The sequence below is a fragment of the Acinonyx jubatus genome, chromosome A3, assembly GCF_027475565.1.
Source record: "Acinonyx jubatus isolate Ajub_Pintada_27869175 chromosome A3, VMU_Ajub_asm_v1.0, whole genome shotgun sequence".
In the NCBI taxonomy this organism is placed as follows: domain Eukaryota; kingdom Metazoa; phylum Chordata; class Mammalia; order Carnivora; family Felidae; genus Acinonyx; species Acinonyx jubatus.
In genome coordinates this window covers 104,117,441-104,694,156 of record NC_069388.1, presented here as the reverse complement: position 1 = coordinate 104,694,156, position 576,716 = coordinate 104,117,441, and the positions used below count along the sequence as shown (strand labels likewise).

The following is a 576,716-nucleotide window of genomic DNA, read 5'->3' as shown; positions in this document are numbered from 1 at the left end:
CCTCTTCACTCCTAAGACAGAGCCTATGGAAACGTGATACTCATTAAATATTTCCAACTGTATTAATATATATGAATTAATATGTATGCTAATGCTACAGAGAAAGATAGAACCTTCTGGTTATTTAATGAGTGCTATTTAAATGAGTGATTTATTCAATATGCAAAATTAGAAAAATAGTTACCCTTATGGCAGAATGATTAAAATTTGTCTTTTAACAGTGTCTTCTGGTAATGAGATAAACTAGTATCTTCCTATAAAAGTCTGAGAAAGGATACTTTGAGTAATAAATAGAAGAAGCATCAAAACCAGCTTGAGTTTTGAGAAAGATTTATATTTAAAGTAAGAAAAGCATTTAAGGAATAAGTAGCTGCCATGATGAACTGCAAGGTATAAATTCTAAAGTCCTGGTTTCATAACAAAGAAAGCCAATAAACATGTCATTCTCTTTTAAAGAGATCATATAGCACTTTTTCAGAATTTCACAGCAGCGTTGTGAAAGTGCTATTTAGAGTATTTCAGGGAATTTCTGGTCTTTCAGCCACTGACCTTACAAATTAATATTTTTATTTTTTAAATTTATTTATTTTGAGAGAGAAAGAGAGAGAGAGAGAGAGAGAGAGAGAGAGAGAACACCAGTGTGGGAGGGCCAGAGAGAAAGGGAGGGAGAGAGAATGCCAAGCAAGCTCCATGCTCTATGCTGAGCCCAACACGGGGCTCTATCTCGGGACCATGAGATCATGACCTGAGGTGAAATCAAGAGTTGGATGCGGAACCAACTGAGCCACCAGGGGCCCTTTTTTTTTTAAGTTTATAAATCAATATTTTTAAAGTAGTTCCAAGCTACACTTGAAAATTCTGTAATGTACTTTGAAGATAAAAAGCCACTCTGAAGAATTAAACTCTTTTGCATTAACTAGAACTATCAAGCTCTCATTAATTGTTTTTATATAAAATCTCTGAACAGTAATTTTCCTGCCAGGATGTTGGAGCCTCTCCTTGGAAACATTAGGTTCAATTGTTGTACTTTCTTCTTGTCAATATCACCACCGCTTGCCCTCTTCCAAAAATTGCTCTATACTCCAAAGGGATTTGGCACCTGGTTTAACCATATGTCCCTCATTCTCATTCACTCTCACCATCCCAGGTGAGTTCAAAGCCTCTTTGTCATTCCACATTCAATAAATATTTATTGCACTCTTGTTGTGGGCCTTAGTGCAGGATTAAGAACTAAGATCACATCACTGACGGGGCTTCTGATGTCATGGGAGAAACTGTGCTTCAACAAGTATTTTATTGCAACGCTCATAAGTACATATTACCGAGGAGAACAAGACTCTGTTGTGTATACATTCTTAAAGATGTACATATATATGAAGAACCTATTCAAAAATGCTGATTAAGATGTGATGTAACCATGGGCATAATAAAGATCTGCATGAAGAGGAAAGCTTTTTTTTTCAGGGAAAGTCTCTCTGAAAAAGTTACATTACACCCAGGTTTCCTGACCTCAGCACTAGTGGTATTTTGAAGTGCAATTCTTCTGTGGTTGTGGGGGGCTGTCTTGTGCACTGTGAAATGTTTAGCAGCATCCCTGGTCTCTACTCACGAGATAGCAATAGCATCGCTTCTCTCACCGTGATGACCCAAATTGCCGAATGTCCCCTGGTGTGGGACTGTTGGGTTTAGTAAATAAGCATACAGGAAACCCAGTTAAATTTGAATTTCAGATAAACAACAAATTTATTTTAGTATGAATATGTCACACCTATTTGGGACTTATGCTTTAGAAGTTATTTGTGGATTATCCGATACTCAGATTTAACTGGCTAGTCTGTATTTTATCGGTAACCCTACCTGGAGGGATGAAATCACTCCTAGTTGAGAACGACTGTATTGAGAGTATGTTGATAAGCCCTTAGGCCTTCAGTCTTTACAGACCACTGATCTCCTTAACATCTCTGAATTTCATATTTTCTCCACTTTATCAACTCAAATTGCTCTGAAGTACTCCAGCTCAAAACATAAAATCTCAAGTACTGTTCTCTGATTGCCACTTCCTGTGCTTCAAGTCCTCAAATTTCCTTAAATCTACTAATCCTGTCCTGAGGCTTTTCTGCGATTTCCAGTATTTTGAATTTTTTAGTTTCTCAGCCTACTAGATCCTATAGTCAACTACTTCAAGTAGTACCCTCAAAAAGAGAAACACACACTTACCTTCTCATCAAGTCCCTAACCTGGATTAACCCGGTTGAGCTTTGTCTCCTTTCTGATATAATGTTGAGTAATACAACCAAGCCAAACTGATTAGCTTCTCTCTGCCTTCCTGGTCCTCTGTCCTATCCTTTTTAGATGGGTCCCCACCTCAATTTCTAAATTTGCCATAACAACTATTGCAAACATTCCTTACATTCCTGACCCTCCCAATTTTCTTCTCTCAATCTTACCAGACATTCTTGCTTCATATGTCACAGGTAAAGTCTGTTATGGGCTATCTTATATTCACTAGACTTTACCTTGAAATGGTCATATTCTTTTGTCCATCTCTTATTTCCTTATTGTCTAAGAGTTTAATTCATCTCAAGTTTTTTTTTTTCTTGAAGCTAATTTTCTACATCAATGTCATTCTTTTGAATGTCTTCTAAGATTTTACTCAGTTCTGAGGATTTCAAAAGTTCTGTTCTCATTTTGAGCCATATAGACATGTTATTTTCAACTGATTATATCTTCCCTCAGATGTTTCATAAGTGCCTCAGAATTGCCCTAAAATTTGTTCATGTGCAAGAGTTGTCTATCCTGACCATTGCTATGAAGCTACAACCTGGGTTCATCCTAATAACATCTCATGCCCACATCTCTTCCATCCACACATTTGGTAGACTCAAATCTACTTCTATTTAACATGTTCAGCCCTACTTCCTCCCCTTACTGCTGCTTTTAGACCTTGTTCTGACCTCAGCAGTCTTTCATAACTCATTCCTAATGACACCTATTCTCTATATTCTCACCAAAGTATGTGTGCGTGTGTGTGTGTGTGTGCGCTTGAAACTCTCGCATAAATGTCCATTACCTTCAGGATAAAGTAAAAAATTCATGATTTAATCCTTTCCTGCATTTCTCATCTAATACCTTTCCCTTGCTCACAATGTTTAACCATAACAAATTAGTCAGAAGCACCACAGTTTCATATTTACCTGCTTGTGTAGGCATCAACTCTGTGCAGTAATATTCTCTCCATCTTGTTTTTTTCAAGCATCATTATCCCTCACTTTCTTTCGTTCCCTAAGTCAGCCTTGCATGCCCTTTATTCACACAGATCTTCATTATACTCATTTTTACATTATATTTTATATTCTATTTTCCCATTAGAATAGAAACTCTCCAAGAATGCAAGTAGATTCCAATCACTTCAACTAGTGCTGCTACACAAGAAGTATTTGATAAATATTTATCGATAAATAAATAAGTCAATGAATAATTTAGCTGTCATTACTCTCTTCCTCTTACTAATTTCTTTAGCCTCTTCTATTCCTTCTAATTCTGCCCTTCCGACCAAAGTACATACTCAAATACACTCTACCCTAAGCACATACATGCACATATATGCAACATTTCTTCCTGATGCATGACTATACTTCCCCATTTAAACTACCTTCTAAAGTTCTTCTTACATTAATAACAAACCTAGTTCCCACTTTTTACTTCTCAGAATAATAATTTACAAATTATTATTCTTTATAACCTAATATCCATTTTCACCATTCTGCTGAAAGTGATTTTAAGAATGCATGAATTATCTTCTAATTGCCAAATCCATGGACTTTCTTTGTCTTCATTTCACTTACCTTCTCTGCAATATTGGGTACCTCCCACCCATGAGTGTATTCACTCATTCATCCATCAGTATTTATTGAGTACTTACTCTGTGTTAAGCACACCGAGTACTAAAGATATAATAGTAAGCAAAATATCCTTCTATAAAGAAACTATAACTCTCTATTATCATCTTTCTTCTCTGTTACTTTTGACTTTTTCTCTTTCTTTACACTGGAAATAAAACAATTCTTCTAAATCCCAACCAATTTGAAATTCTCCTCACTAAATCATCTCTCTTAAGGTCAACTCAGTCACAAAAATTTTAAAACTTAAATGCTAATAATTCACAAATATCCATTACAGACCCCCTAAGCTCCAGAATGAGTTACAACTTACTGCTGAATATCTTATTTCACTGGAACCTCAAATTCAACGTGACCTAAATTAAGCTCAGTTCCTTGATCTCAATCAGCTTCAAATTCCATACTTACCAATTCAATTAAAAGGACCATTACCTTTCACGGAAGGCACAGCTTCTAAAAACTTTGAGGTTACTTTAAACTTTCTTTTTTCCTCCCTCTACTTCCTCAGGCTAGTGGCAGGTAGAATTCTAAGATGAAATCCAAGACTGCTGCACCTGGTATACACACATTCTCTCCGTTATTTAGTCAAACACCAATCTAGGTACTGCTCTGAAGGGAGTTTATAGTTTAATAAGGTAGCAAATCAGTTGATCTTAAAATAGGGAGATTATCCTAATCAGGTGATTCCATATGAGGAATTAATTTCTCCATGAAAGAAAGACTCAAAAAAGTAAAAAGAGATGTGACATGAGGGAGATTCTCCATTGCTAGGTTTGGAGATGGAAGGGGCCACGTGGCAAAGAAGACTGACAACTTCTAGGAGCTGAGAGCAACCTTTGACTAAATGGAACAAGAAATAGGAACCTCAGTCCTACAACCACAAGAAACTAAATTCTTCTATAAGCACTTGAATTTAAAAAAGGACCCTAAGATCCAGATGAAAAATGACCTTGACATGACCTTGATATTAGCCTTGTTGATTCCGAGTAGAGGAACCAGATAAACCCACCAGTACTTCTGACCTACAGAACTATGAGCTAATAAATGGGTCTTGTTTTAAGCTGCGAATTTTGTGGTAATTAATTTGTCACACAGCAATAGAAAACTATTATAGGCTCTTTTTGAGATGGGTGTTAATTCTGCTGTAACTGGCTCTACAACATGTTTCTGGAATGTGTGAATCTTCCCTTTTATCCCATTATCATTGCCACATATTATCATTCAAGAATTTATCATCTCTCATGTGATGACTAAAAGCCTAGAATGGCCCTTCCACTAAAATATCTTCTCATCTTACAATGCTCTCAGATAATTACAGGAAGTATAGCTCCTCCTTTTTGGTCTCAGAACTTTTTAATAGTTTTCATATCATATCACGGTAAGGTGTGGAACTTTTCCAGATGAGCTTGTAGTATATTGGACTGTATACTCCCACTCCTGTAATAATCTCTCAAGACCTTGAGGTTAGAGATAGTGCATTTGGAGGGATACCTCAATAATATGGATGAGTTAATATGATTAACTATATGATGTCCAGTGTCTCATATTCCACCCTATTTCCTTGTTCAATATGTCCATTTCAGTATGATTAAAGGAACACAGAAAGTGGAGTTTTGCCTTCTTAACTGGCTGACTCATCCACTTGCTGGTTTTGTGATCTAGGTCAGGTCACTTGGCCTTTCTGAGCTTTAGTTTCTTCACTTCTTGTTAAGAAAAAAAGAAAAACAAACAAGCAAACATGAGAGAACTTCTAGGAAATAACTTTGAAAAACTGAATCAGACTAGATAGTACTTATAATAAAATAAAAATAGCCTTTTGTTACTTGAAGCCTATAGTTTGATCTTCCAAGAAAACTAACAAAAGTTTCTGGTTCTCAGCAGAATGGGGATAAGGTGTAACTGAAAGAGGTTAGCAATTATATGGCAGAAATAATTCCATGATCTAGATGCATCGCTGTCTGGTGATGTCTCAGGTTAAAAAGTGATGTCTAACTCAAAAGTAAGGAATGCTTCCACAAACTACTGTTGTCAATGTCACGCAGGTAGCGTGCACTCAAAATATTCACTATTGAAAATCTGTATCTCGGTCATCGAGACATCAGCTAGCCCATCCTTTGGCCTAAAATAAAATGTGAATCTACCATATACAGTTGAAAGATAAAAATGTTCACACACTATCTGGTTACTAACAATTAAAAAAAAATCAAATGGGGGAACTTGGGTGGCTTGGTCAGTTAGGCATCTCAACTCTTGATTTCTGTTCAGGTCATGATCTCAGAGTCATGGAACGGAGTCTGCTTAAGATTCTCTCTCTCTCTCTCTCTCTCTCTCTGCTACTCTTTCCTGCTCCCTCTCTAAAATAAAAAATAATTTCAATAAAATATATGAAAGTCCAGTTAAAATAGTTTCTGGTTTTGGCATAATGCTGCTGTTGCGTTGATTCTAATATAAATACAAATGTTGAGTTTCTCTAAGCCACTCTTTACTCTAAACAACTTTCCACTTTGCTTATATGTATCATACTTATCAGTGAGTCATCAAACAGCATAGATAATTATCATGTATTTCTCAAACCTGAACCAATTGCAGTAACAATGAAGAATTACATTTACGTCATTTACTCTTGGGTAAAATTCTTGCAGGAAATTGCCTTTTGTTCCCCCTTTTTTTGAAAGCATTGAAATGTTTTTCCACTCATCTAAAAAGACTGACAACTTCAAAGTCCATTCCCAGTTTATCAACAGGGAGTCTGTCTCAAAGAAAGAAAGAAAGAAAGAAAGAAAGAAAGAAAGAAAGAAAGAAAGAAAGAAAGAAAGAAAGAAAGAAAGAAAGAAAATCTTGCTATTACCCAACTTTCCTCTATTCTTTGGAGAAAAAGCTCTACCTTTAAAAAAAAAACTGTATCAATTTATAGAAACATTAGGTGCTATCAACTGCACTGAAAATTAGAATCCTCTGAAAAACCTAAGTGAAATTGCCAGATATTAATAAGACCTTAGGCCCAGAGCTATACAAATGCCACATGTATTTTTTACCTAGGAACATTTTGAAATAAACTTATAAATGCAATCTTCAAAATAATCCTAGGAGGTAAAGTAACGAAATGGTTTTTGCCTAAATCTGTTTTTCTGGTTGAAATAATAATACTGACTAGCAAAGTGATCTGTATTATTTTTAACACTCTATAGAACAAAGCATAGGAGGCTTTCTATACCAATATGAAAAAAAGTCACATAAAATTTTGGTTAATTAGTAACTTACCCAAATATCCCTGATGCTATTCACAGTACCCAAATCTTCAGTGTTTCTATAACACTATACTTGTCCTATAAAAGCTATGACCCTTTAGAAAGTTCTGGGTTTGTCTCATCCCAATCCTTAACCCAGACCCTGAACATCATCATATACTGAGGAAAGAAAACTTGCTCTCCAAATATCTAGGAGCCATACTGACTTTACCAAATGTTTCACAGAACAAAAAGGCATGGTTATTTTGCACACAGATAGCAAATTATTTAATGGATAGGCATCAAATATTTCTCTTCTCTCTTTCCCATCTCCTTGACCCCATCCCAATTGTCCTCTGCTAGTCTCTCCCTTCTCTTTTTAACAGAGAAACTCCACCAGGTTCTCATAATCCAAAGTTTCAGCAGACTCCATGCTTCTTAGTCTCTTGGTAGAATTATCACAGCATTCACCAAACAAATTAGAACATCTGTCTAGGCAAGACTGGAATTCTTACAACAATTAGATTTTTAAAAATGACTTTCCATATTGATATGTACATTTGATTTCACAGATTCCATATGAAGATAAAATAGTGTTTTTTTAGTTTTATTATATAATCCAAATAACCATAAACAATCCAGGTAATCACATACCGTAAGTTCAAGTGAATTGTTTCATGGCACCGTATACAAATAAGCATGTGTCTTGTTTACCATTAATTTATACACATGGAAGCCTTAATGTTTTGAAGACACATAACCAACTAAAAGGTCCATCTAAATATTTATTTTGATGACTACTAACTTAACATTATTTCCTAGTAAAGATAAATATTTATCTATTCTGATTATGATTACAAAATTCAACTTGATTGCAGAATAAAATAATGACAAGGTGGGCAATTATCTTTTCAGATTCTCTTCTCAGCTCTACCCTTTATCTTCTATGCTAAACTCACTACTCATCAATTTCCTCATTAACTACATACTTTTTACTGGGGTGACAGATGAGGGAGGAGCCATAGTCCTAGTACTCAAAGTTTATTCACACTTGGGGAAAACACATACAAATCAGGTCATCCTGCAAGCAAATACATGTGAAATCATTTATAAAAACACATTAATTTAAATATCACATAGAAAGGAGTAAGTTCTAATTCATCTTTTCTTCTCTATCTTTACTTTTTAAATAGGCAATCTTACTCAATTCCCTAACTTTAATAAAAGCTATATGATAATAACTCAAAAAGATATTTCTGAAACTCCAGGTATTATCTCTCATTTATCATGAAAGTATCAACTGATAGAACAGAGGAAGCATAAAATGGCTGAATCAAAAGAGAGCTATTAGAATGGGGAAAATGGATAAAATAGAGATGATTAAAGAATATGCATGAAAGACAACCATTCCAGACAAGATGGAGAAATAGGGAACAGATTTACTTTCTGGCCTGAAGTTAACCAAAACTCGTGACAAAATATACATAATGAGACACACTCGACATTAGAAACTGAAATACAGTGTTTCCAAATAGATGGTGGGAAACAAACAAGGTAAGGCTTAGAAGAACACACACTTTCTGCTTTGAGAGATTTGCTGGGTTACAGTCCAAGGAAGAGGTACCTATCAGACATTATGAATTGAAAACACACGGCTGAGAGTAAAAGGAGACAAATGCAGCTAGAATTTGCAGGACACAAAATCAGAGAAGAGAGAGCTGCACAAAGACAGAATGTTGGAGATGTGCAGAAGCTCCCATCAACAATTCAGCACAGTTATGACCTGCCCACGGAAATGAAGAAACTACCCGAGGTCAAAAAAAGAGCCACTTGAAAAGATTAGGGGGAAGACTGACTGATACCCCATAAAGCGGAGAACAGTACCTGCTCCTGCCAGCCAGAAGAGGAACCTTGTAATCCATGGAGTTCAGGTAGAGTACTCAGAAAGGGATGAATAAGTTATGGGAATAAAAGGCACAGCATACAGAATACAGTAATGGCATTCTACTAGTGTCGTATGGTGACAGATGGCAGCTATGCTTGTGGTAAGCACACCGTAATGTATACGCCTGTCAAATCACTATGTTGTACGGGTGAAACTAAGGTAAACTGTGTGTCAACTGCATCCGAATCAAAATATTAAAGAGTCAGGTAACAACAGATGTTGGCGAGGATTTGGAGAAAGAGGATCTCTTTTGCACTGCTGGTGGGAATGCAAACTGGTTCAGCCATTCTGGAAAACGGTATGGAGGTTCCTCAAAAAACTAAAAATAGAACTACCCTATGACCTAGCAATTGCACTACTGGGTATTTATCCAAGGGATACAGGTGTGCTGTTTCGAAGGGGCACATGCACCCCAATGTTTATAGCAGCACTAACAACAATAGTCAAAGTATGGAATGAGCCCAAATGTCCATCGATGGATGAATGGATAAAGAAGAGGTAGTATATATATTCAATGGAGTATTACTCGGCAATCAAAAAGAATGAAATCTTGCCATTTGCAACTACATGGATGGAGTTAGAGGGTATTATGCTAAGTGAAATTAGTCAGAGAAAGACAAAAATCATATGACTTCACTCATATGAGGACTTGAAGTGACAAAACAGATGAACATAAGGGAAGGGAACCAAAAATAATATAAAAACAGGGAGGGGGACAAAACATAAGAGACTCTTAAATATGGAGAACAAACAGAGGGTTGCTAGAGGGGTTGTGGGAGGGGGGGATGGGCTAAATGGGTAAGGGGCAATAAGGAATCTACTCCTGAAATCATTGTTGCACTATATGCTAACTAACTTGTATGTAAATTTAAAAAAATAAAGAAAAATAAAAAATACTAAAGAGTAGATGAAGATTGTATTACAAAATAATTCTGAAGAGATGTATGCATGGAATGTGAGAAACTAAACACATTATTCAGAAAGAAAAAAGAAAGGAAGGGCTTGCTTCAGGAGTGTGCAGTAATTAGCTCTAGACCAGTGCTTCTCAAACAGACGGTTTTGATCCCCAGGGTACATTTGGAAATGTTCACAGAAATTTGGAGTTGTTGAACTGGAGGCACAAGTGCTGTAGCATTAGATGGGGAGAGTCCAGGGGTGCTACTAATCATCTTATACACACAGCAGCCACAGTGAACTTCCCAGCTCCAAAGATTAACAACGCCAAAATTGAATAGCTCTTTCCTAGCATAAGACAGTTCTGGTCTCACCTGACAAAATTTAAAAGCAAGATTCAAAAGGTTCCTCTCCTTTCCAAATCAATTAACTGAGTCCCAGGACAAATCTCAACATATTTACATGAATGCAAAAAATAGCCAGGACTCACAAGGTAATATTCACATTCTGTGGCATCAAATAAAAACTGCCAGATATGCAAAGACGAAGGAAACACTGACCAATCATGAAAAAAAAAATCAACACAGATCTAACAGAGATGTTAGAATTAAGGTTTTAAAATAGTTATTATAACTCTATCCCATTTGTTTAAAAAGTTAAGCAGAGAAATGGAATATTTTAAAAACACAAATCAAACATCTAGAGATGAAAACTATAATAGGTGACATAAAAAAATACTTGATGGGTTAATAAAAAATTTGATATCGCAGTAGCAAAATGGTGAAATTGAATGCATAGCAACAGAAATGAACTAAATGAAAGAAAAAAAGATTAAAGACAAGAAAAAGAACATAACATCAGTGAGCTGTGGACAGTTTCAAGTAGCTACACATGCATGTAATAGAAGTTGTATTCTTCTGATTCCACACAGAAAAGTTTTATAGAGATAAGAATTATTAAAACGTTAAAACAGAAACAACCCAATTCAGATGCACTTGGAGGCCCTGAAGGAGAAGAATGGGTGGGGTAGAGACTGAGAAATATTTAAAGATTCAGTAGCCAAAAATCCTTCAAAATGTAATGAAACTATAAGTCTATAGATCTAAGAAGGTCAAGGGCTACAAATGCAAGGAAAACTACATCAAGGCACATCCTAACCAAATTGCCTAAAATCAACGGTAAAGAGAAAACCTTAAAATCATCCAGAGGAGTGAGGCAGGAGACAGACTTTTAAGTGCTGACAGTACAAAATACTTGTGCACCTGGAATTCCATAATAAGCAGAAATACTATACCTTCTGAACTTGTATGAGGGAAACATTGAATTAGGGATAATATCAAAGGCATTATCCATAAAAAAAAAAAAACAAAATTATAGACTGGACTCCATCAAAATTTAGAACTTCTACTCTTTGAAATACAGTGTTAAGAGAATGAAAAGATAAGCCACGTACTGGGAGAAAATATTTGCAAGCCATATGTCTGATAATGCACTCATACCCAAAATATTCTTGTAAATACTCAAAACTCAATAATAAAATAATAATAAAATAGGGCCAAAATATCTGAAGTGATACTTCTTCAGGAGCATGTGTGAATAACAAATGAGCACACAGAAAGATGTTCTACGTCACAGTCACTAGGGCAATGCAAATTAAACATAGGATGACACAGTGCCACCCACTAACAGAATGGCTAAAATTTTAAAGGACTGACACCACCAAGTGTTGTTGAGGATTTAGAGCAACTGGAACTTTGATATACTCCTAGTAGGAATGAAGACGGACAATCACTTTGGAAAACAATCTAGCAGTTCTTAAAATAATAAACATATACCTGCCAATAAACTCCGCCCTTTCATTCTGAGGTATTTCACCAAGACGAATGAAAGTATCTGTTCATACAAAGACTTGAACACAAATGTTCACAGCAGGTTTATTTGTAACAACCAGTAACTGGAAACAACCCAAATAAATATCCATCAATAGGTAAGTGATAAATGAATTATGGTATATCCATGCAATGAAGTACTCCTCAGCAAGAAAAGTGAATGAATTTTGGGGGCACCTGGGTGGCTCAGTCAGTTAAGTGTCTGACTTCAGCTCAGGTCACGATCTTGCAGCTCATGAGTTCGAGCCCCGCATCAGGCTCTGTGCTGACAGTTCAGAGCCCGGAGCCTGCTTCAGATTCTGTGTCTCCCTCCCCCTCTGCCCCTCCCTGCTCACACTCTGTGTGTGTGTCTCAAAAAATAAAAAAAGCATTAAAAATTTTTTTAAAAAGAAAAGTGAATAAATTTTTGGAACGTGCTTCAACATGAATGAACCTTAAAATAATTGCATGTTAATATTATATATAATAACTATTATATTATAGCTAGACCAAAAAATAGTACATTCTATTTGATTCCTTCCGCTTATGCAGAATTCTAGAAAACAAAAATGAATTTATAGCAAGAGAAAACAGATCAGTGTGGCTGCCAGAGGTTCAGACAGTGAGAGGGTGAGAGTGACCTGAAGGAGACAGTAATGAGTAGCACACAGGCACTGTGGGGAGTTATGGACATGTTCGTTATCTTCATTCTGTTGATAATTTCACAGGTATATACATCTGTCAAAATACTTTAAATATGTGCATTTATTATAAATCAATTATACCTCAGTAAAGTCATTTTTTATATGAAATTTATTGTCAAATTGGTTTCCATACAACACCCAGTGCTCCTCCCAACAGGTGCCCTCCTCAATGCCCATCACCCACCCCCCATCAACCCTCAGTTTATTCTCAGTTTTTAAGAGTCTCTTATTCCCTCTCTAACTTTTTTTTCCCTTCCCCTCCCCCATGGTCTTCTGTTCAGTTTCTCAGGATCCACATAAGAGTGAAAACATATGGTATCTGTCTTTCTCTGTATGATTTATTTCATTTAGCATAACACTCTCCAGTTCCATCCACGCTGCTACAAAAGGCCATATTTCATCTTAAAACAAAATAAAGATGTGTACGTGGAGCTGGGTGGGGGATTAATAGAACTGGTCTGTGTGGTGGTCTTGGTGATTTCCCAATTTTAAGCCTGTGTTTAGAAAGTGATCTACTGCAGGACTGTCAGTTAGAGAGGGATGATGAAGACTTTTGTTAATAGTCTCCTAAAAGACATTACTGGGGGCGCCTGGGTGGCTCAGTCGGTTAAGCATCCAACTTTGGCTCAGGTCATGATCTCGCGGCCCGTGAGTTCGAGTCCCGCGTCGGGCTCTGTGCTGATGGCTCAGAGCCTGGAGCCTGTTTCGGATTCTGTGTCTCCCTCTCTCTGACCCTCCCCCGTTCATGCTCTGTCTCTCTCTGTCTCAAAAATAAATACACGTTAAAAAAAAAATTAAAAAAAGACATTACTGGAGCTTTTTTATGTTTTTAACTTTCTTAATTTTAAAAATTTCTATTTTGTTCCATTTCTTTATTCTTCCCAGTGTTCTCTTTGCCTCTTCTTCATCAAAACCAACTCGGACTCATTAGGGAGTAAGAAGAATCTATTTTGGAAAAAATATTTCCCTGTTTTGAAACACAAACATATGGAATTAATGCAAAGGGTCATTTTACTTGTTTCTAAGAAGAGAAAAAAGTCTCTGACCTTCCTCCTAGCAATTGATTCTCATTATAATGCACAATCTTCCAAAGCATCCTAAACTACCTGAAATCAATTTAGTGTTTCCGTGACAAGGAGTTATTTAAGTCAATATGTTCCTTGTATTATTTCAGGAAGGTGCTAATTCATAGAAAAATGAACATTTTCTGGTCATTTTCTTCTGGAATACTTTGGTTTTATTATGTTATTGTGTCATCACTTTTTTTACATGATTTTCACGCAGAAAGTACTAAATTATCTGAAATAGGAAGACTAATAAACCCAAAAGAGATGAAAGCAGCTGCTTGTGCTGGGGTTTTGAGATGGTAGGCCAATCTGACCTGCTGGGGACCTTCCTCCTGGCAACAAATTCTGGCACTCTTGAGTTGAAATCTGAAACCCTATACTTTTAAACCTGATTCTGACATAGCTGACAAATTCAATATCTCAATTTCACGAATTTACCCACTCCCATTTAGTTGTTCTTTTAATCGGGGTCAGTGGAGAACCCATTATGCTCAAAATATTCTAACAGAATCCATATGTAGTTAAAAGGTGAAAGTTCCAGTGCTTGCCTGCAGGGAGCTTATGTCTGGTTTCTCTATATAAGACAAATGGTAAAGAAGAAAGCAAGTATGTGAAGTTACCACCCAAATGATTATACACTTTTGTAAAAAAACAAGAACAAAAACAAAACCAAAAATCTAGAAATGGGGGCTCCTGGGTGGTTCAGTTGGTTGAGTGTCCCACTCTTGATTTCAGCTCAGATCATGATACCAGCCCCTATGTTGGGCTCCATGCTGAATGTGAAGTCTACTTAAGATTCATTCTCTCTCTCTCTCTCTCTCTCTCTCTCTCTCTCTCTCTCTCTCTCCCCCCTCCCCTGCTCCTACTCTCTTTCTCTCTGTCTAAAATATATATATTTTTTAAATTCTAGAAATGGAAGTAAAAAAGGATAGTAATGAATCACAAAGTAAACTTATGGTATAGTTACTTTTGTTAGCCAGCCTTCAAGATGGCTTCCAATAATCCCTTCCCACCCCCTACATTAGATAAGACTGATCTATGTAATGAAAAGGATATTGCAAAAAATGTTGGGGGATGACTTCAGAGGCTAAGTAGAAAAAGCACATGGCTTCTGTCTTGGAGCACCTGTCTGCAAGAAGCTAGCTGCCAGGTTGTGAACACCCTTAAGTAGCCATAATGTAGTGGTCCACATGATGAGTAACTGAGGCCTCCTACCAAAAGCCAGCTCCAACATGAGAGTCACATGGATGAGCCACCTTGGAAATAGATTCTCCAGCACTAGGTAAGCCTTCAGATGAATGCAGTTACGACCAGTATCCAAACTGCAAACTGACAGAAGACCCTGAACCAGGACCACCCAGCTAAGCCACTCTCAAATTCCTAACCCACAGAAACTGGTAAACACAGTAAATGTTCAGTGCTATTTTAAGCCGCTTGAGGATAATTAGTTATACAGCAAAGATGCTTAATGAAGTTAGACATAGCTTGGAATCAAGAGTTGGCTCTATTGTCTATGAGCATGGTCAAGTAACTCTTGTTTAAGCCTTATTTTATTCAAATGTGAAATAGATGTGTTATCCAACTGTAAATATCTTATTATCACTCTGATAAATAACATAAATAAAAGTATTTTGAAAATAAGAATTTTTTAAAACTTAGGATATCATGATTTCCTTTCTTTATATAGGAATTCCACATTTTCTGACTGTTAACTCTTCTATTTCTTGATTTGATAGAGGAAACGTGGTTAGCAGAGTAAATCTTGGGTAAGGCAGCCTCACACGTGAGTCAGGCATAATGTTAAGGGGTTGATGGCAACCACACAACAAACAATAAGAACAAAGAACAAATAACAAATAAAGAAAACACCCTGTTACTAGCAGAGATTGAGTGTGAAAGATTGTGAGAGAATAAACATGGGGAAAGAATATATTTTCCTCTAAAGATACAAAGTCTTCCTTTGAAGATTTTGGGAGCTATAAAATTGTCTTCTTATTGGTTCTGTTGCCACATTTCCATTTATCCAGGTTCTTATTTCCTGTTTTATGCTACTTATTTCCTCTTTCTTCTTCTGTGGGAATCTTACATTTCACAGGGATTCCTTTATAGTTAAACGTTTCTGCATTTATCTTGATATAAAACCTTACAATTATCTCACCTGTAAAACTGTGAGTTTTGTTGTTTCAAAGTGAAGAATCATTTTGTGATTCCTCTTACTCACAAAAGTATTTGAGTACTTAGTATGTTTTTCTTTCTTTCTTTAAACCATGCCTAGAGGTTTTACAATATGTATGAATTTATTCTCTTTGTTTCTATAGGCTTTCCCCCTTTAACCTTTGTCAGTATCTTCCAGGCCTAAAACTCTAAACATTTGCATCTAAAAATCATAGTACTAAAAATGTTGTTCAGCTATGCTCTAACTGCTATTGTCCTCTTGATTAAATATAGTGTTAGATGACAGAATTGGAGAAACTCAATTTTTATGTATTATGCGTGGTATAAATCATCTCTGCACATATACTTGTTACTTAAATGTGAGACTACTACTTGGAAAAACAGTACTTGTGTTAGTTTGTGTAAAAAATAAAAAATATTGTGCTCATTAACACTGTGCTTTTCAGTTTCTGGACATCCATCAACTTTCTATCTCCTTTGGACTCTGTGAAGAGAAATTAACTCATAAATATATGTCATCACTCTGTATTTAATGGTCTATAATTTTCTGACTTTAATTTTTCATGCTTTCTTCTTGTTGACCTGGAGACTATGAATTGACAAAATAGTCACAATTAATTTGGCATACAAACTGGCATAAAAATTTCTTCTTTTTTTCATCTTGCAGAAGTTGTACAATCTCTACATCACACAAAGAGGATTTGTAGAAGGAGACACAGAAGGAAAAACAGGAGGTAAAAGCGTTTTGTATTCAGGTCCCCCCACCCCTTTCTTTAATGCATAAAAGGCCTTGCTATGTCTGGGAGTATATGAGGATGTTAAATGTGCAGTCTCATTGACTGCAGAAGAATCAGGAAGGAGGGGTTTATTTTTGCTTTGCTTTGCCCTGTGTTCATCTTTCCTGTTGCATAAGCTTTTTATCTACATTAATTTTAGCCTCCAAAGATGTTTTGCATAACACAGAATTATAATGTAGTGTCTAAAATAGTGCTGCAAACCATAGTTTCAAATACATTAGGAAGATGAATCATTTCCTTAACATGGGCCAGTGTGTTATTTGAAACGATTACTTATGAGACAGAAGCAATACATAATTAAGCAGCATGTGATGAGCAAAAAAAAAAAAAAAAAAAAAAATCAAGGAAATTCAAACAATAAATGCTTCTTCAGTTCTTCATAGAGGATAGGAGAAAACTGCTGCTCCTTCACATTCCCATTTTGAAATAAAGGGGTGTTGAGTACCATAACTATGTATTCCAGTAATGAGTAGAAAGATCTGGGCCACAGAAATGAAGAAATGGGCTGAGGCTGCATTACATCATTTTGGATTATAAATCTTCTACAAATTTGTTACTGGGTATACATTATTGTGTTGAATCTATTTCTCTATTGGAGTTTTACTTCGTGTGTGTGTGTGTGTGTGTGTGTGTGTGTGTGTGCGCGCGCGCGCGTGTGTGTGTGTGCACTTACGTTTTTTTTTTACCCCTCTTGAAACAGCTTTAAAATCAAAGTCTGCTCCAATTCTGAACAGCAAGAGGAAAGGGAAAGGGGGTTAGCTATCTGTAATGGATTCAAGTTTGTAAGAGTCTTGGATATTTTCTCCAGACTTTCTGTCTTAACGGCTATACCAGTACCACCGTGAATACTAATGACATATAATAGAGGGCATCAATCATGGTCCATCCAGGCGAGGGACGTAAGTATGTACAAAGTAATAGTCCCTCTGGCTTAATGAAACCTTCTCAAAGAAAAACTATTTGTATTCAAATTCAGGTAAACTATCAGAGAGCTTGTAAAGGAGAAAGATAACAGTTCTTATCTGACTCTCAAAAACTAGTCTGTATAATTTTTTAAGGGCAGACACTGGTGCAGGGAACCTCTATCATCTTACTTCTTTTCCTTCTCCTATTTATTGGGCCTCATTAAAGTCCTGGGCACACAATGTTTACTGAACAAAGGTTGGAAGAAACATCATAGGAGATGAGGCTTTAAACCTCAGAAACAGAAAGTAAAAGGGTATAAGCAGCTGGACTTAATAAGATTTAGATTAGCAAATAGTTCTGCAATTTTCAAAGTTTGCTGGCAGCCTATGGAGTTCAAATCAATCTCTATCTCAGACTTAAGTCTCATCTTTCTGCCATCTTCTTAGACTATGTGTCTCATTTCTACATATTCCTCTTTGCTAATGGTAAGTAAGTCTCAGGAGTGGTTTTGAAACTCATTAACTTTGGGACCCAACTAATATAGGGTGGCATTATTGTAAAGTGAAGGTATAGCTCAAATATCAGAGACACTATCACAGCAGCTACATCCTTGGAATGAGTGCATCAGCTTACAAACCTCATTTTTGCAAGAAGCTCTTGATGAACCTTGAAAAACATGTCAACAGAGACTTCAACTAACTGCAAATTGCAATGTGTTATAACAGTAAAAGAGAATGTCTAATTTATTCGAGCATATAGTATTTCCCATAACCTGCTCAGTCCTCTGCTATCATTCAAGACCTTTCTGAAACCCCACTCCTACCATTAACTTTTCCAAACTCACGCAACTAAAAGTGATTATCAGAGCACAGACATATCCACACTTTATATAGTAATGTATTTGATTATGAGTGCAAAGATTACTTGGGCCAGGGACCGGCAAATTTAGTTACTAAATTTGCCCCACATACAGGTGAGTCTTTGTCTATTTCTTCTTTTGTTATTCTCACCATATACAATTTATAGTATGAGCTTCTAAAGGACACATAATTTTAGCTGAATTCCTAGATCTATCTGAGGGAGAAAGTATAGAGAAATATGTCTTAAGAGTCCAATATTGCTGCAATAGTGCTTTCTGACAAATAACCACAAAATCTCAGTGGTACCCAACCAGAAGCATGTTTTCTCCACTCTGTCTACATATCAGGTTAAGCATGGCACAACTTCAGTCTGTGTATCTACAGAGCTTCTGGACTTTGTTTCTCTTGATTCATGCTGCAGTCAAGGCTGAAAGGGAAGTAGGTAGCTAGCTGAGTCCCATTCTTTTCATGGCAGAGATCTGAAGCTCCTAGAGAGGGCAAGCCAAACCTTATGTGATGTTTCTTAAGGCCTAGACTCGGTACTTGAACACTGTCCTTGCTACCCATGGCCCATTGCATAAAACATGTCTTTGGTCTAAGACAATATCAATAGGTTAGGAAAAAACAATCTTGTCATGGAAAGGAGAGGCATAAAGTCAAAAGTACACTGAAAAATATTCTAAATCTACCATAGTCTCCTGTCTTACTCAAAAATGTTTACATCTATCACGTACATTTACATTTGCAGAAAGAAAAAGCTCTCATTCCAAAAATCTCCACTCTCTTTCCCAAGGTCTTCTCCAAGTCTTGAAGGCCAGATGTGGTTCCTCATGACCCAGAGACTTATCAACTAAATAGAAACTAAATAGAAAGATTACCTGTTCCCTATACATGCAACATTAAGCAGTGCAAAAGGGACAGAATAACTCCAGGAAACACTTCCATAGATAAAGGGAAATCCCAGTGGGAAAATGTCACTAGGACCCCCTATCCTGTAAAAACAGACTGTTCCTTGAATAAGCCCTAGTTCTGCTCTCCCTGGGAATAGTGCCTTAATACATTCTTTTCTGTAGTTCTCAGTTTCACGTTCTGGAAGATATTTCATGTTTCATTCTCCTCCTGGGCCACTTCAAAAGAGCAAATACTATTTTCACTTATGTACTTCTGTGTAACAAAGTACCTCAAAATCCAGTTGCTTGGAAGAACAATGATTTCTTATTTTTCATGATTCTGTGTACTACCTGACTTTAACTGACAGTTCTTGTACTCCATGTGGTGTTTTCTAGGGTCACTCATGTAGCTCCATTCAGTTGGGAATCTAGCTGGGGCTGGAAAGTCCAAGATAGTCTCACTCACAGCCCAGCTGTTGGTGCTGGCTGTTGGTTAGGACAATGAGAGTCACCTCTACAGAATCTGTTCATGAGGCTCTCACCATTCAGTAGGACTTTAGATCCAAAGTCATCTCTGGCCTACAGCTCCGTTAACCCCACTAGTGAGGTAATATCCTACTCAAGACTCTACCAAGGCTCATGTATTACAAGTTCTCTCTGTTCATGCTGGTGGAAATGCATGGAACAGAGCATGTCCCAGAACAACATGAGTTCTTGGAGTTGTTGAGAACAGTGCTTTCTTGTTCCTTCCCCTACCTCATGGCCTTTGATGATCATGAGGATTAGAACTCAGTCAAAATATGAGGGCTCCTCCCCACCTCACCTATCTTTGAAGCTTGTTCTGTGCACCTCCCTGTGCACAGGGGGCAATTAATCCTCCATGGCTGGAGCAGACTCTTAAGTAGTTTTTAGTACTCTATTTTATCTACACTCTTGACTAATTACCTATACTTTGTTTTATTTTGTAGTTGCCACTTTACAGTTTTAAGATATGTAACTTTGACTTATAAAAGACTGACTTCACTTGATATTCCATTTCATGTATAGTGTAAGAACTGATGACGACATAATTTAATACTCCCTTTCTAGGCTCTCTGCTATTGTTTTCATTCATATTTTCCTTGATGTATTATAAACTCTTAAAAAAATATTATTTTTGCTTAAAGAGTAGATTGTCTTTTAAAGAAATTGAAGATTTAGAGGAGAAAATAAGTCTTTTGTATTCATATGTATAGTAACCAAGAGTTCTTCATTCCCTTGTATAGATCCAAGCTTCTTTCTCGTATTATTTTTCATCCTCCTATTGAACTTCTTTTTATATTTCTTGTAGTATAGGTCTACTACGGGCCACAAATTCTTTCAGCTTCTGTTTAGCTAATAAAGTTTTTTCTCACTTTGTTGATGGATAGAATTCTAGATTGACCATTTTGTTTTGTTTTTGTCTTTCAACACTTGAAAACAGCCACTCCAATGTTTCAGGCTTAGTGTTTTCATTATAGATCTTTCCCCATCCTTTTAATATTACACAGGGTCTGATGAGAATATTGTAGGCATTCTTCCCTTTGTTACATTGTGCATAATGTGTCTTTTTTTTCTTTGCCTGCTTTTATTGTATTTCTCTTAATAGCACATGAAAATTTTCATTCTAGCTTTTTTATGCTTATACTTTGCATGGTAATTTTTTTCTCTGTCTGTACTTTGAACATCCTAGCTGTGTATGTATATGTACACACACAAACACACACACAATCTCTTGAAGTAGCATATAGTTGGATTTTGCTTTTTTTTCAAGCTGAAAGTCTTTCCCTTTTAATTGGTGTGCTTCCATTAAATTAATTTGGCTGGATTTACCACTTTTTGCCCTCTCTGTATTTGTTTCTCCTGCTGCTCTTTCCTTCCTGTTTTAAATTAATTGAATATTTTTATAAGTCAATTTTAGTTATCTATTGGCTTTTTAGCTATACTTGATTGCATTCTTTTTATAGGTTACTCTAGCAATTAGAATATATATTCTTAACAGATCAAAATATGTCCTTAACTTTTCAGTCTAGTTAGTATTAATAGTTTATTATTCACATAAAATATAGAAAGGATACAACCATATATTTCCATTTACCCTTCTAGACTTCTACACTATGGTTGTTATATGCTATACCTACACACACCGAAACCTTATAATACAATATGATAGGGGCGCCTGGGTGGTTCAGTCGGTTAAGTGTCCGACTTCGGCTCAGGTCATGATCTCACGGTTCATGAGTTCAAGCCCCGCATCGGGCTCTGTGCTGACAGCTCAGAGCCTGGAGCCTGCTTCGGATTCTGTGTCTCCCTCTCTCTCTGACCCTCCCCTGCTCATGCTTTGTCTCTCTCTGTCTCAAAAATAAATAAAACATTAAAAAAATACAATATTATAATGTTTGCATGAAATAATGTGTATTTAAAAAATAATTTAAAAATTATCCTTTACTTTCAATAAAAGACATCTTCTAATTATATCTTTGTTTCCACTGCTACATATTTCTTCCTGAAATTTGTTTTCCACCCGGTATAATTTCCCTTCAGTCACATTACTACTTCATTAGTTTTTATCTAAAAGCGTCTATTATTTTTTAAAATATTTTTTAACGTTTATTTATTATTGAGAAACAGAGACAGAGCACGAGCACGGGAGAGGCAGAGAGAAGGGAGACACAGAATCCGAAGCAGGCTCCAGGCTCTGAGCTGTCAGCACAGAGCCCGATGCAGGGCTTGAACTCAGAAACCGCGAGATCATGACCTGAGCCAAAGTTGGAAGCTTAACCAACTGAGCCACCCAGGCACCCCAATCTAAAAATGTCTGTATACAGCCAATATTATTGAACGATATTTTTCCGAATTTCAGGAATTAACACTTCAGCTTTCATTTTGTTTTGTCTGAATAACTTGTGATGGGGAAGAACTTCAGGCACAGTAGTTTTAAGGGAGTACATCAGGAAATTGGTGTCAGGCTTATTGATTTTGAGATAAATTCTAAATAGATATATAAGCCCAGTGGTTAAGAATTGGATAAAATAAATTAGAAGTTGTCAGCCTATACAGCTAGAGCGACGACACTAGGAAAAAACCAACAAGGGAGTGAAGGCAGATAAAGGAGTGATGGGAGCTATGACCTGTGTCTTAGGGCATTCCAACATGAAGATGTTAGGAAGAAGAAGAGGAACTAGCAAAAGAAAGCAGCAATTCATGAATTAGGAGGAAAATTAGTAGTTTGTTTATCCTGTAAATCAAATAAGGAAAGAATTAAGGGAAAGAATTACAATCAACTGTGTCAAGTGCCACTGATATGTAAGAAAGGGAAAAAACTGGCCATCAGAGGTAAGAGACTGGACATTAGCAACCTTTAAGTTTTGGTGAAATGATGGGGTTAAAAGTCTGACTGGAGCGGGGAGTTAATTTCTGATGATGACACACGTGAATAGCTAAGCACCTTAACTAGAACATAATAATGATATACAAGTAATGTTGTATTTTATTTATGGTATTATTAGTTTATGCTTTTCTACTATTTTGTTGGATTTATACCCAACCAGAAACTACCTCTTCTTGAGAACGACCCTCCACCGCAGCCCCTGAAAGTATGCCAGTTCTGGTGACAAAATTAGAACATCTTCATATATTTGGTTTTGACCTGAAAATGCCCTGACCCATTATGAAATCTTCAGATATCGTCTCCCAATATCATCTCCCTTGCTGAAGGACCTCTTCAATCAACCAAAGGGAAATTTCCCGTTGCCAACATATTTTACAATCACCTAAGTATGCAGGTGCTACATCTGTGGGGTGACTCTGAGGAATTGTAGACACATTATTCATAGCTTCATCTTGTCATCCGTGATAGAAAAATGTAATGGGATCTGCTTAACTTTGGAAGTTCTCATTTGAAGTATAGATTCTCTGATTATACAATAAAGGAATGCACAAATTAACAGAATGCTTAAAATTGTCCTTGACTGAATTAATGATTAACATACGTCAGGCATGTTTGTACATTAAAATAATTATAACAAAAAGTTTGCCTATGAATTGGAGGCTATTATCATTTCTGCAGGGGTAGGTATGACTCTTTTCTGTGTCAACAAACTTTCAAAACATACAAGGCTATAATTATAGTAATTTGCATTGATATCAGAGACTCACACACTTTTGGAAGCTTAGGCTACACAGACAATTGATTTGCTTGTTGGACTAAATTTATTCTTAAATTTAGCTGAACTATATGCCCATTCATATTTTAAATGCTATTTACTATCTATTTAGCTGACATGTTTTGGTCATTTAAATTAGCAAAACGGGAGACTGTTAAATACTTTTAAAAATATCATATTCTCCACAAACTGCACCACGTATTACAAATGAATAAAATGAGCCTGTGAAATGAAATGCTCAAGGTCACATATCTAGCAAGTACTCTTTCTCCGCCCCGCCCCCCGCCCGGACTTGGAGGTTCATGAAATTCAAGAGGAGTGCATGAGAGGAACTTACTGGTGTATGATTCCCCTAACGCTGTTTTTACAAACATTTGTTTTTAACTGATATGTTCACTTCCATCATGGACTGTCTAGAGTTTTCGTCAGATTTTTAAAGGGTCTGTGATTCAAAAGATTACCTGGAATTCCAACCTATGTTTCCGGCTTCTCAGAATAATACACTGACAAAGTTAATCTGTTATTCACACAAAACCACATGAGATCCTTTAGAAAGGGAATATTTGTCTACACATCTTGGGAGACTACTATTCACAACTCTCCCATGCTTGGCCATGAATCACCTTTAAAATAAATTGCACTTAGGCAAGGCCATCACCAATCAAAATGCAAGCAAAAGACAGGGTAAAAAAAAAATGTGACTCTCAGGCAATTTCAATCAACTTGAGGGTCACCAAGTACACAAAATATAAACTTCTTTCTCTGGCACAGAATATTTAATCAACTGTTTGAGTAAGATATGCTCTTGTTCCTGCTGGTTCTGTGAATAAAGAACATCAGCTCATACCTGTGTGCACACTTGTTCTTTTCTAAAGCATTTGTGTGCTGTTGTGTGGGCAATATTCTTACTGTATTTCTTTGGGTGTCATGACTCCCAATTTGATGTGGAACTAAGAACAGAAAGCGCCCTAGATAATTATTAAATGAAAAATAATTGCCTTTAACTTAAACATCATTCTCTGTTGTATTTTCTGAGTTCTAGGTATGACTTCTCAGATGAAATAAAACTAAAGGCAAATATAAAATATTTACAGGTATTTTCATTACAATCCATTATACAAGAACCTGCCCATGAACAAGATTCAATTTCCATGTACTTATACCCCAAAAGTAAATTACTCTCCTCTCATTTGTAGTTTTAAAGTATTAATGGGAATTCTATTCACATAGTTCTATCAAACTGGCAGAATTGCTGCTGGCTACTAGATTTTTGGAGTATACACTTTTGACTGCACAGGGAAATTTGGAATTTCCTAACATTGTGAAAAAGAGAAAGAAAGAAAATACAGGTTACTATCAAAGCGACAGTATACAGCTCTAGCAATTATCAGAGTGTTTACCTACAACAGGAATAAAAAGGAGTTTGGACCATGGAGCCAGAACAACTAGTTTCCAGCAGCCTGAAAAATTAGACTCATCCTTTTTACCAAGAGTATCATGGATCAGGAGTATGAAAAATGATACAAGAAAACAGAGTCTACAAGCAAGAGAATGGTGAATGAATGTCTTAGACTTAGCTATGATCACATAAAATGAAAAAAATTAAAAGTGGCTTAAACAATACAGACCTTCATTTCATTCTTACGTAAAGTGAGTCTAATTGTATGCAGTCCGGGACTGTTACAGGGTTCTAGTGTTATTAGTATAAAGAATTCGGGGCAATCTAGATCCCGTTACTAAGGAAATAGTTAAGTCAAATGTGATGGACACACACTAAAGAACACAGTCCAGAAGTCAGAAAGAATGAACTGGATGTGTCAACACAATAGAAGTAAATCACGGGGCAAAAAAATTGTGGTGGATGAAAATGCAATAGACAGAACAAAACCTCTAGTAGGTAAAAATAAATATACAAATGTTAACACTACATATTTTCAAGGTTACCAATGTATTCAAAGGTTTATTAAAATGGCAATCTATGAAGAAAAAAAATGGTGAGGAGTTAAAAAAAAGAAAAAGATTACAGATAGATGATTGATTGATTGATTGATAAATAGACAAAGAGACACTTTCTAAGGAACCACATCTGTAGTGTCTCATGACACAGAAATATATGAGTAACATTATACCGGAGTTCCATGAAAATCAATAACAATAACATTCTAACAGAAAAGGAATGAGTCTTCGGAGGAAGAAAATAGCTCTTTTTTTGTCTCTAACATTCAACCACATCCACAGAGACTATATACTAGGAACCTTCAATAGAGGTAGAATGACATATTCAGCAGCTGTGAAGTAAAGAGATTGTTTTTAATGAATGATCTGTTGTGAGAATTGACACATTACATGAGATTATGACGGATATTCTTTAATATTTTGTATGCACTAAATAAGGAGGGAGTGTATAAAATAAAGGAAATAGTGCTTCAGTTATGAAATACATTTAGATGAATTTAAAGACATTCAAATTTTTATAAATGAATCTAAAAGAGGAGGACTTAAAAACCTCATCAGAACTAAGATTTCTTTTTTTTAAATTCAGTTTTTATTTTAATTCCAGTTAGTTAACATACAGTGTTATATTAGTATCAAGTGCACAATATAGTGATTCAACAATTCCATACATCACCCAGTGCTCATCACAGCCAATGCACGCCTTAATTCCCATCACCTATTCCACCCAACACTCCCCCAACTCCCCTCTAGTAACCATCTTCTTTCCTCTATAGTTAAGAGTCTTTTTCTTAGTCTGTCTCTTTTTTTCCCTTTTGCTTGTTTTGTTTCTTAAATTCCACATATGAGTGAAATCATATTATATTTGTCTTTCTCTGACTGACTTATTTCATTTACTATTATACTCTCTAGATCCACCTATACTGTAGCAAATGGCAAGATTTCATTCTTTTAATGGCCGAATAATATTCCATTGTGTATATATACCATATCTTCTTTATCCATTTATCTATCGATGGACACTTCGGCTGCTTCCATAACTTGGCTATTGTAAAATAATGCTGCTATATACATAGGGGTGCGTATATCCCTTTGAATTAGCATTTTTGTGTTTTGAGGTAGATACCCAGCAGTGCAATTATTGGATATAGGGTAGTTTCATTTTTAACTTTCTGAAAAATCTCCATACTGTTTTCAACAGTGGCTGCACCAGTTTGCATTTCCACCAACAGTGCAAGAGGGTTCTTCTTTTGCACATCCTTACCAACAAGTGTGGTGTCTTGTGTTTTCTGATTTTAGCCATTCTGACAGGTGTGAAATGATACCTCACTGTAGTTTTGATCTGCATTTCCCTGATCATGAGTGATGGTGAACAATTTTTTTTCATATATCTGTTGGCCATGTGGATGTCTTCTTTAGGGAAATGTCTGTTCATGTCTTCTGTCCATTTTTGGTTGGATTATTTGAGGTTTTTTGGTGTTGAGTTGTATCAGTTTTTTATATATTTTGGATACCAACCTTTTATCAGATATGTCATTTGCAAATCTGTTTTCCCATTCAGTTGGTTGCCTTTAGTAGAACTAAGATTTAAATTCATGCTCTTCAGGAATTAAAAATAGATACAGAAAATAGCATACCCTAGTTCAAACAAAGAATACTTTAGACCGTCTTGAGGACAGTGATTAACTTGGATAAAATTTAACCTAGAAAATATAAATTTAAAATGTAATTCTGCTATTGGGAAAAGGTAATTAACAATTTTCTAGAACTATTTTAATGGGGCAGAGAATATTTATAACTATTTTAGGGGAATGGTCAACTCCCCTGCCTAGATACAACTGTTCTTTAGTGTACCATATTATCAGGAAGCATTTCAGGAGTAGAAGATAAGTCCCTAGCAGTGTCTGCTGCAAAATGGAAGGCATTCCAAACTAATTAGAGGAGAACAAGATCTATGGAAATTTCTCAATGATAAACCATAAGAACAGGAACACACACACACACACACACACACACACACACACAAACACACACACATGCACAGCCTGTTAATACTTCAGAGTCAGGTGATAATGGAGGCATTCACATATGCCCAAATAAAACACACAAAAAAAAAATGACCTAAAATTTTAAAAAGATGGTAAGAAAGAAAAAAAGAAAGTGAAGAGGAAAGTATGGGTTCTGATGATAGAGTGGAAAAGAAAGTTAATTCTGTGACAGAATTCTAAAAATGAATCCCCAAGATTTCTTTCCTTAATCTCCAGAACTCTGAATATATTGAGATACTATACCAAGTATACTTACTTTATACAGCCAAAGAAACTCTTGAGATGCAAATAAGGTTACTCATCAGTTGTCCTTAAAATAGAGAGATTTCCTAGATTATCTGGGTGGACCTAATCTAATCACACAAGCCCTTTACATTCAAAGACTTCTTTCCGGCTGGTGAAAAGAAAACCAGAGAAATTCAAAGTACAAGAATGATTTAACATGCCACTTCTGGTTAGAAGATGGAGAAGACCACACAAGGAGGAATAGACAGCCTCCAGCAACTGAGAGCACCCTCTATGTCAGCCAACAAGAAAATGGGAACCTCAGTCCTACAACCCCAAAGAAATTAATTTTGCCAACAAGAAGAATGAATTTTGAAGGGGATTCTTTACCAGAGCTTCCAGAAAAGCATTCAGGCTGGTCTGTACCTTTCTTTCCATCTTGTGATTCCCTGAGCACATGGCACAGGAGTCAAGCTCATCTGTGCTTCTGAAGTAAAGACTAATAAATGGGTGTTATTTTAGGTCACAAAGTTTGTGGTGCTTCGTTATGCAGCAGCAGCAGTAGAGAACTAACAAACCATAATTATATCAGCGCAGTTCTACTGTGGATTTTTTTCAGGGAATGGAACAAGATGCATCTGTACCCCATGAGTAAAAAAGAATTATATATCAAAGTAACCATTTTGACTATTATTTTGAGTATAAAGGACATGGCAGACCAAGCTTTTTCAATGAAGGAGGAACTAACTAATGTCGTAACATAGCATTCTTAATGAAAAATAACGAACAATGACGAGCTAGTTATTATGAATGTAAAAGTTCCCCAAATGGCCTAAAACAAGTATTTATTCCATTTGATTTTAATAAAGGTCATTATTTTGAATGATAGCCGATTTTTAAAAATTAATTTGAAAGTAATTCAGAAATTATTTATTAAATATAAGTATAAATTATTAAAAATTCAACAAAAGCAGCACCGTGTGAAGAAAGCACATTCAAATACAACAAGTTATCAGTTCCAGTGCTGACCGTACAAGTATACTTACATGATTTTGGAGAAGGCCTCTAACATTTTGGCCTCTGTCTTCTGATCTCTATAAGTTTAGACTAAATCAGCCCTAAGGTGAACTAAATTTTGATATTTACATTAGAGAATAACTGGCTAAAAGGTAAAGTATATTGTTGAAAACAAATATATATATGTATATATTTTTAAATATGCTACATTATAATATTTACTATTTTTCTTTATTTGTATAAATGTATATATATATATATATACAAATAAAGAAAAATAGTAAATATTACAATGTGGGATATTTAAAATGTGTATTTGAGCAACTTTTCCAAAGAAAACACTATATAATAATAACAAACGAGCAAATGAGATCGTTATACATAAGAGCTTTGTGGAAAAAACTAATACTGTATAGATGTCTATATACATCTATACAGACATATATTATTTCAAGGGAGTATTGAAGTCACTTGCACATTTTTAATATCAGGTAAAAACTTTTGGAGACACAATATAGGATGTAGGGACAAGAGGTAGGGGGAAAGAAGGTAAAGAATCAAAGGAGAAAAATATGGCCCTGCCCTGAGAACATCTAAAATCTCAAATCTGAGAAAGCCAATTCAGCCAAGTAAATGAGGAGAAAAACTCGAGAGAGTAATAAGAAAGAAATTAGGATGAAACACTCAATGAAAAGAAGGAAAGATGTGGATATTTTTCAAGAAAGAGAATGAGACATCTGGGAAATAGGAAAGGCTTGTTGGAATATAAATAATGGTCTAGATGATCATCCTCAGGAAAGGATTTGCCAGGCTTCAATGGCAAGGGAACCTTACATATGATAACTCTATCTCTCTTAGGCCAACTTTCTGGAAAATTTTGACATCGACAGATTTCCTTGAGCAAATAATAACTACCATGTATCTTTCAACTTGGTGAAAGCATCCAGTCAAAAATAGTCAATATAAAAATGAAATGCTTCTAGGTGAGCTGCTTGGAAAGAGTGAATTTTGCAGAAGCATAAACCTGAATTACCAGTCATTGGCAGGCTCTGACTGTGCCAATTTTGAGGCACACTCAAGTATCTGTCAAGAATTATGACATTAACCACTACTTTTCCAATAGAAGAAAAACATACCTGTCACCCTGCCATTCCTGAAAGTCCTGCCTCAATGACAGGAATTCTGAGATGGGGGCTGCCCCTTCTTAGAAATATCATTTACCATCTAGACCCCAAAGAGGGAAATGGTTGACAGAAATCAGCCCCTGAACCTGTCTGATGCTTCATAGGAGAAGAGCAGAACAAAACCTTTCTAATGGATAGAATTTGCTAATTTCCACTTGTCCCACAACCTGCCAAGCATTACTCGTTTAACATGATAGAAGTAATAGCCTCCTGAAGTGTGACACACTCTGTATACAGTTATTACACGGATCAGTCAACACAGCAATTTATAGAAAAAAGGCAATGAAGAAATGTACATTGTTATCATTTCTACACTGCAAAAAAAAAAAAAAATGGCGTGAGTCTAGAACTTCCCAGTCACATTTTTCTGAACCATGTACTGCTAAGGTGCTCCACTCAGCATTTTCATCTTTCTGTCCAGAATTCTTCCCTGGGGTAGTGTGGAGTGGAGAGGGCTATCTGGTGAAAAGTGTAACTCTAAAGAAAACTTGCACTGTTATTTAATAATTTAACTCTTTAATAAAATTCTCATCCTTTGTCACTGTAAATGACTTTCAATATAAAAGTAACAGTAGTTAAAACTAGAAAGGAAACACACACACACACACACACACGCGCGCGCGTGCAAAGAAAAGACATATAAGGACGCAGAGTGAAAAGCTTGCCATTTGAGCCTCTTCAATTCGTCATTTCCTTCTCTAGACCCAAGTGGGATATTTCCAGATTTTTGCAAACATACCATATGCTCCCAATTCCTTAATATTAAAAGCTGTCTCATCTTGCTTTATTTAAATGATATTTATAGTTCCCTCTGCTCTATATGTAAGTTGTGGAGCATTTATCCATGATCATTAACATTTATTAAAATATTTCTACCAGGTTTCACATAGCAAATTCTATTTGTGAATTCCAAACTACTACATGTTAAAGCTGGGAATCAGAGGGAAGGGGGAAGGCATAGGGGGACTCTTCAGTAATATTTGTTTTTTCCTGTTTTATGTGGTTCTTAATTAGATAATAATGACACTATTTAGATTTCTAGAATGTGACCATGAACATAAAAGGAAGAAAGGGTACACCTTAGGACTAGCTTACCGGGAGACATGGGACAGTGGAACAAGATACTTGAGAGTTACCAACTTAAGGGAGGAAGACGTGGAAATTACAAAAGGTGAACACTCCCATGCTTTTTTTTTTTTTTTGAAAAAAAAAATACATGTTTCATCTTATAATCTTTTTCTTCTCCAAGTTAATATTAAAATAAAGGTAGGGGCACATGGATGGCTCAGTCAGTTAAGCATCTGACTTCAGCTTAGGTCATGATCTCATGGTTTGTGGGTTCAAGCCTCACGTCAGGCTCTCTGCCATCAGTACAGAGCCTGCTTCAGATCCTCTGTTCCCCTCTCTCTCTGCCTCTCCCCACCACTCTCTCTCTCAAAAATAAATAAACATTTAAAAAAAAATTTAAATATATTAAAATAAAAATATATTTCCTGAGTAGACTGATAATTCTTAGTTGGAAAATGTCAACCTAGCAGAATTTCGAGGTGTCAGGCTCTTAAGAGTTGCTAAAAGTATTCCATGAAGTGAATATCCCTTCTATGAATAACTGAAGATTTGAGTGCAATTCATTAGGCACTTAACATATTAACTGATCTCTAGTTATCCACTCAGACCCCACAAAAGGTAAAAACTTTATTTTTAAATTATCAAAAGTCAAAAAAAAGTAACTTTTTTTGCTGCACATGTAGACCAAAATCCTGTTAAGACTCTGGGTCTACACCCTGCTTTCCTGGCAAGCTTCATCTCTCAGCATTTGTCTTTCAACCTCTGCAGCACAGACATTCTGCTCTTTTGGTTCTTCATGGATATGCTACACTCCCTCCCACCATAAGCCTCTGCACATGCTTTCCCTTTGTCAAAATGCTTCTCCAACACCACCAGCCTTCTACTTGCTAATCCCTTAGCTCTCAGCTAAGTCACTTTTCCTCAGGGAAGTCCTCCTTTAATCATTTCAAGTTTATTTATGAGTTATTTTTCATATACCTATATTCTTTTTTGGTTTGCAATTATACATAACTAAGGTGGCAATTTGGTTGATATCTAGGAAGATAATGCAAGCTTAATGAGAATCCACACATCTGTCTTTGGTCACCAATTTATCCAGAGCATCAAGCAGAAAGTCTAACATCGAGTAGGTACTCAGCAATCATTTGATAAATGAGAGGGTGTTTTATACTCAATTTACATACAATGCTGAGTAGCTACAAGGTAGAATGTTCTAGTGTTAATCTGGTCAATCTAGTGTTAATCTAGATTCTCAAACTCACATCCACTCTTCTACAGTCAGCATTGTGTTGTTGCTGGGATTAGATTCTGCTAACTGCGGCTTTCCCTTATAAACTGGTTTCCTGCCAATAGCAAGAACAAAGGAAAATTAGGAGCCAGGAGGATAGAAGAAAGGACTTTCCATTCATGTTGGCTTTCTGTTCACTGGGCGAATGGAGTAGCCATGCGTTTCTGAGAAGGATTTGCTTTCCCTGCCAACATTACCATGTGTGAACTTATGGGATGCCTTATTCTATGCATACTCAATATAACACTTCTCATTACTGGGTAACTTATTTTACTGCAAAAGAGATGTAATAATTGTTATGCATAGAATCACTGGTCTTACCCTATAACCCATCATCCTGAAGGAGCTAGCCTGAGAGAACAGTAAAAAGTAGCCTATTAAGAGACTCAGCTACAGTACTGTTGTGAAATAAATGCCAAGAAATGTGGGAGTGCTATTATACAGAATATAGGTTATGTAATCAGCAACCTAAACATAGTGCTATTTCTTCCATATTATAATATACAGGTACAGGAATCAAAAAGAAGTAAAAGTGACTCTCCTTGCTATTAGACCTAAGAATTCATTCAGAATATTTTTTTCCTGACAGAGAAATCTTGGGTGCTATTAGATTGGGGTCTTAATAATCAGGCAGGAAAGGCTTTTATTGGTAGATGTAATAATGGTTCCATTGATTTCAAAGTTGAGACTGTGTCCTGGCCATTTTGGGCTCTTTATGTCACTGGACCAATAAGTGAACAATGAAATAATGAGAGTGATTATTAAAGGTAAAATGGATTTTTGCTATGCAGTAACTTTGAAACATTAGGAATTCTTTGAGATGCTAATTATGTCATATCAACTAATAAAAGTTAATGGAAAATCAATGAGAGAAAAAGGTCACCTAAGATTCCAAATCTTCAGTTAATCACCACGTAAAAAAATCACAATAATGGAAGGTGCACTGAGGGAAAATGGAATGGCTGGTGGAATAAGAAAGGTAAAGGGGCACTTGGGTGGCTCAGTCAACTAAGCCTCTGACTCTTGATTTCCAGCTCTGGGCTCAGGTCATGATCTCATGCATGGATTCAAGCCCCATGTGGGTGGCTTGGGTTTCTCTCTCTCTCCCTCCCTCCCTTGTTACTCCCCTGTTTGTGCTCTCTCTCAAAAAAAAAAAACTTTTTTAAAAAAGGTAAAAGGTAAAAATATCAGCTACAACTTCATAGCCATTTACAGAAAAAAATAGTGTAACAGTTCTATATATCACCTTCTTTGTTTTGTTCCATACATTTACATTTGTATATATTTAATTCCCTTTTTACTCCCTCTTTTCTCTTATTCTTGCATATAAGGATTGTTGGGAGTTATTAATGTTACAATTTATTCTTTAGCTTCTCATATATCCAAGTACAACAGTTACTGACTAAGAAGAGTATTATCATTGCCCAGAGATGGAGACAGAGACTACTGGAATTTTGTGTATGCTTTTTTAGTGAGAGCATCTTTCTTCGTACAAAGGATAAGTAATTCTTGTTAGATATAGCATAAAGTGGTTCAACTGAGTAACTGAGCTGAAGAAGTGAAAAGGTGAGCTGCATCTGTTTTTAAGCTATTGTCTCTGGTCCAAATATAATCTTCTGTCCTCTGCTTTGTGATGCTGGGCTGGGACCAGTGGTGTGCTGGAACCAACAAACACACACCGGCACACAAGAGCCAAATGATAAATATTCATGAGTTTTGAAAGCCAGTTGTTAAATAGTCATTATTTATAATTAAAGTATGCAAATTTTATATGACATAAAGTATACTAAATAGGACATCTTCAAAACATGTCACCTGACTACCTTTTACTACTTTGAGATCATTTACATCAACTATATCTGTATTATATCTGAATAATATCATCATACTGTCATATCATGTTAATATCTCAAAATTAACTATGATGTAAGTATTTACACCATCAATATGAGCAAGCTCTGGGGCACTTGAGTGCTTCAGTTGATCAAGCATCTGACTCTTGGTTTCAGCTCAGGTCATGATCTCACGGTTTCATGGGTTCAAGCCCCCCGTCAGGCTGTGCATGGCAGCACTGAGCCTGCTTGGGATTCTCTCTCTCCTCTCTTTCTCTGTCCATCCCTCACTCACACTGTCTCTGTCTTTCTCAAACTAAACTAAACTAAACTAAACTAAAAGTAAGATAAGATAAGATAAGATAAGATAAGATAAGATAAGATAAAAATATAAGCAAGCTCTACAAATATGGGCTTTCTCTTTTCTCCCAGAATCTAGTTGTTAAATATATCAACATACCACTGGTTGGGACTCTGTTAATTACATTTTCATTTGTCAATCAACTACCTTGTAGATTGTGCTAAGAGCACCAGCAGAGGGATATTGAAAGGCAGGAGGAGCAAAGAATTCCTTCCTTCCTGTTTGATCACTGTTACTATCAGCATAGTGCCAATAAAAGCACTTTACCTGGTGACAGTGGCTGGCTTCAATCTTCAGCTTCTTTCAACATCCCTAGTACCAGACTGAATTCCAAAGAGTAACAGTTTGAACTCTTAGATGTGGGATGAGAAGATATGCCCAACTCCCATTCAATTTTTCACCTTTGGGCCAACCATTCAAGAAGAGATCCAGCCTACTTCTTACATTTCTTATCTAAACTAGATTATTTTTAATCATAAAATCTGTATTTATTACTCATTGTAATACGATATTTGATATGTGATATCGATGGAAGTTACAGGCTAAATATACTCAAGTCATAACTTTTCCAATGCTTCTTGGTCTTCACATGTTCTTCTCCCCTCTCTTCCTGAGGCTACTTAAAATACACAGAATTATCCTATCTACAGTTAATCACAAATAATAATCACCTTTTGACTTGTTCATTAATGTCCTCATGTTTCAAACAGAGCCCATGGACACCTCTCCTTCCTTTACTTGAATCAATATTTTTAAAGTAATTACAGCAGTTTATCAACACTAAGGGACTTATGTAAATATTTAATAACCATTTTTCCATTAGTGAATATTTTAAATTACTGATAATTGGATCATACCCCCAACACAGTGACATAATGACATCATTCTTATTATGAAGTATAATACTAAAAGTCGGGCCCAATGGTTTTGTTTTCTTTTTTTTTTCAGGCTAAGTTTCATACTTAGAAAGACATTTATGCACTTCTGCATGACCTCATTTATTTGTTAGACAACAACAGAAAGTTAACAATGAACCTTTCTTTTTGTCACATGTAATGCCTTGCTCATATAATACTGATCTAGAATTTATCAATATATTGTCTTTCAGTAACAGTGTGTTCGTATGTATAAAGCCAATGAATATAAGTAGAATTTTCTTGTTTTTTTAATATTGCTAAGATTTATTACATTTATTGATAGTGAGAAGTATGAGTAATAGTTGCTAAATTGTTAAATTACACGTTAAATATAATACAAATAAAGCTTCATGTTTTTAAAAGGACTACTGTTAAACATAATATAAATATATTCTTTACAAACATAAAAACAATTCCAGCTTTCAGCTCTGTGTTGGACTTGTAAACACACAATGGAATTCATTCTTGTTTTCCTCCTACCCAATTTTACAGTATTTTTTCCAGCTTCTCAAATGTACAGCTTTATTAACATGATAGAAGATTCACTGATATTAGAATAATTCAGGCTCCATGACTTTGCTTACAAAAGGTTTTGAAACAAAACCACACTGTATACACAAACACTAATGTAGCAAGGCAATGAGATTTTAACACTTGAAGAAAAAAAACCGCTTGTTACCTTCAGTTCATGTAGATCAGGACTGGGTTGGTTAAGTGCCTGTAACTGATTTAAGAGGGAAATCTAAAATCAAGAAGTTTTAATAATGTCTTCTCATGTATTATTGAAGAATCATGAGTAGCTGGGACATAGAATTAAATTACACTAATTACATAATCTAATGACCTGATCTATTTGTATTTAGCCAAGATATCCAGAGATTCCCCAGGTATATCAAGTTAACTTGGTCATACTTAACATTCATCAGTAAAATGATTTATTCGTAGAAGGTTTTTTCTTAAAGATGTTAGAAAAAATTAGAATATTGTGAAGTTGTAGGCCTTTGTGGTTTTTTCCTTGATGTTTTTAACATGAAAAACTATCCTAGAGTTTATAAAGTAGCTTGATTTATTATTACTGATGTTCTAATCACTGGCACTTTTTTTGCCTATTGCAAGAATTTTTAAAAGAAAGTTGTATTTTTAAGGTAGATATATATTCTATACTATGCGTATTACCATTCACTATAATTCACCCCTTTTGGTGTAGAGTTCTACAAGTTTCAACAAATATGTGGTTGGGCAACACCACATTCAAGATGTTATGTTTCATCAACCTCTAAAAATCCCCTGTTTCTAGGCAGAGAATCTTCTCCTACTTCAGACTTCAGGTAATGTTTAATCAGTAATCTGTCCTCATAATTTTTCTTCTTTCAGAATGTCACATCAATGGAATAATACATCATGTAAGTATCCAAGACTAGCTTCTTTTACTTAAAATTTTTTAAGACTGATCCATGTTTGTTGCACATATCAATAGTTCATTTCCTTAACTGATAAATAACAGTGTACTGATAAATACAGTTTAAAGTTTGTTTATTCATTTACCCGTTGGAAGAAATCTGTATTCTTTGCAGTTTGGGCTAAGTATGCATAATATATATCTAAACACCTGTGTATAGAACTTTTTGTGTGTACTTAAGTATTCATTTCAATTGGGATAATACTTAAGAGTAGAATTGTTTATTGAGTGGCAATTATAACGTTAACTTCATAAGAAATTGCCAAACTGATTTTCAAGTAGCTGTGAAATATTATGCTGTCATTGAAATACTGACCTATAATTACTGGCATGAAGAGATAATCCCAGAATTTTTTTCAATGAAACTTTTTTTTTAAGTAATTGTAGATCTGCACGCAGTTACAGTCAATATTATAGAGAGATCTCACATATCCTTTAATGTCTACCAGTGGTAACATCCTGCAAAACTGTAGTCCTATATATTATCCAGAATACTGACATTGATATAGTCAAGATAAAGGTCAGTTTCATCACCACATGGATTCCTGCTGTTGCCCTTTTAAAGCCATTCCTAATTCCTCCTTCCACTTCCAAACTCTGGCAACCACCAATCCAGTCTCCATTTCTATAATTTTGTTATTTCAAAATAAAGTAATATATAAATGAAATCATACAATATGTAACCTTTGGAATTTTTTACTCAGCATAATTATTTCAGGATTAATCCAACCTGATGTGTGTATTAACAATATTTTTGTATAAAATATCAAGTTATAAAATGCTACTCATAAATGAATCCCATTTTTTATAAACTATAGGTTACCTAAAAATACGTATTCTAGAGCAGAATGATAAAAATGCATAGGAGTAATGACAGCAAATAGGAGTGTTTGTATTCTTTTTATTATACTTCTCATGTTTATGATTATGTGCATGACCTACACAATGCAAAAAACATACATATAAAATGAAGAGGGCAAAGTTTCAAAGTTTTGAAAAGGGGAGTTTCAAGAGAGATGTTTAGCTCCATGTGGTTACTTAATGGTTAACACAGAAGGCTTTATGGTTTTCATTTTCACATAAAAACAAAATAGATTAGTTTTTTTGAAGTGGAACACCTTTATGTCCCTAAATTCTCAAAGGAATATGTCATATAAATCCTGATACAGGGGAAACTAAACTATCAATGCACAACGTGTTTAACAGAGATTTAGCAAAGGATGCAAAATGTTCCTGACACATCTTTTTTTCAATTCTCTAGGAAATCCAAGGGACTAACATTAAATTATAAATTGGCGCAGTCTTAGCTAGATTCTTAGACTTATCTTCTCCCAACTATTACTTGTTTTTTGGATGTTTTCCTAAACTGACCCTTTATTTATAGGAAAGGATGAGAGAAACTGAGTAGTTTAGTCTGTGTTTGAAAAATAGGCCAACCGATCTGATCACAAGGTTTCTGTAAAGCAAATCGATTGGCAGCATCCAATTTAAATGCTATCCTTGCCTTGCTATCCTCCTAATTTAATTTGATAATTGAAATTAAAATTGGTGTAGCTCTATTTTTTTATTTCTTAGATACAATATCAGAAAATATTATTGTGATTACACTCTATTCACAAACGTTTTTAAGAAAGAAAATACTGGAATTTCTTGCTGATGGTGATCACATGATTTTTCTGGAAAATTAGAAAAATCATTTCATTTTCTGGCCAGATATTCTTTTTTTCCTGTAATAATTCACTACTGAAACCTAAGAGTGGACATCATAACTATGCTAGCTGCATTTTCAACAGCAAGAAAGCTACGAGATGCCCTTCATAACATCTGAGTGTTGAGGTCCCACTTTTAGTCACTGTCTAAAGAATGAAGCAGTGTTAGGGATGGATTTAAATTGTCCAAACATCTAGAGTAGCTACCCTTATAATAATAGAAGGCTACCTAATTATTACATTCTGAGCTAAGCATTCCTAATAAAGGATTATGAAGCCATGTTAGAAAAAATAAGTTATATTTGAAAATGTCACCAAAAATAATTAAAAATATTTTCAGTGAATAATTGCTATGTAGATTTTAGCTATGCAGGCTTAGTAGTACTGTGTAATTAGCTAACTTTATTAGCCACCAAACATCTAAATGCAAAAGAACATGTTAGCTACCAAAACAAAAGAGTGGAAAGTTGGTGAACACATCACATGAACAATCATAAAAGTGGTTTTTACAAATGCCACACACAGATAAATGTAAAGTCATTGTTACCCAATATGTGTTTACGCTAGATTATACAGTCTGCCGCATTCCTAACTCTGTTTAGGACACTGTTGCTAGGCAGAAATCAAGAACTAGAAACTATACTCAATATAGAAAAATATTTTCCCAGATTTAAAACCATGTCTCTCCCAGATGCAACATAAACTGTCACTCACCAAAAATCATAAAGCAAATCTTGTGTCCTAAAGGAGAAAATCTAGTAACAATAACTTTTGTGCCCAATATAAACAGACATTTCAACCATAACTCTTACAAATGTAAATTTGTACCCAACCCTCCACAGCATGACATTTCCATAAGCCTCCTATAATTTGTTGAGAAAGCTGGACCTGCCTTATTCCTGTTCCAGTTTCTGCAGGGAGCAACCTGGAGTTGCTCACTGAAGATGGTTCAAGCTTCATCTCAAATCCCTCTCTCCATTCCAAGTGGAGCAAAATAAAAAGGAAAAGAAAGGAAGAGGATGTCAAGGGTTGAACAGTGTCTCCCCCACGACCCCCACAAAATTCATGTCCATTTGGTACTCAGAATATGATTTTACTTGGAAATAGAGTTTTTGCAGATGTAATTAGCTAAATAAAGATGAGATCATACCAAGTTAGGGTAGGTCCTAAATCCAGTGACTAGTGTCCTTCTAAGAAGAGGAAAGGACACAGAAAGACACAGGGGAAAGAAAGCCACGTGATGATGGAAGTAGAGATTGGAGTAACACACAGCTGTAAGATAAGAACTCCAAGGGTTGCTGGAAACCATCAGAAGCTGGGAGACAGGCATGGAACAGTTTCTCCTTCATGCCTCCAGAAGGAACGGACCTTGCTCATACCTTGATTTTGGACTTTAGGATTCCTATTCTGAACTATGACAGAGTTAGTGTCTGTTGTTTTAAGCTAGCCAGTCTGGGATAATTTGTTATACTAGCCCTAGGAACCGACACAGAAGATAAAATAATCAATCTGAGAGCAAAAGTGAGTTCATTGGTCAGATGAGTCAAAATTTTCTTTGTTCGCCCGATTCCCATATCTTGACACCACCTACCTTCTACTTCTTAAAAACCTTACCCTGTTATTCTGTCTTTTAGCTGACCGAAGTCTCCTTCTGTGTATCAACAGTGGGTATGTAAAGCTCCTAAATTCCTAAATTAATTCTCTCCTTCCCTCACTGCATCAGAACTATTCCTTCAGTGCAACATATGTGTCTTCTCTTTAAATTATATTTATATTTTATCTATGATCAAAGGGAGGAAAACTCAGAACTTCCAGGGAGACATGAACCCCTCTCTCTCTCTCTCTCTCTCTCTCTCTCTCTCTCTCTATATATATATATATATATATATATATATGTATACACACACACACACACACACATAGAGAGAGAGAGAGAGGGAGAATATATTTATATATGTATATATATATAGAGAGAGAGAACTGGTTAATGACAGTAATATAAAACATAATGACAATAATATAAACTGTGTTCTTAGAATATCAAATTATGTAAGTATGGCTGGTGAATAAGGCCACTAATCACATATTAAATGGCAGAGAGACTGGATTGGAAGTGATTACAGCCCATTTACCAATTGATGACATACCTGAACAAAAAAGATCACCTGTGTTAATTTTACAACTTCTATCCTATCTGGTAAAAAGTATTAATAAATATCTCTCTACCAGGGGATTCTGGTTAGGTGAATATGTCTGAAGCCACCAAGAAAAACTCTAAGTATAAATTTTTTGCACCATACAGGTGCTGTTGCCGCAGAAAATTTAAGGGAATAGTTCTGTTCTATTTCCCCCCCAAAATTCTTCTCATAGGGAATACACTTTGTTCTTAATTTCCAATTCATTTCTCCTAATGGCCCTCAAGGGAAATTAATGTCACTATTTTATTTTTTATAGATGGTGGGAAAAAGAATTGGCCAGATTAACTGATTCTTAAGGGTCCAGCAATAGATCCAGTGGGAATGGCCGAATGGGAGAAAAAAGGAGCAGTCATCCAGGATGCCCGCCTTTGAAAAGTGCTGAATGAGGCACAAGGCAGGGGCAGAGCAAGAACCATGCACAGATTTTTAGTTCAATCTCGGCATGAATTCATTTGCTTCATTCCCTTCTATGCCTACAGTCTCTACCTTAACTTTGTTTAGTTCTTCCCAAAGTCCATTTGGGAAGTCAAAGAAGACAGAAAAAAAAAAATCTAGCAAGGTGACTCAATGTATGAATCGTACTTTGCCAACAGCATGTCTTCATGTAGGAGAGAAAGAAAAAATAAGGTAATAAGAGAGCCACTGAACCTTAAGATCAGCTACTCTCCCTGCAGCTCGAATCTTAGTTCTTCTATTTACAGGCAGGTACTAGAAGCAGTATTTCATCCTTATCTCTAAAATAATACCTACTTCAAAGGTATACAGAAACTTAATAATAATTTAAGTATATCTTATCCCACAGTTCATGGAACAGAATACATATCAATAGTCACCTCTACTATTTTGACTTTTAAGGCTGCTAGTCATCTGTACATACATGTAGAATGCCTCTTATCCAAAACACTTGCCTCCAGCTCTCACTGTCAGTTTATGAAACAGGGGGAAAAGCATGCTTTTGCATATCACTCCATTTCTCAATGCTGCTCTTTGTCAGGCCCCAAGACTTCAGCGACAACAAGAATCTGGACTGTCTGGACTGTCAGTCTGGACTGTCCCACACCACCACTAACTGACCTGACCTGAGCCTGGTTGTGTGCTCTGGCTCACCTGTGACTTATAGGAAAGAGTAACCACTATGTAGGACTACCATTTTGTACAGGGTAATTCTGATAATTCGCTCATCTAGGTGATGTCACGTGTGTTCATTGCATTTCTGTGGCTGTTGTATCCAAAGTGCACAGTGTTTCTAGTTTGTGGGGAATGGCAGCTCTAACTTTGTTATATTTACCTTCAAATGTATAGGACAGATTCAGTTTGTAATTATGTTCTCAAAAATACATATAATCTCCATAGCACAATGCTAGGATTTTCTGGTTTGGGGAACACTGATGACAGCTCCAGCTTCTGACTCTTTCACACGTGTTCCCTCATTTCAACATGAACATTTGAGATGAATGATAAAAATTTAAAAATGCACATTTAATGTCCTCATAAACGTCCTCATATGCAGAACTGCATCATGAAACAGTAAATAATATCCTTTGATATACAGATGTCTATTTTCATTCCACACACAGAATGAGAAACATAATGATATAAAACTAAAAGAACAACCCCAAAGACTGAGACATGGGAGCAGATGTTACCAAATGGCCTCCAATCCTAAATCAATTCATTCAAATTTTACCTTCTTTATAGACTTCACCATCCAGGAAAATGACCTGCAAATGCCCAAGTCAGCAGATTTCTCTCTAGAGAATCTCATTTACATCCTTTTTGTTGGCTCTTGGGTACATTTTGATACTTGTGACAGTTTATTTTCTTGTTTTAATTATTTTTTATTAGAGCATTGTGATGTAATGTGCTTTGGGCTGTTTGTATGTTGCAAGATGTTCATTTGCAACATAATTGAACTCATTATTTGCCTCCATCCCCTGAGCAAAGGTTAGACTTTGAAATTTTGCATATTATAGCACTTCTCCTGATTGCCTCACAAATTGAATATATACAATTATGTGTATTTCAAAATATGGCAATAAAAATTATATAAATATTTCATGGGATACATTGTGAAGTAAAATTTGTAATTTCCTCCGAAACACACGTATTCGATGTATACTATGGTGAATCTCTCCCATTCCTGATGGAAGAGAAAACAGGAAAAAAAAAAAAAAAACATAAAAAAAAATTAATTGGAAATGGGCCCTGGAAAGCTGAGAATAAGTTCTGACTCTACAATTTACTAGCTTGTGGTTTAGGGCAAGTTCTTATTCTCACCAAAGCCTAAAGTACCTCATATGTGTAATAGGAATAATACAACATCATTCTGAGAAATAAAAAAAAAAGTCATGCGTGTAAAATTCTTCTATATTTTAAAGTATCATTCATGTATGTGTGATTGCTTGTTGGACATCTTCAAAGGTTGTACCCAAATGTGGGTGGTCAAAACAGAAGATTCAAAAATTTTCTTATTACTTTAGTCTGACACTCATGTAAAAGTGCACTTGAAAATGTCCTCCAAACCTGTAGTTTTCAAAATGTCATTCACATGCACAATATCTTCCGGTTCTGGTTCAGTAGGTCTGGGATGGGTTCATGATTCAGGACTACTCAGCATATGAGCCAGGAGCTATGCCTGACCTTGAACCACTGTCCCCAGTCCATGGCAGAGAGATAAGGAGTTTGTACCCGAGTGTGAATCAACACAATGATTCTTTCATAAAGAAAGCCTAGTTGTGAGAAAATGTCAGCTGTACAAAACAGAGTATTTGGTGATGCAGTTAATTTCCATTTGGCTGAAACTCCTTATCCCGGTGTGAAATGGGAAACAATCCGTTCCGTCAGGCACTTTGACTAGCAGTGTTTTCGATTGATAGAGGAGAAAAACACTTAAAATGTCATTTTATTTTTCATTTGTTGTAAAATTGTTGTCAATCTGAAGTCTCTAAAGCAATGGTGCTATGGGAAAGAATGCTATTATCTTAATGGTTAATCAGCAAAATGTTGGACTCCAATAGATGTGAGTCAAAACTCCTATTCTGCCATTTATTACCAGTATGATTTTTAGGCAAATTATTTAACTTCTCTAAACCTCAGTTTTCTCCACTACAAAGTGGGGATAATGACACCTATGTCAGAGATATCTTCTCATTAATTTACCCCTTCAACAAATCTGAGGAATTCTAGACAATAGAGTAGTGAAAGTAAGACAAAATTCCTATTTATACCTGATGCCATGGTCAAATGAGACAATAAATATATATTTAAAAAAAAACTTGGCAATAATTTTTCCTATCTTATCTTCATTTTCCCCTTTCCCAAATCGTACAGCCAAATTCCCAATTAATTATGACATGGTGAATTATGCTTGATTTTTAATACTATTATGAAAACAAAATTTAAGATAATAAAACAACAATCTGATAGTCCGTATTACATTAACTCACATTTCTTGAAGTCAAGCTGACCAGAATCTAAAACCCAGTTTTCACAGCCTCTAAACTATGCAATGTCAGGCAAGTTACTTAACCTCCTTCAACTTCAATTTTTGCCTCTAAACACAATGATGGTAAGTTCTATTTCACAGTACTGCTGAGGAAATTCACCAAAATGGAAAGACCTTGGTGTATGGGAAGTACTAAAAAAATTGCAGCTCTTTTATTACTAAGGGTCAGCTCTGGATTTGATTGACCATTTAAAGATGATTGGCAAGGAATTGAGCTCATGCTCAAACGAACTCATGCCGAGATTGAACTAAAAACCTGTGCATGGTTCTTATTCTGCTCCTCCCTTGTGCCTCAATTTGATTGACCATTTAAAGATGATTGGCAAGGACTGTTGCAACCCTGATATTTTGCTCTCCAAAGAATAGAACTATAGATGATTTCCAATATATATCTAATGCATACTTCAGACCATGACATTAATAGCTACTAAATATTTGTCAAAGGAAAAGAAGGAAGGAAAACAGAAAAAGATGGAAGGAAGGGACAGGAAGAAAACACAAGATGACAGAGGCCTCAATTCATGGATGTCATCACAAGATACCACAGATGTGATCAGGCTGACATCTGCTCATTGTATGGAAATTAATTTGGTCATACAATACGTACCTCCTTTTCTACTAGCCTATCTTAACATGGGGAATAAGTGATGGACCAGTAAGTAGTACTTGTGTGCCTAGGAACATGGGTTGCTCTATCATTAGCATCATTTTTCTCTGTCATTTATCCTATGGGCAAAGGAGGATTAAAGTTAAGATTAGGGGCGCCTGGGTAGCTCAGTCGGTTGAGTGTCCGACTTCGGCTCAGGTCATAGTCTCACAGTCTGTGAGTTCAAGCCCCGCATCGGGCTCTGTGCTGACAGCTCAGAGCCTGGGGCCTGCTTCGGATTCTGTGTCTCCCTCTCTCTCTGCCCCTCCCCCGCTCATGCTCTGTCTCTCTCTCTGTCAAAAATGAATAAACATTAAAAAAATTTTTTTAAAAAGATAAAGTTAAGATCACTTTAAGTCTGTGACCTACCACATAGTGCCTAAATGATTACCGTTAGCTCTGGGCAGTGACTTCCTAAAAGCATAGCCTTCATACACACACACACACACACACACACACACACACACACACTCCCATGCACGCGCACACACACACACACACACACAAACACACATACATGCACACACACACACACAAATACAAAGTGAAAGGAAAAGAAATCCTTCATCCTAAGGTTATGACTTTGTTCTTCCTTGTAAAATCAGACAACCAGTAGTATTCTCTATTAAGGAATTTTAAAGACAGTAAATAATCCAGAGAATAGTTCATGATTTCTTTCTTAAAAGCATTTGAGTTTAAAATATCAAAACTTCTCCTAATATTTTGATGTGTACTCACACAGAGAAGAGTTTTTCTTATGACCAACCAACATATCTATGCTTTAAAGTAAGATAAGCCTGTTTTATTATCTGGTCTGGTCTTCTGCAAGCACAAAACACAGGTAAGCCTCCTGGTCATTAGGGCCACTCAGAGCTGAGCTGTAAGGTCAGATTAGAATGATTAGAATGTCCTCCATATCACTTTGTTTCCCCACTTCTTGTCTCCATTTAGGAGCCAACTGCTCTCAAGACCTCTAGGAAAGTCCTTGGTAGTCATGGTGTTCTCCTACCCGACACCTGTATCCACACCTTCTGTCACCTGCTCCCTCCCATGAAAAAGTACCATACACTCTGGGAAAACTTCTCCTTTAAACCCATCCCATTCTCTCTGATTTTGCCACTCAAAATAACAAAAAATAAATCTGGAAATGCCAAAGCTATATGAAATAAGATATTTGTACTGGAACCAAATTATTTTTGAAATCTTCCAAAATCTTTTTTTTAATTATTATTTATCCATTTATTTAAGTAGGCTCCATGCATAGGGCTTGAACTCATGACCCTGAGATCAAGCCCCTGAGACTGAGATCCTGAGATCAAGACCTGAGCTGAGATCAAGAGTTGGATGCTTAACAGACTGAGCAATCTAAGTGCCCCCAAATCTTCTAAAATCTTAAGAGGCATGAGCTGCTTTACTATGATGACCATTATTGCCAAATACACAACCAATACTAACTTCTGGTTTGTTTCAAAATCATACCAAAAGACAGAATGTGGTAAATTCCATAAGATAAATCTAAACGTAATACTATGGAAGCTGAACAGAGAAAGAGGTTATTCCTGGCTAGAAAAATCAGGGAAGAATTTTTACAAGAGTTAATATATGCACAGGACATTAAAGAGTGAGTAGGACTCCTATGAACTGAGACATAATCAAGAGGTCATTGCTACACTGCTTTTACCAACATATAATGAAAGCAGTGTTGTGTTTAAAGTTTATGAGATTGGATTTGTGATGAACGAGAACCTGTATAAATATATTTGCCATTGTCCTGTCCCTCAAAGTAAAAATGCAATACTTGAATGAAAAAGATTTAAATGAAATATAGACCTTTTAAGGAACTCAGGTTATTGTACCTATAGGCTCAGATAAGGGGAAAGGAAAAAAAAAAGTGGTAGGGAGAAAGATTTAAAATTACTCTAACTAAACCCTAATGCAAAATTTGAGAAAGTGTAGTTTAGCACAACATTTCTTATTTATAAAATTAGATATATTTAGAAGAGGACAGGGAAAACACAGTGGATGCTATTGCTGGGAGCATTGATTGTATCTGTCTTCTAACACTGCAGGCAAATTACAGCTCTTGGAAACCGGATTGTCCTCTGTTAAACACTATAATTTCTAATATAATTGGCCAATAAATAACAACATAAATTAATTGCTGTATTTAAATACTAATGAGATTCATTTCTATTGAGCTTTAGCATATTTCACACATGCATTAATGTGCCTTAAATCAAGGGAATAAACCAAACTACAGCAACCTTGTGGACATTTTTAGCTTGTAAAGAGCACATCTTTGTGGTGATATTTAAATAAGCCTACTTTATATGGAAATTTGGGTGTGTTCAAGCTACTGAGTATATTTTTACTCAGTGAGGTTTTTTTTTTTTTTATAGTTGGGTTACTCATTAGGCTGTGATTAATGTCATGCTTATTTTTATATGCAGTTAGAAAACTAACATTTACATGGAATAAGAAAAAAGAAGAGCAGCAAGAAAGGAGAAAGAAAAAGCGGCCGACACCAAGCTAACAACCAAATCATCCATACACATTGCTTTAAGCACCTCGGTCAGGAAGGGGGACAGAAAATTATTCAACAATCATATTGGTGACTGAGAAGATAAACAGTCCTGCTAATCCTAAACACTGTGATTCTGGTAAATCTTGGGAGTCTGCATATAGAATGTAAGTATGAATATAGTTATTTTATGCTGTTATTTCTATTATAATTTTTTGAAGGCTCTTTCCTTTAAAAAATCAGAAAATAGAAAGTCATCACCACATGTAACTTGATTTATCGCTCCATTAAATAAGAGCTGTCAAAAGACCACAGCCTACAAAATTTTAAGCCTTCTTTCCCAAAAGAAAGCCAGGGAGAATACATTAAAATGGATTCAGTTATAGTATGAGAAAAACTTTGGTCCAAGTAATGGATTTCCATGCCTTCCATTTCACATTCAACTATATTCCCAATTTGTTGGTATTACAATGTTAAGTATTTGCACACATAGTTTGTTTACAAAATACTTACTGGCAGTATACCATAAGTGTAACCAGAGGCCAAAAATGTATCTTCTCAAAGTCAAACCCTAAGTTAGGAGCTACTGAGGCAAGACAAAATTTCTTTTTACCTAAGTCATCTACTGGAATTTATCCATTGAGTTGTTAGAAATATATTTACAGCAACCATTTAACACTCAGATCTGATATTTGTAGGGAGGGAATGTTGGTGTTCACTAGTCGTTCAAACTCTTCCTTTCTTTTGAATAGAAAGTTTTACTTATTTTATTCCTTTAATTTTATTCCTTGACTGTATTTCTTTGTTTATTTGCTTATTTATTTGTAGTCTTTTAATAGAAATGATTACTTCTTTGGAATAATTGATAAATTATGACTTATTCAAGACTTGGCTTGAACACTCCCAATGAAAGGAAACTAGAGAGAACTCATAAACCACCAAAGAGCAAATTTCTACCCATTAATCCTAATTTTCATTTTGGGTGGAAAAGGAAGCAAGCATACAAAAAGGAAAAGTTTATTACTTCTAAATAATAAATCTTCAACTATGTAAAGACTCTTGATAAGATCTTAGAGACTAATACAGATTCAACAGAACACTTGTTGAGATTATATATTCAGGTCCTACTGAAGTGTTTATTAAGGTTGGCAATGAAAAGGCATGTAGTCAGTGTGGCTGATTCCAGGCCTTCACACAATCAATCTATTCAGTAAGTGCTAGCCATATACCAGGTATTGCTTAAGACATGAGCACCCAGAATAAATGAAATGTGCCCTTTGTTCTTATGGAGCTTTTGGCAGGAGAGGGAGATATTTAACAAATAATTACACTTGGGATAGGTACAATCAAGAAATATTATTGCCACTAGCTTTCTCAATGACTCAATAAGATCCAAATGCCTTCCCATGACCGGCCTTGTCTTGTATCACGCTCCACACTTCAGCAGCAGTAACCTCTTTTTATTGCTTGAGTATGCAAAAGCACTTTCCCACTTGAGGAATTTTGTACAAGTCACCTCACCCTCTTAGAATGCTCTGTCTCATGACATTCATATGAAAGGCTGGGTCCTTTTCATGGTTCAAGTCTCAGCTTAAAAGAGGTTCTCTCCAACCACCGTCTAAAAGTAAATCACTCCTTGGAACATCTGGGTGGTTCAGTCGGTTGAGCATCTGACATCAGCTCAGGTCATAATCTCGCAGTCCATGGGTCCAAGCCCCGTGTGGGGCTCTGTGCTGATAGCTCAGAGCCTGGAGCCTGCTTTGGATTCTGTGTCTCCCTCTCTCTCTGCCCCTCCCCTGCTTGCCTTCTGGACTCTCTTTCTCTCTCAAAAACAAATAAACAAAAAAAAAATTTTTAAGTAAGTCACTGCTTAAAGTACTTTTTTCTGGGGCATTCTGCTATTTCCTACATAATACTTACCTAAAATTTATAACTGTTTTTAAAATTTTGATTCTTGTTTATTTTTCCCAAACTAGGATTTATTTTTTCATTCAAAAATATTTATAAAGTATAGCAGGCATTGTTTTGGCTTTGGGATATAACAATGAACAAAACAGACTTAAGTTTCTTGCATTCTTGGTATCTTTATTTTAGACGGGGAAAACCATAAACAAATGGAAAAATTCAATGTGTAATATGTCAAGAAAGTAGAGAAAGAAAAGTACACAGAAGTAGAGTACCATTCTAGATAGGGTGGCCAGGGAAGAGCTCTTTGGTGAGATGACATTTGCATCCATGAAGTCAATGAGGGCAGAAACCCTGTCCGTATACTCCAACACCCATGCCTGGCACAGTGGCTGCTCCATACAAGTACTCAACAAATATTTGAAAATTGAGTGAGCGAATTAATTTTTAAAACTATGTTCCCAAGCACATATTGGACCATATCCTTATATGAATCTCCCATCAGAGACAACTGGAGGAGACAAGCCTACAGAAAGGAAAACGTGATAAACAGCTGTTGCAGCAATGCAGGCAAAGATGATTATGACATACATTGTGGAATGGCAGTAGGGATGGGAAGTAACAATGGTGGAACACAACGACAGAGCAAATGACAAGAGAAAGGGTGAGAGGAAGGAGAAAGCAATGACACCAGCCTTCTTGCTTAAAAACTTACATGGATGATAGTACTGTTCACTTATTTGGGGAACATAGAAAAAGTGCATGAAGGGGAAAGCTGGTGAGTTTGTTTTTAGACATATTAATTTTGAAATAATTTAGAATATCTCAGTAAATATATTCATCTTATCATAGGATCAAAACTACAGATAATGAAATTTACACCTCAAAAATCATCAGCATATAAATGATAATAAAGTAATCACCAATCCAGTGATAGAAGAGGATCATAAAAAGAATTGTAGGAAACTCCAACATTTAAGAGTTGACTAGAAAAATAATTGGCTTTTAAGGCCTTAAAAAAGAACTGTCAGAGAAGTAATAGGGATTTGGAAGTTTATCATGCCAAGAAATGCAAAAGAAAAATTAATTTCAGGGAGGGAGTAAATAGCATTGTTAAATGTTGCTGGGAGGTCAATTAAAATAAAGATTGAAAGATTGACAGTAGTGACGTGCCAATGTTTGGGGATCTGGTCAACAGAAGTTTCACTGTAGTGCTGAGGTCGGATATTAGATTGGCATAGAAAGAAGTTAGAGTCAGAGGTGAATAAGTGGAGGCAACCACTACAGACAGTTATACATCTCTAGAATTTTCACTGTGATGGAGAGGGAAAAAGAGGAGGGTATCTTTGAAGCCACGGAGGGAGGGAGTAGGAGGAGGGAGAGTAGAAGGAGAGAGTGGAACATTTACATTTGAGATATCAAAAAAGTTGGTAAATGGGACTTCTTTTTTTAACGTTTATTTATTTATTTTTGAGAGAGAGAGAGAGAGAGCACAGTGCACATGGACAAGTGGGGGAGGGACAGAGAGAGAGAGGGAGAGAAAGAATCCCAAGCAGACTCCATGCTGTCAGCACAGAGCCTGATGCAGGGCTCGATCTCACAAACCTGTGAGATCATGATCTGAGCTGAATCCAAGAGTCAGATGCTTAACTGACTGAGCCATCCAGGCACCCAGTAAATGTGACTTCTATGATGTTGTCTAAACTATCATTAATGTATAAAATCAGTAGAGACTATATCATCTCTTTAGGGATTTCCTTCCTTCCAATCACACAGTAATAATAAAAATACCTCTCTAGACTTTCAGCTTCAACTCTAGGTTATAGTGAGCTAAAAGGAAAGTCCCTACTTCTTTTACAAGGAAAAAGAGCTAATTCATGAATTTTTTGTCTCAATTAACCATTTTATTTTGAGGTCATTGTAGAGTCACGTGTAATTGTAAGACATAAGACTGAGTTCCCACATATCATGTACCTAGTTTTGCCAAATTATCACATCTTCCAAATACTGCCCACTATGTGTTTCCTTGCTTCCTCATTTGCCAAAGTTTCTTTCTTTCATTTTTTTTTAATTGTCTCCCTTCTGTTTAGGAAACTTCCTTTAGTCATTTTTTTAGGCTATCTCTGCTGGCACTAAGTTCTCTTAATTTTCCTCTACCTGATAATGTGTTGATTTCTCCTCTATTCCTGAGGATATTTTTGCTGGACAGAGGATTCTTGGTTGCCATTGCTTCATTTCAGTACTTGCAAACATTTTATCAGTTCCTTCTGACTTCCATGGTTTCTCATAAGAAATCCTCTGTCCCTTTGATCGTTTTTCCCATGTAAGTAAGATATCTTTTTTTTCTGTGGCTGCTTTCAAGATGTTTTTAGTCTGTTTTAATCAAAAGTTTAATTATGTTATATTTGCATATGGATCTCTTTGGGTTTATCCTATTTGAGGCTCACTCAATTTCTTGAATATATAGACATATCTCTTGCCAAATTTGGAGGATTTTCAGCCATTATTCCTTCCAGTAGTTTTAAACCCTACCCTCTTTCTCTTCTCTTTCAAGCCTGTGATGACACAATGTTAGATCTTTTGTAAGAGTCTCATAGGACCCTGAAGGTCTACTTACTTGTTTCAATCTATTTTCAAAAGTTGTTCAGATCAGGTTAAAAAAAAAAAGGACAATACAAAAGTAAATAGAAAAGGATAAATATGAATCGTGAAAATGATCAAATAACCCCAAACTAAGCAGAGAAAAAAGTAAACAAAGAACAAGGAACAAATGGAAACTTCCAACAAAATGGCAGATCTGATTCAACCATATAAATATTTACATTAAATCTGAATCTACTAAACAGACCAATTAAAAGAGATCATCAGATTGCAAATAAAAGCAAGATCCAACTATATGCTGCTTACAAGAAACCAGCTTTATGTATAAAAAACAGGTAAGTATAAAGTAAAACAATAGATAATAATTTACCAGGTGATTATTAGTGGAGAGAAAGTGGGAACCACTATATTAATAACAGAAAAAATAGAACTAAGATTAAGAAATGCTGTTAAGGATAAGAGGAATGTTACATAAGGAAAAAAGATCAATTCTCCAAAAATACATGATTCTAAAATGTATACAGCTAATAACAGAGTTTCAAATACATGCTGCAAAATCTGATAACACTGAAATGACAAACAAATTCAAAATTATAGTTAGAATCTGCAACCTATTAATTACTAGAACAAGTAGAAAATAAATAAGAATGTAGAAGACCTGAACAACACTACCAACCAATTAGACCTAATTGATATTTACAGAGCATTTCACCCAATAATAGAACATACCCCTATAGACACCAAAGCCATGAAAGAAATAATGAGGAAATACTACAGTTTTATGCCCAAATACTCCACAACTCAGAACAAACAGAACAATTTCTTGACAGACACAAATTACAAAAACTACCAATGACTCAGAATAGATTGAATGATCCTATGTCTATCAAAGTAATTAAATGCAAAATTTTAAATCTTCCAAATACACACACACACGCACACACGCACACGCACACACACATGCATGCATGCGCGCTGCCACACTCACACGAAACTCCAACGTGATTTTACTGATAACTTCCATCAAACATTTAAGGAAGAAATATCATTTCTACATAATCCATTCCATAAAATACAAAGGTAGAGAGTATTTTCCAACTCAGTGTATGAGGACATTTTTTTCTTAAAATTAAAATCAGAAAAACGTAAGAGAAGAGAATTATAAACTAATATGTTTCACGAATATAGACACAAAAACATCCTCAAAAACATATTGATAAACTGGATCCAGCAATATATAGAAAGGGAACGCATCACAATCAAGTGGGATTTATTCCAGGCAGGCAAAATTGGTTCAACATTTAAAATCAATCAATGTAACTCATTACATTGACAGAATAAAGGAGAAAATACACATGATGATCTCAAAAGAAAGAAACCAAAATAAACACCTGACAAAATGCAACATCCATCCACAAAAAAGCAGTCTGAAAACTAGGAACAGAAAAAGACGTTCCTTGACCTGATAAAGGGCAACTGCAAAAAAAGCCCAGAGCTAGCATCATTCATAATGCCAAAAGACTGAACGCTTTCCTATTGACTGTGAAAACAAAGCAAAGATGCCTCTGTCATCATTTCTAGTCAAGATCATACTTAGCTATGGGGCGCCTGGGTGGCGCAGTCGGTTAAGCGTCCGACTTCAGCCAGGTCACGATCTCGCGGTCCGCGGTCCGTGAGTTCGAGCCCCGCGTCGGGCTCTGGGCTGATGGCTCGGAGCCTGGAGCCTGTTTCCGATTCTGTGTCTCCCTCTCTCTCTGCCCCTCCCCCGTTCATGCTCTCTCTCTCTCTGTCCCAAAAATAAATAAATGTTGAAAAAAAAAATTAACAAAAAAAAAATAAAAAAAAAGATCATACTTAGCTAGCATAACAAAGCAAGAAAAAGTAATACAAAGAATATTTCTTTCTTCAAAATACCATATATTTCTTCAAAATGAAATAAGGCTGCCTCTATTTGCAGATATCATGGTTGCCAAGCATGTAGATAATTTTAAATAATATAGCTCTAAGCACTGATAAATGAGTTCATTAACAAGCATAAGTAACACTCTAATTCTGTGTTTTGAAAGTATGATTCCCAAATGACCGGGACGAAGAGGGAAGATAGGGTCATGGACAGTGTTAGCATGAAGTAATTTCCAGTGGCCAAAGTTAGAAAAATTTAAGCAATACAATAATGAATAACAGTGTCAAATTGTAATTCAAAGACTAAAATAAATACCTATAATCAGTTCAACTGATATGAATATATAACCGAATAAGTTAATGTGGAAGTATGAATAATTCTTCCTTACAGAAAACAAGACTAAATCAATAAATACCTCCATAAAATTAAGCTTTTCTCCCTCTCCAGTAAAAAGTAGCTGAACTAGTATCTCCTCTTCAATCCCTATACTTAAAGAATTTTTTAGAGTTTATTTATTTTGAGAGAGAGAAAGCACAAGCAGTGAAGGGGCAGAGAAAGAAACGGAGAGAGACAGAATCCCAAGCAGGCTCTGTGCTGTCAGCAGAAAGCCTGACGTGGGGCTCGAACTCAGGAGCCCCGAGATCATGACCCGAGTCAAAATCAAGAGTCGGACATTTAACCGACTGAACCACCCAGGTGCCCCTATATTTTCATAATCTTATGAACTAAAGCTTCAAGATGCATTCCAAATTTCTTTTGTTTTTTTTTTTTTTTGAGATAGAGAGAGACAGAGTGTGAGTGGGGGAGGGGCAGAGAGAGAGGGAGACACAGAATCTGAAACAGGCTCCAGGCTCTGAGCTGTCTGCACAGGGCCCGATGCAGGGCTCAAACCCACGAACTGTGAGATCATGACCTGAGCCGAGTCGGATGCTTAACCGACTGAGCCACGCAGGTGCCCCTCAAGATGCATTCTAAATATTTTCAGAAGGAAACTTAAAATTGCCTTTCTTCCTTATAACATTTTTATTTCTAAAGTTTGTTCACATACTTACTCCTTCACAAAATCTCTTGAGAAAAATTATTCTTCATTTTGACTGTTGAAATGTGACAATGGAGCATATCAATTTCTCAAATCTTAATTTCTATTTGTTTTTCTACTCTTGTTCCCCTCACTACAATTGCAGCATCTACCCTGGAGTAGAATGATGTGAGAATATTTCAGCAGGTATCATCTAAGTATAGTTGCTCTCTTGAAGCACTTGAGTTTGTATACTTCAACTGGTTTCTGGAAACACCCGACCTTCTCTGGAAGGGACTATTTCTTGTACTCCTGCTTCTCAATACTACTATCGGCAAAGTATTAACCTTTTCTTTGGTTCTAGCAGACTTTTAACTTGTGGTGGTATTTATACATCTGATATAAACACATGACAAACTGGTTCCAAAACCTTTAATACATCATATGGTTTGTCCTTAGTTGAAGAAGAATGATCAAAGGGTTCCACACTCTTTCTGTTTGCAGTGTGTAAGTCCATTCCATTACATGGTGCTATCATTATTTTCTGAACACACAACTCTAGGATAGAAATAAAATATCATATGCTTGCAATGCATAAATCATTCAAAATCTCCATTTGTCCAATTGTCATGAAATCTCATGACAACTTTCTTAGTCTTCTATAAATATTTCTTCAGTTAAATTCACTATGTTGCTAGCTTTTTGAGACCAAGAAATCTCTTAGCAAGCTAGTCAAAGCAAGATTCAATTCACTGTTACCCACTGAGCTGTCAGATTTAAAGATGAATTCTTATTTTTTTGACATGACCAAATGTGCAACGTACAAGAAACAGAAATAATTAAATTACTAATATCACTAATCTTCAGGTATACAGCAGAATATAATTCAGGAAGAAGTTTTTCAATAAGTTTGCAGATGTAACATTGTACCAAAAATTCATACTGTAAACAGATCTCAAAAATCCTTCATGTTTATTAAAAAAGTTAGTAGCTATAGCAATTATTTCAACATGTTTCATTTAAATTTTAGTCACTGTATATGTAAAACCACAGGTATAGTCCTCTTAAAGCATTCTTATCAAATCTATTATCTTGAAGGATGGTTGATGAGAACAAAATTGTTTTGAATACTTCATTTTTCTTCAATAACTATTTTTCTTCATTCTTTAAATCCTTTATTACTCTTGGATATTTTAATATTTAAAAATATTTTAAAATGTGTATTTTCTATACAACTGACCTCTGAGTATTTCTTATTGTTATTTTCAATTTTGTTTAATTTCAATTTCCAATTGTTTGATGCAAATATATAGAATTACAATTGATTTTTGTATATTGAACTAGTATTGTAACACATTGAAAAAATCATTTATTAGTTCTACTAGCTTTTTTGTATTTAAGGTAATTTTCTACCAAGACAACCATTTTGTCCTTGAATAATAACAATTTCCCTTTGCCCCAGACATCAGACCTTAGGAAACCATATCAAGAAAGGAAGTAAAAAGTAAGAAGGAAAAAAAAAATTCCCCAATGACTCAGAAATAGGGAACAATACCTCACTTCTCCAACTTCCCTTTATTTCAACTGGCCAGCCCTATTCCTCTGAGAATATGACCTCACTTAGCTCAATGGTATGTTGTAAATTAAGGTCTGCTGAAAGGATGAACTGAGATCAATTGATATAACACATGTGAAAGCATTTTTAATGCATAACAAAAGTTACCTACTAATATTATTTAGGATTGAGATTCCTTAGGATTATTGTTTACTTACTGCTTTCATATTTTCATATTTTTCTTAAGTTACAAATTTGGTATATTTTATCTAGAATCTTTACTGATGTTTTACACTATGACCTTCAAAAGGTTACTTATGAAAAGGTGCCACACTAGTTTATTATTTTCATTTCCTTAAAAGAGAGAAAGAGAAATAGAGGAAGATTTTAAGTGAGTTAAAAGTTTAAAGTCATCTTCAATTTCCTTAAGATGGACAGATTTTCAAAAACAAAAATGGGGTTGTGAATGGAAAGAGCCATTCTTGAGAGGTTTTAGTTCTTAAGAATGCCTCACCTGAACCAATGATCTCCAATGCTGACAACCAAAGGAAACTCTCAAGAGAGCAGACCACGTGAGTCCTTTCTCTTGCTCGGACAAGTTTCTCATGACAGGCTTCTGGTAAACAAGGTACAATGTCTCTCACCAAACACAGTTGCATCTTTAATTTAATTTGGCCAGTTCCCAAAGACAGAGTCAAAATTTCTTTAAAGAAATAAAGACAATGGATGGAAGGAGAAGAGGATAGAAAGAGAGACGAGAGAAGCTGAGTTTTATACTGACTTTTGGATGTAGTTGTATCTCTCCCTCCACTAGTTTTGCCTCCTTTAGAATTTCATTTTTATAAAGACAGGAAGTATCTATGACTATAATAAGCATGGCGTTGTCAGTCTTTGCAAAATAATGATCAGTGAAAGACAGGAAGATTTATTACGACTTTTCAGCAAAATACATTCTTCTAAAAATAACATGGATTTCAGTGTGATAGTATAATACATACAAGTTGCCTTTAGGGAAGTTCATTTTATATAGTGATTAAAGATATACAAAGCTCCCTCTTCCCCCTGGCTTTAATAATGTATACCAACGTTTGGTAACTAACATGGATGTTTTGGTTTTTAGCTGTGCTGAAGCAGTTATGTTTCATAGTTAATGAATGAATGGGCAATCCCTACAGAGTTGATGGGCCGGGTGCCTCTCCCTTTGCTGATTGAATTAATTTACTGTTCCAGGCCTCCGATGCCCACTCACTACCACCCCCAAGCACTTTCTAAAGCAATTATGCTTCCATTTAAAGCCTCTATTGAAATAAACTTTGATGATAAAAATAATAATTTCCTTCAGTTCACTATCCTGAATTGTTTTAATGTTTAGCAAACAACTCTCCAGAGCCACTTTCGCTCTCTAATTTGTTCTGTTTCATTCTTATTGGAAAGCACAGGACAGAGGCATTTTGAGAGTTTGTTCTGAAGCTTCTAAGTAAGATCTTCTTTTGATGGGATTGATTTGGAAACCACTCCAACTCACTAGGGAGGCCTTTATTGCATTCACTTGGAACTGTTTCTAAAATGACCTTAAAAATAATTCTTTAAATTTTCCACAGGAGGAAAACAAATATAAATTCTCCAAATATCATTTTTTCCATTTTGGGTAGAGAAAAACTGGCTCTCTATTCAACTCTTCCTCCTTGTTAGAGTTTTTTATATTGTCAACAAAACCATAATTGTGATATAAGTCTATAATTTTAAAAGAAAATTTAAAAATCCACTTTGTATGGAAAGCTTCCAAAAGAAAAAAAAGTCCCAAGTTTGGAAAATAGCCAGCAGAGTGTAGTTGAACTCCGAGAAAACACTTTAAGAAGATTTATTTTTTTCAGAAAGTGTTATATTTGAAAATTGGAATACATGGCCTAATTAATGTTTAATGCTGGCGCAAAATGCAAGAGGAAAGCAGCCAAGTTTCAATGGCCACTTCTCTAAAGAGAAATAGAAATTTCACAATCAATCAACATGAAGCATTGATTGTGCAATCAATTATATGTCTATCACTAGTCTATGTGTTGTAGAGAGTACAAAAGAATGAGAAACCAGAGGCTTTGCCTCATTGTAAGACAACATCCAATGATTCAGATAGCTAGCTTATTTTTACCCTAACACTTCCTGACCTCAACTTGCTCTGAACCTAAGATTTTATTAAGAGGTACTTCCATGAAAAGATAGAATTTAAACTGACCTTTGAAGGATGTCTAGGGTCTGAATAGATGGGGGGCAGGGCAACCTTACGAGAAGATTCAAGGAGGAGGAAACAACAGGCTTACTTTTAGGGCCATTATCTCACCCTGATTACAATGGTGCATGCTTGTCATGAAAGAATGGGAAGTTAGCTTGCGTCTGCTATGATGAATCCGGAAGACATGTAGAGAGATGTGCTACAATTCAAAGGGTTACTGAATGTTTTGAGCAGGGAAATGGGTCAAAAAAATTGACATTTAAGGATAATTGCAAGAAAGAATTACTGTAAACAAAGAAAAATAGAACTTCATAGAAGTCCAGGCGTGAAGAAATATAAGCATAACTAGGGTTCTGGCTTAAAGAACAAAAAACCAAAAAAGATAGAAATGAATGACATTTTGATGAGGGAGATATGGGGAATTAGATAAAAGAATTACATCAAGATGATTTTATAGAATTCAGGCTAGGCAACAGAAGCAAAGGTAGTTCTTGGTAGAATCAGGAGAGTTTGGGCAAAGAGTTGTTTTAACAAGGAGGTGTGGAAGAAGGGGGGTGGAGGTGGAGAGTGAAAGAGATGGAATGAAAGTGGTAGAAGAAAGACAATACAATGGTTTTCACCCTGAACCCTGATTTTCTGGTGATGGCCAGACATTCAAACGATGACTTCTAAGTGGCAGTTGTAAAAGATCCAAGATAAGAGCAAGAAACAATGGAACATTCTGGGAAGCCTGAAGCCAAGAAGCTGTCATTCAATGGATTTTCCTGAAAGGAATAACATATATATCCTTGATGCTTTACAAATCATTCTCACCTCTATGATTTCATCCATGCCTACTGTGTAGGACTGATGACCAAGTCACATATAACTAAAGTCACTGTGTTAATCGTCAAGGGTAATATAAATCTATATGCCATCATTACATCCCATGTTACCTTTACATTATTTTTTAAAAAGACACTACATCTTTACTACTTAAGTGTGAGCTACACAAAGTGATTTCCTTATAAAGAATTTGGTATGAAAAAGAAAAGGGGAGTAACTTTATAGTAGAGAAAGACGACTAAAACTACTGGAGTCAGGAGATCAAGGCTAACATCAACAGTGATAAGTCATGCTGATAGTATGTACCCTTGATCTGATGTAATGAAAATGACACTTTACCTCTGATGTCTTCCTCCAAAAAATTCAAAATCTTAAGGAAACACACACACACACACACACACACACACACACACACACAATTCCCAATTGAGGGGCAATCCACTAAATATTTACCCAGTACTCCTCAATAGTGTCAAGATGAGCAAAATGAAAAAGGTGTAAGAAATTCTCACAGTAAAAAAAGAGCCTAAGAAGCCATGAATACTGAATGCAATGTGGCATCTTGTATAGGATCCAGGAACACAAAAAAGGGACATTCAGTAAAAGCTAATACAGATTTTAGTTAAAAACAATGTTTCAGGGCACCTGGGTGGCTCAGTTGGTTACGCATCCGACTTTGGCTCAGGACGTGATCTCACAGATCATGTGTTTGAGCCCTGCGTCAGGCTCTGTGCTGACAGCACATTAAGCTCATTAAGCTCAGAGCCTAGAGCCTACTTCAGATTCTGTGTGTGTGTGTGTGTGTGTGTGTGTGTGTGTGTGTGTGTGTGTGTGTGTGTGTCTGCCCCTCCCGCACTCTCTCTCTCTCTCAAAAATAAACATTAAAAATTTTTTTAACAAAAAAAATGTTTCACTATCAGTTCATTAATTGTGACAAATGTATTAACGTCAGTTCATTAATTATGACAAATGTATTAACGTGAGATGCTAATAATAGGGTAAAAGTGAGGGTGGGATACATGGAAACTCTCTACACTATTTTTCCTAAAAGCTATAGGTATTCTAAACTAAAAAGGCTAGCCAGCAAATTGTTTGAACATAAAGAAACCACATAAGGCAGGCCAAAGAACTTTCACTTAGTCATGAAATTTAAGATTTTTAAAAACTTCAAAATAAATTTCCTATCTAAAAAATTCTATTCACACATAGAACTCTTCAGGCAGAACATAAATGTTGGAAATTAAAGCCAAACAGGATAAATATTTTAGAAATGTGCTCTGAAAAAATGAGTTTCTTTAGGTAAATGTTCTAAAGTAGTTGTTTTAAAATGACAGATTCTAGAATTTGGTTTTATGACTCACTAGATATTTATTAAAATATTATTTACATTTGAAATGCCATTAAAATTATTCTACAATGTTTATAAAATGAGATAGAAAGGCATTTTCAAATCTAACATTTGAATACAGAATTAAAGTTATACCACTTTCTCCCTTCCTGGGGTCAAAAGAATCCATTTGTGCTTTCTCGATTATTCAGAATATTTTTAGTTACTAAAATGATTTACCCAAGACCAACTTCTAGGAGTTAATCCAAATGGTTAGAAATTACTCTAAAAATTACGATTCCTCTTCCAATGACTGTTTTATTCCTTTGTTTCAACTTAGAATACATAAGACCCATCCATCTATGATAACTTAATCTTTCATTTCAAATTTCAAGTCTGAATTTTAGATATGAAGTCTCAAGGTCTGGCTAAGAAAATGGAAATAACTGCAAATCTTGGATGGGTATGTTTTAGCCTGTTCAAGTTTGCAACGAGGCCTGGGTGTCTGCAAATTAGGTGTCTATGGCTCCATCCCCAAACCACTATTAGTGGGAGGTTTCATTGAGCTTGAAATGAAAATTAAGCCATATGCAAAGTTTTCATTACAAACAGAACAGAGCTATGACTGTTTGTTGAGTAAGAAGGCTGAGGAGCCGTGGCAAATGAGACATTATTACACTAAAGCCCTATACCCCAGCTCATCAGCAGCACATTGTTCCCAAATCCCTTTGGGAAGCTTCTTAAACTCCTCACATCTTTGATTAATCAAACCGTAAGAGATTTTAGTGATTATTTATTCTGTTTTCTTAACTTCACAGATGTTAAAATTGAAAGGTCAGATGTTCTGCACAAAGGGCACACCGAGCTGGGATGAGGACTACAGTCTCCCAACTCCTAGCTGAGGGTATTCTCTCTCAATATATCTTTTACAACTGGATTTAGAAGATGATCTCCATGACAGATGAACTAGAGATTTAGAAAACATGTTAGCATAGAAAGACTGGGATACGTCTTTTTTGGTTTTTTTTTAAAGCAACTTTGTTTAAAATTGAATTTTCTAAGGTAACTGATATCATGGGACTTTTTTTTTTTGAAGTGTTTACCACTTTGTAGAACACCATTGGGGAAAAATCTGTCCCACATCATTCAAAATCACAAAAAGGATCCAACTAATGAAAATTGTTGCCAAAAAGACAGAAGTACCTAATCGTGCCCTCTTTCAAAACATCTCCCATTCCTTTGACTTTCAGTGGCTACTGCATTTCAAACTGGCTAACTGGGAGTTCAAATATTTTAACATCAATGAATACTTGAAAAGGGTTGAGTATTATTCTCAATGAGACCGGCAGGGACATTAAACACCAAGTCAGTGGGAGAATTAAAAAAAAAAAACCACCTATGATATACAATATATTTTCCACACTCAATTTTTTTTTTAAACTTCCCTAAGTGAAGAACACTGTGACTGAAAGTTAATAAGCCAGCTACTGCTCCTGAAAGAAATTTGAGGAATGCCACATTTTTAGGCAGTCCAAGAACCTAACATATTTAATAAGGCATTTAAACCATTAGTGGAGGCAACAAGCATTATTTAAAAATCAGTAGAATGAGATAAAATAGAACAGACTGGAAAATATTAGAGTATATCACTGCATAGTAATGGTAAGTATATATGCATATAGTGTCTTAGTGTTGAATTTCTTATTGTACGTTAAGATTTTTAAAAATGGTTGTAAAACACTGATCTAGAACATGACCAGATATGAAACGTAAGTATTTAAAAATCTTTGTGAAGCTGAAGTTACTATCAAAAAGGGTAAGCACTGAACTCTTTCTGTGAAAAATACTATACCATGGACTGAGAAAAAGAATTTGGAGGCTAATGTATATTTTGCAATATTATATCTAGCCAGCTTGTCCACTTGTTATATCACGTGCTATAAAACACAAAACAAAAACAAAAGAAACAACATAGGGATAGTAAGCCGAGCATGTTCAAGAGTGTGCAAGAGAAACCAATAGACCAGGGGCACCAGCAATAGACCTGGCTCAGTCAGGTGAGCATCTGACTTGATCTCAGGGTTGTGAGTTCAAGTCCCATGTTGGGCTCCTCCCTGGGCATGGAACCTAAGAAAGAAAGAAAAAGAAAGAAAAGAGAGAAAAGAAAGAAAAAAGAAAAGAAAAGAAAAGAAAAGAAGAGAAAAGAGAAAGAAAGGAAGGAAGGAAGGAAGGAAGGAAGGAAGGAAGGAAGGAAGGAAGGAAGGAAGGAAGGAAGGAAGAAAACAGTAGACCAAAGACCAGGGCCAGCAGTAGGGAATATCTTGAACAACAAATTCTGTAGCTGGAACTAGGCTGGCTGGAAGGAATGTGTTCATTATGACAGAAGCTGGACTGAAGCAGGGAATTCAGAAAGTGTCAGGAGAGGATCTACTTTTCATTGTTTGGACAAGCTCGAGCACAGAATTCAGGTCTATGACTGAAATCTGAATTTAAAGAGAGATATGACAGGGACAAGGCACTGAAATAATAATAATAATAATAACAATAATAATAGAAAAAACAGAAGGAACTATGCACTATGTCAATGTGATTCCAAATGCAAAGAGATGTTACAGAAGCTGAAATTGCAAGGACAGTATGTGGAGCTAAAGAGAACTCAAGCCAAAAGATGAAAACTGGGTAAATTAAACAAAGTAGAAGCTTGGTGCCATTAAGTAACTAGAAAGAATGGGACCAGAGGAAGTTAGGAGAGAAGTTGTTTCTGAAAGCAAATAGGGGCAGCTGTAAGAATTTAGTTATTCTTAATACTGTTCATATGTCCATGCATTCATTTTTAATATGCTGATTAACTCACAAATTAAAGAAAATACTTCTTATATCACTGGTGTGTGCTAGGCATAACTTAAAGGCCAGGATTCTTAACCAAAACCTCCATTCCTTAGACTAGGTTGTAGGGCCAACCTAGCATGATAGCCTATAGGATTAAAAGCAAAAAAAGAATGAGAGGCTCCTTGACATAGGCATCAAAGAAAGGATATAACCAATACCTTAAAGTGAGGTAGAGAACAAAAGACGTAAGGAACAGATAAATAACTAAGGTCAGAATAATATTTGGGGCTCTTTACGGTAGAGCCAAATAGTCCTGTACACTTCAAAATGGCTCAGTTCAAAAAAGGATATTGGTAGGAGCACCTGGATGCCTCAGTCGGCTGAATGTCCGACTCTACATTTCAGTTGGGGTCATGATCTCGCAGTATTTCAGATGGAGCCCCACATTAGGCTCTGCACTGACAGCACAGAGCCTGCTTGGAATTCTCTTTCCCTCTCTCTCTGCCCCCCCATTCTCTCTCTCTCACTCTCTCCCTCAAAATAAATAAATAAACTTTAAAAAAAAGGATACTGGTAAAGATAGCTGACATTAAAAAATATGACATTATAGGAAGAACTAGCATTTCTTAACTATGTGTCATGCACATTATACAGAGTATCTCGTTGAGTTCTTACTATAAAATTCCTATTCCAAATTTACACTTGTATTATCTTATTTAAAAATAAAATTAAACAAACTGATGTTTAGAGAAGTTAAGTAACTTACCTATGACAACTTTATTATTAAATAGGGGACTTGATATTTGAACTTAAGTTTATTTGACCGAAGTGTGGTTACTTAACTGTTTATCTAATTTTAACATAACCAAATTTTAAGGGAGAAAAAGTTATATACTTTAGAAATATTATAGATGGTACTTACCCCCAAAAGGCTTATAGACCTTCTGGGCTAAAGAGGTTTGTATATATAAAACAGAAAGTAATTTTAGAGAATATTTAAAATGCAAAATTAATAGTGCCATGGGCACTGGAAGGGAGTAATCACTCTATGTTTCAGTAACTAAAAGAAAAATGTGGAAAATTTGGGACTTGACTCAGGTTTTGAGGACCTGTTTTAATGAATGGAGAGGAAAAAGAAGTATACTTAGAGTAGAGCATACTTAGATTAAGAGAAATGTGGAGGTGATGTGGAAGTCAAGAAGCAAGAGCGAAGGCTCGCAACGGAAGATAAGCTTCCTGTGCAATATATTTCCTCAAACCTGATCCAGCGCTCTGACACAATTAACTTGTTCTACTTTAATAGCTACCTGTTTTATGTAAATGTTCTTGATACCTCAGATATCTGAAGTAATCCATTAGCATCTGAGGTCAATAATTATTACCTAAAAAGATGTCATTTGTGCTAAAAATGACACCTAATAGATGTCATTTGTGCTAAAAATTAAAGTTGGTTCTCTGAAAAGAGAAGGAATTTGATAAATTCTAGGCTAAATATTAAACAAGAAAAAAGAGACGAAACATAAATTTCCACCACCAAGAATAAAAGACATTAAAATTTTATATGGAAGGGCACCTGGGCAGCTCAGCTGGTTCAGCATCTAGCTCTTGGTCTAGGCTCAGGTCTTGATCTCAGGGTCATGAGTTCAGGCCCTGTGTTGGGCTCCATATGGAAACACAATGATTAATTTTATGCTAGTATACTCAATTTAGATTAAATGGGCAAATTCTTTAAAAGTATAACCTACCAAGCTACCACACAATGAAATACAAAATACAGATAATCATATATCCATTAAAGAAATTGTATTTGTTGAGAATGTGTCCCAGAAATAACATTCTAGTCCCACATGATTTTCTTGGTGAATTCTTTAAGGAAGAAACTGACCGAAATCTTTCAGAAAACAGAGAGAAGGACCTTTTTGCAACTTGTTTTATTGAGATCAGTAGGACCTTGATATCAAAAGTAACAAAATAATTACAAAAAAAAAAGATTATAGACTAATGTATATTGTAAACACAGACACAAAAATCATTAATAAAATGTTATGAACTTGACTCCAGCAGTTTATAAAAAGGATAATATATCATAAACAAGTGGCATTTGTGCTAGAAATTCAAGGTTTGTTTAATATTCAAAAATTGTTGTAATTTATCATATTAACAGATTAAAGAAGAAAACCATGTGATCATCTCAGTAGATGCAGAAAAAGCACTTGACAAAATGTAACACTTATTCATGATTAATGCTCTATGTAAATTGGGAAAATCAATTTCATAAAAAATATCTATAAAAAACTACAGTTAACATTGAATGGAAATATCAAAACACCTCTTATAGTAGGAACAAGAAAAGGAGGCTTACTCTTACTCTATTCATAATTGTGCTGGAGGTCCTAGTCATTGCAATAAAATAAGAAAAAGAAATAAAATACAGAAAGATTTTTTTAAAGTAAAATTATCTCTACTTGCAAATAATGTGAATATTTATCTAGACAATGCTAAGGAATCTACAGAAATACTACTAGAACTGTGGTAAACTGTGTTTCCAAAAATAGTCACTACACAATTTCTGGTGCTATATATTCTTATAGGATCTTGTCACTCCCCCATCAGAGTCTTCCCCTTTTTCCTTGAAATTGTGCAATTTAGCAACTAATTAAAAAAATACAATGAGGTGGGGCACCTGGGTGGTTCAATCAGTTAAGCATCCAACTCTTGATTTCAGCTCAGATCATGATCCCACAGTTCATGAGTTTAAGCCCCATAGAGCCTGCTTGGGATTGTCTCTCTCTCCCTCTCTCTCTACCCCTCCACCCCCCTCAAAATAAACGTTATTTAAAAATACAATGGGGTTTCAACATATAAATTGGGGGGGGCATAAACATTTAGTTAACAGCACACCAAAAACTACAAAAGATTGAAGAGAAAATTAAAGATTTATATGCTGTTCAGAGATTAAAAGGCTACTTTAAGATTTTATCAATTCTCCCCAAATTTATCAAGGTATTTAATGCAATCTAAATCAAAATATCACCAGCACTTTTTGTCGGAATTGACAATTGGATCCTAAAATTTGAATGAAATTCAAATGACACAGAATAGCAAAATCTATCTTGAAAAAAATAACCAAGTTGGAGGACTTAAAACTAACTGGTAATAAGACTTACCAGTATAGTAATCAAAACCATAGTCTAAAGATAGACAAAAAGAACAACAAATGGAATAAAATTAGAGCCCAGAAATAGACCCATGGGATCACTTAATTTCTGACAAATGTGCTAAAGCAATCCAATGTGGAAAACTGAATATCCATATGAAAAACAAAAACAAAAACAAATTAGCCTCAACCTCTGCCTCACAACATGCACAAAAAATAAATTTGAAGTGATACACAGGCCTAAACTTAAAAACTACAACTAAACAATTTTTGGAAGAATACATGAAAGAGTATATTCACTAATTAGAGGTAGGCTAATGTTTCTTAAGCAGATCACAGAAAGCAATTTGAACCAAAAAAGAAAAATGTGATTAATTAGACTTCATCAAAATTAAAACTTTCCCCAGAAGCCACCATTAAGAAAATGAATCACCAATGCCATAAAGGCCAAAAATACTCACAAAACACTTATCTGACAAAGAATTCTAATTCAGAATGCATGAAGAACTTCTATAATTCAGTAATTAAAAAACAACAAAATTTTAAAAAATAGTTGAAAGATTTAGACACCTCACAAGTGAAGACATATAAATGATTAATAGTATATGACAAAGTGCTCAACATCATTAATCATTAGGGAAATGCAAGTCAAAATCATAATGAGATACTGTTACACCCCCCAAGAATGGCTAAAATCAAAGACTGACAAGCCCTAAACTGGCTAGGATGTGGAGTAACTAGAACTCTCATATGTTGCTCATGAGAACATGAAGTATAACCACTTAAAAAAATAATTTAAGTTTATTATAACTTGTACTTATTTCAAAATGCTGACACCATTCTTTTTTTTTATATGAAATTTATTGTCAAATTGGTTTCCATACAACACCCAGTGCTCATCCCAACAAGTGCCCTCCCCAGTGCCCATCATCCGCCCTCCCTCCCCCATCAACCCTCAGTTTATTCTGTTTTTAAGAGTCTCTTATGGTTTGGCTCTCTCCCTCTCTAACTTTTTTTTTCCTTCCCCTCCCCCATGGTCTTCATTCTTATGTGGATCCTGAGATACCATTCTTAAAAATACACCTAACTCTATGACCTGGCAATTCCACTTCTAGGAATTTATGCATGAGAGATTAAAGCATATGTCCACAAAAACACTGTATAAGAATATTCATAGATCCTTTTGTTCACAAAATTCCCAAATTGGGAAAAGCCTGAGTCTGTCATCAGAAAATGATTAGAGACTGCTATCTATTCATATAACGATCATTACTTGACAAATGAAAGGAACAAACAAGTAATACACATAAATAAATCTCAAAATCAATTTACTAAATGAAAAAATAAAAGCCTAGGAAGGGGTATGGGAGTATTTTTTGAGGTGATGATGACGTTCTATGTCATACAGGAGTGTGTGCATTTTTCAAGACTTATTGAATAATATAACTGTGTTTCATCCATTTCATCATGTGTATAGTATACTTAAAATACACAAATATGGGGCACCTGGGTGGCTCAGTCTGTTAAGCAGCTGACTCTTGATTTCTGCTCATATCATGTCATGGTTGTGAGATCGAGCCATGCATCAGGCTCTGTACCAGGCATGGAGCCTGCGTGAGAGTCTGTCTCTCTGCTTCTCTGTCTGTCTCTCTGTCTCTCTCCCTCTCCCCCTTCCCCATCTGTTAGTGCATGCAAACCTGTGTGTGCACACGCTCTCTCTCTCTCAATAAACAAATAAATAAAATACACAAATATATACTTGTTTTTATACACACATATACATACACATTCAGACACATGCAAATATTGAACTCTAGTTAATGATGTGCATGCTGAAATTATTTAGGGGTTGAATGTACTGATGTCTGCAACTAATCTTGAATTGCATTAAAAAAACAAACTGATGAATAGAGGGATGGATAGATGGACTGACATGTGAAAAAGCAAATGGAGTCAAATGTTAATTGCAGAATCCTGGTTCTGAACATGTGCGCACACACTGTAAAATCGTTTCAACTTTTATGTATGTTTAAAATTTTTCATAAAATTTTGGGAAACATTATAATTATGTAAGGACTTTAAAAGAAGATATAATGTGTTATGAAAGCATATAATTACGAGATTTGATGGAGTCAGGAGGAATTATTTTAAAAGTAGTAAGTTTTCCATTTTTCTTGAGTAATCTGCTGAGGGCTACAAAATGAATAGCTTCTAGAAGTGGTTCTCCTCTAACTTCATTCAAAGATATCTACATCCTAACATCCTTCCACTGTTTGTGAAATAGTACCTCTGTGAACTTCCAATCAGTTCTACCCACTTCCCAGGCATCGGTCTGAATGCTGTGCTCTCAGGGTAGCCCTCTATACAAGATTAGGAATCTCTGGTGTCCTGTTCCACTCTCAGCACTCACCATTATTTGCTCTGTTGCCTTGTTTGATGTTTGCCTTCCTCAACAGCCTAGAAGAGGCATAAAGGCAGTGATCATGTATGTCTTGTTCATCATTATATTCCCGGTTTCTACAACAGTGCTTAGCACATACCAGGCATTAAACCAAGGTATATTGAGTGAATCAATTCTGTTGTGTTAAATATTAAAAGAAAACAGTGGATTACGTGAATTACATAGAAAAGTGCACACTATTCACAGCAAAGTTTTAATTTTAATTTCAATACATTAAGTTCCTGGACTGTTTAAGATAAGATTATCCAAACCAATTGGTATCCTGGTTTTATTAAATTATTGAAAGACTTCTCCCAGAAGAGCTTTTTCCAAATGAAGAAAAGTTAGGTGCTCAAACTGGATAATACCCAACTTAAAAAAACAACAAAACACAAGACTGGTCAATGTTTTCAACTCACTTCCTACTCTTTTCCCAGTTTCTTTTCTGACTTCTCCCTATTACATCAAGGCACATTCCAAACTTTGGACATGAAGTTCAACATGATGCTAATATAATTGTTTCCGAGGCCAGGGGCAGGGGCGAGGGAAGGCCCAGAGGGAGTAAACAAATAAAGCCAACAATCACTAAGTAGTTAGTAGCTTTTAATATCAGTGAACTAAAAAAAAAAAAATCAGCCCATGGGATAGAATTATCAGTACCTGGGATATGTATTACTTTGAACATACTCACAGCATGGGGTTGAAAAAGACAACTACAGGATGTCTACTTTGGGAAACTTAAGACCAGAGATGCCTTGCAAGGAGGTGAGACAGTTGTTACAAAACCAAAAAAATTCCTTGCTGCAATAATCACATAGAAAGATTGATGCTGGAAGCAGACATATGGCTCACAGGGGAGAAGTAATGAGATAAAGGCACATGCTGCTGGAGCAGGTGATCTACTAATTAGATTTCAGTGATGTGGTTCATATGATGTTTAGCTGGAAATTATCTTAAAATATACAAAAGAAATAAAACAGAGTAGCAGGGGAAATGACTCAGAACCATGATCATAATGAAATCAGGATGATGGAGCGGACATAAGGTTTTTACAAGACTTTTGTAGACAAATAAGAACAAGTTGTCATGTAATATCAAAATCTTAATAGGATTAAGATTTGAATAGAGCAATTCAAGAACTAGAACTATAAACTCTACAATTATCACTTCATCATATGTTATCTTCATAGATTTTCATAAAGGTAGATGAAACTATTGAGACCCTACCATAATAAATATCCATATGTCTAATCTATTTTGTTCTTCCTCACAATTATCTAAGATAATTGTATCCTAAAAAATAGGGCTCAGATAGGCTAAATGATTTGCCCAAGGACATACACCTGTAAGCAGCAGAACCAAGATCCAAACTTAGGTATCTAATTACAAAGATCCCATCCCTAACCCTATGCAACATGTTTCATCTTATTCCATAGCACCAAAAAGTCATATACAACTCTGAACATGCTCTGTAAGGAAATAAAAATCAATGCATGTATGTGTTTCATAATACATGCTTACTTCTCCACATTACACTATCTGTGACACTATTTGGTGATGGTCTTGACTGTCAAGAAAAGCACTTATTAAGGGCTAGTTACTTAGGATGAGACAATATATCGTACTTTGAAATTAAAACTATTACAATCAAGGAGACTTTTGATATTCCTTTGATATCAATTTTTTTATGTCCCCATAACTAAATGCTACACACCCACCATAGTTGTTATCATTTTAAACTGAACCATTGATATTGGCTCTTACAACAATGAGATACAATGAGAATATTTGAGGCTTGGGGGGGGGGGGGAGGTGGCAAAACTATCAAATTATTCTTGTATAGCCCTTTGATTTTTAAATGTCAAGGCATTTAGAAAGCATATGAACAGGGTTGCCTGGGTGGCTCAGTTGGTTGAGAATCTGACTCTTGATTTCGGCTCAGGTCATGATCCTAGGGTCATGCATCAAGCTTTGAGCCTTGCATCAAGCCCCTCGTCAGGCACTGCACTGAGCATGGGGCCTGCTTGAGATTCTCTCTCTCTCTCTCTGCCCTTCTCCCTCCCTCCCTCCCTCTCTCTCTCTCTCTCTCAATCTCTCTCTATAACAAATAAAATAAAAGGTAAATTTAAAAAAATAAAAAGAAAGAAAGCATATGAACAAGTATTATTTCTAGAGGATTGCTTGAGAATAATTTGGGTGGCTGAAATACATTTATACCTGACTCATTTATTCATAGTTTCTGTCTATTGTAATATTAATAAAACACTCCAATCAAGTGCTCTGAATTATACTTACTATTTCATGTGTTCTGGCAAGTCAATGGATTTGAAATTTTACTTCTAGCTGAGTAAGCATGTATTATGCAAAGTAATATTAATGAATTTATTGAGCAATAAATAAAATTTTTAAAATTACTCCGTTAGTTGAATTAATTGATATGTTACCAAGGATTAGTAAAAGAAACTCAGTTCACTGGCAGTCTGCTTACATGGGAACTTTGACAAGTCTTTTGATAGAAATTATTAATTATAAGTGTGGTAGCAGCATGCCTAAATCAGAAGCATGTGGCAAAGTGAGGATCAGCTCTATGTGCTAGTCTACTAACTCCTAGCAGGGACAAATATTGGTAATAATATTAGTTATCAGTGTCAACAACCAAGAGCTTTCTCACTTTTAATGTGATATTTCATTAAAAAAAAAAAAAAGACTTTACAAAGAATAGTTGGATCCAGGATGAGTTAAATGGGAAAAGGTCTCTAAAGGCAGAAGAATGCATAAAGAGAGTTCAATCTTTAAGCCATCTGTCTAATGAGTGAGAGGAAGCCTGCGGGTAGAGAAAATGGGAAGAGAACTCCTTGAGAATGGTCTCAAGTACAGCTGTGGGGAAGATCTCTGGTTCCTGCTGGGAGGGAAATCATAAAGTCAAGTACTTCTTGTTACAAGGTGAACTTGAGATCCAGAGAGTAATGAACACAATAAAAAATCAGGTTGCCTAGAAATAACAGGTACTCTCGGATTGATACTAAGAATAATTTGTTGGTTAACTTGAAAGATGCATTGTAAACAAACTTGAATTTTGTAAGAATTGATGAACTGACCCCACACTGAAGTGGAGCTACAGCTAATGGATGGAAACAACCCAGAAAGTAACATATACTTTAAATGTGTGATTGGGTCAAACTCTCTTCTCCTAGGGATGAGGAAAGTTATTCCTACTCTTATTCTAATTCAAACGGAAGTTACCATCTCCACAGTTCCTGTGCTCCCAACACTTGAAAATCACTTTCCTTTTTGATTGAATTAAACTAGACACCTCCTGCCCCTGAGGTGCTGAGTCTTTCTCCTTCTTTGTACCTCATACATGTGTGATGCTTACCTGATTTACCATATTCATCCAGTAAGAATTTCTTAAAGACCTACAACGCACCAAGCACTGTACTACATGGTGGAAAAAAAACAAGTTTACTTGGCAAATCCCCTTCCAAGTAAGGTTCTACCAGCTCTTTCCCTATTTTCTGAGACTTCAGATACTGGTCCATACCACTAAGAGCTATCTGAAATGGAAAAGATAAATAGAACGGACCTGTGGCAGTAAATCCTTTTAAAAAACCCCAACCATGCAGGGATTTAGTAAGCTAAAAGCCTGTTTGTGAGACTGCTTCAAATCAAGGTCAAGCCAGTTGTCCTTGAGCTAAGGAAAGAAAGTGCCCAAACTAACTGACTTTGACTTTGAGGAAATGTATGTTTCCATTCATGTGGTTATTTCTTGGCAACCATTTACAGAGAACCTACTATGTTCAAGGTACCAATAAAAGTGCTGAGATTAGAGGTGAAAATATAGATAGGCTATGGATCCCTCCCAAGAGGATACAGTGTGTGCCTGCAAATGATTGTGACACAAAGTAGAAAGTGGCAAGTGTCTTAGAGACGAAAATATATAGGATTAACCCGAGTGCATAGACACAAAATTTCAACAGGTATATTTCCATGTGGGTATTCTCCCTCTTTTGTTTGTAATTATGCTAAGTCAGCGTTTCTCTGTAAGTTATTGTTCTCATTTCAGTAATGGGTTGTAATTTAACCTGACACCTAGAAGTTGATGTAGAGAAGGTAGAGTGTAAATGTAGATGCTGGGTAGGCACAGGTGGAACATAATGAGGAGCTCTGGCATGGTCTGAAATGCAAGCAGCATGGGGGACAGGGAAGGAGACAGTTCGGTGCAGTGAAGAGAGCATCTCTTAGAACTGAGAGTCTACCTCACTATAGGAGCATCAGCTATTCGAAACCTCTGAGTTGTAAGAGTCATCTGTTAATCAGGGCAGGATGGTTTCGACTACAACACATTTAGGTTCCTATTCAGTTTTGGCCTTTCAAACTCCACTAGACAAGTGGGTTCTATAAACTCTATGCACCAGGACGCTTAGTTAGCACTGTATGCCCTGAGCTCAGCACATGTTTGGGCTCACAGCAGATGCTCAGAAAGCACTGACTCAGTGAGTGACTAAAAGAATTGCATGTGGGTGGCACAACAATGTCCACTACTTTCTCTCCTTTCTTCTCACTTCTCATCTATGGTGATGAACCATTCTGTTTTGCTGAAGACTTTCCTACTTTTAGCCGTCAAGCTCCACTTCCTGGGAAAACCTTCAGTCCCAGGCAACCAAGGTTGATTGGTCACTTCCTTCTCCCTACATTCCCTGTGCTTCAGGCATGTCCATCATACCTGTGGACCTTACTTAAACCCACTGGGAATATTTAAGACTAAAGATGATATTCTAAAGAGCACTGAAAAGTTTAGGGATTTGTTTCTTTGGTTTATTTCCCACTGGAACAAGTCAGACATTAAAATAGACATAGATTTTCAATGTCTTTCCCTAGTCATATGGCAAGTGAATGGATGATCTGCAAATAGAAAAGTCCTCCTATTTGCCAAAAGCCATCATCTGCCTGAGTACATTATGATATGATAAAAATGCAGAGCATAAGGCTTCAAGTAATACTTGGAACGTCTCTCTTGGATACCAAGCCAAACAGGTGTGATACACAAAACCCAAACTGACAATGAACTCGGATGATCTGGTCACTGCCAGGGCAAATATACCAGGACAGCTGGGGGGAAAAAAATCAACCTGGCAGTGGGAGACCAAAGCCACACAAGAAATTCAAGAATGCATAGAAATCCAAAGGACGAACCTTTTTTTTTCTTTTTTTCTTTTTTTTTTTAATTCCCACATGTATCCTGACTTTTAGCTGAACTGGAAGCACTCAGGGCAGTACTATTCCCCAGTGACTGCAAAATAAAAGTCATGCCAGTGTCACCCTCCCAGCTCTGAAAAATGCAAAATGGCACTGCCAGCAACTCTCAGACCTCACTCAGAGCTGCAGGCATTCCAGCGGAACATTAAACAATACTGTAGACCGAAAGCTAGATTTTTTAACTAGCCCAGATTTCATGCCTAGCCAGCAAGGATCTTCACTCTACTTCAGTCTGCTGGAGGCAAAGGAATTTTACCATCTGGTATTGATGTCTGGCTGGATTAGGAAAGGGCATCTCTCTTGATGATACTAGTGGGGCATTTATTTCATTTATCTGTGTTCCACTACAGAAATCCTGTGATTACTGTGACTTCAGTCATTAAAGATAAGCATTTTCAATATAATATGGTAACTAAACTTTTAGCAAGGCAAGTCCAATTAAAGAAACATACATCGCTTTCAGTGCCGGGGGGACAACTACCTGTTGGATTTAGTAGGGTACAACAGGTCTCTCTGTATATGTACTGTACTTTAAAGGGGTTTTCTACCCTAATTTCCCATGAGATGCAACTCCACCATATTTTACCTTTGTGTCCTATTGAGGGATTCATTCCTTTATTCATTCAAAAATATACACTGGGTACCAGGCACTAAAACACTGGAGATAGTGCAAGGAACCAGATAAACCCCTATTCCCATGGAATTTACATACTGGAATCAGGAGAAAGACAATAAGAAAATAAGTAAAATACGTGGTCAGTCAGAAAGTGGTAACCACTTTGGATAAAAATAAAACAGAGAAGTGGGTAGGGCAGCAGTTGTGAATCTCCTAGGGCTGGTTTTGAGCCACACTTGAGCAAAAGCCTTTCATCTTTCAGAAGCCCCATGCTATTTCTACTCCCTTATGTTATACAAGTGTTGGAGGAGTTTAAGCAATTAGGTTTGGGTTTTATTTAGATATTGCACAGAGCAAAAGGTATTATCAGAAGGATTTTAATCAAAGAGAAGCAAGGTTAATTATCAAAGCGGTAGATATTTTTTCTAAATCCCAGACAGGTAGTTCACTGCCCAGCCACAATACAGCAGAAAGAGCATGGAATTTGTGGTCAAACAAAACTGGTCTCGAAATTTGATTCAGCCACACCTGCTAGGTGTGACCTTAGGAGCATTATTTTAATTACCATTACTTTTTCTTTACTTTGTACTACCGGTATAATAATTTATTCCATGCTTCTTGGGGTCAATTGTGAAGATTAAATATGCTAATTAATGGAAAGCTTCCAGCACTCAATGATGCTTCTTATGCCACAGTCATTGTGATGCATCACACCCTCCCTTTCATCTTCTGCAATAGACTGACCAAGATTAAGGTAAGAGAAGTGATTACAAAGGGTAAGAATTGACTCGATTAACTGCAACAGTCCTGAAGGTCTCAGAAAAACGGGATGTCTCCACGTATTTCTCTGGACGTAGGACAAATCAGAGGTGACAGTCTAGAATTGTGTCCTTTCTGCATTCTTGCAGAGCAAAGGAAAACACAAGTGAGTTACAGTGCCATTGGGGCTAAGCCTTTCCTAACGTATTTCAGACTTTGTGTGGTGCTGAGACCCTGAACTGAGAAGTGAATGTGTATTCATAACCTAAACTGCTGTGGGTGCTGACAGGATCTGTGTCAACCTAAAATATGTAATGAGACATTTCCATTAAGTCTTTATTTCTAAAGCAGAAACGTATTTAATGAACAAGAAAACTGAGTTTCAATGGCTATAAAAAGAATTTTGATTATTTTCTTTTAAGGAAAAACTAATGTTTCGCATTTCTTTTTTTTTTTTTATTGAAGTGTAGTTGACATGTTTCTCATTTCTTATCTTTTTAGGATTTTTTAAAATTAGTTAAATGCACTCAAGTATCCTAATGCTGAAGTGAGTCCAGGCCAAAGCTCTGATGTAAAGAATCACAGCTTCAGCTAAACTACTGAACTAAGGAGCACAAGGCCAGGTGCTCACAAAGGTCCTGCCTGCTCCTTGCAAGGGGAAGGAGGGCAAGGCACAGTATATGGACAATAGAGAAAATGGAAATGTTTTGGGGAATATAAAAAACACACAGGCCATAGTCAGAAAGGGACTGCCTGTTGACAAATATGATGACCAAGCATCCAGGTTTGCCCGGGACTCAGAGATTTCCTAGGACACAGGATTATCTGTACTAAAATTGGACTAAATAAATAAATAAATAAATAATAAAATTGGACAGTGTCAGGAAAACAGAGATGACTGGTCACACTATGGCAGGTCTCAGTGATCGTATTTGGAGGGTGAGGATGTAACAGGGTGGTAGGGGCAGAACAAGCAGATGCTGAGAGAAGGAGACAGGCCTTAATTTGAGTTTTATTGGGTGGGAATTTTATTTTCACATAGTTTTCTTGATGATGGTGTTTGGGGGGTTTTATTGAGATATAATTGACATATCATAACATCCGCCATTTAAAGCACAGAGTTGAATGGTTTTTAGTAACAGATTATGCAACCATCACTATCTAATTCCAGAACTTTCTCACCAACCCAAAAAGAAACCTGTATCCATTACAAATCACCGCCAATTTCCCCTCTGACTCATCCCCTAGCATCTTAAAAGAAGGTGATTTGAATTTTCTGCATTTAAAAGGATAAGTAATAAGGCACGCACAGAACCCAGAGTATGTTAGGGCTTAAGTAGCTGGTGTGTCTGACATAGCCACATTATGAAAGGTTAAAATCAATCTGAATCCTTTAATGAACAATCTCTTTACTTTATTTCCCCAAATCTACTGTTGGTTAGGAAGTAACCTGGTGGGAACTGGTAACTGATGTAATGAAAAGCTTGAGAAAATTACAGTCATGGTTATGTAATCAGCTTTTCTTAGCTCTTCTTTAGATCTTAATATTTTCCAGGATTATATCGTTGCTCTCTATCTCATTTCATTTCCTTGAAATTAGAAATTGGAATTATTAGGTTGATTCGTAACCTTATATTATGTGGCCTCTTTTAAAATTAATTAAGGAGTATGCAATTTATTCACCTTTTCATTAGAAATGATTGCTCATCATTTAAAAAAAAATAAATGTAAATATTTTACTCTAAACAAAAGCTATTAGAAAACTGTTTGATCAGCTGTGTTTCCCTCCACATCAATGTCTGGTGTCTATTTGTTCTTGGCTTGAAAGAGCAGTAATTTAAATTTGAATCTGCCTTAACCGAATTTTGCTATTACCAAACTCTTGCCATTCACCATGTTTGCTTGCTGTTCCACAGTGATGGAAGGAAATTTTCTGGATTTCTGGACTCTGGAAGTCACACAGAAACATAAACAGGAGAGGGGTGCCTGGGTGGCTCAGTCGGTTAAGCGGCCAACTTCGGCTCAGGTCATGATCTCACGGTCCATGAGTTCGAGCCCCACGTCAGGCTCTGTGCTGACAGCTCAGAGCCAGGAACCTGTTTCAGATTCTGTCTCCCTCTCTCTGACCCTCCCCCGTTCATGCTCTGTCTCTCTCTGTCTCAAAAATAAACGTTAAAAAAAATTTTTTTTAAATAAATAATAAAAAAAAAGAAACATAAACAGGAGAACATTATCAAAGAACACGGGACCGCTTAACTGCTTATCATCAACTCTTGGCTTCAAAAGCAAGACACTATTGTTCAGACCATAATTTAAAGTTTGTTACCTGGAGTATGAAATAGTACCATCAAACACCCATTGGCAGGAATTTCAATGGTTCATTACGGCTAGCAGGAATAAATTTTCATTTATTTATGTGAAATAAATGTTCACATCCTACGTTCTCACTAGATCCTGCTTGTGACGCATAGCACACACGTGAAAAACATCTGACCTGGGTTGGTTAGAAGTGCTAAGGCATCTGGACTATATGTGGGTTGAATATGTGATCTCCTCCATTTTATTTTATTCTTTTTTAGTATCTATTTATTTTTGAGAAAGAAAGAGAGAGAAGAGTGCAAGTGGGGGAGGGGCAGAGAGAGAGGGGGACAGAGCATCCAAAGCGGGCTCCATGCTGACAGCAGAGAGGCCGATGATGAGCTCAAACTCATGAACCATAAGACCATGACCTGAGCCAAAGTTGGATGCTTAACTGAGTCCCCCAGGCAACCCTGATCTCATCCATTTTAGAACCACATTCTAAAGAAATGAGCTAACCAGGCACAAACGAAGTTGGCAAGAAACACAATGTGTGCCTTGGTGTAGGATAATAGGTTTTACCCTGGTATTCATAATCCCACAGTGATTTAGGCATCTATTGACCAGTTTTAGGAGATCTGTGAACATACTAAACTAGTACACAAAACATTGTACCTTTTTGTTTTTAAAAAGAAAGAAGTCACCACTTCTCAACAGATTCCCAAAGTGGTCAATTATCCCAGATAGGTTAAAAAATGATTGCTCTTACATGGGCAGAAGAGATGAACAGACATTATTTCAAAGAAGACATAGAGATGGCCAAAAGACACACAAAAAGATGTTCAACATCACTCATCATCACTGAAATGCAAATCAAAACCACAATGAGATATCATCTCACACCTGTCAGAGTAGCTACAATAAAAAACGTAAGAAACAAGTGTTGGCAAGGATATGGAGAAAAAGGAACCTTCGTGCACAGTTGGTGGAAATGCAAAGTGGTGCAGCCACTGTGGAAAACAGTATGGAGGTTCCTCTAAAAATTAAAAATAGAATTACCATATGATCCAGTAATTACCCTATTGGATATTTACCCTAAGAATACAAAAACACTAATTCAAAAATATTTATGTACCTCTATGTTTATTGCAGCATCATTTACAATAGCCAAGACATGGAAGCAGCCCAAGTGTCCACCCATAGAGGAACGGATAAAGAAGAGGTGGTATATATGTGCAATGAAATAGTACTCAGCTGTAAAAAAGATTAGATCTTGCCATTTGCAACAACACGGATGGATCTAGAGAGTACAATGCTAAGTGAAATAAGTCAGAGAAAGACAAACACCATACGATTTTACTCTGATGTGGAATGTAAGACATAAAACAAAGAAAGAAAAAAAGAAACAAATCCAAAAATAGACCCTTAACCATTGAGAACAAACCTATGGTTACCAGAGGGGAGGTGGGTACGGGGATGGGTGAACTAGGTGAAGGGGATTAATAGTTCTCTTATTGTGATGAGCACCGAATAAGCGTATAAATTTGTTAACTCACTATATCGTACACCTGAAACTAATATAATACTGTATGTTAACTCTACCAGAATTGAAATTGAAAAAAAAAGGATTGCCCCTGAAGAGTTTAATTAACATAGTTGATTCTATTTTCTACCAAACTATCTGCCTTCATAAATAAAGCATGTATTTTGCCTGTTCAAAATTATGTGCCAAGTCTGATTCAGTGATAAGTAAATTTCTTTGTTCATAAATTTACATAAAAGTGTATATTTCCATCCTTATTGTACATACATTGTACTAAAATTTGGCCAGAGTAGCAAAAAAAAAAAACAAAACAAAAAAACTGTAAGTAATTTGGAATAAGGGACTTATTACGGGGATTAGACTTTTATGTAATTATGGCAACTGGGGGAGAAGTCTATATAAATCTACTGCTTCTGTGTCTGGTATTGAATCTGAAGTTTCTTGGCTGGCAGATGTGAAGAAAATCTAAATGTGAAAGTGTAAAAGAGTTTTAAGCAACTGGAATCCACATCTGTCTCAAGTTCCCTTCACCCTTGATAATGCAGGTGACCACAGGTGAAGCTGGCATCCTGTACCACAGCCCGATACACAAATCGCATAGAAGTTGAGGAAGGAAATTCATCAGGAGATCCAGCGCTTTGGAGAAGCTCTGAAGAAGACACCATAGAGCCAGAAGGCTTGAAGGCACATATGTTCCTCTAAAGCAACAAAGGGAGCCAGCAAATCAGTAACAATCCTACAACGTGTGGCAGTTCCTGGAACTGTTCCAGGAACACTGACCTTTAGAATGCAGAAATGACTGCTGTTTTACATCTACCCTCCAAACCTCATAAAATTTCTTCTTTGGACAACCCTAACCCAAAGAGAAGAGAATTCTGGGAAACACAGTTCCAGCTAGGTTTAGTTGACACAGTCCAAAGCTATCACAACACACAGTACTTGACTGAATACAGGCATGGGGGGAGAAATGCTTTTACTCCTCAAAGCCATAAAACGAGGGCAATCGTTTATTCATAATCTATTCCCTTGAGTTACTGTAAACTATGAGATGCTTATATTGGCAGATTTATTTATTTGAACTTTTTAAAACTGTAACCAATGTCTTACTAAGCGAAGGCCACTGTAGAACTCCCAAGTACAGCGTATAAATCTGGAAGAATGAGACAGAGCTTGCATCCAAGATTCATAAGTGATTAGTATCTATGATAAAACTATCTAAGAAATCAACAAAAGAGAACAATAAACATAACAGACAAATGGGGAGCGGATGTTAAATGGCAATCCACAGAAGGAAAATGCAAAATGGTTAATACTCAAGTATGAGGAACGCTCAAATACACTGGTAATCAGAGGAATACAGATTAAAACAGTAAGATACTGCTTTCACCTTACAGATTAGCAAATATTAGAATGCCATATGTCGGTAAGGACGTGACGCATAAACACTCACACACTGCTGGGGGGTGGGGGGGAGGGTAGACAATTACAGACAGACTGAAAAGTTCCCTGGAAGTAGTTACTTGAGTCAAGATTGCTGACCCAGTAAATGATACTACAGGGTTCATATCAAAAAAGAAATCCTCACAAAAATCTAGAATCACCAGATTATCAAGGATATTCATTGTTGTGTTTACTCAAATTATATAGCTGAAGGCAATATATAAACCTCTATATAGGTAAATAAATACAAAACACATAGTGGGCATATACTGTAGAATGCTATCTAGCAGTTAGAAGCAAATAATTACATGTATCCTCTATAACATGGATAGCTATCAAAAAGCCAGTGTTTGATGAGAAAGGTAAAAATACTGCATGTTACATAAATTATAATGTGTATAGGCCAAACTGTACAGGCAAAACTGTAATAATGATTTTAAAAGGACACATAAAAACTCAAAAGCACAAATCAAGCACAGTCACAGGCTATAAAGGGAGGAAAATGGGAGTGAGGAATGAAAATAAAAGTGAATCAATTGATCAATAAGGCATGGGCTCTGCCAGAAAGGTGACAACAGTGTGCCAGGGAATGATTTAACCCTCTGTCTTTATGGGTTGTGAAATAAATAAATAAATAACATTTGTAAATAAATAAATAAAAGGAGGCCTAAGTGATTTTTAGAGAATATAAGCATAGAGAGAATTTTATCTGCTGCAACTATTCTGCCAGCTCCGGTAGTCCTTTAGCAAACCACAGAACTCAGGAGGTTTTTTTTTTGGTTTTGTGGTTACTCAGACTCAAAGACCAACTGAGTTTCCAGGTTAGAGAGAGATACTGGTTAGATTCCAAAACAGGCAGTTTGGAAAATGAAGTATATAAGTTCAATTTTAAAAAGAAAAGTTAGATAAAGTACCATTGATACAGGAAACCTTAATGCTTTATAATCATAATTTTTATTTTAATATTTTATGCTCTATAATTTTAAAAGTCATGGTAAGAAACTATAGGTAAGAAACCCCTAGGAAAGAGAAACTAAGGCAGACAGTAAAGGTGAGAAGAATGGAAACAGCCCCCGGCATCATTCCTCTTAAAACAAAGCTCTTCTGCTGAGTGGGCTAAATATGATGTCATTTCCTGTTTCATTTCCTACAGAACAAATCCACTGTGAGGTATGTGAGCTGCTTCACAGAGTGGAGTCACCACAGGGTTTTGTAACCTCTGACACTGGTGGCCCTCTACAGATCTTTACTGTATTAAAAATACTGTAATCAGAAAGGTGGATAATTGGGTGAAATTTCAGATCACAGTTTTATGACATTTATCATTTGAAGGACATTGTGTTAGACTTCATATACTGACTTATCAAATGTTAATTGAACATCTACAGTATGTCACATATTCAACTAGACCTTAGATTTTATTTTAAAAGAAATTGATGTGGTACTCGTAGCAGTTAGAATAATGGCCTCCTCTTCCAATCCCCATTCCTACCCCCCACTGCCCCTTCCCCTGACAAAAATGTCTACATCTGCTATTTATTTCTGTTAAAAGACTTCTTAATATGTCTTCCCGGAGCACCTTGTCTTGTTCACTGGTGTAATTTCAGCAGCACCCAGTATATCCTCTCAGTGGGACAATAATGGCCATTGGGGTTTTATTGCTACTCTGGTCATTAATTATTGTCCCATTAAAGGTTTTTTTATTCACCTAGTATTAAGCGATAAGATGGCTTCGATAGCAGTTCAGAGGACCAGGAGTTTTGTTTTTTGTTTTGTTTTGTTTTGTTTTGTTTTGTCTTGTCTTGTTTTGTTTTGTTTTAAGGAGTTTCTCATTAGTTAGAAATAGTTGCATTAGTCAGAACTTCCAATCTTTATGCAGAGGAATATCTTTATGCTGCTGTACCTGGATTTGGCTTTAATTTTTAAAGTCAACAGATAAAGAGTTTCTCTCTCTCATGTCTGAACAATCAGTACCATTAACATCAAACAGAGGTGTCCTTTTGTAGAGCTAGCTGGTATCATTAAGAAGAAAAACCATAATATACTATAGATGAGTCTAGGTAGAGGTATTTTACTTTACACGTTAACCCAGTCATATAAAATGAGAAAAAATGTAAGGAGAAATATTTTATACAAATACTATAAAATATTTTAGAACAAGTAAACCGCTCAGTCTTACCCTCTGCTGCACAATGATGACTCTCAAAGGCATCTGATGCTTTATAAATAATAAACATTGCAATTCTCAAATAACATCCAGGAGTTGCTGAAATTGAATAACTTTCCTACTTGTCATACCCAATCAGAGAATCCATCTGATACAAAAATCTATGTATTTTGAACAACTAGAGCCACTCTCAGCCTGGCAAGATGTTCACACTTAGGCAGAATGGAGACCAAGGGAAGGAAAGCTGGATTCCCCACCCTATAGTCATTCCCAGGGTACACAGATTAAGTAGGCTTGCTTAATATACTGTATATAATTATACTTACATAATTTAACTTATTATTCCCTCTGTGTGTTTTTTGCCCCTTAAGTTAATTTCACTTAAACACCCTGTGATGCAATTGCATTTCTGATTGTCAATATAAATCACTTTATGCACCTTATTCAAGACATAAGAGGCAACTCCCTCTTACACAGGCACCAGGATCTCCTTTGGAAAAAAAAAATATATGTATAAGGCATTTGCCTGAAAATTGAGGGTATTCTGCAAGATTCTACTAGACCTTCAGAAGGTGAACATTGTCAAGGCAAATCAGTGTAGACACCCTGAACTAGAGGGGGATCATGTACTCCCCTACTAATGGTAAGTCCTTTTATGTCACTGGTGGTGGGGTAAATTCAATCTGTATTACAAATAACGTATTTCACCTCTCATTGCAAAAAGTAGTTTTTGGGAAATCACAAAATTATGTCTTTATCTCCAACTCTGTCATTTCTATCTCTAACTCTAATTACCCCTGAGTTAGAAAAGAAAGGAAAGTATATAATCAGGCTTAGAAGGCATTTCCCTGATAAAGCCGGCACAGAATTATATTAGAGCAACTTTGCAATATTTGTAATACTGGTTGTTCAGTGTTTCAACGAACTTCTTTCTCCTATCTTATTTTTTAACCTTTTTACTTTATAAAGTTCTCAAAGCCAAGGCCATTAGCCTTGCCTCTGTATTATAATGTAAAAGCACTATCCATTGCCTTTGCCAATCAAGGGGGTACCTTATCGCCAAAGAACACCCAGCATTTGAGTTTTTATATTTATTTCTAAGGATAAAGACTATTCTCTAAAATAGAGGTCTATAATGGTTAAAAAGTTAAATGAAGAATGAATGATTTTTTTTTCCTTATGAGATATATAGTGAGAGCATCAGCAAGAATGAAGAACGTATATGCCCAGCAGCCCGAAAGACATTGTGGAAGAAGGAATAGATATTCAGAGCATAAGACTCAAATTATGGTAGAAATAATATACCCAACTAACTTCTTTTATAAAGTGAAATGATAAACTGTGCATGGAAATACTTTAGTTGTTGCTGTTGTTGTTGTTCCCTGAGCACTGCATTCCTGGAATGTTTTATTTAGAAGTTGTTTTACTGGGGCCCCAGGGTGGCTTAGTCAGTTAGGCACCCAACTTTGGCTCAGGTCATGATCTCACAGTTTGTGAGTTCCAGCCCTCCACAGGGCTTTGTGCTGACAACTCAGAGCCTGGAGCCTGCTTCGGATTCTGTGTCTCCCACTCCCTCTGCCTCTCGGTCTCTGTCTCTCAAATTTAAATAATGTTAAAAAACGTTTCTGTCTCTCAAATTTGAATGTTAAAAAATTTTTTCTTTGAAACATATAAGCTGAAACTGTAAATTGATGAGTAATTAAGGGCAAAAAGCAAATAAATGCAATCAAAGCCTATTTAGGACTTTTTCAATAAGTTAGAATAATTTTCAGAGAAAAAATATTGTGACTTTCAAATATTGTGACTTATCCTCATAAGTCATGTCATGATAAAAGAGGATTGACTCAGAATTGCAGTAAGGTTATAGCCACATAGATTCAATTCTGTCCTTTACAAACTTTAGTCCTGATTTTAATGTCCTCCGTATTAATCTCACCATATAACAAAGACATTTACGTGTTAGTAATATCTGAGAAAGACAAATGCTGCTCTTAAGTTTGTGAAATCGGTGCTATACTTGCTTTTGTTTGGAAATATTAAAATGTAAACCTCTATTTATAGTGTTATAAAAACTATAAATCACATTACTGCAGATTAAAATCACAAGCCTATTTCTCTTCAAAGTACTTACATACTTCAAAAGACTTCCATGGAGTTCAAATTTTTGTCCCTGTCTAGTCTCCAGACTTGAAATCACGGGAGTTAGGGAAACATATTTCTGAATCAGTCCACCAAGCACCATTTCTTTATAGTCATGCTGCAAACAGATAAAATGCTGACAGAGAGAATTCTAAGAAAACCTCCAAGTCAGATTAAATTGAGATGTGCTATTGACAAAGGGCAAACAATTCGTAAACCCTAAAATAGGGAAATTTTTTCTTTACAGATCTCATAATCTAGCAACAGTTCAATCTAGAGTTTTGTAGACCAGGCAGTTGTTTCCTACTTGGTCCTTTTTTAAAAGTTTTTGTTCAAAAGATTCTTGACTTTCAGTGTCCTTTCTGAGAACATATAAACTTATAATTGTTTTTTTGGTTTGTTTGTGGGGTTTTTTCCTACGACAGGTTTCCAAATCTTTAGACCCTGGAGTACTGCCACATATTTCTTTACAACAGAAGAGGCAAGAAGGCTCAATATCACAGTTTCTAAAATCTTTGTTTTATAATTGACATAAGGGATATCTCAATTATATACTGTTTATGGACATTGTGTCCATCTGTTAGCTAGTGCAGCAAACTCTGAGAGCCTGCCTCCAGACAATGGACTCCTTAGTAAACTTGACAATGTCAAGACCCTTACAAGTCATTATTCTAAAATATGTCTTAGATATAGAGTCACAGATACTGACAAGGCTGTAAGCGCTGTATTGGAATTATTTTATTATGTGCTATTAGTACACAAGATTCAAATCATTTGAGCACACTGATTTGAGTCTTTCATATTCAACTCTTGACTTTACAGGTCAACTCCTATTTCCCTTTTCAGGAAAGTTGTTTTTTAATTTTCCCATCTCTGATCAAGGATTTTCGATCAATATTAAGTTTAAGGTAGCCATGTCTCAATCCTCATCACATTGACAGTCTTTAGGCAAACCTTTATTCCCTTTCTTTGTGCCTGTTCCTCTGAACAAAAAATTAGAATGCTGATGGTAAACAAAAATCTCCTTAAGGTTTGGTAATCCATACCACAAAAATATTAACAGAATAAACAGAATTGTGCGTGCTTTAAGAATTATTCATGTTACGTTCTCTAATGTTTGCCTCTCTTATTCCACAATTACAAGAACAATATTCTGAATGGGTTCACTTTTATTGGTAATAATTTTTAAATAATTTATTGGTATTTGGAGAAAAGAGCAGTTTCTGGTATATTATAAAAACGAAAGCCTCAAGATCAGCAGCCTAAGTACTATCATTGCAATACTTCAGAAGGAAAAGAAATGCCTACGACCTACCTGCTTGAAATATGCTTTTAATGTGAAGGTGCATAATTAGTGCAAATGATAAGGCATGCCACTTTCCTTAGGAAAATGACACCTTTCTTTCAATGAGTGAGGTATTTCTTTTATTCTGTTTATATTCAAACACTAAATAAGGACAACATTTTTACCACAGGTGTGTGCGAATTTGCATAAACTACGGGATGAAATACCAAAATCATTTTAATAAAATGAAAAGTAGGACATACTAGAATTAAGGTTGAGTATATAATTATCATGTTTACCATATTTTTGATGACATGAAGTCAACAACTATGTTTAGATATACATCTGTTTCAAATAACACAAGATAGTGCTATTGCTAAAAATATTCTCTAAGAGTATACCCAACTCTGAAGAAATAAATGTTTCTTAGATTTCTCCACACAGCCATCTATCTCAGGTGTTTTTGATCTACCATTCCGACTTAAACAACAACTCTTAAATCTAATATATCTTTGTTTTTCTTAAAATTAACTTACTCCCACTGGAAAAAAACAAACACTCTTTTTGTCTTCAGACTTTCCCAAGCATGATGATTAATGAGTTTTTGTTATATTATTATTATTATTATTACTTCATCTACCAAAAAAAGGAAAAATTCATTACATTTCCAATTGCTTTATTTCCATCTTAAAGATAGTTCCTATTATGACTCTCTGCTTTAAATGTCCATCAGAAACTTCCCTATGGTTCCTATGCAGAAAAGTAAGTATTGCAGAAAAGTAAGATTAGTCCAAATTCTAAGTTACCACATGTGGGATCAGAGCCATTTTGGAGTCAGTCACCATCCTCATTGACCTGGCAAAGTTTTTACTAATTATTCATATGTAAACTTTGCCCTCTTTTCATTCTCAAAGGTCTGCTCCGGGCATGTATCTTTGCTGTTTTCTATATTTCTCAACATAATTTGGACCTTGTGTCATATTTATTCAAGAGAATACATGAAAGTTCATAGAATTCTCACCTTTGTTTACAAATGAAATTAACCTACCACTATCACAAAGAAACTTATTTTGAAACTAGTTTTTGAAAGTTCCCAAAAATTCTTTTTAAGATACCAAGCTTTCCTAATATATTTTTAGGAGCCAGAGAAGCAATAAACCAACCTGTAGATGAAAAGTTCATCCTTAGATAAAAGTAAAGATGGTTAAGCCATTCTTCCATTCATTGGGTGACTTTTCGTATTTGCCATATTCTCTTTTCAAATAGCATTCTTCCTAATTTTCTAAGCATTTTCATGAATGCAACTCTTTTTTTTTCATTTGTTTATTTTTGAGAGAGACACAGACGGCGTGAGTGGAGAAGGGGCAGAGAGAGAGAGAGAGAGAGAGAGAGAGAGAGAGAGAATCCCAAGCAGGCTCTGTGTCATCAGCACAGAGCCTGATGCAGGATGGAACTCACAAAACCATGAGATCATGACCTGAGCCGAAACCAAGAGTTGTACGCTTAATTGACTGAGCCACCCAGGCGCCCCAAATTGCAACTCTTTAAGGTAAGGAAAGCATCTACGTATCTATTAAGTCATACCATCTACTATATCTGTGGCATAGAGAAGATCAAGGGTTCAGAACAAAAGCCCTCCTTGTATCTGCTTTTCTAAAAATATTAATCAACCTTCTGTAAACTTGATGTAACTATATAAAGGACAGACAAAACAAGAGCTATGTTGTTACAATTAATTGTTTCATACAATGGACAGCTCTGTACCCACAACACTTATTTAAATAAAGGGTGTTGCCTTCATTTGAAGAACTCTACATACCCCTCCCCATCATCCATCTCCCCCCTTGCTCAGATGTCCCCACTATCTTAAATTAACTTTACAACTCATTTGCTTTTAAAGAGTTTTGCCACAGTTTTTGAAACTCTAAACCAGATACTATTAATTTTTTTAATGTTTCTGTGTATGATTTAATCTTTTATTACATTTTCTGCAACTATATCCTTCAGCATTTTATTTCTAAGAGCTACCCATATGGTTAAAAAATGAAACCCTACCTCACAATTTTCACTACAATATCGTATGCTATTGTACAAATAAACAATTTTTTTATCCATTTCACAACTGATAAATTTTTGAGTTGTCCCCAGCTCTTGCAATCATAAACAGTGCTAGTACAAATTCCTGGTACACGTTTGCCATGACTCTTAAACTATTTCATGTTATGAAGCCCTTTGGTAGTTCATAGAAGCCTCTCTTGCCCTTTCCACAACAATGTTATGAAGAATTAAACAGTTTACACATTTTAAATAAGTAAAATAAAATATGTAGAGTTAAAGCCAATTGTTTGAAAATACAATTAATGGGGTGCCCGGGTGGCTCAGTCGGTTAAGCGTCCGACTTCAGCTCAGGTCATGATCTCACGGTTTGTGAGTTTGAGCCTCATGTTGGGCTCTGGGCTGACAGCTCGGAGCCTGGAGCCTGCTTCGAGTTCTGTGTCTCCCTCTCTTTCTCCCCCTCCCCCCACTTGTGTGCTGTCTCCCTCTGTCTCTCAAAAATAAATAAATGTTAAAAAAAATACAATTAAGATGGTTTTTTAATAAGTGTTAGAGTAATATATGTTCTTTAGCCTCATTTAAAAAAATCTAACATTTGTGTAATGACTGCTAAAATTTCAAAGAAACGATTAGCATAAATCATATTTGGGAATACTGCAATGACCGTAAAGTGACATGATTATATCTATAATTTCCGTGGTGACAAAACCTAGGTATTGTTAATACTATTGGTAGGTCATTTCTTTCATTCATAATTGAAGGAAATGCTAACTTTCTGTTAAAAGTTAATGAAAATAAAGATGAAATGTTTTTCCCATCTAAGACCATAGACTCTCTGAAATCTATTCACATACCTTTTGAGAGTCCACGGATATCTGTCAAAAATCTCTGACCTGAAAAAAACTTAACGAAATGATTTCAAATTATTTCCCAAAATATTTTCTCAGTTTATGCTCACAATTACTATATAAGAGTTTTCATTGTTTCACATCTTTTTAAGACAATATTGTCAGACTTAAAATTTTTGTCATTGTTGAAGTAAAATAGTGCCTGTGATGGCTTTAATCTTCATTTCTGTGATTTTTATGACATTGGAAATCTTATATGGTCATTAACCACTTGTATTTCTACTTCTGTGAAATAGCTGTTCATGTTTTTGTTCATATGTCTTGTTGAGTTTTGAGAATTCTTTATATTCTCTTGGGAAAAAAAATCTGTTAACATCTCTTGAAAAAAGTTCGTCTTCATTTTTGTGGTGCCTTTGATAACTAAAAGTTGCTCTTTTAACATAATCAGAATTATTAATCTTATATCATTTCTATTTTTAGTCTTAAGCTATCCCAATTTTAAAGACATTAGGTTTTGCGTTGGCTTCTATAAGTCTTTTCCTTCAAATTTAAGCCTTTAATAATCAATGGTATTCTTGAGACAGCTTTACTGGCGTGCAAGAGCCAATTATTACATTTTTAGAAATTTGGGGTGCTCATTGACACCACATTGAGAGCATGAAATTGACCACAATGATAATACTTACAAAACAGAAACTTGCAAACACTAAAAATAGGAGATTCTTTATTGGTTTTTTTGGTGTTATTTTTGTTTGTTTTTTTTTCTCAGAGAGGACATCTAGTTTTTAAACATTTATCACCACACATTTGTCTTTATTCCACCTAGAATCTATTTTTTAAATATATAATCATCATTGGTTGAAGAATTCACCCTTTCTCTATTCATCTAGAATGCCCACTCTGTCATAAATCATTATTTCAAGCATACATGGTTCTGTTAGTGAACTAACACACTGATATATTTATATATTGATATAGATTTATAGATAAAGATACCAATAACATGCTGACTTAGTTACTATTACCATACAATAATTTCAGATATCTGAGAAGGCAAGTAATCCCAAATTATTTCCTAGGAGCGTTTAGTCTATTTTTATATTTCATCTTCCACATAAAATTGAAAATCAAGTTTCTGAGTTGTAACTTTTGTGTTAGAACTTCTAACTGTGTCAGAACCTCTCTTAGAATTATATTAATTCTATAGACCAACTTGGGAATAATTGAACAGTACCATATTACGTTTTTCTGCCATTAGCATAATGCCATTGATAATAGATTTTTAAAGAAAGCTTAAAGTTAAGTTTTATCATTTTCTCATAAAGAACTTGTACATATTATATTTATTAGTGGCATTTTATTTGTAATGTTATTGGTATGGTTGGTAAATTTCACTTACTGATCATTTTTCCTAGAATATATAAATGCGGTTAATTTTTACGCTTTGATTTTGTATTCAAACTTGCCATACCCTCATATTAAATCTAATGCATTTTCTGAGTGCACTTTGATGTTTTCTATTTAATAATCATTATCTGAAATAATGAAGTTAGAAATCTTTTCCAATTCTTAATTCTTTTTTTCCTTTTCTTATTATTTAGGAAAAGATTGCGTTGAAAAAAAAGTGGGAATAGCAGGCACTCTACTTCTTATAAAAACACTGGGGAGTATGATGTTTTCTGTAGGTTTAGAGTAAATATCTTTTTTTAAATTAATTTATTTATTTTTGAGAGAGCAAGGAAGACAGAGAGTCCTGAGCAGGCTCCACACTGTCAGCACAGAGCCTGACGCAAAGCTCAAACCTGCAAGCCGTGAGATCATAATCTGAGCTGAAATCAGGAGTCGGATACTCAACCATCTGAGCCACCCAGGTGCCCCTATAGTAAATATCTTGTAACAGATTAAGAAAGGTACCTTTTCTTATTAATCGGTTAAGAAATACATACTCTATTTTATCATATTGAATATATTGAAATTATTGCATGATTTACTCTCCTTTAATTTTTCAAAATTTGGTAAATGGTAATAGATGGTTTTCTGTCAAGCAAATCTTTCATTGCTGAAGATAAATTGATCTTAGTAGTGATATATTAACTTTCCTACATGTGGCTGGGTTTAATTTGCCAATATTTTAATCCAAATTTTTCTCATCTATATATTCAATATGTGTGATTCATAATTTTCTTTCTTCTTCAGTCCTTGGTACATTTTTGTGTCTAAGTTTTGGAAGCATTACAAAACATGTTGGTTAGCGTGATTTTTTTTTCTATTGTTTGGAACACTCTGAACAACTCAAGTTATTTGCTACTTAAATGACTGAAGAACTGGATATAAAACCATTTGTATATAAAATTAACTTTGTAGGATAGTTTTTAACTACTGATCTAATTCTACCTTTGATTTGGGTATTGTTTGGATTTTTTCTTTTACCTTAACTCGGTTTTGATGGGCTACATTTTTCTAGGGATTTGCCATTTCATCTAAGTTTTTCAAACATGCTGGCATAAAGTCCTTAATACTATTCATATCCTTTTTCTAATTTTTACATGCTCTCCAGTTATGTCTACTTTTTTACTTCTATTTTTGGGGACTTCTGTCTTTTTTTGTAACCAATGTTGCTGAGACAGACAGTTTGATTGATAGATAAAGGTATCTATCCTGGGTCAGGTCTAATCACGTGAGCTCCTAAAAGTGAAAGACAGGAATGGGCAGGAGGGCAGAGGTGAGGGGTTGGGGGGAGGGGGAGCATGGTCAGAAAGATGCAACATGAGAAAACTCACTGACATCTTAATTTTAGCTCAGTGAGTCCACAGCACACTTCTGACCTACAGAACTGTAAGATAATCAATTTGCGTTGGTTGAAGTCACTAACTTTGCAGCAATTTGTAATGGCCACAATACAAAACTAATACAGCCTCTAATTTGTTCCTAAGTATCACTTTAGCTGCATCACACATATAATTTTAAAGTATTTGGTCTTTTTGTTACTGTTTAGTTACCAAATTTTAATTACAAATTTTAATTTTAGTTACTGTATTTTTAGATTCTTGTCCATGTATATATTATTTAGAAATGTCTCCTAATTTCCAAACATATCAGTTTTATTCTAGTCATCTTCTTGACTGAGTTCTTACACTGTGATCAGAGATTTTTATTGTGAATAACATAATTTTTCATGGCTTAATACATGGCCGTTTTTTAAATATCCTTTGTGTGTTTGAAAATAAACTGTATTCTTAACTTGCTGAGTACAGTATTTTATAGCCCTCGCATTAGATGAAGTTTATTAACTGGGCTTTAAATGTTCTATATCCTATTTTGGGGGGCAGCTTTATCTATAAATTAATAAAGGTGTTTTTAAGAACCCACGATATGGTAGATATGTTTCTCTCTGAACTGTACTAGCATGTTAAAATTTATATATTTTCAGGTTATCATATTTCTTGGATTCAAATTTAAGTAGCTATTTTTCTTGGTCAATTGAAATTGAGTAGTAACAGATTATCTCCAGAATGACTTTTGATTTACAGTCTATCTTACTTAAAATTAAACATCTACAAAACTTTTTTTGTATATGTTTCACCTGGCATACATTTTCTATGTTTTTATCCAAACTTTCTTTATTCTATGCATACCTAATATCCTAAGGTATTTTGAACATGAAAATGAATTCATATGAATTCTTATGAAAATGAATATCTGAAATGAGTATTTTCATCCAGTTTGTCTTTGCTACAATTAGTCTGTTTACATTTATTTTACTTTCTGATACATTTTCCCTTTTCTACTATTTTATTTTGTTTTCTCAAGGTTCTCCCCAGCTTTGTGAAACAGGATTTCCTATTAGACTCACCACTCCTATCTCCTACATACCTTCGTGCACACAAACTGCATCATAACTTTACTTAATTTCACAAATGTTCCTCATAGGAAAGTAGGGCTTTAGTGCTCAGATCACCTCTCTTTGTTCCCCCTTCATTCATTTATTCAGCCGCTGATTATTTGCACATGCCTGACTGCTCTTGATTCATTTAAAAATGTATTCACCCAACATATTGCTTAATCTTTTATTGGAACGATTAGTCTAGGTATCTATCCTGCCTTACTACCAAGCAAAAAATACCATCCTGATTGTTTGTCTGTTTGTTTTTTAGCACATAAACTTACAGATTGTCAAAGTAAAAAATAAAATCCTGTCATTATATCCAAGTAATCTTTATACCTATCTTTAAAAAAAAAAAATGGTCATGACACTCCCAACAAGTCCACTATTATTAATATCACTACTCTGGTGTAAATGAACCTATGTTTGGTGTCTCTTAGAAAGAATTTCTTCCAAGAACCATAAAAGGCCAAAATCTGTGAACTCTCAAAACGGCAAACTTTCTCACTCAACACTGAAAACATTTCCTGTAATAATGCATGACATGTTGTAAAGAGTTTAACAAATATTTATTGAATAAATTAATGAATGAATGAATAACTACATTATACCTCTACTGATATAAGATGACTACTTTCTGTCCAGCCATTTTCCTATAAATCTCTTGAATTCCTTTTTACATCTAGCCAGTTAGAAACTGTTTTGCTTTCTAAAGGTTACTTTTGCCTAAAAATTTAAGGTACTCCTATATGTTAGTGAGACTTCATTAAATAAGCAATACAAAATTAGTTTAAGGTCAATGGTCTCAGAGTGTGCTATTTTTAAAGTGATAGGTAAGCATGCTACATGGTACAGGTTATTAGTTATGTAGTATCTAGAATAAAAAATTTCACTGAGCAAGAGCTTACTTCTCAAATATCAACATTTTCCAGTACTGTAACGGCATTTGTTTGTTTTATCCCTGAGAGTTCTTTTTGTCAAATCATTTTCACATTTGTCACTCATCATTACCCCCAAATGTAAAGCATTTTTCCTCCATAGCGATTAATATGGTAATTTATAAGACTACAGAAAAAAATAGGGTGACCTTAATTACTGCAAATAGTATTGTCACAGACGAAGTCTTGTGATGTCACCACCATATGCTGTACTATTTTACAAGTTCTAAAATGAGCTATTTAGGTTAATGTTGACAGTATTATTCTATACTTAGTATAATCTGCCCTCAAACATTCTCCAGCTATGAAATTTCTGGAGCAATATATTCTTGCTAAAAAAAGCAATGTCCTTGTATAAGGTTAGTAAAGACATTCTGACAGTCTGTATCAGGCAGGATTCTTTTCTTGAACACTATTCCCAGTAGTCTCATTTTGCTTTCTGCAAAATGTAGTAAGAAAAGATATCCTTTAAGCAGAACACTTGGGTGGTATCTGAGATGTTTAAAAATTACCTTCAGTACTTGAATTGCATAAAACCTAAGACTTATGAGTTGCTGTATCTGTTCATCACTGTATTTCTTGTTATGTGTTATATTGATTTTCCTCCCCTAAAATAAAAATAAGAAAGTCTTAAGAACACTTCATTTTTCAAAGACAATTGTTGACATGACGTACACTATCAAATGTAGAATTGCCCTCATTTAAGCCTTTATTTGTGTGCAAGCCTTTGACTGTGCCCATTGGGTCATTTACCTTTGTCAACACCCCTTCATCTTCATGTTTATTAGTAGGAACATGGTGAAATGTGTAGGTTCATTGAGTTCTTGCTTTCCAGGAGTTATCTCATGGAGTACTTGTAAGAGTACTATGAGATAGGCACTATCATTATCTCTCTCTCTCTCTTTTTTTTTCACAGCTAAATAAAAGAACAATGGTTCAAAACCAGTTTTCTTAGAGTCAGAACACCTAACTACAATCCAACCACTTACTGTGTATATTGCATTAATTTAGAATTTTTATTAGGGGTTTACACAAATGATAAATTTCATCAATCGTACCTACTACTTAAACGCTTTAGCAAACCTAAAAAAAGAAACAATTGTTATCCGGACCTCACAAATTAAAATATTAACGATAAAAGGAGGTCAGAAATCACACAGGGGAGGAGTCGGAACATAACCCTGTTCTGTCCAGAACTTGTGCTTTCAGTCACTATCCTCCCTGTGCTGTCGGGCTTTCTCAGGATCAATCCTGTTTAACAGATGGTGGCATAATGGGAATGGACCTGAGGGGACAGCACCTAGTCTTCCTAGATGTCAGTTCCCTGTCTGTGAACTAAGAGTGAACTAGAATTCTCTAAGCACCATTCTCTGCTTCCAGATTTAGATCACGGCAGTAAAAAGTTAAAACATGCCACTAGAGTCTGTTTGTTTTCAGTTGCCATTGTTTTGTAGGAGTTTGTTTCACTTTCCTTTCTTTTGTTCCAGTTATAATGATATTTTTATTTTTCTTAAAAAAATTTTTTTGGGGTGCCTGGGTGGCGCAGTCGGTTAAGCGTCCGACTTCAGCCAGGTCACGATCTCGCGGTCCGTGAGTTCGAGCCCCGCATCGGGCTCTGGGCTGATGGCTCGGAGCCTAGAGCCTGTTTCTGATTCTGTGGCTCCCTCTCTCTCTGCCCCTCCCCCGTTCATGCTCTGTCTCTCTCTGTCCCAAAAATAAATAAAAAACGTTGAAAAAAAAAATTTAAAAAAAAAATTTTTTTTTGAGAGAAAGAGAGAGGATGGGGGAGGGGCAGAGAGCAAGAGAGAGAGAAAAGAGAGAATCTCAAGCAGGCTCTGTGCTGATAGCAGGGCTCAAACCTACGAACCGTGAGATCATGACCTGAGCTGAAACCCAGAGTCAGACTTTTAATGGACTGAGCCAGCCAGGCACCCCCATCAGCTACAATGGTGTTTTTAGAGCACATCGCTAAATTGGAAGTATTTGACTATATTAAAATATTCAGAATTAATCATATCTGGATTATAAAAGGCTAGACAGAAAGTGTAGCAACAGAAGTTATTTCACTATTACAAGCATTACATAGGCCCTTTAAAATGGATACAACTATTCATTTCTCCTTCAGTTTCAGTTTCCAGTTTGAATTTATGTCTCAAAAATATTATTCATATTGTTTAATTATTTAAAACATGAACTGAGGCTTTAGTGCCTTTCTGAGAGAAAGGGAATTTTGGATTAACACCTGTAAGACCCAATGCCATACTTCCTACTCCTATGTTAGGAATAACCAGATAAAAATTTCTCTTGTCTTAAGCCATTACGTTTGTGGCAATTTGTTACACAGCCACCCAACTGAAACTGAAATAGCTTAATAAGGCATATTTCCTGTTCTCCATATTTGAAGTTGTATGTATTTCCCCCAAAATACAAATAAGAAGTAAAAGGAAAACAAAAACAAACAAACAAACAAACCTCTGCCCTAAACGCAACATAGCATATCACATCGGATCCTGGAACAAAAAGGGCATTACTAGAAAAACTGAAAAATTTCCAAAAAAAATCTGTAGTTTAGTAAACAGTAGCATATCACTCTTAATTTTTAGTTTTGACAAATCCAGCATCATTATGTAAGATGCTTAACATTAGGGGGAGCTGAGTGAATAACATATAGGAAATCTCTCTATAATTCTGCAGCTTCTGTATAAATCTAAAATTATACTAAATTAGAAAAAAATTAAACAACTTTGCCACGCTTAGAACAAAGTTGGAACCTTATCTACTTCAATGTCCACTAGACAAAAAATATCTTTATTTTTCCTATGAACCAATCATTCTAAGTTTGAAAAAAAAATCTTAAAGTGGTGTGAGATTTAGAAAACACAAGTATATCCAAAAAATACAATTATCAACCACAAAACAACATGCCAACAGTTTAGAAATATCACAAAGCTTCTCCACAGTGGCCCCCAAAATGGCATCAGATATGAACTCCACTCCCAAATAGACAATTTTCATTAGGGAACCAGTTGACTTAGTTTTGATATAGCAACGAATTTATTTTTTTTTTAAACCTCAAGATTGAAGTTAGGAAAATCATGGCATTATTGGTAGTCTTACATCTTTAATAATATCTAACATTTATTGAGAATTTCTTATAAACCTTAATATGTATGGATACAGTGCTACATTTGATCCTCCTAATACCCCTTGTCACCATTTTACCCTTAGAAATTACAGTTATAAGAAGTTTAGTAAGTGTCCAAGATGATATACTTAGTAAGTGACAAGGCCAGGACATGAACTCAAAACTTCTAATTCACCAAAACCTATTGACTTTGCTTCACAGAACAAAAGTGGAGCAGAGATGATCCAGTTATTGTGTTATAGCCAAGGCAGAATTTTTTCCGTCAGTGGTTTGTGTGGCCCCTTCACCCTTTATACTTTGGCCGTGGTAACTTTAACTTTGCTAACATGCAAACATTGGGTAGCTGCAATATGAAAAAGTTCAATGCACATCCATCTTAGCAAAAGAAAGTGACCCAAGTGTACCAATGCCCTTTTGCCCCTCTAGTCCACTGTCTGCCCTTCTCCACCCATGTGTCTCAGGAGGTGCCCTCAGTGGACTGCATCCCCCAGCTTCTGATTGGTTTCAGCCGATGGAAGGCAAAAGCAGAAGACAGAGATGAGATTATAGTTTTCCGTCTCCTCCCTCTCTGTCAGGCCACTGTTTTGGTCTGACCAGGCTGCACAGTATCTTTGGTCACTGCTCCTACAAGAATAGCCCCTCTCCTACAATCAGCTTTTACCAAGTTTTAGTAACAGCTTCCTCCTCTGCAAATAGTTACTTCATTACATTATTTTCAGTGCTCTTTGTTTATTGTACTATCTGCTTCATAAAAAGATATATCCAACATCAGGTTAATGGATAATCACCCTTTATGTTTTCCCCCAGCGTTAAGCTCTCTGCATTTTAAAACTATACTCTTCTTTAATAAGATGACTCTATATTGCCTTTGCAGTTAAGCCCCAAATTAAGTTCCTTTTCTTTCAATTTATGATTTTTTTTTCTCATAGTTAGATATAATTTCACCTAAATTTAATTTCATTCATTTGGGATAAGAAGGCATAAATAACATTTACCTTCAATATCTTCATTTAACACTGCAAAAAATTGTAATTATATTTGACAACTGATGTGTACTTTGCCTTGACACTGATTATTGCCATTTTTGATCTCAGCAAAAAGCATCCTTAAAAATGGATTGAATGCAATTATTTTCAATATTCTAGGTCCCCCAAAAGGCCTAATTACATCAAAAAATGCATAATTCAAGACATTTGGAAAAACATGTTGCCAAATCAGATAAACACCTCTCTTCCAGATAGTTCCAACAGAGTACTAAATTGGAAATGTTATATCTAGGCAATAATGTAGATTTCTCTTACCTTTTAGAAGATTATAACAGGCCTAAGGATTCTTCCACTGAAGTATATTTTATTGCTTTTTCACAATAAAGAAAAAAATTGTATAGAACCTGAATCAAATTAGGAAATGAAGAAACCTATTGACCCTGAGGATCTGTTATTTTTGAACCAGATGAGGAGGCTCATTTAACAACTGACTATTACTTTTTAGATGTATCTTATTTCCAAATAAGATGGTTAATAAGAGCATTGTCATGGTCATCAAGTAAAGTTCATATTTTGCTGAGAATTATAGTGTAACTACTCTGCTCTAATTAATGATAACATGAAGCCGTTATGATTATCAGTATATTTTAAACGTAGGCATCTAGGCTATAAAGAAAAATCATCATTTTTCCCATCTGTGTTTAAAATAATGTGATGGTTCAGAAATTTATTAAATTTTATATTTCTTCTGAAATTTCTTATTAAAACAAAAGTCACATATCACTGAGAAAACACCTGTTCTTGATGCTACATTAAAATTGGGTGAAATCATAAAGTGGGAAAAATCAGCATCTGAATACCTTCTCTTTTGGGAAATATTCATAGAAGACTCAAATAAATATTGATTAAGAAGAAAAAAGTACTTGGAAAAAAGTTACGCTATTTGGGAGTTTTGTTCTATAGTTACATGAAGGTACCGATATTGTTAACTGGCTTGGTTTATGATGTTTGCTAGATTCTATTTCAATACCAAAATATAGAAAGTATTTTGTTTTGTAAAGTACTGAATAACATATTCATTAGCATTGTGAAAAATCTATTGTTCATTATATATAACTTATTTAATGAGAACAGTATTTTACTGGGAGAAACAAAAACATGGAAAAACATGAAAGAGAAGTTGTTTACCTAGGACTTAAGAGAATCTAAAATAGGGTTATAGATATAGCATTCAGTGTAAAATTCATTCACTTATCATTCATAGCCAAGTATTACAGCAAGTTGTCTGAAGCCAGGAATACGTAAAACACTAAAGTGTATCACTGATGTGGGTAACATTATAAAAAATAAGATCCTTCAAATAAAGTAGAATATATTGCTGTGTAATATTATGAGAAAAGATTATGAAAAATGTTCGTATCAGACAGATGCACATTATTTATATTATGGCAGAGTACTAAAAGGTCTTGTTAAACTTGAAGAGATATCTGACATTTGATTTTTATGAAAGAGAAAGAATTAGAAATCAGCTCATTTTTCTGTGATTTCAAGGGGCTATGTTATGTTATCCAGAAGGTAAATTAGATATAATAAATAAACTTCATCTGTTCCTTCACCATAACAGAAACATTTTAATCATTACTTCTAAAAAAAAAAAAAAACCCAATGAAACAAATAAACAAAACAGAACTATTGATCTCACTTCTGGTAAAAATGGAGTAAAATCCTACCAGAATAATTCCCCCTCACAAAATGACTTTAAAATGTGGATATATAATAAAAAAATCAGCAACCTGAAGAAACTGTGTTGGAAAGGAGCATTATATAAGTGAATTCCCATGTTCATGGCTTTTAACCTGAGGTCAATCGCAGCAGGTAAAGCAGGCAAGTGTGCAAATGAAACAGCTGCAGCTGGAGAAATCATGGTCACGGAGGATAGAGGAATCAAACTGAAGACAGGAACGGAGAAGGGATCCCCAGGTTCTGCATACCCACATCTTTTACTGATCCCAGAACCACTCATGTAAGAAACAAATTCAAAGCAGTTCAGCTAAAGACCAAAACAGTCAGACTTAGACTTAGAGCTCCTGCCCAAAACACAGTTTGCAGTTCACGTCCACACATGATAACTGCCTGGTAAAACAAAAGAAATAATACTCATTTGAGGTAAATAACAGAATTTGTTTTCTCCACAACTTAATTTTCTCAGTGTTCAGGCTATGATACAAAATTACCCAACATACCAATAACCAGGAAAATGAAACACATTCTAGAGAGGAGAATTACCTGAAAAAATTATCTGACTAACCTCAAGGCGAATCAGATGCAACTAGGAGACAAAGATTTTAAACTGGCTTGCATAACTCTCCTCAATCAAAAACAAAAAAAAAAAAACAAAAAAAAAACAAAAAAAAAACCAACAAAAAAACCAGTAAATGTATATTTGCAAAGAATAAAAAAATAAGAAACCTTGGCAGAGAAAAATAATGATTAAAAATTCAATGAAATTCTAGAATGAAAAACATAGTATCTGAAATTTCAAATTTCCCCTACATGGACTCAACTTTTTAATGTCAATGGTAGATGAAAAAGTAAGTTAGCTTGAATACAGCTCAATAGAAATAATTCAACATAAAAAACAAAGAAGGGGGCACCTGGGTGGCTCAGTCAGTTAAGCGTCTGACTCTTGATTTTGGCTCAGGTCATGACACTCAGTTTGTGAGTTCAAGCCCTGCATCGGGCACTGTGCTGACAGTGCAGAGCCTGCTTGGGATTCTCTCCCTCTCTCTCTGCCCCTCCCCTGCTCTGTCTCTCTCTCTGTCAAAAATAAATAAACAAAAAATATATGAATAAAAATAAAAATAAATAACAATAATAAAAACAAAGAGAGAAAGATAGAAAAATGTAAACAGAACCTCAGGGCCTATTTGATAATACCAAACAGTTCAACATATGTATAACCAAAGCCTTAAAAGGTAAAGAGAGAATGGAACAAAGATATATATATTTCAGAAAATAATATCAAAAATTTGCTAAATTTGAGAAAAGACACAATTTTAGACATCAACTCTCAATAACCATCAAGAAAATAACTAAATAAACCATACTGAGTCACATCATGGTCATACTGTTGAAAATGACAGATAAAGAACAAAGTTTAAACGTGGCAAGAAACACATGGCCACACACATACACACACACATTACATACAGGCAAAAATAGGTTTGATTAAAGGTCAAATTCTCATATGAAACTTAGAGGAAAAATGAGAGTGGAACATCTTTAAATTTCTGAGAGAATTCAGGGCTGGATGTTGCTTGTTTGGCTTCATAACATATTTAAAGTCCTAAAAAACTATGAAAACATCAGTGCTGGATGTTGCTGTTTGACTTCTGAAATAGAAACACACTGCCTGCCTTTCAATTCTAAGTCTATGTATAAAAAAGCATGTATACAATACACCGGGCCATTTTAGTAAAAAACTGAATTACTAATGCATTGAGAAATTTAGTTAATATTCTTCATGCATACATTGCTAGTGACAGAAGTATAACAGTTGTAGGCAACACTGCACAATCTTAGAATTTTTCCATTATTCTCCACTCATTCTTTCTTTCTCCCAGCCTCGGGAAAGCCCAAAAGACAGATATTTACATGTTGGACTGAATAAATGTGAGAAATTACATAGGCATCCCCAGAGCTACATCTTGAAAACCTGTATTTCTGTGTCTGGAATATCTTATTTTATCTTCTGGGATAGAAATTTCAGTCATCAGCGCCAGACGGAAGAAGTTTGAGAGTAGAAAATGGTCTTTTCTTCAGTCAGTGAAATTAATGCATGCAATCCATTGCATTTTCCACAAATCTAAGAAACTATTATGTTCATAAACATCAAAAGAATGATGTAATACTGAAATACTAGAGTGTGTTTTAACAAGCACTTTAATTACTAACATTGTCTATCATTAACTAACCCAGAGCATTAATAGTTTAGTGCCTTACACACAGCCTTACATATACATATTTGTCCTGGAAACGGCAGCAGCTGAAAATCATGCTGATCAAACAAATACATACCCAGGATGAAAAATACACAGGTGAGTGCTGCCAGTATTTACAAAGTAGTTGCATAACAGCCTTTAACTTGTAGCAGTTATAACACTAAATACCCATTTCAGTGCTTAAGCTCTTTTTGATTTATCTATTTCCAAATACCCACATGGCCAGAACTATGGGAAAAACCAAGGAGAGCAGAATACCTGTGTCAAAAGGAGACAGAGTATTTTTCATGGATATAAATTTGGAGACTGAATAGATCAGTATAGAACAATCCCTTCTGATTGTCCTTTTTATTTTCTTTCTGCTAATTTGCAAAGGCTCTGTGCTTTATGGTTAAAATGATTTCTAAGATGTCCTCAGCTGCTATGAAATATAAAACAACAACAACAACAACAACAAGGGATTCTGCGCATTGTTCCTCAAACATGTTTTCTTGTTAAACACAATGCGGCCTACACATAACCATCAGTTTCCAGATCTTCTTCAGAAATTCTTGGATTGTTGGAGGTATCACAATTCCAGACTTCAAGTTACATTACAAAGCTGTAGTAATCAAAACAGTATGGTACTGGCACAAAAATAGACATAGATCAATTGAACATAATAGAAAGCCCAGAAATAAACCCACAATTATATGGCCAATTAATCTTTGACAAAGGAAGCAAGAAGATGCAGTGGGAAAAAGACAGTCTCTTCAACAAATGGTGCTGGGAAAATGGGATAGCTATATACAAAAGAATGAAACTGAACCACCTACTTATACCATACATAAAAATAAACCCAAATGGATTAAGGACCTAAATGTGAGACTAAAACCATAAAAATCCTAGAAGAGAGCACAGGCAGTAATTTACCTGATATCAGCCATAACAACATCTTTCTAGATGTGTCTCCTGAGGCAAGGGAAACAAGCCAAATTAAACTTTTGGGACAACATCAAAATAAAAAGCTTCTGCTCAGCAAAGGAAACAACCAACAAAACTAAAAGACTGAATGGGAGAAGATATTTTCAAATGACATATCTAATAAAGGGTTAAGATCCAAAATATATAAAGAATTTATATAACTCAACACCAAAAAAAAAAAAAAATCCAATTAGAACATGGGCAGAAGACAGAAACAGACATTTCTCTGAAGAAGACATACAGATGGCCAAAAGACATACGAAAAGATGTTCAACAACCTCATCATCAGGAAAATGCAAATCAAAACAACCTCACACCTGTCTAAATGGCTCAAATCAAAAATTCAAAAAAACAGTAAGTGTTGGTGAGGATACGGAGAAAAAAGAACCCTCATGCACTGTTGTTTGGAATGCAAACTGGTATAGCTAATGTGGAAAACAGTATGGAGGTTTTCCTCAAAAATTAAAAATAGAACTACCATATGATCTAATAATTCCATTACAGGTATTTACCCTAAAAATATGAAAACACTAATTCAAAGGGATATATGCACCCCTATGTTTAATGCAGCATTATTTACAATAGCTAAACTATGGAACCAGCCCAAATGTCCATCAAGAGATGAATAAAGAAGAAGTAGTATATATACAAAATGGAATATTATTGAGCCATAAAAAATGAGATCTTGCCATTTGCAACAACATGGATGGGGCAGTAAAATGCTATGTGAAACAAACCAGAGAAAGACAAATACCATAGGATTCCCTCATACGTTGAATTTAAGAAACAAACAAAGAAAAAAATACAGAGAGACAAACCAAAACACAGACTCTTAACTACAGAGAACAAACTGATGGCTACCAGCGGGAAGGAGGTGGGGGATGGGTGAAATATATACAGAGGATTAGGAGTACACTTATCATGATGAGCACTAAGTAATATGTGAAATTGCTGAATCAGTACATCATTCACCTGAAACTAATATAACACTGTTTGTTAAGTACACTAGAATTAAAAATTTTTTTAAAGAAATCTTTGGGTTGTGATTAGATTTTCTCATTTTTTGAGCTGCAGATATATATTCTGATGTCATTTAGAATGGCTAAGGAACATCTTCCTGTGATGAGAGGATTCTAAAAAGTTGCTTCCTAAAAAAACCAATTACACTAAATATTGATATTAAGAACTAAAGAGAGGGAGGGAAATTGGAGGAACGTTGTCAAAAGACACGCACTTCCCATTTTAAGATGAACAGCATAATGACTACAGCTAACACCGCTGTATGATAGACAGCAAAGTTGCTAAGAGAGTAAACCTTATGAGTTCTCATCACAAGGAGACTTTTTTTTCCCTTTTTTTTGTCTTTTTCTTTTTCTTTTACCTATATGAGAAGATGGATGTCAGCTGAACCAATTGTGGTAATCATTTTACAATATATGTAAATCAAACCAACATGCTGTATGCCTTTAACTTATATAATGATGCATATCAATTATTTCTTTTTTTAAATATAATCTATGGTCAAATTGGCTAACATACAATAAGTACAGTGTGCTCTTGGTTTTGGGGGTAGATTCCCATGGTTCATCGCTTACCTACAACACCCTGTGCTCATCCCAACAAGTGCCCTCCTCAATGCCCATCACCCATTTTCCCCTCTCCCCACCCCTACCCCCAGTCTACCCTCAGTTTGTCCTCTGTATTTAAAAGCCTCTTATGGGTTGCCTCCTTTCATCTCTGTTTGTAACTATTTTTCCCTCTTCCTTTCCCCCATGGTCTTTACATTTCTCAAGTTCCACATTTCATATGAGTGAAAATATATATCTTTCTCTGACTGACTTATTTCACTTAGCATAATACCTTCTAGTTCCAGCTACATTGCTGCAAATGGCAGGATTTCATTCTTTCTCATAGCCAAGTAGTATTCCATTGTACATATAAACCACATCTTCTTTATCCATGCATGTTAATTATTTGTCACTAAAACTGAAAATTATTTAAAAAAAAAAAAAGAACTAAAGAGAAGTATACATTTTATGTAGGCCAAAGACTCAAGCAAACATTTTCAGGTCTTGACATTACTGTTTGACTTTTGGGACAGAGCCACACTGCTTCCATTTCAAGCTCTACCTCAAACTCATCCTTGGATGTGGCTAACCATAATTCATGTCAGTCCTCACCTAACAATAAATAGCACATAAAGCAGCCTGAAAATTTCCATAAGAGTACAATATTCAGAAATACCGGGTTGGGAGGTAGGACCTGGAAAATTAGTAATCACATTTCAGATTACCAACATCTAAAAATCAATTCTGGAAAGAAACTTTTCTTCTTACAGTTAATTGCCTGCATACAACATAACTCATTTATATCACTTGTTGTGCTGTGTCCTTGGAACTCTGAAAATACCAGAAGTAGAGTTTTAGAAAAAAATGTCAATTATTATATTTTTGTATATTATTTATGATGACAACATATGTTGGTACACTTCAAGAATTATTCACAAAAGGGCTTTATACTTAAAGAATAAAAGTTTTCACATCTTCTGTCCATTCAGTCTTTATAAAAGTCCTATGATATAAACAAGACAGATACTATTATCTCCATTTCACTGATGAGAAAGCCAACTTGAATACGGGTTCATGGACTAAAGTTCTCTAACCCAATAGGAAGTGGGAAAAGAACTAAAACTCATCTCGTTCATTTTGATTCAAATTCCAGGGAATATTAGGAAAACTGGACTGTAAAGTTAGATCTTGTTGGAAACCTAAATCTACTATCTGCTGTTTAAGAATAAATGTACTATTTACCATTTGAAAGAAAGTTACATAATTTCTCTCTGAAATGCAGATTTATCATCTAAAAAAGGAGGATTAAAGGGGCACCTGGGTGGCTCAGTTGGTTAAGCCTCAGGTCATGATCTCACAGCTTATGAGTTCAAGCCCCGCATAGGGCTCTATGCTGACAGCTCAAAGCCTGGAGCCTACTTCGGATTCTGTGTCCCTCTCGGTTCCTCCCTCTCCCTCTCCCCCTCTCTCTCTCTGTCTCTCCAAAATAAATAAACATTAAAAAATTTTTTAAAAAATAAAAAAGGAGGATTAAAAAAGATTTTCCTTGCAGAATTAAGACGAGCCAATGAGGATTCAATATGCAAATCACCTGAAACAAAATGTTTACTCAACAAGCACAGCTATCATTATTGTCCCCACAGTTGTCATCATGTCACCATCACTGTCACCGTCATCATCAAGATACACTGACCTAACAAATAACCATACCTTTCATTCTTTCTGGCTAGAACTATTCTCTCCCATTAAGCCATGAACCCCAAGATAAAAAGTCTTCTAGCCTTTTCTGAACTCTCTAGCATTTAGCATAACATATAGCAATATTTAATATTATATAAAGGAAGAATAAATCTGAAATATATGATTTGATCAAGCAGTGAGTTTATTATCTATGCTTTTCTCTAACATATTTAATGTTACACCATGATTAAACTTTTAAAGTTGTTAAAGGAACTTTAATTTATCTTATTCACCTTTCTTGGAGTTTTAAATTGACAGTCTTAGGAATAAATATTCTTGAAGTTCAAATGGCCTAATGTCATAACTTACCTCTGTGAAGTCAATATTTAAAGAAAAATCTCTAGACATTTTTCATTACACTTATGACAATGAAGATTTGTCATCTTAATTAGAATTTTTCCTTTAGTATTTCATCAGAAATACAAGTACTCAAATGCAAAGTTATTCAAATGTAAACAGTCACTCTTATGGTAAATCCTCTACTCAAGTCCTTCATATTGGCCTCTTCTGTCCCTTTTCAATAAATGCTATGCAATTCAATCATGGCAAGTTTTTAAACACTTCAAACCATCTATGCTATCGCTCCCAAATGCGGTATGTTCTTTTTAAAATAAACTTTTCTCTTCAAAATTCAACATGCTTCAAAATCATCTTTTATCACCTATAATGTTCTAAAATATGCTAGATGCTGAGAATAAATAAATAAATAAAACCTCAGCCTTCCCATCAAGAAGCTGGTTGTAATGAGAAGTAAGGAAGTTAATATACCAAATCAAAGCTGTCAAGGTTAAAGGAGAAAGTACAGTTTATCCACAGTCTTGGGGGCAAGAAGGGAGTGTAGCCCAGGAGGAGAGAAAAACAAGAGGTCTCTCCAGAAGCAATGTCCTGACTTAGTAAGCCTTAGAACAAATGAGTACACCATACAGAAAAAGAAGAAAAAGACTTCACAAAGGGATTCCAAGTACATAGACCCAAAAGCAAGGGAGGGCCTCATGCCATCAAGTAGTACTTCAAAGAAACAGGAAAAACTTCAAGGAGAGGAAGGAATCTGAAAGGACCTGACACTATTTATCCTGAACATGATGTGAAGATGTCACCAGCTAAAACCCAAGACCTGACCTTTACTGCCAACCTGCTTGTACTCACAGACGTTTGTCCCACATTTTTCCTTAAGCTCTTCTCTTAATTCAGGCAAATGGAAAGCCCAACCACCCTTTAAGCAATAGCAACTGCCCTAACAAGACCGCCAGCCAGCCCAGACGACCCAGACCAGTTTGAATGTAACTCTCCAACTGGTGCCTGTGCAGATAGACCATGGAGTGACCTCTAGAATGACAGACAAGAGGCATCTGGGTGACTGAGTTAGTTAAGCATCTCTTGATTTCAGCTTAGCTCCTGATCTCACAGTTGTGAGTTTGAGCCCTGCGTGAGGCTCTGGGCTGACAACAGGGAGCCTGTTTGGGATTCTCTGTCTCCCTCTCTGTCTCCCCCTCCCCCTGCTCTGAAAAATAAACAAACACTTAAAAAAAAAAACAGAATGACCAACAATTACCTTTACCTCACTATAACACTAAAATCTCAACCCAAGGAGGAGCACAAGCCTCATTTATATAACATAGAATGTATGTACAGGCATGTTTCCTTAAGGTGCATAAGTGAAGGATCCCCTTTTTCAATATTCATCCTAATCCTAAATAAAAGGAACCTACCCATCCTTCCTCAGAGAGTCACAGCTTTGGAAGTTATTCTCCATGATCTCATTCGCTGCAAATAAAGTTTACTTTGTGTGACAACCACCTGGTGTATCTGTGACTCACCAAGGAGCAGATTCACATTGGTTCCATTACAAAGATATTGATGGATTTTTAAACAAATGTCACAATCACATCCATGTTGGGAAAAAATGATTCTGAAAACAGCGCTGAGAATGGATTGGAGGAGAGCATCACTACAAAAAGAGAGAACAGGAAGAAAGCCAGTCAGAGCATGCAATGAGACAAGTTATAGAATATAGAATAGAATATAGAATATATATATATATCCATAAAGTCCTTGGGTGATGTAGTAAATGTTTAGCAACTGCATCTCCAGAAAGGAAAAAAAACAGCCCTGATTTGTAACATTTGTTTGAGTTTCATTCTATAAATATTCCCACCATGACCAATTTCAAGCTACCAACACATATTTGAATACAGAGTTGGGGGGCTCCTGGGGGGCGCAGTCGGTTGGGCGTCCGACTTCAGCCGGGTCACGATCTCGCGGTCCGTGAGTTCGAGCCCCGCGTCAGGCTCTGGGCTGATGGCTCAGAGCCTGGAGCCTGTTTCCGATTCTGTGTCTCCCTCTCTCTCTGCCCCTCCCCCGTTCATGCTCTGTCTCTCTCTGTCCCAAAAATAAATAAACGTTGAATACAGAGTTGGGAAAATATGGGCAGAAATATGCACGCACACACATAATTTTCACCTTAATGGTGTCATTTGTAGAACAAATGTCTTCAATGTAGATAAAGCCCAATTAATGTGTTCCTTCTTTTGTTGCCTGTGCTTCTGGTATCATATATCAGAAATCATTGCCTAATTGATGTCATTAAGATTTATATGTATGTTTTCTTCTAAGAGTTTAATCATTTTAGGTCTTACGTTCCATCCAGTCTTTGGTCCATTTTAACATTTTTAAATGGTGGGAGGTAAGGGTTCAAATTCATTCCTTTGAATATGGAACGAACTGGATATCCAATTTTCCTACCAGTTTCAAAAGAGGGTTTTGGCTTATTTTATAACTATAAGAGAGATCTGCATCATATTTTTATGCTGAGGAAAAATACGCCATGGAGAGTAAGAGGTTAAGAATGCATCCTGATTAATGAAAAGTTATAGAACTGAGCATACAAGTGATGGAATGAGCCACAAAAACACCTCCTCCACAAAAACAGAAGAAAGATGGGCTGAGAGGAAGCAAGAAGCGGGGAGGGTACAATTAATTTTTTAGTAGGTGACCATCTTAAATTTAAGCAAATTCCTACTTGATGGCCTTCTATTTATTCTAGGAGTCTCATCATCTCATCGTAAGCCAGGGTTTTAAACAGTAAAGTTTTGGAATGGCCACTGAGAAGATCATTTGGGAATTCATAGAATTTATGAAATTCTCAGAATTCACAGAAATTATGAGGTAGATCTCAGGACACAAGAAGTTGTAAACTAGATATGTATGTGTATATACGTATGTATGTGTGTATATAGATATATACATGTATTATATATATGTATGTGTATATATATGTATGTGTCCTAGTGTCCTTTCACTTTTCCAGCTTAATAAGATATAACTGACACATAATATTTAAGTTTAAAGCATACAATGCTTAGATTTGATACTCTTATATATATTGCAAAGTGATTACTACCATAGCTTTAGTTAATACCTTCATCATGTCACATAATTACCATTTCTTTTTTGTGGTGAGAATATTTAAGATCTACTCTCTTAGCAACTTTAAAGTATACAATATGGTACTATTAACTATAAGCATCATGCTACACACTAGATCCCAAGAACTTATTCATCTTGTAACTGGAAGTTTGTACCCTCTGGCCAACATTGCCCCAATTCCTCTACATCCCAGCCCCTGGCAACCACCATTCAACTATCTCTTTTTTTTTTTTTAAGTTTTTTAATTTATTTTTGACAAAGACAGAGTGGAGCATGACCTGGGGAGGGGCAGAGAGAGAGGGACACACAGAATCCGAAGCAGGCTCTAGCTCCAAGCTGTTAGCACAGAGCCTGATGCGGGGCTTGAACTCATGAACTGTGAGATCATGACCTGGGCTGAAGCCAGACACTTAACCAACTGAGACACCCAGGCGCCCCCCCCCCCCATAAGTTATAGGCTGTTTTTTTCTTGCTTTTAAGATGCTTTGCATCTGAGTTTTGACAATTTCATTATAATGTGTCATGGAGTGAATCTCTTTAAGTTGACTTTGTTTAGTGACCTAAGCTTCATGATTTTGAATATCCAAATCTCTTCCCAGACTGGAGTTCTCAATCATTTCTTTACACATGCTTTCTCTTTTCTCCCTGTTCCCCTTCTGGAAATTAGATGATTCACAAATTGATCCTCTTGATGGCATCCCATAAACCACAGGGGCTTTTTCACTCTTTTTCATTGTTTTTTCTTTGTTCTCCTCTAACTGGATAATTGCAAAGTTCCTGTTCAGAAATTCTCTTCTGCTTGATCCAGTCTGCTGTTAATGCTATCTATTGCATTTTTTTTATTTTATTCACTGCATTCTTTAGCTTTAGAATTTGATTCTTTCATATTATTGCTCTGTTAAAATCTCATTTTTGTTGTGTATTATTTTCTTAATTTAATTTAATTTTCTTTGTTTTCTTGTGGCTCATTGCATTTCCTTAAAACAGTTCTTTTGAATTCTTTATCTGGTAAATCAGACATAGCCATACATTTGGGTTTGGTCACTAGAAGATAACTGTGATCCTTTGGTGTCATCTTGTGTCCTTGATTTTTCATGTTTCTTAAAATTTTGTGTTGCTATCTTCACATTGGAAATCGTTGTCCCCTCCTTCAGTCTCTAATAATTAACCATTCCAAAGTATCCAAATTCACATGTTTTGTTCCTACAGAGTGGACCTTCTCCTCTGGAAATGTGAACTACCACAAACGCTCTCTCATCTGTGAGTGATTTTCTAAGTCATTGTTTTCCAGGGCCAAGAGGGACCTTGGTCAAGAGGGGCTGAAGCCAGTTCATGGGCCACTGTGAGGTCCACAGCCAGGACTGAGGTTTATCTGCCTGTTACCCAATGCACCAAAGAGACTCTTCCTGTGTCCCCTGGAGTATGGTGCTGGATCCCACAGCCACTTCAAAGACATTCTTAACCATGGATGGATGCCAAATTTTTGTTGTTGAGGATGGGGACCAAAACTAGGGATGTCTTATGCCACTATGATGCTGATGTCACTCCACCAGTGGTCTTGATTAACTAAAAGAGTTATAATGGCCTCCTAAGAATACACAGAATAACTCAGGATATGTATTATAGAATGGCTCTCAAAGCATGGTCCCTGGAGTAGCATCAACAAGCAATGGAACTTGACAGAAATGGAAAATTTCAGGTCCCAAAGCAGACCAACTCTATTGGGATCTCTGGGAGTACATCCCAGCACTATATTTCACAAGCCTTCCATGTGACTCCAGAATATGGATAGTTGGATTGAAACAAAGTTTGGTTCTCGATGCACCAATATTAAAAGGGCACAAGAAGGTTGGGGGAACAGGCTATTAGACAACCAAGATGGTAAATCTCAACTGTCTTCGCTGGAAAGTGAAGAACAAAAGGATTATAATAATTGGAGAAACTATAGGAGACCAGGAGTCAACATGAGATAGAAACACAGGTCTACTGGAAGTAAAGTAGTGAGATATCACTCACCATTCTCCATTTTTAAGAGTCCAAGCCTACCTTTCTCCTGGTGTCTTACTGAGTCTCAGCATCCACGCTTTAGTTAGAAAGAATTGTTGAGGTTATTTTATAAACAATATCAAAATTCTATAAATAGGAGTAACAGCAAAACTGTCACCCACGATTGCATTCTGTCCATCCTTCACAAGATATACAGTAAGATGAACACAGCATTTCAGAGACAGTAGATTTACTAGGAGTATCTATAAGGGTATCTATAATTTCGTTTTTATCTAAATGCTGACCTCTGGTTACAATTAACCAACAGCTGTTTGGAAAGTAAATATTTAATAAGAATATTTACAATAGTCATAATGATGAACTGGGCTTTCCCATGGTGTTAAATCACATGAGGCACTGGTCCACATCATATGATGATTAAACAGTAGATCAAAAGGGACCACATTATTATTCTGTTTTCTTCAGTTCTACTAAAAAACACATGAATTTCAATGTTTTCATTTCATATAATTTGTTTTATCAGAAGATTTTCACATGTGGGACTAAGGAGTCATTTGATTTCTAACCAATTTAAAGTGGAAATCATTGATCCAGTGACCCTAACCAGTCTGTTCTTAAGCTGAAGGATAAAGTAAACAATTTCACCTGAGAGAAAATAATTTAAAATAAATTTGTAACAGTGTTGACAACTTACATGGAAGAACACAAGAATTATATCCTGTCATTGCTTAATTTATTTTTAACTTATTTTCCATAATCATTAGAGATGCTAGACAGATTTTAGTGGCAGAAAATTTAATTTTTGTCTTATTTAAATGTTCTAACATCACATTTCACAGGCCACAGTAATGTGAACCCTATATTAGAAATTATGCCATCTAGCGATTCTGAAAAGATCTAGTCAAACTGAAAGATGTGTTATTTGGAATCCAGTAAGGAAAAATAAACCACTCATCTAAACTATGCCTTGTTGGTAAAAACGGAATTCAAAATATCAAAAAGATACCCACAAGACATTTAAGTGAGCTAATGGCTGAAAACTGAGGGTTTTGCACTTCTTTATGTAAGCTACTCCTAGAAGGGAATAGATCTCATCAGGAAATAAGTAGTAATGATGATAGACGATTTCATCATTACTTGACTTGACTCTGTCTGATACAACCTGGCACAAAACCACTCTTGGGAGTCAGCAATACACAAACACTATCCCATATTTTACAGAAAAACACATTTGTCACATTTCAGGAAATGCAGCCTTAAACTACATTTTGTCATCACTTCATAATCTTAAATTTGTGCTGTATTTTGCTAGTCACACTTGAACTCGGTGAGGTAAAAACTAATTCTTCCCCCTCTCATTGCTTTCACACAAAATCTGACTCTTCCTTTCCCATTCTTAAAAATATTGCTAGTGGGATGCCTGGGTGGCTCAGTCGATTAAGCATCTGACTTCGGCTCAGGTCATGATCTTGCACTTCATGAGTTTCAGCCCCATGTCAGACTCTGTGCTGACAGCTCAGAGCCTGGATCCGGCTTCAGATTCTGTGTCTCCCTCTCTTTCTCTCTTCTCCTCCCCCACTCACACTCTAAAACTTGAAAATAAGGCACCAAAAGGTATACAGTACATTCCTTCAATGTTGTACAGAGACAGAAGTCACTCGGGTACTATCTAAGAGTATGATCTTTGTTCATTTCACTGTTTATGCCTAATTGAAGTTCCAAGAAATAGTAAAGTTACTTGTAAACTTGTAGTTTTTTGTACATGAGCAATATAATTCCTAATGAAACATATAACCTTAAAGATATATGGCCCTGTTAGACATTTATCAGTTTTGTATATAACCCAGCAATCTTATCCTCCTATAAATACACTAGCTTCTAAAATGTTCTTTGAATCAGTTACATTTTACTGGTTCCTTCATTAATCTAGCTATAAAAACAAAAGCTTTGTTTGTAGGCTTATAGGCTTCTGTAACAGTGAAAAGTGAGGTGAAGACACGTATTCCTCTGTGACAGGGTTTATCAAGTTTTTGAGTGTTGGAAGGTATAAAACATTTGCTTTAAGCTTTCATCCCTAGAGATAATTGATTAGATAAGTTTGGAATAAGATTCATTAATCATTATTTTAAACAAATACCCAAGATAAGCCTGTGACACTTAGCCACAGGTTTTCAGACCAAATTCCTCTCTCTCCCATATTTAGTCTAGCTTGATAGATCCTTTCCTATCATCTTAAACTTGCAGTTAAATTCCCAAAGCTGAAACAGTGGGTGCCACATTCCAAAGAGAGACTAGGGAGCCTGACACACCTCTTTCACACTTTCTAGGGGTTAGGGAATCTTACACCCAGCAGTTCCCCCTCTCTCCCACTACCTATGTAAGCGGAAGACTAGGATTTTGAGAATCTTTGGATACCAGACTGTGAGGATAGGAAGGGAAAAGGAATAGTGGGCTCTTCAAGCCTGTTTAAGCTGTAACTGCCATAACAATTTATCACAAACTTACTGGCTTAAAACAACACGTATTTATTATGTTATAGTTCTTTAGTTGGGAAGTCCAAAATGGGCCTCACTGGCTAAGATTAAGATGTCAGTAGGATGGCATTCCTTTCTGGAGGCTTTACAAGAGAATCCATTTCCTTGCCTTTTCCAGCTGCTACAGGCCATCCACATTCCATGTTTCATGGTCTCTTTCCTCATCTTCAAAGCCAATAACATGAGTTGAGACTGTCTCACATCATTATACTCTGACTCTTCCCTCTTCTATTTTCATAGACCCTTATGACTGCAGATAATCCAGGATGATCTCCCAGTTGTAGGGTCAGCTGATTAGTAACCTCAATTGCATCTTCAGCCTTAATTCCTCTTTGCCGTGTAACGTAACATAGTCACAGGTTCTTGGGATTGGGTTGTGGGACATCTTTGGAGGAGGCATGATACTACCTACCACATAAACCGAAGGAAGAAGGTTCTAAAAGAATCAGTTTTCAAGATTGGAGAGTCTGTGGAAGGAGAGACTAGCACCTACATCCTGGTTATAGATGTACTTAACCAGTCATGTCTGCCCTGCACCTATCTGGACGATGGAAAGTAGGTTAAGTGGGGTGACCTAGATGCATGAGCTTCGCATGGTTCAAGGGGCGTGAGCCATAATTTTGGTACTCTGCTCAGGGGTACTTTGCATAAGGATAAAGCAGGATATGAATCTGAAGCGTAATGTTCAGGAATGGGATGGGAAGATATCGAGCCAGAGTTTATCTCCCACATGAGGGGCCTGAACCACCAGAGGCCCTACCCGTGACACTTCTCATTGAACTCAAACATGATCCCATTGGGAGGACTAGTATTTGTGTGCTTGCCACATAGCATGCTACCCCTAAGACGATGGTAGAGACCGTTAAGTAGAGGCAAGAGGCCAGCATTTTCCATTCTTTCCTCTGAATTTCTAATATTATTAAGTACAAAACAATATGTTCAGGGAAAAGCAGGAATACTAAAATGCAGACCAACCCCTCTTCCCCCTTTAAGTCTTACACTGTGGCCTGAGTAGTGATGAAGGAGATGAGGGGATTTAAATTAGATGAGAGACTGGAGCACCTGGGTGGCTTAGTCGGTTGAGCATCTGACTTTGGCTCAGGTCATGATCTCACGGTTTGTGAGTTTGAGCCCCGCATCAAGCCCTGGAGCTTGCTTCTGATTCTGGGTCTCCCTCTCTCTCTGCCTCTCCCCCACCTCCGTTCACACGTTGCTTTTCTCTCTCTTTCTTTCTTTCTTTCTTTCTTTCTTTCTTTCTTTCTTTCTTTCTTTCTTTCTTTCTTTCTTTCTTTTCTTTCCTTCCTTCCTTCCTTCCTTCCTTCCTTCTTTCTTTCTCTCTCTCTCTCCCTCTCTCTCTCTCTCTCTCTCTCAAAAATAAAGATTAAAAATATTAAAAAAATAAATTAGATGAGAGATTATAGTTTTCATCTAGACTAGATTGAAAATGTTCTGAGAGTGACCAGAGAGCTATGAATTCAGCCAAGATGCTGTTAAAGTATAATTTTCAAAAAGGTAAAATCACAGCTCTATGCAAATTTAGAATGTGAAAGTTTTTATCTAACTTATTGATTTGAAAAATCAAGGACCTGAGACGCAGCCAGGATAAGTGATTTGACTAAAACCACAACACTGGACTAACAAAGTAGGGGCTAGACAACAGATCATTTGACTTCTGCCCCCACACCCTCTACTCTCATTTGATGTCACCTCTCTTGAAATCAAAAGGGAATAGTGCCTTTTAGAAGCAAATGCATTTCCTGTAGGCTTGTTTCATTTCCACAGTAGTTTCTTTTTAATTATTGGTGTTTCAGTGAATGTGCCATTATAGTCCCATACCAACTGTGTGATTTGTAAGTGCTTATTCCTCAACATTTCCTAGCCAAACAATTATATGGGCTCTCTTCCCTCTTTGGCTCTGTTTTATTGTTGGGTTAGTGGGGAGCATACTGAGCTGTCCTCCGCATAGGATACATGGTAATATTCAACTAATCTCAGATTTCTGTTTCTGCCATGGAGAATGTTTTACATGTCAATAGTCACCACTGAATTTACTGTTAAAAGAAGTTAAAAGGTTTGCTTTGATCCTGGAAGCCTGTCATTAAAACTCCTGCCAATTGGCAAAAACTTGAAAGGTTTGCTTCTCAGCACTGAGCACTAGGAAAGTTTAGTCAATTAGACTTGGCTTGATTTTTTTTTTTTCCTCAGGATGAGTTTTCCTCTTTGAAAGACTCCCCAGAAGAATGAATTAATAAGATGTCAAGGAAAGGAAAATTCAGATCTAAAGTGAAAATGGACAAAAGTATTATTATACACTAAAGGAGCAGAAGGCCTGCCTTAGCTTTGCAGCTCAGCACTCCAGACATCAAGCCTGACTTTTCCAAGAAGAGCGATGTCTTTAGCACTTAAAAACAGACCTAACAGCTAAAACCATCTCAACCCACTTCCTTCCTCTTTGCCCTTTCTTCTCACGTGTGGTGTGCAAACCAAGTAAGAGCCATATTTCCACTAACTCTAATATTCATTGAGAAGTACACCATCCCATTATGCCTCCCTGTGGTACTGCCCTCAGAAATCAAACACCCATCCCAGTTGCCAGTAGCTCTTATGACTCTGTGTTAACCCCAAGCAAGACTGAGATTTGCAGGAAACATCCAGCCTTGGTTTACGGATCATTATGTTTTCACAGTCCCTCTTCCCTGTTAGTCTGGATAAATCATTTTTAAGATTTTCTGTTGTAGAAACTGGAAACCTTTCTCAGCTGTACTATAGAAAGTAAACAGAATCACTGAACAGGAAAATGGAATTAATTGCATATATCACAATGTATTTTATATACGTTTATATATAATACAATCATAAGTTGCATATGTTACAATATGATGATTGGGTCTGAACACGGTTCCATTTTCTTCCAGTTTACTCTAACATGGCTATTTTGGTGAACTCTACAAATAAAGCTAAAGAGGCATTTTCAAAATACAATGCCTTCTCCCCAACATGCTTTATGTGCATATTAGTTCACTTTTCTTCTACCATTACATCTAACTGGTCACCACATCCTCTTGTTTCAACCTTTGAAGACATCCCCAAAATACTTTCTTCCTCTTAGGTTTTGTTCCACAACTGCATACGAACAAGTATGCCTGGATTGCAGCAGACATTTAAATTGTCTCCGTTAGACTATAGATGCTGGAGAGGATGTGGAGAAATAGGAACCCTCTTGCACTGTTGGTGGGAATGCAAACTGGTGCAGCCACTCTGGAAAACAGTGTGGAGGTTCCTCAAAAAATTAAAAATAGACCTACCCTATGACCCAGGAATAGCACTGCTAGGAATTTACCCAAGGGATACAGGAGTGCTGATGCATAGGGGCACTTGTACCCCAATGTTTATAGCAGCACTCTCAACAATAGCCAAATTATGGAAAGAGCCTAAATGTCCATCAACTGATGAATGGATAAAGAAACTGTGGTTTATATACACAATGGAGTATTACGTGGCAATGAGAAAGAATGAAATATGGCCTTTTGTAGCAACGTGGATGGAACTGGAGAGTGTGATGCTAAGTGAAATAAGCCATACACAGAAAGACAGATACCATATGGTTTCACTCTTATGTGGATCCTGAGAAACTTAACAGAAACCCATGGGGGAGGGGAAGGGAAAAAAAAAAAAAGAGGTTAGAGTGGGAGAGAGCCAAAGCATAAGAGACTCTTAACAACTGAGAACAAACTGAGGGTTGATGGGGGGTGGGAGGGAGAGGAGGGTGGGTGATGGGTATTGAGGAGGGCACCTTTTGGGATGAGCACTGGGTGTTGTATGGAAACCAATTTGACAATAAATTTCATATATTGAAAAATAAAATAAAATGTCTCCTTTATTTTGAATCTTTATCTTCATTGCCACACCACAGCCAGATGAATAGTTAAGATAACAGATAAAAACAAAAGTCCTTTCTCTGTCAACGTCACAACACAGTGCACCAAGATTTGATATTATCTGGCCCACTGCAGCTAAATATTTCTTCTGTCTCCTTCTACTGGTGCACAGATCATTCATTCATGCTTCCCCTTGTGCCTCGGTTCAAGCTCTTTCCTGCAAACTTTAAATGTTCTTGTCTACTACACAAGTCATCATTAGCCTTAAAGTTTAAGAGATTCTATGAAACTTTCCCACTTCCCATTTCCCATCTATATCTCTCTTTTTTGAAATCCAATTTAAGTTGCTATAAATAAGTTCCATTCACACTGTATTTTCTTATACTTGTCTTATTTATATTTGTTTGGCCCTAATTTCTAAGATTTTTGAGATTCTAAGGATAAGAACTTTGCTTGGGAACTTCACATTTTATTAGATGTATCCTTCCATCTTAAACAACTAAAAACACTGGGGAAACTACTGGCAACAACAACTCTCAGGCACTGGACAATAAACAGCACAGGACTGTGAGTCCTGAAAAAAGGAAAACAGGGGCGCCTGGGTGGCTCAGTTGGTTAAGCGTTCGACTTCAGCTCAGGTCATGATCTCACAGTTCGTGGGTTCAAGCCCCACGTCGGGCTCTGTGCTGACAGCTCAGAGCCTGGAGCCTTCTTTGGATTCTGTGTCTCCCTCTCTCTCTCTCTCTCTCTCTCTCTCTCTCTCTCTCTGCCCCTCCCCTGCTCATACTCTGCCTCTTTCTCCCTTTCTCTCAAAAGTAAATAAAACATTAAAAAAAAAACATTTTAAAAAGGAAAACAATTGAGCTGTGCCCTAAGATTGCCCCAACGTATTGCCTAGAAGAGGTCCCCAGGCTGCAGCATAGGGAGGGGGAAGCCAAACAGAACTTGTCAGTTTCCGAGTTGAGGGAAAGACTAGAGAATTTGTGGAGGCCAAGGTAGCTAGATCAATAGGATAATGTAGCAGACAGAAATTCTGTAGCTAAACAGAAAAGCTCTGGAGTTCTTCAGAGTTCTTTTCGAGCCCTCAGCTGAGTACTGATGAGAGCTCATGTTGTGAAAACACTACTTAAAGCCAGAGAAAGGACCACCACATAAGTGGTGTTCAAGGCAGAACATTACCCGGAAAAGTAATTAAAATGCATCAGACCTAACTGTGAGAACTCAAACTGTGAAAGTTCTAGAAAAAAAACTTTAGTAGAAGGCCTAATGTGAGCATAGGAAAGGCAAAGATTGTTTAAATAAAACACAGAAACTACAAACTATATGGGGAAAAGATCAACAAATTACATTTCATCAAATTTATAGACCTTTACACTTTAAAAAACACTACTACAAAACAAAACGGAGAGCCACGTGCAGAGAGAATATGGTTGGAAAACGTATTTTATGAAGGGTTTGTATTCAAAATAGAGAATTATCACAAATTCCTAAATATTTACAGCAGCTAGATATATAAATAATAAAATCATGAAATAGCCCAAATGTTCATCAACTGGTGATTGGTTAAACAAGTATGATACATCTTTCAATGGAATAGTCTTAAGAAGTAAAAAAGAAAGAACAACTAACTGACAGGTGCAACAACATGCCAAGTTGACTCCAAAGGCCACCTACCCCTTTCTGGTTTTCCTCTCTTCACATGTTTCCTCCTCCTCACGGATGTTGGCATGTTTGATGTTGTTTCATTGGTCTCTGGGGTTCTTTCATTTTTCTTCAATCTGTTCTCCCTCTTCTTCACAGTGTATAAATTTTTTTTAATTTTTTTTTTCAACGTTTATTTATTTTGGGGACAGAGAGAGACAGAGCATGAACGGGGGAGGGGCAGAGAGAGAGGGAGACACAGAATCGGAAACAGGCTCCAGGCTCTGAGCCATCAGCCCAGAGCCCGATGCGGGGCTCGAACTCACGGACCGCGAGATCATGACCTGGCTGAAGTCGGACGCTTAACCGACTGCGCCACCCAGGCGCCCCCACAGTGTATAATTTCTATTGACAAATCCTCAAGTTTACTGAGTCACCATTTCATATCTGCTATTGAGCCCATATAATGATCTTTTTTATTTGGTGACTGTACTTTAATTTTTTTAAGTTTTTATTCATTTATTTTAAAAGATCAGGACAGAGCACATGAGCAGGGGAGGGGCAGAGAAAGAAGGGAGCTGTCAGCACAGAGCCCGATGTGGGGCTCAAACTCACAAACCATGAGACCACGACCTGAACCAAAATTCAATCAGATGCTTAACCAACTGGGCCACCCAGATAACCTGCTGATTATATTTTAAAACTCTAGAATCCTCCTCCCTGTTTTTAATTTCTATTCCTTTACGGAGATTCATTTTTTGTTGAATAATTCTCTTTAAGTTTATTTGAGAGAGAGAGAGCAGGGGATGGGCAGAGAGGGAGAGAGAAAGACACACACACACACACACACACACACACACACGGAGGGAGGGAGGGAGGGAGGGAGGGAGGGAGGGAGGGAGGGAGAGGGAGGGGGAGAGAGAGAGAGAGAGAGAGAGAGAGAGAGAGAGAGAGAGAGAGAGAGAGAGATCCCAAGCAGGCTCCATGCTGCCAGTGTGGAGCCTGACACAGGGCTCGAACCCACAAACCCTGAGATCATGACCTGAGCTGAAATCAAGGGTGGAACACTTATCTGACTGAGCCACCCAGGCACCCACTTTGGGAGTAATTCTTAATTATGTTCCCTTTACATTCCATAAACAAGGTTTTTTTCTAATTCTTTGAACACATTTAAAATAGCTACTTGAAAATGTTTCTATAAGAAATCCAACACCTTAGTGGACTCAAAGTCAGTTTCTATTGTCTGGTTATTTTCCTGATTATGTCACACTTCTCTGTTTCTTTACATGTTTTATGTTTTGTTTTTGTTCTTGCTATTGTTAAAACTGAACATTTAGACAATATATTGCAGCTGCTCTAGATTTTTATTTTTCCCCCAAGAGTTTTTATTGCTGTTTTTTTTTTTTAATTTATTTAACATGCCTGGACATAATCTACAGAAGCTGTCACCCTCTTGGCATGTGTTTTCTGATGATTCTCATCATTTTTTTAAAAATTCTTGTTTTTATTTTTTAGCCTTACTTCCTAATGGTCATCTTAACTTAGTGGTCAGTTAATAATTGCTATGAGGTTGTACTCAGAAACTTTGATCTGGTATAAGGCTTCAATGGTTGGCTGGTTAAATTATGTGTGGGGTGGGAAATATACTCAAAGTTCAGGCAGTTTTCAAGTTTGATCCAGCTTTTACTTTCTGCTGGTTTACTCAGATCTCCCCTACGTGTGTTCATAGGCTTCTAGTCACCCAGGGAAGTGCGGAGAAAATTTATGCTGTGTGTGCAGAATACAAAGCAGGGAGGGATATGTGAAAAACCTGGGTGGTCCCTCTCAGTTCTCCCACTTTGAGGATTTCTTCTGTTGATTTCTGGCTAGTTTGCCATACTTAGGGTTAGCTTACCACTAAGGCTGGTAAAGTGGCAGTCTTCTCTTACCCATTTACTCCAAAGTTTGCTACTTTGCTGACATTGTCACTACATATGTGGTTTTTGCACTCAATTCCAAATCAAGTCAGCCCCTTCCAAGCAGCAAAGTTTCGGTTTTCATGTCCAGCCCTACCTGGCAGAAATACTATGTCGTCCAGGTAGACAGGGGAATGGAAGAGGGAAGCATTTATCCGTTAGCCCTTGCTTTTCACTGATCCAGGTGACTCCACCAATGTTACTTAATCTGTATTTTCCCATACTTCCTGGGTGCACATGTAGGCATGCTAGTGTGTTCAATGGGCAAGAAGTGAGAAGCACGTGTTACAAATCCAAGAAAAGTATGGATGCGCCTATGTCAAACCTGTGCAAACTGGTCACCAAGCAACAGCTGGAATAACAGGCAGAACTTGAAAGATTTGAAATGTTAAACAAGAGGCTTCTGATACAAAGACATCATGAAAACTTAGAGTGATATGGAATACTCAATATCATAAAGATGTTAGTTTTTCCAAATGCATCAATAAATTCAAATAAAATTCCACACTTTATGGAACATAAAACTCACAACATACATTGACAGCTGAGTTTTTAAACTTTTACAAGAAAAAAATCACCACAGAATTCTGATTCTGAATTCTCTGAAGAATTTTGAAATCTCCTGAAGAAAAATAATAAATTGGAGATACTATTCTATAGATACAAAAAAAAGCCATAGGGAAACTGACAGAAGGAAAGATAAGCTAAATAACAACAAAATTAAGAGCCCCAAAGCAGACCCATCCATATAGAAATTACAATATAATTTATTTACAACATAGTTAATATTGCAGACCATTGGGAAAACCTTGTGTTCTCAAAAAATGGTGCTGAGACAGTAAATTTTCCATATGGAAGTAATGTGATGAGATTTTATATTACACCATAAACAAATTCCAACTGAATGAGGACTCAAATATTAAAGTAAAATTAAAACTCAGCGATAAGTCATTAAAGAAGATATATGGTTGGTAATGACATAAGGATTGATTAAACTGGATCAAAAAATAACATTAATAACATATACCATGAAAAGATCTATACATTCATTACATGAAAATTAAGGAGTTCTGCTCATTAAAATACTCTATAATGAAAGTGAAAATCCAAGCAACAAACTGGAGGAAACTTAAAAAAACAAAACAAAACATACAAATTGCCAAAAGACTAGTATGCTGAATTCTTTATAATGTTCATTTATTTTTGAGAGAGAGAGAGACAGAGAGAGAGAGAGATTGCGAGTGGGGGAGGAAATTGGGGAAGGGGGCAGAGGATCCCAAGCTGACTCCATGCTGACATCAAACAGGACAGCTTAAATTCAGAAACTATGAAGCACGAGATCATGACCTAAGCTGAAGTCTGACGCTCAACTGGCTGAGCCATCCAGGCGCCCCCTAGTATGCTGGATTCTTAAGGAAGTCCACAGATCAGTAAGAAAAGGACAAACAACCCAACAGAAAAATTGTCAAAAGAGATGAAGGAAGCAGAAGTGATCCATTATGTTGATTTAATCCACTAATAGATTTGGATTCAGAATTTGGAAAACACTACTCTAGACTACATGACTCAGGGATTTGAAGAATTAGCATCAACTGAAATATACTGGCTCCACTCTGTGTATTGTTTACTTGTAGTGCCAGAATATATACAGTGTTCCCCAAATAATCATTTTTTTTAAGTTTCAAGTCACAAAATTGATAAACTGGCATTTAAAAAAATCAAACCAAGTATGTAATAAAATATTCAACCCTTGCTTCATTCTTCCCTGCCTTTACCACCTCCCCAGAAGTAGTTTTGTATATATCTTAGAGTGTGTCTTTGTGTGTTTCTTAAATCTTTTTCTACTCATTTACGAACACTTATGTGTATATTATAAAAATACTGTATCATAATTATCTGTCACCTTTTTTTCACATAATTAAATATTATAAATATTTCAACATTAGCATATCTACTGATTTCATCAAATCTAAGGTGCCTTAGAGTCTTGGTTTTATACCTTATGTGAAAGTGTCAGCACAAGATTTATCCAATCCATCACTTTTTAAAGAAAGTGATTCTTTATTATATTGTAGTTACATTTCAAAGCTCTAGGCACATCTGTCTAATATCTTTCTCAGGAATGATTTGATGTACACATTCCATTCAATTCTACAATAGCCCAGAAAGCAGGTTTTCCAAAGCTGGGAAATTTTCAAATGGTACTTTCAGACGAAGAGGGAATTTTCTAGATGAACTTAATTTTATTTTTTAATAGCTATTCAAATGAAATTCAGATACATAACTCCTCAGAGAGCTGCTAAAAAATATATTGCCTAGAGTTAAGCTATGTGAATCAGGAGCTAAGCTATGTGTGAAAACACATTACAGAGGCAACTTGACAAATATCTGAATTACTGACAACTATGCTGAACTATCAGCTTCATATATATATTCACTTAGCCAATTTTGCCTTCAGATGAATAAAAAGCCATCTTTTTATGCATGCATGTGAAAACAAACTGAAGCAAACTGGGCCATTCCCATAACTCACTTTCTCTTCAGAAGAAACAAAAGGAGAATCCCACTCCTTCTTTCACCATCATCCGGTAAGAGCACAGCAGTTGAGGTCGGGCTTCTCAGAGTAAACGTCTGTCCTACCTTTTCTATTAGATGTGGGTATTTCACGTCTTGCAACTTTCTGAAAAACAGCATTCCAACTAATCTATCTACGCTGACTTTAACACTGCCTATTGACACTTCTTGCAGGGTCCAATTCAGTTGATACATAATGAAAGGAATTTAGACCTGGATGAGGTAAAGGATTATAAATGCCTGGCAGGAGAGGGTCAGCTGTCCCTTCCCTTCCTTTCTCTTGACAGATGTGGATTATGGCAGCTGAGTACAGATGCGGCTTCAAATCCTTCCCAACACAGCATTTCAGGAGGCCCCGACGGAGCCATCAGAGTTGACACAGAAGATAAATTCTACTGGCCATCCCGGAAGATCTGCTATCAAGTGACATTGTGACTTTAGGCAAGCATCTCTTCTGTGTCTCATTTTTTTTTTAAGAGAATGATGTAACTAATTATTTCTATCTCCCCAGGATTGTTGTGAAGGTCACATAAAATAAATGCCAAGGAATAGCCCAATTTGTTAGACAACACTTGATCAACATTTGTTGAGTGGATCCATAGAAACAGAGATAAGTGGTACTTGCGTTAAAAAAAAATTTTAATTTTAACTTAAAACTTTAGGATATGTAGTTTTAGGATCGCTCCCTCAATTTTTAAACTTTTGATTATGGTAAAATACATATAACATAGAATTTACCACCTTTACTATTTAAAAAAAATTTTTTTTAATGTTTTACTTATTTTTGAGAGAAAGAGAGACGGATGCACAAAATCTGAAGCAGGCTCCAGGCTCTGAGCTGTCGGCACAGAGTCCGACACAGGGCTTGAACCCACAAACCATGAGCTCATGACCTGAGCCCAAGTCAAATAAATGCCCCACTGATTGGGCTGCTCAGGCGCCAACCACCTTTATGATTTTCAAGCACACAGCTCAGTAGAGTTAAGTATTTTCACAATGTCGTGCGACTCAATCGCTGGGACTTTTTCACCTTGCAAAACTGAAACTCTATACTCTTTAAACAATAAAACACCATGAGCCCATCTTCCCAGCTCCTGACAACCGCCATTCTACTTTCTGTTTTTATGAATTCAACTACTCTTCGGGCTTCATTTAATTGAACTCATACAGCTTTCGTTTTTTTGTACCTGGCTTATTTTACTTACTATAATCTCCTCAGTTCATTCATGTTGTAGCATGTGGCACAATTTCCTTCGTTTTTAAGGCTGAATAATATTTTATTGTATGTATACAGAATATTTTGTTTATTCATTCATCAGTTGATAAACACTTGGGTTGCTTACACCTCCTGGCTATTGTGAATAATGCTACTATGAACATGCATGTATAAATATCTCTTTGAGATTCCGTTTTCAATTCTTTCGGATATATACCTGAAAGTGGAATTACCGAATCATATGTTAACCCTATTTTTAACTTTTGAGGAACTGCCGTGCTGTTTTCTAGAGTGGCTGCAGTATTATAGGTTTCCAGCATCAGTGCACAAGGGTTCAATATTTCCATATCTTTGCCAACATTTATTACTTTCTGTTGTTATTGTTGTTTTATAGTAGCCATACTAATCCTAATGTGTATGAGATGCGATATTGCATTACAGTCTTGATTTGTGTTTCCCGAAGGATTAGGGATGTTAATCATCTTTTTATATACTTGCAGGCAACTCATACCTCCTTTTTGGAGAAATGTCTATTCATGTCCTTTGCCCATTTAAAAGAATATTTCAACTCTTGCAAATGTTAAATTTCTTTAACGTTTTTTTTTTTTTTATATTAAGGACTGAATTTTTAGAGCAGTTTTAGGTTCACAAAGAATTAAGATATTTCCCATATACCCTCTGCTCCCACACATGCACAGCTTCCCCAATCATCAGTATTCCCCAGAAGAGTGGTAAGCTTGTTACAACTGATGAACCTACACTGATATATCATTATCACCCAAAGTCCACAGTTCACCTTAGGTTTCACTCTGAGTGTTGTACATTCTATGAGTTTGGAAAAATGTATAATGACATATATCCACCACTACAGGATACAGAGTATTTTTCACTGCCCTAAAAATCCTCTGTACTCTGCGTATTCATCCCTTCACTTGTTCTCAATCCTCGGCAACCAATGATTTTTTGCTGTCTCCATAGGTTTGCCTTTCCTAACAATGTCACATAGCTGGAATCATATAGTATACAGCCTTTTTAGATTGGCTTCTTTCACCTAGTAACATGTATTTAAGGGTCTTCTATGTCTTTTTAAGCCATGATAGCTCAGCTTGATACTGAATAATACCCCATTGTCTAGAGGTGCCACGGTTTGTTTATCCATTCATCTACCACAGAACCTCTTGAGTGCCTTCAAGTTTTGGCAATTATGAATAAAGATACTATGAACATCCATGTGCAGGTTTATGTGTAGACATAGTTTTCAACTCCTTTAGGTAAATACCAAGGAGCATGATTGCTGGATCATATGGTAAAGTATGTTCAATTTTGTAGGAAACTGCTGAAGTGTCTTCCAAAGTGGCTGTACCCTTTTGCATTGCCACCAGCAGTGAATAAGACTTCCCACTGCTCTACATCCTTTGCCAACATTTGGTGTTGACTGTGTTCTGGACTGGACCATCCTAAGAGATGTGTAGTGATATCTCATTGTTTTAACTTGTACTTCCCAGAGGACACAGGACATAGAGCATTTGTTCACGTGCTTATTCGCTATCTGTGAATCTTCCCTGGTGAAAAGTCCAACTTTCTTTGGTGAAAGTTTTTGGCCTATTTTTTATTCAGGTTGTTTCTTTAATGTTGAGTTTAAGAGTTCTTTGTACATTTTAGATAACAATCCTTTATCAGATGTGTTGTTTTTTGGGTTTTTTTTACAAATTTTTTCTCCCAGTCTGGGATTTGTCTTCACATTCTTTTGACGTTGTCTTTTGTAAAGCAAAATTTTTTAATTTGAATAAAGTCCAGGTTATCCATTATTTCTTTCATGGGTCCAACCTTTGGTGTTGAATCTAAAAAGCCATTCCCATACCCAAGTTCATCTAGGTTTTCTCCGATGTCATCTTCTAGAAGTTTTATAGCTTTGCATTTTATATTTAGGTCTGTGATTTAGGATTTCACTTTGTATCGTAAATTTCAAAAGCAAAATCAAAACAAAAGCAAAGAACATGTGTTCCTTACCTTGGATAAGAAATTAGCTGAGTTTTTCTGAAATTCTAAGGGTAAAAAAATATACACTTGAATTTTTATAATGTCCTTTTTCAAAAAATCAAATATTATATAAAGTTCAGCTATTGGAAAGATTTGTCCTCTTTCCTCAGGTCTCTGACATTTTTCTTATTCCTGTATCTCAGAGCTCTATAATATGACACATTTATATAACTAAAAGCTAGCCACAGCTTTTCATAAAAAGGAGAGGAAGGAAATGTAGATGTTCTAGAGGTGTTGTCAACTCAGAGAAATCATTTGCCTTGGAAGAAAAATGATATGACAGTATTATATCCTAAAATAGAAGAAATAAGAAAAACAAGGAAACCTCTTTAATAATAAAAATCTAAAAGCCTAACTTCCTCAATGAGGGACACAGTTAAAGTAAAACATTTATGTGTGTTACTATGATGAATTCTGATTTGTTACTAAATGTTGGATTTGATTTTCTTTTGTGCTTTGCCATTGTATATCAGCATTGTTTTCTATGCATTATTTATGGCCAAGACCCAGCTTTGTATCACCTGTGTGATTAAAGTATTAAAAAAGAAGGACATGATAGATCATGGCAATTTAACATTATGCGTAAGTATCAGATTACCAGGGCTGAAAAAATCATACCAAGATTAATTTCCCCAGAACTGTTCTTATCTAATTTGTAAAATAAGTTTTTCAGTCACAAGGAAGTTGGGGAGAGGCAAAGAAAAGGCCAATACTTAGCTCTGGCTCTTTCACCTGCCAGCCAAATCTGATGATTTTATTCTAACACAAAAACATTAATGAAGAGCCTCTCTTTAGAGCTACCACTGCCGACTGTGTCTGCTCCTTTATAGATAACAATGGCAAGAACTACAAGAAGAACCAAGTTTTGGCACTAGAACTAGAAAGAGGCAAAATAGAGCCTTGGAAAGATAAGGGTCTTCACAATTTGAAATCATACATATGGTATCAAGCCCTCATACCTAACTTCATCCAAGGAATAAGAAGGAATGCATGATGAAACAAGTGAAGTTTCCTCTCAGCCTAGAAACTTTCGGAATCGGAATAAAGTACAGATAAATGCTAAGATTTTTGACACTTTGCTGAAAATTATATTTCCCGGAGCTCCCAACTCTTGTGGTGTGCGTGACCATAACACATTAGCACAAGCAGACACGGCACATTCTAACAGAGGAAGAGGACAAAATAACCTCCTCAGAAAAATGCTCTGGTTGATATCGGAAGGGCAAAAAGCCAACAGAATCAGTGAAGATCCCGGGAGTCCCAAATGAGTCATCTCATGGATAGGAGTAGGGGCAACTATAACACTGCCACTTTTTTAAATGACCTGAGTGAATTACGTTAACCTCTTCTGGTGGACTCTCAAGGTAAAGGCTTGTCTTATCTGATTCCTCCTCTTCAATCCAACCCCATACCAAGGATGGGTGAAGACTGCTCTTCCTTGGCCACGCATCAGCTTTAGTAGAATGTGAGGGCTGGGGAAGAAGTTGGAGACTCTGTATACGCATGGGGGTTGGGGGAGAATAAGAGAAAGACTGGGAAGGCTTAGGGAATTGGAAATACCATTACAATCCTGTTTTCAAAAAGTCTTCTACCCCTAGTTGATCCCTAACTGGATAAAAGGAAAGATAATAAGTTTCCTTTTTTCTTTCATATTTTGTTTACTGTTTTGTAGTTTTGTAAACACTTCAATGAATGGGTTGGGCTTAGCCCCCTTCAGCTAGAATGATGCAATTTTAGCCCTACCTGAATTTGTTTTTCCCTTTAAGTGGATATATCAGAACCAGTCACCATTTTTTTTTAACTGCAGTAGTAATAATTCATCAGCCCACACATGACTCAGGCTACCTAGAACCTCCGTCAATGGCACTTCTTAAGCAGATGTTTGGCTGAATATTGAAACTGAATAGCCAGGAGAAGTCACTTGCCTGTCCTTGCAGATCAAATGTGAAAATGTATCCTTTCTCTTCTCTTACCTATAGAGGAAATGCTTTCCAACTCAAGCATGAATGTCCACCATACTGTGGCTGGTACCTGGTACCTCTTTTCTATTTCTCGCATCTTGCCACATTCAGAATAGTGCTCAAACATCTCCTGCCCCTTCTCTGACACAGAGTTCTAGAGCTCCAAGGAGGTCATTCCTGGGAATGTTGCTCTCTCCTGGAGACATGTTTCTTTTCCACTCTTTCAGTGTTCTCTAAATACCACTAACAAACTCAACTTCATTTCTTCAATGCAATAAACCAATGTTGCTATTATTGTTTGAGGTTAGGGTCATCCTTTTGGTAGGTCCACAGTAATTTGATCTTCTTAAGAAGTTTGTAGAGTAACTGGGCTGCTAATATTAACATCTTTTATAGATTTGAAAACTGAAGCATCAGAAGACCAAGTGACCTAGGCAAAGCATATTACATGGTTTACAAAATGAGACAGCAAATGAATGGATGACTAAATGAGTGAATGAATGACTTGCCCAAAGGGGCAGAGACCACTAGAGCTCAGATTCCCTAGCACTTAGCCCATTCACCTCCCTTTAATACACAGAATTAAAATCTCTTGACCAAATGTAAGTTGCATATGCATCTCAAGTTGCATATGATTGTGCAAGTAAAAAAATAAAGAAAAAAAGAATTTGTACAGCGCTATTAAGTCAATAAAATGTTTTATCATTATATCCCCTATACCCTTTAATTATTTTTTAGCACCAACCGGAAAGGTGTTAGCTGCATTTTAGGACAAGAAGCTAAGGCCCAGAGAAGGTAGCCTAAGTGAACATAGCTAATGAGTGGTAGAGCCAAAATTTGAACACAGATCTAATTCTAGATCCTGGGTTTTTTTAGTACGTGAAATCAAAGCTCAGGCCTTCTCAACTTGCTCACCTCCAAAACAGAACACTTGTTTTGTGGCTAATAGAGTCTTGAGATGCTCCAAATGAGTTTGAATCCTTTGGAAAATTAGGCATATATACTTTACCACAATAGTATTATTGATCCCACCATGGTCTTCTGTGCTCCCACCCTACAAGCATGGTTGCTGGATAAGGCAGTTCAGAGAAGTTATCGTTAAAATGTAAAATCTAATTGCTAGCAAGACGCCAAATCTCCCCGGGATATAGATTCAGTAGCATTACTGAAGCCTACTGGAAACGTGATACTAATGACAAGAAGGAACTTTATAGCTCCCGTTTTCCTTTGCTGACATTACAAATGTAAAACCTCTCATTTCCCCAAAAGTTCATCCACTTGACCTATGCTACTGAGTCTACATATTTAGTATCTTTCTGGCAGCAGGAAAGATTCTGGCAGAGACCAGTGGGCCTGTTACTGGTACACTGGGAGAACTCATTCCAGGGCACAGAAATCACTCCTGATCTCCCCACCCCTATTCCATCCCACACCTAGTCCAGCATCTATGTACTCACCAGCAAAGACCAAGGACACTGTTAGGCTGTAGATGGATCACTAATCACACCATAAAGAATTAGTCTCCAATGAAACAAAGGGAAATTGGACTGGAACATGGTTATTACGTATGCTAAAACTGAGAAAAACCCAAGGCACTGGAAATAAGTGAAACCATGAAAAGAAATGACTGCAACTCACTAAGACGTAGCTAACATATACAGAGCATGCTCTCCTTTGTTCCTTTCTTCCTGCTCCATGCTAGCCCAGTGAGATAGTATTTGAACTTGAAGACCTAGTTCAACTCTTATCTCCTGCATGAGGGCTTGTCATCCCTCGAGGAAGAACGATTTGTTTGCTATCATTTTCCCTGGTAGGATTGAGACTGTATATATCTTCTTTGCTTCTTTATCCTCTACTTAGTAAAGTGGTGGGCACACAGTAGGAGCTGAATAATTATAACTGAATTAATTAAATCATCAGCCCCCGCTCTGTGTTCCCATAACATTTAACATTTAATTCATACCAGAGCAGCCCTTTTCTCATATTTTTGTTCTGGATTTTATTCTTTCTCCCTTACTGGATTACCAGCTTTTTGAATGGTAAGAGGAACTGGGATCTCCTTATTTTGGTAGCCCAATATTTACCAGAACACTTTTATGGAAAACCAATTCTACAGACATTTCTTGGATAAAACGGAAATAAATGACCTTTAGAGTAACTTATTTCTAATATTCTATTATATTAAGAAAACAAGTTCTTACAAAACCTGGTGCTTGAGAAGCTCCATTTGAGAAGCAAGAGGAACACTGATTAAATAATTAGAGATGTTTTGCAATGCAAGCCACTGAATTGTAATTAGGCACTTGTTATTTTGTTCCTTGCCAGATTTAAACAAGTCAGTGAAAAACAAGATTCATTCAGGTAACTATTTTAAATAAATTGGACACAGTATGTGTCCCACCAAGGGGATTTTTTGATATGGAGTCCGTTTCTTTATGTTCCATTCACCACACTCCCCAGTCTCTGGGTCTGATTAAAAGCCCAAGTACATTTTTACTTTAATTTAGCTGTGAAGTCAACAGAAATTTTTTTACTACTACAGAGGTCACCTGGCAAGCAGCCATCCAAATTAAGACGTGAGAGCTGTAACTCACAGCTAATAGCAGCTAGTTGCATTGCCTCTGAAAAGGGAACTCAATGATCAGCAAAATTTAAGGGAGTGGAAGGTTTCAAGCCATCAGCAATTCATATGCTTCTCTATATCCAACTTGCTGGGTTGGTGTATCCCTACCTGTCATGAGAATACACTAAGAAGCCAGGCCACAGAGTGATAAACCTTCCCAAATAACTTGGGGTGTCACAACACTGGAAGAGAAGCAGGATGCTTAATTAAAAAGAGGTTCACTGTGGACAACAGTCGATGTAATATCTGTTCTCAGAAGGTAGCTCCCAGAGGGTACTGATGTCACGCAAACCCAAATTCACAGGTGGCCTTGCACTCAGAACCCAGCATTTCTTAATGTACAACCAAGCCACACATGACATCTGCAGAATGTGTAATTTATCAGGACAGGGCTAGGGATAGCTGCATGAGCAGTTGCACAGGGTCCCACAGTTGGTTAAGGTTCTACTGTTGCCATTTTGAAGACCTTAATGCATTTTCCACAAGAGTCCCCACGTTTTTGTTTTGCACTGGGCCCCACAAATTATGTTGCTGATCCTAAGCAGGGGAAAAGACAACCATCACTGACTTTTTTTGAAGACTATGCAAGTCCCTTACTCTCTGGTCAGAGAGTTAAAGTTCTTGGTAGCAAATAATGCAGACATCAAAACACTATGCTGGATTTAGAATGAAAATTAGTCACAGTTAAGATCTGGACCAACTGCAGGGGACTTTTATACCCTTTCATCCTGCACTCTGCTCCTAGAAAAACTGTCTTATCAGGATGGCCACTGCTGTAACCTTGCAATGGTTGCTTTCGGTCACCAAGGTTGGTTAGTTCATTATTTCTCTCAAAACAGTTCAAGCAAAATTGTGAAACTGACAGTATATATTTGGATCCCCACTCCTCTTCCTGTGCCCGGCTATACCACTACTGCTACCAAGTCCCTCTTGTCTCTCTAGCCACCTACTCTAGGTGTCACTGTCCTTGTCTTCTTTAACCATCCATGTCAAAATGTGCTTTCAGTGAAGGGTCTGCTGAATTATTTCACACAGAATTGATAAATAAATAAGCTTATCCATCTAAAGAAAGAACATAGAACAGTGTCTGACATAGAGTCAGCATTTAATAAGTATTGGCTGTCATTTTTATTGTCATTAGTATTTTTCTGGTTACTAAAATGTTAATCCTCTGCTAGACACACATATTTCTTTTTAAAAAATTTTTTAATGTTTATTTATTTTTGAGACAGAGAGAGAGCATGAGCAGGGGAGGGGCAGAGAGAGAGGGAGACACAGAATCTGAAGCAGGCTTCAGGCTCTGAGCTGTCAGCATAGAGCTTGACATGGGGCTCAAACTCATCAACTGTGAGATCATGACCTGAGCTGAAGTCAGACACTCAACCAACTGCGCCACCCAGGTGCCCCAGAGATACACATATTTCTTAAGGTGAAATGAGTATGGGGTAGTTGAAAGATGTCAGAAGTGAAGCAGGCCTTGGTTTACATCACGTATCAGTTAATTCATATCTAAGCCTCAGTTTCTTCAACTGTACAGAAGAGGATACCCACCTTGTGAAATTTTCATAAAGTTTAAATGGAGGATATAAAGCAGGCAGCACAGTGTCTGGCTCATGAGACATGCTCAACTAAGGTGAGTTTCCATGCAGAATTGCTCCTGTCTACATAAGCATTAGCATTTCGACAAGGGTCAGAACTATACAATCTGGGAAGACCAGGGTGGAAAGATATCCTGATGGCAGAGAAGGAATTAAAACATTTTTCCCTCATCATTCAAACCTAAGCTTTTGACTTGTACTCATCTTTTAGATCTCAGCTTAGCTGTCACTTCCTCCAAGAAGTCTTCAGTACTAAGGTTCTATGGAGCTGCATCCTCCTCCTGTCATACAAAAATACAGTATCATGGGTGATCATTCACTTGTCTAAAATCCCTGCTTGATAGTAAGCTCCTCGAGGCCAGGAAATGGGTCCGCCTTTGTAGTCTATGTGGCCACAGCGATGCTTCCTATCCCAAATGCTCTTTGTCACTCCCTCATCAAAAAGTGGAGTCTCTGTCCACTCCTCCGCTTAAACTTCAGTGAGCTTTGTGACCACCTCAACCCAAGACGTAAAGTAGAAAATAAATCCATATGCCTTCTGAGGTTAGGTCATAAGAGGTAGTATAGCTTCCACCTGACTTTCTCTTAAAATAATCCACCCTGAAATTCACCCATTAGGGTGAAAGACCAAGTCACATGGAGAGGCACAGAAGGAGGGAAATTGAGGTCCCAGTCATTCAAGAGCCAGCATCAACTTTTCAGTCATGTGGGCGACCCATCTTAGAATCAAAGATGCCAGCCCTAAAGTCAATCATCTCAGCTAAGGCCATACAAACCAGATGTGCCTTTTCCATCGATTCCAATCTAAATTGCAGATTCATTAACAATGTGAAGCAAGAGGATGGACAGAAGAAAAGGAAGGAAGGAAAGAAGGAAGGAAGGATTTTTCTATTATATTTTTCATTTAATAGATTAAGTTATTAAGTTATAATATTTCTGTGTCAAGAACAATAGACAGAGATTTTTTATCTAATAGCTAAGAGATCAGCATGTAACATGGTCTGTTATAGAGGAAGAAAAGTAACCCTGGAAGCCAGCACTCTAGAGGCAGCTGACTCCCAAGTCAAAGACACAATGGAAGGAGAAACTCTGAGTTAACATGTCAGTAGCTGATGGAACACTTCCTATCTGGAGATCGCCTTTCCACTGTATCGGTCTCTAACTGGGTGTGCCTTTGGTTTTATATTGGCCTACACATCATGAGTGTTCAAAATACCACCTCAGTAGCATGAGTGAGGATCTAGGGCAAAAGTAGCAGAGAGTTTGGGGAAAGAGCAAAGGCAGTATTAGAATACTTTGGTGTTCCTTGTAGATGGCTTCTCAATACCAGCTTCCAGACAACTCAGAAATGTTAAAAATCAAGTGGAAGCAAATAATGGTCCCCAAATACTTTGCATTCCTGCTCCCCACACTCCCACCTTTCTGATGATATCAGAGACATCAAGCCTTATAAGGAAGTGTTAATTGTCAAGCAACCACGAACTTCTCTGAAGGGTATGATATATTTGATAATGGGATCCTTTCTCTAAGCATATATTTGAAATTCTTGACGGCTCCCATTAAACCCTTTATATGCTGTACTATTTAAAGGCAAAGATAAAGGACCCACCATACTTTTTATTGTTGTTTTTGTTTTTCTCAAAGTTCTGGTATTTTTTAGATGATGTGTGGGGGTATTCAGTACTCATGCACCTAAACTCCTTAGGTAGAGCTGAGAAATTTAATTAGAAAATGAGTGGATTGAAAAAAGAAGAAGAAAAGAAAATGAGTAGATTAAATAACCTGTCTCCTAAACAGTGAGCTCTGGATGTTCCTGCAAGGCCCGGAACATTCTTATCCAGCTTTTTATCTCTGCAGGCCTGTACTTTGTAGATACGTTATAAATGTTTAATTATTTTAAAAGGAGACATCCAAAATGATAGCATCAGCTATTGTCACAGGCAAAAAGCATTAATTAAAAAAAATATATATGGAAAGTTTGTCCATGTGGAATGAGGTGTTATCTCTTTCTCTAAAATTTTACAATTTAATGAAAGGCCATGTTTTCTAGAGAGAACTCAGCTTTCTAGACTGTCAGAGCTATTGTGGCATAGGTGGTCATAGGGGTATTGGAGGGTCTAGCACAAATTTAAGGATAGAAATCCATCCTCTTTTCTGCCCATCTAAACCTTATCATTGTAGTACTAGAAGCATCAGACTGAAGCTCAATGATTACTGTAATTTTCAGTGCTTTAGTCAGCTTTTAAAATATCTAAGGATCTTAGTTTGCATTTTCACACTAAAAATTAAAATATGAGAAAAATACCCTGCAGATAGTTTTACTTGCTTTTTTGAATTTTAAGAAAATATATATGCAATATAGATACAAATATAGGCGTTAAATATAAATGCATATGTTTTACATATATATTATAAACATATATGCCCTTATATACGTATATAATAAATACATGTGGTCACTGGGTGACACAGAATAGAAAATATAATTTCTCATGTGAAATGCAAACCTGTGTTTCCGGACCTGTCAGTTCCAGAATATGCTGCTACTTCTTGGAACTATTCCAGCTTCTTGGCTAGATATATATTTTTCGAGGTATTTTAAGACTCACCCTTGTTTCAAAAGGAAGCATAATTTCCGACTGACTTTCAGGGTAAACATACTGAATATCAAAACATGCCATTCTGCTTAACGACCAAATAAGTGAAAATTTTGTCTCTCCATATTGAAACCCATCTCCATAATCTGTCTAGCATGGTTAGTTGTAAAAAACTTTGGTGACTTTTTTTTTTCTTAATAAGAAGCTCATTTCATAGGGGGTCTAATACAGCATATTTAGAAATTTTGGAATTAGCAATTACTAAAACACTATGTACCCACAGACTGGGAAGCCAGAACATAGGCTGTTAAGCCAGAGAAAGTCAGTTTGCCAGAGATCAAATACAAGGGAATTTAAACAATTCTGTGGGGTTTTTTGTTTGTTTTTGATTTGGGGAAAGAATATCAAGAATCAACTGTGAAAAGACTATTTGAAGACTTCAAGAGAAATGTTCCTCAAGTACTCTTTGAAGAATACAAATTGGTATAACCACTTTTGAAAACAGTTTGAGATTATTTCTTAAAAAGGTAAACATAGCTAGTATATGACCCAACCATTCTACCCCTGGGTATTTATCCAAGATAAATTAAAGCACATGTTCATACAAATACTTATATACTAATATCCACACAAGCTAGATTTTTCCCCAGGCAAATGTGGAAATAACCAATACACTGCACATAATACGAATAATATTTTATTTAAAGGAAGATAATCAAAACTTTAAAGACATCTTGGTAGCTAAAACAATGGGGAAAAGTCAACCAAAGCATCCATATATGGGGACAATTTAAAACTCTAGAAAGCAAAATAAACAAAGATATAGACAATAGAAGAAAAGAAGACATAAGAATATTAGAACATTTCAAAGAGTCACAAACAATAAAAAAAAAACTGCACATGAAATAATGAAAATACGGAGAATCCAAGTGAAGAACTGGAAGAATTTACCTTTAAAGGTATAAAGACTATTTACCTTTAAAGGTATAAAGACTTCTCAAGAGCGAACCTAAATGCTCAAAAGTCTGTGGAAATGCCTTCAAATCGAAATAAAACATTCTTTGTTCAATTTGGAATTAATTTTTTTAACATTTATTCATTTTTGAGAGACAGAGATAAAGCATGACGGGGGGAGGGGCACAGAGAGAGAGGGAGACACAGAATCTGAAGTAGGCTCCAGGCTCCCGAGCTGTCAGCACAGAGCCTGACGGGGGGCTTGGACCCATGAGCTGCAAGATCATGACCTGAGCTGAAGTCAGATGCTTAACCAAATGAGCCACCCAGGTGCCACTGTTCAATTTGGCATAAAATCCAGATAACCATTAAATGGTATAAGATTGGGACAAAGATATTTTCAGACCAGCAATATTCCCTGTGCCCTTTCTCAGTAAGCTACTGAAGATATGTTTCACCAAAGCAAGGGAGAAAGAATGTGTAGGGTCCACATGCAGAGGCTAGCAGGCAGCTAGTCCAGAGTGAGATAGGAATATGGGGTGCTCCAGAAGGGATGTCCCCAGGAAAGAAATTTGAACTAATTGATTACTTACATGACTATACAGAAAATAATACTCTGTTCCAGACACTGGGAAGAATTAGTGATAAGGAAACCAAATAAGAAGGAATCAATTATACAAAACAATTATTATTTCCAGGGAAACCAGAAAATTGTTCAAGAAATAAATATTGTCTTGGTACTTTGTTTGGCTGAAGCCTGAATAAAACTATTATTATCCTTTATATCATTAATTGGATTACTGAAAATTAATATTAAATAGTTTGATGAAAAACTATTGGGAAAAAAATTGAATAAGTAGTTTGGCTGGACAGAAAAATTGCATCAAATCTTTCATATTAGGAACTAAATGATGTCTGCATTTGATAAGACAAAATAAACATTATCTAGAAATGATTAATAGATTTAGAAATATATTTAATTATCTATTAACTGATTTAGATGTGATTCTTCTGCAATCAATACTGGCTTAACAAATGGGGTGTGGTTTTTGCTCACAAAACAAGAAATACAGAAGCAGTCAGTCCAGGCATGGACAGTGGCTCAATAATAAGGGGCCAAGATTTCTGTGACCCTGTAAGCCTTTCTTTCAGGTCAGTCACAAAGTAACAACAAGCTATAGCCATAGCTTCTGTATGGCAGGCTGGAGGAAGGAGGAAGGACAGAAAGCAAAAGACAGCATTTGAAACAAATTTTAAACCTAATCTGACAATGTGGTGACCATCCATTTTTGCAAGAGAAACTGGGAAATGTAGTTTTTTTTTAGCTGGACATGATGTCAACTTCAAAACTGAGACTTCATTAGTTAATAAAATAGAGAGAAAATGGATGTTACAGGGGCAGCTTGCAGGCTCTACTGCAGGGCTAAGTATCAAGATAAGAACAGCTAAAATATAGTTGAAAGTGATTTGGAACTGGGTCTCAGGAGGTAAGAGGATAATAGAAGCTGCATTTTTGTTGTAATCCTTATAATCCATCTGAACTTTAACACCATAAACATGTATTATTGTGGAAAAAAATAAAGACTAGAATTGTACTTAATATATAAAATAACACAATGATAAAGAGAAGGAAAAATAACATAATGTACAAAATAAAAGTGTCACAAATGTCAAACAGAACAAAAGAATGACAGAATTGAGCCAATAAAAAACATGTAGGTACTGTGAACAGAAAAGAACATGGGCCTTAGCTGTTGATATCATATTCTTATTGCAATAGCAACTTGATTTCCACAAAATATAATCGAACACATTATATAGTGCTTCTTAATTGGGTGTTATTGGTTTTTAATATTGTTAGTACTTAATTTATACATTTGGTTTGGTTTTAAGTGGAATGAGAACCATAAACATAAGGAATTTATACATAGCTTCATCTTTGGGCATTTGTAACATTATCAAAACAGTCTGAGTCAACACTGGAGTTCCAAAAGTAAAATTTTCCTTAAAAAGAAATCTGTATGTAAGTTTGCCTTGATATCCTAGGATTACTGCCTTCATGGGAGGCAGTTTCTTTTCTCATTTAACTTATCATATTATTTCTACTCATGTTGCTTTATATCCATAATCTCTATTTCTTAACATTTAAAGATGGATAGGGTAAGAGAAGCAGGACCAAAGACAGATTTGGGTATGTAAACTTTGTAGTTATTTCACCTTTCACAAAGTACTAACCTGCATTTATATGTCCTCATTTAGAAATTGGACATAACTATGTCTAGCCCAAATCTGAGTGGAGACTAAAACACCAACCTCGGTACTTTGCACAAAGCAGGGGCTTGATAAACAAATTTTTGCTCACAAAAGATAGAATTATTAACCTTATATATAGTGATACATTGAAAAGTCTAGTATGAAATCCATTTATGAGGATGAAAAGCTTATAACCCTTTGGTCAACATGAAAATGGGGTGTTCTCAAATACATTTACATCTCTTCTTTTCATCTCAGTGGGAATTAATGTCAGTTTGAACTAGTTACTTGTAGTTTTCCTCTTCTAATAGTTCTTGGATCTATTAAATTCTAATTCTTCCTATTTTGCTCTGTCTTCTAAAAATCAATATAAACTTATTTCACTCTGTCTTATTAAATTGGAAACTTGCTAGATACGAGATATCAAAATTGACCCAGAAACCAGCTGTCCTAAAATTGTATTATCTCCTGCCTTACACTGGTCCCATGAAGAACACATGGATGACACAGCACAAACCAAAAAAAAAAAAAAAAAAAAAAAAAAGCGGGGGGGGGGGGGAGCAGCAGGACAGAAGAGCTAAAAGAAAGTCTGAACTGTTCTTGCCAGGAAGCAGACAGCAAAAGTTTCATGTGGAATTTCTCTAGAAAATTTGTTCACTGTATCTATAAATATCCTGGCCCTCAAAATCATCGCTATCATCCTCAATATTATGATCCAGTATCCCTGTACTTCATTTTTATAATTTAATTTTTACAGTCTGTGCAAATAACTTTTACATACATGAATTGCCCCTCGGTTTACAGAAAATAGCACAATTAATATGTGGCAGGCCCAGGATTCAAATCCATTATTCTGCTTCACAGCAACCTAGTGTAGCCTCCACAGTGAAAGAGAGAGGGTGAGAGGTCATTGACCTACCAGACTGATGAAATCAAATTGTGTGCAGGAGGTGACTCTCAGCTATGGACAAAAAGGGACAGGAAAAGGAGTCCACCGAAGAATAAAAAGGTACAGATATCTCCCACCGGATGGATTCCTAGACTGTTAGCATTTCTTACACCTTTAACAGGAAGAGAAGCCTCAAACTCAATCTTTACAGAGTTGGGCTTGGCATATTTTAATGAGCAGTGGATATGTTCAAATCTGTAAGACACCTTGCTCACAGCAACAGAGGAAAATAAGAGTCAAGCTAAGAAGAAAGACCATATGATCTCTCCAAAGCACAGAAATAAGACCATGTGCTTAAAAGGAATAGAAATTCAGGGTCATGGCTAACTGTTAAAGTGCTGCAGCCTGCTGGGGGGAGCATGTCTGCTTACTGCCAAGGGAGGAATAGCAGAATTTATTAGTAGAGATCAATAGTGAGACAAAGAAGCCACAAATGACAGTTAAAAAAAAATACACAAAACTACAGACCCACTGAAAGACCATCTGGATAATGCAAATGTATTCTTAGTGTTCAAACCTTGCAGAGTGTCATTTCTTTCTTCTTTAGAATAGACCAACACACAGAATGGTGTTTAAAATTCCATAAATAGGGGCACCTGGGTGGCTCAGTCGGTTAAGCGCCCAACTTCAGCTCAGGTCATGATCTCGCGGTCTGCGGGTTCGAGCCCCGCGTCGGGCTCTGTGCTGACAGCTCAGAGCCTGGAGCCTACTTCAGATTCTGCCTCCCTCTCTCTCTGCCCCTTCCCTGCTCATGCTTTGTCTCTCTCTCTCTCTCTGTCAAAAATAAATAAACATTTAAAAAATTTGAAACATAAAATAAAAAATAAAATTCCGTAAATAAAACTTGGATTCGTATTCAAATACTTACTCAGCTATTACAAAGTAAAGCTGTATTCCTGGTTAATCATTTGAAAATATCACTCCCAATAAGGAAAACCTGTCATTTCTTCAGATAAAATATATGGGGAAAAATTACATCTTCATAAGACAGAGTTAATTGGTTTTATGGTATACCTGATGGGCCAGTTATCGATTTTTATTGTTTCTCATCTTCAAGTGGACCCTTCACTGTACGCTCTGCGATAAACAAGGGAAGTCCTGCAAAACTGTTCCTTTAAAGTGAGCATAATGAAGAACTTTCTCAGCAGGGGGCACCAGAGAGACATCACAAGAGGAAGAAGCTTTCCAAATTTTCCTGTATAGGCCAGGGGGTCAGCCTTGTGAGTATGAAAACATTCTGCTGAGCCTGTCCCAGCCACTGGCTGAGAGCACAGTCCCCTCTACAACCTAGCATCCTACAGCTAGCAATAACCTTTCCCCGGTCCTACAGACATAGAAACCAGACCTCTCCCCCCCACACACACCCCCACACAACTTTTACTCTGAAGGCCTCTGCCCTCCTAGCTCTGGGACCGTGCTGTGGTCTGCAGGGTCACGCGCCAAGCAGTCCTTCGAGCCCCACCCCCATGGAAGCCTGCATGTCCTAAAGGCCATCTACTTTGGCCGGCACCAGACTCCCTGCACACCCACATCACCAGCCTCTGACCACCTGCTTGCTGGCCTGCCTGCCCAGGAACTGCGGACAGGTGTAGGCCGGGCCAAACCAGTAAACATTTCTGCTGCCCGGTGGGCCGAACGACTTCTCCAACAAGGTCCAAACCTCTTCCAAGTGCGTCCTTCCTTGGTTACTCTCCCTCAACCCTAGGGTAACATATGAAGTTGCTTTATATCCCACAGTGTCTCTTTCATCATAGCTAATAATTCTTTATATTAACTTCACTTGTTTAACTTGTGGCATAGTTTCTGTCTCCCGATCAAATGCAAACTACTGCAGTGTGAAAAATAGGAAAGAAGAAAGTGAAACCTAAAATCAAGAAATATGCTGGGGCACCTGGGTGGCTCAATCGGTTAAGCATCCAACTTCGGTTCAGGTCACGGTCTCACCGCGCATGAGTTTGAGCCCTACGTCGGGCTCTGTGCTGACAGCTCAGAGCTTGAAGCCTGCTTCCAATTCTGTGTGTGTGTCTCACTCTCTGCCCCCCCCACCACTTGCGCTCTGCCTCTCTCTCTCTCTCTCTCTCACTCAAAACTAAATAAAACATTAAAAAAAGAAATATGCATTAATTTATTAGATACTATATGCCAGAAAATGCCAGACAATTTAAATATATCATTTAATCCTCAGAATTCAGCAGAGTTAAGTATCTGAAGTTCAAGGAGATTAAATAACTTGCTAAGGTTTTTATAGCTTAATAAGAGATAAAACAAAAACAAAAACAAAAAAGAACAAAAGAAAAAGGCCTCTAACTCTTGTCCATCTGAATACAAATAATTTTAACTTATGAACTTAAATGTTTATGAATTAAAAGTATTTGTGAATTTATATGTTTATATTTGTAAAGTATATTTGTATCTCTTTCTATATACCTATTTATCTAAATAACTCTGCATTTCTGCTCTGTAGAGAATGAACTATGTTAGAGAAGAGAAAGTTTGGGAGTAAAATTAGCCAGTCTGGATGGTTGATTAGGTAAGATACTGGTAAGTATGGAAAGTGGAACTTATTATAAACACTCCTTAAAAAGTGACTGACTTTGGGACACCTGGGTGGCTCAGTTGGTTGAGCATCTGACTCTTGACCTTCAGCTCAGGTCATGATCCCAGGGTTGTGGGACCAAGCCCCACATCAGACTCCACACTGAGCATGGAGCCTGCTTGAGGTTCTCTCTTTCTCCTTCTCTCCCCTGCTTGCACTCTCTCTCTCAAGAAAAAAAAAAATTGGATCACTTTGGAATCTCATTGGAATCACTGCAGGATTTCTCAGCAAAAACATGACAGAAAAAAAGCAGTATTTACAGCAAATTAGTCATGAAATAATGGGTGCAGAGCATGGATTTGCAATGGAAAAGACAGAATTAGAAAATATTTTTGGATTTTTGTTGCATAAATTGAGGTAGGATGCTGAGGGTCCAGCATAGAACAGCTGCAATGGGTATCTAGGGAATCCACAGGATAGATTTATCACAAAAGGGTCAACACTAGGATTGGGCATCAGACTAAGAAAGAAGGATGAACCAATATCTGACTACTGGGAACATACTATAGAAGAATCTCTGGGAAATGCTTCACAAAGAACATGAGACCCTTGGAAACATCAATATAAAAGTCATCTCCTTGTCTTGGGAAGCATAAATGGTTAACAATATGATAAAGCCTTATCAACTGTTTATAAACCAGGTATACCAAAGCAAGAGAAGATTATTATTTGCTTGTCCCATGCATCCAATGTTTTTTTCTATGAATAAAACAGTAAAACAGTAAAAGGGCCAGAAACGTTTTCTTCTCCAGAGCACAGCTTTCTACAAAGACCTGTCTGCAAGGCTCCAGCAACAGTTTTGTTATACACCCCCACTGACTGGACACAAATGTCAGTTCTAGAACCTAGAGCTATTCAGACAACTGAAAAACTCCACTTGTTACTTGGCTTTGTACTTTATAGAGAACTGAGAGACTAAAACCCTTTGACCTGCCTCTTCTCTTAGTATTCTTGAGTGTTTGTTTGATTGCCATCATAAATGACCAAAGTACTATGTTGCCCAGAAAGAAGAGATAACCCAAATTTTGTTCATTCCTACAATAAGAACATGGCACCATAGAAAATAACAGAAGAGACGATTTTCCTGATAGACATGTTCAATTTGGGATATGCTAAGCGTACTGTAATTTTAGGGAAAATAACCAGCAAGCAGAGAGAAAAATACAACTTGAGCTCAAGTGACAGACTTGAAGGACCATCTGTAGAGAAATTACTGTACTATATGTATGTCCAGAACCACAAGGGAACATGTAGCTGTTATTTTAAGTCTCTCACCATATAGAGAAAACTGAACCACTGAGGCAGTTGTTATTTCTGTTACTTTGGTACTTTTCCTAAGTGTATTAGGGTGCTCCAGGAAGAAAAGAACCAAAAGGAACATAAATATTATACATACATACACACTTAAGATCCCCTTTGGATTATATAGTATTTTATATATTAGAAAGAGATTTATAAGGGATTGGCCCATGGGTTATCGAAGCTCAAAAGTGTCAAGCTACAGTCAGCAAACTGAAAATCCAGGAGACTTGATGGTGTGGTTCCAGTCCTAAGGCTGGCAAGTTCAAGACCCAGGAAGAGCCTATTTTTCAGTTAAACTGAAAAAAAAAAAAAAAAACTGATATCCCAGTTCAAGGCTAAAAGGTAAGAGGAGTTCCCTTTTACTCTCAGAAGAGTCAGTCTTTTTGACCTATTCAGGCCTTTAGCTGATTATACAGGGCCCAGCTACGTTAGCTAGGAGGGCAATCTGCTTTACTCAATTTACTAATTCAAAAGTGAGTCTCATCCAGAAATACCTTCACAGACATACCCAGAATGATGTTTGATCACATATCTGGGTGCCCTGTGGCCCAGTCAAGTTAACACAAACTTAGCCATCACAACAATAACAGAGATCGTTAGTGGCAGATCCGAGAACAGAATTCAAGCCTTGGGGTTCAGTTCCAAAGCATACATTTGTTCTTCTCTTCAAGATAAGAGGTGGTAGATGTTGTCTGATAAAAACGTTCATTGTGTTTTTTTAGTAGGTCATACATATATGTACAAAATTCAAAAGGCACAAAATGGTACACAGTGAAAAATAAGACTCCATTCACCTCTGATGTTACCCATCCAAATCCCTTTTGGAGATAGAACCACTGTTATTAGTTTCATATATATCTTATATGTCATTCTGCCCCATGTTTTTGTTTTTGGCTTTTTTAACTTAAAATGTCATGGAGATTTTATTAGTACACATAAAATTCTTAGCTGTTCACTGTATGCTGATGAAGCAATTTATTTAACTAATCTCCTCCTACAAAAATATTATTACATAAAAATCATTTTATGCTCATGCCAGCATATCTATATTATATAAATGTGATACATACTAAAGATATAACATCGAAGTGGAATTACCAAGTCAAAAACATTTTATTTCTTTTTGTGAAACATAACGTCTAATTGCTCTCAATACAAATTGAACCAATGTACTTTACCATAAAAAATAGGAAGTGTCTGTTTCCCCAAACACTTGCCAACACAGCTTAAAATCAAGCATTCTGGTCTTTCCTACCCAAATAATTTTTACATGTTATCACTGTAATTTTAATTTACATATATCTTACTGATACCTTGAGCACCATTTCAAATGTTTAAAAGATATTTATATTTCCCTTGCTATCAATTATCTGATATTGCAATCTGATATTGCAATTACCTGAAATGGGCAATATCACTTGCCCTTTTTTTGGTTAAACATTTATAGTAGTTCTCTATAAGTTAAGGAAACTAACTTTTTGGTGTGCAAAAGAATGTAATCAAATTCTGGTATCTCTTTTAACTGAGTATTGCTAGACTTCCATGTTAGAAGCAGATTTTCTTAATTTTTGTTTCAGAGAATGAACCAAAGTGCAGTTCTGGGCACAGGAGGAATCTGGTAAGACTGAGGAATGAGTCCCGTGACCGTATTTCTGGGAAAGCAATGCTGCACAGGGTATCCATCCATTCCGCTCCTGTCACCAGAACTCTCATGTCTGGGAAATTCTGTCAAGAAAATTCTGCTTGCTCAGTTCCTACCAACCAACTGATTAAAGAACACCTCTTCCCAAGGTAAGGACTTAAGGATCCGTATTACAGAGAAATCACTAAGAGCACAGGCTCTGTAACCAGGCTCTTTGAGAAACCCAGGGAGACACCACCTTAAACCCAGAAATCATGGTTTTGATCTCTATTGATAAGTCAGCGCTCTACCATATACTTCCTGAAGATGAAATAGAATAGCACGTAACCTCTGTACATTCTTCCCCAAAACTCAAAATCCCAATCTAATGAAAAGTACATCAGACAAATCGGAGTTGCCAGACATTCTACGAAACACCTGGCCACCACCCTTCAAAAGTGTCAAGGTCATGAGAAATTGGAAAGACTGAGAAAGTGTCACAGATTAGAGGAGCCTAAGCAGACATGATAACTAAATGTAATGTGGTATCCTGTCTATTTTCTGGAAAATAAAAAAGGACAGTACCAGAATATCTGGTGAAATCACAATAAAATCCATAGCTTATTTTAAAAAAACAAAATAAAACCATTTGTATATCCTTCCAGACATTTTTATTAACTCAGACTACTTTTTAACATGCTTTTTCATTAGTCTATGTCAATAAATAACCACGTCTGTGATTTTAATATTTAAGTAGAATTTAATCTTGTGCATTGTATGTATATCAGAATTTGTGTAGTCAATCTCTACTACAGGATAGGCAGGTTATTTATATTTGTCAATAATATAAAGAAACTATAGTGAAAAACTTCACACATCTGTATTTCTTTAAGAAAAGTCCTAAAATCCTCTAAGAAGCCTTGCTGAGTCCAAAATGAGGCACATTTCTAAAGCTTTTTCTAGGTACTGCGAACTTGCCTTTAAAATGTTTTGAGAGTGCCCATTTCCCTCAACAATGGTGGGTAGCAGTTTTGTTTTTGCTTTTATCAAAATAGGAGGCCCCCAAAAAATGCTGTCTATTTTTACTTATGTGATTACTAATGAGATCATTGTTTTTGATGATGACAGTGACTCTCCCGAAACTTTTTTTTTTTTATTCAGCTACTGTTTTCTTTTCTGAAAATTTCCCATTTCTGGCTTTCAAAGTTATTACAACTTCAGTGTCAGGGTCTTGCAAAGAAATCCTTGCTACAGCTCTAAAAATAACAGGAGGCACATTCCTAAGTTTCCTTAAATAGGGATGTCAGATATTCTATAGAAAACTCTGACAAGACACTTCTACTTTAACAAAGAATACACATCTGCAATCTAACCTCATTCATCATTGAGTACTTGGAAGCACAGGGCACTTATTTTTAAAGATAAATCAAGAATGAAAAAATGAGGAAAAATTATTTTACAGCTCACATTGTAAATGTTGGGGAGAAAAGATGTATTTAGGCTGAGAGGTCACCTGTGGTGGGTATATTTGCCCTCTCAAATAGTTCCTCATGGCAAGGTAGGTGTGAGTTGCCCGTTAACTGAATATAACAATACTTAAAGACATGAATTTTAGCTAAAATCCCTTTTTTTATTTTCAAAGCCCAGGAGACTGGCTCTGAGCCCCATACCAGATACTTTGCCAGACCCAAGAACGCTGTAAAACAAACCAAGCTCTCCTCAGCCTCTAACTTGGGATCACTTCCATTCCCATCACCTCTAAAAAGTTTGGTGTTAGGTGGTTAGGCATATAGATGACCTGACCTAAATAATGTTCAAACACTTTATTTGAGGCTTTTATCCAGTACTTTTTAAAATGTTAACCAACTGTATATCACATTTCCCTTTTCTTATTGCTCTAATAAAACTTCCTGTTAGAAGCAATTTTTATCCCCACCTATCCTGCAAAAAGCAACCTTATAGCAATGGAATGCCGTTCAGAAACTTCCCTTCTCATTTCTCTGGATTCAAATGAGAGTGAAACACTTGCTAAATAACACAATTAAAACAAAGTATGTAATGCATACAGTAATAAAAGGAGATTTGATCATGGTTTACATTTATTTTGTGAAGAAGTGTGGTCATATTGTGTGCAAAAAAAAAATAAAATTAATAAACTTAATTCCCAAAGAAAGTAGCTGCTGTTGCTTAGACTTAGAATCTAGGAGGTCCCCTGGGTTCAATATCCAGTAAGACTTAGACTGAAGCCAATGGTATTTATTGCAGCAGAACCAGTAGGAACTGGTGGCTGCAGGGGTGGAGGATTAACCGACCCCTCCCCCCCCCCCCCCCCCCCGCAGTAATCTTCATCACCTTTTCTAATGTCAAGCCATCTCAAATCAGCATAAATTCTAACTTAACAATATTGCTTAAGGGGATGTTCCCTAAATACCCTCAACCAGATTGTTACCCTGAAGCTCCTCCTATCTAGAAGTGTAGAGCTTCCTTTGATCATAGCCAGGCAATCCAGTGGGCATCACTAGGGACTCTCCAAGAAGCCAGGGAACATCTTGACAACTGTTATTTATTCAACATGTTTAAGCAACATAGGGAATTTGCATGTTCCCCATCACTCACCATACGAGGACTCAACTACCAGGATCATGGTTCTTCAGGAAGTCTCTAAAATTAAAGGAGATTTAGTGTTAACAAACTCCGAGGAATCAAATTTAGTTACAATTAGAATGATTAAAGTACATAACCTGATGCATATACCCCTAATTCAACTAGAGAATTCTCAGAACATTTCCAGAATTTTCTAGGGTTCCTTAGCACAAGAGGCAAGGTCAGAAGACTTTATTTGGTGTCATGGGCCCAACACTAGCTAAGTGATCTGGAGACAATCACCACCTTTTATATACCTCAATTTCTCATCCCCCCCAACCAAAAAATTAAAATTAAAAAAACAAAAGCTGAGGTTGATCATTTCTAAGTTCATAGTTCATTTCTGCTCAACATTTCTATGAATATACAAATCCAGAAATCACTTAATTTTCATGTCAACTTTTCCTTCTTAAAAAGACAACAACACCACTTGCTAAATTTCAGTGGTTTGAATTATTATTAATTTAGAATGTAGTCATCCTCAGGGTGCCTGGGTGGCTCAGTCAGTTGAGCATCCAACTTCAGCTCAGGTCATGATCTCATGGCTCGTGGGTTCAAGCCCCACATCGGGCTCTGTGCTGACAGCTCAGAGCCTGGAGCCTGCTTTGGAGTCTGTGTCTCTGCTCTCTGCCCCTCCCCTGCTCATTCTGTCTCTCTGTCTCTCTCTCTCAAAAATCAATAAACATTAAAAAAAAATTAGAATGTAGTCATCCTCTACTAGGACAATTGCAAAGTGTGAACACCGATTCCTTCATTGAAGAAAACAGACTTTACACAACCCCAGCACTTTCTTGTATAAGTTAACTTTCATCAAAGAATGAGGAAGTGTGTTCCAAAGGTCCCTCATTTCCAATGGGCCTGTGAATTAAAATACCATGTTTTGTTGCTTTATGTGGCATGTCAGGGTGACCACAGTATAGAATGCTCATCATGTGATCAAACAGGAAGTCTACCCCAACATTGCAGGCTATTGTGGGTCAAGATACTGAGACCATAGTGGATTGAAATAATCCAATGGATAGCTTCTTCTGTTATCTCAAATAAATATTAATAAGAGGACTTTTTTGGTAAAGAAAGACACCATGTAAAGTTATTTATTTTATCACTAATATTTTACGACTGAATCTCCAAAGATTCACATCTTCACAGTCTCTTTTCTTCTTCCAAATCTCAAAGTTTCTTTTTAATTGAAGTGACTCTATCAAATTAAAAAAAAAAATGTACAGGGGCGCCTGTGGCTCAGTCGGTTAAGCGTCCGACTTCGGCTCAGGTCATGATCTCGCGGTCCGTGGGTTCGAGCCCCGCGTCGGGCTCTGTGCTAACAGCTCAGAGCCTGGAGCCTATTTCAGATTCTGTGTCTCCCTCTTTCTCTGACCCTCCCCTGTTCATGCTCTCTGTCTCAAAAATAAATAAATGTTAAAAAAAATTTTTTTTTAAATGTACATAACTTGGAAACATGATTGTTTGCTGGAAGTGTTCAGTCCTGAGAAAAATGACAACTATTAAGCCCGCTTTGTAAGCCCTTCAATCACTTAGTTGAACATAGAAAATGTCTGTGGTTGTTTCAAGCTTGCATATGGTTATAGCTCTTCTTGCAGTATTAGGTTAAGTCAAATGAAACTGTCAATATTCACCTGTCTTTGAAATATAAACTTTTGTCTGTTATCTGATCCTTTTATTGTCCATGAAGAAAAATACGAAAGTCACCTGTGAAACTTCTGAACAGCCAATGCACACAGCTAAGCTAGCATATAAATGAGTAGAAAAACTTGCAGAATCATTATATATTTTGTTATAAATTTATTTTTAAAAAACAAACAGAAAAACAAAAATCACCTTTATAACACCATCAGCTCCGAAATGAGGAGCACAAATGGCAAACAGTTTAAGAAAAGAAGGTCTCACAGAATTGTGTAGTAGCTGATGATGTGTTCAGGGTGAACAATAGCCTTTATCAGTTTTTATTCCTATAGTTTTTTTTTTTAATTTTTTAATGTTTATTCATTTTTGAGAGTGAGACAGAGACAGAGCATGAATGGGGTAAGTGCGGAAAGAGAGGGCAACACAGAATCCAAAGCAGGCTCCAAGCTATCAGCAAAGAGCCCGACATGGGGCTCAAACCCACAAACCATGAGATCATGACCTGAGCCGAAGTCGGACACTTAACCGACTGAGCCACCCACGTGCCCCTATTCCTGTAGTTTTAAACATAGGAGGTATGGCTGAAACTGTGTTAATCCCCAAATATCTTTTTTCTTAATCAATAACATTTGTGCTGAAAATTCTTGTATCTTATTGGATAATTCTTTGCAAATTATTTGTATCATCACCAAGGAGGTTGTAAACAAATATGCTTTGCTTTGCATGTATAAGTAAAATACCAACAAAACAATAATATGACCAGTAGGACAAAAAGCTTTAAGACTGTTTAAACCAAATCTCTCACCCAGTTAAGATATTCAAGTATGAATTTTTCAATATTTTATAATGCAGCAATTAATGGTTTCATAATCAATATATCAGCGATATATGGTTTCCTGTAACTATTAGCTGCCTATTTTCTAATAAAACTGACCTTCCTATACATATAATTCCCAGATATACTTTACTAAATTATCTTCTTTTACAAGAGATTTACTTTCTGAGTTAGTTCTAATAATGACCTTAAAAGGACCACAAACATTTTCTACTTGCTTTTTTTGGTTTCATTGTCTTATTTTTCCTAACGTTTTCTTTTATTGCAATTTCTGTTGAATTTACTTCAAAGTGCACATGCTTGAGATTTAAATGTCACTGAGAGAATTATAATACTACCTAGCAGTTATGAATAATTTTCTATACACCAGAACTGTGTTAATGACAAAAATACATTATTGCATTTAAACAAATGTTGAATTCATGCTTAGTATTTTCTCATACCAATAATAGAACAGTTTAATTTAAACTCATTTGACTGCAGAATCAAATAAAATTCACATTATAATAAAATTCTAAGCACAAGTATACCCCACACATCTTAGAGTCATTTAAGTTTTTTATTAGAATTGTACTGAATCCATATATTGCTTTAAAAGTAACAAACTTTCGTAATATGAACTCTCTCCACGCATGCCCATTGAATTTATTTATTTAATCATATTAAGTTTTGTAACTTCCTTCTTACACATTTCTTATAAAATTTATCTGGATATCTTATATATATTGCTTATTGGTAAATGCAATGTTTGCTATCAGATTTTCTAATTTATTATTATTAATAAAACCCTACAGTTTTTTTAAGCTCACATACTGTACTAAGGGCCTTGGAATAACCATCTTCTTTTACCTTACAAAAACCAAATGTGGTATGTATTACTATGAGCCTCTCTTTACAGGAAAGAAAACTGAGACTCAGAAAATTCAAATAGCTGTAGGTCATAAAACTAAGACTAGCAGATTCAGTCTCTAGTCCCTCTTAATTTTAGCTTAAATTTTCTGAAATTTAGCTTAGCAATTGCACAAAAGATAATAATCTGAGAAGTTCACAAAAGCCAATAATTTGAGAAGCCTAATACCTATGTCAGAATTTTAGGTATACTCTATCTTTAAGGAAGCAGAGATTGCTTTTGCATTGGTCAGTTTACTTCGGCTACATGGACAAGACAAATACCTGATAATACATACATATCATAAAGCTTATGGTCCAAAGAAGCTGAAATACATCTTAAAGTATTATTTATATCATTAAATACTAGAATTTTCTGGGGCTCCTGGGTAGCTCAGTTGGTTGAGTGTCCAAATCTTGATTTCGACTCAGGTGATGATCCCAGGGTCATGGGATCAAGCCCCGTGTCTGGCTCCACACTGAGTGTAGAACCTGCTTAAGATTCTCTCTCTCCTTCTGTTCCTTGCCCCTGCTTGCACTCTCTCTCTCCCTCAAAAAAAAAAAAAAAAAAAAGGCAAAAAACAAACTAGAATTTTCTTCTGAAACTGTGGCTTGCTTGCTTATTTATTTATTTTTACCTTATCTGTAAGATTTGTTAGAAGAAAGCCATGACACCACTCACAGTGGCAAACAATGTATGCTCAATGAATATATGTAGACCATGTCTCCATATTTAACAATTTAATTTAAAAAAATACAAATGACCCCAGATATATTTTTATGATTTTTAGTTAAGTTTGAAGTAGAGAGGAATATGCTTTCCTAAAATGTATTTTAGCTTCCTTTGGTTATGAGAAAGAGGAATATGAAATAAAAGGGTGGTAAGAAAGGATGTTAATATACCAGGATAAGAGGTCAAGGGAGGAACACGTATGTTTAAATATAATGAGAGGATTCCAGGACAGCATCATGGGGTCAGAAAGTAAAGGTGGATGAAGAGAAGAAGCAGTAGGTTCCTAAAAGTTAGGCAAAGAATACAATAAATTAAAATAAGCTGGGAAGGGAAAATAGGATGGTTTTCCCATTTATATCTCTCTTACTGCTATAACAAAGAAAAATATTCAATTTTGTATATTTTATCTTCTACCCAGCCATCTCAGTAAATCTCGTATTAATTTTTTTAAACAGACTTTTTTTAGGAGCACTTTTAGGTTCACAGCAAAATTGAGATGATACAGAGGTTTCCCATATACCCCTTCCTCCCACATACACACAGCCTCCCCAACTATCAAAATTTGTCACCAGAGTGATACATGTGTTACAACTGATGAACTTTCACTGACACACCGTTATCACCCACATTCCATAGTTTCTCTTAGGTTTCACTCTTGGTGCTGTGCATTCTATGCATTTGGACAAACGTACCCACCATGATAGAATCAGAGAGTTTTTCATTGCCCTAAAGATCCTCCACGCACTGCCTATTCATCACTCCCTACCCTCAACCCCTGGCAACCACTGGACACTTTTACTGTCTCCATTTTTTTTTGCCTTTCCACAATGTCATAGAGTTAGAATCCTACAGTACTTAGCTTTCTCAGATTGGCTTCTTTCACTTAGTAACATGCATTTGAGGTTCCTCTGTATCTTCTCTTAACTTGAAAGCTCATTTCTTTTAGCGCTAAATAAAATTCTATTGTCTGGATGAGCCACAGTTTATTTATCTATTCACCTACTTAAGGACATCTTGGTTGTTTCCAAGTTTGGGCAATTATGAATAAAGCTGCTATAAACATCCATGTGCAGGTTTTTGTATTAACATATAAGTTTTCAACTCATTTGGGTAAATGCCAAGGAGTACAATTGCTAGAACATATAGTAAGAGTGTGATTAGTTTTGTTTTAAAAATGGTTAATTTGCTTTCCCCCCAGCAATAAATAAGGGTTCCTGCTGCTCTACATCCTTGCCAGCATTTGGTGCTGTTAGTGTTCCAGATTTTGGCAATTCCAACAGGTATGTAGTACTATCTCCTTATTGTCTTAATTTTCAATTCCCTAATGACACATAATGTTAACCATATTATCATATGCCATCTGCATATCATCTTTGATAAAGAATCTCTGCAGGCCCTTGGTGTGACTTCATTTTCAAAGAAAAACTCCAGTTCTTCAAACTCCGCGACTCCAATGAACCTAGAACATTTGACTATAAGGAAAACAGTCTTCATTGTCATTGGCTCAATTCCTGTCTGTTTGTCCTCTGAACTTCTAAACATTCTGGCATTCAATAGTGTTCTAGATTTTTGTTGTGATCATCAGTTTAGTAAAGAAAATATGCCTTGTCAGAGTAGTATGAAAGCACCATCTTCGAAACCACAAGAGATCTAATGATTTCAGTTCCCAGAGCCTTATCACTCCAAGACCTTGAATTAAAGAAAGGAGCTCAGCAAATCATCACTCTTCCTATATGGATTACTTTTCATTAAAATAATCTCCACACTTTGGTTAAAATTTTTCAAATAACCCTAAACCGACCCTAGCTGAAAAACATAGATAGATAGATCAGATGATGATAGATAGACAGACAGACAGACAGACAGAATAAAGGAAGGAATGAAGGAAGGAACAAAGAAACGAAGGAAAAAAGGGAGGGAGGGAAATTCATATCTGTGATCACTGTTTTATTACATTTTACAAAAAGCCTGATTGCACATTTCATAAGACTTTTTCAGATGAATAATGCAGCAGACACAGAGCTGCACCAGCTTTTCTTTCTAGCTTGAATAAACTCTTGAAGTACTTTTATCCTTCTGTATTTGTTGGTTTGTTTTGTATTGCTACCATATTATACATTATAGTTAAACAATACATTTTTATTAAGTACCAAGAATGTCCTATATATAATTGTCCATGATTACCACATTTGGTCCATATAATTCCCATTTCTGCCTTGTTGATATCGTTGAGTAATACATCACACACATAAACTGCGGTGTGGCACAATCATGAGGTATAGAATAACCCTACGCATTGCTGGGCTGCCCATCCCTTAGCAGCAACATATACATTCTGCAGACCTGAAACCTACATGCCTTTCCTCTCCTCCATTATATATAATACCAAGGAGCTCATTTTCATCATTCAGAAGAATAATGTTCTTCTCACTTGGAAACTTTTTTCTGATTTATAGCATCTAGCCTTTTTCAGAATAAAAATGACTGCTTTAAATGGCACTTTTTAATAGTTCTTCCTCAGCAGGTCACTGAAGGTGGGAAAATATCACTTTGTTCATATCAGGCTTTGACAAAAACAGAGCTCTCTGGGATACAGTTTCTCCTAAACCCCTTTTTCATCCTCAAAATCCATAAGGAGAATAGCACTTCATACAGCTCCTATTGTTTATATAGTTAATAACCCATGGATTTGTGTTACTTAAGGACCAGAATATAAGAAATGCCAACAATCATAATAATGGGATAATGAAGGGTTAAAATTGAAATAGAACAAGAAACTACTCAGTACTGGTAGCTATAGAAAAGAAGAGGAAATATTTGGAGTAAAATGAGTGAAAGGATGATAAGGATTGTGCTACCTCACATCTATAGTAAGTTTGGGAAAAAATTTTCAAGTATTACACTATATTATCACAAAGAAATGAAAAGCAAACCATTATTTTTTCTAGTTAAAGCTTCTACAGTATTAAAATCTTAATTTCCTGCTCTTACCAAAAGGAATCTTTAGTTAAATCCTATGAATGCAAGCTATATGTGCAACACTGACAATCAAAGAAAGAAATAAAACTTACAAAGAATATACTGTAATAAACACTGTGTGGTGACAGATGGTAACTACACCTATCATGGTGAGCAGTGAGTAATGTTTAGAACTGTTGAATCATTATGGTGTACACTTGAAACTAATAGTATGTTAATTATACTTCAATTAAAAACAATTTTAGCCTAAGGGTTAATATTTTTTAAACAAAAAGAATGCCATGATGTTCTCTTTAAACTTTCTGATTAGCCACAAGAAATAAAGAAAAAGAATTAAGAACAGGAAATGCTGAAAAGCAAACAGAAACCCTTTCCTGATTATTTGTAAGCTGGCTATTGACCTGTGTATTCATAGAACTTTAAAGAGCTCATGATAGCAATGTGCCCTTAAACTCTCAAAAATAAGAACCAGAATCTCACAGTCTACAGAAAAGCTTTTGGCTGATTTATGATAGATTTCTTCTGCTCAAGACTAGGAGGAAACTAGGTTAGTTTAAGCATCAAGGTGCTTAACTATGTCATAGATTTATTTCATTATACCCTTGCTCTAAAATGTGTGACTCATTTAAATAGAATGATATTTAATATTTTATTTCCACCTCGGTGCTTTAATAAAGACCTATGCTTAGATTGAAAAGAATTTAATTGGGGAGAGATATAGGGATAGCATGAATAAAGGGATAAGCAATAAAAGAGGCAAAAACTTCAGACTTAATTAGCATATAAACAAAATGTAAGCAGGTATAACATCTACAGGGAGTTAAGTCAGATCAGTAATTTGAATCAACCAATGGAAACTAACCTGCAATCTACAGCAAAAGAGACATGAAATTAAAATGACTAACATCAGATTTAGGTTAGAGGTACGGACACAAGATCCAAGTCAGAGATACAGATTTTGGAAAAAAGAAAAATCATACAGTTGGAAAAGAAAAAAGTAAAAACACTTTGAAAAATGCATGAATACATTAATTGCAAAGGAAATTCTTAAAAACAAGACGGAGTTGGAATTTTGGTGTCCAACAAACCAGGATTCAATTCTTGGCCTAATTTCCTGATGAATCAAATGGCTTCTCTGTTCCTCAGAATATGTATCAGGAGATATAAAAGCAGAAACCTAACAGAGCTGTGATGATTAACAAATTACCGCTAGTACCTGGTACAGCATCTAGGTCGGAGCAGTGCTCAGGTTATATTATTATTATTATTATTATTATTATTATTATTATAAGTTCTAGCTCTTTCTCTAAATTCAGAAACACTTGATGCATAGTCTTGCTAAAGAATATTTCTAAAGATGTTATATAGATAAGTATGGTGCTGAAAATCTTACTAGCTTAAATAAATAAATAAATAAATAAATAAATAAATAACTAGCTAGCTAGCTAGCTAGCTAGCTAGCTATTGGCAGGCTAGTTAGGTATTCAATTCACCTTCAAGGCTGCACTACAAGATTGGCAAATAGGGTCTGTTGTCTACTGAGATTTTAGATCATAATCACAAAGAAAGCTGTTCATCAACTCATTAAATCAGGCTGAAACTTAAATGTTCTACCTTTCAGATTCACATTGATAACATTCATATAATTTCTGTACTACTTTCAGTAGTTTACTAATGCAGTTCATCACACTTATATATTCTGTATAGCCTAGAGGGATTCCTTTTCCCTATTTCTTCCGAGCATTCTTAAAGGAAACTGGAGACGCAAGAAAAGAGCAGAGCAATTTATCAATCACTGTTAAAAGTGCTTTTCTCTGTCCCTGTTTTTGATAATGGGCAGTTATTAACAAAGTCTAGAATTTCTCTGAGATGCATTTAGTAATCCATCTGGTATTATTTAACACTCATTATGTCTAAAAACTATGCTGTCTACTATGGGTTTATAAACATAAAACAGCAAAGAACTTTGTCCTCAAGGAGCTTATAATTCACCCACAGAAAATATATAATCAACATAAATAAATGTGGTGCTGAACATATGGCCACAATAAGAGGAAGAAAATACACTACTCAGATTTTATAGCAGCATTATTTACAATAGTCAAAAGGTGAGAACAACTCAAATGTCCGTCAACAGATAAATGGATAAGTAAAATGTAGTATACACATACAATGGAATATTATTCAGCCACAAAAAGGAATGAAATTCTGACACATGGATAAAACTTGAAGACGTTATGTTAAGTGAAATATGTCAGTTGCAAAAAGAAAAACATGGTATAATTCCACTTATATGAGGCACCTACAGTAGTCAAATTCATAGAGACAAAAAGTAAGATTGTGGTTGCCACGGACTGTGGTGAGGGGACAATGAGGAGTGTTTGTTCAATGGATGCAGAATTCAATATGAGATGATGAAAAGTTTTAGAGATGGATAGTGACAGTTGTACAACACTGTAAATGTATTTGATGCTTCTTAACTATGAACTTCAGAATGGTTAAAATATTGAATTTTATACAATCTCTATTTTACCCTAATATAAAAAAGGAAAAAAGAACAGAAACAACAGGTAGTTTGGTATAAATTTAAATTTTGAGATATCCAAGATCTTTCCTTTAGAAACAGGGATAATCCTGCCCTTAACCCAGGTGTTTTGCATACAGAGATATTCAGACAATGCACAGAAAAAGAATAATTGCATCTGTGTGCTTCAGGCCAAAAGCTCTATTAATGTTAAAAGGATGAAAGTGGTATGAAAATAAAACTATATTCAGTCTTTGCATATGCATAAAGGTGATCATGGAAAGACAATTGCTTACTGAAACAAAAAAATATTCAGATTTTCTTACATGATACAAGTTATGTTCCAGGGAGACAATTCTGTCCTGGCTCCACCATGTACATTAATTTTGTTTGCTTATGACATGTCCTAATGGCAGGAGGCCTTTACCATAATTCTTTTTAACAAGCTTTTACATTCGAAAGCTATGTTCTTTATGACAAATGATACAATGCACTAGTCACTTCCTTCCACTATACATGTAAACTTCATCATTGGTGCCTTTCAAACATAGCTTAAATAGAACATTGACTCTCCATTTGACTTGCTCATGGAACTGAGATTCCAGAAGGGAGCACTGTCTTTTATTAAGTTAGTCACAGGGTATTTTTAGCAGTTTGAAAGCTGGTACTGTTTCCAGCAAAATGAATGAAGTTTGGTAAATGGCGGACAGTTGGTTTCTCACTTTGTATGCCCTTGCTATTTGTACATGAGGCAGTGAATCACATTGCTTAAAAAAGCTAACAGTGTATTTATGTATAGGAATAGCATCTAAGATTCTGCTTATATACTGACAGTCTTGTGTTGATGGTAATAAAGCCTACTATTATCCTGCCAGCATATCTGATGCTGAAAAGTCCTTTTGGTGGAGAAAGAGCTTTTTAAAAAATACTAACTGCTCTCAGTAGCATTTAGTACAACCTGCAAGAGGCTGTCAGTTTTTCTGATCCATTTTTTAAAAAAACTTTTAAACGTTTATTTTTATTCATTTTGAGAGACAGAGGGTGTACAAGGTAGTGGGGGGAGAAACAGACAGAGGGAGAGAGAATCCCACGCAGATCATAACCTAAGCCCGAATCAAGAGTAGGGCATTCAATTGAATGAGCCACCCATACGCCCCTTTCTGATCCATTTTTAACTGCTGGGAAATATAATGGTGTCCACTGAAATTGAAACAGAATAGTTAACATACTGGTGAAATTTCTCAACACAACAATTAATAAGACTTTTATGATGTTGCATGGAGCTCTGACAATATGTTCTTAGAGACGGGTGCAAAAGCAGAAATCTGTTTCTTCTTTTAGAAGCCCACAAAACCTTATGTTTAATGGAATTATTAAATAACCATCAGACATACGCATTTTCCGTTCTTTCCCTTTCCCACTATTTCCCTTGGATTGTGCAAATTGAATTTGTTTCTATAATACAGTTACTACCCAAAAATGCATATTGTATATTGTAAGTCTTTCCACCTAAAAAGATTAAGAACCAGCCCTGAGGAAACTTAAATAATGTTAGTAGTCATCAACACTTCTTTGAATTTGTCTCTGAATTTATTAAACACCCTTCCTGATTTATGATCATGGGCAATGAGTAAGGTTAACGTATTTAGCTATCCAGAGATGTCTTCCCATGCATCTCTGATACCTAAACCCAATTACCAAGTATGCCTAAAAAGAGGGATCCAAGTAAGATTTTCTATGAAATGAGATGACCTATTAATCTATACATACTGTGTGTTTATGATTAAAAGAAACACCTTAATATACTGAGGATGGAAAAAGTTATTCGGACATTTTATATCTTTTTTTAATGTGTCCAAAACCAGTCCTAGAAATAGTCCTAAATAGCATTCACCAGCAGAACAAAAATTCACAGTTCAAGAGGACAATTTTATGCAATCTATTAGCAGTTTCTGCACATAACATTCACATAATGCCTTAGTGACATATTCCACTGTATTCCCATGAGTGATATGAAGAGCCTATCATACCCAAAGAGCTATCCCTGCTGTGTTCATTTATTCAATTATCCATATTTTGTTGCCATTTTTACATTTACCCTTAAAAACTCCTTGAGATCTGCCCTACTCTTATTCTGTCATTTAATGACTTCAGATATTATTTCAGAAAAGCAGCCATTAAAGATGATATTACAGATTATAGATCCACATAAAAGGTATCCCAATTGTGTGAATAAAATTTCATCACTTTCTCTTTTTTCTGCAGAAAATTCTCCCCTTGACTGCAGAATATCTGGACATCTTACGAACTTAAGCTGGCCTGGCAGTGACAGACAATGCAGGTAGATTTGATTTATCTCGGGAAGTTAGAAAACCTCTCTTCGAGGAAGGAGGTTAAAGCTAAATGATTCTTCAAATTAACCCTGATAATGAGGAGCGATCAATGAGCCACTTCTTATGCCAGTTAATGATTTGGGAAGAAATGAAAAAGGCTGCATTGGTCACTTGCTCCTGTGACTCAAACAGATAAACACAACACGCTAAAGAAGCACCTTGTGTCCCTGAATTTCAGAGGAAACGGTGACAATGTTTTTCCAAGGAAAAAAGTTAATCACTGTTCCAAACCCAGTAACTAGTCCTATCCTTTTGTTTTTGTTCCCTGTTTGCCTCCCTTATTTAGAAGCTATATAGCTCAAATTGTTGGTGGGTTTTCCCCCCATATTCAGTATATTTTCTGCAGTATTCCTACAGTATCTGCACAAAAGAGTTTGAACCGATATTCATAAATGGAAAACTAAGGGACTCTGTGAACCTGGATATTGACACCCTCACCCGCTGTCCTCAATCCTCACCTGCTGTCCTGCAATTATTGTCCTCTCAATAATAAGCAGTATTATTAAGAATACTGCTTAATAAATGTTATTATATTTGTGCAATACATGTAAATTGATCATGACCAAAAATGAAAGGTCCCCCGTAGGGTGTCGTTATTTGTAATTGTCTATAACAACAGTTACAACAAACTTTAGTACTCATAGTGCAGATAACACTTGGAAATTTACTATTGTTTTTAATGACTAATAAAGAGAGTCTTCTGTGAAGATGACAAACTAGTAAATACATCCTCCTCCTTCTAAATTGTCTCCTTAGGAAGTACAGGTCTAATGAAACCACATATATCTTCATTTTTTGAAAATAGGAATGTGAGGGGCACCTGGGTGGCTCGGTTGGTTAAGCGTCCGACTTCGGCTCAGGTCATGATCTCACGGTCCATGAGTTCGAGCCCCGCGTCGGGCTCTGTGCTGACAGCTCTGAGTCTGGAGCCTGTTTCAGATTCTGTGTCTCCCTCTCTCTCTGCCCCTCCCCTGTTCATGCTCTGTCTCTCTCTGTCTCAAAAATAAATAAATGTTAAAAAAAAAATTAAAAAAAAAAGAAAACAGGAATGTGAACTCTGATAGACAAAAACAATGAGACATCAGGAATATACCTAATGGAATAAACGAATACAACAGAAACCCATACCAACAGATTTATATAATTATTCCTTTATCTGAAATTTAAGGGTTTTTTTAAAGGGAAGATACGGGACAGTTTTTCACATAGAAAAAAAATTAATGTATAATTGCCCACCATCTCACAGGATTCTGCGAATTTCCACACTGAAAATCATCATTTAATAAAGATGATGATAGAGTCCAACTAAATTTCTGAATATTCTCTCAGTTTCTGAGATTACACGAGTCAAAACCTTTTATGCACCACTGCTTCATTTATTCTTAACAGGGCACTCAAGAAAGGTAAAGAGCCATAGGGGAACCTGGGTGGCTCAGTCCACTGAGTGTCAGACTCTTGAATTCAACTCAGGTCATTATCCCAGGGTCATGAATTCAAGCCCCACGGCGGGTTCTGTGCTGAGCTGAGCATGGAGCCTGCTTAAGATTCAATCTCTCTCTCCCTCTGCCCCTCCCTGCCACTTGTATGCTCCCTCTAAAATAAATAAATAAATAATAAAATATAAAGAGCTATACATTGTATAAACTATACATGATCTCACGGTTCATGAGTTCAAGCCCTGTGTCAGGCTCTGTGCTGACACCTCAGAGCCTAGGAGCCTACTTCAGATTCTGCGTCTCCCACTCTCTCTGCTCCTCCTGTGATCATGCTCTCTGTCTCTCTCAAATATAAATAAAAACATCTTAAAAATTAATTTTTAATCAATTTATTAACAATTTCACATTTTGCTTTATTCCTTACTCTCATTTTTCCTTCTTAAACAAGAGAAGATATTTCAATTCTCTCCCAATATTTAACAGCCACCTAGTGGAAATTACCTTTTTTTTTCCTTTAAAAATACACAAAAGCAGACTCTTGAAAATCCTTAATTTAAATGGGTGATTTATCTTACCTGATACTTGGATTTTACTGACACTGTTTCCTTATAATACGGAAAGCCTCTAGCCATTCTAAACATAAGGCTCATGAATCTTTTCAACGCATGTGGCAAAGATTTTCTAGGAGGCACTGACTGAACACACTCAGAAAGCTCACCAATGGCCAATACTTCATTCACCCCTGTTACTATGGCAAGAGGGTTTTAACAAGCATAAGTATATCTAACATATTGAGTATCACTTATATTTCAAGTCAAATAATGCTATCAACAGAACTCCATTTGTGGGTGAAATATTTAATTTAGCCTTATTCATCCAGCAATATAATGAATTAAAAAGTATATATGAATGAAAACAGGTCACCAGGAATAAGAGTCAAAAATAACTACCAACAAGAGGCAGAGTGGGCAGAGTTGAAAAGGAAGGAAATGGCATAGCTGGGTTGCACTAGGCTGGATTTTACAGGAAATACAGAGATAGAGGAACAGATCAATTGATTCTGAGAGAAGAATCAACTCCAGAATGTGGAACATTCTATAAGAAAACACCTCAATTTTTCAAAAGGCAGAGGAAATTAGAATAAGTTAACTTGACAGTAAATAAATGTACAAAACTATTGTAACTGAGACAAGAAAGGGAATATAATTTATAGATACATGTGGCCATTCGTTTTGTGGTGTATGAAGAGAAAAGGAATGAACGTGGAGCCCATGTTCATTTACTCTCTTTTGCTATGACTTGTAAATTATCCTGGGTTAAGTCACTTTACTTTTTTTCTGTCCCAACTGGAAAAAAAAAATGAGGATAACATATCTCCCTGTATTCTCATAAGACAAACAAGTTGATGTGAATATAATAGGTGCCTGTAACAGTTTGTGAGCCCAGATCAAATGGTCTTGGGCCTCTTTTGATTGTTAAAAATAAATAAATAATTAATTACCAACAAGAGGTTTAGATCTTCAAAGATCTAAGATGTTTGAGCTATCAAATATAAAATAAAATAGATAAAAACATTTAAAGAAAAAATGGAATAATAAATTAATTGGCAATATAAAACATTAATGTCAGGAATATATGAAAATGCAAATTTAGAACTGGAAAATGTGATTTTGAAATTCAAAGTAACCTGAATGGACACGTTATATAACAGATAAAGCAAAAAAGATAAAGATATAATAGATACAGCTAAATAGTGATTTAGTGAACATTGTGCTAAAGCCAAATAATTATGTACAACACAGCACAGAGAGGAAACAAAATGAAAGATGTGAAAGAGAAAGTAAGAGACATAGAGGATGAAACAAGAATATATAACATATGCCTAATCCTCGCCTCATCAGGAAAAAATAGAACAAAGAGAAGATATTCAAACATTTAATACTTGAGAATTGTCTAGAACATTGTCTGGATTCACAAATAAAAAGAAGTACAATGTATATAAGCGGGCATACAAAAAGCAAAAATAAAAGCATTACCCATTAAAAAGTTGTGGTAAAATTACAAATCACCAAAGAAAATGACAAAAATTTTAAAAGAAAACAGAGTAAAAACAAATCTACAAAATAGTAAAAAGTAATGAGACTAACAAAAAGCTTTTCAAAAAAAATAATTAGAATAACAGAAGGCTTTTCAAAAGAAACAGCGAAGAAGGAAATCTTCAATGGGCTGATGTTATTTATATAATAAATGCACAAGTTAAAGACACAAAAAGGTTAAAAGGAAAAGATGGAAGAATACATTGATAAATTCTAACTATGACAAAGCTAAGACAGTTATATTAATATACAATTAGAACCTAAGACCATTACATTAATAAGAATGAAGAAAGCCATTATATGTTGAAAATTTTTAATTGATAAGAGAAAAATAATAATAAACTTATATGTAAATAATATAAATATGCAAAGAAAAAACCTGATAAAATTCAGAAATATACTGCACATAAATTTGTTATTATATGTAAAGAAAAATTGATAGAATTCAGGAATATATTATAAGTAAATTTGCTAGTATAGCAGGAGATTTTATGCTTATGATAAGTGAACACAAAATTGTTAAAGGTTAAGATATTTTGATGACCTAATTTAAAATTTTTATTTAGTTGTGGTTCAAGATGGCTAGTAGGAAGACTCTGAACTCACCTCCATGAACACACTAAACTATACTGTTAACAGAAAAATTCCTCCTGAAGAACTGAGGGCTGACATTGCTACTGAAAAACCAAAGATAGAACAGCAAGAGAACAGCAAGAGAGATGAACACGCAGCAGCAAAAAGCACCCCCACAGCCAATGCTGCAAATGGAAGTGGGGAAGGATAGTATTGAGGGACTGGAAACATATCCTTCTGTCCTGGAGAACAGGAGGAAAAAACCTATGGTTTAGCATATAAAACAGACAACACTAGAACTCTTCCAAGTGGCAGAGGAGCAGCAGGAAAGCTCTCCAGGTCAGAGGGACTAGAGAAAAACACATGGTGTTTATGTTCAGACAACTTAATAGGCAGGTTGGTCATCTTGGTGAGCTCATGGCTTCAGCCAGCCCAAGGATCCACAAGCCCACACCAGCCCTAGTTGTGCTGGGGCACAGAAAAAGAAGCAGTTTAAATGGCCCCAGGAGCTATGGTGCCTCCACGTTAAAAGCTTGAACCTGAGCAGGACCTGGATGCCAAAAAAGGCATTCAGATGCCATAAGTGACGGGTCCCATGGCATGACAGGTTTAGGGCCATAACTGGTAGATTCAGTGCTCACAGGGAGCTTCTAACCTCAGCAAGCCCAGGGCCCTCTAGACACACCAGCCTTAGATGCTCAGGAGCACAGGAAAAAAGCCATGGTGTAAAAGGGCCTGGGAACTAAGAATATTCTTTCCCCCTCCAGTTGGACTGGAGCAGAGTCCAACACACAGTGAGCTTGTGGCCTCAGTAAGCCCAGGGTCCACAAGCCCATACAAGCCACCCTGTGGTGCTGGGGCACAGAAAACATGCCACGGTTTTGTGTTTTCCTTTTTTCTTTTTATCTGTTTGGTTTTGTTCGTTTTGTTATTGTTCCTTTTTTCTTTTTTAAAAATAACTCCATTTAAAAAAAAATCTGTTTTTTCTTTCTCTCTTTTTTTGTTTTTTTTCCCTGTCTCTTTTTACTATTTTCCTTTTTTGTTTTTTATTATTATTATTATTATTATTATTATTATTATTATTATTTTCTTTATTCTTTCTGTAAAAAATCTTGGTTTAAAAGAGTAACTAGCATATACAGTCACAGCTCCAGCCAGTCAGCAAAAGTCACCAAGCACACACAGTCTGCATTGAGGACACGATACACAAGACCACTCCTTCAACTTTAGGAGAAGTAGCCATTTCACCTAATCCAGAAACAAACACAGAAAGTCAAGCAAAATGGGGAGATGGAGAAATACGCTCCAAAATAAAGAACAAGAAAAAGCCTCAGAAAAAGAACTAAATAAAACAGAGACAAGCAATATACCTAATAAAGAAATTAAATGTTTATATATTTAATGACTATAAAGTATTCACTGGGTTGAAGAAAGGAATGGAAAAATGCAGTAAGATTTACCAAAAGGAGGTAGAAAATATTGAATACAACCAACCAGAGTTGAAGAAAAAAAATATACTACAGGGAATCAACAGTAGACTAGAGGATGCAGAAGAAAGTGTCAGCAATCTGGAAGACAGGGTAATGGAAAACACACAAGCTGAACAGAAAATAGAGAAAAAATTTTTGAAAATGAGGATAGGTTAAGAGATCTCTTAGACAACATCAAGCAAAAAAAAAAAAATTGCATTATAGGTTCCAGAAGAAAGAGACAAAGGTGTAGAATATTTATTTGACAAAATGATAACTAAAAACTTTCTCGGGGAGCCTGGGTGACTCAGTCGGTTGAGCATCCAACTTCGGCTCAGGTCATGATCTCGCATTGTGTGAATTCAAGCTCCGCGTTGGGATCTGTGCTGACAGCTCAGAGCCTGGAGCCTGCTTGAGATTCTGTGTCTCCCTCTCTCTTTGCCCCTCCCCCATTCATGCTCTCTCTTTCTGTCAAAAATAAATAAACATTAAAAAAATTAAAAAAAAAAAACCTGGGGAGAGAAACCAAGTCTAAGAAGCACAGAGTTCTAAACAAAATGAGCCCAAAAAGGTCCACATCATGACACAGTAATTAAAATGCCAAAGATAAAGATAAAATCTTAAAAGTTGCGAGAGAAGAAAAAAAGTTACCAATAAGGAAAAATCTGTAAGGCTAGCAGCTGAGTTTTCAGCAGAAACTTTGCAAGCCAGAGGGAGGGGCATGATATATTCAGAGTGCTGAAAGGAAAACACCTATAACCAAGAATACTCAACCCAGCAAGGTTATCATTCAGGTTTGAAGGAGAGATAAAAAGTTTCCCAGAAAAACAAAAGATAAAGGAATTTATCACCACTAAACCAGCTTCACAAGAAATGTTAAAGGTAGTTTTTTACATAGAAAAGAAATGACCACAATTACACATAAGAAAAATATGAATAAGAAGATGTAAAATATGACACCATATAAAGTGTGGAGAAGAGAGAAAAAATGGAGAAAGGGAAAAAGAAAAAGAATGAAGTTTTTTTTTCTTTTTCTTTTTTTTAAGTGTGTTTGAGCTTAAAAGACCATCAAATTAATATAGACTGCTATTTACTTCCTATGTTATATATGAACGTCATGGTAACCACAAACCCAAAACCTATGATAGATACACAAAACATGAAGAGGAAGAAAGCAAACAAAACACTATAGATACTCATTGATCATGAATAAAAAAGGCAAGAGAGGAAGAAAGGAGCAAGGAAGAACTATAAAAACAAACAGAAAGCAAATTTTTAAAATGGCAATAAGTATATACCTGTCAATAATTACTTTAAATGTAAATAGCTTAAATGCTCCAATCAGAAGACACAGAGTGGTGAAATGGATAAAAAAAAAAACAAGACTTATCAATATGCTACCTACAAGAGACTTATCTCAGACCTAAAGATGCATACAGACTGAAAGTGAAAGAACAGATAATATTCACCATGCAAATGAAAAAAAAAAAAAAGCTGGGATAGCAATACTTATATTAGACAAAATTAAAATAAAGACTGCAATAAGAGAGAAAGAAAGGCATTACATAATGATAAAGGGATCAATCCAACAAGAAGATATAACAATTGTAAATATCTACACACCCAAAACTGGAGCACCTAAATACATAAAACAAACATGAGTGGATATAAAGAAAAAAATTGGTGGTAATACAATAAAATGGGGAATTTAACGGTCTACTCACATTGGTAGATGGATCATCCAGACGAAAATCAATAAGGAAACAATGTGTTTGAATGAGACACTGGTCCAGATGGACATAATAGATATATACAGAACATTCCATCCAAAAACAACAGCATACGGGGCTCAGCTCAGGTCATGATCTCGCGGTCCGTGAGTTCGAGCCCCGCATCAGGCTCTGGGCTGATGGCTCAGAGCCTGGAGCCTGCTTCCGATTCTGTGTCTCCCTCTCTCTCTGCCCCTCCCCCATTCATGCTCTGTCTCTCTCTGTCTCAAAAATAAATTAAAAAAAAAAAACAGCATACACATTCTTTTCAAGTGCACATGGAACATTCTCCAGTATAGAACACATATTAGGACATAAAACAAGCCTCAACAAATTTAATAAGACTGAAAACATTCCATGAATCATTTCTAACTACACAGTATGAAACTAGAAATAAATCACAAGAAAAAAACTGGAAGAAACACAAAAACATGAAGACTAAACAACATGATATTAAACAACCAATGGGTCAATGAAGCAATCAAAGGAAAAATAAAAAAATACATGGAGATAAATGAAAATGAAAACACAATGGTTCCAAATCTCTTGGGACACAGCACAAGCAGTTCTAAAAGGAAAGTACATAGAGATACAGGCCTGCCTGCCTCAAGAAACAAGAAAAAAATCCAACAATCTACCATTATTACCTAAAGGAACTAGAATAAGAAAAACAAAATCCAAGGTGAGTAGAAAAAAAGGAAATAATAAAGATCAGAGCAGAAATAAATGACATAGAAACTAAAAAGATAATTTTAAAAATCTATGAAACAAAAGCTAGTTCTTTGAAAAACTAAACAAAAATGGCAAACCCTTAGCCAGACTAATTAGGAAAAAAGAGAAAGGACTTAAATAAATAAAATCAGAAAGGAGGAAGGAGAAGTAAGAACTGATAACACAGAAATACAAAAGAGTTTAAGAGAAGACTATAAAAATTATATGCTGACAAACTAGAAGAAATAGATGAATTCCTAGAAACATGCACTCTTCCAAAATTGAACCAGGAAGAAGTAAAAAATCTGAACAGACCAATTACAGATAACAACACTGAACTAATAAAAATTAAAACAAACAAACAAACAAACAAAAACATAGAGGTCCAGGACCAGATGCATTCACAAGTGAATTCTACCAGACATTTAAAAAAGAGTTAATACCTATTCTCCTCAAACTATTCTAAGAAATAGAAGAGGAAGGAAAACTTCCAAAAACATTAGAGAAGGGCCAGCATTACCCTGATACCAAAACCAAACAGCAACACCACACACACACACACACACACACACACACACACACACACACACAAACCACAAGCCAAAATTTTTGATGAAAGGGATACAAAATCCTCAATGAAATATTAGCAAACCACATACAACAATACGTTAAAAAGATCATTCACCATGATTGGGTAGAATTTATTCCCAGGATGCAAGAATGGTTCAATATTCACTGTGGGCGCCAGGGAGTGTTATGCCCAGAATTCGTGATCCCCAAAGACCACTAGGGAGCCGAGTCCGATGCAAAAGCAAAGAGCCTTTATTCGAGCTAGCTCGAGCTCAATCCCCCACCTGCACCGACGCAGCGGTGAGATACCAGGGAAAGAGAGCGAGTTTCAAAAGGACAAAGGTTTTATTGGGGCCTGGGGGCAGTTGGTGAGGTAATGGCTATGGCCTCAGCCGATTGGCTGGGGAAGGGTCCTGGGGAAGGGTCGAGTCCTGTTTAGGCAGGTGAGGGGGGGTTACTCAGGGGGAGGAGGTGTGGTCAAGGTGGAGGACACAGAACAAGATGGAGTCGGCTGGCGTAGGCCCGCCCTTTCAGGAGAACTGCTAGTGCATAACACGGTCATGGTCTCACCTGCTGAGTAGGTTCTACCCCTGAGACAGGGCTGAAAAAGCTAACCCCAAATCCCATTAGGATCCAAAGCTTCTAGTAACTACTCAGAGGTTAGAACGAAGCCAAAACAGGGAATGTTGTGACAAGAAGGATAATGGCAGCTCTGTGGTTGTAAATGTGTATCAGGGTTTTCCAAGAAACAGAACCAATAGGAGATATATAGATATACATTCATTTATATACCTCAGGAGATTTATAAAGGAGATATTACAAAAATTGGCTCATGCAGGGGAACCTAGGTGGCTCAGTCAGTTAAGTGTCTGACTTTGGCTCAGGTCATGATCTCACGGTTTGTGACTTTGAACCCCACATCAGTTCTCTGCTGCCAATAGCAGAGCCCGCTTTGGATCCTCTGTCTCCCTCTCTCTCTACCCTTCACCCCCACACAAAATCAATGAACATTCTCAAAAAATTGGCTCCTGCAATTATGAAGGCCAAAAAGTCCCACAATCTGCCATCTGCAAACAAGAGAACCAGGAAAGTCAGTGGTGTAATTTAGTCCATGTCCAAAGTTCCAAGAGCTGGCCAATGGTATAGGTCGTGGCTGAGTTTGAATGCCCCAGAATCAGGAGTCTCGATGTCTTTTAAACAGAGGGTAAATTCACTCCTCCTCCATCTTTTTGTTCTATTCAGGCCTCAATAAATGGGATAATGCCCACTTGCGTTGGTGAAAGTGATCTTCACTCCGTCTGCCACTTCAATGCTCTCTTCTGGAAACATCTTCAGAGACACACTCAGAAAACACACTCAGAAATGTTTGACCAGCTGTGTTGGCATCCCTTAGTCCAGTCACATTGACACATACACTAACCATTACAAAGTGGACGCCTGTTGTGGCAAGACAAGATGCTAGAGCAAGCCTGAATGGGAGCTGGTTATCCATCTCCTGTGTAGGGCTAGTACTGCTGGAAACTTGAGTTGAGCCTATAGAGAGCAGTCAGCCTTTAATGTGGGGCAAGGAGACAGAAGAATGTCAGGATTCAGGCTGGGCTCATCAGTGTTCTCAACACTGCCTTAAGGACAACACTGAATGGCCCAGCATAACTGGTTCCCTTCCCAGTCCCAAAGTTTACTTTCAAAAATAATTCTAAACCTAAGTTTATTAATTATTTCTATCTCATTATCCAGATGAACCGGTAGGTTAATTTAACTGCTACGGGAAGTTTTTGCTTATCTTTAAAGGTAATTACTGAAAGGAAAGTCTTCAAGACAAGTGGCTAAAGGCATTAGTTAAGCATAAAAGTGATTCTTCTTGGAGTGCCTGGGTGGCTCAGTCAGTGAAGCATCTGACTTCTGCTCAGGTCACAATCTTGCGGTTCATGGGTTTGAGCCCCGCATCGGGCTCTGTGCTGACAGCTCAGAGCCTAGAGCCTGCTTCAGATTCTGTGTGTGTCTCTCTCTCTGCCCCTCCCCCACTCGTCCTGTCTCTCTCTCTCTCTCTCTCTCCCTCAAAAATAAAATAAACATTAAAAAAAAAAAACAGTGATTCTTTTCTTCATTGATTGGATTTTCAAATCAAACATGTTTCTCCTAACAAATGAGGGATATTTTCTCACTTAGGATCTCTAGCCAACATTCATCAATTCACGTTGACTGACAAATGATTTAAGCTCCTGGGAGGAGAATAAAGATATAATCAGTCACTTTTACACTTGTGGGTGTATGGCTTTTAAAAAACAGCCCCCACATACAACATGAAATCTATCTTCTTAACAAAATGTTACTGTATGGTGCAGTAGTTACCTCTACGGACACTTTTCATAGAAGACCACTAACACATTTTCATCTGACATGACTGAAACTCTGTACCTATTGAACAACTACTGTCCATTTCAGCTTCCTCTCCCTCTCCCTGAGCTCCTGGCAGCCACCATTCTCCTTTCTGCTTCTGTTTCATCAAGTTTGCTGATGAACTCCTCCAAAGAATATTTCAGCTTATTTACTGTACTCTTTGGCTCCAAAAACTGTTTGGTTCTATTTATATTTTCTATCTTTTTGTTGAAATTCTCATTTCGTCCATGCAGCATTTTTTTCTGAGTTTACTGATCATCTTTAGGATGAGTGAATTATTTGTCAACTAATTCACATAATTCCTTCTTTAAGGATCAGTATCTGGAGACTTCTTTGGTTCCTTTGATTGGACCATGTTTCCCTGTTTCTTTGTACCCTTGCAACTTTTTGTTGGGATCTCTGCATTTGAAAAAAGCAGACACCTCTCCTAATCTTTAAAGACTGGTTTCATACAGGAAAATCTTTACCCATTAGCCCAGCTAGAGATCGTGGGGACCTTCCAAATCTTTTCTGGAGCTGTATCTTCACTGGACTTGTGCTTATAAATTCCAAACTAGAGGGATTTCCCATTTGGGGGGCTTCGGGGGGGGGGGGGGGTCGGTGCAGTAACTCATAATCTCTTGCTCTCTCTGGTGTCAGTCTGCAGTATTGCAAGTTTCTGGAATTGCCTCAGTACACCCAGCTCTCTTTTGTTTTCAGCAGCAGACTTCTAGTGTATGCCAGGTATCAGCACTCTTGAGTCAGGAGAAACAGAAACCAGTCCCTTGAACATATCTCTGAAAAGTCAGTGGACAAATGCTCCTCCCCAAGGAGAAACCACTAGTTGGGGGTTTTCTCCTACTTATTCTCAGGTTACCCGGGGCGGGGGGGGGGGGGGGGGGGGGTGGTTAGCAAGTGAATGCTCCAAGCCATCACCTTTGTTTTCAGTGGTCCCCAACTTGACACCCTTTCCTGGTAGCATTTAGATTCAAGCAAGACTGAAACCCATCCCCTTAGCCCCCCAGAAAAGTCTGAATGTCAAAAATTTAATCCAAGCTTCTCTTTCCCTCCCCACTGAGAACCAAGGGGCTGGAAGTTTCCTCCTGATAGAGCTACACTGAGCTAGTAGGAAGGACTACAGTGTCATATAGCTGGTTTGCACTTGCCTAGGGCGCAAGAGCCTCTTACCTGTTTTCTGGATTTCTCACAAAGGAAACTGGTCTGTGTATCATTTTGAGTCAATCTCTCCGTTAGGAGAAGAAGGATCTGGAGCTTCCTATTCTACCATCTTGCTGAAGTCACTCCCTGGGATCATTTTTTAATTAAAAAAAAAATCTAAGGATCCCAATCTCCCCTACAAGCCTATAAACAGTTTTAGAGCAACCCCCATCACCCGGCTCAGAGCCCAGCACATAGTGTGTGCCTGTTAAATATTTATTTAACCTACCTAAAGGGTCATACAAGACAATGGTAGAAGTAGGATTTGAACTTACAGGCTTTGACATGGTCACCTTTCATAAATGGCTTTCTTATGGCTCTCTACTCAAACTTACAAGAATGCCTAGGAATTTACCTAGTAACCATCACATAGAGAATTCAGGCTCAGGGAAGTGGCGGGGTATATAAGAAAAAGTAGAGAAGACTTGGTATCAAAGACCTGAGTTTGAATCAAATTCTTTCAAATCCTCCTAGTTATTTCCTAGATATTCTTCAAATTTACCTGCGGAACATTGGAAACATAGATTCTCAGGACTCACCCCATTGAATCAAAGCTTAGAAGAGGGGAGCCTAAACAGATACCATTTAAACAGACTGACAAGGTTGAAAAATGCTGTTCAAACTATTTCATAAAAGGCATGCCCCAATTTTTCAGAAGCTTAGCTAAACTCGACTGTCTGTAAACTGGGTTATTACTTCTTCCATCATTGACCCCATGGGGATATTGTGAAGATCTAAGTCACTGTGGGAACACATGTGAAAGCAATGTAAACTGTAAACCGTGATAATATTGTAAGATGACTGCATACTATCAGGTAATTTGAATGTCAAATAAGGGTTTAATGGACACAACATCACAACTATCTCCCCTGGACATGGTCTATCTAAAGAATCATATTCTTCTCTTTTTCAAGTGAAAATCACGCTTCCCTCATTGTAGTTGTGCTTCTGTGAAGTTGTTTATAAATCAAATTCTATTTTAAGCACATGAAGAGAACTATCTAAAGTAACTCCCTATTAAACTTCTTATGAAATAAAGAATGCTTCTAAAATGCAAACAGACAATCCCTAAGTAATCAGTTTTTAAACCTTGGGCTTTATATATGATGTTGTCTGGAAGTGGGACACAGCTGCACTGCTGTCAGCAACATCTGGCAGTTGACAGATGACAGTTGAAGGGCTCAGGCCCTTCTTGGGTCACACTCACAACCACAATACCACTGTCCCCATAGGGAAGGAGAAGATGCTCAGGGCCTTCCAGGTACCCACCAAATGCTAAGAAACAAACACAGATGCTACCTCTTAGTCACAGCTGGGCTCCCCCCATTTCCCATAATAAAGCCTTAAATCAAACAGAGGACTCCCCATACCAAGTACTCTCAATGAAATATACCTCATAACCCAATGCGCAGGCCTGATTTATTAAACACCTAGGGACTGAACTTCCTCTTGGATAGTCCAAAAATGTCACCTGAGAATTTTCTGTAGAAATTCTATTTCTTGGTTCAGGTATTAGGTTGATAATATCTCAAGTGTTCAAGATAAAAGGCTTTCATACAACCTGGCTTTTCAGAAACTCAGGGGAAAAAAATAAGTTTTTCCATAATGAGTTTCCTTTCAAAAGAAGAAAGTTATGGTAGTTGAAGATCAAGGTTCAAGTCCCTTCTCATCTGAATCAAATCTGTTTCAGAATTCAGTTTTGCTAAGGCCTGATCTCCAATTATGGTGACTGACTGCCAGTGTTCATGGTAGCCATTGAGGGATTAGAAGGGTAAAGGAGAGCTGACTGGAGTGATTCAACCACACATAACTTCTCATGTACTAGATTAGAACTGCCCAAAGACAATCTTCTCAAAGGTGTTGAATATTGTTGACTGGGAACTTACAAGGCTAACCAAGGGACTCAGTGAGCTCTTTCATTATTAATCCAGACGTGTTTCATGATAAATATAGTAGAACAAATCTCAAAGCATTGGTAAGTAAAGAAAGACCTCTCAAACCACAAATTAAGAAACTTAGAGCTATAAGGACTGAAGCAAGGCAATGTCATAACGAAGAATACAGTGGGCAAGAGGACGGATTCTGGAGCCAGACTGGGTCAGATGGCAACACTGACACTTAGTAGCTGTGGGATTTTAAGCAAGTTAATTAGCCTTTGTAAAGCTTAGTTTCCTTATCCATAAACAGAGAGATGATAGTATTTACCTATAATAGAAGTTATTATAAAAGGTAAATAAGTTGGTATGTGTAAAGTTCTTAGGACAGTGCCTAGAACATAATAAATACTATAAGGTTTTTAAAGATTAAAAATAATGTGGAACAGAGTTTAAAAATCTGGTACTGTAGGGGCGCCTGAGTGGCTCAGGAGGTTAAGCATCCGACTTTGGCTCAGGTCATAATCTCACGGTCTGTGAGTTTGAGCCCCATGTCGGGCTCTGTGCTGACAGCTCAGAGCCTGGACCCTACTTCAGATTCTGTGTCTCCCCATCTCTGATCCTCCCCCATTCACGCTCTGTCTCTCTCTGTCTCAAAAGTAAATAAACATTTTAAAAAATCTGGTACTGTAAGGAATCCTAAAGATGAGAAAGCAAAATTCAGAGAGGTTGCAAGGACCAGACTAAGTGGTCCATCAATAATACACACCTAACAGCTCTGACAACCTGTCTCCATTTCATTACTAGCTTATTGGATGACACTCGGATGGGCACTGAAATAGCTGCTGGCAAACTGGAATGATAATAATACTGAGCTTCTTTGTATTAGAAGTATGAGGGAAAAAGAGGAACAGTAAAAAGCACTTTTAACTGTTTTGCAAGTGGAAAAGCGCCAAACATAGAGTTTCAGAGAATATTCTCATTTCCCAGAAGTACATTTCAGTTTTTAATCACACTTTCTGGGGCTAGGGTCTACAAGGAAAATGTAGACTGTAGCCAGAGGGCTTGTTGAAATGGAGGTTTTTATTACCATTTTTTTATTTACCATATTTTATTACCTAAAATCACATTTGGCTTTAGAAATGTATGTAGACTGGTTTATTAAATAGTGCTCTAAACAGAGAGTAAAAACTCAAGCACCTTTGTGCTACTCATGCCCTATGCTACCTTGAGAAATTTATAGAATCTTTCTGAACATCACATTCCTCACAGATGAGAGAGAGAGACAGAGACAGAGACAGAGACAGAGACAGAGAGAGGAGAGAGGAGAGAGGAGAGAGAGAGATATCTTGTTGCATCCCTAATGATGATTAGGTTGATGATGACTGATCTATGGGCAAAGCCCTTCCTGATTTTTCAAAAATGTTTAGGAAGTGCAGGCCACTAAAAATAGAACACTTTACAACTGATAATATTATATTTATCTCCTTTAGCACATGAATTGCACCACACGAATATAAATCAGAATGGAAATATCAGCTCTAGAACTTACTCTTAATAGAAATCAGATTTAGAAATCTGCTGAGCCCCATTTAGCAAAGGACTAGAATGAAGGTTTATCTGCTCTTCTGTGGCACCACATTAAAAATAGTCTCAAATCCCCTTGTGAAATTCTATGAGATTTTTAGAGCCTGGGAGAGTTTATCTGTCTTAATAAGGAAACCATGGCTTTGAAAGATTACAGAATAGGTCGACATCTCATACTTTTTTTGGTTCATTATAGACTGACATAGTTTTTTTGTGCTTTCAACAGATCCCACCACCCACCTCATCCCAGGGGGAAAAAAAACGATTGCTGTAACAGATACCCATCAACTCCAAGTGTAGAATAACATATGCCTTGTTAATTAAAGAAATATTCTTTTCTTGCCATAGATTTAAACAGTATTTTTTAATTAAATGTATTCTGTGTTATAGGCTTTCCAATAGGTCAATTCATTCAAGAGCTTTCAAGCCCACAGCTCCCATTGGTGGAATATCTAAGAGCAAAGTCAGGTTGGAGGGTTTATGAAACCAGAAAATGGAAAGAATTGCTGTCACCCAGGCAAAGTCCATGCCACCCCTCAAGCCCTTAGGACATTATAAGGGACAGAAAAAGGACAAGGGTGCAGGGAGTGAGGTCTGCTTTTGTTTAGGATAAGAGATGTCACAGGGAATCCCGGAAAACACAGATGCAAAATTCAGATCAAGAGATCAAGGTTAACCCTGGAAAGATCCACTCTCCTTGTGAAGGTACAATCATTAAACACCTTTCTACAGCTATTCAAAACAATTTTTCAACTTAGCTAGAACTTTAACCTTTCTCCTCTCTGTTTTCATTCCTTTCTGAAAGTACCCTAACTCTTCAGTGAAGATCCTTCAACAGTTTTACATACTAATTTAGAGGAAACTGAAGGTACAACATGGCAAAGAAGAAAGAGAATAACGTGCTACCTCATATTTTCTTAAATTCAGTGGAAACACTCTCTGCCTTTTTTGAATGAACTTAGACTCATGCTTCTAAATGACTGTCAGCAGACCTAAGAGGCATGGTCTCATAGTGACACAGGGATTCTCAAAACCAGAATGTTCTAAAGAATATAACTGCTATTGAGCTTGAATTATCTTCATAGGTTAGAGGAGGTGACATCCCGCAGGAAGAAAGAGACTGGAGAACTTCTGGTTTGCAGTAAAAATCTGCTTGGCTGACTTGGAGAAGGTCACCTCTTGGGGTCCACAAATGGTTTGGAACTTTTTATTGAGAAAGTGCTCATGATAACCTAAATAAAAGTATGTAGTAACTTTGGTGAAAGGTATAAAAAAAAAGAGGAGGGAGGAACCTGGAACTCAGCAGAAAGAAGTCTGAAGAAGGAGAACTCTGTGTACAAAGCCTTGCTACTCAAAATGTGGTCCTGGACCAGTAGCATCAGCAGAAATCACAGGCCCCACTCTAAACCTACTGATCAGAATCTGCATTGTAACAAGATCTCCATATGTGCCATGTGCATATTTAGAAGGTTTGAGAAGCATCAGTTTAGAAGGTAGTCCCAGAAGAGCAAGGAAGATGCAGATGGGGATCAGAATCACTGGTCATATTCTGGAGAGGGTTGAGAAATAACCCAGAGGGTGAGATACCACAATGGACAGTTAAGATCAGATCTGACTGGCAATGACATCATGACCACAAGAAGTGACAGCAGAGATAGAAAATGGGGGAAATATCCCTCCTCAGGGTCAAGCCCTCTACCCTAGTTGGCCAAAGCTATTAAGATTATCAGAATACCAGGCATAGAGAGTGGGCCCCAGTTCCTTCAAGGAACAGAAGTGCTCAAAAGCAGAAGCCTGGCTCTAGAGTTTCAGTCAACATGTAGAGGTAAGGGAGTAGCATGACTTGGCGATTACATGGAAAACCAGAGTTCATTGCTAGTGCATCAGTATCTCAACCTCCTAGTGGCAGAATTACTGCCACTCCCACCAGCCACAGACTGAGGTTTGTGTCAGTATGGAGGGGCATTTAGGTAGTAAAATCTGAGTTTTCACACTAATGTGTTTTTATTTCCCTCCATAGTCTGGTGGGGCTTTGGGATATTTTGGTGACACAAATTCCAAAGTTTGTTGAAGGCAAACTGCTTTTGTCTGTAACCCAATTCTAAGAGGAGTGCTTTTAACAAGGTTTATAAAGATCAGGAATATAAACACTTTAATTAAATCTGTAAATTCAAACCCACACTACTTTCATAAAATGCATTTGATGTACCAAAATATTTCTCTCTCAAATTACTCAGATAAACTGGTTTGCACCAAAATTGCAAAAGGCATGTCAGCTCCCTACACTCCTCAGTCCCAAATAACTAAATCCACTGCTCAGTTTAGTTCATGAGGCAACCCAAACAGGGCAGTGATACATTACCCTGTTTGTGTGGCTCTAAGAGGCCATATTCTAGAGAACATTCCTACATATTCCTGCAAGGGCCTGGGAGAAGTCTCACATAGCACTCACATATTCATAGTCTGTGCTCACCAGGCTCTGCCACTTGCCCACCAGGCCTCAGCATGGCACCCAAGGTATACGGTGAGAATCTTCTACACCCACCAGGTATCAAGCTCTCCTCTATGTTCTTCACTGTTCATCAGGGGATTATCACTTTGTCCAGGATACGGACTCCTGAGCTGCATGAATTAAAAAACCCACAGGATACCCAAGACAGGATGATGATCTTTCTGTTTTAACTGTGCTGAAACTAGGATGTATTTGAAGCAGGATTAGAAAGGGTAGGGTGCAGACTTAGCCCAATGCAACTTCCGTGGGAGTAGGGGATGCTCTATTTTTCTCTCTTGCCCTAGATACCCAATGTCTATCCTCATATACTCTTTTTCCCAATCAAATCATTTATGCAAATATATATTGGCAGATGTGGGCATGTACACAGACGAGGCTCATGTGGTCCTTTGGCTCTAAAAGTAAATTTTCATTTAGACCCAGCAAGGACCAGTCTGTTATTTTTGTTGGCATTTACCATATAAAAACAAAATATTTCTCTCCCAGAATATCTACTGGCTATCTGACTGCAGAGGAGATCAAATGTGTTAGATAATTGGATCCTAACACAGGTCTCTACTTTTAGTTTGCACACAGGTGAAAAGAAGAATTTTTAAAGGCATTTGAATGCAATTAGTCTTTCAAGAAGACTCACCAACTACTCTCATCAACGAACAGGAGCTTTCTTTTTAAAATTTCATTTGTGCTGGCACCTAAAATGGTATTTAACTTATTACATGTGATTGTCAGTCAAAGTGCCCAAGGGAAATACAGCAGTGTTCTCCACGCGGAGCTCACTGCTATGTTGTCAGCCAAACAAGGAAAGAATTCTCTTACCGCCTGATTTAAGTGACAACACAGAGCAGCAGCCTTCTGTGGCATATGTATGTTAAAGCTATCTTTAGTCTTTTTTAGTCTAAGATCTATGTTCTTAATGACAGGAAGTAATATGTATCTGCAGGTAAAAAAATAATAATGATAAATTAATCATGTGGTTTGGGAATCCAACAGCAAAAACTCAGGACCTCCTTCAATGAAGAAGTCAGTGTTTTCTGGCAAGGATGAATTAGAAGCATCATTTACTGAGAGTTAGATTTTGGAGAGTTTTTTTTGTTTTTTGGTTTTGTTTGTTTGTTTGTTTGTTTGTTTTTAACATCAGGTGAGCTTCAGGCTAAGAAATAATTACCTGATTTTAGGATTAAGAGTTGTTTCTTTTCTTCAGTGAACATTCTGGTACTTCCCTTGATTTTAAAAAAAAAGTCCCAAATTCTGCAGCAGAGAATGATTCCCTTTGCAGAGCAAACAAATTTGATATGTATGTCACACATATTACAGAATACTCAGAGGTGTTCAAAGGTTTAAGGGGAGTGGAAGAGGTGGGAAAGGGAAGGGGCAGTTGACTCCTAGAGGAAAAGATTGAAAATAAATTCTCCAAGCATTTGAAAGAAAAGCAGCCAATCCTAAATACGTAAAAGATATATGGATTTAAATTTTAAGACTGGATGCTATAAAGTGCTGATATTACATGTCTTCAGAAGTCTCACAGAGACTTGAGAATCATGGGAATGCTGGCTTGGCACACAGTGGGTACCAAATTATAATTGCCAAAAAAATGAATGAAGATGAATATTCACCAAATCAGTACATCCTTTGAGCTCCAAGAATCACAAGATACAGTTCTTGCAAGGCCAACTTAATAACTGCTCTCTTTCCTTTTTGATAATTTGATGTTGAATAAAAATGATGATTTTGAGTTTCAAGTTCAGACTGTATTAAACCAATTGAATTTCTGTGATTGTTTACATTACACAAATAATTATGGGGGTCTTAATGACAAAGTGCACTGCCCTCTCCTTTTTTCCAGACATCTCTCTTAGATTCAGAATCACATTCTTAAATCAGCCACATAAAAATTAGCACGATTACCACTTACAAAAAAGTCAAGGAATGGGTAAAAACATGTGAAATATACCTGAAAAAATAAGTGTCATGAGCCATATTCTCTGCCTATGCAGCTTGGTTTTATTTCTTTATGAGACTCTCAGCTAAAAGGGACACTAAGTGTTTTTCAGTAGCCAGACAGTTTTGTTGTTGTTTTGTTTTTTACCTCATTGAGACAAGCTATCTGACCTGGGGAAGACATCCATTTGAAACCCTACTTCACTCAGCTATGTAATGCCTGGGCTTCTCAAGAATCCAGGTATTTAAAACACTAGAAAGTTGATTTAAGCGTTTTAGAGAGAAAATATTCATTCTTCCTCTTTCTTCCTCATCAGAAACCCAGGAAAAGAAATTCTACAACCACCATTGTGAATCCATTACCATAAATAATAGAGTTATCACCAGTCTGTTCCTAGATTCAGCAAATAAAACTTTGCAAGCTTGCTGTTTACCCTTGTCACAAATATGTTTCTCTAAATAAAGCAGAACATTTAATAATCAAGTATGTCTTTCACTTCCAGTGCAGTACCAAATTTTGTTGATACAGATGATAGCTCATCCAGAAAACCTTTGATTCTTATAGAGCTTCTCAATTACAGAAACAAAGACTCCCCTAGGCTACTTGGCCTAAGCCGGTAAAATTAGTGTGCAATGTGATTTACCAGGTGGTACATTACACCACAGGGGGTTAGATTAAATATGAGACAATGGCCTTCAAACCCTCCACAGTAGTCCTATTCCACTGACCTTCTTGCTACCAATGAAGTTCTACTCTATTCTGTCTGATAAATGGAGTCTGCATCCTTCCCTTAACTCCCTTCAGTAGTGATCTATTCCCATCCTCCCACAGATTTTCTCCCTAGGACTGAGATTTCCCATTGTTTTCTGTTGTGTGGGCCTCTCCTCTATGCTATATTTGGCTGTCCTCCATAAAACTCTACTCAGGCATTCTAAACATCATAACTATTTTTATAGCTGTAAATGAAAACATGTTTTTACTTTTTACCTCTTGCTTGTCTAACTGTCTATCTATTTACCTATCTTTATATGTTTAAAGCTCCTTCTAATATTCTTTACAGCTCTGAATACAACATTCTACATACAGTTCCTACTCAACAAATGATGTATGCCATGTTCAAAGAACGGAACTCCATAGAGGGGAAGCAGAAAACAATGTCACTGCTTCCCCCTGCTTCCCAGATATGTCGGGCTAATTTTCCATACTAAGAGAGGGCAGATCTCATGACTTTTCTGGACAGTTCTCAAAAAATGAAAATTCCTTAGAACCTTTTCATTAAGACAGCATCTAATATGAGTAAAATGGCCTTATAGTAACAAAACTCCAAATTTCACTTAAAGCTAAGACATATTCTTTCTACAGCTTGTTTCTGCTTTATAGTGTAAACTACAATGGGAAAACAGGTCTGTTTCTCCACATCTCCACCTATACTTTGACTCCTCTCCCGCTCCACCCCTACCTACACTGACTCCTCTGGGCTAAAGTGGGGAGGAAAGGTAGGTAAGGAACAGGCAAGAAATGGCTTATTCTACTGTTATGACTTATAAGTGGTGGCTACAAACTAGCTACATGAATTGGGCAATTTAGTTAACTTCTCTGAGCTTTCCTTTCCCCATGCAGTGAGAACTTGAGTTAACACATACAAGGCATTCGTAATTTCTGAGACAGATAGATGCTCGTTATGTGTCAGGCATTATTTCTATACAAACCAAGTCTCTCTCATGAGGTACCTTTGTGTCATTTTGGAAAACCAACCATCTTTAGAAATACTAGAGAAACTTCTTTGATGTAGATAATACCTCTCTACATGTAGGACCCCACTGAGAGTTTTTTTTTTAATTTTTTTTTTAAATTTATTTTTTAACGTTTTATTTATTTTTGAGACAGGGAGAGACAGAGCATGAACAGGGGAGGGTCAGAGAGAGGGAGACACAGAATCTGAAACAGGCTCCAGGCTCCGAGCTGTCAGCACAGAGCCCGACGCGGGGCTCAAACTCACGGACCGCGAGATCATGACCTCAGCCGAAGTCGGCCGCTCAACCGACTGAGCCACCCAGGCGCCCCTACACTGAGAGTTTTTGTATCTAATAATTCACTTCCAAACTCTACCTGAAGTTCTCTTACATAATGCCCCCTTTTAGGGTCGCCTGGGTGGCTCAGTCTGGCAAGCCTCAGACTTCAGCTTAGGTCATGATCCCACAATTCACGAGTGCAAGTTTGAAGCTCTCATTGGGCTCCGTGCTAACAGCTCAGAGCCTGGGGCCTGCTTAGGATTCTGTGTCTCCCACTCTCCCTGCCCCTCCCCCACTCACACTCTGTCTCTGTCTCTCTCAAAAATAAATAAACATTCAAACACTGAGGCTGCCTCTTTGTCCAGTGCAGTCTTCATTTGGCCCTCCTGAGCCATACGCTTCTTCCGCCAACATCTACCATCTATTTTTGTCCCTAGTACCACTAGGCAGCTAACCTAACACAGCTTCACACTAAAGTTACAGTCCCTTATGTTCTGCCAAACTTCAGGGGACACTGTCAAGGCCTTTGCATATGTTCTCTTTTTGCTGAGCTTTAGGTGAGGAGAAGCAACTTCCTCATGTCATAACACTCCAACAACGTTTTCCAAAGACTTCTTTTACTTCATCTTCGTATGCCCAACCTGAGGGTGGGTGTTGAGCTAAGGATTTCAGGAGCTATTTACGGCCTTGTTATTTGCAAGATCCTAAAACGGTCCGACTACTCATCCCGGAGTACAGAATGCTCACTTCCTGTTGTTCTGTCTCGGCCTTTTAGAACTCTCACGCCTTTGCTGCAAGCAGCAAGTTTTGAGACTTCACCTTTCTACGGTCATGGTCATTTCCTCCTTATTTCAGATTCACATCTTCTGAACCTTATCAAATCATTAAAACATATCTAGGTAATAGGGAAATTTCAGATGCTGAGAATGGATACACAGTTCAGCCTTGCTGGGGATTTTTCGGTCTGTCTCATGCCTAAATCCATTCTATTCTCAAACACTCTTTACCACTCTCTCTCTGAGCTATTAAATGCCTGTATTCTCTGATTCCACTCAATTTTGTTTTTTGACCTGATTAATTTTTTTTGCAAAAAAAAAAAAAAAAAAACCTTTTTATTTAAATCCAAGTTAGGTAACATACAGTGTAATAATGATGTCAGGAGTGGAATTTCGTGATCCATCACTTACATATGACACCCAACAAGTGCCCTCCCTAATGCCCATCACCCATTTAGCCCATCCCCCCACCCAACATCCCTCCAGCAACCCTGAGTTTGTTTTCTGTATTTAAGAGTCTCCAATGGATTGCCTTAGGAGGAAGATGGCGGCGTATGAGGACGCTGGGCTCACCGCGTCCTGCTGATCACTTAGATTCCACCCACACCTGCCTAAATAACCCAGAAAACTGCCAGAAGACTAGCAGAACGGACTCTTCAGAGCCAAGCGTAGACAAGAGTCCCACGGAAGAGGGTCTGACTCCCTCCCGGTGCCGCAAGGCCCCTCCCGAAGGGGATCACCCAAGGAAAAGCGGGCTGAGCCTGGCCCTCCCGCCCCTGTGCACCTTGCCAATCCACCCCAGCTAATAGGCCAGATCCCCAGCACCACAAGCCTGGCAGTGTGCAAGTAGCCCAGATGGGCCACGCCACCCCACAGTGAATCTTGCCCCAGGAGAGGGGAAGAGAAGGTACGCACCAGTCTAACTGTGGCCCCAGTGGTGAGCTGGGGGCAGACATCAGGTCTGACTGCGGCCCCGCCCACCAACGCAAGTTATTCAAGACAGCACAGGGGAAGTGCCTTGCAGTTCCGTACCACTCCAGGGACTATCCAAAATGACGAAAGGGAAGAATTCCCCTCAGAAGAATCTCCAGGAAATAACAACAGCTAATGAACTGATCAAAAAGGATTTAAACGATAAAACAGAAAGTGAATTTAGGATAATAGTCATAAAATTAATCGCTGGGCTTGAAAACAGTATAAAGGACAGCAGAGAATCTATTGCTACAGAGATCAAAGGACTAAGGAACAGCCTGGAGGAGCTAAAAAAATGCTATAAATGAGCTGCAAAATAAAATGGAGATGACCACAGCTTGGATTGAAGAGGCAGAGGAGAGAATAGGTGAACTAGAAGATAAAATTATGGAAAAAGAGGAAGCTGAGAAAAAGAGAGATAAAAAAAATCCAGGAGTATGAGGGGAAAATTAGAGAACTAAGTGATGCACTAAAGAGAAATAATCTACACATAATTGGTATTCCAGAGGAGGAAGAGAGAGGGAAAGGTGCTGAAGGTGTACTTGAAGAAATAATAGCTGAGAACTTCCCTGATCTGGGGAAGGAAAAAGGCATTGAAATCCAAGAGGCACAGAGAACTCCCTTCAGACATAACTTGAATCGATCTTCTGCACGACATATCATAGTGAAACTGGCAAAATACAAGGATAAAGAGAAAATTCTGAAAGCAGCTAGGGATAAACGTGCTCTAACATATAAAGGGAGACCAATAAGACTCATGACGGATCTCTCTACTGAAACTTGGCAGGCCAGAAAAGCATGGCAGGAAATCTTCAATGTGATGAACAGAAAAAATATGCAGCCGAGAATCCTTCATCCAGCAAATCTGTCATTTAGAATAGAAGGAGAGATAAAGGTCTTCCCAAACAAACAAAAACTGAAGGAATTCATCACCACTAAACCAGCCCTACAAGAGATCCTAAGGGGGAATCCTGTGAGACAAACTACCAGAAACATTGCTACAAGCATGAAACCTACAGACATCACAATGACTCTAAAGTCATATCTTTCTATAATAACACTGAATGTAAATGGACTAAATGCGCCAACCAAAAGACATAGGGTATCAGAATGGATAAAAAAACAAGACCCATCTATTTGCTGTCTACAAGAGACTCATTTTAGACCTGAGGACACCTTCAGATTGAAAGTGAGGGAATGGAGATTATGTAACATGCTACTTCAAGTCAAAAGAGAGCTGGAGTAGCCATACTTATATCAGACAAACTAGACTTTAAATTAAAGGCTGTAACAAGAGATGAAGAAGGGCATTATATAATAATTACAGGGTCTATCCATCAGGAAGAGCTAACAATTATAAATGTCTATGCACCGAATACGGGAGCCCCCAAATATATAAAACAATTACTCACAAACTTAAGCAACCTTATTGATAAGAATGTGGTAATTGCAGGGGACTTTAACACTCCACTTACAGAAATGGATAGATCATCTAGACACACGGTCAATAAAGAAACAAGGGCCCTGAATGATACATTGGATCAGATGGACTTGACAGATATATTTAGAACTCTGCATCCCAAAGCAACAGAATATACCTTCTTCTCGAGTGTACATAGAACATTCTCCAAGATAGATCACCTACTGGGTCACAAAACAGCCCTTCATAAGTATACAAGAATTGAGATCATACCATGCATACTTTCAGACCACGATGCTATGAAGCTTGAAATCAACCACAGGAAAAAGTCTGGAAAACCTCCAAAAGCATGGAGGTTAAAGAACATCCTACTAAAGAATGAGTGGGTCAACCAGGCAATTAGAGAAGAAATTAAAAAACATATGGAAACAAACGAAAATGAAAATACAACAATCCAAACACTTGGGGATGCAGCGAAGGCAGTCCTGAGAGGAAAATGCATTGCAACCCAGGCCTATCTCAAGAAACAAGAAAAATCCCCAATACAAAATCTAACAGCACACCTAAAGGAAATAGAAGCAGAACAGCAAAGGCAGCCTAAACCCAGCAGAAGAAGAGAAATAATAAAGATCAGACCAGAAATAAACAATATAGAATCTAAAAAAAACTATAGAGCAGATCAATGAAACCAAGAGTTGGTTCTTTGAAAAAATTAACAAAATTGACAAACCTCTAGCCAGGCTTCTCAAAAAGAAAAGGGAGATGACCCAAATAGATAAAATCATGAATGAAAATGGAATTATTACAACCAATCCCTCAGAGATACAAACAATTATCAGGGAATACTATGAAAAACTATATGCCAACAAACTGGGCAACCTGGAAGAAATGGACAAATTCCTAAACACCCACACACTTCCAAAACTCAATCAGGAGGAAACACAAAGCTTGAACAGACCCACAACCAGCGAAGAAATTGAATCAGTTATCAAAAATCTCCCAACAAATAAGAGTCCAGGACCAGATGGCTTCCCAGGGGAGTTCTACCAGACGTTTAAAGCAGAGATAATACCTATCCTTCTCAAGCTATTCCAAAAAATAGAAAGGGAAGGAAAACTTCCAGACTCATTCTATGAAGCCAGTATTACTTTGATTCCTAAACCAGACAGAGACCCAGTAAAAAAAGAGAACTACAGGCCAATATCCCTGATGAATATGGATGCAAAAATTCTCAATAAGATACTAGCAAATCGAATTCAACTGCATATAAAAAGAATTATTCACCATGACCAAGTGGGATTCATTCCTGGGATGCAGGGCTGGTTCAACATTTGCAAATCAATCAACGTGATACATCACATTAATAAAAGAAAAGAACCATAGGATCCTGTCAATCGATGCAGAAAAGGCATTTGACAAAATTCAGCAACTTTTCTTAATAAAAACCCTCGAGAAAGTGGGGATAGAAGGAACATACTTAAAGATCATAAAAGCCATTTATGAAAAGCCCACAGCTAACATCATCCTCAATGAGGAAAAACTGAGAGCTTTTTCCCTGAGATCAGGAACACGACAGGGATGTCCACTCTCACCGCTGTTGTTTAACATAGTGTTGGAAGTTCTAGCATCAGCAATCAGACAACAAAAGGAAATCAAAGGCATCAAAATTGGCAAAGATGAAGTTAAGCTTTCACTTTTTGCAGGTGACATGATATTATACATGGAAAATCTGACAGACTCCACCAAAAGTCTGCTAGAACTGATACACGGATTCAGCAAAGTTGCAGGATACAAAATCAATGTACAGAAATCAGTTGCATTCTTATACACTAATAATGAAGCAATAGAAAGACAAAGAAACTAATCCCATTCACAATTGCACCAAGAAGCATAAAATACCTAGGAAAAAATCTAACCAAAGATGTAAAAGATCTGTATGCTGAAAACTATAGAAAGCTTATGAAGGAAATTGAAAAAGATATAAAGAAATGGAAAAACATTCCGTGCTCATGGGTTGGAAGAATAAATATTGTCAAAATGTCAATACTACCCAAAACTATCTACACATTCAATGCAATCCCAATCAAAATTGCACCAGCATTCTTCTTGAAGCTAGAACAAGCAATCCTAAAATTCATATGGTACCACAAAAGGCCCCGAATAGCCAAAGTAATTTTGAAGAAGACCAAAGCAGGAGGCATCACAATCCCAGACTTTAGCCTCTACTATAAAGCTGTAATCATCAAGACAGCATGGTATTGGCACAAAAACAGACACACAGACCAATGGAATAGAATAGAAACCCCAGAACTAGACCCACAAAAGTATGGCCAACTCATCTTTGACAAAGCAGGAAAGAATATCCAATGGAAAAAAGACAGTGTTTTTAACAAATGGTGCTGGGAGAACCGGACAGCAACATGCAGAAGGTTGAAACTAGACCACTTTCTCACACCATTCACAAAAATAAACTCAAAATGGATAAAGGACCTGAATGTGAGACAGGAAACCATCAAAACCCTAGAGGAGAAAACAGGAAGAGACCTCTCTGACCTCAGCAATAGCAATTTCTTACTTGACACATCCCCAAAGGCAAGGGAATTAAAAGCAAAAATGAACTATTGGGACCTCATGAAGATAAAAAGCTTCTGCCCAACAAAGGAAACAATCAACAAAACTAAAAGGCAACCAACGGAATGGGAAAAGATATTTGCAAATGACATATCGCACAAAGGGCTAGTATCCAAAATCTATAAAGAGCTCACCAAACTCGACACCCGAAAAACAAATAACCCAGTGAAGAAATGGGCAGAAAACATGAATAGACACTTCTCTGAAGAAGACATCCAGATGACCAACAGGCACATGAAAAGATGCTCAACGTCGCTCCTCATCAGGGAAATACAAATCAAAACCACACTCAGATATCACCTCATGCCAGTCAGAGCGGCCAAAATGAACAAATCAGGAGACTATAGATGCTGGAGAGGATGTGGAGAAAAGGGAACCCTTTTGCACTGTTGGTGGGAATGCAAAGTGGTGCAGCCACTCTGGAAAACAGTGTGGAGGTTCCTCAAAAAAATTAAAAATAGACCTACCCTATGACCCAGCAGTAGCACTGCTAGGAATTTACCCAAGGGATACAGGAGTGCTGATGCATAGGGGCACTTGTACCCCAATGTTTATAGCAGCACTCTCAACAATAGCCAAATTATGGAAAGAGCCGAAATGTCCATCAACTGATGAATGGATAAAGAAATTGTGGTTTATATATACAATGGAGTACTACGTGGCAATGAGAAAGAATGAAATATGGCCCTTTGTAGCAACATGGATGGAACTGGAGAGTGTGATGCTAAGTGAAATAAGCCATACAGAGAAAGACAGATACTGTATGTTTTCACTCTTATGTGGATCCTGAGAAACTTAACAGAAACCCATGGGGGAGGGGAAGGAAAAAAAAAAAGAGGTTAGAGTGGGAGAGAGCCAAAGCATAAGAGACTCTTAAAAACTGAGAACAAACTGAGGGTTGATGGGGATGGGAGGGAGGGGTGGGTGGGTGATGGGTATTGAGGAGGGCACCTTTTGGGATGAGCACTGGGTGTTGTATGGAAACCAATTTGACAATAAATTTCATATATTGAAAAAAAAAAGAAACCCCAAGTTAGGCTTAAAGGGACTATATTTCCTTTCAAACATTCCAAAAGGCTCAATATAAATATTCCTGAAATGTCTGTCTTTATCAGTCTGTTAGTTCACTGCAATTTTGATCTTGGAAGAATAGCCATGTAAACAAAAGAAAAATGATAAGCTAATCCAGTATTAAATTATCATGCAAAATGGAATCTTAATTCTCTCTGAGGCCCACAAATCTTAGCAAGGCAGATTGTTGAGTGATTATTGAATAGTTAAGTTAATCTTTCTATTTTGAGTTTAACTATCTACATGTATGAATAAACTATTAAGCTCAAATGTCCCATATGTTATACTAGGGACTATGGGGTACACGTTCCTTGCGTGGAGATGATATTCACCTTGTCTCTGAAAATGTACAGTGAGTAAGGGAGAGAAAACTGCTTTTGTTTTTTTTTTTTCCAATCTTGATACCCACGATGCCATGATGGCGACTGACTCATACTAATCCCTCAACAAATGCTGATTAAACAAATGAATTCATCAATTGCAAGTTCTCTCCCACATTTTCCCCCATTCACTGAGAAAATCTTTATTAGCACCTTTATTTCATCACCTACAAATGGACCATACCTTTAGTTTGAAAATTTATTTGTATATATGTATGGGGGGAATTAATAATTTAATCCATCTTAAAAAAAATAGTGTTGGGAAGACAGTAACCTAAGGTTCTGTGAGAGACAAAGACAGCAGGGGATCATTTCTTACATATGATTATCATCAAGGACCTCTGAGGAGGAAACGAAGACCTGAATACTAGCATTTATGTGGTGTATGTGACACACCGTTCTGATTGCTTTACATCTAACTACCCCAGTATACCTTATGACAACCTTACAAGAGAAGTGCTGTTATTATCCCCATTTATAGTTGTGGAAACTGACACAGTGAAGTTATGAATCTTGTGCCCTAGGTCACAGATACGTTGATGGGTAAAACTGGGATTTGGAGATATTGTGCCAATGTCTCCAGAGAGCTCATGTTCTTAATTATTATCCAATATCACCTCTAACAGTAGAAATATCAGCTGCATGAAGCTATTGGGAAGAATTTTCTTTGCAGTTAAGCACTTGAGACAAAAATCAACAAGCCCTTACTATGCCGATAGACGTGGCTCCTTTTAAAGATTTTTACCTTTCCACTCCTAAATAACCTTCCAGTTGGTCTCACTGTGACAAGCAGGTGACAGGCAACCCATCACTTTCTCTACCGTTACCCTATTATTTCCTTTGCGTTGGAACCAACCTAAATTATCCTTTCATTTTCCAGATTTGGCCTAGGCAAAGTTTTTCTGTAATCAAACTCCAGGTCTCTGTTGGGTCTTAGCCTAGATAAACTGTTGACTCTTGTAATGGAATACAATTCTCTTCTTCTGGAAGGCCATTCTAAGAACTCACCTTCCCCAGGAAACAGTAAACAGCAGCAAGGAGCTAGGAATGATATCCATTTAAAAGAAAAGCTTTTAGCTCCTAGGCCAGACTCCAAAGCCCCATGACAAAGAACCTTCTTATGTGTAGAGATGGCCCTATTTGTCTTTAACCCAAGCCATATATGCCAAGATGTTTGAGTGGCTAACATTCCCTAAAAGAGCCTAAATCATCTCTTTGTAATGCATGTTATAGAATCAATAGAGGTGGCTTGCTTTGACTGATAGGCAGTAGTTGCTGCACTCATTAAAAAGCAGTGAACAAAAGATAAGAGGTTAAGAGCAAGATAGGAAGGAAATGATGGATTTGGGATTGTTTCTTTAATGACTATGCCAAAGGGAAATGGAGGAGAATAGCCAGGTAACTCAGCACAAGGAAGGCTGCTAGCTGGTGGTGAGTTTAATAGTTCAGGGTGTTCTACGCGTTGGGAACTTCAAAAGAATATACATCATATTTTTAAGGTAGTTTCCCTAGAATATTTTATCATTTAAAATTCAGTATCAGGAAAAAAGGAAATATCTAAGAATAAAGTGATTTTATAAAGCATTAAGTGATCTTATGCTCCAAGGTTGACTCCCAGAAAACCCCAGAATTGGCCCAAAAGGGAAAAAGCGATCTCTGCTATTGCCAGGATGCAGCAGAGTTTTGAAGTAATTGTGCCAACTGCTGGTTCCAGCATCACACAACCTCAGTCACAATCTTGATGTCCAGAAGCTAGTGACAAAACCGCTGACTCTGATGCCATGCTACTCACGTTGGAGCCTATCAGCAAAGGATCCTGCACACCACTGCTTCTCTCCAGTTAATTCAGTTCCAAATTCACAATTCCGTGTGTGCATCTGCCTAGTAGAACCTAAATCATACACAGAATCTGAGCCACAATGACATCTGAGAAATGATGTTTTTAGCTCAACAACACATGTACTACAGAAAAGAATACTAGAAAGAATTGGAATAGAGATTGAATAATGCAGCCTATTGTATCTGCCACAGATGTGTTCATCTGCTATTCAAGAAGGAAAGCATTTTTTATTCACTTTTTTTTTTTTTTTAAAGTAGGTTCCATGCCCAATGTGGGACTTGAATCCATGACTCTGGGATCAAGAGCTGCACACTCTACCAACTGAGCCATTCACACACCCCAAAGAATGACAGTGTTGTTTTGTTTTTAATATTTGTTTTGAGAGACAGAGAGAGAATGGGTGAGCAGGTGCATAGGGAGGGGAAGGGCAAAGAGAAAGGGAGAGAGGGAATCTGAAGCAGGCTCCACTCTGTCAGCACAAGAGTCCAACACGGGGGTCGATCCCATGAATCACGAGATCATGAGCTGAGTCCAAATCAAGCGTTTGACACTTAACCGACTGAGCCCCCTAGATGTCCCAAAGAAGGACAGTGTTTTTTTAAAAAAAAGGCTTGACCAGTAGATGTAATAACCCTTTGCTTATTAACAAATTTACCTAAGAAACAATGTCTACCCAAGTCAGATACAGGTATCTCCCATGTAGTGCACGTGTTCTTCAAAACAGCTGTGTCTAAGTACGTTTTTGTAGATTGAATACTACATTCTCATTAATTTATAGCCTTTTTAAAGATGACATTTTTAATTGATATTCAAGTTTCAGTGCCCTTAAATATTTACATTTAAATTTCTCTGGTCATCATCTTTAAGCAATTAGTGATTCATTAGTAAACAATTTAATGGACTAATTTGGGGGTGAGAGGAAAATACCCGAAAATTATAAAGTAGCGTATCATACACACTCTTAAATGTTTGCACTTTTTTTTTTAACTTAAGTTACCCTGGAATTCACTCCAGATCAATGCACAGGAATTTCCCACACTATTCTTAAAGCTGCCCAATATTTCATGCTGTAGACAGCATATCTGTCATGTACAAATTTAGATATTCTTTCTGAACTAATATAAAAATCCCTTCCTTTTAACTCCTTTTAATTGAATTTAGCCCAGTTATTTAATGATGTAAGTGAAATGTTTAGTCTCTACATCATAATGTGTTTTATATTATATTTTTTATTTTTATATTATATTTAATGTTGTCTTATGCATTTCCCGTGCCCTCTTATGCATTTATTTTTGCATTTAGAAAATGTTATAATTCTAATGGTGACCTTTATGCCTAGATCTTTTATCATGTTCCTAGGCCTCCTTTCCCTTACTTAACATTCTACTATAGCTTTAATTCCTCTTTTACTTACGTGGTGATTAGTGAGCTTATTCTATTTTCCTCTTTCTCACTTATACTTCTTTTTGTTTGAGTTGTATTATTTCAATTTTCTGAGAACATGTAACCTTCACGCAGTGCCTCCCAACCCCCCACCATCTTTGTTTTGGTCTTAGATCTACAAGTAAGTATATTAAATACTCAACCTCATTCCTTTTACTGGGTTATTCCCCAGTCATCTCTTGGTTTAATGAAGCATATCTTCAGTAGGTTCCACAGAAAGGTTTTTAAGTTCCATGCTTAGAATTATTTTTCTATAGCATTAATTGTTGAAGAACTTCAATAAATATCAAATCCTTAGATTATATTTCCTTTCCTTGAGTTTTGTGACAATGCTGTTCCACTGTTGCTTTCTACTGTATAGCTATCAAAAATTCTAAGGCCAGCCTGATTTTCTCTATTTTGTGAATGACTTGATCTTTTGGCCTATTTTTCAAGAACTTTCCTTAAGTCTAATAGTTTTACTAGGATAAGTCTCAGAGGTGACAATGTATGGTCAATTTTCCAGGTACCCAGTAGTCCCTTCCAATATGTACATGTAAGTATATTTTTAAATTTCCATTATTTTTTATTGATTTATAGTTTCAAATATTAGTTTTCTTCTATTATTTTCCTTTTATTCCCTTAGAGACTACAATCACAAGTATTGGATTCTCTTTGCCTTCTACATCTAATCCTTTCCCATCCATTTACCATTTTTATTTGGTCTTCCTGCTCTTGCCTATTTCCATGTCTTTCCTCCATATTTCCAGTCCATCCATATATTCTCTCTTGAGTAAGTTGTAATTTTATCTTCATCTTCACTTCTGAAATAATTTTTCAATTTTTTTCTTTCTTCCCCAAGTTTATTTGATTAACATTTGTCTCACGTGTTCCTCTTTTTTCTTTTCTGTTTTTGTTGCTGTTCATTTCCATTCTAAGTTTGTTTTGAATTTCTGATTCAAAGTTCTCTTTCATGTGTGAAAATACTTGTTTAGTGATATTTAATGAATCCGAAGACACATTACAGTTGTCCTCTGCTGCATAGTTTTTTTCCTCATAGTGAGGGAGGTAACAAATGCTTTTACCATGTGAAAAACTTTGCTTTTCACTTCTAATTTCCCTCTTAAAGTAGCTTTGTGTGGATGTTACCTGACACTTGCTGTTCAATTTTAAATGTTTTGGGTTTTTCTGAACCATAAATAACAAATGTTTCTCCATGGGAAGAGTTTGAGGTTAAGGTGTTGGGTAGATCAATGGTGTCTTAGTTCAAGGTCATGCTCTCCTATTGGTATAGAAAAGTTGAGTTTCTTCAATAGATGTACCTTCTGGGGATGGTTGATATTTCTTGTGACTCATTAATACTCTTTTATTTAATGCACTTAAATTTTAGATCTTCTTGCTCCTTTATTTCCCTTCACCAATCAGCCTTCAAAGAAAACTTCCCTCCTTTCTAAATTGCTTCCTGGTCCCCCAGAATTGGTGCCTTCTCAAGTTGGTGGGCTCTGGTTGTATAAATTTTCAAGCCTCTTTCTTTTGATTCCTCAGTAGTCAATACTCCCCTACATCTCAGTTCCCACGGATTCTAAGTACTTCCATTCTCAGCGTGGAAATCTTTGTTTAGGGGGGTGATGTAGTCTGTGTTTCACTCCTGCTAGTACCTGTTTCCCTCTCCTATTTCTGTAGAGTCTCTACCTGACTCTCACCTGGAATGGGGTCCAGAGATGACTCTAATGATTTTAGATATCTGTTTTCCCACTTACAAGTTCAAGTAAGTTTGAAGTACTCTCTATCTCCTAGTTAGGAGATCCGTAGGTGTGAATTATAGATACATTTTTTCTCTCGTTATTAATCTTAATATTTTTAGAGGATACATGGAGAAATTCAGATTTAGGTAGTCACCATAATTCTATAAGAGTCTAGAATTCTTATCTGATACTTTTAACCATTTAAATGGTATCATTCTCTAATTTTATACTCCTAATATATACAAAGTGAGTCCATTTTTTAACATTAATTGGTATTCAGGAAACTTGCTAATCTCTTACTGTAGCAATTTATGTATCGATGGGGGGGATTGTCATCTGCGAATACTGACAATTTTATATCTTCCTTTTCAATACTTGTATCTTTTGTATCTTTTCTTCTTGCTGCCTAATGCCTTCAATAAACTGCTTGAAAAGAAGTTTTGATTAGCGACATCTTTTCTTATTCCTAGTAACAAAGAGAAAACTCAATGTGTCACTGTTAAGTAGAATGTTTGTCCTTCGTGGTTTTATCTAGTGTATTCTTAGTGTAACAGGATGGTGTGGATGGTGTGTAATTCTTAGTGAAATATATCCTATTTTCCCAGAGTTCATCATTAAAGCTCATAGTTAAGGATGAAAGATTCCAAGTATCACCAGCTGTTGGGGCTATCCACCTCCTGCAGGGCTCACTGAGCAGAAGTGTAATTCTTGAAACTGAGCAATATCGAGTCATGAGGTATAAATATAAAAATTTTATTTTCATCAATAACTGTAACCAACATGCCATATTAAGTTCCCATTTCTTCTGGACAGTGAATTGCATTAGTACATATTACTCTCTTTTTTTTAAGAATTTTAGCATGTACTAAAGCAGTCCCATTTTCATTTTTAAGACTCTTCTGCTCATTTATAATATTTAACCTCACAATTAGAGAAAGTTCTTTAAATATATAACAGGTAAGAACATTCTTATACCAGCACTATCTCTAGTCTCTGGTCTGTGACACTTTCATTTGGGTTATCTTTGATACTATTGGAGGAAGAAGGTTGTGTTGCCTGTGGCAAACTTGGCCCTCTTTTCTTCTTTTAAGCACCCCCAAGTACTTGCATCAAGTAGCATTATTCTGCACATAAGCATTTGCTCCATGCTATAGCAATCCCCAGCAAACTTGCAATCCAATCTCACACATCCACCATAGCACTCAACTCTGAAGCCTAGTGGCACAGATTAAGTACATTCCCCCTAACTCCAAGGACTTGGAACTTAAGGAGCTGTACCACCATGCCAACTCTCCTCAGAGCTCTTTGCCTGATTCAGCATCATCAGAGCAGATCAGCAAGCTTAATTGCTTGGCAGAGATCTCACAGGATACTAGATGTCACTTCTGCTCTAGCAGATGTGCCCAAACTCTGTGATTCTCTTAGCCCTTTCCCTTGCCATAGGAGAAATCAACCAGTTGAGTAGCCCTCTCATCTCCCACAAGACAGAGAAGAAAGGGGTAGCTTCCCTTCAGGAAGAACACACTCCCCGCAGAGGGCATAAGCAGCTCACTTCCAGTCTTTCTCCTACATGAACTGAGTTGGGGGGAGCCAGGTGGAGACAACCCACCTCTGATGAAAAGGCACCTCTTAGCCATCCCTGTAGGGCCATGGTCAGCCCAATGGATGTTGGGTCCTCTACACTAAAACGTAGAGTAGTCTTTTGTTCTCAGTTGTGGGTTTTAATTATCAATTTCTGAAAAACAGAGATGCTCCTACTTGGCATCGCATAACTTCACTATCATCAAGCAATCTTTTTTATCTTTAACTATGGGCTTTGTCTCTGTCCCAGGCTTACCTCAAATCATGAACACATGAAAATGATAGATGCCACTGAATTGTTTTTTTTCATATCCACTTGACCATCTGACCAAAATTTGTAGTACAGAGAAACTATGCATCAGATGCCTGATAATGTTGAAAAAAATAAACACTAGAGCTGTCACCATGAGGGCCATTTATAAATAATGGTATCATGCCTGGTTCTTTACACAAAAGATGAAGAAGCTAGCTGAAGCAATCACTCAGCTATTTCAGGGCCAGCATACACAATTTGGAAAAAAAAGTGAGACCTTCTGGACCGTCCAGTTAGAACAATCAATAATATTCACTTGTATTGTGACTTCATTCTATCTTATGAACACTTTATTAATACAGTTCAAGATAGTAACAACAAATTTCATGAGAGACTATATCCCCCGAGGACAGGAACTACTCTCTTTCTCTCTTCCTCCTTCTTTCTATCTTACCTCTCTTCCTTCCTTGGTCTCTCACTGTTTATTTCTTTATATTATCATTTTCAAAAGAACAGCTTTAAATCCAAATGACAGCCCTGCCTTAGTTTAAAGCTAAAGTTCTCTTTTCTGCTTATTATGGATCTTTGATAAGAAATACAATTGCTGAGAAGTCTGTTTTGCTTGCTGTTTGCTACGAGCGTTGTGAAACCTTTCCTGAATGTAACCCGCTATATAATAGAGTAAGTTGTAAAACTTCTTAAATGTAGTCTGGTATGTAATAGAATAAGTGATTGTACATGAACTAACCGGCATTTCTCACTTCTGTAAACCTGCTTGCTCAACACATTCCTCCCCTTCCCCCTTCCCCCTTCCCCCTTTTTCTCCCGCCACAAGTAACAAACAAAGCCTTCCCGCCAAAGGACAGACAAAGGACGCCCAATCAGAGAACAACAAATGTCCTTACTTTAAAATCAACTAATCAGGCCTCTCATAATTTGAAACCTCCCCTGTGCTATTTGTCTCTGTCTATAAAAACGCTGTACCAACCCTGATCGAGGCCTCTGCTCCTCACTGGCGACGAGTGCGCAGAGGTCCAGGTTCGAACCTGCAATAAAGGACCCTTGCCGCTTGGCTTTGACTTACAACTCTGGTGGACTTTTGTGGGAGGTTTCGGAACTTCAGGCATTACAATTTCTCCCTTTCTTCCTTTCTCTCACTACACTATCCTCAGCATATGACACAGGTCTAGCCCATTCTAAGTGCTCAGTAAATGTGAAATTAAACAAAAAGAGAATATACCGTTTTATTTATTAGAAATGAATATGATGCAACTGATCCCCTGGACATTGAACTGTCCTCAACCTCTTAATAACTGCCTGGGCAGTTGCACCGAAACTTACGGCAGCCACTTTCTAAAGCTATGCTGTCTTTGTGCACTGTTAATCAGGCTTGCTGATTGATTGATTGATCGATCGACTGCTTGATTCTGTTACCATAATCTCTTATCAGATCTACAGGCAAACTAGAGAGGAAATCAATCCACCCCTCAATGTCATTAACCCCCCTCCCTCCTTCATTTTAATCTTCCCTCTCTCACAGCCAGAGAATTAGGCATCTAAAGTCCTTTCACCCCTTCAGTCCTCCACCCTTGCCACGTTCCCAGATACAATTCCACTTTATACTCATGTAACCCACATTACATCTCTCTCCAGGGCTTATTGTAAGCCCCTCTCCGCTCTCTACACACACAGCAGGAAGTACTTACTAATGCTACTGCCGAACCTACAGCACTCAGTCTACTGAGTTACTTTGTGGTTTCAGGGCACTTTGGATTTTGAAGGAAGTAGTGTCAAAGGTACAATTCGGTCAAAAAGTAGAAAACCCTTTGTAAAAATAAGATGAATCGTATTTTTAAATTTCTATAGTGACTCTCAGGGCCCTTAAGAAATGACAAGAAAATGAGATCCAGTTCTGTAGGAATTAGGGAAGAAAGTGACAACTATACCGCAAATATATTTAATAACCTGGGCAAAGCTAAAGCCGAGAAGGGACTAGCTGGGATTGAAACTCAGAGACAAAAGGGAATTTTGAAAAGAAGAAGTGATTAAAAATAGAAAATTCTTGGCCAACTGGGGTGTGGAATAAGACTGAATGAGAACATGATGGAGAGAAACTGTAGGGGAATGAGGCTTGGGGATCCAGGCACAATATCTCAGTATTCCTGGTGAGTCATAATACAGTCACTTCTGCCTGCTGCTGACAAGCTCTGCCATCACAGGCTCTGACATTCCACGACCCCAGAATCAATTCCTCTCTTCCACCTGGAGACCTTCAGCTGCCATCTGTCCTTCTGACACTTCTTGCAGCCCTGGTCTGACATCTCTGTGAGGGCAGGTTGGGATAATAGTTGCATTCTGTGGTCATGGAACTGATTGATCCCACCAGTAATTATCAAATATGTGTATTTTACTAATTGCACCCTGAACCATCCATAGGATCTTATTAAGAAAATCAAAACAAAAAATAAAAGTAAAAATCAAGTTGTATACACACTAAAGCACAAATTTAAAAAAAAAATGAAACCGGGTGCCTAGAAAAGCTGAAAAGAATCTGTACTTTGCTGTTGACGTTTTGTGTGCCACGCCTTATTATTTTCTTCATGGCAACCATGACATGTCATTATAACAAACAGCTTCTTCCACTGATGGTTAGTTGCCATTGTTTCCTCAGTCCTAACATTTCGAAAACAGAAAAGAGAAGGAAAAAAAGGAAATGGCTAAAACTCCATGAAAGTAATACTTGGTTTTAAAGCTATAAAATCATTGGGTCAAGTTATTTTTAGTAAAATTAGTTCCATCACACCAAAGGTGCAAACCCAAATTCTGGCACATAAGCAGATGTGTGTGGCTATGTTCCAAATAACAGAGGAAAAAATTATTTCCATACCTAAACGGCCAAGCTCCTCCTAATTCTCTCTACTCTCTATTTCATCATCCTGACTGAAATTGAAGTTTGCATTTCATCTCTGGTTTATCCTCCCTTTTTTCTTATGGACTCCAAATAAGGAATGACTTATTGCAAAAATATCTAATTCTGAAACTTTATGAAATTGACTTGGGATGTTTGTTTCTTAATAATAGGTTCTTGTACTTATTTTTAAGATGTCATAAAAAATAGAAATCATTTACTGAACACCTGTTCACAAATTAGAAGCAGTGTGTACAATTCTTATCTTCAGAGAAATTTCATCTAGTTGGAAATATCAGACAGGTACCTGCAATAAACCAGTTACATTGCTAAACAATGAATTGCATGGTAGGGACTATGTGCATTTTATATGTTCACAAAGAAGGTAGTTAAGGATTGCAGTAATGTTGAAAACATTCACGTACATATGAAACTTAAATTGGATCTCAAAAGTTGGACAGAATTTGTTTCGTGTACATGTGGCTAGGTAGATCTGGTTACAACATGTTTTTTTACAAAGGAGAAAAGAAAAATTTAGGTTCCCTTGATGAGAGAAAAAAGTAATATAAAGACGATTTGTGTCATTACTGAACAAATCTAGGAGCCAGGGCAAACAGGATATGTTAAGATACTACTTTTTCTTCCCACAATTTAATCTCAGTGACTTTATCTCTAAGGCTCTGTGAAACCACATGCACAACCTACTCTCCACTAGTCAAGAGAGAACCGATCAGAAAGTAAGATTATCTACAAAGCCCTTAAAGAAGAGATTACAATGCCAAGATGGTCCAATGCAGAACTACTATGCGGATCAAAAAATTTTCAGAAATCTCAATGCTTATAGAGCTCCAATTCCCAAGGAGTTACCTTCATTTCCTCTGCAAATTTGTCCTTTAATTTTCTGTACACCATATAGTACAGTCATTGAAAGAAAGCCTAATTCGGACCAGTCCTGAAAGATAAAGCCCCTATAACTTCAGCTAAATGGAAAACTGAAGCAATTTTGAGGATAAGTCAGTTGAGACCGTGAGGTGGAAACTCATTCCAGGCAAGTCTGGGCAGTGATGGGAATGAAGTAGGCAGGAATGCTCACTCTCTCCAAAGGAGATAATCAAGTTGTTAGAACATAATAAATTGCTTTTAGTATGCATTAGGGCCTTATTATCTTTTAATTCCATGCAGAGGATATTTTTATTCTGTACTTAATTCTATTGTAAGTGTCTATAGCAGAGGTCCCAATCAAATCTTTATTCTCACATGCACAGAGAAAAAAGAAAAAACATAATCTGTCTTAGTTACTAATCAACATAAGAGTAGCCTAACCAAGAAGAAAACCTTAAGGAGACATTTTCAAAATGTTTATTTTTGAGAGAGACAGAGTGCCAGCAGGGGAGGGGCAGAGACAGAAAGAGACAGACACAGAACCTGAAGCAGCTCCAGGCTCTGAGCTGTCTGTACAGAGCCCAATGTGGGGCTCAAACCCACGAGCTGTGAGATCATGACCTGAGCTGAAGTTAGACACTTAACCAACTGAGCCACCCGGGCGCCCCAAGAAGACCCTTTCAAAACCAGCCTCAACACTTCTAAGAATTCCAAATCAAGGCAATTTTTTGCAATCCTCACACAAATTTGAACTACCCAAAATGGTGGGGGAGGGGTGGAGAGACATAAATAAGGAAAGTTTAGGATTTTAAAGACTTTAAGAAAAGGAGAGACTTTCCTTCCTGATTGAAAACATCCTCCAGCCTTTTGTAAAAATGCGTATCACCTTCCCTTCCATCCTTGGGGAGGTAGGTTGTCCTTCTCACCTGTTCCCTGACCTCTTCCCACTCACTTCTTCAGGGCAGCATCCCATCAAACTCCTCCTCTTTTTCCCTTCTACCACCCCTTTCCACTCAATATACAAATGGGGGCAAACAACTCAAAAGTTTTCATTTGTTTAATAAACTTATTTAGGGCAGCACCTGGGTGGCTCAGTCAGTTAAGCATCTGCCTCTTGATTTCAGCTCAGGTCATGATCTCATTCATGAGATCAAGCCCTGTGTCAGGCTCCACACTGGGCTTGGAGCCTGTTTAGGATTCTCTCTCCCTCTCCTTCTGTCCCTCCCCCATTCATGCTCACAGTCTCTCTATGAAAAAAAAAAAAAGAAAAGAAAAATGTTTAGTTAAAGAAGATATACATAGAGAAAAGTGCACAAATCATAAGAGAGAAGTTTTCCTGGGTAAATGCCATCTAAATCAACAAGTAGGATGTTACCTGCACCCTAGAAGTCTCCATAGTCCCCCCGCCAGGCATTCCCTCCGCCAAAGGTAACCACTATTCTGACTTCTAAAACCACTGGTTAATTTTTTCTGTTTGAAAATTTTCTCTAAATATAATTTTCCACATATTCTTTCTTATATCTGGCTTCTTGGATCAGTACTGTTTGTAAAATATACCCATGTTGTTGCATGCATGTGGTTTTGTCCATTCATTCTCATTACCATAGAGTATCCTATTGTATGAATAAACTACAATTTATTCCATGGTTGATAGAGATTTGATTTGTTTCCAATGTACATCTGTTACTAAATATGGATTGTAAAATAGGACTACCATGAACATTCTTAGATGAAAATATATATACATTTCTGTTGGGTATATATACCCAACAAAGTATGGCATTTCCATATCACAGAATATATTCAGCATTATCAGATACTTTCAAACAGTTCTCTAAAGTAGATGGATCTATTTACTCTCCCAGCAGCAATATATGAGAGTTTCAGGTGTTCTACATCCTATCCAAAACTTGGTATTTTCAATTTTGTGGGGGTGGTGATAATCATTCTGGCATAGGTGAAGAGATATCTAATGTGGTTTTAATTTACATTTATCTGAAGAGTAATGATCCTAACCACCTTTTCCCATGTTTATTGACCATTTATATGTGAGGGATCTGTTCAAGTGTTTTGCCCATGTTTCTATATGGGGTGTTTCCAGTTTCTCTTTATAATGCTATGGATATGTTATTCTCCCCCTCCCATCTCTACCTCCTGCTCTCTCCCTCTCTCTCTCCATCTCTTATAAATGTAATATACAATATATATAATATGTACATATAATATCTATAAATATAACATACAATTATACTTTACATATAAATTCTCATATGTTTATATAATTTATGATAAAATATGTAAATATATACATATATAGCTAATATACTATATTATACATATATAGAATATCTTCCACCTTGTGGCTTGCCTTTAACTACTTTAAATAGTGTCCTATTTAACAGAAGTGCTTCGTTTTAACGGAGTCCAATTTCTCGTATTTTTCCTTCATGATTAGTGGGGTTTTTTTTGTGTGTGTTCTACTCAAGACATTTTTGTATACTGCAATGTCAAGAAGGTACTGTCTTCTGTTTTATTCTAGAAACTTTGTTTTAATATAAGTAACCTCCTATTATCCCCTCTAGCTATAACTCCCGCTCCCTCCTATAATAGTTGTCCACATTCCCCACCTTTTCCTCAAAAGTAATCTAATTTCTGACCGCTCCTACCTACTACTCACCACCCCCAACTGCTAACCCCCTCTACTCTGATGCAGCCATTCTCTCCAAGCCAATCCATATCTCTTCAGTTGCCAAATGGGAATCTTTCCATTCTTGTTCAGTTGACTAGCATTTGGTGCTGTTAACTAAACACTCCTTCTCTAAACTTTCTCTTTAAAAATGTCAGGATTCCATTTCATCCTTATGTTACAACTACTTCTCAGTTCATTTGTTCTCAATCTTCTTTATGGGCTCCTTCTCTATTTATGTTGTAAACATATAACTACAACATTCATAAAACTCTGCTGTGTACCAGACACTATGCTAGACACTGGAAATATGGTGATGAGCAAAAACACATGGTCCTGATGTCACGGAGCTGAGTATCTGGTGGTAGACACAAACATTAATCAAATAATTACCATGAATATACGATTACAAACTCAGATTAGAGCTCTGAAGGAAATAAAGGTCTATAAAAGGACTCCAGCAACTATTGCCTGTGAGCTAAATATGGCCCACTGACTGTATGTGTAAGTGAAGTTTTATTGAAACACAGCCATTATCTCTTCATTTAGATATTGTCTATGGCTGCTTTCACAGCAACAGAGTTGAGCAGTTATGATAGAGACCACATGGCATGTAGAGCCTAAAATACTTACCATCTGGCCTTTTACAGAAAAACGTTTACCAACTCCTGATCTATAACAAAGCAACATAACCTCAACTGGGCATGTGGTGACCAGGAAAGGCTTTCTTTCCTAAGGCAGTGGTTCTCAGTTCCCAGAAATAGTCAATATTTACTAGACAATGAGCAAAAGGTAAACCTCTAAAGATAGAAACAGCATACACAAAGGTCCTATATGGAAAAGAACATGGTACATTCCGAGGGAATGAGGGAAAGATGAGGCTGAAGAGACAGCCAGGGGAAGCTCATGCACCATCTTGCAACTCACATTAACAATGCTGCAGTTTTTTTGTTTTTTTGTTTTTTTGTTGTTGTTGCTTTTGTTGTTTTTCTAATGGAGCAGTATTAAATACTTTTTAAGCAGAGCTAGATGGGAAGATTTTTATCATGACTATTTCTCTCCATCTCTTGGCTCTGGCTTCTTTGGTGTTTGTTGGTTTTACGCTCAGGCTATTCAGGTGGCCTCCAATAGTTCCTAGCTAACATCCTCCAAATTCAAGTCCAGAAGAAAAGAGAGATTTCCTCCCTACAATAGTTCCAACATAAGTCCTGTTTCTGGCTGCTAATAGCCTATTTCAGTCACATTCCCACTAGTGAACCAAACACTGAGGCCAAAAGAATGGATTAAGCCAGATGACTTATTCCTAGTTACATAGCTACCCCTAGAGCTGGACACGGGATCAGCCCCAACCACTTGCAGTAAAAGTTAGACAGAAGTAACAACCCAAAGGAAACATGGAGTACTCTTTAAGGAGTAAGATGAATGAACGCTAAACCAAAATATTTACAACACAAGATAATTTCTCTTCTCCCTGTGTATGCTTTCTAAGAACATCTCATCCACACCTGTTTGCAACTACCACCTATATAATAATCTACATGTAAATATCTGTCTGTTTGTTGCCCCAAATACTCTTCTGGTATCCAAATCCTTTAATCCAACTACTTATTTCACAATGCCACTTGAATATGCTACAGATTTAATTTAATGAGAAAAGCCAACTAATTAGCTACCTGTCAGACTCACTTCTTCTGTATTCTCTATCTGGCCCAAATCAGAATCGAAAGAATTATTCTATATTCCTTCCTGAATCTTATCAAACTACCTAATCAGTCATGAAGTGTTACGACAGATCTTTCCTCCACCCTCTCCTTAAAATTCCTAAAAGGATTCTCACCACCTCCAGAATGAAATTCAACCACCCTACCAAGATATTCAGGATGCTTTGTAAGGTCCCTGCTACCTCTAAAATGACATTTCTGCACTCCCCTCCACAAACGTGGATAAATCTTTCATTCTTCTGTCCCTTTGCCTATACTTTCCCTCTTTCTAAACTGGTCCTTCTGATATCCTTCTTCTTCATGTGGTAACTTCCTGCTGTTTATTCAAGAATAAACTTCCTTCAGGAAGTTCCTTCAGGATAAACTTCCTTCAGGAAGCCTAACTAGAATCACTGTGGGCCCAGGCCTCTTATCTGTGCCCTAATAATATCCACACACACCCACGTCTCAAACACTATGACACAGCCGTGGTGCATTCTTCTGTCTCTTGTAGTCTGTAAGATCCCTGAAGGCAAGGGATGTGTCTTTTATCTGCCTATCACCATGACCTACTACAGTGCCTGGCACAGAATAAAACACACAATAAACACTTGTTGAAAAATTCCACTCAGGTCAACTGGGAAATGAAATTAAATTTCTTGAAGAGAACTGCACTGATAGAAATCAAACATTAAACACAGAAACTACATAGTAGCGGTAAATATAGTTCATCAACACTTTTTAAAAATCCATTCTTGACCCTCTCTGCTCCCCTCTTTTCTAGCAGATGGTGTCCACTCCCAGAGAAGCAGATGTTTAATAAAATATTTCAACCATAAAATACAGTCACAGAGAGCAACTTAATGATAAGTACAGTGTCTTCTCTAGTTTCCATAAAATGCCTCATTTAGTGCCCTGCAGCCCAGAGACACCCATTAATTTAGCAATTAGTGATCACAATCCTTAGGCAAGTACACAATCATAGAACTTATGATAAGCATACTCTAACATCTATTGTTATTGAGTAATATAAGTAAATAATAGAAAACAGTTTTTAGAACCACCTCTAGGTTTAAAAAATTTTGGTTTATGAAATTCCTCTTTAGTCTCAGGACTTCTAGGAGCTAATTCCACCCATAACAAATACTCTTTGTGTTTTTCACTTCTTTATTTTTATTTTTTTCTCTTCTACAATTTAAATACAATTTCCTTTAGTACATCCCCTTACTTTATTCAATTATCATATTCCTTTAGGAATTTAATATATTTTATTACATACCAATCATCCTTTCCCCTGCAGATACAGTGATAAACAAAATTAACTCAAGCCCTGCCCTTATACTGCTCAGAGGAGAGTTGGGGGGTGGGGGTGGGGGTGGGGGTGGGGGGGAAACAAAGTCATTAAGCAAATAATCACATACACAGCCTAAAAGAAAAAGAGAACACTGGGACATGTTTTGAAAAAAAAATACATATATATATAGCAACTGAATTAATACAGAATGTAAGTGAAGCCTTCCCTGAAGAAAAGATGCTGCAATTGGGATCTGAGAATGAAGGCAGTCAATTAGCTAAAGGAAAATGAGGTTGGGAGAAAACAAAACATTCCAAACATGAAAATGTCACATGCTTTGAGATATGAAGGAGCAAGGTACATTCAAAGAACTAATTTTTTTAATTAATCCTAAATTCCTACTAATTACAATTTTTCAAAGACAGGAAACAATAGGATTTAGTAAAAGAAATACTGAATTAGAAATCTATAAAAATGAACTGAATCCCAGTTCTTCCTCTCAATGCATTATATGAATTTAGTAAAGCACAGTCTTTACAGATCTGCTTTTCCAAATCTGTAAAGTGGATTAAACTAATTTTTTCTCCATAATTCTCAGAGTGTATTGTACTTCAAAAATTAATGAGAAACTATCCTGGATCAATGTCAAGTATTATTATTGCATGTTTTGTCATCATTGATTTTCAATTGAAAATAGCTTCACAGAATTTTAACTTTCATATAACCTTCCTCATATCAGCAAATAAAGATTCATAGACCAATCATGAAGATTCAAGGGATCTCTTTACTGATAATCAATGTTTTCCTAGTTTTACTTTATTTAAAAAAATTTTTAATGTTTAGTTTTCAGAGAGACAAAGCACGAGTGGGGGAGGGGCAGAGACAGAGGGAGACAGAATCTGAAGCAGACTCCAGGCTCTGAGCTGTCAGCAGAGACTGACACGGGGCTCAAACCCACAAACCGTGAGATCACGACCTGAGCCAAAGGTGGACATTTAAATGACTGAGCCAACCAGGCACCCTTTCCTAATTTTATTTTAAATGCCAAATTGTTAACCATGCAACATGAGTAATCAACAATAGAATATAAGCATGAGTTATGAAAAAATTAATCTATTTAAATTAATGACCAAAATTGTAATTTGCTGAGAAACAAGATTGAATAGTGGGCAAATACTGAATTATGATTTGGGGCTTTTTCATTGAAAGAAGCTAGGAAAATAAATTTGCTTAGGTGAAAAATAAATGCAGAAAATCAGGTTTGGGAGAGGAGAAAACAGCGAGTTTACTTTAAAGCAAATGTAGCCGGAGTCCAATGGAGACCCAAACCGAGTTTTCCAGTAATAAGTTAGAGATGTAGAATCAGAGCTGCTGGAGAGGTTGGGCTGGATTTATGAAGTGGGAGACATCAACGCACAGGCCGAAGCTCTAACTTTGGGAGTAAAAATATTGTCCATTCAACTCATTTTAGGTAAAGTATCTTCAAGTAAGTTCTAACTGTTCCTAGTTTACTTTGAATCACAATTTATGCAAGTGGAAAAATAAAATTAGTTAAACACACTTCAGAAGTAAAGACATAAATAAATGTTTTGAAGAGTCAAAGGAATACATTTTAAAATGCATAAAATACCCTTGAAGAAACTGGAGAATTTCTAGTTTGAGTGAGACTTCGTTTTGGCGGCAGTCATCACTCTATGTACACAGGATGGGGAGTGTTATGGCAAAGGTAGTATAAGCCATGCAGTTCACTGTCATTGCGCTAATGTCTATGGCCTATAACCCATACAACATTTCTGGGTTAAGAAAGCAAGAGAAGGTGGTCTCAACAGCAATATGGCCCACATGCACTTAAATTGGGGGCTCGGAAAAGTCACTATTCTAGACTTGCTTATTTGTAGACTCTTTAATGCTACTTCTTATTCGAAGTAGCCTCTTCTGAATGAATGTTTCACTTGCCTAAACACAGGCCCATTTATCGGAGAGCCCACAGTCCAGGAAAACTGGTCTGTGTGTCTGGATTTCACTAGTATTTCCTGAATGTTGTACAATGGATTCTTCCAGGTGTTGGGTCCAGAGCTAATTTCATGGCAGCCCAGGTCCCTGTCTCCATGCAGCATATATTCTACTGAATTAGCTTCGTTTGTGAGTTAATTGAGTTTTAATATTCTGTATCTGAGTAGCATTTCTCTCAGACTTCACAGGGGTTGTTTAAAAGCACAATTTAAAAAAATTTTAAAGTACATACTGATATGGTTAAGTAGAACAATTTTAAAATACTTTGCTTTTTAAGAGCTCTGGGGGTTTAAAAAAATCCATTAATTTTATTTGGGGAAGGAGGAGAAATCTGTAATACTCTGAAGATGAATAAGATTTAATCAAATAACTTTTTCAGTCTTGACTATTCCTATTCCAAGAAATGGTGTTGTAACACATTTTCTCTCCATTATATCTCTTTAACAGAACCTTGAAAAGTTGTCTAACATTTTCTTCTCCTTAGATATCTACTCAAGCTGACCCAAAGAACCTTGGGAAAATTTACACTTGAAAATAAGTTTTAGGGGCGCCTGGGTGGCTCAGTCGGTTAAGCATCCAACTTCGGCTCAGGTCATGATCTCGCGCTCTGTGAGTTCCAGCCCCGCTTCGGGCTCTGTGCTGACAGCTCAGAGCCTGGAGCCTACTTGGGATTCTGTGTCTCCCTCTCTCTCTGGCCCTCCCCCGTGCATGCTCTGTCTCCCTCTGTCTCAAAAATAAATAAACGTTAAAAAAAATTTTTTTTAAAAGAAAAAATAAGTTTTATCACTCAATGTCTAAAAAATCTTACTATGATTCTTTTTTCTTTTTGCATCTTTGTTCTACATTTTTCTCCCTAAAAAAGACACTAAATGAAAATTCATATACTATCAACAGTATCTTATTTGGCTCCAAAATCAAAGCATTAACTTCTAGGACTCCTTAGTAATTCAAGTCATTTAACATATCCCAGTTGCACAATGTATCACAAAATGAAGAGACACTGTCCTAAATGAAGATTTCTCAGTTACGGTCCTGTTGACCCTTTGGACTGAATAATCTTTGTTGGGGGTGAGGATGGATGGTGCATCTGAAGGTTGTTTAGCAGGTGTCCCTGGCCTCTAGTCACTAGGTACTGATAGCATCACTAAGTTATGACAACCAAAAATGTCTCTAGAATTGTCACATATACTCTGGGAAAAGGGGTCAAAATTGCCTCTGAGAACTGTCCTTCTAGACTAAACGAGTCTAATTTGTTGATAACGGTATTGTTTACAAAGCCCTCCAGTGACTGAAGACCTAAGATTTTAGGGACATACAGAAAGTTTTGCCCCAATTTTAAACTAGTTTGGGTATTAAAACTTATTTACTATCCTACTCATCCAAAGTTATGCTGCATATTAATTATAGACGATAACACTGCAGAGGCAGCTTGAAAACTATTTAATTATAATTTACGGGAACTAATGTTCCATAAGGTATTAGGCTGTGAAAATGGCACGCCAACACAATGTTGAACACAGGCTTTTTTTTTTTTTTCACATCTCCAAGCAAAGAAAGAAACATTGGAGCGGAGAACCCAATATGAACAATATGATTGGAGAATTAACATCAGGTGCCTTCATTTGCTAACTAGTTGATTGCATTTTAATGTGTTTTATTGTGAGTGGGAAGTAATATTATATGAATAGTAATAAAAACCATTTATATTCCTTCCTGCTTAAGAGCTCTCCTTTTGTTAAACGTAGAAAACATAATGTGTAACTATAGAAACCTGCCATTTCATTACCGGAATTTCTCTCCATTCATTGGACAAAACTGATTAAACTTTTATTCTCTGTAAAGTTTCTCAAAGCCTAGCAAAGCAACCAAATCTTGCTCTCATAAGATTTGTTTTGCCAGCAGAGGACAGATTTACATTTGTGGGAAACTGGGAAAAGAGGATGAGGTAGGCACATCAGGTCAGAAATCTGAAATGTTTGTGCAAATGTTTATAAATTTGCTGATCTCAGGAGTCTCAGCACGTTGCCCCAGCGCTGAGATAACCAGCTCACACTATTGCTAATGATGGGCTAAAATCCAACGTTAGGGACTATAGCAGAGCTGTCACCAAGAAAAGTAGGCAAAACCTAGGGTCAGAATCTAAACACAAGCTTAACAAGGCTCAGACGTTTGTTTTCATTAGGAACACAATCCAAACCAATCCAAACTGGAACTGGAAAATGGGATCCATTCTCTACAGGGTGTCTGTCTGCAACATCCTCATTTACACCCTAAAGCTCCCTATATAATTCTAAATTCATTGTTAATACTTAATTTATTTATACATTTATCTACCACAATGTTTAGTCCATAACAATAATGACATAGTGTCCAGAAGTAGAAAGAATTCACGTACTAAATTACACACATACACACACATTGCTTTTAATCCATCGGAATAAAAAGGACACCCCAAACCAACTGCAAAACTGTTTCAAACTGGTTAAACTCGCTCATGCTCAAATGGAGCAAGTAAACATTTTGATAATGTAAACCCCAGGCCTGGAGGCTGTGTGTGAGCTCTCTATGGAAAAATCATTTAATAACCGCCCCCCACAAGTCAACTGAGACTGCATTTATTTGACACCAAGATTGTGAGACATTTGAGGAGACTTATAGTAGGACGTGAGAGAGGGACAGAAATTAAAAACTCAGTTTGCTTGTAAATTTTCTGATACACTGTACAAACATAGACAGCATGACCCCTTGCCCCACAATATTATTGACATGACCCTTTCCTAAGGCCATTTCCCTCTCTTACTGCATTGCATTAAGTGTTTTGCCAAGTAATTAATTCTTCCATTATTTAGTTCCCCACATACATTAAACAATGTGGCATTTGTTTTAGAATTATTGAGTGATCCATGCTTCTTGTTCTCAAAAATGACAATATTTGGCTATTTTCCCTCTTGTCTACAAGAATATGAAAACCCTAAAGCACTTTTTAACTAATAAAAGGATATGATTAGCACATTTTTATCATTGAAATGCCAAAATGTTTTCATTAAAGCAGGCACACTGTTTGGGGAGTTTTCCCCCTTGGACTATTTTATTACTTTGCTAAAACTTGTTTAAGGAGTTGATTAGCTTAAAAGTTTTGGTGATAAGACAAGAGATCTGGAGCAAATTCAAAAAGGAAGCACTGTATGAAGGACACTGAAAGTGCCCTGTTGCACTATATACTTAGGTAGAAAAAAGTAAAATAACTTCCCCAGAGCATCAAGCTTCCCCTTGCCCAGGTTAGTGTGTTCTCCCAACTTCACACTGCAAATCAAAGCCCCTCAAAGATGTTGCAATATCCCCCCAAATTTTCTTTTTGCTGCCATTTAAAAGGGAATGAGAGAGGGTTTGTCCTAAATCGTTGCATCAGTAGCTCCCGTAATACAAAGTTCAATCTATATTTACTCTCTTCAGAGAAAGATCTCAAATTACTGAATTCTCTGCTTCTTAGTTCTGTTGCAAACTCTGTCAAGGTAGCAAAGTGAAGTGAATGGTTATCTGTAGAAACCAACACTCTGTACTCTTTCTCTCACTAATATCTCAGGTGGAAGGATTATGTGTAAGTCCTCTGTCAGTTAAAGGAACACCAAAGAATATTCTTATTACTATTCCAGTTAGGTGTTCTGCAATGTTTGCAGAATGACATTTTCTAAATCTACTCCAACAGAAATAGTGTTTAAAAGAAGGCATTTTATGCAAATTGGTGCAGCCACTCTGGAAAACAATGTGGAGGTTCCTCAAAAAATTAAAAATAGACCTACCCTATGACCCAGCAGTAGCACTGCTAGGAATTTACCCAAGGGACACAGGAGTACTGATGCATAGGGACACTTGTACCCCAATGTTTCTAGCAGCACTCTCAACAATAGCCAAATTATGGAAAGAGCCGAAATGTCCATCAACTGATGAATGGATAAAGAAACTGTGGTTTATATACACAATGGAGTACTACGTGGCAATGAGAAAGAATGAAATATGGCCCTTTGTAGCAACATGGATGGAACTGGAGAGTGTGATGCTAAGTGAAATAAGACATACAGAGAAAGACAGATACCATATGTTTTCACTCTTATGTGGATCCTGAGAAACTTAACAGAAACCCATGGGGGAGGGGAAGGAAAACAAAAAACAGAGGGTAGAGTGGGAGAGAGCCAAAGCATAAGAGACTCTTAACAACTGAGAACAAACTGAGGGTTGATGGGGGGCAGGTGATGGGTATTGAGGAGGGCACCTTTTGGGATGAGCACTGGGTGTTGTATGGAAACCAATTTGACAATAAATTTCATATATTGGGAAAAAAAACAATTAAAAGGTCATATGGCTAAAAAAAATAAATAAATAAAAGAAGGCATTTTGTATTTTTCAATATAATCTGGAAATACTTTTCTCCAATGTTCAGATCATGAGAAGTCTTTGGGGGGAGGGGTGCAAAATGGTCAATAATAACTTACATAGTCTGTGTAACACAGACTCTCAGATAAAACTGATTTGACCCCAGAACAAGAGATCCCAGCACAAATGTGAAATGGAAAGAGAACATTTTTTAAATGTTTTCTTTTTAATGTTTATTTATTATTGACAGACAGAGAAAGACAGAGCATGAGCATGGGAGGGGTAGAGAGAGGGGGAGATACAGAATCCAAAGCAGGATCCAGGCTCTGAGCTGTCAGCACAGTGCCTGATGTGGGGCTCAAACCCATGAACCGTGAGATCATGACCTGAGCCGAAGTCGGACGATCAACTGACTGAGCCACCCAGGCACCCCGAGAACATTTTTTAAAGATCATATTTAGAGTATGGCTTCAGGTAAAGAGATCTCCACCTCTTTTCCCTGACCCCCCATTTCCCCCAGGCATGCCATGTAGTCTGCACACAGGGTCAGTAATGTGACAGGTGAGCCTGTGTAATTGCCCTTCAGTATTGTTCAGAGGGATGGTTATTAAAGAAAGATTAGTTTACATTTCTAAAGCAATCCTAGTGAGGGGAATTTTCAAACCCTGGAAATACATACTTAAATATTCTGAATTTAATCATACTGGGGTTAATGTTGGCAGCAAATAAAATCAGTCCACACCACTTTCCTTGGAAGGAATTAAAACACTGGCATTGCTAGTCAAACTAATATATCTTTGGTCCTGAGTCACTGATTTGCTTGAAGTCTGGAATATTTACATTGGGTGTATGAACAACATAAGTGAAAAAGCAGCTGCACGTATGGGCCAACAAACATCAATAATTTAATTATTTTCCTCCACAGCAGATAGAGAGAAATAACTTATGGGGCCAGTGGGAACATTAAAATAAGCTTTTCTCTCTTGGCTAATAAATCTGATGAAAATACCTCACCTCTGCCAGGGCAATATTCCTAGAAAAGCTTTCCTAAACCCAAGTAAGTTTAACACTCCTTCAAATTTCATGGTCTAATCATGTGCAAAGACTCCTCTATAATTCCGTAATTTTCCAGTGAAGGACAGGGAAAAGTACTTTTCTTTGGTCTGTAAATGAAGGGAGGTTTAACCCAACTTAAAGGTTGGTCATAGAGGATAATCTCCCAGTTCTTCCACTTAGCTATTTGTATATCACTATACAAAGTTTGTAATACTATCTCTGTCCTTGGGAACAGCTAAATGACTTTCCAAAGACCATAAATACCAGTTGGAGAAAGCTGTATTCAGAGGAGTTAAAAAAAAATGGAAATGGATTTGAGAGGCATAATAACATCTGCTAGGTTTGGAAAATATGATTTTCCTCAAGTCATTTTGTGTAATACACATCCAAGCTTAAATAATGTTCCAATTTATTAGTCTATGTTGTGGTTCCAGTTATATTTTATTTTTAAACTATAACCAGTTTTACATATAATTTTACTAATCTATGCAAAATTTTCTATCTATTTTAATAAAAGTTAAATAATTTTACTTTGACACTTCCTTATGGAAAAATTCTTTATGGAAAATTTCTAATCGTAAAGGAACAAATAGCTATGAACTAGCACATATTTACAGTATGACCGAGGATCTCACGTGACTTTAGAGCTGAGCACTAGAGGTCAAGCCTTGACTTTCCCACCAAAAAATACCCAAGAATCTTACACCATCACCAAAAATATATACCATATACATGCTCTTGGTGTAAGTGGGTAATGAATGGTCTGCTCACAAGGTTTCTGCTCTCCCAAACTGTGACCTGATGGATTACATTTGGATCATGGAATAAATTTCATTTTCAAGCTGTTCCAGGACCATGACAAAAGGACAGGGAATGGGGACCATATTGCTGGTTTCCAGTTCTAGCTCATCTACCTAAGGGACCCTGAACAAGTCCCGGTTTCTCTGAGCCCTTAAGTTTCCTCATGTGTGACATGTGAGTGATAGTACCTGACTGAATTGGTGTGAGAATCAAGTATACAAGCTGAAGTCTATTGAAACCAGTAAGTCAGATCAATTATTCACTATTCAAGCGGATTTTCAGAGATAAGAAATAAGCATTATGCCTTAATCCAAAACATTAACAGATATACAGAGAACATTTCAAAGTTTAAGAAGACATGTATAGTAGATAATCAATTACTGCTCCCTCCCTTTTTTGCCTCATCTATTGTCTACATTAACACCACTGTCAGGCCATTCAAAAATACAAAGAATTTGCAAAACTCAACAGAAAGAAAATAATCAAACCAATTTAAAATGAGTAAAAAAAAAAACCCATGAACATACACTTCAACAAAAAAAAAATACAGATATACAAATATACAAATAATAAAAGACTATTCAACATTATTAGCCATTACTGAAATGCAAATTGAACATACACCTACAAGCACTGCTATATTTGTTGAAAAATTGAGATACCTTTGTAATACAGCTTGAAGTCTGGAATTGTCATGCCTCTAGCTTTGGTTTTCTTTTTCAACATTACTTTGGCCATTTGGGGTCTTCTCTGGTTCAAAGCTGTAATCATCAAGATAGTATGGTACTGGCACAAAAACAGACACATATATGTGGAACAGAAGAAAGAACTCAGAAATGGACCCACAAATGCATGGCCAACTAATCTTCGACAAAGCAGGAAAGAATATCCAATGGAAAAAAAGACAAGTCTCTTCAGCAAATGGTGCTGGGAAAATTGGACAGCGACATGCAAAAGGATGAACCTGGACCACTTTCTTACACGATACACAAAAATAAACTCAAAATGGATGAAAAACTTAAATGTGAGACAGGAAACCATCAAAATCCTAGAGGAGAAAACAGGCAGCAACCTCTTTGACCACGGCCTCAGCAACTTCTTACTAGACATGCCTCCAGAGGCAAGGGAAATGAAAACAAATGTGAACTATTGGGACTTCAAGATAAAAGGCTTCTGCACAGCAAAGGAAACAATCAACAAAACTAAAGGCAAAATGGGAGAAGATATGGATTAGTATCAAAATCTATAAAGAACTTGTCAAACTCAATACCCAAAACACAAACAATCCAGTGAAGATATGGGCAGAAGACATGAATAGACACGTCTCCAAAGAAGACATCCAGATGGGTAACAGATACATAAAAAGATGCTCAACATCACTCATCATCAGAGAAATACAAATCAAAACCACAGTGAGATACTATCTCACACCTGTCAGAATAGCTAAAATTAACAACTCAGGAAACAACAGATGTTGGCGAGGATGCGGAAAAAGAGGATCTCTTTTGCACTGCTGGTGGGAATGCAAACTGGTGCAGCCACTCTGGAAAACAGTATGGAGGTTCCTCAAAAAATTAAAAATAGAACTACCCTATGACCCAACAATTGCTCTACTAGGTATTTTACGAAAGGATAAATAAATGCTGATTTGAAGGGGCACATGATGTTTATAGCAGTGCTATCAATAGTAGCCAAATTATGCAAAGAGCCTAAATGTCCATCAACTGGTGAATGCATAAAGATGTGGTATATATATATACAATGGAATATTGGTTATCAAAAAGAATGAAATCTTGCCATTTGCAACAATGTGGATGGAACTAGAGGGTATTATGCTAAGCGAAATAAGTCATTCAGAGAAAGACGAATATCACATGATTTCATTCATATGTGGAGTTTAAGAACCAAAATTGATGAACATAGGGGAATGGAAGGAAAAATGAGATAAAATCAGAAAGGGAGGCAAACCATAAGAGACTCTTAAATACAGAGGACAAACTGAGGGTGGATGGAGGGGAGGTAGTAGGCTAAACGGATGATGGGAATTAAGACGGGCACTTGTTGGCATAAGCACTGGGTGTTATATGCAAGTTATGAATCACTGGGTTCAACTCTTGAAACCAATACTACACTATATATAAACTACACTGAATTTAAATTAATTAATTAAATTAATTAATTTAAACATGATGAGATACAACTCACATCTTTCAGAATGGCTAAAATTAACAACACAAGAAACAAAAGATGTTGGCAAGGATGCAGAGAAAGGGGAACCCTCTTACACTGTTAGTGGGAATGCAAACTGGTGCAGCCACTCTGGAAAAACGTATGGAGGTTCCTCAAAAAATTAAAAATAGAATTACACCACCATCTGTCAATTGCACTACTAGGCATTTATCCAAAGGATACAAAAATACAGATTTGAAGGGATACATGCACCCCAATGTTTATACCAGCATTATCAACAATAGACAAACTATGGAGGGAGCCCAAATGTCCATCAACTGGTGAATTTGGTGAATGGATAAACATCTCTCTCTCTCTCTCTCTCTCTCTCTCTCTCTCACGCACACACACACACACACACACACACACACGCACACATACATATGCACAATGGAATATTACTCGGCCATCAAAAAGAAGGAAATCTTGCCATTTGCAACAACATGGGTGCAACCAGAGCGTATTATGCTAAGCAAAATAAATCAGTCAGAGAAAGACAAATACCATATAATTTCACTCATATGTAGAATTTAAGAAACAAAACAGATGAATATATGGGAGGTGGAGAAAGAGAGAGGGGGAAACAAACCCTAAGAGACTCTTAAAGGTAGAGAACAAACAGGGTTGATGGAAGGAGGTGGGTGGGCTAAATGGTTGATGGGCATTATGATGAGCATAGGGTGTTGTATGTGAGTGATGAATCACTGAATCCTACTCCTGAAACCAGTACTATACTGTGTGTTAACTAACTAGAGTTTAAATAAAATTTTGAAAAAAAAAAAAAAGTTGGGATACCAAATTTTGGGAGAATGCAGAGCAACTGGAACTCACACCTTGCTGGTGAGAATGGAAAATTGGAAAGCTACTCTGGAAAACAGTTGGCCAGGTTCTTATAATTTTTTTAACTGATATATATCTATATAGAGATATATAGAGATATATATCTATATGTATATATCTCAGGATGTATATATCTATATCTATCTATATCTATCTATCTATATATATATATATATATGTATATATACATACACACATATATAGACACACTTACCAATAATCCCACTCCTGGATTTTCCCTAAAGAAATGAAAACTTACGTTCACACAAAAATCTGTACACAAATGTTTATATTAGCTTTATTCATAGTCACCCAAACTGAAAATAACCAAATGTACTTCAGTAGGTAATGAACAATGGCACATCCATACACTGGAACAGTACTCAACAATAATAAGAAACACACTACTGATGCACACAACAAAGGTATTATGCTGAGTTAAAGAAACTTGTCCATAAAGGTTACATGCTGCATGATTCCATTAAGATGACACTTGCAAAAAGAAAAAACTGAGGCGACTAGGTGGCTCAGTCGGTTGAGCGTCTGACTTCAGCTCAGGTTATGATCTTGTGGTTCATGAGTTTGAGCCCTGCGTCAGGCTCTGTGCTGACACCTCGGAGCCTGGAGCCTGCTTCGGATTCTGTGTCTCCTCTCTCTGCCCCTCCCCTGCTCACGCGTGCTCTCTCCTCTCAAAAATGAATAAACGTTTTAAAAAAATTTTTTAAATAAAAGGAAAAAACCTATTGCGAATACATTAGTGGTTGCCAAGAGTTAGGTGTGGGTAACATGAGTATAAGGGGGTAGCACAAGGGAGTTTTTGGAGTGATGAAACTGCTCCATAGCCTGACTGTGGTGATAGTTAATTAATCTACACAGGTATTAAGATTAGCAGAATTGTACAAAAGAAAAATCCAATTATACTGTAGGAAATCTTTAAAAATAAGATTTTAAAAGAATACTGGATGGTACTGTACTATTCAAGAAATTTTAAGATTCTTTATTTTATACAAAATTCAAGCTTCAAGGCAACCTTTTCTTCTTCATCTTCTATCACTTCTCTTATCTTCCATAAGCACATAATCATCAGCAGGCAGTTAGTAATTATTCGTGTGACTTAAATGTCAGATTTTACATTTGCATAATAATGAACATATTGAACATGAAAATTCAAACAGATGTCCATACAATTCTAAATATTCAAATATTTGCAAACATCTGGGTGGACAATTATTTTCACTTCCCTGAAATAACTGGCACTTTACCAACACCAAAGTCTTTGTATTTTTCCAATTCCTAAAGGAAAACAGTTCTCGTGTCAAATAAATTACTGCATTTATGCCTCTTAGTGTTGACAAAGCTGGTCAATATTTTCAGTTCAATTTTCATGAATCGTTTACCATTACATTTGAATGTTCAGCTCCAGGAAAGTCACACATTACTAACTTAAATTGAAGGATGACCTCTAACAATTTTCCTCTCTCTTTTTCCTTCCTTCTTTCTCTCCCTTCTCTAACCCCACTTTTCGTCTTTCTCTTACACACCCTAAACTTGAACTACTGAAATCTGTTTTAACATTTGACGGGATACCTAGCCTGTGTCTCCTCTTCTGTGTAAACTGTCAAACTCACCCATAGGTTTAAGTTTTAGCAGATGGTCATTTTTATATCCTGTGAATGATTTTTTAAGGTTCTGTTGAAGAGATATAACTAAGATGTAATACGGCGATTGGACCCATGAGAAATTACCAACGAACCTGGACTAGAAAAACTGACAACTGAACAGAAATTGAGCCCTCTGTAAATTGAATATAACATATTTATAATAATCTTGCTAAGTGGAGAAGTATATTTTAAAATAATATGACTGGTTCAGGAATCAATTAAGAGTTAAGGGAAAATCTTTAAGCATAATAGCAAAATCCAGCAGGGACTTATGGGGTATGAGCAAGAAGGGAGTTTGCCCTACTGAAATCACACTCACCTGCACCTAACTTTGTTCTGGAGGAATTCTTCAAGAGAACTGGGCAGATAGCCTGAGTCAAAAATATCTATCCCATCAACTTTCCAAGGACTAAAATACCACCTCTAATTACTTGCCACTTTCAGTCTAGAGTCAAGTTTTGTAGTTACTTAACTAGGTAACAAAAAGCAGGGCCTTGACTGCAATGCATAAATTAGGAAACGAAAACTTGTATATTCGAAACAATTCACGAACAAATAAATACAAGAGTCTACGGGGGAAACAAAATCCATAAGCAGTAGGAAATCAGAGAGATGAGTGGAAGAGCATTCAAGCACTTTCTTGAGGAGCTGAGGCTTAGCTTGAGGCCTGATAACTAACACACAGAAAAGACGGACAGATTAGAAAGACAGATTGAACAAAGGATGCTGGCAGGCCTGATATTAGGGCTGTCGAATTAAGCACATAACCCCGAAGTGCCAGAACAGTGCTACAAACAAACAGCTAAATTATCTGTGTCCTTTGGGGCGCCTGGGTGGCTCAGTCGGGTAAGCGTCTGACTTCATCTCAGGTCATGATCTCACAGTCCGTGAGTTCGAGCCCCACATCGGGCTCTGTGCTGTCAGTTCAGAGGCTGGAGCCTGCTTCGGATTCTGTCTCCCCCTCTCTCTACCCCTCCCCCACTCATGCTCTCTCAAAATATGAATAAACGTTAAAAAAAATTTTTTTTAAATTATCTGTGTCCTTGATCTGAAGTACTGGAATATGATGTTAAATACAAAAATGTAATGAAGGTTGAACAGGCGTCTCACATAAGTTTTAAAAGACTAGAGGACATAGTTTCTCCTCAAGTCTTAGGATGCTGGAAGGATTGCTGTACTATCTAATGTACATATTCTTGTACACACACACATATGCCTGGACCATATGCCTGGAACCCTTATTAAAAAAAAGAAAAGAAAAATGTGTTGCCTGCCTGCTCTGAGCAATAGTAATTTAAAAAAAAAAATATATATATATATATATACACACACACACACACACACATATATATATATATATATATTCATGATATTTGGAGCAAAGGAAATATTTATAGCAGAATTAAAACTGGGAAAATTCCCAGGAGACTCAATCTGGTACTTTTTTTCCCCCAAAAGGACAGTATATTTTAGAACTTTCAAACAGAAAGGTCAAATAAGTATATTAGATTAGGGAAATGGAAAATCTGCTTTCCCTTCACATCTTGTCCCTTTCTTGAATGGTATCAGAGAAAAGGGACTCATAATATTTCTTAAAAATTTTTTAACTAAAACTGCATATTCTAATGATGGGCTATATCCAAAGCATATTTGGGGTTAAAACATGGTAACCCTAATGAAGTTACTGACCTTTAAGGAAAAACAGAATTTCTACTAGTCTAACTTTTGTCATCTAAGAACCTACTAAAATTGCCATCAAACACTTCAAGCAAAGTCATATGCCATCTTGCCTGGCCAAAGGTATTAATTAACATATCTGCTAGATAAGGAAACAGAAGAATAAACTTAAAGTTTCTGAAAGAAATTCGAGAATCCTTAAGAAATAAGCCTTATTAAGCTATTATGTTATTGAATAATTGACTATTACATGAGTACATGAAGCACTTAAATTTGTACCCCCTAATATAATATTGATATAGGTACTAACAGAGAGATGATTCATCTTACCAACACGTGACATAAATTTACAGAATTAATCAATACAGTACAATACTATAAATGTATTTTCTCTTATGGTTTTCTAACTAACCTTTTCTCTAGCTTACTTTATTGTAAGAATCCAGTATATAATACACATAACATGAAAAATAGGCATTAATTGACTGTTTATGTGATTGGCAAGGCTTCTGGTTAACAATAGGCTATTAGTTAAGTTTTCGGGAAACATAAGTTATAGGAGGATTTTCACCTGAACAGAGGGTTGCCACCCCTAACCCCCACATTATTCAAGGATCACCTTTATACAGAATTTGAGATGGCATATCCCAGTTCTTAGAGACACATGGATGCCCTAGATCACCATGTATCTGCCTATGAAGTACAAATTGCAAATGAAAATTAACATATATTATTCTTTTCATAACTAATGCTTTTGTTTTGGGCATCATTAATTTTTAATATAAATCACAGGAAATGACAAATGGAATTCACCTCAGCAACCTAAACCTAACTTGTTTAAATAATGTTTCTTTGTTTGAAATGTTGTTTTGTCTCAAACTGAAACTGTCAGTTCTTTAAAATGTTGCAAATTATTAGATCAATATTAACTTTTTAAAATAAAAAATGAAACTTACGTGCTTCATAATTATTTAAAAAATCATTTTTATCTTTCTTTAGATTATATGTTTTGTTCACAGTCCTTTGTTACCTCCTCACCTTTGCCATGCCTCAATGTGGGTGGAGTATTCTTCCCAACTCCACTGACTTTGGAAGTGTCATTGTTTCACCAATGAAATGACAGCATGCCAGCTCTAAGCACAAGCTTTAAGAGGCAGTTCGTGATTCTGGGGCACCTGGGTGGCTCAGTGGGTTGAATGTCTGGCTTCGGCTCAGGTCATGATCTCAAGGTTTGTGAGTTCCAGCCCCGCATAGGGTTCTGTGCTGACAGCTCAGAGCCTGGAGCCTGCTTCTCATTCTGTGTCTCCCTTTCTCTTTGCCCCTCCCCCATTCATGCGCACGAGCGCTCTCTCTCTCTCTGTATCTCTCTCTCTCTCTCTCTGCCTCTCAAATAAATCTTAAAAAATTTTTCAAAACAAAAAAAGAGGAAGTTCATGTTTCTGCTTACCTTTGAGTGTCTGCCCTCCACCCTAAAAGCAACATGTTCCATGCTCCTTCAGACTGGGTCACAGAATGAGAACAAATTTGAAGTAGACTAGAAACTGCCTGATGCCTGGAATTAAACCCAGTGGAGGCCAGATAAACACAACCACAAGCAACACTTAGACCAATATGCAGGAAATAAATATTTCTTTCTCTCTCTCTCTCTCTCTATCAATTTAGACATTTTTCAAAAGAAGATATACAGATGGCCAAGAGACACATGAGAAGATGCTCAATATCACTAATTATCAGGGAAATGCATAACAAAACCAAAATGAGAAGGGGATTAAGGAGTGTATTTGTTATGACGAGCACCAGGTGTTGTATGGAAATGCTGAATCACTGTATTGTACACTGAAACTAATATCATAGTGCATGTTAACTAACTGTAATTTAAATAAACACTTAAAAAATGTACAATGAGATACCACCTTACACCTGTCAGAATGACTAGAATCAAAAAGGCAAGAAACAAGTGTTGGAAAGGATGTAGAGAAAGAGGGACCTTTGTGCACGTTGATAGGAATGTAAATTGGTGTAGCCACTGTGGAAAACAGTATGGAGGTTCCTCAAAAAATTTAAATATCATATGATTCAATAATCCCACTATTAGGTATTTACCCAAAGAAAATGAAGTGAATAATTTGAAAAGATATATGTACCATGATGTTTGTGAAGTATTATTTACAATAACCAAGATATGAAAGGAGCCCAAGCGTCCATCAATAAATGAATGGATTCCATATAATAGAATATTACTCAGCCATACAAAAGGAGAGATCCTGCCAACTGAAAAAACATGGATGGATGGGACCTAAAGGGTATGATGCTAAGTGAAATAAGTCATATAGAGAAAAATAAATACCATATAATTTCACTTACATGTAGAATCTAAAACAAACAAAGCACACAAACAAAGCAGAAAAAGACCTATAAATCCAGAGAACAAACTGGTGGTTGCCAGTGGCGAGGTCAAGGGCAGATGGGCAAAGTGGGTGATGGGGAGCAGGAGGCACAGGCTTCCACTTATGAGATGAATAAATCATGGGATGGAAGGTACAGCACAGGGAATAGAGCCAATCATACAGTAATAGTGTTGTATGGAGACAGATGGTAGCTATACTTGTAGTGAGCATAAGTTATAGAGTTGTTGAATCACTATGTTGTACACTTCAAACTAATATAATACTCTATGGCAACTATACTTCAATAAAAAAATAAATAGGGGCACCTGGGTGGCTTAGTTGGTTAAGCATCCAACTCTTGATTTCAGCTCAGGTCATGATTTCATGGTTTCTGGGATGGAGCCCCACATCAGGCTCCACACTCCACATAGCCTGCTTGGGATTCTCTCTCTCCCTCTCTTTCTGCCCTTCCCTCCCCCCCCCCACCACTTGCATTCTCTCTCTCTCTCAAAAGAAATAAACTTAATTTAAAAAATAAATTAAATAAAATAAATAAATTTTATAAACTTACAATTAAAATACACTAAAAGTGGGGCGTCTGGGTGGCTCAGTCGGTTGAGCGTCCGACTTTGGCTCAGATCATGATCTCACAGCTCGTGAGTTCGAGCCCCACACTGGGTTCTGTGCTGAAAGAACCCTGAGCCTGGAGCCTGCTTGGGATTCTGTGTCTCCCTCTCTCTCTGCCCCTAACCCACTCACATTCTGTCTCTGTCTCTCTCAAAAATAAATAAACATTAAAAAAAATTTTTTTAATACACTAAAAGTAAAGGTAACAAATTCTCAAAACTCATCACCTCCTAATTATTTTATTATAAACTTACATTTTAAGATTTCACTATAATCTGTACTCCTTAGATTACTGCATCTACTGTAGCTATATATGAAAATACTATTATGAAAATTTTATATACAATATATAATTTATTCTATAGTATTAATAATATAGTATTATGAAAATACATATAATTATGTATTATTGCACATCTCTTTCCAATCCCATGTACAACATCACATTGGTAGTTTAAAACTGACCACAGAAATCAGCAAATACTACAAATTGGGCTCAACCTACTGTCTTTTTTTTTTTAACATTATTTATTTTTGAGACAGAGACAGAGCATGAGCAGGGGAGGGTCAGAGAGAGAGGGAAACACAGAATCCGAAACAGGCTCCAGGCTCTGAGCTGTCAGCCCAGAGCCCGATGCGGGGCTCAAACTCACAGACTGCGAGATCATGACCTGAGCCGAAGTCAGACACCCAACTGACTGAGCCACCCAGGCGCCCCAACCTACTGTCTTATTGATTGTCAAGACCTAAAAAAGTAATGGAGAATATGCTAACAACTTTAACACCAATAATGCTAATAACACTTTAACTTAAATGTATGTCAGGTAAGTAGCTATCACATTGTGAGTAGGCAAAAAAAAAAAAAAAAATGAGGAAATATCCTTTCAGCATTCAAAAACTATCACCCAATTTAACAAAGTTGCCCATGTCACTGACAAATGAGTAAAGTTCCAACACACATCTGTTTCACTTTACCTTAGTCACTAACATAAATGAAAGTATTAACCAACATTTATCTTGGAACTATGCCCATTTCTGAAAACTGGCAGCCATTTTTTTTGCTGAATCAGATATGAAGCAATTATTCATAGTCTGATTTTGTCAAATCATGGATTTAACCTTAGGGTGGCTATGGATTCAAGTTGGGCAAAAATTAATGAAAGCATTTTGTGAAAATCAATAGGCTGTCAGTAAAATTTATCATAAACTTACTTTTTTTTTCTTCAGAGAGCTGGTCATTACACATTTACCAACTTACCACTGAAAAGGAATACAAAAACTCATCAGGGAAAAATGAGGGTTTTTTTTTTTCAGTGCCATATCTGCTGTCCTTGGTTTGCTGGATGCATAACTAGACAACTCTCCAGAAAACTTGTGAGCACTTGAGACCCTTCCCTCTCTTAGCCAAGAATTCTATTCTGTTAGGTCAAACCTAGCAAGCAAAAGGATTTTATGGGAAGTCTGAAGCAGCAGACAGAAATAGAGGCAAGAGAGCCTAATGAGACACCTCTTTGCCCCCCAAATCAGTGGTTTCACTCTTTCTCCCTAAAGAAGATTAGAGAGAGTGTATTGTGTCAGCTGTCACTTATTTTTCTCTCTCATTCTGCTTCCATGCTTTAATTCTCTCATGCTCTTGTATACATACTATGTTCCCATTAGAGTTTTCTACAGCAAACTATCCCCATTTGTGTAAGTATTTTTTCATATTTTCATATAACTTTTTTTACAATCTTTCTATCTTAGTCACTCATATCACATTATAATGTAAAAGCATTTTACTAGATAAACTCTCAATATAGGCTGACCATCAGAAAACTGGCTTTCTGGCTTTGGAAGCTACATTTCTATAAAAACAGACTAAGACTTTGTCAACTGTGTTAGCAGTCACCCACACTGTAAGCTAATTGCTAACTTAACGTTAACTGAACTATTCCACATGACCTATTCAGAAGTTGGCGCTTCTCTATCTTGTACTTTGAGAGCCTAAGATAAAAATGGCAAAGTTGAAATGTGGAAGTAAACTAAGAACATTAGGGACAAACAGCAAACATGAACACCAGATGACAAGACTCAAGAAATATAATGAAAAACAAAGATCTTTTCACACCTAAATAAGATTGAAAAATTATGGCATTACATCTCAGCATATAAACAATGATCATAGTAAAGACCCTGTATAGTCAGTATCTCAAAAGGCAAGAAAATGTGCCATACTTTTTAGAGATCTGTCTAGTAAGGTTATTTTAAAAATTATTTGTGCTAAGCTGATTATTCTTACGAAAGCATTAAATTCCTTTAAAAGTTTTTAGAAGCCACCAGAACCTTCAACCTAATAAATTCTTTTCAAATGTTTGTTAAACAAATTAAAGGAGTGTGCATGTAAAATTTGGAAAACTCTGACACAGACAAAAAACATCAAAATTAGTTATAACCCTCCCTGCATTAGAACTTTTAATATGAACAATCACTTAACTCTTTCTACAAGGTAGTAAGTTTGCATATGTCATTTCTAATCAATAACAACACTGAAAAAATTAATACTGTTATGCCTATTTTACAAATGAAGAAACTGAGACGTTGCAAATTTATGGAAATTGCCCAAGTTTGCACAACACGTAATTGGCAAAGCCAGGATTCTAACCTAGAGTTGTTTGATCACAAAACTTGGGCATATTCTCGCATTCTATATTCTTCAATTATGAGTGTGCATATCAATAACTCTGCATTAATTTCAGAATCAGTTTTATCTGATTTTATTTCAATTATAAACATTCATATATTCTTAATCTTTGCAGCATGGCCTAATATTCATATCTTTATAAAAAAGAAACAAAATATGTCTTAAATTCCATTTCATAGAAGATTACCAATAACTAGAATGGTTTTTATCAGTCAAGCATAAAGAGTAATAAAGCCTGGCATAACACGAGTAATGTTTATAAATTCCACGGAGAAAACTTGTACACATGCATGTACTGAACAGGTTCCTTTGTAGGGTACTGATTCCCCTAACTATCCATTTAGTATCATTGCTGATCTGGGTGCCCAATATCCAAGCATGCAAAAGTGGGATGGGAGAGAAGGATGGCTTTAGCAGGCCCCTACTCTCTTTGAGTGCCTTTTCCTATTTCTAGGATTCTCGGTTTTCCACTCACCTCAGGCTCTGGAGGCCTACTATGCTTTCAAGAAACTGTCTCTTTTCCAATGAATGATGAAAGTTTGAGGAGTTAATCCTGCCTCCAAGAGTATTTGCATGCTATGCAGTATCCAGACATTAATTGGTGGTCTTAGTTTCTTTCCTTTTTAATTCAAGGCATCAATGCTATAATGTTCCACCAAGTTATTAATGATCCAATCCAAAAAAATGATTCCACATATCATCCCAGTACAAGTTGTCCCCAAGGTATCATAAATGTAGAATGTTTTGGTAACTATAATAAGAGCAGACCAGGAAAGCACTGAGAAAAATTCTAATTAAATTTAATTCAATCTTCTTGAGGTAACTTATATTAATAATTAATTTAAGAACAAAGTATAATTGGGGCACCTGGGTGGCTCAGTTGATTAAGCTTCCAGCTCTTAATTTTCGCTCAGGTCATAATCTCCTCGTTCAGTTCATGAGTACAAATCCCACATTGGGCTCTGCACTGAGTGCACGGATCCTGCTTCAGATTTGGGATTCTCTGTCTCCCTCTTTCCCTGTCCCTCCCCCCATCTCAAAAATAAATAAAATGAAATGAAATGAATGAAATGAAATAAAGTAAAATAAAACATAAAATGTAGCTCTTTAAAAAAAGAACGAAGTATAATTATTCATGTAGACTTTACGTTACAAAAATACATGTGTATGTGTGTGAAAGACAGTTTAAGAGCAAATAAACTCATATAAACTGGCTCAGTTTTAATCCAATATCAAATGAGGTTTTTCCCTAAAGTCCTGAAATTGGCAAATAGGGCCAAAACCTGAGGACTAGGAGGCATTAAATGAAGAGCCCACATACAAAAAAGAATCACCAAAGGTTGGAGTCAAACAGCTTCCCGAGGGATTACAAGGAGACCAAGGAAATGGTTTTACTACCATAAGCATCGGAGAAGCTAAGGGGGGATGGGAACAGGAGGAAAAAGCTACTCTCCCAACTGCTATTCCCATCCCAAACAATTCCCTAGCCAAGTAAGAGGGAAGACTCCAAGTGAATCACTGTAGAGATTGGGAATGCCTGCATGAAAGGGTGAACACCATTCCATTCAGTAGTGGGACTGTGACTAAGGAGAGGGAACTACTGATCTACCCCCCTGCACCTATAGAAAAGAAGAGGGAGCTGGAGAGAAATGGCAGGCAGAGGGTAATGAATGACCAGCAGGTTAGCAATCTTCACTTCTACTATTTGGGGTGCTCAAGATGGGTCAGTTTCCCATAGATCAAATGGACATCATGGAACGTAGCTGGGCTATAGACAATTTGCTAGTACCCTCCTAAAAAATGCTAACACTGGGGGAAATACACACACACACACACACACACATACATACTCGTGAGTGCATACATATATATATGCAGGCTCAAGAAGCTGTGAGGTGAATGTCAGTGGCAACCATTTAAATCCAAAGATTGAGGGGCGCCTGGGTGGCGCAGTCGGTTAAGCGTCCGACTTCAGCCAGGTCACGATCTCGCGGTCCGTGAGTTCGAGCCCCGCATCAGGCTCTGGGCTGATGGCTCGGAGCCTGGAGCCTGTTTCCGATTCTGTGTCTCCCTCTCTCTCTGCCCCTCCCCCGTTCATGCTCTGTCTCTCTCTGTCCCAAAAATAAAATAAAAAACGGAGAAAAAAAAATTTTTTAAAAAAATAATAAATAAATAAATAAATAAATCCAAAGATTGAGTAGAAGTGATAGAGCTGGAGTCATAGCTGCCAAGGGAGTAATCTATGCAGTGAGAAAGCCTCACAGCTCCTCCAAGCCCTGGACCCACCTAAGAACTCACACATGTGCACACAGAGGACAAATATTTGGACATCTGCAGTGCAGGGGGAGTAGATAACTAGTCCTTGTTAACAAACAAAAAAAGCAGTAGTAACTCAAAGAAAGGAGTCTACCATAGGGGTCTCTTGTATAAAGAAGCTTTCTCCTTCCTTGCCATTCTAACACTCTGGGGTCTGGCATGGGGAGAAGGGGAGAAGTAGAACTTTGAATGAGATTTAAAGTAGATAAGACCTTTAAAAACTGAACATGACAGGAAGTTACACAATCTGCCCAAGTTCTATTGAGGAACAGAAAAGGGACAGTTGGAGGGTCCTCACAAAGGCCATGACACGAACAAAAAGTAGTAATAAGAGTAAGAATGGTTTCATGTTTGTATTGGCAAATAGTTGACAGTACTTATTAACAAATCATTTATTCTAGTTTTTCAGTTGAACATTTTTCACCACAAATGATAATCAAGAGCATAATAATTACAATACAGTACAAAAAAAGCCCTCTTCTTTTTTTTTTCTTGATGCCTATTATTTTAAGTTTTCAGGATTACTCTACAATTTTTCCCTTAGTGCCTAACCAACTGGATTTATGAATCAGGTGGAGGGAACAGTCAATTCACTTTTAACCATATCCTTTGTGTTTCCTATTTACATAATACTGTGCCTAAGACAAATCCATTTTATTTCAAACATATTTAAAACCATGCAAAATACAATTATTCATCAACATCTATGTTACTAGTGCTGTGCTAAGCACCATGGGCATACATAAATAAATACACAAATGCAAACATACATTAATTAATTAAACCAAACACACAAAATAGAGAACAAACCACAACAAAAAAACAATGTAACTCAATGCTAGGAATGAAAGAAGAGAATTTACTGGGGGGTAATGAATTCGGGCATGCTTCAAAGAAAACATCAAGACTTGCTAAGATAGTTAATACTCTCTTTATTAACTACATATACCTTGATCAATTATTTTAAGAACTAACCTTGGTATATTATACATTTCCATTTTTCTATTTCTGCTAGCCTCAACGTTCCTATAAATCATTTAAAATGTAACAGAATGGAGACTTAGCGTACACAACCAGGTGAGAACTTTATGAGGTCATTTCTACTGAAGTAAATCAGCTGGGACTCTAAGCCGTGGCATTTAATTACTTTATTTACTAGCTAAGTCTAACCAAGGAAAGCATTTTATTATGCAGCATATTTCACATCGATAAGGCCCTAAGTTTATATAGCGAAGGAGATATGTAACCAACAAAACAGGGGAGTTGTTTACAGCTCTAGTACTAAAGGTATTCTTATTACTTAAATATATCAAGACAGATTACTATTGACTAATAATTTAGAATATTAAGATGTCCTTGAGGGGATATGTCAGATTTCAGTATATCCTGACTTTTGTTGCAAGTTGTTCATTTTTGCAAGCTGTTTGTGATATAGTAAATCCTCATGAGCAGGTTACTTCTTTTTTGTTTATTATAGAGAAAGGTCTTAAATGTCTTTAATCAAAGAATGCACAATGTTGCTTTATGTGTTTTTAAAATTTACACAGATGTTAATGAACTATAAGTATCCTTTTACAACTTTCTTTTGCACTCCATATCATGTTTCTGAGACACATGCCAACTTCTGGGGAAGGAGAAAGAGAAAGAAGGCACAGGGGTGGATGTAGTTGCATTTGTAATTTGTATTTCTTTGAGATGGGAAGTAGGGAGAGAGAAAGCAGGAGGATAGGAGGAGGAGGGGAATGGAGAAGACAGAGGAAGAAAGAAAGAGATTTGAAGCAAATATGGCCAAATAATATTTCTTCAAATTGAGAGATGGATATGTAGACGTCAATGATATATTTTAAACTGTTCTGTATGTTTGAAATATTATCAACTTTTAAAATAACATCCTTTAAATGAAGCAATGTCACATGTCCCAGAAAAACGTTTTAAGCATGTTATCAGTTCCCAAATCCGTATTAACAAGTTTTAATTAATTTTAATTAATTTTAATTAATTTTCTAATTAAAAGCTCTAGGCTACTGGTTAAATAGGTCTCCTAAAGCTCTGTAGTAGTCAATCTTTACTTATCTAAGACTCATCAAGATATATAAATTTAAAGACAGTAAAACTCTACCCTTTAAAACTTAAGTGCTTCTGGAGATTGCTCATTGACAGACTTAGCTGGAGCACAGTGAATTAGAATGCTCCAATCTTTTCACATTTAACTTGATGGTCCCTATAGAACTAATATCTATGAAACAGCATACTAAGCCAAAAGCCAGGCTTTTCTAGTGAAATACGCCCCGTGCTGAAGCTTTGAGATGTCTGCCAAGACTTTTTACAAGGACAACCACCAATAATCATGAATAATCTTAATGAACTGAAAGGCAAGAACTGGATCATTGCCTTGGGGACCAAGGGAATGGTAGCTACCCATAGCTCCAATCATTGAGAATAGTAACATAAAAGGGCAGTGCTCACTCTTCCTTCAGACTATGACTTAAGAACTGCCAGAGCTTCTAAAGTCCACAAACCAACACCACTAGAAACCATGGCTACTCAACAGCCTTACTTTAGATGCCATATATTGCATTCTTTGTTCTTAGATATTAAAAACCTGTAAACTTCCAATTTGTTGACAGACTCTTGTTTTGAGTTCATTGTTGTTCTACAAATATCACCTCTTTGTCTGTGGAAACTATGGGCTCCTCTGAATATCTTATGCCAATTTCCAGTCTGACCTCAAGGTAGTAGTCATTGGAAACATTTATAGTATTTTGTCATCTGTAAAATGTAGTATTACACAGGCAGCAGAAGAAAGTGTTAAGTGGAGGCTGATTCTACCTTCCTAACTTTCTTCTCTCTATATTATCTTCACCACCATCACATACAGGTGTATCAGAATTCCTACAGAGTATGGAATAGTTCAAGAGAATAACCTAAGACCTAAGGTTATATATTAAACATGACTTTATTCAGTTTGTCATGTGTGGGAGGTGAAGGAAGGATCCAAGGAGTTAAAACCTTCTCATGAAGGAGCGCCTGGGTGGCTCAGTCAGTTAAGCATCTGACTCTTGATTTTGGCCCAGGTCATGATCTCACAGTTTGTGGGATCAAACCCCACATCGGTCTCTGTGCTGACAGTGCAGAGCCTCCTTGGGATTCTCTCTCTCCCTCTCTCTCTCTCTGCCCCTCCCCTGCTCACTCTCTCTCTCTTTCTCGCTCTCTCCCTCAAAATACATAAATAAACTTTAAAAAAAAAAACCTATCAGGGAATCCCTGTATGAAAGGCACCACTTGTTTTTAGGTGAGCTCCTTTCTTCCAATCTTTTCCTTACAGTTCCTCAATCTTTCAACTTTCCCCAGGAGAATTTCCTAATCTCACTTCAAGATCCATCCCTCCTTCTCCAGCGGTACATTTCCACAGTGGAATGGGATCTTTCAGTTCAGCGATTTCTTTCAGGTATCACCGGTCATCAGTGATATCTACTAATAAACCCCCAGTACCTGAGGATAGTACACATTTAAAATTATACATGCACACACACACAAAGTTGACAAGCATTAATTCTGAAAGTCAATACTGTCTAAACTCATAAAGAGGATGAAAGATATTTCTATAACTATCTCAAGACTTGTGATATTCCTCTCAATCAAAATAGCCAATATTCAGTTTCTTCTTCCTCATTCAAATTGTGCCTATGTAGAAAGGCACTCTTACCGAGCCATGTACCTACTAACAACTGCTCCCTTAACTACACAAAGAGAAATCTGAGAAGTTTTTAGAACTGCTTAGTGAAGTGTACTATTACTAATAAGTTGTACTAATATGCTTTTGTCATTATGTATGCACAGCCAGGACAGTACAGGCCTAGATACAGGGTGACTTCTATACAGAGTTGAGGTTGAAGAAATCACTACTTATTTCCTGGATTGTCATTCTCCTGCCGACCACCCTCCACATCCAGATACATACATACATGTACCTAAGGCTCTTTTACTCTTCAGATATGTATACCCTCCATGCACTAGATTCCAACCGCTCCCCCCATCTCCATTCCAGGCCTTCTCCTCTACCAATTTCTATAACTTACCTCTAGGGAACTGCTCTCAACTTACCACTTCCTGGAAAAGACATAATAAACTCATTTTCATGTAAAAATTAATAATTAATTGAAGTTTAATTTTGTTATCCTCCCCCGTATCACTAGCTCAAAGCCATGCAACATTAATGGCAGAATGTCATGTATCAGTGATATGCTGATAGGAAAGAAATGTTAATACCCTGAAATCTCACTCAATAGAGGATTCCTGCTCATTCCCAACAGAGAAACAACCCTGTCTGGCTCTCTGGGTTGGCAAATCATTTTCATTAGACATGGCTTAATAGCTTGACTAAAGATTAACATCTAAAAATTTATAAAACTAGTCTTGGAAGATTTATGTGCATTCACTGTCTACACATTCTCAACTATCATTTACTTTTCAATCCAGTACAGTGTGGGGCTTTTACATCGCTACTCTACTGAAACTATTCTCACCAAAGTTATCAACTTCTTTATTGCTAAATCACTGGAGAATTTTCTGACTTCAAATTAATGAGCTACAGAGGTAGCTCTTGACACTTTTGATCATTTCTTCCTTCTTAAAACTCCTTCTTTGATTTCTTCGGCTGTCTTCATGTTCCTCCTATTTCTCTGTTCTACATCATACATCATACAACATCTTCATAATGTTAAAAAGTATGAATCCTGAAGCCAGACTGACTGGACAAATCCCATCTCTGTTTCATTCTTTTTTATGGCTGAGTAATATTGTTCATATGCATGTATGTATACATACACTGTATCTTCCTTATCTATTCATGTATGGATAGGTCTTGGATTGCTTCCATATCTTGCCTATTGAAAATAATTCTGCAATAAATACAGGGGTGAATATACCTTTTCAAATTAGTGTTTTTGTTTTCTTTGGGTAAATAACTAGTACTAGCATTACTGACTCAGATGGTAATTCCATTTTAAATTTTTTGAGGAAACTCCATACCATTTTTCACAGTGGCTGATAAATTTGCAGTCCCACCAGTAGAGCATAAGGGTTCCTTTTTCTCCACATCCTCATCAACATTTGTTATTTGTGGTTTTTTTTTCTTCTAGCCATTCTGACAGGTGTAAAGTGATAACTCATTGTGGTTTTGATTTGCATTTCCCTGATGATAAGTGATGTTGAGTATCTTTTCATGTGTCTGTTGTGATATCTCATTGCAGTTTTGATTTGCATTTCCCTGATGATGGGTGATATTGAACATCTTTTCATGTTTCTGTTGGCCACCTATATGTCTTCTTTAAAAAATGTCTATTCAGGTCTTCTGCCATTTTTATTTGAATTGTTTTTTTGTTGTTGTTTTTTGTTTTCTGGTTTTTTTTTTTTTTGGTGTTGAGTTGTATAAATTCTTTATGTATTTTGGATATTAACCGCTTGTCAGATGTATCATTTGCAAATATCTTCTCCCATTCAGGAGGTTGCCTTGATGACATTTTGCTGATGGTGCAGAAGCTATGCAGAAGATTTTTATTTTGGTGCAGTCCCAATAGCTTAATTTTACTTCTGTTTCCCTTGTCTCAGGAAATCTACATAGAAAAATGTTTCTACAGCCAATGTCAAAGAAATTTATGCCTTATTTTCTTCTAGGAATTTCATGGTTTCAGGTATCACATTTAGGTCCTTAATCCATTTTAAGTTTACTTTTGTGTATGGTGTAAGAAAGTGGTCCAATTTCATTCTTTTGCATGTAGCTGCCCAGTTTTCCCAGTGTCATTTGTTGAACAGACTGTCTTTTCCCCAATGTATATTCTTTTCTCCTTTTTCAAAGATTAGTTGACCATAAAAACATGTGTTTATTTGTGTTCTCTCTATTCTGTTCCATTGACATGTGTCTATTTTGTGCCAGTACCACACTGGTACTGGCTTTGTAGTATATTTTGAAATCTAGGATTGTGATACTTCCAACTCTGTTTTTCTTTTTCAAGATAGCTTTAGCTACTCTTTTGTGGTTTCATACACATTTTAGGATTGTTTCTTCTAGTTCTGTGAAAAAATGTTGTTGGTATTCTGATAGGGATTGCATTAAATCTGTAGATTGCTTCAAGTGCTATGGATATTTTAGCAATCTTGGTTATTCCAATCCATGAGCATGGAATATCTTTCCATTTGTTTATGTCACCTTCAATTTCCTTCATCAATGTTTAATAGTCTTCAGAGTACAAGTTTTACACCTCCTTGGTTAAGTTTATTCCCAGATATTTTATTATTTTTGGTACAATACAATTGTAAATGAGGATTGTTTTCTTGATTTCTCTTTCTGCTGCTTCATGATTAGTGTATAGAAATGCAACAGATTTCTGCACACTGATTTCGTATCCTCAGACTTTACTGAATTCACTTATCAGTTTTAGCATTTTTTGGTCTTTCAGTTTTTCTGTATACACTATCATGTCAACTGCAAATAGTGAAAGTTTTATTTCTCTCTTACCAACCTGAACATCTTTTATTTCTTTTTTTTGTAGGACTGCTGGGGCTAAAATTTCCAGTACTGTGTTGGCTAAAAGTGGTAAGAGTGGATATCATTGTCCTGTTCCTGTTCTTAAAGGAAAAGCTCTCAGTTTTCCACCATTGAGGATAATGTTAGCTGTGGGTTTTCATACATGGTCTTTATTATTTTGAGGTGTCTTCCCTCTAAACTTTGTTAAGGGTTTGTATCATGAATGAATGTTGTGTTCTGTCCAATGCTTTTTCTGCATCTATTGAAAGATCATATGGTTTTTGTCCTTTCTCTTATTAATGGGATGTATATCACATGAATTGATTTGTGAATACTGAACCACTCTTGCATCCCAGGAATAAATCCCACTTGATCACAGTGAATGATTTTCTTAATGTATTGTTGGATTCTGTTTGCTAGTATATTGTTGAGGATTTGTGTATCTATGTTCATCAGAGATACTAGCTAATAGTTCTTTTTTGTAAGTGTCTATCTGGTTTTCATTTCAGAGTAATGCTGTTCTCATAGAATGAATTAGGAAGCTTTCCTGCCTCTTCTAATATTGAGAATAATTTGAGAAGAATAGGTATTAACTCTTCGTTAAATGTTCGGTAAAATTCATCTGTGAAGCCATCTGATCCTGGACTTTCGTTTGTTGGGAGTTATTTGATAACAGATTAAATTTCACTGCTGGTAATCAGTTTCTTCAAATCTTCTATTTCTTCCTGATTCAGTTTTGGGAGGTCATGAGTTTCTAGGAATGTAACCATTTCTTCTAGGTTGTCCAATTTGTTGGCATATAATTTTTCATAACATCCTCTTCTAATCCTTTATATTTCTGTGGTGTCAGTTTTTGTTTCTCTTTCATTCCTGGCTTTATTTATTTGAGTCCTCTCTCTCATTTCCTCTCTCTCTCTCTCCCTCTCTCTCTCTCGTACTGATAAGTCTGGCTAATAGTTTTCAATTTTGTTGAGCTTTTCAAAGAACCAGTTCCTGGTTTTATTTATCTGTCTTTTTTTTTTCAGTATCTATTCATTTATTTCTGCTCTAATCTTTATTATTTCCTTTCTTCTACAGACTTTGGGCTTTGTTTGTTCTTCTTCCTAGCTTCTTTAGTTGTAAGGTTAGGTTGTTTATTTGAGATTTTTCTTGCTTCTTGAGGTAGGCTTATGCCATTATAATCTTCCCTATTAGAACATCTTTGGCTGAATACCAAAGATTTTGGATGTGTTTTCATTTTCACTCATCTAAAGAGGGAGAAATCTTGACACAGACTTGGAGTTTAACTATCTCTTCATTTCCCCTGAACAAAAAAAATACCCAAATAGGTGAAGAAAAGAATATGACTTACAAAAACCATGTCATTCCCTCTCTAAATTTCTACATAGAAAATGTATCCCCCCCCCCTCAGGCAGCCCAAATTATTTTGAACTGAGAGTATGTACGATTTTAACTTTCTAGACAAATTAATCAAATTTAAGGTAAAAGATACAAAAATTGACTCCACAATAAATCATCCAAAAGCACTGTCCTAACACTGGCATATCCACTCATTCAATCCTAACAACTCATGAGATAGGTTTATAGCCACTACCCCAGTAGAGATGGAGAACTCAACATAATTACCCAGTTTGTAAAGTGGCTGAGCTGACATTTGAACTCAAGATCTCTGTGTATAACACCATGCTATAGAGTGGCAGGCTCTCACTAAGCAATTTTAAGTCTCTTGACTAACATTCTTTTTCAACAAACTGCACTGATCTATTACATGGAGACACAGCAATGAACAGGATAATGGAGGTGCCATCACGGGGAAGGTGACATAATAAGTAACAATAAGAAAGTGTCAAGAGTGTTTTGACAAGGAAGGTTCAGGGACCTGCGGGGGCAAAGCAGAACCCCTCATCTTTCCAGTAATAAGGAAAGACTTCTCACAAATATGAAGATGAAGGTGAACCCAGAAAGAGGAGTAGGAATCTGCCTGATAAAGAAGGAGAAGGTGGATTCACCCACGTCAAGAAACTAGTAGAAATCTTATAAAACTAGATCACAGAAAGCTACGTAAAATAACAGTCCTAACAGGACTTAGGCTGGAGACAAGGTCAGCCACATTGCAGAGTTTGGACATTATGGAAAAGGCAATGAAAAGCCACTGGAGAGCTTTCCGTAAAGGAAACCTTCTAGAGCTATACTGTAGACACAGATTAGAGACAAACAGGACCAGAAGCACAAGATGCAAATGGAAGGAAACTATTTCAGTACTCCAAATATGATGTGCTAGGATGGAGATAACAGGGACAGAGAGAAGTGGGTATATCTGGGAGACATTTATGAGACAGGATCTACAGGACTTAGTGATGTATAGGATGCGGTGGGCGAGAGAAAGGGAGAAGTCAAGCGTGACATTCAGGAGGCAGCATGAAGAAAGCAATGAAGGGCCCAAGACACTGAACCTTTGTCATAACCATGTGATGAAAAATATAAAATGTGTTAAGGTATACCCACCACTACCGCCAATCAACAGAATGTAGAAGAGAACAGACTAATACGCATATCGGGAAAAGATTAACATTTGAGATGCAGAATATTAAAAGACAGTAACAGAGGAAAAACGGCTCAAATTATAAGTATATGCATACAGGAAGTATTTCAATATGCAAAGAAAGCGGCACAGAAAACTAAAGCAGAGATCCAGAAATGTAAATGCAGAATGGGAATAAAAGCCAGTAATAATGAGTCTTACAGAAGTATCTCTCTTAGCTTAACAGTGTTTTTAAACTCTAAGAGATGTAGGTGTTAGAATAAATGGGCAAGAAACAGCAACTAACCAGAAGAGAATCAAGGATCCCATCGCTTAAAATTCTATAAACAAAGATTCAGATCTACTAGTATTGGCATCATCAAAATGAGTATGCTAAAGAAGCCACTTTTTAAAGAAAACAAATCTAGGATAGAAGGGATTTTTGTTCCTGCGATCAGCTGTTACCCTTAAGAATATGATTTTCTGGGATTTGAAACAGAGGCTATAAATGCCTTCCTGTAACTTTTACTTACTACAACATCGATTACTTGAAATCATTTCAAATATACTATAAATACAACAGTAAATATTAAGAGTATATTCACCTTCAATATAAAAATAATGTAAAGATTCTCTAGAGGTAAGATACAAGTATGAAGGCAGAGATGTATTATTTTGTGTATGAGATAAAATATAATTTTATCTATCTTATTAATAGACAAAGTTATGATTCCCATGATTCTCATCTACAATATCTTTATTACCTACATTTTGGAGATCACTGTCTAGTAAAAATACTGTATTCATTGAAAATGTATTTATTCTTTTTCCTAGCTTTATTCATCAAAAGCATCTGTCACTGCCAATCAGAACTTCTCATGAGCACAAATAACCACAAGGAATTAATGTGACTCCATACAAAAGCTAAAAACCGACTTGGCATTTAAATCAGCTTGTACAAGGTTACAGATGCTGAATTTCCATTAGGCTTTCTAAAATACTGAAAGTACCTTACAAATCCTTACTACAGTAGTTTCCTCCTTATCCATAGAGGATACGTTCCAAGACACCCAGTGGATGCCTGAAATTACAGTTAGTACCAAACCCTGTATATACCAGGTTTTTTTCCATACATACATAAATATGATAAAGTCCAATTTATAAATTAGGCACAGTAAGAGATTAACAATATTAAAAATAATAAAATAGAACAATTATATATTGTAACAAAGTTATGTGAATGTAGTTTCCCTCTCTCTCTCTCTCTCTCTCGATACATTACTGTACTGTAGTCATCCTTCTTCTTGTGATGATATGATGTGCCTACATGATAAGATGAAGTGAGGTGAATGATGTAGGCATCATGATGTTGCATCAGATTACTACTGACCTTCTGATAATATATCAGAAAGAGGATCATCAGTGTCCACACCACAGTTGACCAAGGGTAACTGAAACTGTGGAAAGGGAAACCATGAATAAGAGGGGATCACTGCACTAACTTTAGGGACCCCAACTGGAACATACTGCCATAAGGTTGGTACAGACATTAACTGAGTGTGTAATCGTGCAGTGATTGCAAGTGGTGATGAACTTCCCTAGGGACAATGGGGAAGAGTTTTTCTGTAGTTTCCCAAAATGATAATGACATTCTGCAAGAACTAGAGAGAAAATCTGCATCACAATGCACCCAAATGTCACCAGGTAACATGTGAGTTAATATTTTTAATCAGTAATGTCTGAATAATCACCGGGCAGAAGAAAGGCGCATTTTCATGAGTAATGAATGCTATATTGCCACTGTTCCACTGTTTCAGCAATCTAAAAGAAGAAAGACTGGCATTTAAAAAGGCTACCACATTCATTTGTAAATTATTATTTCCTACAATGTCTACATTGCAGAGTGGTAGGATTGAAAATCTTGTTTGAAATTTGTCTGATACTTCAAAGCAACAGAAATCAATTTACCTGAAATATTCTGAAGATTGCATGGATTTGCCATTACAACAGCTTCATTTTTCTCATTCTCTCTGTAATTAAGTGGTTCTTCCCCCAGGATAACTGTATGGCACCATGATAAGGAAGAAGGACCCAGCACACTTGTTTCAAATCCAAGTTCTACTGTCAAACAGTTGTGTCACCTTAAACAAGGCACTTAAAGCCCTGTTGTCTTCATTTTCCTCATCCATTAAATGTAACATTAACTGATCTCTGAATTCCTTTTAGTTCTGAAGTACTATCTATGCTTATTCTAATAGCAAAAAAAAGTATTCAGTGTTTAACAATCAAGCATATTTAAAAGCAAATCACATCCTGAATGTCAACTGAGGGACTGAGGTATTATGTTTTCCTGTCATTCACTGCTTTCTGATCCAGCCCATATTTTGAATACAAGAATTACATTCCATGAAGACAGGCTCATTAGGTGTTTCTGTTGATAAAAATATTAATAACAAGTTAGGTCTGAAATTCAGTTAAATAATTGCCTTGCCACTTCGAATACACATACTTCACAGTTTCAGAACCCGTTATATCTTGTACCTAATGTATCTTTACTCTGTCAATTACGACCTTTTGGAAATTTAAAATTTTACTGTTGATGAAACTATAATTGAACTTAGATAATGAAACATTAAAGAAAATGTCTTGAAGAAAGGTCTTGATAGCCTGAAAGAAAGATGACAGTAGTTGTAAAGCCACTGTCCTCTCCAGGCCTGCTCATATTATAATCATAGTCTTTCTTGGTCTCTCTGAGTCTGTCTCTATTTCTCTCTCACACTCTCTAAACTGATGTAGAGCAATTACCTCAGGTACCAAAGGACACTGGGCATTGCCTCTTATTCTGATGTCCTAAGGTTAACTCTCTGTTCTAATCTTCTCCAGAAGACTCCAATATCATTTAGATAGCCAAGCTGGAAGATCCGCAGCTGCCTTCACAGGAATCAGTTCCTGAGATGAGAAGAAGTTTGGATCCTACTTTCTGGATGCTACATCTTGGTAAAGTCCTTATCTTTTATTTAGAATTTTCCTTCATTCTGATCCCAGGTACTTAGACTTTGCCTGAGTTGTAACTGCCTGGATCCAAGACCTATGTTTACACACTCCTACTTTCCAAGTGAGTATAGTAACCACTCCTAGGGTATAAAGGTTAAACTAACAAAAAATTATGTGTAACTGTAGGATAAATATGATGCAAGTTCTTAGAGAATGAATCTGTGTCTTGATAACAACATAACACTATTTTATTTAAACAAATGTGGACATATTATGAAGTATAGTACACTGCAAAATATAAGTGAATTTTAAAAATTAACTTTGAGGCTTAATGGTATTTCACTCTTGTATCAGGCAAATTTCTCTGGTTGTATTTATTGATCTACCTCTCTGTACTTTAGTGGAAATTTTTTGAGGGGTGGGGAGAAGATGACTGACTATTAGCAATTCTTTCTCCTCTGTTTCCACAATTCTTTGGGGACATTACTTACATTGCACTCTAATTATCTAATTGGATGCTGAGCCCCTTCACTTTGCTGGCTGAACAAAGATAAAGTCAAAGTCCCTGACAGAAAATCCCCCTAGTGACAAAATGAATTGCTGAGATTCACAAAATGAGATTCAATCTATGCTAATATAAGTGTCATTTTGACTAAATCAGCTCACATTGACATGATGAAGGATTATGCAGTATAATTTACCTTTCAAAAGACTGTAGTGTCATCTTTTTCATGATCTGGTCCTATCAAAAATATATTAAAATATTTCTAAATACTGTGATCTTAAACAGTGTTGACATTATGAAAATTAAAGATTTTTAAAAGTAGAAAATTATTTCAGAAAAACGACCATAAATGTAAAAGCAAAATTTTTTAGTCAAGTACAAGCAGATAACAATGATCAAGTTCACAAAAATCTCTGACATGTTTTCTAGTTCAACTAACCACTCTGGGAAGAAATCTTGAAATTCCTTAGTGAGAGTCGATAAAAAATAAAATATTGATTTGCATTGTACCACTAGGAAGAAGAAATTTCCATTTTCAAAGTGAAACTTCTTAAAAGAGTGTGCATCACAGTATACAAATCAGAGCTGAGCTCTTCTCTTGATAGTAGAAAAGGAGTAGAAAGCAGGTATTTTACCTTTTCAATTGACTCATTCTTTGCAGATAGACTTAACCAATCCCTCAATTAGAGGAAGGTTTGTTCCATTAGATGTTCTGACCTGCTGCTACTTCTTTCTTAGCACAACTCTACGAAATGGAAGATAGGTATCAGAAAAAAAACATCTTGAAAATAGCCACTGTTGAGGACTAAAACATATAACTAGGTGGCCTCTCCAAACCATGGGGTTTCAAGTATGACCTGAATACATAGGGGTGGGCTGGACTATGTGGGGTCTCAAGTCCAACCAGGAGCTAGGATTTAGTCATGTTTCACTTTTCCTTATTAGAATTTTCTTAAACTTACATATATTCTCAGCCCATAGAGTGGGTAGGTAGTAGCTGTTTCCATAATATCTCTCTTATAACAATGACACTTTGGCAATAGGGACCAATGAGTATTTATTGTCCAAATACTATGGGTCACGTTCCTGATTACTATTGAACTTTTTTAGTTTCCTGCATTCTGAATTTTTCAAGGCCCAAACTATATTTAGTTCATGGTGAGAGAATTAATACATATTTACTTTCATGGCTACTTCTGGGAATTCAGAAAACCCATCTGGTAATTGTTATTTCAAAAGTGACCTTTAACGACGCTGAATTTATTCCATGCATGTGTCAAGGTAAAAGCTAACAATTAAATAACCCAGGTCATTCTTACTTGCAAAGCTGCAACAGGTATAATACCAACTCTAAATATCACATTCAACAGAAAGGAATTCAGGTTATCCAAACTCAGGATTCCCCAAAGGTGAAACTTTACGTCAAAAGAAATTCTTTCCACACCTATACTGAAAAGGTACAACTGGTGTATCAAGTTCATCAATTTGTCATTACACATCAGGAATATTCTAGAAAGAACACAGTGATAACATTATCCACTTGTTCACCAGCCTAACTGGGAAACAAGGAGGTGAAAGTGAAGTGAGAAGGACAAGGTAATAACATTCTTATGGAATAAAACTACTAGACAGAGAGCATGTAATTCTTTTCACATGGAAGTTCCCAACAGCTAAAACTTCCAGTTCCTTTGTTCTAGTTGGACTTATTTAAAACAGAAACCCAGTGTTATTAAAGCAGGAAAATGGAAGTCTTAAAAGTAAAATACCAGAAGGCAGTTTTAAAAAAATGGAAACATAAAATGCCAATAGCATTCAGCATAAAGTATACCATGATGGGAATACCTTTGTATAAAGTTTAAACTAAAAATATACTCTTTATAAGTACACACACACACACACACACACACACACACACACACACCACACACTGGGTCACTCAATAAGTAGTTTATCAATCTATAGGAATATTAACAATCTATAAGGAATATTCCATAAATAAAAAAGAGCATGGATTTATCTCTTTTTTCAAGTGCCTTCAGTATTGAAAGTAAATTTATAATGTTAGAAGTATCCCATCATATCTCTTCAGAAAACAGTGATGCTGGGAACAGTTTATGTCACTAATGCTATAAAATGGAGGACAAGCAAGCTACTTCAAATTCACAATGTATGTTGTGAGAAAAATCATACCAGTTAAGGCAAAGTTAACGAGAATAATTATCAGGATTCCCACAACCTACAAACTTGGCCATTTTGAATAATCATGTTGTCTAATCCAGATAGTTTATTATTTTTTATTTTTATATTTTTTTAATGTTTATTTATTTTTGAGAGACAGAAAGAGAGAGAGACACAGAGTGTGAATGGGGGAGGGGCAGAGAGAGGGAGACATGGAATCTAAAGCAGGTTCGAGGCTCTGAGCTGTCAGCACAGAGCCTGATGTGGGGCTCAAACTCACGAACCGAACTGTGAGATCATGACCTGAGCCGAAGTTGGACTGTTAATCGACTGAGCCATCCAGGCTTCCCCAATTAATTCATTTTTTAATGAATTTTCCCCCTTACTAGGTCTTTCATATTTTGGCAAGTGTCAGTTTTTTCTTCTCATTATGTAGGTGGTGGTCACAGTTTTATAAGCAGTATGTAGCTGTCTCATTTTTCTGTTCACTAATATAAAAAGATCTGTTGACCAGATGTCTCTGCCTGGGTGACAAAGGTGTATGCTGGTCATCAGGATGAGCCTAGTAAAATTAAGTTTAAGCAACCAAATCCTCCAACAAGACACTCCCCAAGTTATGGTGGCAGAACCCAGTGTAAAATACATTAAACGTTTCACTGTGTTTATAGCAGGGTGGACAAAGGGTGATAGATTAGGGTAGGAAAGAAAAACAATAGTTATAAATAAAAAAGGTAAATAAATATATAGGGGCACCTGGGTGGCTCAGTTGCTTAAGTATCCAACTTCAGCTCAGGCCATGATCTCACAGTTCTTGAGATCAAGCCCTGCATCAGGATCTCTGCTGTCAGCACAGACCCTGCTTCAGACCCTCTGTCCTCTTCTCTCTGCCCCTCCCCCACTGGTGTGTGTGTTCTCTGTCTCTCAAAAATAAACATTTAAAAAATAAAATAAAATAAAGGTAAATATATGTACGTGTGTGGATCTCAAAATGATAAATTATAGAAATGTGTGCAGACATAGGAAACACATAATATTATCTTTGTTCTAAACATAGAGTTTCTGCCTGTGAATAAAGTGATACATTGATCCATTCTATATGGTCAGTCTTTGCACCTTAGCAAGACCCCTGCTGCCCTTGAGTATGTGTTCAGGTTTTGAGAGGTACCTGAGCTCACAAGGATGATCTCTTAAAACGAAAGTCAAAACAGAAATTTGCCTCATAAACAAGTGGACTTCATTGCCTTTGGATGTTTACCAACCGAGGTCATTAGAATTAAAATGAATATGATTTCCATGGGACAGCTGCAACTCTATCAACCGCAGCAGGAACAAAGAATGGAGGAGTGGTAAAAAGAGAAGGAGGCAATCAAGTATGATTTTTAATTTTGAAAAACCATCACCTGATCAGAGAAGGCAGCTACTACATATATGGAATCCAGTACAAAATAAAAATGCAGAACTCCTTATTCAAAAGTTAAGAACTCAGGACAGCAGAGCAAAGAACTAAAGCAAGTGTGGGACCCTTCTAAGTGCAAGACCCAGTGCAACCATACATGCATGAAGCCTTAGCAGAAAGCATCCTAGGTGAAGAGGAACGGTGTTTGTAAAGGCTCAGAATCCTAAAGGAGTAAATGCCAAAAAAGAAGAAACCCAGTATTGGGGGAGAACCCCAACCTCATAGAGAATGGTAAAACAACAACAGATTCCAAAGAAGATGACTAAGCACAAAAGCAGGTTGGCTTGCCATAACTCTGTAGTTGCCAAAAGTACACAATGAAACAGTGGATCAGAGCAAGACAGTTTATAACTCACAGCACAGCAGACAAGCAGGAGCATCAGGATGTTAGCACTATGCCCTTGCCCCCATGTCCCACAGAATGATATGAAGTCCTATACTGCAATTACACTTGCATTGGGCTAATTCAGGACTAAAGGCTCTGCAACTTTTATAGCAAGTAGTAAACAAGCCAGTCCCCATTCACCAAGGAGAGAGTTGTCATATTATAGCCATGGCATTGAGGATGCCTTAAATGTCTACCCGACTAGCTACAAAATGGCTCAAGATTAGAGCACATTAGGCCTTAGGTATTTTAACATAACACTCTAGCTCCCATCAACATCATTACAAATGGCGAGATTTCATTCTTTTTTATCGACAAGTACTATTCCACTATATATGCGCCACATCTTCTTTATCCATTTGCCAGTCAATGGACATTTGGGCTCTTTCCATAATTTAACTATTGTTGATAATGCTGCTATAAACATCAGGGTACATGTGCCCTTTTGAACTTACATTTTTCTATCCTTTGGGCAAATACCTACTAGTGCAATTGCTGGATCATGTAGTAGTCATATTTTTAACTTTTTGAGGAACCTCCAGACCATTTACCACAGTGGCTGCACCAGTTTGCATTCCCACAGTGTAAAAGGATTCCCCCTTCTCCACATCCTCACCAACATCTATTGTTTCCTGTGTTGTTAATTTTAGCCATTCTGACCAGTGTGAGGTGGTATCTCATCATGGTTTTGATTTGTATTTCCCTGATGATGAGTGATGTTGAGCATCTTTTCGTATGTCTGTTGGCCATCTGTATATCTTCTTTGGGAAAATGTCTATTTTATGTCTTTTGCCTACTTCTTCACTGAATTATTTGTTTTTGGAGTGTCGAGTCTGATAAGTTCTTTATAGATTTTGGACACTAACCCTTCATCTGATATGTCAGTTGCAAGTATCTTCTCCCATTCCATAGGCTGCCTTTTAGTTTTGTTGATTATTTCCTTCACTGTGCAGAAGCTTTTTATCCTGATGAAGCCCCAATAGTTCATGTTTGCTTTTGTTTCCCTTACCTCCAGAGATGTGTCCAGTAAGAAGTTGCTCAAGCCAAGATCAGAGAAGTTGATGCCAGTTTTCTCCTCTCAGACTTTCATAGTTTCCTAACATTTAGGCATTTCATACATTTTGAATTTATTTTTGTGTCTCGTGTAAGAAAGTGGTCCAGGTTCATTCTTCTGCACGATGCTGTCCAGTTTTACTAGCACCATTTGCTGAAGAGACTATCTTTTTTTTCCACTGGATATCCTTTAATATTCTGTTGAAGATTAGTTGACCATATAGTTGTGGGTCCACTTCTGGGTCCTCTATTCTGTTCCATTGATCTATGTGTCTGTTCTTGTGCCAGTACCATACTGTCTTGACCACTACATCTTTGTAATATAGCTTGAAGTCTAGAATTATGATGCCTCCAGCTTTGTTTTTCTTTTTCAATACTGCTTTGGCTATTCAGGGTCTTTTATGGTTCCATACAAGTTTTAGGATTGTTTGTTCTAGCTCTGTGAAAAATGCAGATAGGGATTGCGTTAAATGTATAGATTGCTTTGGGTAGTGTAGACATTTTAACAATATTTGTACTTCCAATTCATGAGCATGGAATGTTTTTCCATTTCTTTGTGTCATCCTCAAGTTCTTTCATAAGTGTTCTACAGTTTTCAGAATCCAGATCTTTTATCTCTGGTTAGGTTTATTCCTAGGTATCTTATGGTTTTTGGTGCAGTTGTAAATAGGATCGATTCCTTGATTTCTCTTTCTGCTGCTTCATTATTGGTGTATGGAAATGCAACAGATTTCTGTACATTGATTTTATATCCTGCAACTTTGCTGAATTTGTGTATCGGTTCGGCAATTTTCTGGTGGAGTCTTTCAGGTTTTCTACATAGAGTATCATGTTGTTGTAAATAGTGAAAGTTTTACTTCTTTCTTGCTGATCTGGATGCCTTTTATTTTGTTTTATTGTCTAGTTGCTGACTCTAGGACTTCCAGTGCTATGTTCAATAACAATAGTGAGAGTGGACATCCCTGTCTTATTCCTGATCATAGAGGAAAAGCTCTCAGTTTCTCCCCATGGAGGATGATATTAGCTATGGGTCTTTTGCTATGGCCTTTATGATACTGAGGAATGTTCCCTCTATTCCTACTCTGTTGAGGATTTTTATCAAGAATGGATGCTGTATATTGTCAAATGCTTTTTCTGCATCTATTGAGAGGATCATGTGGTTCTTATCCTTTCTTTTATTAATCTGTTGTATCATACTGATTGACTTGCAAATATTAAACCACTTTTGCAGCCCAGGAATAAATCCCACTTGATTGTGGTGAATAATTCTTTTAATGTACCATCTGATTTGCTTTTCTAGTATCTTGTTGAGAATTTTTACATCCATTTTCATCAGGAATACTGGCCTGTAATTCTCCTTTTTAGTGGGGTCTTTGTCTGGTTTTGGAATTAAGGTAACGCTGGCCTCAGAATGAGTTTGGAAGTTTCCCTTCCATTTCTATTGTTTGGAACAGTTTGAGAAGAATAGGTATTAATTCTTTAAATGTTTGGTATAACTCCCCTGGGAAGCCATATGGCCCTGGACTTTTGTTTTTTGGGAGATTTTTGATTACTGATTCAATTTCTTTGCCGGTTATAGGTCTATTCAAATTTTCTATTTCTTTCTGTTTCAATTTTGGTAGTTTACATGTTTCTAAGAATTTATCCATTTCTTCCAGATCACCCAATTTGTTGGCATATAATTTTTCATAATATTCTAATTGGGTTTTTTTTTTCCCTGTGGTGTTGGTTGTAATTTCTCCTCTCTCATTCACCATTTTTTTTTTGAGTCATTTCTCTTTTCTTTTTTGATAAGTTTGGCTGGGGTGGAGTAGAACTTGTAAATGATGGTTCAGAAGATAAGATTTGGGACTTTTTTAAGTTGATTATATCTGAATGAGATTTTGGAGCTAGAGTTAATAATGGAATGAGTTAAGACTTTGGGGATATAGGAATGAGATGAATATATTTTGCATGTTAGAAGAACATAAATTTGGGGGTGGGGGGTGCCAGAGGATGGACTGTTGTGGGTTGAATGTGTCTCCCCAAAACTTATGTTCAGTATGAATGTGACCTTATTTGGAAATAAAGTCTTTGCAGATGTAATCAAGTTAAGATGATGTCATACTCATTAGTATCCCTATAAGAGAGATATTCAGACACAGACATAAAGAGAATGCTATGTGGTGGCAGCGGACAACACTGGTGTGGTGAATCTACAAGCCAAGGAACACCAAGGGTCGCTCACAACTGCCAAAGCTGGGAGAACGGCATGGAACAGGTTCTCCCTCAGTGCCTCCAGAGGGAACCAATCCTACTGACACTTTTATTTCAGACTTCTAACCTTAAGAACAGATACAATAAATTTCTATTGTATTAAGCCACGCTGTATGTATCACTTTGTTACTGTAGCCGTAGGAAATACCATTTCCTTTGGTTTAATGAGAAAAGACAGTAACAATGCCTCTACTATATTGAGATAGAGAATCTGAAATCAAGCTTCCTAGTTGTGAAATTCTTACAGACCGAACCTGGGTGTTCATTACAATTCAGTTTGCATATTTACTTTGGGATACCCTGGCCTTAATTGGAAGTATCTTTACACCCTATTACTTGAATGTCTGAAGAGAAATTTGAAGCTGTTGCCAACATCACTTCACAGCAAAATGACAGGAGGGTGAAAACAACTGAGCATCCTTGACTTGTTAGGCATACTCTCTAAAGCAAAGGAAACTCAACAGATTAGTGACCTTCTCTGAAATAAATAAGTTAAAATGCACCAAGAATCAGAACACTAAATTGTATTTAAAGTACACACTTCAAGCAGCAAGCCTGTTTATCCTACATTTTCTTTTCAGTAAACCACTACTGACAGCCTCAGATAATAGGGTTGCACCCTGATGCCATGTTGCTATCATATTTTGCCAACCCTGACGACACTGGATGAAGCTAAGGTTCAGACCTCTGGCCTATGGGCTGAGACATATTCTCTCTTTCTCAGGATTTTAAACTAAGACATAAACTGGGAAACAGTTAGAAATGGCCTCTAGATCCAGATGTTCTCGTAAACACAGAAGCTGGGGCAACCATTCTCAAACAATGTATACTGATGACCAACAAGGCTGCATCTGTAGCAAAGGGCAGAGACAAGAGATGTATCAAAGTAGAGGGTTAATGGAAGGGAAGTTTCTTGGGTTTTGCTGAAACTTCTGCTCTCAGGTCTGATTTTTCTTGATGCTCAGTTGTACATCCTTTGTTTCTGTTACACTATTTTGAATGGAATTTCTATTTCTTCTAATCAGATATCTAATCTCCTTGACATGCTCCCTTAATACAACTCAAAAGTGTTAGGAATGATTTTGTTTTTAAGGAATGATTCCTCAAAAGGAGTGCCATCACAAATAACCTTGTAGTGAGTGGAGAGAACCACTCAGAGCTGGCCAAGAGTAAAGAGACTACAGTACCAGTTAGGAGGCTACCAGGAGACCTACTGCTAAAGGAAAAAGGCTCCATTTAGCTGCTAAGCCCTATGAGAACTACAGTCAACGAGAGATGCCATGAACAACACTGATTCCTTACAGCCTAGAGCTTATCATTAGGTACATCACAGTATTTGTAACTTTTCCACCTCAGGGTAAGGAAGTCTAGAGGGAGAGTGGGGACATACCATTATCAATTTCTCCAAATCAAAGCCATCATCCAAATAACCATCCAAGTAATGGACTAACCAGTCCATTTTAAGAATAAAAAGAGGCTTTAGGAGTAACTTACAAACTTCATATTAAGTATTCAATTTATAAAATTAAAGATAAAAATAAAATTACCTACCAAAAATACTTTGATTCTTTTAGGATAAAAAAGATGAATTACAGGTAGTAAAGATAAAATATCTGGTCTTTTACATTTTTTTCCTAATGCATCAAATTAATGCATCTTTCAAATTAAGTCTGTGAGTTCCATTCTTTAACTCTTGTTCTGAAAACATAAATCCTGCTGAAATGGAATAAAAGTAGGTTAGAAAATCTCTGTTGTTCACTGATGAAAAAAAATAGCAAGGGGATACAAATGAAACTCAACAATCCATTATTCTTAATGCCGTATAACATTTAAAGTTTAATCCCCAAATAGCTTTGAGAGTCACCAGACCTAATTATATTGGAATGATCGCACCTGATCTTAAGTTAAAATGCATTACTAAAACCCTGATAGTTCAAGAAGAAGAAAAAAAAAAGAAGAAAAATTGATGTTTACCCCTTACAGTGCAGACAAAACTCATAATAATCACGTAGGTATGTGAAATTAAAACATCCCTGAAGAATTGTCTTTAGTAGTTTAGTTTGGATTTCAGTGATCTTGATATGCATATATATCAGCCACAAGCAAATGTTATGTTCCATCAAATGCTCATTCCAGATTCTTAATCTATTTTAAGAAGTCAATTTTTAAAAATGCAGTCTCATTTTTGTTAAATTAAACCTTCTAAATGGGAATGGCAACTCTCTATACATATGTCATCTTCTTTATTCTCTGTGAAATCTACAGAATAAAGTTAATTCCATTTCCACAGTGGGTAAACATCAAATGAGACTTTCTGTTGTTCTCTTTTAATAAAGAATTTTAATCTTTCCTGTAGGCCTTTATCATGAAAGAATAGGCCTCTGTTAGGTCTTTTCTGCAGTCAGAAGTAAAGAGACAAGCTAGGAAGACTGAGAACTCAGGAAGTCTATTGCAATGGTATTTCCATTAGGGATACAGCAGCCATCTGCCTACTTCTTTCATTGCTACCCCTGAAGGCTTAGTGACAGCAATCTTGGGAACGAGTTCTTACTTCCCCTCACCCATTTGCAGAATAAATCATGCCAGCAACTTATGCCCAGGATAGTTACTTTTTAAAATTTTTTAAAAATATTTATTTATTTTTTGAAGAGAGAGAGACAGAGTGTGAGCAGGGGAGGGGCAGAGAGAGAGGGAGACACAGAAGCTGAGGCAGGCTCCAGGCTCTGAGCTGTCCACACAGAGCCCGACGCGGGGCTCAAACCCATGAACCATGAGATCATGGCATGAGCTGAAGTCAGCTGCTTAACTGACTGAGCCACCCAGGCGCCCCAGGATAGCTACTTTCACTGAAGAAGCCTATGCCTTACTGAAGGCATACTTAATGTTTAAAATTAGACAACTCCAATTCATACAACAGACTTAAAGCTCACCTTCAAAAAGAGTTCTTACTGACATAACCTAAAGATTTAGAAAATTACTATTGCCATCAGGTCCCGAATACCTTAACAAAGAACTGTGAGTCTTAACAGTATTAAGATCTTTATTTGGGGTCCCTAATTCAAGTTCACTTGCCTGGGATTTTCTGGGAGCAAGTCTAGACCAACATGATATGGATACCAAAAGTGGGATCTAAACCACTCAGAAACTGGGTGTATAAATGTACAATCTTACTTTGCGGGAACACTGACCAGTGTTCCTACTCAGGGAGAGGGAAAACAAACTTGAAATCTTCTATTTACATAATCTGTAGGTTGCTCCCATTCACAAATCGTTAATAACCAAGGAAAGAATATGAATTGCTTATCTATGAATACAATGTTAGTTCAAACCTCACTTCTGACTGTTTTCCATTTCTGTGTTTTTATATCCACAACTCATTTATTTAAATATGTATTAAGCACCTCACTATGGGCCAGGCAGCATTATAAGCAGTAGTGATGCAGCAGCAAACAACACAAGACAAGTCCCATACTATCATGGAGCTTACTTTCTGCAAAAGGGACATTTATAATAAACACGTTAAAACATAGGTAATATCATTTCAGAAAGTAGTCAGTGCTGTGAAGTAAATAAAACACAGGGATGTGCTGGAGAGTAGATTAGCCTGGAGTCAGAAACAGCTCTGAAAGGAAATGACATTGAACTAAGATTGAACAACAGGAAGTAGGAGCTCATGGATTCAATATTGTAGGCAGAGAAAACAGGAAGTATCATCCTAGGGTGGAATGAATCTGATACATTCATGGAACAGAAAGACGCTCTGAGTGAGTTGATTTAGTGAGTGAGGAGGAGAATGGTTAGGGATGACAACAGAAAAATAAGCAGGAACAGACTAGGTAGGGTCATGTAAGCCATCATAAGGAGTTGGATTTTACTCTCCTTGTAAGGAGTCAGGAATACAATGAAAAGCCACTGAAAGAATTTAACCAAGGGAATCACATGACCTGATTTACATTTAAAATTTCCTTCCAGCATCTGAGACCAGACTGCTGGTTCACACCAGGCTATCTGTTCCAGTGGACTGAAAGCTCAGGGGAACTGGAACTTTTCTGGACTGCAGTGACCTAAGACTTCCTGATTCCGAATGGACCAGACGAGGATACTTTATTCAGTACCTATACACTAGCTACAGCTTGCTCTGCAGACATGAGGAGAGGCCTCAGGTCACTCTTCCTGCCACTTAAAGCCATTTTATTTCATGAAATGAAGTACCAACAATACAAGAAAATCCACCACCTGGACAGGCTGTAGCTGGACTACAATTGAAGTTAGACTGCAACAGTCATCTATAAAATGCTAAAGAAACCCAGTGTGCAGAGAGCAGGAAGATAATAAATCCTGGTTTGTAGCATTCAGCGATTGCACTAAGAAGTAGCAAGTCTATTTGTACTGCATGTAAATGTAAAACATAACGGATTGTTGCCTAGCAAAGGGGAAAAATGCTTTGTCACATACAATATTTCTGATGGTTGTTTGGTTAGAACATGAAGTGATTGATATTTCCTAATGCATATTGTTTAAAAGGCACATTTTATGGGCTGTGGTCCTGTAAATGATCTTTTTTAATGGTCATGAATTCTCAACAAGCTGAAGCAGTAAAGGAAAAACAAATCTCCAGGGTGAAATAAGCTTACAGAGGCCAACCTCAGAAGGGGAAAAGGAAAACAGTAATCATTACGTGTAAGGCACTTCTGATATATTATTTCACTCATACAAAACCCTACCAGTGAAGGGTACTATCCCATTACTAGATATGGGAAAACTGAAGCTCACATATGTTACAGAGCTTGCCCATCATCATAAAATGAGTAAGCATCAGAGCTGTCTCTGTAGTCACATCTATACCTGAGTACAGAAGCCGAGTTTCTTCCAAGAAACCAAGAAGGTCAAAGCCAACAATAAAGAAATTAGATGTTACATTCCAAAGGAGTGAAGCAGATGAATCTCTGGAGAACCTATATACAAAATGAGCCCATGTGCCCTTCCAATCAACCTTCCATTTCCACCACTGTTGACCTTTCCTGCTACCAACGTCTCAGGACAGGACTACAATGTAAAGAGGCAATTTATGCATGATCCCTCGCCCTCTTTTTTGGATCCTTTTCCTACCCAGCAATGACTTCATGTTTTCTTCGCTTTCATGTTTCCTTGGCCCATACAATTACCAGCCTCTGCTCTCATATTCTTCATTCATGTTACAATTGAAACAACTTACACCAAGAAGACAAATCTAAAAGACATTCATTTTATGATAATGAGATTTAAACTATTAAAATTAATCTCCACATTTTTCAGAAATCAGTCCACAGACAGGGGTAACTTCTAGAGAACCAGGACATGTCTCAGGTCTTGAAATTAATCTGCACAGATGGTACCTATGGCATGAATTAAAGTAGACTCTGGTGCAGTAATTGCCCCATCAAAGCTTAGCTGCCATGTCTCCCACTTCTCTCCCCTCTGGCCACCCCTTCCGAACATACATTGTCCTTTTCCATTTCTGTATTTTGTCTACTACCATGCATCCCACCCGAAATTCTCTCCTTTCTCTTCTTTACCCAAATCCTATTCATCTTCACAGCTCTTGTTCAGGACCAATATTTTTTTTAAATAATAAATTTTATTAGCATTAAATACATGTTCAGTATTAAAACTTTTAGGGATGCCTGGGTGGCTTAGGCAGTTGAGCATCTGACTTTGGCTCAGGTCATGATCTCACAGTCTGTGAGTTCAAGCCCTGCGTCGGGCTCTGTGCTGACAGCTCAGAGCCTGGAGCCTGCTTCAGATTCTGTGTCTCCCTCCCTCTCTCTCTCCCTCTCTCTCTCTCTCTCTCTCTCTCTGTCCCTACCTCACTCATGCTCTCTCTCTCAAATATAAATAAACATTAAAAAATTATTTAAAAAACTTTTAAAATACAAACATATATAAAGAAGGAAATTTTTAAATCAATGTTATTCTATTGCCAAAGTAACCATTTTTAATAAGCTTTACCTGTCCTTAAGCCTTTTCTGATCATTCCACTGCTCTCTCAACCTCAATCTCTTTCTCAGCCTCTCTCTCTCTTCTTTGAACTCTTTCAGTTTATTGATACAGTTGCTTATACATTTATTCAATTACTTCTTTAAAAACTGTTACGAGGTCCACCTATTCTGTATCAGACATTATTTAGATTCAGGGTGGTAAACAGGACAGATACGGTTTCTGCCTGGATGAAATTTACAATCTAGTGCCTATAATTATGACTTATCACTTAACATATCCAACTTACTAATTTAACAATCTGCATTTTATAAGTGAATATTACCTCCTAAGTCAACTGAAACTCCTTGGGGTCAGAAAGTACATAATGTCATTATGTTCCATGCTTTTTATTATAATGCTCACACAATACAAAAAGGCAGAAAGCTGGCCTTTTCTTCGTATCAAAATCAGCGTCAATTACATGTGACAAAAGCCCTAACAACGAACACGCTGTTGATTTATAAACATTGTTATATTCTATTCCATCCCACACTAGATCATATTAATTAAAAATATTTAACAGTACAATCTTAATTGAGGATGACAGTTTATAGCCTGCCCAGGCAGAAATGAAGTCTGCTCTATATTGACATGGTTTCTGAGCAGGATAAATTAAACAACTATTATCTGATCAGACACAATAAAAATATGGGAAATTACAGTGAAACAGGTAACATGTGTTTATTGTGCATGACATAATAACTGTCACTTGGACGGTATCTGGCACAGAATGGATGCTCCAAACTATTTGCTAGATGAAATGGTGTTGAGAGTCTTTGGGTAAGAACAGCAGGGGCATGATATAAGGAGAATTAGACTCTGGGTTAGGTGACCTGGGTTCTAATCCTGATCTTGCCTCTTCCTGATCTTGCCTCCTTTACCTTCATGGGCCTTAATTTCACATACAAAGAGGGGTCAGGTTACCCACGCTCAGTTCTTTTTTTTTCCATATTCTTTCTTTTCTATTCATTGCCTTATTGCCTAAAACATAAAGAGCAGTAGGAAAAGAAAGGCTATACAGTAGACATTATTTTCTTGCAGTCAGTAGCATTTATTTACTTACTTATTTCTTTTAATTGGAGTATAGTTGACACACAATGTTACATTAGTTTCAGGTGTACATTAGTGACATGACAGCTCTATACATTATGCTATGTTCACAAGTATAGCTACCATCTGTCACGATACAAAGCTATTACAATACTACTGACTATTGATGTATTCATTCCATAACTAGAAGACTTTTCACCTACTTTGCCCTCACTCCTCTTCGCCCATTTTGCCCAGCCCCCCACCCTCCCCTCCTCTGGCAACCATTAGTTTGTTGTCTGTATATATGGGGCTGCTCCTGCTGTTTTTGTTTGTTCATTTGTTTTGGTTGTTAGATTCCACATATAAATGAATCTACACTCAGTTCTTGAATAGTAAATGCAAAGCAAGTACCACAAGTAATATATTTGGTGTGACATATTTTGCTAAACTTCTAACAACTCAACACAGATGAATTCTTTATGTGCCTTTCAAATACAACTCTTAATTGCAATAGTATACATGAATCAACTCATGTTGTATAGAATACACCACATTCTACAGCACTATTATGCACAAAGTAGAGCAACTTCTGGGGAAATGTTTTATTATATTACAATCTTCTTTGTTAATCTAAAGTTATCAACTTATTTCATAGACTAAAAAATAAATTCTATGCTTCTATCATAGAGAATATTCCTTCCTTATGGTTTTCAGGAGGACCTCCTTTTTCCTTTGATGATCCTTTAGTTTTTATTTTCTCTTTATTTCATCTCCCCCATGATCATCCACTCCCAACCTCTTACAACTCTTTATTACAGACTACCAGGGAGATAGAAATTAAAACTAGGCATACCCTTGCCATTTGGCTTGTCTACATGTACTAGTGAACAAATATTAAGGAGACTTGCCTACAGAAAAGCAGATATCAGGCCACAGAAGAAATCATTCACCTTTTATTCTTTTGTTTTAAAAAAAAAATCAATTCCTCTCAATTAGCAGGCTTACTCCCATCCCAGAGCACACCCAGTCTTGTCTTTTACCACCTCATGTACAGTAAGCTCAAGCCATACTGAACTGCAGCTCTCTGCACTGCCCATGCACATTCTTGTTTCAGTCCCTAGCCCCATGCATAGTAACCCTTCTATAAAAATTCCCTCTCAGGCTGGCCCCTCACATTTATGGCCCCTCCTGCTCATTCTTCAAACTCAACTGAAGCATCATGTCCTCTGAGGAATAGTTCTTAACACCGTCTCTCCTCCCACTCCACCTGCCCAAACAGACATTAAGATCTCCTTCTCCTCCCACGGCCCAGATAACAAACTTCTGTTACCTCCTGTCTTCCTTCATACTTTTCACATTAAACTATTAGCTCTTGGGAGAAAGAATCACCTCTTATTCAACTCCCTTATCCCAACAAAAAGGCACACTATAGGTGCACAAGAAATGCTCACTGCTGAGTGAATAATGAGTAAAAAAAAAAAAAAAAAGTATGTATCAGATATATGAAAAAGGAACTCAAATGAATAAACCAAACACCGGGTTTTAGGACTTTTCTTTCCTCAGAGCATGGTCTCCAAAGAGTCGTGGATTTTCTTCAGCACGTCCATTACACCACATGCTTCCTGAGATCAGAAAACAAATCTTTTGCTTTATAATTTCTTCTGATGGCACACACAGAAGAAAGAGCTTTAAAAATGGTTTTTTTTTTTATGAAAATTATATGTTCCTTTCTATCTATGGATATTTAAAATTCCTCACAGTTTGAACCAAGAACATAAAGCTACCTAAATGTTAACTTGCCTTAGAGTCCAAGATACTAATTTACCAAATACTTCACGCATTTTTGATGCAAGTGATCCTAGACCACACTTGTAAAAATGCAAACATAGATCTTTAGAATGGATGGACTCTCAAAGAGCTCTGAGTCCAACCTCTTCATTTCACTAACAAGGCCAGTGAGCTATAGGGTTTGAATGTGTTGTTTGAAGCTATGTAGCTAATTACTCGAGGGCTCAAGTGATGGTAGCCCTACAGGATTAGAAGCTTTCTCCACTTTACTTACGAACAGGCCCTTCAAGATATCTCAAGTTAAGAACCTTGATTACCTCTAATTCCCCTATTTGGTATTTATTCAATGATTTCTTAACAAATGCTTGTTTTCCTCCCAATATTTTTCAAGTTAAACATTCAGGAAGGAAGAGGAATTAATAATGATAATTTAGATGAAGATTGGGTCTTAAGTATCAAGACCTTTAGATGGTACTCGAATTGATGAGTTGTTTGGCAATATTACGTGGTATATATGAGAAGTGTTTGCAGAGAGTCTCTAGGAGTACTTGAGGAGGTTTAATAGCACCTGCCATTCTTAGAATGACCACAGAAAACAAAACAAGAGTCAAATGCCTGAAGCTTCTTTAATATGAGAATTAAAGTGATACCAAGGTACTACTGTATTAGTTACTCCTTCAATAATGCTAATTAACAACCCACCCCCAAACTCAGCAGAATATAACAATAAGCATTTGTTCTCATGCTCAGGAGTCTTCAGGTTGGCCACCAATGGACTGATCTTGGCTAGGCACAATTGAGAGGATGCAGTTCGGCTTGAATCTCTAGTGCAGATTGGGTTCAGATCTATAATTAATGTATATACACATTCTAGGATGTTCACACACACACACACACACACACACACACACACACACACACACACGCACACACATTCTGGGACCTAAGTTGAAAAGGAAGCAGTTACCTGGAGAAAGCTCTTCTCATGACAATGGCAAAAGAACAAGCTCCACCACTAAGCCTTTCTTTTATGTCTACTTTATGTCTACTAACACTGCACTGACCAAAGCTAGTCACATGGCTGAGCCCAAAATCAAAAAAAGGAGTATACTCTACCACAGAAAGATGTGGAGGGAAGTGAATATTTGCTGAAAAGAAAAGAAGCTATACCATCACAACTACAAAGCTGGCTTAAAATTTGAATCCTTCTGACCAAAATTGGGAAAGAAGTGTATTGTTTAACATAAGCCCCATGTGAACATATTTAAATATCACTTGCCTTCTCATTCTGTTCAAAGCTATAAGGGGAGAAAGGAAGGTGACAGCAAAAAGAGCTCATTAGGTACACAAATGATCCATTCAATTAATAATGATAAGACGCCTATTGACACAGAAGGACAGGACTTAGCCCAATTCACTCCATACAGGTCATCCTAAAATTTAATCTGGGTAGAGCTTTGGAAGAAATGCTATTTATTACATGTAACAAGGGGATTTGGAGATAGAGATAAGTTTCATCCTAATATGTTCTGGTTCTAGCAAGCCACTAGTAGAAAAGTCTTTCCCTCTTCCTATTTTAGTCCAATCTTATCTCAACCTACCTCTCAGCACTCCACCAGGTCTCCTGCTTCTCACTTTAGACAATGCATATCTCTGACTATGGGAATATATATAGGACTATTGTATGCTATAGACAATGTATATCTCTGACTATGGGAATATATATAGGACTATTGTATGCTATAGACAATGCATATCTCTGACTATGGGAATATATATAGGACTATTGTATGCTATCATTAAAACTGATTCTTCACAAATAAATTTAATACTGAACTATCAACAGTATCACTGATTTTCAGTTGTAATATTTAAGTTATATAATCAAATTAAATGTTTGGGGCAATCCCAATGTATACTTGATGTCCCAACATTAAGTGTTAATAGTGCCACCTTCCATGCTCAAAATTATCCTGATTTGTTTAAAACACTATATGTAAACCCTAATTATAAAAAACCACATGATGATCTATAGACCATCACATTGGCCAATTACCCCCATCTAAGCTTTGGTGAAAATAAACTACCAGTTGATTTCAGAACTACTTGGTAATGTCACCAAAATTTCATTTTGGTAATCATGCTAATTACCATTAATATCTTTCCAATTCTAGTAACTTCTTTCCCAGTATCCTATATACATATTTAATGCTCTTTTGACAGAAGCTTCTATAATATACCATGTTTACTGCAATTGGTTTCTTGGGCAATTGCAAGTTTGTTGAGCTTGTTGAAATGCAGAGTAGGTTAAAATGAAAAACAATAATTTCTCAAGTGGTTTAGACTTCTAATTGGCAAATTAGAGGATAAAATCTTGAAATCAGGATTATTTCTCAAGAGACAGTGCCTTTCTTTGTTAACCATCCTAGTCTTAGAATTTTTTAATGCATAGATTTACTGGTCAGGAATACTTTGACATTGTTTCCTATACTGCAAATTCTATATGCAAAATCTTCTTCAATGTTTCTGGACAAATATAGTGACAGATATTCAGGTCAATTCTATATAAAATTCTCCACCCATCCCCACCACCCAAAGCTGATCTGGTTACTTTGGATAACATGGTCAGTTCATGAGCAATCAATTAATACATCTGGGCTATCAATCAGATCCAATCAATAATCAGGCAAATCATCTAAACATAATAGATTATATGACAAAGCGTAGACTCAACACAGATACTATAGAAACAAGTCAAACTATCTAAGATAAATATTATTTTTAAAATACCTTCTTTTGAAAAATATAACTGTTCAATGAAAACAGTTTTCATCTCTCTGTTGGCCTTTCAACAATAAAGATTGCTTCTATCCATTCTCTGTTGGAATTTCCAGATTTTCTCTTTCATTTCCAAACCATTTTTTATCAGAGGCCACACTTTAGCTTTAAATTTGACCACAGCAAATTGTATTTGGTACTCTTTTTTTTTTTTTTTTTTTAAAGAGAGACAGAGCATGAGCAGGGGAAGAGCAGAGAGAGAGGGAGACACAGAATCCAAAGCAGGCTCCAGGCTCTGAGCTGTCAACACAGAGCCTGATGCGGACTCAAACGCATGAACTGTGAGATCATGACCTGCGCCAAAGTTGGATGCTCAACCGGCTGAGCCACCTAGGCACCCTGCATCTCTTAAACCATGTTTTGTCTGGTCACTTGAATTGCTTACGGAACACCAGTTCAACCACTGAAAAAGCAGCTGCTATGGTATCACAGGGGAAACCATGCTAAGTTGTTAATGGCTAAATGACAAAAGATAGCTAAATGGCAAAACAAATTATCTTGTCACTGAATACGTAAACAATCTACCTGTTTGACCAAAGGAAACATCAGTCATACCAATTTGTGGTTGCATGACAGAAAAAAATTAATTTAACCTTGTCCTTTGCAGCTGGTTCTGATGATTAGGAAACTGCTGTAAAAAAAACTCAATTAGACTCCAGGAGAACTCATTTTCAAATACCGCCTGTAAGGTTAGAAGCTGATGCTTACAATTAACAGACTAGCCCTCCTAATTTTCAGTTAAATTCTCAGGTTGCCATAGCACACATGACAGGGTCATGCATATAGTCAATGCTCAACTGGGTATTAATTGAGGACCAAAATTAGGCTACATAGAAACTAGTAGTGCTTACAATGGCCATTTTCCTCCATTCCACAAAATAGTAAGTACCCAGTGTGCTTTGCAGAAGTTTACTAGATTACTCCTTTTCTGAGCAATCATGGTCATAATAAAATATCCCAGAAAAAAAATTCTTTTGTAGCTGTTAAGCTTTTTTATAATATCACATTTAAACAAGACTGTTAGGTCCTACACACTTGTTTGAGTCACAAAGTACTGTAGAGTCCCAGATTGCAGCAGAAAAGGACAAAAACAGTATTCTGTGATGTCATAAAATGAGGAACTTTACATAACCAGCTATTCTGATTAATCAAATGTCATTTATGTATACATACACAAATGTATATGCATATGTATGTATTTTATACTTGAATGTAACACTAAACATATATTGAACATGGTCAATTTTTCTTCCACTATAAAACACATCAAAATCTTCTAAACTCTTAGGATTATCATTGTGAAGACAACCTTTCTTGTTTTAATTGTGGAAGATTAACAGATTCACAGAAATGCTAGGTAACGTACAATGGGAGAGCTAGATATGACAGCTTTTACCGTAAGTGGTGCTAAGCGACCTTTGTTTTTATCCTAGCAGTTATCCTCTTACGTGAAAAACTCTCTGCTACTTCTTGGATTAAGTGAAATTTTAGACGGGAAAGAGTCTAAGGGGTACAGGGTTTCTTGTGAAGGGGATGAAAATGTTCCAGAATTAGATCACGGTGACACTTGCACAATCTTGTGGACATACTAAAAACCACTAATTGTATACTTCAAAAGGATGAATTTTATGATATGTGACTTACAGCTCAATAAATTAAAAAACTAGACATTCTTATCCCTTAAGAAACAATCTGACTTCTTTAATATATTAAATAAACGCAACACAACTAATACAATGCTTACAACTTATATATAATTTTATATTATATAATCATATATAATTTTTAATTATATAATCATACATATAATCACATATAATTTTAAAATCTTACTTCACGGTTAACAGCAAGGAAGCCAGGAATAGGGCAAGGGTTGGGCAAAGGAAATAGGGTTCCCACCAAGTTTAGGGACTAATTTCTTGGAAGTGGGTACATGTAGGATTCCTCAACTGAAGAATATATCTAAATCATCGTCACTCTAAATATACTAAGAAATCAGGAAAAAAAAATTCACCATGAAACTTCAGCAAAAGTACACTGAGACTACAGGAAATTACTCAAAAGCAGGCTTCAGGAACAGAAAGCAGATAAAATCACATTTTTGTGATGGAAGCTGCAAAACCAATTCAATACTTTCCATTTTAATTTTAAAACCCTGACAGTCTCTGTAAGGGAAACCATTCGGAATGGTAGCTGCACTGGACTTCCTTGAAGATGGTTGACCCCACATCATGTAAAATAAATATTTCAGGAATAGAGAAATAATAAGCAAATGCTACCAATCACTTTATGTCTATTTATCTGCCAATATAACTGAATATCGTCTCCTCTTCCTCATAACAGTAGGACCTGGACAAACCTCACTGATGTTGTCTGGAGCTTATTCATTTAGTTCATTTATGATTCATTTAATTTTGCCTTGATTTACTTAGAGTGGAGATGTCATTTAAAAATTACAGGATATCTATGTTCTCTAAAATAAAAAGCATTTCAACGTTCTACATAGCTTTCCATTTACTCTGTTTGTCAGCATAATACGATCCTCCCTATGGACATTTGAATGGCACATATAACAATAACCGTGATGATTCAGAATGCCCTAGGAAAATGGTTTCTTTATTAATTATGTTTTCCTGGTCAATTTAGAATATTTTAATTCCCAAGCCTTATAGTAAAAATCTTTCTCAAAATGTATGTGTGTACTTACCAGCCTTATCAGATAGAGTCACCATAACTGAATAGTTCTCTCATAATCAGAAGTAATAATAAGCATATACTACATTAGAAATTAAGGTAGAGGCGCCTGGGTGGCTCAGTCGGTTGAGCGTCCGACTTCAGCTCTGGTCATGATCTCACAGTCTGTGAGTTCAAGCCCCATGTCAGGCTCTGTGCTGACAGCTCAGAGCCTGGGAGCCTGCTTTGGATTCTATGTCTCCCTCTCTCTCTGCCTCTCTCCCGTTCATGCTCTGTCTCTCTCTCTGTCAAAAATAAATAAACGTTAAAAAAAGAAAGAAAGAAATTAAGGTAAATTATAATAAATTCAGAATAATTTTTGAAGTTTTTTTTTTAATTTTTATTCTTTCTTTATTTTTTTTGGAGAAGATTTTTTTTAAACAAATGAAACCCAATGGCTTTCTTGATTTCTTGTTATTTTAATCTATTTTCAATGTTATATGCAAAAAAAAAAAAGAAAAATGAAAAGAACTCAATTATAAGGAGTTAAAAGTCATAGAATAAGAAATCAGTTATAAAAAATAAGTATTTTATTTCACTTGTGTTCTAGTTAATAAAAATAAAATAAAACGACTGGAAACTCCCATCTTTCCTATAATTTAATTCAGTGGTGTTCAACCTTAAATACACAAGAAGATCACCTGAGGAACTTTTTAAAACTTTCTGGAACCCCTCCCGTAGATTGTGTTTTAGGTGGTCTAAAGACAAACCTAGTCATTGATAATTTTTTTAAAGTCCCCCAGATGATTCTGTTGATGAGAAATGAGAACCACCATTCCTAAATCTTACTCCTCACACGGCTCAAACTTTACCCTCTCTTTTAAGCTTCTCTGTATAGTTCTGCTTAAAGTAAGGTTTTTCTCCCCCAAACTATCTATATGGAACCTGTGTCTATAACCACCTGGATCTTACCTGTTACAGCTTCTTGATCTACCTGGTACTTATTCCACTTCCATGGATATATCTTTTACTCAACTACATCTGTGACCCTGGAGCTGACATTTGTTTGCACATATTAAGTCCTCAATACCTATTTACTATAAGAATGAATGAATGAATGAATGAACGAACAAAAATAAGTGCAACTGCTTTGCCATATTCCTAACACTTGGTCTCATGCCCCATTCTACTCCCTTACTAATCTGCCACCTTGTTTCCCCTTTGCCACAAACCAATAGTCAGTTTAGGGCCCCAATCTTTTTATGCAGCTGTTCAACTTAAAATACACAAAGAGGACCAGACTTTGGGGAAATATAGAGGGCTATATTCCTAACATACTCAGCAAAATTAGAAACACAAAAAACTAACTTACCTTCAGGTGACTAAGACTGCCACTTCCTGGAGTTTACTCCAAACCTATATGTTGTCTTTTAATAAATAGGGAGCCACTCGTCACTGGATTGTCTTCCACTTTGCACAGTGTGCATTATTCTGATCCAAGATTTATTTAATGTCTATGTCTTATTTTATACAATGCTGTGACACCACACGGAAGCTAAATTCTAAGTGTCATGTTTCAGTTTTGAAAACGCCACTTTCAATCTAGACAAGTTAATGTTTCAAACTGTAACTATTTAGAATAATGGTAAGCTTCCTTTCATGACAGGTCATTTCTTACTTGTCCAAATTCAGATATTCTTGATTTGTCATTGGATGAAATCAATGCATAACTTTGGTCTCTCTAATGGATAATTAAGTTGGGTGACGTCTTTAAAATCCTGTAGGAGAATAAACTAAGTTTCAAACTGTAACTATTTAGAATAATGGTAAGCTTCCTTTCATGACAGGTCATTTCTTACTTGTCCAAATTCAGATATTCTTGATTTGTCATTGGATGAAATCAATGCATAACTTTGGTCTCTCTAATGGATAATTAAGTTGGGTGACGTCTTTAAAATCCTGTAGGAGAATAAACTAAGGGTTGATGGGGGTGGGAAGGAGGGGAGGATGGGTGATGGGCACTGAGGAGGGCACCTGTTGGGATGAGCACTGGGTGTTGTATGGAAACCAATTTGACAATCAATTTCACATTAAAAATAATAATAAAAGAAAATCCTGCAGGAATACAGAGAGCCATTTCTTGAAGGATGCAAATGAATCAGTTTAAAGAAAGAGCCATCCAATTATTAAGAGCCTTGTAGGATGAGGAGACAGTCAGTCATTGGTGATCTTGTACCTCCATAAGGACCCTTTGTCAATCACCTTCCTCTTTTCACCCTCAATGTCTATTCCCCAAAACTTCTAGTCCCACTGTTCATCTCTTCCCCTTCTACAGACTCTCCCCCAAAGAGATCGACTCTTTTTTTTCCCACTGACAAACATTCCAAAATATGAATCTAATCATTCTTGATGCTGAGCGTCTGATATGTAATCCAACCAGACGTCAAACATGACATGACCAGATAAACTTGTTATCTCATTCCTAATCAAAATCCTTTCCCTCCATCCCCTCTCTCAGTGAACAGCAAGCTGTCTGCCCACACATAGCTCCAGAGAGGAATTTGGGGGAATCTTCAAACGTCTCCACCTCTTCACTCACCGCCTTCCATCAGGCAATATATGCAGGCAATAAATTCTCTCCTTAGTGTCCCTACAACCTGACTGATTCTTCCTCCATCCTTCTTACTGCTACTCTCATCACTTTTCCCCTAGTCACTACTGAATTGTCTATTGAAAAAAAGATCTAATCACATCATTCCCTGCTTAAAATCCCTCCCAGGCCAACTATTTTTTTTTTATGACAAGTAAACATAATACAGCATACAAATATCTCTGCCTCCTTGTCACAATCATCTCAAGCATTAACTACCTTCTCAGGAAGTTTCCCCTGACTCATCAATCTGGATTAAGAACCCTGCCTGGGATCCTAAAAAATGCTGTGCTTTGGGGATCAGACCATGTATTGCCATGTATTATGTAATTAATGGTTTACTTGACTATCCTGCTGTCTAAAGAGTGAACTCCTTAAGGGCAGGGACTATATCCTCATTAAATTTTAAATTCCCAGCACTTAGTAAAATAACTGGTGGAGAGTAAGCAACTAAGAAATGTTTGGTGAACAGAGGAAGTGAAGAAATGAAAATGACATGGCATTTTTCTTACGTAAAGCAAACAAGTATTGGGGATGTGGGTACAAGGAAAATATAATAGGAAAAGCAAAAGAGAGACTTCTAAAATGAAGAGGACTAAAGGACTGGAAGAAGACCAACTTTCTCTTCCAGTCTACAGATGGCTTCCATTGCCACAGTGGTTAGTAGGAAACCTTTACGTTCATAATCCCTTTTGTCCTTTCTCCTGAATCTAAGATGGTTGAGCACAGCATAGCATTCTCTTTAAATCCTGAGCCTGGTAGCAGAATGAATTAGAAGTATGAAATCTTTTTTCTCTCCTTCAACACTGAGAATTGTTTGCATTATGCTGAAAAAGAGCTATCTTGCAGCTCTATTCTTCATCAATATGTTCCTTACAGACTTGCTGAACACAGCAAAATTAAAACATCTCTTTTTCACTGGATTTCTCCAAAGAAGAAAGAAAGCAAAATTTAAAAAGCATTTTTAATAATCACAGAAATCCTTGGCATGAAAAAAAAAAGCCATGTATCAGAAAGTATGCATGAAACTAAATTCAGTCCAAGGCCTGAGATTAAAAAGTTGTCAGGGCTACCCTTCTCATAGGCATGTAAGTGATAAATTAGGACATCTTATGAACTTTGAGCCAAGAGATCTTGATTTCAAGTCTTTGTTTTGGATAAGTCAAATTCGCTTGGCTCCAGATCCACATTGTAAAACAGGACTACCTCTCCAGCCTGCCTTATAAGATTATTTTAAGAATCAAATTCATGCATTCTAAAATGTATTTTAACAAACACTTTTTGAATGTCAGTGTTCTAGACATCATTTGTACAGCCCTCCTAGAACTCACATTCTAGTAAGAAAGACAGATAGGGGCACCTGGGTGGCTCAGTCAGTTGAGCATCTAACGGTTGATTTCGGTTCATGTCATGATCTCAAGGTTCATGAGATCGAGCCCCAAACAGGCTCCATGTGCTAACAGTGCAGAGCCTGCCTGGGATTCTCCCTCTCCCTCTCTCTCTCTCTCTGCTCCTCCCCTACTCACTCATCCTCTCTCTCAAAACAAATAAACAAACATTTAAAAAAGAAAGAGCGAAAGACAGAAATCAAATAACTAGATGGATGTATACCTTCCAGGAATAACGAGTGCTCTATAAGGAAAGTATACCAGAGTAAGGGGACAGAGAATGACAGGGCAGAGACACATTGGTTGGGGGAAGGGAGGCTAGTTCTCTCTGAGGAACTGGTTTCTGAGAGGAGATCTGAGTGAAGTGAGAGAGTAAACTGTGTTAACATCTATAAGAAGAACATTCCAGGCAGAGGTGTTGCAAGAGAAAGGCCTTGAGGTAGGCACATGCCTAGGATTCACCCCAAATGGCATAAAAGGCTGGCATCATTCTTCATAAATTTTAAATGGTTTGTATTTATCACTTTGGACCTTGAAAGAGCGTCACTCTTTGATGGATTACTTTATCAACTGAGCTAACTTTGCCACACACGTGCACACATGCACAGTGCACAGCTTGTCTCCACCCTCTATGTCCTGTGATTGAACAGTCCGGGATTTCTCATTTTCCTTAGACATTAACAGTGAAGCGGTAAGAGCAAACAGTACCACAGAGACCTCCAAAGTCATGACTTTTGTTGATTTTAAAGCACTAGCCAGGCCCTTGTTAAAACTGTAGCCTAACCTTGGTTCTACCATTAGAAAAGAAGACAGAAAACTTAGAGATGAGTAAACACAAAAATGACAAACGTCAATCAAAGGATTTATACAGGAAAACTAAAGAAACAAATAAATGAGTTAGGACACACATGGAGATTATAAAGACAAACCATAAAGAGAAAGAGGACAGACCAAGTTTTATTTGTTAAATGACAGCTGAGGTTGGACCACTAGAGTAGACAATGATATAACCAGATCCCTAGAGAACATTTGGTTCTATAGGGATCTCAAAAATATTCAGCCCACAGAGAGCTTAAAAATAACAGGAACTTCAACATAGTGAAATCCGCAGCTACAGTTTTAGAATTCCTTTTCCCTGACCCTCTCCTTTGCTACCTACATCTGCCCCTCAAGCAGACTCATCTGCCACCTCAAACCCGGTCCTTCCATAGTCTGCTTCTTATCTCTCAAACATTGCTCCCAATGCTTGCTCTCTCCTATGTTTAATGCCCACCTGTTTTTTTGTTAGACATCTCTCGTGGTATGTCTTTCCGTGCTAGTTTCTCAATGTATCCGTGAACAAACTAATCTTCCCTCTCCCCCGAATTAGTTTTCCTTCATGACTCCACAATTTCAGTTCTGCGCACCAAAATTCTTGGTAACTCAGGCTCGAATCCTCAGAGACATCTTTGAGGCCTCTCCTCTCACCTCCTCCAAAGTTCAATCAATTATTAAGCTCCAATAATTCCCCCCTGAATGTCACTTGTCCCCTTCCCTCTGTTGGCCCTACCCCTCTCTTGTCTACAGAATATTGAGTGTCTCTGCAGCATACCTCTTCCTCTGGCATCTCTCCTTTTAACATATTTAATACAATGCCACCAGGGGATCTTCCAAAGTATACCCCCAATCAGGCCACTGCCCTCCTCAAAAAATCTTTGAAGGTTCTCCATAACTCAGAAACTAAAACACATGCCCCTATGCCTCGAGTTCAAGGTTCTCCATAGTGAAATCTAAGCCCATCTTTCCAGCCCTTTTTATCGTCCCCTTCTTACCCTCTCCCACCTACTCACTCCAGCCTGTGAAGTGGCCCACTGTCCTCTAAACAGCTCCCAGTATTTTTCCTACTACTCTTGATTTGCACAATATTCTAACCCAGACTTCCTTCCCTATCCGCCTTCTCTTATCCTATTTCTATTTTCAAAGCTGACCCAAAACACCACCCCAAGAATTGGTTCCCCAAAATAGATGTGATCTCTCTGGCTTCTGATTCCTGGTGGTACACCAATCATGCATGCATCAGTTCACTCCTCCAGCAAGTAGTTGGTAAGTACCTACTATGCATTTTACCTCACATTATGGTTAATTATGTCTCTTTCTGTTCCTTCACTTCCCACTTTCCTCTCACCCTACTAAACTGAAAGCTCACAATCATAAGCGCACACAGTTGGAAGCTCACCAAAGATACCTGAATACAAGTATCTTTCAGTTTTATATCCCCTTTAGAACCTACCACAATGGCAGACATCTAGGAAACTACATGCATTTGATCTGAATGGAGAAGTGTTGGACTGTTGTGCCCTAAAGGGGAGGCAGTATCTCAGCTCTCGTGAAAAAGAGAGAAATGGAGTGCACTCATCCCACACCTCACCCCCATCTTAGAATTCTCTTCCCTTGAAATCCCATAGCCTATAGAAAGTTTGCGGGCTCCATCACATTGGTTCTTGCTCCCTTCCACTGGGGTCTATTACAGTGTGGTTAGACAAGAACATGGGCCTATAATGCTCTTATATCCAGTCTGCAGGTCTTGTCTTAGAACGAAGCCAAGCTAAGGGGACACAGAACACATTCCAGGCACCTAGTAGACTTAGACGTCACAAGGCAAGCTGAATGAAAATCTCTGGCTTTGAGCTCATCAGCAGTAGAGGCTCATCCACTTTAAGGTCAATGAGGTCCTGGGGAAGCCATGCCTGAAAACCCAAGTCCTGGCTCTATTTGACTTCGGACTCCTGACAAGATATATGAGATCTGTCAGAACAAAAGAAAACACACTGAGAGAGAGAGAGACAATATAAAAATAAAATAAGGAGATGTTAAACAAAACAAAACAAAGTTCACCTGGGCGTTGAAGAAGTTATATGACCATTTTGAGAAAATGTCAATTTGTTCTATCAGTGCCTCTAAAACTACCCCAATCACATATGCAAGGGGATTAGTTATAAAAATACCAAAAGATAAGTCTGTAAAGGAATGTGGACAAAATTAGAAATCAGTACCTATATAAGTTTACAGAGTAGATCATACATCACTCTAATACTCTACCACCTAAATTCTATGAAAAACCCAAATTTGAATAATTCTTGGTCTCCAGATTTAGGAAAATTTGATCTTGAAGAACACACAAATATTTTCCTTCTACAATTCAACATGTTCCAAATACTCTGCATTAACAGTTCCTGCTACAACAGAAGGTTATTTCTGTTTTTGTTGATGTTCTCTGACTTTAGGTAAGAAGTATAATGGCATTTCATTTAGAATTTCATGTGCATTCCCCTGATGTCAGTAGACTGGCATTAATTATCCTGGAAAGGAATATTTGATGTATCTAAAAAAAAATCAGTCATGTGGAACAGTACACAGCCTCAGGTTTTAGGTATGAATTCTGAATCTTAATTCAGAAAGCCTGATACTCACATAACCCCCACTGTGTAAACTCTCTGACCTTCAGATAAAGCCTCGGTAATGTTTTACATTTATTCCATAAAGCACTAGAATGAGAGACAGTGTATGCTTTCTTCCCTGAAGCTTTCATCACTCTCCAGTGTTTTATGGCAAAATTTGTTTCAATTTCTGAGCTGCAGAGTCACAATGCTATGACCAAAATCTATGGGTCATATTTTCTTTATATTACAGAAGATCTGGATTGATCATCTTTTTGTGTGCAGCATATATCCGAGTAGCAAGGCATGTTTCTCCATTGTATAAAACTTCTCTCAACAAACACCCCCAGCAATATATTTTTTAACACCTAACCCAAATGCAACTCCCACAGATAATTTCTTTCAGCGTCTAACAATCCATAAAGCTCAAAGTGTTCTAGAACTTTTCAGAACTATAGTCTGATACTATAATTCATGCTGCATGCCTACACATGCATGCAGGCACACACACATTTTAAGCAGTCTTTCAGCCACTTCACCAAGGTATCTCACGGGTACATTCTAAGAACCAAGATGGACAAGTGGAGGCAGGATAAATTTGTGGTTGTGAAATGAGGAGCAAAGGAGACCCACAGAGACCATTCTAGAATAGCAGTAATCTGTGAACCAAAGAAGCTATTCAAAGAAACATCCAAGACAAGGGAGACCAGGTAAAAAACCATGTCCCCAGAAAAGACCTTCAAGTCTGGGAGGGTGAACAGAAGGCTCAGGCTTGAATTCCCTGAAGCACCAATACGTAAAGCAGGACCACACTGCACAGAAGATTGGGCTTTGCTTGTAGGTAAAGAGGGTGGTACTCTTATAGCCAGGATGGCTATTCACATACAAGGTGGTTTTTTTTTCAGGCTAAATGTCCACTCTGAAAAATATGGTTATGAAATTGTCATATACTCAAAAGACTGGTATGCAATTATTAAACATGATGTTAGTAAAAAGGTTCTGATTACATGGGGGAAAGCATATATTTTAATAATAAATAAAAAGAAGATAGTAAACTAAGTAGATGCAATAGAACTGCTAAAAACCAAATTATGTATAAAAAAGAAGGCTGATAGAACTGGTGCAGCCACTCTGGAGAACAGTATGGAGAGTCCTCAAGAAGCTAAAAGTAGAACTACCCTACCAACCAGCAAATGCACTACTAGGTACTTACCCAAAGGATACAAAAATATAGGTTTGAAGGGGTACATGCACCACAATGTTTATAGCAGCTTTATCAACAACAGCCAAACCACAGAGAGAACCCAAATGTCCATTGACTGATGAATGAAGATGTAATGTGTGTGTATGCATGTATGTGTGTGCGTGTGTGTGTGTGTATATACACATACACATATGTACATATATATGTATACATATGTATATATGTACATATATATCATGGAATATTACTCAGCCATCAAAAAGAATGAATTCTTGCCATTTGCAATGATGTGGGTGGAGCTAGAATGTATTATGCTAAGCTAAATAAGTCAATCAGAGAAAGACAAATACCATATGATTTCACTCGTGGAATTTAAGAAACAAAACAGATGAACATAGGGGATGGGAGTGGAGAGAAGAGAGGGAAACAAACCACAAGAGACCCTTAATGATAGAGAACAAACTGTGGGTTGACAAGGGGAAGTGGGTGAGAGATGGGCTAGATGGGTGATGGGTATTAGGGAGGGTATTTTTGATGAGCACTGGATGTTGTATGTAAGTGACGAATTCCTGAACTCTACTCCTGAAGCAAATATCTCACTGTATGTTAACTAAAATTTAAATTTAAAAAAAACAGAAAAAAAAGAGGGCTGACAGATTGCACCAAAATGTTAATTAAGATGTTATAAATGATTGTAATGTTTTTCTTTTTCATCATTATTTTGTTTTATTGTTGCTCCATTTTCTGTATCTGTGCATTTTTTTAATTTTTTTTTTTTTACTGCACATGAATTATTTTAGTAATAAGAAAAGCACTAATAAGTCTTGTTTATTTTTTAGGTCAAAACACCCAGAATTGTGCTGTCACAAAAAGAGCTCAGAAGTGGGAATCAGAGGTCCTGAGTTTGAGAACAAACCTGATGCTGTCTGATGGTGTGGATTTAAACAAGCCACCTAATCTCTGTAATAATAACCATCATCTTCTGACCTAGTGAACATGTACTCTTTGCCCATAGCATCTCATGAAATTTTCACATCAGTGAAGTAGAGAGGTCTTGTTCCACCATCACATACATGATGAAACTGAGACATGGAGGATTCAAATAACTGCCCAAGATCAAAGACCTAGCAAATGGCAGAACTAGGAACAGAACTCAGAACTGCCTGTCTCTTGACCTTTTCAACTGTAAAATAAGGATATGCTGTGAGTCTCGAACTTGTCTACTTCTGCGTTCCCATGAAGGCAGGACTCCCTTAGTTTTGCTGATATATCTCAAGCACTTAGACCACTGTTTAGCACATAGTAGGTACTCAGTAAACATTTGTTAAAATATCTGCAAAGGATATTGAAAGCATGGTTTTAAGAGCTCTGGAACAGCTCTCAAAAGTCACCTTCTACAAGCTAAAACTCCTTCCAAGTTTCATAGTTTAACTTAAAACTTTATGTGGACTTTGTGTTCTACTTCATAATATTGCATACGTGGTTTAATAACAACATCACAGTATGTAGTTTAACCTAAATATCATTTTTTCAAACTATTCAACTCATAAGTAACTTTAACCCCTTTCCCTCACCAAATAAGTAATCCTGGTACTCCTGGAAGATTCAATATATTTATCATACGGTTTCTAGTATGCCTGGCACAACTCACATACCACCATAGTTGGGCTAAGGGGCTTGGACCTAAGTGGCCTCAAATGTTCTCACCAGCTCAAAAATGCTATGCCTTTGGAACAGAGTACAATCCACCAGAGAAAAGTGACCTGGTGACACATACAGCGGAACATTGTTCTGGACATAAAGATGTTATGTATCCCATCTAAGACAACATTAGGTTTTCTTGGAGAGCTGAAATTAAAATTAATGCATGTTAAGCTTATAATGAACCAAACCCCTAGATCTTTCTTATAGGGACTGTTGGAAGTCAGCTACTCCTCTTATACTGGCACATTTTTATTTTTGGGGCATGTGTGCAAGATTGTACATTTTCTCCCTAATGAGATTAGTCATTAGGTTCAGGTCATCATTCCAGTTGTGAGCTTTATTGAACCCAGTGGTGTCATCTATGACAGTATTCACCGGACAGAAAATTGTCAGATATGCCTTTCACATCTTCATCCAAAGCATTCACAAAATAAATACATAAATAAAAATTAGGGCTTGCCACTAGACACCTTCACCTAGGTCAAAGATAAGTCATGACCAAGAGGAAACACACGCCTTACAAGGACATATAAAAATCCTAGTGTGGGCATGAGATATTTTTATATTTTTCAAAAGAACAAGAATTTGCTTTAAAGGAGTAGGCAAACTGAACTAGGATGACAAAGAATAATTCATCAATGTTCTAGGTACTGTTGATCAATTACCTGTGAATCTGCCCATCTGCACTTTCATCTGTTTATGTCTACAGGATATAAAAAAAAAAAAAAAAAAAGTTGACCGCATGTGTTTCCAAATCAGGATCTCTGATGATCCATTCTAGTAGTATGTTTTTTAATGAGGCTAATTTGGCATTATTTAGTTTCATTGCTTTTTCTCTGAGAGTTCAAAAACAGTAGGCATTTTCTTCTGGAAGTTAAGATACATTTTGCTGGTATAAAGATTCTGGAATTTTCCTTTTATCCATCACTTTTAACATCACTTTTATCTATCCGGAGCAGATGTTTACAGAGCGCCACTTACACCCCCTCAGTCTTCCCTGAAGGTCACTGCGCACTTTCTTCCTCCATTCTCTGCCAATGGAGCCTGCTGAATCCATGAGCAGGGCGGCTGTGTCCCCCTGGGAGAGACAGTTCTGAGGCATGTCTCACAGTCAGTCTCTCAGAAGGACCTAAGACAGCACAAGTGAAATTCCCAACCGGAATAATTCGCTACAATGTACCTCTGCTTGCTTTCCTCCCTTCCTCTCACTTTCCCAATCCCATTCTGTTTCCTGGGATCACTTCCCAAAAACCTACTTGTACCCAAATCCTTATCTCTGAGTATGCTCTGGGGAAAATCAAAACTAAGGCACAATCTCCAACCTCACACTGTTCCATCCGTGTGATTTTTCTAAAATTACTGAAAGTGTTTTCCCAATCACATCAAATGTTGTTTCACTACCCACAGCTACAGTGTGCATTTGTGCATACAGACTAGAAATCACTGAAAACCTATGTATTGGTGCTTTCCTTCCACTGTTCCATCCTTTTGTGCCTCAGTGGCCCTTAGTCATGTTTATTTTACATTTTACAACATAAAAGTCATTCTTTTTGCTAGAGAAGAGGAAAACAAAATAGCAGTTAAGCAGTATTGTCTCTCTCTCGCGCGCGCGCGCACACGCAAGACACCTCAAGGTCACATTGAAAGTCTTCAAAAAAAAGAACCCAAGGTTAAATATATAAATATATTTCTAAAACTAAGCAATACCCAAATATTCATTTCAAAAGTTAAACTAACCATTTATAAAATAGTTAGCACCTATCTGTAAGTTACTACGAGACTAAGCAGTTTGGCAAGTGGGAATATTGTTTTTGTTATCTAAGGGTCTAAATCCCAAACTAGGGTTCTATTATTCTTTGAACAAACACTTCTTTAGTTCCCAAGATGTCAGGCACTGTGCTAGAAAATGGGGAGCTACATCTAGGAACAAGATATGCCCCCTGACAATAAGGACTTTACACTTTAGTGGACAGTGTTGACGGTGGGTATGGAGAGAAGCAATTCATTTGACCATTTCACATCAATTCCTACAGCCATTCAAGTAGAACCCTGAATTTCTATGCTAAATTGATACTTAATTCATACCCTAAAGCTTCTGAGTCCTTTTAAAAAAACTGGCATATTCTTCCTCCTTCACCTTTTTACCCAGATGATAACACAGAATATTCCTCACAGCTCCCAAAATTCTTTGTGATGTTCTATTCCCTCTTAATTCTCTTCCACTGGGACGTTTCATTCGGCTGAAAGTAAACGGCACCTTATTAAAGGTCCGAGAAGATGATGCCATAGGCAGAGGCACTGAGGGGAATATGCTGAGTCTATGTAAGATGATTGGCATGGGAAGCCTGCCAAATTAGCACATGATGTCCAAAATGACCACCTTGTGGTCAAGAACATCAGCCTTAAAAAACAGAACACCAAGGGTGCCTTCTCTGAAACTGCCACAAAGCAGATCTATTCCAAAAGTGCCTTGCACTGAACTGCATTAAATCCTGGTAAGAAACTGAGGTCCCACAACACTGGTTTCATGCAGTAACTCAGCAGATTTAGGAATATGTCACTTCAGATACTGCCTGTCTTTGCAAGAAGCCTTTTCAGGCTGAACACAAAAAGTTCACTACAGACATACTGCATGTGATTTTCTACACCGTTTATAATGACCTTTTTCAGAAAATGCACTGTTGACATGATTCATTCTTTTTTTAGACTAGCATAGCAGTCGCTTTTAGAAAACTCAGCTATTGAAATACCTGAGTTTAAAAGAAGAAAATCCGCTTCCTATTATGTTTCTTTCATTAAAGTGAGTCAGATGTATCATTGCTATTTAAGTAGAATTATTCAACAGATTTGTTCTGGAAGAAAAACACTTCAGGAAACACAGTAAGAGGTTTTCAAGCCCTTGCTATGGAAAAAGTATCTTAACTAATGTCCTATTTCCCTTCCTCCAACTGAATAAGCCTGATATCCACTGGCTAATGAGATGACACATTACAGAGACAGAGACATTTTGGTTTTCTGCTCCTTTAACTAGTTTTGTGGCCTTAAGAGAGTCACTTAATCTTCCTGAAACTCAGTTTCCTCTTTTTCAAAATAGACTCCTTAAGGATTAAAAGAGATGATATACTTACAATACCTGGCATAGAACTGGTACTCAGTAGACTGACTGATGGCAATGGAGTTAATAATTGCAGTAGAAGCAGCTATTCCCTAAGACAACTTGCAACTCAGGCCACTGCTCTGGTGCTCGTACAAGCTGCATGCTCCCTGGTTCTGGGAGTCCACAGCTTTGGGAGATTTCCTATTAATTTTCACTCCTAGTATCTTAGACAACTGAAGTTTTCATGCACACCCAGTGAATCAGGATCAAGGACAATACCAACTTAATCCAGTTCATGAGGCTGTCATCCCAATGACTCCAGCATGCCTACATGCAATTTATTATTCATAGAGATTTTTCTCTCCTTATGATAGAGGGTAAGGAGAAGTCCTCATCCATCCCAGAATGGTCTCTTTTAGGAGATGCACCTGTCCAGCAAATACTGTTTACATAAATCAACTCTTACTTATTAAATCTTACTATTTAATCATATTCTTATTTAAATGTGAGTTACTCTGAATGTTAACTCATCTGATACGGGTATTTTCTAACAACATTAAATGCTAAAGAATAAAAAACTATCCTGTCCAACAGACAAAATGTTTGATATACATACAGGTCAATGCCAAGACATGTGACACTTCTAGACTAAACACTCAGTGTTTGTCAGATTGTTTTACTCGTCAGCCATATTACTGTATAGTAAAATATAGTGTCAAAAAGCGTTTATTTGAAAGGGCATTTCTTTTGTTGGTTTGCCTGCCTCTGCTGTAAGACTAATTAGCCATGACAATTAGCATAGTTGCAGATCTGAAAAGAAATACGATTAGCTGAAACGAAACCATGCTACAGGCAAGTCATTGTAAGAAAAATGAAGCATGAGACCTAACGCAGGCAAAAATGCTGTACTTCCTCAGGCTCACAGGCACCAAATACATCCTTTTTGACACTTGGTGGAATGATAAACATTTTACAGTCTGGTAGGTACTTTTTAAATTTTTTTTTTCAACGTTTATTTATTTTTGGGACAGAGAGAGACAGAGCATGAACGGGGGAGGGGCCGAGAGAGAGGGAGACACAGAATCGGAAACAGGCTCCAGGCTCTGAGCCATCAGCCCAGAGCCTGACGCGGGGCTCGAACTCACGGACTGCGAGATCGTGACCTGGCTGAAGTCGGACGCTTAACCGACTGCGCCACCCAGGCGCCCCTGGTAGGTACTTTTTAAAGAGAGCTTGCACAAATGGCATTTTAATACCGAAGATAATCCAAATGTATAAATGTTATACATTTCAAGGAAAACATTCAGACAATATGAAAGAATTCAGAGACAAAAAAAAAACTCTACGTAAAATTCAAAATTTACAAGAAAATCAATATGAAACCTTATTTTTGGACATGTGGGTATTGCTGTCCCACATTTAAAACAGGTCAGAATTCTTCATTGATAGTTCCAAAATATGAACTCTAAACAGAGTTTGGAAGCAGAAGCTTTTTTGTAGCAGAAGTATTTCCACACACCGGTTTCTAGGGTTTATTCTATGCATAGGTATTCCAATAGACGAGTAAAGCACATGAAATAAGTTAACAATTTGTCATCTGGTGGCACCTTGGACCTCTGCAATTCTTTAAAGGGCTTTCATTGTTTCGTTTTGGGGGCTCATTGGGACCTCTAGTTTCCTCAGATTATGGATTTCTTTTCAGAACAGTAAATAAGCACACTGTATTTTTTAAAGGGAATAAACAGCAAAGATGAAATTTCACTTGCTGTGAAGGTCATGACCACCACCATGAGAATAAGTTTCTTCTTTTTAGGTGAGAATTGGAATGAGTTTATGATGACCTCAGTGTAGAATGTCATATCTCACAGATGAGGTTAAGCCAGAGAAAGATATTAATGCTCAAGGTAGGGCCATTTTACCAATTCTCCATAACCCACCTTGGTATTTTATACTCAGGTAAATTATTTTCCTCTTGGTTAAAAAAAAAAATCTATTGCTCTGTGCTCTATGGGTTTTTTTAAAGCTACATAAAAATAAGAAATTTAGTCTTGCTGTTTGCCTCTGAAGCAGGACAGATGTTTAAAAAATTACACTTAGCTTCAATATATGCAAATCTTATTTTTCCTAAAGGGAAAAAATTGCTAATGATGTTCTTGCAACTACAAAGTTCTCTTCACCTGAGGAGGTCATTTTAAGAGTTATTTGTTATGCAAAGTGAATACAGAATTAATGCAGAACCGTCTAAATTGTTTCTTGGGCATGTTATTCTAATGATGGCTAAATCTGAGGAAAATTATCTAGAAATGTTCATTCCAGGGATTCCAATCATCAGTTTTACTGAGTCATCAATTCCTTAATTACTCAATAATATACTTGCTACTTTACCCCATTTCTATTGGGAATAATCTCTGTCACCAACTGGGTGAGTGCTTTCATCATTTTTAAACAGCGAAAAATAGGAACATTTATAGAAACTATTACAGTTCAGAGAGACTTATATCAGTTTCAAAGAGAGAAGACACAGTTTAGGGAGAAAAAAAAACAATCTACGGAATAGGCATAAATTTAAGACCACCAGTTCATTCCTTTCATTGTCTGTATGTTTGAAAAATTTGAATGATACTTGAAAGACTTGAAGAGTGCTTTGTTTTTTGATTCAATAGTCAGTTGAGAAAAACCTTGTCCATTAAGTGAAGAAAATCTCTTCACTTCAATCTCTCTCTCCCTAGGCCCCAAAGGAGCCTAGATGAGACGGAGACCTCATCTTACTCTTTATTTCCTCCCAAATTCTTTTTTTTTTAAATATATGAAATTTATTGTCAAATTGGTTTCCATACAACACCCAGTGCTCATCCCAAAAGGTGCCCTCCTCAATACCCATCACCCACCCTCCCCTCCCTCCCACCCCCCATCAACCCTCAGTTTGTTCTCAGTTTTTAAGGGTCTCTTATGCTTTGGCTCTCTCCCACTCTAACCTCTTCCTCCCAAATTCTTAGCACAATGCCTGGCATTGGGGAGTGACTCTGTGTATTTTATCCCTGGAACACACCATGATGAAATCTGACACCTGACAAACTCGAGATTTTTTTTTTTATGCCATTGAAAATATAAGGAGAAAGAAAAAGTAAAATCCTACTGCATACTATAAACGTAAGCACCTTATGGAAAGTAACAATTTGGGCTAATGACAGTGGAAGTATGTTAACAAATAAGGAGCTAGTTCTTTAGGGCTGGTTTGCCTGGGCTTCCCAGATAGACTCGGATTCATTGACAATCATCTAAAGGTGCTCTATCATCTAAATTTTTAAAGAGAATTTTCTAATCTAAAATTCTGCAGTAACGGGAATTAAACTTAAGGAAAAATGGTGAAGTGTTGGGCTGGGTGAAAATACTATGAATCAGAATTGTGAACTGTGTCTCTCTGTACATGACTGCCAAGGTTAGCATCAACAAGCAGGCCACTTCTGAGACCCAAGAGTGAATCAAAGAGGCAGCTGATTTGTCACTTTAGTTATCTAAGCTTAATTTCCTTATTTATAAAATAACATATCACATGCCTGACTATAGGATTACTGAAAAGATTAAATGCCCTAGTGTGTATAAAACCAATGCATAAGCTATTTATTGTATATGGCTATGGAATACAATTGTTCGTTATAGGGATTGCTTCAATAATTCTTCTAATCTGGCCTCCATGGTTTGGGTGGAAGTTCATGGTGGAGTGGGAATATACCAACGCATGGAAACCAGACGCCTTCTAGCAGTCCTTGTTCCTACCCTTTCTAACTGGGTAGCTTCAGTCAGTATCTTAACCTCCCTGCTTTGGTTTCCCACTGGGGAAGAAAAAAAAAAGAACTATACTATGTTTACATAGCTGAGGCATTTAAAATAATCAAATGGAAAAATGGTTGTGAAATGCTATGCAAAACCAAGAGCTTTCAGCTAAGAGGAGCACATTTGTGTCTTGAAAAGTGAGTGACAGAAAGGTAAAATGACTCATGCCAGGATGTTCAGCTGACTGTTGTATATGGGAAGAAACTAGGCTAGAGACTAGTTTCAAGCTCCTTCTACTCTACTACTTATTTGAATCAGTAATCAGGTACATAAAATACTGGTCAAGAAATATATAACACTATATGAATTTTCTAATATAAAAGAAGAAAGCAAAAACTATATGCATAAATAGGTTAAAGTAATATTCAGACACCGAGGCATTACTGTTCAGTTACATTTTTTATAAAGCAAAACACATTTACTGTATATATTTGACCATGACTTCACAGACTAGTTCTCTAGTTACTACTGGCTTCCAGCCTCTCATCTACTTTCCATCAAAATTAAAAGCTCTTTATTTCCAAGTCTGTTTGGGTATAGCTGCTGTTTGTCCTGCTTGTACAACAAAGGATTGATTTAAAAATTGATCTCAGTCTTGCCCAAAATGTTCTTGAGCATTAACTAACTGGAAAAACAACCTGACTTTCTTGCAATCAAAGTTTCTAATGAACTTGATCTATTAAGGAATAATGAGTTGCAATTGCTTGTTTATTTTTTGTTTTGATGTGTTTTATTTTTTAAATTATACCAACTTACTACATACAGAACACCTTTCCTGGCGTTGTTGCAAGTTTCTACCGAGTTCAGGTTAAAAAAAGAAAGATTTTTTAAAATTCTGTTAATACTTTGAGAGAACAATGCGAAAATGCCTTTTTCACATGCTGGTTAACTGCAAAATGTTATATTCTGCCTCTTTTGTATTCACTTCTCTCACAAGGGATAATCTTTATGCCTTATTCAAATTTACTATTACAACACCAAAAAATGGCTCCAAACAAAATTGCTGATGCTTGTTTGCACACACAAAGGGATTTGAAATATATGAATCTTCACATTAGCATAGTTTGCGAAATGTCATTCCATTATGTGATACCTTCCTGTTCCATAACTTGGGTCAACATCTGAAAGAAATCACTCTATTATTATAAAATACTACAAAAGTACCCTCTTTCCAACAAAAATTTACCTTTTACCAGATTTGAGACAAAAATCTCAGAAACTCTGCCTTGCTCCTTCCTTTAAAGCTCTTAACTACTGCCCTACTAAGCTGTAGCTATTTGTTCACAGTTTCCTCCGACACTGGGTCATAAACTCCTTTGGCAGGGCCCGTGCATAAACCATCTTTATAATCCAAAGAGCTTAGCACCCAGGAGGTGTACCAAAAGTGTTTGCAGAGTTGAGTTTACATAACAAGTGATGTAAGCTACACTTTTATAACTTCATCCTCTGTTTTTTAACCTCCTGTGGAGACAGAGAAGATAGCCCAAAGAGCATGCCCTTCACCAGCCATAAACACCTGCTTAGCCTGACTCCTTCTGGAGACCAGGATATATCTGCTATTCCTTTTCCTCACACCAGCACAACTATCTAAAGACACGGCAGAAAGAACCAACACATTCAAGGGATCAGTAGCTACCATGACCATATATCCCAATTTTCCAGGGATAGGCCCTCTTAACGTGCATTGTCCTGGCATCCAGTTTGGCCTAGTGAATCCCTTTTGCCCTCAAAAACGTTGTCTTTGGGCTGATTACTTATATGGTCCTCTTATTAACAGCCATGCTTCAACTGTGCCCTTTTTTTCTCTACTTGTACACCTTGAAGGGAGGTTCTGGAAACACCAGTGATAGGCTAAATTGTGCAGGGATCAAAGGGTAACTGGAGGTTGAGTGGAACATTTTCTGTTGCCCCTTAATTACCTAACACCCAAAACTGATAGTAAACAGACATAGAGGAAGTCGCGTTTGAAACAGAGTGGCCATTATCAAGAGTTAGAAGCCTATGTCAAAGCTCATTAGGAAGAGACAAACCTGCCCCAATATTGTCAAATCATCAATCCAGCCCCATCCAAATCCCTGGCCCTAGCACTCCGTTTAGCATATAAACTGAAGTGGACAGAAGAAAGAAACACGGGAGTCCTGAGTTACTGGCCTAGAGGGGGGACCAGAAACCTAAGTGGAATTTAAACACATCCCCAGTGATGCGGGAGGCTCCCAGGGGATCATTCAGAGAGAAGAGGGCAATCTGAGAAGAGACCATGATCTCATTTCCTGAAGGATGTCTGCTTATTCAGAAAACTTTGAGATCCTCCCCACTGCACCTTCAGAACCAGGAGAAGAAAAGTGGCAAGAGAAAGAAGGACAGAGAGAAGAGGAAACTGTGGAGGGCCTAAACATGCTCTACTTGGAATGGCAAAAAGTGTGTCTTCCTCCAGGGTCATATGGACACAATAGAGAGAAGCTAGGCTTAAGCTGTCTTGCCAGTACAAGACCCAGAGAGGCTGGCTGCCAGGAAAGGTGCATTCAAAGCTAAGTCTAAACCAGAGCCAGATTTTCTCCAACTGTGTGGTAAGGAGATACCATGCCCTTCACACACACTCTCCAGAAAGGATCATCCCAAATACACATGAACTTCCAGAGAGTCAGCCTTTGGACATCTGTCACACAGAGGCCATCAGTAGCTATTCAATGTTGTCCAGACTGGCAGTAACAATGAAGAAGCCACGCGGGGCAAGTTAAGGAAAAGACACTAGTACCTTTCTCCTCCCCACTTACCAGTATTAGTATGTAAGAGGAACTAGAAAAAGGAGAAAGACGCTGATGACGAACCTCAGGGACAACACAACCCTTCTCACTCCAGGTCATCTAGAGCTATAAGATGTAAGTTAGGCAGGAGTGGAATTCTAAACAGGATGGATTTTTGTTTGTTTGTTAACCTAGAAGTGACTGGGAGACTTCACATGTTTCCCAATAAGTCACTTAGGAAGCCATTCAGAGATAAAAGTTGCAATCAAGAGTTGAAGGAAATAATGAGAGTGAAGTAAAATTTCAAATTTGTACTTTACCAAGATGAGGCTAGCTACAAGAACTCAAAATCAAGATTTTTTTTTTTTTTTTTTTTTTTTTTTACGTTTGAGCTCTGCAAATTAATCAAGTGCTCAGAGACAAGTGTTCAGGGTTTTTATGAGCCTGGAAAGGTACCCTGGCTTAGCGTCCAAGCAAGGACTGACTTCTAGTCTGCAGCCTATGTTTATGTCCTTGCATTAAATGGCTGCTCAGCTTTTCACAAATTCATATCAATGATTTAATTTAACAGCATCTGACCCATCGATCAGAACCTGGCTGTGGCCTCAAAGCCTTCCCTGTTTGTTTTCCCAACCACTTTCCAAGGTCATGTTTTTTCTGCTCCAAACCCCTGCCTAAGGCTTCAGAGGATTCCCAGCAAGGACACAGTAGAGGGTGTCTTCTGCCTGGTAGTCTGACTCCCAGGTAGCAATGCTTTCTGTCTTGATCTTCTGCATCTGTTCCCCCTATACTTCGGTGACTCAAGATTTGAGAAAAGGAGAACCTTCCTCAGAAAAATGCTGAGAACTCCTCGGGAAAGGTAGTCTAAGGGCCATATTTGCTGCACTTTCAAAGGGTATTCTTTCGAAAACACTCTGAAATACTGTATTAGGTCTACAGGTTTCAGAAACTGCTCTGATAAAAATGGTTTAATCTTAGCATGAGTTATTTCAGTTAACAGTTTAATCTTAGCATTAATAAGTCTCCAACCCAGGCTCACTCAGGATCAGCTCCCACTAAGCCAGAGGAGTATAAAGACAGCTGAGCTCAGTCAAAAACTGGTTAAGTATTAACACTGTACCTATCTTACATGTGAGTGTCATGAACCTTTTTTTTTTTTCCCTGTCTTCCCCGTAGCCTTGTCGCTGGTGAGTTTCGTAGGAAGGTCTTCATATGATGGAAGTCAAATTAACGGTTGGCTAGGGTCACAGATCTCTTGGCTCCTGACTTTAAAAGGAACTTGGAACTAACCCCAATGTTTCCATGCCTTTCTTGGCTTTTGACTCAGCAACATTCAATTTAATGTACATCACTGTGCCAATCTTTTTGGTCCATGGCTACCCACAACTCCCATTCTGGGAGAAAGATTAACAATAACAAATCCCCACAAGTACTATAGTCTAAGTTTCAAGGAACACAAATTCTCTTCCCTACACTTTCAATACCTCTCAAATTACACGGGTGGCCCTAAACTCTACTTAGATGTACTGCCAACCCTTTAAGTTTCAGAAGATATGCTGTAACCTCAACCAGGTGTGTGCATGCACGCCCACCCCCCGCCGACACACACACACACATTTCACCATCACTATGACCACCACTACCACTGAGCCAAGTGTAAAATTTGGAAAACAAAGTACCAAACTCTGTTACTCACCAGACAGCTGAGAAATAGACTGGAAAGAAACTCATTGAGCAGAATAAACCACAATGAGCAAAACACATCCTAAAATATTTGAATAGGGCTTTAACGATACAATCTGAACTAATACACTTAATTTTGGTTTTTGCAGTTGTATTTGTTCTATCTAAAACTCTGTGTTTTCTCATGCGTTGTTGGTGAGAAGGCAAACTGGCACAGCCACTGTGGAAAACAGTACGGACGTTGCTCAAAAAATTAAAAATAGAATTGCCATAAGATCCACTAATTCTACTACTAAAATACTAACTCACAGTACTCTGGTTTCTCTTCAAATCGTATAAATCTTTCGCCTTTTAAAATACTAATTCACAGGGATTCATGCACCCCTATGTTTCCTGCAACATTATTTACAACAGCCAAACTATGGAAGCAGACCAAGTGTCCATCCATAGATGAACGGATAAAGAGGGTGGTGGGTATACACTGGAATACTACTGGGCCATAAAAAAAAGAATGAAACCTAGCCATTTGCAACAACACAGATGGACCTAGAGGGTATAATGCTATGTGAGATCAGTCAGAGACAGACAAATATCATACGATTTCACTCATATGTGGAATTTAAGAAACAAAACAAAGAACAAAAGAAACAACCCAAGAAACAGACTCTGAACCATAGAGAACAAACTAATGGCTACCAGAGGGAGGTGGGTGGGGAGATGGGGGAAATAGGTGACGGGGATTAAGAGTGCACTTATCATGATGAGCACTGAATAATGTACAGAATTGCTGAATCACTATATTGTCCACCTAAAACTAATATAACACTATATGCTAACTATACTAGAATTGAAATTAAAAAAAGAAAACTGAAAAAAATCTATGGTGTTTTACGAGGCAGGAAAGAAAGCTACAAGTATTAGGCTGCCCCACACGTACCCCCAATCTGGAATATTTAGAACAGAACCAACCTTCTTGCTAGCCCTCTTCCCCCTGTCTTTAGCATGGTTTCACCACCCCACAGTCATATTCTCAAGAGGTTTTTCAGGAAGCTTCTAATATTCTTAGAAAAATCACAGCATCCATCTGATGTGAAGGGAAACATGCTTACTGAAAGACAGGTTGCTTCATGTCCTGAAAAGAGCATGAGCTTTGCAGTAAAGGCAGACATGGGGTTAGCTCCTGCCCTGAGCTATGACCATTTGGTCCTATTACTTCCCTAAGCCTCAGTTACTTTATCTGTAAGATACGGTAATGTGATCCCACCTCGGAGTGTTATACTGACTCTAAGTAATATATGTGAAAGAGCTAGCACACAACACTTTTTTGATAAATGCTTTGCATATGAATTTGTAGCTCTTAAACTGAAACTGAGAAGCAGTTTCTGGACATTTTAATTATATAATACTCAATATCATTCAAATCTGCTATAAAAGTGCTTTGGTTCAGGAGATCTCATAAAATAGCTCCGTGAAACATCATCAGCTTTCTTTCAATTCACAGATTGTTATCTGCCCTCTAAAATCACCTGAGGAAGCCACAAGAAGATTTGTTTGTACACAGTTCAAAACATAATCAAGAATCTGATAATCTGCTGTGCTGCAACCCAAAGAGAACATAGGGGGGAAAGATGACGAATAAGGCATCGCTTCTTTGATCACATTTTCAACAAAAGAGCAAAATTCAGTACTGTTTAGCAGCTTACAATGTTTAACATCTATACTCGTAATAGAAACAGAAAACTATTTCCAAGACCTCTTTTTTACTTCGTTTATACAAATTCTGCATTTCTAACCCCACCTCCATGGAAACAACATTTAGGCAAGGAGCAGTCAAAAAGGTTTAAAATCCCAGTGGCTGCGATCACTGTGGCAGGGAGGAGGGCAGGAGAAAAATCTTTTTCAATTCCCCTCCTTGCATTCCTGCCCCCATTCTAGAGACAAACCTCTTACAGGCCAATTATAAATATAGACAGATACAAGCCTGGTTAAGACAAAGGCCCGTAAAGGAATGGATGAGCGCTATCTGCGTTTCACCACCCAAATCACGACCGCAAAGATCTGCTGACTTAGAAACTGAACTCTGATGACCCTCTAGTCTAGCCTCTCACACCATGCAGAAATTTCTACTGTAACATACCTAAACCCTCCCAGTGAGAGAACTGCATCAACTTCCTGCCAGGAAACCCATCCTATCCTGCTACAGCTTTGAAACTCAGGTCAAGCTCGGGAAAACTAGGAACTACAGACCCGCTTCACTTCATAGACAGGGTCTTGAGACGAGCTGCCAGAGCACAAACAAGGAGGAAGCCAACTTCTGGAGCTCCACTGATTCCCAATTAGGTGTCTATTTGACAGGCCTAACATTGCAGCAATTGTAACATAAGCAAAAAGTGGTTCTCCAAAGATGATGTTCTCAGCAGACAAGCATGCCAAGGGTGAAGAAAAGTAAAGACTTCCATCAGCTCCAAGGGCTCTAAAGGGTGACTCAGCCTGGTGTTTGAGCCTGAACTTCAATGGAAAAGAAAGATCCCGACCCCCTTTGTTTTATCTTCCTTGGCCTAGTCAATACCCAATTACCAGATTGGCACCTAAAGTGTGTGGAGCCCAATCCTAGACCAACAGGGTGTGATCCCCCTCGATTACCCCTCTTTCCTCTGTCGAAGGAAGACCTACTCAGGTGACTTCTTCCTCTCTGACAGAGGACTAATTGGGGAAGCCTGTAGAGTGAAACTGGCTTTATTGCCTGCTGGCTTGGTAATTAAGATGACTGGATGTTAAACAGAATTACTGGGATCACTTTGCAAAATATACAAATATAAAATGATTACACTGTCCACCTGCAACTAACATAATGTTATATATGTCAATTATATATCAATAAAAAGAAAATGGCCTTACATTTTGACTTCTCACGTGAATTCATGAATTTTCTAATGCAAAATTTACCTCCAACATCCAAAACACCAAGAAAACTGGGCTTTACCAACAAGTTACAGTGCCCGGGTCTAATTTATCTTTGTACCCACAATGTCCAGAGCAGTGCCAAGCACACAGCATGCGCTTGGCAAACATTAGCTGCCCTAAGCAAAGGACTGAAATGTGTTCAAATACTAACCTTCAAAAGCATTTCTTCTTGCTGGAGATGATTAGAATCATAGGGTTCTCCGTGCAGTTTCTCCATATCCGCAAATAAGGTTTTCGTACTCAACAATTTGCAGAAGGAAAACCTGAAGAGAGTCCTGACCTAAGAAATTCAAAAATAGGGGTGCCTTGGTCAGTTCTACTTCAGCTCAGGTCATGATCTCACGGTTCCTGGGTTCGAGCCCTGCATCAGGCTCTGTGCTGACAGCTCAGAGCCTGAAGCCTGCTTCTGATTCTGTGTCTCCCTCTCCTTCTCTCTCTCTCTCTCTCTCTCTCTCTCTCTCTGCCCCCCCCCACTCGTGCTCTCTGTCTCTCAAAAATAAATAAATGTTAAAAACAAAACAAAAAATTCTTTGGCATTTGTTCACTTGATCTATGTGCAATAGAACTTTTTCTTATTTATATATTCAGGACATTGCTCAAATAGGATCTTACTAAAGCTCCACGTGGACAGTTGTTGAAGTTGGCTAAAACTTACCTCTCATTTTGGACTTTTCTTAAGCCAAGTTGCAACAGCATGGCTTAAAAAAATGAGGGAGCTCTTTATGCAGGTGACTCTGACAGTAAGATGTAGAAAGCAGAATCACAGCTTCTTAGAGATCATTCTGCCACCCGCCAAAGGGGGTATATCAGAAATATCTCAAAAGCATGTGAGAGAGAGACAGAGACAGAGAAAGAAATAGCCCTCGGGGATTCTTTTAAAATAAAACATAAAACTCTATGCCTATAGGTGGTGTTAGACCACATCTCCAAGGCCTTCCTCATGCTAACAACTGAAGAGATTTGGCACCTGTAATAACGATGACATCTATTTTAATGTGATCTTTCTAAACTTAGATATGAGGTCACTCCCCTGCTCAGGGAGAGGGATGTGAAAGATTCAACCCTTCAGGACGGTGAGCTGAGATGCCCTGTTGGCTGAATTGCCTGCTGTACACACTCTGTCAGACGGCACAAATGTCAGCAACTTCCCCCAGTTTACAGGGAAGGCCCCCATCCTAAGCCCACCCTGGGACGTGTGGCCTGTCATCGACACAGAGGAGCAGGTGGCCTTCGGGGACTTCGACGTTGGCAGGGGGAACTGCTAGCCCTCTCCCCCACCCCTGCCCTGACTGTTTCGTGGGTTTTTAAAAGGCCTTTAGGGTTTGCCCCATCCAGGAAAAAATAAATGAATAAAATTTTGTAGGGTTTCTCACCAGCATGAGCTCAGCAGGTGGCTCCTAAGGGACGTAGGATTACTAAACACTTTCCCACATGCTTTACATTCATTGCGTTTCTCTCTTGTGGAATTTCTCTTGGGCATAATATGGTTAGATTTGCTTCAGATGGCTTGTCCACATCGGTAACATGCATAGGGTTTCTCTCCAGGTTGAGTAGATGCCTGCCGATTAAGGGATACGTGGTAATTGAAGGCTACGTGGTAATTGAAGGCTTTCTCGCTTTCATTGCGCTCAAAGGGATTCTCCCCCATAGAAAACCTGCGCCTTTTCCTGCCAGTAGATGGTTTTTCCCAAATTTCATTCTGCTTTGCGGTGGTCTCTGGGGTTCTTGGTTGAGCCTTCTGGTCTGCACACGTGTCCTTGAGAAGTTTCTCCCGGGTCCGCAGCTCTTCCTGCTCCTCCAGCGCCAGCAGGCTTGGGCTTTCCGAGATGAGACCGCACTGAAGCCAGCCGGGTTCCTAAAGTTCTATGGTGTCGTGTCTCTGTACAGGATTTTCCGAGCAGACTCCAGCAATGCCCGCTCTTCCTGGGATAAGTGCACCGCCACTTCCTCGAGGGTCCCCGCGTCCTGTGACCAGGCGGTCGTCAACCTTGGAGCCATGGCTTCCCGCTCCACGTTCCCCTCCTGCAAGCAGGCGGGGTCTTGAACAGACACCGTGACAAAAAAGCGGGCAGTCTCTCCTTTTTAAAAGACAAGGACAGCAGCTATCACACCTCAAGTGGCGGTGGCGCTGGAGGTCCCCACCAGGCCAGGAAAGCCAGACTTGCTCGCGGTCACGCGTGGGTGGGGGTGGCCCTGGCGCGGCGGTGCTTCCACTCCCTTCCGGTCTGGGGGCGGGGAGCTGAGGAAGGCCCTGTGGGCGGGCCCAGAAGCGCCTGAGGCGGTGGAGGGTGGAGGATGGAGGCTGGAGACTGGAGGTTGGAGGCTGGAGGGTGGCGGGAGGCGGGCGGGAGGGGAGGGGGGTCCCATCGCTTAAACGATAAACCGGTCATTCCCGTACCAGAGCCTAAAGTCCTTCTGCCTAGCCACTGCTTTCCCTTCTGGCCCTCGTTCCATTTACCCACCACCACCCTGCGCTCAGCATGCCATTCGCCAGCTTCACCCAGGCCACACTGAGCCTCAGTTTCCACAATTTTGCAGTACTGAGCCTCTCACGTACAGGCGAACTGACAGCACATTCCTCTGGAGGACCACCTCCAACAAGGGATAACGATGCATTAAGTTTGTCAACCAGCTCACTTCTAAAACAATCAAAAGGCATTACTCTTCACATCTCTTGAGGACAGATGGATAGAGCATGTTTCAAAATAGGAGACCAGAATAGGTGAACCTAGATCTCATTTTTTCCTTCCATGTGCAAATAGAGGTTCATTATTAAGGGGCTATATAACACAAGGACCTATCCAGTAAGTATCGGTGACAATGACCTCTTTGAGGAGACAGAGGAAATATAACCCTGTTATATTTATGAGATTTATTATATATATGGTCACTGTCTTTTAAAATTCTAATTTACTCATAATCCATTTCAGCATCCAGTTAAACTAAATTAACGTGAGTCCTGGATAAGCCTCATGTATTTTGCCATTACACAGCAGTTTCAAAATTTGGTGTGCTTGTTTGTTGTGTTATTGTTTGCTTGCTTGCTTGCTTGCTTGCTTGCTTGCTTATATGGGGCTTCATTAAGGAAAATGTGCATATTAAACAATTTTTAAAGTTCTCTAGAGGTCAAACTTTATCATAATCAATGTTTACATCTTTTGAGAGCTAACCGAGCGTCCAGGAACTCTTCCAACGGGAGCTGACTCCTGATATTGACAAGTGTGCAAATTGCCATAAAGATGAGGATCTTGTGATGGGTGGTTTTCCATTTTCTTACTGTAAGACGCTTTTCTGCATTTTTGTGCATAGTACTCAATGTCTCCCAATGTAAGATCTGGGCAAGAAGAGTTGTGGGACAAAGAGGAAGTGATAGATTCTCCCCTATAGCATTTTTAGACAGCAGCAATTAATTTCCTTCATAGTTTTCATGCCATACTCTGATTCAGTCACAATATTGCTATTGGACTTATTGATCCAAGGGGCATTCAATTTTAGCTGTGGAATGAAGAAAACAGCTGTAACATATTTTTTTTGTTAACCTAAATGATACTTAGTGATTGTCTGAATGAGACACTTATTTTTAAGAGTCTTTAAACTCTGTGATGTTAATCATTTGAGCAAAGTTCTTAGGCACTAACTAGCAGGTAATCTCTGACTTTTTTTGCAAAGAAAAGAATGTGGCCAAAGTAGTTCTCCACATCTCTGAGTTGTGCAGGTATGCATAGTCTATTTTATGTACTCATTTTAAATGGTGACCTGTTTTTTAATCCTTTTCTTGACTTGAGAGCTGGAAATCGATAAGTGTGTAATTAGAAAACATTAAAGATACAGGTACTAGAGCCGAAATGGCTGCTATCAGGAAATCCAAAAATAATCAAACTAGTGTCTTGGTTCTTTAATTCATACGCAACCTTTACTCACTGCTCTTTGATTAAAATGCTCCTTTGAAACTTAATTTATTTTTGCCCTCTTTGCAAGATGATTGATGATTAGGATTTTTCTGCAGTCTGCCAAAATTATCCATTTACATACCACTGACCACCCTCTGCGACAGTGACACTTTTATTGATGAAGTTCAATTTTCTATTAAGAACTAAGAGTGAAATATTATGTGTATGTAAGTCCGTAAATAAAAGAAATAAGTGACTTTGATGGAATATTCTAAAGCAAAAACAATACTTTAAAAGATGAAGCAGGAAGATAGAGCATCCGCTTCTCAGTCCTGTATGATGAAGCCAGCTCCCAGCCACCAAACAGGACAAGGAGTTCATAAAAACCTATCACATTTGCCTTTTGTTCCCCAAATTTATGCAAGTTAGTTGCCACTTCCCTGTGTAACTACCTCTTACTCTGAGCTTTTCTAGCACCTCAGTTCCCCCAAGGTCTCCCATCCCTACACACACTCTTATATATCTCCCACTTTTTTGACTCCACACCTCGGGCTTAATTTCCCACCCAAACCTTTTCAGCAACTATCCAGTTGAGGCTCATTGCTTGGACTCTTAGAGGATACAACTTTCATCTCTTCTGGGGCCTGGAGTCTTGCCACAAGTAAAAGAGTGTTTGTTTCCCTGGCCCCAGAAAATGCACAGGCTGCATCATCCCACCCTACTCACTCAAGTTAGTGAGGAGTTGAGTTAGGGGGAGTTGAGTTAGGAGAAGTTGAGTTAGGGGAGTTGATAGTTGCCTATTTACACATTTAAGGGGCCAAAATCACAAAAACCAGGATGACCCAAGAAAGAAGAAATATGAGCTTAGGAAAAGGAAAAATAATTTATCAACACGTACTATTTGGTACTGATAAACCCATAATGATAGGTCTAATTTTTACTACAAACAAAAAAGACATTAAGAACTTAGAGAAGATGCAAAGCCCCAGATGTTTAAAATTTTTTAACACTTTGATTATTATATTTGGAAAAAGAGACATTATCTGATTAATATATCTGATTTTTTTATTCCATAACTTCCCAGACCCTCTCCAGGCAAAATCATATAAGGATTCTGAAAGTGCTATTTCTCTTTGTTCAATCTTATTTATATCATTTTATGTCATATTATATGGTTTATAGTGATTATTGAATAAGTACAAAAGAATACTTCCATGCAGAATTTATAATGAATACTCATGCTGCCAGCTGACCTAGCTTAAAAGATAAAACACTTTTATCTTTTATCATCAAAAATGATCTTGATGTTCCTATGTGCTCCCACATGATGTCCCCCTCTGCTGTGGTCTACGCAACCTTGCTCCCAATAATTCTGTGTGTGTTAATCCCATACTTCTCTTTGTGGTTTTATCACCTATGGTTGTATCTCAACAATGCAGTATGTAGTTTTGCATTATTTGAACTTTATACAAATGGCATAATTCTTCTGAAAATTATCTACTTGTTTCAAACCTGGTTCATGCAGGTTGATTCATAGAGCTGAAATTCATTAATTCTCAGTCTTGCATTTTGTTCTACTGTATGAATATACCCACTTTCAGTTCAGTTGGACTTTTTGGTTGCTTAAAATTTTTGCAACTACAATCATTGCAGATACAAACATTCTTGGCTCATATATACAAGTTTTCTCCTAAACATGTGCCTAGGAGAGGAAGTTCTGGGGTATACGATTAGCACAAATATTTAAATTTACAAAATAATGTTAAATAGTTTTCCAAAGTGATTTTATCAACATATTCTATCTCTGAATTACTGTGACAGGTATCTGTTAAAATATTCTGCTATGTTGGTAAATTTGATAAATTCTACTTATAGTTTTGGGGGGGTGTTTATGGCCTTGTGATTAAGTTCATAGAAGTTCTAAACTATTACAACTTTCTAGTGGATTGAAACTCATTGCTAAGTAGTAATTTTTTATGTCTCTAGCAGTGCATTATTTGAATTTTATGTCTGAAAGTTGATTTGGTGTGATATTAATATAGCTTCTTTATCATTCTTGTAGTATTAGCCTCCTCTATCATTTTTTTCAAACTTTTACTTCTAACGTTTCATGCCCTTATGTTTCAGGTGTGTATCTTGTAAACATCCTGCATCTATATGCTTTTGTATAATCTGAAATATTTTCTTTTCAACTTTAGTCAATGTATAATTACCATTATTTCCTCCTTTCCAATCTTTATTCCTTTATTTTATTTTTTTTTTAATTTTTTTTTCAACGTTTATTTATTTTTGGGACAGAGAGAGACAGAGCATGAACGGGCGAGGGGCAGAGAGAGAGGGAGACACAGAATCGGAAACAGGCTCCAGGCTCTGAGCCATCAGCCCAGAGCCCGACGCGGGGCTCGAACTCACGGACCGGGAGATCGTGACCTGGCTGAAGTCGGACGCTTAACCGACTGCGCCACCCAGGCGCCCCTCCTTTAGTTTATTTTAAAAATATTTTCGTATGCTATTTATTTGTGCCTTCCCTTTTTTTTTACCTCCCTCAATTTTGCCAAATGTTTTTCTTATTTTCAATTTTATTTCTTGATTATTTCTATTGTGTCTTTGTTTTCTGTTCCATCAATTTTTTTGCTTTTATGTTATTTCCTTCCTCCTATTTTCTTTAGGTTAATATTGTTATCCTTTTGTTAATATCTTGTTGTATACTTAGCTCATTAATTTTCAACTTTTATTTTTCTCTAATGTAAGAATTTAAGGTTAAAAATATTTCTCAAACATTACTTTTATTGCCTCCTACAAGTTTTGTCTGAACTATTTTCTTTCAGTTCTTAGCACTTTTTAATATTCATTGTGAATTTTTCCATGAGTTTTCAGTAATTTAGAAAATTATTTTAATTTCCAAATATTAAGAAAATTATTTCTCTTTGCTCTTAAGCTCTGATTTAATTGCATTGTGGTTAGGGGTTTTCCCAGAGCAGTAACTTCGAAATTTAATGGAAACTTGCTTCATTGCCCAATACATAATCAACTTCATAAATACCCCATTTATAAAAGCTTGACAAGAATGTATATTGTCTAATGTTGAACGCAAAATTCCATATATGTCCATTAAATCAAGTTTGCATCTATATGTTCTAATTCTGTAAAAAATTGGCTTAATTTTTTTTGCAGTTTTTCCTACCAATAATAGGGAGAAGTACAGAATCTCTCATTATGATGGTGGTGGGTTTGTCAGTTCACATATATTTTGAGGTTATTTTAATTAGTTGCACACATTTTTAGATTTGTTATATTTTCCTCAGGGAACCAATTTTTTCTCATTGCGTTACAACTTTCTGCATGCATTAGACTTTTGCCTTACAATCTTTTTTGTGTGTGATATTAATATAGTACACCAGGTTTCCTTCATTAGGAATTTTCCGACAAACCTTTCTCTACCCTTTCACTTTCAACTGTTATGTGTCCTTACACTTCAGATGCATCTTTTGTAAATGACATTTATCTGAGCTATTTATCAATTTGCAATCTCTGTCATTCAACTGGTGAGTTAAGTTTATTTACATTTATTATAATTATCAACATGTGAAATTATTTCTACTATATATTTCTTTTGTTTCTCTCACTTCTTTCCTGTTTTCTTGCTTTTTCTTATTGAGTTTTTGTTTCTTTTCTTCATAAACACACTGTTTTTCCCATATACTGACTTGGAATTTATACTCTTTCTATTTATATAATGATTACCTGTAACATTTTACCATGCTTGTTTAACAAAGTCTAACATTAACCCATCCCTGAACTTTAAAACAGAGTAGCATTGATCATCTCCTCCTTTCCCAATTTACATACTATTTGACACTAGCATCATTATTTTATTCAGACAATGCTTATCTGGATTGTTCAACAGGTTTTTTTCTTTTGTTTTGTGATTGTTTCGGCTTTGTCTTTAAAAATAGTCTTGGGGCGCCTGGGTGGCTCAGTTGGTTAAGCGGCCGACTTCAGCTCAGGTCATGATCTCACGGTCCGTGAGTTCGAGCCCTGCATCGGGCTCTGTGCTGACAGCTCAGAGCCTGGAGCCTGTTTCAGATTCTGTGTCTCCCTCTCTCTGACCCTCCCCCATTCATGCTGTGTCTCTCTCTGTCTCAAAAATAAATAAACATTAAAAAAAAAATAGTCTTTAGATTTTGGAGGTTTCATGAGAATAGATTTCTTGGTAGTAGGCTCCTGTTTCTTGTTTGTTTGTTTTTTAACCTTTAAATGTCTTTTTAGAATATATTTTACATCATTTGCATCATTTTTAACTATAAAACCATTTACATCATTTTTCATTGCTTTCAGCAGAAGTATTATTTAGGGAAACTAGTCTTTAATTTCTGCAGATAGAAGAGCAACTCACAAAAATCTTTAAATATTTATAAAATAGGACCTAAAGAAGTAAATTGGGGGAAAATGACTTTTTTATAGTAAGAATTGCCATCTTTCATGTAAAGAGATAATCCACCATTAGTGGAGCTTGTGTTTTGAATTAGAATGATCTGCACAGCTCTAGCCTTATTGCATGCTCTGTTTCCCAGGTGGCCACTGGCACACATTCCTAAGTTGGCAGAGGAAAATTCTACCCTGGCCTTGAAACAGAGCCTGGATAATTGGTCCATATGAACACTGTAGCCATGGCCTTGGCTCCTTAGCAGCATGTGCTGACCAACTAAGCCATCCCACTAAACTGACCACCCTCTTTGATTACTCCCAACAAAGGAAAAGCACTCATTTTTATCCTTAACTTCAACTATAATAATGATGCATACACAGAAATATACCTGATAAATGTAGATAAAAGGACTAAACCAGAAAAACATCATTTCCATCACCAATGGAATAGCTGACCCAGACAAGGATCGATCATTACTGGGTGCCAAAGCCACCAAAATTCACAGTCTCTCAATCATCCTACAGATTACATATCAAATGCAAAGAGGAAACTACATTTTACAGTGGGGAGATCTCACATTCAAAAACCCACTGCTGTGGGACAACCGGATGTCAGGTGATACAATAAGAAATACCAACATTATCTGTGTGGTATCTTGCCCCAAACATTTAGCCTGATTCTAATCATGAGGAAAAAAAGTTTTAAGTTCAGAATATAGGCCAATCTACAAAACAATAAGTCAATGCTCTTCAAGAAAAAGTCAATGTCATTAAAAATAAACAAGTAAAAGGCAAGCAGAATGCTCTGGATTAAGAGACTAAAGTCACATAACAACCAAATGTAATGCAAGAACTTTGACTGGATCTTGGATTCTTAAAAGACATTTCCTCAGTTGAATATGGACAGCACATTAGGCAATGTTACTGAATTAACATTTTAGGTGGGAGACTGGCATTGTAGTTATGCAAGAGAATGTCCTTGTTCTTAGGTTTTACAAGCCGAAGTGGTTAAGTGTGAAGTGTCATGATGATTGAAACTTAGAAGAAGATAAAGAGGGAGAGGGGTGCCTGGATGGCTCAGTCAGTTGCGTCTCTGACTCTTGCTTTCAGCTCAGGTCATGATCTCACAGGTGAGACGGCACCCTGTGTGGAGCCCCCGCATCAGGCTCTGTGCTGATAGTGTGGAGCCTGCTTAGGATTCTTTCTCTCCCTCTCTCTCTGCCCCTCCCTCATGCTGGTGCTCTCTCTCTCTTTCTCTCACTCTCTCTCTCCAAATAAATATTTTTTTTTTAGAAAAGATAGAGAGAGAGATAGATTAGGGGAGTCAGAGAGAAAGAAAGAAAAAGGGGCAAATGTTTACAATTGAATGAGGGATATATAAGTGCCCATTTTCTTAAGTAGACCGATATCTTAAGAAGATAGATATCTTCTTCAAGTTCTTCAAAATAAAAAGTTGGGGAAATAATGTGTAATGACCCATTCGCTTCCCTTACCTCACTAAACAAGAAATCTAATCCTGAAATGGAGCCTAAGAGATTCAGGTAGATAGAATACATTTCAGAGTGAAGGTTGATAAACGGGGAAACAAATGTCCAAACAAGTTATGGCACCTCCTTATGGATCTTAAGACGTTGGGTGCATGATTGTGGGTGACTTGATATTACAATCACTCAAGCTAAATGTCTGGTTGAAAGCTGATACCTCAATGTTCCCTCCTGCTTAGGAATTTCTGATTAATTCCTAATTAATTTACATTAAAGACATTATCTTATAATTAGTTAAGAATTCAAAAGAACAATACAACAGAATAATGCATTATGGAGGTCTTTGAAACTATATTGAGGCTTCAAAATGTGGGTCAGCACACTGATGCAATAGACTCCCAGTAGTTAACTTGTGTTAATATTCAGTATCTCCCAGCATAGTTTAAAATAGAATCCAATTCTAACACCAATGGATTAGGGAAATAAAATTTTCCCCTCAAGCCTAAATTCTGGCCAGTCTGCATTGTTGAACCATTTTATCCTAAAGCCATTATTAACTAAGAATGTGTATTTTAGGGGCACCTAGCTGGCTCCTTTGGTAGAGTATGCATGCTACTCTTGATGGCAGGGTCACGAGTTTGAGTCCCACTTTGGGAATAGAGATTATTACTTACAAGAAAAGAAAAAATAAATAAAAAATACAAAGAATGGGTGTTTTAGTTTGTACATTGTGCCCTCTTGGAAGAACTTGAGAATGTTAAGATTGATGTTGGCAATATGTTAGGGACAATAAAAGCCACTGGAGCAAATATATATTTTACAAGAATACCATACTGTGAAAAAGTAAAGCAATTACAAGGTAAATTATGAAACATAATGCAAATTTAAATAAATGTCAATTTCTAATTCTATAAATTCTTTCTTATTTGCATTAAATACCAATGTTAATAAATCATTCCTATAACTACCAAAAATGGCTGTACTGGTTAAAACAGTTAAAGCTTCGGGCACCTGGCTGGCTCAGTCGGTTAAGCGGCTGACTTCAGCTCAGGTCAAGATCTCATGGTTTGTGAGCCCTAGCCCCGCGTCAGGCTCTGTGTTGACAGCTCAGAGCCTGGAGCCTGCTTCGGATTCTTTTTCTCCCTCTCTCTCTGCCCCTCCCCTGATTGTGTTCTGTTTCTCTCTTGAAAAAATAAGTAAACATTAGAAAAAAATTTTTAAACAGTTAATTCTTTAAACAAAATATCTACAAAAAGCATACCACTAGGGTATACAGCTTGAAAATATGAAATCTTAAACATCTTGCCTAGATATTGAATCATTTACATGATAAAGAAAATAATTATTTTACCAAGTGACAATTTATCTGTGACACTTCTTAAATAGTCTACGGAGACTCAAGACTCAAAAAGAGCTTTGTATCCAGAAAATGCCTAAATCACCTAAGGAACTTCTGATTTTGTTCTTAGAGATTTCCAGGGTTGAAGATTTGTCTTGTTCATGAACATTTTCATCATCAAGAGCTTCTTCCTTCTCTTACCACAAGTTATCCCTTGTAATGTTTGTTTAAGCTAAGCTGGTCAAAGTTATGTGCTGATATGGTATAGTCATAGCAATCAACTGAAAGTTATTTCAACTTGCTCTAAAAGGACTCCTCTTGGATTCTGTTTTCCTGCTTCTCTGTATCTCTCTTGCAATGGAATGACTGACTGGTAGAGCTGAAAGGAACTTTTAGACTATATTGTTCAGTGGTTTTCAATATGGGCGCTGAGAAGTCTTCATGGTTTTCACAGATAGATCTTCTCTGTCTCCCAACCAGCAACCAGAGTTTCCCAGAAAGCTGACATTTATAGTGAAAACTTGAGGTCTCCATTTGAGACTCCTGTTCTTGGTTATTCACTTTTACTTAGTTCTTAATCTTTTCAATTTTTTTTTCTTCTGTGGACCATGCCAAATTTCTGAAAAACCCATCAATTTTAAAGACTGTAAAATTGGACATACGGAGAGTCCAAAAAAAACTTATAGTTTTCAAGTGAAGTGCTGACCAAAAAGAAATTACAGTAAAATTTATTTGTAATTTACATCCCAGATGTTATACTTTGGTCATTTACAATGCCTTGAGTAAAAAGAACAAGAATAAAGAGAAAGAGTATTAAAAACAAGAAAATTACAGCTATATTGCTTATGAAAAAGATTTCACAAGAGTAATAATTCATTTTTAAATATAAAAAAAGTCTAATTGTCTTTATTTTTTAATTAGTTTTGAATAAATAACATAGTCACAAATTTCAAAAATTAAAAAAAAAAATTCTGAACATGTCCACAGTGACAGCATCCTTCCTAGCCTGGTCCTCTGTCCATCAAGTCCTCCTCCCCTTCCTCAACTTCAAACAGGGTAACTGTCATTATTGTGTCTGTGTATTCTTCCAAAAAAATGTATACACAAAAATATCAAATACAATATGTATTTTTCTACCCCCCTCAATTTTGCATGAATGTAAATATTCTATACATGCTACTCAGAAACTTTCTTTTTTCAATTAATATGCCTTGAAATATTTATTGAACCTGGCATCTGTTATGTGCCTGGCACCCTTACAGGAAGCTATAAGAGAATTACACAAATATGCTACTTCTAATTCTCATCACAGTATTCTAGAAGTCGTCATAAACTAAGTTGTCATTAATTGTACCATATTTCTTCATGTGAACATTATAATTGGGGGATTGCATCCATAACCCAACAACCAAATCAAATAAATTATAGTTAGGACCCAAAATATATTAAATCAAAAATAGAAAAGAAATCTTTAAATTATTGTTAGACAGTTAATATAATTATTTCTCAAATACCACAATTATATACATATAAATACAAATTTCCAAATGATTATATATCAATGCCCCAATGCCTGCAAACAAACTTCTAACATAAATTTTACCTATCTAAAAATATATTCACCACACACACATTTGATGATATTTTTCTTGACTTCTTAGAATTTTTAAGGTTTTGTTTTTTGGTTTTGGGTTTTTTTTTTTTTTTGCATGATTCTAAGGCCTCAAATCTCCTTTTTTGCAGTCACATGCTTTCTTCTCTTGGTAAATAAATGTTTTATGCAGAATATTGAAAATCATTTCACTGATACCATTCTTTTGAAACAATCATTTTGAACATATACATATTTGAAGTCTTTTCAATGAGGGCTTGTTTTAAGAGTTTATTTTAAAACTCTCTTAAGTTGATCCTTTTGTTATTTTCCTTTGTCTTAACCTTATAAATAATATCATTGAGAGCTTTAAAGGGAAAACAGAATTACATGAGAGTCTTTTGGGCAGAGGATGTGAAAGCTGTAGGGCGAGGCTCATGATCACTCACTTTGGCCAAGAGTAGAGACAGGGGAGCAAGTGGAAGGGGAGCTTTGATCTCCATGGTGGAAGATGGTGTTCAACTTTTTTTTAACTGCCTAAATCACTGTGTAGCATTATTGACCTAGGAGGAAACCCTCAAATAAATGGACAAATATGGATGAGCGATAAAGAAAAGTCTGACGGCAAAATGGAATCAGTGAGTTGTAATCAGCAGGAATTGCCTGTTTTAAATCTGATTCTCAGCAACAAACTACTTATGGTTCTTAATTTTTTATGTCATTTCTGCTTTTAAAAACCTAAAATACAATCTATAACCTAAAGACATGGCAACATGAATTTTCACTCAAGGATAACTATTTTGATTTAATGATTTTAAATGTGCCATGAGGTGACTGTTAGTGCGGTGTAGATGTTCATCACAACAGGTGTCTTAAGAAAATGTTTTCTTTTGATGTTCTCCTATCTCCCTTTCTGCTCCTCTTACTCATCAGCCCTCAGACTCTGTTCCCCAAAAGGCTGAGTATCTTCACACTGCTTCGGGCCCTCTCTAGATCTTTACTCAGGACCACTCTCTTCCTGAAAGTTAAGAGCCTCCAAAATGGCCAACCCATTCCCCAATATCCAATCATATACCCCCTTCTCCTGGGAAAGCTCATGATTTGGGAGCAATGAGTATTGATTGGAGAACTCAGAGCTGTTGGAAATGCAGAACATGAAGAACAAGTGGATGAGCCAAAAGAAAGAATACCAATAGGATTACATCTGTATTATTTCTACAATTATATGCTACCACTGATTGTAAAACATACCGGTGAACTTGGTGGTAAGGTTGAGTTCCTGACACAGAAGTTGAATGAGTGTCGATGGCCACAATCATGGCAGTAAACTTGAGTTCCTGGCACTTCATATTTATTGGGACAGAACAAAAGCATTCTCTTCAATATGAAGGTTCTACAGGTAAATGTTGAATATTGTTTCTAGATGCATAGCCTTGAATGTGATCCTCAGCCCCCTCAAAGATTTGAATACCTTTTTATATGTCTGTGGTTTTAGTCAACTATCCAAGGTGAATTCTGTTGTTTGCAGCTAAAAGCTCTAATAAACTCTACTTCACAGAGTTGTGAGGCTCCAATGAGATACTGTAAATTAATTAATGTAGGTTGGTAGTATGATAAGTTTTTAAATTTGTGTTCAAAAGAAAGGATAACATTCAGTTGTGCTAAACACAGTTGACTCTGTAGTTTATTTTCCTTGTATTGTATGTCCTTTCTCAACAGCCCCTTATATAATTTGGACCATTGGGGAATAGTGAACAGCAGTTAAATATATATTAACCATATTGGTTTTACTATAATGATCCTTACTTAAAATTTATTTAAAACTCTTCACTAAAGTAATTTTTTAATGTTTATTTATTTTGAGAGAGAGGGAGAGAGAGAGAGAGAGACAGAGAGATAGCAAGTGAAGGAGGGGCACAGAGAGAGGGAGAGAGAGAGAATCCCAAGCAGACTCTATGCTGTCAGCACAGAGCTTGATGCAAGGCTTGGTCCTATGAACCGTGAGATCCTGACCTGAACCAATATTAAGAGTCGGACACTTAACCCACTGAGCCACCCAGGCACCTCACTAAAGCAAATTTTTAATCAAAGTAATTTTCATTATAGATTTATTTGTACTCAGCAATTCTTGCATTGTTACCCATCTGAGTCTCTGAGACACAAGACTATGAGGACTTTATGGGCAAGCACAATGCATCATTCATGATTATACCAGCACTGGGCCTGACATATAATAGATATTCAATAAATGTTCATTCAAATAAACTAAATTATAACCAGAAGGGCAATAACCTGAACACTCTATCAATTTCATTTGTTTTTAGTAGAGGCATTCCATGCATGTGTGGAAAAGTTTGCACTAGTCAGTTGGTGCTTCACTCTACTTCATTGTAGATATTTTTATTAAAAAATTTTTAAATATTTATTTATTTTTAAGAGAGAGACAGAATGCAAGTGGGGGAGGGGCAGAGAGAGGGAGACACAGAACTGAAGTAGGCTCCAGGCTCAGAGCTGTCAGCACAGAGCCCGACACAAGGCTCGGACTCACAAACCGCAAGATTATAACCTGAGCCAAAGTCGGACGCTTAACAGACTGAGCCACCCAGGCGCCCCTATTGTAGACATTTTTTAAGTTCCAAATTGATGAGTAACCTCTTGAATTTCTATATAAGTGATAGATAAAATAGCTGTATTATTTTACTGAAAAACAATTATTTTAAGCCAAACAAAGCCTAAACTCTCATCTCTCTCCCTTTGGGCTAATTAAGAGGTAATTATACACATGTAAAATGTGCAGCAACTAAAAAACAAGGTCTTCATGTGTGGACCTTATTGTTTGCATCTACCTGGACAGACCAACAAGAAGCAGAAATGCCCTTGAGATCGTTGCTGAGAAATCAAGTTTATTTCTCCTGGGTTATTTCATGGTGAATCAAGGGACAAATCTGACAAAGGAGGAGGAGAGAGAGGAATGCTGATTCATCTGTGAAATGACCGTCCCTTACATAATCATTCTTGTTCCAAGGGCCCTTCTGTACAAATTTTACAGAAGTGCATTTGGATGAAATTCTAACGAGATGTTCCCTGATGATCTCAACCATGAAACCACCAAGTCATTCCATTGGAATGTATTATGATTCTCTCTTCCTTGATGCTCTCATTTCATTATAGAAACTGATGCAAAAGTAATGAGCCATCCTACATAGATTTTGGTTAAATGCCTTACTTTAAAGATTATTTGGTCTGATCATAAAAAAAAGGAAGCTTAACTTTATTCCAAACTATTACCTTTGCAATTTTTTTCCAAGCAGAATTATAGTTACTAGCTTGCATCTAGTACTGTGTACGTAAACACTCAACTATCTTTAACATCTCAAATAACAGGAGACTTCTGGTGTTTACTTCCATAAGGTAGCCATCAGGATGCAGAATACTTCTGACTAAACTCATTAAAGAATGGAATACTTTATACAGAGTACAGATTAAAGATTAGGAACTTTCCCTTTGAAAAGATAAAGGCTAAAAGGAGGCTTGTTTGAAATTAATAAAATCATGTATGTGAACATAGATCAGGTTTCCAAACAATACTAACTGCTGTAAATTCAGTGTGTCCCCCCTAAAGTTCACTTGTTGAAACTTAGCCCCCACTGTAATAGTATCTGGAGGTGGGGCCTCTGGGAGGTCAGTAGATAACGAAGACAGAGCTATCAAGAATGACCCCAGAGAGCTCCTTGTTCCTTCCTGTAGCCATGCGAGGAAACGGGAAAGAAGGTCATCTGTGAAGCAGGAAACAGGCCCTTATCAGACACAGAGTCTGCCAGCACCTTGATCTTGGACTTCCCAGCCTCCAGAACTTCTATCTTGATAAATCACCCAATCTATGGTATTTTGTTATAGCAGCCCCAAATGACTAATTCAAATTTGGGGGGACAAATAGAGGGATACATAACTTTAACATAGTTAAGAGATGAACAAAATCTCTGGTGAGAATTATTCTCTGGTGATAATTATCCTTAATTATCACTCCTTTACCTATTCTATTAAAAACTGATTGGAGTTGGCAGGCTTCTTTTTAAAACCAGAGCCAGTCCCAGGAAAGGATCAAAACCACTAAACATTCACACTATAGTGCAAGCTACCATATTTTCTTTATCCTAAACATTTATAACTTATACATTCTTTTAGCAAGTAGTATCTCCTCCAATAACCAGATGCTTCAACTGCCAGCCCCACCAGCTAAATAAAATCAAGCACCAAACTCTTCCTTACCATTGCTCATAACTAAAATATAGGCTCCCATGATACCTTTGACTTGTGAAGCCCAGGTATATCCTAGGTGCAAGGGAGGTTGGTAGGAATTTCAGTTCTGACTTCTATAACAATAAAACTATCCTCATAAGTTGGTGATTTCCTTCAATATAGAAAGACTTAAAAAATATGATGGGTAAGCACAAATATAAGTGTCCAATAAAAGGCAATAAGATAGGACCCACTGTCCTCATTGTTCAGAGAGACTATGCATAGTAACTAAAATCACAACCCGGATATGGCAGACTTCCACTGATATTCCTTTCCTGACTGAATGTCAAAGTATCCCAAATCAATACTTCTGTTAGCAACAAATGCACCTCGGATAAACCTCATCAGCTATGATACTGCCCTTGTGCAAAGCTCCAAATTAATACTTATAAAAAAAAATAACCACACACTAGATTACCAATGGACAGATTTTAACACCTATAGGCAAATTGTTTTCAGATCCAGTAACTATGCGTTAACCCAAAGACAGAAAAATATGTCTGAAGATGCTGTCACAATTACATGTCGACATCAATCGAATCGACATCTGCCTCTATTGAAACCTCCAAAACAGGGAGTCTAAGGAGTTGGATAAAGAAGTTGAACTGCAGTCCTTCGGATGTTTCAGAAAGCTTGCAGCATAATTGTAGACAACCAGAACCTTGTTATTCATGTGTGTGGGAATTTTATGTGCTGTATTTAAGACATGAGTTGCAAATGAAGAGAAATCCCATGTTCACACCACTCCAGTGGGTGCTGGCTACAATTTTGCCTTGGCAGAGAAGAAAAAAGAAAGCCTCGCTCAGCTGCCATTGATTCTACTCTCTGTCCTTTTTTCTCTATGTCCCAGTTTGCAGGTGTGTTTTTGCAAAAATATTTTTAAAACTGACAACAACAACAAAGCATGCCAATGACTGATATGCCGAAACAGGATTTCCATACGGCTGGAGGCTTTGTTTATGCCCTGACACATGCAGGACAGACACCTTTTGTGTATAAGCGCTGAATCATAGGATCTCAGAGGTAAAACAGCCCTCAAAGCAATGGAAATCAGTTATATTCGGTCATGAGTAAGGCTGAGAAAATATTAAAGTAGATTTTGAGTCTCTACTTTTCATTAAATGTGGCTACCATTATTTTCTAAATGACTTGAATAGCAAATGCATCTTTTATCCACACCAGGGACCTAGAATACAAAATACAAATTAAATCTTTAAAATTTATGTCCAATAAATATTGGTAAAACTAGGAGAGCGTACTTTGGCTCAGTCGGTTAAGCATTCGACTTTGGCTCAGGTCATGATTGCACCGTTCGTGAGTTCGAGCCCAGCGTCAGGCTCTGTGCTGACAGCTCAGAGCCTGGAGTCTGTCTTGGATTCTGTGTCTCCCTCTCTCTCTGCCCCTCCCCTGCTCATGTTCCGTCTGTCTCTGTCTCTCAAAAATAAATGAACATTAAAAATAATTGTAAAAAAATAATTGTAAAAAATAATTGTAAAAAATTGTAAAAATAATTGTAAAAAAATTGTAAAAATATATACTTTGGGGCATATATTAGGGGGCACAGTGACTTTAAAGGACTTTAACACTGTAGTTCTAAATACAAATATGGATATCTAAGTCAAAATCCTTCTTCATACTATAATGGAGAGAATGGTCCATATTATGTGGAATAGCTGTTTTGTTCTATATGTGCTATGCCTTATTGCAGTACAATTATAAAGAAACTAAACTGGGGTCTAAGAAACAATCATTCAGATAACTATGTGTGACTATCAATGTCAAATCCCCTGCAAAAGTTACTCCTCTTTGTATTAGCAGGTGCATCTAAAAGTATAAAACTTGTGGAGTGAGCAAACACTAAAAATCCTAAGAAAGAAAAGCATCCAATTATCTGTGATTTAAGTGACTAGTAGTTACCTTAACCACTATTAGTTTTTTTTAAATCTAACAGACTTTTTTTAAAAAAACACAAAACTAATAGAATTCAAAATGTTTCGTATCAATTTAAAAACTAAATTGAATTTGCATCAAGGCAAATTAAATTTGACCTCTTTATTCTGACTCCATGAAAAACAGTTCTGGGTTAAACTAGAATATTAAATTTGCCACTAAGAAGTTAGCGTTCTTAGACATCACTCTGTATCTTGAAAAGCCTGTTTCCTTTTTGCCCTCCAATTCTGTCATTTTTTACTCTACCTTAGATTTCTGTTTCATTATAGGCACCCTACCCAGAAGTGGCAAGGATTTACTGAAAATTATATGAAGTTCCAACTTGAAGTAAAAAAGTAGATGAGAAGGGAAAGTGTTACCCTTCTACCAATTGGTAATTTAACTTCTGTTTTATTTTTCTGTTTATTCGTTTGTTTGTTTGTTTTCCAACAGAAAGGGTGCTAGATGCCTGGGCAAAGTCCATAAAATGTCTTTAAAATCTGTGAGTGGAATTCACCAGTAATCCATTGCAGCCTTTCCATGACTCCTAAAATCTGAGGTGGCACAAACTGATCTTTTGCTATGACTGCCTTTAAATTCACTGGCAAATGAGTGAATTGTAAATGCCTTGAGGTTAAGGAACCCTTTTTATTATCATTTTTTTCTTCTGGTTAAAAAAAATAATCCCACACAAAGAATTCAAGGATAGGGACTTGGGCGGAGAAAGAGCATAGATTATGTCCATTATTACCGACTTATTAAAGTGGAATAACATTGAGGGCAAAACCAACAATGCAAAGAATTCCCAACCACCCCTGATTTTTCTTTTTCCAAGAGAGTTGCTAATATTCTTACTTTTCATTTTTGTGTCCTTATTTTACTTTTTGGTCATTAAAAATATTGGGCTAAACCCCACTGGTAGACCACAGTCTAGGCTTTGTGCCACTTAATGATTAAATGGAAAGAAAATGTCTTGGGGCGCCTGGTTGGCTCAGTCAGCTAAGTGTCTGACTCTTGATATCGGCTCAGGTCCTAATCTTGCAATCCTGAGACCCAACCCCAAGTCGGGCTCTATGCTCAGCCAGTCTCTCTCTCCCTCTCTCTCTGCCTCTCCCCCACTCATGCACACACTCACACTCTCTCTCAAAATAAATAAATAAACTTTTTTTAAAAGGAAAAAAAAGAAAATACCTTACTCATTGTAGAAAAGAAAACCCTTATTTATTTATTTCTATGGAAATATTGCAATGAGTTGTAAACATTTTATAACCAAAGAAAAACAAATAATTGCACTAGATGGAATTGAGAACACAAATAGCAGAAGAACATACAACCAAAGAGTTAAATGTGATTATCTCTGGATGGAAAGAATATGTAATTTTACTCCTTTTTTTTTAGTAGTAATTTCTAATATTTCAACAAAAGGCATATATTGCTTTTGTAAAAAGAATAAACGATAAAAGTCATGTTTGATTTTAAAAATACACAGCCAGAACTTAGTCCACAACACAATTGCAGAGGCCTCTATTCTATTCAATCCTATGGCCTTGCAGGATGATAAGGATGAAGGAGAGATTCTTCACAAATCTGGAAGCAAATACAGCGCAGTGGTTAAAGGCACGGGTTTTGAAGTCAGACAGACTTATTTTGGAACTGTAGCCCTTCCTCTTGCTCTGTGTGTTTAGCCAAGCTTGCTAAGCTCTCTCAACCTTGGTCTCCGCCATTGTAAAACGGGACTAAGGATACCCAAGTACAAAGTTCAAACTCACTGTGAGGATTAAGAAAGGATTAAGTCTTTTAAGTCTGCCATTTTTGCTAGTAGCCTTTTGTTAGTAGAATGATAATAATTTGTTTTACTGATGTGTTCATAAGAATTATTTTGGATAACATGTATAGTATTTTAGAAACTCAGAAGGTTAGAAATCTTCTGGCTCTAAATTTTATGTTAATTGAAACATACTTCAAAGGCTATCAATGAGGGGTAATAAAAGGGAAGTTAATTGAAAAGCCTGAAGCTGTGATTGATCCCCTAGAGCGTTTGTTGTTTCGAAAGCATTCGGGACTGGGGTTTGTCCTAATTAAGGAAACGAGCATTCTAGGAGCTATTCCGTGGCCCCTCCATATGGCATGGTGGGAGACCAGCATTATTTTAGCCTTGGTCCCCTAAACAATGTTTTCTTCTGTCTGGAGTCCCAGAATGCTTCGACAGCCTTCATGGTGGTTCCTCTTATAAGAGACATAACAAACAAGATGGATAACAAGCCCTCCAGAAAAATCTGTTTTTCTTGAGGATAAATGACAATGTTCTACTGTCCTTAGAATTTTCACTTTCCCTTTTCTAAGAACAAATAACCGTAAGTGTAATATTCTAAATCACCGTCACTCAAATTCTTGTGAAACATTAAGGAAAACTATCCTATCACATTAAGAAAAACCTAAGTGAAGGGCGCCTGGTTGGCTCTGTCAGTAAGCGTCTGACTTCAGCTCAGGTCATGGTCTCGTGGTTTGTGGGTTCGAGCCCCACGCTGGGCTCTGTGCTGACAGCTTAAAGACTGGAGCCTGCTTCAGATTCTGTGTCTCCCTCTCTCTCTCTCCCCTTCCCTCGCTCATGCTCTCTCTCTCTCTCAAAAATGAATAAACATTAAAAAAAGTGTTTAAGTAAAAATTAAAAAAAAGAAAAACCTAAGTGAGATACTTTATACTTTGATACAGAAAGTTGGCTTATTTTCCTTGTTCCATAAGGACAATAGTCATCCTTTGTATCAAGTGGGTGCATTTATCTACTACTGCTTCTCCCTATAACACAGAGCCTAATTTCAAGTTTTCTGGGAGTATATATAATTTATTTACAAGAGCCTCAAGACTGCTTGTATCCACATCAGAGAACAGCATAATGATGATAACCACTTATGGCGAGAGGTTCTTTTTTAAATTGCAAAACATTAATGATTTAATTTACTCTCTCAGAATCTAGATGGGGACTGAAACCATAAGCTTATTCTATCCTCTGGGTAAACTTCATGCTGATTTATAAGGTGTGGAACTTTTCGTCAGTTCTGTTCTTTAGGATGTTATTAATCAAACTCTAGAAGGAGATGGCTTTTAGACTGAGGCCAGAATGCCTGGATTCTAGCTGTAAGCCTGCCACTTCCAAGGTCATTAGCCTTGGATAAGTTTACATTTCTGAGCCTCAGTCTTCTCAACTGCAAAATAAAAAGTTGAAACAGATGATTTTCCATGGGCCATTTCCAGTTCTAAAATTCTAGGGTTTCTAAGAGATGCTTAGTTTTATGTACTGTAGTTCATAAAGTGAGAACATTGGAAAGACACCCTGACTCATCAAAGGCATGTAAACTTTAAATTTTAACTGTTTAAAACACATTATCGCACATTATCGGTAATGATTATTTATTTTCTTCGTGCCTATTTCCCGATGAACATTGCCTAAAAAATATTTCCTGTACATTTAAAAAGTATTATTCAGATGGACACACATCAAAACTTGTAGTTACGGTGTATGAGTTGTAAAAGGAGACCATTCTTAGCCTCTGCTTTCACCAATCTTTCCTTTTTAATTAATCAGGTACTCGTTCATTCAATAAACATCCAATAAGCATGTTTGGAGCATGTATGTATCAAGTGATATAAACAGACATTCCACTGTTTACATCATTCATTTAGTTTTTCCAGAAATCCTGAGGGTTAGAGAACAGGGTATTAGAGAAGTTACATACGACAAAGAATTGATAAGTAATGGGGCAAGAATTTGACCCCGGATTTGTTGGATCTGTCCCAAATATTTTTGTTGGCTTTTCAGACCCATTCATCCTCCATTCATTTCCACTCTGCCTCCAACCAGGATGGCTGACCTGGATGATTACATCAGTGTGCCAATAGGGACACCCAGAAAGAGGTACTAGGGAAAATAGGGAGTGAGGACAGATGGGAAGCTTATGTCCTTGCCTCCTTCCCTGCTGGCTGAGTCCCTTCACTAGAGCTCAGGGTTCCACTGAAGTTGGCCTGCGCTACAACAGTTCTCTCTTCCAAGTTATGCTCACATTTTTTAGGCTAGCGGGTCTAGTCATGGTAACAGGTCTGCAGTACTGCACTGGACATGATTTCCTAAATTCTGCCCTTGCCTTGAGAAATAGTCCCTTTTGAAGCCCTTCTCAGATTATCTTAATTAGAATATACTTCTCTTTCTTGTAGGGATCCTGACTAACATAGTCACCAAATTTCTTTCTACCATGCCATGCCATTTCACAAGGTAGCGAATATATATATTCACTATATATATATATATATATATATATATATATATATATATATATATATATAGCAACCTTATATAATATAGTGACCAACTGATTTGATCAAGTATTTGAGAACAGATATCTTCCAATAGTGACAACAAATGCTAATAGTTGAAAGACATTATCATTGTTCTGCTCCTATATTTCTCTCAATTAAAACCAAATTTCTCCCAATTAAATCAGCAAAGTATAGGATTGAAGCATGATCAAAATCCTGTTATCGCCTCAGTATGTTTTATATCAGAACAATTCAAACAAATCTAACCCACAGTGGTACTGAGTAAATGACCTATTATCAGCTCCTTCCATTATAGGGAAACACCCATGACATGCTATCCCTTCAACTACCCATACTTCAAGACAGGGCCTAGGGTTAAGTTTGAAAGAGATTTCCAATATAGGGAGGTTTATGGGACATCAAAAAAGAAGTACACCAACTCTTCATGTTGTTATTTCTACTGCCTGGAGTCTGACATAAACTCTAATTTTTTTGTCTCCTCTATTTGAACAAAAAGTAGTGGTAGGAATTTCTGCTGATTCTACCAAATGGGCAGAATTCTAGGACTACTGGTGTTCTTATATCCTAGCTGAGGAAGATATCTAAACACCAACCTCTTTGTTTGCGTCAATTAGATAATGAGGCATGAAGGACGAGAATTTCTTGGCCTAAAGCAAGCAAGGACTGATTAATCTAAATGTTGTTGCAGCAATGGAAAAGACATGTTTGCTTGTTTGTTTGTTTGTTTGTTTGTTTTTGAGAGACAGTGAGTGAGAGTAGGTGAGGGGCAGTAAGAAAGGGAGAGAGAATCTTAAGCAGGCTCCATACCAGTGGGAAGCCCATGCAGGGCTTAATCTAACAACCATGAGATCATGACCTGAGCCCAAATCAAGAGTTGGATGCTTAATGGACTGTGCCACCCAGGCACCCCAGGAGAAAACATGTTTTAAGCATTGAAAAAGAAGTCTCTAAACCGTGCATCCTTAGCCTGGGGACTTTTAACCTGGGATTTTAAGTCTTGGGTTTGGGGGAGTCTTTGAAACTACTGAAATATATGAGGGGCACCTGGGTGGCTCAGTCAGTTAAGCGTCCGACTTTGGCTCAGGTCATGATCTTGTGGTTCGTGAGTTCAAGCCCCACATCGGGCTCTGTGCTGACAGTTCAGAGCCTGGAGCCTGCTTCCGATTCTGTGACTCCCTCTCTCTGCCCCTCCCATGCTCGCATTCTGTCTCTCTCTCTCTCTCTCTCTCAAAAATAAAATAAAATAAACATTAAAAAAAATTTTTTTAAAGAAATATATGAAAAGGCTTGTGTGCATGTGCTTTTGACTGGTAAGAGATTCCATAGCATTAATTAGACTCTCAAAGAGGCCTAAAAACCAAAGTTAATAGGGGGAAATGGGCAATATGTCTCTTTATTGGCAAGACCAGAGAACACAGATTAGTAGAAAAGATTACTTAGATATTATTCTGATTCCATATACTCATCAGGCAACCTTTTTGTTTTATGTCCCATGTAGAGTTAAGATATATATCTTAACTTCAATTATTGCTTTAGCTAAAAATCAGTTTCATGAATTTGAAATAGGCCCTTTTTGTCCTTTTTCTCAGGGCTTGAATTTCTCTGAATAAGTTAATTGCTGAATTTCCAGACATATTGAACTGGAGAACTGGACCCAGGAACAACAACCAAATAAGTCCCTGATGTCTTTGAGATCTTTTCTGACAACCAGCCATAAGCCCAAACCACACGGCTCCTCACTACCACAGGTTTAACCTGGAGTTTTAATATGCCAATATTGAATATCAAAAAAGCTCACATGTTCTAGTACTTTCCTTCCCTTATACGTTTATTACTTTTTTCTCACCAGGGAACCAGCAGTGAGCAATTTAGTGACTGAAAATAATTTTTTTTCATTTGAAAAATAGACATCCTGAGGATATAATAAAGAATAACATTTGTTTAGAGGGAACAAGGTAATAATTGTTCCTTTCTATCCAGATCAGTAGACTTCACTTTTTGTGCTATGTGGTAAGAGGTAATAATGTGTTTGGTCAGCTTTGTCCTCAAAGAGTTATTGACGTGATTTTTAAGAAGTTACATTTTTCTGTCATTATGTTCACATAAAGGAGTGCTCTCTTCAAAGGAAATATGCTAGAAAGAAATCCATTATGAGGCTGTAATGAGTGTCCTTCACCAAATTCAGGATAGAGAGTTAAAGCCATAACTTCCATGTTCTTATTCATGCTGGAAAAGATTTTGAATCTCCAGTTCAGATCACAGAATGCTCAGAAGAACTATCTTTTAGCACCATTATATCCAAAAGAGGCACTGCTTCTGTAATTCCCTCTGTAGCCCCCAAAGTTTCTTTCAAACTCTCTCAAAATCATCACCCATGTCTCCCAAGGCATTGATCATTTATCTCTATCATGCTCAACTCAATGCCTTCTTGAGGCTATTCAGGAATGAACATCCTTTACCATTTGACACTAATCACTCCCTTCTTCAAAAACTCTATCTCCTTAGTCACTGTGTTTAACTGTTTGAGAATAGTTTTTCTTGGTCTCCTCATAGGTCTCCACTCATTCTCCCTCATCTCCATTACTGACCATTCAGTGCCTCAGCCCTCCTCTTAAATGCTGTGTTCTCCAGGATTCCACCCTTGATAATTTTCTCATTGAGAAATCTTATCCACCATTTCTATGTGGCAACACCTACATATGTATCTTCATGCCAGGTCACTCTGCTGAATATCTAGATCCGTTGCATCTAAATACCAACCAGGCATCCCTATCCAGGTACTTCAGACTTGCCTGCCCCAAATGGAATCCATTATCTTCCCCAGCCACTCCCTAGGCAAACTAGTTCTCCCTTCTATAATCCTTTTTTAGCTTAATTTTGTCCCTTTTCACCCAGGCATTCAAGTCAGAGGTTATTAATACTCTGACACCTTCATACAAGTGATAACATCTGAGCTTCGTCCTCATAAATAAATAGAAATGTGCCAGTTTGGCAAGAACACAGAAGAGCATTCCAAGAATGAAACAAGAATTTCAAGAAGGCATTGAGTTGAGCATTTTTCCTTATGTGTTCTTTCAAGCTCATAATAAAAGGAAAGGACAAAGATGGGGGGAAAGTTTGAGTCATAAACAGCATGATGTATTTAGAGGATGATAAGAAACTATATTGGGCTGGATTATAGAGGGTTCAGTAGAAATTGGCAGGAGATGAAATAGAAGTAGATTGGGGTCAGATTGTAAAAGATCTTACGCCTCAAGCTAAGGCTCTGTACTTTATTCTATCAGCAATAGGAGGTCTCCTACAATCCTTTTTTAGCAACACTTTGTGCCCTTCACACTGACTCTAGTCTCTTCCAAATTCTCATCAGATCTGTCCTGAGTCATTTTGGGGAAACGTATAACTCTCAGAGAGGCATTCGCGATTTGTTGCTCAAGGCTCATGGGGACTACAATAGCATAGTCTTCTTAATAAAGACATTGTAGTGAACATTTATTATGTTAGATAACCATCATCCACTTCCCCATCTTTTGGAAACAGAAACTCAGTTTTCTCTTCCACTTAAGTTTGTGTGCTTCAAGTGGAGGTGACTCTTTGTCTCGCTCCTGCACCCTTTCCTCCACCAACTGGACCATTTCATCACTCTGACCACAGAAACTAATTGAGAATACCCAAGACTCCATTAAAGCAAATGATAGTCGGGTACAGATATTTAGTTTGGACTGTTTAGGGAGACGCTTTCTGGAACATGAATGTGGGGAGATGTTAAGAGTGCAGCAACTAGAAACCAGCTTATCCCCACCAAGAGTCTGAGGATAAAGACAGCATGGAATAAAATATAGGCAAGAGATATCCATAGCTGTGTTTTGAGTGCCCTGGGGGATACAGTGTAGTAATTGCAAAGCCTCCACCTTCAAAGCTTAAAACATATCTGCGAAAACATAATAACTATAAGAGTAATACTTAAGAAAAAGAAGGAATTGGGAAACAACCCTCTTCTAGTTATACCACAAGGAGTCAAGAAAATAAAACAAGAGTGTTCATCTCTTCTCTACTGAGATACACCGGAGAGTCTGCCAATCCACACAAACTTGAGAAAAGCGAATTTGAAGGAGTATTAAATTAGGCATGTAGGTTTTCATTTGTCTCTCAATCTTTTCTTCATTTCTTTCTCCCCGTCAGCTCACATTCTTAAACATTAATGGGTAAAAATATTCTTACCCCTTACCCTGTGCTGGCTTTATTGTGAACCGTCTTATAACCATGTTTTTCTGTAGAAAAGGAGGGGTGTTGGCATACTAATTTTAAACCAGATTGACAGGCAACAGAAAGTTAGACTGAGAAATGCTCACATGATTCGAGTGCAATCTAGGGATGGTGATGGAAGAAAGATGCTTCAGAAAACTGCAAAATCAGGAGACAGGATGACTGAGTGAGACTGAAGAATGGAGAAAGAACCTATGGGAATTTGGGCAGATCAGAGCAAAAAACACCAGTACGTAAAACTATCCAGGCATAAAGAAAGCTCCTAGAGGAGAGATTTATTAATATATTTTTTATCATGCTGAGCAGAATCTAAATGAGGGAAAGAAATATAAAATGGAAAAGTTCCAAAGAGAGTTGTTTTGAACTGAAACTAAGGAGTAGACCTGACAGCAAAGTACAGAGCTTAAGATCGGAGGACCATAACCACCTCATCCTGTAAAAGCCCAGCGCTGTTTCTATCTGGCTCATGCTGGATCTAGTAATGAGGCCATCTGCTTGTAATGTTTGCTCTGTGTGTGGCTTATGCCCAGAAATCTCCACGCCTTCCAGCAAAGTCATTTTTACACTGTACTTGACAGACAGAGCATGTGTTTGTGCTAAAAACACTGCAGGAAAGGGGTACTGGGAGGAATCAGAAAAGCCTTGACCTTGGAAGAAGACAGTCATGAGTTCCAAGGAGGTAGTACCAAAAAGCTAGGCGCAGGGGAATGCTGAAGAACCTACCAGAAGTAATTCCTGAGACTCGTATCACACCATGGTAGGCAAGAACATCTGTTTGCAGTTGCTTTGGGGGAAGACAAAGCATTCTTTGATTTTAAATAACTTTACTTTCTTCAGTTTTTAGCTAAAAGAAGTAAAGCCAAAAATGACTTTGAAAATCTTAGTGGAGACCCCACTGCCAACTGGAAAAAGCCCAAATTACTTATCATGATCTTTTACAACCTGACCCCAACTTACTTTGCCACCAACCCCATCTCATGCATTTACTACCAAACCCACTCAAAAGTTTGACAATCCACAAATGTGGCAAACCCTTTAATGCCTCCATACCATTGAAAGTGTCATCTGCACTGCCTGAAATATAATTTTCACCCTTTTCCAAACAGATTATAATCCTGATGAGAAAGCATATTTCTCTCTAGCATGCTTCTTCCAAATAATAGGCACTGTGATTAAACGACATTTTTTATATGCCTCTTCTATTCAGCATCTTTCAGCAACTATTTTCTATCACACCAAACCAGATGTCTTTTCTTGTCCATCTCAGACCTAACTATTCTCCCACTTTTACCTCACAACCCTGGTTGATTTTAGTAATGCTTTCTTAATTAAGCAAATTGCTTTTGGTTACACACACACACACACACACACACACACACACACCACATTTGCCCCCTGGTTGTCGTGCGTGGAGGGTACTGGGCAGTGAGCATGGGAAGGGATCTGGCAAGTCTGAGGTGTGTATGAGGTCTAAGAAGCAACAACCCCAATGTAGCTGACAGAAACGAGAACCAGACCCCTGAGCAGTAGCCATCAACAGAGACTAGGAAGACTGGAATGAGTATGCTTGGAAGGGATAAAACCTTCTAAGGTGTCTACTTATGTAAGAGAGGATGCCATGGAGTCTACCCTGTTTTCAAATAGGGAATACTGCCTCTGCATCCCTCTAGACTCCTAGTTCTTTTTTTTTAATTCCAGTGTACTTAACATACAGTGTTATATTTGTTTCAGGTGTGCAAGACAGTGATTCGACAATTCTATACACTACACAGTACTCATCACGATAAGTGTACCTTTTATTTTTAATGTTTGTTTATTTTTGAGAAAGAGGGAGAGAGAGTGTGACAGAGCGAGAGAGCAGGGGAGCAGCAGAGAGAGAGGGAGACACAGAATCTGAAGCAGGCTCCGAGCCGTCAGCACACAGCCTGGCGTGGGGCTCGAACTCACAAACCATGAGATCATGACCTGAACTGAAGTCAGCTGCTTAACTGACTGAGCCACCCAGCCGCCCCACGATAAGTGTACCTTAATCCTCTTTACCTATTTTCCCCATTCCCCACCCATCTCCCCTCTGATAACTGTCAGTTTGTTCTCTGTAGTTGAGTGGTTTTTTGGGGGGTTTGTCTTTTATTTTTTTCTTTGTTCGTTTGTTTTGTTTCTTAAATTCCACATGTGAGTGAAATCATATGGTATTTGTCTTTCTCTGGCTTATTTCACTTAGCATAATACCCTCGACATCCATACATGTTGTTGCAAACGGCAAGATTTAATTCTTTTTTACGGTTGAATAATATTCCATTATATATATATATATATAGATAGATATAGATATAGATATAGATATAGATATAGATATAGATATAGATATAGATATAGATATAGATATATCTATATATATATCTCCCACCTCTTCTTTATCCATTCATCTATTGATGGACACTTGGGCTGCTTCCATAATTTGGCTATTATAAATAATGCTGCTATAAACATAGGGGTGCATGTATCTTTCTGAGTTAGTGTCTTTGTTTTCCTTGGGTAAATACCCAGGACTGCGATCATTGGATCATATGTAATTCTGTTTTTAACTTTTTGGCGAACATCCATACTGTTTTTCACAGTGGCTTCACCAGTTTGCATTCCCACCAACCGTGCAAAAGTGTTCCTTTTTCTAGATTCCTTGTTCTCATTCTCCCTGTCATTCCATGTGATGCCCAGAACTCACCTCCAGGATACCCCAACTCCACTCTGATATTCTGCTATGTCCCTGGCACCTATATCTTTGTCAGCTACTTTGAAGATGTACATGTCTGTCTCCACAATGAGACTGTAGGCAACCAGAGAGCAATGGCATTGTCCTACATAAGTTTTTGACATGTACTCCAACATATAGGACAGTTTGTGCTGAAACAGTGCCTTTTTGAATGTATGAATTAGAGGCATTTTAGCCCTACCACCCATGTCATAATTGTTCTGTATATGAATTGAATAGATAACACTTTCTTTACCTCTTTTGCTGTTGAGATATGTGATTTTTTTTTACATCCTAACATCATTCGTGTTCTGTAAAGTTGAATGAAGTTCGCCTTTGTTCACTAGCACCTTGATGTATTTCACGTGAAGAACATTAGCCATGGATTAAACAACTTCTATTTTGTGAGTAGCTGCTTCTTGGCTATTTGTCCAGTTTCATCACGGTGATGACATGAGGAACATGTCATCACTTGGAAAGAGAAAAACTGTTCCTGACTGTACATATTTCACACGTTCTGATTTTATATGCTTTGTAATACAGTAATCGCATACTCAATTATAGCTTTCAAGGAACTTTTTCTTAATGAAATTTGCATTTTATTAATTCCAAATCCATAATAAGTGGGACAAAGAGAGGGTTGAATTGTGACTTTATTCGGGAATATCATTCTTCATGGTCAGATTATGTGTTCAGAGCTCCTCAAATCATCTACTCTACAAATGGATATGTAAAATGCTGTACAGACACTCTCTGTCATTGCCAAAGACAGTCACCGCTCTGCCCTCCAAGAGAAAATATTGCGTTAACTTAGGTTAAGATACTTTATGCCAGGAATGTTCATTTCAAAATACCTTACAATGCAGATTTTTTATTAGAGCAGGTTCGTATTTTTAACCTGTAAATCTTCCTAAAGTGAACAGCTTTTACTGCACAGTTAGATGTCATTTTGGTTGAAGATTTTTAGGGGTTTTTTTTGTTTTTTTTTTTTTTTTTTTACTTTAAGAGGTGCATTATTTTTAGTGGCTTTTTCAAAATCTAATTTTTTTGAAACCAGAGTTGGAGTCTCTAATTCCGTTAGACATCTCATAATTGTGTGCTCTTCAATGCATTACGTAGAAACAGTCAGACTTTAGTTTTGCTCCCATCTGCACCTCATGTAACTAGAATCTTATTCTATAAAAGAAAATATATTAAGTAATTATGATGATGACCATTTTGTTTTTGTTTTCTTCTTTTTCCCATTTGAAATCCCACAATGAATGTGTTTTAATTTTATGTTTTTTCCTAATCTGAACAAGTTAAAAAAAAAAAAGAAAAAACTATCATTTTTCTTTTTGTTGATTTTATTATATGGTACTGCCATCTATGGGTCCTACTCAAAGAGTAATTTTGGTGTGGGGGAAGGAAATTTATAATTTGGAACCTAAAAAACCATTGAGTCCTTACCTCTTACTTACAAATAAGAAATTCAAAACTCTAAGAGGCTAAATAACTTCAATATAGGCACATGACTAGTCAATACTAGAGGCTGAATTATCACGTATACTTAACGTTTTATACCTGTACAAGTGATTTTTAATTTATATTTATTTGCCTCTTTTATAACTGAAACAAGCAGAAGTATCTGGTTCCTAACATTTGAAGATGTATTGCTTTTTAAAGTGAGGTAAAGATGAGCTATATTAAATATATAACCATCTACCATCTAAGGATCCCTATGTTAAGTAATTAACTTGCATATTTGTTTTGACGAATCTTTAAAGAATAAGGCAAGATCTCTGTGTTTAAGGAAGTTTTAAATCGCATCATATTAAGAATATATTTGCTTAAAAAGAAAGAAGAGGGGCGCCTGGGTGGCTCAGTGGGTTAAGCATCCGACTTCAGCTCAGGTCACGATTTCACGGTCTGTGAGTTCGAGCCCCGCGTCGGGCTCTGGGCTGATGGCTCAGAGCCTGGAGCCTGCTTCCGATTCTGTGTCTCCCTCTCTCTCTGCCCCTGCCCCATTCATGCTCTGTCTCTCTCTGTCTCAAAAATAAATAAACGTTAAAAAAAAATTAAAAAAAAAAAAAAGAAAGAAAGAAGATACTTGCATACAAATCTTAGGTAAGTTATTTAAAGGTAGGAGGAAGAAGAATTCAATGTAATTTTTAATTCTTTGAAATAATCTCCAGACACCAGGGTGTCAAAGGAAGAAAACGAAAGTGTGATTATTACCTCTGAGAGTAACCACAAAAATATTTTGAAAGCTTAATGGCAAGAAATTCCAATGAGAAATTCACACATTTTATATTTCTTTCTCCAAAAGTTCAAATTTAATTTTAAAAAACACATTGGACATAATACTTTTCAATCTTCTTTTTTTGGTGTATTCAATTTAATACTGCCAACATCTTAATAATTTTTGCAACAATCATACGAATGAAATTGATCTTTGATTTCCTTTTTATTCAGCCTTGGAAGGTTCTGGAGTTAAGTTATACTGGTTTCTTAAAATGAATTGGGAAGCTTATCTACTTTTATGCTGCACAACAGGTATTATGGTATTGGAAGTACACTTAATGTTATTCCAAAACCTACCCTCATTTTAGGTTATCATGGTCCTTTTCCTTCATCAGCTTCTCGGGGACTTCTGGAAACTGTTACTATACCCTGAATATGTGTTGGGTTCTATGCAAAATATTTTTGTTTTGTTTTGTTTTACAGCAAGGTAAACTTGAGGTATAACTGATATACAGAAAGCTGAGCATATTTATGTATCCAGTTTGATGATTATGGGACATATGCATACACCTATGACAGCATTTCCACTATCAAGGTAATAAATACATTCATCACCTCCATAAGTTTGTGTCCTTTTGGAGTTATTTATTTTTGTTTGTTTTCATTTTTTGCTTCTTTCTGTGGGTAAGTAAGCATGCTTTGCATGAGATCTACTCTCTTAAATGTTTAAGTGAACATTCACTTCTTTCTTGACCTCAGTACTATTTTGCTATTTCCCAGTTGTGTTAACTTAGTGTGAGGACTCTGAGATATTAGCATTTCCTAAAACCATGTCATATAATTGTTAGGATGTCCTTGGAACCACAGTAGAGGGGACGGCCATCTTGCCAGCGCAACCCAATGAAAAGCCCCTAGCGGTGCACCAGAACACTTGAAGGTCAACCAATCACCAAGCGCCAGCGCAACCCAACGGAAAGCCCCAAGTAGCGTGCCAGAACGAGTTGGAGGTCAACCAATCACCCAGCGACAGCACGACCTGCAGCTTACCCCATCCCACCACACCCGGGCGCGACTCCTCTCTCTCTCTCTCTCTCTCTCTCCCTCTCTCTCTCTCTCTCTCTCTCTCTCAGTCACGGAACCTCGCCCGAGACCTTAGTTCCCAATAAAGCCTTTGACTGCTAAAATTTTTTAGCTTCTGACTGTTATCTTTACCCTGCCTTACGCCTGACCCTAACAATAATCACTACAGAGTAACAAACAAGAGACACTCATTAAAGTCTATCTGCTAAAAACTGAAGTTGTTAGTGGATCAGCCCACACTCTCCCACCCATGTACTGATTCTCCCTGGCCTATTCTTGAATAACACCCGAAGTTCACGGTGAAACAAGGCAATTATGTGGAAGGTAACTATTTATTCAGGGAGAATAATAACAGTCACAGTAAAAAGTACATGATTTCTTTTTGTATTTATTTTCTAAGGAACTTCACAGTTATTTTAATGATCTTTTGCAGGATGCAGAGAGAATTTATTTCAAGAAATTTCTTTGCTGTATAGGTTAGCCTAACCACCTAAATTAACTTCGTGCAAAGAACAGGCCTTACTAACTTCCCAAAAAAGGCTTATAATGAATGTCCATTGTAAACAGGAAAATAAATGATTTCTCAATTCTCCCTGCGTAGACCATGCTTGTTTCCTCATTTACTAATCACTTCATAAAAATTTTTTTTAACGTTTATTTACTTTTGAGACAGAGAGAGACAGAGCATGAACGAGGGAGGGTCAGAGAGAGAGGGAGACACAGAATCGGAAACAGGCTCCAGGCTCTGAGCAGTCAGCACAGAGCCCGACACGGGGCTCGAACTCACGACCACGAGATCATGACCTGAGCCGAAGTCGGACGCCCAACCGACTGAGCCACCCAGTCACCCCTCTCATTTACTAATCACTTTATAAACAAGGTAGGAAATAATGTGAAAACTGTTTTGAATAAATGTAACCACATTCTGCCAGCGCTTACTGAAGATTTAATAACAAAAATAATTATAATCAACATTTAGAATGTGCTTACTATGTGCCAGAGAGTTTAATTCCTGAGTTCATGCTCTCAAAACAATATTATAAATTTACTGTATAGAGAGTTCTGGGTTAGATGCTATGGGAATTATAAGTATGAGCAATATCCAGTCATGGTTCCCCCAAATATTGTAGTCTCATGAAGAAATAATTTTACAAATCACTGGAACACACACACACACACAAATCTATGTATAAGAAAGGTGCAAATCAAGTGCTATTTGACAAAATTCTTGGAAGAGATATCCTTTGAGACTAAACTTGAAAAGCACAGGTAGAATTTGAACAAAAGTTGAGGCCAAAGTATACCCCAGAAAGAAAAAAAATAGCAGATAAAAGACAAGTGGGAAATCTTAGATGTGTTCAAGTAATATCAAGTTACCTACTTTGGCAGGAGCTTCAGTTAATATTAACTTTTAGGGGTGCCTGGGTGGCTCAGCCATCAAGCATCCAACTCTTGACTTCACCTCAGGTCATGATGTCACAGTTCATGAGTTCAAGCGCCACATCGGGCTCCATGCTGTCAGTGCAGAGCCTGCTTGGGATTCTCTCTCTCTCCCCCTGTCTCTCTGTCCTTCTGAGTGAGTCCTACTCACGCACTCTCTGTCTCTCTAATTACATACATACATACATACACACATAAAATAGTAAAGTAAAAAAATCAACTTTTAGAAATGATCGCAAAAACTTGAATCAGAAATAGACTGTGGAAAGTCTTCTCAACCACAGTAAGTATGTGATGGATTTAGGCACAGAAGGTAACTAGAAAGTACTACGAGCTCTGATCCATTCCACTCATTGGAATGGTGACAAACAAGAAGCTAGAGGATGTAGAACAATGAAGAAAACTATTTACAACTTTAAAAGTGGTTGGGATGGAATGAGGATATAAACCAGAAGGGTGGTGGTAGGAAAAACATAAGGGGACAGTTATGAGAAACATGATAATGGAACGTATCCTGTGGCTTAGCATTCACTAACTAGATGAGAGGATGACAGAGGAGTCTAAGACACCTTACAGGTCTGAGTCAAAATGATTTGGAAAGTGACGCTGCTATCAGGCATAGGGGAATCAGAAGGGATACCTCTAGATGGGGGAAATGACAAGTTTCTGGTGACAGTATGAAATTCAAATTGCCAGAAAGCATTCAAACAGAATTCCCAGGAGGGCAGGTGGAAGTGCAAGTCTGGAAATCGGTGCTGGGGTGGGTCATCTGAATTCTTTCCACATTGAAGAGATCATTGAATTCATAGGAGTAGTTGAAATGTGAATTGCTTAGCAATAAGAGGGCCAATGAAAGCCATCAGGAAATCCTTATTCCCAGTATGACAGGAGATCGATAACTAAAGAAGGACATACAGAGGACTTCAGATAGGTAAGAAGAGAACCAGGAAAAAATGCTACAGAACCCAAAAGAGGAACTAGTTTCTTTTTTTTTTTTTTAATTTTTTTTCAACGTTTTTTATTTATTTTTGGGACAGAGAGAGACAGAGCATGAACGGGGGAGGGGCAGAGAGAGAGGGAGACACAGAATCGGAAACAGGCTCCAGGCTCCGAGCCATCAGCCCAGAGCCCGACGCGGGGCTCGAACTCACGGACCGCGAGATCGTGACCTGGCTGAAGTCGGACGCTTAACCGACTGCGCCACCCAGGCGCCCTTAGAGGAACCAGTTTCAAGGAGGAAACTGTCAAATGTTTCAGGCCAGGGGAAGATGATAAGGACTTAGAATACATTTCAGATTATACTAGGGGAGACTATCAGTGATCTTTGACATAAGATTTTTATTAATGACCTTCCCCAAAATATTAATTACCACCAACAGTGCCTTTTACCAACAGTGTCAGCCTGCATTATTTGCTCTCAGTAACTGATTTACTCCCCCTTTTCACTGTTCTTTTCAGTAAGAGGGATACACTTCCAACCCCATGATTTTGGGCTTGGCCTTGTGACTTGTTTTAGCCGAAAGAATGTGAGCAAACTTATGCCGTCTTCCCACGGAGGCAGAGACTGTGCTCGTGCGGTTAAGTTCTGCCCGTCTTGGGTTCTGCCTTCTGCCACGAAGAACAGCACGAGGGTCGGGGCTGCTCCTTCAGCCTGGGTCCTGGAATGGGAAGATCGATGGAGCAAATCCCAGCTGAGCCCAGCCAAGACGGCTCAGCCAACTTTCAGCCCTCTTGCAGTATAGGTTAAAAGTAAATGCTTGTGCTCGTAAGCCATCGAGTTATCACAGTCTTTTGTTACCACGGCAAAAGCTAATACGCCACGGTTAGAAAGCAGATAGGACTGTTTACAACATTAGAAGCTTTGGAAATGTTGCTGTTTGAAGTTGCCTGAGGCATACAAATTAAAAATAATTTACATTAATCATTGTCATAAACCTGAATCAATGTCTGAAAAACATTGCCTATTAGCCCTTGGCCATTCACTTAAGTAATTTGTAGACACATGCGAGCCTTTGTAAAGCCCCTCTAATAATGTGATATACAAGATATAAAGCATGTTTTCTTTTCATTTGTCTCCATGGGCTCTTTAATAGCCCTACAGCCACACTCTCCCAGTACTTGGATTTACCAGGGAAAGTCCTTTTCTTCCCTGTTATTGTTGGCAAAAGCTGCATCATTCTGGTCTGTTCAGAACTCAACAATCTGTATTGCCAATTGTGCTATTACAGTGTCTCTTTAGAGTTCTACCACTGTTCCTTTATTCTTGGTACTTCTTTGTGATTTATGAGTTGTTTTACGGCAGTGTAATGTGGCTCTTGACATATAGTTGCAACACACTAAATTGCCCTGATTTAAATAAACAGCTTAACATGTGAATGTATTCAAGCATTTTTAAATGTGGGATTTTTCCCCTTGATTTGGCCTGAGAAACCAATGGCATAAAAATTAAAACACAGTGCCTCAGCTTATCACGTGTACAATGTTTCCTTTGCTGCTTCTATTTGTGATGTTGCTGGCAACTAAAACTGTGTGTCTTTGAAGAAAGATAGTATATTGCCTTACAACATGAAGATTTCTTTCATTTATCATCACGATATTTCCAAAATCACATGGATAGTTACTTGCATAAAAACAGAGATAGGTCTCTTTTTAATTATGTTTCGTATCAAATCAGGAAGATGCAAATGTGTGCAAATAATGAATAACTATACACTATTTTCCTTGTAAACATTACCAGCACCACCCTGTGTGGTCAGAAGCATGTTGCTGATACTAACCTGTTACACCTGGGAAAAAATGAGGTTGAAGACATGCCCCCAAATGTGCAACTATCCTGAATGCAAAAGCTGCATCTGTAACCACTGCTGACTCGAGGAGGAGGCAGCAAATGGCACAATGGGGGCAGATGTAAAGTCCAGGAAGGTACAAAGAGGCTGGTATGGAACCATTAGTGAAAAGATGAAAGGGATTTTTTTAAAAGTGAAAACCCAACAGCTTTCAAGAGAAGGCAAACTGGGGAGCGAAAGTTCTCAGTGGGAAATACATCAGCATTGCTTCAAGAAATATTTTTAAATTAAAGGAAATCTGGATTCTTAGAAAACGGTACCTGTCCAAATGTTCTTTTCCCTGCTTTTATTACTTTAAGTGTTTAGTTCTCATTCCTCATTAAATAATAGTACTCCCTACCTAATTATGTTCTCAAGAGTATATTTAATTACAGTTCCTACGTTCTGTGATTTGGTCGTTAAATCAATACACTATGACATCATGTTTCTCCTGGAGCGCACTCAAAAAGCATAACCTACTCAGCCCTTGGATTTCCCTTTTTTTCTCCTGAGAATTTTCCCTTTCTTTCTTTTTTGTTATTTTTATTTTTTGAAGAGAGAGAATGTGTGCATGCACATAAGCAGGGGAGGGGCAGGGGAGAGGGAGAGAGAGAATCTTAAGTGGGCTCCATGCCGTCAGCTCAGAGCCTGATGCCTGGCTCATCTCACGAACCCCGAGAGCATGGCCTGACTGAAATCAAGAGTCAGACACTCAACCGACCAAGCCACCCAGGTACCCCAAGAGTATTGCCTTTCTATACATATGGGAAAATATGGCATTTCAGTTCCACTGTAATTTCTTCCTCCAGCAACGAAGCATTTGTAAGATTGCCTTGAACTATGAGCCTACTCACTCTTTGAGCCTTCCTGGAGAGTTAGCCCTGAGCTCTGCATCCCATATGATTGAGTGGGAGCCATACCTGAACATCTGTCTCAATTCAACCTCCAAATTCAATTCTTAGTTCCACTATGGAAGCTGAGGAAAATAAAAAATTTTGACCTTAGAAGTTCATTTTCTCAAATATCTCCACACATCAGTAAAGCTAATGATTTATTTCTCCCTAGTTCTTGCTTTTTTCTTTTTCCCTTCAGGAAGCCGTATAGTGCAGAAATCATAAGAGACCAAAAATTAAATTTCTTAATAGGAACTATCAAATGTTACAATGCAATTTATCTTCTCGCATAGTTCTTCAACAAAATTTTGGAAACCACTAACAATAACAACACTACAGTATTTATCTTGTAAGATTCTTTAAAGGACCTACTTCAGGAATTAGTGAGGTAAAGAGAACAGGTTAAAGATGCCAACCCATATCCCGAGGTTAGGTAACATTGTATTCATTAATTTCAGCACACCATCCTTAGTGATAATGTGTACTAATAGACAAAATGTACATTTTCCCCTCTCCTTAAAGAGTTTGGATGTTTAAGCTCTGTATTAAGTTTAGTCAGATTTAAATAATCAAATTATCAGCACATAAAAATCAAATTGAAAAGATTTTATTTCTTTAACTGTCAGAATTAGAGCAGCTTACATGACAGCTTACATTCTCATTTTTTTTTAACTTTTTTTTTTTTTTTGAGAAAGAGAGAGAGAGAGAACAGGCAGGGCAAGGGCAGAGAGAGAGAGGGAGAAAGAGAATCCCAAGCAGGCTCTGTGCTGTCGGCATGGAGCCCGACGCGGGGCTCAATCTCACAAACCATGAGATCAGACCTTAGCTGAAATCAAGCGTCAGAGACTTAACCGACAGAGACACCCAGGCACCCCTACATTCTCATATTTTGCTTCTATTTCTTCTGCTTTCTATTATTTCCTAAGATCCACAATTTTCTTTCTTGCAGCCATAGCTTCAGTATTTATAAGATTTTATATAAAGTAAAATATTGCTTCTGAATAAAGACTTAGATTTTCAAATTCCTAAAGATACGGGTAGGTTCTGGATTTATTTAACATCAATATTTAATAAGTGTACAAGCAAAGGACATACTTCAGCTTAATTAAAAGTCAACAAGGTAGCTTGTGTGTTAGGTGCTGTCATTGCCATGTGACAGATGAGAAGCTGTGATTCAGCAAATTTTTTTTTAAATCTTGCTTTAGGTTAGAATTTGTAGGTGAAAACACCCAGGTTTGGCTCTTTTTGCCACCTCAACCTTCCTTCCAGATCTGTTGTGTCTAAAGATGCAGTGCCATCCCCTGATGCTCCCTCTCACTGCCTACCTCACCCCTACCTTCCAGACACATGATGCTCCCTCTCACTGCCTACCTCACCCCTACCCTCCAGACGCACGACTATTAGGCCATATTAAACTGCTTTGCGCCTCTGAGCCTTTTCTCTCACTCTTCTGGAATGTCTTACTCTGCTTATGCCTGCCTGAAAACTAAATAATTTGGGGGGGAGGGGGGGAATGACAGCTCAGAAGTCACCATCTCTTAGGAGAGCTTCGTGAATTCCTTCTTACAGTTTGCACCCACCACACCACTTTGTAGCCTTCCTCCCCTATCTCTTTATCCCTGGTCCTCCTTGCCCTGAATCTCCTCCCAGATTGTGAGCAATTTGAGAACAGGGACTAAGCTCATCCATCTCTGAATCCAAATCCACAATACTTAACTGCTGAACAACACGTCACTGGCCCCAGTTAAAATTTGTCAAATTAGGCCCTCAACTTTGAACAACAATCATTATATAAACAGCAGGTGGATATGACAGAAGATGATATTTCCAGAAGTAAAAGGGCCTTGCATGTTGTATCCTGGTGATTTGATAACATTTTTGAATGAGCTGTTCTCCATTCATAAAGAAGAGAAAAACTTCCATCCCCTTAAACGTTTCTAGTCTCACAAGATAGAAATGGTATGAACAGATGGGTGGTCAGACTATGTAAGGACTGTCAGAAAGCATTACAGATCGCTTATTCCAAACAAAGATCATTTTAGTCAGTTCACAGCAGATACTTTCATATGGCAAGGAATCTCATCTGTTTATCTATGTATTCATATTTGTATTAATTCTCTATTGTTGCATAACAAATTACCCAAACTCTAGCGGCTTAAAACAAAGTTTCTGAGGGTCAAGAATCTAGGAACAGCCGACTTGGGTTGACGTGGTCTCTCCTTAGGTAGTAGTCAAGCCATTGACTGGGTTTGTAGTCATCTCAAGTCTCAACTGGCACTGGAGGATTAATTTCCAAACTCATTTACAGGGTTGTTGGCAAGCCTCAGTTCCTCACTGGCAGCTGGCTGGGGGCTCCAGTTCCTTGCCATGTGCACCTCTCCATAGGGCTCAGGACAGCTTCTTCCCCCTCAGAACAAGAAAAATGAGAAGGACAGAGGGAGAAAGGGAGAGAAGGAAAGGGAGAAGGAGAGGAAGAGAGAGAAAAAAAGAGAGAAAAGAGCATACTCAAGCTGGAAGCCACAGTCTTGTTTACAACCTAATCTTGAAAGTGACATCGATAATTTCCACCACTTCCAGTGTGTTAGAACTGAGTTAGTAACTCCAGTACATACCCAGCAGGGAGGAAGTAAACAAAGATATGAATACATGCAGACAGGGGATCTCTGGGAGCCATCCTAGAGGTTAAAATGTTACAAGTTTATCCTAGAGTATATTCACTTGGAGGATACATTGCTTAAAGCCAGTTGTATTTTGGAGGTATACAAGATTTCTATGGCCAAGCTGGACTTCCAGTTATACCTATTTTAATTTTGTTTAACCTAACATTATTGCAGTCATGCTTTATATTATTGAAAATTGAGTTCTAAATTATTAGTTGTTGCATGTTTTAGACCAAGTCCTAAATTAGTTTGTTTAAAAAGACTCTTAGTACTGACTCTCAGGGCTTTGATTTAAATACAATTTTGGTTCATATTGTCTTCCAAATATTAAAGAACTTCTTTTACCGCCAGCTTGGCTAGATTATTAACTATATGACTCCATAATTAATTAGCAATATAGACCAGCTAGTCATACTCCAAGTATTGGCCAGAAAATACCATCTCAAATTATCTGCACACCATATTTAACTCAGCTGAGAGAAACCAAATTTTTGGATGACTGATTGAAGTATATGGAGTCCACTATTTCCTCTAAAGACTCTAAAAAAGTATTTCTCAAGTGTGGTTCATAGACCTCTTGTACCATCAAAGACTCCCAAGGTGATTACCCAAACTCAGACTCTAGCAATCCACTTCCAAATTACTGAGTCAGAATCTCTTAGGGGCAATAAGGATGGGAGAGATTCATGAATCTACACTTAAATGAATTACCCACAACCTTTGCTACATTAAGCCAGATCATTAAAGAACGATCATATTGGTCCCCTAGAAAACAGATTCTACTGAATTATATTCTAGTATCAGTGCTTTTTCCCAACATTGATGAACCTTATGAGAAATTATGAGACTCAATATTGTGTATATTTAAGAATCCATAGGAAAATTTTCTCACTGGTCTTAGTAGACTTAATTCCCGAATGAATGATTTAATTCTGTTATGCTCATTATGAATCTTATCACCAATCCATTTTCTCTCTCTGACTGATCACTAGAAAGGTCAAAGTCAATCTGTAGCCCACATTTGGCCTGCACATAAAACTTCATAGCTTGAACCTGAGGTACCATTTTCATTCCTGCCTTCATTTTACTTAGCTGGCTTTATTTCCCTTCACCTTGTTTTTTGTTCTAAACTAATTTTAATTTAGTTAAACTTTCTATATTTTATGTTTCATTGTAAGTTTATTTATAGACTCACTGGAACAAGGAAGATGAAATGATTTAAAGGTATGACTATTTTGAATTAATGAATGAGAAAAGCATACATATTTTTTTTAATTTACCTTTCTAAACTCATTGTTCTATTTGTTTGTTTGTTTGCTTGCTTGCTTTTTACCAAGTCCCTGAGCCAAAGTCTAAGTTACTTATTTATCCTGAGCCTTTCCTGAGAAATGTTAGCTTGGAAGTACACTTACCATATGGTTTCCCATCTGTATTAGTTCCCTTTAAATTTTACTGCTTTTCCTTATAATAACTTTACCAAATTACAGGAGACACAGGAATTATTTATGTTTTAACCTTAAAGATCTAATTGGCTTTATTAAACGATTCATGAATCAGGCAGCATCCCATCTAGCAAACAGGGGAGCTACCAAGGAATTGTTTTTAAGTCACCCAAGACCCTATCATCTGAACACATCTGTTGTCTTTGTTTTGGTGCATTTCCTTCTAGTCACATTTTGTTAACCTACAGCACTTTTCAATTTTACTCAGCAAACATTTTCTGAGTGCTGACGGTGTGCCAGTCAGTGTGTTACATACTGGGTTGCAAAGATAAAGACACAGACAGCTCTGTCTAGCAAATTATGTCAACATGTAAATAAGTAATGCAATACAATGTGACAAGTGTGTGGAGATCTCTAGCCCTTCACAAGCCGAAAACCCTTCAGTCAGGACCTCAAAGATGAAGAAGAGGTCTGTTCGTAACCATTGGAAAGAAGGCATTCCGCACTGCCACACAGCGATGGCTTGAGAATGAGGCCCGAAAGGTAGGCAGTCAGGGACCGGGATTGTGAAAGGTATTACATGCCGGGAAAGGGAACTGTGATATTCTAGAGACCTATTACAAAACCAGAAAGAGTTTTAAGTGGAAGAGTAACATGAACAGATTTGCATTTCAGAAATCATTTTGGTAGCATTAGGAAGGACTATTTGGAAGAAGGGCTGCCATTAAGACACATAAGCCATCTGAGAAACCATGGCAATGGTGGTAAGACACAGTCTTAACTGGACCATAATAGTAAAAATTAAGAGTCAAGGGACAAACCAGAATGTTTAAAGAGAATCAACATGACTCCGTGACTACACAGTAGTGAGCATACCATAGGGGCCAGGTGGGAGCGGAGGGGGTGGGGGTAGAAAAAAAATCTTGAGTGACTTCAAAGTTTCCGGTTTAGGCTGCTGGAATGACAATGTTGCCATTAACAAAGAAAGGAAACAGTTCCTAAAAAAAAAAAAAAAAAAAAAAAAAAAAAAAAAAAAAGGTTGCAAACGGGATTGTGGGGGAAGGTTGGAGACTAGTGAAGAGATGAGAGTCAGCTGAGAGGTCATCCTGTTTAAAATGCTGGTGGGGCTCGGAGAGACTCCCTTTGTGGCTCTTGCATATATACAGTCAGAAGAGATTTGGGAGCATTCCCTAACTGGCTGGTAGTTAAAACTCGCTAAACCTTTGTTAGGACTGATTTAACGTGTGCTGAGGGAGGAGGGATGGAGGCAGTAAAAAAACTGATGGAAATGAGTGTAGCAATTAATGAGGGACAAGGAAACAGAGAATCAGCACAGATCAGAGCCAAGATTTGGTTGTAATGGCACAGACACAGAGCCATGCGAGAGACTTCTTTAGTTCAAGATGAGAGAAGCCTGGAGGAGACTTCACTTCTATGTGGAAAAAAAATGCCTTAGTAGTAGCAAGGGAGCATTAAGAGAAGGCATTCATTGCCTCCCTTCCCTGTTATCGCTGGACCGAAAAGAATCAGCAACTTTCATTCAGGGCCTTCAAATGTGAAAGCTCCACTCTTCCATACTGCCTTCCTAAACCGTCCAGAATAAAAACAGAATGATGTTGAAGTGGTAAAGGACCATGGACATCTTTCCAAGTCATGTTCCTATACAGACACCAAGTTATACTCCTATATAGTGCATCCTCTCTAAAGAAGTCTCTGAGAAGAAGCCAGAGAAGACCTCCAACACAGACACCTGTTTAATTTGCATTAACCACAAGTTTCCTAATGATGTGATTGAAGAGTTACCCAAGGTTATTAGTGAGCTAGGAATAAAACCCAGGTCCTTGCAAGCATCTAGCAGTGTTTTACATATATTCCTTGGGGTCAGGTGCTGATAAGATACCTCAGAAGCCACCAGATAAGATTAAGAGGAGACTGGGTAGGTGGGCCTCCAGGTATACCCCACCATTTCAATCAAAACAGTTTTGCTTTTATCTGTTTTATATATCAGTGTTCCATTTAAGGTTTGGAATTTTTTAGTGTTTTAAACTAGTCTACTAGACACATGCAAGTTTAAAATAGAAAATGGTGGGGTGCCTGGGTGGCTCAATCGGTTAAGCACCCAACTCTTAATTTCAGCTAAGGTCATGATCTCTCAGCTCACGGGATCAAGCCCCGCGTCAGGCTCCACACTGATAGCACAGAGCCTGCTGAGGATTCTCTCTCTCCCTCTCTGTCTGTCCCTTCCTGCTTGCACGCACACCCACTGTCACAAAGTAAACATTTTTAAAAAGCAGAAAACAGTATTTTGATATAGCTAGTTGGGTGATTTTGTTTGGACCAAAAGCTCTAACCACTCAAATAAATTACAGGCTCCTTGAAGGTCAGAATTTTGTCTTAAACTTCTTTGAATCTCCTGCTTCCTACCAATGGGCCTTACACAAAATAGATGAACAAAAAAATATATATTTATGGAAGACAGATTTGACCCCAGGACACTTTATTACTTAGTGGCCTTTCCCTAAATATCTCTATTAATAGGCAGAAGACATAGGGAAAAGTCTTGTACTAACAAAGAATCTTCATTTCCTCTAAAGCTGGGACCCTTGAGAACAAACCAAGTCTTGTTAATTGGTCAATGTGTTCCAACACCTGAGTAAGACAGGAAGTGTGAGATGGGAACTCTGGTTGGAAAGTCAGAGCTCAGCCCCTTCAGTGGCCCAGGAACTAGACCCTCTGAATGTAAACAGAGAAAAACTAGTTCAGAGTGGCGAAGAATTTCTCATTTATTTTTATAAGAATCAATATCACATGTTAGAAGGGAATGAGGCAGACATTGATATAAACCCTGTTCCATGATTTTTTTTTTAATTTTTTTTTCAACGTTTATTTATTTTTGGGACAGAGAGAGACAGAGCATGAACGGGGGAGGGGCAGAGAGAGAGGGAGACACAGAAACGGAAACAGGCTCCAGGCTCTGAGCCATCAGCCCAGAGCCCGACATGGGGCTCGAACTCATGGACCGCGAGATCGTGACCTGGCTGAAGTCGGACGCTTAACCGACTGCGCCACCCAGTCCATGATTTAATAGCTGTTCCATGATTTAATAGCTATGTGACTTGGTTTTAAGTTCCATGATTTAATAGCTATGTGACTTGGTTTTAAGTTCCTTGTTCCATGATTTAATAGCTATGTGACTACCCTCTTCCATGATTTAATAGTTATGTGACTTGGTTTTAAGTTTCTTAAACTATCATATCCTCAGTTTACTCATCTGTAAAATGGGGTGAACATTACATGCCTCACAAAGATTAAATAAGATAATGTGTTTAACATGCATTTCACTGTGCCTGGCATGTAGTAATCTCTCAATAAGTCGTAACCATTATTACGTAGGAAACAGCACAGGTTTAGTAGAAAAGGTTGGGCTTTGATGCCAGGGGTGGGTGGGGACACCGAATTTAATCTCCGTCCTTGGCTCTACAACCTTGATGAGTCACTTAACATCTCTGGGTCCCATATTCTTTATATGTACAATAAGTTAATGACACCTAATTCCTTCATCAAGTGATAGCTCCCCGAGAAGGAGTAGAGATCTGGGATCTTTTCTTTCATTTCTTTTTCAGCTTCCCACAACAATGTGATGGTCATAAATCCATAACCCATGTGGTCTAGGGTTGTAAATCATGCATCACTCAACAAAGCAATCCCCAAAGTTAATTTCAAGCTTTATTTTCTTCTTTCCAAATTATCCATTTTTTTCATATTTTCTGGCTGCCCATCATCCCTGAGAGCCTCCTATTCTTCCCTGTGAACATATTCTGTCTCATATATACTTTCAGGACCCTGCCATCTTGCCTCCTCCATCACATCTCCCCTGTCCTCTCACCCTCTACTGCACACCGTCCCCAAAGTGGACAATTGTGCCCTTCGAATTTCCTCAAAGCTGGAAAGGAAGAAGCCAAGTGGTACTGCTTAAGGTTTTTCTGTTCTTGTCACATGGGGTATGGGAAAGGCTGTTTTACCCCCACATGGTAATGATTTTGTACTATCACCTTGACATGATATTATCTTGTCTTCTCTACCCTGTGACTATGAATTAGGTAATTTTGTGACTGTGTGAACTCAAAGCATAACAACGCTTGGCTTAAGCCCTTAAGAGCTTAAGGGCTCACACGCTGCTCCCTAAAACTATGCCATTGCATGGGCTGAGAAACAGATGTGTTTTTACTAATTCTTCTGCTTATTGGGTATTTTTTTTTTAATTCTCAGAGACACAGCTTGTGTTAGGAACAGCTCTGGCATTGCTGAAGAGTTCATTTAAGGGCAGTGGTTCTCAAACTTTAATTCACTTTAAAATCACCCAGTGAACCTTTAAAAACTTGGAATACCTAGACTGAACCACATGCCAATCAAATCAGAATCTCTAGAGGTAAGACTCAGGCATCAGCATTTAAAAAGCGAAACTAGAAAAACTCCCAGGTGATTACACTGCACGCCCAAGTTTTCATCTCACCACAGTGCATCTCACAGTGGAACTACATAAGAATCCCCTAAAGAGGTTTCTTAAAAATTCCAAGTCCCAGTGTCTATGATAATTATATCATAATCAGTGGGCCCAAGCACTGAGTATCTTTTAAGATATTCTGGGTGATTCTATGTGGCCCATTTAAGAAGTACCATTGTGTCAAGAGAATAACAAGACAAGCACAGACTGAGAAAATACTTGTAAAGCATATATCTAATAAAGGACAACTACCCCAAATATACAAAGAACTCATAAATCAACAACCAATTAGAAAATGAACAACCCAATTAAAAATTGGACAAAAATCTAAACAGACACCCCAACAAAGAAGATATACAGATGGAAAATAAGCATAGGAAAAGATGTTCGACATCACATGTCAAAACATCTCAGTTCTTTTTAAGTTTCTTTATGTTGAGAGAGAGAGAGAGAGTGTGTGGGCAAACACAGGGAGAGAGAGAGAATCCCAAGTAGGCTCCATGCCATCAGGGCAGAGCCCGATATGGGGCTCAAACTAACTAACTGTGAGGTCATGACCTGAGCTGAAATCAAGAGTTGGATGTTTAACCAACTGAGCCACCCAGGCACCCCAATACATCACAGTTCTAGCCAGACATAATTCTCTATCCAGCTCTGAAACCAGCAATTATTTATACTGTATAGAACTGTAGAAAGAGAAGGAGGAAGCTGAAAAGGCAGAAAACAAAGAGGAAAAACATCCTATAAAGACTTTGCTTGAAGTATAGATGTACTACCCTTAAAGGATCAATTGGCCAGTACCCCTTCCAGGAAAAGATGATTCCAGCATTTCTCAACATACATCTCCTCACACCTACATCAGATGCAGATTCCTGGGCCCTACCTAGACTTGCTGAATCCAAATCAATAAACATAAGGTAGAAAACTGTGAATTACTAACAAGCATCCCAGAAGATTCACATGCCTAAAATACGTTTGTGAAATACTGATTTAGAGGAAAGCTGAGTTCTAGTAAGTCTCATGATTGCAAGTCACATAGCTCTCTTTTCAACTACTTTTCAACTCTTTTAAGTCTCTGATGGCTGAATGGAACTCAACATACCATTATCCTTCCCAGGACTGAAGGATAAGGATTCACATCATTCAGACCTCTTACTAAATTGCATCAAGGTGAGACCCAATCAGCTTGCAGTGAGATATGCCATGAGAAACAGGAATTTGTTGTTCTGTCTCCTGCAATGAAGGCTTTGAAGATGTTGCTGATTTAGAAAATGTGTTCTCTTCACAAGATGCTCAGGAGACATTTCTTTCTTGTGTTGTAAATAGCAGTGCACCTTCTGAACAATTAGATGGTGGGTTTTTTTTCATCTTTGGAGGAACTAAATGGCTTAACTAATCAGATTTCTTTCTATACATTGACCAGTCTAATCTGAGGCTTATGTCTATCAAATACCTAGGATTTAAAAATGTGCATCACTGAGGTGCCTGGGCTCAGGTCATGATCTCGCGGTTCATGGGTTTGAGCCCCCACATCGGGTTCTGTGCTGACAGCTCAGAGCCTGGAACCTGCTTCGGATTCTGTGTCTCCCTCTCTCTCTCTGCCCCTCCCCTGCTCGTGCTCTGTCTCTCTCACTCTCTCTCTCTCTCTCTCTCTCTCTCTCTCTCTCTCTGTCTCTCTCTCTGTCTCTCTCAAAATTGAATAAACATTTAAAAAAAATTTTTAATGTGCATTTCTGAGTTAATTTCAGTCCTAACTCTTCTTATGGTCTTCCTCTTTATTTCCCCTTGCCTTTTTCACCTTCAATTTGTTATCTTTTTATCTTTTACATATCCTTACAAACCACTTTAAAGTACTTTCTGGAACAAAGCATGTTCTAGACAGATAGATGGGTAGACAGAAAGATAAATCCTTCTGGGCCTCATTTTCCTCAGTTATAAAATGAGGGATTCAGACTAGGTGATCACTGAGGTATTTTCCAGGTCCAAAGCCCAGAATTCTCACATAAATTTTGGTACAACAATGAAATCTTGTTTTAAATATACCATATTTTTAATGTGTTATTGCAACATTTTGCTAACTAAGAGCTTAGACAGAAAAGTGAAGAAATACCAATTTCAGAAAGGATTTTATATCTACAGAATGCAATTGTCTTTCACTCTATCTGATTTTACGATAGTGCTTTATGACTTTATGAAACCAATAGAAAAAAGAAAAACACCACTGTCAGTCAAAAAAAATTCATTTGGGGCGCCTGGGTGGCTCAGTCGGTTAGGCGTCCGACTTCAGCTCAGGTCATGATCTTGCCGTTGGTGGCTTCGAGTCCCGCATTGGGCTCTGTGCTGACAGTTCAGAGCCTGGAACCTGCTTAGTGTTCTGTGTCTCCCTCTCTCTCTGTTCCTCCCCAGCTCGCACTCTGTCTCTCTCTCTCTCTCAAAAATAAAGATTAAATTTTTTTTAAATTTCATTTTAGTCGACTTTGCTTATTCCTCCATCTTCCACACATTTTTTTAATCTTGTCTTTCCATTTTTCTTTAGACCAGTAGATAGACACATGATATTTTGATATGGAGACAACAAAATTTGATTTTCAAAATGTAACATCAAACATTGTGAATATATTCACACTGAATTACATACGTACAAATGGTTAAAGAGATACACATTATGTATATTTCGCCACAATTTTTTAAAAACAAAACAATATTGGGGCGCTTGGGTGGCTCAGTCGGTTGAGCGTCTGACTTTGGCTCAGATCATGATCTCGCGGTCTATGAGTTTGAGCCCCGGGTCAGGCTCTGTGCTAACTGCTCAGAGCCTGCAGCCTCCTTCAGATTTTGTGTCTCCTCTTCTCTCTGCCCCTCCCATGCTCATTCTCTGTCTCTCTCTGTCTCTCAATAACAAGCGTTACAAATTTTTTTTAAAAACAAAACAATATTTATCACAAGAAGTTGTTACCTTTAAACCTTATCTTTAAACTATTACCCTTACAAAATAGTTTTTGCACTATTCGTTTCTAATTTAGATGTTTGAATATTGCATATATTCAGAAAACTATAAAATGGCAGAATTAATTTGTAAATTACAATCTCCTTTAAAAAATATTCCTATTTAAAGATACATGAACAGCAGTTCACAGAATGCAGTTGCCACAGAATTACCAGGGAGATACTGTTTTCTCCTAAATAATTTATACACTTTTTACATTTATTATCATTGACTGATTTGGATAATGCTCTAGAATGTTTCCTAGGATACACGTTCACCCCAAAATACATTTGTGATACTTCCATAAATCATCATCCATGCCTAACTAACATACTAGGTCTATTTTCAGCCCTTCTGTCCAAACATTCCCTAAACAAAAGTCTCCTCTGTTTTACTTCAAAAACCAAAAAGGGTTAAGGTCATATATGTAGAGATATAAATGCGGCTACAGATATAGACATAGAGGTAACTTACTGCCACGTGCACAGGAAACACGGAAAAGAAGACAGTAGGAGAGAGACAGTAGGAGAAGAGAGTAGGAGAGAATTTCACCTGGTCTTTATCAAGACCTTTTGTGTTTTACAAGGTGTTTTAAACAGAAGGTCTCCTTGAATTTTTGTCTTTCAGCCTCAAAACAACAACAACAACTACTACTACTGGTACTTGAGACACTTTCACATCTTCTACCCCCCTCCTACCTACTTTAATATTGTTGTCCTAGTTCTAAACTCTTGGTTCTGTGGCATTGCTTCAGGCCCCACACTTGACCTCTCCAGATATGGTGTTTGGGCCTTCCCTGTAACACAGAGAGAAACCAGCACAGTGCAGCCTCATTGGCTGCTTCCTGCTGACTCTAAAAAGGCTGAATGTACTTCCAGGTCCACCACTATGCCTGCCTCTGAGGCAGGCTTATGTTTTCACGTGTGTATGCCGATAGAAAGTACCACCCTGCCAAAACAATAATGTATCCTAGAGGCAAAAGGAGAACCAGCCCTTTTCTGTACTTGCAACAAACCCTAGCCTGATGGGATATGCTGGAAACCCATAGAACTAGAAATAGAAGACCAGCCACTGGTTTCCCAACTCACATCACAGTCAATTCAAGAATATTGTGGAGTTTTATGGACTTGACTTTTACGGACTTTTTGGTGCAGCCCAAAATGGTCCTGTGTAAGTGCACAAAGTGCAAAGGAGCAAAGAACCTCCTTCTTAGGGGTCAGCCACACAGGAAGCCCTTTACACACGTTACCAAACTCTTCCCTTGGCCTTCTGCCTCTCATGGTTAGACCCCCATGCACTACTATTGATCAAACAGTCTTGCCCTTTATTTTATACTTAAGTTCTCTCACTAGCCCAGATCTGAGCTGTGAAGAATGTGGACCTGTTTAGTACTCCCAATCTATAGTTTGAATAAATTTAACTGGCTGTCAAACCTTACTTTATCAAGTTATCACTGTTAGAGCCTTAATTTCATATAACTCATGGTTATTTGTAAGACTTTCTATTAAAGCAAACACCCAAAACAGGAAAAAGAAAGAGCAGTAAACAGATTTTAAATATATAAAGTCTGTAAGAATAGCCTGTTTTAAAATCCTTTTGAAGTCTTAGATTGAAACAATCATCAATCAATACAATTTAATTCACTAGCAAAATGACAATTAAAAGTTGTTACAAATAAGAAAAATGAGCAAGGCACACTGTTACAAATATTGTTGCTACCCTTTTACAGATTTGTGAAATACAAGGTTGAACACAGTAATTTAATGCCTTTTAAACTGTCACCTAAATATCATGTTCCTTTTAAAATTACAACCTCTCTTAGTCTTAATGAGTCATAAATCCATTACTGTTAAACTCATGACTGATTCTCGGCTAAAGAGCACCCCATAGTTGGCTTATATGTTATTATACCCCATTAAATTGCTTTTGCTACGTTCTTTTAGGTTCTTCAAAGTGTGTCTTTCATTTAATAAGCAGTGATTTCATATAGTTGGAAAACGGAGGCAATTTTTTAAACAAAACCCTTAAGTTTTACTTCGGAATGTGCAGGCTTCATATTAATCATCTTGTAAGACTGGTGCTTCATATAGAGCCTGGCATATTACTGGCATCTAATAAATGCTAACTGATATAAGAAAACAAAAATGTCTTTTATGCAATTTTGTACACAATCAATTCCTGCTATATCTAAGCTAGAGTAGTCCTCTGACACTATTCTCTTAAGCCTGCCCATGCAAGACTCGAAACTTCTAAGAGGACTGTTTTGCTCTTTTGCTTTTTTCTGGCCTGGTTGCCTCTTAGTGTGTTTAAGATGACATATTTCTTTAATTCCAAGGTGATACGGATTAGAAAGGAAACATCAATTTAATAATAGCTTTTCAGATGAAAAAAGAAAAAAACGAACTACCCAAGTGAACGTACACATCGATTTTATGATGTATCCCAATCTTACAAATGTGAAAACGTAAAAAACGTAATGTCTTGGAACCAAGTAGACGGAGTATAATGGCAGTGACTTGTCATGTTATTATGACCTGTCCTTGTTCTAGTTTCCAGCCCGTCAAATGAACTTACGATGGCATGTGTACCCATGCTGCTGTTCAGGGGAAGTCTATGGGCAGTGTTAGATCAAGAGCTATATCTTCTTATGTAGCCTTTGTTCAGTGTCCTAACGAATATGAAATAGCAAGCATCTCATGTAACATGGGAAATGGTAATACTTTTCAACCAGCATAGGCACCAAGAGTACCTTGAAAGAGAACTTTGAAATTGTAAATGGAAATACGTAAAGGAGATGTTTGCACCTAAGTAATTAGGAAAGGAATTAAAGTTTAAGTTGTTCAGATTTCTCCTTTCTAGTCTAAATTATTCTATTTTGAAAACTTGAAGTTCAAACAATTACCAGGTTTGCAGAGGCAGGTAATAAATAACCTGCAGAAGCAGTAAAAATAACCTGGGAGAATAATTAAGAAGGAATGGAGACAAGAAGAAAAGAAGAGAGAATCAAAGGTAAAATATAGATTTAAAATTTTCTTAGGAGGGTGCCTGGGTGGCTCAGTCAGTTAAGCATCCTCCTCGTGATTTCGGCTCCAGTCATGATCTCACGGTGTGAGATGAGCCCTGTGTCATATTGGGCTCTGTGCTGGGCACCAGACCTGTTTAAGATTCTCTCTCCCTCCGCCGCAACTCCTGCTCATGTGCACTCTCTCTCACAAAAAGTAAAAATTAAATTTAAAATATTTAAAAAATAAAGGCAAACTTAAAAAAAAAAATTCTTGGGAGCTCTAGGACATTCTAATCCAAATTACTGATCGTTACTTGTCCAACACAAAATGCCCGTCCTGCATTTATTTCTGGAATTGTAAATGGCCTGAAATTAACATCCTAACAAGGCACATGAAATAAAACATTAAAATCCTGTCACTGAGTCTCTGAAACAAGATGCTTAATTATGCCCAGATGATTTTTAATTCAACTTTTAATTATTCCCTGACTTTGAGCATGCTTCTGAGTTGTTTCTCCCTAATAAGAGTTTTCGTATATCCTGTAGATGCAAACTAATTTTAATTCTCATTTAAGCAAATCAAAGAGGAAGATAAGCATGATCCTGCAAAAAAAAAATAATTTAATGTTCCCAAATTCTCATCTAAATGATAGAAGGCTGTCACTATTCATATTTGTGAATGTGAATAAGTAAAAGTTGATTATACAACAGTTGGAAAGAGTAGATTTTTTTAATTCATCTATTTAATACCATTCTTTATATTACACAGTAAACAATTAGATGATTTTGCTTGTATAAATTGTAACAAAAATAATTCTCAAATGCTTACCTTCTCTAACTGGAGAGCAACTATGTTTGAATAATGATCATAGTCCCATTGGGACAATTTCTAATTTTTTACTCCAATTAATGATTATTGGAATACAAAGGTGATGGGTTTTTTTTTTTATAAGCAGAGCTCTCTGCTTTAGTTAATGAAAATAAACACTCAGCCTATCAATGTAGAAATTACATATTCATGTCAGTATAAACCATCTGAAGATCATTTAATTCATTACCCAGGTTTCTATGTAAACAATGAAAAATAAATTATAGTTGATTCTGTTCTTAAACATATGTAGTGAAGATTCTACCTTTTTGAACAATCATTCTGACAATTTCTGAGAACTCTTAAAGGAACCTACCACTGGTTAATCTAAATCCCTTCTGAAACGTTAATCCTGTTGTTTCTCTAGTGTCAAGAACAACCCAACCGGTAAAACTCTTTAAAAATGCATTTATCTTCTTCAACATGCACCGAACAAGATTGTGATACGAGTTAGGAAAGTACTTTTGGTTTGGTTTGGTTTTTTGTTTTTGGTTTTGGATGTAATTACATCTTTCCCATATTTCTAGGTGAACCTATGGGTATATAGGCGTGCATATTTATATACAACACCTACAGGATTGATTGTTTCTTTCATGGATTCTTCACTTGAAAAATCCTTTTCTGAGTGGCTGGAGGGTAGTTGCTGGGTAAACAGGAAAAGAGCTACAAAACACTACTCTCAGTTATTGTCCCTCAAATAAGTCAAACATTGGAGGGTTTAAAGTGTATCACTCTCGGGCACCTGGGTGACTGGCAGCGTAGAGCCTGCTTGGGATTCTCTCTCCCTGTCTCTCTCTGTCTCTCTGTCTCTCTCTGCCCCTCCTGCTTACACTGTCTCTGTCTCTCTCAAATAATAAAGTGTATCACTCCCAGAGTTCCTGCTCCGCCTCAATTATTCTCAGAGCTTAAAAAAATTACATCTATAACTGGAAAGAGTTTGACCATGAGGGTTTTTTTTTTTATCTCCAGGAATTGAATATATTATAACTTCTTTGAAATCAGTAAGGCAGATTATTACCTAAAGTTAAGCAAACAAATATCCAGAACTGAGCACTGAAGGAATAGCTACCTGGGATTTGAGGCCAATTTAGGATTAGAAGAGAATAGAGGAGAAAATAAATCTTTTAATATGTAGAGTAAAAAGAAAGGAGGAGAGAAAGAATGTTAAATGTTACATGAGGAAGAACACACACACACACACACACACACACACACGTATATATCAGAAATTTTGTTCTGACTCAACAGATTCCTCCACAATACTTTAAAGTTCTGGAATGTATTTAATACTTAAGTTTTAACAATCTTAAGAAAGTTGATATATTTTTTTCAGTAATCTCTACACCCAATATGGGGCTCAAACCCATGACTCAGAGATCAAGAGTCACATTCTCTACTGACTGAGCCAGCCAGGGATCCATGTAGACTTTTATTATTTTTTTAATATGAAATTTATTGTCAAATTTGTTTCCATACAACACCCAGTGCTCATCCCAACAGGTGCCCTCCTCAATGCCCATCACCCACTTTCCCCTCCCTCCCACCCCCATCAACCCTCAGTCTATTCTCAGTTTTTAAGAGTCTCTTATGGTTTGGCTCTCTCCTCTAACTTTTTTTTTTCCTTCCCCTCCCCCATGGTCTTCTGTTAAGTTTCTCAGGATCCACATAAGAGTGAAAACATATGGTACCTGTCTTTCTCTGACTGACTTATTTCACTTAGCATAACATGTATATTTTTAATTGTAAGTAGTTTGTGGCTAATTTTTCTTCACATTTTCTCCAGTAAGAATGAGCAATTAAACTACCCTGTCACCATCATCACAACTGATGATGTACTACGATAACAGCTCTAGTGAAGAGAAACTTCACCGCTAAAATATAGAAACTGCAAAAACTGAGAAAAGCACTTCAGAATTGGAATAAACTTCAGGATTTGTTTTCTATGTCTGTAAAAAATGTCATTGGGATTTTGATATGAATTGCATTGAATCTGTAGATTGTGTTTGAATCCATGAAAACAACATGTCTTCGCATTTCTTTGTGTCTTTTTAGATTTCTTTAATCTATGTTTTATAAGTTTCAGTATACAAGTCTTTCATCTTCTTTGGTAAGTTTATTCCCAAGTACTTTATTCTTTTTGGTACTGTTATACATGGGATTGTCTCTCAATTTCCTTTTCAAATGGTTCATTGTCAGTGTATAGAAACACAACTGATTTTTGCGTTGGTTTTGTATCCTGCAACTTCAATGAATTCACTTATTAGTTCTAATAAATAAGTTCTAAATTTTTTGTGCAGTTTTAGGGTTTTCAACATATATAATCTAAAATCCATATGGGAACCATAAAGAACCCCAAAGAGCCAAAATAACCTTGAGAAATAAAACTGAAGCTGGAAGTATTATACTTCCTGATTTTAAAATATATTGAAAAGCTATAGTAATTAGAGCAGTATAGTGCTACCATAAAGATAGACACATAGACCATTTGCACAGAACAGAGAAGTAATCAAACATACTCTGTCAACTGATCTTCAACAGCGTGCCACAAATACATAATAAGGAAAGGATAGTCTCTCAAACAAATGATGTGCGAAAAACTGTATATCCACATGCAAAAGAATGAAATTGGACCCCTATCTTATACCTGAAGGGGAGGAAAACTTTCTCCTTCTTCCCTTCTAGGTTTTTTGGCTGGCCTGATAATTAAATTGATATAAGACAGAGAAACAGTAAAAAACAAATTTAATTTTGTATGTTTTGGAGCTCATAAAAAAATGTCACTCAAAGAAGTGACTAAAGCAGACAGCTTTCATACCTTTTAGACAAGGAAACAATGAATTTGTGAAACATTGACAAAACAAAGAATTTGGGGGTTGGGGTAGTAAATTAGCAAAGAAATAACAAGGTTCGGTTATACAGCCTCTCAGTCCTAAATTCCCTATCTTTGGTAATGAAAATACCTTTCTTTCCCCTGGTACAAGGAGGGTACCTACCAGAGAGGAAATTTATTTTCCACTTTTAGGAGGACAAAGAAGGGTCAGTATGTCCTTCTTGCACCAGCTGTTTCTTAAGTAACTTTAACTTAAAATAATCAATATGCCAAAGTGCTATATTTTGGAGTAGCTCGCCCTGAACCACATAGCACCATATGCAAAAATCAACCCAAAAATGAGTTAAACGCTTAAACGTAAGACCTGAAACTGTGAAATTCCCAGAATAAAACATAGGGGAAAAGATTCAGGACATTGGTCTTGACAATGACTTCTTAAATATGACACTAAAATCATAGGCAATGAAAACAAAAAAAGGCAAGTGGGGTTGTATCAAACTACAGAGTTTCTGTACAGCAAATGAAACAATCAACAGAGTAAAAAAGGCAACCTACCAAATAGAAGAAAATATTTACAAACCATATATCTGATAAGGGGTGATTATCCACAAATGTAAGGAACTCATATAACTCAATAGCAAACAAAAACCAAATAACTAGATGGGGAAAAAAATGGGCAAAGGACTTGAATGGACATTTCTCCAAAGAAGACATACATATGACTAACAGTTATATAAAAAATGTTCAATATCACTAATTATCACAGAAATACAAATCAAAACCATAAGCAGATATCACCTCACACCTGTTAGAATGGCTATTATTAAAAAAATTTTTTAAAAGATAGCAAGTGTTGGCAAGAATGTGAAGAAACTGGGACCCTTGTACACTATTGGTGGAAATGTAAAAAGGTTTAGCTACTATGGAAGTCCCTCAAGGGTTTTTAAATGCCATACAATGTAGCAATAATACCTTAAAAGAATTGCAATCAAGATCCTGAAAAGATATTTGCACTCCCATTCAATGCAACATCATTCACAATAGCCAAGATGTAGAAACAAGCTAAATGTCCATTAGCAGATGACTGGATAAAGAAAATGTTGTGTATACACGGAATGGAATATTAATTGCTTTTAAGAAAAAGGAAATCTTACCATATGTAATTACAGAAATGAACCTTAAGGACATTATGTTAAATAAAATAATCCAGTCACAAAAGGACAAATACTGCATGATCCCACTTACATGAGATACCTATATCTCATAATCAAATTCATAGTAGCAGAGAGTAGAATGATGGTTTCCAGGAGCTGGAGGTGAAGGAAGTGGAGAGTTGCTATTCAGCAAGTATAAAGTTTCAGTTATGCAAGATGAATAAGTTCTAGAGATCTGTACAACATTGTGTCTGTAGTTAACAATACCATATTGCACAGTTTAAATTTTTTTTTAACAGGGCACATTTCATGCCAAGTTTTTACCACACACACATGCACACACACACACAACTGTAATAAAACCCATTTACAGCAAACCTAATTGTTATAAGAAGATATGTGTGTGTGTGTATATATATATATATATGCGTATATGTGTATATTGTGTATGTAGTATATAGATATATATCTTTCCATATATGTGTGGATACACATACATGTGTTAATACATGTGTTATATACAGAGCTGGAGTTCTCAATGTCTGTTTCTTTTATGTTTCTTAGGAATGAAAACTGAGTAGTACTTTTTGAAAATTACAACAGACTTAAGCACTGACTTTAGACATATGATTGGTAGTTCTTTATATTTTTTTTAATTTTTTTGTGTGTGTTTTATTTATTTTTGAGAGAGAGAGAGAGAGAGAGAGAGAGAGAGAGAGAATGAGCAGGGGAGGGGCAGAGAGAGAGGGAGACACAATCTGAAGTAGGCTCCAGGCTCTGAGCTGTCAGCACAGAGCCTGATGCGGGGCTCGAACTTGTGAACCATGAGATCATGACCTGAGACAGAGTCAGATGCTTAACTGACTGAGCCACCCAGGCGCCCCTCTTTATAAATATTTCTAAAAGAACTTATGAAAGAAACAGACATTCAGAACTCTATTTCTATACATAACACACGTATATATATATAAGCATATATGGAAAGATATACAGGCACATAAACATACATACATGTATGTATAAGTACACATATATGCATATGCATCTACATATATAAATATACATACCACAAGTTAAATCAAGCTAAATTAAATAACTGCCACATCATAATATGGCATTAAAAATGAAATAAATATCCCCTTCCCCATGTTCTATCCTACTAATAGGGGAATTTTTTCAAGTTTTTATTTTAATACCAGTTAGTTAACCTACAGTGTTTTATTAGTTTCAGGTGTTCAACACAGTAATTCAACACCTCCATACATCACCCTGTACTCATCAGGACAAGTGTACTCCTTAATCCCCATCACCTATTTAACCTATCTCCCTACCCACCTCCCCTAAGATCACCATCAGTTTGTTCTCTGTGATTAAACGTCTGGCTTTTCATTTGTCTCTCTCTTTCTCTCACTCTCTCTTATTTTTTTTGCCTTTCTTTGTTGGTTTTGTTTCCTAAATTCCACATATGAGCGAAACCATATAGTATTTGTTTCTCTGACTCATTTGGGCATTATACTCGCTAGCTCCACCCATGTCCTTGCAAACAGCAAGATTTAATTCTTTTTTTATGGCTGAATAATATTCCTCTGTGTGTGTGTGTGTGTGTGTGTGTGTGTGTGTGTGTGTACACACCACATGTTCTTTACCCATTCATCAATCAATCGAAGGGGTTTGGCTCAGTTGGTTAAGCATCCAACTCTAGATTTCGGCTCAGGTCATGATCTCACAGTTGTGAGATTGAGCCCCATGTAGGGCTCTGCAAGAACATGGAGCTTGCTTGGGATTCTCTCTCTCTCTTTCTCTCTCTGCCCCTACCCCACTTGTTCCCCCCCCACACACACACACAAATAAATAAACTTTTGTAGAAATTTTAAAAATATCAATTGATGGATACTTGAACTACTTCCCTATCTTGGCTATTATAAATAGCACTGCTATAAACACGGGTGCATGTATCCCTTTGAAATAGTGTTTTCATATTCTTTGGGTAAATACCCAGTAGTACAATTGCTGGATCAGAGGGTACTTCTATTTTTAATTTTTTTAAGAACCTCCATACTCTTTTACACAGCAACTGCACCAGTTTGCATTTCTGCCAACAGTACATGAGGGTTCCTTTTTCACCACATCCTTGCCAACACCTGTTGTTTCTTGTGCTGTTGATATTAGCCACTCTTACAGGCGTGAGGTGATATCTCATCGTAGTTTTGATTTGCATGTCCCTGATGATAAGTGACAGTGAGAATATTTTCATATGTCTGTTGGCCATCTGTAGGTCTTCTTTGGAGAAATGTCTGTTCATGTCTTCTGCCCATTTTTCAATTGGATTATTTGTTTTCTGGGTATTGAGCTACTGTGTACATTCTTTATATATTTTGGATATTAACCCTTTATTAGTTATGTCTTTTGCAAGTATCTTCTCCCATTCCATAGGTTGCCTTTTAGTTTTGTTGATTGTTTCCTTTGCTGTGCAGAAGCTTTTTTGATGTAATCCCAAAAGTTTATTTTTGTTTTTGTTTCCCTTGCCTCAGGAAAAATATGTAGACAGAAGTTGCTAGGATTGATTTCAGAGAAGTTACTGCCTGTATTCTCCTCTAGGATTTTGATGGTTTCAGGTCTCACATTTAGGTCTTTAATACATTTTGAACTTATTTTTGTGTATGGTGTAAAAAAAAGTGGTCAAGTTTCTTACTTTTGTATGTTTCTGTCCAGTTTTCCAAACACTATTTGTTGAAGAGACTCTTTTTCCCATTGGATATTCTTTGATGCTTTGTCCAAGGTTAATTGGCCATATAATTGTAGGTGTACTTCTGGATTTTCTATTCTGTTCTATTGATTTATGTGTCTCTTTTCATGCCAGCACCATACTGTTTTGATTACCACAGCCTTGTAATATAATGTGAACTCCAGAATTATGATGCCTCCAGCTTTGCTTTTCTTTTTCAAGAGTGTTTTGGCTATTCGGGGTCTTTTTTGTTTCCATACAAATTTTAGGATTATTTCTTCTAGTTCTGTAAAAAAAAATTCTGCTGTATTTTGATAGGGATTGCATTAAATGTGTAGATTTCCTTGGGTAGTATAGGCATTTTAATGATATTTGTTCTTCCAATCCATGAACATAGAATGTCTTTCCATTTCTTTGTGTTGTCTTCAACTGCTTCCACCAGCATTTTATAGTTTTCAGAGTATAGGTCTTTTACCTCTTTGGTAGTTTATTCCTAGGTATCTTATTATTTCTGGTGTGACTGTAAATGGAATTATTTTCTTAATTTCCCTTTCTGCTGTTTCATTATTACTGTATGGAAATGTCACTGATTTTTGTATATTTTGTATCCTCAGACCTCACTGAATTAATTTTTCAGTTCTAGCAGTTTTTTGGTGGAGTCTTTCAGATTTTCTATATATAGTATTATGTCATCTGCAAATAGTGACAGTTTTACTTCCTTACCATTCTGGATGTTTTTATTTCTTTTTCTTGTCTGATTGCTGTGGCTAGGACTTCTAGAACTATGTTGAATAAAAGTGGTAAGACTGGATATCCTTATCTTGTTCCTAACCTTAGGGAAAAGCTCTCAGTTTTCCCCCATTTAAGGATAATGTTAGCTGTGGGTTTTTTATATGTGGTCTTTTTTATGTTGAGGTACGTTCTCTCTAAACCTACTTTGTTGAAGGTTTTTATCATGAATTGATGTTCTACTTTGTCAAATGCTTTTTCTGCACCTATTGAAATGGTCATATGGTTCTTATCTTCTCTCTTATTGATGTGCTGTATCATGTTTATTGGTTTGCAAATATTGAACAACCCTTGCAATCCAGGAATAAATCCCACATGATCATGGTGAATAACTGTCTTCATGTATTGTTGAATTCAGTTTGCTAGCATTTTGTTGAGAATTTTTGCATCTATGTTCATCAGGGATATTGGCCTGTTGTTCTCTTTTTTTAGTTATGTCTTCATCTGGTTTTAGTATCAGGCTAAATGCTGGCCTCAGAATGAATTTGGAAATTTTCCTTCCATTTCCATTTTTTGTAATAATTTGATAAGAATAGGTGTTAACTCTACTAAAATGTTGGTAGAATTCACCTGAACCATCTGGTCCCAGACTTTTGTTTGTTGGGAGTTTTGATTACTGATTCAATCTTGCTGGTTATCGGTCTGTTCAAATTTTCTATTTCTTCCTGTTTCAGTTTTGGTAGTTTATACATTTCTAGGAAATTATCCATTTCTTCTGGGTTGTCCAATTTGTTGGTATATAGCTTTTCATAATATTCTCTTAGGATTGTTTGTATTTCTGTGATGTTATTTCTCCTCTCTTGTTTGTGATTTTATTTGAGGTCTTTCTCTTTTTTTCTTGATAAGTCTGACTACAGTCTTACCAATTTTATTGATTTTTTTCAAAAAACTAGCTCCTAGTTTCATTGATCTATTCTATGGGTTTTTTAGTCCCCATGGCATTTATTTCTGCTCTAATCTTTATTATTATTGTCCTTCTGCTGATTTTAGATTTTCTTGTTCTTTTTCTAGATCTTTTAGTTGTAAGGTTAGGTTGTTTATTTGAGATTTTGCTTGCTTCTTGAGGTAGACCACCATTGCTTTAAACTTTCCTCTTATAACTGACAACTGCTTTTGCTGTAGCCTACAAGTTTTGGACTATTGTATTTTCATTTTCATTTATTTCCTTGTATTTTTTAATTATTTCTTTTATTTCCTGGTTGACGCATTCATTAGTTAGTAGTATGCTATTTAACTTCCATGTATTTGTGGTCTTTCCAGATTATTTCTTGTGGTTGACTTCTAGTTTCATAGGCATTATGGTCAGAAAATATGCATGGTATGATTTCAATCTTGAATTTGTTGATGTTTGTGGGCTAATATGTGATCTATTCTCAAGAATGTTTCATGTGCCCTTGAAAAGAATGTGTATTCTGCTGTTTTAGGATGGAATATTCTGAATGTGTCTGTTAAATCCATCTGTTCCAGGGTGCCATTCAGAGCCATTGTTTCCTTGTTTTATTTCTGTTTAGATGATCTATCCATTGATGTAAGTGGGGTGTTAAAGTCCCCTACTATTATTGTATTATTATTGATTAGTTCCTTTATGTTTGTTATTAACTTTTATGTATTTGAGTGTTCCTATTTTGGGTGCATAAATATTTATAACTGTTACATCTTCTTGTTGGATTTTCCTTTTTACTATTATACAGTGTCCTTTGTTTCTTCTTACAGTCTTTGTTTTAAAGTCTATTTGTCTGATGTAACTATTGCTATTTCAGCTTTCTTTTGACACCCATTTGGATAATAGATGTTTCTCCAACCTCTCACTTTCACTGTGCAGATGTCTTTAGAACTAAAATGAGTCTCTTGTAGGAAACATATAGATAGGTCTTAGATTTTTTTATCCATTCTGTCACCCTATGTCTTTTGATTGGAGTGTTTGGTTCATTTACATTCAAAGTAATTACTAATAGGTATGTATTTACTTGTTTCATGGTTGTTCCTGAAGATTTTCTCTGATCCTTTCTTGTCTAACTTTCATATTTTGCTGATTTTCTTTAGTGATATATTTGATTTCTTTCTCTTTATTCTTTTCATGTTTATTAGTGGCTTCTGATATACGGTTACCATTATGTTTGTACATAACCTCTTCTTCCAATAGCAATTTATATTAAGTTTATAGTCATTTAAGTTTGAACCCATTCTGTTCTCCTCTCCTGTGCACATTTTGGGTATATATTATTATATTTTATATCTTTTTTTAAAATGTTTATCTATTTTTAGAGACAGAGAGCATGAGTTAAGGAGAGGCAGACAGAGAGGGAGAGAAAGAATCCCAAGCAGGTCCACACTGTCAGCACAGAGCCCGACACAGGGCTCAATCTCTTGAATCGTGAGATTATGACCTGAGCCAAAATCAAGAATCGGATGCTTAACCAACTAAGCCAGCCAAGTGCCCTTATTTTATATCCTTTTTTGTGAGTTCCTTGACTGATTTTTTTTACAGAAATATTCATTTTTACTGTTTCTGCATTTCCCACATCTATGCTGTTGTTTCTAGTCTCTCTTCCACCCAAAGAGTCCTCTTTCACATTCCTTGCAGAGATGGCTTAGTGATCATGAACTCCTTTGGCTTTTGTCAGGGGAACTATTTTTTTTTTTCAACTCCACCATTTTATTTTATTTTATTTTATTTTTTAATTTTATTTATTTATTTGTTTGTTTTTATTTTTTTAATTGAATATAATTTATTGTCAGATTGGGGAAAACTCTTTATCTCTCCTTCCATTCTGAATGATAGCCTTGCTGGATAGAGTATTTTTGGCCACAGATTTTTCCCATTCAACATTTTGGGACATTCAACATTTTGCCACTCCCTTTCAGCTTGCAAAGTTTCTGTTGAAAAATCACCTGCCAGCCCTATAGGTTTGTGTCTTATAAGTTACTGACTTCTTTTGTCTTGCTGCTTTTAAATTTTTTTCTTTATCAATATATTTTGCCAATTTATTTACAATATGCCTTGGCTGGCCTCCTTTTGTTGATTTTGATCCAAGTTCTCTGTGTCTCTTCCATCTGGATATCTGTTTCCTTACCCACATTAGGGAAGCTTGCAGCTCTTATTTTTTTCAAATAAATTTTCTGCCCCATTTTCTCTCTTTTCTTCTTCCAGGACTCCCATAATCGAATGCCATTACATTTGATGGAGTTGCTTCTTTCTCATGTGAGCTCCCTGGTGTGAGGCCCCATTTCTCTGCCCTCTCCCTATGCCCTGCTCTCTCCCTCTTGTGGACAGCCTCCCTACACTTCCTGACCTTCCTAATCTTGCAAATGCAGCTTCTTCTTTATATTTAGTTGTTTAGTTTGCTCTCTCACTCTTCAGTTTATTGACTCGGATGTGTATGATATCTAGTTGTAAATGTGGGATGGGGTGAGCTCAGGGTCTTCCTACTCCACCATCATCCCAAGCTCCCTTCTAATAGGGGCGTTTTTTTTTAACATTCACAAAAGCATAACAAAAAATTGCCTGAAAAACTTTATGACAATTAAAGTAACATTCTTTTTAGTCATATATTTTGGCTGATGTTGAATTTTATGCTTATCTAAGCATCTAAGCTCCCAGTTCTTATGGGGGTTTTTTTGTTATCATCTATTTCTATATTTGATTCTGCTATAAAACCATGTTTTCTCCTGGTATGGGAATTTACTTTTTTTAATGTTTGTAGCCTTCACGTATTCTTTCAGATAACAAATTTATGTATTCGCTTCATTTTCTTTCGAATATATTCTGTCTAATTTCATCAAAAATCTCAAGAACATCTTGGAGGAAAAGTAAACCATTTATGAAAATGAGAACACATGCAAATATTTTTCTTGAGGTCATAAAATAGTCTAGCGTAAACCATAAATATGTTGCTGATCATTTTTTAAATCTTTCACTTACCCACACAACTTATTTAAGGAGCTTCTCAGTATCATTACACATGACATAGATGCAAATTCCCAGGATAAAAATTTATGAAGTTTGTTAAGAATGATGTTCGAGCTTTCCTCTGATTAGACCAGCCACCTCAAAACTTTGATAGGTTTCTGTGGGTAAAATACTCTGAAATTTCTCATGTGTTCTGAAAGCAGGATGCTGAGCTACAGACAAATTGTTAAAGAGCTCATTTGTCATATACTTGAATACATAATAAGGACAGACCTAGGAAATCATATGTACCTTGTGTCACCTTTGAAATATTGTTATTAACTCTTTATTTTAACCATCTCCTTAAAAATAACTATTAAATGAAGCCACGTGGTATGCCAACTGGTTAAGTATTACTACAAGCATATTCCCCAGTAGGCATGCCCTCCCAGGGGTCCTGGGCTAAAGTAGACAGCAGTGCTTGGTCTGGTAGTATGATAAAGTCCAAGAGGTGCTGGCTGTGTGCAGGTTAAGTACTTATCATATTTCACAATCCCAATCCCCAGTCCACTAAACCTAAGAGATGAAGGTGGGGGAGGGAGCTGTGCTAAAGACTACACTCACAATCTTTGCCCCAGTTCAGAAATGCATCTCCTCTGGGACCTCTTCTAATGATCTTACTTTCTTCTTGTGAGACTTAGAAATCCTGTGATAGGCTACATGCTCCAGTTAGCACTGAAAAAGTTCCCCAGTGGCTTTTGGAACTTCCAAGATTTTGGTGTGCAAAGATTATTGTTAAGATTCAAGTATTTCTCCCCAACATCCAGCCAACACCAAGACTGTGTGAATTCTCAAACACACAGCTTGATCTATATAAATGTAATTCAATCACAAAAGGAGACTATACATTGCTCTGGCATAAAAGAGAATGAAAGATTATATAAAGCATCACAATCCATCACAAAGGCACCGTCTCCCACAAGGGAAAAGCAAAGGAAAATTGTGCTTTCAAATCTGTCTACTATAATCATCACATTTCATTTCCCAAACACATTGGACCTCCAACATTTTAGTCCATTTAGCATAGTAAGAAGGGTTCCATTCTTCAGCCAGGCACTCATCAGTCCATCCATATCTCCATACTCACAAGGCCTTTTGTTCCACACATACACATACCACACCCGTGTGCTCCTACATCTACTCCAGCAACTCATTCTCTTCTCTCTGCCCCAGTTATACCATATCAACTTTCAAAGTCATACAGAAGACCACAAAGAAATCAAAATGCTCCAGTGAATGATAACAAACTTGATAGAGAACATGTTTACCCTGTTAGAAGCCAGACTTAAAATAATCCTCTTCTTGGTTCTCCTTCTAAGTTAGACAATGCATTTAACATTTGTTTCCTTTTTTTAAATGTGATTTCCAATAGAGATGTGTGTTAGGGTCAGCTAGCTCTCTGCCTCCTTCACTGTTGCCCTACTTCACCCAAGGCAGTAACGTACCAGCTAAATGACAAACAAATTTCAAGTGTTTGAAATTTTATTTCAAAACACTCATTATCATGAAGGGACTTAGAGAAGAAGAGGATTGCTGTATGGAATTCCATGGAGGTTTCTTAAGGGGCTCTGACTGAGCTGGTAATTGCCCCCCTTTTGTCCTTCTCCATTCTTCTGTGTTGCTTAGAACACGAACATGATGACCGGCATATCTGCAGTCATCTTAAAACATGCAATGAAAGTGGAAGCCATATTCCAAGGTGGTGGAGCCAAAACACAGAAGTTGCTGGCTCCCTGATGATGGAAGAGTGGCCATCATACCTCCAGCTATCTTTCACTGGAGAAAGAAAGAAATTTCTATTTTATTAAACCTCTGCTGCTTTGGATTTTCTGTTATATATAACTGAATTTGATCCTATCTGAAATGTTATGTTTTTTCTGACTTGAAATTATATTGAGGCCCCAAAAGCTGACTTATTGACATAACTATTGTCCAGAAAAATCATATTCACTATAGAAATATAAAATTATTGAATAAAAGATTGAGTGGTACTTTCTGCAAAATCATAATAGAAAGCACTGACCTTAGAGATATGATTGATAGCTCTTTATAAACATTTCTAAGAGATATTACAAAAGATTCAGAACTCTAGCTCTACATACAACATAGTTTAAAAGAGGCTCACAGCAGAAGACCTCTGATAAAATATGAGGTTAATTCATTTGTTAATAAATTGTCAGCAATCTTTCTCATTATTTTGGTACATTTTCTATACTTTTTAATGGTTAAGTTTTAAGATTTTGATCTCAATATCCTTTATCTATGGTTTCTTTCTAGATGCCATTTCTGCTAAAATTCTGAAGTTATATACGAGTCATGTAGATTAACTCTGTTAATTCAACTATGCCAAAAAGCAGGGAACATACAGCTTACATACCATTAGTTTTCCTGCGTTAAAGCCCTAAGCCTTGCTCTGTAACATTCTTCCCTCTGGAAGATGCACATTGAGATGTCTCTCTGTAAAAGAAATGTGATCAAAGACTGGGACCTGGAAAGAAAGCAGGAGGCTAGAGAAAGGAAACATTTTGTTGAGAAAGGCTTTGACAATTAGGACTAAATAATATTAATGTTTCACAGATGCACTTCTTGTATTCGAAATGAGACCTCTGGGGTAAGGGTAGTGAAATTCACCAATCTCTACAGCTGATCTCTCAAATGTGTAATTCCTTGACATTTTGTCCTTGACATCCAGAACTGGAAAATGAGCTTGAAGTTAAGGAACTTCAGTTGTGGAAGCCTAAAAACTATAATATCTACATCATTCTGTATAGCTGGAACATAAGACATGCTTATCACCCTATCAAATTTTATTTCAATATCACTAGTCAGTATGAACCACTTCCTCCAAATTAGAAACATTTCACTGATTTTATAAAAGCCTATGAACTCAGATTTGGCATCTAAACATGTTCATATTTCCCACCCCAGTACTCAGCTCTAGCATCTTCAAGGTGCCAATGCTATACACAGAACAAAACCCTTCAGATACCTCTCTTTCCCTACTTTGTCAGGGTTCAAGCAGTGAAACAGACCAGTAGGAGACATATAAGGAGACAGTTATTCCAAGAAGTTGGCTCACACAATTGTGGGTACTGTCTGGAAAAGTGGGAAACCCAAACAGCAGGCCATCAGGAAAGACAGGCTGGAACTCTCAGGAAAGACTGAAGTTGCTATCCATAGGGAAATTTTGTCTTATTAGGAAAGAGTCAGCTCTCTTCTTAAGGCCTTTCAACTGATTGAATCAGACCTACACAAATTATCTATGATAATTTCCCTTACTTAAAGCCAAGTGATTATGGACTTTCATCATATCTATAAAACACCCTCACAGCAATACCTAGATTAGTGTTTGAATAACTGATAAAGACCATCATACCCTCCTTCACAAATTCTTGGTAAGCTAGAGAAGTCAACTTTGCCCTGGATTTTGAGCCCTGTTAACAAATTCTGACTTAATACAAATGGGCTACAACTATTAGAAGTCTGATCTTCACCTTCACACAGTGTTAATGTAAGAGGCTTTCAAGAACCTGTCATTGCGCACATCACTTTTCATCTTTTTATCCTCTCATATGCCTCAGTCACCCTAACTAAGATGGTGGTGTACTAAGTACCCAGTTTAATACTATCCCAACTGAGACCCATGACAAGAAAAAGAAAACACTCCAGGTCTTATGGAATAATTTTCTCAACTGTTATCTCAAAAAGAAAACAGGAGTGGGAAGCAAAGATGTGACCTGGTTTCAATCCAGGAAACTGGTTTGACTTTCCTAGAGGCAAAGGCCACCCAGAGTCATGCAGATCCTCTTACCACCTCTTTTTCTCTCCTCTTTTGTCATTTATCACAGCAAAAACACACCCAGCTGTCCCTGGGGCTCTTAGTCTGCTGTGTCCATAGTATCCAAGCATTTTTAGACAAAACTGTTGCATCGGGGGCAAAAGACAGAACCCTAAACATGATGATTTTACTCTAAATAAAATCTACCATAACAAGGGTTCAGTGATTGTTAGATTTTCAGGGTTGAGGAAGAAGAGATAAGGGGCTTTTAAAAAATATTAACAAGGGGGTACAAGTAGTAAAGTTTATCTTCAAAGACATGGGCTTGGGTATAATTTGTTTCATTTATTAATTACATGATCTTTGAAAAGTCTCAACCTTCTTATATTTCATCATTCTTTCCTCTACATAAGGTGAAGAGATTGAATTATCTTTCAGTTCTATTTTTCTTTGATCCTATAGATATAGAGCAGCAGAACATGGAGAAGAGCTGACCAGGAAAAGGATAGAAGAGTATCTTAAAAAATAATGGAAAATGAAATGATCAGTCTGGAAGGAAGGAAGGAAGGAAGGAAGGAAGGAAGGAAGGAAGGAAAAGAATAAGGAATGAGAGAAGAAAAAGATGGGGCACAAAGGTAAAGTATAAGAACATATAGATACAGGGGCATCTGGGTGACTCAGTCAGTTAAGCGTCTGACGCTTGATTTCGGCTCAGGTCATGACACCACGGTCATGGGATCAAGCCCCACATGTGCCTTCGTGCTCACAGAGTAGAGTCTTGGGATTCCATCTCTCTCCCTCTCTCTCTGCCCTTCCCCCACTCACGCTGTCTCTCTCTCTCTCTTTCTCTCTCTCTCTCCCTCTCTCCATCCCTCCCTATCTCAAAATAAATAAACTTAAAAGAAAAAAAAAGAACATACAGATACAAACAGGAGAGAAAGGTGGGAACTGTGGCCCACTGGAGAGTTCCTGACCCCTCTGCAGAAAGTAGCTACTATTTATTCTTCTCTATCTGACTGCTGGTGAAGGAAATACAGATCGAGTGGTGCCAGGTTTTAGAATCTTTCCAAAAAAGCCATAAATCTGGATGCTTATCTGATAACTCTTCATTTTTAAATGTGGACACACTAATTCAAATTTTAAAGAACAATATGCAAAATAAACACAATATATCTGCAGGTAGAGCATCATTTCAGCACCAAGAGTAGGGTGAGGCAAGAGAAGCACTCACCTCATGCACATTTAAAGAGGCACCAAAACTTCAATAATCAACATAAATAACACTTAATGCAACGATTTTTAAGTAAAATTTATTGCCAAAAAATGCATCAACAAGAAAGTAGCAAAAATTCCTTTTTTATACACGTTAAACAGCTTTATGAGGTATAATTTACATACCATAAAATTCACCTCCTTTGTTTGTTTGTTTATTTATTTATTTATTTATTTATTATTTTAATTCCAGTGTAGTCAACATATAGTGCTATATTAGTTTCAGGTGTACAATATAGTGATTCAGCAATTCTATACACTACTCTATGCTCGTCCCAATAAGTGTAGTCTTAATCCCTTTCACCTATTTCCCCCATCTCCCCACCCACATCCTCTCTGGTAACCATCCATTTGTTCTTAAGAGTCTATTTTTTGGTTTGTCCCATTTTTCCTTTGCTGTTTGTTTTATTTCTTAAATTCTGTATATAAGCGAAATCATATGGTATTTGTCTTTCTCTGACTGACTGATTTCCCTTAGCATTATATCCTCTGCATCCATACACATTCTTTCTTTTATATGGCTGAGTAATATTCATTCTTTTTTATGGCTGAGTAGTATTCCATTGTGTATATCCACCACCTCTCCTTTATCTATTCATCTGTGGATGGACACTTGGGCTGCTTCCATAATTTGGCGATTGTAAATAATGCTGCAATAAACAGGGGTGCCTATTATCTTTTTGAATTCGTGTTGTTTTTATTCTTTAGGTAAACACCCAGTAGTAGAACTACTGGATCATATAATAATTCTATTTTTAATTTTTTGAGGAACCTCCCTACTGTTTTCCACAGTGGCTGTGCCAGAAAATATCAAAAATTTCAATAAAGACCGGCTCCAACCTTGCTGTTGCACAATTCACATCCCTAACCTCACCCCAATCCTGGGTCTGTATCCTTTATAGCCTCTGGGTTAAAGGCTTACAATGGGAGCATGGTAGTGCTATAAATGCAAATAGGAAAGAGAAAGAAAAGCAGGCTTTGGAGTGGAGATAATGAATTCAACAGCAGGCATTTTATCTGAGGTGCTGTGCGGGCATCCAGTGAAGGAGACTCTAAGCATTTGAGAATAAGAAAGTTGTGTCAGTAAGTGGGAGAAAAATTAATACTTACTTTGTGTTATACACTGGAGAGTCTACATATATTACCTCCTCTACCAACAACTGTCAACATGACTCTTTAGTTATGAGATTTAATCTCCATTTAAGAGACATTTCAATGGATATTAAGGTTAATGTCCCAAGATCATCCAAGGAGCCGATAATGTAACTGAGCCTGTCTGAATTCCAGGTCGGTCTGACTTCAAACTCCGTTCTTTCCAATAAACTGTGCTGCCATGAGCAAGTCCCATACATGTGCATGTCATCAATAAACCCTGAGATTGGATGAGATTCCCAGAGAGCATAAATGACCTTTGCTGCTCCTCAAGCCTGTGTCATTATCCTGGTGATGCTATCAAGGATGGGGGCCCTTCCTTCTTGCTACTGTCAAGACTGGAGCCATTCTTTGGACTGGAGCCTTTCCATCCCTAAGAAATTTTCCGTGCAGCCTTCTGGTCTTCAAGTATCACAGCCTCTAAGCTCTACTCACACTTAAAGATCCCTGGCTTCCTTCCATATTTATCCACACCACCGCAGCCTTGTTAAACAACAATCAGTTTCCACACTCTTTGGAACCTTGTGACCTGACCACCAGTTTCTCTGGGACTTGTATTGAGTTCCTATGTACTGGCAACCTTTAGTTCCAAGTCCTAACTTTTCCTAAGTGTCCTGTTAATCACGGCAAACTGAGCCATGTCTCAAGATATAACACCCCCAAACTTCTGGTTCAGTCTCATTTCCCTAGCACTTCTTACATAAATGATTGACTAAGGAAATGAATTATCTATTTCTCAAATAAAAGTTTTATCCTCCTCCTCCACTCTTACACTCGTGTCTTTCCTTTAGACTATCATCCTCCTCCATTACCCTCCATTATCCTATCCATACTTCTAAGGGTAGCTTACATTTTGCACTCTCATGAAATGCTCTTTCACCATCCCAGTCTGAATCAATCACTCTACCTATGAATTATGGCAGTGTTGATTCATTGAACGCTCACATGCCATTTTTAATCAACAACACATCAATTTTATCTGCCTAACTAGAAGGACAGGGGCCAATGTCTTATTCTTTGTTAATACTCTCAAAACTTGACACACAATGTAGGAGTGCTGATAAATAGCACTGAATGATGTGTTTCTAAATCAGGGAAAAACCTAAGTTTCAGGCTTGTATAGTCCTGACTGTCCTTAATTTCTCTTAATTTCTCTTTTTATTTCTAAAATAAAGATAGCATTATACAAAATTCCAGGGGTATTATGAAGAAGAATATAATGAGGATATTTTAAAATATCTACAAATATATTTTCCCTTTTGGTTTCTTTCTTCGCAATCTTTAACCATTTTCTGCCACCCCCCCCCCCCATTAGGAGGGCAAATCCAGCTAAGAAAATAGAAGGATTTGACTGAAAGAAATCTTGATGAGAAAAGAAGAGAAAGAATAAAGCCCTTTTTTGACCAAGGGAAAAGGAGCCAAATAGAGAGAGAAAGAGAAAAGAGGCTACTCATGAGTGTCCTCCCATGTCCTGATTTGTTCCCAAGGTACCCTCAGCACCAGGGCTAAATCAAAGGAAAAGTGATACAAAAAGTCAAAAATGCCAGAGAAATTAAAAAAAGGTTTGTGCCATCATTTACATTTGGGACTCTAGAAGGAGACCACCTTGAAGAAGGCTGTGGAAATATAGGAGAGTCAGGATCCTGTGTTTTGATCTATGTCAGGTATGTAGAGAATGCAAACTCCCAGCAGGTTCTAGAGAAGATGTGAAGAGTAGCTGAGGATTCCAGCTGGTGAGCTCACTAATAAGATTATTGCAGGAAGAAAACAAGGGATTCTGCAGTAGAATGTTTATAGGAGAGACTATCTAAGAAAATGAGCAAATTGGAGTCTCAACCAGAATCAAGGAAACTATTGCCAGCAAGACTTGAGACAAGAAAGGGGCTACCATTGTATCTTGACCATACCAAAACAAAACAAACAAAAACGAAAAATAAAAAACAAAAATCACACCAGACATGAGCAGATGAAAGATAGCAATGACAAGAGACTTTGTTGCCCAGACACCATTAAGATAAATGCCTCAATGGAAGAACAATAAATGTGCATCGGGCTCTCATTCAACACCATGTGGGAATGGGTTCTTCTCCATTTCCCGAAATAAGAACAGAAAAGACTTGAAGTATTTGTCAATTTCCTTTTTAAAAAATTAGTTTCAGGACAGCAGGGTGGCTCAGTCAGTTAAGCATCTGACTCTTGATTTCAGCTCAGGTCATGATCTCATGGTTCATGGGACTGAGCCTTGCAACGGGTTCTGTTACAGCACAGAGCCTACTTGGGATTCTCTCTCTCTCTCTCTCTCTCTCTCTCTCTCTCTCTCTCTCTGTCTCTCTCTCAAAATAAATAAACAAACATTTAAAAAATAAAGTACATTTTAAAAAAATTAACTTTGACTGGGGAATAATGGAATTACTTTAATTGACAAATTAAGTTTTCCTTTCCCTTTGTGAGATGAAGGGCTTGAGGACAAATGAGATCAGTTATAAAATAAAAGAAGATATATGGTTTTCTTCACACATTTGAGTTATGGTATGCCATCTTCATACATATCTCCCCTCACAATGAGTTTACAATGAATATTTTGTATTAAGAAAGCAACTTATGCTACAAAACTAAGGACACTGCATCATGAGATGTGCTTTAATCATTTATTTTCCTGACTGCTTTAAAGTAGGTTAAGAAAAAAATCTTCCCCAAGTAAGAGAAGAAGAGAAATCATTATAACATGAGACTTTACTGAAATTCTGCCCTATTCGGTTTTGCTAAGGAGAGAAAAGTGCCAGACGAGGGGATTTCAGGGATGAGTTATTATATTTGCAAATTGGTATAATGAAAATTACCTAGGCAGTACCATGAATTTAAATGAACTGTGTAATTTTTTCTTAAGTTTTAATATAAAGTAATTGTTCATTTCTTCCAAGAAATAGTTAAGGTTGCCGATTCTTTTTCATAAATCAATATGCTCTGAACAATAAAGCTAATAGCCCAGTACAGTCTATAAAATGTAGCTATGTAGCTGTCTGTTTCCAGGGCTTTATTCCAGGGGCTAAACAGCAGTTTCTATTTCTAGTTGACTGCTGTCTTTATCAAATTACTTCCTTGACTTGGTGACAGCTTTTTAAGACATTTTCTAAAGGAAAGCTTTAATTTCTCATCTTTGTTCTTTAAGAATGTAGCTTTTAAAGTAATAGGATTGACTCTTGTTATATTTTGTTATAATAGGATTGACTACTATATATTATATATTATATATAAATATTTATATACATGTATGTGTAAAATCACTTGTACAAAACATATTGACTTTGTCATTCATCATAGAAAGATCATGGTATAATTTCACTAAGAAAGATCATCATCTAATTTCACTAAGATTATGTTGTCGTATATCATAGTTATCTAAAGTGTTAAATTCTAATATAAGCAAACAAAAGTATTTTAGCCCAATAACAAATAATTTGTCCTTAAACCTTGTGTTCTTAGTTATGTAGCCTTTCCAAAAAAAAAGATCCAAAGAAACAAATGTAAGAAAGCACAATCAAAGAAAATTCTTCTACTGAAATGGGGGATAACAGTCTCACAATTTTAGATTTTTATGTTACATGTATCTTATTAGTTATAAGATGGTAATGCTAATGGATGTTCATCCCTCAGCTTTCTCTGTGTAGCAAAATTACAAAATGTGTTTTTAATGCATAGAGCACACTGACATCTACTTGAAATTAAAGTGGCTTAAAATATTATGTAGAAAGTTTTAACTAATAATCCAAAAATACTTTAATCTGAAAATATTTTATATCTAATTAAAGTACATTGTTGCTTATTTTTATTGTAACTTTTTAAGTAGTTAGAACACATTGGGGCGCCTGGGTGTCTCAGTCAGTTAAGCGTCAGACTTCGGCTCAGGTCACGATCTCACGATTCGTAGTTTGAGCTCCACATTGGGCTCTCAGTTGTCAGCACAGAGCCCACTTTGGATCTTCCGTCACCTTCTTTCTCTCTGCCCCCGTCCTGCTCTCTCTCTCTCTCTCTCTCAAAAATAAATAAACTTTGAAAAGAAATAGAACAACTGTTGATGATGAATTCTGATGCCACAATAATTTAATGTTGTATAAAACTTAAACCAGATTTGCTTTCTGTTCTGTATATAAGGAAAAAGAATTAGATGATATCCATGATTTCCAAGATTATCTATTGTTTTACCTAGTTTTTCATGCTAGGATTCAGGCATAAGGCATATCATTTACCTCAAAAATTTATTAAAATGCAGAGCATTATGGCAGACACACGGATTGTATGAGCTCAGAGTTACCTGAGACTTGAACTGTCCCTCCTGCATTTTCCAATTCTAAGTATGGAGTGTCTTGACAAACCCTTCAGTTTCTAGATTGAGGTTGATCTGAGAGAGGCCTAACTTAATTCCTACCTTCAGGTATAGCCTCAGAGCAATCTCTCAGGAAGAGAGCATCAGTCCTAACCCAGACCCAGGACATCTGATCCATCTCCAAATTTGTCTAGGGATCTCAAGACACTTACAGGGAAGCCACCAAACCCCAGCTCCAGCAGGGTATGACTAATATTTTTTTAACAATTTAAGAAAAGGTATATGTGTGTGTATACACATACATATACACACATACATACAACTTAGGATAAGTTGTCCACTATGTTTGAGTATTCAATTTTTTATCTGTAGAATGACAGGGACACACTAATGATCTCTAAAGCCCTTGCCAATTCAAAAATTCTGATTCCTCAAGTTAGATCTCTTTCTCCCCACCTCCCTTCAAAATGGTGATGGATGAGACAAAAGTTTTCAGTAAGAAGAGAGTACTGAAAGCTCAAGCAACAAGCCAAAAATCTAAAAGGCACGTTATAAAGAAAATAAAGTTTATATTAGGCATAGAGTTTAAATGACTTAATAACACTAGTTGGTAAAAGAAAAAAAATCAATGTGAACCCAAGGACTTAAGGACAATTTTTTTTTTTTTGCATTTCTGCCATTAGAAGTAACTCAACTCAAAATGTTTGCTCATCAACATTCATACACACTTCCTTACAGCAAAAAGACAAGGAAACTTGGAAGGTAACCAATTCCAAGTAAATTTTCATGAAGGAAATGCAACACCTTGTTGTGGTTAAAAAGTAAGAGTACTTTCAAAATGTATGTGATTTGGGGAGACTAAAGAGACAGCTCACGGGAACTCTCATTGGCCAACTGCAATCATTCAAATATCCAAAAGTGAAGAATAACTAGTCAGTTGACACAAATTGAATGATTCAATGTCCATTATATTTTTTTAAGAAAATTAATGTAAAACAACAGAAGAAAAGTGATCCTAACAGAACAGAATCACTTTGTATCAATTGTAATTTGGAGCGATATGCTAACAAAGGTAAGTATCCTGTTTATTAAATATATATCATATGCAGACATACTATCCTCATCCTGTGTAAATAGGAGAGATTGAAAAAATTGGAGTAAGTCAAAGTCTCCAATTAACAGCAGAAACTACTCCAAGAGCAGGAAAGATTCCCCACTAGTGGGCATTTCCAGTGACTAAGTAGAAAGATGACCCAAAGTTACTCAACATCACTGGTCATATACAGCCTAACTGTGTTCCAAGATGATGGATTAGCCAAATATCCTAAAAAAGAGATGCTTTTATGCAGGTTTCATCCCTTGTCTCCTGGGAGATGCAACCTTGATGGCCTTACTAATTAAAATAAGGTGTTAACATGTATTATGCATAATTTTCCAGTGATACTTGCAAAGGAGGTCAAAATATAACAATTTCAGGACAATATGTAAAATTTGTGTATATAACATTATCTAAAGGGAACATAAAGGACATACCATTTGGATAAAAATATCAAGTTCCAAACAACTAAAGCCTACCAAAAAAAGGCATATAACAAGTTTTTAAAGTCCCCCTTGATATAATAGCTTTATTTCTGTTAAAAAGGGGCCCAGCCCAAAGCATGTCACCTCAGATTGGGAAACTGCAGCTGGACTCAAATAGCTAATAAATCAGTGTCAGATGCTTGGTAATTCAAAAACCTATAACTTTGGAAAGTTCAAGGTAGGATTCTAACCCCAGGAAGGAAGACCTGACAACTATAATATGTTCTAAGCTAATAAAGCAGTAAACTGAACTTCATAAAGATCAGTGCCTCTGTAATTCATTAAGTCTTAGATTTTTGGCAATGTTTATGTCTTCTTCCTGATCTTCAAGGTATTCAAATGTTTTAAGAACATGATATATAAGCTTTTAATTTTAGTTACTAGGAGAACTTGATTAAATAGTTTTTTAATCAATGTGGTTTTTTCTGCAAACTTTTAACCTGATAAATGTATAAGTTGTTTTAAGTTTATTTATTTATTTTGGGAGAAAGAGGTGGGGGCAGAGACAGCGGAAGAGAGAGAATCCTAAGTAGGCTCCACATTGCCAGCGTGGAGCCCAAAGTGGGGCTTGAGCCCATGAACTGTGAGATCATGACCTGAGACGAAATCAAGAGTCAGATGCTTAACTGACTGAGCCATCCAGGCGCCCCTTAATGTGTATATAATGTCTAAAAGTTTAGAGCTGTGTTGTCCATTATGGTACCCAATAGCTACATGTGTTATTTAAGTGTAAACAAATTAAAATTAAATACAACTAAAAATTCAGTTGTTCATTCACACTAGGCACATTTAATGTGCTCAGTGGCTATAGGGCAGATGGCTAGCACAGATATGGAAGTTGTATTAGCTTCTTTTTAGATGTGTTAGTTAGGATAGAGACTAACCAGCTATATTTATAAGAATGTCAAAAGTATAGTGGCTCACTCAGCTCTGTTAAGAAAGAAGTTCCTTTCTTTCTTAAGTCTAGATTTGTGGGTGGTCCCAGCACAGGACTGGTAGGTAGAAGGCAAATTCAGCCCATGAGGTCTCCACGAACCTACGTCCTTCTTTCCTGTTTTGTTGTCCTTTAGGATGCTACCCCATTCAGCATGACTGGAACTGGGTCTACAACATCTTATTTGCATGTTCCAGAGTGTCAGAAGAGAAAGAAGAGAATACGAAGGGCAGTAAATTTTCTTTACAGAGAATAGGACAGAATGTTGCACACATAACTTCCATTTACACTTCTGTGGCTAAAAGATGACTGTACCCACATCTGGTTGTTACAGAGGCTGGGAAAGCTGGTCTAGTTGTGTGGCTGTATGCACATCTACAACTTGGGCCAGGAAGGTGTTATTTCTAAAAAAAAAAAAGGGCGAATGGTTACTGGAAAACTATTATGCCACAAGGGAATGCTGTTTAATGGATTTATAGGGGGAGAGAAGTAGAGATTAAACAACATTTAAACAGTAGATGTTCTCCTCGCTCAATAGTCTGTGGAAAGTAAAATGCCAATCAACACCCCTTCCACCAGTTATATAAATTCTACTTCTAAAACATTTTGTTCTGGATGAAGTAATATAAACTAGTATTAGAAAACTTACAGTTTCATTTAAAAACTCACTAAAGAGAAAGTTTTACTGTCTTGGCTATTATAAAATAAATATTAGCATTCACTTTTAACTTCTTAATAGGGAAAAAAATTCTTTAAAGAACAGTACTACCCATAAAATCTATAAAATAATGTACTCAAGTCAACACTGCATAATTATTTGGTCATAGAACACTCCAGCCAAAAACAATAGCTACAGTACATATATAAATAAATTTAACAATACTATAGGCATGTTTTACAGATTAAACATAAATTACAATGTAAATGTTATAATATTTGATTTTGTGCATGAGGAACTGAAAAGGGTATTATTAAAATACACTAAAATAAAATTCATTCTTCTTTAATAAAAGATTATTTGCTACTAAGCTTCAAACCTAATCACTTTTAACCTGCCCGTGAAAGTAGAATTATGTAATAGTGGTTTATATACTAACCTTCCACTTGTGAAAAATTGTTTCTTAAAATCACATATATTGCATGCTAGATATCTAAATTATATATTTTACGGGAGCCTGGGTGGCTCAGTCAGTTTGGGCACCCGACTTCAGCTCAGGTCATGATCTCACACTCATGGGTTTGAGTCCCGCGTCAGGCTCTGTGCTGGCAGCTCAGAGCCTGGAGCCTGCTTCCGATTCTGTGTCTCCCTCTCTCTCTGCCCCTCCCCTGCTTGCTCTCTGTCTCTTTCTCAAATAATAAACATTAAAAAAAATTTAATTATATATTTTAGACAATAGAAATTAGTAAAAGGAAAATTAAAATTACAATGTCATAACCATCTTTCAGCAATTGCATCTAGAAATTCAAAAACGTGCTTCATAATTGTTGACAATAATCTCTTCTGATATCATTTTGCTCAGATTAAAAAATGTGTAAAGAATTTTACTTATAAGCATTTTTTAAAAATAAGAATAAATTTCAACTGCTGGCTGAAAACATCTCAAAAATCGAAACTGGTAATTTTGCATCAATACTAAAAGTTTCTGAGACCAATGATTGCAATGTGGTGTTAAATTATATTGATCGGCGACCCCTAGTACCCCAAGTCAATATTTATGTTAGTCAACAGTGTCTGTAGGACAATTTTGTACATTTTATTATTTGTTACATTGACCTTAAATAATATGTTAACGCACTATTTCTAAAGAAAATGAATTCTATCTTAATTTCTTCATCATTGGATTTAAACAGGCAGTTTGAGAAATCAGTGTCAACAGCAATTCCCTTCTTAGTTCCTCTTATCAACATTTAAGAGGAAACAGTGCAATACAAGGGCATCCTCTCTAGCAGTTTTCCCCATTGTCTTTTATTAGTTTTCAAATATTTTCCCTTCTTACCCATATGGCCCACTCATGCACATTTCTAATCTGTTAGGATTAACACCAACAGTTCCCAAACCATTCAAAACAAAACATGAAACAAGGGAGAGTATCATTTGATAATGGTATCTGTTCTATGGCTTATTTAAGAAAAAGAAGATACTTCACTTCTTATTCCACCATATAAGTCATAAGATATCATGCAAAATCTTTATAGAAGAGAATGCTTTAAAAAGCTGGATTCAGTGGAGGGGGGGAGGGGGGGAATGGCAGAAAAAAAGTCTCTGTAACTGCATAAAAGAGCTGACAAGATATTGAGAGCAATCCTGAGAGGCCAGAAATGACGAGCAGAATCCAGAGAGAGAACAAAACGCTGATGTCAGTGTCTGTCATGGGAACATCTGCTGATCCCGAGAGGCGTACAGCTTCATGCTTACCAGGCTGTGTGACTAAAGAACAGGGATAAACCTAGGGACTAAACCAAATGGGAAGTTGGATCAGACTCTCAGAAAACAAATTAAATCCCTGAGAGCTGACATCTTAGTGGAATAATGAACTGAAATTTTTAAAAGATTCCATAATGCACAGGGAGAAGATACAGACACCTGCCTATTCTATTTCTGTTAGCTCTGGGATGAGGAGGAATGACCATCTCTTCTGAAAATTCTTAACCAGAAGCCTAATCTCAATTGAAATGGAACTGAAATCATACTACTTGCTTCTGTGGCTCCCCCTAAGCCTTAGCCAATAATTTAAAGTGTTCTTGAATTAGGCCTTGACACCAACCAGAGGCAAATTTGAGTACTCTGGAAGAAAACACCTTAAAACCAAAACTGGAAACAATGTTCACAGATGAACTCCCAAGGAACATGAATTCACAATCCAAAAAATTGAAAACACACAAGGAATCAACCCACCATAAGCAAGAGTCAGTAGAAATAACAAGAGCAGATCCACTTAGATGCAGATATTAGAAATGTCAAGTAAAGATTTACATGTATATGTTTACTGTTTAAATATTTAAGAAAAGTCACATAGAAGATATATGTAGAAAGGATTTTAAATTGTTTTAAAAGTGCTAGAAATCAATAAAAAAGACAATCTAGTTAAAAAAAAAAGAAGAGGAAGAAAAAGAAAAAGAAAGAAACACAAATAGCCAATTAACACATCAAAAGGTGTTCACTCAGGAAAGTAAAAAGTAAAATCAGAGGAAAAACTGCATTACACATTAAAATACACTGGAAAATTTTCAAAAGTCTGACAATGTCAAGTTTGGCAAGTAGGTAGAGCAAGGGGAATCTCTTTTTTTCAATATATGAAGTTTATTGTCAAATTGGTTTCCATACAACACCCAGTGCTCATCCCAAAAGGTGCCCTCCTCAATACCCATCACCCACCCTCCCCTCCCTCCCACCCCCCATCAACCCTCAGTTTGTTCTCAGTTTTTAAGAGTCTCTTATGCTTTGGCTCTCTTCCACTCTAACCTCTTTTTTTTTTCCTTCCCTTCCTCCATGGGTTTCTGTTAAGTTTCTCAGGATCCACATAAGAGTGAAACCATATGGTATCTGTCTTTCTCTGTATGGCTTATTTCACTTAGCACCACACTCTCCAGTTCCATCCACGTTGCTACAAAGGGCCATATTTCCTTCTTTCTCATTGCCACGTAGTACTCCATTGTGTATATAAACCACAATTTCTTTATCCATTCATCAGTTGATGGACATTTAGGCTCTTTCCATAATTTGGCTATTGTTGAGAGTGCTGCTAGAAACATTGGGGTACAAGTGCCCCTATGCATCAGCACCCCTGTATCCCTTGGATAAATTCCTAGCAGTGCTATTGCTGGGTCATAGGGTAGGTCTATTTTTAATTTTTTGAGGAACCTCACACTGTTTTCCAGAGTGGCTGCACCAATTTGCATTCCCACCAGCAGTGCAAGAGGGTTCCCATTTCTCCACATCCTGTCCAGCATCTATAGTCTCCTGATTTGTTCATTTTGGCCACTCTGACTGGCGTGAGGTGATCTCTGAGTGTGGTTTTGATTTGTATTTCCCTGATGAGGAGCGACGTTGAGCATCTTTTCATGTGCCTGTTGGCCATCTGGATGTCTTCTTTAGAGAAGTGTCTGTTCATGTTTTCTGCCCATTTCTTCACTGGGTTATTTGTTTTTCGGGTGTGGAGTTTGGTGAGCTCTTTATAGATTTTGGATACTAGCCCTTTGTGCGATATGTCATTTGCAAATATCTTTTCCCATTCCGTTGGTTGCCTTTTAGTTTTGTTGGTTGTTTCCTTTGCTGTGCAGAAGCTTTTTATCTTCATAAGGCCCCGGAAGTTCATTTTTGCTTTTAATTCCCTGAGCAAGGGGAATCTCAATCTTATATATAACTGGTGAGAGAATAAACTGATACACAATGTTGGAAAAGTTTGGCATTATCTATTAGAATGGAAAATACCCCCTACCTTATTTAATTCCATTAATGTATGAATACTGAAGAAAGAGTATTCTTTGTATTCATGTATATAATACATGCTATACAATAATGGTTATAGCAGCATTATTTAAAATACAAAAAAACCCCTGAAGACTATATGTCCATCTGTAGCTGACCAATGGAATGAACAAATTACAAATATATGCAAGAACACAGATGAATCTCATGACATAAATACACACACACACACACACACACACACACACACACAGTATATATGAAGTCCCAAACAAGCAAAAACAAACTAAATTATCTAAGGATGCACTTATAAATGGAAAGCCGTAAAGAATAATAAGGAAATGGTTATTATATAAGTCAGGATAGTAGTTACCTTTGGGGGTAGAAATACTGTGATGAAGAGAGGCAAATGGTATGCTTTGGAGTGCTGATAAGGTTTTTAATCAGGGTGGTGGTTATATTGAAGAATTTCTTATCATTTATTAAGCTGTACATATAGCTTTTGCTAATATGTTTATATGGCAAAAAGCACTGTAAGTTAATGCAGAAATAGAAATTTAAAACTTAGAGTTTTGCAGAGATCATTATTATTCACTGATTATTCCATGTGTTCCTTTACATTTTCCAGTCTCCTCTGAAATTCAGTTGTAGCCAATGTGACTATTTCTGGTTAATGAGCTAGCAGCAGAAGTCATATGTGTCCCTTCCGGTCTGAAGCACTTAAAAATAGGCATAAGTTCTCCACACTCTCTCTTCCCCTGCCATGGCAAGCTTTGAAACCCCATTTTGAAATAGTAAAGCCACAAAATGTAAGCAGACTGGATTCCTGGATCCTAGTGTGGAAGGGAGCTGTTTTTTAGAAACACTGGACCCTCAGAGCAATTTGTATGAATGTGAAATAAACTTCATATTACAGCCATTAAGAGTTGAAGAGTTAAGTGTTTCTGCTGCATAACCTAGCCTACGTGACCAACACAAATGAATTGAGAGCAAGTAAGATAACGATAGAACTAAACATATTAACAGTACTGTCCTCAAGAAATTTCTTCATGGAAAATGTGAAATAGAGGTAAAGTGATATGGAGAATAAGATGAGTATTACGGCTCCAGAAAATTTTCCACAGAGAGAGAGAAAGAGGTAAACTTCACAGAAATATTGGCTCTCATCTTCTGAATTACTTAAAGAGAGCATCCCTCAAGTTCTAGAAACACTATAATGTCAAGTTGAAGACAAAGAAATCCATGCCTACCCATGACATGTGAAACTGCATAACATCAAGGACAAAAAAGAGAAATAGAACATAACCAAAGAGCTAGAATCAAAACACAAGAAACGACAAGTGTTGGTGAGGATGTGGAGTAAAAGGAACCTCGTGCACTGCTGGTGGGAATAAAATTGGTGCAGACACTGTGGAAAACAGTATGGAGGTTCCTCAAAAACTAAAACTAAAAATATCATATGATACAGAAATTCCACTACTGGGTATTTACCTAAGGAAAATGAAAACACTAATTCCAAAAGATATATGCACCCCTATGCTTATTGCAGCATTAATTATAATAGCCATGACATGGAAGCAAACCGTGCCCATTTATATATAGATAAATGGATAAAGAAGATACAAACACAAACACACACACACACACACACACACACACACACACACACACACACCCCCAATGTAATATTACTCAGCCATAAAAAAGGATACGATCTTGCCATTTGCGACAACATGGATGGACCTAGAGGGTATTATCCTAAATAAAACAAGTCAGATAAAGACAAATGCCATATGACTTCACTTACATGTGGAATATAAAAAAAAAATGAAAAAACAAACAGAAAGCAGAAACAGATCCATAAATACAGAGAACAAACTGATGGTTGCCAAAATGGGAAGGGGGTGGGGAATTGCCAAAATGAGTGAAGGGGAGTAGAAGCTATAGGCTTCCAGTTATGGGGTGAGTAAGTCACAGGAATAAAAGACACATATTAGGGGGGCACTTGGGTGGCTCAGTGAGTTAAGCATCTGACTCTTGGTTTCAGCTCATGTCATGATTAAGCCCCATGTCAGTCTATGTGCTGAAAGCACAGAACCTGCTTAGAATTCTGTCTCTCTCCCTCTCTCTCTTCCCCTCCCCTGCTCACACTCCCTCTCAAAATAAATAAACTGTAAAAAAAAGGCACATATTAAGGAATATAGTCAACGGTATTGTAATAGCATCGTACTATGACAGATAGTACGTACACTTGCTGTGAGCACAGCATAACATGCTGTGTCTCATCACTATATTGAACACCTGAAACTGATGTAACATTGTGTGTCAACTATACTTCAATTAAAGAAAAAAAGTAGCCAAAAAGTCACATAATCTATAAAGGAACAACAATTTAGTCTATCAGCTGACTTCTACAAACTACGATGACATCCAAAAGACAGCTGGATAATGCCCTTAAAATACTAAGAGAAACTAATTGCCAAAGTATAATTCTATACTCAGTGAAACTAAATTCAAGAGCAAGGGTAAAATAAACAAATTTTCAGATCTTCAAAAATAGAATAGTTACTGCCAGAAGGTTTTTGGTAGGCCTTTGATCTGTCACAGATGGGACTACCAAAGGGAACAACCTGGCAATACCTTCAAAATATCAATCACCTTACTCCTGACCAACAATCCCATTTCCAGGAAATGTATATCTTAGTGGATGGTTAAAGCCAAACTCCGGACTCATCTTTGACCCCTTTTTTCATCTCACATCCCATATTCAGTCATCTGGAAATCTTTTTGTCTCCACCATCAGAATATTTACAGAAGTGGCCATTGACCACCATCTTCACTGACCCTACTCTCAAGTAAGCCACTTCATATATCATCTGAATTATGGAAGTGGCCTCTAAAACATATCTCCCTGATCTGCCTAAGGCTCCCTAGAGACCATTTCCACCGTGGCAGCCCCACCACTCTTTGTAAAACTTGCAGCCAATCAGGTCACTCCTCTTCACAAAACCCTCCTGTGGCTCCCCATTTCACTCAAAGTAAAAACCAAAATGCACATAATGGCCTAATGTGAATTGGTTCCACTACCCTTTAAACCACTTCTACTACTGATTTCCATGTGGCTTGTCCAGCCATGCTGTGGTCTCTGCTGTCCCTCAAACATACCAGGCACATTCTCCCCGAGTCTACAGGCAGACTGGTACCTCCAGCTGGAATGCTCCTCCCCCAGACAACCATATGGTTAAATTTGTCACTTCCTTAGTCTTTGTTCAAATGCCACTTCTCAATGAAGCCCACCCAGACTGCCCAATATGAAATTGCAAATCCACACCTATTGTTCCAAATACTCTTTACCTTGCTCTTTTCTCCCTCCATAGCACTTACCATCTTGAAATTACTGTATTATTTCCCTTTTTATCTATTATTAATATCTTCCCCACCAGACTGTAACCTTAGTTTGTTTCAAGCAGACCCTGAAATAAAGATGTGGCTGCGAGTAATTCATTTGAAAGGCAATGCCAGAAAGCACTGTGATAACTGATAATGAAAAAGGAAAAAGAAGGAAGCCAATACAGTGTACGACAGTAAGCAGGATACCACTGGAGGGACAAGTGCCACCCTACAGGGGACCCTCAGAAAGACTGGGTAGGTGTGCTTCAGAATCATTCCATACTTCGCTGGTTGAAGATCACTCCTGGGCTCTAACTCTACAGCATGTCTGGATTACCCACATCCAAGCTTGCTTCGGTGGCTAGAGAATATCCTCTGGCAGATAGATGCAGGAAGACATTAGCATAATGAGCATTGCCTCTGAGACCCCAAAGATAAGCCAAAGAAATATGGGTACCAACAGCTTCACTACCATAGAGATCTTTGTGTATTTGTTTTAATTGATATATCCCAAAGGTCTGGCACATAGTGGGTACACAAAAAAAATCTGTGTTAAATGTCGCTGAATAGTTGAATAACGGGACCTAGAACAACATCCTTCAGACTTGTCTTAACCAGAAGTATGCTCTGTAGGGACACAATATATTACACAAACACATCAAAAGATATTTATAGTTTTTTTTACCCTGAATTTGAATTAAAATTTAAGTCTATTTGGAATAATACATCAATTAAATTAAGTGTATTTTTAAAACTCATATCAGAAGCTATTAAGAAAAAATGCTACATCAAAGTCTGGCTGTTCAATGCAGCTACACAGTTCTCATGTTATTACAGAATAAAAAGTCATTAAAGGAGTGCTTGGGTGGCTCAGTGGGTTAAGCATCCAACTTCAGCTCAGGTCACGATCTCGTGGTTTGTGAGTTTGAGCTCCACATCAGTCTCTTAGCTGTCAGTACAGAGCCCACTTCAGATCCCCTCACCCCTCTCAAAAATAAATAAAACATTTGCTAAAAGGGCATTAGGTTTGTCAGCTTATTTTAAAGTTAAGTTTAGCAGTTGCTTATAGAGCTAAGTATTCACCTACTTTACAATAGCAGTTCCACATCTATGTATTTACCCAAGAGAAATGAAAAACTATGTCCACAAAAAAAGATGTGCATATGTCCACAAAAAGACTTGTTCAAACAGCTCTGTACACAATAACCAAAAACTGAAACAATCCAAATGTCCATCAACAGGAGACTAGATAAACAAATGGTGGTATATTTATATGATGAAATACTAACCAAATTTTTTAAATTAGCTCCTGACTCACATAAAAATGTAAGTGAATCTTAAAACTTTATATTCAGCAAGAGAAGCCAGACATAGAGTATGCTTTATATAATTCCATTTACATGCAGCTCAAAAGAATTCAGAGCAGTGGTTGCCTACGGGTATAGGAATTAACTGGAAATGAGAACAAGGGAATTTTCTGGAGTGACAAATATTTAGCACCTTGATTTTCACGGTGGTCACATTGGCGTATACATTTATCAGAATGAATCATACACTGAAGTTCTGTTCATTTCTCTGTATTTAAATTTTACCTCAAAAAGACATTAAGCTTTGAATGTTACATACTAAATGTAAAAGAAATGAAATATTTTATTTTGGTAAATGAACATCGTTCAGTCTGTAATCTCAAGTGAAAAAAAATTTTTCTGCTGTATTTGGCTCATTACAAAGGTATTTTTCAGGCAGCCTTTTAAGAGAGAAGGCACCTGGGGAAATTATATATTGAGCATGATGGCTTATTTGAAAAAGCAGACAACAGTTTTGTAGATACATTAAAATTTATAGTAAATAACAGGTTCAAGAGTGTTTCACTGTTGGCATAAATCATCGCAAATGATGCACTGTTATCAAAGTTCTCAACTAGTCATGAAACTGAATGCAAAGGCGAACTATATACGTGTTTACTCAACAGTGAAAGCTAAAAGGAACACAGAATAAAATCAGCATAAGAGAGAAGAGACTAAGGCCTAAAATCTCGAGTTTCATAATGTAGTTGAAAAAAATATTCTCCATGTGGAAAATAATTAGTAAAATATAATAAAGACAATATACTAGGTAGAATCCATTGTAAGCATTCTCTTCAAGTTAATAAGCTGCACCATTAAGATAAAAACACAATCTGAAAGCAAAATACAAGATACTGGGGAGGTCAACATGTGACCCTGTGTGTTATATGAAGGAAGCCACTCTCAAATTGGAATTTGGCTTATTCCCACACCTTCAATTGTGCACATAAATACACACACACACGCACACATGCATAGCTTATTAGGCCTTTCCAGATCTAGGCAGGAAATTCAGTGACTTCTTATTGAAAAATGAAAATGAGTATAAAAGGCCCCAACTTTTTAGCAAGAGAAATAAAATTAAGCCCCACAGTGTACTTTGAAACTGACATTTTGCTGCAGTCAAAAAGCACTTTGAAGATTGTTAGTGATGATTTGTGTCTGTTGCTAAGCACTAGGTTGATGTTATTTTTTCCAGCTTCATCCCTCTGTGCCACTCTGGACATTGACAATGGATAAGGAAAAGACAAAGTCCCCATAGAGACAATTAGGGCCAGTGGACAGAGGTTAAGGGCCACCAACATCAGTGCAAGATGTGGAAGACAATTCTCACACTCAAAGAGAGAATGAGCTGCCCTAGACTGCCATGAAGTCACGAGTCAAGCCTGACCTATATGACAACTTTCAGGATTGTTGTAGAAGCAAGAAGTATAGTGGCTGAAGAGCACATTCTTTGGAGTGATGGGGTCCTCTATTTTTTTTTTCTAATTTTTTTAATGTTTATTTTTTCCATTTTTAAAAATTTTAATCGAAAAAGAGGTTGCATGTATTATATTAGTTTCAATTGTACAACATAGTGATTCAACAATTACATACATTATGATATGCTCACCACGGTAAGTGTAGTTACCATCTGTCCCCATACAAAATTATTATAATATTATTGACTGTATTTTGTGTTGTACTTTTCATCCCTGTGGTTTATTTTATAATTGGAAGTGTATACCTCTTACCAGATAAAAGGGATTAAGAGGTACAAATCCATGTATTTATTTTTCATTCAAATAGAGACACATTTCATGGAAGTATGTACTTCATTTCTCACACTCTAGTCCTCTTAATACATTTTAAAGTTAAATTTTCAACTGGCTGGTATTATGATAATAAGCAGAAGTTAGGAAATTGTAAGAATAATCAATATAGTCAAATGGTCCACTGAAAATTGAATTTTACAATATAGTATTTAAAGACTTAATTCCACCATCTACTAGCTGTTTCAATTTGGCTAAGAAATGAATTTACAACTCCCAGTGCTGTTGTCCTCATCCCTGTACAATTCTGGGATGGATTAAATGAGATGGTATGTGTCGACGGTCTTACCACAATGCGTGACACTCAGTAAGCAGCCAGTAGTGTCATGATCAGAGGGAATGAATTCCTTACCTGTAAGGGGACTAGCAGGTGAGGAGATAAGGCTACACACCTGATAAAATCCAGCCCAGTACCAAGAAAAACAAGTCTGTGAAACAATGCCTCATAGATGAAGTACATATTTTGAAGAGTGATGACAAAGAAGGCTTTTTATCGCTTATTAATAACATTTTATACGTCAAAAAATAAAGAGAGATACGGTCATTTTATTTAGAAAGAGAATTGGGGGATCGCGGTCATTGTTTTACTGTAAGAACTAATCTTCTTGTCTTCAATTTAAAAACAGAAGTTTGCCCAAGGTCACGTTGGACAGAGGTTAAATAGCTAAAGAATTTTAAATGTGCAATTTTCATATAGTCAAACCTAAGCATCCAGTGGCAGAGACCAGTACGGCCAGAGGGCTAAGTCGCATAAGAAAAGGACTACAAAGAGGCCAAGGGAAGCAGAAGAGATTCATGAGGATCCAACTTGGCCTCGAGGAGATTTCTACAGAGCTTGACTTCAGCTTCCGGATGCTCTCAGCATAGCCTCTCCTGGAACACAAGGGCAAGTGATTTGCCTGTTCTAGGCTTTGCATTCTCCATGAGAAAATTGACTTGACAAGGCCACTTCAGTTGCCTAAGGATGTATTTCATAAAACACAAGCTGACGTTGCTAGATTTTATCTTCTTCTCCATTATAAGATTTTTTTTTTTGGAAGCAAACATGTTAGTATGTCTTAGCAAAACTAGTATTGTCTTTTTTGCAAAATGGCGGTCTCTGGTTCTACCAGGGAGACAGAATTGGCAAGATCAGATTGCTTTTACATTCTTGACTGTAATTTTCCTTCAGAGCAACAGAAATGTTAATGGGGATCCTCTGTATATTAACATGCAGACCCTAGGCAAACTCTATGTCTGGACAATCCTTTCTACTCCTTTTCCCTTAAAAAAGCCTATGCATGTTTATGCTCTGAGTCAAGATCCTTCACTCTCTTGTGTCAACTTGCCCAGACCTACTTTCATTTTAAATATTTTATGGAATACATTGTGGACTAAAGGGCTTTGTTTTTGGTAAGGGAATATGAAGCACTTGGCAAAGATGCTACTCTGTGTGTTGGGGCAATTGCATCATAGGTGGGAAAAGGGAAATTTATATTCCTCAGCTTTCCTTACACACACACACACACACACACACACACACACACACACACACTATCCCTAGGCTGGCTCTGAAAGATATTGCGTTGGTCACTGGCAAGAAGTTACAGGGCCCAAATCAAAAGGAAAAAAATGTTTATTTATTTTCTCCATGCCCCTCTCCCTCCCTCATGGGACCACATTCCTTTTTCCTATGAAGAATTATAAGCTCCTGTTGGCTTCTTCTGCCAGGTATTTTTTTTAATGTTTGAGAAGCAAGATATTCTTGCAAAAGTGCTTTCTCTGGTCCCTGTTTCTCCCCTGCTTAATTGATGGCAATGCTCATTAACCCTAAGATCTCAGATGCTGGGGACATGTCAGTTCTCTGTCCCTTATTCCAATTCTCTCAGGCTGAATCTCTCCCTGTACTCTCCAGTCCTATTGCCACATGATAACAAAGCATTGACCCTGAAGCAAATGGCCCAAAGCTTCACACCCCAAATTTCAGCTGACTGAATTCTTTCAAGGCGCTAGAAAACCAGAAACAAAAGGCGTGCTGCTAAGAGAAAAGGGAGGGACCCAAGGTTACTTCATCCTAAAATAAGAATAAGCCCTAGCCCTGTCCATAGTGACTCATGACTTTTGAAAGAAAGCATTCATTCTAATCATGTCTTTTTCTTTTTGTGAATATTAAGAGTTTTATTCTGCCATGTTCAACCAAAGTTAATAGTATTTCTTCCCTAGAGACTGGATTAATTTTTGAACCATCTGTACCAATCAAGCCTATGAAAATTATGCTCACCATCACTCATCATCAGGGAAATACAAATCAAAACCACATTGAGATACTACCTCACACCAGTCAGAGTGGCTAAAATTGACAACTCAGGAAACTACAGATGCTGGCGAGGATGTGGAGAAATGGGAACCCTCTTGCACTGTTGGTAGAATTGCAAACTGGTGCAGCCACTCTGGAAAATAGTGTGGAGGTTCCTCAAAAAATTAAAAATAGAACTACCCTATGACCCAGAAATAGTGCTGCTAGGAATTTACCCAAGGGATACAGGAGTGCTGATGCATAGGGGCACATGTACCCAATGTTTACAGCAGTGTTTTCAACAATAGCCAAATTATGGAAAGAGGCTAAATGTCCATCAACTGATGAATGGATGAATGAAAGAAGATGTGGTTTATATATAATGGAATACTACTTGGCAATGAGAAAGAATGAAATCCTGCCACTTGCAGCAATGTGGATTGAACTGGAAGGTATTATGCTGAGTGAAATAAATCAGTCAGAGAAGGACAGATATCATATGTTTTCACTCATACGTGGATCTTGAGAAACTTAACAGAAGACCATGGGAGAAGGGAAGGGGAACAAAATAGTTACAAACAGAGAGGAAGGGAGGCAAACCATAAGAGACTCTTCAGTACAGAGAACAAACTGAGGGTGGATGGGAGTGTGGGGGAGAGGGGAAAATGGGTGATGGGCATTGAGGAGGGCACTTGTTGGGATGAACACTGGGTGTTGTATGTAAGCGATGGACCACTGGGAATCTACCCCAAAAACCAAGAGCACACTTTACACACTGTATGTTAGCCAATTTGACAAATTATATTTAAAATAAATAAATAAAATAAAAATATTAATAAATTATTAATAGAAGATCAACTCACAGATGGACATCAGCTTGTCAATCCTGTTAAATAATAGATTTGTATTTATTGCATTGAAGTAAAATCATAGAATAAGTAAATCATAATAATAATTAAGAAGAAAACTCATAAGAACTTATAACTGCTTTCTTAGAAAATAGTACCTTCTTATAAATACTAAATCATTACTAATATGTCAGTTATAGCTCAATTTTAGAAAAAGAAAAGAAAATAGTACCTTCAGGTGAATTAAACTGGAAATAGAATTCTCCTCATGTCAAGTGAACATAGACCAGACTCCAAGTTATTATGGTATTTGTGCAGCAAGAGGACAGTACAAATTTGTATAGTTCTTTAGTATCTCCTTTGAATCTGAAATTCACCAGTGACATTTAGGAAGGAGATTACCTATTTAAAACATTTCAAAATATTTAATTTGAAGAAATTTAAAGAAAAAATGTAGCCATCTTACCAGTGGGATTTTCTATTTAGACAGTATAGGATATCGGGCACCTGGATGGTTCAGTCAGTTAAATGTCCAACTTCTGCTCAGGTTATGACATCACAGTTCATGAGTTTGAGCCCCGCATCTGTCAGCACAGAATCCGCTTTGGATCCTTTGTTCCCCACACCACCACCCTCCTCAATGCTCTGTCCCTCCCAGATCATTTGCTATCTCTCTCTTTCTCTATCTCTCTCTCAAAATAAGTAAATAAACTTATTTTAAAAACCGTACAGGATAATAGGGAATTCAACCTAATTTTTAAATTCTCCAGTCACTATTCAGGCCCACGAAGGTCAGATGTGTCCTATCTTGAGAGACATATTCATTTGCAAATGGATTGAAATAGTCCAGCTTACAGTGTCTTACACAGAGACCGACATTAGAAAGAAATATGTTCTGTGACTTCTCAAAGAGAAGGTTGTGATATTGTGTTGACATAAAATGCTTTAGACAATCATACTTCATTTCAAACACTCCGTGTTCCAATGCTGTTTCAGTGTTTCTATGTTAGGGATCAAATCTTAGTACCATCTAATTTCACTTTTATCAAGGAACACGGAACATCAAGCTGAATTGACATGAGGAACCTGAAGTGATAACTAGAAGAGGTAACAGAACTCACATGAGGGCACACAGAAACTCCTGTGCCAAAGTTAAGAATAAGGGAGAAAGAAAGAGAAATTTAAAGAATTACACATATGGGATCAGTTCATTCATTTATTCAAAAAATATTTGTTGAATGTCTACGTACTATTAAACCAAGTATTCTTCTGTAGATAGTACATTCTGTAGAATGTAGTTTACATTCTAGCTGACGACAATAGATGATAATAACAAACATAAATAAACCACAGAGAATGTAATGTAATTAGGTGCTCTGCACCTAGAATAGGGTGACGGAGACTGGGACTGTCAGATTTGGGTGGGAATAAGAATGGTGGTCAGGGCAGCACCCACTGAGAAGACAACATTAAACAAAGACCTGATCAAAGTTTCAGTCCTCAGTAATCAATAATCACTGAATAGCCAAAAATAGATGAAAATTGTAAGATCACTGTTCTGTCATAAGAATTGTGCCTATACATACATATCTACATATATTTTTCCTCTGAATAAAACAAAGCTTTTGATGTAATCATTTTAAAGCTTTTTTTAAGTTTTATTGAATTAAGTAATCTCTACATCCAACGTGGGGCTTAAACTCATGACCCAGAGATCAAGAGTCACATGTTCTACCGACTGAGCCAGCCAGGCGCCCCTGCTGTAAGCATTTTGATCTAAATGCTCTTTTATAGGTTATATTTTTAACCTGATGCTTTCAACCTGACCTTTTATTAACAGATACTTGTTACATCACAATGTGATCTAAAAATATGAAGTTCTGGTATCCATTCACATTTGATTTCTAGAAAACCTGCTATGCAGAAGTAGGTGATATGAACATCCAATCTACACTCTACTGTGTGCCATGCTAGATACTGTGGATACAGCAATTTGAAACATACAGTCAATGATCTCAAAGAGTTGACAGTCTAGTACTTTGAACTGTCTATACTTATTAAAGCACCAGGCACTGATCCAAGTGTTTTATCCATATTACCTCACCTAGCCTTCGTGACAAGATTGCGAGGTTGTTCCTATCATTAGCCCCCTTATTTAGATAAGAAAACTGAGGCCCAGCATCGTTCAGTGACTTGCTCAAGGCAAAAAAGCTAGTTAGCGGAAGAGCCAGGCAGTGTTAATCTTAGAGCTTGCTCTCCTCCACTCCTCTAAAAAGATAATAGATACGTTGAACATAATGACGCCTACTTAGATGTGCCTAAAACGAGGCAGGCCTCAGCCTCCAGGTTCATGTGCCAGTTTTCACGCCAGCATTTTATTCAGCACTGGTCCGGCAGCAGACCGGCAGGGGACAGAAAGAACTTCAGGCAACCTAACGCAGAAGTAAGGAGTGAGGCTCGGGATGGCATCAAGACCTACAGGATCTGCTATGCCACCTCGCCAGGCTCGCGTACCTCTACGCGCTCAGTTCCACCACAGGCCAAGTCCCCAGAAATGCTCTGCCAGGGACCGTGTTTAAGTTATGACACTACATCTTGTTGAGTGATAGGACTTTGCTTTCCTCCACACATTTACATGGCTTCGATTGTCCTTTTAAAAAATGTTTTCAATTAAAATTCTCCCAGATGGTGTGAGCACTTTATGTATCTAATGAGCTATATCATACAAAGTTAAGAAACCTTCCCCCCATCCCCCCACCCTGTACTATTGCTTCAATTTTTTAATGAGAACTCGTAAGGTGCCTAACAGCTTGTTCTAAGATTAACATATAAACACTATTGATCTGCTCGCCAAATAACAAATTAGTACTTTTTTTATAATGACAGAGCAAAACATAATTAGAGATTAGTAAGACTTGAGGCACCTGGGTGGCTCAGTCAGTTAATCGTCCAACTCTTGGTTTCAGCTCAGGTCATGATCTCACAGTCCTGGGACCAAGCCCCCCATCGGGATCCACATGCTGAGCATGGAGCCTGTGTGGGATTCTCTCTCTCCTTCTCTCTCTCTCTGCCCCTCCCCCACACAGGCAAGCTTTATCTCTCCCTCTCGCTCTCTCTTCCTCTCAAAATAAATAAATAAACTTAAAAAAAAAAAAAGATTATTAAGCCTGGAATAAGAATTTACAAAAATAACAAATTAAAACAATTTTTTATTAAGCTGACGTTCTTATTCCTTGTTGCAATCTGCTATTTAAACCGTGCTACTTGGTTGCTGCTCCGCAGAAGAAAATCTCATAAGAGAACAAATTCCAAGTTGCCACATTTGTCATATATATTTGCGTGTTATTCAACACTTGTCATCAGATTGATAAGAGATAAAACTGGAAGCAATATTTTTAAAATAACCTTCACAGACTTTTTTTAAAGAGTGCATTACTTATATTTCCATAGTAATATCCAATGTGTTCAGCAGTCAGATTTCTGACAACGCAAACCATCCAGAATATATCAAATATCAAATTCAAGAGAGGAGGCTGTTTAAAGACCAAGCACTTTGCTCTACAGGTGAGGTGTGTCCCCCAAGCAACTTTCTATATGGAGGAAACAAGGAAGTATTAAAAGCCAGTGTATACTGAGGAGGCAAAAACAAAGAGAAAGGACAATAAAATAAACTTTAAAAGGCTGGTAGTGTAGAATCACGTTGCAAAAGCATCAACAGCTAAAATTTCCTATGAACCTCACAATACAATAATTAACATTCATAATAATACACACTAACCACAAAGAAGTGGTTAAATTGTATCCATTAGCCATTGTTTATCAAGAGATAAAGGAATGCTTGGAAACGTATAACAACTGGGAGCTCTAATGTATCAGTGCTACTAAGCTCATGGAAGTCGTTTTCCCAAAAGCCATCACACAAAAATGGAGCTTTTAAAGATATCAGGGGTAATTGGTGAAGGTGCTAATTAAGAAGCAGATACCTTGGGTTCTAGTTTCTGGCCCTCGCTTTGGGCAGACCTAGTGACCTCTCAGAGTCCCTTGTCATCTGCAAGAGTTCGAGATACATGTAAGAATTTAAAAATATTTTTAACATTAGAACACTGTCAAAATTATAGAGTTTCGTCAGTACACGACATTATTATTACTGAATAAATGGCATTAATAATTTATCCTTGATATTATTCATTAGACCAACCCAATGATGTCCTTCATAATAAAAATGATGATGTTTCATTTCTATTTAAAGACCATATGGCAGCAGTGTACTTGAGAAACACAGATCTACTCAACAGAGACACAACACAAAGAAGCTTACATCCACATAGCACTGCCCACACATTTCCAGAATTAAAAGCTATTTGCTTGGCTCCATATTTCAGGTTGGACAAATGAAGCCAATGTCCTTTGTTGTGATAAACCCAGAGTGAATTAATCAACTTTCCATCATTTAATACCAGCAACTATGAGATGATCCATCTGCTTTAGCATTTTTAAATGAAAACTAAAAAGTAAAAGGAACTTCTCCCCCACCTCATTCTCTTCCTCAAATTTCCACAACTTAATTCTACATCCCTTTTTGGCAACGGAAGATCTCAGATTGAATGGGCCTGAACTGCTAGTCACTCGTACAGGAATCAGTCAAGGAGGGTACTGGACATCCAGAACGGGAACCAGACACACAGCAGCCAGCAGGAAGGAGCAGAGGCCTCCGTGGGGAAGCCTTGGGACAGTAAGGACTGCTGAGGGCACTTAAACCCACATGTCATGTCAACACTCTGAAGAGGTCTGGGAGGAGGGAGGAATGAAGCCAGGTTTAAGAGATTACAAACTTGTCTCAGTTTTCTATTACTGCCATAACAAATTAACACAAAGGCAGTGGCTTAAAAAAAGACACATTCAGGGGCACCTGGGTGGCTCAGTCAGTTGAGCATCCAACTCTTGATTTCGGCTCAGGTCGTGATCCCAGGGTCGTGAGCTCGAGCCCCGTCGCTTGGCTCCATACTGAGCATGGAGTCTGCTTGGGATTCTCTCTCTCCCCCTCTGCCCCTCTCTCTGACTCACACACACACACACACACACACACACACACACACTCTCTCTCTCTCTCTCTCTCTCTCTCTCTCTCTCTCTCTCAAATAAAACTTTAAAAAAATAAATAATTTCAAGAAATATAAATAAAAGTTTGTTAAAAAAAAAAAAAGACACATTTATAACCTTATGGTTCTGCAGGCCACGAGTCTGACACAGATCTCACTGGGCTAAAATCGAGGTGTCACGTTTCTTTCTATAAGCTGTAGGATCCACTTCATTGCCTTTGCCAGCTTTTAGAGGCTGCCCATATGCATTGACTCATGCCCCTTCCTCCACCTTCAAAGCCAGCAATGGCAGGTCAAATGCTTCCCACATGCCATCACTTTGACCCCCTCTCCGGTCTCCCTCTTCCAAGTGTAAGGACCCCTGTGATTACAGTGTGTCCACCCAGATAATCCACAATACTCTCCCCATCTCAACCTCACATCTCATCAAATTTTATTTATTTATTTATTTATTTATGATCACATCTGCAAAGTTCCATTTGCCACAGTACCTAACATGTTCACAGATTCCAGGAATTAGGATCTGGACATCTTTGTGGGTAAGGGAAGCATTGTTCTGCCCACCACAGTGCCATAGGTAACAGGTAAATTGGCAAGATATCACCACTACTTTCTTTCAGTCTTGCTCCCCTCAGTCAGCTTCCCACACAGTCAAAGCACTTGAAAACAGTGATCACATTATGTCTCTCTTGTACTCAGATTCCTTCCACGGCTTCTTCACATTCTGAATAAAACTCACACTCCTTATCACAACCTACAAGGGTCTACATAATTTAGCCCAGGGTATTTGGAACTTTTTACACCAGTACCCATAATAACCCTTTTTATATTTTTTAAATTTTTTTTAAACATTTATTTATTTTTGAGACAGAGAGAGAGTATGAACAGGGGAGGGTCAGAGAAAGAGGGAGACACAGAATCTGAAACAGGCTCCAGGCTCTGAGCTGTCAGCACAGAGCCCAACGCGGGGCTCGAACCCACGGACCAGGAGATCATGACCTGAGCTGAAGTTGGACGCTCAACCAACTGAGCCACCCAGGTGCCCCCATAATAACCCTTTTTAAATCATAACTCAGCATGTGTGTTTGTACAGTTCCACAAAACAGTACTTGTCCTTACTGTATACTCTGGAAATTCTGATCCATCCTTCATTTACTTTTTTAAAAAAATATTTTTTAATGTTTATTTATTTTTGAGAGAGAAAGAGAGAGAGAGAGAGAGAGAGCGGGGGAAGGGCAGAGAGAGAGGAAGACTCAGAATTCAAAGCAGGCTCCAGGCTCTGAGCCGTCAGCACAGAGATCGATGCTGGGCTCAAACCCATGTACCGTGAGATCATGACTTGAGCTGAAGTTGGACACTCAACCGACTAAGCCATGCAGGTGCCCATAATAACTGAGGCACCTCAGTTGCCTCACCTCAGTTGGGTTTCTGCTCAACTGTCCCTTCTCAAAGAGGTCTCCCCCAACCACCCTGTCTCCAACAACCCTTCCTCCACCCCCCACATCATTTTCTTTTATCTTGCTTTAGTTTTCTAACTGCTTTGTGTGTTATTTCTGTTTCCTCTCTCCCACTAAAAGGAAAGGTCCACTGGGACTATCTTGTTTACAATACCAGTGCTTGAATAGCGCTGCCTAATACACAGGAAAAACTCAAACATTAGTTGTAGAGTGAATGAATAAAACATGAGTGAATGAATAAATGGATTGGTAGACCTAAGACTATATGGGTTATTGTATGAAATTATAAATATTATTACATTACAATTTATATAATTAACTACAAACATTGGTAATTATCATTTCTTAATTATCTATGCCACGCCAGATACTATGCAGTCCTCTTAAGTTATTTCTAGTTGTCACAACAGCTCTGTGAGATAATTATTTTTACGAATGGGGAAACTGAAGTTCGGAGAAGTTAGGTTTCTGGTCCAGGGTTAATATGGTCTGTAATAATAGCCAATTTTTATAATACTTGACATATGTTGTCAGGCATTGTTCTAAATATTTGACATGGGGACACTTTTATTATTCCTGTTTTACAGATTGGGAAATTCAGGCATTGGACTTGCTCAAAGTCAAACAGCTAGTAAGTTGTGGCACCAGAAATCCAACCTAGGCAGTCTGGGATCTGAGTCAGTTCATGGCCTACACACTCTTGCTGCTCATAGCAAGGTCCAAGCACCAGCACCAACACCAGCACCAGCAGCACCTGGGACCTTACTAGAAATGCAGAACGTCATGCCTCATCCCAGGCCTGCATTCCACTAAGATCCCCAGGTGATTCATAGATACAATGAAGTTGAAAATCCTTGCTCCAGGGGTGCCTGGGTGGCTCAGTTGGTTAAGCATCCTACTCTTGATTTTGGCCCAGGTCATGATCTCATGATTCATGAGATCGAACCCAGCATTGGGCTCTGTGTTGAGTGTGGAGCCTACTTGGGATTCTCTCTCTCCCTCTCTCTCTGCCCCCGCCCTCTCTCTCTCTCTCAAAGTTATATAAAGATTTTTTTTAAAAGAAAAGCTTTGCTCTAAACCAAACTATTTCATAGGTAAACAAGCATAAAAGAACAGAAATAATTTTATGACAGTAGGACAACCATACAAATAATATTTAATTTGATATATTAAATGTTATTTCACATGAATTTAATATAAGTAAAATAATCTGAAATAAAACTAAAGGAAATTGCAGAACTCCAGATAAATGACTATTCATCCCCCAAAATGTTATATTCCTTTAGGTAAGAAAAAAACACTATGAAGTACATCAAAAGATTAGAACCATTATATTTTCCTTGTTCTTAACCTCATGGTTCAGCTTTAGATCATATCAACTGACTCCCTGCTATGAACAATAAGTAGTCAAAATTTCTCCCTTTTCCTCTCCTGCCTCCACTTTATCTGGGTCCCTTACTATTTTTCTTCACTAAGATGTGAAACATTTCCATTCTATTGCACCACCATAATCGTCTAGTTATTTAGTCTTACTTCAGTACTTCTTTGGATTTAGTGATCCTACATGCACCTTTACCTCATATTCCTCATCTCTGAGTACAATGTTGACTCACCCTTTGTTGGCTAGGTCATTGTGTTTTGTTTTGGTTTTTTGTCAAGTAGTGCTTTCTTAAGGAATCATGGGCAACATATTCTATACATTCTTTCATCTTTAAAATTTTTTACTTACTGCCTTTATAAATGGATGAAAACTTGGCCAACTATATTACTTGGAGGTGGCACATTCCTTCAGAACTCTGTAGATGCTGCCTCTAGGCACTGAATGCTGGGAAGAAGTATGAAACCATTCCCAGTATTGACCTCTTGTACGTGCATTACTACTCTCCCAGAAGTACTTCTTTTTAATCTTTGACATCATTCATAACTTAAGAAGAATATGGCTTGATCTAGATAGCTATATACATTTTTCCCTGGTATACAATGTCTTTTCAACATGCTCATTCAGTTCTTTTTTTTTTTAAGAGAGAGAGAGCACAAGTAGGGGAGAGGGGCAGAGGGAGAGAGAGAAAACGAGAGAGAGAATCCCAAGCAGGGTCCATGCTCAGTGCAGAGCCCAGTGTGGGGCTCCATCCCATGACCCTGGGATCATGACTTGAGCCAAAATTAAGAGTCGGATGCTCTACTGACTGAGCCACCCAGGTGCCCCAGTTCTTTTTTTATTTCAGGAGAATCCTCTTGAATTATTTTTCAGGGCATCTTTTCTCTTCCATTTGATGGTTTCTTTATTTTAGGGGGCATAATCTCCTGGGAGGAATCCTTTGTCCACAATATAGAGCACTTTCTCTCTAATTGCTTTAGTTTCTTTTCTTTTTTTTAAATCTTCAATGCCACTGCACCCCAAGCTTCTCCTTCATGCTAGTGATTTGATTTTAAGCTTTGTCTATTCTGTCACTTCCTATCTGGGGTTTATTTGTTACCTGTAATGGAATTGTGTCGGCACTACAATCCCTCCTTCTTTCTAATTCTATTGTTTCACCATAATACCTTGGGGCTCCTATTTTATCAAATTCATATCCTTTAGATTTTTCCAGAGCATGAAGCACACTTATATAGCATACTCTTTTCCTTATATTATGCTTAATTTCAGACTCTCTTCAGCTCTCTTTTGCATGTTCTGTTGTGGTTTGTTTCCTTTCGCTATTTGGTAAAGGCATCATTGTCCTGCCATTTCTTTTCCTCTGCCTAGAGCTCTAATGATTCAGTATAGAAATGTCTTTGACACCCATCCCATCACATCTAGAAACTGCTTAACTCTACCGCACCTCTGGTATTTCTAAGCTACAATTTGAGGATTAGGAGTTTATTATATTTATTTTTCTATTGGATGAGCAGGATTGAAGAGTGGAAGAATGAACCCAAGCTAAGTGTAGTCTTTAACGTAACTAGCACTGAACTCTTGAGAATGCCTTTACAAGAGTGACTGAAGGATGAGTCCATAAAACTTTAATTATTATCCATGCACATATCCACCTTCCAATGGATGTAGCCTCAATTCCCCACCTGATTATTGTTTTGATGGTTTCCATACCATACTTTATTATAAAATAGCCAGCTTCCCTAGATGTACTGGATTGGACTGGATTGGACTGGATTGGATTGGATACCAGGGAATTAGAAGCCCATTTATCTTTGAGGCATTTTCAAAGAAAATTGCCAATAGGCATGCATACAGATGATCACACAATCTTGTAATCTCTCTGAAGTATACAAGTGGTTCCTTGAACTCGGATTATTTTTCTCAGTAATGCCTATCAATTTGTCTCCTTCTCTCTGAAGCCCATGACATATCCCAGTGTTAACTGTGGACACTATGACATGTTTCCTTGTATCCTTATACTCAATCTCTATTAAGAACAAGGACTTTAGAGTCATAATTTCCGGGGTTCCAATCTCAGTTTAACTGCTTACTCTCTGTGTCACTACAAGCAAGGTAAAGCCCTCCTAAGTCTCAGTTCTCTTGTCTACAATCTGGGGTTGATGATATCTATTATGGAAAGTATATGAAATAGCATATAAAAAGTACTTGGCATATGCCTGACATATTGTAAGCACTTAATAATTTATATACTTATCATTCCTACACATGTTGAAAGTATCATGGAGGTACTAAAGAGGAACATCTTATACGGATTCTGTTGAGGACACCCTGTAACTAGGAAAGCTTTTTGGAAAAGGTAGCATTTAGCTACATATTACTGGTTAGAGAAGAGTGAGCCCAGAAGGAGAAAGGAATGTCAGACAGAGGGGACAGACTCCAGTCATTCATTTATTCATTCAGTTTAAGTATTTATTAAACATGCTCTGCATTCCAGGCCCTATTCTATTTGAGGGGGTGGGGGTGGATATAGCAGTGAGCAAGGCAGACAAAACACATATTCTACTGGTGGAAATAAACAATAAATAAATAAATGCACACTGTAATGGCAGATTCTGGGAAGCATCAAGAACATATAAGGTAAAGGGAGAGGATAAAGGAAAGAAAGGGATATTTTACACAGTGTGGTTAGGGATGAGTTCCCTCAGGAAGCAACATTGAAGTAGAGGTCAAAATGAGGAATTAGTAAAGCTTTCAGGTAAGATACATCACGAGAAAAAAAAACCAAAAACTCAGTATTCCAGGACACCACAATCATTCAGTGTTGCTGGGTTGTGAGAGGAAGCTAGGCAGGTGCAGGTATCAGTTATGCTAAGCTAATTGATCTTTACCCTGTGCTGACCAGGAGCCACTGAAAGGTTTTAAGCAGAGGAATGGCACAATTCTACCTGTGCTGTAAAAAGATTACTCCAGAAATGGTTTGCAGGATAGATCTGTGACAGTCAAACTGGTGGGGGGGTGGGGGGGAAGACTTATTTGGAGGCTGGAGAAGAAATAAAGAATTTAAAAGTTATTTAGAGGTAAAACAAGGATGAGTGTAAGTAGATGGATTAGCTCAGCATATCAGGTTCTTAGGTCTAAGAACCAGTAGTTAGGTTGAGATCTGGCAGTTCCCAAGGTAGAGAACTGGGGGAACATGTAGGTCCCAGGAGCTCATTCTAGGTCTGATTGATAGGAGGAAAGCAACATAGGGGCCAAACAGTAATAAGTAGACCACGAGACTGCAAGTCAAGAAAAATTTAATTCTAAACCCTGCCAGAAGACAAATCAAAACTATTAATATGAAATCTGCTCTCTAGTTCTGTCCAGGACTGGAGTAAATCTGAGTTTGTTTCTAAGGACTGTTATTTGATTTTGTTTACAGAAAATGAGAAAGGAACAGGTGAGGAGCAAACCAAAAGAAACAAAAAAACAAAAACAAAAAAACAAAAAAAAAACAGAAAATGATAAAAAAAAAACTTCCTCAGGATCTCTAAAAATACATCCCTTATTGACATCTAATTTTTACATGCGCCATGACATCATTTTGTCATTTACCTTGGTGATCCAATGACAGATTTTATATTCTTCCCCAAGATGTTCTCCAACTTCTTCCCTGACAACACACTAGTGGAAAGAACATAGGCTCTGGGGTTCAGAAGACCGGACTTCTAATCCTGGCTATGCCATAGATTAGCCATGTGACCTAGAAGCCAAGCCACTTCTCCTGTCTACATCCCTGTATCTTCACTAGGAAAATGCAAATTCAGAGTGGTTTCTGAGGATTAATTAAGGTAATGAACATTACAGTACCTGGTACAAAGCCTGGCACATAGTAGGTGCTCTATGAATGTTTGTTCAATTCAGCTCAAGCTTGAGATGCATGAGGAATAGGGGAGGGATGGGAGATGAGGAAGAATCACAAAAAAATGTATATGTCAAGTTAAGGCATTAATGGGGAGTCATCTAAGAACTTTAAGAAGGAAAGAAACAGATTTTCTTGCAGAGGTCAAGCTACAGCATAGAAATCAATTAGGAAATATGATAATCCAAGTAAGAAATAATGAACTCAGGCAGTGCAACAGTAACAAGACTGAAAATAAAGAACAATTTCTTTAGATATTTAGAAGATGATTAATAAACAATGGAAGTGAAGGAGAAAGAAGAGACTAGGAGATTCCCAATTTCTGGCCTGAAGGACTAAATCCATGGTCCTATTCAAAATGTAAGGAATGCAGGAGGAGTAGCAAGTCTAAAAAAGAACATAAGGAAATCACTCACTGGGCATTCACTCACTGAATGATTGCAGTCACTCAACAAATATTTGTGGAATGCCTACAATATAAGATCATGGGCAGAGAGCAATGAACATACAAACATGGTCCTTCCTTTCACAGAGCTAACATTGCAGTGAAGAGTGAACTAGATAAAAAGGATTCAAGGAAAATGATCAGGGAGAGAGAACAGCATATGTGAAAGTCTTGAGACTGAAAAAAATATGACCTTCACAGATGGAAAGGAGTCTTAGGCTCAAGTGAGGAGAGTGAAGCGCAAGATGAGGATAGACGCATTTTCTAAATCATATAGGACCTGGCAGGCCATTTTAAGGAGGTAAGTTTTACCTTTACAATTTGTGAAACCACTGATGCATTTTGAACAGTAAACTGAGATACGGTCAGATTCACTTTTGGAAATTTCACTCTTACTGCAGTGTAGAGAATGCTTTAAGGATATACACTTATCAGACTAGAAGTTCTGAAAAGCCTACTTGCCACAGTACATCCACATATTGGAAAAAAATAATGCAAACATACATTTAATGCATTGCTGGGCTAACAGGAAAGAAAGAGAAATCCCCAAATCCCATGGAAAATAACAATGTGCTGAAACCAATAGTAAGCAAACTCTGAAGCCAGAGCTGCCCTGGGAATTAATGTTAATAACACAAAACTAGAGCTCTGGAGACTAATGGTTGCGTGGGAGAACAGGAGCTTAAACCTTGGGTCCATTGAAAGTCCATTGGAACTTGGGTCCAAATTGTAATTTTGGGGGTGTCTTTTCTACCAGACAGAAATCATCTGCATCTCTATCAAGCAGTTCTTTTTTATATAGCCAATTTTCTACAAATAAACATGAAAGGGAAGCATTAAGTTTAAAAGAACCACACCCAGTGAAAAAGTGAGCTAGAAGAAAATCCATCTGCTTCCAAAGGAAAAGAGAAGGATACCTGTTTATCTCAGCTACAGCTCCTGATGGGGTAAAAATATAAATTTCAAAACTGGTAAAAATCCATGACTCTCTACAAATATAGATTTCACATGCATCAAAGATTTACTTAATTGATTAATAAAAAGGTCAGCCGGATGAGCCCAGGTGAAATATGAGTGCTATGTTAGATACTGGTTAATATCCTACAAGGCATTAAAACTGTAACTCTGGGGTTATATTTTCTACCAGACAGAAATCATTAGCATCTCTAACAAATAACTTTTTTATATAGCCAGTTTTCTACAAATAAACAGGTAACTTAACAGAGTCTGAGCCCTAATCAGTAGTAAACAGTATGGCAAACAAAGGTAGGTTCCCCTTTGCAGGAGCTATTACACATATGTGGCTATATAAATTTAAATTGAAATTAATTGAAATTAAATAAAATTTAAAAATAAAATTAAAATTCAGCCTCTCAGTTTCATTTGTCACATTTCAAGTGTTCAGTAGCCATAGGTGACTGCCGGCTACTATACAGCAAACCGCAGATTCATCACCACAAGAAGTTCTGGGTTGTGCTCCCCTAGAGAACTAAATCATCCTTGGGTAGGCTTCTTAGACAATGCTCCAGTATGACACTGAAAGGACATGCCGTCATCCTTTTGTCTTATTTCCAAGTTTTGGATAATTTTTCTTAACAGTGGAAATATTAATAATGATAACTATAGAGACCCTGAGAATTTGTAATCTTATATTTGTTTCTGCTTTCTTTCAGGCCTCATTCCCACACCACCCTCACCGCAGGTGATACCCTAAACTGAAAAAATGAAAGTACCTCGGCTTGGTAGTACACAGCGGGTCTGACAGAAACCACATAATTCTGTTTGGAATTTTAGTTCTTAAGCCACTTTATTGAGGTATGATTAACATACAAAAAGCTGTACCTATTTAATGTATATAATTTGGTGAGTTTGGGAGAAAACATATATACCTGTGAAAACATCACCACAATCCATTCCATAAACACATCCGGCCCCTCCAAACAGTTTCCCTCCAGTCTCTTTACTTATTGCTGTTATTTTTGGGTATGTGACAAAAACACTGACCATAAGACGTAAGATCTTAGCAAATTTTAAATGAACAATTTTTACAATATGCAATACAGTACTGTTATCTCACTGTAAAGTTTCACATGCACCACCTCATTTTATTTTCTAGTCCAGGGACATACTGCAAATCTCCTAATAAAGTTCTTGTGTCACTCTTTTGGCACACATTACGTTACCTGAAAATTTATTGATCAAATAATATTAATTTTTTCCATAAAGTTTCCAGGAAGCACAATGACTTCTGGGCAACATATAAAATTAATGATAATACCTAACATTTGTTACATGACTTATAGTTTATAAAATGTGTTTAGGAACAAGACAGAGAGCTAGTCTCTCTTCTGGGAAAGCTTGATTATCTAACATCAACTCTTTAGAGAGGTCACTGTGGCCTCCTCTACCTGTTGCCTCCCAGAAGAAGTGGCCAAGGAATGACTAAACCAACAACACCTCTTTTCCTTGGATTTCTGGTATAGATCAGCCATTCTACCTTTTCTCTTTAGAGGTCATTTCCTTTTCAACATGATGTCTATTCCAGTAGGAAAGGAAATAGATGTGAATTCGCCTTCCATAACTTGTAAGTTGTAGGACTCTGTGCAAGTTCCTGACCCTCAGTTTCTTCACCTGGAAAAATGGGAATAGAAACTTCTACCTCAGAATTGCTCTGAGGGCCAAATAACATAAAGATTTGTTTATTCTCACATGGATTTCATTTTTTTTTTTTTTGCCTTCCTTACCATCCTCAAACTTATCCATTATTCAAAAACAGAAAAGGCCTTCCATGGGATCACCATTTTAGGTGTAGGTATGTTATTTTTTCAGTTTACATATAGAGTTGTTGCTTTTGAGGATTTTTAAATTATAATTTTGATATCTTTTTTGTTATCGGTACCTAATATTATTATTATTATATTAAAGTTGTAGAACATGATCTCTATAATAGGCATTCTTTGGAATACTGACTTCACTTTTGACTAGGTATGTGGTTAGTATCTATGAATATTTCATCTGTGCTTAGAGAGAATATAAATGTTTTTCTACTTATAGATTTCAGAAGTCTATTAAGTCACCCACTACATGAACTTTATCAATTTACAGTTGTATTTCTGCCAGTTTTCAGTTTATATATTTATATAAAATATATGTGTTGTGAAGGGCACTGTACCTAATAATTCAGTGTATTTGCTATGCCACTATATTGGGATAGCCGCCTGGTAAACACTTTTTAATTCTTGCTTTCATTCCTAATATTGTTCTAGGAGTTAGAATCTATTTAGTCTGATATTAATATGTTAATAATGTTATACCAGGTTTCTCTCAATTCCTGTTTGCCTGATATGTGCTTTTCCATCTCTTTACTTTCTGTCAGGTGTGAGCTGTGTCTCTTAAAATGAGGAAAAAAAGTTTTCTCTTCAATCTGAGATTTTGTCTTTTAGCAGATTGAATCTATTTACATTTATTATGATTACTGATATTCCTGAATTTATTTATTTCGTCTGATTTTGCCTACACCACAATTTGAGTTCTCAAGTGCAAAGAATTGAGTTAATTACATTTTTCATTTTATAGCAAATTATCACTAGTAGTACACATTTCATTTTTGTTTTTTGGTTTTTTTCTCATTTCCCTCCTTCATATATCACCGTCTCATGTGATGGGAATACATCATTAATCTGCCTAATGTGATTATAAAATGTGTACCTATGTTTTGAGTAGGTATTTTTTCAACTTACATAAATACACTAACTCTCATTCTCTTTCTTGCTTGTTTGACTCAATATTGTTTTTAAGATTTATCTATGTGGCTGTAGGTACATCTAGTTTGTTTATTCTAAATACTCTATTATTTCATAATATGCAACCATTACATTTTAGGCGTTCAAGATTGGGGACCCCGGGTCCTTCACTTTCCACTTCCACAAACAACACACAAAGAGCATTTCATTTTTATCTGTGTCCTCTTGTAAACTAGAGGAAGAATTTCTCTGAGGCTGGCATTACTGGGTAACACAAAAGCTTTGTGTGTAATTTCACTAAGAACTGACTGTGAATTATTTTCCAGAATGGCTGGAAACATTGAACTTGCATGAGAGCTTCTGTCTCTCCACATGCTTGTTAACACCGTATGTTAGCCACCTGTGTAGCGTTTACAATTTGATCAGTGTAAAATAATATATTATTGTCTTCTCATAATTCTCTAATTCCTAGTGACTTTGAGCATTCTCTCTTTGTATATTTATAGTCATTCAGAATTCTTCTGTGAGTCGCCTATTCATGTATGTTGCCTATTTTTCTCATTGATTTGGATTTTTTATACACTCCAGATATTAACATCTTGTCAATTTAGACATTACAAATAATTTTTTTTCCTGTCTTTCAGCTGTATGTATAACTTTGTCTATACTGTCCTTGGTAGAACAATCCATCAATCTATTTTACAGTTTTTGCTTTCAGGAGCTTTCCTAAAAGGTCTTTTTAACCCTAAACTAACAGAAATATTCCCTTACATTTTCATCTATTAGTTGATAGTTCTACCTTTTCCACTAAGTTCTTTAAGCCATCCAGTATGCAAGGATTCAGCTTTATCTTTTTCACGTGGTGTACTAGAATAATTTTCCCACATCTACAAAACAAATGAAAACTTCACTGGAATCCTGACTGGGACCACGTATAGAATACTTTTAGGAAATTTGACATCTTTGCTACATTAGGTTCAACTCTCCTTCAACATGCTATCTCTCTTCATTTATTAAGGTCTCCTTTTATGTCTTTTAATATAACCTGAACGTTTTCTCTATAAAAGTCTTGTGCATATTTTTATAAGCTGTTAGGTACTTGATCAACTTAGTTGCTATGGCAAATAGTGTATTTTCTCTTATATTTTATTTTATACTTACCACTGCTGTAATATAAGAATACTGCTGATATTTGTAAGTTGGCATTATATATAGTTCAAGCCCAACGACTGGCTCCATGCTTCCAATGTGGAGCCTGCTTGGGATTCTCTCTCTCCCTCTCTCTCTGCCCACCCGCCCCCCACTCTCACTCACTCTCTCTCTCTCTCTCTCTCTCTCTCTCTCAAAATAAATAAAGTTAAAAAAAGAAATTTCTTTCTATTCCAGGTTACCTGAAAGTTTTAATTACAAATAGAAGCTGAACTTTTTCAAAAATGCTATTGTTTGTCTATTGAGACAATCATATGATTTTATTCTATCAGTACATAAGAGGATAAAGTTGCATTAATTGATTTTCTGAGCTTGGACCATCTTATACTCCTCAGATAAATTCTACTAATCACATATTTATTCTAATTCATTGTTAGATTCAGGTAAAAAGTATTTTATTAGGATTTGTGCACTATCAATCATAAGTAAAACAGACATTACTTGCTTTATTGCATAATTATTTCCCAATCTTAAGATGAAAGTTTTACCAGATCCAAGAAATGTGGTAAGTAGCTTTTCTTCTTTTCATAGCTATATTGTAATTTGAATAAGCTAGGATTATCAACTCTTTGAAAGTCTAGAAAAATTCATCCAGGTAACCATATGATCCCTTTGTTTTGATTTTTTTCTTCTTTCTTTCCTATCATTGTCTGACAGAATTTCTTAATTCCCTTTTCTCCTGCTACTGCTTTGTTGACTTGATTTCTTTCTACTTTTTTTTTAGTTATTACCTTTATATTTTGAACATGCATGTATGACTTAACATAGTCTGAAATTAATAGTTATGTCATCCTCCTAAATAATATAGACTCCAATCTTCCTTGGAGAGGAATCTTGTCCACAATATTGCTGTGGAATGTTTTGCTTCCATGTTGACTGTCACTCAAATCAATTTTATTTTTACAGTCAGTGGTTATTCAAATTTACAAATATGCTCAGCAGTATCTTAGCTCTCCAATGTTTTTTATTCTAACTTCTTTCATAGCTCAATTTCCTCCCTAATGAAGTACATTCTTTTGTGGATCTTAGAGCAAAAATCTTTAAATGTTTTGTTTTTGTCCAACTGAAGATGTCTGTATTTTGCCTTCACTCTTGAATTATAGTTTAACTTGGTATAGAATTCTAAGTAAACAAATTTTCTAACATTTTTTTAGTGTTTATTTATTTTTGAGAGAGAGAGAGAGAGCGCACGAGCTGGGGAGGGGAAGAGAGAGGAGGAAACAGAGGATCTGAAGGGGGCTCTGTGCTAACAGATTTTCTTTCAAAACTTTCAAACTATTGTTCCATTTTCCTATGCAGTGTACTGCTGATGAGATATCCATCAGCAGGCAATTAGCCTTTGCTTTCCGGTTGCTTTTACAGTTTTGTCTATGCCTTAAATGATTCGGCACTGTTCACCATAGGAGGTCTATATGCAAATATATTTCATATTCTTTAGAACCCCAGTACGCCTTCAATGTGGGATTGATATATTTCTTCAGTTCTGGAAAGAAAGAAAGAAAGAAAGAAAGAAAGAAAGAAAGAAAGAAAGAAAGAAAGAAAGAAAGAAAGAGAGAGAAAGAAAGAAAGAAAGAGAGAGAGAGAGAGAGAGAGGGAGGGAGGGAGGGAGGGAGGGAGGGAGGGAGGGAGGGAGGGAAAGAAAGAAAGAAAGAAAGAAAGAAAGAAAGAAAGAAAGAAAGGGAAAGAGAAAAGAAAAGAAAAGAAAAGAAAAGAAGGAAGAAAAAGAGAAAAAGTCAGGTATTATGCTTCAAGAAAGAAAGAAAGAAAGAAAGAAAGAAAGAAAGAAAGAAAGAAAGAAAGAAAGAAAGAAAGAAAGAGAAAGAAAAAGAAAAGAAGGAAGAAAAAGAGAAAAAGTCAGGTATTATAGCTTCAGTTATTAAAAAGCCCTATTTTTTTTTTAATTTATTTTTGTAGGCTTCACGCCCAGCATGGAGCCTGACGGAGGGCTTAAATTCACAACTCTGAGATCAAGACCTGAGCTGAGATCAAGAGTCAGACGCTTAACTGACTGAGCTACCCAGTTGCCCCGAAAAAGCCCTATCTTCTTATTTTCACTATTAGGTTTATGTTGGTCCATCTCATTCTCTCATATTTCTTAACCATTCTTCCATACTTTCTATCTACTGTTGAGTCAGCACATTAAGTGACTTCCTCAGATCCATCTTCTACTTCATTAATTATCTCTTTGTTGTACTTAACATACCATTTAAGGCATGTATTAAGTTTATAATTTTAAAAAATACTTTTTATGTTCAGAAGTTCCACTTGACTTTTCAAATCTACACGTTCTATTTCTATACCATCAGTTCATTTATTATGGTTTCTATTCCTTCATTAAGCTTTATAAGCTCTTTAAATACACTTCCTGTATAAAATCTTTCAGATCATTCTATTCCTCTACTTAATGGAGTACTAATTCTCCTATATCTTGCATTGGTTAATTTTCTCTCATGATGCATAATTTTCTCACGTAATTTATAATTTTCATTATTTTCTAAGATGTCTCAAGGCTCTGATTTATGGAATTATCCATACAGAGTGGTTTAACATTTGCTTCTCTGAGGACTTCAAAAGTATCAGAACCAGTTTTATTAATAATTTAATAATTTATTAAAAATTTAATAAAACTGCAATGCCAATACTAAATAGTAAAATGAGTTAAATTCTGCGATTTGATTTCTTGTAACTGACTGTTACCTCACTTACAGTCCCCAGCACCCAGAAAACTTCCTTGCTTCTTCCTTAGTTTTCCCCAGTTTCCCTCCATCCAGTCTTCCATGTTTTATGCAAGAGCCCCCCTCAAATTTTCTGCAGCCTAACTCCATATTTCCTGCTCTTCCATGGCTCTAGCTTTGAGTTCCCTCTTTATTTTGCACTTATTTCATTTTTTTAAGTTCAGCATTTATTATTACATTGTTGTTGTTGCTGTTGTTATCTAGCATGTGTCTGTTTGTAGTATTAGGGATACCAGTCTATACCAGTTTCATCCTCTTTGCTTCTAGAAGTTTCCATTTGGGTGTCTTGTTATATGCAGGAGTTCAGATTCTTTCCTAATTCTCTTGTCCTGACTCTTAGTTCTCAAACTCAGTCTTGATTTGAAATCTCTCACTCACTCATTCCCAGCATTCACTCATCCAACTTAAAGGCTCATGCTTGGAGAACAGCAAAGCCAAGTAGTTTCAATCTGAATTTCTATGTACTCTTCATACTCTAAGTTTTTCCATTCTTTTAAGAAAATAATGTCATACAAAGGAACTGACTGCTCTTTTTTATGCAGAAATACATCTTCCTTGGCTCATCTAGTAATACCTTCATTAGGTCACATGCACAATTATTGAATATTTCCGTTTCTCTTTCATGAGGTTGTCTACCTAATTAAGAGCACTTCGAGACCTAGAACACAGGTGATGGGCTTTACAGAGGGGCCAATTAAATGACTATTTTTGCTTTTCATTACAAACACCATCAGAAATAAAAATGAGGATCTAATCTTACATGCAAAGGAAGTTCTGTTGTTTTCAATATTCCTCTAAAGTATGATACCCTTTGGTCAATGGTAGGTAACGTCCCATGCAAAATCATCTACAGTAGTCCCCACTTAGCTACAGGGGATATGTTCCAAGACTCCTAGCAGATGACTGAAACCACAGAGAGTACCAAACACTATATATACTATATTTTCCTTATACATACATATGATAAACTTTAATTTTAAAAGTAGTCACAGTAAGAGACCAATAAAACAGAACAATTATAATCATACACTGGAATAATGGTCCTTCTAATGCATCAGAAGGAGGATCATCTGTTTCCAGACCATGTCCAATTACAGAAAGTGAAACTGTGGATAAAGGGAACCACTGTATTTAAAGTATTTGCCACTCAACATAGGCCCATTTTGGGAAGTGGGAGAAGACCTTTGTTAGAGAAATAATTTTATATTACATATATTATATATTTCATATGCATACATATATATGTATAATACCTCATTTTGAAAGTTGTATTCTATCCAAGTACAAAAGTAAGTTGCATTGTAAACAAATAAGATTGGTAAGAAAAAGCATGAAATAAACAGATTACTCCATAAAATCAAGTCTATTTTTCTTTAGGATGGTGGTGGAAGACTGCATTTCAGTAAAACATCCAGTGCTTTCATCTGTTATTTAATTGTTTGTTCATCTTTAGCCTCCCACTATTTTAGCAAGGTCATTTTTTAGCAAATGATATGAATAAAGCAGGTTCATCTTTTCCAAATAAATAATTACTATGTATTGTGGTAAGACCAAATACTATACTCATGAATAAGCTCTTTTCTTTAAAAAAAAAATCAGATGTCTTTTTTGTATTCTTTAGCATTCTTTACCCTCCTACTTTTACTAATCAATATAGACAGTGCAAGTTGCCCAGGAATTCTCCAGCTTCCTTACTTTGTAAGTGATTAGCGCATCACATAAGGACTGCCCCCACTCACATATCCTTCTACCTGCCTATCTTTTAATAAGAATGTCAAGTGCCCAAATTTACTACTGCCAACAAAGACTTCTAACATCAGCCCTTGGCCTGTGCTTTGTCCCAACCAAAGAAGAAAAGGTATTACATTCAAAGGCATATTCAGATTCGTTCTGTGGGGTGGGATAGAAAAAGAAGAAAACTGGATACATCTCTATTTCTCCACTCTGCACAGTTGCCTCTCTCCATTCCATCCCTATATGCCTTCTCTTCTCTTCTGCAATTGCAGGTCTATTAATAGTGACTGGAAGGATTAAAGATGGATTGGCTTTTGGCTCCCTACATGTCCCTCATTTACAAACTTTTAATGTTTACAAAGAAAAAGCAGATTCTTTAACTAAACACAGCAGAAATTATACTGCTCCAATAAAACCCTGCCATTCAATTATTCAAACTTTATGATCTTTCCAGAAGAGTAGCTCCTCATATATATTTTCTAGTGGCAAAGAAATTCTCACTGTTGATTTGGCAGGCAAAAAGGATGACAGCTATTATAAATAACAGAGGAATCTTATATCCTGGATCAACATACAAGATAATAGAAACTCTTCATTTGAGCAACATGCCAGAATTCAACACTCAAATGATTTTTTATCTCCTTCAAAGCAGTCAGCTCAGAATGTATCTTCACTACTCTCACAAGCAATGCTGTCCTTGCTCAGAACATTCTACAGCCTCTCTTTCAGAATTGTCTTCAGGGTTTGGTACATGTTGCTTCGAAAAGCCTCTGGGGTAGCAAGTCAGCATCACGCAAGAGTTGTTCTTAATTCATTTAGTTTTCAAGATATAAACATCACTTGGAGCCAACTGAAATAGGTGTTAAAGTTGGATAACACAATTGGGTTTGCTCAAATACCAGGGTAGTGAGACTGTGAGGTAATGGAGGTCTTTTCCCAATGTACCTTATAAACTGATCCTGAAGCTATGATGAATTTCAAAATTAGTTGAGAAAACAACAGCCTCATAGCAACAAAACCAAATTCTTTCATAGCAACCCCTTTGAAGGGCAACACTCCTCCCATTTAACAGGTTAAGTACTATTGTGTTTCTTGTGTGAAATTGCTTTTTGTTTATGACTCATATTCATTCTCTTTAAAAATATTTAGGGGCGCCTGGGTGGCTCGGTCGGTTAAGCGTCCGACTTCGGCTCAGGTCATGATCTCGCGGTCCGTGAGTTCAAGCCCCGCGTCGGGCTCTGTGCCGACGGCTCGGAGCCTGGAGCCTGTTTCCGATTCTGTGTCTCCCTCTCTCTGCCCCTCCCCCGTTCATGCTCTGTCTCTCTCTGTCTCAACAATAAATAAAAAAAAAAAAAACGTTAAAAAAAATATTTAAAGAAATTTGCTGAAGATATTTTTATGTTCAAGTTGTATCTTTTTTTTTTATTTGTTTTCAAAATATGCTTGGACACTATTCAAAGAAGCAAACATTTTCTGGGGGAAATGCTTAAGATGTAATCATGGGAGTTTTGTTCGCTTCACACTAGGATTCCTCGGTCACATTAAGCATGCAAACATTTGTGCAATGTTCCCTTTCTTGCGGCACACAGATGGAGTGAAATAACAGGACACACCACGGACTTGGAATTAAGGGGTGTCACTTCTAGTCTTGGCTGATCTTTTGGGTAAGTGACTCAAATACCAGTCTATTTTTCCATCAGTGATACTTATCAACCTCTGAGGATTCGGGGAATCCAGTGAAGTGACTTTTGAAGGCCCTATGGAATCAAATTGTAGCAGGAGACAAATCCCTAGAGCTCTGAATGGGGAAATCCAAAAATACTGTTGTGAACCAGTCTTTAGAGTTTAGCTCCCTTTTAGCCTCTACCTTGTGGAAAACACTGAAATGCTAAATGAGCACAAGGATGGCTGGAGCATCAGACTCAAAGGATCACAATGGAAAGCAAGAAGCACAAAGGTTTTTTGGAACTGTGATTATGATCAGTGACCATAGTAAACATGGCCACAAGAGACACCAGCTACTAAGTGGGGAAAATATACATAGGACATAGTACATTGCTTAATTTATCTACATGTGCATTTTTTTAAAATCTGGAAATATATATATATATATATATATATATATATATCATACATATGTGTGTGTGTGTATATATATATATATATACACACACACACACATCATGAGGAAAAGAGGCCATCTGTGAGGTGGAATTTTTTCCTCTCTTTTGCTTATCTGTATTTTCTAATTTCTCTAAAATGCACACATAGGAATATGAATAACTTCAATTCTCATAAAAATAAAGCAGTGTAAGTAGGACCACTGTGCAGAAGTGACACCAGAGCACAGGCGTGTTACTCACTATCTACACTACAGCACAAAACTGTCGAGCACATGGGGTCCCAGGCAGCAAACTACAGATTATCTCGCTTGGCAAAATTTTCCAATCAGTCATTGTCCATATAAAAACTGATTAAAAGTCTCATCCATTATACTGATGTCAAGGTCATTTCTCTCTGTGCAACTGGAAAAACAACACAAATAAAACATATAGTCTGCATTGCTTTTATTGTTTATATCTGTCTGAGCTAATTAAAAGTAGGTTTTTCCCATTGTTTTATACCCAGAAAAAGTAAGGTTCTTGCTTGTTCTCTTTGAACTACCAAGAAGTGGCAGGCATATAACAGTTGCCAACCTTAAAATATGGTGCATTTATTTCTTAGAAACTGGAACTACATTTAGTTTCTCATTTTTCCATCTTTATTATCATTCTCCAATGCCAAAATGTTCTTTAGAGAGTACATAGAATGAAAGACCACCTTCATTTTCAATAGCTTACAAGAGAGGGTGACTCTCAGTGAGCTTTTGCAAAGGGCACAGTGGAAGAGAAATACTTTTGAGTGAATTACTATGAAAAAAATTGCCATATGTGAGAACTTCTGTTTGACAGTTTTTGACTAAAAAATTATAAGGTATCCATGTTATTTCTCAAGGTACTCATTTCCTGCAAATTAGACTTTAGTTCAAAGACTCATTAAATGGCATTGCTTGTAAGTATGCTTTTTCTGGGGGGGGACCACCACTGAAGTATAATCTGGCATTATCATTGGCTTCATCATGTCCATTAGCTTTACACTCCAGAATTTAATGAAAAGGATTTTAGAAAACTTTCAAATCAGCATGGTGAGTGAGGAGGTGGGAGGGTGGGTGGAGGATGTGGTTGATAAATGATGCATGCTGCTTCTGGATACTATTTTAGCATATTTTCCAAAAGAAGTTATTTTAGCTTATTCTTAGCTTTAAAGTCATCATTGGGAAAATATATGCTGCCTTTGAATGGAACACAGAATTTCAGAGTAATATGTAATTCCCTCCATAAAAAAAAAATCTTGGTTTCTGCAAATATCACATATCTATAAAACTGGTGTTTTTAGGCCACTAAGTCCAAGAGCTCTTGCCCAAGGTCACTGTGGTAGGTAGACTTTTGGCCCCATGATCTTTGCTCCCTGGTCTTACTCCTGTGAATATGCCATCTGTATTGTTACATCATCACATGACACATGTACTTAAGGTTACTAATCAGTTGACCTTAAACTAGGAAGATTATCCTGGAGTATCCACAATGAGTCTAAGCTAATCAAACAAGCCTTTAAAAAGCAGAATCTTTCTCTGGCTAGTAGCAGAGGTAGTCAATGATTCAAAAGATTTGATAGGCCCTTTTTTATTTGAAAATTAAAGGAGCCACATGTTTAGTAAATAAGAACCTTAGGCTTGCAATGGCAACTGAATTGAACTGAATACAGCCAACATCCTAAATGAGCTCAGAAGTGGAATCTTCCCCAGAGCCTATAGATAAGAATGCAGCCAATATCTGGATTTTAGTCTTGTGAGTCCCTGAGTGGAGGATGCTTCTAAGCCACACTTTACATAAACTTCTGACCCACACAACTGTGAGATAATAAATGGGTGTTATTCTAAACTGCTATTCATAGGAATCTGCTACAGCATCAACAGAGAAGGAACACAGACACACAGTGAACAAGGGGTCGAGTCAGTCATACGGGTCAGCCTGAGGCTATCTGACTCTCAATCCCACACTCTTAGACATCACACTACACCATTAACCACTCCCCCTGCCAGGTGGGTCAGCACACACTACCAACCCCTCACTGCCCCCGGTGCCTCTCTCAGCCAAGGCTTCTGTCCTCTCTTATGTGGCCAAGGGCATCATTGCAGCTAACTGCCCAGGGAGCCCACAGTGTCCCACACCTGAGGGACAGCCACATGCTCATGAGCCTCCACACCACTGCCTTCAACCACGATGGCAGCTTTAGTGTGCTGGGTGTTGAGGTGCACCAACAGGGCCTTCTTTAGGCGGTGGCTTCCATTGCGAGGGAGAATTCTAGGCTCTCCCTGAACCGCCATGTTGGGCATTATAGCTTCTCCAGGACTGGGCAATGTTTCAGTCTGTGTAACATAGCAGAAAGAATATAAGCTCTGTCATCATGCCACCAGGGTTCAAATCTGGACTCCATCCTTTATACCTATGTGACTTTGGCAAGTGCTTAACATCTCTGAACCTGTGTTCCTAGGTGTAAAAGAGTAGTAAAAATGGTTCTGCCTTAAAGACTTAAAGACTGTGGGGAGCTTTAAATGAAATATTCATATGATGTTTAGTGCAGTTACTGGCATGCAATACATGCACAATTATGTTACTGATTGTTAATTTATTTCTATCACTCATCAGGAATATTATGCTCCTCTGTCTTTTCCAAGCCAGTCAATTAGTTAACCTAGTGAAAATGCACACCCTCTTATTACCTTAGAATGTGTTTCACCTGTCCCTTGATTCAATGATACCCAAACTTACTTGATTTCAAGAAACACCTAAAGTACTTATTAAAACTACAAATTCACAGGTCCTGTCTCCAAATCTTCTGTTTTAGGAAGTCTGGGATAGGAAGCCAGAAAAGCTCCAGAAATCTACATTTTTATCAAGGGCCTCAGATAATTATGAACTGTCCTAGTTAGAGTGTAGGATCTATGTAATCCTGGGTGGTTGTAGTCACTGATACTGGTTGTTGATGAGCGAGGGGACCCTTGCACCAGGAAATCCAAGAAAGCCAGGAACCTTCTGGGGCTACCATGGTCACTGTCACAGGATACCAAGATCTCATAAAGAAAAAAATCATCCCCCAGCTAATGGCAAAGGTTGCAACAGCAAATGCATAGCCCCTTGAGAAAGTGTTCTCCCCACTCTACTCTCTGTCATTCAAAGTGGCTGGCTAAAAACAATCTTGAAAAAGACTGAACAAAATGGGAGCTATTATTATCCTAGATTTCAAGGTATACCTCAAAGCTGTAGTAATCAAAACAGTATGGTACTGGCATAAAAATAGACACATAAATCAATAGAGCAGAATAGAGAGCCCAGAAATAAACCTACAATTAATCTACAACAAAGAAAGCAATAATATTCATTGGGAGAAAAGACAGTTTCTTCAATAAATGGTATTAGAGAGGCACCTGGGTGGCTCAGTCAGTTGGGCGACTGACTTCAGCCAGGTGGTGATCTCATGGTCTGTGGGTTCAAGCCCCGCATCAGGCTCTGTGCTGACAGCTCAGAGCCTGGAGCCTGCTTCGGATTCTGTGTCTCCCTCTTTCTCTCCCCCCCCCTTTGTGTTCTATCAAAAATAAACATTAAAAATTTTTTTAATAAATTATATTAGAAAAACTAGACAGCTACATGCAAAAGAAAGAAATCAGACCACTTTCTTACAACATACATAAAAATAAACTCAAAATGGGTTAAAGACATAAATGTGAGACCTGAAACCATAAAATTCCTAGAAGGAAACATAGGCAGGAATCCCTTTGACATCTATTGTAGAAACATTTTTCTAGCTACGTCTCCTCAGGCAAGGAAAATAAAAGCAAAATTAAACTATTGGGACTGTAACAAAATAAAAAGCTTTCACACAGCAAAGGAAACCATCAACAAAACAAAAAGTCAACCTACCAAATGGAAGAAGATATTTGCAAATGACATAGCCAGTGAGAGGTTAGTATCCAAAATATATAAAGAACTCATATAACTCAACACACAAAAAATAATCCAATTAAAAATGGACAGAGGCACTTGTGAGGAAAGATGATGAAGCAAGCCAAGGGGCCCAAACATATATTATTTGAAGCCTCTTAAAAATATTACCTAGAGGGGCGCCTGGCTATCTCAACTGGTGGTGTGTACGACTCTTAATCTTGGGGTTATGAGTCAAGCCCCATGTTGGGTATGCAGATTACTTAAAAATAAAATCTGTTTTTAAAAAATCTTAGAAGAAAAATAGGCAGAGGACCTGAACAGACATTTTTCCAAAGAAGATGCACAGATGGCCAACAGACCCATGAAAGGATGCTCAATATCACTTGCCATCAAGGAAATGCAAATCAAAACTACAATGAGATATCACCTCACCCTTGTCAGAACAGTGAAAATCAGAAATATAAGAAACAAGAAGTATTGGTGAGGATGTTGAGAAAAAGGAACATGCACTGTTGGTGGGAATGCAAGCTGGTGCCACCACTGTGGAATACAGTATGGACAGTCTGCACTAAATTGAAAATAGAATTACCGTATAACCCAGTAATTCCACTACTGGATATTTACCCAAAGAAAATGAAAATACTGATTCGAAAAGGTATATGCTCCCCTGTGTTTATTGCAGCATTATTTACAATAGCCAAGATATGGAAGCAACCCAAGCATCCATTAATAGATGAATAGATAAAGAAGATGTGGGGTGTGTGTGTGTGTGTGTGTGTGTGTGTGTGTGTGTATGTGTGTGTGTATAGATAGATAGATAAATATAGACATAGACAGATATAGATATAGATATAGATATAGATGGAATAAATATAGAATATTATTTGGCCATAAAAAAGAATGAGATCTTGCCATTTGCAAAAACATGGATAGATCTAGAAGGTATAACATTAAGCATAATAAGTCAGAGGAAGACAAATACCATATGATTTCACTTATATGTGGAATTTAAGAAACAAAACAAAGCCAAAAGGACAAGCAAAAACAGACTCTTAAATACAGAGAACAAACTGGTAGTTGCCAGGGGGGAAGTGGGTGGGGGGGTGGGGGAAATAGATGGAGGGGATTAAGAGTACACTGTCATGATAAGCACTGAGTAATGTATAGAATTGTTGAATCAGTATGTTGTACTCCTGAAACTAATATAACCCTATGTTAATTACACTTGATTTTTAAAAATTAATTAGTTTTAAGAAAAACAAAGTGGCTGGCTCAGGTTAGCATTATTCTGGAAATGGACAGAATGAAAGATTATGCCAGTCTGTGCTAGACCATCCAGCAACAAAGCACCAGCAGTGCTAACAGTGCCCGGCACGAAGTAAACACTCAATCAATGACGGCTGATTTATGTAAATCTTGACCAAATGTGTATAACTTAGTGAGTGACAGGCTAGAGATGCCGCTTTACCTTCCTGTCACAGCATTTGCTGGCTGCACGTGGTTCATAAAAATCTTACAGTCAGTACACATCTTACAAGTGTGTAGACCCCGAGGGTTGATGATTGATGAAGGTGGATTTGTGTGAAACTAACTTAACAAGTCCTAGCAAGGTGTTCACATGCCATATATTTTTATAAAATTTGCAAAAATAAAATATTTTCAAGCTCATTTCTTTGGGGGGGAGGTCCCCAAAATTCTTTAAGCTTCAGGTTCCATAAAACCTGGATTTGCCACGCAGGGTTCAGAAACGCTGAGAGCACAGGGAAATAGAATGCTTCCTGGCAGCCTGGATCCCTCAACACCTATGGGTTGTGGTCTGAGTTTAAAAAAAAATAAAAAACTGCAGTCCCCTGCCTCAGGCATGGCTGATACCCTCTTCTCTCCACCTGGCCAAGAGTACAGAGCTCCCCTCCTTTGCCTGATACCAGAAGCTGTGAGGAACCAAGGAAAACCCTCTATAGCCCTGCAAATCACTCAGGCTCCTTTTCATTATCCCAGGACTTAGAGTTTCTCACTCCCAGTCCCTCCCACATGTGCCAATTCCATTTTGGCCCCAGCCAATGGGTCCCCCACTCCATCCCCAACTCAGCGACCAGGCTACCTAACCATAAACAGTAAGGTAGCAATAAAAAAAATGTTGATGCCTTATGGACAAGCAGTGCTTTACAAACACTCCATGATTTAATTTGAAATATTTGCTTTTATATAATTTGTAGATTTTAGCTATTGGACTAAGATCATTCACAGAAATAGATTATAATTTACTGCTGTTTCTCTGTTTTTTTATTACTGCATAATTAAACCCTACTGTTCGCTAGCACTGCGGGGAAATGCTGGTGTTACGCAGTATGCATTTTAATTGTCTACATAACCACCATCCCTTCTTCCAGCAGCCCTGCTTCTCTACAGCTTGTGTGCATAATTCTCAGATCCCATTAGGTGCCTGTGATCCATAGCCTTTCAGGAAACCTATGTTCTGGTTCTCCAATCCTCAGCCCTGCAAACGCTTTCAGAGTGAAAGATGTCAAAGTGAGGGTACATGGGCTCGGGGAAGTGGGGCGTAAGTGTAAGCGGGACGTCTGGAGGAGGCTCGGCAGGGAGCATGGGTTTTGTTCCTCGGGTTGTATTCCCTGCAGCCACTGGGGTTGATTACAAAGATGGGAAGAGTTGGGCCATTCAACTGGGCAAAGAATGAAAGACTTCAGATTTTTTTTTTCAGTATGGCTGACACACAATGCCACATTAGTTTTAGGTGTACAACACAGTGATTCGACTTCTCTGTACTTTATGCTGTGCTCACAACTGCAGCTACCATCTGTCACCATACAACACTACCACTGACTATATTCCCTATGCTGTACCTTTTGAATAAAACTCCTCCAGTGAAAAGGACTTCAGATTCTTAGTAAATAATAAACCTCCATCCACTCTATAGGGTCTTTTAGTCAACAAATATATATCTACTCTGTGACAGCCACTGTGCTTGGCACTGGGGGTGTAGCAATAAATAATACACAGTCCTTGTCCTTGGTAAACTCACATTCAAGGAGGACAGGGAAAATATTCATATAAATAACTGCATTGCATCGTTAGATTTTACTACAGATATGAGAAACTATTTGAGGTAATGGGAAGAACATGTTCTTTGGAATCAGAGAAACTAGGGTTCAAATCCCACTTCTGCAATGTGTTCAGCTCTATCACCTTTAGAAAATCGACTTCATTAAAGAACTCTGATGTCCTGGTAGTAAAGGAACACTACCCTGCAGAGTGCTGACAGGCTTCAGGGCTGCAAGGATGGTGTGGCTGGTAAAAGCTTCCTGCCCCCCACCCCCACCCCATGCTCTCCCCAGTTGCAATCCCCCTTGGGGGCAGGAGAGTGTCCTGTAACAAAGATTAGAAATGACAAATGGCAGGGGCGCCTGGGTGGCTCAGTCAGTTAAGCATCCGACTTCAGTTCAGGTCATGATCTTGCAGTCCAGGGGTTCCAGCCCCGCATTGGGCTCTGTGTTGACAGCTCTGAGCCTGGAGCCTGCTTCAGATTCTGTGTCTCCCTCTCTCTCTGCCCCTCCCCTGCTTGCGCTCTCATTCTCTCTCTCTCTCTCTCTCTCTCTCTCTCTCTCTCTCTCTCTCTCAAAAATAAATATTAAAAAGAATTTAAAAAAAAGAAATGACAGACGACAGGTACTGGGTACAGTGGTAGCCATCACAAGCATCTGATAAATAGCAGTGATCATTGCTGGCAACTCTTTGGGCAATGCCATTTCTTCATGCCCCTGGACTATTTTGGTAAGCACAAGACTCCACCTTCTGTACCCCCTGAGCCTCCTGATAGTGTCCCAGGAGGGCTCCTTCTGCCATGCAAAGCTGATCTGTTAGAACCTGCTCTGAATGCTTAGTAGTTCCACCCATCAGGGAAAAATTCTATCTTCTTGGCTTAGACTGTGGGCACAGCAATGTTCCCTCCCTTCCTTTCCAGCTCACCACCCAGCTCTCCTCCCCTGTTCCTCCCTCTGCCTCTTACAGAGCCAGTTTCCCTGGCATGGTCTGCTTCCTCCTGCCTCCTGATTTCGGACATTCTGTTCCCATCATTGTCCTTCTGGTCCAGCCATGTCTGCCCTTTGAGAAACCACACTCCAGCCACCACCAATGTCTCACACAACTACTAACAGAATCCCCCTCACTGCTCACTCCATTTCCCTATTTGCCTCTCTCCAACCCACTCTCCAAAATTCCCACACATAAATCCCATCATGGCGCTGGCCTTCTGTTGTATGGTGACAGATGGCGACCAACTATCAAGGGAGCACTGAGTAATGTACAAAATTGTTGAATCACTACGTTGTACACCTGAAATTACTATAACATTGTATGTCAGCTATACTTTAATTAAAAAAAAAAACTTCAGTTGTTCTCCTCCCATTACACATGAGTGAAATCTTTCTCCTGACCATGACCTGCAAGACCCTGCCTGATCTGACCCCCATGCGTTCCCACTTGTTCCCTGTGTCCAGCCACACTGACCAGTCTGTAGTTCCTTGAACCCCAAGCCCTTCCCACCTTCACGTGCACACCAGCCTCTGCTTCGAGAATGCTGGCACCCTGTCCATCCTGGCAGACCCTACCTCCCTCTCAGCCCCAGGGCCACTCCCTCTGGGAGCCCTTTCCTGCCTCCACAAACTGAATCATGACCCTGTTACTCTCTTTCATCATACCCTGCTCTTCTTCATAGGCATTACCTCCATGTGCATTGATGCATTTATATACTTAATGCCCTTCTTTCCTTCTATATTGTAATTTCACAAGGACAGGGTCTTAGCTCTAAGCAGGAGGCTCAGAACCCACACAAACGTCTGTCAAGCAAGATGTCTGTCTGAAGGTTTCCTGAAGTCCCCCCCGCCCCACATTTCAGTCCTGCACTCACCTCTACGACACATTGCTTTATAGTATTTTGCTTATATGTCAATCTCTTTCCACAAGAAGTGAGCTTCTTGACACCAGGGCTATTCCGTGTATCCCCAGCATAGCAAAGCATATTCCCTCCACTCCGTGCCCAGCATAAAGACTAACTCACAAAAGGTCAGGATTCCAACACCTGCATATAAAAATAGAAAAGTCCTGACTTCAGATAACACTGTGACAAAATCCAAAAAAGAAAAGAAGAAAGAAAGAAAGAAAGAAAGAAAGAAAGAAAGAAAGAAAGAAAGAAAGAAAGAAAAGAAAAGAATTTCCTGGACTGTACTGAAAATGTCTACAATCATGATGTGGTCAAATTGAGTATTTAAGTAAAGTAATATTGGTACTAAATAGCAATCTCCCACCTTATTTTTGAGAGGGGTTGGCTAGGATTTCAATTCTTACTGAAGCCTCTGATACCCTGAAGAATAGAGGACCTTGTTTGAGAACTTAGAAGACACGAACAAAAAATGTTAGGAGAAGCATAAGGAAAGGCAGGTTGAAAGAACAAGAGACCACACAGGGGCACGCAAAGACCTTGAGCTCTGAAGTCAATGTACATTTACACCCACTGGGTACTCCCCCTCCTCAGCCCTGGCTTCAGGCAGGTCCCCAGACCTCTATAGACCTTCATTTCCTCAGGTAAAAAATGAAGATAAAATTGCCTGGGTTGTCATGAGAATCAGATTATGTAAAACATGTCTAGCATAAATGTGAAAGCACCTAACAGTCAACGTTCACAGCCTCCGTTCATCTGTATTTGCTCATCCTAGTATTTATTAAACTTCTACTGCGTACCAACCAAAAACTATATTAAGCTGCTCCGGTTACAAGGGAGAGCAAAACAATCATGTTTTCATGCTTACAGAGCTTACAGACTCTTCAGGGATATGAACATTCAAATAAACACAAACAGGCACCTATAGTTGGTGCCATAGAGAAGATTATACTGTGAGCACAGGTAACCATGGGGAAGGCAGTGACCCAGCTGTAGCCAGCTGGCCTGGGTTTGCTTTCTAACACTACCACTTATCAGGCAGGACCTTGGGCAAATCAAAGTACTTCCTTCCTTATGTTTCTGTTTACTTACCTGTAAGAGAGGGGTAACAGTAGTGTTTAACATATAGGGTTGTTAGGAAGATTAAATGAGTTAGTTAATATAGAGAGGTCTGGTACTTGATAACTGCTGTATAAGGATTTGCTCTTTCATTATTATTACTTTGCCTAATTGGGGCAAAGGATTCCTAGGAAGTAACATTTGAGCTGAGGTAGTCAAAAATCAGTAGTGCTATCTAGATGAAATGAGAAAGGGAAGGGCAGAGGCAGGTGCCTAGAGGTGGGAAGGATGGTAGCAAATCCAAGGAACGAAACGGAGGCCACTAACACAGCAGTTGAGAAATGAAGTCAGACCAGGCAGGACTTTGTAAGTAGAGTCGGGAGTGTTATTTTCAACCTACAGGCAATCAGACAGAGCCTGTAAGGAGACCACCACTCTACCTTCAGAGTAGAGCAGAGAGCTGTGAAGGGACAGTGAATGAACATATGCCAGCTAGAAGTTTACTGTAGAAATCCAGAAGAAGTTAGGATAAATGGACAAGAGGGGTTGTAATCCAGGTGATGACACATGGCACAGATTTGATAAAACTGACAAAAGTTGGTGATGGGGCAAGAGGCAGAGAGAGACATCAAGAATAGCTCCTGGATATCCAGCTTACAAAACTGGATGGATAGTGAAGCTGTGCACTGAGATGAAGAAGCACGAGGTAGGTCCGTGTAGCAGCAGTGTGCAATGCAACGGAAGGTAGAGAGCCGTCTACATAACAATGTATGTGAGTTATCACAGGGCGAGAAATCTGGGTGCTCTTCCCTTGAAGAAGTCACATGACCTGTGTATCTCATATTCTTTGAATAGTTCTACCAACCGGGAAAACAACTGATCATCCAAAGGTCATTCATATTTAGCTGTGGGATGCAGTGATGTGAGAACAGTGTATACTTAACCTTTCTAGCCCAGGCAGTCCTCCACATCAGGCGCCTCCCAGCAGCCTGAGACCAGGACAGGATGGAGAATGTTCTAACTAGAGCAAAGAGTTAACTGAAGCAAAGGGCAGAAGGACAAAACCATGTTCTCTTTGATGTACAAAAAATCCAGGTAAATTGTCACAGGAAGAGTCCATGGATTTTTAGCATCATCATTATTTGTAGCTACCCTTGACAGAGCACTTACAGTGTGCCATGCATTTCACCTACACTGGCTAACATCTTCACACAGCACCTACAGAGACAGGAAGAAATATTCAGAGAAGAGTTAACTTACCTGAATCACACAGCCACTGAGTGAAAGAGCAGGGATTTGGACCCAAGTCTGCATGACTCAGACCAATCTTCTTTTTTTAACCCAAGTGAATTTCTTTGACTGAGCAAACACTTCAGCATTGACCCCCATATGTACAACAGGCACTTCCAGGTGGTTAAACACATTTAAGGTTAAGTTCTTGGCCACACAACAGAACAAAGCTAATTGGCCTCTGCAGAGATCAAAACCAAGACCTTGTCCTCATTGTATCACTATAACAATGGGGTGCTTAAGGCAGAAAAACACTTGCTGTCAAATGGCTATCAAGCCATTTGTTTCCCTTCATATTGTATAGGTTGCTCATTTGTTAAAAGAGCTCAGCCTTTCAAAATAAGCCACTGGATAGAAGAGAGACAAGTGATGCTTCCATAAATTATCAAATGGAAAGTCTTTTACACAATTTCCCAATAACTTAAAAGGTAGGAGGTAGGGGACTGGAACCATACCTTCAGAGAGATGCAGAACCAGCTCCCAGCATTGCCTTGCCACGTGCTCACACTGCCACCTGCTGGACATGGCACGCATCTCCCCTTTCCCTAATGGTCCACCTGGAGACTGGCACAGCTGGTCAAGTGGATTACTCACACTGTATCACCTCCTTTTCGCATTTTAAGGTGTCATACTCAAGAGGAATTTTTCTTTTCAGATCAAAAATCCTTTTCAGACTGATAGCAAAGAAATGTAGGTGGGAATCCAAGCATATGTTGGTGGTGGAGAGGAGCCAAGAGCACAAGGGAACATTCCAGAGACAGGGGAGGGCAGTGGGGGAGGGGGGAGGCTGTGTGGGCTTGTGACAGCAGCCACGAGAACCCGCTGCATCTGTGAATCCCGTTGCCTATTTGCAGAGCCCTCAAGGCTTTTTTGCCACTCTCGAACAACAAAATCCCTCCAAATCCCTTTTAAACATAATAAGGTCCATTCTTCCCTGCATATTTGCTTTTCCTACAAGCACAGCTTGTATATCTAAGGGCAGTGTGGGCTTCCAGCTTCAGAACATAGTGCTATTATTTTACGAGACCACAGGCAGCAAGCTTTCTTTTTAAAAGAATTTCAATCTTCCCCTTTCAGTCACTCACAGCATGAAAATAAATCACTGTGCTCAAGCATTTTAAAAATTAAAGGCTTAAATGGCACATGCTGATTAAAAGCTGATCTTCAAATACCTATTTCCATCGGCTATTACTTTTTTATAAAGGTTTTTTTTTTCATTTTTCTTTTATTTACTTCACGTGGCATTATAGAGATGCAGCAGACTGAAATGGGTCTCTCTCATTGCAAACAAGATAGAATGCTAAACCCCATTCCTTCTGGATAAGTGTGGAACAGAAAGATAGGTTGGAGGGGATTGGAGGTTAAAGTCAGGGACCTGTCTAGTGACTTTTCTGTCTTATATTTAAGGTTCAACAACTCAATAAAAAATAAATTAGAATCATTCCCTGAATTCACTTTTCAAAGGAAGATATTCAAAGATTCTCATTTGTCCAGATTTCCAGAACTTCTCGATAATAGAAGAGGACCTGGAATTTCTTAGCCAGTTTTCAGGTCTTCTGCATTGTTCAGCGAACACCACTACTATCTTCCAAAATCTCATGCAGAACTGAAACCATACAGCCAGTCTCTCCCCAAGGGTCTCACTTATTCCCATGGCCTCAAGCACACTTGAGTGTCAATGACTCCCAAGTCTCGTCTCCAGTTTCAAACACTCACCTCAGGTCTAGACCCATCTCTCTAAGTGCCCACTAAATATTTCACCCTAGATGTCCTATAGGCACCTTAAGCTCATTGTGTCTATTCTCAAGTCCTGGTCACCCCTGCCCCATCTCTCAAACCTACTCTTCCCTCATGTAATCATCCCAGTTAATGGCAAAACTATCCACTCAACTGTGTAAACCCAAATCCCAAACATCATCTGATACTCCCACCCTCTATGTATGTATGTTTGATCATGAAGTCCTATTACATTTACTACCAACAGAACTATTATCCTCTTCTCTCTTGCTATACTGACTCTGCCTTTTCATCCGGGCTATTGAATCAGCCTTGCAACAATCTACTTTTCCCCACGTTTAATGCTCTTCTTTTCATCCTCCCCATTGAAAATACAAAACTGATCACATCATTGACATCACAATCATAATACATAAAAGGAAAAATTGATAAATTGGACTGCATTTAAAAAAAATCCTATTAAGAGGGTAAAAAGAGAAAGTATAGACTGGAAGAAAGCATTCACAATCACATATCCAACAAAGGACTTGTATCGAGAATGTATAAACAACTCTCAAAACTTAACATTTGAAAAACAAATAATCCAACTCAAAAATGGTCAAAAGGCATGCAGAGACACGGAAAAAACGAATATATACAGATAGCAAATAAGCACATGAAAATTAGATAAATGTAAATTAAGCATACGATGAGATACAACTACACCTATCGGAATGTCTAAAATAAAAACCAGTGATAACACCAAATTCAGGGAAGGATGTGGAGATGTTGAATCACTAGTGACAATGTAAAATGGTAGAGCCACACTGGAACATAGTTTAACATTTCCTTTTATTTTTTTATTAATAAAAAATTTATTTATTTATTTAGGCACATGTGTGCTCAAGTGGGGGAGGAGAAGAGAAAAGGGGAGAGAGAGATCCTAAGCAGGCTCCTTACTGTCATCACTGAGCCCACGCAGGGCTTGATCTCACAAACCATGAGATCATGACCTGAGCCAAAATCAAGAGTCAGATATTTAACCAACTGAGCCACCCAGGTGCCCGTAACATTTCCTTTTAAAACTAAAAATGGACTGCACCATACAAACCAGCAAATGCACTGCTGGGCATATATCCCAGAGAAAAGAAAATTATTTTCACAAAGAAATTCATGCACAAATGTCACAGTAACTTCACTTGCAATAGCCAAAAAACTACCCAGATGTCCTTCAAGGGGTGGATGGCTGAACAAACTATAGTATAGATATGCCATGGAATATTAGTCAGCAATAAAAAGGAATGAACTACTGATACAAGTAACATCTTGGATGAACCCCACAGAATTTATGTTGATTGAAAAAAGCCAATGTTGGAAGGATGTATTTTGCATGATTTGATGCATGTGAAATTTATGAAATGACATAATTATAGAAATGAAGAACAAGTCAGTGTTTGCCAGGGGTTAGGAATGTGTAGGAGAGAAGGCTATAAAAGGCTAACATGAGAGAGTCTTACAGTAATGGTACAGTTAAGAATGTTTATTGTAATACTGGATATATGTGCTATGCATATAATAAAATCGCATAGCACTATGCACACATGCACACACAAATGAGATAAGTCAGTGCTTATATTAACCAGTAAATCTGAATAAGCACATTACACCAATGTCAACTTCCCAGTTTTCATATTATACTATAGTTATACCAGATGTTCACATTAAGAGGCTGGGGAAAGGGTGCATGGGGCCTACCTATACATTTCTTTACATCTTCCAGTGAATCTACAATTATTTCAAAATAAAGGTTTAAATAATTGATTATTTCACTCCCTTCTGAAGTTATTTGTAGCTCTTTATTCATAGAATACAATGAATTAATCTTAGCTTACATATAAAATCCTCCACTCCAAGTTCATTACCTACTAAGTATTACAGTTAATTGCGGCTCTGCTCTTTCATCTCCTTATTGGGTGTGCTATAATGTCTACCATTCTTTTAGACATTTGCCTTTACTTCTAAGATTATAGAAAATGTACACAGGCAACCAGAAAATTCTCACATTTGCTAGAGATGGACATTCTAAACACATTCCGTGGCCGTTTAGTAAATCTCTGCATGCCTTAACCAAATTAATCTATCAAATAGCCATCCGTTCTGGATACTACAGGCTTTGTGCAGTTTCTCTAAAGAGAAAGGAAAGATGAGATACAGGGATAAAAGCAATAGACAAGTGATGATTATTACAGCACATGAAGCATGGGAAATGGTGAAAGGAGTCCACAAAGCTGCAAAATATTCCTCCTTGGAGATCTCACCCATTTCACAAACACAGTGAATTCATCTCCCAGGGCTACAGTAACAAAGTACCACAAACTAGATGGCTTAAACAACAGGAGTTTATTGTCTCACAGTTCTAGAGGCTAAAAGTCTGAAATCAAGGTGTTGTCAGGGTCAGTTCCTTTTGTGGGTTGTGAGGAAGAATCTACTCCGTGCCCCTCCTCCAGCTTCTGGAGATTTTCCGGCAATCCCTGGCATTCCTTGGCTTGTAGAAGCATCACCTTTGCCTTCTTCGTCTTCACCTCAACATGATATTCTTTGTCTTCACCATAACATGCTCTTCTCCCCATGTGTATATTTGTGTCCAGATTTCCCCTTTTCATAAGGATACCAGTCATATGGGATGAGGGGCCCACCCTCCTCCAGTACAATAACCTCATCTTAGCTAATTACATCCCCAATAACCCTATTTCCAAACAAGGTCACATTCTGAAGCACGAGGGGTTAGGATGTCACTGTAAATTTGGGGGAAAACAATCATACCCAGCTAGCATTAGTATCCGAAAAAAAAAAAAAACAAACCCATGTTCCTTCTGTTTGAATGAATTGAAGTCTACATGTCAATAATGTGCCTGGTACCAGAGCGTACACAGAATTTGATGTGGACACTAACTGGGGCTTATTGTGAAGATCGCTATGCTCATCACGTAAGAAGACACTTAACAACCATGTGAGAGTGTCTGACACTCTATTAGCAGATATTTGATGGCTTGCCAAGTATGCAGGCTGAATCATTCTACAATCAAGCTGCGAATCACATGATCATCACATTCCAGTGTATATAGTTGACTCTCCTTATGAGCTGGTTTAGAGTCATCAATTATCTATAAAATTCTGTGGAAAAAAAATCATTTACTGGAAACAAACCCTAGTTGGTGGATAATTCATTTAATTTTTATAAACTGCTTAATCAAGCTTAATCAAAGTATCGTAACCAATTGTGACGAGGCACTGTGAGAAGAAAGTGGATGTGGCCATTCTAAACACTGCCTAGGAATTGTTTTCTGGCTTTTGTGGGATGAAACACACTCTGTCCAAGGAAATACTCTGTGCCATCATCCTTCATCTCCAACAACCCAATCCTTTCATATATGTTTAGTGCATGCAGTTAAGTGAATCTAACCAGTTCCTGTCACCAAATCTGAAGTTGTTGTCTGATAACTTCTGGTATCTCCTATCTTTTGGACCTTAGCACCTTAATCTAAATTTCTAATATAACATCCTATTTTTATGTCTATTTTCTTCTGCATGTGATATAAGATTATATGTGCTCTTTAGAAACATCCATCACCTACTCAGGAGATTAAATTTGTATCAAGATGTCACATGAGACATCCATTCAGGGAAAATTAGAACATAGTGAAGTTTTGTGGGAAGGTGACATGTGAGACAGAACTCAGCTGATATACAGGAAACAGACTCATAGAGCTTATGGCAAATGACATGCCAAGGAAAGCAAAGAGTAAAGTCATTATTTCATAAGTGGTACAGCTCAAGCATGGAGCCCACAGCTCAGTGAGAGCTCCCTGAGCAAAGAAGAAAACAAGGAGGCCCAAGTGGGATAGAGAGTGAAAAATCAATCAGAAATGAAGGGGCTGGAGCCCAAATATTAAATCTGCAGAAAAGAAATCCAGGCTGGCACCAATATCCAAGAGAGCCGATCTGAGGGAAGTAACTTAGCCTTTTGGCACAAGGTAGATATCCAAGTCCCAGACCAGAATGCCCTAAGTCTGTGAAAAAGATGCTGACTAGGAACAGTTTTGTGTCTTAGTGCTGGAGACTCTATACATTCCAGATTATAAGGAACAGGAAGTTTCCCTCCTCTGAGCTGGAGGAGGATGGATAGACCCAAGTTGCTCAAGCTGCCTGAGATGGAACCGAGAGTAACCTTGGGAAAGAAACATGACAACACAAGTATGTCCCAATTTTCATCCAAGTACATGTGAAAAGCCAACAACTATCATCATTATCACCATCACCATTATCATAGGCATTGTCACTAATGCTTATAGAGCATTTACCACTTGCCAGGCACTGTTTTAAACACTTTATACAATTCCTTTAAACCTCACAACAACTCTATTAATATCTTTTTTAAAAAAGGAGGAAAGTGAGGCAAAGAGAGGTTAAGTAACTTACCCAAATCACCACCTGAAAAGTAGCAGAGCCAGGGTTCAAACCTGGGCAGTCTTGCTCCACAGTCCGTGAGAAACCACCCTAGCCTGCCCCGTTTCCCTCACAGACCTTTGCCTTGACTTCAGTGTGCCATCCTCCCTCTCATTTCTCTGCCTCCATCCCCTGAATTCCTGCCGCCTCCTGCTACTACCTATGCTAACCAACCCTGCACTTGGTAACAAAGCCAGATAACTTGTTCTCTGCAGCCAGAAAGATAAGAAGAGGGGCACCTGGGGGACTCAGTCACCTGAGCATCCAACTTCAGCTGAGGTCATGATCTCACGGTTCATGAGTTCAAGCCCCACATCAGGCTCACTGCTGTGAGCACAGAGCCTGCTTCAAATCCTCTGTCTCCCTCTCTCTGCCCCTCCCCCACTTGCACTCTCTCAAAAATAAATAAACATTTAAAAAAAAAGATAAGAAGAGGACTAGGGCAGGGCTGTGAAGGGGATTGTGGGCTAGAATTAAGGCCCAACCGGGTGACCAGCACAAGCCCATTTCTCCTTCCTCCTTGCTATAAAAGCAATAAAATTATAATGATGAAGGCAAAAAGGTCTACAAGCAAATGAATGAATGTTTCACCTTTGTACTGAACACAGCACAGCACATTCTCTCCAAGACTGTCAAACAAGTCTCCTCCCTGCTGGACGTTACTAGTCTGCTTGGGCTGCCATAAAAGAATACGACAGAGCAAGTGGCTTGAATGACAGAAGTGTATTTCTCACAGTTCTGGAGACTGGAAGTCCAAGATCAAGATGTCAGCAGATTTAGCTTTCCCAATGAATATACATCTGTGGTATCTCTTCCTTTTCTTGTAAGGTCACCAGTCCTAACAGGTTAGGGCCCCACTTTTATGACCTCATTACACCTTAATTTCCTTTTTAAAGACCCTATTGCTAAATATAGACACATTAGGAGTTAGGGCTTCAACATATGGATCTGGGTAGGTGGGGGTGGAAGGCACAGTTCAGGCCGTGACACTGGCATTAAGTCATGTGACTACAGAGCTTATCAATGGAAGGCTGCCTTCCAGCCTGGCTGAAGGCCCCTCCAGAGGGAGAGATTATGAACTATCATAAACTTTATGAAGGTAGGAACTACAAATCTTTACTATATTTTTCCTCTACATTCATGTACCATGTGATGAAATCAGTCATCGATCAATGTGTATTAAATTAAAGAATTAAAAGTCCTATACAATTAAAAGTCCTTTCTCTACGTGAATGTAGTTCATTGGGAACATAGACATAGCCCTTCTCTAGTACCTCTCCTTTGCAACCAGCAGCAGAAAAAAAGTACACACCATCTAGTCCTTAATATTAAGCAATCCAAAAACATCATATTGTTTGCAGATACAAAGTACATTTTTTAATTTCACGCAATAAAGGTGAACTTTTCTCCTGAATAGTCTTCCATTTTTACAAGCCTAGAGAGAGAGCAGCAATTTTTAAATGCCACTTAATTGATTTAAATGGCATACTACCTGGGCTTCACGGCTTTCCCGCCTTTGCTGATTCCCACAGGGTGCCTTAAAAGCGAGTGGTGAGGCACAGTGACTGCACACATGAAGGATAGCTGAGAGTGCACGTGAGGTATGCTACAAAGCCAAGCTTGCAATACAAACAAGCTTCTTATCTGTGAGGAATATGGAGCTTGCTCTCAATTTCCATTCATCCTCAGATCAATCACTGAGCCCACAAAGGGCACTGAAGGTAAGTGGTGTCAACCGCTGTGGCCACATTTCCCTTTGAGTAGCAAATTGAAACAAGCAAAATGTCTTTTAGATTCAAGAGTAGATCTGAAGCACAAAAAGTCCCTTAGGGCTAATGACAAATAGCTTAACCGTGGGGTAAAAATTGGTAATAAATTATACATGGAGTCAAATGTAAATTTAAGGTTAAAAAGTAAACTCAGAATTATCAGGGAACTCCCAACTTTATGCTGCATATTAGTTTAGCAATTTGACTGACCAACCCGCAGAAACTGTTTAGCAATATAGGTAACTTTATAAATGTAAATAATCCTAACTAATTTAATTTTTCTGGGTGGAATCTTTTTAAGGGACCTGCCCAATGCTTGCCTCTGCCATTCCAAACTATCTGACACGTGCTGATGCCCAAGTAGTTTTCTAAAAGAGCCTGTCCAATCAAATTAGTTCAGAACTACCACTAACATCTTTGAGCAGATTAGAAATATGACACCCCCTTAAGTTAAAAGGAGAAAAAGGATGCAGGGTTGTATGTGTAAATTAGTGTATGAACGCACAACCTGAACAACTTGCCATAGCCATATAGTTCACCTACTCACATGTCCCCATAATGCCAAGAAGTTAATGTTACTGGCAGTAGATACCCAATGTGCATGTCCACATACACAAGCACACACACTCCAATCCCAAAGTGAGAGGCTATGACAGGTTTGGAGTTTGGCGGGCAGGGTTTGAAATCCGGCCACCAAGATCAGCAGGTGAAAGAACACCACATGCTGTCAGACTGGACACAGGGCATGCCAGTGGGCACGTAAGGGCTTCTGCTGGAAGTCTGTCCTGCAGCTTCTTACGCTCAAGGGGAGACTGAATCTCCACCCCTGCCCACCTGCTCTCAAGTCAGCTACTACAGTGGTTCTCGAGGTGTGGTAAGGGGCCTTGGAGATCCTCTGGGTGCTTTCAAGGGACCAGGAGGTCACAAGTACTTTCATGATAATGTTAAGACATGTTTTTCACTCTTTCATGAGTGTACAGTGGAGATTTCCAGAGGCTATCCTACATGTGATAACCTCATCGCTCTGAGGGCTAATGGAATGTATGCTACTGGGTTATAAGATTTTCACAGTTAATTTCCAATACAGTAAAATACTGAAAGATAATCCACACACTCTTTGGAATCCTCAGTCATTTTAAGAACATAAGGGGGCCTTGAGACCAAAAATGTTGGGAACGACTGGGTTACATGCCTACAGTGTGACAGGTACTCCCTAAGAAGTAGCAGCCACATGCAGTGGTCATGACCACTCCCCGGCTCCAAATCTGCAGTGGTTCAGGAGCAGTGAAGCAGCATGGAATGCATCCCCGTCTTGGAGACAGACCTATGTTCAAACCTTAGTTTGACCACTTATTAGATTATGTGACCTAGGCAAGTTACTTAATCTATCTGAATATGAAGACCTGAGGGGCTTTAGAGTGGCATTTTAAATCCTCCCCATTCTCCATCTATCACTCTGGGATTCTCAACCAAAAGAAACACGCCCACAAGAACCAATAGCTAAATGAGAAACAAATACCAATTTAACCAATAGGTGGACAAGTATCCCAAACCCCAACTCTACTAACAGGTGGATGGAAGAACGAGGTAAGGAGTTCACGCAAGGCTTCCTCCTCCCTGTTCTCTAAACTTTAGAACGATGGCCCATCTGAGAAGATTCCTAGTCTACTTACCAAGCTGCCTGGACAGCATGCCTGGCCCACTTTACCCACATAGGTGCAGGCGAGAAGCCCATGGAGTCAGAGTGCAGGAAGGGAGGGGCCAAATGAGAGCAGAAAGCACCTCAAAGTCCTGTAATTCAGTTCCCCAAGGAAGGGTCACCCAAGGAGTATTTCAGACTCTGACCCATGAGATTAGCTATTTTCCCTTTAGTAGGGAATAGTGAGTAATAGATCAGAGGTAAAAATATTAAGATACCAATGGAAGGATCGCCTGTTCTCATTAGAGATTAGAACACCTCATGACCTGGCACATATCAGTCACTCAAGAAGTGGTAATAGCAGTATAAGCTGGAGTTAATAGGGAAAGAGTCTGAAAAATAAGAGCCCTAAAACTTTTATAGCCTCTGTTTTTCACCCTAATATATGGAAGCATAAGGGACACTGGAAGCTATAAAGTTCTACATTCCCCCAAAGCCAGTGTCCCTTTCTAGAGTTCCTCCAGCCTCTGATTCAACATGTTTTGAAGCTTCCAGTTTAGTTGGAAGTTCTACTGTAGAAGTGGTTGGGTGGGGGGATAGGTCAAATGGGTGGCAGGCATTAAGGAAGGCACCTGTGATGAGCACTGGGTGTTATATGTAAATGATCAATCACTGGGTTCTACTCCTGAAACCAATACTATACTGTATGTTAACTAACTTGAAAAGAAGGAAGGAAGGAAGGAAGGAAGGAAGGAAGGAAGGAAGGAAGGAAGGAAGGAAGGAAAAGAAAGAAAGATAGGAGAAAGAAAGAAAGAAAGAAAGAAAGAAAGAAAGAAAGAAAGAAAGAAAGAAAGAAAGAAAAGGGGAGGAAGGGAAGAGGGAGGGAGGGAGGAAAGGAGGAAGGAAGGAAGGAAGGAAGGAAGGAAGGAAGGAAGGAAGGAAGGAAAGGAGGGAGGGAGGGAAGGAAGGAAAGGAGGGAGGGAGGGAAGGAGGGAAGGAGGGAAGGAGAGAAAGAGGAAGGGAGGAATTTCGTTCATTCATTTGTTCTACTGCAAGGTCCAACACAGTGGCCATTTTCATGACATACAAAGAAAATCATGACTTCCCAATTATTTGCCAAAAACAAAACAAAACAAAACAGTGGCTACTATCCCCTCTTAATGGCATGGCCTTAGTGTAGTAACTGAAAAGCCATGAAAAGATGTGAAACCTATAGAATCCACTAAAATACCTATGAGTCCTGGCCTTGCCAGTTAGAGGGGGATGAAGAAAAAACAAAATTATAGACTCAAACTTCAAATTGGTTAACTGACTCCCATCTAATGATAAAGCCATCTGGATAGGAGTTCTAGAATTTCATCTACCCAAATCAAACAATAAAGTTCATACGTCACATAATAATTAAGGTCTTAACTTGGACTCCAGGGACTTAGGCTGCAAAACAAATGGCATTTTATAGATCAGGGTCTTGAGCAAGACTCAACACAGTCATAAGGAAAACTGCCCCAGTTTTGCCCCAGCCCCAAATCTCTGGTTAATTAGCCTTCTCAGCCACTGAGAAGTAGCCCCAATCTGCTCAGGGTGATGACCCTATCTTCAGTGGGTAAATTTTTTAACGGACAGAAGACTGAGAGACAAATAGAGATAACAAAGTAAACAAATCCAAGGTATCAATATTTTTAAATTGCTTAATCTGGGGTGCCTGGGTGGCTCAGTTGGTTAAGCTTCTGACTTCAGCTCAGGTCATGATCTCACAGTTCGAAAATTCAAGCCCCATATTGGGCTCTGTGCTGACAGCTCAGAGCCTGGAGCCTGCTTCAGATTCTCTGTGTTTCCCCCTCTCTCTCTGCCCCTCCCCCATTCATGCTCTGTCTCTCTCTCTCTCTCTTTCTCTCTCTCTCAAAAATAAATAAACATTTTTTAAAAATTTTAATTGCTTAATCTGGTATATCAAAGCATCTGACAAATTAAAGTATGTAATTGAATAATTGATTTTTAGACTTACGGTTTAAAAGACATAAATGCACTTGCCTACATTTATATATATTAGAATATATAAAAGAATGTGATACTTACAATACTTACAAATTTTATTCATTAAATTAACTAGAGCATTTTAAGTACTTAGAAGTGATTTAGTGATTTACTTGTTATAGGCATTCACTTCTTAAGAAAAGCAAGTCCATTAAAGTTTAAAATATTTAAAAGACTACAATTAATCAGGTAATTAATGTGTTTTTTTATTATTTATTTTTGGAAAGAGTATGAGAGAGACAGAGTGCAAGCAAGGGAGGGACAGAGAGAGAGGGAGGCACAGAATCCAAAGTAGGCTACAGGCTCCAAGCTGTCAGCACAGAGCCCAATGTGGGGCTCACACTCCCAAACCACGAGATCATAACCTCAGGCAAAGTCAGATGCTTACTGACTAAGCCACCCAGGCACCCCTAATCAGGTAATTAATAAACTTTTTAAAGTGTTTGGTAACATTTACTAGATTTATAAATAGAATAATAATAATCAGGAATTGAATCTAACAGGGCGATTAAAAATATTTTTTAGTTTGTGATTTTAATACATCAAATTCTAATTTTTTAAAAACAAAAGTTACTGAAAATGCTCTTTCCTGTGAATAATATGAGCCCCCAATACCACTAAAACACAACATGACACTTCTGATTCTGTGTTTCTTTGATTCCAGGCTCTCAGCATTTTGTCTTTTGCAGAACATAACCCTGATCCATAAAGAATCAACTTTTCAGAAGGAGAAAAAATCATTTACATATCAAATGTGAATCTATTTCCTTACTATATTTAATCTTCAGGAATGGTCTCATAAAATAATAAAAGTCCCAGTTCAAATTAGTATCTGCTACTTCATTCCATTATCAAAAACCATTACTACATAATTTATTGGCTGGCAGAAAGGAAACTCCTTTTCTCTTTGGTCTCCATCTCCAGGTAGATCAAATTCTGGTTGTCTGTATGCCCATCAATATTAATCAAAATTACACAGAGACTCACTTCCTGTCTATATAATTTTGTAGCAAGATTAAAACACATGAGTGCAGTTGTAAATATTTACAACCTGGGCTTTACAGAAGCGTGGCTGCCAAAACAAGGAACAGAAAATGAGGGAGGAAATGTACAGAAAGAATGGGGTAGAAATGGTAACATCGTAAAGTGAGGGGTCAAGAGAAATAACTGAGATATTACTGAAGCTGAAGAATCAGAAGTAGAGCATTAGGTATATTATTTCATTAAACTTATAAAAGTGACCTGTAAAAGAACTGAAAGCATAAGTACATATGTGTATCTGTGTGTGCAAACACAGATATACATTTTTGTGTGTGTATAGATCTAAAATCATGAGGAAGAGGAGAGAGTAGGGTATAAGCAATCTTATCTTTCATACCAAGGAGAAATTATATATATTATACATTATATTTGATAAATGTATAGTACATACTATAAATTTTAAAATATGATCTGGCACACATTGCCTGGAGCATCACTTTCCAATGTAGAAGCCACCAGCCACATGTGACTATTGAGCACTTAAAATATGTCTAATCCAAACTGAAATGTGCTGTAAGCATAAAATACACAACGGATTTTGAAAACAATATAAAAATGTAAACTATCTCATTAATAAGCTCTATTTGATAATATGTTGAAATGATAATATTTTAGATACCTTGGGTTAATTAAAATGTATTGTTAAAATAAGTTTTATATGTGTACTTTTACTTTTTCATGTAGCTACTAGATAATTTGAAATTATAGGGGCGACTCGGTGACTCAATCGGTTGAGCACCTGACTTCGGCTCAGATCATGATCTCACAGTTTACGAGTTCGAGCCCCACATCAGGCTTGCTAGTGTCAGCACAAAGTCCACTTTGGATCTTCTGTCGCCCTCTCTCACTGCCCCTCCCCCTCTTTTGCTCTCTCTCAAACATAAATAAAACATTAAAAAAAATTTTAACAAAAAAATCTACAAATTATACATGTGGCTCACATTAAATCTATTAGGACTAGTCTAAAGTTTTGGCATTGAACATCAAGACTAAAAAGACAAATAAAGGAACTGGCCTCAGGGAAACAGAACTGAGGGAGACACAAGGGGCAGGGGCCACTTGGTTTTTTTTCCAGAAACTCTTTTATACCGCTTGAATTATCCTAGGCATATGTTACTTTGCAGAAAAATTGAAATGTTTAAACAAATTTAAAATGGAAGAATAAAGTCGGATAGAGGGAGGGAGTAAATGAGGCCATAGATAAAGGTTACAAAACTAAAAGTGGAAGGAGACCAGAGAGAGCAGGGGGAAATGTAGCTGAACAATGCCCACGTGCAGGACACAACCGCAAGGACGCTCTGTGGGTCAGGATGACCCTTCAGGGATTACCGTCGGCAGATCTCTATCAACAGCGTTCGCGAACAAAACACATTCACCTCATCTCATTTCAGCTCATCTCCATCTCCAGTCCTCACCCTTCTAATGTCTAGTGAGACTGCTTTCTCTGCCCTAGCGCCTGGTAGTCACAGCGCCTTGAGCACGGCCATGGGAATCACAATGCTTTTTCTGATTTCCTGAGGGCTCCTGGCACTCAGAGTGTTCGTGAGTTCCCAAGTCAACGTCTTCCTTCCGTCACCTCCCCCTCTTTACCAGCAGAACATTCAGTATCTCGAAAAGTATCTGCCTTCAGCAAGCTCTCCGTTGTAGATAGCTAAGTGTAGCTACCTCTGAACACATAGCATTTGGACCTTCTGACATCTTCCCACACGGTAAACATAGTATCCCAGTGCCTGAGACGACCAGAGAGGTGATCTACACAGTAAACACGTCCGTGCAACAAGGATTTTGGAGTGTGTGCTTGTGTTGAGTGCTGTTCTAGGTTCGAGGGACAGCAGTAAGTCAAACAACATCCTCTGCTCTCTTGGAACTTCCATTTTAGTGGGAGAGACAAATAAGAAACAAGTAAACAAATATGTACATAACATAATTTTAAGTAACTAAAAGTGCTGTTTTATATTTTTATAACTATATAAGAAAAATGTGCAGATGAATGGGACAGAGGAGCAGGGGTGACTATTTAAGAGATTTCTTACTGAAGAGGTGGTATTAGAGGGGACACCTAGGTGACAGAAAGGGCCCAGCTATGGGGGGGGGGGGGGGGGGGGGGGAATCTGGGAGAAAGGGGAAAGATGCTCCCTGAAGGAAAGAGCTTCAGGTAGAGATGGACTGAGAGTGTTTTAAAAACAGCAAGAGGCACCTAAGTGGCTCAGTCAGTTGAGAGTCTGACTCTTGATTTCAGCTCAGGTCATGATTCCACAATTGTAGGATCAAGCCCCACATCTGGCTCTGTGCTGAGCAGCAGCCTGCTTGGGATTTTCTCTCTCACTCTCTCCCTCTCTCTCTCTCTCTCTTTCTCTCCCCACCCCCCCACAGCCTCTCTCCCCCACTCATCCACAAGCTCTCTCTATATATAAAATAATACATACATACATACATATATACACCAAGAAGGTGTGTGGGGCTGGAGAAAAGTGTGGAGGAGGAGACGAAGGATGAAGTACAGAGGCAACCTGCCTCCTACCTTGTAGGGCCCTTGGGCCCTGGTAAGGACTTTAATTTTATTCCAAATATGATGGACTCCATCAGAAGTTTTGGAGCACAGAATGACAGACAGGAGTTTTAGCCTTACTGATTGATTTTCTTATGGAATTATAAGTAAATGGTCAAAAGATTCTTGCCCTTTCTTTCTCCACTCTCAAGGTTAGTGACATAAGAATTAAATCAGAATTCTTTATTCAGCATGAATTTGTTTGTGTTTCTGTTTTTTATCTAGTAATACTAGACTCAATTTTTGTCTTTTTTTTTTTTAAGTAAACTTCACACCCAACATGGGGCTCGAACTCATGATTCTGAGATCAAGAGTCACATGCTTTACCAACTGATCCAGCCAGTTGAATGTAATCAACAAACAGGTAACTATTTACAGGGCAGTGTCACTCTCCTCTGCTCTAGGCCTCTTGCAAGAGAATTTAGGTTTCGTACCTAACTTCTCCAGAGTTAACAAATATTTATTGAGCCCTTTCTATAGATCAGCACTGTGCTGGGCACTTGTCTGCATGATTTCATGCCAACCTCAAAACAACCCTGTGATAGTGGTAAGATTATCCCATTCCATATTTGAAGAAGCAGGCCTAGAGATTAAATGACTTGTCTAAGATCTTAAGCCAATAAATGACAGAGCCTGGATTCGCACCCCGCTTTCCTGATGCAAAGCTCCACACCACATTGTCTTTTTTATAGCTCTCTTATCAGCCATAACGGTTTTTTCTGGCATTTTAAAAGACAAATATCAAAAGGAATAATCTACTTGGAGGTAAATAGTGGTAATTGCTGTCAGTTCCTGACAGTAAAACAGAGATTCAGCAAAGCAGAATAATTTGCTTGCAATTATGCAACCTGGTAGTGGCCAAGCTGGGATAATCATTAGATTTTCCCAAATGCTTCCACTGTTATCTAACCCCATCTTTGAAAATTCAAAAGCAGAAAGACATAAATTGAAACTAAGAATAAATATGGGTTTCAAAGTAATAAAGGTTAATTAAGCTCTATATATGCTCACCAAAAAAAAGTGCATAGCATCCACAAGACTGAGAATATTCCAAGAATGCTTCCAATGTAGAGATGTGGGAGAGTACATTATGAACTAGAAGCAGCAACTGGGTGGGTGGGTGGACGTGGATGAGCAGGAAACCTGGTACCTGCTACCATCGCATATGCTAGTACATCGATTCTATTGAGCAATGAAGTTTCCTACAGATTAGTCATTACAAACTGTTTACCAGGACAACCTGTACTTTAAATTGAAAGTGTGTTTCTCTTGTGTTTCGCCTGTGATATCTCATTAAGAGTTGTGTCATATTGATTGGGGTGTATCAATCTTGAAAAGGCTAGTAGGGGCGTCTGGGTGGCTCAGTCGGTTAAGGGTCCAACTCTTGGTTTTCAGCTCAGATCATGATATCACAGTTCGTGAGTTTCAGCCCCACACTGCGCTGACAGTGTAGAGCCCACTTGGGATGCTCTCTCTCTCTCCCTCTCTCTGCCCCTCCCCCACTCTCTCTCTCTCTCTCTCTCTCTCTCTCTCAAAAACAAACTTAAAAAAATGTTTTTAAAGCTGCTAGATGGGGCGCCTGGGTGGCGCAGTCGGTTAAGCGTCCGACTTCAGCCAGGTCACGATCTCGCGGTCCGTGAGTTCGAGCCCCGCGTCAGGCTCTGGGCTGATGGCTCAGAGCCTGGAGCCTGTTTCCGATTCTGTGTCTCCCTCTCTCTCTGCCCCTCCCCCGTTCATGCTCTGTCTCTCTCTGTCCCAAAAATAAATAAAAGTTGGAAAAAAAAAAGCTGCTAGAAAATGCATATTTTTATTAAGATTTTTAAAAATAATATGTTGTACATGGCGACTCACACCACACCACTGCGGCAATGGCGCTACAGTAAACGGAGGGGAAAATTCTATTGCAGTAGTCCATGCTTTACTGCACTAATATTTTCCTTTTGATTTTAAGCGGTATTGTAAAACAAACTGCACCCGTCAAGAATCATTTGTCTTAGCATTGGAAGAAAGCATCGATTTTAACACTGCAGCATATAATCAAGTTTTAAAAACATTCACATTGAAATGATCTTTGAAAGGCAATTTGTCAGTGTTCCATTGGTCCAGCCTCTGAATATTAAGGTTTTAAAGTCTTTTTCCCTGCTCCTCTATCTCATATATAAAGCAATTCCCTTTAGAATTATGTCATTATTTTTAAATTGCCAAGTTATCATGTTTTTTATTTATCTCACTTATAAAATTAATCTATAGAATAAGGTAAAGAAATGGGGAAGGTTTTTTTTTCCTTTTACTTGCATAATTGAAATAATAATGGCTCTGATGTCAAAAATAATTATGGAATAATTAAGAAGTTAATTAGGGGCACCTGGGTGGGTCAGTCAGTTAAGTGTCCAGCTTCAGCTCAGGTCATGATCTCATGGTTCGTGAGTTTGAGCCCCGCGTCGGGCTCTGTGCTAACAGCTCAGAGCCTGGAGCCTGCTTCAGATTCTGTGTCTCCTATCTCTCTCTCTCTCTCTCTCTCTCTCTCTCTCTCTCTCTCTCAAAAATAAATAAACATTAAAAATTAAATAAAAATTTAAAAATAAGAACTTAATTAAACGACTCAAGGATTAAATCTGCTTATCTTTTGATATTGTCATCCCCAACACATAGCCTTTCCCATAAGAATAAAGAGAATGGGGAAAATTGCACAGTGGATTTAATGACCAGCCTACAAGTAGCATACATTAATTTCAACCATATTTCACCGGATAAAATCCAACATATGGTCCCAACCCATCTGCAAGGGATACCAGGAAACATAGTCTTTCTGTTTGCACAGGAAAAGAAAATGGAATTTATTGATATAGAGCAAGTAACACAAAGAAAAAAAAATAAACTACACAATGACAAGGTACTCAGATTTCCTTCTAAACTTCTAAAAGTAGTTCAAAGCTTCACCCCAGAATTCATTTATATGTATATATCCTTTTTACCCGTACGAAGAAAACTCATGAGCAGTTGGCATGAAAGAAGGGCCTTTACCACTGACATTCTTAGAGAAAAATAAACCTCTGAATTTACGATTCAACTCATCTCAAGAAGCAGGTTTTTTAAAAGCTGATGAAGATATATTTCTGGATACACCAAATTTGTTTAGTGCCAAGTCAAGCCCAACCACAGACAGACATCCCCACCCCACTGTCCACTCCTATTCTATGGTTAAATTGAAAGAATAACATCCTCAATGTCCATCTATGCTGCTGCAGCCGAGTTCAGGGCCAAGAGGAACACTGTAGAAAAAACTAAAATATATCCTGATGCTATGACGTCCCTCAAATCACTTAGCAGAAAGGTAAAAAAAAGTATCAGATGAAGGCACTGCAACCCGGTACCATCCAGACTGTGCATGGTGAACATAAAGGAGCATTTAATTTCCACCCTTGGGCCTACTTTCAGATTCTGAATTATTTCGGTGCCTTTGCCCCAACTGGTAAGATTGCTTTGTGGAGCATGGAATTGGAAGCTAATTACAACTTTTATAACAAAATGTATGGTGCCATAATGGATACTCTGCCTCTTCTCCTCCCAACAATGAGAGCAAGACCATCTGATGGGATGCTGAAAAGGGCTTCATTATTGAGTGTGAAGCCTGAATGACAGCCACATACCACCCAATGCTCAGGTTTCAAGATTCTATGCACTTAAATCTGTCAGCTATTTAAAAAAAAAAAAAAAAAAAAAACAAAGTGACCATTTACCAAGCCACAACTCCAGCTCTGGCTATCAGTGTCCTTGGTTCAACAATGATGTAGGAAGGGCAAAAAACAATCAAAACCAAAAAAATCTGATCTCAATTGACAACCTAAATGAGTGTTTTGTTTCTCTTTTCTCAAATAGATTGTTTTATAACTACTACTTATAAACAAATCCAGAACATTCCACTCAAGTCATTTTCAACTTAAAATAACACCCAGTTGTCCTACCTGAGGGGATATCAAAGGTAATTTACATATAGAAATGAATACAGGAAATGAAAATACAAGTGTGGCGAGCCAGACTTCTGGAGCATGGCTTTCAAAAATTATCTTAAAGATCCGCAATTACTGATTTTTTTAAATTTGTGTATGTAATTATACCCAGAGTACCATAGATTGAATCATCAGGGCTTTAATGGTTTAACCAACTTAAACCTAGAAATATAGAAAATCTTGATCTAAAATAAATAGACCAGCAATCTCAGAAGGCTAGGGATTAGTTCTTGTTAGCATCATTGGAGTTAATAATTCCAAGGGAAAAATGGAGTCGTGACCGTAAATTAAACTTGGTGTTTCTTGCTGACTAAACTCTGCATGTTGCTGTTAAAAATGCTTGTTTCTTATCTAGCAAAACATCTGCTTTTTGATGCTAAAAGCAGGGTCCTAAGGGAAGTAGTGATCTTTCCCAAGGCAACTTGATTAATAGTAGGCTTCCAAATTTTAGCTAAACGACATTTTGATGAAACCAGCAGTACCGAATAATTGTTTCTACAAATAATCTTGATGTATATTTCCTTTCTCTCCACAATTTCAGACAGTGGGACTCTGAGATGTACTGGTTTTCTTCCACACAACTCTTGCTCTGGGCAGTGCACTGCAAAATGTCCTTGCTTGCTGACTCCTAGGAGTCTGTGAAAAGAAATCCTCTGACTGTGGAGAAACAATAAACAAATAATAAACAAAATAAACATAAGGCTTAAAACAAGGACTGAAATATTTATTCCAAGGAGTTCACTTCATTGCAATGAAGTGGAAGTCAAGAATAAAATTGTATTCTCAACTGCAAAGAGGTGGACAATTCTTATATCTGGGTAAGATACAACATTATACTGGAAGGTGAATAATCTTTATGCAAAGTAAGTAGAAGATACTTCAAGGAAAAATCAAGGTTTTTAAAAGGCAGGTAGAACCAATAATGGCTTGAAAACACAAAATAAGTCCTTAGAACACACTACAGGAGGACAGAAAGATGGAAAGAAGAGGGGAAAGGAAATAGGCCGGGAAAGGGAAAAAGAAGAAACAAAAAGTCTGCTGAATTACAAGGAATTACAAGATCTGCTTTCATATCCCTGACCCATCCTAGCCACGTAATCTTGAACCATTGTCATCACCATCAACAGCTATAACTGATAGATAACTTACAATGAACTGGGCCCTTCACACAGGTTGCCTCCTTCAATCCTCACAGCGACTTTACAAGCATGTCCTGTTAACCCCACTTTATGAATGAAGAAACAGATTCAGAAAACTGAAATATCATCCCAACGTTTTACAACTAGTAGATATCAGAACCAAAGGTGTCTGGTTTGAAACCAAACCCTTTGGTTTGAAAGCATGTGTATAATTTGAAAACACCCACCCTTTCCACAATGCTGAGATAACCTCCTAAATGTAACTTCTCTGAACCTCGGTCTCTTTATCTAGAAAGGGATTATTATAACTCCTTCTATTGTCACATGAGGATGTGTATCTATTGTCTTTTGCCACAGTAATTTAATTTGCTATTTCTCTTGGGTTCATGAAAAAGCTAGGTCGCTGATCTTGGCTGGATTTGATGGGATAGTTTTAATGGCCTGCCCAGGAGTCTGGTGGTCAGCTGGTTGTTGGCTGACCTAGCATGGCCTCACTAGGATAATGAGCTCTGCTCCATGTGACCTCTCCTCTCCAATAGGCAAGCCCAGGCTTGTTCCCATTATAGTGGCAGAGAAAGCATGTAAGTCCTCTTGAGTCTTAGGTCAGAACTAGCATAACATTACTTACATCACATTGTCAGCTAAGTAAATAACAAGACCAGCCTAGGTTCAAAGGCTGAAAATAGATTCCAAAATCATATTTCAAAAGGCCTGTATACATGGGAGAGTGGAGAATTAGGGCCATTTTGCAATCACTCTGTGATAGAATTATGTAAATATGCTTTTAAAATGTAAAATGCCATACTATCAGGTCCCTATCTAAAACGCACTTGTCTTGGGTGCTGGGTGGCCCAGTGGTTAAGTGTCTGACTTCAGCTCAGGTCACAAACCCACAGTTTGTGGGTTCAAGCCCTCCATCGGGCTCTATGCTGACAGCTCAGAGTCTGGAGCCTGCTTTAGATTCTGTGTGTGTGTCTCTCTCTCTGCCCATCCCCTCTCCTGCGCTCTCTCTCTCTCAAAAATAAACATTAAAAAAATTAAAAAAAATTTTTAAACCCACTTGTTTCAAAAAGCACCAGCTACTGCCACCAATCCAAGGACAGCTTGTTTTCATAGCTGTCATCTCTCCCAGATGAGCTTGTAGACAAGAGCTAGACAAAACCATGTAATGAGAATCAGTGTATTAGGCTTTCCTTATGTTCCCTGAATTCAGATGACGTTTTTCTCTATGCTTTACTCTGAGACTCCATCCACATTACATTCTATTAAGTTAGAAATTTCCTCCAGAATTAAAAATCAAGGAGAATAATTTCCAGGCTTGGTGTCATTTATTCTTGGCCTTGCTGAAATTGTACATTCCATCATTTTTTGTTATTCAAGTATCATACCTTCTTTCTAAAGCAAAATCCCAAATATTAAATCTCAAAATCATAGTTATTATGCTTTAAAATCACGTTCCATATGTCCCTAAGAGACACAGTCTGAGAGGGTATCAAACCAGCACTGGGATTCACGTTAAGCCATGAAATTGACTGCGGTTTGGACAAAAAGCCGCTGTAACCAGAAACTTCAGAGATTATCTCTTTTCTCTCTCAGAAATACTTATCTATATTTTTAAGTCTCCCATGAAACACGTCCAGATGAGCTACAAGAGGATGTCAACCCTTATCATGTCATATAATAATCTCTCCAAGCCAGCGTTTCTCAGCCCTGGCTGGCTGCACATTAGAATCACCTGAGGAGCTTGTAAAAAAAACCCCACACCCAAGTCACGCTCCAGGACAATCAAATCAGAATCACTGGGATGAGACACAAGCTTAGGCATTTTTTTGAACTCCCCAAATGATTCCAGTGTGTCCTCAAAGTTGAGAAGCACTGCAAGGGCCCTTACCTTCCCTGCCTATGAGTGGAAGGCTCTGCACTAAATTCCAGTTTGTACTAGAGTGCAATTCTATTTCTCTTTTTGAACTGCTAGCAAAATAGCTTGACTGTTTCTCATTAAACTATTCTGAAGCAATGTAGAGTAGAACAAGGCTTTGGAACCCAAGCTGCAGTTAAATCCCTGGTCAATTACTTATTAGGTACATGACTTGGAGCAGCTTACTTAACCTCCTTAGCCTCTCTGAGCCTTGATTTCATCCTAAAGCAAATGGTATAATAATCCCTCCCACATAAGGTATTACAAAGATTAAGTGAGATAAAGTATATTAAATGCCCCCAAAGAAGGCAATCAGTAAATATCCATTTCTTTCCCCCTTTGCCTAGGGATTCTTGAACAGGCTGCTCAGCCTCTTCAGGTGGCCTGCTGTTGACTGCTGAAGCAACAGGAAAAAATGACACTCAGTTGTAACATATGGGTCTGTACATAGTGAAGGGGTCCAGTTGTCTGCCTTTCACATTCATCAGAAAATCCTGCTGCTAATTCCCTTGGAGTGAAGTATCACTATATATCTGTTTGGTGGGGCCTACTCCACCGGGGGGGAGGGGGTCTAAATGTCACTTGCTCTTTGTCCAGACACATCATTGACAGGGTCTTTTTTTTTTCCTCCATCAGCCCCACAGGCCTGATGCAGACCAGGTTGAGGGGAAAGGCACAAACGGAAGCATGGCCAAGGACCTGGCCAGCCTTCCTCTGCATCACATCAGTTCACCACAGAAACAAAGAACTAAAAATGACTGCAGAGTAAGGCAAAATCACCATCACAGCTATAGAGCAGCAAAATCATCTCTGCATAGTAGACTTGGGCGTTTCTTTTTTTTTCCTAATCGTAAGTCTCCTAGACAGGTCTGCAAATGTACTTCTGCAAAAAGGAGTATCATTAAATTGCTGTCGTTTTTAAAGAAGCCTGGCACCACAGAGCAAGTGAAAAATTTTTTTTGGCCTCTACATTGGTAACAAAGAAGAAATGCATATAGATTCCCACCCCCCAAGTTTTATTAAGGTAAATTGGTATACAATATTATATAAGTTTCAGGTGTACATTATCATTTAATATCTGTATTCACTACAAAGTGATCATCTCAATTCTAGTTACCACCTATCACCAGGCAATTTACACGCTTCATCCTTTTCACCCACCTAACCCCATTCCCCTCTGATAACCATCAATCTGAGTTTGTATGAGTTTATACAAACGATGAGTTTATATTTGTATTGTTTTGTTTGTGCACTTGTTTTGATGTTTTAGATTCTACGTATGAGTGAAATCATATGGTATTTGTCTTTCTCCATCTTACTTATTTCACTTAGCATATAACCCTCTAGGTCCAACCATGTTGTTGCAAATGGCAAGATTTCATTCTTTTTTATGGCTTAGTATTCTGGATGGTATGTGTGTGTGTATCCACACATACCTCATCCTCTTTATCCACTCGTCTGTCAGTGAACATGTAGGCTGTTTCTATATCTTGGCTATCGTACATAAGGCTGCAATGAACAAAGGACTGCATATATCTTTTCAAATTAGTGTTTTTGTATTCTTCAGATAGATACCTAGAAATGGAATAGCTAGATCATATGGTACATCTACTCTTAATTTTTTGAGGAACGTCCATACAATTTTCAGTAGTGGCTGCACCAATTTACATTCCCAACAACAGTGTATGAGTTCCTTTTTCTCCACATCATCTTCAACCTTTGTTATTTTTTATCTTTTTGATAACAGCCATTCTAAAAGGTGTGAGATGCTATCTCAGTGTAGTTTTGATCTGCATTTCTCTGATGTTGAGCATCTTTTTGTGTGCCTATTAGCCATCTGTATGTCTTCTTTGGGAAAATGTCTGTTCAGATCTTCTGCCCATTTTTTTATTGGGCTGTTTTTTTTTTTCTGTTGAACTGTATGAGTTCTTTATATATTTTGAATATTAATCCCTTAACAAATACATGATTTGCAAATATCTTCTCCCATTTTGTAAGTTGCCTTTTCATTTTGATGATGGTTTCCTTTGCTGTGCAGCTTTTTTATTCAATGTAGTGTCACTTTTTTAGTTTTGCTTTTGTTTCCCTAGGCTTTAGAGTCAGATCCACAAACATAACACTAAAACTGATGTCAAGGAGCTTACTATCTTTTCTTCTAGTAATTTTATGGTTTCAGGACTGACATTTAAGTATTTAATCCATTTTGAGTTAGTTTTTATGTATGGTGTAAGATAGTGGTCTAGTTTCATTCTTTTGCATATGGCTATCCAGTTTTCCCAGCACCATTTATTGAAGAAATTGTCGTTTCTCCATTGTACATTCTTGGCTCCTTTACCATAAATTAATTGCTTGTATATATGTGGGTTTATTTCTGGGATCTCAATTCTGTTCCATTGATCTATGTATGATTTTTTATTCCCATAGTATACTGTTTTGATTACTATAGATTTGTACTATATCTTGAAATCAGGGAGCATGATATCTCTAGCTTTGTTCTTCTTAAGATTGTTTTGACTATTTGGGATCTTTTGTGATTTCATACAAATTTTAGAATGATTTGTTCTAGTTCTATGAAAAATGAAAAATGCCATTTGAATTTTGATAGAAATTATACTGAATCTGTAAATTTCTTTGGGTGGTATAGACACTTTTAACAATATCAATTCTCCTAATCTATGAGCATGGAATATCTTTCCATTAACTTATATCTTCTTCAATTACTTTTATCAACGTCTTACAGTTTTCAGTGTATAGGTCTTTCACCTCCATAGTTAAATTTAGTCCTAAGTATTTAATTCTTTCTGATGCAATTGCAAATGGGATTGCTTTCTTAATTTCTCTTTCTGATAGTTCATGATTAGTGTATAGAAACACCACAGGTTACTACATGTTGCTTTTGTATCCTGCAACTTTACTAAATTCATTTATTAGTTCCAACGGTCTTTTGTTGACCATTTTAGGGTTTTCTATATATAATATCATGTCATCTTCAAATAGTAACAGTCTTCCTTTTTAATTTGGATGCCTTTTACTTTTTTTTTCTTGCCTTATTGCTATGGCCAGGACTTCCAATACTATGTTGAAGAAAAGAGTGCCAAATGTGGGCCTCCTTGTCTTGTTCTTGACCCTGGAAGAAGAGTTTTCAAGTTTTTACCATTGAGTATGATGTTAGTTGTAGGTTTGTTGTCTGTGGCCTTTATTATATAGGGGTACATTCTTTCCATACCCACTTTACTGACAGTTTTTTTTATCATAAGTGGATGTTGAGCTTTGTCAAATGCTTTTTCTGTACCTACTGAGATAATCATATGCTTTTTATCCTTCATTTTGTTGATATGATATATCACTTTGATTGACTTGCAAATATTGAACCATCCTTGAATCCCTGGGATAAATCCTGCTTGATTGTGCTGTGTGATCCTTTAAATGCATTGTTGAATTCATCATGCTAACACTTTGTTGAGGATTTTTGCATGTATGTTCATCAAGGATATAGGATATTGGCCAATAATTTTCCTTTCTTTGTGGTGTACTTGTCAGTTTTGGTATGAAGGCAATGCGGGCCTTATAAAATGAGTTTGGAAGCATTCTCTCCACTTCAGTTTTTTTGGAAGAGTTTGAGGATAGGTATTAAGTCTTCTTTGAATATTTGATAGAATTCACCAATGAGACCATCTGGCCCTTGGCTTTTGTTAGGAGGCTTTAGATTACTGATTCAATCTCCTGACTAGAAATTGGTCTACTCAAATTTTTATTTCTTCATGATTTAGTCTTGGAAGATTGTCTTTATAGGAATTCACCCATTTATAATAAGGTGTCCAATTTGTTGGTGTATAATTGTTTGTGGTAGTTTCTTATGTTACTTTGTATGTCTGTGGTGCCAGTTGTAACTTCTCTTTCCATTCTGATTTTATTTATTTGAGTACTCTCCTTTTTTCTTGGTTAGAATAGCTATAAGTTTGTTGATTTTGTTTCTCTTTTCAAAGAACCATCTCCTAGTCTTGTTGATCGTTCCACTGTCTTTTTAGTCTCTATTTCATTTTTCACACTCTGATCTTTATTATTTCCTTCCACTAACTTTAACCTTCAGTTGTTCTTCTTTTTCTAGTTCTTTAAGGTGTAAAGTTAGATTGTTTGAGATTTTTCTTGTTTCTTGAGGTAAGCCTGTATTGCTAAGAATTTCCCTCTAGAACCACCTTTGCTGTGTCTTAAAGATGTTGGTGTGTCATATTTCTGTTTCCATTTGTCTCTAGGTATTTTTTGCTTTTGCCTATAATTGCTTCAATGACTCACTGATTGTTCAGTAGCATGTTGCCTTATCTCCACATTTTGTGGCTTTTCCAGCTTTCTTCTTGTAATTGATTTCTAGTTCATGCCATTATGGTTAGAAAAGACACTTGATACGATTTCAATCATATTTACTGAGAGTTTGTATCCTAACATGTGATCTATCCTGGAGAATGTTCTATGTGTACTTGAGAAGAATGTTCATTGTGCTGCTTTTGGGTGGAATGTTCTCTATATACCCATTAAGTCCATAGGGTCTAATGTGTTGTTTAACGCTGATGTTTCCTTAATTTTCTGTTTGAGTGATCTACCCATTGAAGTGGGTAGGGTATTAAAATCCCCTATCATTATTATACTACTCTCATTTTCTCTCTTTAAGTCCATTAATATTTGCATTTTATATATTTTTGTGCTCCTATGTTGGCTGCATACATAATTATAAGTGTTATACCTTCTTGCTGGATTGACCCATTATTCAATATGCCCTTTTTTTGTCTCTTGGTAGAGCCTTTGTTTTAAAGTCTATTTTGTCTGATAAAAGTATTGCTTCCTCAGCTTTCTTTCCATTTGCATGGATTATCGTTTCTATCCCTTCCCTTTGTTTGTGTGTGTGTCTTTACATCTGAAGTGAGTCTCTTATAAGTACCATATAGATGAGTCTTTTTTGTGGACCCATTCACTCACCTTATGTCTTTTTATTTAGTTCATTTACATTTAAACTAATCATTTATAGTATGTTTTTATTGACATTTTATTAATTACTTATCATTTATTAATTTATTATTAATTTATTAATAATTAATTACTTATAATTTATGCCCACTTCCAATGTTTTATATATTTTATTTCATATTTTTAATCTTTTTATTTTATACATCCCTTAACTAATTACTGTAGTTTTAGTTGCTTTCAGTACTTATTGTCTTTTAACCTTTACACTTGCTTTATAAGTGATTGATCCACTATTTTACTATATATTTCCCTTTCCAGTGAGATTTTTACACTCAGATGGTTTCTTGCTATTAATTAGTGTCATCCATTTTCAGCTTAAATAAGTTCCTTTAACATTTCTAGTATGACCAGATTAGTAGTGATGAACTCCTTTAGTTTTTGCTTGTCCTGAAAACTCTTAATCTCCCCTTCAATTCTGAATGATAGCCTTGCTCAGTAGAGAATTCTTGGCTGGAAGTTTTTTTTTTTCCTTTCAGCATTTTGAATATGTCATGCTACTATCTTCTGGCCTGCACAGTCACAGTTTCTGTGGAGAAATCTGATGATAATCTTATGGAATTTCCTTTGCATGTAACATGTTGATTTTCTCTTGCTGTTTTTAATATTTTCTTTATCTTTATTTTTTTAATATAATTTATTGTCAAGTTGGCTACCATGCAGTGTATACAGTGTGTTCTTCGTTTTGGGGGTAGATTCCCGTGATTCATCACTTACATACAACACCCAGTGCTCATGCAAACAAGTGCCCTCCTCAATGCCCATCACCCATTTTCCCCTCTCTCCCACCACCCCCATCAACCCTCAGATGTATTTAAGAATCTCTTATGGTTTGCCTCCCTCTCCCTCCGTTTATAACTATTTTTTCCCCTTCCCTTCCCCCCATGGTCTTCTGTTAACTTTCTCAAGTTCCACATATGAGTGAAAACATATGATATCTGTCGTTCTGTGACTGACTTATATCACTTAGCATAATACCCTTCACGTTGCTGCAAATGGCAGGATTACATTCTTTCTCATTACCAAGTAGTATTCCTTCATATATATAAACTACATCTTCTTTATCCAGTCATCAGTTGATGGACATTTGGGCTCTTTCCATTATTTGGCTTTTGTTGAAAGTACTGCTATAAACAGTAGGATACATGTGCCCCTATGAATCAGCACTCCTGTATCCTTTCGATAAATTCCTAGTAGTGCTATTTCTGGGTCATAGGGTAATTCTTATTTTTAATTTTTTGTCTCTCTTTATCTTCAAATGTACCATTTTAATTGTAATGTGTTTCGGTGTAGATCTCATTTGGTTCATCTTATTTGGAATTCTCTGGGTTTTCTTGACCTGGATGTTTGTTTCCTTCTCCAGATTAGGTAAGTTTTCAGCCATTATTTCTTCAAATAAGTTTTCTGGCCATTTTGTTCTTCTCCCTCTCAGACCCCTATAATGGGAATATTATTCTGCTTAATGTGTCCCAACGATTCCTTATGTTACCTCAACTTTTTAAAAATCCTTTCTCCTTTTGCTGGTTTGTCTAGGTAAGTTACATTGTTTTGTCTTCTAGCTCACTGATCTGTCCTTCTGCTATTGAACCTCTCTATAGAGTTTTTTTTTTCAGTTCAGTTATTGTATTCTTCAGCTTTGTAATTTCTTTTGATAATTCCTATATTTTCTTTTAGTTGAAGTTCTCACTGTCTTCATCCTTTCTTCTCCCAAGTTCAGTAAGTGTCTTGATGACCGTTACATTGAACTCTCTATTGCTTATCTCTGCTTCATTAGGGTCTTTTTCTGAGATTTTGTCTTATTTTTTTGTTTGTTTGTTTGGAACATATTTCTCTGTCTCTTCATTTTTCCCGATTCTCTGGTTTTTATGTATTAGGCAAATTATCTACCTCTCCCAACCTTAAAGGAGTGGCCTTGTGTAGATGTCCCGTGGGGCTCATAAGCACTATTCCCCCTACCCACCTGCACCAGGCACGCAAGGGGCATCCCCTGTGTGCCCACACTGTGGTGGGCCATGGTTGCAGCACAGAGGTGAGCAGAGCTCTCATTCAGCCCAGCTGTGACACATAGGTACAACATGGGGATGGGTGGGGGCCTTCAGTGGGGCACCCATCAGCACCAACACCATTAAGTTACAATGATATCACAACAAAGAGCACCTGCTGGTGTCTCCATCCACAGAAAGAATGTCAGTAAATTCCTGCCTGTCCAACAAATGCTTCAAGATTAGTAAGTATGCATCCTTCACATATGGTCTAGGCACTCTTCAAACTGGTGTTTTTATACAGGGTTCCAGAGCAAGTGAATCTGTGCACAAGTCCTTTAAGAGTATGTTCTTTATTTTCTACAGGGTTTTTTTGTTGTTTTTTTGTTTGTTTGTTTGTTTTGTTTTTTTGTTTTTTTGTGTTTTTTTTTTTACTCTCTACAGTTCTATAATTTCCCTGGACATAGTCCAATTTGGCTTCCAAAGCCAAGCATTTTGGGTGCTCATCTCTCCTATGTAGTATCTAGGGGTTGGGGTGCCTGATGTGAAACACAAACCCCTCACTTTTCAGGGAAAAGTTGTATATTTTTGAGATCCCTCCTGAATGTGGATCTCACACCTAGGATGGGTTTGTCTGTTTGTTTGTTTGGCAAGACCATGTCTCTGCCTCTCCTACTGTTTTTTTTCTTTTAAGTTTTTTTTTTTTTAATATCAGTTAACATACAGTGTAATATTAGTTTCAAGTGTATAATTTAGTGATTCAACAATTTCATACAACACCAGGTGCTCATCACAACAAGTGCACTACTTAATCTCCATCACCTATTTAACCTATCCCCCTGCCCCCCTCCCCTCTGGTAAACATAAGTTTGTCCTCTCTCTCTCTCTCTCTCTTTCCTTTGCTTGTTTGTTTTGATTCTTAAATTCCATGTATGAGTGAGATCATACAGTATATATCTTTCTCTCACTGACTTATGTCACTTAGCATAATACTCTCTAGTTCCATCCACATCATTGCAAATGGCAAGATTTCATCATATTTTGTGGCTAAGTAATATTCCATTGTGTACATATGTCACATCTTTATTTATTCATCAGTCAATAGACACTTGGGCTGTTTCCATAATTTGGCTATTGTAGATAATGCTGCTGTAAACGTCAGGGTGTATGTATCCCTTTGAATTAGAATTTTTGTAGTCTTTGGGTAAATACCTGGTAGTGCAATTGCTGGACTGTAGGTCTCCTACCTGTTCTGATGCTACCCTTTTATCTTTTGTTGTAGAGGTTCTGTTCATCCAGTTTTTAGGTCTTTTTTCAGAGGAAAGTATTCTGTACACAGTGGCAAAATTTGTTGTGTCCATGGGCGGAGGTGAATTCAGGATCTTCCTATGCCACCATCTTGAATCCCTACCCCAAAATACATTTTTACACACTTTTTTTTTTCTTGGAGAGAGAGGACATGAGCAGGGGAGGGACAAAGGAACAGAGAGAGAGAATCAAAAGCAGGCTCCACATTCAGTGTGGAGCCCGATGCAGGGTTCAATCCCATGACCCTGGGATCATGACCTGAGCCCAAATCAAGAGCCAGATGCTCAACCAGCTGAGCCACCCAGGCGCCCCCCCCCCCCGCAAAAGACATATTTTTTTAATGATTAAACCTTTTTTATTGGTTCTAAATCATTTTTAAATTATAGAAAATCTTTTATTAAGACTGATTGAACAGAAGCAAAGCAGAAATTGCAGCATTATTGATTAATTATATGTAACCAAATCCCATAATAGTAACTTCAAAATGACCAATCTCTGTGGAAATCTATCTGCCTTCAGCAGCTCTTCACCCTGCAATTTTTTTTTATTTTTGTTAACGTTTATTTATTTATTTATTTATTTATTTATTTATTTATTTATTTTTGAGAAGAGAGAGACAGAGCATGAGTGGGGGAGGAGAGAGAAAGAAGGAGACACAGAATCTGAAACAGGCTCCAGGCTCTGAGCTGTCAGCACAGAGCCCGACACGGGGCTTGAACTCATGGACCACGAGATCATGACCTGAGCGGAAGTCGGATGCTCAACCAACTGAGCCACCCAGGCACCCCTTCACCCTGCAATTTAGGACGAGTCACGGCTGCTCCCATCCTCAACTTATGCAGATAAACTTCTCTAAATGGCCCTAAATTCTATCATGGCAAAGCCATGCCACAGGGAATATCTAGCCGATATTGAAGCCTGTGCAAAAATGAGAGGTTGTTTGGATCACAAACACTAAGTTGTTGGTGAATGTGGTATCTCTTGTTAATCTTGTATCTCTGTGAAATTGACACTTACCACTTACATATCATATACCTATCTGTTTATATATTCTCTAAATGTCTCTACATTCTAGGTCAGTAATCTACAAACTATAGCCCATGAGCCAAATCAGGCCACACCCACTTTCTTACATATTGCCCGTGGCTGCTTTCCCATTACAAAGGCAAAAGTTGAGTAGTTGTGACAGAGACTGTCCCCAAAATATTTACTATCTAGCCCTTTATAGAAAGAAATTGTCAACCCCTCTTCTAGACTCTAGGCTTCCTAAACAAGGACTTTGCTATCAACTCAGTGACCTGCACATAATAAGTATTCAAATAAACATTCCTTGCATAAATAAATAAGTTTATCATTTCAGCCACAAAGCTACTTTTCAGTGCAGGTCTTTGGAAAAAGGAAAAGCAGACATTTGTGCCTTATTTACAGATTTAAAAAGCTGAAGAGATCCTGAAAATGAACAAACTCTTAACTTTTCAGCTGAGAAAACTGAGTCTCAAAAAGCTGAAGTGATTCTCCCAAGTTTAGCCCAAGGAGAGGAAAGAGCTACTCCCGCAGCACATTTGTTTTTGCTTTAATTAATAAGACACTGTGAAGTCAGCCTATTCCTGGGAGGGCCGAGGGCCTGAACACAACATGCATGCAATAATAATTACGCTTGTTTGGAACTTTCAATTCTGACTTATTCCCTGAAGTTCACCATCCCAATACATTTTCATAAATTTGGTTAGGAAATGATATGCATGCATTAAAGAACACCAAGTACAGCTCTGTGACAAACTTTGTTAATTAAACCAACGCCCAAAGAAAGTTTCAATGCACACTGAATGATTACTCCATCCACCTATCTGTTTTGACAAAAGCGTCTCTAGATCTGATATCCCAAACAAGGTACTGGATTAAATTTTAAGGCATCCACCCACACCCTCAACTGCAAGAGAGAATAATTTAATTCTGCCAAGTCACGCTAAAAAGATGATAAGGATCACCCAGCACAGCTCAGTTTCTCTGTCTCATGCCAGCCTTGGCGAAGGAAGAAATGCTGGGTGGCTTGGTGTCTCCAATGCACTAAGGCAATTTTTCATATATCATTATTTTTTTTCCCCAAAAGTTCTTTGTAATTCAGTTTCATAAAGGAAGTGTCAGAGACCGAAATAAATCAGGGAACAGAGACACATTAGCACTGCAAGGCCTGGAACCCACAGGTGCAGCTCCTTTCACTCATTTAGCAACCATCAATTAGGCACCTAGTCTGTGCCAGGCACTGTGATGGGCACTAAGGGAAACAAAGAGGCATTCAACATAGTCCCTGGGCCCCAGAACAAGTTGCATTTCATATGGGAAACAACCGAAGGGAGGGTTACAGACAGCACCATGAAGTGGGTCCAATGTGTCTACAAAACAAGCCCAGAGTGCAGTGGAGGACACTGAGGGACACCCCAGACCAGACTGCCCTGACAGTCAAGGTAAGACTTAACCAAATGAAAAGAGGAGAAAAGCAAACTCCATGAACCTGAAGTTATATATTCAAAGACAAAGAAGGAAGAACAGGATATGCTTACAGGAATGAAAATAATCCAATATGTCCAGAGCCTCAAGTGAAAAGTGAGCCTGGAATAAAAGGCCTGGGCCTTTAAGCTTTGACAATATATGCCCTACAACAAGCATTTGCTCTAAGCCCTGTCTGTCCTTGGTGCTGGGATAGAAGTACCAACATATGTCTTTAAGGTTGAAAAAAAAAAAAAAGTATCCTTGAGGTTAATCTTCTGTGTAGTGGGGATTCTAGGGGCTCTCTTCTTCCATCCAATCCAGAAATCTTATTCCAACATCCTAAACAGAAGATTTTCTACTTATAGTTTGAATACTTCCAATGACAGGTAACTTAATGCCACAGAAAGCAGCTTATTAGCAAGTTCTTTATGTTGAGTTGGAAACTGCTTCCTCTAACATCTTCCTGACTTCAATATGACATTGGCCAACAAATTTTCCCTAGAGAAAGACTCAAACAAAGTAATCAGAGTCCAAAGATCAGGTTTAGAAATGTATATAGTCTTAACCTGATCAACACAGTATAATATCCCACCAACCACATTCCAAAATGCAGTTTATTTCTATCTCCCCAACAAACCCAAATTATGCCAGGACTAAAGAAAGATCTTCTGAATTATAAGATACATCTCCCTAGAGAAATTAAGCATCTGAACCCTGAATTTCTAGACCCAAGAAACAAAGTAGGGCAGGGGAAGGAAAAAAAAAAAAAGAAAACAGACCATGAAACAAGCAAAATGAAGAAGTAAAAGCACATAGTTCCATGGGTAAGAGCTAAAGAGAGAAAACTGGAATCAGACAGACAAGTTCTAGAAGGAGCACAGACATGTTGCAGTGGTTCAGCTGCATGGCTCAGATTCACAGAGTGTAAGGGAAGCTTTGTACAACATGACAGAGACAACCATAAAAGCACATTTAGTTACGTACAAAAAGAGAATGAGTACAATCCCCAAGTCAGAAAATATGATGTTACTCAGTTGCAGAGAGAAGGCAGAATTACTCAAATCCTATTTTGCTTTTCCTCTTTGCTACTAAGAAAAATGATTGCTGACTCTGCAGAGTAGAACATGCATGTCAATAAAGAATGGAAGGCAGGGATGGATGAGAAGATAGTAAGATCCCATAATGGCTGCTTTACATTTTTTCAAGGCTCTGACACAGATTAATCAATTCCAAGACACTGAAAGAACCTGCAGATGTTATCAGAGCCCCAGGGCCACAAATCTGTGAAATCATGAACAATGAAGGCAAAGTCAGAGACTAAAGCTAGGCTAATAGGATCTCAGTTAACAAAAAGATAAGTAGCTGGATTCTGTGAAAATGTGAAATAGACTGAGAAGCTGTACTTCTAATTAGTAAACAACAGAAGCTTAGAACCAAGTAGTGAGAGAGAAACAGGCAAGGAGCCATGACTCACACATATCAATAAGCAATTAACCATGAGAGAGGTAAATGCAAAACTGATGATAGCAAACTGTGCTCACCATGCCAGGCACTTCTCGGCAATTAATCTTTAGACCAACCCTAAGAAGAGATGCTATTATTACCCTATTTATAGATGAGAAAACCAAGGCACAAACTTTATATAACATGCCCAAGATTGCACAGCTAGTAACTGGCAGAACCAAGATTTGTACAACCATACAGTGCTGCATCCCTGAGGAATACAGAGTTTGGTATGGAGGTGACCTTTGAGGGGGAAGTAGAAAGTAGACAAAGTTGAAAGATGAATAAAAATTGGGGGATGAGACTGAAATGGGAAATGGCGAGGCAGGTGGAGGCCATGAAAAAGAGGATCCTTGCTGGAGCTCAGGGAACATGATGGGGACAGAGAATATGGTGAGAAATCTGAGGACAGACTCAGAGCACCCTAAATGGGATGAAAAGGAGGTTGGCTTTCTTTCCACTCTCAGATGCTTTACCATTTATGGTAAGTCTTCCACATATGCTCCCTGCTCCCAAGATTGCTCTTCTTTTCTTATTAAAGGTACTTTTGGTTGCAAGTAATATAAATTTCTTCAATTAAGCACATGTAAAAATGCTTGAAGAAGGGAACTTTATTAGGGAAATCCAAGGTCAGGAAGAGCAGTTGAGCTTCACCAGGGTTTTGAATCCAAGATTCTGTGTCAACAGACTAAGCCCCAGTGCACTTTCGTTTGGCATTGCTGATGTAACCAGTTACTTATAAAAGGTTGAGACCTAGGAAAGTTCCCATTACATGAATATATATCTTGTCTCTCCATCTAGACAAATATTTTCTAACTTCTTTGACCATAACCCAAAGTAAGAAATACGTTCTGTATCATGACCTGGTCTACACACATATACAATCATAAGCAGCATATTATCCCTCAGGATAATACATACAGCCCAGGATTCTTATTCAAATATACTTGTTGGTTGACTGGTTGATATGTTGATTGATGGCTACATTGCTTTCTTACCATCCTAGAATAAAATAACCATAAAGATTAAGAGACAATAAACCACAGAGATTATCTTGTCCAGTGACTTTCAACATTTTAGTAAGTGATCCTTTCTCCAAGTGAAACCTTAGTTGAAGGACAATATATTAGGTACAGGGTCATAAATTTATTTACATTATACTCAGTGCAAAGAAGACATGGGTTTTTATGAAAACTATTTATTTTATTTCAAGAGAGAGAGAGAGTCGGGGGGAGGGACAGAGAGAGAGAGAGAGAGAGAGAGAGAATCTCAAGCAGGCTCCAAGCTCAGTGTGGAGGCCGATGTATCAATCCCATGACCCTGGGATCATGACCTGACCCAAAATCAAGAGACAGAAGCTCAACCAACTGAGTTGCCCAGGCACCTCAAATACATACTTTTTTAATTTTCTATAATAGATTGGATTTTTAAAAGCCCCCAAACCACCAAACTTACTCCTCAAAACCCAGTTACCACACTGGGTAGATGGGGAAGAGAAATGGAGAAATACATTTCAATTTAGTAAACAGTCTCATTTTGACTGACCCAGCCTTTCTGGTTTTCTCCCTGTCCCCAGTTCCTCTCCAAGATGATATCCAGGTGTAAAGGGAGCGTATGTGGCCTTATGGCATTGGGGGTTGGGATGAAGAGAGAAGGCCCCATCCTCCACCACCTTGTGCTAGTTCTTGGGTATATGCCAGCCTGGATCCACATGAGTGACATGTTTGATCAACCCCACAACCCCACCCCAAGGCATTCCACTGGTTTCCACTGCTGACACTTATGGAATTTACAGACTCTTCTTTGTTGGCCTGATTATGCCCAGGGTACCCCATTCTCTCTTGGCCCCACCTCAGCTCCCTCCCACCCTGCAGTGGCCCTAAAGTTTGTTGTCTGTGACTCTTCAACAGTCCTAACCCCAACATTCTACCCTGCAGCCCTGGCAACATGACCACCCACACTGCCCCACCCACTCCCACTTCTAGCAAACTTCCCAGCCAGGTTCCCTAAAGAAAGGCTCCTTCTGCTCTGTTGGGAACTGAGGTCAGGCTTTTACTCTGCCTAATCAAATGGCCATTCCACCTTGCATCTCAAGATAGTCTTCCAGGGCCTTGAATAGGAAGCAGTACAAATACCCAGCTTCCCTCAATCTGCAAACTTAGTCACCCTTCTCAGCTTCAGCTGAGCAGAAACAGAACACATGTGTCTTCCCTCCCTTTCCTGGATCTCCCCTCTTCTTCCCACAGCTCCTCGGGCTGTAAGGAACAGGTTTTCTTCTTTCCTCTTTCTCTTCGATTAGAACATTCTTCTATTCTTCACTCACCCCCTTCCTTCTAGAGTTATAATGGTGAATAGGGGATGGGGATGGGGGGATCTAGTTTTAGGTTCATAAGGTATTCAAAGGTATTCAAAATTACAATACCTATGTTATTTAAAATAAATAAAAATGAAGCCAGGGCGGGGGACTCAGAGGCCCACTTCCTTGTTGAGCTCTCCCTCACTCTTCTTAGAGCCCCTAAGGAATTTCTAAGGAATTCTGGAAATCCACTGAAACACATTTGGAGAACCACTAATAGGTCTAGCCTAGGGCTCTCCAATAGAACTTTCTGCAATGATAGAAATGTGTTACATCTACACTGTCCATTATGGCACCACTAGCCACATGTGGCTACCAAGCACTTGAAACATGGCTAGTGCAATTAAGGAACAGAATTTTTTATTTTATTTCATTTTAATTGATTTAAATAGCTACCATAGGAACTGAATTTTTTATTTTATTTCATTGTAATTGATTTAAATAGCTACCATACTGGACAATACAGCTTAGCCCATCCATTTTACAAATAGATAGGACCTTGAGGCCCAGTATCACCCAGCAAATTTATGACCAGAGTTAGAATGAAGACCCAGGCCCCACATTCTCTGACCCTCTCTTCGCACCCTCCTCAGCTGTCATGCCCAGGTCATTGTCTCACTGGAGGCTTCCTAGCTGCTTCCAACTTTAATGCAGTGTGCTGGGGCTTTGTTGCAACATGCACTATTGTACCGTGAAACTTAGCATCGATCCAAACATTGCTTTTTTAAAGAAAGGTGTGTGATCCCTCCAGAACTGTAACCATTGGGAAAAGACCTGAAGAATGCTGACATAAAAGTTTCAAAATAGTGTGATCTCAGCTATAATGACATCTGAAGAAATGGCTCCCACAGATGTAGTATTTTGAGATTCTGTAAGTGCAAGTGTAATTTTCCATTACAAAAGGGGACTTCCCTGAGCTATCTTGATGACCACAGAAAAGCAGCACAGCCTGGTAAAAGGACATAGGTGAGGAGACAAGGGAGCAGGGAAAAGGCTTTTTACTGACCAGCTGCACATTCTTGAGCAAGGCCTTTACCTGTCCTGGGCCCTAAATCTGTTTTCTATAAAACATACACTGCAATACCTCCCCCTCCTTTCTCTCAAGGATGCTGTGAAGACAAATCAGTAATATATATGAAATGCTTCTTGTTGCATTCTGCAAATCTTTACATTTTCCATCATTAAACGCCAAAGTCAAGTTACCCTGAATATAAGACAGTTAAAATCAAACATGCTGTATCACTTTATGCCAAAAATTATTGCACCATTAACCATGGGGGCTACACTGGTGTCCATTTTAACCAGAAACTTCATGTTGGAGTCATCATTTAACTGTCATTTAAAAGGAGAATGAGGATTCAAAATGACAGAAGCCAAATTTCTTTGCTCTCTCCTGTTGCAGGGAATAAGTTAAAGCACTGGATTTTAAAAGGACACATTTATCACAGGTGCACATACTGCTCTGCCTGCTAATACACTGAAAAGCTCAAGAAGTAAGTTAGTGGTGGATTTCAGGAAAACTCAATGTAAAATCAAATCATTCTTGTTAACTTTATTTTTTGTCTTGAACAGAACAATAATAATACTAATGTCATCGTAGCCTGTTACATCCAAAAACAAAACCACAAAAAGGCAGCTTTGAAGCATCTTGGTCCCACCCCAAATAATACCCCGTTGGGCTATAGACATATCTGCATGAGCCAGTGGGCTGGGGAGCAGGGTGCCATTGGCCTATGGAGCAGAATAGTAGTAGATCAACTGCTTCCTGCTCTGCCCTCCCACATCATTCTGCTTATGCTTCTGTTACAGAACTTACCATATTGTGTTTAGCAATTAATTACTATTCCATGACCAGTGGAAGCCAGTGTGCTTCTAACAGGTAGAGTCATGTGTCATTTGTATTTGGATCCCAAGCACGAGATGAGAAATTGGGAAGTTGTGGCTGTATTAGGTGATCACCAGTCCACTGGGAACCAACAGTTTGAACTCCAAGTGCCCAAAGACCACCAGTGTCACCCCACCTCTGTGCACACAGTTTATGTTGCCTTGGCAACCTTTTATTCCTATTTATAAATAGACTTGATTCCAGAGTTACAACCAAGGCTTCAACCCCTCTAGTGGGGAAATACTACACGTTAGCAAAAACAGAAAATCCAAGCCCATTTCCTCCCCGGCCATGAAATGTAGGATAGTTGCTTTGGGTCTTTGATTCATAACATCAACAAGAGCAGCACCTGCTCACTCTATCACCCCAACATTTATCAGCATCATCTACCTCCACATCTCACATTTGATCCAGAGTATTATGAACATTTTTATCCACTTTGGACTTTGAAACCTTTATGTGACCCTTCAGGACAAACTGGATACTAGTTTCTCAGAAAAAAAGAAAAACCCCAAAGTAAAGACACACAAGGTAAATTCCAATAATAAGCTGCCTCTTAAGCATAAAGTTGTTCCTGTCAACATTAACAGGGACTTTCAGGATTATATGATCCACCCCATCATCCTCTTAACAAGTGACTTGCCCAATGTCACATGCCAATGTAGTGGCAAAGCAAGGACTAGAACTTGGGCCTCTACACTCCCAGTCCAGTTAGGATGACCAACTGCTGTAGTTTAGCCAAGGTTTCCAGGAAATGAAATGTCCTGTTTTGAAAGCAGGAGAAGCCCAGGCAAACTGTCTCTGCCTGACACTGAAAGGTTTCCCAAGATACAAGACTTTCAGTGCAAAAACAGGAAAAGTCCCAGACACATTGGTACCAGTTGGTCACTCTAAGTCCAGTGCTCGAGTCCCTACATAAATCTTCCCCTTTCACCAGTTTGATGAAATGTTACTGGTTCTGCCTAAAATAAGAAAGCCCAGGAAGATCCCACAGATAAGAGATACAGTTTTGACAGTTGCCCCATAGCTGTGTCCCCTCTAAGAGGGATAAAATTCTCTCCACTAATTATAACACATAAATGATCAAAACTAGAGCCTCAAGATTCTCCATTAATTTTTTAAAAGATTGTTCAGGACTTTAAATAATTAAAAGTTAAAAAAACTCAAGGGGAAGAAAATGAGTATCATGAAAATGAGCATTACGAAGCCAGTCCTGTTTAAGTACCAAACTATTATTATATGTCTAAACTAATCAAGTTGTCACTGCTGAGAAAAGAAGGCCATGGAAGGCTTGCAAAATTACGCTGATTAATTATCCCAAGAGCCAATTCAGAATGCAACCATTAGTCATGAAGCACTACTCTGACACTGTAATTAGCCTACAATTCCTTGATTCCAGGGAAGACTTTGGAGCCTGTGTTTAAGAATCTTACTGCACTTCCCACAAAAGGGAGCAGGAATTGGTATTTCAAGCTCTCTGAGGGGACTTGGAATTCTGGGTGCAAGATATCTCTATTCATAATAGAATTACTTGTCTTCCCCCCAACTTCAATCTTCAGTTTCACAAAACCAGGTTCTGGGGTGGAAGTTGGAGGCAGAGGGCAGATTCAGCAGAAAAGTGTTGGATTGAGCCAATCCTATATTCATGAACTCATACCAACAGTCAGACAATATGTTGCACTCCTCATGGATGCACACTCTCCACCTCACAAACATTCTTCAAAGCCAATGCCATTATTCCAAGTATATAAGTGGGAAGGTGAATCTCCAAGCACTCACTGGCTTCGACCAGTAGTAAGTGGCAGTGCCAGTATGAGTCTGGGGCTCTCCAGCACCTAACTCTAAGCCTTTCCCTAAGTAGGTCTCCTCCCTGACCTACCCTCACTGCCAGAGAAGCTGCTTTGCTCCATGTTCTGAGAAGATTGGGTTTGTAAAGGACAAAGTGTATCACACCATACATATAGAGAGACAAGTCTCATCGGAAAAGGGAAATATCTAATAGCCTTACTAAATGGAAAGAAATTTCCACTTTACAATTAAAAAAGCAAACATATTTGCCAAACCCCCGTATGTTAGTTACCAAGCCAATTAAGGCATTTTTCAATACAGCCACAGTGGCCAAGGTATGAAGCACAACAGTCTCAAATTTGATCAGCCATAGGGGAATCTCTTCTGTGATTACAGGGTGGTTAATATCCCTAAACAAATCCCTACAGACCATATTCCACATAGGAACAAAATCTCTTATTCCACTGAAAGTGGGTCTCTGGACCTGTACGCTTTTAGGGGACATAGACAATAAGTTATAACTCACCAAGTGACAAAAATGGAAACCTGGAATATACACTTTGCCGAAAAAAAGAAAAAAGAAAAACTTCTTACCTTTGGCTTTCCTCCTCTTTTATTCTCTCTCTTAAAAAAGAAAGAAAGAGGGGCGCCTGGGTGGCACAGTCGGTTAAGCGTCCGACTTCAGCCAGGTCACGATCTCACGGTCCGTGAGTTCGAGCCCCGCGTCAGACTCTGGGCTGATGGCTCAGAGCCTGGAGCCTGTTTCCAATTCTGTGTCTCCCTCTCTCTCTGCCCCTCCCCCGTTCATGCTCTGTCTCTCTCTGTCCCAAAAATAAATAAACGTTGAAAAAAAAAATTAAAAAAAAAAAAAGAAAGAAAAAAGAAGAAAGAAATTCCCAGTAATTTCAGCTAAAAAATTAACATTTCAGATTGCTCTCCTTCCCAAGAATGATGATAATCTGATTTACTGCCTCCTTGCCTGGTTTAAATCAGTAAAGAACATTAAGTACGAGTTCTAGGTATTTTAAAAGACAAATTTACTATTGAAAAGGGCAATGCTGCATGCAGCCAAAGGTTTCAATGCCCTAACTATTAATAAATCCCTTGAGTCTTTGAAACTTTTACAGCAAGATCATCCAAATAGCAAGTTCCCAGCCCCTTGGGATTGAGCACTCTGAGTTTCTAACCCAAGGTTCTTGTCCTATTAACTTTTTTTGTGTGCACTTGGCAGGTATTTCTGTTTCCTTTGCTCCTGCAGAGCTCTGGGGATGGCCCTCTCTATCATCATGCAGGGCTTCACTCTGCACTGGGTCCCCTGGTGAAGAAATACCTTTTGGGAAAGCCAAGAAGCACATCAAGAATTCCTGCAAATTCTATTATTCTGTAGAGAAATTACATGACTATTTTTAAAAACAAGTTTTGAGAATACAAATTTGGAGTTCTCAGAATTACCTAAAGGACTAACTTAGAAGTGGGGGGAGGGGGGAGAACAGAGGGAGATTTCGCACACTCTGAATAATTGGAAATGCAGAGCTTTACAAAAAGATAATCCAAAAGTGATTTCCCTACTTCTAAAAGGGCTCAAAAAAAAGCTCTGAAAAGGCAATTCTCCCCAGTCCACTCCAAACACAGTTCCTGTTATGACGCAGTTAAAGCAGGACACTTCAGGAATTTGAGTTGTACAGTGGAATATCGTGTTTCTACAATCCTCAAAATGTTTACACCAAGCGTAAAAGGCCTTTGTGTACAGAAACACATGTGACCCAAGTAACCAGGAAGAAGTGAACCTGTGTACCCCTGGGGACAGGCAGGAGGTGTATTGAGCTGCTCCCAGCCCTCTGTGTGGCACACCTCCTCCACCAACTCGAACCCCAGGGCCCAGGCCACTAGCTCCTCCCTCCTGGTTTGCCAGTTCATCTTTAAGCTCATTCCCCTGGTTTATCTGCAGTTCCCCTCAAGGTGGGCAGAGAAAATGGAACGCAATAAAACCAAAGCAATCATTGCTGCTGCTTCTGAACAGCTCTGAAGAAAGACCTACTACATAAGAGAGGAGGTGGTTACTACTATCAATAATGAGAATTGAGGAATACATATGAATTTTAGTTATCCATACTGAACCTATCTCTCTCTAGCCTGACTGCTGTTAAGTCTCCAAAAAAAGATTACCTGCTCCCTTCAGAGTCATGATCTCTGCCATTCTCAGCCCTTCTCCTTCTGCTGACTTGAGAAAATTGCTGAATCATTGGCTTGCTTTCCCAGCAAACAAACTAGCTTCAAATTTCTTAAGTCTTATCAGCTTATCCCTTCTATCTCAGCTCAACCTAATGATGGTTCTTACCTCTTTTTTGTCCAAAAAGAAGGGGCACTTTTTCTTACAAGCACCTTATTAATTTTCCCATCACTCTTTGTCCCTAATACACCCCTAGTGCTAACTCTTCTCCAAAATAGTCTGAGCTAAGAAAAGCTGAGGCTGCCTGGAGCCATGCAGAACCAGCATTCTTCTGCTAAGAGACTGAGCTGAATGACCATCAATTACTCACACACTCTCCCCCCTACAAAGATAATCAAGCCTTTATTCAGATCCAACAGTGTACAATGGTCTGCACCCAAGTTGCTGGCTAGGTCCACGTCTGCCAACATGAAAAGATGTGGAGACAGAGCCCAGAGAAATGCCAAGAGCACTAGGCTAGGAGTCAGACACTAAAACTGACATTGGTTAAGCAGTGAGGCAAAAATCTGAACTCCAGTCTGTTTGTTTAAAAATTCCATGAACTTAACCACAATTACCCTCATTCTTATATTAATAATATACTAAGGGTTATTGCACACAAACTATGCTGGGTGCTTCACTGGGCAGTGCTAAACCCAATTTTTGAAGTTAAGGAAATCAACCCCAGTAAAATAAGTGTAGTACCAATATTTGAGCCCAATTCTGTCTGACTTCAAAGCCGGCTGTGACATCATCCAAATGCCCAATGTACAGAGGCAGATTGGAATGAGAAAACGGAGCAAGACTGCAAACAGCACCTATGACTCCAGAGGCTTAGTGGTGGCTGAGCCAGGGCAGGACTGGCTATGTTAGGAAGAGGAAGGAGACAATGGCAGCATCAGCTGGAGGCAGCATGGGCTGGGAATGCATGAGCAGTTATTCTATGCACTGGGAGGAGCCCTAGGAACACACACACACACACACACACACACACACACACACACACACAAAGGGACATTCTATACCCTCAAGGAAAGCAGCAGGAAGGAACTAGAACAGATCCAATTGGAGTCAGTCTCAGGAGACTATGATTAGGCCAGGAGGAAAGTCAGAGCAAAGCCTAAGATCCAGTTCTGAAGCACACAGGGCAGGAAGCTGATGAGGAGATTGGTAAGACACCAGACAGCTACCAGGCAGTGGCCCATAAACTCTATGGTATTCAAAGATCTCCAACAAAACATAAACCAGTGAATCAGGTTAAAAGCAGAGATTACAGGAAAAAAAAAAATGTCAAGACCCAGGGTATCTGAGTAGGAGCTCAAGCTAAGAAGGCTCTGGAAAAGAACATAACCCCAAAATCCTGGACAAAAAAAAAAAAAAAAAGGGCTCTCTGGTCCCAGATCAGCCGCATGTAGTTTCCAACAGGGCAAGACTGCCAGTGAGTTGGATCTTAGAATCAGATGTGTTACCAAGAAGCTCCCAAAGAGGGCAGGCCTTTACTCAGCCATTAATTTCCATAAAGGTCATTATCTTGGCTATAATCAGGAGAATTTAAATACCAAATTATACATAAAAGGCTGCCTACGCTGCAAATGAGAATAGTGTGGAAGGTTCATCTCAGTCCTTTTGCTAAAGCTTACATTACTAATGGTCATGTGTGTAAAGTACTATGATGTATGATCTTGGGTTTGGGAGAACCACACAATTTGGGGATAAGCCATGGAGAAAACCTGTACTTTATTCTTCTGAATTCAGCCCTCAGATGGCTTCAGTCTGAGATTCAACCCACCCTCCATTCTATTGCCTACTCTCCTCCAACCCCCAAACTCAGTCTCTCCTACTTCTGATTAACCATCATCATTTGAGTGCAGCAGTGTGTAAAGCAAATATTATGGGAGCCCATGGGTTAGGAAACCAGAAAAGAGAGAGAAGGTAATGACCTGGAAGGCAATGGGAACGATGTAGGTAAAAAAAAAAAAAAACATCACCCTCAAAGCAAGAGATCATGTACACTGGCCCAGTCATAGGCCACACTGATAGTCACACTTCTTCACTAGATAGAATGGGATTTTTGAATCAAAAATCAGCATTTATCATGGCCCTCTGGGTATCTGGGAGATTTTTTGGAGAAAAAGAGAGAAAAGATACTATCACTGCACTTGAGAAACTGCAGTCTTATAAGCATTTATAAGACTTATGAGTCTTATAAACCTTTACAGCCTCAAAGACTTGTCTTAGAACCAGGGTCCAATGTCAGGGCAAGAGAGAAGAGGATTGGTCATTCTTGGGAATGAAAGAGAGCCTCAAGAAACTCTCTATTCCCCCTGGCCTCACACAAATGGTACAAGAAAATTTAGAGGCTGAGAAGAAGGCCTTACCTAGAGCTCATAATCGTAACTAGGACACTACCTAGCACAGCATAGGTTACAGACTCTATCCATGTCATGGTCCCTTAAAAACACTGAAGGCCAATCATACTATATTATGAAGAAGAGCAATCATACTATATTATCACCAAATCTAAAGTATCACCAACTGTCAAATGCATTATGGTTTCAGAGGTAAAATTTGAAAGAATGGCTTTGGTGATTATAAAAAGATATTGATTGTTCAATGTATCCCAATTTCAGAGATACTAGAATGGTACCCAAAAAACACATCATAGAATCAGTGAAATACAGCAATACCATCTATGATGGGCATTATTAAAGTTCAGGAAGTTTTTGTGGAATGATCATGTCTTCCCCTCTAAAGTTAGAGAAGACCATCTACTGGTTTGGACCAATAAAACATGAGCAGAAGTAGATGTCACTTCTAGGCCAATGTATATATAAAATTGTCAACATCTGAGTCTCCACTGTTCTCCTCCCCTGATGCAATAATCATGGAAGCACATAGTGGTTGCACATAGAGAGGGCTGCATCATGAGAAAATGGAATTTTTGTCAGCTTGGGTCTCTGAGAAACGTCAGTGAGAAGAATCCCCCCGCCAACCCATCCAACCAATTTTAGACATGTACTGTGAAACAAAAAAAAAAAATTTTTTTTTTGTTGCTTTAAGCAACTGAAATTCTGGAATTGTCTGTTACTAAAACATAACCTCTCCTGACTGAAACACAATCTTATATTGGCATAGGGAATTACCTCATTTGGTCTTCATACCTATACCATAGGGCAGGCAAGGCATGCACTATTCCCATTTTAAAGATGAAAGAAATTGGGGTTCCTGGGTGGCTCAGTTGGTTAAGCATTTGACTTTGGCTCAGGTCATGATCTCATGGTTTGTGGGTTCGAGCCCCGCGTCGGGCTCTGTGCTGACAGCTTGCTCACAACCTGGAGCCTGCTTTGGACTCTGTCTCCTTCTCTCTCTCTGCCCCTCCCCCACTCATGCTCTGTCTCCCTCTGCCTCTCAAATAAATAAATAAATAAGAATTTTAAAGATGAAAGAAATTGAGGCTCAAAAAGATTAACAGAGGGACTTCTGGGGAAGATAGCAGAGTAGGAGAACCGTAATCTCATCTCGTCCAACAGATACAACTAGATAACACTCATATCAGTATAAATAACTCAGAAAATAACCCAAAGACTGGCAGAACAGACTCTCCACCGCTAAATGTAGAGAGGAGGCCACATCATAAAGGGTAGCAAGGGCAAAGACACAGTCAGGAGATAAATGCCCTGGAAACTGTCCACAGGAGGTATGGATGCCATGGGTGCAGAGAGGAGAGGGAAGCAGACCCTCACTCTAGAAGCCCCAGACACAGGGAAGATGAATCCGCATAGCATTTGGCTTTGAAATCCAGTGCAGCCTAATTTTACAAGTCCTTACAATCAGTGAGGCTTACCACCTGGAACTTAAAAACCAGCAGGCTCAGCTCTGGGAGAGCCTATAGGACATAGGAAACGGAGTCCCTGCCCTTAAAGGGAGCAAAATAACCGGCCCTGTGAGTTAGAGCACAGAAGCAACAGTTTGAAAAATGCCTGAAGTATCGGGAAGGAAATTTGTTTACTAATCTCAGAGCATTTGCTGACGGGAGTTAGGATCTTCAGGAGACTTCAAGGACAAAGGAGTTAGTGGCCACCATTTCCCTCTGCTGCCTCCTCAGCCTAGGTACACCTATACCTACAGGAACCAGCACAGCTCCAACACTCTCCACCTAGCTAGCCACTGGTGCATCCCACCCTCTTGCACTTCTGTGGAAATCCACCCCCTCCAAGGCAGGCCGGCAGTTCTCCTGAGGGGCTGCAGGTCCCCTCCCCCTGCACTTCCAGCCCTCTACCTTCCCCACAGTGGACCTCTGCAGACTCTACTGGCACGGCACACCCCACCCCCAACCTCTCCTGCCGACACACCCCCTCCAGCCCTACAGCAGGAGTTTTCTAAAGTGGCTCCAAATCCCCTCCCACAGCAGACCCATACAAACTTTGCTAACACCAGATACCCTGCCCCCACGTTCTCCTACAGACCTGCCCCTCCAATATGACCATGGCCAGAGCCCATCCAAAGTGGTGTCACAGGCCTGGCCGTGTGCATGCAGCCCCAACAGGGGCCAGCGTTGCTACGAAGTGATTCTTGCCGCAGGAAGAGGGGAAGATAACCACATGTATCAGTCCCACTGCAGCTCCAGCAGTGGGCTTGGGGCAGACATCTGGTCTGACTGCAAGCCCCACCCACCAATGAAAGCTTCTCAGGGGACAAGACAAGGAAAGCACCCTGCAGTGTGGTGCTACTGCATCTCTGGCAAATGCCTGGTCTGACTCAACTCAAGCCCAAGGCAGCCCGAGACTGGCCCACTAACAGCACAGAAATCACAATAGGCAAAGAGATCCATTGCAGAAAACTAGCTGAAGGCAAAAGGGGCTTAGCCACAATAGAGTACACACAACACACATAGAAGACACCCTGAAGTGCCAGATTCTGGTAAACAAGGGACACTGCACCTCAGAGCACAGCAGGATCTCTTCTTCCTAAGGCCACTACTTGCAAGATCAAGAGACATAGATGACTTTCCTAACACACGGCAACAGAAAGAGGTAGACAAAATGAGGATACAGAGGAATACATCCCAATGAAAGAACATGACAAAATCACAGCAAGAGAACTAAATGAAACAAAGATAAGTAATATGTCTGATAGAGAATTTAAAATAATAGTCATAAAGGCACTCAGTGGACCTGAGAAAAGAGTGGAAAACCTCAGTGTGACCCTCAACAAAGAGACAGAAAACATAAAAGAGAACAAATCAGAGATGAAGAACTAAATAACTGAAATTAAAAATATACTAGATGGAATAAATAGTAGACAAGTGGAAGCAAAAGACTACCTGGAGGACAGAGTAACGAAAAGCAATCAAGTTGAACAGGAGAGAGAAAAAATAAAAATAAAAATAAAAATAAAAATAGATTTAGGGAACTCGGCAACACCATTAAACACAATAACACTCCTATTATAGGGATCCCAGAAGGAGAAGAGAAAGAAAAAGGAGCAGAAAATTTATTCCTGCCCCCCGAATCTGGAAAAGGAAACAGAAATCCAAATACAAGAGGCACAGAAAGCCTACAACAAAATCAACCTAAGAAAGTCCACACCAAGACACATAGTAATTAAAATGGCAAAATGGTGATAAAGAATTTTAAAAGCAGCAAGAGAAAACAGTTACACACAAAGGAAACCACCATAATTCTGTCAGCGTATTTTTCAGCAGAAACTTTACAGGCCAGAAGAGAGTAGCACTATATATTCAAAGTGTTGAAAGAAAAGAACCTGCAACCAAGAATACTCTATCCAATAAGGCTATCATTCATAATAAAAGGAGAGATAAAGAGTTTCCTAGACAGACAAAAGTTAAAAGAATTCATGACAATTAAACCAACCCTAAAAGAAATGTTAAAGGGGACTCCTTGAGTGGAAAGGAAAGACAATAAGTAGGAGTAAGAAAAGTAAGAAGCACAAAAGCAGTAAAATTAAGTATATCTATAAAAATTTAGTCAAGGGATCCACAAAATAAAAGACTGTAAAGTATGACATCATATACCTAAAACAGAGTGGGAAGAGAAGAATGGGTTGAAACTTAAGCAACATCAACAATATAGACTGCTATATGCATAAGATATTATATATAAGCCTAATGGTAACCACAAATCAAAAACTGGTAATAGACGTGCAAAAAAAGAAAGAAAGAAAGAAAGAAAAGGGAATCCAAGTATATCACTGAAGAAAGCCAGCAAACCATGAAAGAAAAGAGCAAGAGAAGAAAAAAACACAGAAGAACGACAGAAACAAACATAAAACAAGTAACAAAATGGCAATAAGTATATATCTATCAATAATCACTTTAAATATAAATGGACCAAACACTCCAATCAAAAGATATAGGGTGACAGAATGGATAAAAAAGCAAGACTCATCCATTTGCTGCCTACAAGAAACTCATTTCAGGGGTGCCTGGGTGGCTCAGTAGGTTGAACATCTGACTCTTGATTTCATTCAGGTCATGATCCCAGGGTCAGAGGATCAAGCGCTACATTGGGTTCTGAGCTGAGCATGAACCCTGCTTAGGATTCTCTCTCTTTATCCCTCTGTCCCTCCCCACCACTCACACTCTCTATCTCTCTCTCTCTCTCTCTCTCTCCCTCTCTCTCTCTCTCTCTCTCGTGCGCACGCGCTAAAATAAAAAAAAAATTTTTAAGAAGAGAGAGAGAGACAGAGAGACTCATTCCAGACGTACAGTATTCTGTATAGAAGCTGTTTGTTTGACTTGCATGCATTTCTGCCCAGAGTCACACATACACAATCATGGGGGCTTAGTTGGCTCGTACTCCATATCTGACCACAGGAGCAGAACTGGCCCTTCTGTTCCTGATGCTAATAAGGATTAATGTGCCACACCTCCTTGAGCCAGACCAGGCTGTCCCCCTGGAATGGATCAGGGAGGGAAGAGGAATATGCAAATGCCCAGGCTCCTAAGATTGTGAGATATGATAAAAGAAACAGAGAAAAAACCAGCTCACTCAGTACTGCACTTAGGCAAACATAATGACTAACCATTAATCACAAACACAGTATATATATTGCCCTAATGGGAAAAGCTAGTTGGAAGCCTCAACTGAGGGGAGGGCACTGGACCCAGTACCCTCAATCAGGACTCTAACTGGGCTGTTCACCACAGGGCTTCCCCAGCCAGAAAGCTGGATGTTGTATGCACCCAATTTGATGTATTAAGCTTTCTGTGTATACTCTTCTCCCCTTTATGTTTACTATAATTGTTTAATTCCTTATATTCTCTTTCCTTAAAATTAATAAAGTTATCCACAAAACTGAAGGTGTAGCTATCATGAATTATTCTTATTATTCAGAACATAAAGACACATGCATATTGAAAGTGAAAGAATGGTTGGGACATCTGGGTGGCTTAGCCTGTTGAGCATCCGACTTCACCTCAGGTCATGATCTTGCTGTTTACAAGTTCAAGCCCCACATCAGGCTCTATGCTGACAGCTCAGAGCCTGGAGCCTGCTTTGGATTCTGCATCTCCCTCTCTCTGCACCACCCCCCACCTCACTTGTGCTCGCTCTCTCTTGCTCTCTCTCTCTCAAAAATAAATAAACATTTTTTTTAATTTTAAAAAGAAAGTGAAGGAATGGAAAAGAATTTCTCATGAAATGGAAGTGAAAAAAAAGCTAGAGTAGCAATACTTACATCAGACAAAATATACTTTAAAACAAAGACTGTAATAAGAGACAAAGAAGGACACTATATAATCATAAAGGGAACAATCCAACAAGAAGACATAACAATTGTAATATTTGTACCCCCAACATGGAAGCACTCAAATACATAAAGCAGCTAATACCTTTATTAGCAATCAATATTAATACAATACTAGTAGGGGACATTAACAACCCATTTACATGAATGAATAGATCATCCAAACAGAAAATCAACAAGGAAACAGTGGCTTTGAATGACACATTTGATCAGATGGATTTAACAGATATATTCAGAACATTCCATCCCAAAACAGTAGAATACATATTTTATTCAAGTACACATGAAACACTGTCCAGAATAGATCACATGTTAAGCCACAAAACAAGTCTCAACAAATTCAATAATATCAAAGTGATACCATGCATCTTTTCTGACCACAATAGTATGAAACTAAAAATCAATCACAAGAAAAAATCTGGAAAGAACACAAATAATGGAGGTTAAATAACATGCTACTAAACAATGAATGGGTCAACCAGAAATCAGAAGAATAAAAAAAATACATGGAGTCAAATGAAAATGAAAACACAGTGATCCAAAATCTTTTGGATGCAGCAAAAGCAGTTCTAAGAGAGAAGTTTAGAGAAGAAGGGAAATAATAAAGATTAGAGCAGAAATAAATGAAATAGAAACTAAAAATAAACAACAAAACTTATCAGTGAAGACAGGAGCTGGTGCTTTGAAAAGATCAACAAAATTGACAAACATTTAGCCAGATCATCAACAGAAAAAAAGAGAGAGAGAGAGAGAGAAGTGGGTGGGGGAACTCAAATAAACAAAATCAGAAATGAAAAAGGAGAAATAACAACTGACACCACAGAAACACAAAGGATTATAAGAGAATGTTATAAAAAGTTATATGCTAACAAACTGACAACCTAAAAGAAAAGGACAAATTCCTAGAAACATACAACCTCCCAAAACTGAATCAGGAATAGAAAACTTGAACAGACTGATTACCAGCAATGAAATTGAATCCATAATCAAAAATCTCTGAACAAACAAAAGTCCAGGATCGGATGGCTTCACGGGAGAATTTTACCAAACATTTAAAGAAGAGTTAAAATCTATTCTTTGCAAACAATTCCAAAAAATAGAAGAGGAGGGAAAGCTTCTAAATTCATTCCATGAGGCCAGCATTACCCATATAACAAAACCAGATAAAGATACTACAAAAAAAAGAGAACTACAGGCCAATATCTCTGATGAACATAGATGCAAATATCTTCAACAGAATATTAGCAAACCAAATCCAACAATACATTAAAAAATACATTCATCACAAGCAAGTGGGATTTATTCCTGGGATGTTAGGGTAGTTCAATATTTGCAAATCAATCGGGGCACCTGGGTGGCTCAGTTGGTTAAGGGGCCAACTTCAACTCAAGGTCATAATCTCGCAGTCGGTGAGTTCAACCCCTGCATCGGGCCCTGTGCTGACAGCTCGGAGCCTGGAGTCTGCTTCGGATTCTGTGTCTCCCTCTCTCTCTGCCCCTCCCCCACTCACGCTCTGTCTTTCTCACTCTCAAAAATGAATAAATGTTAAAAAAAAATATTTGCAAATCAACGTGAGACATCATATCAATAAGAGAAAGGATAAAAACCATACAATCATTTCAATAGATGCAGAAAAAGCATCAAAGTGCAACATCCATCCATAACAAAAACCCTCAACAAGGTAGGTTTAGAGGGAACATACCTCAACATAATAAAGGCCATATATGAAAAACCCACAGGGAACATCATACTCGATGGTAAAAAAAAAAACAAACTGAAAGCTTGTCTTCCGAGATCAGGAAGAAGACAAGGATGCCCACACTTGCCATTTTTTTTATTCAACATAGTACTATAAGTCCTAGCCATAGTAATAAGTCAAAAAATAAAATAAAATAAAAAAGGCATCCAAATTGAAAAAGAAGTAAGACTGTAACTATTTGCAGATGACATGATACTATATGTAGAAACCCCTAAAGACTCCACCAGTAAACCACAGAACTAATAAATGAATTCAGGAAGGTCACAGGACACAAAATCAGTGTGCAGAAGAACACTGAATTTCTATAGACTAAAAATGGAGCAGCAGAAAGAGAAATCAAGGGAAAAAATCCCATTTACAACTGCACCAAAAGTAATAAAATACCTAGGAATAAACCTAACCAAGGAGGTAAAAGATCTATACTCTGAAAACTATAAAACACTGATGAAAGAAATTAAAGATGACACAAACAGAAAGATGTTCCATGCTCATGTATTAGAAGAACAAATATTGTTAACATGTCCATATGACTCAAAGCAATCTACTATCAATTTACTAGATCTAATGCAATCCCTATCAAAATATCAATAACATTTTTCACAAAACTAGTACAAAATATCCTAAAATTCGTTAGAAACCACAAAAGATTGCAAATAGCCAAAGCAATCTTGAAAAAGAAGAACAAAACTAGAGCTATCACAATCCTAGATAACAAGATACACTACAAAGCTGAAGTAATCAAAAAAGTATGGTACTCGCACAAAAACAGACACACAGAACAATGGACCACTTTCTTAATACCCAAAAATAAACTAAAAATGGATTAAGGACCTAATGTGAGACCTTAAGCCATAAAAATCCTAGAAGAGAGCACAGGTATTAACTTCCCTGCCATCAGCCATAGCAACCTTTTTCTAGGTATGTCTCCTAAGGTAAGAGAAACAAAAACAAAATAAACTATTGAGACGACATCAAAATAAAAAGCTTCTGCACAGCAAAGAAAACAATCAAAACTAAAAGACAACCTACTATGTGGGAGAAGATATTTGCAAATGACACATCTAATCAAGGGTTAGTAACGAAAATGTGTAAAGAACTTATACAACTCAACACCAAAACCCAAATAATCCAATTAAAAGTGGACAGAAGACATGAACAGACATTTCTCCAAAGAAGATCTACAAATGGCCAACAGACACATGAAATATGCTCAACATCATTCACCATCAGGGAAATGTAAATCAAAACCACAATGTTAGAATGAATAAAATCAACAACACAAGAAACAAGTACTGGCAAGGATGTGGAGAAAAAGGAACACTTACACACTGCTGGTGGGAATGCAAATGGTGCAATCACTGTGGAAAACAGTTTAAATGTTCCTCAAAATTTGAAATAGAATTACCATATGATTTAGTAATTCCACTACTGGGTATTTACCCAAAAGATACGAAAGCACTAATTTTAAAAGATATATGTAGCCCTATGTTTATAGCAGCATGATTTACAATAGCCAAGTTATGGAAGCAGCCCAAGTGTCCATCCATAGAGGAATAGATAAAGAAAATGTGGTAGACACACACAATGGAATATTACTCAGCCATAAAAAAGAATGGAATCTTGGGGTGCCTGTGGGGTTCGGTTGGTTAAGCTTCTAACTCTTGATCTCAGCTCAGGTCTTAATCTCAGGGTTGTGAATTCAAGCCCCATGTTGAGCTCTGTGCTAGGTGTAAGGCTAATTTAAGAAAACAAAGAATGGAATCTTACCACTTGCAACAACATGATAGATCTAGAGAGTACAAGGCTAAGTTAAATCAGCCAGAGAAAGACAAATACCATATAATTTCCCTCATATGTGGAATTTAAGAAACAAAACAAATGAACAAAGAAAAACAGAGACAAACCAAAAAACACTCTTAACTACAGAGAACAAACTAATGGTTACCAGAGGGGAGGTGGATGGGGGGATGGGTAAAATAGGTGACGGGGATTTCTTAAGAGCACACTTACTGTGATGAGCACTGAGTAATGTTGTTGAGTCACTAAATTGTACACCTGAAACAAACATAACACTGTATGTAAACTATATGGGAATTAAAATAAAATAAAATAAATCTGGCTGCCAGTAAAAAAACAAAAGGTTATCTGGATTGCCCATAGTTCATGTAGCTAGCATGAGGCTGTACAGAGGACTAGATTTCATATCCTCTAACTAAAGAATGAGCCCAAAAGATAGTATCCTTCTCTATCTCTATCCTGTCTCCAAATTCTTGTTCTATTGCTCATAGGAATACTCATACATAGTACGTACATACATACATACATACATACATACATACATACCTTCAGTGGGCAAGTGCAATTTGAATCCACCTCTTTCCTTTAAACAGCAGAAAAAATTCAAGAACCTGCCCAACAGACCTTAGGACTTAGAATATGATAAGAACTCAGGCCTGGTTGCAATGCCACAGTAATGTTTTGCAGCTAAAAACATGAAAACATGAGTTGACAAGCTCTAGAAAGGCGAAGAGATGAACGTTGAGATAAATAGTAATTTCACAATCAGTGGGTAAAGAGTGAAGAGAGAGAGCATATAAAGAAGATACATTCTTCATGTTTTGCATTTCATTTCAGTTTCTTATACATACTTTACATCCTGAGTGGAAAATTAGTCCCACTCACTGCTCACTCTAAAGTTGCCAGCAATCATGGGATGACTTCTAAAAAATTCTGATTTCTTACAAAAACATGTAGATTAGAGACTTTTTCACCAAGAACAGGAAGCCTCTTGGGGCTCCTGACCCTATCACTGCCACTCTGATTACTTCTGTGCTCAGAAGTACCCAAAATTGTACAAACCAAAATTATTTCCTTGAATCAACACTGTGTTGAGAATTCAGCGACTTCATTCCTAAGCTAGGAAAAACAGCTTCCCAGAGTTAACTCCTAAAGCCAAAATAGAAAACAACCAGCAACTGACTTGAGGGTTTGCCCTTGGTGCCCCAAGGAGGCCTTAATATTTAATTTCAACAAAATGAAATAAACTTGATCATTTCCCCCATTTTAGTGCAATTTGCAGGGCTATTCCTCTTTCCATTACACTCCCTCCCTCAGTTGACCCCTAGTCCCGACCACAGTGCCCTCCCAGAGTGATGGTTTCATTCACGGTCCATGCTTGGTTAAGCACTGGTTCTGAAAATGTCAGTGTATAACTGTCCCTAAGACAGGTATGTTCAGAGCCGGAGTTGTAAGTATGACCTTGTCAACCCCTCTGAAATTCTAATGCCTACAAAATAACCGTCTAAGTCTCTATTTCCCTTATCTGATGCCACAGCACCTATGGCTGCTTTCAGTAACTCTAAACTAACTCTTCCACTGTATAGATATTGGTGTCCAAGATAAAAGCTTTCTGAGTTTCATTCAGCTTACCTGGAATGGAACCACGGGATTTTGCTAAGGCTAAGCATTTTCTTCTTCGAATGTCAAGCTTGTCTTTATTATTTTTTGGCAAAATATAAATCTGATCACCATGGAGCCAGATGAATTTTCTGGGATTACATGATTGGATATTCATATTGTTTTGTGTAGTAAAATAAATATCCATAAGGCAGAAATCCTGCCTAAGACTCTGTGTCCCGTTCCTCTTATACAAAAGTACTATTTTCCCACAGCAGGGCTTTGGATATTAGTTCCTTAGGTCGTGCCCAAGACAATCTGCAGCTACAGAACACTTTAACAATGGCTCTTAATCACTTGGGGGTGTCTATCTATCTCCTTCAAAAACTGGTTGAAGGCTGTGGGCTTTCTCTCTAAGAAAATGCACACAGGCACACATAAAGGCTGTTAATAATTTCAAGATGTTCACATCCCCCTAAAGCCCAACCATTTTGCCCATACTTTGACCCCAATCCTGTCCTTCTCTGCCAGTGGAAGGGGATGCTCATGCAGGAAATGCCAGCTTACCCCATCTGTTGATGGTACACCCCTTTCTCCCACAGAAGCTTGTTACTTAACCCAGAGAGGGTACTCTCCTTAATTCCTCTGAGTCCCAGTTTCCCCACAAAATAAGAACTATAATATGTGCCAAACCACTATAAGGTATGATATTGTGAAAATAAAATACAGGAAGAAACATAAGTATATTCTGAATTATGGATGAAACATTGCACATTTGTGCAATATTGTTGGTGAAGAGTGCATGTGTCAGCAGTAATGGGCTCTGTCCATTCTGCTTCCAATCTCTTCTGTCTATGTTTGCTGATCACACCAGATCATTGGTTTGATTTGATTTTTCACTGAGCGCTTCTGGGGTCCACGGTGCTTACACACGCCTTTGCAAATGAAGGTGTGTGTGAGAGGAACTGCAAGCCTGCTGATTCTTTAATGACAGTGTATTGGCACCTGGGGAACAGCCAAATGTTACTGCAATCCCAATAATTCAGAGCCCTCCATAAATCACCCAGATGAGAACGAAATGCTAAAGCAGGGATATTGCTTTCTGCTGCCAAGAAGAGAGAATGAATGGTTTAAGGGTTCCTTTAGGGGTGACCTAGTTGTCCAATAACCCATTCCTCAAGTTGTCATGTGTAACCAAGGACCTCAAAGACAGCATGCAGGGAAAAAAATAAAGATGATAATGAAAATGTTATACTAGGCTTTTTTGCATGTTAACTGCTTTAATAGATTTACAGTACTTATTTAGACAAGTTTACTTGTTACGATAGCCTAACCGCTGTTAACAAATACATCCAAAGATGCGTAACAGACTTGTGCAAGTGGAGTCTCTCTCTCCCTCACATGAAGAGTCTAGGGCATTTCCTGTTTGGTTCTGCAAAACTATACAGGGCCCCAGACTGACAGAGGTTCTGTCAGCCTCAATACATGCAATGTTGTCCTGTCACAGACACGTTAAACACAAGAGGGTAAAGACTAGAGAGAATTAGGTTTGGTGCGTTTAATGGAGCATACCTGTGAGACAGACATAATGCTTCTGCTCATGTGGCATTAGCTATACTGAACTGCAGGCAAACTCTGGGAAATAACTATAATTTCGCTGTGTACCTCGGGGAAAAAAAAGGAAATGGATTTTCATGAGTGTCTAGCTCTCTCTTCCCAGAAATTATTATAAAAATAATGATTTTGAAATGAATTTTTGGCCAGTATTTGGGGGAACAAACTCACCTGGTTAATTTATTCATGTACACTTTCACTTAGCATGCATTTATCAAGCATCTAGTCTGTGCTAATCACTCTTTAGACACAGGAAACACAGCTTTTTTAAAAGTTGACAAGCTCTTTGTAAGCATAGAGCTTACATTTTTGTGTGGTCAGACACCAAACAAGAAAAATAAGTGACCTACATGAGATATTAGTGTTGAGTAGTAAGAAGAAGAAGAAAGTAGGGAAGCAAATAGGGAATGTTGACCACAGGTGGTTTGCAACTTTAGACTGGGCAGTCAGGTTAAGTTGCCTGAGTTTGGTTAAAAAAAAAAAAAAAAAGAGGTTTAGATTTTCCTCCTTTTTAAAAAATGCATTATAAAATAATTCAGACACAAAAGGGTATAGTATGCTTTTAACTGTGAAATATAAGCTTCCTAAAACTCTCCAGAAATATCATCTCTGCTTTGTTTAACAATCCATAATATTGGGAGTCAGCCCTGGAAATCATATTTTTAAACACATAAACCAAACAGAATATATTCCAAAGGAAGCAACCAGGATAGCAAAGGAAGTTGAAACCACATTCATATTCAATTCTCCATTTATACATTCAACAACAAATGTATTCTGAGCCCTGACTCTGTGCCAGGCTCTTTTCTCTTGAGAGCGGTGAAAGAACTGACAATAAATAGGTAACAATTAAATAAGAGAGCTGAGCAGTGCAGGGCCCTAAAACAAGATTGAGTTTGGCAGGTCTGAGTAACAGAAGAGGAGTACAATTCAAGCACCCTGGACAAGGGAGGGCTCTTGTCCAAAGGTTAGCAAAATAGGGTACAGACTTGCAGGCCACAGTAAGGAGCTTGGATTTTCTTTCCTTTGAATATTTGAAAGCCATTTGGAAGGTTTGAGTAGGCAGTGACATGGCGAGCATATTACTTTCCTATGATGCTGTAACAAATTACCACAAACTTAGCTGCTTAAACCAACACAAATGTAGTTCCTTATCATCTTAGGGACCAGAAGTCTGAAATCATTCTTACTAGGCTAAAGGAAACAGTGTTGGCATGACTGGTTCCTTCTGGAAGCTCTCGGAGAGAATCCATTTCCTTGCCTTTCCCAGATCCTAGAATCCTACTTGCTACATTCCTTTCTCCTTCTCTCATTCAGTCCAACCTTTTGTCCATTGTGACATCCCCTACTTGTATCTAACGTTGAATCTCCCTTTGCCTCCTTCTTACAAAGATACCTGTGATTACATTTCAGGCCCATCAAGGACTCCAGGACAATCTCCCCATCTCAAGATCCCTATCTTGATCATATCTGCAAAGTCCATCTTGCCATATAGATAACATTTATGGATTTCAGGGATTAGAACCTGGATATTTTCAGGAGCCATTATTCAGTCTGTCACAAACACCTGAAGCAATTTCAGCCAAGAGTCATATTTCCCAAAATATGTTCTTCAAATCTTGAAGATGTTACTAATCGTTACACAAGTTAAAAATTTTTCCTGAACAAATTAGTTTGGGGAAAATGGATTAAGTGAAAATAAGCAATTGTTCTTATTTCTCAGAGCCTCAAATCAAACTTTCCAAGACAAAACATAGATGCAGTTTATGTGAGCACTGAACCACCTGTTTCCACAGGACAGTTTATAAAACTGACATCCCCTGAAGTTCTAGGAGATACTGGCTTGGAACATCCTCAGGGAGGACAAGCTGCTTTGAGATATTTGAAGAACTGTCATTTGAAAACGAAGTAGACTTGTATAAGGCCCTGGAGGTGAAACTAGGAACAAACTAGGAAATGACAGAAGGTCAAATTTGGGCTCAGTATCAGCCTTCTAAGAATCTGCGAAGATGAAATGGGCTTCTCCAAAATGCAGTTGAGTTTCACCTCACCAAGAGTGTTCATGATGGTCCATATGGGTGCTTCTCAGATTTTACTGTGACATTTGCATCATTGGAGATTTTGACTAGTAAGTCTGGAGTTGAGCCTGTGATTCTCCCTTTCTTCCACGAGGCAATACTGATGCTGCTAGATGATGAAGAGAGATTCAAGAACTGGGTAAGTGGTTAGACCCAACAGTCTTGATATATGTTGAGTTCTATGCACCACTGGCATTACCAGGAACTTCCTGTTGTTGAGGGTTTATCCTCAACAATGAACATGAAATAATAAAACACTTAAAACTATGGGATGATTGATACTGCAACATAGAAAATATAACCAAGTCAATAAGTTTTGTGTGGAGGAGAGATTTCTTTCCAACTTTGTATTAAATTTAGGAAGTACAGTATCTTTCAGACAGACATAGATATAAATATACAATTTCTATATGAATCCTACTTTTGATCACTTATGAGCTTGGAAACAAGGTAAATAAGCTTATGAGAATTGTGTATAGAATAAGAATAAATCCATTCTGAATTGCAGTATAAAACTGGCCTGATTTTATTGGGTTAGCTCAATGACAAGCTAAGCTTGACTCATTCAACAAATAATTTAGTATCTATTATGTACCAGATATTTCACTAGGCACCGGGGAGCCAGCAGTGGGCAAAACAGACATGATCTCAGCCTTCATGGAGCTTAGCAGACCCTAAATAAGTAATTACCCAATTAAGCAATAAAACCTATGATAAATGCTATTACACTTATCAGGGAGCTGTAAGAGAGTATTGGAAGTATGGGAATAAGAAACTAAGCTGAGTCATATTAGACAGGTAGGTTTCTGAGAACAAGCTTGGAACACCTCAATTCTGTCTGCCTTCCAGAAGTTTCTCCACACAAAAAAAGGCAAAAAATAAACTCCTGTTATCTCAGTGAGCAGATGTCAATGATTAGAAAAAAAAAGTCCCCAAAAATAAAAGGCAATGCCTCTGCCTAATTAGTGGATCCTTTCCACAACCTTAAGAGAGGGAAATCTCCACTTTTACTTTCAAAATCTTGTGAACACAAAGAGACATAAAAAAGTTATAATGATGATGATGATGATGATGACGATGATGAAGAACCATCTCTGTTTTTTAGCACCTCCTACTTCCTGAACCATAGGGATGAAATTGGCAGTGAACACAAGGCTCTGTTCTAGTTCCTTCTTGTTGTCCCAAGGTTATTTTTTGTGGTGCTATTGTTTTATGGGTATATGAAATGTTTCCTGGTAAACTACTAACTCACTAATAAACAGTAGAGATTCGGAAACCTGTGATTGGTCCTGTTGATTTTAGGTTGGAAAGATGAAAAAGTGATCTGTTTATTTTTATTAGTGCATAGTGTTATGTATCACAATTTATTTATTCATTCTACAACTGACAGATATTTGGCTTGTTTCTGGTTTGATGCTGTTAAGAATGATTAAGAATAAAATTGCTCTGAACATTCTTTGACATGTAGTACACATTTATATAGATTTCAGTTGTGCATATATACCTTGGAGTAGAACTGCTAGGTCAGAGGGTATACATGTATGTTGAGCTTTTACAGCCACTATCAATTTTCCAGGGTAGTTGTAACAACTTATACCTTGCACCAGCAGCATGTAAAAGTCCCAGCTGTGGGCCACCTGGGCGGCTCAGTCAATTAAGCCTTTGACTCTTGATTTCAGCTTAGGTCATGATCTTAAGGTTACTGAGATTGAGACCCTCATCCGGCTCTGTACTGACAATGCAAAGGCTGCTTGGGAATCTCTCTCTGCTCCTCCCGTGTTCATTCACTCGTGCGCGCTCTCTCTCTCTCTCTCTCTCTCTCTCCCAAAATAAAATAAAAACTTTTTTTAAAAGTCCCAGTTCTTACACCTTCTTGCTAAGAGTTAGTATGGTCAGTCCTTTTCATTTTAGTCATTCTGGCAGATGTGTAGAAATAATCACATTATGTAGTATCACAATAATACTTAGAGAAATGAGAGAAAAATGAATCACTCTCATGAGTAATTTTATTTAAAAGACTCTGTGTTATTTATTAAATGCTCACCTAGAGCCCATAGGAAATTTAAATGACTTAAAAAAGTAAAGAAATACCCCCTTATGGTTTTTGTTTCCATTTCCCAGTTTACTGAGGTTGAACAACTTTCTTTTTTTTTTTTTTAATTTTTTAACATTTATTCATTTTTGAGAGACAGAGCATGAGCAGGGGAGGTGCAGAGAGAGAGGGAGACACAGAATTTGAAGCAGACTCCAGGCTCTGAGCTGTCAGCACAGAACCTGTTGTGGGGCTTGAACTCATGAACCATGAGATCATGACCTGAGCTGCCATCAGACGCTTAATCGACTGAGCCCCGCAGGCACCCCACAACTTTCTTTCTTTGTTGGACACTAAGTATGCTTTTTCCTGGAGAAGATCTATGCAAGTCTTATGCCCACTTTCTATTGGGTTGTCTGTCTTTTCCCTTCCTTGATTTGCAGGAATATCTTATGACAATGAGTTTTTTGTCAGTGATACATATTGCAAATATATTTTGTGAATGAATGGCTGTCTTTTTCACATTCTTAATGGTTTCTTTAAATGAATAAGGAATCCTAATTTTTCTTTGATTGGTGCTCTCTTTCTTCCCAAGGTCATATTCACATTCCCCTTTGATATCTTCCAGGAGCTTTAGTGCTTTACCTTTCACATTTAAAACTTCAATCTATTTCTTTGTGTCTTCTTCAATTTCCTTCATAAGTTTTCCATAGTTTTCAACATACAGATCTTTTACATCTTTCATTAGATTTATTCCTAGGTATTTTATGGTTCAGTTCTTGGTGAAATTGTAAATGGGAATTCATGTATCAGTTCTAGCAGCTTTTTGGTGGCATCTTTCAGGCTTTCCATATAGAGTATCATGTCATCTGCAAAAAGTGGAAGTTTGACATCTTCTTTGTCAATTTAGGTGCCTTTTATTTCATTTTGTTGTCTGATGGCCAAGGCTAGGACTTCCAACACTATGTTAAACAACAGTGGTGAGAGTGGACATCCCTGTTGTGTTCCTGATCTCAGCTTTCTCAGGGGGAAAGCTCTCAGTTTTTCCCCATCGAGGATGATATTAGCTGTGGGCTTCTCATATATGGCTTTTATGATGTTAAGGTATGTTCCTTCTATCCCGACTTTCTTGAGGGTTTTTATTAAGAAAGATTAGTATATTTTGTCAAGTGCTTTTCCTGCATCTATTGACAGGATCATTTTGTTCTCATCCTTTCTTTTATTAATGTGATGTATCACATTGATTGATTTGCTCATGGATTAAAAGAACAAATATTGTTAAAACATCAATACCACCCAAAGCAATCTACACATTCAATGCAATCCCAATCAAAACTGCACAGGCATTCTTCTCAAAGTTAGAACAAACAATCCTAAAATTTGTATGGAACCACAAAAGACCCCAAATAGCCAAAGTTATATTGAAAAAGCAGGAGGCATCACAATCCCAGATTTTAGCCTCTTACTACAAAGCTGTAATTATCAAGACAGTATGGTATTGGCACAAAAAACAGACATATAGACCAATGGAATAGAATAGAGAACCCAGAATTGGACCCCCAAATATATGGCCAACTAATCTTTGACAAAGCAGGAAAGAGTATCCAAAGGAAAAAAGACAGTCTTTTTAGTAAATGGTGGTGGGAGAACTGGATAGCAATATGCAAAAGAATGAAACCAGACTACTTTCTTACACCATACACAAAAATAAACTTTAGGATGAAAGACCTAAATGTGAGACAGAAAACCATCAAAACCTTAGAGGAGAAAACAAGCAACAACCTCTTTGACCTCAACTACAGCAATTTCTTGCTCAACACGTCTCCCAAGGCAAGGGAAATAAAAGCAAAAATGAACTATTGGGACCTCATCAAGATGAAAAGCTTCTGCACTGCAAAGGAATCACTCAACAAAACTAAAAGGCAACTGATGGAATGGGAAAAGATATTTGCAAATGACATCGGATAAAGGGTTAGTATCCAAAATCTATAAAGAACTTACCAAACTCAACACCTGAAAAACAAATAATCCCATGAAGAAATGGGCAGAAGACAGAATAAACACTTTTCTAAAGAAGACATCCAGATGACCAACAGGCACGTGAAAAGATGCTCAACATCACTCATCATCAGGGAAATACAAATCAAAACCACACTGAGATACCACCTCACACTCAGGAAACAACAGATGTTGACCAAGATGTGAAGAAACGGGAATGCTCTTGCACTGTTGGTAGGAATGCAAACTAATGCAGCCACTCTGGAAAACAGTGTGGAGGTTCCTCAAAAAATTAAAAATAGAGCTTCCCTACAACTCAGCAATAGCACTACTAGGAATTTATTCAAAGGATACAGGAATGCTGATTCATAGGGGCACATGTACCCAAATGTTTATAGCAGTGCTTTCAACAAAAGCCAAATTACGGAAAGGGCCTAAATGTCCATCAACTGATGAATGGATAAGGAAGATGTAGTTTATATGTAGGACGGAATACTACTTGGCAATGAGAAAGAATGAAATCCTGCCATTTGCAGCAATGTGGATGGAACTGAAAGGTATTATGCTAAATGAAATAAGTCAGTCAGAGGAAGACAGATATCATATGTTTTCACTCATATGTGGAACTTGAGAAAGTTAACAGAAGACCATGGGAGAAGGGAAGGGAAAAATAGTTATAAACACAGAGAGAGAGGGAGGCAAACCATAAGAGACTCTTAAATACAGAGAACAAACTGAGGGTTGATGGGGTGCGGGGCAGAGGAGAGGGGAAAATGGGTGATAGGTATTGAGAAGGGCACTTGTTGGTTTGAGCACTGGGTGTTGTATACAAGTGATGAATCACGGGAATCTACCCCCAAAACAAAGAGCACACTATATACACTGTGTGTTAGCCAACTTGACAATAAATTATATTTAAAAATAATAATAATAATAAATAAAACTTCAATCTACCTGGAATTGACTTTCATGTACATGATTGTGGAAAATCTCAAACTCATGCAAAATTAAAAAGAATAATATAATAAATCCAATGGTATCTTTTACCCAGCTTCAATAATTGTCAACTGATAGCCAACCTTGTTCTATTTATAACCACATCATGAACACATGGTTTTTAACACTGTATATGTTTGAAACCAATCTCATCTGGTCCTATCTTTGGCCCATGGGAGACTGTTCATTGTTCATCTCCAACCTTGAGTCGATGCTATTGGTGCCCCATCTAGATCTCTTTCATAGGGCTATGTAGCTATCCCTCAGCTGCTGGAACACAGCACTGAATGCTTCTGTCCCCCCAAATTCATATATTGAAATATTACCCTCCAATGTGACAGTATTAAGTGGTGCTTTGGGGCGGTAATTAGAATTAGATAAGATAATGAGGGTGAAGCCCTCGTGAATGGGATTAATGCCCTTATAAAAAGAATGAGAGAGTTTCTTCCTCTCTCTGCTCTCCACCTCGAAAGAATACAATAAGAAGTTGGCAATCTGCAACCAGGAAGAAGACTCTCAACAAACTCAACCATGCTGGCACCCTGATCTTGCACATCCAGCCTCCAGAACTGTGAGAATAAATTTCAGATGAATATAAACCACGCAATCCATGGTACTTTGCTATAGCAGCCTGAGTTTACTAAGACAGCGGCTAATGGCTAACACTTTGTCCTACTTCACGAGAGAACTGCTCTTGAATAATAGGAGCCACTTACCATAGGAAATTATGCTCCCTCCCACACACAGACCTAGGGCAACTCATTACCAGAAACTGACTGATTCAGGGGTATCAGAGGGATTGGCACTACATGTCATTTATGCTCCAGAGTTCTTTCCCCCATACACACACATGGATCAGGCCAGTGCTAGACTTTACATGAAACTTTCAACTCATTCCCCTTCCCTATCCTGACTCACTCTTTCCCTTATAGATTAAATCACAAGCACCAGAATCCCCTTCTCAGGGTCTGCTTCTAAAGAACTGAGTATGAATTGCTGACCCCAAAGTTATTCACTTATTCAAGAGTTTCTTTTAATAGAAACTGGCACTTCAAGTGGCACCTGGGTGGCTCAGTTAGTTAAGCATCTGACTTCAGGTCATGATCTTGCAGTTCATGAGTTCCAGCCCTGAGTCGGGCTCTGTGCTGACAGCTCAGAACCTGGAGCCTGTCTCTCTCTCTCTCTGCCCTTCCCCCACTCGTGTTCTGTCTCTCTCTCTCTCTCTCAAAAATAAATAAACATTTTTAAAAAATTGTTTAAGGGGTGCCTGGGTGGCTCAGTCGGTTAAGTGGTTGACTTCGGCTCGGGTCATGATCTCGCGGTTTGTGAGTTCGAGCCCCGTGTCGGGCTCTGTGCTGACAGCTCAGAGCCTGGATCCTGCTTCGGATTCTGTGTCTCCCTCTCTCTGACCCTCCCCCGTTCATGCTCTGTCTCCCTCTGTCTCAAAAATAAATAAACATTAAAAAAAATTTTTTTTAATTGTTTAAGAAACTGGCACTTCAAGATTATTCTGGGTTTTAGGAGGTTCCACGAGGATATGGGCACCTGAGAAGTACAAGAGCACCAAGACGAGAGATACAGGAAAAAAAAGGTACCTGGATTAAAGAAAAACCTCAACTACTTGTTTTCCATTTAAACTTTTCTCCCTGGGTATTTCTCAATTCATAATATTTTCTGCAAAATGCTCTGAAACTTCCTTAAGGCACAATCCTGATTTCCTGTGGGCTAAAAACCTGTGCCTACATTGAACAGGTCTTAATAAAGAATGTGTGTCAGAGGTTATATGAGCAACTCCCTGGTAAATGGGATTTATATTATATCTTTAAAACAAACTATTAAGCACTAGCTGAGGTCAGGTCCTGTTAAACCTCCCTGAGGGCATTCCAGGATTGTCCAGAAATTTTGATACTGAAATCTGCTTGAAGAGAAACTGCTTATTTTCCACTTGAGAAGATATCTAGCCTATCTTATAAAATATAATTTCAATTTTGTTTCATCTTCTTCCATAAGCCCCATAAAATCATCAATAAATGCCTACTAATTTTTAAGTTTGGAAAGGTAACTCACAAGCAAACATTCCCAAAGTAGGGTTAGTAAGAGTTTTTTTCTCCCTGAGGGATCTAACAAATGCCCCAATCCTCCCACGGTGAGAACTTTTTAAGAACAGGATCTAAGATGTTCCCAGAAGATTGAGAACATTTTGGATCATACTTCTGGCTCCCACAGGCCCAGAAAATTCTGTTGTTCCTCTAAGCACCCACCCTTAGAACTCTACTAGTCAAGATCCCATTCATAATTCTCATAGGACTTTGCGGGGATTAATCTAGAACTCTGGCTGTATCGATGCTGTTTGGAACTTAGCATGATAAAACAATAAGAAAACTATATTAGAATAGCGACTTAGTCTGTTCACAGCTACAACCATGTCTGACATATGTGCTCAGTAAACAATTATTGAATGAACTGGGGGAATTCTACTATTAACAATGTTAATAAAAACTTTCAAGCCTCTTCCATAGCAAATCACAAAGCTGAGTTGTGAAGCCAAGTCTGTCTTGCTCCAAAGTTACTCCACGGTGCCCAAATGTATGACTGGCACTGTGTAAAATTCCTTCAATGAGTCATGGTCAAGAACATGAGTCATGTTCTCAGGAAGCTAGGATTTGGGAATGGTGGTAGAAGCTAGTTCTAGTTAAAAATAACTTTGATAGGCTTCTAGTTTTAGCTCCAAAATGTAGAGGTCGATAGTCATCACTTCTATCCTTACAACAATGCAGGGAAAAAACTAAACAAACTGAAAACCAATGACTTTTCTTAGATCCAAGAGAACTCAAGTCTTAGAGCCAACCACTATCCTGAAATCTGGAAAGACAGATGAATAATTGATATCACAATCATGATCATCATGACCTGGAGCAGGTATGGAATCATGACCTGGAGCAGAGACTACTGGAGCCATAAACTAGTAGAGTTTAAGTGGTCATGTTCATAAATCCCTGGTGGCTGGGTTTCCTAGCTTGGGAATGAAAAATTCCTAGGGGCTGCAGTCTTAGAGGGGAGCCCAGACTTTCATGGATTTACCGCCAGGAACTCTATACATTTCTCACTGTAAAGGGCCAAGAAAGTTCCTTCATGGATCTGTCAGGGGAGTAGGGAAAGTAACCATAGTAAAACATACCAGAGAATTCTCCATGACAAAGGACCATTCTGCAGAGGAAAACTCTTTACCTCCTCTGAAGGGAAGGATAAGGATAAAGGATAAGGATAAAGGAGAAAACTCTTTATCTCCTCTGAAGGGAAGGACATTTCCTCAACTCCATTCTTCTCTAGCCTTCCTGTCTCACCAAAGATAGAAAAAGTAAAAGCTAAGAAACTGTTGTGAAGATTACAGACCAGGAACACAGAATTACTAAAAGACTGAGATTTGTTCATAAAAATATAGAACACCTAACCACCAGTACACTTGACTACCATACCAACAGGGCTCCAGTATATTAACACTGGATTACATCTTAAAGTGTTGCAGCAGACTTTATCTAACGAGGAGTTCTTAGGAAAGCCCAAAAGATAAGAGGGGCAACTAGGACACTAGAGGAATTTAAAGCCTCTGGAACCAAGGGGATGCCTGGGTGGCTCAGTTGGTTCAGCCTCAGACTTCAGCTCAGGTCATGATCTCACTGTCTGTGAGCCTGAGCCCCTTGTTGGGGCTCTGTGCTGACAGCTCAGAGCCTAGAGCCTGCTTCATATTCTGTGTCTTCCTCTCTCTGCCCCTTCCCTGCTCATGCCTCTGTCTCTCTCTCAAAAGTAAATAAACATTAAAAAAAAAAAATTTAAAGCCTCTGGCACCCAGAAATAAAGGAAACAAACAACTCCTGGCTAGGTTAATAAAAAAAAACCTCACACTAAAGGTCTATTTATCTCAGTTCCTATTACCAAATACACCTATCAAATACATCATACCTATCCTGCCTAGATTTAAAAAAAAATTACAAGGAATTAAAAAACTACAAAGAATACTAAAAGGCAAGGAAAAATATAATCTGAAGATAAAAAGCAAGCATCAGAATCAGGCTCAAATACAACACAGATTTTGGAACCATCAGACAGAAGATTTAAATCAACAATGACTAATATATTAATGGCACATAACACACAAGAACAGATGGGAAGTCTAAGCAGAAAGATGGAAATTCTAAGAAAGCATCAAAGGTAAATGCTAGAAATCAAAAACACTATAACATAAAAATAATGGCTTTGATGGGCTCAGCAGTGGACAAGACAGAACTGAAGAGTCAATGAGCTTGAAATAAGTCTATAAAACTTACTCAAACTAAAATCTAAAGATAAAAAAGAATGAAAAAAACACAACACCCAAGATCTGAAGGACAATTTTGAAACTTATAACCTATGTGCAATTGAATTACCAGAAAAAGAAAAAAAAAAAAAAAACAGAAGAAAATTTTGAAGTAATGGCTGAGAATTTTCCAAAGTTAATGGCAGACACTAAATCACAGATATAGGAAGCCTAGGAACAACCAAAGGAGATAAATACCAAAAACTCTACAATAGTTATATCATAATCATACTGAAAAGGAAAGAAAAACTCTTGAAAGAAGTCAGAGGAAAAAACTTTACCTATAGAGGTATAAGCATAAGAATTACAGTGGACTTATCAGAAACGATACAAGCAAAAACAGAGTAGATAAAATAGCAATAATCACTTTAAATGAGAATGGTCTAAACACACCAATTTAAAAGACGAAGAATGTCAGAGAAGTGGTTTTTTTAAATAGGGTGTATATATATATATATATATATATATATATATATATATATATATACACACACACAAATATACATATATATGAATATGTGTACATATACATATCCATGATATATGTATTATAATATATATGTACATAAATAATACAATATTGGACTCAATGTATATATATTGGGAAGAAAGGGGAAAAATGCCTTTGTTCTCAAATGACTGATAGTCCAAGTAGGAAATCCCAAAGAATAGACTAAAAATTCCTGGAATAATAAGCAAGCATAGAAAGTCCAGGATATAAAGTTGATATCCAAAAGTCAATTACTTTCCTATATATCAGAAATTAATAACTGAAATATGAAATTAAAAACACAATACCATTTACAATAGCACCCAAAAAATGAAATATTTAGATATAAATATAATGGAATTTTATTCCACACAATGGAATATTATTCAGCCTTTAAAAAGAAGAAAATCCTGATATCTGCAACAATATGGAAGAACCTAGAGGGCATTACACTAAGTGAAATAAGCCAGACAGAGAAAGACAAATCTCATATAATACTACTTGTATGTGGAATCTAATAAATAAATAAATAAATAAATAAATAAAGTCATAGCACCAGACAGTAGAATGGCGGTTATCAGAGGTTGGGGGTGCGGGACAAGGGAAGATATTGATCAAAGGGTACATACTTTCAGTTATAAGATGAATAAGTCCTGGGAACCTAATGTACAGTATAGTGACTATAGTTAATGATAATGTATTATATACTTGAAATTTGCTGAGACCTCTCAAGTGTTCTTGCTACAAAAAAAAAAAAAGATAGCTATGGGAGGTGATAGATGTTAATTACTTTGACTATGATAATCATTTCATAATTTATACATATATTAAAACATCGCATTGTATATCTTAAATACATATAATTTTTATTTGTCAAATATATTTTTAAAATAAAACAAAATTTGTGTTACTACCCTTTGACTCCTCTGCCAAAAAAAAAAAAAAGATTCTATACGAGGATATCATTGTGATATATTCTGGGGTTTTCAGCTTCAGAGACAAGGGAATTTCAAAAGACACATGCTGGAAAACATGAGTTCCAAACCCAATTTTGACACAATCTAGTTGTGTCGTCTTTGAAGTCATTTGACCTCATCTCTGAGTTCAAGTCTGTAAAATACAGGAGTTAGACTAGATATATAGATACAAAGACTGCAAGCTCTAACCAAAAATAATGCTGATGATCAACTGAGCTAGAGAGCAAGCCACTCTAAAACCCAGTGCTAACTCTCCCTGGGCAGTTTTTTTTTCTGTTAACAGACAGAAAAGCATATTAGGCAACACAAAGTTCCTCAACATCTAATCATACTATAAGAATGTACTCTCCCATGCACATAGTGGGCATTCAAGAACTTCTGTTGAAGGATTAGATAATGATAGTAAATGAAACCAAAGAAAAGGGCAGAAAAGAGTAACAATCAAAACAATTACTTCTTTAGGTTCTATATGCCAATTCCTAAACATATGTGTGCCTGCCCCCTGATGTTGGTGGCTGGACCAGGGCTGGGACTCTGGGGCTGGCAGTGAAGTAGAATTCCCAAAAAAGCATCCTCACCTCAGCTATCGGGGCTAACTCCCTCAGACAGCTGAAGGTTGGGCAAAGCCTCGGTCTTCAGGCAGTCTGCTGGAGAGGAACAGAAAGAGTAGACAGGGTGAGAGCTTGATTCCTCCAATGGCTGCACATGAGAACACTGGAAATTCAGGCTTCATCTCCCAGAATACCTGGATAAAGTGAGTGCTGTGACTCTATCCCGAGCCAGAGTTACAGATCCAGGGGCCTTGAATTGAGCCTGTGGTGATTTTCAGTTTTGCGTAGTTTCCCCTACCCTTGCTTGTGACTGATGGGGAAGTGATCCTAATTAGTCATTCAGCAACCACAGGTACCTAGCCTGTCTACCTTCCCCGTTGTCAAGACTTCCAAGCAACATCGGGTCTCACCTAGGCCTGGCCTGTCTCAGCCTGAGCCATCACATCGGTAAGTTCCCAGATTCTGCATATTCTCCCTCAGCAACATCTCTCACATCCATTTCCCCCCACCTGCATCTAGCCTCCCTGGTTAAGGCCCTCATCATCCCTCCCCTAGAATTTTGCAGTCTCCCTGTCCACCACCCCTAAGACACACTAGAGCCAGAATTATCTTTCTAAAGCACCGACCTGATCATTGTCACTCAACTGCGAAAAAAATAAACAAAATATCCTAGGTTGACAGCTTCCAATGTTTTACAGAATAAAACCCAAACTACTCATCCAGCAGCATTCAATCTCAACCTAATTGGACTCTGGGCTTCTTTTCCAATTCTCTTCCAGCCAGCCTGCTCCTGGAAAGCCATCCTGATAAGGTTACCCTAATATACCCAGGGCTCTCCAGACTTTGGGCCTTGACTTTTGCTCTTCCCTACACCTAGAAAGTCTGTCCACATCCCCACCAGCAATTCTATCCACCCATTCCATCTTCTCCAAAGCACTCCGATTTCTCTTTAGTCAAAGGTCATCTCATTTCCTTGTCTTCCTAATCATTTTTCTTTAAAGGATAATAATCACTTGCATTGTATTGATATTGTCTATTTACTTTCCTGGCACATCTAGCGGTGAGGGGTGGGAATCGTGTTATGATCTTGTCATGCTCCTCTCAGCCTTTTATGGTCCTGAAAGCATGTAGAGTCAAACAATGTAACTTCAGTCCAATCAGTTTCACATACATTATCTCATTTAACCCTTAACAACCCTGTAAAATATTATCATTATTATCATATTGATCATTTTACAGAGAAGGCAACTGAGGGATAGAGAGATTCAATATCTAGCCCAAGGGCATGCAGCTGGTGCGGTGAAGCTAGCCCATGGTGGTCATGCTTCTCTTATCTTATCCCACCATCGAGGATCACAAAGCCTATCTCCTACCATATTACAATGCTTCGCAGATGACCCAAGCCCCCTAAATAGCTGGTAAGTTAAGTTTCTTTTCAAATACTACGTACATGGTAACAATTTTTCAATTGCTAAACACAGTAAGGACCAACTTGACTTTAAGGTATTTGACAGTGGCTGCCACCTCTCTGTTCATTACATCAGATTTTGATTTTTGTGGTTCACATATCCTGGTCTTCTCTAATTTAAAATAGAGAACTAATGGGACATTAGTCAGAGTTCTGTCTTCAGAGAACTGGCTGTGCCTTACTTCTGTCCAGGACCTCTTCCCTCTTCCTCCCCAAACCTATTGTCCAGCTCCAACCATACAGACAACCCTAGAGAGAGAAAATTTCAAAGGCAGGATTAAAGGATCAGATCTCACATAGGAGCTTTGCAGGGTACCTCAAACACAGGAGTTCAAGGCCCATCAACAAAGTTCTAAGGCACAATCTTTCATCTCCTGAGATCCATCCATTGGCTGAACTCAAACATCTCACCAATGTTTTTTTATAAAATCTTTTACAAGGTGACTGAGTAATGACACATTTTCCTCTTCTGTCACAACTTACACTGAAATTATTGTGCTCTGGGCCTAAGGGTGAGTGGATACTCTCTGAGAATCTAACAAGCTGAGCTTCTTTCTCTTGTGTGGAAAGCATTTCAATTAAAGGAGAGAAACAAGCCCCATCAACTTTAAGCACCAAGAAGAATACACAATGAGTGGCATTTCTTTTCCACTGTAACATTAATTAATCAAACAGAGATGACAAGGACTAATAGTATCACAAGGCAGGGAAGCAAGGGTCTTTGCTATTTTCTAAATTGTCAAAGCAAGTACCCATCCTTGAAGCTTGCTCGGAGGCAGTACTTATAAGCTCTTCGGGTGCTAATTCCCTTTCTGATGCTGCCATAGCAATACATATGTTTGTTTGTTTTTTCAGGTTCCCAGGTGAAACATTTGAAGGAAAAGCACCATGTTATTATTGCAGAGAAAGAATAGCCCTTTTAGTCCTTGGGAACAGAATGACAATATCTTCTATTTGTGCAGCCCCTTCTATAATAAGAGGAGCTTGATGAGCAAGGGTAGGGCTTATCTCCATTTTGCAAATTTTATAAGCAAGAAAATGGGAAAACAGGGGAGAACCATGAGAAATACAGCATAAGGAATAATTGGGAAAAAACATAAATGGCCTTGAGTGCCAAGCTAAGGTCAGTAACCTTCACAATATTATTTAATAATTACTAGTAATATTGATAAAATAACTGCTCTTTTTTTTTACTACTACTACATGTATTATCTCAGTTAATCCTTATAACAGTCCTGTACTATAAGGATTATACCCTTCTCCGCTTTTCAAATGAAGAGCCTATGGCTTAGAGGAGTTAAATACCACAGCCAAGATCACAGAAGTAATAGAAATAAAATTAGGCAGGCCATTTTAAGGACATTAAGAGGTGACATGATCTTTCAAAAGTGTTGATCTGACTGCTTGGTTGGAAAAAGACTGTAGAGAAGCAAAAACAGAAGCAAGGAGACCCAGGAGGCTATTACAGGAATCCATGCAAGAGATGATGGTGGATCTGGTGAAAGCAGAAGACGTGGTGAAAAGTGGTCAGATTCTGGATCAATCTTAAAGATAAAGCCAACAAGACTTCCTGACTGTTTACACATGGGTGGTGAGAGAAAGAAAAGAGTCAAGGGTAATTGCAAGTTTGGGGGCTTAAATAATGAAATAAGAGATTGCTATCAACTAAGATGGGGAAGGCTGCAGCTATTGCAAGTTTGGCAAAAATCAGGAGATAGGAATTCAGTTTTGGACAGATTGGGTTTAAGAAGTCGATGGGACATCCAAGTGGAGATGCCAAGCAGACAAACGGAGATAAGAATATGGAGTATAAAAGTCTGGAGTGGACATATCGATTTTGGAGTCACTGACATATAGATCGTATTAATAGCCATGAAACTGAATGAGATCACCAGGAAACTGACTAGAGATAGAAAAGAAGACAAAATCAAGGACTGAGCCCTAGGACACTCCTATGTTAAAAGATTAGGGAGAAGAGAAGGAACCAGCAAAGGAAGCCAAGGAGGAGGGGCCAGGAGGGTATGGCATACTGGAAGCCAAGCAGAGCAAGTATTATCAAAGAACAGGGAATGAACATATATGCCAAATGCTGCTAACAGTTCAAGAAAGATGAAGACTGATAACTAACCATGGGACAACAGCAACATGGAGGTCACAGGTAACCTTGATAAGAGTCATTTCCAAGAAGGACTTGGGGGAAAGCCTGATTAAGCATATTTAAGGGAAATCAGGAGGAAAGAAATTAGACACAGGGAGCATAGATAGTGTTTTCTGGGATTTTTGCTGCATCTGGTGCAAAGAATGGAGTGGGAGCTGGTGGAGAACATGAAATTTTAAGATGGGAGGTATAATAGTACATTCATAAGAATGATTCAGTAAAGAATAAGTAGTCAGTGACGTAAGAGATAAGGGAGAGTGGCTATAGTGATGTCCTGAAACAAGAGAAAGATGGGATCTAGTGAACAAGTGGAGGCACTTGCTGTGAGTTTGAAAGGTACACACTGGCAGGTGAGCAGTCTGTGGAAGCCACATCCAATTGCTTTGATGCCCTCAATAAAGTAGGATGCGTGAACACCAGCCGAAAGCAATGCTGGGAGAGAAGGTGTTGAAAGTTTGAGGAGAGAGGGGGTCTGCAATAACTGTTATTTGGGGGAAGGGAAGGAGGAGGAGTGCTTCATTATCTTTTAGTTAATAAGTACCTGAAATTCAAATGTAATATAATTACTTCTATTCCAAGTGTGGGAAGAAGAGAAACGCATACATAATTTTGTCAAAAGGGGTAGCTATGCCATTAGAAGATATTGTCTCATGCAGCACCTTTTTCAAACATAGGTGTCTATATCCAGGAACAAACTGAAATATTGCCAAGTGAGGAGCTCCCTAAGAATTGTCTATGGGTGGTACTAGGAAAGGATAGGGTATCAGCCTCAAGGAAGAAAAACACTAAAATCTTTTTCCAGACGCTATAATTTAAGGCAAAATCTGGCCTTCTTCCTCCTGTACAATGATGATGGGTGGCTAGAGCCAGGAGAAGAACAGTAAGTGCAACTATCAGTATGGTAAACAATTTTTATTTAAAAAGTGGTGGTAGCTCAGAAGGCTGGTATCATAAAAATACTTGGTTGGTATCTAGAGTTAATGAAAAGCAGCATGGTTGATTTGCAACAACACGGATGGATCTAGAGGCTATAATGCTAAGCGAAATAAGTCAAAGAAAGACCAATACCATGTGATTTCACTCATGTGGAATTTTAAAAACCAAACAAACAAAGAAAAGAAACCAAAAAACAGACTCTTAAATACAGAGAACAAACTGGTGGTTACCGGAAGGGAGGTGGGTAGGGGGTTTGGGTGACATGGGTGATGGGGATTAAGAGTACACTTACCTTGATGAGCACTGAGTAATGTATAGAATTACTGAATCGGTATATTAGACACCTGAAACTAACGTAACACTGTATGTTAACCATAATCCAATTTAAAAAAAAAAAAAAGGAACTGACCTAAGTAACTTTAGAAAACAATGTTCGACCGGGAATGTAAAACCAAAAATAAATGAAAATTATACCATAAATAAATAAATAAATAAATAAATAAATAAACAAACAAACAAACAAACAAACAAACAAGATGGTTAGTAATTCAGAAAATGAGGGGGGACAGTTTGCTGTGGTGAGGTCAGGAACATTGTCTGGAAAGTGGAAGGGGATGCTCCACCATCCAGAACAGAGCCCAATCAAAAAGTAGATTCCTATGGAAAAGAGAGTGCCCAGTTGATAAGGCCTTGGCTCTACCCTGGCCTACAACTTGACCTTAACACCACTACCTAATCTTTCCATTTCCTCAGGGGGTGCTAAGTGTTACTGAACCACATACCAAAGAATTTTCACAACCTTTCCTATCTAGGAACACAAGTAGAGTAATAGGCACCATCAGAAGACACGGAGACTTTAACCTCTCCAGTTTCTTTCGAGAGGTCATCAGTGTCTTGGCAAGGAGGATTATAGACTCAGGAGCCCAACTGACATATGGCCTGGAGTGATTATAAAGCATTCTTTTCTATCTTTCCAGGAAGAGCCTGTTTTACTCCAAAGGCACAGAAAGTAGTCATGTGGAAATTCAGAGTTGTATTAGTTATCTATTGCTGTGCAATAAATTACCCCCAAACTTAACATCTTAAACACACATTTTTTTAATGTTTATTTATTTATTGAGAGAGAGAGACAAAGAGAGAGAATGCACAAGCAGAACGAGGGACGGAGAGAGAGAAGAGAAAGAATCCCAAGCAGGCTCTGTGCTGTCAACACAGAGCCTGATGCAGGGCTCGAGCTCACAAATCATGAGATCATGACCTGAGTCAAAATCAAGAGTTGGACACTTAACCGGCAGAGCCACCCAGGCGCCCCAGGGGTCATTTGAGATGCTGCTATCATAATAGTGAACTTCACAACTAACCAAACATAGCCTCTGGAAGTCTTCCCTTTAGATTGTTTTCCTCTATTCCCAGCTCTGAGTAAAATAAAACTCAGAAATGAAAGAAGGCCAGCTCTTGATCTTCTAAAATGTTGGCTTTCCTGGGCATAGTAGCCCCAGGGGGGCTGTTTTTATTTTTTATAACACACAAGCCTCTAGCTGCAGGCTTGGGGTCTGCTTTTGGCTCTGGGCTTCTGGTCTCCACACCACTTATGCTCACAGCTCTCACTGGCTCATGACTCATGTGGTCCCTCAGGATGTTTCTTTCCTTTCTTTTTCCTTTCTTTTCTTTCTTTTCTTTCTCTCTGAGCTTTAGTTCATTCATTGTCAACTGCTACTGTATTTCCCTCTCTGAAGGCCTTTGTCCACTGCCCAGGACACAGGCCCATTGCTTCCTGACAGGAGATTTTCCTAGGAAGGCAAGTGAATGAATGACACATACTTTTCTCACTCAAATCCTAGCCTGTCCTGCTTCCACCGAGAAAGAAATGGAAGGTACAATTACATAGGCAAGAGATACTTCAGAATGTTCCCACCTTCAGTTTAAACACAAATTTCCAAGCTTATGAGAAGAGAACTGAAAAGCCCACTGAGGAGCATTCTCCTAAGAAATGAGTTATGAGGAATTCACATCACACCAGAAACAATCTCATCCCTCATTATTGTCCACACCTCACAGAAGGACACTTGTCCAAGCCTGTTGTGCTTGGGAAGCTGCCCTGTGAGGAGCAGAGCAAAGGCTGGTGCTACTTGTCCAAAACCTCTTCAGCGGTGCACTTAACCCCATGTTCAGAACTACCCCAGAGCTCAGTGATGGAACCAATCAGCCGCTTCCTTTCCTGGAACTTTCTACAGCTCCAAGGAAGGTGGTGATGTGGGGCAGTGACTGGTTCATGCACTTCGGTGCCATACAAACCTGAGCCTGATTCCTGGTCCATCTTCTTACTGACAATCCTGGCAACCCTAGGCCCATGTCTGAGCCTTCTGTGCTTATTTCACATCCTTAGGGAAAGGATTAAATGATGAAGTTCTTGGGATGACTGGGTGGCTCAGCTGCTTAAGCGTCTGACTTTGGCTCAGGTCATGATCTCACAGTTCATGGGTTCAAGCCCCGCATCAGACTCTGCGCTGATAACAAGGGGCCTGGAGCCTGCTTCAGATTCTGTCTCTCTCTCTCTCTCTCTCTCTCTCTGCCCCTCCCCCACTTGTGTTCTGTCTCTCCAAAATAAATAAATAAATAAACATTTTCTTAAAAACTGATGTAGTTGTTGACATAGATTAGAAGCCCAGGGTCCCCACTACCCCTGATTTCCAAGACTGTCCTAATCCTCTTAGCAGCTCCCATTTTTCCACACTCCTTTCCATGAACACTCTTCTTCAAAAGGTACTACATCAGGAAAATCTCTGTGAACCTTTTGAGTGAAAGAAAGCTGGTAAGCTCATTTGTGCTGCGCCATTTGGGACCTTGAGGCCTCTCTGTCACTCATCAAGGGGTCTCTGTGGTTAAACAGGGACACATGGAGACACCTTGAAATCCTCTTCCCGGATCTACTCCCAACCTATGATGACTCCAATCATGCCAATCCTCAGCCCCGGGTAAACCCAATCATCCATTTTATCTACTCCTGTTCCTAAGCAACTGAAAATTATAAAAGCCAGCTGACCAGTTCCCATTATTAATCTATGTTATTCCACCTCAGTTGTTCACTAATCCTTTTATTCATCCTTATTAACTGTCTATCCTACTCCATATGGCAGCAATTCCAATCTATTCTACTCTTATAATCTTAAAGTACCCAAGACCCTTCTTTTTTTTTTAATGTTTATTTTTTTTTTTTTTTTTGAGAGAAACAGAGACAGAGAGAGAGAGTGCAAGCAGGGAAGAGGCAGAGAGAGACAGACAGAAAATCCCAAGCAGGCTTCCTGCTGTCAGCACAGAGCCTGATGTAGGGCTTGAACCCATAAACCATGAGATCTATGACCTGAGCTGAGCCTCCTACTTCACTGAAAACTTTAAGGTTCTCCCCCTCACCTCCCCCTTCCTTCACCTCAAAGTAGCTTCAGTGCTTCACCTGCCCCTCGGGCCTCTTCAGTATGCAAAGTAAGGATCTCAACCTGTCTCCAGTGCTAATGGTGATCACTGGGCTTTGGTTCTCCTAGATTCCATCACATTAATCAGCCCATCTCCCTCTCTCAAGTGTTCACTAGCTCCCACGATGCCTCTTCATGTGTCCTCGGCCCTGTCCCCACATCAGGCAACTCTCCTTCCACCCATCAACATCACACACACATCCCAATCACTACCCATGGTTCTCCATCACTCATTCACCTCTCAACTGCCCAGAATCAAGCTTCTATGTCAAATACTCCACCAAAAATGCTCTCTCCACTATCCCTGAGACCTTTCTAATTGGAAATCCTATGGCCTCATCTCAGTCCTCCTCCTATGTGACCCCTCCACAACACTCCTGAAACTCTGTTTCCTTCTGTGCTCTCTCCTCCTACGGATCATCCTCATCTCCACTGCCCCTGCCCCTTTCTCCTCCTAGCCCTCAAATGTAAACATTTCAGACGTCCTCCACCAGTGTCTTCTCTCTTCCACACATGCTTCTGTGCAATCATACCTACTCCCCTGGGTCTGGCTATTATCACATCAACACAAAAGACTCAAACTTACTTCACTAGTGCAGACCTCACTTCTAAATCTTCATTCCTTCTGAGATTTCCAGCTTCCTACCAAACATGACTCCAAAACCACCTGCCTTCACTGACAGCTCACCAATGCTACATCCATTTTAGAACAGAACTCACCACTTTTTCCACTAGACCCCAAGCAATCTGCACCTATGTTTCCTCTTCCTACTTTCCCTTTAATTATTTTCTCTTCTTACTCTGTTTATACAATTAGGTTCTTCCTTAGTTTACCTGAATAGAACTCCAATTCCTCAAATGACTGAAAGCCATCCAGTCACCAACCTTGCTGCTGGTTTTCCATTTCCATTGGCACCATCTTTACAATTCTGTCGTTGGGACCTTATTGCTGGTGATGCATCTTAAATCTCTCACATCCCCAAATGATGTTTATGACTCAGCAGTAACAGACCTGAAGCAATGGCCTTAAGGAGCGAGATCAATCCACTATAGTGAATACAGGGAACTTGAGTGGAGGCAAGATCAGGTTCATGATAGCTGCCACACAGCACAGAGAGATGCCCCCCGTGCGTCTGGTTACAAAGGGAGAGACCAGTGGTAGGTATCACAAGTCACAAACAAATACACTCTTCAGTTATTGCCCCCAGTTACTGGGGTCTGCAGGAATAAAGGTTACATTTAAGGACACTGCAAAATGCCTTGTCCAAAAAAAGAAGGGCCTCTATGCTTTCAGGCAGAAGCACCAGGAGGGAGAACATTTCTGCAAAGCATTATGAGGCTTCCCATAAAACACAACTGTCTTAGTCAGCTTGCCAAGGCCGTAACTATGGAAGTAGACTCAGTGTGCCAAGGGACCCTTCTCATTTGAAAACCAAAGCTGCCTTCCCTCTTCCCCACCCTGTTGGGAAAAAGCATCCCTGGCTTAGTCTTGCCAAGGTGGAACCAGCTTACCACGGCACTCTGATGCAGGACAGGGTGCAGAAGAGATACTTTCTCTAGTCACCTTCAGCTGCTTCTAAGGTTCCTGTGATTTATCAAAACACCAAGCAAGACTGGGACATGGTTCTAAGCGAAGCATGTTTCCCCTACTGGCAACGAACCTGTGAAGCAGATGGGAAAGGGCAGCGACCATCAGACGGCCGTCAGCCAAGCGAGGCCAGCTTTGCTAACCAACAATTCAGACACATTTGTCATTCCCTGCCTTCTGTGTCAGGCACTGCATCTTAAAAACAGGAGTCCTGTTTCAGCAAGACTATGTAGAAACATGCAGCCCATTTCCATTTCCTTCCATGCCACATGTGTCCGTTTTCTCCACAGTTTCCTGGTGATTTATAGTGATTGCAGGCAGTGAAGAGTCAGCAATGATTAACTGAAGGAGACACCTCTAAGTCACAGATCAATTCACTTCCTTCTTCAGCAATCTGAAGAAGGAATCTCATTTCTTTGTGGTTATTTCAGTACCTTTGCATCTTGGTAATAAATGAGACTTCCAGAGCTCATCTCTCCATCTGATAGTTTAAATCTTGGCAGTTGGTAGGGGAGAAGGGCAGAAGGGAAATTTTGCCAAGGGCATTTCCTACCAGGCCACATATTCCAGAAAACCTCACTCTGCACCCATCTCATTTTATGGACCATCAAAGACTGTATAGTAGCTCTCAAATGGTAGACAGAGATATAGGTTCAAGATGACATATTTCATCACTTATAGAATAACTTCTTGGGAAGGAGTTCTCAACCCTGAAGTCAACACCCATCAAAGTGGTCTTTGCAGCTGAGGAAGAGAATGATCTGAATTTTAAAAATCAGTAGACTATTCTCCTGGGTCACTTTTCAGTCCCTTCTGCCAGTCCTCTGGAGCAGGTACTAGCAAACCAGACTGATTTAGCTGGATCTTCTTTCCCTGCCACAACAGTGCAGTTAGCAATAAGGTGGTCAAAAAAGCAGGTCAGCAGATCAAGTGGGAGAGGAAGGAGAAAGAGGCAAATGAAGACTGTCCTCATTAATTAGTCCATGAATATTGTAAAGCTGAGTGCAGGGCCATGCCCAAACCACTGAAAGAGAAGGACGCTACGAACCAACAACTTTGACCATTTAATATGTGTGTCTTCATCACTAGACTCACTCCACACCAAAGTCAAACTGTTCTGTTCTCATTAAATACCTTTAGGGGCACCTGGTGGCTCAGTCAGTTAAGCGTCTGACTTTAGCTCAGGTCATGATCTCATGGTTCATGAGTTCGAGCCCAGGATCGGGCTCTGTGCTGACAGCTCAGAGCCTGGAGCCTGCTTCTGATTCTGTGTCTCCCTCTCTTTCTGTCTCTCTCTCTCTCTCTCTCTCTCTCTCTCTCTCTCTCAAAAAATGAATAAACATTTAAATACCTTTAGAACTTTATATCCTAGCCTGAATGGAGATGTGTTTTTGTGTGTGTATGTGTGTGTGGGTGGGTGGGTGTTTGTGCTGAAGAGTATATCCAGTTAAGATGTAGAAAAAAATACGAGTCAAATGCTGAAAAATCTGTAGAAAAATTAAATCCCAAGGGTTGTTTTTCTAGTGCCTGTCTTGGTTTTTTTTTTAATGTTATATTCTACTAAAATGTTTTGTTAAATAATTTTGTAACTTCAATCTCATTGCTAACAGTTCAGTCTTTGATGAAGCATCATAAAGTGCTTCCACTCATACTTCATTGGCCAAATCAAGTCACATGGTCATGCCTAACTTCAAGGGAGTCAGAAAGTATCCTGTCATTATTCACATCAAAGCAGTCACCAACCCATGTAGATTCTACTTCCAAGGATCGCCCAGATCATTCCCTTCCTAGCCATCGCTACTATGCGTTGAGCACTCAGGCCTCTGTACTTCTCACCTGCACTGTACCATTTCCCACTGCTGGTCTGGCCTCTCTCCAATCCATTCTGCAAGCAGAGGCCAGAGGTCACTTTTGAAAGCACAGTCTGTGCCCTCAGCAGAGTCCTGCAGATTTCAGGTCAGCATTCAAAACCCTTAGAATGACATGAAGACTCTAGGTGTGGCTAATGCCCACATGCCTGGCCTCATCTCCACCCCTCCCTCACATTCATTTTGCTGAACCCCTTACAACGTTGTCTCTTACTAAAGTTTACACTTCTGTTCCTGGCCCGTGCTACTCCCTTGGGCTGAGATACCTTTCCACCACTTCTCTTACCAGCTAACTAAATCAAGCCTTACAAAAATCAACTCAATAAATTTCTTTTTTTCTTAAATGTTTATTTATTTTTGACAGAGAGAGAGAGAGATAGAGCATGAGTAGGGGAGGGGCAGAGAGAGAGAGACACACAGAATCGGAAGCAGGCTCCAGGCTCTGAGCTGCCAGCACAGAGCCCGACGTGGGGCTCGAACCCACAGACTGTGAGATCATGACCTGAGCCAAAGTCGGATGCTCAACCCACTGAGTCACCCAGGGGCCCCAAGCCAAGAAATTTCTATTTGAGGAGACCTTCCCTAACTGTCCTCTACCCCAGGTTTGACCTGCGTGCATTGATGCCCCAGAGCACCCTGCGCATACTTTATTCTAAGCACTCTCCATACTGTGTTTAGCCTTCATTTTACTTACCTTGTTCCTACACGTGACTTTTAGCCTCTTGAAATCAGGAAATAATATCTAGCATTGTGCCAGATATGGATTAGGTATTCCCTAAATGCCAGCTGATTGGATGCATCTATAAAGATATGCCAGGCTTTGCGCTAAGTACTGAAGTCTCAAAGGTGAATCACATACACTATACAGAGACATATATACCATCAATGGGACTGTTCCTGGAAGAAAGAGCCAAACCAGCAGAGCCAAACCAGCGGGACCTAAAAACTGGAGAAAGAAGAAAAGGCTAGTTTCCTACCAACTAGGTAAACAAATGCTGTTTCAATTTCCATTCCTTTCCAGGCCCCAGGCACAGCAGCCCTTCCTTTGTAATAAATGATGTTTTCCTTTTCCTTTATCTTTTCTCTCCACTAAAATCCTCTGACCTCTCTCCTTCCCTAAGAATCCTGAGACGCCTCTAGAACAAATGCAAAAGCCTAATTTAGTTTATCCCTTCCAGATAACACATTTGCACCTTAAACCGCTTTATCACAGTGAGCAACAAGTTAATTCTAGAAGAAATTCAGGTTCACAGCTAGGGATTAGTGTCAGGATTAAGGACCACATCAAAGAGGGAAAAAAAAAAACACAGAGAATTTTGATCTACTTCTTAAGTCACAGATATAAGTGGTTTCCTTTTCGGACACATAGACGAGCTCTAGTGAGGAAGTACTATTCACCTGCACCGACCTACACAGGTAACAGGTAATGTCTCTGTCATCAGCCCTAAAGAGCACCACACACAATGAAGAAAAATGGACCATGCCTTCTTTTCTCCAAGCTTCCAGAGTCTCCCTGCATTTTTAGTCTGACTCCACTAACAAACTCCTCAGGAAAGAACTGGTTTACTCGTTAAGAATGTTTGTATTAAGCATAAAATAAAAAATGAAAATAGAATCCCATTTTTGCCTGGTTCCCAGAAAACAATATAACAACCACACATAGTATTTCCTAGGCTACACACATTATAACATCACTAAATAAACAAGGAGGCAAGACAGGTTACCCAATTTTCTAACTTTTCAATTTATCTGCAAAATGGATATGATAATGGCACCTACTTTACAACAGGGAATCTCAACGTCAACATTATCAGCATTTGGGCCTGGATAGTTCTGTTGTGGAGAGCTGTCCTGGGCCTCACAGGATGTTAGCAGCATCCCTGGCATCCAACCACTTGATTCTAGTAGTACTTCCCGCCCCCTCAGTTATGAAAATCAAAATGTCTCCCAGATATTATCAAATGTTCCCTGGGGTGCCAAACCATCCTTGGTTTAGCACCAAGGACAGAATAAACAAATCAATACACATCGAATGCTTAGACCTATTCCTGGCACATAGCAAATGCTCCACAACTCCACCCGGAGGATAACAGAGTCTCAAGAACAGGGAGACAGTTTGCCCTGTAACAGAGGATTTCACTATTCTTGTAGAGTTCCTAATAAAGTTACACATTTCTGAATCACCCTCCATCCATCAAAGGCCTTGGTAACGGGACCCAGGTGGCACCAGCCACCTGACAAACTTCTAAATACTACATGATTACCTCTCCCTCTCCCCTCTTGAATGATACAAGCAATTTGTTGAAAATAGTGTTTATTATCCCCCTTGATACTTGAATGCCTGCTCAGCCAAAGACATTGTACACTATAGAGAATATTTCTATTGGATTTTACAAACAATAAATATAACCCATCTGGCCTCGCTGTTTTTATCTTTGTTTAAAGGCCATTTTGTTAGAGTATTAAAAAATTCAGTCTCCCTACTGCAGAAGGAAATGTTACTGCATTGCAGTGACTCTTTGGTGCCCGACGGCTGTCCTCGTGCTCAGAAGTAACCAAAGCAGCCATTCCACTGGCAGACAATGCTCGCTGAGAGAGTTTACCCTATCCCAGGCCTGACCCCCTTCCTGTAACCTCTCTGCCCATTGTTTAGTCAAGTACAAATTGGGCAGCTGCTGTGCTCAAATGCCATGGCCCTTAAGCCACAGACAAGACCGACTGCCTTTCGTAATAGACAAATGAAGATAAAGACAATCCTCAGTTTGGTCCTCTCTTCCCTGACTAAAGATATACAGCTCAGTTCACGATTCCTCACAGACAATGAATAGTGTCCTGGCCCCTAACCATCTTGGTCTCCCTTCTTGAGATGCACTTTAATTTGTCAATGGACAAACCTTTCAAAATAAGATGTCCATACTGCACACCACACCCCAGAGACAATCTGACCATCAGAGAACCCAGCAGGACTATAACATCACTGATTACACTCAGTCACCTGCAATACAACCCAAGATGTTCATCTCTGTTCACAGGCAAGGCTTCCCAGATGCTTCCTCTTTAAGGCAAAGTAAGACTCAGGTCTTTTCATGTAAATTCCGTTCCAACACTTTACCCTCATCCTATATATTCAAGGTCATATTTTGAACCAAAAATTTGTATTTTCTATTTATCTCTACCATATTTAGTCTTGTTGTCTTTTTCTTTAATGTTAATTCATTTTTTGAGAAAGACAGAGCATGAGTCAGGGAGGGGCAGAGAGAGGGGGAGACACAGAATCCAAAGCAGGCTCCATCCAGGCTGTGAGCTGTCAGCACAGAGCCCGATGAGGGGCTCGAACTCACAAACCATGAGATCATGACCTGAGCCAAAGTTGGACACTTAACCAACTGAGCCACCCAGGCGCTGCTAATCTGGTTGTCTTGAGAAGGAGCCAGAATGCCAAGATAGCTTGGAATGTTCATCCTGTAAACCATGGCTTCAGCTACTTCTTCCTCCTGCAACCTTTCTCAGCAGCTGACTGAATAAACTAAGTCAGGGGTAGGCAAACTATAGCCCATGGGCCAAATCCAAGGCACCACTTGCTTTTATAAATAAAGTTTTATTGGAACACAGCCATAATCATTTATATGCCTATCGTCTATGGCTGCTTTTCCACTATAATACCAAAGTGAATAGTTGCAACAGAAACCATATAGTCTACAAACCAAAAGTTTTACTATCTGACTCTTTACAGAAAATGTTTACTGATCCCCAAACTAAAGTCTTGAAATATATGTATGTATAAAATATACATATATACATACATACATATATATACATATATACATGTATATATACACACATATATATATGTATATATGTATGTATATATGTATATCAAGTCAAATCAAGTCAAGACAGGGTGCTATGGGCCTACAGTTTATTACAAATGATTAATCAGGACATTTAGGAACAGCGGTTCATACAGTTTTGAATACATGTAAAAATGCAGTCATTCCTAGGGTCTGTGTAGAATTCAAGATACATTCTGCTCTTGGTGTTGCTTGATCCTAATAATCTCATCAAAGTAAGAATGGGATTAATTAATTAACTGTTTATTAACTAATTCAAAAACTCTTCTGCTCTGATACAGACAGATGAAGGAAAAGAATGAGAACCAGAACAAGTAAATTTTAAAGGAAAGACAGGCTGGGAAGAAAATGTATTGTAAGAAGTAGCCAGAGGCCCAAGAGGGGCCTCTGCAGAGATAGATTTGTTCCAATGGTGGTTAATGCTTCCCACCATGCTGGCTTGGCTTTGTTAGGGTTTGACGTTGCTCCAGAGGCACATAACTTAGAAAATTACCACGGTCCCTGCCTGAGACTGCTATCAGATGGGCTCCCTCACAGTTGCCCCCATAGACAGGTGATTACTTACCAAATCCCAACACTGTATTGGAATCCAACATCTTGCATGGTGGTAAATTCTCACAGCCTTAAGTCTAGGCAACCCAAAGCCATCTGTCTTCTTTTAAAGCCTGTTCCCCTTTCTCTTTCCAACTGACAGTCCCCACAGCAGGTGCCTAGAGCCAGAGCACAGCAGTCTAGACTGTGCAAGGTAAGCCTGACTGCTCAGAGAAAAAAAACAATATTTGCACTTGAAAACACATAGGCACTAAAATACCCAATTGCTAAGAAATGTTCAGCCCAATGCACTGAGCCTGAAAATGATCTCAGACTGGGTCATCTCCCAGGGAGGGAGAGAATATTACCAAGGCTAAGGTCATCGGCTCTGGTATCTGGCAGACCCAGAATGGAATCTTCACCTGTGGCTTGAGGCTTCCAAGCCTCAATTTCATCAAGCAATAGTAATGCTTCCTCACAGGGTTAGTGTAAGAATAAATGACATAATGCAGGCACCTGGGTAGCTCAGTTGGTTAAGCATCTGACTTCGACTCAGGTCGTGATCTCACAGTTTGTGGGTTTGAGCCCCGCATGGGGCTGCATGGACAGTTCAGAGCCTGGATCCTGTTTCAGATTCCGAGTCTCCCTCTCTCTCTGCCCCTCCCCCGCTCATGCTCTGTCTGTGTCTCTCAAAAATAAACATTTTTTAAAAAGAATAAATGATATAATGCATATAAAGGACATAGTACCAGGTACGCAGTAAGCATTCAGAAAATATTCATTCTAACTTTATCATTATCTTCATGTTTATATTAACAAGCACATAGGAGATATTTGAATGTCCAACGATGTAAGGCAATGCCCCAAGTATCCCTCTTTGAGCAACAACACTGAAATCACATGCCCCATTTAAATGAGAACACAAAGGCCTACAAGTTTCTAGATTTCCCCAAGGCAAGAAAAGAAGCAGTGATTCAAATGTGGAAAGAATGCTTTCAGTCCACTGCCTATTTGAGATACTCTCATAAAAGAAGTCATTATGTTATTCAACAAGTAATCGCCTTTGTTTTATTATTTTTCCAAATAAAAAATCAACCATGTCAAACCTAAGAGCCAGGAGTCCCCAAGTCCTCCAGCCTTTACCAAGTAACCCTTCCCTGTAACATTTGTATCAAGTACGATACAGGTTCAACTACTTAAAATAAATAAATAAATAAATAAATAAATAAATAAATAAATAAATAAATAAAAAGAAAGAGATACAAAAACACTGTGGGTCCAGCAAGACAGAAGTTTACTCCATCTTTATGGTAACAGTCCAGACAGGAGACAACATTGAATGGCTCTGCTCCACAAGAGCATGTGGGAACCCAGCCTCCTTCTGCCTTGTTGTGCCAGCTCATGCGGTTCCCTGGACCAGCAGCACCAGCATCACACAAGAACTGGTTAAAAATGCAAATTCTCATGCCCAACCCCATATCTACTGAGTCAAAAACTCTGGGGTACGGCTCTGCAATCTGCACTTGACAAGCCTTCTAGGAGTTGCCCTTATCTTTGAGGTCAAACTGGACTTACTGCTACTTCCATGTTCTTGGCCATGGAAAGGAGGAAAAAAGGAGATAAGGGGCAAGTCATTTCCCATCAAGAAAATAAAATGGAAATTACTCATGTTGCACATTTTGTTCACCCTCCCCTGACAAAATGCACAGTCAAAAGGACACATCTAGCTGCAAAGCAAACATAGTCTCTAGCAAGGCAGTCATGTGCCTTGGTGAGTCCTAGATGGAAAAGCAAGAATAGATGTTGGTAGACAATTAGAAGTCACTGCCACACTAATAGAGGAAATGGCTATAGCCTCCCAGCCCCACATGATGGGAAGCCCAACATCCCATCTCATCTCAGGCAGGCTGCATTTTCTTCCTCTAGCTTTGCCTTCTTCCATCCCCTAAATAACGATCTTAGTCAGGTCAGTCCTCTTAAGGCTACCCTCTTCTCTTCCTCTCCCTCATCACCCCAGTCTCTTTCTTTCATTTCTCCCCAAACCCTTACACGACAGCGGTTATGTGGAACATAAGTGTGGGTGTGGGGCATACTAATGCCCAGTGAGTAACTTAAAATCAAAGCCACGCTATTCTAAAGATCCCCTCAATCATTCCTACCAGAACCTCTCCCCGGTCAACTTTCTTGCCTTTCTCCATCTCTGAGTCCCTCATCAATTCATTTCTCAGCTGCCCATGGGACTCTAAAACTGCTCCCAGATTCTTAGAGAAATTCTGCCCTCTCTTGGTCTCTGAACTCAGCCAATGGGGGCAGGAAAACAGAGCAAGAAGAACATCCCCTCATATCTAAAGGAGCTAACAATGAATTGTTCAAAACAAAGGCAAATCTCAGACAGGAATTCTTCTATCAGGTTGAAAACAATACATTTTTTTCCACCCCCAGCATGTGTCGTGGTGCCATCATGCACAGCATTTCATCTCTGAAACAGTGTTTTCCTAGCAGTGATGCTGTTGGATCACCAGGTAAATTTAACTCAATCAAATCAAAAGGGTGTAGAAGAAGGAAGTATGCAGTAGGTAGCATTGTTTCACATGTTTATTTTTCATTTTCAAAAACGGGCTCAAGACTAAATTCTACTCTGAAATGGCAAAGACCTATTAAAACATTCTTTCTAGAAGAGCATTTCCTTCCATGCTATCAACAGGCTATTTCACTTAATTGCCAGAGAGAAAAAATGTTTACTTAATTAAAATCTTTACATAAAAGAAGTATTGGGGTAAAAAGTTGAAACAGTACAAAGAAGCACAAAAGATGCATCTCCCTCCGTACTATGTTTCCCCTCAAAGTTTACTTTGGTAACAACTGCACATGCCTCCTTCCAGGAAAATAATGTGCATTTTATAATGATGCTTATGGCTAAGCATTAATTGGACATCTACTCTGCACTGGGCACGGCACTAAACATTTTTCACATAAGCTTATAACCCTCATGCCAGCCTTATGAGTAACCCCCATTTTACAGGTGAGGAAACTGAGGCACGGGGAGGGACCTGGGCAACGTAGCCAAGGTCACGCATCAAGTCATACTCCACAAGTAGTGGAGTACTGCCAGCCCAGGCAGGTGGACTCCAGAGTCCAGGCTATACAGCAGCACACTGAGAGGGATCATCTCCACCCAGCGGACCCTTATTCCTCAAAGGAAAGCCATCGAGACACTCACTCCTGGAACCCCAATGCAGCTGCTCAAGAGACGTTCCCTCCCACAACGATGCATAGCATTTTCAGATTATTCTCCACTCAAGAAATAAAACAGTATTTTTAAAATAAAATTGCAAAATAGAGAGAACCTTGTGGGAAAAGAGATTAGACCCAAGGCATAGCTAAGAATTGGGGGTAGATGGCCCCTCCCTTCCCTTTCCCTGTGTCCTCTCTCCTAAGGATTGCTGATGTGAGCATTTCCAGGATTACAGATGAAAGAGGGAGGAGCCAGAGGGGTCTTCTTCCAGCCCAGAAGTAAAGGCAGGGGAGGCATCTTCCAGGTGGTTCCATCTGGGGAGAAGACTGCTCCACAGGGGGTGGCATGACCCCCGAGTCTCAGAAAGGGGATTGGGATTGAGCGGTGTCAAAGAAAAATTGCACCACACAGAGAAACTGGCAAAGAAGACTTTATTCAAGACTCTCTCAATAGAGAGGAGAGACTGAACAAAAGGCAAGGTGGGAGAGCTGTGAAGTGTTGGAGCGAGCTGGTGGAAAAATATTAGAGGAAGTTAGCAGAGAGGCTGGCCAATGTCAGTAGGCCATGTGTGTTTGCTAATTGGTGCTATGGAAGTTAGACTCCTACCTGCCCAAAGAGAACGGGAGATGGGGTGCTAGCTTTCCTGATGACTGTATTTCAAAGCTCCCAGATCCCAGAGAAAGACACTCCTGGCTTTAAAACTGGCAAGAGGCAAGGGGAAGATTGACATCTCAAAGGAGCAGAGAAAGAATTAATAATTGAAGTTCTTCCAAAGTAAGTGCTCTAAGGAAAAGGAGGTCAGAGGCCCAGAGTCAGGAAGGAGCCCTGTTGTAGGATTCACAAGTTGGACCAAGCTGATGGCCAGCTGGGTCAGCGGGCTCCTTCCAAGTGACAGGGTCCTCCACACACTTTGCACACAGGCCCTGAAGCCTAGATCTGAAGCAGGCCGCCTTTGTCCCACTGTAGCAATTCAAAACTGATTTTTCCTCTCATTGTGAAAAGAGCCCCTGTGTTTAGAGAGTGATTTTTCCCCCTTCAGCTTGGGCTTTCTTCCCTCTCCTTTGGCATCTAAACTGTTAGGAGTTTGAAAATCATTTCATTTAAAGAGAACTGAATAGCGAAGCCTTCTTAATCAGTTCTGAGCACTGCACCAACATAGCTGACGTTGCATGTTTTAAATCTGCCCAGCTCCCTGCAGAGGCAAGATAGCAACCATTTAAACACGGCTGTTGCTAGCGGGCATTTTTTTTTTCCTGCTTAATTCTGGACAGCTTTTACCTGAGTGGCTCAGGTACAGTTCTACTCGGAGACAAGCCTCTCCAATGGGAGGCCGTTGGCAAGGAAGATGCTGAAACACTGTCAATAGCAATTCATGCAGAAAAGAGAAGAAATTCTATTTAAATAGAATTATTAGTAGCATAATCCATAGCCTTGACTGTAGACCGTGCCTGCGTCTAACTTTGGAAAAGAAAAATGACTCATTTAAGCTTCTTCAAGGGAGACTTTGTCAAAACTTATTTCCCATCCTTTCTGCCATCCCTTCTGCTGGGATGTGAAGGAGTTCTTCCATACCTCCACTGAGCCATCAAATCATCTCTTTCCTTTTCATTGGGAAGCTTGGCATTTACATCATGACAGGAGACATACTTAAAATCCAAAGCCTCAGCTGCTTCCCCCCTCCACCTGCCTGGGAGCAGGAGAAAACCTGTCAAAGCGGCAGTGGTCATTCTGGTTTATCTCACAACAAGCTAAGTACCAGATTGACAGTAATGGGGCTGCTTTGAGGAGTGACTGAAAGGCTGTGCTCTGAGGTCTATTTCTTCATCCTTTCTTCTTAACTGGAAAATTGATCCCTCTGTATCTCAGGAAGCACCATCCAGGTGTCATAAAAACATGGCCCCAGGGAGTCCCTAAGATAATCCCCCTCGAGTGTGTTCCAGCTCCCCACCCTAGGAACCTCCATTAGATTCTCTAGTCACTTCAGGCAGGATATGAACCAAGTGGAGAGACAGTTCTCATTTTGCAGAGAGCAGCAGAGCCAAGAGCCAACAATGCAGGTTGTGACCTCCAACGCAGGTTATACAGCCCCTCTCTCCTCCTGAGTAAAACCACACGGTGACCATAAGGGAGATCCACATCCACAGTGAAAAGAAGAAAAGAGCTATCACTCAGTGAGCAGCACAGAACCAGACAGAGACAAGGGAGGATCTGGCCCCATCTGATGGAGCTTGGTCAGGGGACAGAACAAATCCATCAACCTGCAAAGCCTGTAGCCTGCCCTTAAGACCTGTGCCGCCTGCCATCTAGCTTCCTCCAAAGCCAGCTTTGCATTTCAGAAGAGTTTTCTTAACTGTGACAGGAAAGCTACTACTCTCAGTTTTGTTTTGTTTTTAAAATGTTTTTAAGGTCATGTTGTTTTTATGAAACACCATTCAACTAATGTCCAATCAAGCCTCGGAGACTTCAAGATCTTATTTTTAAATATTTTCAAATACATACCTGAAAGTATTTTCTAAAAATGGCCAAATGAAATACAGAGATTGTTATGGAAAACTGAGAGTGTGGCATTTTAAAAATGGTCAGAACCCCTTCCCCACCCATGATACCCCAAAGGGCAGTGCCTGAAGCCCCATGCTTCAGCAAACAATGCAGCCTACCTCCTCATCGCCACCTTTACAGATCCACAATCCACACCATCACAATAATAACCAACTGAAATGGAAGACACTTACCCCAGAAACCCAGGAGAGTGGTTTCAATTCACATTCAATTTGGCTCTGAGCTTTCTGGAAAACAATGCAAAAGAAAAGCATTGTGAGCTTCCTGGCTTATGTATCTTCTCACTAGTATAAGCTCTAATGGGGTCCAAACTCACCTTTCTGGCTTTACAGCCTGGGGGTAGGGGACATAAGCGTTTTGCACAAGTTTTACGAGCTGAGATGAATTTGAACTTGAACCCCTGGTCAACTGAACCTTTCTGAGTTCCTGTGCCACTTTGCGCTTTGCACTTTGCACTTTGCACTTTGTCTTTCCCTCCTGCCCTCAAATACAGCTCATCCCTGAACCTGGATAGCAGCAAGGCACACAGTGGCCAGGCAAGGCTTTGGCAACAGCAGGATTCGTACTTATGTGTCACTGGGCCAGTAAGCTAGAGTTTGCATGTGATTATGCGTGTACACAGGTACTCACATCTTTCAAAGCTTCCTCAGAGGCACAGGATGGAGAGAACTGTGCTCTTGCACTAATCAGTTGAGTGAATGTGGCAAAGACTGATAGGAAAGGAAATTAACACTTATGTTCAGGCCAGCTGAGCTAGGAGAATTTGCATCTATTCACCCTATTTAGTACACCTGAACAGTTTGCAAGATGAGGGAAATGAGGCTAAGATGAGCACTAAATAATGGAGTCTTTGGAACTTCACACCATAGGCTTTTCCCATAACACAATATTGGGCTCCAAACCCCATACTGTGTCTTTCTTCACTTATAATATGAGGAGATTTGTGGATATTTATTGAGAAGCACATACGTGTACATATGCGTATGTGTATACATGCAGGGGAAGTACCTTAAAGAAATACCCTAAAGAGTTAACAACAGGTTTTTTCTAGGAGTGGGGAATGGACACAGCAGAGGAAAAGGGAGCAGATGGGGAAGAGGGACATAAACTTTTACAATTAAAATGTACTTATGTGGGGCCCTGGGTGGCTCAGTCGGTTGTGTCTCCAACTCTTGATTTCTGCTCAAGTCACGATCTCATGGTTCACAAGATTAAGCCCCATATCAATGTCAGTGCAGAGCCTGCTTGAAATTCTCTCTCTCTCCCTCTCTCTCTGCCCCTCCCCTGCCTACGTGTGTGCACTCTCTCTCTCTCTCTTTCCCCCAAAAAATTAAAAAGTAAATTAAATAAATTTTTAAACAAAATGTATTTATGTATTACTTGTGCAATTAAAACAAAATAAAGTAAAATAAAATAAAAAATAAAATAAAATGGATTGAACCAGACAATTCCAGAAGTCCCTTCCAGCTATAGCATCCTGTATTCTCACCGAGCAGCAGGTTCAGCAACCTCCTGCAGACCCACTTTACCTAAAAATGCAGGGTTGTTTTGACTAACAGTGTGGAGCAATTGTGCCATCTAGCTGTCACATCAAAAATTACAAAGGACCTTTCCCTTTAACAGGAGTTTGGCATTAGCTAAGTGTTCAGCATTCAGCCTTGAGGGAAAACAACAGCTTCATTTTTATTTAGCAATGATAAGTAATTAAGTTAATAGGATAAAAGTAATTTTATCTATGATAAAATTTCGCCATTATTCCACCAAGCCAACTAGTGCTGTGTTCTCTATTATCCCCAAGCTGACATTTTCACTTTCAGATTCATAGATTCACACAATGTTATCGCCAGAAAGAACTTTAGGCATCCATTGAACCTGCCTGCATCATTTTACAGAGAAGGAAATCTGTCTCTGTGATGAGCGCCCCTCTTTTCAGCAACAGTGCCATTCACCCTCAAGTCAGCTACTGAAGGAATGAATGCTGGGAGGAAATCTCCTACCTAGAAATGTCCTACCTACAGATTCTGAAACTGCCACCCGGCACTGGATTAAGAGGCAAATCAAACCAAGCAGCGTTTGAGGTCATAATCTCGAAGACACAACTTTGGATCCATACTAGGTCAACATGAGTTAAAGAAAGAAGGTAGATAAGGATAAATATATACATTAATTTCCCAATAAGTTATCAGGGAGGAAAAAAATATGACTTCCAGGAAATTCCAAATAAGTTTAAAAAGTCACCAAATGATTGGCTTGTCTGGGACACCCATGATAGTGTCCTACCAGATCTGCTGCAGCGTGTGTGGGGCCTGTACTTGTGGGAGAATTAGCAGAGCACCCCATATTTATTTTACATGCAAACATACACCTACAAACACAAACACAGATGCACACATTCATACCTGTGACAGTAGCTGTGAGGGCAAATCACTAAGCCTCAGTTCAACCACCGGTGAAATGAAAATAGTATCACCAATTCCACAGAGTCATTTTAAGAATTAAATGAGACCATTTAAATGCATTTAATTTCATTAAATGAGATGCATTTAAAGTGCGTGGCACAGTCCCCAGCATACAGTAAGCACTCAATAAATGAAATTAGTGGTGGTACTATTTCATTATTGTTAAGAAAATGTTGTGCTCTGTAGGATCTTAAGTGTTCCATCGGTGGCATGTCAAGCAGAGGCCAAATGACCAGCTGTCACCCAAGTTATGTAGGAGAGTCCTTCCTTAGGTAGGAGGTTGAATCTCATGGACTCCAATGTGCCTTCTAACTCCATGTCTCTGTGACTTAGTCTTTCTATGGTTTAACACATACAAAGGGTCAGCAAGGTCTTTAATCTTCCAATCCCACCTCACCTCAACTGTGTCCTCCAAGAACAAACCTGTCTGTCAAAACAAAGCAAGAATGTAAGGCAAGATCTAATATTTGGACAGAGAAAAGGAGGGGTAACTATATAGCTACAGCCCCTCCCTTTTTTTGTCACTTACTACAATGCCTAATATTTATGTAATAAACATTTCTTGATGAACTATTCCTCGGCATGCTTGCTTTCTTTCGTCTCTACTTGACGAAAGCATTGCCTTTTCCTTGCCCATTTAGAACAGTGAAACTGGGCATCACATGGATTGCCTCTTCTGCCCTATATAAGGGATTTGTGATTTCAAATCATATTCTCACTAAAACTAAAGTCCTCTATAACTAACCAATGTTGAATTCTTTGTCACATACATGTTCTTAACCTTTTGCATAGTGGGATGGATGTCTATATCAGTCAGTAAAATCTATAAATGCACAAGTAAAGTACATTGTATCACAAACAGACCAATCATATTGAAACACAGTTTTGTCCATGGATCTCCAAGGCCCCATGAATGCCAAGTAAGAACCCATGAGAAGGGACCCAGTAAGGGATACACTTACCAAAGACACAGGTTGGGATGGACATGCTAACCAATGATAACCAGTGAGTTGCCTTTGGTCCCCAGCTCCCCATCTTTGCAAACAGGTCATTATCGGCCCCATGCTCTCCTCTGATCCAGAGAAGACAACTTCCTTGAGCTAGCCACCTCTTCCCTATTTTTTCATTTTTTATTGCAAGAAAGAATGTTCACATAAGACAACACAGAAGCTCTATTGTGCTTTGTCTATTGTTTGTCTCCCTGGGCATAAGACAGAACACAGAGTACTAGGGTCATTATGGTGTGATGCACAGAATAACAACTTTGAGATGAGCCAGTACAAACTGTGAATCCCACTTCCAGCCTGGGGTAAGTCATCGAGTGCTTCTTCCTCTGAGGGATAGGAACAAGGAGTGTTATAGGAATGATATAAGTGTCTGGCACAGAGCCTAGAGAATGGTTACTGTTCCATAGAAGGTGATTCCCTTCCTCCATACAAGAAGGTAAACCAGCAATGTGCTGGCTATTTCCCTTTCACCCTTTCAAATCTGCTCTCTACCCATCTTCCTCAACTCTTTGCTGTCAGAGGTGGACAAGTTCAGACTGCATCAGTGCATTCACCTGCCCTTGGCATTAGTTAGATCCCAGGCATTCAGAAATACCAGCTGGGTACTGGAAGAGAAGAAGAAAGTAAAATCAAGTTTTAAAATCATCTATCTCCCTCCCCATCAGGTCAGCTGAGCTAGGTGCACACATCTAACAAAGGCAGCCCTCTCTATAAAGCCATTCTCTCTGGACTCCCATTACCACTCTCCCCTTGCTGCTCAGGCCTAGGGATAGGCTCCTGACATGCTAGCCCAGAATGATGCACCACCCTTTACTGTTCTCCCTTAATCCTTCCCACACCATTATAAATAGTCCTTTCACTAAAATCTCCATGGTTACACCATTGGTATAGTATCTGCTTCCTACTGGAACCCCAAGTGACATAGACAATAGCAGATAAAATGAAGAAGGCACCTAGAGTAGTCTAGAAGGCATGTGTCAAATCATTCAGACACAATCATGCTCACACACACACACACACACACCAGCTTGGTATTTCCTGTATTGATGTAATCTGGATAATACATCCTTTTCCTTGTTCTGGTATGAATGGCTCTTTTTGATATTTAAAAGAAAGAAAGAAAGAAAGAAAGAAAGAAAGAAAGAAAGAAAGAAAGGAAGAAAGGAAGAAAGAAAGGAAGGAGGCAGGGAGGAAGAAAGGGAGGGAGGAAGGAAGGAAGGAAGGAAGGGGAAGGAAGGGAAAGAAAGAAAGAAAGAAAGAAAGAAAGAAAGGGAAAGAGAAAGAAAGAAAGAAAGAAAGAAAGAGGTTGGAAGGAAGAAAGAAACATACACTTGAGGGATAAAGCAAACTTCTTCATGGTTACTCACAGCAAAAGGTAAAAAGCAGAATGGAAGGTACAGAATTAAAAGCTAGATTCCTGCAATTATATCTTGCTTTATAGATCTGACTTTGGAACCATGTCCATATTTCATATAATTATAAAATTAAATTTTAAAGCAAAGCTAAGACTCAAAAGTAAAATTAACCAAATGGATCTAAGTATGTATCAGCTTGACGATATAACCACACAAAAAGGAAATGTTTCAAAAAACTTTATAATACAGTAACTTGACAATTTATCCTTAGTGGGGTATACCTTAAGGCACTGGTTCTCAACTATTGGCAATTTCGACCCCCAGAGACATATGGCAATGTCTGGAGACATTTTTGATTACCACAACAGGCAGGAATTGATACTGGTATCTAAGAAGTAATCAGAGGCCAGAAATGCTGGTAAACATTGTGTAATACACAGGCCAGCTCCCCATGGCAAAAACTATCTGGTCCAAATATCAATATTACTGTTGAGCAGTACTGAGAAATCCTGTTTAGGGCAGGGATCAGCAAATTCTTCTTAATAGAACAAACACTAAATATTTTAGGTTTGTGAATCATACAGTTTCTCTTGCATCTATCTACTCAACTCTGCTGATACAGTGAAAAAGGAGCTATGGACAATATCTAACGGAATGAGCATGGCTGTGTTCCAATAAAACTTTATTGACTAAAACAGCCTGCCAACTCATAGCTATAATTTGCTGACCTCTAACTCAGTACAAAAGGAACTTAAAAGGTGCTCAAACTAATTTCATAATTGGTTATAGTTTTGGTATTTGTGTTTTGAGACTGTTGTGAGATAATGCAAATGAAAAATTATGTTGGAACCATTAGGGACTAGATTATTCTATGTACAACAGCAAAGAATTATAACATAAAAATGTTTTAATGTTCAAAGCAGTAGCAACATTATACACTTTGAAATAAATCTAGTGAAATATATGCAAGATCCCTCCACTGAAAACTGTTAAGACATTTCTGAGAAATTTTAAAAGATCTAAATAAATGGAGAAATGTGTGAGCCTCGTGGAATGAAAGGATCAATATTGTTAAGATGTCCAGGCTCCTTAAATTGATAAATAAGTTAAATGTTATGTCAAAAAATGCTAATAAGGTACATTGAAAAAAAATAGACACCATGATTCTAAAATATACAAGGAAATTCAATGAATCTGTAATATTCAAATAATCTCGAAAAAGAATAAAGTAGGTTTTGCACTATCTGGTTTCAAGACTTACTATAAAGCTGTATTAATCAATAGTAGGGTAATGAATAAGGACAAATAGATAAAATGGAACAGAATAGGGTGTCCAGAAATAGGCACACAACATAAAACAAACTGACTTCAACAAATTGATTTTACCAAGTCAATTTAAAGGGTAAAAATGATCTTTTTTCACAAACATTGCTGGAACAAATAGATATCTAGGTAGGAAAACATGAACATCAACTCAATCTCATCCCACACACACAAAATTAACCTCAGATGGATCAAAGTTCTAAGAAAAAGCACAGAACCCTGATACTTCTAGATTTCATAGAAAAATATCTTCATGATTTCAGAGTTGGCAAAATTGTCTTGTACCAGACACAAAAATCACATGCCATAAAAGAAAGAAATGGACAGATTAGACCTCATCAAAATTAAAAATTTCTGTTCATCACAAGATACCAGTAAGAAAAAGAAGTCAAGTCACCAACTGGGAAAAACTATTTTCAGCAAACATACGTAACCAACAAACAGAAACAAAAACAAAAACCCAAAAAAACATGTACTCGGTATATGCAAAAACAGTAAAAAGATGAAAGACTGACTTAACGTACATGGAGACACTTCTAAATGCAGAAAGATACACACACACACACACACACACACACACACACAAAACAGCCAATAAACACATGAAAAGGTAATCAACATCATTAGACATCAGGGAAGTGAAAATTTAAACCACACTATCACTCCATTCCAACGAGAACAACAAAAATTAAAGACTGACGACACCATATATTGGTAAGGATGTAGAGCCACCAGAACACTCCATGTGTTGCTGGTCAGTGTATAAAAGTGTACAACTACATCAGACGGGCCATGAGTTGGTAACTGTTGAATCTGAGCGATGGGTACCTGCATAATCATTAGTCTACTCTCTCCACTTTTGGGTATATATGAAATTTTGATCATAAAACCTTTAAAAGAAATAAAAACAGTGGGTCTCTGTAACCAAGGAAATGACCCTGATTCTCAGAAAAAAATATGTATTTTCCCCAGCCCCAACAATTAATACCAATCAGTGGTAGTGTCTGTTTCAAATTCAGGCTGCAAATTAGAGACTTTTTTAAAATATAAATCCCAGGCACCACTCTGGACTGATTAAATCGTTATCTCCAGGGATAGGGACCGAGTACAGTATTTGTTTAAACTCTCCAGGAAATTCTAATGTTCAGTCATGATTGAAAACCACAGATAAATATAATCTTAACTGCTGGTTGCTTTGTGTGTCCTGACAAGGAACAGAATTGACCCCACATGAGACCGTTTGTAGAAACGTGGGTAGGATTAAGGGAACAAATGTACCCTGCAGAAAGTTCTTAATACTTAATACTAAGGGAAAAGCAACAGAGTAGCATTACCAGAGGCCAGTGTGGGCCGGGGCTGTGGGAGAGCCATCGTCATAGAAGTGAACTGATGCAATACACAGGTACACTGACCTCCCTTCCTTCCACCTTCCAGGCTGGCAAGGAAGCCTGGAGTGACACTCCTGGAGGGCACACAGAGCATGCCAGAATTGGAAGTATACCAAGGGAGTGATGTCAGACCAATAATTCCAATTCTCTGTGCCAATCTGGCCTTTCCACCCAACACCTGACTTCCCCTCCTCCTCCTTGCCCACTGGAGATTGGAGGAACAACTGAATCACTTTCTTGAACCTACCAATGAGGAAGGGGCTAGAGGCCAGTCTAGTGGGGGGAGCATGGGGTGGGGTCTTTGAGATTTGCAGAAATTACCTATCAGTCACAAAGAATTTAAGTCACCAATCTACAGGAACTGTGAAATCACATGTTATCTCACCAGCAGAGAATTAGCCTCTTTCCTGGCCAGAAAGAAAGTAAGAAAGAGAAAAAGAGGAGGAGGGAGGGAGGAAGGGAGAGAGGAAGGAAGGAAGGAAGGAAGGAAGGAAGGAAGGAAGGAAGGAAGGAAGGAAGGAAGGAAGGGGAAGAGAGTAGTAAGTATTGCTTTCAATGACTGTATCTGAAAATGCCATGTCAAATCTCATTTGATGTAGAAAAATCTAGGGACATCATCCAAACCATCCCCCTCATTTCACAAATAAGGGAATTGAGACCAAAAAGGTGAAGTGATTTGCCCAAAGTCACCATCTGGTTAGGAGCAGAGTCCAAGTACTGTGACTCCCAGCCCAGGGTGCAATTCATTTCCACACAGCTTCTCAAATTATTGCCCTCTTTGCCAGCCATAATGGGCCATTAGACCCCCTGGGTAGCAAGATCATGAAAACTCCTGCCACTTATTTTACCCTTCACCTCTAGATGTGACTGCCCAGTTCTATTTCATGGAAGTTACTTGCTCTATCTCAGAGAGCAGAGTTGTTTTGTTTTTTTTTAAAGCTGGGAAAGGAAAAAAATGCCAACAAGTTTCTGACGGGCTCCCTGGAGAACACCTGATCCAGAAGACAGGTACTGAGTGAGCCGCCTGAGGAAGTGCCAAGTTCTCGCAGGGAGGCATGCATGAGAAGAAAGAAGGCTCCATTAGCTTCCTGCTAAAGCCTAGTCAGCTCCCCAAATGACTGCTGCTGGTATTCACTTAGCCCGCAGGCTTGGGAGCTGGCATCGCAGACACTGGCCTGGTTGCTACAGGTGAAGGCTTAGGCAAGGGCTCTTCCCTGGTAGATCAGGAGTCTCTGTCCTCTGCTGAGGGTGAGGAGACACTGAGGTGGCAGATCCCAGGGCCCAGACCCAGGGAGGGGGCAAAAGAAGTGGCATGTTATCCCCAGAGTAGGGCAGAAGGCAAGTGTCAAGGAACCAGTGACTGAGGGCAGCTCTTCTAAAAGAAGATTAGCTTTCCTGAGTCTGGGATACTTAAGTAGAGTTCCAACCAAGGACGAGAGGAAAGACTGGTGACGTCTCAGGGTTCCTCCCAGCTCAGAGAGCCACATCCTAGGAGGGTCCACAGAGGGCAGCTCCCTCCACTCCACATTCCAGAATTCTCCACCACAGCCCTAACAGTTCCCTTCACAGCATATCATAACTGGGAATTATAAATTTAATTGTGTGTTTACTTGTTTATCTTCTGTGCCCCTCCCCATGTGACTAAGTTCCACGAGGCCAGGGATCATTATGCCCAGTGCCCAAGATACTACCTTATACTTCATAGGCACACAAAAAATATGCTAGAATTGTTAAAGAAACAGATTAACTCTTATGAAACATCCTCATTCCTAAAGAGGGGCAGATTCCTTGCAGAGGCAAACAAACTCTCTAGCATTTGTAAGCAGGATCAATTGTGGTGAATTCCTCTATCTCCACTTGCCTGGCAAACTGGAAGCCCATTCTGCCTCGAAGATAATGACATTTGTAAGGAGCTGTATGGACACTGAAGCATTTTTGTACGCATTCTTTGATCCTTGCAAATACCCTTTTAGCTTGTTTTTTAATTATCACCTATTTTTAAAAATGCAGTAGCCAGTTTAAAGAAAGTAAATGGCTTACTCAAAATAACTGCCTTGATAAGTAGGAAACACGTACTCTACCTTGAAATCCAATGTTCTTCCCTCCATCCCTAGCATGATACAAGTCCTAGTTCTGACCATACACCAGGGACGGGCACTACTGTTCCATTTTTGCAGAAGAAAAACAGATGTCTGAGAACATACTGGCTTTGCTAGTCAGTTAGGCCTACAGCAAAGGTCCAAAACTCCTGAAAGGATTTGAAAGGGGGGAAGAAAAGGAAACTGAGGAGTAAAGGGGCATGGTAGGGAGGGCGGAGAAAAAGGAAACAGAGAAAAAGGAAGTGTTTCTGGCCCGTGATTAAGCAGTGAGAGTGGCTAAGTGGCCGCAGGTGTCAGTCCACCAGGAAAGGGCAGCCACTCCACTGGGAACTCGTGCACATCATCCCTACTCGGCCTTGTGTTCATAACACCCCTGTCTTTTGAAGAGCAAAGTGCTTGACATATCTTAAAACTATTTTCATTAATAATGCCCACACTTCAGGGTGCCTGGATGGCTCAGTCCGTTAAGCATCTGACCCTTGGTTTCGGCTGAGGTCACCATCTCACAGTTTGGTGAGTTCAAGCCCTGCATCGGGCTGGCAGCACAGAGCCTGCTCAGGATTCTCTCTCTCTCTCTCTCTCTCTCTCTCTCTCTCTCTCTCTGCCTCTCCCCCACTTGCCCTGTCTCTCTCTCTCAAAATAAATAAATAAACTTAAAAATTTTTTAAATAATGCACACACTTCAAATTTGAATAGTGTCCAACCTCCTAAGAGTTGAAAGCCTTTCACAGGTATTGTCTAATTCTGTCTCAGAATTTATATTAGAAAAACATTCCCACGTTGCTATGTAAATACATTTAAAAGTTCCTTAAAACATTTCAACATACTTCAGCCTCATCTATACCCTATTCCCCTGTCCATTACCATTTTGATTATCTGTCTTTGAAACACCAATTATCAAAACAGAAACATTAAAGAGCAACTGTGAACCTCCAATCTTTAGTCAAACTCTCACTTCCTTTCCATACCTCTGGTATACGGTAGGAAGAAGAGGCTTCTTTCCTGAAGGTTTCAAAAACAGAACAGGATTCACCTCTGTCCCCACTGCCACACCCTCCTCCCTTTGCCAGATGGTGACTGGTCCAAGGTTCCTCACCAAGCCTGCACTGAAAAAAGAACCAAGTGGTCTTCACTCTACCAGTTCCAGACTCTATCTACAGCAACCTGATCCAGAGAATTGATGGAACTCTGGGTATGAAGAAGAGATGAGTGTAGTTTTAAATAGTGAGTCCCTCGATCCTAGAGAAAACCCACTCATGAAAGTTTAGAAGAACCCATGATTTAGAGAGAGAGAACAGAGCCTTGGACTGAGCTCTACCTTCACCAGCCCATCAGGAGACAGACTGTGAACAAAGTAGTACACAATCTGTGTGACCTAGAACAAGTCCTTTCCCTTCCCTGGAGGGTGCTTTCATCCTCAGCATCAGTATCCACTGGAAGGCACTCAGATGCTCAAAAGCTGCAACAGCACTGAAAGGCATCCTCTTCAGATGGAGTTGGAGAAGCAGGGGGCTCTCGTATTTTATGTTACTCAACCAAGATTTGTGAATTCAGGGGAAGTGGAGAGAGGTAAATAAGTCACTACTGAGTAAGGCCAGGTATCTTAGCTGTCTTTGCACACCCCCCCCCCCGTTTTTACCACCCACAGAATGTCCTAAAAATTTGATTAATAAAAGAAGAAAAGGAATGAAATGGGAGTGAGCCTAGGAAGTCAACCAGACATCCCCTATTCGGTAAGATGGTTCTGTATTCAGTTGTGATACTTCTGGGTCTACATCTTAGATGCCTGAGAGGCTGAAACTGGAGAATAGCAGATTTTCCAATTTATTCAACATGGTTTCATACACTCATTTTTAAAGTGCATTCATATATATTATCCAAGTTACTGTAATATCAAAGAATAACCAAGAGAAAGTTTTATTATCACAGTTGTATCACAAAGAACCTGAAACTCAGAGATCTTCAAACGACGGTTTCTATATCCAGAAAGGGGAGAATCTAGGTATTTCAATCCCAACCTGTTTTTGTTCTAGGATTAGGTACTCAAGAAGCTGAACACTGTAGGGTAATCACCCACAAAGAGAGGGACTGAACCTGACATTATAAAGAGGTATGTATCACATCAGCAATTTCACCTTTTGGCAAGGACTGACTAGACACATAACCCTCATTGTAGGCCCCCTGGATGGCCCAAGGAAGCCCAGCAGAATAGCCCAAAAAAGGAAGAATTGCAAATGAGTATTTCTAAGAACTGACCAAAATGGATGGGGACAGGGAGTCAATAGGCAGTTATGGCCTATTGGCCAGGATGGGGGAGCGGGGGGGGAGAGGTCAAAGAAAACTAACATTCCTGAGTACCTACATGTGCCCAGTTCTATGATAAATATTTCACATACATTATATCTTTAATGCCCACAATAATGTTCCATAGTCAGTAGCATTAAGCTATTTAACAGCTAAGAAAATAGAAGCTTGGGAAGATTAGCTTACTTGTCTGAAGTCAGACAGAAGACAACAAAGCCATGACTCAAATTTAGTCCACAGGACTCCAATACCCATCCTCTTTACACTCTTCATACTGCCAGCATGTAAGGATATTAGCAAAGCTCCTGAAAGGCCCTCACAGGGATAGAGAAATGGCATAAAATGGAATTGTCTGTGTAGGAGACTCTGTCAGTTGGCTACTCAGCATCCATTCCCTTCTTCCTCCTTCCTAAAGGAATCCCAATTCTGTTCAACTACCCATCCATCTTTCATGTGACTCAGAGAAGCTCACTTGGGGCATAGACTCTGATTAGTCTAAACAAACCAATGGATGGCATTCTCTTAGTGACTCTACTGATCACCGAGTGGGTATATGACCTAAAGGCCCAATCTGATTAAATGAATTTTCATTCCATATTTGAGAAAGTCATCCTTCCCTCACTTAATCCTTTCCTCTCCCAATCTCTCTATCTTCTTCTCCCTCTCTCTTTCTTCTAAAGCGTGAAATCAAGGGCACAGGTTTTCCCAGTTTCTATTGGTAGCCATCTTGCAACAAGGAGGAGAACTATTTTAAAGACAAAACAGTGTATGGATTACATATCATAGATATGGAGACAATCTGGTTTCTTGATGTTTCTGAGCCACTGAATCAATCAACTCTGAAGCTTACCTTACTTATGGATTTACTGTTACTGTTACAAGATGATTTTCTATTTGTTTAGGCCAGTTTGAATCAGAATTATGTAACTTGCGGCGAAAATCCTTCTAAATGATAGCTTGTTTTTCATCTGCTGTTTTTACAAAAGATGTAAGAATGACCCACGTTACGGTGAGAGTGGCTAATGGGGAAATGAGAGTTTGGGTCACTGATGGCCCTGTAATTCAGTACTTTGAAACACATCAGTGCTCATCAACTGATGCAGCATATGACAGCACCCCTGACCTCCTGCCACCTGCCCAAATGGTTTTCTGGTAACTCTGGATTTGATGGATAAAGGCCCAGACCTCTGCTATACAACCATAGGAGCTAGGAACAGCCTAAGCTGATTTTAATTAAGCAGTTGGAGCCTAAAAGGAAATTCCTGGTCAGGTTGGAAAATCTTTCCACTTCACAGTCATGTAAGACAGTGGCTTGGCTGAGCAGAAAAGAAGCCTCTGAATGAGTGGGAGAGATGACCAAGACCATACTCTCTCCATGGTGCAGGCTGGTGTTGTATAAAGGAGTTTTGATTCTCCATTTTGGAGGGGCAGAAACACCTGAAAATAAGTTGGCAAAGGCTGGGCGGGGTGGGGGTGGGAGGCGGGGAGAGAAAAGGATAATAGAAGAAAGGGAGCTGGAGGAAACAGGGATTGGAGAAATGAGGAGGGGGCCCAAGAGCAAAAGAACCTTCTGACTTTCTGGGCATTTTGAATAGGCTGAAGGCTTTAGAATCTGGACTCTCCCACAATTGAAAACCATCCTTGGCAAAGCAGCAGAAAGACCAGATCAGGGGTGTACCAGTATTTTCAAAGGCATTTCCAACATCACTGGCAATAAGGAGGCACTTCTTTAGGCAGCTTGCAGACTGAAGGCCACTGCTGGAAACTGGAAGCAGAAGGAAAGAAAAATGAAAGAGAAAGAGAGAGAAGCCCTTATTTCTGAGCAAATACTAGGCACTCTCTGGAAATTCCTAGAAAAATCTGGGAGATTTTCAGGTGACTAAGTGTCTGCAGTTACGATGCAGGGATTTAGAATTATTGATTTTTAGGTATTGTTGACTATGTGGCAATATTTGGGTTCACAGGCTGCTGAATCCTGAGACATGTGGATTACAGTAGTATTCCTGGAGTGATCAACTCATTCCAGTTTGTCTGGGACTTCCTAATTTTAGCAAAGGGAGTCCCATGTCCTGGGAAAACACTCAGTCCCAGGCAAACTAAAATGGCTGGTCACTTCCTAAGGACTCCCTAACCACTCAACCCTTATACTGAACATGCCCCACACTGGCCATTTTCTTAGTCTACATCAAAATGGTAATACCAAGCCCAGCAAAAATAAATGCTAATGATTTTCACTATGCGAGCCTCACTTGAGCTCCTAAAGTTACATTATTAGTCCAATAAGAAAGCAAGGAGCATCCTAAGAGAAAGAAACCTGGGCCTAGAGGAAGTGAAGGGGACAGTAGACGACACGAAGGAGATGGCAAAATCCTCAGTGTACTAAGTACCACATACTGGAAGTCAATCTTTGCTTACTTTGGGAAGCTGCCAAGCACCTAACAAGCAAAAGAAAGGCTAGTTCGGATGCCTCTTAAAAAGAAATTAGCCAGGGAACAGTTAAAAGCCTGGAATGAGCAATTAGCCCAACTGGCAAAGACATAAATCCTCCCTAGATCAAAATAGTTAATTGAAATTATCAGCCTTTGGAGGAGAATTACTCCTTTTGAAATTAGTGAATATGTCATTAGGGTGATGAAGAGCTATAAAGGAAAAGGTCAATAAAGCACATATTCAGAGAGAAGAGGTCCAACCTCTTTATTCAATGCCACAGTAATTAAATCAACAATGTATTTAGCTAACATGGGTATCCTTGAAATATTATGTTGAATATAATGGGGTATACTTTGTTCTAAGCTACCTTGGAGGAGATAGGCTATCCACCAAAACCAAGGAAAGGAAAACCAAGCCAAGAAAAAGAGGAAAATGAAAACATATGTAAACCAAAGAGTCCGCTATAGTTATCCAAATTCAGTCATTGGATGAGAATGGAAATGGAGGCCCCCGGATGCCATCAAGTATGGTCTGCTTAAACAAAACTGACTCTGATTTAAAGGCATCCTTTCTCTCATGTTCATTGTAGAACAGATGTTTAGTAAGACTTAGTCATTTTAACTGCACTGTTTTGGACATTCCAATAACTTAGACAAGTGGTCCTCAAAAAGAATCAAGTTTGTCTCCAGGAGACATTCAGCAATGCCTGCAGACATTTTTATTTGTCACAACTGAAGAGCGGGGGTTTTTGCTACTGGCACCTAGTACATAGAGGCCAAGGATGCTGCTAAACATCCTGCAATACACAGAGTATCTCCACACAATAAAATATTACCTGGGGCACCTGAGTGCCTCAGTTGGTTAAGCGTCTGACTCTTGATCTCAGGGTTGTGAGTTCAAGCCCGGCATCGGGCTTCATGCTGGGCATGAAGCCTACTTAAAAAAAAATAAAAAAATAAATTACCCAACCCAAATGTTAATGGTTCCACTACTGACAAACTTTAATTCAAACATACTTTAAATGTTTATTTATTTATTTATTTTGAGAGAGAGAGAGAGAGTGTGTGTGTGTGTGTGTGCGCACACACATGCGAACAGTGAAGGGGCAGAGAGAGAAGGAGATAGAGAATCCCAAGCAGGTTTCGCACTGCCAGTGTGGAGCCCGACTCAGGGCTCAATCTCACCATTCATGAGATTATGACCTGAGCCAAAATCAGAGTCAGACGCTTAACTGACTAAGTCACCCAGGCGCCCCCAGACATAATATACTTTGAAATTTGAATTTGGCCCAACTATAAAAAGAAACACTTTCTTGACAGCACTAAAATGATCAATGAAAATATTACTTTAATTCAGTAACCAAATTGCAATATTTGAGAAACTTCCTTGCATATCAACACTGAGTGTAGCAATGACAATTTTTTTATCTTTTCCTTAAAACCAATGTATCAGGATTTTTCTAAGATTTTATTTTTAAGTAATCTCTATCCCAAACATGGGGCTCAAACCCAGAACCCCAAGATCAAAAGTCACAGGCTCCACCAACTGAACCAGCTAGGCACCCCTGTATCAGGATTTTTATTTGGCAATATTTCATTGATTATTAATTCTTAGAAGTATTAACAGTATACATCCATCCAAATATTCCATACTTTAAACATTTTTACTTATTAAGACAGGGCTTCTATAAATCTTGGAGATGTAGCACAGAGCCTGGTGACTATAGTTAACAATACTATATTATACACTTGAAAGTTAGTAAGAGAATAGATCTTAAAAGTTCTCATCACACACACACACACAACACACACAAACAAATTTGTAATTCTGTGGTCATGGATGCTAACTAAACTTATTACGGCAATCATTTTGCAATAAATACATATATCAAATCATTATGCTGTACACCTAAAACTAATACAACGTTATATGTCAATTATATTTTAACAAAAATAAATAAATAAAAAGACTGGTTTCTCCAAAGCCCTGAGCCAATTACAGTATTCAAAAATACTAAGGTTTTTTCCCCTTACTGAAATATATTTACATATATATGATAACGATACTCATGGTTATACTAAAATGAGCTAATGTATTCATTGTTATTTTTAATCAAACTTCTCTTTAATGAGAACTCAACTAAAAAGCATTATATCATTTTTATGTTTCTTTATCTAGTTAACTAATTCATCCGGAGTTTTAAAAAAAAAAAAATAGCAAAACAACCGCTTTGTCTCTTTGCCCAAATCTTGGCTTCAGGAGCTAAATTTTTGGCTGGGGTTTTAGTCTATATTCTATTCCCAGGCATTCAACATTTATTACCTGGGAGACTTCTTTGTCAACAGAGCACATATTAAACCAGTTAGTGGAAGTATGTTAAGATTACATATGTTAATTTACATTTGACAAACTTGCCTCTCCAGTTCCTGCTGGGACATCAGCTAAATGTGCAGCCTGGTTGTATTTATCAAAACTCACATAAACAGAAAAGCCAAATCTCCACACAGGGCATAAAAACATGAGTTACATGCTCCAGTAAGGGTTCCTGAGGGAAATGGCAGTTTCCAAGAAAAAAAAAAATTATTTCAGGGTAAGTCACAATATTTGATGAGTCATATATTTTTCACCTTGTTGTCTTTCTCCAGAGGGGTGAAGGAATACTGTTAGAAAGAACATAATACGCAAAAATATAAGTCACTACCATAGACTTTCCTTCTCCTCTTCAGTATTAGAAATTATGCTTGATAGTTAAGACAAAAATTATAATACTTGCTGACACAGTTCTGAATGTATGTAGAGGAAATGGTTAAAACATCTTTATTATAAATAAGGAAGATAAAGAGACATAAAGGGAGGTAAGATTTTTACACTCCATGCAAAACTGGTAAAATGATGACAAGAGTTGACTGATAAGATATGAGCATGTGTGCATGTGTGTGCCTGTGTGAGTGTAACTGTGTGTGGTATAATACTTAAAGCAACTACTAGAAACACTCTATAGAGAGAAACATTCAAAAACACTATAGGTCTGGGCGCCTGGGTGGCTCAGTCAGTTAAGCGTCTGACTTTGGCTCAGGTCATGATCTCACAGTTCTTGAGTTCAAGCCCCACGTCAGGCTTTGTGTTGACACCTCAGAGCCTGAAGCCAGCTCCAGATTCTGTGCCTCCCTCTCTCTCTCTGCACCTCCTCTGCTCATGCTCTATCTCTTTCTCAAAAATAAATGAACATTTAAAAAAAACACTACAGGTTTGGTGTTAACATCAAAATGGAATTCTATAAAATGTTTAGGTAAACCACAGGAAGGCAGCAAAAAGAAAAAAATTTAAACAGAGGACAAGTAGAAAGCACAAAGATAAATTGTATATTTAAACCTTAAATATAACAATAATAACATTAAATGTAAACAGTAGGATAGAAAGTTAAAGGTTGAAAGCAAAAAGATGGGAAAAGATATGCCACACAAACATTAATCTAAAGAAAGTAGGAAGGACTATATTAATATCAGATAAAGTTGACTTCAGGGCAAAGAAAAGTATCAGAGACAGAGAGGGACATTACACAATGACAAATGGATCAGTCCACCAATTAAACACAGCAATCCTGAATGTAAATGCACCAAACAACAGAGCTGCAAAGTATGTACAGCAAAAACTGATAGAATTGAAAGGGGAAACGGACAATTCCAAAAGTGCAGTTGCAGACTGCAACACTCCTCAATCACTAATTGGTATTACAGCAAGATCAGCAAGGACATAAAAGAACTCAACAATACCATTAGCCAATAGCACCTAACCAACATTTATAGAACACCCTACCTAATGAGAGCAGAATACATACTCAAGTGTTCACAGAACATATACCAAGATAGACCACATCCTAGCCCATAAAACAAACCTCACAAATTTAAAAGAAATAAATAATACAGAATATATTATGTGGCTAATATATATATATTTCTGAATATGTTATGTGACTAAAATGGAATTGAACCAGAAATCAATAACAAAGATAACAGGACAATTTCCAAACACTCAGAAACTAAACAACACACTTCTTTAAAACTCATAGGTTGGGGCACCTGGGTGGTTGAGTTCAGTTGAGCGTCTGACTTCGGCTCAGGTCATGATCTCACAGTTCGTGAGTTCAAGCCCCGCGTCAGGCTCTGTGCTGCCAGCTCAGAAACTGGAGCCTGCTTTGGATTCTGTGTCTCCCTCTCCCTCTGTCCCTCCCCCACTCATGCTGTCTCTCTCTCAATCTCAAAAATAAACATGGAAAATTTTTTTTAATAAATAAAAAAATAAAACTCATAGGTCAAAGAGGGAGGCTCAGATAATGCCACTTCCTGACCTGCATTTGATGCCCTTGTTCTGTTCTCCTAGCACCCTTCCCATACTTTCTCTATCATGACACTTATCATACCTTTCCATAATTGCTCATCTAACTGTGTTTTCCCCATTAAGCTGTAAATCACTTGAGGACACTGGTCTGTCTTGCTAACCTTTGTATCATAATGTCAGCACATTGCATAGAACACACAATCAATAAAGTTTTTAACAGAATATATTAAAGAATATATGAAGTATCAAGAAATTCAAGTCCATATGGCCACTCTCCTAGGAGTGTGGCTTCATATTCTGCTTCATATTCTGGCTTACACAACCTTCTGGCAACCCCTGTGTGCACCATCACTTACATTCCCAACCTCTGCAATTGTTCACCAGAGCTCTCTGTTCACTGTCACATCAGCGTGGAGAAAACAGTGCCCATATTGCATGACCTGCTGGACCAGCTTCAGGAAGCACTTCTGTATGTCAGGATTTCAAAACCCATGGGAAAAGTCACTCCCTGTGCCAACACAAAAAAAGTACTTTTCCTTGAATGATGCTCAAAATTCCTTTATGTGGGGATCAAAGCTATTGTTTCTCAACTAGAGACAAGTCAAAATGCAAATATATTTTCAATTTACACTACAGAAATAAAAATTTAAACCCAAAACTCTTTAATTAACCATTGATTAAAATTAAAGTTCTGAGGATCTAATGTATAGCCCAGTGACTACGATTAACAATATTGTATTATATACTTAAAAGCTGCTAACAGAGTAGCTCTTAAATGTTCTCACAACACACAGACACACACACACACAAATGGTAATTATGCAGCATGACAGAAGTGTTAACCAGCTTTATTATGGTAATCATTTCACAGTATGTACCTTTACCAAACCATCACATTTACATCTTACACTTACACAATCTTGTATGTCAGTTATATTTCAATAAACGTGGGGAAAAGATAAAGATAATTTTTAAAAAATCCAAAAGCCACAAGTTTCTTGATAGACTTTTGAGAGATTAAGAAGCTTTGAACTAGTCACATGAGACTTTGACAATATTCTGCACAGGACTAACAATTAAACCTTGTTATACAGATAAGGGAGGAACTGGAAAATATTTGCCAGTTAAGTTAAAGCCACAAAGAATATAAACAGAAGATAAGCTGGAAAGGTACAATCCTTTTTTTTTTTTTTTTGGTCAGATTTGTACTTTTTCTGTATTTTGTCATCATAAAATTTAGTAGTTTCACACAAAAGTCTCTTGAGGATTTTGCTATAATGGTTAATTTTTGCACAACCTCTAGCCTTGAGACAATAAGAATCACCTAAGTATCTGCTGTAGGAAATTGCATTCACCAATCACTGTTTAGCTGTTACAGGAAATTGCATTTTATAATATTAAACCCACACCACTTCACTGAGCTTGTTATAGTAATTCAACCAGAACTGTTCAGATCCTCTTGGGGTCACTGAAAATCACCTGTCTTTTTCCTGGTACTAATTATTTTATAAGTAAATATAAACAATGACTACAGTAGAGACAATTGACACAACACAAAAGATCTCAACTTTTTCCTCTGCAGCCCTGAAATATGTAACTAAAAGCAAGTACCTTCCGCAGGATCATAAATGAGGAGCAGAGCTGGAGCCAGAGGGCACTAGAGTCCGGCGATCATTCAGTGAGGAAGAGGGTCCCACAATCAGAACAAGAAAGGAATGTGGGTGATTCAGGGGGGAAGAAGAGAGCACTGGACAGAGAGAATTGTTCTAGAAAGGCACAATGGGATAGTGATTCTGCACAAACCCCTTTGGAGCTCCATTTACCTGGCTTCAAGTCCTGGCTCTGCCTGCCACTCACGCATTTCATAATCAACTTGCTTAATCTTCCTGAGCTTTTGTTTCCTCAACTGCAAAATAATGATACTTGTGAAGGAATAAGGATTAAAAGAGAGGTTTATAAAGTGTTTCGCTCAGCTCTTAACATGAAATAATGTTGGAAAAATTCTAGGTGCTCCGTTTGTTGTTTTATTGTCATCACTATTTTCCCATTTCACTGTTTCACTTAGAGCCAGTCTTGATAACACTGTGCCCAGAAATGTAACTCAGTGGGGGCACCCTCCACTGCCCCCATCTTGGAGCAGCGACAGAGTGGCCAGAGCACCTCAATGACATAAAGGTTCTGCCTTGGCTTGTCCCGACTCGTCCTTCTCTCTGGACATCTCACCTCAGGGCTCCGACATGGCAGCTTCCCGGGGACAGCCACACCTTCTGGGCATCTGGTCGAGCATGGTCAAAAGGCCCTTCCAAAACACCTCCTGCCATCATGTTGTGATAGAGTGGAGACAGCATAAGATCTGGAATCAGGAATATTTGAATACCACTTGCTGAGTTTGGCAAATTAGTTTTCCAAATTCATCTTAAACTGGGTTTACTGCCATCCACCCCTCAGATTCGTTGCAAATGTAAAGTAATCATCACGATGCCCGGCACAAGGTAGGTGATTCAACAAATGCTCACTACCACTATTATTTCATTTGTGAGAGTTGGTTTAATTCTCCCTCAGGTTCTGAGAAATACTGAAGATTAGAACTGGAATCGAGTTCAAAGTCCATTTCTCCAACCACATCCTCTTACTTGGAAGCTGAATATTTCAATCTACCTAAATCTCAAAGGCTCTAAGCCTTTATCTTTCTGTTGGCAGAAAGTCTTATCTTTTACATGTTACCATTCTCTGCTTTCCTTGTAGCCCTGGGGATGCTTATATGTATTCATGACTTGGATTGATGGTCATGGCCACTGCCATGGTTCCCATCCCATGATGGTGTCATGGAGGTAAAAGTTGGCCCTGCCCATAAGAACAAGCCCTTCTTTCAAAATGAGAAGGGCACTGTTCTTTCTACATCATCATCAGCAATGGGAGGAAGGATCCTCAGCAAGTTTATTGATACAGCACCTTAAATTCTCAAACAAAACCTTTGTCCTAGGATAACTATATGAGTTCAAGATTCTGCCACTATATTGCACCCAGACACTTATGCCTTTTTTTTAATTCATTTAATGTTTATTTATTTATTTTGAGAGAGGGATTGTGAGCAGGAGAGGGGAAGAGAGAAAGAATCCCAAGCAGGTTCTGCACTATCAGCACAGAGACTGACGTGGGGCTCGAACTCACAAACCATTAGATCATTACCTGAGCTGAAACCAAGAGTTAGGCACTTAGCCAACTGAGCCACCCGGGTGCCCCATATGTCTTATTTTTAAATCAGGTTCTCCCTGCCCAACTCCTTCTTCCTTCTGTTGAGGTCTCTCTCCGTGGCTTCTATCACTCCCCTAGAATAGGACTTTAGTCAGAGACATTACACATGCACCAACCCATCAGATATGTCTATAAATGTTTGAAACCCAATGGTGGACAGCAATGAAGTCCTTTTCTCCTGGGCAAATAAGTGATTGTAAACAGTTACTTGGGTTTAGCAAGTAGCTCTATTCACCAAGAGTCCCCGCTTAATCCCACCAAGACCCACTCTGTTGTACCAGGTGAGGAAAACTCAAGGTTAAAGTGATTGGGCCACGATACACAAGCAGCTGGTGGCAGGGTGGGAAGCAGAACCCCAGCTCAGGACTCATTCTCCCATACCGCATGCCCCCCCCCCCCCCCCGCATTGCACAAGCTCCCTCTTCTACGCTGATGCCTTTGATGTAGCCAGATGGTTGACGTCGTTTTTTTGTTTTTTGCCAAAAATATGATTTGCGTTCCAAAACATCTCAAATTAAGCAGCTTATGACTGCTTCTTAAGATAAAGAGAACTGAGTTCTAACAAGGCCTTGTGGAAAGCTACTTGACAGGACCATGTTTCTTCTGTTTCCTATCTCTGGATGCCAGATGCCTGCTTTCTCCTGTCCACCCACAGGGGATTTGTGACTGGGTTTGAATTCTCCACCACTGTTTCCTGGAAAAGGCCCCAGAGCCACTGGTGTGTCTGCAAGAAAGGAGAAACATTTTGCCAACCCAGCATTGGCATGCCCTAAGGCACTTTAGAGTCCCAAACTCGGCTTTGGGTGCTAAAAAAATATTTTGGCAATTGCTGAGTTTCAGGAGCAAATGAGAACTAAGACTTGAGTGTCTGTCTTCTTAGCAAAAAAAAAAAAAAGAAAAAAGGCAGCCCAGGCTCCATGCTGACTGTGCTAACCACAGCACCACCTTTCAAATAAAAACTTAAAACTGAGCCATCCCGATATGTATTGGTAGCTAGGTATTTGATACAGTTTAGGGAAATCAGCTTTTGATTAATATTTAGCTAGAATTTTTATCTTCCACGTGTTAAAGCCTTTTGCAGGAATCTTCCATTCACACAGTGTAACTTAAGATAAACCAGTGGAGGGGCACCTGGGTGGCTAGGTCGGTTAAGCGTCCGACTTCGGCTCAGGTCATGATCTCGCGGTCCGTGAGTTCAAGCCCCGCATCGGGCTCTGTGCTGACGGCTCAGAGCCTGGAGCCTGTTTCAGAGTCTGTGTCTCCCTCTCTCTCTGCCCCTCCCCTGTTCATGCTCTGTCTCTCTCTGTCTCAAAAATAAATAAACGTTAAAAAAAATTGAAAAAAAAAAAGATAAACCGGTGGAAAGAAACACAAATAGAGACAAGCACCAATTTACCTGATCACCACTTAGGGGTGCTCACTGTGAGCTGACAGTGCAGATTCACTATTCAGGAGAACACCTCACAGAGTACACCCTGGGCACCCATTCGCCCTCAGTTATTAGCCTTTTCCACTAACCTGTGATTCTTTGACAGTCAGGACTCCTTGCTCCCAACCGTTCTCATAGCCCCCTCTCATACCTAAAAATACTGATCCATATACAAAATGGGAGAACCCGTGTATTCACCTGCTCAGACTGCCATAACCAAACCACAACAGTCTGAGTAACAAAATGTAATTTCTCACAGGTCTGCAGGCCAGAAGTCCAAGATGGAGGGGGTGGCATGTTGGGTTTCTTCTGAGGCCTCTCCTTCTTGGCTTGCAGGCGGCTGGCCTCTTGCTGTGTCCTCACATGGTCATGCCTCTGTGCACATGCCTCTTTTTTGAGGCCACCAGTCTGATTGAATTAGGGCCAACATGAATGGCCTCATTTTAACTCAGTCACCTCTTTAAAGGCCCTATCTCTAAATATAGCCACATTCTGAGGCACCGGAGGTTAGGGCCTCAACAGAAGAATTTTAGGGGGACACAATTTAGCCCATAAAAGCCTGTCTTTATGGAAAGTTTCCAAATTATGTGAAACAATAAAGAAATCCATTCTTAAGAGCCCTGTGGTTGTTTGGGGCTGTGTAGAAAGACAGAGCCAGATCTAACATGTGGTTTAATTTTAGGGACTGCATGCTTCTTGTTCCATCCAAATACTTTGCATGCTTTCAAGTTCTCTTATTAGAGCTTCATATTTTTTTATTTATATCAAATGAGGTTTTCTTCTGTTAAAATGCAAGCAGCCCTAGATTGAGCCTCGTTTGTCACTGAGACTTCAATACAGCCATGGCTTCCTTCCTGAGAGCAGTTTCTGATGAAGGACAGATGACTGGGTACCTCTAGGGTGAGAGAGGAGGTGAAGGGTGGGTCATGGAGCAGGGCAAAAGAAAAAGAAACAAGACGCTGGGGGCATGAGAATTCAGACCTCACTGGCTTCACCATTTAGCCCGAACGGCGACAGAGATTGAACATTCCTGCTCCAGTCCACGGTGCTACATCTGTTGCTAGGAAGCAGCCACTCAGGCAAAGACCATATTATCTAGCTAGCTTCCCTTTGTCTCTAGTTGTGGCCACACGACAGCCTCTTGGACAGTGGATTGTGGGCCATGATGTACTCCAGTTCAAGTCTAGCCTATAAAAATCTTCTACACATTTTTTGTCTTCTCTCTTTTCTATCTACCATCTACCATCCGGAGCAAAGGATTCTGAAGCCCTTAGAAATGGTAGAGCCACAAAATGGAAGAAGCCTGGGTCTCTGAATCACTACACGGAAGGCCTCCCACTAAACACCTAATCACTGAGGAGCACTGGGTGGCTCAATCAGTTAAGCGTCCGACTTCAGCTCAGGTTATGATCTCACAGTTTGTGAATTCGAACCCCATGTCAGGCTCTGTGCTGACAGTTCAGAGCCTGGAGTCTGCTTCAGATTGTGTCTGCCCCTCTCCCACTCACGCTCTGTCTCTGTCTCTCTGTCTCTCTCTCTCTCTCTAAGATAAATAAACATTAAAAAACAAGCAGCCACTCTCAAATGTTATTATATGAATAATTCCTATTGGTTCAACCACAGAAATTTCAGAGATTGTCCCTTTTAGCACTGAGTGATTTCATAATTAATAAGCTAACACAGTCAATGTGTGGATAGGTTTGGCAGGAAATTAATAATCCCTTCAAAACTGGATGGTTTATGCTAGTTTATGCCAAGAGGAAATACAGATAAGAAGAAGGGTAGCATTTTAATTTTAATGTAAAATGACTTTTATTCAAATATTACTATTCAGTTCAGGTTGACCGGTAGTAATAATGATCACAGAAAGCTGCAGTTTGTAAGTATCATCGCATTTGAAAATAACTGGTAGAGTGAGAAGCACACAATGAAATGACGAAACATTAGAAAGGTGAAAAGAAATTTTGGACTGGAAGTCAAGTGTCCTGAATTCTAGTTCCACCTCAACACTATCAGCTATGACCAGGAGCCTTCATCCTTCTAGTCACTACCAGCTCTACATGCAAGACTGGAGATGTTCACTTAGGGAAGATGGTGCCTCCTAGGAGAAAAAAAGCACACCTAAGGAGAACTGGTCACACTGCTTTATGCAAAGAAGGTGCTCAAAAAATATGTATTTAATAAATTAATGTTTCAAAAGGGACTCCCTACCTTATAAAGCAATTCAAACTAAAACCAAGATGGCAGAGGGTGAACACAGGTGGAACTTTCACCCCAACCCCCTCCTACACTGGAAGAAATGTCTCTATGTGTTCAGGTATATAAAGGATTCAGCTCCCTTTCTGAATCATGAGAAAAGGGCAGAAGTATGAATAAATCTGGAGATGATGTACAATCAAAAGTATAATCCTCTGTTTAAGTCCTGCATTTAAGTTTCAAAAGTAAAAGAAGAAGATGAAGACGAAGACAAAGAAGAAGAAGAAGAAAAACCATCTATCTTGAAACACTGAAATAAAACCCAAGGCTATATAATTGAAATAATAGTGTAATACAGACTTTTGTTTAGCCACAAGCAGAAAGCTTTGCCTAGGTAGCTATATTAAGGGCCTAGACCAGTTCTTGGAACATGGACACCTAAGTGCTGAATGACAGCATTAATAAGTGAGCATTTGTGGAGTGTAAAGCACTGTGGTAGGCATAGCGAGTGAAGCCTCTACAGAGGCTGAAAGGCTAGTAAAAGAGATCCACATGCCATCAATCCACTCAAACCCAAGGCAGAATGAAATACATGGTGAACAGAGGTATAAAATCATGCTACGGGGAAAAAGGAAGTTAATCCCAATGGGGAGGAAGAAGAGGTAAGGTATTGAAGAATATGTGGAATTTAGGCTGAGCCCAAAGTGGAAGAATGGCTGAGGGAACAGCATGTTGAAACAGAAGAGCCTGGCTGGCCTGGGAAGGCTGGGCACACACACGGCACTTGAGGAGATGGCCTTGGAAAAGAGAGGTAGAGCCACATATCGGGGTCTGATTGTGACTAGGGAGCAAAATCTTCACCTCAAAATTTGACCCTCATGAAAAGAAGTGGATTTCCTTTCTTTGTCTTCTTCCAAATTTTATAAAGCATTTACTTCCTTTAAACAGTATGAAACAGCATATTAATAAATCATTTCAATCTAAGACGAATGTCATGCCCAAATCATTTAATGCAATAGAAGTTAAAATAACGTGAAGAAAATATGTTATATAATAAAACATAGAAATACTTTAGTTCTATCTTTTTGAATCATATTAACTTTTGGATAACAAAACCCCATTTTGTTTCAGTTCTTACCATTAGAAGGGACCTTCTTAAGGTCTGTGTTAGCCATCCAGCTGCCTCCCCTGGTAACTGTGCTTCAGAAAAGGAACTGAATTCAGTCTTTATTTATATGGCTGAGTCAAAAGAGAGGATCTGCTAAGAGCTTCTCATAGGTCAACACAATTCAGTTGGTAATCCATGGTTACTCAAATCATTTCAAGGGGTATAGAAATAGGAAGATATGAGCAGACAGAAGTCGTAGCTTCAACAGAGGCTCAGAAAAATGCCAAAGCCTTTATTCTGTTCATTCAACAAATATTAATGAATTAATCATTATAAATTGTTTAATTAACAACATTTACTTTGTACAAGCACTGTTTTAAGTCCCAGAAATTCATAAATAAACAAGATCATCAAGATCTTTACTCACATGGAGATTATGTTCTGGGAGGAAAAGAGGTCATACACAAGATGTGGTGGAGGAGGAATATTCTGAAACCTTCACTGAGGCTTCCATTTCCACAGCCAACCTCATTCCGCCCTCACATTCCCTATACCCTTTAAGAAGCAAGGGCCCCTTTCCATTGGCTCAACTCTTGGTGGCTTTGAGTGCATACACAGATTTTTTTTTAACTCATAGAAGAAACAACAGTATTGCAAATCGAGATGTTTGGAGAGGAAATGTTTTGCTTTATTTTTGCCTTGTTTTGTTAAATTTCACACACACACACAAAAACCTTGGCTTTGAATAAGTTTTGTCAAGAAGACAAAGCCCGGAAGAGGACACAGAGTTTATCCATAAACACAGCTTGCAAAAGAGTATAGATGAGATGACAGTTTCCTCACCACATAAAGAGGAGATCAAAGATCTTTCTGAGTTGAAGGAAAGAGCTTCAAAACTGGGAGATAAAAGCAAGAGAGAAAATTATTGGTGGTGGTTCCTTAAATAGAGTCCCTGCCTCCTGGCCCACCTCAGAAAAGAAACTTGAGTTGGGTGAAGATACAGCCCCCAAATAGGTTCAGGAATCTGACAGCAGAGAATTTCTTACACCTCACATTATGTCCCACATGGCAGGGAGTGTTCCCAGCAGAACAGAATGGAGGCTGGCATGTTCCAGCAGAAAGAAAACCCAGCATAGCTGTTCTACAACACCCTACCCCAGTATCCATCAGCACGGAATGGTAGGGGAGAGCGTCAAAAAGCTTCCCCTAATCCTGATGGACAATACCGGTGGAACAGGTGAGGCAACTTGCCTTAGACAAAAAGGATGCTGGATGACTGGCAAAGACCCAAATAGAAGGGAGGGCAGCATGAGGTGACCGACGGCAGCAGAGGCAAAAGTCTTCAACCACTCAAAAGAGATCAGAGTGGACAAGAAGTCGAAATAGCTCAGACCCTCCTTCTCTAGCCCTTATTCCTGTAATCTATCCCACTCTGACATGTATAAGAGACTTTATTGTGTCAAGCCAATGAAATCTGAGGCTGTTTGTGACAGTAGTTTAGCTTACTGTGGTTATTATTAAAAACAAGGAAATTTCCATTTCTTTTTTTTTTTAATGTTTATTTATTTGAGAGGCAGAAAGAGACAGAGAGACAGAGCGTGAGTTGGGGAGGGGCAGAGAGAGAGGGAGTCACAGAATGAAAGCAGGCTCCAGGCTCTGAGCTGTCAGCCCAAAGACCAGCATGGGGCTCAAACTCATGAACCGCAAGATCATGACCTGCATCAATGTCAGACACTTCACCAACTGAGCCACCCAGGCACCCCTCCATTTCTTTTTTTTAATGTTTATTTATTTTTGAAAGAGAAAGAGAATGTGCAAGTGGGGGAGGGGGTACAAAGGGGGACAGAGGATCCAAACAGGGTTCTGCACTAGCAGCAATGAGCCCAATGTGGGGCTCAAACTCACAAACCATGAGATCATGACCTGAGCCGAAGTTGGACGCTCAACCAACTGAGCCACGCAGGTGCCCCAAAACTTCCATTTCTTTTGTTTGTTTGAATATGTGACATTTAAAATTTGTACCCAGTAAGTGATAAATACGAAGAAAACAAAGCAAGGTGACATGGGAAATAGAGACTAACAGAGAAATAAATGAATGATTTCTCTGTCAGGAATAAATTATCTCTATGAAAATAATCTTTGAGCTGAAACCTAAATATTGAGAAGAAGCTGGCCACATGAAGTTCTTCAATATGAAAGTTCCAGGCAGAAGAGAAAGTGCAAAAGCTCTGAGGTGGGGATAAACTCAGTGTGTTTATGGAACTCAAGGAAGGCCAATGTGTTGAGAACACAGAAAGCAAGAGAGCAGTAGGTGAGTCAGAGAAATAAGCATGACCATATCATTTAGGGTTTAAAAGTCATAAAAAGATAATCTGGGGACGCCTGGCTGGCTCATTCAGAAGAACATGGGACTATTGATGTCAAAGTCATGACTTCGAGCCCCAGGCTGAGTATAGAGATCACATACATATATACATAGAAAGTAGACTGAATTTTACACTAAATTCCATGAGAAACCATTGGTAAGGGTTAAGAAGGGAGATTATATGACCTGACTTATAATTATTTTGGCTGCTGTTTGGAGAAAGGATTAGAGCGGGACAAAAATGGAAGCTGAGGGAAGACTTAAGAGACCATTAAAATAGTCCAGATGAGAGTATTTGATTGTTTAACCCAAAAGTGATGGTTGTAGAAATGGAAAGAAGTGAATATATTGGAGATATATTTCAGAGATGGAAATGATTAGCTGGATGTGACACCCAATGAAAAGAATAGAATATTCCCAAGCTTTCATATTAAGAAACTGGGAAAAGGTGATGCCATTGAGGAGAGACTGGGAGAAGAACAGTTTGGGGAGAGGGGACAATAGAGAACAGAGCTCTGTTTGGGGTCCGTTACAAAGAAGATGCCTATTAGACATTCAAGTCAGGGAGGCAGTTTGACATCAGGTAGGCAGTTTGATTTATGAGCCTGCAGCACAAGGACAAGTCAAGACTGGAGTCTTACATTCAGGAGTCATCTGCATATAGATGGTATTAACATTACAGGACTAAATGAAATCCACCAGGGAGAGAGTGTAGCTAGAGAAGAGAACCCTGGAAAGAGTCTGGAGGTCAAGCAAAAATGGAGCAAGTCAAGAGACTGACAGGGAACATCCAGTGAAATTGGAGATCAAATAAGAGAAGCTGGCATCACAGAAGCCAAGAAAAGAAACTACCTGGGTTATCTATACTCTGAAGTTAGCACAGATAGTTCAAAAGGTTTGCCAAGTTGCTTAGGACCTTGAGTCAATAATTTCTATCTCACCATTCCTCACAGAAAGAAAAATGTCAGGGTCATGGATACAAATTGCCTCCCAAATGCATGCCCTTAGCCTCTTGGGGAGGATGAACATATTAATAGCTCTGATCCCTCCTCTCTACCACTGGCGTAGCTCCTCTTGTTTGTACTGACTCAAGAAAGTCTTCTCCATAGTCAAAAACAACATCTTTCAAGACAGATAATTCAAATCCACTAGGCCTGTGAGAATGACTTTCTTTTTACATATATTATGTATATGAGAATATCAACCTACAGATTATCATCAGACAGACTACATATAATGAATATAGGATGGTTTGCTTACTATTAATTGGTTTGCCTTTGGGACTGTATTTTAAATAAAATATTGTTAATAGCCATCACTTTGTCTATAGGAATAGTTTGACCTGCTGCAAATATTAGCTAACCCAGCACTTCATAACCACTGACTTCTCTTTGGTTAGACTATCAAAGATAACATTTAAAGATCAAATGATATATGAAAGAAAATGCCTTAATCACCCTAATAAGCTCATTTCCCACATTAATGGTGACTTATGATAAGACGGTTTCCAGATTAGCCAACAGGAGATATATCCAATTCTGTACCAACTTTAAGGAACCTACATCACAACACTTGAGATTTCTTCAAGTTACAGCTTAAGATGTCAGAGTATTCAACTCTGCTTGTTTGCTTGTTTTTATTGATGTTGTCCTAGTTGAAGTGATGCTGATAGTTATTAGTACTTAAATACCAAGGAGAAATTTAAATAAAACTCTCTAGTCTCCTACACAAATCTTAAAAGGTCTAGCAACATATGTAAATTGTACAGAAAAGTATACAAATTAATTGATCCAGAAAATTTCCATCCTCAAATAGAGAAAAAGTTAACCTCCCCATCCACCAAAATATAAGTATATAATCTACCTCACAACTTTGCACACAAGTTCAAGAGGGTCTCAGATCCCCTGAAGACTACCTGTTCCCCCACTGCCCCAGAGTTTTCAAATATTCTGGACTTATTTTCTCTTACAGCGTATACCTTCTCCTTTGTCATCAGAAACCAGAAATTTGAGTTTCCCAAAGTGTGGTCTTAACAGATGTTGGGTTTTTTGTTTTTTTTTGTTTTTTTTTATTCTCTAGGGAAATGGGCAAGACCCTTTGACGGTTTCCCACAGTAAGAGGCTAGAGATGCTGGGAGCTATCCTGTGTCCTGAAAATCTTGGTACCAGGAGCTGTCCAAGGTACCTAATGTCTTAAATGAGAACTTCTCAAAAGTATGGTCTACAGACTACCTGTATCAAAAATCAACTGGGTATGAGTATTAAAACACAGATTCCTAGCCCATCCCAGAGCCACCAAGTCAGAATCTTTATAGGTAAGCATCACAAATCTACATTTTGACAAGTTTCTGAGGAGTTCTTACGTCTGTAACAAATGTCTCCCAAACACTAGTACCACTTTGTTAGGACTGGAGACTGTTTATTTTGATCTGACTTCACTGACCACTATAAATACACCTTTAATATTATCTGTATTAGCAGCCATGATGAGTTATTTTATTCCTGAAAAGTACATTAACCAAATTTCTTCCAGATAGTTTCTGTCACAATTTGTTGCCAGAGACCAAAATTCAACCCCATCAAGAAATCTCAAGAAAGGCAAAGCCTTTTGAAAATCAACTTTGTTGGCATTTTAGCAAGTCTTTCCTGCCCATACAATATAGTAATAAAAATAATTCTTAATTACAACCAATATTCACTGATCAGTCACTTGATGCCATCTGTCAAATCTATGATAATGATAATGCAGGGGCACCTGGGTGATTCAGTCAGTTGAACGTCTGACTTTGGCTCAGGTCATGATCTTGTAGTTCATGAGTCTGAGCCTCACATCAAGCTCTGTGCTGACAGCTCAGAGCCTGGAGCCTGCTTCAGATTCTGTGTCTCCTTCTCTCTCTGCCCTCCACTGCTTGCTCGCTCTCTCGCTCTCTCTCTCTCTCTCAAATAAATATTAAATAAATAAATAAATAAATAAATAAATAAATAATGATAATACAGACAGTCCCCAACTTACGATAGGTCAACTTACAATTTTTTTGACTTTACAATGGTGCAAGAGCAATCTGCATCTGGTAGAAACCTCACTTCAAATTCTGAATTTTTACCTTTTCTTTGCCTAGTGATAGGCTGTATGATTCTCAAAGATGCTAGGCAACATCAGCAAGCTTCAGCTTCCAGTCACCCATACAATCATGAGGCAAACAACCAATACACTTACAACTATTGTGTTTTTCACTTTTAGTAGAGTATTCAATAAATTACATAAGATATTCAATACTTTATTATACAATGGCTTTATGTTAGATGATTTTGTCCAACTGCAGGCAACTGTACATGTTCTGAACACATATGCGGTAAGGCAGGCTAAATTATGACTTTCAGTAGGTCAGATAAATTAAATATGTGCTTGACCTATGATATTTTCAACTTATGACGGTTTTATCAGCATGTCTTCCCATCATAAGTCAAGGAAGATCTGTAGTTATCAAAACAACAAAAATATTGTGTTCACTACATGCCTAGCACTACTGAAAGTTCCTCACATGATTGTCTCATTTAATTCTTATAATATGTGTACCTATGATCCCAAAGAAAGCAGGAAAAATTGTACCCTGTGTTACCCATGTAAGGTGTCAGTACCCACTTACATGCCTTGTCATATAAATGTATGAAAATAAAGCTAATGCTTTGCTACTATTTTTTAAAATATATGCAAGTGGGGGAGAATAGAAATGCCCTTTATTGCTTGCTGTTACTGTTCTGGTCACTTTAACATGTTTTTCTTCATTACAAAAATTACAGCTATTTAAGAAAAAGGTTTTATTATCCCTGTTTTAACAGGTTTATTGTGGCATTGACATACAATTATCCGCACGTATTTAAAGTGTGCAACTTAATAGGTTTTGATATATGAATACACTTGTGAAACCATCACTCCCAAAAGTTTCCTTGTGTCCTCCCTTCTAACCTTCTCCAGTTGCTTGTTCCAAGATAACCACTGGTCTGCTTACTGATGCTATAGACTAGTGTGTATTTTCTAGAATTTTATATAAATGAAATCATGCAGTATGTACTCTTTTTTTTCTGCCATATTACATTCAGCATAATTATTTTAAAATTCATCCACATTGTTTCATTTATCAGTAATTCATTCTTTTTTACTGCTGATAAGTATTCCATTTATTGCCATTTTATAGATAAGAAAACTGAAAATAAGCAACTTGTCTAAGACCATGGTAAAGGACTAGATTCAAATGTAAGTCTGTCCAACATGAAAGCCCCAGATTTTCTCACTAAAAATTCTGTCTCTATTTCTTTTTTTCTTTTTAGAGAGATAGAGAGAGAACAAGCAAGGTAGTAGAGGGTCAGAGGGACAGAGAGAGAATCTTAAGAGAGAGAATCAACACGGGGTTCAATCCCAAACCCTGGGATCATGAACTGAGCCAAAATCAAGAGTAGGACACTCAACCAACTGAGTCACCCAGGTGCCTCATGTGTCTATTTTTTTTTAACTGAGAAACAGCTCTATATACATCTTGAGAATGGAACACATATAACCCCAAGAGTGGGCAGAATATAGTAATCATGCAAAAAAAAATAGCTGTTGAATGACTGGAGAGGATGTCAACTACCCTCCCCATCCCCACTATACTGCTTAATCAGTACCACCTCAACCCTTGGGCTTTCCATTACTAAGTCAGTCACCCTAAGAAGAATGCCAAAATCCTGGAGCTGCCAAGGTACATGGATATCACTGTGCACAGGGCCTAAGCTGTAGCTAGAATCCCATCTCATAGGCCAAAAAGGAAGGAAGAATGTGGGGCAAATGATCGGAGGTGAGCAGATTTATATCAGGGTAGGGAAGAATCCAAGGAATTATAAAGACCTCATTAAACTAGGTCACTTGTGTGACTTCCCCTAATGGATAGACCAGGGACAGAAGAGGAAATAACAAGTATAAAGTGGAAAAGAAAGGAAATGTGGACTACCCTCACCAAACTCCCAACTGCTTATTTGGTGATCTCAGGCACCCACAACTCTTGGAGTATAAAAACTTAAAAGACTGCATTTGCTCCCTCCCCAGTGCTCAACATATTTTAAGGGAGGAACTAAAAACAATAATAGTAACAATAACTAGTATTTATAGAGTGCTTATTATGAGCCAGACACCATATAAGAGAATCTTATTCCATTTCCATTTTACTAACAAGGAAACTAATTCTCAGAAAATACAAGTGACTGGTCCAAAGTCATATATCCAGAATTCCAATCTGAGTTTTACTCCAGACTCTTCCCATGCCTCACAAGGATTCCCAGCTGCCTCGCACCCAACCACCCCCACATGCTTCACCATGACTGGTCCCACCCCAGGCTCACTTCAGAGTATATGTATACTTAGGTCCTTCACTTTCAAATCCCAGACACCTTATCTTACCCTATCACAATATATCATTCTGTGTGCCTTGTCCTCGCAATACTGAAACACTACACTCAATATAAAAGATACTCTGATAGGGGCACCTGGGTGGCTCAGTCAGTTAAGGGCCCAACTTCGACTCAGGTCATGATCTCACAGTTCATGAGTTCCAGATCTGCATCGAGCCCTGCATCAGGCTCTACGCTGACATCCTCTGCTTAGGATTCTCTCTCCCTCTCTCTCTGCCCCTCCCCTGCACCCACACGCACTCTTCCTCTCTCTTTCTCAAAATAAGTAAATTTTCCAAAAAAAAAAAAAAGGTACTCTGAATAACTGTGCATCAAAATGTTAATGCTTATGTTATGCTCTTCTCAGGCACCCACTGGAGCTTAAGAAGACAGTCCATAAAAGAATAATGGAAATGGCGGGCAGGACCATGATACAGAGATTTTCCAAGCCTGGTCTTCACACAAGTGAATGGTCATTGATTTACAGACTGTAATTCCAGGCAAAGTAAATTACTATTCCTCTTTTGGAGGTGCCAACTTGGGCTGAAGTGGCCTTTTGCCTGGAGGAAGAAGAACGGAAATAGTAATCGTACCAGTTAACAGTGATAGGAGCCACCATTTACCGATTGCTATTGGCTATTGGGTATTGGGTATGTTTTACCAATAGTATTTCAATTAATCCCCAATTCCACGAAGTAGGTGCTATTGTTAGTCTCACATACAGGCGAGGAAACAGGAAGAAGCTAAGAAACCTGGGAATCAATGGCTGGTCATGCATTCTTAACCAGTTTACAGATCTCCACCAGTTATCGTTTATTATGCACCTGTCATGTGCCTGACACTGTGAGAACCTTAAGCATATTAATTAATTGAAACTTCATAGGGACCCTCTGAGGTAGACATTATTATCCCCATTGTACAGATAGGGCTCAGCCAGGAAATAAAGGAGACGGAGTTAATGGAAAAGCTGGAATCGACCAAGGGCCGTCAAAAGGCTTTCGGTCCCGAGAGCCAAGTACACCAAGCGCCGACTGCGCGGGACAACAGCGCCAGGCGTTCGTCACTCCTGCAAACCACCAGGGGGCGCCGCCCGCCCAAGGCTGGAAAAACAGCGGGGAGCCGGGCTCCCTCCCCGGGCGGCGCGAGCTCCCCTCTAGCCCGCCCCATCCACAGCAGCCAATCAAAAACTTCGCTGACGGCGCCGCGCTCCCCGCGGGAACAGCCGTAGAGGATGACTAGATAATTCTCTTATTGGATACTTGGTTTTTTACAAAAAAGATGTAAAGTGATGCACCTATGACGGAAAGTCCCCACAAGAGTCTGTAGCGGGAAGACAGGGCTTATTTTTTACCTGAAAAATTCTCTGGGTGAGGCGTCTCCGCCCGGCCCTCCTACGGCGGTGAAGGCGGCAACCAATCCCGATAGTCCCTTTACGCGTCTATCGCTCCCACCAATCATCGCTCAGCCTTCAGGGGCGGTCCCTTACCATCTCAGCCTATCAGGAGCGCAGTTTGCCCCTTGCTGGTCACGCATGGCGAGACTGGGCTCCTCCCGGCGGGAGCCGAGCGCGGGCCCCGCCCCGCGGGGATGTAAGGGTTGTGGAGGTGCGGGGTCTGCAGAGGGCTTGCACCTCAGACAGCGGCCGCCACCTCTCTTTGGCTGGCGCTGCGGTTGGCATGGGGCTTTGTTGTGACCCGCAAGCTCAGGTTGGGGCCGCACTCCTTCATCCCAGGCCTTGCACGTGCAATGCCCCCTGACTTAATCGCGCGCACCTCCGCTTCACAGGACCCCACACAAAATGTCAACCAGCCCCTTCCCTTGCAGGTCTTCTCTGAGCACCTTGGGAACTTTGTAAATATGACACTGCAGCAGTTACTGCATTATTTTATTTATTACTCTGTTACATGCTTAACTGAGGGCGGAGACCACATCTTAAATATCTTTGCATTGGGCATGCGACTTTGACATTGCATGTAAACTCCGCACAGCACTTTGCTCAACTGCAAAGGGGCGATAATGGCTAACCCCTGCGCAAAAGGCGTGCATTAAATCAATGCTTGTAAAGCAGTCAGAAGAGTGTCTCGGACACAGCAAGCGCTCCAAAAAATGTTAACCCACTGTTATTCCTGTGCCTGGCAGAAGTGTGCAGTATTTGAAATCAGTTTCACATACTCATTTTCAGATGAAAATCTTTATTCATACGTAAGACTATGAATGTGTCCAGGGTGCTGCAACGTGTTCCTGCAATTGAGAGCAGCACTCTGGGTTCAAGTTCTAACTGCAGCTTGCCAGCTGAATGACCATAGCAATTACCTTGAAAGTGCTTTAGTTCCTCAACTGTGAAATGGGGATGATGATGATAATACCTACTTCACAGGGTTGTGGCATATGCAAGTAATGCATGAGAAGTGCTTAGAACAGTGTCTGTCCTACAATCAGCTCTCCATTTTTTCCTTCCTTTCTTATCCCAGTTTCCCCTTGAGAGCAAGGACAAGAATGTAATGGCACAGGATAGTTTCATAGCCTCTACCTTACACTTGTCTTCCACTTTTAACTTTTGCAAAGCATATTCATATATTCTCTCATTTAAGATTCACAGCAACCAAGTGAGGCTCAGAGAAGCTACTGTTTTGCTGGAATCCTAAAACATCATTTTGGTACAGTTTCATACATGTGCATTTGGAAGACAGTTGGTATTTTTATTTTTATTGTATTTTATTTTTTTTTTATTTTTTTATTTTTATTTTTATTTTTTATTTTTATTTTATTGTATTTTTATATTTGTTCTACAAGCTGCTTCCTTCACTTAACAATACATCTCAGAGAGCTTTTTATGCCTATTCCCTATTACTTTTTAATTACGGCATAGTCTTTCATGCCTGAACTTGTTTAACCATTCCCCTATTGTTATACATTCAAATGTTTAAAGCCAAATTCTGTTGAGTCTCCCTCAGGGCCCACAGCTTTGATTACTCAGACTCTGAGCAGTCTCAGGCCTATCAAGTCACTGGGAAATGAAGTCCCGATGGTCAAGAGTTTCCACTTGGCTCCAAGTTTCTCCAAACCACAAGCCCAAGGCTCCAGCAAGCTGTGGAGGGTCCCCTACTGCTGTGAGCAAAGGGCTGGGAGAATGTCCACATAGGGCTGGAAAGGGCTGCTGATGACTTTACCCTTCAGTGCTATTGGAGTCAGAGGGCCTCTCTCAGACAGCATCTCCCCAAAACTGGGGGTTTCTTGGCACCTCTGCCCTTGTATCTACCCCATCCAGGTCCCTCACACACTCTGCCCCCTAAAAACTTATTTCACTGTAACCTCTCCCCTCCACAAATAGGCACACTTTTCTGTTGTCAAATGCACCCTATTTCATTAAAACACCCAAGAAACCCTAGCAGAGTTCCCAGCCCATCCCTCTCAGGCTCAGCTAGGAGATAGAAGGAGTGCAAGGAGGTCATGGACACCCATCATGACATAGGGGACCCTCAGACATCCAATTCCAAAATGTAGTTCTGCAACCAGAAAGTTGCTTACCTCTCCTGAGCCTCAGTTTCTCCATTTTCCAAATGAAAATGGAGGAACTGGAGTGAGAATCCAGGAGACATAAATGGAGGAAGGGGGAACACATTATGGGCACAGCTATCAGAGAATGAGGAGAGGAAGCAGGGAACCAGGGGAAAGCCCTGAATTCTCCTCCTTGGGATGGATGGAGCTGCTCCTGGAGCAAGGCTCAGCATGAGACCTCCCTATATCTGCTGGGAAAAGCAGAGAAACAAGGTTGTGTCTCAGGACATCATCTCGACGCTTTTGCTTGAGGCTGTCACCACATCTCAGCCCTTACAAAGTGCTCTTTCCCCAGTCCCTTGAAGATGCTGTACATCCCCAGAATCAGTCTCACATAGGACACAGGTTATTATCTGCTTACCCCCACTATCCAGCCCTCTTTCTTCCTTGGTAACAGATTTTCAGCTGGGATCATTGCCTTTCAGGATGGGACTACATTTCCCAGACTCCTTTGCGGCCAGTTTTCTGGCCAAAAAACAGTTCTGTACCAGGCTTCCCAGGGAGGCATGGTGAAAGCAGCCCCAGCCTTTTCCTTCCTGTCTCCCTCTTCCTTCTCTTCCCTTATCCCCTTCTTCAGCCCTGCTTTCTGGAAATGAGGTGACCTTCACTGAGGATGGCAGTCACAAGCTAGGACAATGCGACGGAAATATAAAGGGAGCCTGAATCTTGGTAACCATTGTCCATGAACTGCCTAACTGCAGACTTCTTTGCTGTGAAAAAATAAAACTCTTATTTTATTCACATGTGTAAGTCACTGCTATTTTCGGTTTCCTGTTATATGTAACCTGGCCTAATCCTTAACTAACCAGTCTCTTCTCCCCAAGGTTTAGAAATCAGTGGAAGGAAAGCTGCTTAAATTCCACTGTTTTCTTTTTCTTTTAAGAACCAAGCAGAGGATGGGGCACCTGGGTGGCTTAGTCAGTTGAGCGTCTGACTTTGGCTCAGGTCATGATTTCACAGTTCCTCAGCTGGAGCCCCACATCGGGCTCTGTGCTGATAGCTCAGAGCCTGAAGCCTGCTTCGGATTATGTGTCTCCCTCTCTCTCTGCTTGCTCGCTCTCTCTCTCCCTCTCTCTCTCAAAAAATAAAAGCACATTAAAAATTTAAAAAGAAAAAGAACCAATCAGAGGAATTAAAGTCTATCATCGGCTCAACTACCTTCACTTTAGAATGATACATTTGTAAATTACCATAACATTCTTCGGACTGGATCAGGTTGGCCAGCACAAAATTAACCTTGGACTCATGAGACATTTCGGGCCAAAACATACAATGTACTCTCTAACTAAGCCACATGTTGGCATGACCTTGACCTTCTGTTTTCACATAGAAAGAAAACATAATGTTCTGGGGAGGAAGTCCCTCAGCACACAGGCAAACTCCTATATGTTTTTGTTGGTGGTTGGGTTCAGTTGAGGCATCAAACTGACCTCTAAGTAACAGTTTCTTTGGAGCAGAATCCAGCTACATTAAAGGTCTCTAAGAAATGTTCAGGCATTCACAGTTGACTTCTAGTCCAAAACCTTCTAAATTTCCAACCCCTGCTTCTCCTTAGGAGAGGATTCAGCTGGCCCCTCTCTTAGCAAAACTTTTGCCATCCTGCCCGCCACAGGACATCATGAGAGGGAATACTTGTCCCTGAACAGTGGTTTTCAAGTGCGAAAGTACCTCAGAATCATCTGGAGAGCTCGTAAAAATACAATTCACTGGGCTCCAGCCCCAGAGTTTCTGTTTCAGAAGATCTGGAGTGAGGCCCAAATAAATTGCAGTTTTAATAAATTCTCAAGTGATGCTGATGCTGCTGGTCCAGAGACCACATTTTGCCAATCACTGTCCTAGAGGAAGATAAAGAAAGGACTTCAGGCTACTGTTCTCAGACCTCTGGGGAATTTCCCCCACCGTGTTCCAAGGTAGCTAGACCCTGTGATGGCCTTTGCGTAGCTGCCCTGAGAACTGTCCTTGAAGGACCTCTGTCTGCTTCCCCAGCCCCAGGGCTCCCATAAGGCCCCTCAGAGACAGCTCCCTCTCACTAGGCCAGCAAGCCAGGCACCTTAGCAGGCTTTTCATTCCTCTGGGGTCTCCCTTACAACATTGAGGATTGGGTCTAGAGAGGAAGAAAGGGTGGAGTTCGATAACTTCTTTTTCTTTAATGTCCAGTATATTAAAGCATGTATGTGTTGTTCTTACAACAAAATAATAAAAGAAAAGTGTTAAGAAATACAGACTATCTTGGAAATGTTTATGAATCACTAACATTTATTGAGCAGTTACTGTGTTCCAGGCACTGTAGTAATTGCTCATTTAATTACTGTCACCATATCACCATATGTCAGCCTAAAACAGGCTTAGAGAGGTGAAATAACTTTCCAGTGTGACACAGAGAGTGAGTGACAGAGCAGGGATTCCATCTCAGGACTGCCCAGTTCCAAAGCTGGATCCTTTAATGCTTAGGCAATGCTGTGGTTTGAAAATGCTAATTTTCTAATACCACTAGACACACATTCTCAGCGAGGTTGATATGGCCCTGAAGAGGAAGGAAAAATTAATTCTCGGGGTAGGGGGATAAATAATCTTTACTCTTTTTGTGAATAAAGCACTGATATACATATAGTACATAAGAGGTAGATCTGTATTAAATTTTACAAGGGGAGAGGAATTAGGAAAATATAGCTAAAAAGTCTCTTTATAGGGACATAACAAAAACAAGATTGAGAAACAATATGCTAGGACATTTTGGCAAAGAGCCTATTTGCTGAAAAAGTGGTGCCGTCTTACACAACTTCCAAGGTTTTCTCATGAAGCAGAGGAGAAACAAAACATTTGACGTTTATTGTTTAAAGCTTTTAGTTGTTAAGCCATATGGTCCTCCTACGAACCTGCCGATGAAGTCACCAAGGACGATATTTAATATCCATATCTAATAGATGAAGAACTTGAACTTTAGAGATAATTACCATCCACCTAGATTTAATGCCAAACAAAACTGTTCTTCAAGAATAAAGTGATATAAAGATATAAAGTGGATATAAAGTGATATAAAGATATAAAGTGATATAAAGAACCGATAGACAAAGCAAAGCAGAGCTTCCTATACACAGATCCTCAGTGAGAAAACTAATGTCTGAATTGCAAGAAGGAATGAAGAAAGCAAGCAAGATTGTTAACATGCAAACGATCTATACAAACACTGATGTATAAAATAATAGTCGTCATGTCTAATTTGGGGGCTTCCAGACATAAGACAGAACTAAAATCTTGGACAACAATGACACATAAGTCAGTAGGGGATAGTTAGAGTTAAAGCATCTTTACATCTGAGTTGGTTTGGGAGAAGAGCAAAGATTCTGACTTGTCAATTTAAGTTAAATATGCATGTTAAATGTCCAAGTTAACATATAAAATAATAGACATCAAGCCTATAACTGCCCAGTGAAAAGAATGAAAAGTGGAAAGAGCAAATCTCATGCTGTCTCACCACCACCATGATGAATCATTTAAAAAACATCAAATTGAGTCTTTAAATTTACTTAAAATCAACCCCTTTGAATATAGTTTTTTTAATGTTGCTTAAAATCAATTGCATGAATAAAGTTTTTCGTACTAAAAATAAGTCTTTTTTTCTTTATGACTTAACAAATGTTTAGAACTTAAACATTGTTTCTGAAAGGGTGGTCCATACAAGTTTGGCTTCCCAAGATGCTAAGTACCAAGGAAAAGGATCCACGACCTAGTGGTTTGAGAAACACTGCACACCACAGTCTCGCCTGGAAACTCACAAAGCTGTAAGGCCCTAAGATGTATACGTAGTAAAGGAACTTCCTTGACTTGGTCAACCCCAGTCTTTTCCAAACATTTTCCCACTCTGAAATATAGTAACACTCCATGGAACTCACTCTGCACAACTTTAGATTAAGCCTTCTTATTTAAGCTTGGTGGCTCAGATTGAAAAGACACCAAAACTCAAAATGTGGACTTGGGACACCTGGGTGGCTCAGTTGGTTAAGCACCTGACTCTTGATATCAACTCAGGTGTTGATCTCATGGTTCATGGGTTCGATCCCCGCATCAGACTCTGTGCTGACAGTGCAGAGCCTACTTGGGATTCTCTCTTTCCCTCTCCCACTAATGCTCTCTCTCTCTCTCTCTCTCTCTCTCTCAAGAATAAATAAATAAATAAATGTGGACTCAATTCTTCTGAGGAGTTGACAAAACCATTTTAAAAGTCTGAAACCGTGACTTCAAACAATTTGAAACACAGCAATATCAGCCACTCGCACAACCTCACAACTCCACTCCTTGGTGCCCACGCATGACGAACACATGTCCCGACACAGACACGCTCATAGAGTTTCTCCCTATAGTCTCCTACCACACAGACGCCTGCCCACACTCAGCCCAGCCCCAAAATGACCACTGTTGGTTTTCTCACCTCATGTGTTCTCATTCGCGCATTGCTTCCTCACCATCTTCTTCCCCTTCAGTTTGGTTTTGGAGGTCTGAAAAGGGATGCAACTAAGAAAGATGTCTGAGGAGACAGTCTCCTGGCTCCGTGTGGGAGACCCCATGAATAAAAGTGTCCCAGGACAAGTCCCTCCCAAACTTGCAGGATTTAATTTCAACCTTCCTCTGCTTTCATCCCCTCTGCAGCTCCTCTCTAGCCATTGCACTTAGTACTTCCTGAGCCAGCCTCTCTCCTCTCACGGTGCAGGAGAACACGGTTCCCTCCGTGGCCGTTCCTGCAAGTCTTCCTGCTTTGATCGACTCTCCACACCTCCTGATCACCTTTTTTAAACTGCCTTGCACTGACTCCTAGTCACCAGATCAAAAGATCACACAGATCCGACTCCTCTTTCCATTTTCCATCTATGCTGACATTCGCATCTCTAAAGCCCACTTACACTTCCATTGTCTTCTCCATTGAAGTAGAGAGTGAAGTTCATATATGCCTTAAATGCACTGTGGGGGATGTCTGGGGGTCCGATAGAAAGAGAGAGAACACAAATGTTGGGAATCGTCACTAGCTGATCTGTTGCAATATGAAGAGGGAATGTTGAGTATCTTCAAATTCTTGTTTTCTTTTTTTAAAATTAATTAATTTATTTATTTTGAGAGCGAGAGAGAGAGAGAGAGAGAGAGAACCCCAGGCAGGCTCTGCACCAATGCAGGGCTCAAACCCACGAATCATAAGTCTGACGCTTAACCAACTGAACCACCGAGGCGCTCCTCAAATTCTTATTTTCAAAGTCAGTCTGATCTTTCCAGAAATGTCACTCCCAGCCATGGGAAGAAAGTTCAGGGGCACAGGTCACATTAGCTCCTTTCCCATCACCTCAGTGGATAGATTGTGCCTGTTGCACCTCCCCTCCCCGGGAAGACTTCCTTCTAGGCTCCTTAGCACCAGCACCATGCCCATAATCAGACCTGCCACCATCCAAACCCCAGCAGAAGGTCCAACTTAGCCCCTGAGTCTTTGGCCCAAGGCAAAGAGGCTGGAGTGAGTCATCTCCCAGGATCCCGTGGGAGGTGGGAGGTGATTTGGTTGAGGAGGTTCTTTGGGGGACTCAGTAGCACTGCTCTGAGTCTGTTGGTTTGGAAGAGAGGCTTTACAACATATGGATGGAGACTGCAAATTCACAAAGGAGAGAGACTGGAGGGCTGTGCTCCCATGGGCTTCAAACCTGGCCACCCCCAACTGACTCCATGAGAAACTTGTAAATAATTTAAATGTGCTGAGTGCACCCCAGACCAATGAAATTGAAACTCCAGATGTGAAGCCCAAGAATCTGTATTGAGAAAAAAGCTCTTCAGGTGATTCAGATGCACAGGGCCATTAAAAGGCAGTGATATAATCTGACATTGGTAGCATCCTGATGTGATACAACAAGAAGCATACGATGTCACCGATGAAGGATTCCCGCCACAAACGTCGAACCTGAATCCAGACGTGAGTAAACAATCTGATAAATCCAGTTGTGGGACATTCTATAACACAACAGCCCCAGACTCTTGAAAAAATCCATTATGAAAAAACATTGAAGGCAATGAAGGTGGGCTATTCTACACTAAAAACGCTATAAACACATAACAACCAATACAATGCAGAAACCTTGATTAGCGCTCAAATTTAAAACACACAAACACACACACACACATACACACACACACACACACACACACAAGACATTTTGGGGACAATTGGAGAAACTTGAAACTTGGAATATAGAATATAAGTTAGGTGTAGTATGAAATTGTTAAATTTTTTTATTGTGATGAGAATGTCGTGACTGTGTAAGAAGTTCCTCACTTCTACAAAATGCCTGCTAAATATTTGAGAATAAATTGCTATGATTTCTGCAGCTTTCTTTCAAATGGCTCAGCACACAAAAAACATTGGAGCAGGATTTGAAGAAAGTGTGGCAAAACGGTAACAACTGGCAAATCTAGTGACGAATACATGGGTATTCGTTCATTCTATCATTCTTTCAAACTTTCCACAGTTAACATATTTAAAAGAAAACAAAAGATTTTTAATGTTGATATTGATTATCTATGAGATTACAGTTGGTTTTGAGTTTCTTGTCCCCGCCTTCCACTCTTAGCTTTTCCAAAATTTTGGCAATAAAATATAAGACCCTTGTAATTGGGCAAGGACTAGCAGATGTTCGTCCGTGGGATGAAAAATAAATTACACAGTGGCAGAAAGGCTGAATGTATCCCCTCTGGGCCTACAAGGAGCTCAATAACGTAGGAGCTCCTGGATCCCAAAACAGCACCTACCAGATGTCTCTTCTTCCAGCAGAAAAATACCATAGCCGTGAGATGTTTGGAGGGCGGTAGCTGGACCCTCCAGGACCCTTTCAGCTGCAGGTGGCATGGCAGTGTGGCCACAAGACTCCCAGCCACCTGACAAGCGGCAAGCTCCTCTGCAAGGGTAGAAGTTCGTCTCCTCTTTGCCCCAAATGTGCTGAGGCTCCAGCCCCAAAAGCGGCTGTGCAATTTCAGATATCAGGGGCAGGAGTGCGTTGTTTTGGTAGATGTCCCCAGCCAAAACACCTCATCTTTTCCAGGAAAATGTGTTGCAATGTGGCGATGACACCCACCAGGGGGCAGCAGACTCTCATGAAAAGCAACTTTCCTTCAAAGGAAGGAATGGACTGAACCCTCAGAGCCCCTTGTGGGTCTCAGACATCCTGCAGAGGATTCAGGTGGTTGAGGAAACATGGGTCAGAGTATAATAATACTTTTTTTTTTCAGAGTATAATAATTCTTCATATCTGTTAGGGCTTCATGAATGTCAAACTTTCCCATACATCACTTTCTCGGAACCATACAGCAGTCCGGAGGCCACGAAGCTTTAACATCTCTATGTGACAGATGAGAAAACAAAGCTCAGAAAGTTAAGTTTAGATGACCGGTCCAAGATCAGAGAGCTGGTACTTTATCAGATCGGGGACTTGGGGGCGGACCACCCGACTCCACGTTCAGTACTGTTTCTCTCACGTCTACCTACAGTCATCACTGTGGTGATTTCTCCATTGCTCACCACACATGCATTTCCTCCCTTAATCTCCACAACAAACAAGGCATGCTGTCTAACTGGGACAAGGAAAGTGAGATGGAGGAAATGAAGGGACTCACGCAATTAACAAAGAGGGAGGCTAGGGTTTGAACTTGGGTTTGGCTGACGCACTAACACCTACCGCTTCCCTCCGGCCACCTATAGTCCACAACCATTTGTTGAGCAGCAGCGTGGTAAGTGCAATTCTATGCTAGTCACTGGTGATGCAAGGTCCTGGCCCTCAAGCAGCATCCCATCTAGGAATACCTAAGATGAAGGTGCAAATACCTGGTTCCACAGGAAACCCACCAAAGTGAGTACTACTACGCCCATTTTACAGTTGAGGCATCAGGGCCTGGAGAGAGTAATGAGTTTGCCTGAGGCTACAAGAGTAGGCAACGGATCAGGGATTTGCGCTCTGACCATTTGCTACGCCTGCAACTTTCTTATACCTCTCAGCACCGAATTTTCTGAGCCAAAATATCAGAAATAGGAAATGTCCCAAAACATGTAGGAAATTCAGTTGCATCCCTTCTGATCTCTGTGGCTCAGGCAGCAGCCCAGATTCCTGCCAGGCAAGGCCCTTCTCACCCACAGAGCCCCTTCCCCTTCCCATCACCAAGTCAGGCTTTTCTCCTTCCGAGATGGACGAGAAAAATAAAGGCAGAATTTTTGCATAGGGAGGATCCTTGATGAATAGCTGCTGTGGAGAATCAAATGGGCTTCTCCATGACTCTCTCCTGTCAGCATTCCTAGCATCAAGAGGCACAGAGGAAGGGCAGCACCTGGCATCAGATTATGGGGCCAAGGGCATACAGGTGTTTTCTTACGTGTGCCTGGGAGTTCCCTTACCCAAGTAGGGCCCACTCTCTAGGTATCCCTTTTGTTCTTCCAGCAGATGCCAGTCATCAGTCTGCTGGGAAACTCCCCCATCCTCATGGCTGCCTTTTCCTACTGAGTATACCTGGAGAGTCTCTATGTATGTCCCCTCAAGGCTCTCACTAGAATATGTCCCCTGGCGTACTGCCCCCTAAAGCAAGCTCATATGCCTGCTACAAGAACAAAGGTGTAGTGTTTGAAAAGAATCTTGGATTTGAAAATCTGAGTTTAAAGACATGGATATAAAACTGAGTTTTAGCGCTCGCTAATGGAGGACGAGGACAAATCCCATGATTTCTCTAGGCTGGGCATCATTTTTCTGTCCTTACCATAGGAATGATGGCTTTAGGGGTACAATGACATTAAACAAATTAATATATAATAGAAGGCACTTTGCAAACTGTTAGTTGTTGCACAAACATTAGCTTGGCTTACTGCTTAATATAAAGAAGGAAAGAGAAAGATTTAAAGTGTAAATAAAGTACAAATATTCGGGAAATCACCAAGGATGCACTCCTGACATCAAAAGAAATAATAATGCAGCTAAATTGAGCCTGTACCCTCACATTCTTCCTCTCTCTTCCATTGAAGTTGACCTATCATTCCCCCTGTGTCCCTTCCCACCCTAAGTATTTGCAAACAATGCAACTGATACATAGTAATTCATGGGTTAAAGTGAACTTAAGGATAATTAGGAAATATCTTGAATGGAGTGAAAATAAAAAGCTAGCTTCTCAGAATTTGCAGGTTGCAGCTAAGGTAATGCTTAGAGGGAAATTTAAAGCATTTAAAACATATTAGAAAAGGGGTGCCTGAGTGGCTCAGTCAGTCAAGCAACCGACCTCGGCTCAGGTCATGATCTCACAGTTTGTGAGTTCGAGTCCTGCATCCGCTCTGTGCTGACAGCTCAGAGCCTGGAGCCTGCTTCGGATTCTGTTTCCCTCTCTCTCTGCCCATCCCCAGCTCACACTCTGTCTCTCTCTTTCAAAATAAACATTAAAAAAAAAAAAAAAAAAGGCTGCTCTTTAAAAAAGAAAGAAAAAAAGAAAATAGGAGTCTCAAATCAATTATCTAAGCTTCCACCTTACAAAACTAGTAAATAAAGAGAATATTGAAACCCAAAGCAAGAATGAAGTAGCAAAAATAAGAACAGAATCTAAAGAGACTGAAAATAGACAAATAGAAAAAAATTGATAAACAAAAGCTGATTCTTTGAGAACATCAACAAAATCGAAAAATGGCTAGCCACACTGATCAAGATAGATGAAAAGGACCATTGTCAAAAATGAAAGAGGAAATGTCATTACAGCACTACAACATTAAAAGGATAATAAGGAAATACTCTGAATAATTTTATGCCCATAAATTCAACAACTTAGATGAAATGGACCAATTCCTTGAAAAACATAAACTACTTACACTTACTCAATAAAAAAATAATGGATGGCCTGAATAATCCTATTTCTAGTAAAGAAATTGAATTTTTAGTTTAAAAGCTTCTGTCAAAGCACTCTCTGGGATCAAATAGTTTTACTGATTGATGACACCGAACATTTAAGGAAAAAAATAATGCCAATTCTACACAAGCTCTTTAAGAGAAAATAAGAAAATGGAACAATTGCCAACTCATTTTGTGGGTCTCCAATACCCAAATCACACAAAGATGGTAAGTACAAAAAAAGAAAGCTACAGATCAGTATTTCTTATAAATGTATACATAAAAATTCTCCAAAAATTTTAGAAGGGGAATAATACATCATGACCAAGCGAGGTTTATCCCAGGAGTGTGGGGCTGGTTCAACATTCAAAAATCTATCCACATAGTTCACCATATCAACAGATTAAAAAAGAAAAATATAATCAGAAAAGTCATTGGACAAAACTCAACATTCATTCTGATAAAACCTCTCAGCAGAGTAGGAATAGAATGGGACTTTCATTTTTTTTTTTAATTTTTTGTAATGTTTATTTATTTTGAGAGAGAGAGACAGAGAGACAGAGCATGAGTGGGGAGGGACAGAGAGAGAGAGGGAGACACAGAAGCTGAAGCAGGCTTTAAGCTCTGCACTGTCAGCACAGAGCCTGATCTGGGGTTGGAACTTATGGACTGTGAGATCATGACCCAAGCCGAAGTTGGTCGCTCAACTGACTGAGCCACCCAGGTGCCCCAGAATGGAATTTTCTTTCTTTTTTTTTTTTAATTTTTTTTAACATTTATTTATTATTGAGAGACAGAGAGAGACAGAGCATGAGCATGGGAGGGGCAGAGAGAAGGGGAAACACAGAATCCGAAGCAGGCTCCAGGCTCTGAGCTGTCAGCACAGAGCCCAATGCGGGGCTCCAACTCACAAACCATGAGACCATGACCTGAACCGAAGTCAGATGCCAAACCGACTGAGCTACCCAGGCGCCCCAGAATGGAACTTTCTTAACCAGCTAAAGGGCATTCACAAAAAATCCTACACCTAGTGTCATACTTAATCATACTGAAGGTGAATGCTGTCTCCTTAAGATCAGGAGAGTATGACAGGGATGACCACTCTCAACACTCCTATTCAGTGCTCTATCAGAAGTCCTTGTTTCTACAATAGGGCAAGTAAAAGAAATAAAAGTCATACAGATTAGAAAGATGAAAATACAAGTCCTTCTATTCACAGATGACACGATCATCTACATAGAAATTCCACACAATCTACTAAAATACTCCTAGAGCTGGTAAATGAGTTTAGCTAAGTCCCAGGTTACACAATCAATATGCTTCCATATATCAGCAATGAACACTTAAACATTAAAATTTTTTTAAATACCATTTCCGATAACAGAATACGTGGATACAAGTCTAACAAAATGTGTGCCATCCCCATATCCTGAAAACAATAAAAGACAAGGGGTATCAAGTAAGACCCGGTATACATGAAGACACAAGAGGTATACAGTGTTCATGAGTTGGAAGACAACATTCTTAAGATGTTAATTCTTCTCACATTGATCTACGGAGTCAACACAATCCCACGCAAAGGATCTATGTCCAGGATACGTTAAAAAAAAACAAACTCTTAAAACTCAGCAATAAAAAACCAAACAACCCAATTAAAAATTGGGCCAGGCCTTGAACAGACATTTCGCTAAAAATATGTGGGTGTCAAGTAATCACACAAAAAGATCCTCAACAAGTAAATGCATATTAAAATCACAATGACATGCTACTAGAGACTTACTAGAATTAAAATTGAAAAAAGAAAAAAACACATTGCTGGTGGGAATGCAAAATAGTACAGCCACTTTGGAAAGCAATTTGGTAGTTTCTGAAATACATATTTTTCATATAAAGCAACAATCCTCTTCTTAGTATTCAACCAAGAGGAATGAAAAGCTATGTCTACGGAGGCTAACTCTTAACAATCCAAACTGAGAACAACCCTGATGTTCTGTAGCGAGTGGATCGGCAAACTGTGGCACATCATATGATCATATACAACTTGGTAATAAAAAGAAATGAATAATTAGTACACACTACAGCATGATGAATCCCCAGCACACTGTGTTAAATGAAAGAAGTCAGACATGAAAGGACACATACTGTACGAGCCCATTTGTATGACATTCTGGAAAAGGCAAAACTATAGTGACTTGCAACTAGTCACAATCAGTAGTTGTGGGGGGGGGAGGGGGGAGGAGTTTAGCAGAAGGGTTATCTACAGATGGGCAAAGGAAGGAAAGGGGAGGCAGTGATGGGGCACGCTCTGTATTTTTATTGTGGTGGGGATTGCATGACTCTATGCATTTAACAAAACTCTTAAAACCGCACACTAAAATAATTAATTTTACTCTATACAATTATAAAATAATTTTTAATTACATTATCAACCTAGTGTTTAACAGACAAATTTTTTGTCATTCTTTTTTCTGCTTGAACTTGTATTTCCATTACTTCTCCCACAGGATTTTGCCCCTAATAGAATATTTTTATAGTTGAAAGTCTTACTCATCACCATTTCATACTTCTCACACCAAATATGTAACTTAAATTTAATTCTTTAAAAAAATTTCTTGGGGTGCCTGGGTGGCTCAGTCAGTTAAGCATCCAGCTTCGACTCAGGTCATGATCTCATGGTTCATGAGTTCAAGCCCCACATCAGGTTCTCTAATGTCAGCACAAGAGCCTGCTTCAGATCTTCTGTCCCTCTCTCTTTGGCCCTCCCCTGCTGGTTCTCTTTCTCTCTCTCTCTCTAAAAAATAAGTCAGTATACTTAAAAAAAATTTCTTGTGACCCTAAGTAAGGCTAAATGGTAAAAATATTTCTCAAGTGAACTGTCACTGTATTATTATTTAGTACACAATTGATCAAAACATTAAACATAAAAACATTTACGTAAACATAAAAACATTCACATAAAAAGTAAAATGTCATTAGAAATGCATTTCTTTTTTTTTTAAGTTTATTTCAGCAATCTCTATGCCCAAAGTGGGGCTCGAACTCACAACCCTGAGATCAAGAGTCACATGCTCTTTTGACTGAGCCAGCCAGGCGCTTGCCCCCAAATAAAAAGAAATGCATGTCTTAAGAACTAGTCTTAATTTTCCAATTAATTCATGTGCCCATTGCCAGAAAGATAGAATTTTGGAACAATTCTGTTGTGTTTTTCATTGCAATAGTAGTAAGCACTAAGAAACTTGTCTGTAGGAGGGGTGGCTAGAAGTAGGAATTTTGTTATTAGGAATGTTACTTCTTCCAACTACTCCTGAGTTACATGCCAAGGATCACAGTGGTATTCTTCCAAAGCATGTTTTAAGTTTATTTATTTATTTTTGATAGAGAGACAGAGATAGCAAATGGGGGAGGGCCAGAGAGAGAGAATTCCAAGCTGGCTCTGCACTGTCAGTACAGAGCCTGATGCGGGGCTCAATCTCACAAACCGTGAGATCACAACCTGAGCCAAAACCAAGAGTCAGAGACTCAGCCGACTGAGCCACCCAGGCACCCCATCTTCCAAAGCATTTTTAATGAGCAATAGGTGACAGACAACTCAAACTTTTTCTTCAAAGTAGTTGAAAGTGATGAATTAGAAAGCTGCCATCTTGCAATACCATTTGTTTTTTTTTTTCTGAAAAGTATAGCAAAAATGCTTTTCCAAGACTTGTCAAGTGACTAACAAGTATACCTTTTACTCAGTCACTTAGAACCACCTGTTTAAACCAATATACTAAAAAAGGTTTAGGAAAAATGGAACTCGTGATAATCTGAATATATTTTTACCCATGCAATAGTTTCTGATAAAAGAATTTAATATCATTGTGTTTCTTTTATGTTTATGCTAAAACTTTGGACCCTAGATGAGCTCATTCTATTTATGGGAAATAACAGCCAAATCAATATTAGAGTGATATAAACCTGTATAATTAATTATCCCTGGTTTTAAAAGTTATAAAACAACAGGGCACCTGGCTGGCTCAGTTTGAAGAGCATGTGACTCCTGACCTCAGGGTTGTGATTTCAAGCCCCACGTTGAGTATAGATATTACTTTAATAAATATGTAAAAACTTGTTTAAAATTTTTAAAAATGAAAGTTGGAGAACAAGATGATTAATCAATGTGTGTTTCTGTTTCCTTACTTTGTAATAGCAGAAAGTAATGAGTAGCGAAAATTGTAAGTTTTTTACGAAGCAAGAAGTATGATCAAAATAATAATATTCTTTCAGTGTGTGCGTGTGTTCTCAAACTCTGGGGTTCAGGTTTTGGGAAAAAATAAATAAAATTCCACATTTAAAAAGCAGAAATAATTTATTAAACATTGTAATCAAACTTTTCCTATCCAGTGACAGAGAAAGATATATACTACTAAAGAAAACAAACTAATCAGTTCATCATATAACTTTGCATTTTTATTAGTAGGTAACAGAAAATATTAAATATTTAATAAGATGAAGTAAGATAAGCAATAGATTTAATCAATCCATGATTTGATTTGATTTGATTTGATAATATGCATTTAAGTCTTTTATTGACCCAGAGCAATTGAAAATAAATCACACATGTTTTATCCATATATTTGTTAAATATATCTTGAATAACTTGGTAATCTCAACAAAGATGAAAAGAATCAGCATCACTAATTGGTTCCACTAGTTAAATGTGCGTTTTTTGTAGCTAATGAGGCACCCTAGAATGAGTGTGAGAATGGTTGAAAGGAACTGCTTATGTTAAACCTTCGAAAATAGCCATTTTAGCATTCAGGATTTCTTTCATGCTCTCTTTGCTTCTTTCTTCTGGAATTTTCCTCCAAGAGGGATTCATTAGTCTGGGGACAGAAGAAGCAAGATCGATGATTAAAGTAATGTTGCCTTCACTCCAACTTCCTCACTGTGCAATATATTAGGATTCAAAACATCACCAAATGGGCCAAAAATACCCTTGTCTAACACTGTGTTTTACCTTTAAGAGAAATGTGTTTAAGATACAAAACCAGAAGGCAGGTTTATGGTTCTTTGATTAATCATTAAAGGAGCTCCCTGGAACTGATGTTTCAAAGAATCCCTTTATTTGGTGCCTCTGAGGTTACATCACAGGGAGATTTGAAAGAGCAAGGAGTCACTGTTTGCCTGTGGAAAGCATGGAAGGTGATTGTGGGAGAGGAGAAACAGCTTGAAGCTGCTGGGAGAATGGTTCAATCACCTGCTTTTTAGCAGGGAAGCCAGGAAAAATACATATGGAAGTTAAGGATCTGGAACTGGATTCCTTTCCCATTCCATTGGAGCTCTTGGAAAGCGCTCCTTAATCCTCAGTTTGTACATGCTTTAAGATATTGCTCAGAAAATGCATCCAGGCTCTGTTAAAAGTGGTTTCAGAACAAAAAGCAGTCAGCCGGTCATCCCCTCAAAGCCTCCATTCCTGTTTCCCCCACTTGGCTGTGCCCAGAGGTCTGTTCCTGCTCTCAATACACCTGGGGTTCCCATCCTGCCCAATTCAAGAAGTTTGTAGGGATACAAACTCCTGGTCATCAACTGCAACAGCCCGGTGATGACCCCATGTCTTTCAAGGCTCAGTTAAGACCCCGGTCATCTATCCTTCCTTCGTATATGGAAGTGTATCCTTCCTGTACTCCATATACACTTTTACTATAATATTTGTAACACTGTATTGATTTTGTTTACATATCTGTTCCCCTTATTCCTTTATCCTTATTCCCTAAACTTAGTTCCTAAAATATTGTAGAAACAAAATAAATACCCATCGAATGAATGAACCTGAGGCTCATTTGCTGGTTCTCCATTAATGACAGTCTCTTGTTCCAGCCCTGTCCAACCTGAGTATGACTCAGGCCTGACATAATGTAACCAAAATGTGGCCATAGTATATAACCTGGCTGCAAAGCTCATTCAACCTGTCAGGATGTTGTTTGCTAGCTAAGCTACTGATAACTCTTCTCAGCCCTGACTGCACATTAGAATCACCTGGAGAGCTTTTTTAAGAAATGCTGATGCTTATAAATAAACATTAAAAAAAATATTTTTTAAGAGGCGCCTGAGTGGCTCAGTCGCTTAAGCATCTGACTTCAGCTCAGGTCATGATCTCGTGGTTCATGAATTTGAGCCCCACGTTGGGCTCTGTGCTGACAGCTCAGAGCCTGGAGCCTGCTTCTGATTCTGTGTCTCCCTCTCTCTCTCCCCCTCCCCTGCTCGCTCTCTCTCTCTCTCTCTCAAAAATAAATAAATATTTTTTTAAATTTTAAACGCTGATGCCTAGGTCTCAACCAAGACGGCTAAATCAGAAGCTCTTGACAGTGGGGCCTGGGCATAGGCATTTTTAATGCTTCCCAGATTATTTTCATAGGCAACCAAGTTTGAGAACTGCTATCTTAGCAGACAGGAGTGCTGGGTTGACACTACCTTCAGATGTGAAGAATTCTCAGTTTAACCCCAAATTCATTTCCTAATCTTCCCTCCAGGTGTGGGCTCCCAAGCCTTTTCCTGCAAGCCACGTGCCCATTCATCTGGAAGTCAGCCCAGCATTCAAGCCCACCCAAGATTCCATATGTCTAAATATTTAAAAGTTATAAATCAAGCTAAAAACTAATAAATATAGCATGTCCTAGCCTCCTTTCTTGACAAATAAGACATTTGTAGCATCAAAATTGAAAAATGTGCTCAAAGCTCTGGTTTTTAATGACTAAAAGTTGGCAAAACATCACAGACAACTGATGGTACATGTCTGGCTGCATATCTTGATGAACCGATCACATTCAGGTGGATAATACAGTAAAGACACCTCATCATTATTTATCATAAATTTAATCCATAAAAATCCATATTTCTTGTCCTTCATTTCAACAAATAGTTAATTATATAGCTATAATCAAAATTGTTCACGGTGATGCCAAATTTGGCTATTTCGATTTAGGGAAACATCCTGCTAAGGTAGTAACCATCGAAATCACCAGTGAAATTCTTTTTTTTTTTTTTAATTTTTTTTTTAATGTTTATTTTTGAGACAGAGAGAGACAGAGCATGAATGGGGGAGGGGCAGAGAGAGAGGGAGACACAGAATCGGAAGCAGGCTCCAGGCTCTGAGCCATCAGCCCAGAGCCTGACGCGGGGCTCGAACTCACGAACCGTGAGATCGTGACCTGAGCTGAAGTCGGACGCTCAACCGACTGAGCCACCCAGGCGCCCCCCCAGTGAAATTCTTAAGGCAATACTTGGCTTGGAAACAAACCATGGATTTCACATACCAAGCTGAAAATTGTAATGAGGTCACATGTAGTAAATTAGTGTTGTCATATATGGTAAATTAGCTGGAAACACAAAATATTTTAATTATATAACTTGCTATCACTTATATAGTGACTTTTAGTTTCCCTTAAAACAATATCTGGATCTATGCACTATTTCATAAATTCATCGTCTTGAAAATTTTTCTGGAATGGTTTATCAATAAAGAAAACTGAGAAAAGAGAAATATTTTGATATCTTTGTTCAAATTTGCCTCTAAACAAGATGATACATTAGTATAGAGTGGCCAGAAAACAGTCTATAGAAACCAGGTTTCAGATTATACATATGCAAATCTTCATAGTCATGCAAACATTTTTGTTCCATTATTCAAATTTCCTTGTATTTTACTGGAATTATACTTTTGTTGGATATTTATCACACAGTTTTTTTTTTTTCTATTTCACCATAAAAATTTTCTCTAAATTTTTAAATACGTCTTTAGAATCCCTTTCAAAGTGAAATAACCACTTAAAAGAGTTCAGGGATTTGGTCATTTTGTTTCCGTTTTTGTAAACCTTTGCTAACATCATTTACAGTAAGCAACAAAGATCAAGATTTGCTCTTTATTTGAGGATTTCTGGTTTTTTTCTTAGCTGTACTAATATTTCATGACTTGCCAAAATTAAATCTAATTGCTTTAACAGCATTTCATTGCAATTCCCATGCTCTAGCTGAGGGTTTGTAAAATCAGATTTGGTATGTTTTTCATCAAGACGTCCCACCTTCAGGCAGTAATAATACAATATATTTAAAACAATGCATATAATCTTTGGGTTGTTCCAAAGATTATAGCATATAGCTATATGCTATATAGCATATAGCTTCACCATGACTGAAGCTATATGTGTCCTTGTTAAAATTAAAACTACTGTTTACAAAATGCACCTGTATTTTCAGCTAAATTTCTGAATTGTACACCTTTTTATTTTTTTTAATGTTTATTTTATATTTGAAAGAGAGAGAGACAGAGACAGAGACAGAGACAGAGACAGAGACAGAGTGAGAGCAGGGGTGGGGCAGAGAGAGGGAGACACAGAATCCACAGCAGGCTCCGGGCTCTGAGCTGTCAACACAGAGCTCGACTCAGGGCTTGAACTCATGAGCCGTGAGATCATAACCTGAGCTGATGTTGGACCCTTAACCGACTGAGCCACCCAGGCACCCTGAAAAACTATATAAAATTTTAAATAATGGTAACATTTTAATTTGATTTTCTGAAAAAGTAATTTGATTCTATTTAGCATATTTATAAAAATAAAGCATCCTTTAGATTTAAATTACAGGAAAGCATTGCAATTCTAGCATTCAAAGTCCGCTTGCTATGTAAAGAATGGGCCACCTGAAAACCCCACCTATTTCCAGCCTGATGCTCTCTACCCTTTGGAGAATATTCACTCTTCGGTATTGGTCAAGATAGTGTCATTGCACCAAGGATTTCCTTAGGCATTTCCGCCTGATGGCACCCGCCCAAGCAACACACACAGACTGACACCGGACAAGATAACAATGTGGAAGCTCCTCAAGCCAACTTAAATATATATATATATTTAGAAGCAGTATAGCAGAGGGGTTAATTGCTGGAAATCTGTAGCGATATAACCTGGGTTGACATTTCAGCTCTGACACTTACAAGCTGTGTGACCTGAAGTCAGGTTACTTATCCTTTCTGAAATTTCATATTCCCTTCTGTAGTATGGGAATAATAATACCTACATCACAGCATTCTCATAGGTCATATATGCAATGACATATGCAAAGTACCTGCCACACAGTAAACGCTACATAGCTATTCTTTTCATTATGTGTTTAGCATTTGGTTACATGTTTAGGAAGAACCTTATTTTACATTAATAAAAAGATAACTCCTTTCTTTAGCCTTAAGATATGATGTACATCAATGACAGGTAATTCCAAACCAAAGAATTTATTGGGGGAGCATATTAAAGCATTTTAAATTTGCACAATAAAGTCAATCATGTATACCTAGCAAATGTATTGGGCCAACTTGTCTCAGAATTAGAGCAACTGTAAAAGTCAGCATCGGAGCACCTGGGTGGCTCAGTTGATTGAGTGTCTGACTCTTGGTTTCAGTTCACGTCATGATCCCAGGGTCTTGGGATCAAGACCTGCCTTGGGCTTGTCACTGAGCATCGAGCCTGCTTAAGATTCTCTCTCTCTCTCTCTCTCTCTCTCTCTCTCTCCCTGTGTCCCTCTCTCCTATGCACACACACTCTCTCGCTCTCTAAAATAATAGTAATAATAAAGTCAGCATCAAGCAGCTGTTCATGCTAGACTCAGGGTTAAAAGTACCATGCAAATAGGGGCTCCTGGGTGGCTCAATTGGTTGGACATCTGACCGGACTTTGGCTCAGATCATGATCTTACGGTTCATGAGTTCAAGCCCCATGTTGGGCTCTGTGCTGGCAGCTCAGAGCCTGGAGCCTGCTTCGGATTCTGGGACTCCCTCTCAATCTCTGCCTCTCCCCTGCTCACACTCTGTCTCTCAAAAGATAAATATTAAAAAAAAAATTTTTTAAGTACCATGCAAATAAAATATTACATTTGCATGTATAGGAGCCTAAGTGTGATATTGTGATTTATAATAAGAACTATATATTTGCTCTTTGTCCCAGTTCCTGGCACAGAGATCTTAAAACCCTTGGAATTTCCTAAGTGGTAAGGGCAATAAAAGTGTGTTGATATTAATATAACAAACCCCTTTCAGTCACACCAGACTTTATGTTAATGAGGTGACTTTTAAAAAGCACCTAAAGGGGGCACTTGGATGGCTCAGTCAGTTGAGGGTCCAACCTGACTTCGGCTCAGGTCATGATCTCATGGTTCCTGGGTTCGAGCCCCATATTGGGCTCTGTGCTTACAGCTCAGAGCCTGGAGCCTGCTTCTGATTCTGTGTCTCCCTCTCTCTCTGCCCCTCCCCCACTCACACTCTATCTCTCTCTCAAAAATAAATACACATTAAAAAAAATAAAGATAAAATAAAAAATAAATAAAAAGCACCGAAGGGAACCAACCATGTGATTGGACCTTTCAGTCCCACCTCCTAACTTCTGGGGAGGAGAACAGGGGCTGGAGGTTGAGTTCAATCACCAATGGCTAATTGTTTCATCAACCTCACCTGTGTAATGAGGCCCCCCCCCCCATAAAAACTCAAAAGGACAGGATTCGGAGGGCTTCCGGGTTGGTGACCATGTGGTGGTTCTGGCATTCTTGCGAGGGTGTGAAAGCTCTGGGCCCCCTCCCACATACCTCGCCCTGTGCATCTCTTCCAACTGGCTGTTCCCAAGTTATATCCTTCTATAATAGGCCACAGCTCTAGGAAGTAAAATGCTTCTCTGGGTTCTATGAGCCACTCCAGGGAATTCATCAAACCCAAGGAGAGGTCATTGGAATCTATATCTATAGCCAGTAGGTCAGAAGCAGAGATGACAACCTGTCACAACCTGCAACTGGTGTCAAGTGGGAGAGGGGAATAGTCCGTAGGACTGAGCCCTTAACTTGTGGGATCTCCCACTATCTCCAGGTAGATAGGGTCAGAATTGAGTTGAATGGTAGAATACCCAACTGGCCTTGGAGAATTGGTGGTGTGGGTGAAAAAATCCACACATTGGAGTTGGGAACAGAATTATACTGGGGAAAGTGGCACCATATTTCTGATGTGGTCCACCAATGTCTGGATGCCCACTATGGACTGGCACTCAAGCTAGCCCAGATGCCGGACCCTTACCCCGCCCTTGTACCTGGTTTGTCTTATGGTCCCTACCATCTGCAGCCACTGTCCACAACCCTGTGGTTGGCATGGATTACGTCAGCATCCTCCAACAGTCCATGCCCTTCTGGGACCCATCACTAAACCACTGTTTCTAGTGCCTCCCATCTGGGTGTGGTGTGGTTGGTTGTTGGTTTTTCCAGACCCACTCTGAAACCACTGAGAACATATCCTTATGGCTCTGCCATATCAAAATACCTCAAACTTGCCTCCATGAAAAGGGAGCCTTGTTCCCTCAGCAAGCCATGTGTCCCAGAGCTGAGATCTGCCTCCACAAGGCACCAAATAGATTAGTCTCATCCATTCAGTGAAACAAAAACCAGTCAAACCAGTTGTTAGGCATCATGTGGGCCAAGTACAAATAAACTAGAAAACAGATGGTGAGCAGAAGAAAGGGAATCTGCACATTTGCGTAAGCCATGGGTCCTGGTCTATGCCTATCGTCTGTGAGAGGCCCCAGGGCAGGTTAAAGGTTGTGGGCAGTCTGACCAGTTTCCCCCCTCAAGGTTGTCATGGTTTTCAGCTGAAGAAGTCCTTCAATGGGGCACCTGGGTGGCTCAGTCAGTTACGCATCTGACTTCGGCTCAGATCATGATCTCGAGGTTCATGAGTTCAAGCCCTGCGTCGGGCTCTGTGCTGACAGCTCAGAGACTAGAGCTGCTTCAGATTCTGTGTCTCCCTTTTGCTCTCTGCCCCTCCCCTGCTCACACTCTGTCTCCCTCTCTCAAATAAATAAATAAATAAATAAATAAATAAATAAACAAACAAACAAACAAACAAACAAACATTTAAAGGAAAAAGAAGCCCTTCAAAATCATGAGAATGCTCATAGGGTAAGAAAAGATTCTCTCTGTGTGATCACGTAAGAAACAATGGTCAAGTTCTCCATTTTTGTCTGAGATTTAACTGTAAGGATATTTTTGTTTGATATTTTATGATGAAAGGATACTAGATTAAAAAAAACAACAACAAAAAGCATGTTTTCTGATATGCTAATATGCAAACCCTGAGCAGCCAGGAGCATTATCTCAGACAAACTTTCCCCCCACCTTTTAACTACTGAAAGGGAGTCCTAATTCCTATTGTCTTATCATCCATCAGTGGCCTTTGACCTTTGTCTCCTTTCTCCTTCTTTCTGCTTCTGCTACTTGGTACCAGACATCGCTCCTCCAAATGATAGATGTGGTTGATAAATTTTCATGTTGTTTCTTTGAAAAATAATTATGTTTCCCTTTAGTGTGTGTGTGTGTGTGTGTGTGTGTGTGTGTGTGTGAAGATTTGAGTACAACTTATCAATATTTCCCACTGAATGGCCATTCCTGTGTACTGATTTTTAATAGTTATCTTATTCCAAGAGTAAATACTATCCCTAGTCATAAAGTTACCTTACACTCAATTTATTCCTCCCATTTTTATATTACAGGATTTTGAACAAGTGACTAGTAATTTTCCTCCTTAAAAAAATTGAGTATCGGGGCACCTGGGTGGCTCAGTCGGTTAAGCGTCCAACTTCAGCTCAGGTCACGATCTCGCGGTCCGTGAGTTCGAGTCCTGCATCGGGCTCTGGGCTGATGTCTCAGAGCCTGGAGCCTGCTTCCGATTCTGTGTCTCCCTCTCTTTCTGCCCCTCCCCCATTCATGCTCTGTCTCTCTCTGTCTCAAAAATAAATAAACGTTAAAAAAGATTGAGTATTGTCTTGTAAATCTCTATATTCTAAACCTGCATCCAAATACCCACAATGAACATTATATATATTCCCTCTCTCATTTTTGAGTGTCTCTTTCATAAAGAAAATCTTGCCAGAAATACAAAGTAATATGACCACAATGTTTAAATCTACTGATTTTGAACTAGCATGAAATTCAAGCAGACTGTGCAGATTGGGCCTCAATCTTCTCATACTTACAGTGGTCAGATTCATTACAATTTAGAGATAGTCTCTAAGGTCCTTTCCCAATCAAACTTTCATTTCTTCTTAGTCACTCTCACTGGACAAAGGCAGCAGGAATCTGCCTACCAGTGGGAAGAACTGGAGACCACAGAGGTCACTGAACTAAGTGAGGGAAATAGAAACGTAGCAGAAAGGAAGCTGTCTGGCCCAGGGTGATAACCAGCTAGAGAAAGGAGCTGACCTCTGTCTGTCCACTCTTCACAGCCAGAAATACCACCACGTGTGTACAAACCACACACACACACACACACACACACACACACACACACACACACCCTAAGTACCCACACAGAGTTGGCTGTGACCCTTCCCCCTTAGTTTCCATTCTCGAGCCTGGATTTGGAACTTGCTGAATGAATAAGAAAACAGAAATGGGCTTTGTATGGGGGTCCCACAGGATCTCACCAGATGTCTTTTTTAGACCCAGACCGGTTTTCCGCTGTGTGTGGGGTGGGAGAGCTGGGTGGCACCTAGGGATGGAGGCCTCAAAGAGGAAGGGACTAAGGACGACAGAAACCAAGGAGGGGGAGTCAAGGTGGGGAGGACAGCACAGGGCGGAGAGCCAGCGATTACACCCAGGACCCCAGGGGCAGGAAGATCTGCTGGGTTTTGCTCTGGACTGGAGCGCCCTTTACCTAAACTCAGAGAGCCACCCTGAACCCAAAGGGAAGTCACTGCCTGGACCGGCCGAAGCTGACCGTGGCTGTGTAGGTGAGTAAGGGCTCTGTGTGCAGGGATAGAAGGAGCTAGTTGAGCCCCAGCCCGGCAGCCACAGCCACAGACATCCCACAAATGACCGTTTCAATGAGAGCTTTTTAACACTTGGGCTCTCAAACCTTAAGAAATCCTCCACCCTGCAATTTCTAAAAGTAGATCTCATTCGGGCATTTTATAGAAGGTCAAGAAGCTCTGCCACCTACATCAGAGACATTCAGCTTTTCTTCTCTCCTCTTCCTTTTGAAATGATATCCAAACCCCAGTGGTTTCATCGCCTGGGAGAAGGCTCTGCCACACGCAACATCTGTAAGCAGTTAATTTTCCAAATGGGAGACGGTCACCACAGATGCAGACCTTTTAAAAATAAACACCAGAAAACTATGACTCTGGCAAAAATGAAAGCCCAGAATCCTTGTGAGTGGGTGGGAGGTAGCCGAAGCCAGGACAGGATTCAGTCTGTGTAGATCAAAGCCACATCCTAGCCTGCCTGGCTGCACAAAAGCAGAAGAATTGGAAGGAGAGAACCACAGGGCAGAGAGGGAGCTTTGGGGGGGTATTCGGCCCTTGTGCAGATCAGGAAATTAAAGCCTGAGGCAGGAGGCAAGTGCTTATCTGTGTCAGGACTGGAACCCAGGCCAGGAGCTTTCTCTCTATTATAAGCCTCATTTAAAAAGAATTTTTTTTTTTAGCGTTTATTTATTATTGAGAGACAGAGAGAGACAGAGCCTGAGCATGGGCGGGGCATAGAGAGGAGGAGACACAGAATTCGAAGGAGGGTCCAGGCTCTGAGCTATCAGCACAGAGCCCAATGCAGGGCTCGAACTCACAACCCGTGAGATCATGGCCTGAGCCAAAGTCAGACGGTTCACCGACTGAGCCACCCAGGCGCCCCTATAAGCCTCATTTTTATCTGAATATTTCAGCGTTTTCTTTTTTTGGGAAAATAAAAGGTCTCGAACTTTGAACAACTGCCTTTAACCCCTACTTGGGGCCCATGTGAGATGTTGGAAAACTCTCGTTCTGGACTCCTAAGAGTGGGTGTTTTTGAATCTGGTGGTACCAAGATAAAAAAAAAAAAAAAAAGCCAGGTTGTTGTGACCAGTAACTGGTCAGGAGGAATTTGGGGCAGGGCAGGCTGGAGATCCAACTGTACGCACATCCTACCCCTCATCTTCCCCAACAGGAACATCATGCCCCTGGCCAAAGTAAAAGGCGGCACAGAGTAGATTCCCAACACGGAGATTGGCACAGGCGAGGCACCAGGACATCGCAGTTGTTTACGACTGGAGTTGAATGTAGGAAGTTTGAGAGACAAATGGCGCATTGAAAGAGATGTATTTGCTCCAGCCCCAGTAACGGCCGGCACAGTGCTAACTTGTCACGCTTTATCAGTGGCTAAAGCCATATTACTAGTTTATCCATCCATCTTGTCCCTACAGGATGGTTTTCGGCAGCGATGTTTCAAAAGATAAAAATTGAGTTCAAAAGAAAAAGTGGAGGGAATAGGTAAAAGAAAAGGATAGAAGGAAAGAATCATGGGCAGTGGTGGCCCTGGGAGAAGAGTTCCCCACCAGGGGAAAAAATCAGAAGCCACTGAAGTGGGGACAGTGGAGGGGTGGCCAGACATGGTGGCCACCAGGAGGCGCTGCTGCCCCATCAAAGGCAGAGGGGTGGGTGAGAGCCGGCAGAGACTCTAAGGGGAGGTTTTTCAGAACCTAAAGTGGGCTTCACTCCCTCTCCAACTCCACTCTAACCCCCAGATCCTTCCTTAAGGATTTGAGTCTCCCCTCTTGGTCCCCTGAGAGTTGTCTCAGAGGATTCGGGAGGGACCCCTCCCTGTGAGCATTTCCAGGTGAACAATAGCCTGGCCAGGTGGCCATGGGACTGATGGAAGAAGCACTTGGGAGTGAAGAGACCTCCCGGATTTGCACCCCAATTTTGTTCCCCATATTTGAGGCCAGGCTCCCATACGAGGGGAGATCAGGAAGGCACCCCTGCCCACAGCTGCTGACGGGCTTAGCACAGGCGGAAGACCTGGCTGGCAGCTGAGATCCTCCTTGCATGCTCTGGACCTCTGTTCTCCCAGCATATCCAGGAAGGAAGTGCTCACCTGGGCTCTGCTTGTCAAACAGCAAGTTCAGAGAAGACTGAAAGAAGCCAGAGTGTCAGGCATTCACCTACAGTAAACCCTGGCAGAGAGGCTGAAGGGACACCCTGTGGCCGGCAGTGGCTGGATTCACTACGGAGCACAGAATCAAGCCTGGGCGTTGCATGGCCCTAGGGCCATTCGCAGCAACCCCTGTTCCCCTCTGTCTGAGGCCCAACACCTGTTGTCTAGAATCAGCACTTACTTGCCTCTGGGCAGACACCCTGACGAATTCTATAGCCCCCCTTGGCTTCTCCATTTTCAGTTCTGCTCCTTAAACACCAAAAACTTCCATCACTACAACCTTCCTCGAGTTACCTTTTCCAGGATTATGGCTTAGTAGATATTAGTTACAGCTCAGGCCCAACAATGTCTCTCAAGAAGATTTTAGGGAGACCTGTGTCTTCCAAGCCTAAATCGCATCCGAGAATGCTTTCTCCCCAAACTCGGACAATCTTTCAATTTATTGGTCTGCTCTTGCTATTGTAGGGACATGTGAAACGCAGACTTAAGGAACTGAGTGTGTTGAGACCCTGAGCTGCTCGTCCCAGCCTTGGAGGACAACTCTAGTGAGGGCACTAAGCCATGCAAGTCAAGCTCAGGTATGATTCTTGAAGGTGACAGCAGAGGGTCTGGCCCTACTGAGACGAGAGAAGACACCAGCAGAGTCCAGGCACCGGTGGGACCCCGGGCTGTCCATCCCCAGCAGGACCCTGCCCAGCAGGCTGCTGAGCCCCAAGCACAAGGAAGAGGGGGCAGGGTCTAGAACACTAGACAAGAGTCTGATCATATTGTGGATTTGGGAGTCTGCTGCTGACGCCACTGGGGGATGGGGATGCCTAGGAAATTCTGGAAGCTGCGGGCTGCCCGGCTGACTCTGACACACCCAATCCTCATTTGGATTTGAGCAAAGGAGACTAAGAGCAGGAGGAAGGCACCCAGGAGCCTGCAAGTCGTGCCTAAGCCTCCGGATCCCACATCTGAAGAACACCACTTACTATCAGCTTTGAGCAGTGGTAGCACCGTCGTCTCTGAGGTTTAACCGAGGCACGATTATTACTGATTGAAACCATGAGACCAAATTCCAGCCCTCTCATCCCTCCAGTGGCAGGCTGAGGCTCCACATCCATTTCCTGCCTTGGTCAGAATTGGCTACAGAATGGGCCATGCCTGCCGGTGGCTCCTGCCGGGAGAGGCTGAGGAGGATAAAGGCAGAGAAAGAAAGGGATGCCAAGGGGAACAGAGCAAGGACTTGAGGAGCCCATCCAGGCCCTCCTAGAACCCGAGGCGAGGGAGGCCTAGGAGCTCACTGGCATAAGCCCACCTTGTGGCCGTGATGCTCTGGGGATACCCCAGCTACTCAGCCACTCCCCACAGGAAGACGGGCTGTCCTTGTACAGCCATTCCCCTGGCTCCTGAAGAGGGTTGGCTCCGAAGCTCACAGAAAATTAAAGACACGCAAGGTACAATTAGAGGGATCCTAGCAAATGTCGGGTTCAACCAAGGCCCTCATATTATGTAATCCAGGCTCAGAGAGGTTAAGCAACCTCACAGAGCTAGATCTAGACCGCAACTCTTGACCCCTGACTCCTAGTCAAGTGCTCCTTTTCTGATGCCAGAATCTCCCAGAAGGTCTCTCAAAGGTCTCAAAAAAAATCTCCCAGAAGGTCAAGAAACAAGTAGCTCTGATCAAAGTATTAAGAACTCAGCTTCAAAATGATGACAGGTGAGCAATCAATGCGGCCGTTTGCAAGTAAACACATCATCTTACCATTGCATTCAGTGTGGTCCTGACAGCCATGCCCTATGGAAAGCCATTACTCCCGCTTTTCTGTTTCCTCCTCAGTCGTCTCCTCTGGGAAATAAAGCCACATCCCTGCTTCAGAGGGATGCCATGAGGCTGGAGCAATGTCTCACCGAATCTGTACAGCTTATAATCAAGAACAAAGAAGTAGACCCCCAAACAGCCAGTATAGACCCCACAAAGTCCAGCTTCCAAAGTGCACGTGCTCACTGAAAGTCCCCTCAGACTCATTCTGATCCTATTAACTCTTGCTTTTTAAATTGTCCTAACAGGCGTACCTTCCAGGATTCTGTTTGTTTGGGTTTGGTTTTGTCATTATTACTTTTGGTTTTTTTTCTTAATCCATGAGATATTGGAAACAGCCAACAAATTAGAAGGAAGGTGCTGAACTGCTAGCAATAAGCACGCTGAGGGTTGCAGAAGTGGTTATCTGTGAGACAGAAAGAAGGCACAGAAAACACACAATTAGGAGTCCCAGAAGCATAAGTCATTTTAGTGTGGGACTACATAGCCACAAATATTCCAGAAGATTGAAGGTATTACTGTCTGCCTGAATCATTAAAAAAAAAAAGAAGAGGAATTTCTTGCAACCATCTTCTGATTCCAAGAATAATGGCCCAGCCTCACCAGCTCAAGGGATTTTTACTCCTCTCAGTCCATACATCATTTCAACGTCAAGAACGAGACCCCATTTCTCAGGAGCAAGGCACCCCCGCCGGTGTGAGTGTTTCCTCTTCAGACGCACTCCCACACACCCAACAGATGCACTCAGCATTTCCACTAATGACTGCGAATTAGCACAAGGATTCTTCGGAGATGGTACACAGAAATAGTACATGCAGGATATTGGAGGAGTGTCTAAAACACTTGAGAACAAACCGTTTCCAAGCTCCCAAGAGCAGTTTGGAAGCCTCTATTTATCTACAAATAACTGACATGCTCCAGATAATCTTCCTTCCCTGTTTATTAAAAGAGGCCCTAAGAGCCCCTCTAGGCCACTGTTGAATGATTGAATGAATGGATGGATGGGTGGCGAATAAATAAACCTGGTGACACAGCTGAAGTTATTTGAAAATAACAAATCCCCTTTCTTTAAATACAGCCCAATGCAGACTCCCACTGGTTCACACATTTCTCCCAAAGAATCTGCATCCGTAAGACCTGAGTGCATTCATATTTTTATGTTTTGGATCATTTTTGCTGCTTATATTCTGGAATAACATCCAACAAGCAGATGAAAAGTCAAGAATCCATCCATTTAGGTTTCTAAGTATCCAGATGGCTGGCATCAGTAGATGTAAGCATTGTGTATCCATTCATTCAACAAATATTTATTAAGTGTCTGCTCCATGCCTGGCTTTCTGCTAGGCCCTGAAAACCTCAAACTGAGCAAGATTGATTATTCACCCAACTTCACAAAACCACATCATCTTGAAGCAGAGGGAAGAAAGCAACCATGCGTATAAGCTGCTCCGTGCCCGGCACTGTTTTAGGCGCCTTCATATGATACCAACTTTTGTTTTAGGACAACCCTCGAAAGTAGGTATAACCATAAACAGGTGAAGAGAGATCAAGTAACTTGTTCAAGCCACACAGCAACGAAGAGTCAGAGCAAGAACTGTAGCCCGTTGCTCTGCACGGCACAGAGTGCGGGCCTGTGATGGGAGGCAGAAAGCAGAGTAGACAGACTCTGCCTCCCTTTGCTGCACCCACCACCCCCAGGAAAGCGGCAAGCTCTTCTAAGCCTTAGTTTCCTTGTCTGTCTAATGGGACCACATTGCCTCTCTCAGAACTCAGCTGTGGGAATCAAAGGAAATAATACATGTTGGGGTCTCCTGGCTTTGGAACCAACACACGTAGGTAGTCAGCGAATGTTTATCATGTCAGTGGGTCCAGCCTCCAAACCCTCTTGCACTCTCACCTCCCACCCCAGGAGGCCCTCTATGCCGGTGTCCACGGAGAGCAAGCACCCCCAAACACTTCTGGGAGCAGGCCGCTCATGACTTCCTGAAGCAGTCTGTTCTGGACTTGGAAGGCCTCCCTCACCTGGCATTCCCATGTGCCTTTTCCTGGGAAAGACAGGAGAAGCCACAGGCCTCCCCCAACAGGTGACAGTTTGGCTTTGAGATGAGGTCCATGTACAGGAAGCCTTAGAGAAGGCTCAACATGCATCCTATTCAGGAACAGGAATGGGAGGTGATGGAGGTGAAGCAGGCTCTCTCTTCCCTCCTAGCCTCCACTCTGTCCATCCCAAGGAGATGCTGAGCTGAC

General features: G+C 38.2%; 2 long non-coding RNA genes and 1 pseudogene across 2 annotated transcripts in view; 1 reads left to right on the top strand and 2 right to left on the bottom strand.

Annotated features, from left to right (window-relative positions):
• Positions 1–148,816: 148,816 nt before the first annotated feature.
• LOC128311269 (uncharacterized) lies at positions 148,817–544,663 on the bottom strand. Its single transcript, XR_008289500.1, has 4 exons — positions 544,624–544,663; positions 508,967–509,020; positions 288,548–288,676; positions 148,817–149,150 (listed from the first exon to the last, which is right to left on the bottom strand). It is a non-coding gene; the product is annotated as an uncharacterized LOC128311269 (long non-coding RNA).
• A 16,271-nt stretch (positions 544,664–560,934) lies between these two features.
• The window catches only part of LOC128311267 (uncharacterized), an 86,310-nt gene continuing 70,528 nt past the window's right edge, over positions 560,935–576,716 (bottom strand). The window contains exon 3 of the long non-coding RNA XR_008289498.1: positions 560,935–561,567. This is a non-coding gene — a long non-coding RNA (uncharacterized LOC128311267). The remainder of the gene's footprint in view (positions 561,568–576,716) is intronic.
• Positions 573,644–573,727, top strand: LOC128311391 (uncharacterized; annotated as a pseudogene).